At 54.3% G+C, this 512,581-nt stretch overlaps 5 protein-coding genes and 1 long non-coding RNA gene across 24 annotated transcripts; 3 read left to right on the top strand and 3 right to left on the bottom strand.

Moving 5' to 3' along the window:
* The first annotated feature begins 53,118 nt into the window (after nucleotides 1-53,118).
* On the top strand, nucleotides 53,119-71,956 carry GTPBP4 (GTP binding protein 4). The gene is made up of 17 exons (XM_025445224.3): nucleotides 53,119-53,278; nucleotides 54,211-54,381; nucleotides 56,524-56,627; nucleotides 56,707-56,843; nucleotides 58,252-58,352; nucleotides 60,081-60,173; nucleotides 60,876-61,067; nucleotides 61,164-61,229; nucleotides 62,516-62,605; nucleotides 63,301-63,411; nucleotides 65,337-65,414; nucleotides 65,727-65,778; nucleotides 66,134-66,234; nucleotides 67,574-67,771; nucleotides 69,065-69,130; nucleotides 70,446-70,589; nucleotides 71,292-71,956. Exons 1-17 carry the CDS (start codon nucleotides 53,231-53,233, stop codon nucleotides 71,442-71,444), a joined length of 1,905 nt encoding a protein of 634 aa, XP_025301009.1. The 5' UTR covers nucleotides 53,119-53,230; the 3' UTR covers nucleotides 71,445-71,956.
* Nucleotides 71,957-77,935: 5,979 nt separating this feature from the next.
* On the bottom strand, nucleotides 77,936-84,091 carry IDI1 (isopentenyl-diphosphate delta isomerase 1). 4 transcript variants are annotated; one of them, XM_035713791.2, is made up of 5 exons: nucleotides 83,613-84,091; nucleotides 82,282-82,454; nucleotides 81,617-81,709; nucleotides 80,696-80,826; nucleotides 77,936-79,526 (listed from the first exon to the last, which is right to left on the bottom strand). In XM_035713791.2, exons 2-5 carry the CDS (start codon nucleotides 82,421-82,423, stop codon nucleotides 79,209-79,211), a joined length of 684 nt encoding a protein of 227 aa, XP_035569684.1. In that variant the 5' UTR covers nucleotides 82,424-82,454; nucleotides 83,613-84,091; the 3' UTR covers nucleotides 77,936-79,208. The 4 variants fall into 4 exon arrangements, with proteins under 4 accessions (XP_035569684.1, XP_035569685.1, XP_048957362.1 ...); XM_035713792.2 differs by lacking the exon at nucleotides 83,613-84,091 and adding an exon at nucleotides 82,697-82,834; XM_049101405.1 differs by lacking the exon at nucleotides 83,613-84,091 and adding an exon at nucleotides 82,560-82,695.
* Nucleotides 84,092-84,294: 203 nt separating this feature from the next.
* WDR37 (WD repeat domain 37) lies at nucleotides 84,295-173,367 on the top strand. 15 transcript variants are annotated; one of them, XM_049101373.1, is made up of 16 exons: nucleotides 84,295-84,411; nucleotides 96,185-96,362; nucleotides 98,906-99,002; nucleotides 101,806-101,901; nucleotides 102,270-102,334; nucleotides 105,958-106,093; nucleotides 107,594-107,665; nucleotides 111,044-111,088; nucleotides 112,964-113,040; nucleotides 118,831-119,071; nucleotides 120,351-120,492; nucleotides 130,896-131,030; nucleotides 131,683-131,797; nucleotides 142,636-142,696; nucleotides 170,658-170,851; nucleotides 172,476-173,349. In XM_049101373.1, exons 2-16 carry the CDS (start codon nucleotides 96,225-96,227, stop codon nucleotides 172,578-172,580), a joined length of 1,719 nt encoding a protein of 572 aa, XP_048957330.1. In that variant the 5' UTR covers nucleotides 84,295-84,411; nucleotides 96,185-96,224; the 3' UTR covers nucleotides 172,581-173,349. The 15 variants fall into 15 exon arrangements, with proteins under 15 accessions (XP_048957330.1, XP_048957335.1, XP_048957331.1 ...); XM_049101374.1 differs by lacking the exon at nucleotides 84,295-84,411 and adding an exon at nucleotides 84,697-84,847 and having other exon boundaries at nucleotides 118,834-119,071; nucleotides 172,476-173,356; XM_025445285.3 differs by lacking the exon at nucleotides 84,295-84,411 and adding an exon at nucleotides 84,698-84,847.
* Nucleotides 147,821-148,719, bottom strand: LOC112658843 (ubiquitin-associated protein 1-like). The gene has a single exon (XM_049101419.1). It carries the CDS (start codon nucleotides 148,433-148,435, stop codon nucleotides 147,908-147,910), a length of 528 nt encoding a protein of 175 aa, XP_048957376.1. The 5' UTR covers nucleotides 148,436-148,719; the 3' UTR covers nucleotides 147,821-147,907.
* ADARB2 (adenosine deaminase RNA specific B2 (inactive)) lies at nucleotides 159,316-497,008 on the bottom strand. 2 transcript variants are annotated; one of them, XM_025445278.3, is made up of 10 exons: nucleotides 496,394-497,007; nucleotides 250,325-250,411; nucleotides 241,975-242,849; nucleotides 197,676-197,790; nucleotides 185,491-185,659; nucleotides 183,832-183,983; nucleotides 178,586-178,754; nucleotides 170,933-171,114; nucleotides 163,994-164,172; nucleotides 159,316-163,502 (listed from the first exon to the last, which is right to left on the bottom strand). In XM_025445278.3, the coding sequence occupies exons 1-10, from the start codon at nucleotides 496,491-496,493 to the stop codon at nucleotides 163,326-163,328; spliced, it is 2,205 nt and encodes a 734-aa protein (XP_025301063.2). In that variant the 5' UTR covers nucleotides 496,494-497,007; the 3' UTR covers nucleotides 159,316-163,325. The 2 variants fall into 2 exon arrangements, with proteins under 2 accessions (XP_025301063.2, XP_048957326.1); XM_049101369.1 differs by lacking the exon at nucleotides 250,325-250,411 and having other exon boundaries at nucleotides 496,394-497,008.
* Nucleotides 497,009-504,114: 7,106 nt separating this feature from the next.
* LOC125753291 (uncharacterized) lies at nucleotides 504,115-506,138 on the top strand. The gene is made up of 2 exons (XR_007404741.1): nucleotides 504,115-504,450; nucleotides 505,243-506,138. It is a non-coding gene; the product is annotated as an uncharacterized LOC125753291 (long non-coding RNA).
* Nucleotides 506,139-512,581: the final 6,443 nt, after the last annotated feature.

Here is a 512,581-nt window from a genome sequence, read left to right as displayed (position 1 = left end):
CTTGTTGGTATGGGTGTCCTCACACTTGAAGAAGAAATCATGTCCTCCAAACTTGACAGACTGGCTTCAGGGAAGCCATTTGCCAAGTAGGGTGCATAGCAGCCCCGGGACTGGGCAGGGGGAGGTGTGCCAGGCCTGGTGGGCACACAGGCCGCTTGGTCTAGTAAGAGTATGGGGGTACAGGGTCCAGGGCAGATGCAGAGCAGCAAGATGACTGGGCACATGCATCGTGGCTGCCCTGGGTCAGAGGAAAGGCACAATGGTACCATCTCTGGGGGATGAACAGGGTCCAGCTCCAAGGGGGCATGTGCTGTGGTTGTCTCTGGCAATGGGAGTCTATGTTAGCCAAGACTATGGGGTCTTTTTTTTTTTTTAAGATTTTATTTATTTATTCATGAGAGACAGAGAGAGAGGGGGGCAGAGACACAGGCAGAGGGAGAAGCAGGCTCCATGCAGGGAGCCTGACATGGGACTCGATCCCAGGACCCCAGGGTCACACCCTGGGCTGAAGGCAGGCACTAAACTGCTGAGCCACCCAGGGATCCCAAGACTGTGGGTTCTTTGGCAGTGACCCGGGCTGCAGGGCCTCAGTAACGAAACTGCTGGGGGTTTCCTGCTCTTCCTTTCTCTGTGCAGGGGAGCTCACACTGAGAAGGGACCCTTTTGGCCCAGAGATGTGCCAGCCTGGGGCATGGGGTGACGCACATAAAATGTTGCCGTGCCTTTTTACGTGACTGTCCTGTTTTTGTGTTCCACTGGATGGCTTCGGTTAGGTGTACGCCACAGCTCTCCAAGAGGCGTTATCATACGAGGATAGTTGTTCGGTTGCTGTTTTGGGGTCAGGGCCAAGGGCTGGGACCTCCTCTTCCACCATCTTCTGTCATCAGCCCTGCTCCTCTCTTCCATAACCTGCCAGGACTGTACCGGTGGCAGGTACCACACCACAGGCACCGGCAGGCACCAAGATATGCTGCTGGATTCTTCTTCTCAGGCCTCAATAGGTCATGAGATGGGAAGTGCCTAGCACTTGTGTTTCCTGAAATGACTCCCCTTTCCCTGGTGCTGGTGCCGGCGCTGTACGGTACATGAGGCACCTCCCATCCCATGCTGTTATTAGGCTTTGCGATTAAGGAAGAGCTTTGACCCAGGTCATTGCTGTTCAGTAAAATATTTTACTGCCTGGGCAACATGTGTCTTTACCTGTTGCCTAGGATGTGTAGCTGATGTTTTCTTGCTCCATGGATTTAAGAGCTTCTTGAACCTGCCTTACTGTAAAATCTGAGGAGCTAAATACTCCTTCTGCTTGAAGTTGTAGCAGGAACTAGGCAAAGTAAACACTATGGAATAACTGGAATAACTTGAAACTGCACTGTTAATTTTTTTCAAAAAGTATGATCCTTTGGAAACCCTGACAAGAAGGAAAATGTGTAGGGCGTCTGGAACCTCAGATCTTCATTTCTGTCTTAATCCTACCTGACTGAAACTGTTCCTGGCTGGCCGAGAAATCGCTTCCTCCCGACTCTGGTCCCCACATGTGCCGCTCCCACTTCAGGTCCACACCACACCAGCCCCACAGCCCTGCAGAGAAGGGGCTCCAGGCCAGGTTTCTGGTCTGCCCACCAAGCCAGAGCCTTCTTTGTACAGCTGCCCTGGGAGCTGACTCAGACCAACTTCTGCTCCCAAACTGCTGACCCTGTGAACCCTGACGGATTGAATCAAATTATATATGCACCAACCCCTACAGCTCAGAGTAATGGCAGCTTGGAGCTTGATTTACACCACAGACTACAAACTATGTAGTTATGTTACCAGAGTGCTTACAGAGCTCCCGTCGACATGCCTAGGGCACTAAGAAGCATAGGCTGATGCAAAAGAATATTTGACTTTAACTTATAATTTCATTCAGCCTAAAACAACCAGAAAGAAGCAGGTTCCAACAGGACCATTTCCCTGTGCATGGTGGGCTGCGGGCTGCAGGCTCGACATTTTCAAGATCCGGTGTTTACGTCCCTGGCCTCGTCTATAGCCTGAGCTGTGGTGCAAGTTTTGTTCCTTTAGAGTCTGTCATTTCATGAAGAGAATAAACTCCAGGTCAAAATATAACTAAGCCTAAACTCCCAAGCCTTCAGACTGTTTGTAAACATTCTCAACAGTGGGAGAGTAAAAGCTGGTCTCCGGTGAATCTGGAACTAGCCCTCCTCTCACCGGCTACCTGCTACGTGTGCTCCCCTTAGCTGCACACCGGCCCGCCCGGATTTCCGCATAAATTGCTACAGTCACGCCCTGCACTATGACATCCTCCCTTATCCTGAAAAGCTTTTAATGGATTTTCCTGATTACAAGAGCAGTTCATACTCATCACCATTCATATGGAAAACACAAAAGCCCAAAGCAGTAAAAAGCTTCCTGTATCTACCCCCAAGAAAAAATATTCTTTAGTCGTTGATACAAGCCCTTCCAATGACGTGCCTGTTTGTTGTCTGGGGCCTATAATGCTTGCAGAGTGGCCTTTTCACTGTCTGTGGTACCAAGTGCTTTAGAAGTGGGACAGGTTGTGTGGCAGTTTCTGGAAGCTTTCATTAGGAGGCCACTTGGGACCGGGAGGATGAATCCTCCCGTAAGGATGGAAGGACATCCAGGGAACCTGGGTCCCTGAGGATTTCCCGGAGCAGCAGTACCAGGAGCCCGGCCTGCCCACCTCCCTGCTTCCGCAGGAGAGAAGATGCCCGATGTTGCTGAGACGGCTCCTGTCCTGCATTTCTCACTCCCTTCCAACCTAATCCTGTTCCTCTGCTTCACTTGCCTGTCAAACACACAAGAGCACCTGCCTTAATGCCTCACGTCTCTGTTCGCCTCTTCTTAGCCACAGATCTTTATTTAGCACCCACTTTGTTCAGTGCTGGTCAGAGCTGAGGGAGACTGTCATGAGCAAGATCGCTGAGCTCCTGCTCGGTGCGGAGTAGCCTGTGGCACGGGGAGACGCCGGCAGCGTGACTAGACGAGATCATTCTGGGTGGTAATGAGCACTGTGTAGTAACCAAAACGGGACTGTATTATTTTCCTTTCACTGCTGTACCAAATTATCACCAACTTAGTGGCCTAAACAGCCTACATTTATCACCTTCCAGTTCTGGAGGTCAGAAGTCTGCCATGGGCCTCACGGGCTATAGTCAGGCGGCCCTTTCTGGAGGCCCTACGGGAGAACCTGGTCTTGCGTCTTCCTATAACGTGGGCTGCCCACACTCGTTCTTACGCTCCTTCCTCCACCTTCAACACCAGCAGTGGAGTGTTGAATCTGTTGTCCTATGCATCTGAGCTGACCATCCTGCCTCTGTCTTCCGCTTTTAAGGGTCCTTATGATTATGTGGGCCCCACCCAGGTAATCCCGAATAATCTCTCCATTTTAAGGTCATCTGATTAGCAGCCTTTAATGTACCTGCTATGGAAATCACCCTTGGCAATGTACAAGGACCGCCCATGGCTTCCTGGAATGAAGAGGAGGACATCTTTGTGGGCTTTATTCGGCCTGCCTTTATTCTGCTTTATTCTGTGTGCTGGGGAGACTTAGACATTGAGGTGTCCTTCAGGGAGTGTGGTGACAGGAGGCCTCTGCAAGGAGCAACATCTACTGGGAGGAACAGGCCCGCCAGGGTTCTATCAGGTATACCAGATGCCCTGAGGCCAGACCGAGGCCCTGCTGTGTGCAGAAACAGAATGGGACCTAGTGGGTGCAAGGAGCGTCCAAGGCAAGGTGGGAGGTGCACAGGGGCCCTTGGGCTTGGATCTCCTCTCTGTGGAGTGGAACCCATCAGAGGTTTTGAACAGCAAAGTAATGTCATGTGGCGTGCAGTGTAAAGATCGTTTTTTTGCTATGTAGACCATGGCTTGTAAAGGGCAATGGAGTAAAAAAGGAGAATGAACCACTAGAAGGGAGCTGCAGTAACAGGTTAAAGAAAGTTGATTAGGGTGGTGCCATTACATTTTGAGAAATGAGAATGGGTTTAGGATATATCCTGAAGAGAGAGGCACTGAACTTGCTAATGAACTAACAGAGAGTGAGGAAAAAGAAGAATTGAAAGTGAATCTGGGAATTTGACTCAAGAGACTGATTGGCTGATCACGGTACTTACTGTAAAACAGAGAAGTGGGTGAGAAGTGGATTTGCAGTGGAAGCCACGAGTCTGCACAGGTTGGGGTAAGCATGAGGTATCTCGTAGGGTTCCCAGTGAGATGATGAGGTTTGTGCAAGTCGGCTTGGCTACCTTAACAACACGCCTTGGATGTGTAGCTTGGACAACCAGCATTTTTTTTTCTCACAGTTCTGGGGGCTAGAAGTCCATGATAAGGTCCTGGGATTGGAGAGGCCCAATCCCAGGAGAGGGCCCTTCTCACCATGTCCTTAGATAGTGCTTCCTGTGCAAGTGTGGAGAGAGAGCTCTCTGGCACCTCCTCCTCTTCAGAAAGGACACCAGTCCCATCACAGTGGGACACCCAGAGCCCTTCCTGATCTGGCTCCATTTCCCTCTTCACACTCACTTCTTCCCACTTCCTTCTTCACCCACATTGGACCCTTACCATTTTTCGTGGTCATGCCATAGTTCAACTTCAACATACACAAACGCTGTTCCTTCACCAATAGCACCTTTCTCTACCTGGAGCATGGATGAGAACCAACAAGGGCCAATCAATGGGTGGAGTGGAGAGGAAAGAATAGTCAGGGACAGAGCCAAGGTCTTCAGGGAAGGAAGATGTTTGCTCTGAGAAGAACAAGAATGTCATGCGACAGGTCAGATGATGCCACCAGGGCTAAGAATTGGGTCTTGACAGGTGGATGTTAGAAAAAAGGCATATCAGGGACACCTGGATGGCTCAGTTGGTTAATCATCTGACTCTTGGTTTCAGCTCGGTCATGATCTCACAGTCATGGGATCAAGCCCTGTGTCTGGCTCTGAGGTCAGTGTGGAGTCTACTTCAGATTCTCTCTCTCTCTCTCTCTCTCCTACTCTCTCTCTCTCTCTCCCTCTCAAATACATAAATAAAATCTTAAAAAAAGAAAAAGAAAGAAGGGCATTTCATTCATCAGCAATGACATAAAGAGGAGGGGTTGGCATGGGGGAAAGAAAGCAGAGCCACACTGGGGAACCTGCTGGACCACTCTAGTTAGACACAGACTCTTTCCAGGAAGCACAGAGCGTAGCTGGCAAGAAAGTCCTCCTTCCTCTTGAACCGGCCTCCATGACATCTCTATTTGTGAAGTGCATTTGGCATAAATGATACTGCTGGCTTCATCTTTCTCACCTGTGAAATAGCATTTGTGCTCCAAACCAGGAAATACAGCACTAAATTACATAGTTTGTCCTCCAATTCTTCCATATGCCTTAGTTTTAAATCCTAAACCAGCGGATGCTCAGACTTCAGTTATGCAGCACGTACTTCTGGAGCATGTACAATGTGTCCAACACTGCCTGGTGATGGTCTTGAGGAGGGAATGGTCAGCACTATTCAAGGCAAGTAAACAAGAAAGACAGGCAGAAAATGTCCTCTGCATTTAGCAACCAGGAAGTTCCTGATGTGCTTGCTGATTAATCTATGGCCTGTGGGCAAATGAAATAAATGAGGAAAATGTTCATGATGGTAAAATTCTTTTTGTGATGTGTTGAAGAATTTGGGGTTAATAAACTAATTTAGAAGCTGTCTTGCAATATGTTTATTGACTTTCATGTTCCAAATACTTTTGTTCTTATTGCAAAATAATAAAATTTGAAAAACAAAACATATGTGTAGAAGTAATCAATAAAAGTAATCTATAATTACACCACAAAGAGAGAGGCAATACGCACAGTAAACATTTTGTTATATGTCCTTCCGGACTTCTACCTATACGTAGTTTTGTTTTGTTTTTAAGACTCTTTATTTATTCATGAGAGATACAGAGAGAGAGGCAAAGACACAGGCAGAGGGGGAAGCAGGCTCCCTGTGAGGAGCCCGATGTGGGACTCAATCCTAGGACCCCGGGATCACAGCCTGAACCAAAGGCAGGCACTCAACTACTGAGCCACTCAGGTGCCCCCACATAGTTATTTTTTTAAACAAAAATAGTGTCACATCGTTTATACTGTCTTTAATAAAAAATAATAGCTTCTTTGAGATATAAATCACATATCAATACAATTCACCCATTTGAAGTATAAAAATCAGTGGTTTTTAGCATTTTCACAGACGTGTTGAAGCATCTCCACAGTTCACTTTAGAACATTTTCACCACCTCAAGAAGAAAAGCTGTACCATTTAGCTATTACCCTCCATACTCCTCTTCCCCTAGCCTTAAGCAACCATAATCTACTTTCTGTCTAGATTTCCCTCTTCTGGACATTCCATATGAATGGAATCGTATAATATGTGGTCTGTTGTAACTGACCTCTTTCACTTAGCATGTTTTTCAAATTCATCTGTGTTGACACATGTATCAGTACTTCATTCCTTTTTATGGCAGCATGAAACTTTATTCTATGAATATACCACATTTTGTCTACCCATTTGTCAGTTGATGGACATTTGAGTTGTTTAGACTTTTTAGCTATTATAAATACTGCTTCTCTGAGCTTTCATGTTCAAGGTTTTGTGTGGACATGTTTTCATTTTTCTTAGATGTGTACCAGGAGTGGAATTGCTGGGTCATGTGGTAACTCTGATCACTTGAGGAACTGCCAGACTGTTTTCCAAAGCAAGTGCACCATATTCCATTTTCATGGGCAGTGTATAGAGGGTTCTGATCCTCTACCATGTTGTCAACACATGTCTTTGGTCCCTTTTGAGTTAACTTTTGTATAAGGTGGGAGACAAGGGTGCAGTTGCACTCTTTTGCATGTGGCTGTCCAGTTGTTCCAGCACCATTTGTTACAAAGTCTATCCTTTCCCCATCAGATGTCTTGGTACCCTAGTGAAAAATCATTTGATCATAGATATGTATGTTTATTTCTGGAATCTCATTTTTATTCTGTTGACTTCACAGAATATTGTGAAGCACCATATTGTCTCAATTACTATTGAGATCATGCTTTGTTGTTATGTTTTAAAATTGGAAAATGTGCATTCTCTTACTTGGTCCTTTGGATTGTTTTGACTATTCTGAGCCCTTTGCAATTCCATGTGAATTTCACAATTATCTTGTCAATTTCTACAAAGAACCCAACTGAGATTCTGATAAGGATTGCATTGAGTCTATAAATCAATTTGGAGAGTATTGCCATTTTAACATCATTAAGTTTTCCAGTTCATGACCATGGATACATTTCCATTTATTTAGATCTTATTTAATTTCTCTCAATACTGTTTTATAATTTTCAGTGTGTAAGTTCTAAACTTCATTTTATTATTAAGTATTTTTGATGCTGTTGTAAATAGCATCTAGAAATACAGTTGATTTTCGTATACTGACTTTATATTCTGCAAACTTGCTGAATTCATTTATTAGTTCTATTAGTTTTTTAGTGATTCCTTAATATTTCCTGTATACAATATCATGTCATCTAGGAATAAACATAGTTTTGCTTCTGCCTTTTATTTCTTTTTCCTTCCTAATTGCCCTGGTGCAATGGTACATAGGCGAGAGTGGACATCCTTGTTTTATATGTGATCTTAGCATGAAACATCTAGTCTTTTACCAGTAAGTGTAATGGTAACTGTAGATTTTGTTTTTAGTATTCTTCATCATGTTGAAGAATTTTCCTTATATCACAATTTATTCAGTTTTTATTATGAAAAGTTATTGTATTTTTTCAAATGATTTCTCTTTATCTGTTGAGATGATCATGTGATTTGAAGTTTCTTTTTATTCTATTGATATGGTTTATTATGTTATTTGATTTTCAAATGTTAAACCAACCTTGTCTTCTTGGAATAAGTCCCACTTGATTATGGTGTATAATTCTTTTTATGTGCTTTTTTTTGTATTCCACTTACTATCTCATTGAGAATTTTTAGATTTATATTCATAAGAGATATTGATCTATAGTTTCTTGTAATGTCTTCGTCTTGTTTTGGTATCAGGGTAATACTGCCTTCACAGATTAAGTTGAGAAGTAGTCCTTCATCTTCTACTTTTTGAAGGAATCTTAGAGAATTGGTATTAATCCTTCCTTAAATATTTAGTAAACTTCACCAGTGAAGCCATGGAGACCTGGGCTTTGCTTTGTGAGTAGTTTGTGGATATTGGCCGAAGTCATGATCTCAAAGCTCTGTACTCAGCAGGGACTCTGCTTTTTTCTCTCCCTCTTCTTTACCCCCTACTCATTCTCTACCTCCCTCTCAAATAAACAAATAAAATCTTTTAAAATAAATAATAAATAAATATCTCTATTTCCAGTAACATTTTTGTTTTAGGGTCTATTTTGTCAGACATTTCATGCTTATGGATCAGAAGAACAAATATTGTTAAAATGTCTATACTATCCAAAGCAGTCTACACATTTAATGCAATCTCTATCAAAATGCCAACAGCATTTTTCAGAGTTAGAACAAAATGATCCTAAAATTTGTATGGAACTGCAAAAGACCTCACATAGCCAAAGCAGTTCTGGACTTCAAGCTCTATTACAAAGCTGTAGTGATGAAAATGGTGTGGTACAGGCACAAAAATAGACACATCAACAGAAATGAAATGAAATGAAAACCCAGAAATGACCCACAAATATATGGTCAATTAATCTTTGACAAAGCAGGAAAGATTATCCAATGAGAAAAAGACAATCTCTTCAACAATGTTGTTGGGAAAACTGGACAGCCACATGTAAAAGAAGGAAACTGAACCACTTTTTACATCAAACAGAAAAATCCAAAATGGCTGAAAGACCTAGAGGTGAGACCTGAAACTACAAAAATCCTCCAAGAGAAAACAGATGGTAACTTCTTTGACAATTGGCCATAGCAACTTCTTTCCAGATATGTCTCCTGAAGCAAAGGAAACAAAAACAAAAATAAACTATTGCAACTACATCCAAATAAAAAGCTTCTGCACAGCAAAGGAAACAATCAACAAAACTGAAATGCAACTTATGGAATGGGAGAAGTATTTGCAAATAACATATTTGTTGAAGGGTTAGTGTCCAAAATAAAGAACTTATAAAACTCAACACCCCAAAATTGAATAATCTCAATAAAAATGGGCAGAAGACATGAATAGACATTTTTCCAAAGAAGATACCCAGGTGGCCAAGAGTCACAGGAAAAGATGTTCAACATCACTCATCACCAGCGAAATACAAATCAAAACCATAATGAGATACCACCTCACACCTGTCAGGATGGCTAAAATCAACAGCCGGTGTTGGCGAGGATGTGGAGAAAGGGGAGCCCTCTTATCCCGTTGGTGGTGCAAGCTGGTGTAGCCACTGTGGAAAACAGTATGGAGGATCCTCAAGAGGTTAAAAATAGAACTACCATATGATTTAGCAATTGCACTACTAGGAATTTACCCAAAGAATACAAAAATATTAATTCAAAGGGATACATGCAAAAAAAAAAAAAAAAAAAAAAAAACACAAAGGGATACATGCACTCCAATGTTTACAGCAGCATTATTTACAACAGCCAAATTATGGAAATAGCCCAAGTATCCATTGATTGATGAATGGATAAAGAAAATATGGTACATGTATACAACGGAATATTACTTGGATAGAAAAAAGAATGAGATCTTGCCATTTGTAATGATGTGGATGAAACTAGAGAGTATTATGCTAAGTGAAATAAATCAGTCCGAGAAAGACAAATACCATGCAATTTCACTCAAAAATAAAACAAATGATCAAAGAGATAAGAGAGAGAGAGGCAAACCAAAAAAGCGACTCTTTACAAAGAACACGCTGATGGTCACCAGAGGGGAGGTAGGAAGCATGGTGAGATAGGTGATGGGGATTACGAAAGGCACTTACTGTAATGAGCACCGGGTGTCATATGAAAGTGTTGAATCACTACATTGTACACCAGAAACTAATATAACACTGTATGTTAACTAACTGAAATTAATGTAAAATTATTTTTAAAATGAAGTCCATGTTAGTGTAGCCACTCCAGCTTTCTGTGGTTACCGTTTGCATGCTATATCTTTTTCCATTATTTTACTTGCAGTCTCTTTCCATTTTTGAGTCTACAATAAGTCTTTTGAGACAGCATAAAATTGGATCTTGCTTTTTAACATCTAATTTGACAAGATGTTTATTGCTTTGTTTACTGGATTCTGTAATCCATCCACATTTAACATTCCTATTGATATAGTTGGATTTATGTCTACCATTTTGCTTTTTGTTTTATATGTGTCTCATATCTTCTTTTACAATATTACTCCTTTAATGATTTGTGTGTTTTTTTGTTTGTTTTTTTTTTTTTTGTTTTTTTGCATTGAGTTAATGTTTTCTAAGGTAGCATTTAATTTCTTTAGTGATTTTCATTGTATATTTTTGAGTTATTTCCTTAATGGTTACTCTAGAACTTACTGTAAGCATCTTATCAGAATCAGCTTCAGATTTACATTTAATTTCGGTGAGATACAGAACTGTTCCTCCTGGGGCACCCGGGTGGTTCAGTGAGTTAAGTGTTTACCTTTGGCTCAGGTCATGACCTCAGGCTCCTGGAATGGAGCCCCAGTCGGGCTCCCTGCTCAGCAGGGAGTCTGCTTCTGCTTTCTCACTCCTGCTTGTGCTTTCTTTCTCTCTGCATCAAATAAATAAATACAATTTAAAAAAAATGTTCCTCCTATGTAGTTCCATTCTCTATCCTTCCTTTTTGTGGTATAAGTTGCTTTTCTTTTTAAGATTTATTTATTCATTCATGAGAGATACAGAGAGAGAGGCAGAGCCACAGGCAGAGGAGAAGCAGGCTCCCCACAGGAGCCCAATGCGGGATTCACTCGATCCCGGATCCTGGGACCATGACCTGAGCCAAAGGCAACTGCCCAACTGCTGAGCCACCCAGGCGTCCCATGTAGTATAAGTTATATGTGTGTTATTTGTGTTAATCTCACAGACCCAACAAACCTAGTTATTATTATCACTTTATAATATTTTATATATTTTAAAGCCTAAACTAGAAGAGAACGATTATAAATTTAAAACTTTTGTTATGGGCAGCCCGGGTGGCTCAGCGGTTTAGCGCTGCCCTCAGCCCAGGGTATGATCCTGGAGACCAGGGATCGAGTCCCATGTCAGGCTCCCTGCATGGGGACTGCTTCTCCCTCTGCCTGTGTCTGTGCCTCTCTCTGTGTGTGTCTCTCATGAATAAATAAATAAAAAAAATTTTTTAAAAAAGCTCCTTTTAAAACTTTTGTTATATTAAGCTTTTTACTTATCATTTCAGATTATCTTCATTTTTTTCTGAATGAATTCAGGTTACCATGTGGAAACATTTCCTGAGCACAATACAGCTTTGCTGCAATTCATCTCTTTTGTGCTGTTGTTGACAAATGTATTTCTATATATTGTAGGCCTAACAATATACCATATACATATTTTTATATACTGCTTTTTAAATTAAGAAAAGAAAGTAAATATGCATTTATACTATTATAATTACATAATTATCTTTGCTATGCTCTGATTTTTTGTTGGTATAAGTATTTGAATTACCACTGGGGTCACTAGCTTTCAAGACTTCCTTTAGTATTCCTCTATTTTTAAGATTTTATTTATTTATTTGACAGAGAGAAAGAGAGAGAACAAACGGGGGAGCAGGAGGCAGAGGAAGAGGGAGAAGCAGGGTTCCCGATGAGTGAGGAGCCTGAGGCAAGGCTCCATCCCAGGACCTGGAGATCAGAACCTGAGCCAAAGGCAGGTACTTCACTGACTGAGCCGCCCAGATCCCCTCCTTTAGTATTTTGTGTAAGGTGACACAGGCAACAAGTTATCTTAGCTTTTGTTCATTTGGGAAAGTCTTTATTTCATATTAATCTATGAAATATTTACTAGATAGAAAAATCCTGGTTGACATATTTTTATTTCTTTGAGCATTTTGAAAATGTACTCCTTCTGAATTCCATTGCTTCTAGTGAGAAGTCTGTCGTCAATCTTATTGGGGTTCCCTTGTAAGTGATGAGTTGTTTTTGTGCTTTTAAGATTTTCCCCTGTTCTTAGCCTTGAACATTTATAGTAGGATGTATCTGTTATGGAACTCTTTGTATTTATCCAGTGTAGAATTTATTGAGCGTCCTGGAGTAATGTTTTTTAATAACTTTGGAAAATTTTCAGCCATTATTTCTTGGAATATTCTTTTTGGTCCTTTATCTTTTCTCCTTCTATTTCTGTTAAATATATGTTGGTGCCCTTAATATTGTTCCACAAATTTTGTAAGGCTGTATTCATATCTCTTCATTATTCCTTTTCCATTCTATAGATTGCATAATCAGTATTGATCTACCTTAAATTGTGCTCACTTTTTTCTGCTAATTAAAATTTACTGTCCAGTGGATGTTTCATTTTAGTCATTGTAGTTTCTTTTTTTTTCTTTTTTTTTTCATTGTAGTTTCAACTTCAGAATTTCTATTTTTAAAAATAATTTCTGGCTCTTATTGATATTTTCTCTTTTGATGGCATTGTCATCATACCATCCTTTACTTTGTAAACTATGGTTACATGTAGTTCTGTGAATATATTTATAATGGCTACTTTGAAGTCTTAGTTAATATCCAGTCTTGTTACTCTCAGGGGCAGTTTCTTTTGCTTGCTTTTCTTTTCTTTTCTTCTCTCTCTCTCTCTCTCTCTTTTTTTTTTTTTTTTTTTTTTTGGTTTCTGGGTTATATTTTCCTTTGTAAGTCTTTTAATTGTGATTTCTATTTGTCTGTTTTTTATCCTTCTTTATCATTTAGCCACCTAACACTAGTATTTTCCCATGCCAGCGAAAGAGTCTTCTATGATGTGATTTTATATGACTGTAGAATACACTATTTATGAATGAGTACCCCAATTTATTAAACTGCATATATATATATATATAAAGAGAGAGAGACCTTTCCCATTCTAGTTTTCATTAAGCAAATTTATTTTCTATGTACTTGTATTTTCCACAAACACAAAACCAAATGATCAGCTGTTCTCTTTCCTTCTTCAAATAGAATAAAAAATTATTATTTTAAAATATGACAAAGATTATATAATTTAGACACTGGAAAAACTATATAATTATAGAATATAAACATTGATCTACATGTTTAAGAGACTTGTTTGAGCCTTTTTTCTTTCCTTCTGGATTCTCAGACATGGTTTTGTTTCTCAGAGGGGATGTTAAGAGCATTCTGGACGAGGCCACGTTTTGCTGTGTGGTGTTGTGCTGCATGTTGCATGTTTGGCAGCCCTGGCCCTTCCATTAAAGTCAGAACTGCTTTCCAGCTATTGTGACAACCAAAATCTCCCTTTCCTCTGACAAAACATTGTTGAAAATTAATCACTGGATTATCTATCTATAGTAGTGTACTTTCAGTCCTGATAGTAAGTAAGGGGATGGAGAAGAGACATTTGTGCAAAAGAATAACGTAGAGTGTTTAACATCCTGACTTGTGGTCTGTGCCTCAGGCCTGCTGATGCAGCTCAGAGGCAGGGTTCCCATGTACTCAGCACACAAGCTTGTGAGATAGGTGTCCCCTCACCATATACATGTGAGGAGATGGAGGCTCAGCAGTGAGGAAACTGCCCAGAGTTACACAGCTACTGCCTCTGTGGTGTGAGGTGGAGGTCCTGTGCCCACCAGCACCACTGCCCCAGACACATGGTGAAAATGAATGTAAGAGATGGAATATATAAGAGGAGGTGCCCAGGGTTGGTTTTTGATGCTATGTTTCTTTCTCTGAGAGGTTATTAGTTGAGTGTGCATCATTACTGATATTCATATGTATATTATGCTTCAAAGTAAAAAAACAAAAAGAAAAGAAAAAGGGGAGTGTTCATATAGAACCATTTTGTAATGGTCTGATCATAAGTCGAGAAGAGAGAAGGAATCAAAGTATCAAAACCATAATAAGACAAAGCCTGACAGCTCAGTCGGTAAAGCATCCAACTCTTGATTTTGGCTCAGGCCATGATCTCAAGGTCCTGGGATCAGGCTCTGTGCTGAGCATGGAGCCTGCTTAAGATTCTCTGTCCCCCTTGGGGCTCCTGGGTAGCTCAGTTGGATAAGTGCCCCAATTCTTGATTTCGGCTCAGGGTTGTGGGATGGAGCCCTCTGTTGGACTCCATGCTCAGCGGGGAGTCTGCTTGAGATTCTCTCTCATTCTCTCTTCCTCTGTACCTCCCCCCTGCTCACCTATGCTCCCTCAAAAAAAAAAAAAAAAAAAAAAAAAAAAAAAAAAAAAAAGACCTAAGCCTAGAAAACCAAGTTCTAAAGGGCTAGAACTTGGCTACTTAAGAGGACTAGGAAGATGTTTCTTTTCGTCTGCAGTTAATTTCTTTATTTGTGGGGCATAAATAATGTTCTTCACAAGCTAAGTTATCCTCTTTTAAGACATTTCTTTTTTCTTTTTTTTTTTTAAGTGTGTTCTTCTGAATATGTTAGCACAGCATCTCCATAGCTGTACTTGCATTTGTTTTCTCTAATTTGTTCATCCTTAATTTTTCTTACTCTTCCATGATGGAGAAGCGGGGAGTACTTTGTTCCCCGCTCCTCTGGACATGCATGCTTCAGCTAGTTGCCCCTAAGGTCCAGTCCTGGAGTAAGGTCCTGTGCAGCACGGCTCCTGCAAGCCTGAGGGGACAGACAGCAGCTGCCTCCTCACCAGGGAGGAGCTGCGTTGTGGCTTGGTGTTGCGTACCTGCCATGGAATCACCTGTAGGAAGATGAGTGGGATAGGTTTTGCAACCATCTACTGAACACTCAAATTGCTAATGGGAAGAAGGCAGACTTTAAAAAATGGGGAGTGCTGTATCTCTTAAGCCTGACGTGGTGGCTTTCTCTCTGCAACCATCTAATGTCCAGAGGTCACTTCCATGTTTGTTGTGATGGGAGTGTGACACACAAACTGAATGGATTTCCCCTTCCAACTTCCACATTGCAAGAGCACAGTTCTGCCTCTTTCATTTCCGACTCTCAGTGCTCTTCTTTCCTTGCACCCTGTGGCTTTGTAAGGCCTCCCATTTCAGAATTAAAATATGCAACTTAGAGCAGCACTAGTCATGTGATTGTTTTGGCTGATGCTAACCAAAGATGCAGTCCTAAAATAACAGAATTTTGAGAACCACAGATAGTCAATGCTTGAGCAGGATTGAGGCCTTTTCTTTTTTTTTTATTTTTTTATTTTTTAATTTATTTTTTATTGGTGTTCAATTTACTAACATACAGAATAACCCCCAGTGCCCGTCACCCATTCACTCCCACCCCCCGCCCTCCTCCCCTTCTACCACCTCTAGTTCGTTTCCCAGAGTTAGCAGTCTTTACGGTCTGTCTCCCTTTCTCATATTTCCCACACATTTCTTCTCCCTTCCCTTATATTCCCTTTCACTATTATTTATATTCCCCAAATGAATGAGAACATATAATGTTTGTCCTTCTCCGACTGACTTACTTCACTCAGCATAATACCCTCCAGTTCCATCCACGTTGAAGCAAATGGTGGGTATTTGTCATTTCTAATGGCTGAGTAATATTCCATTGTATACATAAACCACATCTTCTTTATCCATTCATCTTTCGTTGGACACCGAGGCTCCTTCCACAGTTTGGCTATCGTGGCCATTGCTGCTATAAACATCGGGGTGCAGGTGTCCCGGCGTTTCATTGCATTTGTATCTTTGGGGTAAATCCCCAACAGTGCAATTGCTGGGTTGTAGGGCAGGTATATTTTTAACTGTTTGAGGAACCTCCACACAGTTTTCCAGAGTGGCTGCACCAGTTCACATTCCCACCAACAGTGTATGAGGGTTCCCTTTTCTCCGCATCCTCTCCGACATTTGTTGTTTCCTGCCTTGTTAATTTTCCCCATTCTCACTGGTGTGAGGTGGTATCTCATTGTGGTTTTGATTTGTATTTCCCTGATGGCAAGTGATGCAGAGCATTTTCTCATATGCATGTTGGCCATGTCTATGTCTTCCTCTGTGAGATTTCTGTTCATGTCTTTTGCCCATTTCATGATTGGATTGTTTGTTTCTTTGGTGTTGAGTTTAATAAGTTCTTTATAGATCTTGGACACTAGCCCTTTATCTGATAGGTCATTTGCAAATATCTTCTCCCATTCTGTAGGTTGTCTTTGAGTTTTGTTGACTGTATCCTTTGCTGTGCAAAAGCTTCTTATCTTGATGAAGTCCCAATAGTTCATTTTTGCTTTTGTTTCTTTTGCCTTCGTGGATGTATCTTGCAAGAAGTTACTATGGCCGAGTTCAAAAAGGGTGTTGCCTGTGTTCTTCTCTAGGATTTTGATGGAATCTTGTCTCACATTTAGATCTTTCATCCATTTTGAGTTTATCTTTATGTATGGTGAAAGAGAGTGGTCTAGTTTCATTCTTCTGCATGTGGATGTCCAATTTTCCCAGCACCATTTATTGAAGAGACTGTCTTTCTTCCAATGGATAGTCTTTCCTCCTTTATCGAATATTAGTTGCCCATAAAGTTCAGGGTCCACTTCTGGATTCTCTATTCTGTTCCACTGATCTATGTGTCTGTTTTTGTGCCAGTACCACACTGTCTTGATGACCACAGCTTTGTAGTACAACCTGAAATCTGGCATTGTGATGCCCCCAGATATGGTTTTCTTTTTTAAAATTCCCCTGGCTATTCGGGGTCTTTTCTGATTCCACACAAATCTTAAAATAATTTGTTCTAACTCTCTGAAGAAAGTCCATGGTATTTTGATAGGGATTGCATTAAACGTGTATATTGCCCTGGGTAACATTGACATTTTCACAATATTAATTCTGCCAATCCATGAGCATGGAATATTTTTCCATCTCTTTGTGTCTTCCTCAATTTCTTTCAGAAGTGTTCTATAGTTTTGAGGGTATAGATCCTTTACATCTTTGGTTAGGTTTATTCCTAGGTATCTTATGCTTTTGGGTGCAATTGTAAATGGGATTGACTCCTTAATTTCTCTTTCTTCAGTCTCATTGTTAGTGTATAGAAATGCCACTGACTTCTGGGCATTGATTTTGTATCCTGCCACGCTACCGAATTGCTGTATGAGTTCTAGCAATCTTGGGGTGGAGACTTTTGGGTTTTCTATGTAGAGTATCATGTCATTGGCGAAGAGGGAGAGTTTGATTTCTTCTTTGCCAATTTGAATGCCTTTAATGTCTTTTTGTTGTCTGATTGCTGAGGCTAGGACTTCCAGTACTATGTTGAACAGCAGTGGTGAGAGGGGACATCCCTGTCTTGTTCCTGATCTTAGGGGAAAGGCTCCCAGTGCTTCCCCATTGAGAATGATATTTGCTGTGGGCTTTTCATAGATGGCTTTTAAGATGTCGAGGAATGTTCCCTCTATCCCTACACTCTGAAGAGTTTTGATCAGGAATGGATGCTGTATTTTGTCAAATGCTTTCTCTGCATCTAATGAGAGGATCATATGGTTCTTGGTTTTTCTCTTGCTGATATGATGAATCACATTGATTGTTTTATGGGTGTTGAACCAGCCTTGTGTCCCAGGGATAAATCCTACTTGGTCATGGTGAATAATTTTCTTAATGTACTGTTGGATCCTATTGGCCAGTATCTTGTTGAGAATTTTTGCATCCATGTTCATCAGGGATATTGGTCTGTAATTCTCCTTTTTGGTGGAGTCTTTGTCTGGTTTTGGAATTAAGGTGATGCTGGCCGAGGCCTTTTCTTCATTGAAAGTAAAAGGAAGTTTATCTTCTACTTTCTTAGGTTCCCCCAAGCAGAAACCAGTTGTGCCAGCCCGACAGGGTGTCTCTAGGCTGTGTTGATATGTATTTATCTGAAAGCATCCTGTTATATTCTGCATGGGTAGGATTTGGGGAGGTACTAAAGATAAGGTAGATCAAGAGCCTGGCTCCACCCAGGGACAATCATGAGGAAACTTCCCCTCAAGGCAAAACACTGACATTTTAAATAACTAATCATTATCTCATAAGGCATAACAATTTTCCTATCAAGAAATGAACATCCTTGGGACACCAGGGTGGCTCAGTTGGTTGGGCATCCGTCTGCCTTCAGCTCAGGTCATGATCCCAGGGTCCTGGGATCGAGCCCCAAGTCAGCTCCCTGCTCAGTGGGGAACCTGCTTCTCCCTCTCCCTTTGTCTTCCCCCCCCGCCCCCGCTTGTGCTCGCGCTCTCTCTCTCTCTCTCTGTTGAATACATATATAATTTCTTTAAATATATATATATTACAAAAAAGAAAAGGATGTCGTTGCTTACTTTCTCACATACTTTCGGTTGTTGTATTATAGCTTTACTCGTCAGGATTCATTTCACTTGCCAACAATTGTATCTGCAGTGAGAGAGCAGTGCCCTGGTAGCTTTAGAGCTGACTGGAAATAAATGGACATCTTTTTCTAGGGAGTAATGGAATACATTTATAGGGCCTTTCCTACCAGCCACTGAACTGTCTGTCATTGGAAGATTCTTATACTCCTGACAGGCTTCCACTTTTTCACTTTCTTTTTAAAACCAGGAAAGAGTTTGAGACTGTTGGGGACCCACTCAGAACCCCAGAATTAATATGGAGATTATCTTAAATTCAAGACATCTGATCCAACAGATGCAGAAAGGAGCCTTCTCAAAGCTTGCCTTACCTGACTAAAAGCAGCATCTGGGAAAACGACAACTGCCATAATTTCCCTCTCAGGGTGACTTCTAAGCCTAGCAGAGAGATCAAGTAAACCTACCATAAATCCCCCTCTCTGGGAGAGTCTCAGGGGCATGAAGAAGTCAGACCACTCATACCTATATAAACAAACATGATCCCAAACTCTATTATCTGCTGTTTGTTTTCCTAAAAACACATCTGTCTTTCCTAAAGAAACCTTCTTGTTCTTCCCATGGAAGCTGTTCTTCCCCCTTCCCCTACTAAGTTAGGTAGACAAGCCCCAAGTTCTAACTGCCCCTTTGAGTTGATCAACACTGAGGCCTCCTGTGCTATGCACGTTGCAGGAATAAAGAAATTCTTTTTTTTTAATATTTTATTTATTTATTAATGAGAGATACAGAGAGAGACAGAGACACAGGCAGAGGGGGAAGCAGGCTCCCTGTGGGGAGCCCAATGCAGGGCTCTGGGATCATGCCCTGAAAGAAAGGCAGCTAGCTGCTCAACTGCTGCACCACCCAGGTGTCCCAAGAAACTCTTTTTTTTTTTTTTTCTTTTTTCATCTGTCTTCTGTCAGAATTCAGAGGCCTCCAGGAAAAGATTTTCCTCTCAGCTTTGCATATCCAGAAGTCTTTAGGTGCAATGTCAGTCTTGGGAAGGGAAATGCACACAAATGTTCTAAATGGGGCAGGGATGCAGAAGCAGGCCAACTCCATGGAGTTGGATTTCCAGAGAGATCCTGAATTCACAAGTAACCCTAGATTTCTAGCATGCCCAATTTCCTTTCTGTATTCATTTTCACCACACATTCCTTTCCCCAAGTTTTCTCAATGTGTGCTGAGTGATGTGGGAAACAAAGGCAGAGGGAAATTATTAAATTTCCTTACTCCCTAGAGTCCATTGACACATTCTTGAAACAGAGTGACCTTCCTCTAGTGACTCAGCTGCCTCAATGTGAACACTGCTGAGGTCGACAGGCAATCCTAGCCCGACCCCCAGGATCCTATAAGTCTACTTTCACATATAAAAATTCCTTTAGAACGTCCTTTATCTCTAAATCCCCCAAGATACGTGTTGGCAATCATCCCTCGAGCAATGTGACCCACCGATATACATCTGAAGGGTCTCATGACTCAGGCTTTATTAGACGGTAATAAATGATCTTTTCCCAACAACAGCTAGCCCTCTGTAGGTCCTGGAAACCTTGCTTCCAAAATTTTTAGAGCCTCACTCTCTCCCTGACCCCCTCCCAACTTGAAAATATATAATGGGCCACCCCTCATGACCCCAGGGCAGCTCTTCCTGCCCACGGGTCCTGTCCCCATGCTTTAATTAAAACCACCTTTTTGCACCAAAGATGTCTCAAGAATTCTTTCTTGGGGATCCCTGGGTGGCTTAGTGGTTTGGCGCCAGACTTTGGCCCAGGGCGTAATCCTGGGGTTCCAGGATCGAGTCCCACATTGGGCTCCCTGCGTGGAGCCTGCTTCTCCCTCTGCCTGCGTCTCTGCCTCTCTCTTTCTCTGTGTCTCTCATGAATGAATAAATAAAATCTTTAAAAAAAAAAGAATTCTTTTTTGGCCATTGGCTTTGAACCCTGACATCTTTTCCTGCATCATATGGAATATTGCTTAGACCGTGATGGATTTCTATCTTTACTGTTTTCTGTCAGTGTCATCTACTAACTACTCAAGCTACAAAATTCGGTGATTTCCCCTATAAAACCTTTCTAGTGTTCTTCATGGGTTAAAAAGGGAAGTTCTTCAAGGCAGGTAAAATAAAGCATGACTTTCATGGCACAACCTTCAAGGCACGGTATTTTGTTCCGTAGCCAGCACCCACCTGTAGCCTAGGATGTGATGGGGAGGCAGGGCGATGCTAACATCCCTCCTACAGGGGCCTTTACTGGCGGTGGTGGTCATAGCCATTTTGATCCAGGGGCTCCTAGGGTCAGTTTGACACCAGGAACCTCTGACATATCCTGCACATGGGACGCCACCTGGAAGTCGGGGGGATTTTCTAGATAATGAACCTTCTGTCTTCTTCAGTCCCCAAGGACTCTTCCTTGGGGTGCCTTTTAACCCACTAGAAACAATTCTGATTGAAAACTTGGGAAAGGACTGAGCTCCTGTAACACCACATGGCCTCGGTAAGATCTGTCAGTGCCATCTCTTCTACAGGAAACAGGGCAGATGGATGGAGGTACAGGTCCATCCCAGGCCTTCAGGGCTCTAAATCAGGACCCGGACCTATGGGCCTTTTGCAGAACGTGTTTGGTCACAACCAGACCAGTAAACTCCCGCCTGATGTATTGGATAATTATCTACATAGGCCTCCGAATAAACTGAGGTTGATGGAGCAAACACAGGCTCCCTAGCAGAGGGGACTCTGACTCTCCCTTCCTATTCCTCCTCCTAGTGGATGTAGGAGCTCCTGCCTCCCTCACCTCCCGGGTGCAAGACTGTAATTGGAGCCAACTGGGGTTGGTCTATCTGGGGACAGAGACTTTAAGGAATATTCCCAAGCAGCTGCCCAAAGTCCCTCTGTTTCAGGGAAAATTCCCTGTCTTCTCTGGCCTGATGTGGACTGCCTGTTCCCCCTTGTTGGCGGGAAAACAAGGCGTCTGCCCCTCTGTCAGAGCTGATGAGCTCTAGAACCGGGAACCCTTTCTCTGCCTCCCCTCCCCCTCCTCCTGTTTCTGCAGCCCCGATTTGGCCTGCATAGCTGGCTTCTAGGCCATCCCCGGTGCCTAAGGCGCAGGCGCTCCCTCTCCCATCCCTGGACTTAACACTGCCCACTCCAGATTCCCCCACCAATGTCTCAGGTAAAAATTGACAATGGGGAGCAAATCGATTGACTTTAAGTGGATCCAGGTGGGATATAGTAGGTACTTAAACTAAATTTGTTGGTTTAACTAAGATAGGTCTTGAAAATTATCACTACTGAGCCTGAAACTTTTATTCTATTGAGGTTTACTGAAGGTCAAATAAGCTCTGTTATCTCTTTGCAATTTGTTAGTAAGAAAATGATTAAAATGATGGTGAATTGTCTGTTTCCAAGTATTAGTAGGTAATTGTTAAGATACCTTTCAAAGTCTTTGGTAACCTGAAGCCTTAAAGTTTCGCTTGGATGATAAATAGGATTAAATTCATTGGACATCTAGGTCTTTTCCAAACAGGATAAAGTGCTGAAGTGTTGATTCCTGGACATTAGTTTGTGCTTTTGACTTCTGATTGCAAAGGAACTAAGGATATTTGAATCTGTTGGTGAACATGCTTTGTACTTAACTGTTTCATAAATTTGCTGTCTAAGGAGTTCTGGTGTGACAGTTCAAAATCGGTTACTCCTTAGTTTTCACTGGAGACTAAGATTTCTAAGAGTGAAAAACTCTGCTAAATATAATTAAGACTGATGGGAATAAGGGAAACAACTCTGTATGTAGAAAAGTAGGAGATGTATAAGAAAAATATAAGGAATGGGAATACATTTTTGTTCAAGGTAAGAGAAAGCAATTTTGTCCTAAATGAGACTGACTGGAAAGAAATGGCTTGGGACAAATTCTGAATGCAAAGGAAGGTGTAGAAGGTTTGTGAAGGGAAATCCTTGGAAAGGAATTTTAGGTGTGGTCAGGACAGACTAAGATCGAAGTGAATGGATTTTAAAGTACAAGGGTATAAGATTGAAAGTCTACTTTCTGTTCAAAAGTTTTCTCGATTAGTTGGTCTGCTCTTGATAAGAAAATCTAAAGAGCTGTTTTCTCTTTGCCTGCCCAGAAAAACCAGTTTCTATGTTTTGCCTTTATCAGGACTTTAATCCTATTTAGGTGTGTGCTTTAAAACTTTCTAAGGTTTTAACAAACTTCTCCAAGATTTATTTATTTATTTATTTATTTTTTTAATTTTTATTTACTTATGATAGTCACAGAGAGAGAGAGAGGCAGAGACATAGGCAGAGGGAGAAGCAGGCTCCATGCACCGGGAGCCCGATGTGGGATTCGATCCCGGGTCTCCAGGATCGCGCCCTGGGCCAAAGGCAGGCGCCAAACCACTGCACCACCCAGGGATCCCTCTCCAAGATTTAAATCGTGAACAAAGTCTCATTGACTAATTAGGCTTGTTTGGTATGTTATCTTCCAGTATAAGGTCATCACTGGGTGTTCAGGCTGTCCAAGGGCTGCGGGTCACAGAAACGGATTCTCCTTGTCAATCGCATCATAAGGAACTCCTATCAGATCATTAACAATGTCCATGGCTGAGTTTTTGTCATTCCTAACTGTTCTTATGCTCTTGCAAAATGAGTTTCATCTTCAGGAGGGTTCGTATAAAGGATTTTTAGGACAAATACAGGTATTCAATATCTCTAAGATCATAAAACTGAAATTTCCAGACTTGAAGCTGCATTCAAACTGAACAAGAATAGTTACATGGGACTAAAGGACCTAAAGGATGATTATAGTTTTGTGACTCTTGTTTGAAACACTGCTGGTTCTCTAATGTTTGCTCTCTTAGATTAAGGAAACTTCCTCTTAAGGTAGCTATGACTTACAGAAATGTGATAAAGTATTCCTTTGTAAACAAATTAAAGCATTAACTTTCTCTCTCCCTGAACCCCCTGAAATTCAACAGATCTCAGTGAGTGATCTCTTTCCCATGGCGATCATAGTCATTTGCATAAGTTCACTAAGAATCTGTCCTCCTTGTAACAGGACACCTTGGAAACGCTGGTTATTTTACCAAGGCTTTGACTGGAATGTCACATCTGAGAGACACGCATAGACTCAGAACCAAACAGCTCTAAGGAACCGAGGTAGACTTTATGAAACCTAGAGCCAGAAAGCTGCCTGGAACTGTTGGCCTGATACCTGGTTACAGAGTTCCCAGAGGCCTCACCAGGTGAGAAAGAATGTCACTTCCAGGCAGGTGCAGGAACCTCAGGATACCTTGGGGACCTGGTGAAGAGGAATCTGCCCACATCTACAGGAATTGCAGGGTCTGATGACAAGTACTGGGCTTGGCTTCTGGCTGAGAGAGACTAATAAAGTTCAGCCTAGAGATTACTTTTTTTTTTTTTTAAGATTTTATTTATTTATTTATTCATGAGAGACACACAGAGAGAGGCAGAGACACAGGCAGAGGGAGAAGCAACCTCCACATAGGGAGCCCAATGAGGTAATCCATCCCAGGACCCCAGGGTCACGACCTGGGCCAAAGGCAGATCCTCAGCCACTGAGCCACCCAGGTGCCCCAGCCTAGAGATTTCTTATAAAAGTTCCAGCAAAGCAGATTTTAGAAGATTTGTATGACTAATCATTATTCTTGCTGAGCTTATGTAAACAATTAGGCCGAGTTTGTTAAAAGTGCACTTGTTTTTCAAATAAATTAGTTCTGATTTGGCTATTTCTGATTTAAAATGAAAGTTATATTAGAGAAAAATTATGTTTCAGTAACATACCTTGTGGATGTTAAATTCTAGATTTAATTGTCTCTAAATGTTTGTTGTTTGCCTGAGCTAGACAACTGGAAGTAAACTTCAGAGAAACTGCTACAATAAATAGCTCATATAGGCACTCTCTCTGCTTGTTATTCTGTGCGGATCCTAAGAGGACACCACGGGCATATGCTTATTTGAACAGCTGAAAAGTGGGGTTGATTCCCCCACAATTCCATAACCCAGCTAGCACCCGAGCAATTCCGTGTGGCTGGGGTGACAAAATCACTCCTTAAAACCAAGAGTGTACCTCAGTCTATGGGGCAAACTATGGGCTTGTGGAGATAGCAGATGGCCCCACTTTCTTTATGATTGGACTGGATGATCCACTTGGGACAAGTGTCGTTATCTCCTGAGACAAGTCATCTCAGTCATCTCCCACTTGCCAGCAATTCCTTATAATTAGGACAATGTTATGGCTGGACCTCAAACAAAGAGGGCTTCCTGATGGTTTCATCCCTCAAAGTCATATTTATCCCAGAAGCCACCTCTATTGTACAATTCCAGGTAAAGGATTTAGCCAAGCACGCAACAGCGCTCCTGGTAAAATAAGCCTCAAAGCTCACTCCTGGACAATCTCTGACTGTAACGACTTCACATCAGGTCCAGAGTGTCGTGTCTTAGAGACCAAAGACCACCAACAGATGATGGGAGGCCGGCTTATTAAACACCAGGCTACGCTTATAGATATGCCTGAGATATACTTGAAACCCAGCTACCCTTCTGCCTGGACCTGAGCATCATACTTCCTTAAGCACAACTGTTCAGAGTGCTCTATTGATTTTGTATATTCTAGTCGACCAGATGTAAAAGCTTCCCCTATCAAAAATGCAGATGACAGTTGGCTTACTGATGGCAACAGTGTTGTCATGGAAAAGAGAGTGAGAAAAGCTGGGCATGCTATAGCACTCAATCGTGCTTTGCAATTAGCAAAGCCTTAAAAATTAATATTTGTACTGACTCCAAATATGCTTTCCTAGTCTTACATGCCCACAGTGCAATTTAGAAGAAAAGGGAATAATTATCAAGCCATAACTCTCCAATCAAATATGGGCCTGAAATTATTACTCTTCTTGAGGCTGTACACCTACCTAAGGAGGTAGCTGTAATTCAAAAGACTTCAGAGGATAAGACCTTAGAACCTAAAGGAAGCACACAATAAACAAATATTAAGTATTTTACCAGTCTTAACTCCAATGAAGACCATAAGTCCAGTTTATTCACCCCAAGAAATGCACAAGACTGGCTTGTTAATAATGAGAAAAAAATCTTTATACCCAGAAATAACCAATGGAAGATAATACAGCGTTTATACCAGGCTACTAATTTGGGTAAAAAAGGCCATGGACATGACCAGAAAAAACAAAAACAGAAACAAAACAAAACAAAAAAAAACAAACCCCACTTTGCTAAAAGAATTGGACTCCCTTGTTTCCTACAAAGTGACAACAAGCCATCTTTTATTATATAAATTCAAAAGATGGCCCTCAAAACCAAATTGTCCTTAATACCTTGACTGCAGCTCAAGGAGGCCCAGAATTATATGGCTGGCTCCTAATGGGACCCAGGGGCTGTGTGGCTCTAACTTGTGTCCAACAGCCTCCCCCAGGTTGGATAGGTCCCTAGACTCTGGGTTTCATCTGGATGCATAGACGCAGTATTAAAACTATTATGAATCCAGCCAAATTTCCAAATTTAAAACAATGATGGTCACGTTCTTTGTCTCATTGGTATGACCACCCAATATCCATCGTTGTTCCTTCTTTGGGACTGGACGATGTTGTTTGGCACATGGAGGTTCTTAATAAATACACAGTCAAAGCCCTAAGTGGCACTCAAAATAGCATTTCCCTATTAAAAACCAAAGTAGGGATCCCTGGGTGGCGCAGCGGTTTGGCGCCTGCCTTTGGCCCAGGGTGTGATCCTGGAGACCTAGGATCGAATCCCACGTCGGGCTCCTGGTGCATGGAGCCTGCTTCTCCCTCCGCCTGTGTCTCTGCCTCTCTCTCTCTCTCTCTCTCTCTCTCTCTGTGACTATCATGAATAAAAAAAAAAAAAAAAAAACCAAAGTAACGCAAACGTGTAAAGCAGTTTTACAAAATTGCACGGTATTAGATGTGTTAACTGCTACCTATGGGCTAGCACAAAAACAGAGCACTGTATACATTCCAGATTACCACGAAAAATTTCTGGGTTTCTGACATGGATACTCACATTGCGCTTTATTTTTTTTTTGTAAATTCATTTTTTATTGGTGTTCAATTTGCCAACATATAGAATAACACCCAGTGCTCATCCCATCAAGTGTCCCCCTCAGTGCCCGTCACCCAATCACCCCCACCCCCCTCCCACCTCCCCTTCCACCACCCCTAGTTCTTTCCCCAGAGTTAGGAGTCTCTCATGTTCTGTCTCCCTTTCTGATATTTCCCACTCACTTTTTCTCCTTTCCCCTTTATTCCCTTTCACTATTTTTTATATTCCCACATTGGCGCTTTAAATGATTCCTTTTTCCTTTAATGATTGGTTAAACTCTTGGACTGGATTTTCATCAACTATCAAAGGACTCTCATTCAGGCTTCTTTTTCTCTTTGTTATTCTAATCACGTTTTGCTGTTTTCTTCCGTGCCAAGACACCTTTGCTGCCCTAACTTTCAGCCGACAGATGATCCTTTCCACTGGGGAAGATCCACACATGCCGTCTCCCATGAACTCAGCTGCCTGTGCTGTCCTAACTCCTATATGTGTAAGCCCCAACTGCCCCAAGGTGACCCACAGGCAGGGACGACTCTACGCCCCTACTCAGCAGGAGGAGGTTACAGAAGGTGAGAACTTCTACCCTCAGCAACTTTAAAGATTTGGGTCTAAATTGTTCAGGGGGGAATAAGGAGGGAAACAAAGGCAGAAGGGAAATTATTAAATATCCTAACTCCTTTCAGCCCATTGACACGTCCTTAAAACAGGCAGAGGACCTTTCTCTAGGGACTCAATTGCCTCGACAGACACTTTGCTGAGGACAAAAGGCAAACGGCCTGATCCCCAGGATCCCATGAGTCTTTCACTACTTTTGAAATTTCCTTTATCTCTAAACCCTCTAAGATATGTGTTGGCAATCATCCCCCAAGCATATGACCCACCGATGTACGTCTGAAGGGTCTCATGACTCAGGTTTTATTAGACAGTAATAAATGACCTTTCCCAACAACGGCTAGCCCCCTCGAGGTCCTGGAAACCTTGCTTCCAAATTCCTTAGAGACTCACACTCTCCCTAACCCTCTCCCAACTTGAAAGTCCATAAATAATGGGCCCCTCCTCATGACCCTGATACAGCTCTTTCTGCCTATGGGTCCTGGCCCCGTGCCTTCATAAAGCCAAGTTTTTGCACCAAAGACGTCTCAAGAATTCTTTCTTGGCCGTTGGCTTTGAACCCTAACATCTTTTCCTGCATCATGAGGACCCCTGTCTCCCATTGCTGAGGGAGCTTGATAAAGTGCACATCACTAGGCCCTGCCTCAGACATACAGAACCAGAATCTCCTGCAAAGGGGCCAGGGCATTTGCACATGTTATGAGTTCTCCAGGTAACTCCTGGATGTATGAACATGTAATAATTCCTCGGGCATCTCAAAAGAAGTTTAGGAAATATAAAGATGGAAGTGTCATGGTCTCTGTCTTCCAGGAGTCCACGAATTCACCTAACAAAGAGGAAAAGATGTGCAGAATGACAGCATAGGGGGGAATGTTGGCAAGTCCCATTAAACAACTCTACAGAAATAAAAATGTAGATGCCCATATTTGTAGAGTTGTCCACAAGCCAAGATCTGGCTAGTTTTTTAAAATACAATTTCAGGGGCACATTGGGTGGTGCAGTTGGCTAAGCATCAGACTCTTGGTTTCAGCTAAGGTTGTGATCTCATGCTTGTGGGATCGAGGCCTGCATCGGGCTCACACACAGTGTGCAGTCCGCTGGAGATTCTCTCCCCCTGCCCCTCCCCAACTTGTGCACATGTTCTTCTCTCTCTCTCTCTCTCTTAAATAAATAAATCTTTTTAATAAAATGAAATAAAGCTTCAGCATTCTTTTTTTTAAACAAATTTTTTTTTTAAATTTTGTTTACTTATGATAGTCATACAGAGAGAGAGAGGCAGAGACATAGGCAGAGGGAGAAGCAGGCTCCATGCACCGGGAACCCGATGTGGGATTTGATCCCGGGTCTCGAGGATCGCGCCCTGGGCCAAAGGCAGGCGCCAAACTGCTGAGCCACCCAGGGATCCCAAGCTTCAGCATTCTTGATCACAGACTGTGCTTCTGTCATAGGCCAGGGCACAAGCTCCAGACATCCAGAGTAGGGCCAAGGACAGGTACAGAAACCTAAAGCCAGGATTTCAGATATTGTTCCAGCAAATAATCAGTTGGGGCTACATAAACCTGGAAGTGACCGAAGTCACCCCGCGGTCAGGCTGTGTGCAGGCTCCTGTGAGGCAGGGCAGCAGGCTGAGCTGCTGGGTGCCGGGGGGCCCTCCCAGGAAGGTGCAGACGTGGGACAGGGTGGGACGGAGACAGGCAGCCCGGGGCGCCAGAAAGGAAGGTCACGGAGCCTAGACCTGCAGTTGGTGCCCCCACCCTCATCCCCTGGCTTCCAGGCTCAGCCCAGAGGTAGCCCCTGCCGGGCGGTCCACGGAGTGAGAGGGCGCCAAGCCCCGAGGCGGAACTTATCCTGTGCAGCTCCAGCTTCTGTTGGAGAACGTCCATCCTCCGGTCTCATCTGGGTGGCAGCGCCCTGAGCAGCACGGACTTCCGTGACCAGGGAGGGCATGAGAACAGGTGCACCTCCTGGCCACGGGCGCTGGCTCAGTCCGCGGGAGGCCCCGGAGGACAGGGGGCCGTGTTGCGGGCTCACGTCTGCGACCGCCGGGGACCATGTTCTGGTCCTGACTCGGCCCCCACATGGTGTGGGCTCCTCTTCCACCTCATTTCCAGCCAGTCTGTCTGTGCCTTGTGACTCATGGCACATGGGGCCCATTGGCGATCCCAGGATGTCTCTCTGTGCCTGACAGATGGTTTATGATGTAGTCAGGGACCAAAAATGCAGCAGAAGATATGAGGGAATTAGCAAACCCGATATTTGTACGTGAGCAAGAGAAAACTGAAGAAAAGTGACTCATTTTGAGTCATTTGTGCTCTAGCCAGTTGTTGAGTAGTCAGGTAATGGACGAGGTCCTGGTGCAGCACCTGCTGGAGCCAGAGCCTAAGGATCACAAGGGATGCGGTGGCTGCCCTGGGATGACTGTCACCTCCATCAGGTGGAGCACGGCGCCGCGGGAGCTGGAGAACAGAAACTGGGCCCAGTGTGTCAGAGCCACCGGCCTGTCGTCAGACAAGCAGCAGACGGACCTTGGGGTCCGCAGCGCCCTGGCCCTCTCCCCACCGTGGAAGGGATCCACTCACCCCGCGTCTGGAGCACAGCATTGCCTGAAGTGTAGACGGGAGCCCAGGAGCTGCCTTGACTTGAAGGCACAGTCCTTCCTCTGTTCCTGTTGGAGTCCCTTCAAGAGATAGACGCAAAGACACAGAAGGAGGAAGACGAGGAAAGCGGAAAGCAGCATGTGGTGCAGATGGTTGGACAGAGGGGACAGGAGGCAAGAGCAAGGAGAGCCCGATGCTGGGGAGCACAGGGGTGTGACGACCAGGTCCTTGGCCCCGTGAGGTTGAAAGGGACGCTGGCCAGCAGGCACTTGGCACTACAGCACCCCAGGGTGCACAGAGGTGGGAGAGGGTCAGCCGAAAAATAAAAGGCTCCTGGGGAACTGGAGGCCCCTTCCCTCCGCCGCCCATGGAGCTGTAGAAAGCTGGCTGCTGGATGAGGTCCCGGCCAGGGTCTCTCCTGCCTGGGTTCACGGAGCGGCCTCAGGACTGCCGTCCACACATCGTGTGACAGGCCCTCCCATGAAGTCTCGCTGGTCCTCCAGGAATGCCCAAAGATTGTAAGTGAGGAGCTGCACGGCACCTGACCAGCAGCGCACCCAATGGGGAGCACAGCTCTTAGGTGTGGACAGCTGGAACCGGCAGGCCCTGGAGGTCAGCACCCAGTAAGGCATTCACACGCGGAGAAAAGGGAAGAAGGAAGCATCCAGAGGATATAGACACGTGGGGGGGGGGGCAGCCTCAAGGGATGGAAATGCTTGAATGGCATCCTCGGAGAGAGCGGGGTACATAGTGCACCTGGGGAATAGAGCAGGATGGTTTGTTTTAAAATTGAGGCTTACTTATTTCCTTATTTCTAGAGAGAGAGGGCGTGTGTGTAGGAGGGCAGGAGGGGCAGATGGAGAGGGAGAGAATTTTTTTTTTAAGATTTATTTATTATGTTTTTAGAGAGAGAGAGCATGCATGAGTTTGAGTGGGGGCAGGGGCAGAGGGGGAGGGAGAGAATCTCAAGCAGATTCTGCCCTGAGCACAGAGCCCAGGTCAGGGCTCCATCGACCCTGAGATCATGACCTGAACCGAAATCAAGAGTCAGGCATGAACCAACTGAGCCACCCAGGTGCCCCAGGGAAGAATGCCTTAAAAAGGAAAACACGGGATCCCTGGGTGGCGTAGCGGTTTGGCGCCTGCCTTTGGCCCAGGGCGCGATCCTGGAGACCCGGGATCGAATCCCACGTCGGGCTCCCGGTGCATGGAGCCTGCTTCTCCCTCTGCCTGTGTCTCTGCCTCTCTCTCTCTCTCTCTGTGACTATCATAAATAAATAAAAATTGAAAAAAAAAAAAAAAAAAAAAGGAAAACACTTGGGGATCCCTGGGTGGCTCAGGGGTTTAGCGCCGCCTTCAGCCCAGGGCGTGATCCTGGAGTCCTGGGATGGAGCCTGCTTCTCCCTCTGCCTGTGTCTCTGCCTCTCTCTTTCTCTCTCTCGGTCTCTAATGAATAAATAAATATAATCCTAAAAAAAAAAAAAAAAAGGAAAACCCTGAAGGCGGGGAAAGCTTTTGTAAAAATAACAAAGTATAAATGCCAATCTCAACAGAACGGTTGGAAGATGAATTTTTTTTAAAACCCTCAAAAGTCCCAACAGGAATGGGATGAAAAACAGATATGAAATAAGTTACACCTGTGCGTCGGCAGCTAGCCCCTATAAGGAGACCGGAGCTCCAGCCAGGAGGCTGAGCAGCATCCAGCGGGACGAGTGCCACCAGGCGTGCTGGGACCCTGGCCGGAGTGCGTGCAGGGTCCTGGGTGCAGAACTGGGAACAGGTCGCCGACTGCTGCAAAGATCATGAGGGCACACCGCTCGCTTCCCATCAGGGTGCCTGACCCAGACCCCACGACTCGCAACCGAGGGCCATCCAGCGTGACCTCCTGCACTCTCGGGAAGCCGGCAGAGGGCTGAGGAAGCAAACAGGCCCGGGCGCTGGCCCCAAGGAGAGAAGTCCGGCACAGGAGAGAGGAAAGAGTGCCGGGATTCCTGGGCTGGGTGGCTGACAGCCCGCAGCGTGGGGCAGCCCACGAGCCAGGGGCGGGCCTGTGGCCCAGGAGATCCACAGCAAGGGCGGGAGTTAACAGCTGAAAGAGCAGCGCAGGTACTCACGTTAGGGAGAAAAAAAAAAACATAGAAAAAAAGGAAACGGGGTCATAGTTTTCGGTGTGAATGCTGTTTACATAGATACAAGTGGAATAAGCAGACGTGGGGTGGAGCATGTTGAGAATCGGTGGCTGAGGCAGATGTGCGTGTGCTGCATGTGCGCCGACATGGGGGCGTGCGTGTGCGGCAGCCGGCACAACGTGAACGTCGGCGCACAACCCCCGAGACGAAGCAGGACGTGGCACTATCGACATATCTTCGGGGTTAAAAAGGGTGCCTTCGTGGTCCTGGTGTGGCCTGGCATCACCGTGTTTGAGGTTCCCGGTGACCTGATGTGCAGGCAAGAGTAGGAGCCCGGGTGGCGCCCGGGTGGCGCAGGGTGGCACAGGCCGTGATGGGTGCCCGAGTGGCGCAGGCCATGACACCTCTCAGGGCAGCCTGTGTTTGCCTCCCACGCCCCGTCACGGGGAACAAGGATGTTGGGAGCCAGGTAGGGGGACCCTGCCGGGGATTGGCAAGGAAGGGGCAGAGGCAGTCCGTAGTTACCACTGCTGGGGCCCAGCACTGTGCTGGGTGTTGCACACAGTACTCCCCGTGGAACATACACAGGGAGACAGGCCGGGGTTGGGGTGCAGACACGCTGGCTCCAGGCGGGCAGTCAAGCACCCCGACCCCTGAGCACCGGGTGGTTAGCGAGAGCAGGCGCCGTGCAGGCCTGGGGCCTGCTCCCTAATCCGTGGGGAAAAGTCAGAGGAGTGGGCTGTGGCCTTCTTGCTCTTTGTTTCCCCACGTGGTGTTTCTCTGAGGCAGGAGGTGGAGGCCACCCGGGAAAGATTTCGACGCCTCTAAAATAAGCATGCCTCTCCCTCGCTGCTTCGTCCCCCCTGAATATCACAGGAGATGCATTTGTCCACGTAATGTATTACATGGTCCTTGCTCAGGAAACACTCAGCTGGAGGCTTGTAGCAGTGGGTAGAAATTTAGATTCAATGGCCCCTGGGATTTCTGTCTCCAAGACCCCATGATCCTGTGACATGAAAACCTCATTAAGACAGGACCTGGCAATTTGTAGTGATCGTACCAGCCTCCAGCGGTTGTGTACCTTTGAACTAATAAAAGGGCTTTCGTAAGCAAGTCGGGGCCAAATACTATAGCTACTCCAGATGAACAACTTGAATGCTAATTAAAATAATTCTTAGAAAGTTTCCAAAGAATTTTGTTCTCCTTAGCAACCCTTTATTAGCATATTTTGGTTTCTAAATGTACTTGGTGTCCCTCCAATTAGCCTAAATTGACAGGGTTTTGCTCCACGTGGGCATGTTAACTGCAGACGCAGAAAGATTTTAATGAGTCTCTGCTGATCAAACACACGTAAGGACGACTCACAGGATGCGGGGTGGCCCTGCCAGCTGCTCCTGCCAGGCTGGCTCCCCTGACCGCTCCGCTCGCTGTGCTGGTGATTTCTCAAACAGCGGAAATTCCTCCGAACGTGTGGCTGGAAGAGCGTGGCTGGAGACAGCTTGTTTCCTGAGCCTGGGCCACGCAGGACAGCTCCTTCCCTCACGGCAGAAAGTGCTGGAAGGAGCGCGGGAGCTGTGTCTGAACTGCAAAATGAGGGCGGGCGGCCGCACAAGGGGCTGGGGACAGACGCCGACTCACACAGGCTGTGGCCGCGGCCTGGACCCGACCCTGCCTGGGCTCCACGTTTGGGCTTTGGCAGCATATTTTAGGGGAGACGGGCTGAGACAGGGACGGAAAGCCTGGAGACTCTGGGGGAAGTCACAGAAGGAAACAGGAATTGGATAGCATTTGAGGCCAATGAGATCAAGAGTTTCAAATGTGTGGAAGGAAATTTTAAAAAAATGACTCCCGTGTACTTGGTGTGGCAGACGAGCCCTGTGCGTGGTCCTCCTGCCTTCCCATTCCTTCCTGCTGTCCCTGCACCCCAGCACACTCGGGCACGCTCCAGGGGTGTCCAGGGCCGGGGGCTTCAAGCCGAGGAGGTGGACGTGGGTGCCTTGCCCTATGGCTAGTGACCCTGAGGCTGCCCTGGACGGTGGGGGGAGCACCGGGGTGGCTGAGCAGCCGTGCCCACCGCAGACCAGCAGCACCCCGAGTGCTCCAGTGGCACGAGCACGAGGGGCCTGACGAATGTCCCTGAATGTTTGATCTGTGCAGGCCCATGGGGACTCTTCATGCCCTGTGGCTATCCGCTGTTGGCCGGGAACGTCATCGTCACCCACACCGAGCATGGCCGCTGGTCCTGGAGGGACGCTTGGGTGCAAATGGAACGTCACTTACAGAAACCGCCGTTCCTTAGCTGTGTGGGGGAAGACAAAATCAACACCTTTACGAGGATTTCTGGGAGCAAGAGAGGCAAGATGGCCCTAGTTTGAGTAATTCCATCAGGGTCTGAAATGAGACAGACGAATGCTGCCTTCTGGGGGGGCAGGGCCGGACTGGGGAGGTCCAGCTCCGCATTGGTCAGTCTGCGTATCAAAGGTGTGCTTCCCGCTGAGCCTTCTGGCATCTCCAAGGACTGGCTGGCTCTGGAACAGGCAGTCTCTCCCCAGACAGAAACGTCTTAAAGATGCCAAAATATCCTAATACACAAAAAATTAAAAATATCAACAATACAAAAGAGTGTACTCCAGACCAAAAAAAAAAACCAAAGCAGACTATCCTAACAGAGATTAAAACCAACCTTCCACAGGATCGAATCTGCCACAAATTTAACTGCCTACCAGAATAACAAATGTCAATTCTTTATAGAGGAAGATAACACAATCCAGAGTTTCTATAGTGTATCACCCACAAAGTCAAGTATACAACGAAAACCACCAGCTATGTCAAGAAATATGAGACATGATCCAGAAAAGAGTCTATAAAAGATCAACAGATGGTCTGGATGCTACAATTAGCAGAATAAGACTTTAAAACAACTTTTATATATATAAAACAAGCAACTTACGAAAACAAATATGAAGAGATGTACAGAACAGGTTATCAAATGAAAATTCTCACTAGGGAAATGGGAGCTATAAAAAAATTAATGGAATGAAAATTCTGGAAGTGAAAAAATACAATATCTGAAATGAAAAACTCATTAGATAGATTTAACAGTGTTATGGGTACAGAAGAAAAAGGATCAGTTAATTTGAAAATACTTCATTAGAAAGTATCAAAATTAAACAGGAAAGAATGGAAGAAATAAAGGAACATCTAAGATGTGTGGAATTATAAATTGGTTAAAAATACATGTTAGTGGAGCTTCAGAAAGAGGAGAGAAGGAATGGGCCAAATAAAGAGAGATAATAAAACATAGAGCCATCACTTCTATATCTGAAGAGCTAATGGACAAGATTTTCTATAACTGATAAAAGATACAAACTCACAGATCTGAGAAACTCAGTGAATCCTGGTCAGAAGAAACACAAACCACTCCTAGGCATATGATAGTTAGATTACTGAAAAACAGATAAAGAGTAAATCTTAAATATAGCTAGAAAAAAGTGCACATTACATTCAGGGGATTAAATGATAAAAATCTCACGGATTTTTGCAACAACGGACCTGCACTATAAGAAATGCTAAAGAAGGGACGCCTGGGTGGCTCAGCGGTTGAGCATCTGCCTCCAGCCCAGGGTGTGACCCCAGGGTCCCGGGATTGAGTCCCACATCAGGCTCCCTGCATGGAGCCTGCTTCTCCCTCTGCCTGTGTCTCTGCCTGTGTGTCTCTTGTGTGTCTCATGAATAAATAAAATCTTTAAAAAAATAATGCTAAAGGAAGTTGTTAAACCTTAAAGGAAAAGTATTCAAGATGGAAATCTGGATCTGCATGAGGGAATGAAAAGTATCAGAAATTCAATATATAGGTAACTGTAAAAATTTTACTTTCAGGGGCACCTGGGTAGTTCAGTCGGTTAAGTGTCTTCAGCTCAGGTCATGATCCCAAAATCCTGGGATAGAGCCCCATGTCGGGCTCCCTGTTCAGTGGGGAGCCTGTTTCTGCCTTTCCCTGTGCTCCTCCCCTACTTGTGCTTGCTCTCTCTCTGTCAAATAAATAAATAAAGTATTTTAAAAAATTTTCTATAATAATTTTTTAAAGTCTGTTTGAAGGAATAGTAATCATTGTGGTGATGATGATAATGATGACATATTGTGGGATTTATGACACACATAGAAGTAAAACAACAATAATATAATGTGCTAAGGGATACAGGAATATTGTAGATTTTTTACATTGAATTGAAGTCTGGTAAGATTAAGGTAGACTGTGATAAACTAAAGGTGCATATTGTAATCACTAGAATTACCATTAAAAGATAATAAAAAAGATATATAGCTAAAAAGCCAATAGAAACAATAAATGAAGTCCCAACAACGATTTACTAGTGGAAAAGAAGGGAGGAAAGGAGGAATAAAGAACAAATAGAAAATTACATTAAAAAATTACATTAAATATGAATGGTCTGAATAGTCTAATAGAATCAGTAGACTGGGAGAAGACCAAATCTAACTCTCTGCTACTTACATCAGAATATTTTAAATGTAAAGACAAAGACAGATTGAAAGTGAAAGGACAGAGACACACCATGCAAAATCTAATTTCAAAAATGCTAATGTAGGGATCCCTGGGTGGCGCAGCGGTTTGGCGCCTGCCTTTGGCCCAGGGCGCGATCCTGGAGACCCGGGATCGAATCCCACGTCGGGCTCCCGGTGCATGGAGCCTGCTTCTCCCTCTGCCTGTGTCTCTGCCTCTCTCTCTCTCTCTCTCTGTGACTATCATAAATAAAAAAAACAAAATGCTAATGTGGCTGTATTAATATCAGAAAATATTATAAAATTTTATAAACTTATATTAAGTACATAGACATCCAAAAAGAATACAGTTCAGAGAGAAATGGAGGTGCAAATTACTTTTTTTCAGGTGTTTTGCGACTATTTTATGGTAAACTATTCAGATTTGTGTTTAAGCATCAAGATTATGACATGGGGAAAAAAGTACGACATGGGTCTTTAAAACCATGAAAGAAAATGTTTAGGGGGAAGCAATGATCATCAAAAGGAAGCTGGAAATTTGATGGCTATCTTACTGTATATTTTTCCCAATATTACACCCCTAAAAGGACTTATTTAATTAAGCTGAATTAAGTGTAACTTTGAAAACTTTTGGAAGATATGTTGAAACCCTTTGAAATAATTGAAGTGATATTCCAAAGTGGTGTTACAAAACTAGAAGTGGGAGATATTTTTTAATAAGTACATTTAGGTAGGTGATTGCATTTGTTCTAGATTATACCAAATTTAATTATGTAGAAAGGTATACTCACCCCATCCTTGGGATTTATTTTAAAAAGCAAGGGTTAAAAAAAATGGAAAGTTATCAAATTACAATGATATCAAAACCAGATATAGACATTGGAAGAAAACTATGGACCAGCATCTCTTATGAATATTGATGCAAAAATCCTTAACAAAGCACTAGCACACTGAATTCAGCACCATATTGGAAAGATCACACACCATTACCAAGTAGCATTTGTCACTAGATTGCAAGAATGGTACAACATATGAAGATTAATTAATGGAATATGATACATTAATAGAACACAGGAAAAAAAAACACATGATCATCTTAATTGATGTAGAAAAGAATTTGATGAAACTCAGTGCCCCTTCCTGGTAGAAATACTCAATAAATTGCAGCTAGAAGGAAACTTTCTCAACCTGATCTACAAATAAAATCATACTCAATAGTTACAGAAGGAAAGCTTTATTTTTTTAAAAGATTTTATTTATTAATGAGAGACACACAGAGAGAGCGCCAGAGACACAGGCAGAGGGAGGAGCAGGCTCCACGCTGGGAGCCCAACGCGGGGACTCGATCCCGGGTCTCCAGGATCACGCCCCGGGCTGAAGGCAGGCGCTCATCTGCTGAGTCACCTGGGCTGCCCAGCATTATTTTTTAAAAGATTATTTATTTATTTATTTTGAGAGAGAAAGAGCGCAAGTGAGCAGGAGTGTAGCAGAGAGGAGCAGAGGGGGAGGGGAGAGCAGACTCCCCCCTGAGCAGGGAGCCCAAGGAGGGCCTGGGTCCTAGGACCCTGGGACCGTCACACGACGTGAGGCAGACACCTGACAACTGAGCCACGCAGGCGGCCCAGAATGGAAGCCTTGAAGTCCGTATCCATTCACGGTGAGTTCTCTCAACGGACTGTAGGAGCACCTACCTCCATGTCATAAAGGCCCCGTAGGGAAGACCCACCATCATACTCAATGGTGGAAAGCTGGGGGCTTTTCCACCGAGACCTGGGAAACGTCAGGTCAGGTACGGCCACTCTCAGCACTTTATTCAACCTGGTCCTGAAGTCCTATGACAGCAGTCAGGCAAGAAAAAGAAATAAAAGGCTCTCAAATCAGCAAGAAAGAAGTAAGAACTGTAACTATTTGCAGATGGCATGATATAATATAATATGCAAGAAAACCTGAAAGGCTCCACCAAAAAAAAATCAATAGAGCCAATAAATTCGTTAGAGTCACAGGATTTTCTTTCCGACCATATTCCCTATGCTGTATTTTTCACCCCCATGACTTATTTATTTTATAACTGGACGTTTGTCCCCCTTTCCCCCCTTCATCCATTTTGCCTTCTCCCTAACCCACTCTTCCCTGGCAACCACCTGTTTTGGTTTTTGTAATTATGAGCTTCTTTCTGCTTCTGCTTTGTTTTTTAGATTCCAGATACAAGGTATTTGTCTTTCTCTGACTTCTTTGGCTTAGTGTAACACACTCTAGGGCCATCTGAGTTACCGCTAATGGCGGGATTTTATTCTTTCCTATGGCTGGGTGACATTCCGTCGTGTGGGCTTCTGATTTGCTCAGTCCTGTGCGCCAGAGCCCGCAGCAGCGCCCAGCATGTTCGTGCGAAGTAAACACACGTTAGATGAACACATCTCCGTCGGGAGCTTTAGCTGTGAGCCACCCGCCACCCCTCCTTGGGGTTATCTGGTGCAAGTCAGGAGTGGGAATCCTGCTCTGTGACCCTGAAGGAGCACCCCTGACACCCAGAGCCTGGGACAGAAACGGGGCCACAGCAGCTTCTGTGATGCTGGGCTACAAATGGACAGGAAGCTTGAAGCACTCAGATGTTTGTTTGTTTTTTTTAAGATTATTTATTTTTTATTAGAGAGAGAGAGAGAGAGAGAAACAGGCAGAGGGAGAAGCAGGCTCCATGCAGGGAGCCCGACGTAGGACTCAATCCCGGGTCCCCAGAATCACGCCCTGGGTGGAAGGTGGCGCTAAACCGCTGAGCCACCCGGGCTGCCCCAACTCAGATGTTAATAAACCAGAGGCTTCTCCAATACTAGGGGACAGGAAGCCTTGTGGTCCAGTGAGACACCACAGGGCCCGGCCTCATACTGCAGGCTGCCCTGCACCAGGAGAGGACAAGCATCTTAAGGTGGAAAAGTATTGGCCTGGCCACGAAGAGACATGCATTCCAGCTGCAGTTGTGCCGTCACTAGCTGCGTGGCAAGTCTCAGACCGTCACTGGGTTTCAGGTTTCTCCCACGTGAAGACGGAAACTGATTAAATAACAAAATTTAACAATGTCCGGTATGGGGGCAGGTGCGGGGGCAGGTGCGGGGTAGTGCGGGGGCAGGTGCGTGCAGCCCGCGGCCCACAGGAGCCCCTCAGGAGCCAGCCGGGCGGGCCTAGGGGCCTGGTCTGGGCCTGTGCGGCCGTGACCGTGACTACTGTGGCCTAGTAACTACCCTTCTGACAAGTACGAGGAAACCACGCAGACTCCTTTTTGTAACCCACGCATGCAACCCGCCACAGCTAAGACTCGACGCCGCTACACAGAGGCCTCCACAGGGCGTTCACGTCCAGTGTGCACCTTGGCTCCGACGCCCGGGATTTAGACCTGGGGCCGGCGTTCAGGACCACAACGGAGCCCACAGGGCCACGTGCATCCTACGTGGACTAGTGACATGGGCGCAGAGGCTGCTGGAGGGGTGGCGACCTGACCCCCAGGGCAGAGCGGGCTGTGTGCACGTGTGCACAGGTGCGGGAGGCCCGGCAGCTGCCCACTGCCCTACCCTCCACCCTTCCCTGCCCGCAACCCCGGCAGCACACGCCCTCCCCCTCCCCGTGCATGGGCCCCCAAGAGCTGCACATGAGGAGCTCTGGTCCCCTTGTGCTGGGCGGTGGCCTGGGCGTCAGGATTAATAGGCAGCCGCGTAAAAGCCTGTGCGTCACAGCCCCGCATCACCTGCCACAGTCCCGAGTGCTAGTTCGCCCCTCCCCACCCCTACCTCCACCCTTCCCCCACCCCCACCCTATGCACCCCCCTGCAGGACCCCCCCAGACCCGCGGGAACATCCGTATTTCACGCACCAGGGTTGCGCTAGTGCGGCTGGGTTGCGGTGTGGATCTCACCCTGCGATGCCCTCTTGTTTTCTCTTCAAAAACCTATTACTTGTAAAATATAGGTGTTGGCAGGTATGAAATGTGGAGAATTCGCGGTCCCCTGGTGGAGGGTTTCCACGCCGAGGCCCCAGGGGGCTGCTGGGGACACTATCGGCCATGAGTGAGACAGGTGCTGGTTCAGCCCTGCGGGGACGTGGGCGAGGCCCGTTGGGGTCTCGGGTGGCGCCCATGTGGCCTGGCTGTGCACCTGTGTCAACAGGCAGGGGAGGCCGAGTGTCCGTCCCCTGCATGGCCCCAGCCTCCCCAGCAGGAGAGGTGTCATTGGGGACAACGAGTCTCCGCCACCTTTGGGGGTGGCTCCCGGGTCGCACCCGGTGCTCCTCTTGCCGGGCAGCACCTCGCATGGGGGAGAGGGCTGGGGGGACGCCAGCTCTGCGGCAGCTGCTTGAGCATCCCAGGGACTTTGGGGCGCAGCTGAGCCCAGCGTCATGGACAGGGGGGCCCTGCTGAGTGGGAAACCTGACCGCCGCCCCCGCAGGCGCCCCGCAGGCTCAGAGCCAGGCAGGTGCTGTGCGGGAGCGCTAAGTGCCCCCGAGATTCAGGGGGCCGTCCTACCATGGCTGGGTTCCCAGAGGCAGAAGAGGGGCTGCACACCCGCCGACACTGAGTTAGTTCCCCGTGCCCACAGGCTTGCCAGCGCCTCCCAGATGGAACGTTCTGGAACAGCCCAAGGGTACCCAGAAACCTTGTTAGCAGAGCTGGGCGGGGGGGTGCTGACGCACGTCCAAAGAACAGCCCGCAGGAGGCTTCAGAAGTGTGGCCTGAGTGGCCTAGGCAACAGGAAGGCAGGCCCGTCACCAGGGCCCAGGCCCACGTGCGCTCAGATGGGAAGTGTGATGGGCATGTTTCCCGACGACAGCAGCCTGATGTCTTCCTCGGGGCTGGCGTTGCCTCATCCAGCAGAGAATCCAAAGCCACGGACAGTGTGGCCATGGCCAGTCCCAGGTGGGTCCCCGCTCACAGGGCCAGGGCGGCCGAGGGCACCCACGTCCCCGCACAAGCCAGTGGTGTTGGCCACCCGGGAGCACACGGCCTAGTGCCAACCGTTGGGGCGTCGGGAGGAGGGATGTGTGCGGCCTTGTCCCCTCCAGGCCGCGGGGGGACGACGGCCCCAGGGCGGCTCATGCAGTAGGGACGGGCCAGCCCGCTGTGATGCTGCCCCTCTGCCCGGACAGCATGCGTGTCCCTGTGCACAGCCGCGTACACACCCGTGTGCGGGCAGCATGACCTCCCCACGGCTGTCTCTGCAGGTCTAGGGCCACGTCTCGGCGGTTTTTTCTCAGCTCCGGGGATGAACTGGCTGGTGCGGGACGGTGGCTGCAGACAGGGTTGGGACGGCAGGCGGAGCCCTCCGTCCTCCAGGCTGCTGGCCGGAAGGGTGTCATGGGGCCGCCCCTCTGCACCATTGGGAAGCTCCGTCCTTGCCCTTCGCAGCCTCTGCCGCCCGCCCACGCCTCCCTCCTATCCTCGCAGCAGCCAAGCACACCTGTCACCGCCCTGCCGTGTCCCCCGCAGGGCCCCTGGAGCCACCTGCGCCCGGCCCGCCGACGCCACTCAGCTCACCAGCGTCATTGGCCTTCGGCGCAGCCCGTTCCGCGGCCTGGTGACGCCCTCACGTGCGGACGGGACCGCAGGGCCACCGTGCTGAGCACACGCTGTCCGCAGGGAGCTCCCGCAGGCCTGACGGGAGACCTCTGAATAAAGGAAGGAAGGAAGTGGACCTCGGTACCCAAGCTCCCGGATCAGCCAGGCCTTAGCAGTGAGTCCAGGTGACGGCCACTCACTTGTGTGTGTCCAAGCACCGTCCCTCAGGCTCTCAGCTAAGTGCTCGCTGGCCGCGCGGATGCTGCTCCCGGCAGCGGGCCTGTGCACCCTGGGCCCGTGGGTGCCCGCTCCTCAGAGGCCGACCGGTGCTCCCCGCTCCCCATTTGGCCGGAGATGCAAACACCTGGAGCCCGAGGGGTTCAAACCCAACGGTGCCCTCGGTGACACAGCAGCACCGGGACAGCGCGGGGTGACCTGCCTACCCCGGCTCCCTGGGGCCTCTCCAAGGACTCGGGGCCCACGCACCCTCCCGGGGCGCACAGAGCCCGAACGTGCGCCGGGCCGTGGGCATGGAGCCGTGAGCTGCTCGGGGCCTGGGCCCAGCGTCCCCCTGACCACGACACCTCAATAATCCCGAGGTGAAGAACCGTCGGCGACGGTTACCGACCACCTCGGGGCCAGGCCGACCCGCCGTGGGCACCGCGCTCAGGTCCCCCAGCTGGGACTTGCTAGCGCTGGGCTCGGTGCAGCCCGGGGAGATGTCCCAGAAGGGGGGGGGGGCCTGTGGCGCATCCTCCAGAAAAACTGCCCAAAGCGTCTGCCATCGTGTGAGGTGGTGAGCGCGGGAACCACTGGAGCCCCGCCGTCCTTCCTGGGGTCCCCCCTCGGGTGCCGCCCCTGCGCCCCCGGTGAGCGCAGCCTCAGCAGGTGCTCTGCTGCCCCAGGGGGAGGCTGTGGAGCCGGGTGGTGGGAGGGCCCCCGCGGGCCTGCACTCGGCACCCCAAGTAGGTTCCTGACTGCGGGCTCCGCGGGGAGTGCGGGGGTGCGGGGCGGCTCCTGGGTCAGAGGCCCCCGGTGTGCGGGGACCTTGCCCGCCCCCGCCCTGCCTCTGGTTGGCGCGTAACATGCGTGCCCCCGCCCCAGCCCCAGCGCCCGTCTCCCCCCTGCATGGGGTCATTTGCACGGTGCACAAGGACCCGCGGAAGGTACGTGGCCCAGACAGGAACAGCGGAGAGCTCGGAGGTTACACACTGTCCCCGCTGTCACCAGCAAGCACCAGCTCCTTGCAGGCGGGAAACCCTCCCCAGCTCGTGTCCTATTATCCACGCGCAGGCCAAGTATCTCCCGCTGTCCTTGAATCTGATCTGTGGCTTGGGGTTGGGGCATCTGCTTCTTGGTTTTTCATATTCTCATCATTTCTTTTACAGATTATAAGAGAGGCGGCTTGTGGCCAAAACCAAGCTGTGGATGCCACCGCGTGGCTCACAAGGCGGTGCTGGTGTGGGGGCCGCACTGATGTGCGTGGTTGTACGTTGGCACCAGGGGCGTTCCCGGTGCCGGGTCGTGGGGAGCTCTACCCCCCCGGATGTGTCCTCATGGCCGTGTCACTGCCGGCTCGGGCAGCAGATGCCAAGGCCTCCATCAGGTCTGCAAGTGGTATCCCCAGAGCAGACCAGGGGCCCTCTGCCAGCCTCTCGCGGGCCCCAGCGCCGTGGCCGTAGCACCTCCTAGTCTGCATCCTAGTTTAAAGCCTCAGATCTGAAAGGTGTGAACAGGTGACCTTCAGCTGGGAGTTAGCGCAGAAGCCGAGGTGCTGGGGTGACACAGGGGTGACCCACGCTCCCGGGCCTCCAGGCGTTCCTGGCGCTGCTGCCACCGCAGCCCCAGCCTCGGGAAGGCGGAGCCATGTGGCCACAAGTCCCCGCAGCCGGCAGTGCAGGGAGTGCCCACGGGCACACAGGCCAGGGCTGCAGGGGCCCACGTGTCTCCACAGCTGAGCGGAGCAGCAATGGCATCCCGGCACGGTGACACAGTGACCCGGTGATGATGGCTCGGCGCACACTGGGTGGCACACGGCGCTCACACCAGCCTCTGCCTCACGCGGAGGCCACCGCGGGTTAGAGCATCCTGTGCTCTCCCGTCCCCAAGGGGTAACCTGTGTCCACCATGGCCCAGACCATCCCGGTGATAAAGTAGTGGAGCCAGTGCAGGCGGCCAAGCGCCGGGTGTGGAGTTGCCACCGGGTGGCAGTCGGGCAGTGTGGACGCCTCGGTTGCATTTCTGCTCATGAAGGTCCAGAAAGTCGTCATTGGACACAAGTGTCACCTCGTGTTGATGGACCCATAGATGAGGTGCTGCAAGCGGCGGATGCGGGTGGATGTGCGCCAAGGGCCTGGAGCACGGGGCCGGGTGCGGTCAGTCCCACCGGGTGTCACTGCCTGCTGTCGCCACCCGTGGGTCCGGATCAAGCCCCCCTCCGTGAGCCCCTCCCTGTCAGGCCCCCTGATCAGGCCCCACGGTCAGGCCCCCCGGATCATGCCCCCTGGCCCTGGTCCAGGCCCCCCCAAATCAGGCCCTGGATCAGGCCCCTCAATCGGGCCTATTGAGGGGGTAGGCGGACGCGAGGCCTGGGACTGATGTTCAGACCCGACCGTGCGGCGGTTTCAGGGCCCCCGGGACCGAGCCTGCTCACGGGAGGCAGTTCCTGCGGGACTGTGGGCTCGTGGCTCTCCGCACATGGTCCTGTCCACGCGGCGCTTGTGGTTTCACGCACCAGTGGTGATGCCACGTGGCTGCCGGTTGGTCAACATCGGCAGGACCCAAGCGCATGCCCTGGGGCCGGGCCTGTGGTCCTTACTGTGTCCCGGGCCGCGGCCTCAAATGCAGAAACCTTGGATTTGGGGAAATGGAGGAGGTGCCGTTTCCTCCGGGAAACAAGGGCGCAGCCGCGGGAGTGCCGGGTGCGGTGGGCGGTTGGCCCATGTGTCCTCAGCAGGGCGGCGGGACCACGGCCATGGGGGGATGGAGGTGCGGGCTGTGCTGGGCTGGCCTGGGCTGTCGGGGGCGTTTGCAGGGCTCGCTTTATCACCTGCACCACAAGACCCCAGCCGCCTGCTGACACTCGGTCGCCAGGAATTGGCCTCATTAACTGGAGGTTTTTTGACCTTTTGCCTCTCGACTGTTTCCATTCTCACGCTGCAGCTGGTCGGTGCGGTGTCATATTGGCCCGGGCGCAGCGCCCAGCCGCTTGATGGTCTGTGATCCCTCCGTGCACCCAGCGTCACCCTCGTGCCGTGACCACGGTCTGTTAGGTCCTGGGCCCTGACCCTCTGGTGGCCCACAGTCTGTCCCTCAAGCAATGCCGCCCGCCCCCCACCCCTGGCCACCACCATCCCGCTGTCATCAAGTCTTATGTCCTGGATTCCACTAGCACGTGACGCAATGGGTGCCTGTCCGACTCCCTTCACCCTCATAACGTCCCCCAGAGGCCCGCGTCGTCACTCCCGGCAGGCCTTGCTTCTGCGCTGCGTTTCCGTCTATGCGGATCTGCGGCCTTCACCCCTGCCCTGGTGTGCGGAGACCGTGCCTTGTGCACCTGCTGCAGTGACATGGGCCCGCCCGTGTCTGCAGCGTCCCGGTTTCACTTCCTTTGGGCAGATTCCCAGCAGTGGGGCTGTGGGGTCGGAGGGTAGCTCCGTTTTGAGGCCCCCCCCATCGCTCCCCACGCGGCCGCACCAGCCTACGCTCCTGCCACGGGGCCTACGGCCTCCCGTGTCTCCGCGGCCTCGCGACACCGCCAGGCGGGACCTCACCGTGGTTTCCATGCCCATTTCCCTGATGACCCGTGATGTCAAGCCTCCTTCCATGTACCTGTGCATCGTCTGGATCTTGTCTTTGGAGGAATGTCTGTCCAAGTGCTCTGTTCATTTTAAAAATCGGATTGTCTGTGCTTTCTGCTGTCGAGTAGCGTGAGCTTCTGGCCGCGACCCATCGGGGGCACATGTGCAGGTGCTCTCTCCCGCTCCCCAAGGGCACTTTTTACTCCGTTGGTTGTTCCCTTTACCGAACAGGAGCTTTTTAGTTTGATGCAATCCTACTTGTCAATTTTGGCTTTTGTTACTTTGCGCTCTGGTGTCCTGTCTGTAAAATCCTCGCCAAGACTTAAGCCAAGGGTTTTTTATGGCCACGAGCGTTACGTTTAAGAACTTAATCCATTTTGAGTTAATTTTTGCTGCCTCCTCTCAAGACGGCAGGTGGGACATCGCACCAGGAGCTCATGTGACAGCCCTGGGCTGGGTGATGGCACAATGCGTATTTCTAGTTCCTTTAACTTCTGGAAATAACTGCAGTCATCTTAGGCTGATATTAAGTAGAATAAGCATAGTGAGTATTGATGTGATGGCAAATAATGAGAACTTTGGTTTACATTAAATTTAAAAAGTCTTGGGTCACCATATTAAAAGAGAATTTAACGTCATTATTAAATAAGGTATTACGGGATTTAAAAGGATGGCCCAGCGGAATAACGAAGATAATTCCTTAGAAATGTCATAAAAAAGGAAATAAGGTCAGGTCATGACCTCAGGGTCGTGAGATTCAGCCCCGCTGGGCGCTGAGCAGGTCCCCTCTCTCCCTCTTCCCTGCCCCTCCTCTGTTCACATGCTCTCCCCCTGCCTTCTCTCTAAAAAAGAAAAAGTTCATTAAAAAAAAAAAGCGTGTTAGGAAAGTATCAGACACAGAGCACGTTATCTCATTCATAACGTGTCAGCTTCGATTTTTGTCTAAATAGAAATAATGAAAGTCTCAGCGCTTCCATTCAGTGTTAGAAGGAACTGTGACCCACGCGGGTGGATTTGGAAGATGCAAAACATCTTTCCTGTGAACAGTCTGGCTCCCGGCCCCCGGCCCGGCTCAACTCACTGCTTTCAGAGATTGCGAGTGGTAGAGTTGCGTGCCTGGGCCCACTGAGCTGCCGGGGCTCGGGTGCAGGGGCCTCCTCCCCATGCCCACACCCCCGGGGCGCGTGCCGCCGCCGTGTCACAGTTACATGCGGCGAGTGGGTGACTCCGAGTTACGGTTTGCGTTTTACGGATGAAGAAAGGAGGCAGGGAGGTTAAAGGACTTGTCTACAAGGAAAGAAGAGGAATGACCAGTATCAAGCTTGTTATTGCTAATAAGGCAACACTTCTGTATTTCCGGGCTGTGTGGGGATGTACAGGAGCACAGGTGGTCTCACCTGTAAGCGTGGTGTGGCCCGTTGGGGCTGCGAAGGCCACCTCTGTGCCACTGGAGGCTGAGGTCTGGGATCACGGGCCAACAGCCTCGGTGTCCGTTGGGGTGCAGGTGTCCTGCCGTTTCACTGCATCTGCATTGTTGGGGTAAATCCCCAGCAGTGCAATTGCTGGGTCGTAGGGCAGATCTATTTTTTACTCTTTGAGGACCCTCCACGCAGTTTTCCAGAGTGGCTGCACCAGGTCACATTCCCACCCACAGTGCAGAGGGCTCCCCTTGCTCCACATCCTCGCCAACATTTGTGGTTTCCTGCCTTGTCAATTGTCCCCATTCTCACTGGGGTGAGGTGGGATCTCATGGTGGCTTTGATTTGTGTTTCCCTGATGGCCAGTGATGCGGAGCATGTTCTCATTCACATTTCATTTTTAAAATAAAATGGACTAGACCACATTTGCTTAAAGTAAGGATCACAGAGTGGGCCAGTGAAGTGAAAGGGGGAAAGGCCGCTAGTCGTGCCAGGCCGCAAACAGGGAGCACTCCAAGAAGGTGAGGCCAACACAGCAGGGCACAGGGCGCGGCCCGAGATACCCAGTCACGATGCGCCTTCTGCCTGTGGATTTATTACCGGTTTTAAAGTCCTTATGACTCCATTTTCTCCATCCTTCATGTGCTTATTCTAGATCTTTTCCATTCTGAGTGTTTTAACTGACGTTTACTGAATGTTGGCATGGCACTCTTCTGTTGAAATTTTGAAAATGAGCACAACTCAATAAAATAAAAATAGAACCTTATCTCAATTAGTCCCAATGGGAAGGGAGCTCTGAAGACTCCTATCTGTGGAAGCCAACTGTAGCAGAAGGAAGCAAGAGAGCCTAAAGCAGCAGGTAGGGCTTACTCACTAGGGTCCTCTCGTGGTTGCGGAAGAGCTCAGAACACGCACTTCTCAGGTCCCAGAGACGCTGCTATGTTTGTGATGTTTTGGGGGAATAAATAGTATGAAGGTTTGTACCTCTGTCAGCCAGTGTGGTTGCGAGCTGGGGGTGGATAAACAGGAAAGGGTTATTGCCTGCCCTTCATCAGCTTCATTGTGAACTCAAATTTTCTAGTTCAATGGTGTATTTTGGTATTATCTTCCATGTTGTACAATACTTGAGTTATGGGCAGCCCGGGTGGCCCAGCAGTTCAACGCCGCCTTCAGCCCAGGCCGTGACCCCGGGGTCCTGGGATGGAGTCCTGTGTTGAGCTCCCTGCGGCTCCCTGCGTGGAGCCTGCTTCTCCCTCTGCCTCTCCCTCTCTCTGTGTGTGTGTCTGTCATGAATAAATACAATCTTAAAACAATACTTGAGGTATTGATTGAGCTCACCCTTATGGAGTGACCACTTGAAAGGCCAGGACGGTGGGAATTGGCACTGTTGGCAAATAACTGCTTCTTGCCCTTCCTCCTGCGTCCTGCCCCATGTGGCTGCGGCTGGCTGAGGAATCGAGGGAGAAATAGTAAAGTGTCAATCAAACATCTTTTTCCCCGGCACAACTGGCAGCGTTTGCTCAGGCGGTCTGTCCCCCAGGTGGCCATCCAGCACAGAGCCCCTGCCGCTGACGATGGCTCTAGGCACCACAAGACATATAACACGATGCTGTGATCAGGGCGCTGTGTGTTCCCACCACATAACTCAGACGACGCAGACCAATACATCCTCCTGGGCGGGTACGTGTGTGTGCAAAACAAATAGTGGGAAGGTACTTAGCTGGCTGCTACTACAAAAGTTGGTGGCAGGCAGGGTGGGAAATGGAGACTGCAAGGGCAGCATGCTTTCGCATGCAGAACTTCACAGTCAATAATAAACTTGTGACAGTGTCATCAAAGTGGATGTTGTTGCTGCTTTTACCTGAGGGGTGGATGGCACAACACGAGTACCGAGACCTCAGATGTCTGCTGCAACATGAAACTGTCCGTGCATCTCTTGGTCTTTGGGTGTCATGCAGAATGCCATTTTTTTTTTTTTAAGATTTCAATAATTTGATAGAAGGAGAGAGAGTGAGCACAAGATGGGGAGGGTCAGAGAGGGAGACAGAGAGGGAGGGAGAAGCAGGCTCCCCGCTGAGCAGGGAGCCCCACGTGGGGCTCGATCCCAGGGCCTTGAGTGCATGACCCAAGCCGAAGGCAGATGCTTAGCGCACTGAGCCACCGGGTGCCCCAGAATATCAATTTCAAGAAACTCTGCCTGCAGGTACTTTGGAATCCCTTAGGAATTAGTCGTGCAAGCCAAAGTGCACAGATTAGAAACCTTTGGTCATTACCTTTTATTTTCTTCTGGAAAAGAGGTGCAAGACTTTATCGAAACCAAAGTCCTTTAGGGAACGGTGAACGGGGCAGGCCTGGCCATGAGCTCCGGGGCAGAGTGGCCCCTGTACTGCACTGGGGTTCGGCGTCTCCTGACGGCTGCGGTGCGAGCAAGGAGGCTGCCCCCCTGGCCCGCCTGCCTGTCCCCCCGCAGACCCGCACGTGGACATGCGGCCAGGGCGCAGCGTCGTCACAGGACTGTTCGCGGCGTTTGCTCTTGTGCCGTCCCTCAGCATCTGCACCAGCACTGGATAGAGCAGTGGCTGGAAGGGCTCAATGACAGTCGCTCCCAGCGTCGCGCAAGAGGAAGATGGCCCTGGGCTCCGTCCCAGCTGCGCCACTCGCGGCTGTGCAACACTGAATGCGCCCCCTGACCTCTGCAAAGTCCACGCTCTCATCTGTACGACGGACGATCCGTCACCCCCCTGAGCTCCTGTGGGCAGGCGGCGTCACGGGCACGGAGGACGGGTACCCGCACCGCGATCGCGGGGAGCCCAGGGCTTAACAGTCAGCGCCCGGGAACGTCGCTGGCACCGGGCAGGGGGCACACCCATTAGCACCCATGCTTGGGCCCCACATGCCTGCCACGCCGGCACTAACCGGAGCCCCACACCCACTCACCTGGCCTCACCCCAGCCCCATTCTGCAGGCGTCATCATCACCCCCGATTTCTAAGGGAAAATAGCGAGGCTTAGTGAGGTCAAGCACCTCGGCTGAGAGGGCGGACACGGGCCCCAGGCCCCGGCCGCAGTCCACGTCGCTCTGAAGGGCACGTTACACCCCTGGGGGTGGCCCTGGTGCCGTTACCTCCCGCCCTGGGTGAGCACGACCCCACTGACTCCCGCCTCGGCCGAGGTAGGGCGGCGTCTGTCCCGTTCCTGCCCTGCACATTCAACAACACTCACGGGATTGGGTTGACAGACGTGGCGTAAATTCAGCGGTCACGGGGACCAGGTCCGCCGGTGGGTACGAGGGACAGAGTGTGTGCCTGGGAATCCGTGTGGTGAAGACCCGGGCCCACACGATGAGGCTACTAGGCAGGGCCGTGGGCCGTGGCGTCCTTACGAGCCCCAAGCTCCGGCCGCTTCCACGGCACTGGGTGTTCAGCCCAGCGGCCGTGCCAGCCCTGCGCCTGCAGCCCCCCGAGCGGTGGACGCACGTGTCAGTCCTCCGGGAGCCCCCTGTCTGTGCTCCCTCGGCCACACAGCGCCAGCCACCGAGGCACTGAGCAACACCGTGACAGTGACGCTCCCTCGGGTTTGTACTGTCACGTGAAAGGAAAACCAGGACGAGTAAACCTCTGCTTCTTTACCCCTTGGGGAGGTCCCTTCATAACCGATCACACCAGCAACCAAGTGGCGTGGACTCAGCCTCCGTCCCCGGGCCCAGCAGTTGAGGCATTGATCCAAGGCAATAGGCCACGGCCAGGAGGTGTGGGGCAGGAGGCCGTGGGGCAGGAGACCCTGGGGCAGGAGGCTGTGGGCCAGCAGGTGTGGGTCAGGCTGTGGGTGGAGAAACCAGGGCGGAGCGCCAGGGGCCAGGCGGTGGTGACAGCGCGTGTGCCAGGAGCGTGGACCGCAACCTGCTGCCGTGTCCTCCCCCGCTCCGCGGGCTCCTCGACAGGCTGGCGGCAGGCTACCTGGGGCCCCGGCGTCCTCCGGGCTGTCCTCGCCTGTGGGCCCTGCCGTCGGGGTGCCGGGCCCTGACCCCGCAGCCCGCCCGAGGGGCTGGGGGCGGCTGCAGCGGGGCTGCTCACGCTTTGGTTCTCAACAGGGGGAGCGGGCGGGGGAGGGGCAGGGGTCACCGGCCGCGGGGACCAGCGAGGGCCGAGCTGTGAGGGGTGGGGGGAATGTGAGGCGGGGAGAGGGAGGCGCTGCGGGGGTCGGGAGGCGGTGCAGGGGGGCGGGGTGTGAGGCGGGATGGGGGAGGGGGGAGACGGTGCGGGGCGGCGGGATGTGGGGGGGGGCGGCCGTGCGGGGATCGGAGTATGAGGCAGGAGGGGGAGGGGGAGGCGCTACGGGGGTCGGGAGGCGGTGCAGAGGGCGGGGCGTGAGGCGGGACGGGGGAGGGGAGGCGGTGCGGGGGGGGGCGGGGCGGGGTGTGAGGAGGGAGGGGGCGGCCGTGCGGGGACTGGAGTATGAGGCAGGAGGGGGAGGGGGAGGCGCTGCGGGGGTCGGAGGGCAGTGCGGGGGGGCGGGGCGTGAGGCGGGATGGGGAGGCGGTGCGGGGGGGCGGGGTGTGAGGCGGGAGGGGGAGGGGTGAGGCGGTGCGGGGGGGGGGCGAGGTGTGAGGTGTGAGGCGGTGCGGGGGGGCGGGGTGTGAGGCGGGAGGGGGAGGGAAGAGGCTGTGCGGGTGGGCGGGGTGTGAGGCGGGAGGGGGAGGGGAGGCGGTGCGGGGGGCGAGGTGTGAGGCGGGAGGGGGAGGGGAGAGGCGGTGCGAGGGGGCGGGGTGTGAGGCGGGAGGGGGAGGGGTGAGGCGGTGCGGGGGGGCGGGGTATGAGGCGGGAGAGGGAGGGGAGAGGCGGTGCGGGGGGGCGGGGTGTGAAGCGGGAGGGGGAGGGGAGGCGGTGCGGGGGGCGAGGTGTGAGGCGGGAGGGGGAGGGGAGAGGCGGTGCGAGGGGGCGGGGTGTGAGGCGGGAGGGGGAGGGGTGAGGCGGTGCGGGGGGGCGGGGTATGAGGCGGGAGAGGGAGGGGAGAGGCGGTGCGGGGGGGCGGGGTGTGAGGCGGGAGGGGGAGGGGAGAGGCGGTGCGGGGGGGCGGGGTGTGAGGCGGGAGGGGGAGGGGAGGCGGTGCGGGGGGGCGGGGTGTGAGGCGGGCGGGGGAGGGGAGAGGCGGTGCGGGGGGGGCGGGGTGTGAGGCGGGCGGGGGAGGGTAGAGGCGGTGCGGGGGGGCGGGGTGTGAGGCGGGAGGGGGAGGGGAGGCGGTGCGGGGGGGCGGGGTGTGAGGCGGGACGGGGAGGGGAGGCGGTGCGGGGCGGGGGGCGAGGTGTGAGGTGTGAGGCGGTGCGGGGGGGGGCGGGTGTGAGGCGGGAGGGGGAGGGGAGGCGGTGCGGGGCGTGGCGCGGGGGTATGTGCGGGGAGCCGAGGCCCCGCCGCTCGCCGCCGCCCTACCGTCCCCGTCCGCCTGTCCCTGCGCCCCGGGCGCCCCGTCGGAGCCACGCGCTCTGGGCTCCGGAGTCCTGGGGGTCAGGGGTCGGGGGCCGGGGGTCGGGGTCGGCGATCGCGCATCCTCTCGCGGGCCGGGAGGCCGAGACGCCCCGGAGTCCCGCACGCGGGCAGGTCACGAGTGACGGCGAACGCGTGCGACGGGGAGACGCCGGCCTGGGGCGCCGGGTCGGGCCGAGCGGGCGGGGCTGCGGGGAGAGCTGGGCCGGCGCGCCCGGGGGCGGGGTCCCGCAGGGCAGCCGGAACCTCACGGCAGGGTCACGGGGGTCGGGGCGCCCAGCGGGCGAAGGCGCTGCGCGGACGCGGGCCCCAGGGCTTGTCCCCGCCCCCGCCCGCCCCTGCTGACCGCGGCCTCCGCCTCGCTCCCCATCGGATTCCCCGCCGACACCCCGGCGCCCCGACGCCCCGACCCCCGAGTCCTCCGGGCTCCCCAGTTCCCGGGCCCGTGACCCCCAGACACCACGTCCCCCGAGGACCCCGAGCTCCGGGTCCCCGCCCCGCAGGCCTGTCCGCCCCGCCCCGGTCCACCCGCCCTCCGCCCCCTGGGACCTCCGGCCGGGAGGGGGCGCCGTGACACCCGGAAGCCGTGCCCGAGGACGCCGGAGCGCCCGGAAGTGACGCGCATCCGGCGGAAGTCCCGCCCCCACCGTCCCGCGTGGCTGGCAGCCGGCATGGCGCACTACAACTTCAAGAAGATCACGGTGGTGCCGTCCGCCAAGGTAGGCGGCGGAGGGGCGGGGCGGGCTGGGCCTGCGCCTCGGGGGCACGGGGTCACCTCCAGCGCCCACCGCTCTTACGCCACGTAGTCTCCGGACTAGGGCCGCCTGGCTTAGCGGGGCCCCGGGGACGCCGAGGGGCCTCCCTCGGGTCGGGGGTTCCTCCCTCGGGGTCCTGGGTCCCTCCTTCGGGTCGCGGGCTCCTGGTCCCCCCCCTCGGGGTCAGGGCTCCCCCACCTCGAGGTCCTGGGTCCCCTCTCGGGGCCACGGGTCCCTCCCTAGGGTCCTGGTCCCCGCTCGGGGGTCACGTTCCTCCCTCGGGGTCAGGCCCCCCCTGGGCTCGGGGGTCGTCTCCAGGGCCGGGTCAGCCTGGGTCCTGTGCGCAGGGCCCTCCCCCCAGAGGACGGGAGGTGCGGTAGGGTCCCTCGGCCCCGCCCGGCGGGCCACGGGGAGGCGGGGGGGGAGGGCCGTGCCGGCTCCAGCAGGACCCCGTCCCGGCCTGACCGCGGGGGCGCTTCAGGCGAGACCCTGTGTCCTCGCGGCCGCTGCGATCTGGGAGACCACCGAGCGGGTGTCAGTCTTACTGACGTCCGTGTTTCCACAAAGACCTGCGAACTGAAACTGCAGGACTTGTTTTCCCTCCGAGTGTTTTTCTCTGACTTACGCTTCAGGCACCGGACTGCAGGGGGAGGAGCCTTGCTGGGAAGACGGCCTGGAGAGGTTAAGGGCGGGACTGGTCCTGGCAGCCAGCTGCTAAGTGGTTTTTTATAGGCTTGAAACTATGAACGCGAACGGAGTTGAATATAAGAAATTAAAGATATAGTTAGAAAACCGTAGTTCCACACACGGTACCGTTGGTCTTCTAAGAGGGTTTCAGATGAACGGGTAAGAAGCAGACACTTCTGCTGTACCTGCTGTGTCTGATTTGGTTGCAGGACTTTATCGACCTGACCTTGTCGAAGACTCAACGCAAGACTCCGACGGTCGTCCACAAACATTACCAAATCCACCGCATTAGACATTTTTACATGAGGAAGGTCAAATTCACTCAGCAGAATTACCATGACCGACTGTCGCAGATTCTAATGGACTTCCCCAAGTTGGATGTAAGTGCCCCAGGGACCCTGTAGTAAATGGTGTGAGCGTGAGCGTTCAGGTCACCGGTGTCTGCAGCCGGTTCAGGTACTTCCCCGACATGCACACCCGTCACACTTCCTGAGTTGGTGGCAAAGCTGGGCACAGAGCGCAGGTGTTTGGATTTCTGTCCCACAGCCAGAGCCCACGTACGGGGGTCCGGAGCCGTGCTGCAGGCCTTCCCTCCAACCAGCTCAGCTCTCCCAGAGCCTGCACTGCGCCTGGCGGCCTGCCAGCGGGCGTGACCTTCCTCCCTCCCTGTTGGCAAGGCTCTTTCTCCCGTGGTCTCAGGTCGTGTCCGTGGTGCGAGGTCCGCCACTGATCATGCTCGGCTCCGCATGGGCCTCTTTGTGGTCTGGGGGGGGGGGGGGGGGGGGCTACAGTCTGTGCATTAAGCTAAAACAGTTGAAGCCTTCCCGGCGTAGTCAAGTTTGCCCGTTGACGGAGCCGGAGAAAGCGAGGGCAGGCACTGCGTGTGGGGTCGCTGTGCAGGTCACACCGCTGCAGGGTGGTGTGAGGGCAGGTCAGCAGTACAGGGGGCGAGCCTGCATTTGCCACTGTCCCAAGATGGCCCGCAAAGCTAGGTTAAGGCAGAGGGGACGAGTTCCTTTAAATTTTTTTTTTTTTAATTTATGATAATCACACAGAGAGAGAGGGAGAGAGAGAGAGGCAGAGAGAGAAGCAGGCTCCATGCACCGGGAGCCCGATGTGGGATTCGATCCCGGGTCTCCAGGATCGCGCCCTGGGCCAAAGGCAGGCGCCAAACTGCTGTGCCACCCAGGGATCCCTCCTTTAAACCATTACAGGTGTGCTTAAAATAAGAGCGGAGATTGTGCTAGTCAACCGGCCTGGCATGCCACAGGTGCTCGCTAGAGGCCGCTTGAACACGCGAAAGCTTTTGGGGAAAGGGTGAGAACCCTAGAAGTTACCTGGGAAGAAGCACGAGAGAATCTGCAGCAGGCTCCGTGCTCAGCATGGACGTGGGGCTTGATCCCACGAGATCATGACCTGAGCTGAAACCAAGAGTCAGGTGCTTAACCGACGGAGCCCCCAGATACCCCCTCACCCACGTTTTTTAAGCTGAGAAGAAGATTAGAGTAGCTGCGCTCGTGCAGTGATTGACGTGTCTGGGTTCTGTTCAGGCCCTGGGAGCACGACAGCCATTAAGACCCGGGCAGTGGAGCAGGGTGGCGGAGGGAGAGTACCAGGGCTGGGTCGGGCGGATGTGCGGGCCAGCTGGCTGCTGCAGGGCTGCCGCAGGGCATGAGTTCTGTCCTTAGGCCTTCCAAGTTGAGCCTCATGCCGCCGAGCGGCCCTTGGGGGGAGCAGACCGCTTGAAGGTGATGCACCGAGTTACACATCTGCGGTGCTGGAGAGTGGAGTGCTTGAGAGGAAGAGCTCGTAGGTCTTCTCACAGGGCGGGTGGCCCGGAGCACCTGCGATAGCAGGGTGGCCATCTGTCCACAGGGGGGCAGGGGAGGCCGGAGGAGGAGGAGGGATCCAAAGTGTGGGTCAGACATCCGCGCAGACGTGCAAGGGGAGGTTTATGAGCGCTCTGGCCTGGAGACGTCTGTGCTCCTAGATCCATGCGAAGTCACCCAGGACGTGAGTGTGGAGAGAGAAGTGCCCCCGGGAACGCTGGTGTTGAGTGTTGGGTGGGAGCACGAGCCTGCAGGAGCAGAAGGTCGGTCCTGGGGGCAGCTGATAGGAAGCATCACAAAGCCTGAGTGGCGGCTGTCTGCAAAATTCCGGGAGGAAGAAAGGAGTTTGGGGAGGGTCCGAGCTGATGACTGGTGGACACGCTCCTGGCGTGATGGGGTTTAGGGAAGAAAAGAGCCGTTCCTGTGATGCGTGCGAAGATAGGAGCAGAGGGTCAGGGGCCAAAGGGGCTTGCAGACCTTTACATTTGGGGGGGCGGGGTGCAATGACCAGGTGTCTGCAGGCATGGATTCGGGTCTTGAGAAGTGGGGGAGGGGGCGCGTGCCCAAGTGGAGAGTTGGCTGCCGTGGGAGGGATGAAGGGGGCACGGCGGGGCAGACAGAAGTGACCTCCAGGATTACTGACACGTTGAGATGAGACTCCTGTGCCAAAACACTGCTTTGTTTCTGTTCTAGGATATCCATCCATTTTATGCCGATTTGATGAACATTCTCTATGACAAGGATCATTACAAGTTGGCTCTGGGACAAATAAACATTGCCAAAAACTTAGTGGACAAGTAGGTATTTTCTTATCATAGTAGGTTTTGAATTACTGAGGAAAGTGAAAAACCTTTTATGTGTTCTGATTTCTTCAAGTGTGGCCAAAGATTACGTGCGGCTTATGAAGTACGGAGACTCTCTGTACCGCTGCAAGCAGCTGAAGCGTGCTGCCCTCGGGCGGATGTGTACAATCATCCGGAGACAGAAGCAGAGTTTGGAGTACCTGGAGCAAGGTATCTGTTGTCCGTAAGCAAGAACGGTGGTTACTGTGTGCTGTTCCGGTTCTTGATTTTTGTCAAGAACTTATTTTTGGAATGTTCGTTTTGTTTTATTTTAGACCTGACAGGATCAAATTACTTTTCCCACCCAGCTTATGAGAAATTCCAGCAGGCTAGTTATTATTGAAAAAGCAGTTAGTGAAAACGCTGGGGATCCCTGCATGGCTCAGTGGTGGAACGTCTGCCTTTAGCTCAGGGCATGACCTCGGGGTCCTGGGATCGAGTCCCTCATCGGGCCCCCCCGCAGGGAGCCTGCTTCTCCCTCTGCCTGTCTCTCTGCCACTCTGGGTCTCTCATGAATAAATAAAATCTTTTTTAAAAAATAAAATTCTTACAAATCACTAGTACTATTAAATATGGCAAACACAAATTCTTTTAATAGTACATAAGGCACATACGTTATAAATCACAAGAAAATACCCAAAAATATGGGGGGGGGGGAATGACCCGTAGTTTTTTATCTATTGAGATTTTAATTTTTTTTTCTTCCAAGCTTTGCAATATAGGGTGCCCTAGCCGCTTAGTTGGTCAAGTGTCCGACTTCTGGTTTCAGCTCAGGTCATGATCCCAGGGTTGTGGGATCCGCCCCTGTCGGGCTCTGCTCAGCAGGGAGTCTGCTTGAGAGTCTCTCCCTCTGCCCTCCCCCAGCTCCCCTGAGCGTGCACACTCCCAAATCTTTACAAAAAAAAAAAAAAAAGGCTTTGTAATATGTGTTAGCATGAAATTGCTACTCCAGTTTTGTTACGTGGTATTTTTATTTAAGAGTCTGAATTAGTGTAGTATTTTTAATGAAACAGTTGTTTGGCTTTTTACATATATTTTTGTGCTACAAATGTTGTAAAGTCATTTGATTCCCCCCCACACACATCTTGCAAATAGTTTGTAACAAGTTGTGCTCCTCTGCCTTGCAGTGCATCCTGTGTCTCTCTTGCTTAATCTTGAGGGTACTCTAGTGGTGTGACTGTGCCTTGCCGATGAGGCACGTGGTCCTTGTGTGGAAACAGCCCATGGCCTGGGCAGGAAGCGGTGGCACGTACGCGTGCTTCAGACATGCTTTCCAGTACCATCTCACTTAGTAAGAGTGGTCTGGGCACTTAGACGTGTGTTTCTGCCTCCACGTCTGACCTGTTGACTGGGATTCTGGTACAGCGAGATTGGGGAGATGCTCATCTGTGTACTGTGGTGCGCCTCCAGCCAATCCTTTTCCTGTTTGTATTTTTCCTGTTTCTCACATTTTGTATGTCGGAATGGCAGAGCGTTGGAGCGGGGTTAATAAAACCGTAGTCCAACTAAGAGAAGCGTATCTTAAAGTGTTTCTGGATTGTTCTTGCGAAATTAAGTATATGCAATCTGAACCTCACAGTGCGCCAGCATCTGTCCCGTCTGCCAACTATTGACCCGAATACGAGGACCCTGCTCCTCTGTGGATACCCGAACGTTGGCAAGTCCAGCTTCATCAATAAGGTTAGTCTCTGTTGATAAGGCAGGTGACCAAGGACTTGAGGCCCGAGGGCTGCTGTGTCCTGTCCCCATGGGGAGGATGACCAGCCGATTAGTCCTTGAGTCATACTGCCCTTGGCTCTCACAGCCCTTTACTCGAGGGAAGGATTAAGTCCATCTGAACCCACATTTGTATTGCTGTTACGAAAAACATTGTATTTTCTATTCTGGTACGTGTTTCATAAGTTTCTAAGAGATTGAAGACGTTCAAGTACAGTTTAGTTAACACACAGAGAGCCTCTCCCAGGATGTGCTGTCTCAGCCTAGTCTGGGCGTGCCCGTGCCTACTGTGGCGGGCTGCACTCGCTGAGTTGGGCTTCCTGAGATATTTTGTGGGTGAATCTCCCCTTGGTTGATGGGCCACTTCTCATGTGAAGTATTTGGTCCACGTAGTGGGGAGTGGCTGAGCTACTCTTTACTTGAGTGAGTTTATTAATTGGGACTCGACACTATTTAGTAACTTCGTGCTTCAAGACAACGAAGCTGAGCTTCAGGGACCTGAGCAGAGATAGCAACGGAGGGGCGCCCAGGTGGCTCAGTCTGTTAGCATCCAACTCTTGATTTCTGCTCAGGTCATGACCTCGGGGTTGTCAGATGGAGCCCTCCATCAGGCTCCTGCGCAGTAGGGTCTGCTTGAGATTCTCTCTTTCCCTCTGCCCCTCCCAGTCATGCTCTTCAGTGCATGCTCTCTAAAATAAATACATAAATCTTTAAAAAAAATTGTTGGTTCATAAGTAATAAAAAGTCCATTCACAACCAGCAACAGCTCAGGTGCCAAACAACAGCGGTTACGTATGTGTGACTGCTTACTGCCAGGAACATGTCGACTTTAAGCCAATTTGCAGGTTTTTATTTTGTCCCCAAGTTGTGCTGACGTGACCCGTGATGACCAAGCTGATGGCTCAAACGCTTGTGAGCCAGTGGCCACTTCATCAGTTAGAATAGGGCAGCCTGGGTAACCCAGTGGTTTAGTGCCACCATCAGCCCAGGGCATGACCCCGGGGTCCTGGGATCGAGTCCCACATGGGGCTCACGGAGCTTGCTTCTCCCTCTGCCTGTGTCTGCCTCTCTCTTTGCGTGTCTCATGAATAAATAAATAAAATCTTTAAAAAACAAAGTTAGAATTAAACAGTAAACAGTTCCTCGGTTGCACCGACCACATTTTGAGAGTTTGTGGGACCGTGTGGCTGGTGGATCAGCAGTGAGCATTTCTGTCTTCACAGCAAGTTTGTGGGGTGTCACCGGGGCTGGGGTGGATCAGAGCAGAAGCTAATGGACGCTCCGAGTACCAGGCCCCTTACCTCCCCGTCTGATTTGCAGTGTCCCTGCGCGGGCCTGTGGCGTGAGGGAGTGGAGCCTGTCCGACCATCAGGGAGCAGCAGCTTCTGTCCTCAGCAGTGTGATTGTGTGAGGTCTCTCTCCGTTAAGATTTTTAAAATTTATTCTTGAGAGAGACAGAGACACAGGCAGAGGGAGAAGCAGGCTCCCTGCAGGGACCCTGATGTGGGACTTGATCCCGGGACTCCAGGATCAGGCCCTGGGCTGAAGGTGGCGCTGAACCGCTGAGCCACCTGGGCTGCCCGTGGTTTTGTTTTAATGCCAAAATCATTAGTCTTAATAACACATAGCTGCCACATTTATCTTATTTGAGGGAGAACGAGGTTTGGAACTTGTGTGATTGTCTTGTTTTAGGTGACGAGAGCGGATGTGGATGTCCAGCCTTATGCGTTTACGACCAAGTCTCTGTTTGTGGGGCACATGGATTATAAGTATCTGCGCTGGCAGGTCAGAGCTCTCCCCTTTAACAGCACACGCCTGGAGTGTCTCCCCCATTCCCGCGGCACTCGGAGGAGGACGCGAGGGGTGGGAGACGTTCTCGGGGTCACCAGGACCTCCCCATGGACAAAACTCCCCTGAGCTTCTCGGCTGCCCGAGGGCGGTTCTTGGTTCTGATAGAACTCAGGGAGGCGGCCAGTGGCCCAAGTGGATGTCTGCGCTGTGCTGACGGCGGTGCTTCCAAAGAAACAAGTCTCCTTGGTGTTTCTGACCCTGTCACGAGAAACGACATTTATTAGCCATTTTAGAGGGTGGAGCAGTTTCCACAGTAAAATTTAATTTTATAAATGATCAGTGTTCCTTTTGCCCTGCTCTGTGGTAGGCTGTGCCGTCGGGGCCCCTGGCTGGCTCAGTAGACGTGCGGCTCTTGACGTCGGGGACAGGAGTTCAAGCCCCATGTTGGCATAGAGCTTGTGTTTTAAAAAAAAAAGTCTTTTTCTCCAGGTCATCGGCTGGCTCTTTAGTGAGCTCCCTGGGGTTCACCTCATCCACCTTATTTCTTAATATTTAAAGGTTATTTCATTATGGTCAGTCAGGAGAGCTACATTTTAACATTTTATTTCCTGGTTTGGGTATGGGTGTCACTTCCAGGGTGTGCTGGCAGGAAGGCTGTGGGAATGTGCGCTTTGCGGTGACAGATCTGATCATTAGGTCGTAGACACGCCGGGGATCCTGGACCACCCCTTGGAGGATCGGAACACCATCGAGATGCAGGCCATCACGGCCCTGGCTCACCTGCGCGCCGCGGTTCTGTATGTGATGGACCTGTCTGAGCAGTGTGGGCATGGGCTGAGGGAGCAGCTGGAGCTCTTCCAGAACATCAAGCCTCTCTTTATCAATAAGGTACGGGGTGGGGGGGGGGGGGTGGGGGGGGGGGCATGCTGTCGGCATAGAACCTGTGCCCTGAGGACACGTACTTCATTGTCTGTTCTGTTCCAGCCGCTCATAGTCGTAGCAAACAAGTGTGACGTGAAGAGGATAGCTGAGCTTCCTGAAGACGATCAGGTAAGTCTCCTCCATGTCGTCAGGTTTGTTACCTGCTGATTCCAAGTCATCATTTCAGACAACTGAAGTCCAGAAGGATTTTAGCAATACTAGTTCAGCTTTGTTTTCTTACTGGCCGGCTAAAGCTGACCTTCCCTGACCTCTGCCCTCCGTGGAGGCTGTGGGAATGGCCTGCCTTCATCAGGACGGTGCCCGTGTGCCTTACAGCACCCCACGTGCCTGAAGATAGGCCTTGTCTCTTCAGGCCTGGGGTGGCCCTGTGCTCTGAGTAGCACCTGCAGAGTTGGGATTTAGGTGGGGGGGGGTGGGTTTCGGAGGGCCTCTTGCCTGCTGCACAGATTTGTGGGAAAATGAGTTTGGGGCACGAGTTGAATGAGTGAAGGAGCAGCAGGCTTCGAGGTGTGGCAAGCTCCGGGGGGACATGGGACACTCCATTCTGCAGTCGCTCATAGTAACAGCAGCATCCCCGGGTGGTTCGTCGGCACCGTTGGCAGGCAGATCGAACGAAACTGGAAAGCAACTGGGCGGCGGGTGTCGTCCTGACGTCGCTGTTTGGTTAACCTGACGGCGCACCCTGGCCTTGTGCCTGGGCACCCTGGCTTGCTGTTGTGATGAACGTGGCCCCTGTGAGGTCTAGGCAGACTGTCCGGACCACAGACTAGTCAGACCTCAGTGCTGCCCAAGACCTCTGCCCTTCTCCCTGTGGTGGGGCTGCATGGCCTTGTCTGTGACGAGAGAGATCTTAGTGACGTGTGCATGTTGTGTTGTTTGATAAGGGATTCCCTGAGGTCTCAGAGGCCAAATGTTTTATTTAAAAATAGTATTGAGGGCAGGGGGTGGGGATGAATGGGTGATGGGCACTGAGGGGGGCACTTGACAGGATGAGCACTGGGTGTTATTCTGTATGTTGGCAAATTGAACACCAATAAAAAATAAATTTATTTAAAAAATAAAATAAAAATAGTATTGAAAACATTTTAAAAACTGTAGCTTGATGTTGCCAGGTTCCTTCTAAGGAACCACACCAGCACCATGTCTTACAGAATGTTCCAGGGAACCTCTGTAGTTGGCTTCTGTAATCTGGTTTGATCCTGGCGGTGGTGTTTTCTTAATCACAGAAGAATATGGGGAAAATTCAGTATTTGGGGGAAGTATCATTTAGAAGAATTTGAAACGAACCACGGATGTGCCAGTTAGCATTTGTGATACCCACATGAAAAACAGCGAGAATCATTACATGCAGAAGTGGAAACAGTGGCGCTCTCGTTTTTGTTTTGTCTTCCCAGAAAATATTTGCAGATTTGCAGGCTGCAGGATTTCCTGTGGTTGAGACCAGCACCCTGACGGAGGAAGGGGTTATCCAAGTGAAAACCGAGGTCAGTGCCTTGTCCATCCCGTTACTGCCTTTGTCGTTGAGAGGCGTCCATTGTGGGCAGGGAGCCCTTGAGGGCCAGGCAGGAGAGAGCCCCGCTCCCCACCCACCCAGTTGAGTGGGGGCTGGCGGGGATACTGTGACTCCCCCTGCACGAGGGGCGTCTGCCTCGTCCACCACCTGCTGCCCTGGTCCTGCCAGGCAGGCTGTGGGAGCTGTGCTGTTGCACAACTTGTCCCGAGGCAGAAGGAGCAAGAGGAACGTGGAGGAAGGCCGCTCCCGTTAGATTTCCCGTGCGAGTCTGATCACTTTTACACCGTCGTCCTTTTCCTGTGAACCGGGACTCATCCGATGCTGTGGTTGCTGCTGCCCCGGCGCTCCAGTTGGAGTCTGGGGGGTCGTGAACCTGAGAGGGGCATGGCAGGGGCTCCCTAGAGGCGGGAGGCAGGCCTGGAAGGGGCGTGGGGTGCCTGGGCGTGGGGTGCCTGGGAAGGGCCCTGCCCTGGGGGCTTACGGGGACCTTGAGGTGACCCCAAGACAGCAGCGGCCGCTCTGACTCCTGAGGAGAAGCGTGTAGTAGGTCCAGAGCTTTGGAACGCAGGCAGCTGGTGAGCATGGGGCTCGGTTCCGCCACGGGCCCCCCTGCGGCCCTGCAGCCGGGATGCCTCGTGAGTCCTGCCCTGTTTCCTCACTTCTCAGGCTTGTGACAGGCTTCTGGCTCATCGAGTCGAAACCAAAATGAAAGGAAATAAAGTGAACGAGGTGCTGAACAGGCTGCACCTGGCTGTGCCGCACAAGAGAGACGACAAGGTGAGGCTGCCTTCCCTCGGGCCTGCGAGCCGGGGCCTGCGCCGACTGGGCTCCTGCCTCACGCAGGCCCCCGTGGAAACCACGTGGTGCGTTCCAGGCTGTACAGGTGCCGAGGGAGACCCTGCCGCCCACTCCACCGTGGTGGTTAGCGGCTGTCTTGTGTATCTTCTGAGAAATCTTTGTAGTGTGTGAACGTTTAAAAAAGTTTTCAAGCATGGAAATGTGTCATGTTCTTTGAAAATTTTTGTTTTCTGGAGCGCCTGGGTGGCGTAGCCGGTTACATGTCTGACTCTGGGCTTCAGCTAAGGTCATGATCTCCAAGTCGTGGGATCGAGCCCTGTGTCGGGGAGTGGGGGCGGGCAGCTTGAGATTCTCTCCCCCTCTCCATCCCTCCCACTCCTGCTCTCTCTAAAATGTGAAAATCAAGCTTCAAAAAAATATTTTTTGGGGCACCTGGGTGTCCCTGTGGGTGAAGCGTCTGCCCTCGGCTCAGATTATGATCTTAGGGTCATGGGATCGAATCCTGTGTCGAGCTCCCTGCAGTGGGGGGTCCGCTTCGCCCTCTGCCCCTCCCCTGGCTTGTGTGCACTCTCATGCTTGCTGTCTCTCAAAAAAAAATTTTTTTTGTTTCATTGCATCCGTGGTACTCAGCTGCACATCTTTTTTCTTTACGTCTTTGTTTTTAATTACAGATGTGTGTGTGTAGAGTGAATTTTATGGTGGGCACTGAGAGCTCCGTGTCCTGCAGACATGCCTGCCTGGATTATACTGCGCATGGCCCGGATCACTGACGTCAGTCTGACCCATTAAAGTTGGTCCCATATTTGGGATTTCTGTAATGATTAGTGTAGGCGAGCATTATTTTATTCTTGAAGATTTTAAAGTGATCTTTATACCCCATGTGGGGCTTGAACTCATGACCCAGCAAGGTGCCCTGTCACGCAAGCCTTTTCGTGAGCTTATTGGCCCGTTGGTTCTTCAGGTCATTGATCTTTTACTCATTTAATTTAAAGTTTTTACGTAAAGGAAATCAGACTCGTGTGGTTTGTAGGGTTCTTTTGTTTTTTAAGATGTTATTTATTCATGAGAAAGAGACACAGAGACCCAGGCAGAGGGAGAAGCAGGCTCCCTGCAGGGAACCCGATGCGGGACTCGATCCTGGGACCCCAGGGTCACGCCCTGGGCTGAAGGTGGATGCTCAACCCCTGAGCCACCCAGGTGTCCCTAGGTTGGTTTTTTGGGGGGGTTCTTTTGGGTGAGATTTTTTTTTTTCTTTTGGTCATTTGCTTTTTGATTGGGGTTTCCTTTTTCAATTTTAGATTACACGTATTTAACATAGGCTATTTAAAACTTAATTATGTGCTATTAACTAACATTGGTATTTTTTTGCAGCTATCAGTTTTGTGTCAAACACAAAACCATTCATTCCAAAAATACTTTTTAAAAGTATTTTTCTTCTATTCTTGGATGGTTTCATTTTTTAATTTTTCCTGCCTTGAACAGAAGTTTTTGCTCAGTCTTGCATCGCTTTGTTCTTAGGAAGCAGGCAGCTCCCCAGCTCTGTTTTTGCCAGGAGAGTCATTTTTCTCAGAACTGATGATGAAATGCTGTATCTTCCTGTTAAATTCTCCTGTGTACTGAGTTTCCGTCTAGATTGCTTTCATCTACTTTGTTTCACCTGTTCTTGCTTTTTTGTTGGTGATTTTGCCTGAGAATCTTGGCATTTATTTTTTCTAAATAAACTGCAGATCCCTATGGAGTCTTCCCATTTCCTTGCCCAGTTGGCCTGTACCCCTGCCCAGTTCTCTGCTGGTGTTGTTAGTCTGGCTTTGCAGAGAGGGAGTGTGCCTCTGGTTTTCCACCTTTGTGCTCCTTTGCATTCAGCAAGGTGTTGCACAAAACTCTCTCTGGTGATGTCTCCTCAGGAGAGGCCCCCTTTCATCCCCGAGGGAGTGGTGGCACGCAGGAAGAGAATGGACATCGGGGAGCCCAGGAGGAAGCGGGTAGGTCTGCTTCAGGGGTGCAGAAGGCCGTGTGAGCCTGGAGTGGGCAGGGGGCGTAAAGCTGAAGGCGTCTGGGCCGTGCTGTCGGGCTCTACGAGCACGGCCATGACCTGACCAAGGCCCCTACCCTCGTGGGTGGGAGGGAGGTGGACACGGTGGGACCGCTGGGACACGGGAGCCGGGCCACACAGGTGTCAGGGGTCGGCTGTGGGTTGGAGAAGAGGCTGTCTCCCAGGGCAAGGAGGGGGCTCCGCATTTGCGCGCCTGGACGGCCAACGGGGGCTGATGGAGTTGTCTGCTCCTTCATTGCAGGAACGAGACCTCGAAGTGGAGCTGGGGGATGATTACATTCTGGACCTTCAGAGTAAGGCCGCTGGTGCTCAGGGAGCTGTGGGAGGGCGGCGGTGCCCTTCACCTCTTAGAGATGACCTGTGTGCCGCCGGGGTCTGTGGCTTCAGGAGGAGGGTTGGGTTTGCTTGCGTGGCGCGTGGGTGCAGGTGCAGGCGTCCGTTGCCTTGGCCTCCCACCCTGGACCCTGGGGCTGGAGGTGCTGGGCGAGCCGGGGTGTTTGCAGCTCCTCCTTCATGGGGTGTCTCTGCTGTGCTGAGCACAAACGCCCGTCGTCTTCCCGGAGAGACGTGTGTGAGGAGTCATTTCGGGCGCGTCGTGGTTGCAGGTATTGGATGTTACAGTAAACGTAACCTTTTTTTTAACTTCAGAGTACTGGGATCTGATGAACTCCTCTGAGAAGCACGATAAGATACCCGAGATCTGGGAAGGCCATAACGTAGCTGATTACATTGATCCCGACATCATGCAGGTCTGTGTCACTTGCTGAAGCGTGTGGTTTCTGTTCCTCAGTAACCGGGAAGGTACAAGCACCGTGTGGGCCTGACCGTACTTGTTGCCGTGTGCCTTCTGCATCACGGCGCTCCCCTCACCCGTCCCCTCCAGCAGCAGCCTTCTGCGAGGGTCCTGGAGACCCCAGGGCTCTGCTGCTCGGCCCTGCACCGTGCTCCCCTCCGGTTCAGCCCTGGCCTCCTGTGTGGGGCAGGTGGACTCTGCTGGCCGCGAGCTCCCTGTCCTCCTCAGGTCCTGTGCTGCTGCTGCCACGGTCCTCTGGCCTGACCTGTCGGCCCAACCTGGGGCTTTTGTTCTTCAGTGGCGGCTTCTTCTTACTGGATGTCTCTTAGCAGGTTCCTCTTTAAAAACAATCTTGCAGGCAGCTGGGGTGGCTCAGCGGTTTAGCGCTGCCTTCAGCCCAGGGCATGACCCCGGGTCCCGGGATCGAGTCCCACATCAGGCTCCCTGCATGGAGCCAGCTTCTCCCTCTGCCTGTGTCTCTGCCTCTCTCTCTCTCTGCCTCTCTCATAAATGGAGAAGTACAATCTTAAAAAAAAAAAAAAACAAAACCTTTATAAAACCTGTTCCTAAAAAAAATTAAAAAAAAAATCTTTTTTCTCTAGTTCTCCCATTTTTTTCTCCTTTGTATTTTTATTTTATTTTTTTTAGTAAGATCTTATTTATTTATTCATGAGACACATGGAGAGAGGGAGAGACCCAGGCAGAGGGAGAAGCAGGTTCATGGAAGGAGCCCGATGTGGGACTCGATCCCAGGACTCCCCAGGATCACGCCCTGAGCCGAAGGCAGATGCTCAGCCACTGAGCCACCCAGGCGTCCTGTCCTCAGGGTTTTTAAAGAAAGAATATTTCCTGCCAGTGCTGCCTCATTTCCTGTTCCTTCCCAGCTGCTGCCAGCAGTGGCGTTCGTGCTTGGGGATGGGCTTAGAATGAATGAAGGGGATGTTGTAGGGTCTTATCCGCTCACATCTATAAGGTTTACTTTTCTGTGCACGGTGGTGCTCTCGAGTGTGGGGAGGGGCTGTACTAGGGAGGGAGGGAGGTGATGTCTGCACATTGCACCCTGATGTCTGCAGTAGTTGGTAAAGTGAGAGAAACAGCACAGGACAGCTCATGGGGCCTGTGAGCTCACTGCTGGGAATCGAGCCCATGAGCATCACTGGGACCAGGTGATGGCACTCGTCGCCCCCTGAAGGACCAAGGGGAACCGAGCTCCTGTACAGCGTTGCTACACTTAAGAGTTTTTCGTTATTGTGCTTCATTAGAATTGTTTATTCTTTTTTTTTTTTTTTTTAAAGAAATTAGAAGAGTTAGAAAAAGAAGAAGAGCTGAGGACAGCAGCTGGCGAGTACGACAGTGAGTCTGAGAGCGAGGACGAAGAGATGGGGGAGATCCGCCAGCTGGCAAAGCAAATTCGGGAAAAAAAGAAGCTGAAAATTCTGCAGTCCAAGGAGAAGAACACACAGGGCCCCAGGATGCCTCGGACGGCTAAGAAGGCAAGTTCCGTGTTTCCAAAGTGCCGGACGGCTTGTATGGATCCGATTTGCTAACTGCGACATTTCGGCCCATGTGTGGCCGTGGGATCGGATCGCACGTACTGTTCTGTTGATGTTGATGCGTGCTGCCGTCTGAGGCGGGTGGAGCTCTGGTCGGCCGTGTTGGCTGATGGCGCCGTCCTGGTGGCTTCCTGGTCCAGCACTGTGGGAGTCAGCCTCTCTGCCAGACCTGTGAGGTTGTGATTTGGGATCTGTGGCAGAAAAGCCATCAGTCAATAATTCCTCTTTAATTTCTCTGCGAGTCAGGACTCTAATCCTTTGCAGTATACAGAAACCTATGCCAGTCCGGGTTAAATAAATCCTTGGGCGATTTCTTGGCCTCCATGACTGGAGAGGACAAGGAGACTTACACTTTAGGTGCAGATTGGCCACATGATAGCAGTTCTTTCCGTCTCGTCCCCGTCTTTGTAGAATCTTCATCTGCTCTGTGCCCATCAGGGCAGCAGGTCAGGCTGGGTCCTTGGGTGCCTTCCAGCCCCAGGATGTGACAGCAAACAGTGGGAGCCTCCCCAAGCCAGGACGGTGTGCAGGGCAACTAGACTGTGAGCGGGGGGGGGGGGGACACGATGATGTTCCCCACGCGTCTCAGTGGACGCTCGTGTGTCTGAGATACTGTGTTCACGGGGTGGCACATGATAGCCCCTTGGCACACTGGAATCCGCCTGGTTCCCAGGTGGTGCTCAGTGGGCATGGGAGGAGAAGCTGCCCCTGGAGTTTGTGTCTTGGGGCGCATCCTGTGAGCTCAGCCTCGGGGCCTCTTGAACGCAGACTTCCTGCAGAGTTGTGCAGAATCCGAGGATGCGAAGAGTATGTTGTCTTAGACGTGGCTACTTCCTGGGAAATGTTGGTTTCCTCGGCTTTAGTGATTGTCCCAAAATATGAACGTGAGACGATTAAAAGATATAATTCCTAAAAGAAATGTATCCTAGGGATCCCTGGGTGGCGCAGCGGTTTGGCGCCTGCCTTTGGCCCAGGGCGCGATCCTGGAGACCCGGGATCGAATCCCACGTCGGGCTCCCGGCGCATGGAGCCTGCTTCTCCCTCTGCCTGTGTCTCTGCCTCTCTCTCTCTCTCTGTGACTATCATAATAAATAAAAAAATTAAAAAAAAAAAAAAAAAAAGAAATGTATCCTAGATCATTGTAAGGTACGTGTTCCCATTTTCTGTTGAACTTTTTTTTTTAAACATTTCATCAAACTAATTTTGCTTCAATCCCTTTTTCTCTGTGTTCAGGTTCAGCGGAAGGTGTTAGAGAATGAGATGCGCAGTCTTGGCGTTGACATGGATGACAAAGACAATGTAAGTGCGTGGAGATGGTCCCGGTCACATATGTCCTGGGCTGCATACGGCTGTGCCTTAGGGCCCAGGCTCTCTCACCGGTGGGGAGAGCTTAGGCTGTCTGAAAACAGTTCAGAACTGTTTTCCTGGGGGCCCAGAGATTGTCGGGTTTGTGAGGTAACTATTGGAATTTTTTTATCCCTGAAGAATTATGCTGGAGCAAATACTTTTTTAAAGATTTTATTTTAGGGATCCCTGGGTGGCGCAGCGGTTTGGCGCCTGCCTTTGGCCCAGGGCGCGATCCTGGAGACCTGGGATCGAATCCCACGTCGGGCTCCTGGTGCATGGAGCCTGCTTCTCCCTCTGCCTGTGTCTCTGCCTCTCTCTCTCTCTCTCTCTCTCTCTCTGTGTGACTATCATAAATAAATAAAAATTTAAAAAAATAAAAATAAAAATATTTTATTTTAGAGCAAGTGCATGTAAGTGGGGGGAGGGGCAGAGGGAGAGACCATCTGAAGCCGACTCCCTGCTGAGTGCGGAGCCCGTGAGCCCATCGCGTGTTTGATCCCAAGACCCGGATGACCGGAGTCAAAATTAAGAGTTAGTTGGGGTGGGAAAAATGACTTAGTTGCTTAATTAAGCCACGCAGGCAGCTCCGGAGCATACACAGTCTTGTATAAAATAGCTTTTTCATATTCTTAATTATTTTATTGAAACATTCTTACAATAATCAAAATCAAAAGATAACTTATTAAATTCCTTTTCCAAAGGGATTAGATTAATTTTAATTTTAATCAGGAACGTGTACAGTGCCTTGCTCATGTGGAGCGTTACTTTAATAGACGTTTCACGTGCCGGCCGAGTGCCAGTGCGCCTGTCGAGGCATTGTGGTGTTTGCAGACAGGAAACGGGTGACCAGGGTGCCCACCACATCGAGCAGGGCTACCCCGCCCAGGTGCAGTGGGTGTGTCTGCTTAACGTCAGCTCTGAGCTTTCTGAGGGCTGCTCCTGGTGTTCAGGTACATAAGCCCAAGGTTGCGGGGAGAGGACGCTTTACACCGGAAATAGAAATTGGCATGTCAGTCTCGTGATCCAGGCTAAGGGAAGGACATCATGCAGTGGCCAGTGTTAAGTCGATGCTTTCTGTTGGAGTTAAAATCACTTGTAACGTGAAGCAGCTGTGTTAAGTGAAGAGGAACATTTGACCCGTACTAATATGTGAAAGAGCTTTAGCTTATTTGATAAAATCTTAAAAAACTCTTCAGCGACTTGTCCTCTTGATGGTGTAATTTTGTGTGTGTGATTACAGCCTTAAATTTGCTTTTGTGCTCTTCAGGCCCATTACGCAGTCCAGGCGAGAAGGTCTCGGAGTGTTACTAGGAAGAGGAAACGGGAGGACTCCGTTCCACCCACGTCTATAGCCCGCAGCCGCAGCTGCTCTCGGACTCCGCGGGATGTCTCTGGTCTTCGGGATGTCAAGGTTAGTCCTTGTGATGTGCCTCTGCTGGGGTCTCCTGGGCTCCGGACACACCCTACAGCTGTCGTGTAGAGGGCAGCGACCACCAGGGGAGGGCTGGTGCCCCCTGCGGAGTGGGTGGACGGGAGTATGATATCATAGGGCGCTGTGATGTCATAGGACACTGCTTCAGAGCCTGGAGGCCGGAGCCCCTGTAGGGAGTGGTTTTGGTCAGTCTTTGGGAAAGACACTTGAGATATACATAGTCTGTTTCACTTAAATTTTTTTTTTATTTAAATAAACACAATAAATTGTTAGATTTTGCATTTTGAAAGTTTAGGTACAGAGTTTTCCATTGTACTGTGCCATCTCCTAGAAATCTGGATTTTAGTACCAGCATGGCTGTTTGTGAGTCTGACGCGAGCAGCGTGGTTTCCTGGGCTGACTGTCCGTTTTCTTGCTTGTCTGAGTGGAGCTACGGCACGCAGGCCCTGACCTCCCAGGTCCCGCGGGGCGCAGGCCTCGTCTGGGTACAGCGTTCATCCCGTCCTTGAGCGCACAGGGCTGAGGTCTGCAGATCCTGGGCCCCAGGGCAGACTGCGGGGACGGAGACCCGCCAGCACTTCTGGCAGGACAGATCTGGACGGTTAGGGAGGGCTGTTGACGGGGTCACGACGGGGCCCACGGAGAGTCGGGAGCTGACGTGTGTTGTGTGTCCCTGTGCAGATGGTGAAGAAAGCCAAGACTATGATGAAGAACGCTCAGAGGAAGATGAACCGCCTGGGGAAGAAAGGAGAAGCCGACAGACACGTGTTTGATATGAAGCCCAAGCACTTGCTCTCCGGGAAGAGGAAAGCGGGTAAAAAGGACAGGAGGTAGTGTTCTGCGGCTGCAGTGGTCTGGCTGTGCGGGGTGTCTCCAGCCCGCCAGGCGTGCGGTCACGGGGTCGGAGTCCTGGCCCATGAACTGCAGATAATAAGCAAACCTGAGGCTCTTGTTGCTTTGCTCACCTGGGGCGCGCGGCTGTGGGAGGTGCTGTTGCTGCCTCGCAGCCCAGGTGTTCCGAGCAGACGGTGGGTGTGGCATTCCACGGAGCCTTGATTGCTCCAGATCTACAGAACCGGAAAGATTGGTTGACGTGAACGTGTGTCTTACTCTTTTCTGCAAGAGGGAACTTCGAATTTACGTAGGTCTAGTGGGGTTTTTTTTTTGTGAGGAAAGCCCCTCTGGTGGTGGGCGTGGGCCCAGGGCTGCCAGCCATGCCTGCCTGCAGCAGAGCAAGCTCCAGCGCCGGCTGATTTTCCCATCTTTCGACGTGTGTACCGTTGTAACCTGTCTTCAACTACTTTGTCCAAAATAAACTTCAGAATAAAGTGGTTTTGGTTGATGTATTTTGTTTTTGTGTTTGGTTGGGTTTTTCTGGTTTTACTTTGTTTTTGGTTTACTTACAAATCCCTGTCAGTTTGGCCACATGAGAAAAGAGAAAAAAAATGAACTGTGTTGTTTTCAAAACAGAAAGTTCTTTTTTGTGGGGTAAAATGTTACCTGATACCGCGCAGCAACTAAGGATGGCCTGTGCCGCTTGGGTGGCGGTGACCCGCGTATCCAGCGAGCCCCAAACACCCCAGCGCTGCCACGGGGTCACCTGCGGGCACCCGCTTCCCTTTCTCCCAAACACGTGGACGCAGAGTCCGAAGCACAGGACAGTGGGACGCAGAGTGCTGGAGACCTTCAGACAGTACCGGGGTAACCGCTGGGTCGTGCAGTGTCCAGCCAAGGCGCGTGGGCAGCAGGGCGCTTCTTGAGGACACCGCGTCGGATGGTCTGCAGTGGTTTGTCATGTGATGTCACTTTCTAACAAGTGTTGCATTTGGGGGGATATAAAGCAAGATTTTCACCTACGTGTGCTGCAAAGGATTCATTAAGAGAACATAAAACACAAGTGCTTCTGGGGAGACTGGAGCCCATCTCCTCGCGAGGATCACAGTCGCCGAGCTGTCCTGGAACTCGAGTCTCTGGAGGCTTGCGTCTTTAGGGACGCGCTTGGCTGGCAGGTCCATTCACTTTGGTCATTTTAGCCCTCGTGGCTTCGACGGTCACGGGTTCCCCACCCCAGCCCCGGGGAGCCACTGCGCCTGCGTGTTCCTGTGGCTGCTTGTGTGCTTCGGGGTTTGCTGAGGACCTTGCCCCCCGAAGATGAGGATTGTCACGGTAGATTGCTCGTTGCTGCTTCTAATGGCAGAGGTGTGGGCACAGGTGGGCCCCGTCCTTCAGTCCCCACCCGCCGAGCCACATGCAGGGGGTTTGAAGAGCCAGGGCCTGTTTCTTTGCATTTTTCCTGCTTTACCTTGTGGGGGCCAGACATTAAAGAATTAGGATTTTGAAAAGCAGCTGCTGTCAAGGGAATTTGGAAAGACCGCACGTGCCCAGGGGAGGACACATCGTCAGAGAACTAAGGAGACCTTCAGTCTTTACCTCTGGCTGGCACAGTGATGCCCCTCAAAACACCCAGCCGTTCTGGGGAAGGAGAATATCTGGTTTCCGGAATTACCACGTTAGGAGATTTCAGATGTCCGGTGTTCAACAAAATCATAAGGCATACAAAAAATGGGGCATGAACAAAAGAGCAATAGCAAAAAGTCCAATAGGTGCCCCCCAATTCCCAAGCTGGAAAGTACAAGTAATAAAACCAAAAAGATAGATGGGATGACATCAAATCTCTGTGCTTCCACGGAAATAACTGTGAAAGACACCTTATGAAATGGGAGATATTTGCAAACTTTTTTTTTATGAAATAAAACATCAATAAAAATAATTTTTTATGAAATTAATGTTCAGAACACATAAGGGATTCCTGCAACTCACCTAAAACCACCTGGTTAAAAATTGGGCAGGAAATTCAAACAATTCTCCAGAGAAGACGCACAAATAACCGGCACATGCAAAGATACTGAAAATCACTCATACAGAGAAATGAAGATGAAACCCACGTGAGCTCACTCCCGCGAGGATGGACACTCGAGAGAACACGGATGGTGGCGAAGGATGTAGAGAAATCGCAACCTTGTGCACTACTGTTGGGAACGCAACCGGGAGCAGTTCCTCTGGAGAAGAGTATGGAGGTTCCTCAAGTCCGAGTCCTCGGGTAACAGTGTGCACTATCCCGCCTGTCGGTACGGGGCCAAGAAATTCAGCGTAGGATGGCCCAGAGGCGTGTGCGGCCTCGCTTCCGAGCAGAATTACTCCGGATCCTCACTAGGAAGACGCTCCCGCCAGTGTGGGATGGCTGGCTGCAGAGGGGCCGGCCCGGGAGCCCGTGCAGCCCGCAGCCTCCAGGAGCCTGGCGCGTGGCGCGCCCGGACTGCAAGGGGCCCTGCTGAGGGAGGATAGCCGAGTGCCCTGTGGTTCACCCCAAAGTAGTAACTTAGTCAAAATTCCCGAAACACGGATTTGAGAGGTTGGAGCTGGGCCACGGGGAGTGTTTCATAGCGACAGTTTCAGTTGCAAGACGCAAGAGCACCAGAGATCTGTACACCTACGTGAACAGACTTACCAGCGTGCACTTGAAAATGGGTTAAGATGATAAACTTAAGGTTTAAGTGTTTTTTACCAGTAAAATTCCCAGCAAGGAAAAGCCCTGGTCCAGGTGGCTTCCCTGGTGAGTTGTGCCAAACATAAAAACCCCCTCCCATCCTTAAATGGTCCCCCCCCCCAAATGAAGGAAGGGTCCATTTCTACCTCATTCCATGAGGCCAGCATTGCCCGGATACCGAGACCAGATGGCATCACAAGAAAACCGGGGGCCAGGATCCCTCTGGAATATCGACCCTCGGGTCCTCAACGAAAAGCCAGCAGCCACAGCGTGCGCGTCGGAAGGATTGTGCGGCGTGATCGGTGGGGCCGGGCGTCGGGGGTGACCAGCGCGCAGGTGCCACACCACGTTGACAGCGAAGGACGAGAACCCCATGGGTCTCGCCGGGATGCGGAACGAGCACTTGGTGGGATTCAGTGCCCTTTCATGATGAAAGGACTCAACTGAGACGGAAGTTAGTGCCGCACAGTAAACGCCAGCTGTGGAAAACCCGTGGGCGGCGCCTCCCTGGGGGGTGCAAACCTGAAGGCCTCCTCAGGTCAGGGACGTGGCCCGCACGCCGCCCTGGCCACTCCGCGTAGCAGCCCCCAGTCCTCGCTGGGGCAGTTCATGAGAAAGAGAAGGAAAAGGCATACAAATTTGGAAGGAAACAAGTAAATCTTGTCTGCCCAGACAGCATGATTTTATTTGTAGGGAGCCCCAAGTGTTTCATGCCAAAAAATATGAACTCAGCAAACTTTCCAGGATGTAAAATAAAAAAAGACTTAACGATTCTATGCGTTAATGGTGAACAGCCCAGAACTACCTTAAAATAACCCATCTGTAATAGGATGAAAAGGAATACAACCCTTGGGAGTTAGCCGTGGACGTGAAAGGAGCGTCCACTGGAAGGCGTGACCTGTTGCCGGGAGAGGTGAGGACGCCCAGCGCTGAGTCCGTGCCCAGTGCCCTCTGCCCGCTGCGGCCTACGGATCCGGCGCGACCCTTGTCAAGGTCCCAGTGATGCTTTCTGTAGAAATCCGTCCGTCCTAAGGGTCACAGGGATGTTCAGGGAGTAGCTGAAAGAGTCAGGGAAGGAGCGAAACGGGAGGACTGCACGCTCCCTGGTCTCAGGCCGTGCCTCAGAGCTGCGGCAAGCAGAGGGCGCTCCTGCTGCTGCGGGGGGGATCAGGGGGGATGGGGGGGCGACCCTGCAGCCTTGTGGGGGGACCAAGGGCGCAAGGACGCCCGGACTCCGGGAGGGCAGGGGCCGCGGCCCCAGGACGGCAGCTCCCCCTGGGCGCCAACTTTCAGGGGCCTCCAGGGGGAGCAACTGGCCGTTGGCTCTGGGCCGGCAGCCACAGAGGGGCTGAGCAGCCCGGGGGGTGGGGGGGGTGGGGAACCCCCCGCAGTGCTGGAGGAAGCCCGAGCCCCGAGGGGGACAGTCCTGTCCTGCCCGGGAAGCGGGCCCCACGCGGGTGGCAGCACGCCTCATCGGGAGCACCTCCCCTCCCGCAGGTTTGTTAGCTTTCTTTTCGCTTTACTTCTCTCCCTTTTTAAAAAAAAATATTTTATTTATTTATTCATGAGAGACCCAGGCAGAGGGAGAAGCAGGCTCCATCCCTGCGGGGAGCCCAACATGGGACTCGATCCCAGGACCGTGGGGTCACGCCCTGGGCCGCAGGCAGGTGCTCAACCGCTGCGCCACCTGGGTGCCCCGCGTGTGTGTTTTCCGTAGACCCCACAGCCAACATGGGGCTTGGACTCAAGACCCTGAGATCGAGCCTCACGCTGCGCTGAGCCCGCCAGCTGTCCCACCTTGGGACTTATCTAAAGAAAATTTCAGGGGATCCCCCGGGTAGCGCAGCGGTTTAGTGCCGCCTTCAGCCCAGGGCGTGATCCTGGGGTCCCGGGATCGAGTCCCGCGTCGGGCCCCCTGCACGGAGCCTGCTCCTGCCTCGGCCTGGGTCTGCTTCTCTCTGGGGGTCTCATGAATAAATGAGTGGAACCTTTAAAAAAATAATAAAAAAAAAAGAGGCCTCGTTGCTGTGTGCTCGCCTTCCCCCAGCCCAGTGTGACGAAAACTCCGTTAGTAACGGAAGCTGCGGCCACCTGCTTGCGAACCTGCGGGCCCTCAGTCCCCGGCCCCGTCTCTGCGTCACGGGGGTCGCCCTGCCCCAGTCACTCCGCGGCCCCCTGTGCCCACGGGAGGGGCTGGAGCTTTCCTCCCTCCGTCTGCTTCAGGTCAGTTGAATTCTTGGTTCAGTGGAAGACTCTGGGGTGAGGGAGGCACCCTCCTTACCCGATACTGGGTTTTGTTTATTTACTTTATAAGTAGGATTCACGCTGGGCTTGAACTCATGACCCCGAGACCAAGACCGGAGCTGAAACCAAGAGCCGGGCGCTCCGCCGACTCAGCTGCCCAGGTGCCCCGGGTACTGTATTTTATTTTTATTTTTATTTTTATTTTATTATTTAAAGACAAGGAGCAAGCACAGAGGCAGAGGGAGGAGCAGGCTCGTCGCTGAGCGGGGGCCCGATGGGGACTCGATTCCGTGCCCCCGAGACCCCGGCCAGAGCCCCCGTGCCCGGGCCGCACTTAGGGGAAGGTCTGGCGTGTTCACCTGCCCGCGTGGGCGCTGAGCTGCTCCTGTTGGCCGCGCACGAGCCTGGGCTCCTGGCAGCCGCTGCAGCGGGGTCACCGGGCAGGGGTGTGTCCGGGCGCCGGGGACCCGGTGTGCTGTCCTCGCCCTGCCGCCGGCCGACCTCACGGCACGGAGAAGTGGGCGGCCGCTGCCTGCGTGGGCGCCCGTCCCCCCGGCCACAACCCCTGACGCCCCCGTGGGCAGCCCACGTGCCCAAGCCCGGCCGCCCTGCAGGAGCGAAGGCCGGTCATGGATGGGCGTGGAAAGCAGTGATTCTGGGGAGAAGCAGCCTCGGGGTAGGCGGGGGCTGCGTGGGCCCAGGTTGCCGCCTCCGCGCGGGAGCCGGGCTAGGACCACGGACGGAGGCCACCAGGGTTGGGGCGGAGGCAAAGGACCTGGAGAGGTGACCCATCGGGGCTCACATCTGGGCCAAGGCGAAGGGTCTACATTGGTGGGTGCCGCCGCGAAGGGGGGAAGCGTGGGGCTGCAGCGGCTGGCGGTGGCGGAGGGGGTGTGGGAGCAGGTGCAGGTGTGGGGGGCCGGGTCCTGCCACAGCGCCCTGCACCCCGGGGTCGCGGGCTTGAGCCCCACGTTGGGGTGCAGGCTGTGTGAAGTCTTCAGGATAGAATCGATGCTCTGAGACCACGCGAGGCAAGTGGGGCCGAGGCATGGGAAGGTGGCCTCGGGATCCCGGGGCCGTCGGGTCGGGCTCCCTGCTCAGCGGGGACACTGCTCTGCTCGCTGCCCCCCTCCCCAGCCTAGGATCTCGGGTCTCAAATAAAACTTTACAAGAAGTCAGCGAGGGGGCAGCGGGGGGCAGGTGGGCGCCGCCTTCAGCCCAGGGCGTGACCCCGGGTCCCGGGATTGAGTCCTGTGTCAGGCTCCCTGCAGGGACCCTGCTTCTCCCCCTGCCTGTGTCTCTGCCTCTCTGTCTCTCATGAATAAATAAATACAATCTTTAAAAAACAAAACTATTATAAAAAAGTTCCTTCATGAAACACATGGGAGAGCTCTGAGGGTTCATCAGGTCAAGGACCGTCCATCCTCTGACACGTCCACGGAGCTCCTGCTCTGGCCCCGTAACTTCATCAAAAGACTAAATTGTGGGATTAAAGTTTTACGGGATTAAAGTTTTGACAAACCAGACAACAATATTAAAATGTGGTAATTCCTTTTATTGGTTTTGCTTCTCAGTAAAATTAGTACTTGCCACATCGTCTTGCCTGAAGTTTTCAGCAACTCTTCAGGCTTAAGAAATGGGCTTTTCTACTGAATTCACAAAACATTTAGCTCTGTTAAATAATTTTTCATCTTCCCAGTGTTTATTATACAACATTCGAGGATAATACAGCTGTTGTAAGATTTCAGGTCCGAGAAATCTATGGCAAGAGTTTTAAAAAAATGCATTCGTCGAGGTACAATTTAAATACGAATAAATACACACCCCACACCCCGAATCTCATGTGGACATTAATCTTCCTGCAGATTTCCCCCCCTACAATACAGCCTGACTTTGGAGAACACTGGTTTTCAGCTGGGGGCGCCTGTGCCCCAGGAGGCACTTGGCACCTGGTGTCACTGTGACTCACGGGCAACAGGGGTGAATGGCTGTGGGCGGGCGGCAACCGGGAGTTGCTACACGTCCTACAACACACGGGGTAAACTCTCCCCATAAAGGACTACCACCCACACGCCAAGTGTCCAGCTTAAGAAATCCGGTGCTGGACTCCCTCAATTAACCCAATTCCCACTTTACAGACTGCCCGCCTGCCCGGCATGTTCCGAAAACACGTCAGGAAGGGGCAGAGGCTCTAACAGAAGGGACCTGAGCAGCATCGTCACCCACAGCAACGTGTGACTTTCAGCATCAAAATACTTCCCAAATGAGTAAACCACAGAATCAACTTAGAATGACAGAAATCAGAACACACACCGTTTAATTTCTCTTGAACCTGTTTTACTAGTTTAATCGGCTCGTATGGAAAGTTAGCTTGGACTGTTCTGGAGTAACTAAGCAAACAGTTCCCACTGCACATTTTTCTAGACTGATAAAAATGTAATGATTTATAAAGCATTTGGCAAAGAGCAAAGTGTGCGGACGATGTTTATCATGACATCTCAAAAATCAAGAGCTTCACTTATTTGTTTGGACTATGTGATTAGACAGGTTAAATGAAGTGAATCCCCCCCCCCTTTTTTAACTATAATCTCCCACATGTTTTTTACAAACAGCAACCCACACTTATGGGCCATGTGATACAAAGTGAACAAGTTGGTTGTACTTTTCCAAATTCTCGTTGTAATTGTAAAATACCAATATTTTAGATGATGAGTTCTTAAGGGGAACCAAAAATTAAAAAAAAATTCATATTAAGTTTACTAAGTGGAGAAATTTTTCCGTATTTTACTAATCACTCATCTCCACATTCACATTCTATGTATTTTCTCATGGTCAACGAACTGATTCAAATGATTTAAGTTATCCCACCACTTAAAGAGAAAAGCATCGGCGATAATCTGAAACCACGGAGTTATCTTAATTTCACCACGGGCTGCCTTTTCCAGAAGTTCTTTTAGCTCTTCCTTTGTCACGTAACAGTAGCTCTTAATCTCATTGGGATCTGGATTCAAGGTCACGTTCTTCCGCACGAACAGAATGTAATCAATTTCGTGTTCCCCCCAGATGCCGTCCGACTGAGCCTTGTAGTGAATTCGTGTTAGATAATTAATTTCTTCTGGAGGAACCTGGGATGAAAAGAAAACCTCAGCAAAAAACACCAACAACACGGGTAACGTCAAACAGCCCACCTCACTCCGTAACATCCTGAACACAACCGTAGCTGCAGAATTAGAATTCTTAAAACATTAATCTCCGAGTGATGACACATGAAGATAGTATTACAAAGTTTAACGTGCCTAGATTTTTTTCCCCCATATGACCAAAAAGTTAAGTTAAATTTATCGAAATATATATATATATATAAAAAAGCAGTTCCTCACACTAGATGTGTGACATTCTTCTTCACTTTTTTTAAATTTTTTTTTTGATTTTTATTTATTTTTCTTCTTCACATCTTAATGGTACTTTTCCAAGGGAAAAAAACTATTTGCTACAGGAGATATACTTTATTTACCCAGGTTTTATTTAAAAAGGGACAATGCCAGAAAAAAAGGAAGATTCCTATTTATCCAATCAGATTTATAGTACATATTTGTAAGGATTTCTGTATCATCTTTGATCTGATTAATTATAAAAATAGTTGGGACAGAAAAAAAAATAGTTGGGACGTCTGGCGGGGGGACTCAGTGGTTGAGCATCTGCCTTTGGCCCAGGGTGTGATCCCGGGGTCCCGGGATCGAGTCCTACATCGCTCTTCCCTCAGGGAGCCTGCTTCTCCCTCTGCCTGTATCTCTGCCTCTCTGTGTCTCTCGTGAATAAATAAGTTTCAAAAATATTCATAAAAATAGTTAATTTCATATACTGGTTATTAGATCAATCCATTTCAGCATTGAGCTAAATTCTCTTAAGTTGGGACGGCTGGGTGGCTCAGTAGGTGAAGCATCTGCCTTGGGCTCAGGTCGTGATCTTAGGGTCTTGGGATGGAGCCCCGTGTCAGGCTCCCTGCTCAGCGGGAGGCTGCTTCTCCCTCTCCCTCTGCAGCTCCCCTTGCTTGTGCTTAATCTCTCTCTCTCTCACTCTCAAAAAAAAAAAAAAAAAAAAAGATTCTCACATAATATGAGGAAATCAAAACTTAAATCATCTTTAATGGGGGGGCTTTCTGGGGCCAGGAACTCACAAGGTTACAAGGCAGAGACTCACCTTAAATTTAAAATTTTATTTAAAATGGTTTAATGCATATTTGAATCTGTAAACAAGATTTCAGCTTGTACAACTGTGCAGTAAACCTGGTTACCTCTTCCATGGGAATTCCTAATTCAGCCTCTAAACGCCTCTGTGCTGCTCGTCTTACTCCGATCGCGTCGCTTTCCTCAAGCTCTTGTGGATTACTTAATGGATGACTGCAACATGTGTTGGTAAAACAACCTGGAAGAGGTTAAAGCGTGTAGATTAACTGTTCTTTGAAACAGGTCTAAAAAAATCAAGAAAACTTAAAAGTAACAGGAAAATAAGGATTTCTAAGTCAATTATGATGAGCTATCAGTAACTGTTCTAGGAGACACGACTAGATAAGTTCTTTATGAACACCTGCTTAACCAAAGAGAGCGAAGTGTACACAGCTAAACCTACAACACTTGTAAAAACAGATGTTAGAAAGGCAGGTGGGGACGCCTGGGGGGCTCAGCGGTGGAGCAGCTGCCTTCTGCCCGGGGTGTGATCCTGGGTCTGGGACTGAGTCCCATGTTGGGCTCCCTGCTTCTCCCTTTGCCTGCGTCTCTGCTTCTCTCATGAATATATAAATAAAATAAAATAGAAAAAAAAGAAATACATGTACATATACAGGTAGGTAGGTTTGTTTTTGTGTGTGTTTTAAAAAATACTTATTTATTTATTCATGAGAGATAGAGAAAGAGAGAGGCAGAGACACAGGTAGAGGGAGAAGCAGGTTCCTCGCAGGGAGCCCGACGCGGGACTCGATCCCGGGACCCTGGGGTCACGGCCTGGGCCGAAGGCAGGCGCTCCTGCTGAGCCCCCAGGCGTCCCAGGCAGCAGTTTTCATCGCTGTTTTAGCAGGTTGCACTCATGCGACACGCTTCTTTATGCAGAACACGAAATGATGGCACCCACCGCATCGGCCTTTGCCACCAACGGTGCCCCTGGCAGAGCCACCTGGATCCACCTCCGCACAAAACGCTGAAGTCAGAAGCACACTGACCTGGAAAGGTGATCTTAGCATCCGACCTCTGCTGCAGCAGGAGCTTATTTTCTGTGTTGAATAAAAACACGCTGAAGGCTCGATGCAATAACCCTGCGGGCCAACACGAGCGGTTACTTCACTTCACGTAAAACAGCAGTTACGCGGCCCACTCAGCCCGCGGCCCAGAGCCCTGGACCCGCTGCAGACAGCGCACCTGCCTCCCAGCCGCCCTGCACCCCCCCCCCTCCCCCCCCCCCCGCCTCCCAGCCGCCCGGCCCCCGCACCTGCCCTCCCCGCACCTGCCCCCCCCACGCCCCCGAACGTGCCCCGCCGCCGCACACCTGCCCTCCTCGCACCTGTCCCCCCCGCCCGCGCACTTGCCCTCCCGGCACCTGCCCCCACCCCGCACACCTGCCCTCCCCGCACCTGCCCTCCCGCCCCCGCACGTGCCCCGCCGCCGCACACCTGCCCTCCCGGCACCTGCCCCCCGCCCCCGCACGTGCCCCGCCGCCGCACACCTGCCCTCCCCGCACCTGCCCCCACCCCGCACGTGCCCCGCCGCCGCACACCTGCCCTCCCGGCACCTGCCCCCACCCCGCACACCTGCCCTCCCCGCACCTGCCCTCCCGCCCCCGCACGTGCCCCGCCGCCGCACACACCCCCGCCCGCGCACCTGCCCCCACCTCGGTCTATGTTCTCGTTCAGGTGGCAGTTGTGCTTGGTCTCCGCCCCGATCCGCCGGTCGTGCTCATCGATGAGGATGCACATCTCGGCCAGCAGCTGCACCTGCTGCGCGTCCAGCTCGTCCAGGTCCACCTCCCGCATGCTGGCGGCCCGCCCGTCCCGGCCCGCGACCCTGGCGCCGACACACGACACACCACACACGACAGGAGCCCGTGAGCCCGGGCCGCTCCCGCAGCGCCCGCCGCCCGCCCGCCCGGCCCGGCCCGGCCCCGCCTACCCCGGGCTCCCGGCGCCCCGCCAGACACGCTCCGCCGCGCGCTCCTCCCCCGGGCCCCGCCCCCTCCTCCGCGCCGCCGGCCCAATCGCCAGCGCCCGCGCCACCGCGCGCCACATGCTCCGCAGCCAATCGCGCACCGGCTGCGCCTGACGTCACGATCGCGCGAGGGAGGGGCGGGGCCGCGTCCTGAGCCCGGGGCCCGCGGTTCCGCCCTCGGCGCCCCGGCGTCTGGCGATCGGGTCTCCACGGGCCCTTTTTAAAGCGGGGCGCCCGGAAGCGGGGGGCGGGCCGAGCGGCCCCGTCCACGCCCTCAGGCCGCGCGCACCGGGCGCCCCCGGCGGGCAAGCGCTCGTTACGGGGCCGGGGACGCTGCGCTCTCTCGTCCCGACGTCGGGGGCGGGACTACGGGCGGGGTCGCCCGGAGCGCGGCTGCCCGAGGCGGCCTAGGTGCGCCTGCGCGGCTCCCCCTCCCCGTGGTCCCGCCGCCCGGCCCCCGCCCCGCACCCACGCGCGGGCCCCTACGCGCCGGGCCGTCGCTCCCTCCCTGGGCCCCGGGGGCCCCGTTCACCCCATACGCCCTACACGTCACGGCCGCTCGGTATTAAAACACCAAACAGCAAAATCTGTTAACTGGTCATTTTAAAAAAATTATTTTATCTGCTTAGATCTTAAAAATGTCAAAATAACTAAAGTTCCCATCAGGTAACGCTTTTATTCCGAGATTGAATAAAGACTGAATAAAGTGTGCTTTATCCTTAATTCCGATTGCCTGTGAAATTATTTGTGTTTCAATACGGATCAACCGTGTACGAGCGCCCGTTCCTTCCTCTCCCGCCCGTGGGACTCGGGCTGTGGCCCGCGGCAGGAGCAGCTGCGGGGCCTCGTGTCTGGCCTCGGGGCACCTCTGGCCTTGGCCGTCACCGCAGCCTTCGGGAACCTCGGCTTCCTCTTCTGTATCGATCCCTGAACTATGCCAGAAATTTTAGGACTTATATTAGTGTTTGTTCGTTCATTTAAAGACGGTGATAAATACAAATCGACATTTGGATGAACCTGTTCTCCAAACAAGCACCGTCCGAAGAGGCAGCGGAGAGGTTGACCCTTGCAGGCCTCCCGGGCCCCCGCCGTGGCTCAGGTCCACGAAGAAACTCTCGCTTCACGGAGATACCCCGGAGAACCGGCAAGCAGCTCAGCCTTTTCCGATGATCATGGCCATTCTTTTTTGATGACACAGCAGGACACAAAAAAGGTAGTTTTTTGGCTCCACGTCTGACCCCCGGGGGCCCCTCTCACGCGTTATTCTGCGATATCAGGTCACTTGGAAAACCCCTAAACTACGCAGATGCTGCAGGTGTCAGCACACCTCGCCGCTCCGTACCCATCACCTGTCCCATCAGCAAGTTCCGCGAGGAGCCGTCAGGCCCTTGGCGGACAGCGAGGGAGCTCGCCGGGTCCGTGCCCCAGTTTCTGGGGGCTCAGCAAACAAACAAGTGTTTGCCGAGCACTCGTCTTCACCGTCCCGTGCAGCCGCAGCCCCGGACCCCGCCTGCGGCCCCGCAGGGAGGCCAGGCCCCTGACCCCGCGCCCGGGTCGGGCCGCTCGGCGCTCGGCCGCGGGGGTGGGCGCCCCGGGGGAGCAGCTGATGCTGTTGTCGCCGCGAGCCAATGGCGAACCCCGGCCCCGGCGAGGAGCGCGCGTGAGTCATCTCTGCGGAGGAGCCGCAACGTTCATAGCTGCCCCCGCCGCGGCGCCGCCGCCACATCCCGGCCCGCGGCCCGCAGCCCGCAGCCGCCCGCAGCCGCCCCCGGCCCGATGGCCGCGACCCCCGCGACCCCCGCGGGACCCCGCCGCGGTGAGTACCGGCGCAGCGCAGCCGCCCACACGGCCCGCCCGCGCCCCCGCGCCCGCGGGGGGGCGCCGGGCCGCGGGCCGGGGGCGGCGGCCGGGGGGAGGCGGAGGATCGCCGCCGCGCCCCCGCCGCCCCGGGCTCCCCGCGCCGCCGGCCCCCGCGGGCGCGGGCGGACGCGGCACTTCCGGCGCGCGCGGGGGGCGGGGGCGGGGGCGGGGGCGGGGCGGGACTTCCGGCGGCCTGCGCGCGAGGCGAGGTCGGAGCTTCCGGCGGCGCCGGAAGTGCGGGGCGTCGGGCTGCCGGGTCGCGGGGCCGCGTCAGGGCGGAGACTCGGGGTCCAGCGTCTGTCGGTCCGTCGCGGGCGCCGCGTGGTCGCGAACGGACGGACGGCGGCGCTCGGCGCGGTTGTTGGGCGGCGGCGGCGGCGGCGGCGGGCCAGGTGAGGCGGGGGGCGGGCGGCCGCGGCCTGCGCGCGGTGGGGGGCGTGCCCGCGTCCTTTGCAGCTCCGCGCCCGGGGTCGCGACGCTGCTGCCCGCGGAGCACGTGCGGGCCCGCCGCCCGGGGTCGCCGCCCGGGGTCGCCCGGTGCCCGGCGTGACCTGGGGTGACGCTGCGCCGGGCGCGCGGTGCTGCTGTCGGGCCGCGGCCTGCGCGGTGGGCGCCGTCGAGCTCGGGGCAGGGTGCAGCCCGGCTCCGCCTCGGGGGCTCCGGGCTCCAGCTGCTCCTGGAGATGCGGCCGCCGCGTCCCGGGGACTCCCCCCGGGCTGCCCCGCGCGCTGCCCGCTGCTGCCTCGCTCCCTGCGTGCGTCCCAGCCGCCCTCCCTTGCTCCCAGGGAGTGCTTGGGAGCCCCTCCGCGAGGACGTGGGAGTCGCGCCGGCGCGGCGAGGGGCACGTGGCGGCCCGCGGGCGCCGGGAGCTGCCGGGAGCTGCCGGGTGGCGCTTTGGGAGCGCGGAGTCCCGGAGGGAGCCGTTCGTGCGCCCCCGGTCAGGAGGTTTTTGGAGACCAGTAGGATTTTTTTTTTTTTCCCTCTCCATCAACTTCCTTAACGTGACCTGTCCTAGGATAGTGGGTTACTACCAACGTTTTGATGAAATGTGATTTGTTTTGGAATTTCAGGCTTTCGTTTCTGGTTATATTTAGGTGAAATGGCACAGCTTCCCCCCCCCCCCCCCCCAAGATTCATTTATTGATGATATTCACAGAGAGAGAGGCAGAGGCACGGGCAGAGGGAGAAGCAGGCTCCATGCAGGGAACCCGACGTGGGATTCGATCCCGGGACTCCAGGATCAGGCCCTGGGCTGAAGGCAGGTGCTGAACTGCTGAGCCACCAGGGCTGCCCGAGGTTTTTTAATTTATTCATAAGAGACACAGAGAGACAGAGACACAGGCAGAGGGAGAAGCAGGCTCCATGCAGGGAGCCTGATGTGGGACTCGATCCCAAGACCCGGGGTCATGGCCTGGGATGAAGGCAGGCGCCAAACCGCTGAGCACCCCCCTCCCCCCCCGCCCGGGCTGCCCCTGGCACAGCTTTTGACACGGGTTACACAAGGTTAGTTTTAAAGTGAAGGTGGTTTTTTTTTCCCCCTTTACAGTTATTTGTTTTTCTTCTTCTTCCCGCTCCTCCCTTTATAGTACTATAGCAGTTTACCAAAGTGTGTGCATCCTAACTACTCAGGAACTGTGCCTCACAGGGATGTTGGAGCAGTAACTGCAGTTCTTACAGACTGAGCACCTTTGTAGTGGTTCCTGTTTCTGCCCACCCCGTAACGGCGTTGCTGCAGTACGACTCACTGCACGTCCCTCCTCATCCAGCTCGCAGTCCATGCTGTAGCAGTTCACGCTGTAGCAGTTCGCTATTCCTTTCACACACACCTGCAGTTTCCTTGCCTGTCTCTGTAATCTCAACCTGAAAACCCTTTCAAGCCTTGGTGTTGGGTTTGTACTAACAGTGACCCATGGCCGGTGAAGAACGTAGACACTTTGGTTCCCCGGCCGAACAAGGGCTTGTTCTCCCCAGAGGGACTGGTGTGGAAGGAAGGAAGTGATGTTGGCGCCAGGGTGCACTGCTGGAGGAGGCAGAGGATGTGAACCAAGAGGACAGGAGTGAAATTTTGAAAAAGATTCAGGAAGAAAATTGCGATGGAAAGATTAACAGAAAAAAAAATTGAGAAGAGGTTAGAAAAACTAGAGGAACCTATCAGTGTAGTTTTGGAAGAATGGTGAAGGTGGCTGAGGAAATGAGTGGAAATAGCCAGGTGGTCTTCGACTGTGAAGCGCAGGGCCCAGGGATTATGAGCCCATATTTGAGATGGCACCTCACGGAGCTTCCGAGGGTACTAAGGGATAAAAAATCGACTCAGGATGAAAAATCTCCATTTGAGCCAGGTTTTGGGGAACCAAAAGCTGTTCCAGATTTATAGTTTATAATTGCATGAAGTGTATGTATTTGCTTGGAAGTTGATCAGTGCAAAAAGATTACTAGTGTATGGACGGTTTGGTGAAGTGCTAAAAACAAGAAAAGCCCAGAACAACAGCTTATGGGGTTTGTGGGGGGATGGAGGTGAGAGCCTCAGTGAAAGGCAGAGGGTGAAGATTTGTTTTTTGAAGTTCTATTTAAGTGATCTCTACACCCCAGTGAGGACTCAACACAGGGCCCCAAGGTCAGGAGTCACTCCTCCCACTGAGCCAGCCAAGCACTCCCAGAGGGTGAAGATTTTTAACATCAGTGATTAGAAGACTGCTGATTTCTTACTGAAGATAAGAAATATATAAGCTTTCCCAGATTTTCCAGTGTCTGGAAAGCCAGTGGTATGATACTTCAGAGAGAAAATCATGGATTCAAAACCTGCAACTTTGAGGGATGCCTGGTTGGCTCGGTTGGTAGAGTGTGTGAGTTTTTTTTTTTTTTTTTTTTTTTTTTTTCTTTTTCATTTTTTTTTTTTTTAATTTATTTGTGATAGTCACAGAGAGAGAGAGAATGAGGCAGAGACACAGGCAGAGGGAGAAGCAGGCTCCATGCACCGGGAGCCCGACGTGGGATTCGATCCCGGGTCTCCAGGATCGCGCCCTGGGCCAAAGGCAGGCGCCAAACCGCTGCGCCACCCAGGGATCCCGAGTGTGTGAGTTTTGATCTGATGGTTGTGATTTCGAGCCTTGGTGGGGTATAGAGTTTACTTAAAAAAGTCAAAAACCCAAAAAAACTATGACATTAAGGTGAAAGGAAGGTTGGTGTTGCAGTTTTTGCACTTTATATAACCAACTTGTAGAAGCTTTTAAATGCATTAATTTTTCAGCTTATACTTACTGGAATATTTCCAATGATGCAGGTCTTCAGAGAGGAAAGAAAAGACCTTTACTGGCTTATTTACTTGATTGAAATGTCTACAAAGTTTCCTCTTTTCTCTGTGGCTCCGTTAGGGACTGGTTTCACAAGGTTTTGTTATTTTTCTTCCTTTACGAAATGCGCCTTATAAACTGCAAGGTAACTATGGTAAATTGTTGTGTTAATGATTTTGACACAACTGAGATGCTTAATGAAGTGACTAATTAAAATGTGTAATCACTAACAAAGAATTATGTCTATCCCTATTTTTTTTATTGAAGAATATAATCTCTGGGTGTAAGATTCCATTAAGTCAGTTTGATTTCTTGGCCAGTATTTCGTATGTGACACGATTAAATAGTTCTAAATGTTTCCACTAAAAAATAAAAATAAAGAAAAAAAATCACTGAAATACTCTTAAGCGGGATCATATGAATTGCTTAACAATTTGGCTTTTTTTCAAGTTTTTCAAAAAATTTTTAAAGATTTTTTATTTATGAGAGAGCAAGAGGGAGAGCATGTGCGTGCATGCAAGCACAAGCATGGGGAGTGGCAGGCGGAGGGAGAGGGAGAAGCAGGCTGAGCAGGGAGCCCTACGTGGGGCTTGATCCCAGGAGCCTGGATAGTGACCTGCTGAAGGCAGAGGCTTAACTGACTCAGTCACCCGGGTGCCCCCAATTTGTCAAATTTAATATCAATGTAATCTTTGTGCATATGAAATTCAGCCAATTACAGATTCTGCTTTTTTTTAATTTCAGCCATCTCTAATTTCTATAGCTCATATTTTTCAGACTTCATCAGAAAATTGGTTCTTTAATTTTCAGTCAAAAATAAATTTTCCATATGTCATTTGAAGGAGTGCTGGCTTTATTAAATGTTGCTTGTTTCTACCAGTAACGTTCATTATAAGCTTTTTTATCATCTTATTGGAAGAGTAATGTTTGATAAGGCATCGAATCTAGAGGCATGATGGAGTCAAAATGCCCATCTCCACTTTAAGTGTAGATCTCTCCCAGATTTGTACATTTAGCCCAGTGGTCTTTGCGTCTCTAGATCTGTGTACTTCCTTCCCTCTTCTGTGTCTTAGGTCTTCAGAGGCATTGCAAACTTCATACCTTCAATATTTAGTTCTTGATTTCTTCTCCACATTTGCTGCCTCAATATCTCAATAATCTGATCTCTCTCACCTTCTTACTTCAGAAATGAGGGCTGAGGGCTGTGCTTGAAATCTCTCTTCTGCCCCACCGCCCTCCCCACCCCACATCCCTTCCTGTACCCTCTCATCTTAAGGGCCATCATTAATTGCCTAGACATTTACTAACTTCCTGACCAGCTTCTTCCCCACTCCTAGTCATCTGAGTTTTCTGTGTTTCCTACACAGCAAGAGTGATTTTTCATGCAAATTCGGTTGTCATTTTTTTACTTACACCTTGAAGTGGCTGGCTTTTTGTTCTAGAATAAAATCTAAACATAAAAGACCGACTCTAGGGATCCTGGGTGGCGCAGCGGTTTAGCGCCTGCCTTTGGCCTAGGGCACGATCCTGGGGACCCGGGATCGAATCCCACGTCGGGCTCCCTGCATGGAGCCTGCTTCTCCCTCTGCCTGTGTCTCTGCCTCTCTCTCTCTCTCTCTCTCTCTCTCTCTGTGACTGTCATGAATAAATAAATAAAATCTTTAAAAAAAAAAAAAAAGAAATGTAAAAAAAAAAAACTAAAAAAAAGACCGACTCTAAGCCTCTCTCTCCCACTTATTTTGTTACCATTCTCTCTATTGTTTGCTATGTTTTAGCCACATGATCTCTTTTTTAGAATCTCTAATAAACTAGTCTCATTCCCAGCTCTGGGTATTTGCACATGCTGTTCCTGTTCTTGGAAACCCCATTCCCCCTCTGCATGTCCATGGTTAACACTTCCTAATTCTTCAGTCTCAATTTAAAGGTCAGTTTCTCAGAGAAGCCTTGCTCTTTAGCTTGTATCTTGTCTTGTAATACTTGTACATCTTCCAGAGCAGTCACCGTAACTTCTAATTTCTTTCTTTCTTTTTTTTTTAAGATTTTATTTATTCATGAGACACACACACACACAGAGGGTGAGACACAGACGGAGGGAGAAGCAGGTTCCCTACAGGGAGCCTGATGTGAGACTCCATCCCAGGACCCTTGGATCACGCCCTGAGCCGAAGGCAGCCGCTCAACCACTGAGCCACCCAGGGATACCAACGACTTCTAATTTCTGTAATAAATCTTGAGATAATGTTTAAGGTCTGTCTCACAACCCTAAATACCTGAAAGTAGGGACCAGGCCTGTTTAGTTCATGGCTGTATTCCCAGTAGGCAGTGCTGTTATGAACGGAAGAGTATTTGATGTGTGACCTAAAATAAATGGCTGTTGATAATCTCCACTTTAAAGATGATAAAATTAAGCCTTAGGGAGGTGGTTGAGTACCTTGACCAAGGTTGTATAGCTAGTTGCTAAGAGATGTGTTTATTCATTCACTGACATATTCATCAAATATTTTGGGATGCATTTATGTCAGCCCACATGGTCAACCCTACAAGTATAGTAGTGAGCCCAAATAATATCCCAGGTAAGACATTGGTGGTGCTGTGGGAGGAGCATTTATTAAGTGAGTAAACCACAAGTAAGATCTAGATGTGGAGGTGATTAGGATCGTGTGGTGCTGTGACTAGCAGTGGTGGAAGGAAGCTGTTTTGAGGAGGTAACATTTAAGCAGAGGCTTCATGATGAAGTTGAGCTGATGCTTTGAAGAGTTGGGCGGGTTGCATGGCTTTAAAAGTCATGTTCTATTTTTTTTTTCCTTTTTAAAGATTTTATTTATTTATTTGACAGAGATAAAGAGCCAGACAGCATAAGCAGGAGGAATGGCAGAGGGAGAAGGAGAAGCAGGCTCCCTGCTGAGCAAGGAGCCAAATGTAGGATGTGGGGCTTGGTCCCAGGAACCTGGGATCATGACTTGAACCGAAGGTAGACGCTTAACCTGCTCAGGCACCCAGGCACCCCTGAAAGTCATGATCTTAACTGTTGTGCTCTTGTTTGGATTTTATTTCGACAGGTATTTAACTTACTTAACTGGATTATTTATCTCCATTTTATTTCACTAAGTATTTGAGGTGGCAGTAGTTCCACTCCTTGTTAGTTTTTAAGGAAGCAAAGTATTATTCATTGTATAGCCAGAATTTGTAAGTGGAATAAGGTGTGATGGATGAAAGGTGGCTACAAATTCTTTCTCATTCTTTTTCTTTCAGGAGGTTAAGTCTGTTTGCCCTCCACTTGAGTCTGGGTTGGCCTTGTGTCTTGGTTTGACAAATAGAATACCCAAAAAAGTGAGAAATAGAAGTTTAGAAAGAAAACCAAGAGAATTTTAGAGATAAAAGCTATAGTTATCTTGCTTCTATTTCATTTTTTAAAAAAAAAATCTGAGACTTGAATTGTTTACATAATACTATAGAAAATAGGTGATGATTTTAATAAATTAACAGATTTCAGAATTTTAAACCTAAAAACACATAATTATTTGACCAGTTTGAAAGTTTTTAATGTGATGTAAAAGAAGATTTGCTTCCTTGTTGCAATTTTAACACAAGTTTTGCACATAAAACTTGAGACACTAAAGGTCTCTGGTTTTGTACTTACGAAAATACAGAGTAGAGGTACTTCCCTATTGCACTAAGTATATCTGAAAACACTGGACGTTATATATAAAAATGTACAAGACTGAAAGGTGAAGAGGAGGAAGGATAGTGACTTGGTGTATTGGGACCTCAGAGATGACACAGAGCTGAGTTCCCTGGCTTTTTTTTCTTTATTTTAAAAATATTTTTAATTTTTATTTTATTAATTCATGAGAAACACACACACACACACACACACACACACACACACACACAGAGGCAAGACACAGGCAGAGGGAGAAGCAGGCTCCGTGCAGGGAGCCCGCATTGGGACTCGATCCCGGGACTCCAGGGTCACACCCTGGGCCGAAGGCGGCGCTAAACGGCTGAGCCACCCGGGATGCCCATTCCCTGGGTTTTCTTTTCGCCTCGTATGTCTCAGACTTGGGCCTGAAGAAGTAGCAACCCAGCAACACTGAAGGGCTCAGACCAAAAGCCTCCAGGAAAGCCTACTCTGGGCAAAAGTCCAGGAAAGTGACAGCCCTAGACAACACTTTTGGAAAACACTGCAGCACCTACCCTCACTCATGTCTACGGCTCGATGGAGAATCTAGACTTTTACCTTTGACAGTGGTATCAGAGAAGGCTGGGTGAGCAGCCAGTGGCGTTTTCGCCTGTGTTGGGTGATAGGAACATGCTCTTCCTGCTGGGGTGGTTTAGGAGAAAACTAGTAGAGATTCAGGAATGTTACCACTGCTTGGTGGTAACAAGGCCACGTCGAGTACTGTAACAAGGGCCTCTCTTGCAGACAGGGTGGTGTGAGTAGAAGGCAAGGGAGAGTTTGGACTCTCAGGGAACCCAGCACTTCGAGGAGTAGCTCCACCCAGGGTCAGCGGAGGCCGAGCGGAGAACCCTGCCTTCCGTCTCCACCTTTGCAGACACCTGGCTGACATAAGAAATTTCTGTGGCCTGCTATATTAGAAGATTTAAATCAGATTCCAAGTCTGATAATATGAAATCCAAAATGTTGAGGCTGCAGTTGAGAATTACATGTCATAGGAAGAACTGGGAAAATTTCAACCTGAATGAGAAACGACAACTGACAGTAACACAGAGATGTCGCAGATGTTAGTATGATTGGACAGGAATTTTAAGACAGCCGTCATGAAGATGTGTCAGTGTGTAGTTAGTGATGCTTGGAACCCATGGAAAAACAAAATCTGAGGAAGAAAACACAGGATATAAAGAAACAAATGAAAATTTAGAACTGAAAAATGTAATTGAAGGAAAAAACCCAGTAATGGCTGAACAGCAGAAAGGAGAAGACAGAGGAAAGATTAAAGAGATAGAAACTGCCCAGTTTGAACGACAGAGAGAAAATAACTGGAAGAAAGTGAACAGACCGTCAGGGACCGGTGGAACTTTGACAAAAGACCTATCATTCTTAAAAAAAAAAAAGGCCTATCATTCTTGTTATGATCCCAGAAAGAGAGAAAGACAGTGGGGCTGAAAACGTATTTGAAGAAATATACTGGCTGAATATTTCCTAAATTTAGCAAGTCATAAACCTATTGAATCAAGCTTAGTGAAACCCAGATAAGATAAACTCAAATCCTTTCTAAGACCCATCGAATTCAAGCTTCTGAGATTTAAAGACAAAAAGCAGTGAGAGAGATGTAAGTTTACCAGTAGTGGGAAAGCAATTGGAGTAGATTTCTCATCAGTGGCCATAGACGCTGTAAGGAAGTGGCATATTTTTCAAGTGCTGAAGGAAAAGAACCGTCAACTCAGAATTCTGGATCAAGTGAAAACATCTTTCATGTGATCTGTCACCAGCCGACCCACCCTAAGATAATAACTAGAGGAAGTTCTCTGAACAGAGCGGAAATGACGTAAAGCAATGTGGGGACACCAGGAAGGAAGAACAGACAATGGAAAGAGCAAACACTGGTAAATTCAGGAGACGCTCCTTTCATATTTGAAGGTTGAAGCATAGCTCTTGATGTTCTCGGTGGAGGTGGTGTTTTCACTTGACTGTCGCAAGTGGGGGAGTGTAAGGGGATGGGAAGGAAAGGTTTCTGTATGTTACCATGAACTGGTAAAATGTTGATCGTCAGTAGCCTGTGATAGTTGTGAAAATATACCTAGAGCAATCACTAAAGAAAGTCATACAGAAGAGGTAAACTCAGAAACTATACCATAAATCAAAATGAAATTCTAAAAAATGTTTAAATAACCCATAGGAAGAAGGCAGAAGAAAAAAAAAGAACGGAGATGGACTTATATACTAGGAACGAGTGGCATTTATTCTGTGCGTGCAAATTTGGATTAGCATTTGAAAATCATCAGTGTAATTGATCTGTTAAGAGGCTAAAGAAAAGCCTTACCATTAAGTGATGCACACACAAAAAAAAATGACAAAATTCAGCATGTAATTGTGAGACTCCGGAGGGGAGCCTTCTCATCTCAGTAGACCGAATCTACAGTTAATATACAGCTAGTATCATACTTAATGGTCAAAAACAGTTTTTTTTTTTTTTCCTTGAGGTCAAAACAAAATAAGTGTTGTCACTATTTACAACATAGAACTGGAATTTCTAGCCGATCAATAAGGATTAGAAAGGAAGAAAAACTGTCCTTTTTTTCAGATGACATAATAGTCTACTTAAAAAAATGCCAAAGTATCTATAAGAAATCTCCTAGAACTAAGGAGTTCAACAAAGTAGGATACTACTAATTAACCTGAAATGGAATTAAAAATACAGTTTTATTTAAAATTATTCAGAAAATAAAAATTCAGACTTGAGTGTAAATTTGAAAGGACATATGTAGGACTCCTTTGTGGAAATCTACAAAACTGAGGGAAGAAAAGATGATCTCAATAAATGAGTCATATACCATATTCATAGATCGGAAGGCTCAACATGATAAAGATAATACTTCTCTCCAAATTGATGAATAGACTAAACAATTCCTGTTAAAATTCCATGAAGATTTTTGTAGATTTGGGAAAGATTATTCCAAATTTATATGGAAAGGCAAAGGAACTAGAAGAGCTAACACAATTTTGAAAAAGATTTAAGTGATAGGAATCACTAAATGGTTTCAAGATAGCACAGTCATCGGGACTATGAATGGCAGGGGTGCCTGGCTGGCTCAGTAGGAAGAGCCTCTGGCTCTGGATCTTGGGGTGGTGAGTTTGAGCCCCATATTGAGTGTAGAGACCAAATAAAGCTTGAAAAGTACTGTGTTGTTTGTAGAGAAATAGATAACATAGATCAGGTGAACAGAATAGAGAACTGAGAAATAATCCCACGTAACTATAGCCAACTGATTTTTGATCAAGATGCCAAAGTTTCTCAACACATTGTAGGGTGGATAGTTTTCAACATGTGCTAGAATAATTGGATATTATCAGCAAAGAATGAAATAAGAAAACCCAAAACAAAGATACTCTTCGATCTAAACTTCACAGCTTGATGCAAGTATGAGCCCAGAGGAGCTTGTAAATTTAAATATTGTGTACTAAAATTTAAAGAAGAAAACAATTTTTAAAAAAAAAAAAAAAAAAAAAAAAAGAAAACAATTTTTTAGGAGCTAGGATTGATAAAAAGTTCTTAGACATGACTCTAGAAGTATGATCCATAGGAGGAAGATAATTGATCAGTGGGATTTCATCAGAATTTGAAAGTTTTGCTTTGGAAAAAAACCCCTTTAGGATAAAAGACAAGTTACATACCAGCGGAAACTTGGCAACCCGCACACCTGACGTGTAATTCATGAGGGAAAAATGGAGAACTCTCAAATCTAGATAGTAAAAACCCAATGTCCTATTAGAAAATGGGCAAAAGGTGAGGGGAAACATTTTACTGTGAAGGGTATTTAGACTGCAGATAAGTGTACAGAAAGATGTGGGGTATGAGCAGCCCCCGGGGGAGTGTGCGTGCCACACGTGAAGACCGTGTGAAAATACGGTCCGGGCCGCTGAAAATACTCCTCTGCCTGTCCGGGCCGCTGAAAATCAGCATAGTGAACGTAGCAAATAAGACTGGAGAACAGGATCCTCCTACATCGATGATGGGACTAGAAGAGATTAGAGCTGCTTTGGAGAATATTTTGGTGGTTTGTGTTTTTCACATTGCCTAGAGTATTTGAGGCACAGTGGACTAAATAAATCATTAAAAGTGATTTCACTTGTTTTTACCTTTTTTTTTTTTTTTTAATGTGGCTACTAGAAAATTTGCCGTTGTGTGTGTGGTTTGTATTGCATTTCTCTTGGACAGCATTGCTGTGAGGCTAGGACATGTGATTAGACTCTGTTCTCTCTGGGGAGGAGGCCAAGGCTGGGAAGGTTAGTTAATGGAAAACTGTATTTTAAGCCCTTCTATGCTAGTTGATTTTTTTCAAAACTTGTTAACAAAATTTAATAAAAAATGACTTCTTTGACAAAGGCTGTGGTCTCTTTCTTAACAAAGATGTATTTTTAAAAATATTTATTTATTTATTTACTTATTTACTTATTTATGGAAGACAGAGGTGGAGACACAGGCAGAGGGAGAAGCAGGCTGCCTGTTGGGAGCCCAGTGCGGGACTCAATCCTGGGAATCCCAGGATCACGCCCTGGGCCGGAGGCAGGTGCTCAACCACTGAGCCACCCAGTCCCTCTGTCTTACCAAACATTAATTTGTCACATTCTAAATGACATAGTAAATACAGCCACAGTAAAGGCGATTGGAATTTAAAGTACAAATTGTTGACCATTTTTTCCTTCATTTTAGTTTGCCATATCTGAAATCAAGTACTTGTTTTCCTGTTGTTTAGCTTATTGCAGGAGGGAGCAGGACATCACCTTCTAGAAGTAATGCCCACAGAAAGCGGGACTTGCTCTGCTGCTCGCCAAGCAAAACAGAAACGCAAATCTCACAGCCTTTCCATAAGAAGAACTAACAGCTCCGAGCAAGAGAGGACAGCTCTACCCAGAGAAATGTTGGAAGGACAGGTGAGTTTGTGCTGATTGTGTCTGTGATGTTCTAGAAATAGCCAAATACATAGAGGTCTCCAAAGTAGAGAAAAAGAGTGGGTTACCAAAACAAAACAATCCCCTCTTCCCTTAATAACCCATTCAAACAACTATCAGATATAACACCTACACAGAGACACATGTGGCTAGTGTGACTGAGAGATTTTTAAGTTTGTAATTTATGTTTACATTTAAATAGCCACATGTGGCTGCTGGCCACCATATTGGACCGTGCAGGTAAGTAGCCTAGGATACTTTTTTTGTTAGGTTTCTAGTGGTGAAAGTCCCGCACCCTCCTTTGCTAGCATCTTCTGGAGTTAGCTGCCATTTGAGGTAAATGTGTCTTTGCATGGCCTTGTGAATGCCCCTCCTCCATTGTGATGTAAGATAGTGGGTGATGGCGTCAGGGTAACCCTTGTGGAGGTCATGTAGAGTCCTGCAAGCTGAGCAGCCTGGCTACCACGCCGCTCGGAGGGTCCTCGTCTTTGTGTCGTTGGCATTCCCTCGACGGGGCCGCCTTGTTGAGGAGTTCCCTGGATGGCTGGGGTGAGGTGCTCTGTCTGGCTCAGCAGGAAGACAGTAGCAGTGGTGTCTGTTGCCAGCAGTTGGCATGGTAGGTGAGGTGGAGGGGTCTGAGATGCGTGGCCCATGACCAGTGGATTCGAGTTAAACAGCAGCCCAGCGCTTTCTAGACAAGGTTACGGTCATTTGTTGGGGAGCGGTGCCCTCCCACATGAAGATAGTGTGAATGAGCCATGGTGGTGGTTCACGCTTCCTAGGTTCACAGATGTGCATGCTCAGTGTGGGGGCGCGAAGCCTGTGGCTGCAGAGTGCTGCTGAATCTGTGCACGTTGTGCACACAGGCCTCCTGCATCCAGGATGTGCTGATGGGATCAGGTGTGGGTTTAAAAGCTTTGCCGAGTCACTGGCTTTTGTGCCCTGAGTTTTTTTCCTGAAGTGGTACCCAGAGCTCAGCACTTCTCCGTAGGGTCTGTGCAATGGGACGGCCCCAGCAGCCTGGCCCGGAGTGCGCTCATGTGGCTCCACGTGCCTCTTGGAACAGGTCTCGTCTCCCTGCGCATCCCGCTTCCTGATTGTCAGGTGAGGTTCGTGTGGACGTCCCAGTTCTGTCTCTGGTTACGATGACCGTCTGCATTTACTGCTCGATGAATGTCATAGTTCAGTGCTATGACTAACAGGATCTAAAACACTGTGGGCATAGGTGAGTAGGAATTAATACACTGAGGAGATTTGGCCTCGCTGTAGGGTGCAGACAGGCTTCTCTCCGGGTGCCCTGGTGAGAGGGACTTCTGGACGAGGGTGCAGGAGGAGCATGGTGCAGAGAGGGAACGGAATATGCATAGGCCCCGAGGCAAGGTGGGGAGCGCGGTAAGTGTTCACGGTGATGGTCTGTTTTACTTTTCACTGTTCCTTCAAGTTCTCTCTCTTTTCATATTTTTCGTTGGCCCTTTAGAGGGGTGCTGATGGAGGCTGTGTTACCATTCTGGCAGGTTTTAGGTTTTGAACATGTGACTTCATAAACAGTTTTAACTAGTTTGTCAAATTTACTTGTACATCATGTTATTTGAAAACATTGCTGAAATACATAGGCCATTAGAGGTCATTTTGCTTCAAATTTTTGTCTTCTTGGAACTTAATCAGGAAGTTGAATACACATTGTATGTCTTTTTATTTGCAATTCATTAAATTCTACTTGAAAATACTCGTAAGTGTGGAAGGCACACAAAGGAGGGCCCAGGCCTTGCCCTCTGGAGATGGGAGCAGAGTGTGCACTCTCCCATCTCCCCATCTCCGGCAGCGTCCAGGAAGTACGTGCGTGTGAGCTCAGGTGGTGCCGAGGACACCGCCCACCCCTTTGTACCTAGAAGTTCGGCAGAGATGTAGCTTCTGCTCACGGGCTTCCCGTGAGTGTGGACGCAGCTGCAGGTGTACAGACACGTGGAGAGGCAGGCACGCAGAGTGTGGTGCTGCTGGGCATGGAACAGTCCGGTTTTGTCGAGCTTACACGTTTTGCTCTTCCAGGTCAGATTTCTCGTGTTTCCCTCTTCCCTACTCTTGTAGGTATTAAGTGTAGTTGCGGGAAGTGTCCAGTACTTTTGCCTGAAGCACACTAGTTGAGAGAACTTTGAAAGCACTTCTATTAGCATATAGTTCATTAAAACTGATTTATTATATTGTATGGTAGAACTTAAAGGCTGCGAATAATAACACTTCATTTATGGGAACTGTTTTCCTTCTCTACAGATTTGGAAGTTTTTGAATAAGGTAGGCTTATTCCTTGCCGTGTTAAAGGAGAAATGTTCCTTTGAACAAGTGCCTGTTCTTGAATCCTGTACTCTGCTGGGTGGCCTCTTATATCGCTGGATCGTAGTTTCGTCTATCTGTAGAGATGTGAAAATAAGTTCTTTAAACATTTTACGTGTAAGAAATGAGAATTTAAGACATGACAATTGACTTTGGAAGAGTTTCTTCTTCATTTTGAACAGAATCTTCCTTTTCAGGATTCTAAGCTGCCTTCCTCGGTTCGCAGTACACTTCTGGAACTGTTTGGTCAAATAGAGAGAGAGTTTGAAAACCTTTATATTGAAAACTTAGAATGTGAGTATTTCCTGTGTTAATAAACTTCTATACAGTTTTTGGGTAGACCTTCACCACTGTGTCTGCTCCTACTCAGTATCATGTGTAGTGACGTAGAATCCCACAGACTTAGTGACTTCAGGCTCAGTAGTCAGAAGCCTGGCGTGGCTCTGTCACCACACTAAAACCCAGTGTCGGGGTGCTGTGCTCCTGGAGCTGTGAGGGGGAGCCCATCTCCGGCTTGTGTGCCATGTGGCGGGTTGCAGTTCCCTGCAGTGTGGGGACGGCGGTGGCCGTCTCCCTGTTGGCACTCCTGGCATCTCGAGCCTGACTCGCTCTTCGCCTCGAAGTCTTTCGACTCCACCTTCACAGCTGTCAGTGGCTGGAGTCCTCCTAGCACGTCCCAGGGCCATTCCTCGGATGGGAGGGGAGATGCGTCACCGGGTCATGCAGGGTGACCTCCCCATCAGAAGTCCTCCCCTTCATTGCACCTGCAGGGCCCCTTCAGCATGGAAGCAATGTGCCCACAGGTTACTTTTGGGTTGGGTACTATTGTGCCAGCCTCACTTGGCCACATTGCGATTTTATGAAAAATAAATGCATCTCATAACCACTCCTACACAAAGTACACTGTATATTGAGAATTTCCTGAATGTATTATCTGTTTGACTTATTAAAGGTAAATCAAAAGAATTTTTTAATTAGCTTATTAGCTGTGTTTTTTCTTTTGAAATTTTATTTTAGAAGGAATGCCTGCCTTTGCTTAAAGAATCAAGCAGCATAGGGGCTCCTGGCCAGCTCAGTTGGCTCTTGATATTGGGGTTGTGAGTTCGAGCCCCACATTGGGTGTAGAGATAACTTGCAAAAAAAGAAAAAGAAGCAATATAAGAAGATAATTACCATTATTACCCTTGCCTGTCGACCTATTCCATTCTGCAAAGGAAAACATTTTCTGCATTTTTTTGCTTTTAGTTCTTGTGATTATTTTTGTAAACGTAGTTCACTTTTAACTTGTCAGCTTTAGGCCATGTGCACTCAAGCTTCCCTGTGGAACATCAGGAAACAAACCTGTCCTGTACCTACTCACTGTTCCATGACTTCACAGTGCTAATTATTTTTGTAAGGTGTGTGTTGATAAAATCTATACTATGCAAATGTAACTATAATCTGCTCTTCATGCTTTCTACCATTATTTCAGAATTGAGTAGTAGTAAACAGCATTTGCATTAAAATAATTTTTGCTCTAGAACTAAGTGATGTGATTGAATCTGTAGTGAAGAGAATGTAATCCCATGTCATTTAAACTCTGCTCTTGGACAATTTAGTGTTTTGTTTTTGGATTCTTATTTAAGTTCATCTTGGAAATTTATAGAGGGAGAAATTATTCAAAGTTTTTATGAAGTAAAAATTAGGTACCATGCACTGCTTCTGATTTTTTTTTTTTTTAAAGATTTTATTTATTCATGAGAGAGACCGAGAGAGAGAGGCAGAGACACAGGCAGAGGGAGAAGCAGGCTCCCTGCGGGGACCCTGATGCGGGACTCGATCCTGGGACTCCAGGATCACGCCCTGGGCCGAAGGCAGACGCCAAACTGCTGAGCCACCCAGGGATCCCCACTGCTTCTGATTTTTAAGGGTTTTTTTCTTTAAAGTATCAGTTGTAATGACCTAAGTGTTAGTGAGTGTCTGTTGTGATGTAAGGCCTTCTGTCTTATGAATTCATGCAGTTGAAGAAAAGAATAGGATTACAGGGGTGCCTGGGTGGCTCAGTCAGTTAAGTGTCCGACTTTTGATCTCGGCTCAGGTCTTGATCCTCAGGGTCATGAGTTCAAGCCCTGCCTTGTTCTTCATGTGGAGCATACTGAAAAAAAAAAAAAAAAAAAAAAAGAACAACTATAGGGTCACAAATGACTAATGCTAGAGGTACTTTGAGTTTATACAGTTTCATGCTGACTGGTTTTGATGGCGCCCCCATGGCCTGTGAGCGACAAGCAAGAGCGCTCAGGTGGATCAGCTCAGAGCCTTTGCCCTCAGCCTCTCCGTGGCCTGACCCAGCCCCTTCATCTCCCTGGAGCCCGAGGAGAGGGTGCCCGGTGCTGGGAGGTGGCATGGCGTAGTGGCAGGTGCACGGTCCTGGCGCGGGGGGATGTGTGGCCGCGTAATGGTCCTGCCACATTGCTGCCATGGCTGGGGTCTGTGGCCAGGTCCCTTCCCTGGGTGTTGCTCATCCCTGTGGGTGGACGAGGAGGCCTGTTCCGGAGGCCTTGGTGCCAGGAAGAGCCTCAGCTGAGTGTCTGCTGATTCTCTTCTTGATGACTAATGTCCTTCCTCTTCTTGCGCTGTGGCTCCGTGCTTCCTAGTTTCGTCTCCTCACTGTCCCTCAGTTGTTCGTCTGTTGTATAGGATCCTTGCTTGGTGCTCTGTGGTGCCACACAGCAGTGGCCGCGCTTTGTCATGGTGTGTGTTTACCCCAATTTCAGCGTCCTCAGCTGGACTCTACACATTTCACTAAATTTTGGACAGCCTCAGAAAACTGTCCATGTAGAGAGTAAAGTACAAAGGCCATGAGCTGGAGTGCAGTCCAGGAGCCATGCTCCAGAGCCCTGATAGCACAGTCCTCCCGCTGGGGGGGAGCGCGGGAGGGAGGGGGCTCCGAGTCTCTGACAGGCGTCTTGAGTTTTTTGAGAACTCTCTGAACTGTGATCTTGTGCCTCAGGGGCACGTTCATACCTGCATTAGAGGTACTTCTGTATTGACGTTCTTTTGTACTCAGGTTCCGGAAGTGCGTGCCTTACGTCTTTGAAAACCACTTTTTTATTCCCAGTGCGTAGGGAAATCGAGACTCTGAATGAACGCTTAGCAGCTGAAGGACAAGCCATCGATGGTGCGGAACTGAGTAAGGGCCAGCTCAAAACGAAAGGTGAGGGCGAGCGCGCCTGATGGGGTTGCCCCAGCCTCCCCCCCCGGGGCCTTCCCCCTGGGGTTGCCCTGCTCCCCGCCAGTGGGGGCGCGTGGGACTGAGCGCGGGCCGTGGACTGATTTGCTCGGTGCTGTCAGCAGTCCTGGGCAGGCCTGGGCGGAGAGGGGGGAGGAGGCCCTGGGGAGCCCAGCCTCTTGTTGCCGCAGTGCTGTGGCTGCCTCACCCGCACGGACAGACGCACCCTCGGCGTCCACCGTCCTCCCGTGCGGGATGAGAGCCGGAGTTGGCTGGCCCCGGCCTGCCCCGCTGAGGTCGGCCCGCCCGGCGGCTATGCGCGTATCCCGACTGTCACTTCTCTGTCTCTGCAGCCAGCCACAGCACCAGCCAGCTCTCTCAGAAACTGAAGACCACGTACAAGGCCTCCACCAGCAAGGTATGCCGGGCGCTGGCCCTCGGGCCGCTCCTGTGGTATTTGCGCTGCGCTGACGTGTACTTGAAGCTGCACATTTTCCAGTTAGAAATGTGTAACCGGCAAAGAGGAGCTTCTGGTGTGTAGAGACGCTGGGCTTTTGCAGGGAGTACTCTGGGTGTGCACACCGGCCTGCTGCTCCGCCCGGGTACTTGCTGACGGTCAAACGTGTTGTCATTTTTGAGGGAAGAGACATTTTGCATTGTTCTGTGGCTTGGGGCAGAGGCTCTGCGTGTGGAGAACGTGCTGCCGGGAAGCAGCGAAGATGCGCTTCTGAGCCACAGCCACGTTTTCCCGTTTAGCTGCCTCTTCTTTCTCATTTTCTAAGTATCCTATCTTCCTGAAGGTCTGTCTCCAGGGCTCATAGGGACACTTGTGATATTTTGGTTTTTAAAAAATTATCTTGTTCTGACCCTCTGAAAGTGGCAAGGATTTAATTATTTGGAAACAAGTTTACCTGTGAGGAGGGAGTTCTGCATTAAGGTAATATTTTGCAGTAACTTTGTGTGCATTTTTACTTTGGAGTGTTTTGAATATACAAAAGATAAATTAATTCATGACCGTAACAAATGGACGTTCCTTTTGCTAAACCTGAGGGAAAAGTTGAAATTTGTGGTGAGTGTGCTGTGGCAGTGTAAGTAGTTCTTGGTAACGTCCTGCGTTTCCCATTGTTTTCCTTGGGCTTGGAGTTACTGAGCAGGACATCCACGATGAGGTTAACTGCAGTCAATAGAGCACATGCGGTCCTACGGCTGCTTCTGTTGATTTGAAAATTTTTAGTACTTCTTCGTTATTAAAATATGAATGTAGATTGCATTTTCTAATACGAATGTAGATTACATTTTCTTGTGTTTCCTTTGATAACTCTAGAGTAACAGTGCTTAATTAAAAAATTTATTATGTATTTAGCTTATATTTAAGTTTTTAGATGTATTAACATTAAACTTTTATTCAAAACGTGTTGTAAGATTATGTTCTTCGTCATCTGACCTCGGTATGTTATTTTGAAGTATATTGTTCATTCCACTGGGTACAGCTTATTTATACAATGTACAGTGTTAGAATTTGGGGACCTTTAGGGTATTGCTGAAGTAGAAGATGCAAGGAGTGTGTAAAGTTATCCCTTATTGGCATTAGTGAAAACCAAGATTTGGGCCAAGGGAAGGATACAAACTAGAATACTGTGCTTTTAAAAAAAATGTATTACAATATATTTAAAGCCCCAGTCATTTTAGATCTTTCAAATTAATGTCCATGTATAAGAAACATGCTATTACTGATCTTTATTGTGCGCAGAAAGGAATAATATTGTGAGATGTTGTCTAAAACTTGAGGAAGGACTCTGATACCAGAGTCTGACCCATGGACTCTGATCCATGCTGCAGCGTGTGTTCTTGGTGGTAGCACGAGGCGGGAGCGCACTTAAAGGCAGCAGTACTTGCTTCCTGACTCAGCCCTGACGACGAGCAGTGTGCTCGGTGCTTGGTGCTCCCACGTGCGCTCAGCGGACCAGAAGAGGCCTGCCTTCCTGGGCACCTGAGGACGGGCCGCTCGTGTCTGCCGGGAGGAAGGTGTGCCCGTCTAAGTGGCAGTTGCTGTAGAGAAACTTCCGGAATGTACATACATGTTTTTATTTTTATTTATTTATTTACTTTTAAAGATTTTATTTATTTATTCATGAGAGACAACAGAGAGAGGCAGAGACACAGGCAGAGGGAGAAGCAGGCTCCATGAAGGGAGCCCGACGCAGGACTCGATCCCAGGACCCTGGGATCTTGACCTGGGCCAAAGGCAGACGCCCAACTGCTGAGCCCCCCAGGCGTCCCTCATACACGTTTTTATAAAGATAACTCACTCTCACTGTGAAAAAGCCCTTCCAGTTTTGTTGAAGTGCTTTAGGTTGTATCTTAATTAAAACAATAACTAGGACGACAGGTGAAAGCATCACTTTGTCACTTCATTCTGCTTTTCTGTCATGAACATTCACTCTGAGTGATTCAGTCTTTGTGGAGCCTCTGCTGTCTTGAGGGAGTCAGGATTTTTAAGAACAAAGAAGCGTAGTGAGCGTTTGGAAGCAACACATGAAGTGATTTGTTACAACATTAATGAATTGCATATTGTCTGCTTCCAAAATCCCACCAGACTCGGGGTTGGCATGAGTGTTGAGTGGTGACGTTCTGTTGTTCCTGCGTGCGTGGGGTTGGTGAGGAGTGTGGCTGCAGTGGCTCATGTCTCCGGACAGCCACGTCTGTGTGAGAAAGGGCAGGAGGCTTCAGACTTACGTGAGGCGGGCTCCGCACCTTCTCGGGCTCCATTCTCTCCCGTGTTTCGTTATTGAACGTCCTGGTGGCACCTTACACCAGCAGAGAACTTGTCCTGTGTGGTGGGGTCAAGTGTCACTAGTTTAGATGCGATAGGAGCTTTCGGAAGGAAAAAGAAGATGATGGGTTTGCGTTTGAGCGAGTCCTTTTATAAAATTCAAACCGAGTCAGACGAATTTCTGCCGAAAGAGTCCGTCTTCATTACACATGTTGTATTAGTTCTCCTCGGCTTCAGAGGACAGTTGGATTGTTCACACCCAAGTTGATGTAACAGTGGATCGTGTTGTAATGTCTTTATCCTAAGAATGAATTTAGACTGATTTTCTGGGCTTTGTTAAATCAGTGTTCAAAATAGCTGTTTAATACCACAAAGTTGTCTTTTTCACTTGATTTTATAGTTTCATTATTCTGATTAATCTTTTATTCTGATTTGCTTAAACGCTGAAAAGCCATTCCGTCTGAGAACAGTTTAAAAACCAAACTCTGAAGAGTTGTGTTTCATTATTTCCTTTCTCATGCACTTTCTATTTTTCCTTGTAAGAGAAAGTAAGATTTGTTTGCTGTGTGTATCATACGAGACCATTGTCACTCTCGTGTGTACCTTTGTGGTTCTCCTGTCTGTTCCCGTCGGACTGTGAGCTGCCCGGGGCTGGGGCCGCTGTTGCTCCACGTGCATCTCCTAGAGCAGTGCCGGCCCCAAGCACGCGCTCAATAAACAGTATTGGACAAACCTTGTCTGTTAGAAGTGTCGTCTTTGGATTCCTCCCCACCTTGGGCTCTTTTCCTCCTGATAATATGTGGTTGGTGTAAATTACTAAAAATGGGGAAAAAATAAAATTCCCCAATAATTCAAGCAATTTTAAGGGTGTGGGTATACCTTCCCGACTTTCATGTCCTGGCAGCTCTTTAAAAAAAAAAAAAAAAAAAAAAAGAATCTGGAAATTTGGCTGATGGTTTGGATTTGTAGAAGAGCCTTGCAGCGTGTAAACAGAACCTTCTCTTCTCCGTGGGAGGACACACGTGATTCGCCAGGGGTGTCAGGGTCTTCCGAGGCCTTAGGATGGCCTTCGTTCTTTGTGACACCCAGCTGGAGGGATGCTGCTGCTTACACTTACGGTGTGTTCCCTTAATGCTTGAAATAGCCCGTTCAGACGCTTACGCAGTTCAAGAGCTCTTACTCAGTTTTACCTTCTTTTTTTTTTTTTTTAACTTAAATGCATTTGGTCAGTAAATTGTCTATAATACTCCTTCCCGTCACGGTTTTAGATTGTCTCCAGCTTCAAGACCACCACGTCGAGGGCCGTGTGCCAGCTTGTGAAGGAATACATTGGCCACAGGGATGGCATCTGGGACGTCAGCGTGGCGAGGACACAGCCCGTGGTGCTGGGCACTGCGTCTGCTGGTGAGTCCGCAGCTACTCCCTCCACTTCGGGCACAATAGCCAGTGCAGACGCCTGACCTGCCCATGTTGGTGGCAGCGTTGGCTCTGGACGCGGGCAGGAGGCCGAGCAGTCATTGAAACCAAAGCACGTGGCCCTGCGTGCTCCGTGGGTGTCGCTGCAGTCCACTGGTGTGATGTCGTGTGTCGGCGTGAGCAGACACTGGCATTAGGTCAGAGTACTGTTCTCGGCAGCGTAAGGGAGAATGTCGTTTACACAGACCAGGTAGTTTTTTGATTGGCTTTCTTGTTACTCCCAGTTGAGTGCGTATCTGCTTGAATTGTGAGGCACGGCCGAGGGAGGGGCTGTGTGGTCTCGTTCTAGGATTTAAGTGGAAGCAGGACCCCTGGTAGCCCTGTTTGCCTGTGGGACTCCCAGGGCAGGCATCAGAAATCCTTTTTTTCTCGTTAAAGTAAAGATGGTTTTTTGAAAGCTATCCAAGGTGTATAACCTAATACTCTTTCAGATTAAAATTGCTAAAGTTAAAAATGGTGCTCACTTGTTGAAAATGACCTTTCTACCTTGTGAGAATTTACTAGGTTCTGCTTTTTATTTTTTAAGATTTTTGTTTATTTATTATTCATTTATTCATGAGAGACACAGAGAGAGGCAGAGACACAGGCAGAGGGAGAAGCAGGCTCCATGCAGGGAGCCCGACATGGGACTTGATCCAGGGACCCCGGGGTCATGACCTGAGCCGAAGGCAGATGCTCAACTGCTGAACCACCCAGGGATCCCTGGTTCTGCTTTTTAAAGAAGTAGAAAATGTTGCAGCAGTTAGAATCACGAAGAAAGTTCTCTTTCTTGTTTAAAATTGTATTTACACACGAGCATTTCACCATATTTGGAAATTACAAATAAATGAGAAAGAGTCCTTTTTTGGTCCCAGAATTTTTTTTCTTTAAAGATTTTGTTTATTTAACACACAGAGCCTGATGTGGGGTTTCGTCCCAGGACACTGGGATCATGGCCTGAGCTGAAGGCAGATGCTTCACCGACTGAGCCACCCAGGCACCCCTATCTCAGAAATCCTGTTTGGATCATTTGCATTTATTTCCCAGATTTTCATGTTATATGAGAAGAAAGGCCCAAAAGAATATTCTTATTTTAAATAATTCGTAACTGAATTTGGGTTTGCATTTCATTGTTCCGTGATACTCTGGAAAGTGTTAATTCAGCAAAACAACAGTCTTGTCCTGTAGGGACTCAGGCGAGATGCAGTCAGTGTGACAAGGCGCTGGGAGTCCCAAGTCCCTGGGACACCGTGTGTGTGTCGCTTCTATTTACTACTTCCCTGGCCTCAGTTGACAGGTCACCAACTTCTGTCTCCTCGGAAATGGTTTGATTAGTTAATTATATATTAGTGTAGAAGAGATGCTAGTGAAAATGTAACTTCTCCCTTTTATTGAAATGGCCATAAAGTTGGTGATGGGTCAGTTACTCTTGTTCTTTGGATCTTGCAGATCACACGGCTCTGCTGTGGAGTATAGAGACGGGGAGGTGCCTCGTCAAGTACTCGGGCCACGTGGGGTCAGGTGAGCAACCCTGAGCGTGCGGCGTCTTCTGATGGGAGGTGTGCTGATCTGGCTGCAGGGGGCAGGTGGGTCCGTGGTGGGTGGTCAGGGAGGTGCTGTGCCTGGAGCAGTGTGAGCCGCCCTGACCGCAGGTAGGACTTGGTGTGCGTTGCCTTTACCGTTGCCTAGAAAGCCCCAGGTCAGCGAGTTTGGAACTGAAATACATGTTTGTCAAAGGCCGAGTGTTCATTTCAGAGGTTCCTCTTCAGCCTGATGCGGCTTTGCGTGTAGTGGGGCCCTGAGGGGCTGCTGTCCTCGCTGGGCTTCCTGCCTGCATTTCCTGCTGCAGCAGGCGCAGCAGCTTTTCCTGCCCCCCTGAGTGCCCCCTGCGGGGGCCCCTTCCTGCATCTTGCACACTGCCCTCTGGGGGCCCTCTGCGCCAGCCTGTGTGCTGCCTCCCGGCTCCCTCTCCCCCCCGCACCACAGACAGGTCCAGGGGGTGCCTGGCTTCACCCCACAGCTTGGTGTGCCCCCACCTGCGGGCCTGGGTGAGCCCCCTTCGTGCAGCGGGGGCGTATCGGTTGTCCTGTTGGGGCTGTGAGCCACACCCCTCCGTCGGGGTCTCGTGTCCTTTCACACGGAGTCTCTTCTGGGGGCCGCGGAACGGCGCCTGGACAGGTGGAGGTGGTGCTCAAGTGAGCATGCGCTGCAGCCTTTGTCTCCTTGCCGCGTGTTTGTTCCTCGAAAGACCTGTATACGGTTAAACGTGTACATGTTGCCTACGAATGAAGCGGATGTTTGGCCGCCTGTAAAGTATGACTGCAGTTCCCTGCCTCCTTACTCCACTTGCCCAACACGGAGCCACTTTAACAGCTTCATGTATTCTGCTTTTTTCTTCCATTTTTCTGAATAGCCTGTTTTATTATCTCTGAATTTTTGAGCTTTAGACGAGTGATTCTTCCTGAGGCACCGAGGACCTGACCTGCTCCCTTGCCACATATGTCACCCTCCACTCTTGTCCTCGCCAAGTAGCTACAGCGTGACGCATTGTCAAACGGATACTCAGATTTATCTAATTAAGGCGATGTGTGTATTGTTCACAGCTGTCCACGTACGTGCTCTACTTGCCATTGCCTTTTTATTTGGCTGGTTTTTGTGTATCCCAGACTTATCCCTGTGCTCCACCCCTCGTGTGACATTCCTTGCCCGTGGCCAGACTCAGCGCAACATCTCTGTTCCCTAGTTGTCGCTCTTCTCCCTTCTTTGGAACCTCCCCTCCTGCTGGCAGCTTTGACCCCCAGCTCTTCCGGGGTGTCCTACACGTGTCCCTTCCACGTCCCTTCTGTGCCAGCACATGGCGTGCGGCGCCGCCCTGGGTTTGGTGAGGCCGGGTGACACGCAGTGGGACGTGTCTGGCCTTCCCTTCCTCTGCGGCCGCTGTCCTCCAGGGCACCGTGTGTGTGTCGCTTATGTCTTGGCTTTGGCTTTCCCCGCTGGAGGGTCCCTTAAACCTAAAGGGTGGAGTTCTGCCCCCCGGGATTTCTCATCCGTGTGACTCACTATAGGTGGTGCGACACGTGTCCGTCCTGGCTGGTTCCTCGCGTGCGGGTCTCCTGTGCACCTGCCCTCTGCCTCAAGGGTCCCATGCTGAGCTGCGCAGCTGCCCCTGCTGGAGCCACTGCGCCTACCTGGAGGCCTCCGTGCAGGAGCTTGTCCTTTCTCCGTGTGCTGTTCCTCTGACGTTTGTGTTAAAGTCAGCACACAAACCATGTACGGATCGGGTGTCTTCGAAGCTCCCTGTGGAGACCACGTGTCTGCTACCGGGCTGGCCCCTGGGAGTTGAGCTAGCTGCGTGTGGGGGCTGCCGCCAGTCTTTGATGAGGGTGCTTGCGGGGCTCCCTGTCCTCCCTCTCTGCATTAGCCACGATGTGCTGACTGGGGGGCGGCGTAGCTCCAGCCCGCCCACTGCCCGTGGCTCCTGAGCTTGCCTCCAGTCCTGCGCCTGTTCAGTGGCATTGTCCCTCGGTGAGATCTGTGCTAGGTGTCATGTATTATGCCGGTGTAAACAGTGCTAAACATAGCCAGCATGGCAGCTGCGAACAGTCATTAAGCGCCTGCTGTATGCCAGTTCTTGGCCGAGCACTCAGCACGTGTTCTTTCACGCATACCTCACGGGGCCTGTGAGAGAAGCTGTGTCTGTGCCCCGCGTCACCAGGAATGAGCTCCAGGTCACATAGACGTCAAGGTGCAAAGCGGCTGCTCATCTTACAGTTGCCTCTTGACACTGGGGCGTTACTCCACATGGCCGTTGGTAGTTTAGGCACAGCTGCCACTGGCTCTTCCCACAGTGATCTGTCGTCTAGAGTTAATAGGGTGTCTTCTAGCATTTCCAGTTCCTCAGAAAAATAGAATCCCAGTGACGTAGTTGGCTGAATCTTCCAGAAAGCCCTTGCTCCGGTTTGCTGAAACTCCTGTGTATTCTTTTGCACACCGTGCACATGCTCCCGTGTAGGTGTGAGGGCTGATGCCCGGCGTGCCCTGACCCAGTTCAGCTCTGTCGGGGTGACTGGGAGACAGGGTTGCCGGTTCCCCAGGATGAGCTCGCTGGGGGCAGGGAGGTCCCGGCGACCAGGCCCCCAGCCTCCGCATGCCCCCGGCCTCCGTGTGCCCTCAGCCTCTGTGTGCCCCTGGCTTCCCTTTGCGTGCCCCCCAGCCTCTGTGTCCCCTGGCCTCTGCCTGCCCCCCAGCCTCTGCGTGTCCCTGCTTCCGCGTGCCCCACAGCCTCCATGTGCCCCCGGCCGCCATGTGCCCCCCGGGCTCCGCGTGCCCCCAGCCTCCACCTGCCCCAGCCTCTGTGTGCTCCTGCTGCTGTCTTGCCCCTGCACTCCCTCCTCCGTCATGCAATCCAGTGCAGGAGCACCCCCTGGGAAGATGATGGGCAGATTACCACACCTGGAGGAGGACGCTGTCCGCTCTGATCCTGACCTGCTCCGAGCTGGCAGGGGCCTGCCTTCTTCGTTCCTGGGGGCTCCTTGAACAGGACAGGAGGAAGGGTGGGCTGTCACCCTGCGCCTGCTGTATTCCTTGTCCATATGTCGTCTAAATGTGGTTTCTGTTTCATCCTGAAGTATTTTAACTCTAGGTGATTTCTTTATCTATGAAAAGAAGTAGATTATTCGTATTCTTCTGTGTGGCCTGTACTTTGTCGACATGATAGTTTATATTCAGTTGTGTTTTTGTGTCTCTAGTCTCTTATGTGTTTATTCGTTGCCTAATTGAATGGATCTAATATTGAACTATTATAATTCTTTTAAAGTTTCGTTGTGATACATGCTGTAGTGGTGATAAGTATTTTAAACCTGTTTTTGTAATTTCTTTCTTTTTTTTTTTTTTTTGCAGTAAATTCTATAAAGTTTCATCCTTCAGAGCAGTTGGCTCTTACTGGTATGTTGATTTTTTTTTTTTTTCCTTTTTGAGCAAAGTTATTGATGATCTTGAAAGAGCTGCCTCTCACTGGTGCCTTACACAAAAGTCACAAGGTCATCAGTAGCTGTTTCATGTGAAACTTGAGAAATGGAGAAAGAAAAGCACATCGAGTAGAACTTTTTAAAACCATCATGGATTGTGAGTCAGATGAGCTCCTGTAAGAGTGCAGGTGACCCACCAGGAGGTCCTCTACGACACCCATCCTGGTTGCCCGCTTTCCTGCTCGCCCTGGGTGTTTCTCCGCCGAGGGCACTGGGTTCTCCGGAGCCCTGTCACTGCTGCTGAGTTCCTGCACACACCTGAAACCGAGAGGGGGAAAATAGTGGCCCAGGTCCTGGTGTTCTGCAGGGCCAGTGCTTTTACTCCTTTCTGAGTAGGGCTCCTGGGCTGTGGGAGTGTGGGTTTGCTACCATTTTATATAGTAGTTTTTAAAAACACTTTCATTGTTGGGCTGAGGAGTCTGAGATGCATAGTCTCCTGTGACTTTTGGGGACCCTGGCAGTGATCTTGAAGGTTAAATGGTTAAATGTTTGGAGACAGTGGAAGTCAGCAAGCTTTTTTGTGAAGGACCAGAAGTAAATGTTCTTATTTTTGAGGGCCACATGGTCTGTCACAAGTACTCCGCTCTGTGTTAGTGTGAGAGTGGCAGAGGTGGTGCCTGGGTGAGCAGCCATGGCTGTGGGCAGCCAGCCGTATCCTCACGGTGGATAGCAAAGCCTGCCTGGCTTTGGCCCGTGGGATAGAGGCTAGAGGATGAACATGGGGCTGATCCAGGTGCTTTTCCACGGGAGTAGAGTGTGGTAGGAAAGTCACTTTGGGAGCCCCCTGCATGAACAGGCCTCGACCACAGCTAGTTGATGCCTGAATGAGCAATTGGGGAATAAAGTAAGGGGGACTGTCCACCTTATGAAGTTGTTGGGTGTGTGACCGTGAAGAGGGAGACCAGTGACTAGCAGAGGTGGGGCAGGGAGGAGATGAAGACACTTGAGAAGAGCTGCTGGAAACTGAAGCAGAGCACATGGTGCTGGAGAGAGGCCTGTACGACGGGGGCTTGCATGAGGTTAGCCAGGGAGCTCCTGTGACAGCACAGGAAATGTGCACCACCCACACAGGCCGCTTTGGGGGACATCGGCGGCCATGGAGAGGAGTAGGATGCAGGTACCCGGTGAGGGTGAGTGCAGATGCCTGTCTGGCCTGTCCCTGGGCCGGTGTGTGCCCTCACTGCCCTGTCTTTCGGCCCCGTCTGAGCGGCACCTTGCACACTTGGCGGGGGCAGGTAAGGTCTCAGCACTCACCGGGGCCCGGCAGGTGGTGAGCCCATCCATATGGAACGGAGGGAACACACACTTGCACGGGAACGCCTCGGAACCCTCATGGTCAGAAGCTGCAGCGTAGCGTGTGATGGGTTACTAGAGTCCTGAGGTTAGATAGATGGTGGATAAAATGTAGGTGTAAATTTTGCTTGGCCCTTTGTAGCTTTTTACCCCAAAATGAAAGGGGGGATATATTTTTTTAAAGATTTTGTTTATTTTATTCATGAGAGACCAGAGAGACCGAGAGGGACAGGGACACAGGCAGAGGGAGAAGCAGGCTCCATGCAGGGAGCCCCATGTGGGACTCGATCCCAGGACCCCGGAGTAATGCCCTGGGCTGAAGGCAGGCCCTAAACCACTGAGCCACCCGGGCTGCCTGGGGGAATATTTTTAACCACTGTCTTAATCATACACTGAACCTCCTGTCAGTGGCTCAGGATCCCGGAGTGACAGAGCCTAGCAGAAAGCACATTTTACATGTGTGCACCTTGGGTAATTGTCCCCTCATTTCTGTCCTCAGCTTCTGGAGATCAGACCGCCCACATTTGGAGTTACGCTGTCCAGCTGCCGACACCCCAGCCCATTGCCGACACTACTGTAAGCAGCACCTTTACTTACCCTGAAAGCGCGACACGGGGTATGTTGGTTGGGTTCTGGACACTTGCAAAGCTTAGGATAAATCTGTAGTACCTTGTGGATTGGATGTATGTGACCCCCCTGCCCCCTCATCCCACAGTTGGACGCCCTAACCTGCCAGTGTGGCTGTATTTGGAGATGGGCCTCTAAGGAGGTGGTAATAAGGTCTTGAGGCTGGGGCCTTGGTTCCATGGGGTTAGTGTCCTTACAGACACAGAGAGCTTGTGTGGCAGCCGTGGGAGGACGTATTGACAATCCAGGAAGGCCCTCACTGGAAACCGAACTGGCTGTGCCTCCATCACAGGCACCCCATGTCCACACAGGCCAAGACGGTATTGAAAACGCGGGGCTTTCATTTACATGTGCATTGTTTGTTCTCACCCCACTTTCCTTGAATACTAAACATTTGCCATAAATATTTAAAAGTTGTATCCTTAGGTCATGTTTCTGTTGGTAAGGTAAACCGTGTAAGTCCGTTCGTGTGATTATCGTGAGGTTTTGCTGCAGTTAGGGAGAGGTTGCGTACTGAGGCTTATTTCTTTTTTTTTTAATTTTTTATTTACTTATGATAGTCACACAGAGAGAGAGAGAGAGAGGCAGAGACACAGGCAGAGGGAGAAGCAGGCTCCATGCACCGGGAGCCCGACGTGGGATTCGATCCCGGGTCTCCAGGATCATGCCCTGGGCCAAAGGCAGGCGCTAAACTGCTGCGCCACCCAGGGATCCCACGTACTGAGGCTTAAACCGCAGAGCCTTGGCTGACCTTTGTCCTGTTGGGTGCAGCTGTTCCCCTCAGCCCAGCACCCTGTGTTTGTGGCCACACGGAGACCTCGGGCGACCTCCCCAGGGAGACCCCTCCCCGGTTTCCCCTGCTGGGCAGTGTTCTGCTGTCTGGTCTTCCCGAGTGGTTAGCCTGTCCTGTGCTGCAAACGCGGGTGGAGACCCGCCAGGCACCTGAGCGCAGGAGGAGCCTGGCCTGTGTCCTCAGGCCGTAGTTGGACGGGAGGATGGCATGTCTTTACATTCAATTGTAAATTTTTTTAAGGGTTTATTTATTTATTAAAGATTTTACTTATTTATTCATGAGAGACACAGAGAGAGGCAGAAACACAGGCAGAGGGAGAAGCAGGCTCCCCTGCAGGGAGCCCGATGTGGGACTCGATCCCGGGACTCCAGGATCCTGTGCTGAGCTGAAGGCGGTTAGACCGCTGAGCCACCCGGGCTGCCCAGGATTTATTTTTTTATTTGAGAGAGAGCATGAGCGAGTGGGGGGCAGTGGGAGAGGGAGAGGGACACTCAAGCAGATGCCCCACTGAGCTCAGAGCCCAACATGGGGCTCAATCCCAGGACCTGGTGATCATGACCTGCGCCAAAATCAAGAGTCAGTCGCTCAACTGACTGAACCACCCAGGTGCCCCCATTTTTTTTTTTTTAAAGCAGTTTAAACATCGTTCTCTCTGCAGATGGACTAATTAATAAATTGCAGTGGTGAGTAAGAGTTTTCTTTAGTGAAGAAGTCTGAACGGTTCATTTTTAATTGAGTGCATCTTTATCGCAACATGTTCTCTCATTATGGAATAATCAGACTTATTCTTAACTTAGCCTTAGTCGCTTAAGACTTCGTCGCTTAACATAGGTGTTCACTCAGGAAGTACTGCTGACAAAGGACAGGGCAGAGGGGAGGCCAAGGTCCCCTCAGAGGATTCAGAGAAGGAAGGCGTTAGCTGGCTGTGGATTTGTTTTCAAAGAAAGAAAGAAACATGCCAGTTCTGGCAGAGGTAGGGAATTATGTCCGGTACTTTGATGAAAACCAAGTAGAGGGCAGCCCGGGTGGCTCAGCGGTTCAGCGCTGCCTTCAGCCCAGGGCCTGACCCCGGGGTCCCGGGATCGAGTTCTGCGTCGGGCTCCCCGCATGGATCCTGCTTCTCCCTCTGCCTGTGTCTCTACCTCTCTCTCTGCCTCTCTGTGTCTCATGAATAAATAAAAATAGAATCTAAAAAAAAAAAAAACACCAAGTACATTATTTACAGTGTTAAATTGATTTTTTTTCTTTATGATTTTGCTCGCGTCGGGCTGCCTCAGGCTTGGGGGTAACCTGAATGGAGCTGAGCCTGTGTCCGGCAGGGAGCAGAGCCTCCGCAGAGCCTCCGCAGAGCCTCGGAAGGCCCCCGCGGCCTGCCCTCCGCGCCGCCCCCAGCACGCACGCTGCGCTAGTCTGCAGCATTTGCTGCTAGTCGTGGCTCACGTTTCCTTACTGCTTCTCCCACATGTTAGAACAGATACTCATCTGCAAAGATTTTGTTATTTTCAGCAGTACAGCTTTTAGGCAGATGTTTTCTCCTTTTCTATTTTTTTAAAGATTTTAAATTTATTCGAGAGAGAGAGTGTAAGCGAGAGCACAGGTGGGTGGGAGAGATAGAGGGAGAGGGAGAAGCAGTGAACATGGAGCCCGACACAGGACTCGACCCTGGGACCCTGGGATCATGACCTGGGCTGAAGGCAGACGCTTCTCCAGCTGAGTTGCCAGGTGCCCGTATGTTTTCGCTTGTTAATATGTACCAGGGAGTTTTCCTTGGTGTTCACCACATCGGTAAAGAGGTGCTTGGGCGGTGTCTGGAAGCCGTACAGATGACCTGTTAAGTCACCGTGTGACAGCCTTGTGTGACTTGACTATCTTAATATAGTGAATGGCTTAATTTTTCCTGTTGGGAAGTGAAAATCGAAGCGAGTTACCTGAGTGGCTTCCAGAGGCCCTTCCTGCCCAGGAGCCTGGATTCTGTGAGAGATTTGGTGACTCCTTGGTTCTGGGCACTGCTAGCATTCGGTGCTGTACTTCCTGTTCCGACGTTGCTGGCATTAGAAGCGGCTAACGTGACATTAATTATCCCCAGGACGTGGGCAGAGAGCACACAAACAGCTCTCCTCCTTCCCCTGCCCTTTGCCACGTTAGTGTTAAAAGATCTTACAGTTACTCGTGAGTAGGATTTAGCACATTCGCATTTAAAATATCTTTTAGTTCCTTGTGTAGTTTGGAAAAATGACTTGTGTCAAGGTTCTGACTCCGACCTTTCCACCGTGGATTGTGATAGGTGGGGCATTCTAAAATGGGAGCCCAGGCCACTCTTCCTTGTTCTTGGCATCTATTTCGGCACCTGGGGTCTCTCCCCTGGACCCGCTCTGAGGGCATCCCCGTGTTCACGCTTCCTTGTCACTCGGAACCGCCCCGTAGGTGCACTGCCGCACATCTGGGTAACAGTGAACAAAACTCTGAGGACGTTTGGGATTATCTTTGATAATAAATTATCTTTGATAATCTTCTTTCCCTTCTTGTCTTTCATTTCCACTGGTCGGTCACATCTTACTGCTTCTGGTTCTTACATAATTCTTGGATGCACTCCTCTCTGGCCCCGGGATACCCCTTCTGTAACACGCACCCAGCGACGCTGGTTGAGCTGCCTGCCGCCCCACCCAGCACCCCTCTTCTGCACCTGCCCAAGGCACTGTCCACACCACCCCTGCCTGCTGGGGGCAGCGAGGGTCTCTGGGAGCTGAGAAGCCGTGTGGCCCAGGAATTGGGGCCTCCTCCTGCGGGATTTCTAGTGACCGTGTTGCTTCTCCCATCTGGATGAGGTCAGCAGTCAGGCCCCTCTCACCTCGAGCAGGTTACAGTGCTGGGACCTGTCTTCGTCTTCGGGGCAGGTGCTGTTAAGCCCTAGCTGTCATCATCTCCAGTCCCCGCCCCTGACTGGTTCCCTGTCTCAGGCCTGGCTGCCCACATTGTCTTCTCTCTGCATGATGTCAGGAGGGGTCTCTCTGGAGTGGCACTGGTCACCTTGGGGAGCCCTTGGCCAGCCCCTGGCCTTAGTGTGACTCTCCCTGGCTCTAGCCCAGGCTGGATGGTCTTGCTGTGCTCTTCACTCCGTGGGCCTGCTTGGCCCCTTCTAGGTGCTGTGTGCTCACTCCCTTATGCTGTCCACCCTGCAGTCCTGCTCAGCTGCACACCACCTGCCTGACGCACTGCCCCTGCATTTTGCTTTGTAGCCTTTAGTGCGCTTTGAAATTGGTAACTGTGTATACTTACGTGTGTCTAACTTTACTACTAGATTGTGAGTCCCTGTCTCCCTGGAGAAATCCCACCTGTTTCCACCAGGCCTTTTCTTCTGCTCCCTGCACCTGACCTGTGAGTGTCCTGAGCTGTGCACTCCCAGCATGCTGCCCAGGCTTCTCAAGGATTTCCACCTCCCTGCCTCTCGTCCAGATCCTTCCAGCCAGTTCTCAGATCCCGTGCAGTGGCATCTGTGTCCCCCCCTCCCCCCCCCGCCCCCTGGTTTCCTGTGCAGACCTTGGACCGTTCATGCTCTCAGCACGGTCCTCTGGGCTCAGCTGTGTGTCCCTGCTGCTCTCTGCTGCTCCCTGCTGCTGCGGGGCCTGCTCATCAGCATCCTCCCACCTTGCCGGGCTCTATCCTGGGAGTCCCTACTCATATTTGATGCTATGACCTTGGTCCACATCTGTGTTTCTCCCACCTTCTCTCTGTTGAGTCTTGTTGGCGTGCATCTCTAACTTCACTGCTCCCACCTCTGCTGCCATGGCCTTGTTCTTGTGGCTCCCAGTCGGCTTCCTTCTTGGGGCTTCTGCACCTGCTATTCCTTGGTTGAGAATGCTGTTCCCTTGATGTTTGTGTGCCTCACTCCCTTGCTTCCTTCATGTCCCAACCCAAGTGTTACTCTAGCAGAGAGTCTCTTCCTGATAATTTTGTATCAGATAGCAGCCTTATGACTGTCCATCCCTTCATCTGCTGTTTTCCTTATTAGCACCTATTACTGACTGAGTATACGTATGACATACCTTTATACCATGTGTGCGTACGTGTGCCCCATATCCCTGCACTGTGTATGTGACGTGTTCCTATTTGACATGTACATGTGGCCTGTATCTCTGCACTGTGCATGTACATGGGAATTACTTCTCTGTACTATGTGTGTCTTACTGTGTGACATACGTGACCACACTAGTGTGTGTGCATGCAGGCTTGTGTGTGGTCTGTCTGCCTTGCTAGCGTGTAAGCTCCGTGAAAGGAGGACATTGCCAGTCTCTGGCTCCAAGCCCTCCTCACCTGGCCTGTGCGTTGTTCGGTATGTCTGTGTCAGACGGTGGTCATCTCCCTCCCGGGCTATGAGACCGCCATGTGGCCTGGCAGTGTGTAAGCGCCTGGTAAATATTTGTTGAATGAATAGGTGAACATATTTCCTTAAAGAGCTGAAGCCTTTATGTTTTCATTTTAGCTTTTAACAAGATACCTTCTTGATGTTGTAGGAAAATAAAAGCGAACTCTTATATATATTCCTATAGCAATAGAATTCTAAGTACCTCCTGAGAACTGAAATATTTCTTTTCTTATTGTGATGAATTACTGACTCTGAATGATATTTTATTACATTTCTACTAATATGTGGTGAACACTTGTAATCATTTTCTTTGCTATTTTAGTGGTTAGTGGAAATGGACTGGAGCTCATTTGATGTCATAGTGGCCTTAGTTTTTTTTTTTCTTCTACTTGGTCATGGGATCCAGGCAAGTAGATGATCGTGAAGCTGATAGTGAGCTCCAGTTACGCAGTGGATGCTGTGCTGGTATTGGCCACAATGAAGATCGAGTCCTGTAAACTCAAATGACAACAGTTTGATTGTGTAGCTGTGTCTGAAAAGACTCCAGATTCCCAGGGAATTTCTTCTTTGCTCTCACCATCAGCAGCAGATATGTGGCGAAGACGAAGTAGAGTGCTCTGATAAAGACGAGCCTGATGTAGACGCAGACGTGTCCAGCGACTGTCCTACCATCCGGGTGCCACTCACCTCTCTTAAGAGCCACCAGGGAGTGGTCATAGCTGCTGACTGGCTGGTTGGGGGGAAGCAGGCGGTGACGGCCTCCTGGGACAGGACGGCGAATCTGTTCGACGTGGAGACAGCAGAACTTGTTCACTCTCTGACAGGTACTAGAAACGTTTGTGCTTTCCGGTTGTGTATTTTGATTTATGTGCATATGTTTATGTCTTACCTTGCAAGTTGCTCCTTATCCAGAATTATCTTTAGTTCCCATGCTATTCAGGTTGTGATTTTTTAAGAATCCCGTTTACATTGGAGAGCTGTTGGTTAGCTACATTTATCTTGAGGGGATTTCATCGTAGCATGTAGTAGTATCTAGATATTTGAAAAAGGGGCGGTCTGTTAGCTCCCTATTACTTTGTAGCAGATTTCCAGAAAAGTGCCTTAAAATAACATGGATTTAAAACTTCATGGTTTCCCTAGGTCAGGAGTTCTAGGCAGATATGCTCGTTGGCCCTTGTGGACGAAGTGGTGTTGCTTGGGGCTGGGAATTCATCTGAGGGTTAGGGCCTGTCCTCTTACTACTGTTGTTGGAAGGACTCCTTTTGTTGTGGCGTGAGGCTGAGGTCCTTATTTCCTTGCTGCCTGTCAGCTGCGGACCACTCTGAGCATCCAGAGGTGCCCTCAGGTCCCTGTGGCGCCCTCCAGAGGTGTTTCCCACATAATTGTGTGCTGTCTTCTGGATTACTGGAGAACATCTCTTTTAAGGGGCCTGCCTGAGTAGGTCAGGCCCACCCAGGGCAGTTTCTTTTGAGTAACTTAAAGCCACCTGGTTTGGAGGTCTCAATTATACCTGCAAAATCTGTTTTCCTTTTAATGTCCTGAGCTTACCAGAGTGAAATCTCGTCACATTTACAGGTTCTGCCCAAACCAAGGCAAGGTGTCCTCCAGGGTGTGTATACCAGGGATGGGGGTTACCGGGAGATCTTAGAATTATGCCCACCTCAGATATTTTTGCAAATTTGTCAGTAAATGAATTTCCTCATTGAGTATTAAAGATCGTATTGTACTAAGGGCTCCACATACCATATTATTAGACGTTACTCTGAGAGTGAAGAATTGAGAATTAATCTGTTCACACGCCTAGCCTTTTGAAGAGATTTGCCAGACTTTCCAACTGTCAGGATCAGGAAGTGGGTTCCACTCACACTCGTTTTCCTCATCCCTCTGAGTGCATGACTGAAAGGACTTGTAGTTCCTGAGGCAGAACCAGTCCCAGCGTGACCTCATGTGCTATTTTTAAGTGATTTCTTTCTTTTCACTGCCTTCATTTACTTTCACAGTGAGTATTAGCAGTAGAGACCATAAAGACTATTGTGTGATTCTTGTGTCTCTATAACTACCTGCAGGTGGATGATCTTGCATTTTTGTCATCTTTGGTTGTAGGGCATGACCAGGAGCTAACGCACTGTTGCACACACCCCACCCAGCGGCTTGTGGTGACCTCCTCCCGGGACACGACTTTCCGTCTTTGGGATTTCAGGGACCCTTCCATCCACTCCGTGAATGTCTTCCAGGGCCATACGGAGTGAGTCACAGTGATTTGGAGATCTCTCTCTAACTATTTGTGGAAAAGGTTTTATGGGTGGATATTAAAACTTTATTCTTAATTTCCAACTCCACTGTCTTCCAGAATGGCTATTCTTTTCCTAAATGTTTAGCTCCATTTGCATATTTGCAAGCATTTAGAAGACAAACTCACCAAAGTTCCCACAAGGAATGAGATGGCCGAATGGAGCAGTGGGGGAAGTTAGGAAATGCTCTAGGCGTGGTGGCACTCAGGTCCTCTGCTGAGAGGGCCTGGCCAGAGCTGGGGAAGACACACACACACCCCCGACCCTCGTCTTGTGCCTCCCTCTGCCTGGCCATCTGGTGGGCAGCTCAGACATAATCATTTCTTAACAGAGCATTTATTTCCTTCCAAAAACTTTTCTCCCGATGTGTCCATTCCTGATAAATTACATGACCACCTTTCCAGTGACTCGTCCCATGGATGTCCCTATCCCCCCCACCCCTCCATGCCCCACCCGCTCCATGAGCAGGACTGCTGTCCTGTCCTACCTCCTGAATGTGTCTTGTCACCTGCTCCCCATGTCACCACACACCTGCTTCTCTCTGGCAGTGCCTGGCCTGCTTGAGTGTCTGCATGACCAGAAGAGCTCCCGCATGCCCAGTAAACACTTCTTAATGACTGAATACTTGCTTATTTGGCTGCTTGAAAATATAGATTTTCTTCATTCCTTCATAGGAAGCAGTAAATAAATCTGCTTTATGTGTTTGACATTAGAATACTAAGGTTCAACGTTCAGAGTTAATGAAATGTTCACAAGGAAACCGGACAGAGATTTTTTAAGAAGATTGAGATCGGGAAAGAAGCGTCTTGCGTCTGAGGTGCACTGTGGTGTTGGTGGTAGGCAGTAGCCAGCACATGTTGAAATCTCAGTGTGTTCAGAGAGCTTCCATGGCTATTTAATTGTGTTTTTTTTTTTTTTCCTACCAGCTAGAATAACCATAGCCCCAGAAGAGAAGATCTCTATTTCTCAGTGGTTTATCCAGGGTGGCTCTTGCCATGTCCCTCTTTCATAGGTCTCGGCCACGGAGGGGACGGTTTCCTGTCAGGCGAGCCTGGACAATCTCGAGGGGCAGCCGTAGGGCTGGGGGTGGGCCAGGAGCAGCTGCCCTTCATCTGCATTTACGGTGAGGTTGCTCCAGGCCCAGAGGACGGGTGGAGCCATGCGCTGTCACTGGCACTCACAGCGACATGGGGCCCCGGCACGCATGGCCCTACCTGGAGCTTGCACTTCTCTTCTCCTGGGTGTTCTGTTTTGAGGAGTTTCAAGCATAAGTGAAATTGGGGGGAATACGGCAGGGACTGTCATGTTTCTCAGGTCAGTTTGACACTGGGGGTAGTTTAGCAGCTGGTGGGTATATGAAACAATGGCTGTTTTTGGAGAGGTATACTTAGGAGGAACAGAATTGATTATGAAAGGGTTCTTCTGGTTTGTTTTTCTCATGGAGTCAGGAGTGGCTCAGAGCAGGCCTGAACCTATCTGCCCCTGGGCCTCTTGCATCCAGATCCCCCAGGATATAAGTGGATGCTTCCATTCACTGTAGCTGAGGACCTGTGGGCTTCTGAGCAAAAATAGAATGTGTCCGAGCACCGGTCTTACTTAGACTGTATGTTTTCTCTTAGTCGAGTTGGGATAAACTCTAGCGTGTTTGTTGATGTGTTGTTACAGGGATAAGAACAAGTTCTCCCTTTGGTGCTGACTTCCCGTGGTAGGTGTCAGAGAAGGGAAAGTTTTACCTGTTGTTAAGCCTCTGGGTATTGGTAAGGCCTGGCCGGGGGCTTGTTGGCTGTGCCTGAGGACTGAGTCTGTCCTGTTCCCCCAGCCCTGGCCACGAGCGGGGGGCAGCCTCTGCTCCCACAGTGTGGAGAGACCCCGCACCGCGTGGTCAGCAGGTGGGGCTGCAGCCTGCGTCATCCGTACCAAGCAGTCCTGTGTTACGTTAGCTGAAGTCTCTGGAAATCCTGCAATTCAGAAAAGGAGGAGGTGGGACATTTATAGGGTTTTTAGGTGAGCCTGTCAGTAAAAAAAGATTGCTTTTTTTGGGTCTCTGGCATGGGTTCTCCAGGTGTGAGCTTATAGGACACATCAGTCCTACAGAAGATGGTCCCTGTGCAGGTGATGGCAGTGACCCACACAAGGGCTTGCTTTACTAGAACGCAGGAGCCTAAGTCCCAACCAAGAGCACAGGAGTGGCTGGTTTTGGCTGTGTTCAGTTTAATCCCTCACCTGTGTGGCTTCTCAACATATTAGGGGCTCCTGCCTCCCCTCAAACCCTTGGTCCCCCTGACAGACACCCCTGCTGCCCTCGGGTGTTCCTGGTGGCCACGGCTACCGTCGCAGACCCGAGGCTGCATTTCCAGCCTCCAGCAGAGCCTGTCACCGTAGGAAGTAAGTCAGAATGTTCTCTCTGGAGCTCGTTTTTATGCCTGCAGGGCTGTCCTCTTGTCAGGGAGCTAACTCTTGGTTTTCCATGGTGACTTCCTTGAGTTCTTTTAACCTCTTTCTTTTCTGAACATTAAAAGCGCAACTCAGCACACTGTTCTGAAGAGCTTTTCTGTTCCTTACTTGTTGGGGTCACCTGAAGAGTCGTAGGTGGAGTGTTCTTTCCGTGGATCATGGCTTAGGCAGAGGCAGTGTTCCTTAAAAATACATGACATGTTTCATTTGGACCTGAAGTGAGTCACACTGTGCAGAGCTTACTATCCTAGGGCGTCTTTTCATCACATACTCTTTAGTAAGTATGTTATATTTTAAAGATTTTACTTATTTGAGAGAGAGGAAGATAGAGAAAAGCACACAAGGAGGGGGAGAAGGAGAAGCCAAGTCCCTGCTGAGCAGGGAGCCTGACGAGGGGCCGGATCCCAGGACCCAGAGATCATGACCTGCACTGAGGGCAGACGCTTAACTGACTGAGCCCCCCAGGTGCCCCCATATGTTGGTTTTTTTTTAAGGCAAATTGTAAGGGTATAGGTTTCAAGACTATTGGCCTAGTTTTATAATTTGATTTCTCTAGGATCTGGGAGAGAGATATTTTTTCTTTTTCGTTTCATCTTACTGTTATCCTTGTGCTGCTATGTGGATTCTGTGCCTTTTTGTAAAAGGAGAGCTTGAGTGGGGCGCCTCACTGTAGGGATAGAATCAGTAGCCACATGGGTCCCCTTGAAGTCTGTGTGCCCTTGTTTCTGCTGGAGAGAGAGCAAGCTCCTTGACATAAGTTCTGTTTAAGGTTCGCATTGTAAACGTTTAGAAAGGACAGATCATGGTTTTTTACTTCTTGATATGATCCATTTCTGTTTTTCACTGTATTGTGAAAGCTCTTCATCATGATAGGAACGTTACCATAATAGGGTTTTACTTGCTGCAGCTGCGTGGCTGTGAATGTTGGGCTCGCTGCCGGGGCACCGAGTTACGTGAAGATGAATTTTAGGTACTGTATGTAACACGTTTTCCTAATAGCAAGAATGGGAAATTATACTCTTCTTGGAAATAATAGAACTGTTAATTGAAATATTTTGGAACGTCAGGAATTTCAGCTGCTGGCAGTTTGTTTTCCTGTATTTCTGTCTTCATCAGGAGTTAGAACTGAAATCCAGTGCTTTTCATCTAAAATAATGAAATCCTTCTGTGTTCATGTGTGTGTCCCCTGACAGCATAATGCAGTAAGTGAGCTGTTTCAAGAGGGCTCGTGCTGTGAATGGTAGCCTGCCCTTCCCTCCCTGTACGTTGGCGCACACTCCTGGGGGCTGGGGCCCTGCACCCCCGGTCAGCGCAGCCGGACCCTGGCCATGTGGGCTGTGTATTCAGGGACATGTCTGCAGGGGGCCTTGATGGTAAGAAGACGTATCCTGAGGTTAAATCCACTAACTGTCCTTCCTTGGAGAGGAACACGAGAGCTGCCCATTTGGATTGTTCTCTAACAGAGGGTCCAGATTCCTCCCTCCTGGCACCACCGTTTCTCTGTGGTTTTGGTGGAGGCCCTCCCTTTCTGATGCTTTGTTTTGTTTTGTTTCAATTGCTATACAAAGGGACTGACAGTTGAGGCAGTCACTGGTCATTAAGCTTCCTCCATGGGTGGCCAATGACTCCAGTCTGTACCCAGCTGACGGTATTCATAAGTGTGAATAAACTCTGAAATTAGCTCAACATGGGTAAAATATCTGAGAATGCAGAGTGTTTCTTTTTCTGTTTTGCTTTAATTCTTCCCATATAATGATAACTTTATCCTTCAAATGTGAGTTTTGGTATTTTCTTCTAAAGAAAACAAAATACCACATCTAACAAAATTTTCAAATATTAGATGAACAATAATGATTGCTTTAAAGTTAACACATTATTTGCTTTTACTCCCAAATACTCAGAGAAGATATTAAGTACTAAATACCAAATTCTAGGTCATATATGTATGAAGGTGAAAATAGCTTTGAATTTTGTGTTTTGCGATAAGCAATTTTTGAAGAGAGAAAGCATTTTGATAGTATGACCTTTTTTAAAAAAATTTTTTTATTCATGAGACACAGAGAGAGAGAGAGAGGGAGAGACACATAGGCAAGGGGAGAAGCAGGCTCCGTGTGGGGAGCCCGACATGGGACTCGATGCTGGGACCCCGGGGTCACACCCTGGGCTGAAGGCAGCACTAAACCACTGAACCCCCTGGGCTGCCCGACAGCATGGCCTTTTTACCTGGGTAGTGGTTGATTTTAAGTGTTGGATTGTGTGCGTGGTCTGTGACGCAGGTTGTGTGCAGGCCCCTGGTGCGGGTAGGCGGCCATCTGGTGACAGAACATGTTGGAGGCTGGGATTTGGGTAGGCTGCATGTGGTTTGAAGTACATTACCCTTGGTGATCACCTGTAAGCCCTTGTCCGAGAGGAGGAGGAGGAAGAGAAGGAGGAGGAGGAGGAGGAGGAGGAGGGGGAGACGACGGAGACAACGACCTATGTGTGGTGCTACTTCGTTCCTCCTGGGACCGGAGGACAGCTCCAGAGGGCCTCTAGGGGGCGAGTGATGGTAGGAAGACGGGGCCTTCTCATGCCTTTGAGCCTGCACGCCTGTCACTGTTCTACTCCCTGCCTGTGTGCCTGGCAGTCTGATGTTGTCTTTTTTTTTTTTTTTTAATTACGTAGTTTGGAAATAATTTTGAGGTTTAGCGAGTTACATAACTCCTGATCATGGGTGGTTGATAACAGTACCATAGAACCAGGGTTGGGAGAGATGAGGACCTCCCCAGGACGCTGCCCCAGGGGTCGTGGTAAGCTGTATTTTTGGAAGTGTCATTTGTATGAGTTAGTGCTTATTTTGTCATGGCGTCACGGAAATGAGGCAGGAGAGGGTCGTGAATACGGGGTGTGGCGTGAGTGGCTGCGTGGCAGCTCCGCACCTCACATTCACAGACGAGCCTGTGGTTTTCCTGCAGATGCAGCCGTTTTGCAGGTGTTGGCGTTTTGTGGAGAGATCCCGCAGTCTTCCTGCGTGAGCACCTGCACTTGCCCTTCACCCGTGGCTTCTAGCCTGTGCCTTGGGCCCCGGGAATTCACTTCACAGCCCTGTTGGTAGATTTAAAAGCTGTTTCTGATTCAGAGTCCAGTTTTTAAAAATAAGAGGAAATTCAAGATTTATTTGCTCTTTTAAGTAAGTAAATAGTGAGTAAATAATATATATAGGTAACGTGTAAGTAAGCAAGCCCCCGTGGTTGAAGAGGGCTAAGAGGTAGCTAGTACAGACGTGGACTTGGGCCCGTTAGTGTGTTTGACAGCTTTGTTGTGAGCTATCACTTTACTTTTCCCTGAGATGATGTGAGAAAGAATCGTCAGGCTGTTAACACAGATGAAACCCTTCTGGCTGCACAGTCGCAGACTCCTCCAGACGGACCTGTGGTGTGTGTGGAGCGGCCTTCAAGTGTGGGCCGGGACCACCGAGTGATGTGTGCAGCGAGCAGACAGGGGGAGCAGCTGCCTGAAGGCAGAGCTGGCTTCTGGAAGGTGGTGCTGCCCGGGGTCTGCGCCTGGCCCCTGCCCACGCTGCCAGGCCGGGCCTCTGATTGCCAGCCCCGTACCCGCACCCGCTCGCACTCAGCCTTGGCATCGGCCCAGTGGGTGCGAGTGCCGCCACCAGAGGAGCATAACACTCCATTTCCTTTCTGTCCTCAAGAGCTCCCCGGAGTGGTTTCTCCAGAGTCCCTCACAGACCAGGACTGTTTAAAAAAGATTTCAAGTGTGTGCGTGTGTGCATGCGTGTGTGCAGAGAGGGATTCTGGGTGTTTTTAGCAGTCTCCTATGTGCTGTGTGAGCCCCACACCTGGCGGCTCCTCATGCTCTGCACCTCAGGTTTGGTGTGTGCGTGTTTGGGTTGGCTTCCCTGGGAGAGCTTGTGTCTCCCATGAGCTGAGTGCTGACAGTTAGTACTCTTTGCAGAGTCCATGCAGCTGAGTGCTATGTCACTCAGTCCTGAGAACACAGCAGAATGCTGGTGCTTAGTCTAGAGAATAAACCATGTGCTGGTACTTGACCCAGTACTGACTGTGTGCTGCTATGCGCTGAGTCTGACGAAGCCTCCTCTGTGTAGAAGGCTGGGGCGCAGCATGTGCACACCTCCTGGGCCCGTGGGCATGACTGACACGGCCACGTGGGGAACGGGGTGCCTGTCGGGGTGGCTGTGGTCAGCAGTCCTGGGGCCAGCCTGGAGCACACAGACCCGGCTGTTGTCGAACACCGTCAGGGGTGTAATTGTGATGATGCTCTGGAGTTGCGTGTGTGGGCAGGCAGGCCGTGACTGCGCACTGCGGACACCGTGCTTGTGAGGATGGCGGTCGTCGTCCGTGTTGTGTCCTTGCCCCTGTCATTCTCCGGGGCTTCTCGCCGGACACACAGGACCGGGCACTGGGACTCGCAGTTCTGGACAGTTCCTGGCTCGGAGTCATGCAGCACAAGGGCTGAACCTTGGCTTGAGAGAGTTTAGTCTGGCTGAAGCTCAAGAAACTCGGGGCAAAGGTGGCTGTCACCCAGCCCCCGTTACTGCGACAGCGGGCATCCCGCGGCGTGTGCTAGGGAGAGGCCTGTGCCCCTGGTCCAGGCCAGCGCCTGTCCTGTTGGGCCTGTGAGCGCCAGGACCCTGGGACAGTAATCCTCAGCGGGTCAGGCCGACGCGGAGGGGCCTGTCGCCTGGGTCACTGTCCCATGCAGATACGGAGCTGTAGGCCATCAGACCGTGCTTGGCCATGGTGCTTCCAGGGCCTGGTGTTTCTTGCCCCTCGGAGAGTAAATCGTAAGCCTGATGAAAGGACACTGCTCGTCAGAGTGGCCAAGGTAGCAGCTGCTCGCTGTTGGGTGGGTGAGTTCTGGTGTGTTTTATGACATGCACATGCACACGTCTTGTTCCGTGCAGCCAGCGTCTGCATGTCACATCTGTGTTGCCTTCCTGTGGACCTGTGGCCTCGCCTGGGCGCACTCCCACTCACCATCCTGAGGCTCACTTGCACTCAGTCCTGGGCTGTGGGTGACCTCAGGCCCCTGCAGCCCAGTTTTCTGGTGGGAGTCACCCCCACCGCGGCGTGCGGGATGGCTGCCTCACCCGCTCCTTTAACTGGTGAAGAGGAGGGGACTCTTCACGCCTGTGACAAGTCACCGCAGACCAGGACCCTGCTGAGCCACGGCCCTGTGGTCGCGTCCGTGGGTGAGGCGGTGCGGCGTCCCCCTGACGTGCAGAGGCTGTAGCGAGCAGCCTAACCGGGTCCCGCACGGAGCTCCTGCTTGTGGACCCTGTTCTGGGAGCCCTTGATTTCCAGTCTGGAAAGAGATCCTGTGGGACACGATGGGATCTTCCTCGGAATGCTGTGATCTCGGCCTGCTTTGGTGGGTGTCGGCCACCGAGGGCTGTTGAGACGGGGTTCCCTCAGGGCACAGCCACCGGCCTCTCCTTCAGGCATCGGGCTCCTGATCTGTGAGCTCCCAGTGGCGTGTGCTCTAGAAGCTCATGGGTTGGGAGACCGGGTGGGGTGGTAGCAGCATCACTGAAACTGAGAAGCGGTTGCGGGGGAGGCGGCAGTGGTGTGGTGGCATGCCTTCCCGGCCCTCCCTCGCGGCCTTCCCGGCGGCATTCCTCGTGGCCCTCGTGGCCCTCCCTCGCAGCCTCAGCCTTCTCTCCAGCCTTGCTGGTGGCTCTGGGCCGCAGGGCTGTCGTGGGGGCCTCTCGGGGGCACAGCCGTGCTGGGCTCTGCACACATGCTCCGTGTGGCCGGGTGACCTGTGTCCCCCGAACAGCGCTGCCCCTGTGGCCTATGTCACCTGCTTGCTCCCCTGTCCTGCTTGGATGTAAAATTAGGGCTCGTTTGTGGGAAGCTCCATCTGAAACAGAAACGGGGAGCCGAGCAGGCTGCTGACACGGGCCGGGAAGGTGCGCCGAGGCGTCTTGGGTGTCCTGGGCCTCTTCTCTGAGCCATGCATTTGGGCAGATTGTTATGCAAAGCAGTCAGCATCTCTGTGTGACTGGGAAGACAGCTGTTCGTCCTAATGAGGAGTGCTGGCATTGCTGTCTTTCCTTGATTGAGACCCACGGAGGGAGCGGAATGTTCCAGATCGGGCAGTGGAGTGCGGCGAGGAGGTACCGCGCTGTCAGCTGGAAGCACATGGTCGGCTGCTCTCGGCGACAAGATAAATGAGTTGGCTGGAGTTGGGCAGAGTCTGAGCTTTTCCAGTGAGCGGTCGTGGCGCAGCCGCTTCCCCATGGGACCGAGGCTGAGGGTGCCTTTCGAGCGAGTGCCCGGCGCCAGCTCTTCCCTTTGATGCCCCACAATACCTGTCAGGATTGTGATTTATTAAAAACCTAATGTCTTTCAGCATTTCATTAACATAAGGTGAGACAGTCTTTTGTGGAGACTTTTTTCATTAATTTAGCCGAGTGTTCGCGAAAACTTCACTTGGCCACGGCCCCCTGACAAGGCGAGTCTGCGGAGAAGTCCCCCGTGTCTGCACAGCTCGGCCAGAGGGTGAGGTCCTCAGAGCCTGAGGGGGCCCCTGCACCTGCCTGCGCCCCTCGTTTCCGGGCCGGCCTGTAGATTGAAACTCGGAGTTGAGGGGCGCCCGCAGGGCGGGCTCTGGCTCACCCTGCCCGGGTCCCTGTGCGGCCCGTGTGGTCCCTCTGCAGTCTCAGTGGGACATTGTCCTCCACGCTCGTCCACCTGTGACAGATGGCAGGAGTTCCTTCTCTTACGGCTGCGTAGGAGCCCACTACCTGTCCACATGTCGCATCTTCTTTCCCCATGCATCTGCGACGGCCGCTCTTGTGGGTCCTGGGTCTCGGCTACTGGGAATAGTGCTGCAGTGAACGTGGGAGCGCAGGGTGCTCTTCAGGAGGCTGTTTCATTTCCTCGGGATGTATGCCCAGGAGTAGGGTTGCTGGGTCGTAGGCCAGCCCTATTACCTTCTTGAGGACCCTCCTTACTGTTTTCCAGATTGGCTGCAGCAGCTTGCATTCCCACCAGCAGTGCACGAGGGCTCCCCTTTCTCCACGTCTTTGCCAACATTTGGGTTTTTTCCTTTTTTTTTTTTTTTTTCTTTTCTTTTGATGGTAGGCCTTCTGGTGGGTGTGAGTGGGATCCTGTGGTTTGGTGCATTTCTCTCATGATCGGTAACGTTAACGGCCTTTTCCTGGGCTTTTTGGCCATTCATAAATCTTCCTGGGAGAAAGGTCTATTTAAGTTCTTTGCACCTTTTTTTTTTTAAAGATTGATTTGCAGGGCAGGGAGAGAGCAAGTGTGCACACGTGCAAGCAGGGGAGGGGCAGAGGGAGAGAGAGAGAATCTCAGGCCGACTCCCCGTGGAGCGCGGGCCCGATGAAGCTGGATCCCATGCCCTTGAGATCATGACCCGAGCCGATACCAAGAGTCCGTGCCTAAGTGACAGAGCCCCCCAGGCGCCTCTCTTTACACATTTTTAAGGTAGAGGTGGTGGTAGTGGTTGAGTTGAATAAATTTTTCTCCAGTGTTCTGATTAAACAGAGTTGGTGTGGATTTCTCTCTCCTTAATTTTCTGCTATCAGGTGTGATACTGGCATGTCCTGTCCAATCCGTGTCTTCGGGTAGCTTCTCTTCACTCCATTGCCTGAGGAGGTTGAACAATACGATGGACTCATTTCTAGTCTGCTGAGGAGAGGCTCGGTTTGCGCAAGTTTACCCTCACAGAGAGGTTTAAGCAGGAGGAGCAGTTAGCAGAGACCCCTGTCTGCCTCCACGTCCACAGCATCCTGTCCGCCTGCCTTGCCGGGGCCTCTGGCAGCGGGACCACGTGCTTGTTACACGGGTGGGGGGAACTCATGTCTGTACCCTGCAACTCCCTGACGGTCTTCTGAACCTGTGTTCTTTACTTGCAGCACCGTGACATCTGCCGTGTTCACCGTGGGAGATAATGTCGTTTCGGGCAGCGATGACCGCACGGTGAAGGTCTGGGACTTAAGGAATATGAGGTCCCCCATTGCGACTATTCGCACAGACTCTGCCATCAACAGGTGATGAGAGCTGCTTGTTGTGCCTTGAAAAGGGTGCACTGTAATGTGGAGTCTCGTTCGTGTAATGTTAGTGTTTAATAGAGCCTTGGAAAAGTGGTTTAGACTCCTGGGGGAGGATGTTTTGGGGGGAGAGGAACATTCTTATTGATCCTCTAATGCAAATTTAGTTAGGTCCTGTATGCTGACACGTAAGTGTAAAATCAGGCTGGTGCAGTGAGCTTCCAGATTAAGAACGGGTCCCCTGTAGGGCCATGCTTGAGTTCCTGTGTAGTGTGTGCACGTTACGTGTGAGTCACGTGGTCTCTGTGCTCTGATGCTGCTGTTGGGTGTTGCCTGCTGGGTTTGCTAGTGTGTTTTGCCTTGAAATGTGAATGGTGTGGAGTCTCCTACAGGATGCTCTGTAAACTCAGACACGCATGCTGTCACTGTTTTGTATGTAACCCACATTTTTTTAAAGAAGATTTTATTTACTTATTCATGAGAGACAGAGAGTCAGAAACACAGGCAGAGGGAGCAGCAGGCTCCACGCAGGGAGCCCAATGTGGGACTCGATCCCGGGACCCGGGTCACACCCTGAGCCGCCGGCAGCCCCTAACCCATGGAACCACCCAGGTGTCCCTGTATGTAACCCAATTTTATCTCTTATTTGCAGGATCAATGTCTGTGTTGGCCAAAAAATCATTGCCCTCCCACATGACAACCGACAAGTGAGGTTGTTTGACATGTCAGGTGTGAGGCTAGCGCGGCTCCCCCGAAGCAGCCGGCAGGTAAGTGTGCTCTTGATCCGCATGTTGACATCTCGGAGTCTGTGTCCTAGGTCACCATGGATAGAAACATGCTGCGAGCCCCACATCTGTCTTAAGTTGTTTTTTTTTTTTTTTTTTAAAAGAGAAACTAATTTTAACAAGATGTTAAATTTATACAGGTAGACGAGGTGATATAATTGCAACTATAATCAATATAACGATATTAAAGATTTTGTATTCTTGTTTTTACTTTGGATGCTAGATTTTCATTGGAAATACTTGATGTGTATTTACAGCTCATAAAATTTTTTTTTTTTTAATTTTTTTTAATTTTTATTTATTTATGATAGTCACAGAGAGAGAGAGAGAGGCAGAGACACAGGCAGAGGGAGAAGCAGGCTTCATGCACCGGGAGCCCGACGTGGGATTCGATCCCGGGTCTCCAGGATCGCGCCCTGGGCCAAAGGCAGGCGCCAAACCGCTGCGCCACCCAGGGATCCCACAGCTCATAAAATTTGAAGTTGAAAGTGTTTCCCAATCTGAACTGAGAGTGTCGGGTTTTTTAAAAACTTGAATAAGATTGTTCAGTTCCTCACTCTCAGATTTGAGGGGCTGTTTGCACATGTGGTAGTGGTTTCCACGTGGGAAAGCAGACTTGGATCTTGGCAAGTGAAAGTGTACAACTGCAAGTGTGGTAGATGATGAGTATTGAATACGCAGAAGTGGTGGTGTGGACTCTGGGGCCCCTTTGGGAGGAGAACTCACTTCACCCACAACCAGGAGACACCTTTCCAACCAGGTCCAGGACCAGAAAATGCAGCTTTCTCGTGAGTCAGCTCAGCTGGTGCGTCGCAGGGAAGCGGGCCGGTGTCCGCGGTGCTGGCTGGACCGCCCACCAGGTGTCTGCATCCATGCTGGGAGTTGGTTGGTGCTCGGCTTGTGGTGCCAGCTCAGCCCTGCTGATGTGGGATCTCGGAGGGCCATCCGGGCCCCTGTCCTTAGGTAGCTCTGGGGCGGTTTAAAGTGTGGGGAGAGGCGCAAAGTGTGTGAATTACCAGCTCCTCCTTTGGGGAGTGGAGGTCACTGTGATAAAGACCCGTCCTCCGGCCGAGCAGCACCTCTGCAGGCTCCGTGCTCTGTGGGGCCCCACCCCACAGCCCCTGTTCTTTTGTCCTTTGGCCTCTGCAGTGTGTCACTGTGACACTGAGCTGTATGGCAAGCCCGTGCCTTCATGTGTCCCCTGAGCCTGTGGTCAGCGTGTCTGTGCCCCTCAGCGCCCACCACCCTTGCCACCCTATGGCCGCGGCTCTGCTGACCTTTGTGGGGACACCCTGTCTCATCTTCCTGCACAGCCTCACAGTACAGCCTGCAGGCCAGCTTAGCGGGTGAGGGCGGCTTTAGGAACTGTTGACCTAAGGTGTTTTCAGAGGACGATTATGAAGGGGTTCTGTCAACATGGAGACAGCTTTTATTTTTTTATTTTTTAGAGATTTTATTTTCATGAGAGGCACAGAGAGAGGCAGAGACATAGGCAGAGGAAGAAGCAGGCTCCATGCAGGGAGCCTGATGTGGGACTCGATCCCGGGTCTCCAGGATCACGCTCTGAGCCGGAGGCAGATGCTCACCACCCGGGCGTCCTGACACCTTTTCTTTAAGTGGCACCAACCTTTTGTGAAAGGCCTCTCATCTGTTCTCCCCTTTTAGGGCTTCTGTGCATACTGTTGGAAGTGGGTTATTGAACTTTTATTTGAGTACATGTCAGTGAAAACTACTCGTGAAGTTAGAGTATCTAATAGGAGCGTCACACCTGATAACAGGGAATTTCTCATGCTTGGTACCCGTGGAGAGTCTGGTGTGCCCCCCTGCATTGTTAACACGCTGGATCCCCTTGCGGAGGTGCCCGTGTTCCCCCAGTCTGTGTGCAGCGCGTGAGAGGTGTGCCTGAAACAGGGTTGTGCGTGTGTGGCTTCCTGACTTTGGGAAGATTTTCTTCAAAAAAAAAAAACATGGAGTTCTAAGAGATGCCTGGTGGTATTTATTCCAGGGAAGTGATTTTATTTTTTATTTAAGATTTTATTTATCTATTTGGCAGAGAGCATGACATTTTTAGTTATTTGTAAACTTTCAGCCTTGTTGAGACTGCAGAATTTATTGTGTTTGGATTTGTTCTCAAAGCGTTGTGTTAAGTAGACTAGTCTTTAACATTAGTGAATAGCATGTCTCTGCGTTCTGAGCTGGTAATGCTTCCTCAGATACGCAGACGTGGTTTTCAGTGTCATAGAACCACAGCTGGAAATCCCTGGCTTCTTTCAGCTGCTGGGTTTAAAAAAGGAAACAAAACAACCCTTCTTTGAACTGGTAGCGAGAGAGGAGGTGGCTAACAGCGTAAACTTGTCTTACTTTGGGGAGAGTGTGAGTGGCATTTCCCAAAGTGTGTTTGAAGCAAGGTGAGCTCCGTAGGGTGCTGGGAGGGACAGAGCGGGGAGGCTCACATGCAGGTGAATGTGAGATGTGTACGGCGAGGACACAGGCTCCCGTGGTGGGTGTCAGCGCCCCTGCCGAGGCTGTGTACACTGTGACGAGGGAGGGCGTGGGCTTTGGGAGCCCTCATGCTCACAGAACCTCTTCGGACACGAGCCCCAGGCACGTCGGTGCGTGTTCAGGTGGTCCCTGGGAGACGGGAGGCTGGACTCCAAACCTGACTTGGCTTCCAGCTCTGTCCTGGGCGTGTGCAGACCCACGTTCTGGGTGCCAGGGGTTCTCTTTTCCATACCCACTTACTCAGCACTCATCTCAGTGTTTCTACTGTGAATGCCTTGAATTGAGTGATCATCTTTAACTGGTTCCTGTGCAGACTCTCGATTTTACTACCAGTTAGTGGATGCGTTGTTCCCTCCTTTTCTTTAGATTCGTAACGAAGAAGTGATAGAAGGTTGCTCTCAACCCTTTGTTACGTGGCCTTGCACTTGCAGTATCTTTATCGTGTGCCCTGTTGTCTCGTGTAGACAGCACTGTTCACATGGGGATGTTTTGCGGAGGGAACTTTGGTGTCATTCTTTGGAATGTTTCTTTTACTTAATAAATTTGTCAGCTTCTCTTAATCCTGGTTCTTGTACTTCATTGTGTGATGCCCTAGTAGCAGCAGCACAGAGCGACCTTGTTAACCTGGAACGTATGCACACGTCTGAAGGCACTGCCCGTGTCTCTGTACACGTACACCACGTACATCACATTATAAACTTTGCTAATGATTTGCAATGATTTTTTTTCAACGTCCTGATATTTAGCTGGAATTCTGAAGGTGGCAGGAATTTACTTGAAAAGGCCATTTATTTTATCCTTGTTTTATTTGGTACCAAATATATTTCTCTGGGTCCCTTATTACCTGAGTTAGTTATTTGTTAAAATGGTCTTTGAGGTCTTTTTTTTTTTTTTTTTTAATTTTTTATTTATTTATGATAGTCACACATTGAGAGAGAGAGAGGCGGAGACATAGGCAGAGGGAGAAGCAGGCTCCATGCACCAGGAGCCCGATGTGGGATTCGATCCCGGGTCTCTAGGATTGCGCCCTGGGCCAAAGGCAGGCGCTAAACCGCTGCGCCACCCAGGGATCCCGGTCTTTGAGGTCTTTAAATGAGTTTTGTTTAATATGTTCCCAAATATTATGTAGCCTCATTAAAAAACTTCAAATTCATCATTTGTTCTTTTTTTCTGACCGTAATCTTACTTTTTTTTTTTTTAATGAATCCCAAAGTACTTCCGGTGTGCGTCTCCCTGATTTGATTTGATTATCTGTTCTGATGTCCCTTGCTTTGTCCCCGCGTGCCCACGGCGCGTCACTGAAGCTCGTTGCCATGCGGACTGAAGCTGCCTGTTCAGTTTTTTCCTTTGAAGTCAGTTGTGTTGAGTGGCGTAGTTGTTAACTTGGCTGAGGCTTTATGGTGCGGATGCTCCGGGAATGACGTACTAACTGTGGTTTGTGTGATTGGAAACAGGGCCACAGAAGAATGGTGTGCTGCTCGGCGTGGAGCGAGGACCACCCCATGTGCAATCTGTTCACCTGTGGCTTTGACAGGCAGGCCATTGGCTGGAGCATCAACATCCCTGCATTGTTACAAGAGAAATAAGGTTGCCGGCGTCCTCTGCGACGTAGTTGGCCATGGACCTGTGGACCGCTGCCACTTTTCTCATATTGGTCAAGCCCTTTTTGTGAGAGTTGCACCCTGGAAAGGGCGGTTTGTATGTTCTTTTCTCATTGTACCGAGCTTGCATGAAATGTACAGCAAAATGTATGGTCACATGTCTTATTTTCGTCTCGTGTGTGTGTCGGCACCCTCTGGTCAGTGGACATGAAGCCCCTTCCCTGTAGCACGTCGTGTGTTGTGAGTTCCGGGTGATTGACAGGTGACAGGAGGGCATTACGTTTGCGTGAGTTCAGTGTGAACCTGTGTACTTACTGTGAGGCGTACGCAGTCTGTGGCATTTCTGGAGTAATTAGACATACCTACCTTGTACTGGGACGGGCCCGGGGCTGCGTTTGCAGGGGCTGACAGATGGCGGGCGTGACGGAAGATTTCATGTTTACTTCTGTTTGAGGGTTTCGCATGTGCTGTGTGTAACTCAGCTTCACCTCTGTATTCTGGTATAGTTAATGTAAAATTTACCTGGAATTTAGAAGTTAACAAAAACAATGCCGACTTTGCAATGTTTGGAAAGTTTTTTTGAAAAGAAAATGTTTCTGCTCTTTTTATAGAAAATCATTTCAATCTCCTGAGGTCTCAGATTAGCAAATTCAAAAATAGGATGATTCTCATCACTGATTTCAGATATTAAGCAAAATTTAAAGCACTTTAGTTTATAGCTGTGGTTATAAACAGTTTTTAGAAGTTACAAATGAGTTATCCAGTGAATGTGACTTGAGCTTTTAAGAAGACCCTGCCTGCTACCTGAAGACAAAACCTTATTTATTTTCTACACTTTGGTTTGCATATTACTAAATGAGTTCACTTCCTTGGTGGTGTTTGAGAGCCAACAATGCAAATAAATGAGTACTACCTCAAAAATCAATGTATTTGGAAAACGGAGTCTCACTGTTGCCTAGCTAGAGCACTTTTGACTTATAGCTGGAATGCCGAATTCAGTTAGGAGGGGAAGGAAGACAATCACAGCAGGCGCATCCGAGGAGGAAAGCTCTCACATTAGCTGACAAGGTGGGAGCCGAAACCATGCTTCGCGGGGTACCAAGGTGCTCCTGTTTCGGCAGCTGGGACACCTCTCAGTGCCAGTCCTTTCACTGCCTGGGCGAGCCTGTCACTCTTGCCTTCTTAGGCGTTACTGTCGTCTGGTGTTCGTGAGTTTGTTTCTTGCTCAGTTATGGTTTTGATAAAGAGCCATGTCCGTGTACTGCTCTCCTCTTTTTAAGTCTTTGTGTCCACTTGGAGAGGCACAGAGGGTAACAATGACAGCAATCACGGGTGCCCCCCACTCCAGGTGGTGACAGCTGGTGGAGCACCATTCGGCGAGGTGTGATGTCGGCAGAGCATGCGTGCCGCCCCACGGGCCTGCGTGAACGCGCCTCGCCTCAGGCTCCTCTGCTTAGGTCCTACGTGCGGTAGCTCATCTTAGGAGCTTCAGCCCTGAAGTATCTGGAGTATTCTGAAATGACCTACACAGTCTGGAAGGGAAGAAGGGCCAGGAGAAACCCATCGTGATGTAGTTAGAGCTGAGGTTGCCAACTAGACCGAATGACAGACAGATGCTTGTGAGCAGCTGTCTTCCCAAAGCCTGGCACCTGCTCGCGTCACATTGGGAACATGGGCCGGAACATCTGTGTCCCGCCCCCGCTGACCCGAGTGCCCCCTCCCCCGCGGCGGCGCCCCAGCGGCTTTGAGACAGTAAGCTGAGCGTCCGTGCTTTTGGGCTCCTGTTGGATTTTAATTTGAATGTCTGGGTGTCTTAGAATCATTGTCAGGAACACTGAAAAAGGTAAACAAGCAGATCAAACTTAAAAACCAGATCTCTGCCAGATTAAAAACATTTGAAGCTTTTAACTCCCTTTCTGATGTTCATTCAGTGCTCTGCGGCCCAGCGCCCTCCGCGCGGCGCCCGCCCGGCAGCTGCTCACCTCCTCCCCACTCCGCCCTCCCCTCCTCAGGGCGGGCCTTGTCGTGTGTGCGTCAGTTCTCAGGATAGGGCACCTGCTGCTCACCTGTGCAGCGGCCATTCAGCTGCTCCTGTGACCTTCATGGCGGTGTTGTCCGGAGTCCCGGAGATTTGGGTTAGAGAGTGCGTGTGTGTGCGTGTGTGTGAATGTGTGGGAGTCTGTGCGCGGAGGTACCTGTGTGGCTCAGATTAAGTCCCGTGATCAGCCACACGCGATCTCATTTGAAATAGTGTTTGGAAATGGGAGTGGTTTTGTCTTATATGCTCACGTGTCCAGAATTTCATTTAATAATGGAAGGAAAATGTGTGGTTACTGGAAAATGTGTACTGATAGAGAACTTCATAAGAACTATGTTGTTGGACAAAACAGCACTCTTCCTCAACCACTGCACATCAGTTTCTGGAGAGACAAAAATTCTGTACATATTTTGGAATTTGAAGAATCCTATGTAAATCATTTGTTGCTTAAATCTGTGAAATACAAGTTTCTTTGGGGGGAGTATGCATTTATAAATGTTGTGTAGAAGCAAGTGTTTTTATTGTATTGATGTAATTGTTTTTAAGTGTTGAATGTCTTCATTGCAATATGAAATTCATTAAAAATCCATGTTCCATAATCACTGTTGTAAAAGTTTTATTTTATCAGGAGTCTCTTTTTTTTTTAATATTTATTTTCAAAAATGTTTTGCTTTGGTTAAATACCGGTAATGGCTGCTAAACACCACAATGATGTAGGAGTCAAATTATAGTATTGCCCACTTGAAAAGTTGTGACTTTAGACTTAAAAGATGAGTTTTGTTCTATTTCCTGTCTGTCCGTCAGGCTAACGTGAAGTGACAGGTAATTACGCTTCTCCATTCCAGCATCACCGCCCCGGCCGTTTCTGGAGGGAGTTAATGATTTGATATAATAATGCAGGTGCGGCATTGTCCAGGTTCCTGAGTTTCGGGAGACGCTTGTCTTGTTCTTAACGACAGTTAAGCTTATTTGAAAGTTTGCGACAACTGCAGTTACAGGCAGTAGGCCGTGTTCACCCCCTGGAGACTGCGCATCTGGATTGGCCCTTCCTTCTTACCCCGTGGGCGAGGCGTGGCAGCAGGTGTGGGAACCTCGGGAGGTGTGGGAGGTGTCCGTAGGTCTCTGCTGCGGCGCCCCCTCTTCAGACTGATTGGGCTCGCTGCCTTCGTTCAGTCCCCAGATTACTTCTCTTTCTTATCTTAGAACATGTGATGGTTGTCCAGTTTTCACAGTTACATGTAGAAGTTTACCTATTAGTATAAAGAGTTACGGAGGTGGGGCTCCTGGCTGGCTCTGTTGGAAGAGTGTGCGACTTTTGATCTTGGGGTCATGAGTTTGAGCCCCACGTTGGGTGCAGAGATTACTTAAATATTTTAAAAATCACAAAGGCAAAACTTCTATTGCTGTAATTTAATCAGAATGCCTCTAAAATGTGTCTCGCTTACTATGCATAGATTTTTCTGGTTTCTCTTAATTAATAGGTTACTTCAGAAAATGAGAACACCTCGATTGTTCTATGTCATGGGTGGTATATGGTCCGTGTGGTGGGAAGAAGCTGAGAATGAAATCACATGCAAGTGTTGAGTAGTTTATTTTATTTATTTATTTTTAAAGGATTTTATTTATTCATGAGAAACAGAGAGGCAGAGAACCAGGCAGAGGGAGAAGCAGGCTCCATGCAGGGAGCCTGACGTGGGACTCGATCCCCGGCCCCCGGGGTCACACCCTGGGGTGAAGGCGGCGCTAACCGCTGAGCCACCCGGGCTGCCCCTGTTGAGTAGTTGAAAGCTAATTTTATGAGAACATTTTAAAGCGTTTTAGTCACAAATTAGATTAGGCAGCTCGGGGGCTGTGGGAGCTGTGTGAGGTGCAGGTGATGCCGGCGGGCTTTGTGGGTTCAGGAAGGTCCCCACCGGGAAACAGGGCCCCTAGCACTCGGCACTGTGCCCCTCGCCCTGATGCGGGCTGTGGAGCAGAAGTCGGGGTGTCTGCAGTTGCTTTGAGCTGCGGGGGGCCGGGAGGAAGGAGCCAGGCCCGTGAGCTCATGTCGCCCTCTCTCAGGGGTAGGATCTGGTGAACAAGGGTGGTTCTCCCCAGAACTCGGGGTGCTGAGGGGATGACAGTCGGGGGGGGGGCTTTCGAAATGGGCTAATGCCGACAGAGACCTATGGGCTGCAGCGTCCGGACGGAGGGGCTTCAGTTTCTATTTGTCTTAAATACACAGAGTAGGACTTCGAGGGTCACCACAAAGAAGAAAAGAAGGAATGACTACAAGTGATTACTGTAAGGGGGTTGGGAAGTGTAGTAAGTAAGAACCGGAACAGAAGTAGTTTTTTAGTAGTTTTTTTAATAGGTGTAAAATTTTGGAACCATCGCAGTCCATCACCCAGTATTTGAAAATTTTCCGCTTGATGCTAACGACAAAGACAAAAGGTGCCGAGTGGGGGACATCCGACAGATGAAATCACCCATGGAAAGACTTAAAAACTTCAATAAACACATTGAAAGCGGTAAAGTGAGAGACCCCTGTGCACCAACAGGAAGAGGCGATGTTGTAAATACGTCAGTTTTCCCCATGTTGACAAGATGATTTGATGCTATTTCAATGCAAATCACCCCTGAGTTTTTTTTTTTTTTTGTAGAATTGGGCCTCTGATTCCTAAAGTTATGTGAGGCAAAGGGCAGGGATGATGAGGTGCCAATGAAACGGGGAAGGGGGGGAACCGGGGTGCCCCTTGAGCCTGGCAGGGCGGTGGCAGGTGGTGTGCGGGATTCGCTTGGGACGGAGGAGTTGACCAGTGAGGTGGGACACACGTCACGGTGATTCAAGCTTCTCTGAAAACGTCACGTGTTTAAAGTCACACGGAACAGAAATGAATCCGGTGCTGCCTCACACCAAACACAGTCCGGGCCACATGTGAAATAAAAAGCATTAACCCAAAATCTAGAGCACATTTATACGACGTTGTGTTTGTTAGCTCTCCACAGACGATGCGTTGACCGTACTGGGAAAGATGGACACGTTCAGCGACGTTCAGGGTACAGGTTCGTAGCCGTGTAGGACTAGGACAGCCTCAAAGAGGCGAAATGACAAACCGCAGGTGGTCGTGGCCGCGTTCGTAATCCACGGAATTCCACATTCCCACCAGAGAGTCGGGACTGGGCGGCAGGAGTGATTAGGTGTGTCACCAGGGGGAAACCTTGGATAGTCAACAATGAAATAAATGTAGAAATTAAAAAAAAAAAAAAAGTTAAGGCAAAATGGAAATGCCATTTCACAACTATTAGATTTGGGAAGGAAGCTCTGCGACGTGGGTTCTGTTGGGACCTACGCGTACTGGCTGGGATATAAAATAGGACAGCAAACAGGAAAGCATGACGTGAGCGGTCGTGCGAGTGCCCCGGGCCCCCGCTGCCCGAGGGGTCTGTGGGTACCCTGCTTGTGAAGCGGGGTGGGTGGGCCCTGTGCACGCAGGAGCAGCTGACCCAGGCTGGGGGCGGACGCCGGGGACCCGAGAGCCACAGAGGACTCATGCCCTGGGGCCGTCCCGGAGCACAAGCCAGCCCTGCCCCACGCAGTTAGGTCCCGTGTGTGGAACATGGGAGAACAAACTCCCCGTCGTGGGCGGTGGACAGTGGTCTCCGGGCGGGCCAGCTCGCACACGCACAGCCCACGCGTCTGTAAGGCGTCGTACGGCCCTTCTGTTCACGGGGCTACGTTACGCAGTTGAAGCGTCCTACAGAAAACGCTAAAGAGGAGGAGCTGTTGCAAGGGTGGGTGAGGGCATATGGTGATCAAATCGGGGAACTGAGAGATTTTTGCCCGTGTCAAGGTCGGGCTTCTTGCTTACCCGTATTTTACTCACTTCACGCCCTCGTCCCTCTTCCACTTACAAACACGCAGCTGTATTTTTCTGCGATGACCGATTCCTCAGCGTGTATGTTCCGTGGGAGGGAAGACAAAGCCAATTTTGTTCCAAGATAATGTTCTCGGAAAAAATACCCACCAAGGAAATTGTCAAAAGGCGGCAGCGTTCCACGGTGTCGAAATTGTGTTGTTTTCAAATACATTTCGGAAATCCCAGCTTTGAAGTGGGAAATGCAATAAGCATTTCATTTACCAGGTGTGATCATAAAGCAATAAAAGTAGCTTTCTTATGTTGCTCATAAATTGGGACTGAAGTAATTTCAAATCCAGGAGACGGTCCAAAAACCATATTGTGTAAATGGCCACACACCAGAACAAGCACGTTTATTCTCACAGTCTGTGTTTTGGTGGAAGCAGCGCTTATTTGTCCAGGTGGGTAAGTTGTGGTATATCTGTTAAAAAATATAATCATTTTTTCTACAGTGCATGTGTGTTACAGAGGTCTTGTAGCTCTGAATTAATTTTCAATAAATAAAAATAAAATTGGGACGCCTGAGGTGGCTCAAGTCCGTTCGGCGCCCGACTCTTGGTTTCAGCTTGGGTCCTGATCTCGGGGTCGTGAGCTGGAGCCCTGCCCGGGTCAGGCTCCATGCTCAGCTCGGCTCCCCCCACCCCCCCAGATAAATAAGATGAAGAATAAAAATCTTGGGGTAAAGTCTATTTTTTCTTTTGCAGGGACAAAAGTAGTTGTAGATGTTCTGTAATCAACCCCTAAGTGTTACATGAAGCTGATGTGATTTTCTCTTAACAGCGGCTTCATTGCGGGATAACTGACGCGACGCCCACCGAGCGCACATACAGTGTAAAGTGCGGTAGGTTGTGACATATTCAGCCACGAGGTCCCCAGCAGTCACCGTCCGCTCCGCCCCCCGGGCCCCATCTCCGGGGACCGCCAATCCGCTTTCTGTCGCTAAAGGATGATTTGCATTATCTAGCATCTCGGAGCAGTTCACTCGCAGCGTGGGCCCTGATCGTTGTCCCTGTCCACCAGAGCTGTGGGGGCCTAGGCCCTGTCTGGTCATTGCCGAGCGTTGCAACAGACGCCCGCGCCCCGTGTGCGCCCCATGTGCACCCCACATCCCTTACGGGCTGGCTGCGCACCGGCAGAGGGGCCCGCCGGAGACTTCTGGTTTCTGCCCTGACCCGTCAAGAGCCCGGGAGTCCTGCCCTCCCCCTGTCTTCCTTCTTAATGACTAAAAAAGGCGGACAGACTCCCGTCCAGGCCCCTCAGATCCGTCAGAGACTTGAGGTCGGGGTTGGGGACACAGGCAGAGGCCGAGAGTCACCGTGTGGAGCAGAGGCTGCGCAGCAGGAGTCAGGCGCTGAGGACGGGCAGGCTCCCATGGTGAGGATCAGAGGGCCCCCTTCGCGCCTGGGGGGCCGTGGGCAGCATAGCGCCTCTGGGTTCGCCACTGAGCCGAGCGGCCTCCAGCAGGGACATCGGCTCCTGAGAGAAAGGCCTCCCGGAGCCACCGCCTGTCCCACGGAGGGGACGGCGGCCGAGAAGTGCTTGAGGTCCCCGCCCAGGGCTCAGGCCCCTGTGAAGTGGCAGCGGGTGCGGGTGCGGTGGGAGGCAGCTGCGGTAACGGGGCCGCCGTGGGAGGACAGTGGGGACGGTGAGCGGGGCACCTGCAGAAGTACTGGGCCCAAGAACCCCTAATGGGAACAGATGCTTTGAGAGACCCGACCCGGCCGAGGGACAAAACCCCAAGAAGGCTTTCCGGTTCGTCAATAGAAACTTCCCAGATGGAAAAGCAACGAGAAACCAGAGTTAAAGAAGCAGAACAGGACGCCCTGGCGTTGTGGGGCAATCGCAAGAAGGTGTGACACACAGGGGACAGGGAAGGGAGCAGGAGAAAGATTTGAAATATGCATCATTGAGACTTTTCCAAAATTAATGACACAAACCAAACCACAAGTCAAGGAAGCTCAGGGAATATCCCAGGTGAATAAGTGCTAAAAGGTCAGGACTGTGCACGTCAAGTGAAAACTACGTGACATGGGGCCCGGCTGGCTCTGGCGGGGATCTCGGGGTTGAGAGTTGGAGCCCCTGTTGGGTGTAGAGATTACTTAAAGGTAAAATGTTTAAAAAGCAAGCAGACAAAAAGTACTGGAGGACACTAAAGACAAAGAGCAGATGTTGCAAGGAGCTAGAGAAAGCACACTCCACCGACGGGAGCAGTGATGGGAAGCACGCAGGCCACAGGAGAGCGGAGCGGAAGTCTCGAAAGGTCAGAGCCCCAGTCCCAAGTTCTGTGTCTGGAGAAGCTACCCCGTGGGGGTGAGGGAAAGGACAGCGTCTCTCCAACAAGCACAAACGGGAGCATTTGTGATTCATCCTGCAGCCTGCAGGGTTTCCCGGACTCGCCTGCTGTTTGTTCTAGCAGAGTTTTAAGTAGATCCCGTCGGACCCTCTGCACAGGCCATCCTGTGACTTCCTCGCCTCACCTTGCTGCATTGGTGGGAGCCCAGCGCGGCATCGAAGATGCCGGTGGGCCCCTCACCCCGTCTTGCTTCTGATGCGAAGACACTCGTGTTTTGTCATGAGCTTCCGCGTGAGCAGTGCTTCCACATGCGCTTGCTTCCTTGGAGGGACTCCTCGTTGATTGTCGAAGGGTTTTTCTCCCAAGTGCCATTTTATGTGTTTATTGAGATAATCTATGATTTTTCTTTTTTAGTTTGCTGATAACAATGCTTTATATCGATGAGTTTATTTTTTATTTCTCTGTTTCTGTAAAGATTTTATTTACTCATGAGAGACACACAGAGAGAGGCAGAGACACAGGCAGAGGGAGAAGTAGGCTCCCTGCAGGGAGCCCAGTGGGGGACTCGATCCTGGGACCCCGGGGTCACGCCCTGAGCTGAAGGCAGACACTCAACCACTGAGCCCCCAGGTGCCCCTATATTGATGGATTCATATGAATGTTAAACCAACCTTGCATTTTTGGGACAAACCCTATTTTGTCATAATGCATTATTATTTATATCACTGGGCTTGATTTGCTATTACTTTGTTGAGGGTTTTGGTGTCTACGTCAATGAGAGATACTGGTCTGTACTTTGTATTTTTGTACTGTTGCCTGGTTTTGGCACTAAGGTAATGCAGTCTCATAGAATGAGTTTGGAAGCCTTCTTTTTCAGTTTTCTGGAAGACTTTTTGTAGAGTTGCTATTATTGAGTTTGCTAGTGAGGTCATGGCCTGGAGTTTTCTGTGGCTTTGTGTGTGTGTGTGTGTGTGTGTGTGTGTGTGTGTGTGTGTGTCGGGGGGGATTTGTCCACTATAAATTAAGTTTTACAGGTAAAAGAGTGTCAGGTGATTAGTCTGTGCCTGAATAAGCGTTCATGGTTTGCGTTTCAAGAGCGTGTGCACCTTATCAGAGCTGTTGGGTTTATCGGCCTCACCGGCACGTCCCTAGGCCTCCCTCATCATCCTTCCATGTCTCTGGAGTCCGTGCGAGTAACACTGGCTTTCCCTCCCTGCCTCTATTGCCACATCGGTCGCGTTCAGCGCCCGGGGAGGCTGCCCCACTTTCCCAGAGTCCGGGGATCAAGGTGTGCACGCTTTGGGGCCCTGATTCTGCCCGTGTGAGCTGCTCTGTCGCTCCTTACAGACCCTCCGGGTCCCAGTCCCAGTCCTGGCCCTGCTGGGAGGCTGTTGGGGGTGCTCACCACCCATGCAGCGGGGACCCGTGCGTGCAGGTGGGGCGCTGCAGCGGCATTTCACTACGTGTGCAACAGCGGGTGCAGCACCCTTCATATGCACAGGTTCCACCGAGGCTTGTGGGTTCCAAGAGCTCGGCCTCGCTCGGGACATGCACTGGGGCCTTGCACGGCTGGGCAGGCAGGGTGCTCGCTGGGCCTGAGGGCCTCTGGTCACGGCAGCTGGAGTGCCTCCGACCCCTGGCCCCGGCCCCCTGCCCTGACCCCTGAACCCGGCCCCTAACTCTCCACCCCTGGCCCCCAACCCTCGACCCCCAGCCCTGGCCCCCTGCCCCGACCCCGGTCTCCACCCTGGCCCCTGACCTCTGGCCCCAGACCCTCTACCCCTGGCCCCAACCACCCCGACCTCCGGCCCCTGACTCTTGACCCCCCAGCCCCGGCACTGCCGTGGGAGCCTGCGGCCTGTCCCCGATGCCCGTCCCCTGTCCTCCTTCCAGACTCCTGTGTGTGAGCTGGGCAGACACCACCCCGACCGCGGCCACCAGCTCTCTGAGCCGTGGGGTGGGTGCCACTGCTCCAGGCTGGTGGGCACGTCCCAGGCCCTCGTCCCTGAGACAGGAGGCACAGACGTCATCCCCGCTCTGGGCCGTCCTGGAAGGTGACAGACCCCGTCCTGGCTGAGTCACTGTTGTCCTGCTGCCTTGCGCACCGTGACCGTGGCCCCCCTTGGCTTCCCCACCCGCTGTGACGGCGTCCCCGTCCCGTTGGGCCTACAGGCGGGTCGTGACGGTGAGTCTGGCCGGGGGCCCGTGCGTCGCAGCACCAGCAGTGATGACACTCCAACCTCGCCCTGAGAGCTGCTGTGGTTGCGCTTGCACCTGCGTGTCTGGGGCCTCACTCCGCGGTTTCACTCTGGCCCAGTGATGCCTCATGGCTTCCGAGCGCGGGGTGCCCCCCCTCCACGGGGCAGGGAGCTTGGCTTTGGGAGAAGCCGCTGTGACCACCCAGCTTGTGCGAGGGGCAGCGCTACTGCCACGCAAGCAGCTCCCCTCGCACCTTTGTTCACAGAACTAGAGAAAATCCTGATATTTGTATGGGACCTCAAAAGACCCCGAAAATCAAAAGCAATCTTGAGAGAGAACAAAGCTGCAGGCATCATGCTCCTTGATTTTTTTTTCCTTTGTATTTAGATCTTTAACGATGTACAACAGAATATAGAGCAAACAAAAGAGACTGATTTCCATGACTAGGTGTTCCTCGTGTCATCCTAGAGCCGGGCTGGAGGGAGAGGCCGTTCTCCAGAGATCCGAGGTGGAGTCGGTGCTGGGCTACTGTACTGCAGCCTGTTTCTCCTCCACTCGTGTGCTGGGAAGGGACCAATGATTTCTTAAACTGATGACTGTTTGCTAGGGGGCTCTAAAATCCTGGGTAGCGGAAGGCTGTGGTCCAAACCAAGCCAAAAGGAACAGGCTGAGCCAGGGGAGCATAGTAACTGCCTAGCAGAAGGGGCAAACTCAGCACCCCACGTGGAAAGGGCATCTTTGCACCTCAGAGATGTTGCAGGACCAATGTTACCACTAAGAGACTTTGTTAGAAGAAGAAAAAAACCACCTTGGAGGAAACTTCCAATTGCAGTCAACTTGGATTAAGAGTTCAGTCCACCGGTGCAGGGGGAGGGAAGCATCTAGCCCGAAAGCAGCACTGAGTCTGGCCCTCCCACTGCTCCTCCCTGCCTCCTTTTGGCAGCTGGGCCAGGTTTCAGGTGAGGATGTACAGACTCCAGAAGGACCAGGGAAGTTTCTCTGGAGGGCGGAGGTGGGAAGGACACTTCTCAAAATACAAATACGTTTAATATGGAAGAAGCCAGGGCAGCGCTAGAGGCATTCACATGCCCCAATCTTTCCTACTTTCTCCCCAGCTCAGAGACTGGCAAGCACAGTCTCCACACCTGACCTTCCACCCCCAAAAGAAAACGGGGACATGTGCCCCCCCGCTCTGGTTCCCCACACGTGGGCTCCTCAGCGCCTCCTGCAGGGGTGGTTCATTCCAGGGCAGGGCCTACACAGAGCCTGGTCTCAGCTGGCTCCTGCCCAAGCCGTAAGGTGTTCAAGAGCATTGTCCTGGTCATCGTTGTGTAGTAGCAGAACTTCCTCAATGTCTTTCAGTTCAAAGCCCATTTCCTTAAATTTGCTCATTAACTGAAAAAATTCCATCATCTTTTCTTAACACTGGTGCGTTTCCAGAGCTGCTTCCGCTAAAAGAGGGTCGAAGCCCTTCTCACAAAGCTGTCCATGTGCAAAGAGACAGTTGAGAATCTGCTCAATATTCTTTCCTTTCTTCTTCATGGCTCTCAGGGCACACTCCTATGAGCAGCCCGTGTTGACCACTGTCTCCACACACTGCTGCTCACTGGGGGACAGTGTCTGCAGTTCTGAATAGGCCTGGGGACAGCTGGGAGCGTTGGGCACTTGTGACGTTGAGAAGTTAGGAGGTGTGACCGTGGCACCTGTATTTGGAGGTGATGATTCTTCTGTGCACACAGACAAGACAGGGAGGGAAGGCCTCTGGAAGATCAGATCTGAGGGGTTCAGGGTTGGCACCTCTGTGCCACTGTCTAAGTTCAAAGCTGAAAGCCCAAAAGTATGATGCCCATTGAGCTCACTGGCACTGCTTTGGGCGGAAGGCTTCAGGGAATTCTGGAAGGTGCCATTGCGGAGGCAGGATGTGCTATGGAAAGTGCTCGCCAGCCTGGCTGTCTTCTGATTGCTGTCATCAGAGTCAAGTTTGGGGAAGGACAGGGATTTGATATTGGTTACTGCAGGAATGGGGGGGAGGGACACTTTAGAAGACAGAGACATCTTTTCACAGTTGCCCAACTGTGGGAAGGTCATAAAGCCGTTAGGTTTGTGAAGAGGTTTGATATCCAAGGTCTCGCCCGCTCCAGGGATGCCAGGACCTCCTCATCCTGTAACACAGACCGAGAGCCATCTCTGGGCAAATTGTTGTCTAATAACTGAGCCATAATGGGTCCAGTGGTTCCTACCAGAATGTTTCTCAGCTCTTCCTTCTCATCAGTAGTTTTTAACTCCAGATTATCAAATGGGTCTTCTTCACACTCAAAGTCAGCAGGATTGAAATCTGCCTTTGCGTGGGGTGGGCTGAAAACTTTCTACTGCGTGGCGCTGCTGCTGATCCGAGTTGGGGTGAGGATGCTGTTGTGCTGTAAGCTGGCAAGGATGGGGTTAATAGGATGTGGCACTGTGGCTGTACTGTGAGTCGTGGAGAAGCTCATTTTGCTGTCACCCTCTGGGCCACTCTTAGAATTCACTTTAGCTTCTACTTCCTCAACCTTGCGTTCTGCTTCCCGCTAGGCTTCTTGGATTTTCTTAATATCTTCAGCCCACTCAATAGTTTTCTTTTCCAAGGAGAAGTCACATTGTACTTCTCTGATCGCCGCTGTAGCGGCTGAGTGTCACTTCGGGGTGTGGGCCTGTCGTACGCGTCGATTTTTTTTTTTTTTTAAGATTTTATTTATTTATTCATAGAGACAGAGAGAGAGAGAGAGAGGCAGAGACACAGGCAGAGGGAGAAGCAGGCTCCACGCAGGGAGCCCGACGCGGGACCCGATCCCGGGTCTCCAGGATCACACCCTGGGCTGCAGGCGGTGCTAATCCGCTGGGCCACCCGGGCTGCCCGTGCTCCTTGATTTTAAACCATATTACAAAGTTAGAGTAATCAGAACAGTGTGGGACGGGCACAAAAACACATAGATCAACGGAACAGAATAGAGAACCCGGAAACAGACCCTCAGCTCTGTGGTCAGCTCATCTTCGACAAAGCAAGGAAGACTGTCCAGTGGAAAAAAGACCGTCTCTTCCACCGATGGTGCTGGGAAAACTGGACACTGGACAGCCACATGCAGAAGGATGAAACGACCACTTTCTCACACCAGACACACAGATACACTCAAAATGGATGAAAGACTGGAATGTAAGACCTGAAACCATAAAACTCCTAGAAGGATACAGGAGGTAAACTCCTTAACGTCGGTCTTGGTGATGACATTTTTGGGATTTGACACCAAACGCAAAGACAACAAAAACCGCAAATGAATGAGACATCAAACTAGAGAGCTGCTGCCCAGCGAAGGAAACCATCAACCGAGGGAAAGGCTGCCTGCAGAAGGGGAGATCTTTGCAGATCATGTCTCTGATCCGAGGCTAATGTCCAAGATGGGTAAAGAACTCATGCAGCTCAGCGGCCAAAAGACAATCTGATTAAAATATGGGTGGAAGGGGATCCCTGGGTGGCGCAGCGGTTTAGCGCCTGCCTTTGGCCCAGGGCGCGATCCTGGAGACCCGGGATCGAATCCCACGTCGGGCTCCCGGTGCATGGAGCCTGCTTCTCCCTCTGCCTGTGTCTCTGCCTCTTTCTCTCTCTCTCTGTGACTATCATAAATAAAAAAAAAAAAAAAAAAAAAAATATGGGTGGAGGATTCGAGGAGGTATCTTCCCAAAGAAGACATCCAGACGGCCAGCAGACACATGAAAAGATGCTCCACGTCACTTGTCACCGGGGAAACGCAGGTCAGCGCCACAATGAGCTATCACCTCACACCTGTCGGAGTGGCTAACGTCAACAACAGGAAACAACAGGTGCTGGGGAGGATGTGGAGAAAGGGGGGCCTCGTGCGCTGCTGGTAGGAATGCAAGCCGGCGCAGACCCTCTGGAGAACAGTGTGGATGGTCCTCAGGAAATTAAAAGTAGAATTACCTAGCCAACCAGCTTGGATATTTATCTAAAAAATATGAAAACACTAGATCAATAAGATATCTGCCCCCTTTGCTCTCAGCAGCATTATTTGCAGTAGCCATGATATGGGGGAGCAGCCCATGTATCCATGGACCAGTGAATGGATAAAGAAGATGGGGATACAGAGTCTTATTCAGTCACAGAAAAGAACAAAATCTTGACATTTGTGACCATATGGATGGATTTCAAGGGCATTCAGCTAAGCGAAATAGGTCAGATGAAGACAGACACTGTATGGCCTTATCTGTAGGATCTAAAATAAAAAAGACCCCAAAAAACAAACTTGTAGGTGCAGAACAGACTAGGGGTGGGGATGTAAAACAGGGTGAAGGGGAACATTTTTTTTTTTAATTTGAACATATGGAAAGGCATTGCACATTTTTGGCAAAAAGGCTCAATATCAAAAAACCACCAATCGCCCTCAAGTTAGTCCATAAATTTAATGTAATCCCAATAAAAATCTCCATAGGATTCTAGATGAATTAATGCAACAGTGAGCAGTGAGTGAAACAAGTCAGAAAAATTGTGATGGGGAGAACCAGAAACCCACAGCGCGCAGGCATCGAAAGCGTAGTGGCGACGGTGCACGTGCTGCGCGGGAGGTCCCCGCCCCAGGAACCACGGCTCTCCTAAAGGGCACCTAGGAGCCCGACAGCAGCGGCCACTCCACCTGTTTGCCACCTATTCACGAGCTGGAGTCGAAGGAACGCGAAGCTCCTAGAAGTGCTGTTCGTCTTCAGAAGGCGGCCTTCCGTGCGTGATGTAGGCGGAGGGCGATGTGGAGCCGGGGAGGGGGCCTGGACAGGGACACGGCCCTCACCCATGCCTGTCGTCCTGTCTTATTTCCTCTCCCTCAAGGTGACCGTTGCCTTGACGTCGTGACACTTCTCCGTGGCGTCCCTGTGACTGTGCCCCTTGGGTCACGATTGCTTGGACGGCATGTGTTGGAGCCTCGTGTGAGGGTTCGAGCCGTGTGGCCTCTTCCCCACGGAGCTCACAGGCTCGCCCTGGTGACACGCGCGGTCCGGCCACGTTTGCAGCCGCCGAGGAGGCCGAGGGCCGCGTCCACCCAGCGCTCACACCCCCTGCGCCCCGCCCCGGCCCGCGGCACCGTGAACCCGGCCACGGGCAGCCTCCCAGGTGGGAGCCCCGTGGGACCCCGGGGCAGGGTTGGCGGGGTCACGGGAGGGCGCACACCGTGGGCTGCTGCTGGTCGGCGCCGCGCTCCTCTCCTCCCAGCAGGGCCGCTGGGCTCCGCTCCCGGCACCCCCCAGGCTGCCCCAGGAATACGGGTGAGCACAGCGTGGCCCCCTCCACTTACACACACGCTCCTTTCAAGTCTGATAATTTAGGTGTGAATTATCTTGGGCTTCCTCCACACAAGATGTTGTCGTCTGTAAATAACGACAGCTTTGTTTTTTGTCTTTAACTCCTTATGCATTTTGCTTCTTTTTCTTAAAATTCCGTCGTCCGGTGTCCTGTAAGGTCATCTCACATAGTTCTGTCGCTTATTATACTTGGGCTCTTGGAGACCCGTATTTCTAGTGGATCATTTTTAGTGACACACCGCGCATGGCTTTCCATTAACTATTTTCAAGCTCTCAGATGTTCTGGAGCTATTATAGCTAAATGGACAGGAAAAGTTATCTCTGTTCATCAAAAAATGCTCAACAGGGGACAAAGCCTCTTCATCTGGAAGAAAAATTGATCTTTGGAGCAGGTAACAAAGACTGGGAAGCTTTATGGGGGGACCAAGGGGCGCGCTCAGATGTTTAATGATGTGCAGTGAAACTTCTGGAACAGACGTTGAAGCTTAGGCTTTTCCTTCCACCTCGTGTCTGAGCAACCAGAACACTGGGCGTGGAAGCAGATGCTTTGCTGAAGGTGCTTTCGAAGTGGACCGGCTCCTCCGTGAAAGCCCTGAGAACACTGACAAAAACGTCAAAGTCAGGTCAAAGTCAGCCTTTTCAGAACTCTGGAGAATACCCAGAGGCTGCAGCAGCTCAAGGAAAAGTGCCTGAATTCTGGTAAAAACAGTCCAGTGGTGGTTCAGTCCGAGCCGCGCCATCACCCAGCTCTCTGGTGGCCTCACAGGGGCAGTGGCACAGCATGGTATGGCCTGGCTGCCGCTGGAGGGGGCCGGGTGGGTCTGGAGCTCCCCGAAGCCCTGTCCCCAGGCACTGCCCCCTGGCAGCTGTCAGAAGTGGCACCTCCCGGGAACCCTCACTCCTGGGGCTCGTCTCCAGTTGGCCTGACCCCCAGCTTGCCCACTGTGAGCAGCCTTTTTCCCTGGGTCAGTTAGTTGTTCAACGTCACGGCCGCCAGAGGTGACCGTAGCAAGGCAAAGAAGCTGACCGGAGATCTTGAGGGGCTGGGGGCGTGGATGTTCACAGAGGGCTTTGGGGAGGCTGCAGTGTTGTCCCAGGAGTCTGGAAGGTCACACACACCCGCAGGCCCGTGCACAGCTCCGTGCCCAGGGGACACCGGAGTTGGTGTCTGGCCGACCTCGGGGCTCCGCGCAGCTACAGAGTGAGGGCTAGGCCAGGGCTGTAAAGTACCCAGGGGAGCACCGAAGGCTTCCTCCACCGTGCTCACGGAGCCCCTCTGTAAATGCCGGGGATCTCACTTGTTTAAGGCATTTTCTCTTTTTAAAGATTTAGTTATTTTAGAGTGGGAGTAAGCAGGAAGAGAGGGGCAGAGGGAGAGACCGAGAATCTCCAGCAGACTCCCCAATGAGCAGGGAACCCAAGGTGGAGCTTGATCTCACGACCCTGCGATCATGACCTGAGCTGAAACCAAGGGTCGGAGGCTCAACTGACTGCGCCCCCAGGCGCCCCCCGGTTGTTCAAAGCATCAAAGGAGATTGTGGAAGGCCCCCTTAGCCGACTGCCAGGCTGACTGCACGGAGACTTCCGTGGCCCACACGTGACAAAGAGTAGAGACTTCATGGAATTAGTTCAAGAAGGTCATGAAGCTAACAAACAGCAGCAACAGTAAGCCCTGGTGGTGGAGGGGGATCTAGTTTACTGAGTTGTCACATCATCTTCTTAAAAATGTCTAGTTTTGTGCGACAACTTACGAGGCATGCAATAAACAGAGGAGTATGGCCCACACACAGGAAGGGAAGCAGGCAGCAGAATGTGTCCCCGAGGAAGCCCAGATGCTGACTTCCCAGACGGCGACTTTAAATGAGCTATTATAAGGATGTCAAACTGTGGGAAAGCCTGCATAAAGAAGTGCAGTACGGCGACGCGAGTGCTGTCTCACCAAAAAGAATATCGGTAAAGGGATAGAAATTGTAGAAGGAACCAAATGGAAATTGTGGAGTTGAAACATACGATCACTGAAATAAAATTTCGTTTTGAAAGAGGGCTTTCATTAGGGTCCTGTTGTAACAAATAAACATGGTGGCTTCAAGCAACACAAATGTACTCCCTTGCCGTCCTGAAGTCAGAAATCTAAAGTCAGCGAGATCCTTGTGGGGCCGTGCTCCTTCTGGAGACCTCCGGGAAGAGCCTTTCCCCTGCTTTTCGCAGCGTTGCCATCGGCCTGCGTTCTTGAGCTGGGCTCCCTTCCACATCGCCTGTGCCTCTTGCATCCGTCCTGACATCTTCTATTACCCACCCTGGTCCTCTGGTTCTTTTGTGGGAGCCCTAGTGACCGCACTGGGGCTGATTCAGAGGAGTCAAGATAATCCTCCATCTCAAGATCCTTAACTTAATCACATATGCAGAGTCCCTTTGCTCTCCAAGGCGACACGAGTCCCCGGGATTAGGATGTGGACGTCTTTGGGAGGAAGAAGGCCTGATCCAGACCACACAAAGGACTTAACAACAGGTCTGAGTTGGGACAATAAATAATCATGGAAGTTGAGGATGGGCCCATTGAGATGATCCCATCTGGGGAATAGAAGGAAATAGGAATGAAGTGAAAGAAACAGATCTTCAGGGACCATCAGGTGACCAACGTGCCCATGAGATCCCACGGGAGGAGGGAAAGATGGGGGCTGAACGAATATTGGAAAAAAGAATGACCAAACTTGCCAAATTTCATGAAAAACGTTAGTCTCAATGAACTCTAAGGATAAATAAACGTAGAGATCTGTACCTAGATGCATCTTAAATTGTCAAAAAAAGAAAGACAAGGAATCTTGGGCGTAGCAAGAGAGAAACACCTTATCCCATGCAGGGGATCCTCAATAGTATTAATAGCTGAGTTTTTTTTTTTTTTAAGATTTTATTTACTTGACAGAGGAGAGAGAACAAACAGGGGGAGAGGCAGAGGGAGAGGGAGAAGCAGACTTCCCGCTGAGCAGGGAGCCAGATGTAGGACCCTGGGATCATGTCCTGAGCCCAAGGCAGACCCTCAACCACTGAGCCCCCCAGGCGCCCCTAGTAGCTGATTTCTGATTGGAAACTGGATCGGCATCAGGGTGACCTGCTCAAAGTGCTGGAAGAAGGCGTCCGCCAAGAAGCCAGACGAGAAAGACCAATTATCCGTCAGAAACGAAGGAGAGCATTAGGTGGCCCCCAATAAACACAGACTGAGGATTTGTCTGCAGCAGACCTGCCCTCCGAGAAACACGTCGGTCCTTCGGGCTGAAATGGAAGGACACTGGGTAGTACCTTGAACGGCGCTCTCAGGAGATGCGGGGAAAACACGGGGCAAAATCCAGCGCTGTCTCCTGATGAGACCCTCAGAGACCGGGAGTGGAAGGCGGCTTTCTCAACCCAACGAGGGACGTCTGCGAACAACCCGCAGCCAACCTCCCACTCCATGGCGAAAGGCTGAAATCCTTGTCCCTGAGATTTAGATCAAGATGGAATAACTATTGTCACCACTCTGTCCAACACCGTACCGAAGGTTCTAGCCCAGAAATTAAGCAAGAAAAGTAAGTGGAGGACATAAATCTTGGGGAGGAAGAAATCACGTGGTTTCTGTGTCTGCAGATGTGATCTTGTGTATAGAACGTCCCGAGTAATCCACACCAGAACCACGAGAGCTCGTCACCCCTCCTTACATTTACGGTCAGTGGGTTTTTGACAAGACCATTCAGTGGAGGGCGAGGGCTCTTCGGCGCGTGATTGGCCGTCTGGATTCCCAAGGAGCGACGCTGCACCCCTACCTCACTCCGTATGTAAAAATTAACCCAAAGAGGATCAGTTACCCACACGTAAGAGCTTAAGCTGTACAACTCTTAGAAGGAAACACAGTTTAAATCTCTCTAGCGTCGGGCTGGACAGGATTCCCACTTTCTTAGACCTCAAAGGAATAGCATAAGCAGCAAAAGGGAAAAAAATAGATAAATTGGATTTCTTTACAGTCAAACACTTTTGTGCTTCAAAGGACAGCAAGAAAGTGAAACAGCTGTGTACAGAGCGAGAGGAAAAACCTTTAAAATGTTTTTGTGATTTATCTGAGAAGGGACCAGTATCCAGAATATATAAAGGAACCTTGTAACTCAACAATAAAAAGGCAGGTAACCCAAGTTCAAAGCGGGCAAGGGATCTGATAGATAGTTTCCAAAAAGAGACCTACGACTCACGACCCATCAGCCCTCGGAAAGCTCAGCATCATTAGTGTTGAGGGAAATGCAGCTCGACCTGCCATGAGCTCGCACCTCACACCCACTAGGTGGCTGCAGTGGCTAAGACAGACGGCTGCCTGTTGCATCTAAGTAGTGGGTGCTGGTGAGGGTGTAGGGGAAAGTGGGGTGCTCGTGCCCCGCTGGAGGGAGGTACAGAGATGCAGCCACTCTGCAGAACAGTCCACAGTTTCTCAGAATGGTAGATGGGGTACTGGCTGACGTAGCAATACTGAGGCTGGGTGTACACCCATGAGAATTGGAAAACTCAGGTCCGGTCCCTCTGGACCAGGTCGTGGCCCCGGCCGGGGTCCCAGGATCGAGTCCCACACCGGGGTCCCCGCAGGGAGCCCTGCTTCTCCCTCTGCCTGTGTCTCTGCCTCTCTCTGTGTGTCTCTTGTGAATAAATGAATAAATTCTTTTTTTTAAAGATTTATTTATTTATTTATTTATTTATTTATTTATTTATTTATGAGAGAGAGAGAGAGAGAGGCAGAGACAGCAGAGGGAGAAGCAGGCTCCATGCAGGGAGCCCAACGTGGGACTCGATCCCAAGACTCCAGGATCATGCCCTGGGCTGAGGGCAGGCACCAAACCGCTGAGCCACCCAGGGATCCCCAAATGAATAAATTCTTAAAAAGAAACAAAAAAAAAAAACAAAAACCAACCCAGGTCCGGAGAAACGCCTGCACGCAAGTGTTTGTAGCCAAATTATTCGTAATCGTGACAAAGTGGAAGCAACCGGAGTACCCATCAACTGATGGGTGGATTCCTCGGGAGTATCATTCAGAAACGAGGAGTGAAGAGGCCCCGGCGGGGCCTACGGCATGGACGGCCCCTGACGGATGGCCCCTGACGGCGCTGCGCTAGGTGAGCGAGCAGGTGGGTCGGGAGCAGCGTCCCGCTGGCGGGAGCGACGGCCCAGGCCCCGCATTTCCTTCCGGGGGATGGAGCATCGGGGGCGGCTGTGCACGTCCTGGGTGTGGTCTTGCTCCTGGCGCAGAGGCTTGGGGTTTGGGGGCTAACTCGGGGCGATCGGGCACGGACCGGAATGGGGAGAGGGAGCGCGGTGGCACCTGTGTCCCTGGGATGACCGGCCCCAGGAAGGGAGGCGGTGTGGCCCTAACGCGTCCAGGCCCCTGCGTGTGGCGGCTGATGTGCGTCTTGCATCCCGAGCCCCAGGAGGCCGGGTCCCGGCGGCCGTGGGTGAGGAGAGACTCAGTGTTTGCTCCTTGCGGCCTTGGCTGTGGCACGGAGGGGCTCTGGGCCCGTCGGGGCGCCTGTGCTCTACGGTCCCCCCCAGCGAGCACCGCTGCTGACGGCCATGGGGTTTGGCCCCCGCGGGCGGCGGCCTGGGGCTCTGAGCAGGGGCTTGACAGCCTCGGGTTGGGGGTGCCCTGGCTGGGACCCGGATCTGTCCTGTGCCCCCACGTCTCACCTCCCAGCTCTAGCTCAGGACTGAGCACGTGGCCGGTCCACAGAGGGCTCAGGACGCACTGGTGCCGTAGGGGGCGGGGGCTACGCTCGCTCCTTCGGTGGCCCTGTGGGTAGCTCCACCCCAGGCCGTCCCGGTCGGATGACAGCCCAGCCACCCGTCTGCCTCTGGGCCAGCAGTGGTGGCCACGTCGCGGGCGCTGCCCATCCTCTGAGCAGCCCATCCGCTTACGCTTGGCCAGGCTGCTCCAGCACCGGGCTGGGGCACGCAGGCCCGTGGGACAGTTGTGGCCCCGTGGGCATGGGGTGGCCGCGGCATCCTTCCCGCCTTGGTCCCCGTGAGGGGCAGATGTTCCCTCGCTCACCTGCTGTCCGGGTGAAGCGGTTGGTGGCCGCGGGGCCGGGCTGCCTTTGCAGGGACTCTGGTGACCCAGGGGCCCTCCGGGTCTTCGTGGGGACGAGAGCGAACACGGGGCGGGGGGGGGGGGGGGGCGGGGGGACTCGGCCGCGGCAGAGGCTGAGCCGTGGTCTCACTGACGCCGGGTTCTGGGGCTCCAACCGCCCCAACCGCCCCGTGGGTGGGAAGCAGCCGCTGCAGAGGGTCCGTGAGGCCCATGGGAGGGCGGGGCGCCCCGTGGGTGTCAGGACCTTGTGCGGGTGTGTGGCCACTGCAGCCACTAGTCCCGCCCTGGAGTTGGAGGGCCTGGGCCTGGATGGCAGGAGCAGGGCTCCTCCCTGAGGCGCGAGTGTGACGCTCTGGGGTCCACTGTCCTTGGGGCCACGTTCGTGTGTCCCCAGGTCATGCGGGCTCCATCCCCGAGGGCCCGCCCCGCCCGTGCTGGCGTCGATCCTGGGGAGGACCTTCCACCCGTGGCAACATGAGCCTCAGCAGGGCCCAGGCCCCATGCCCTGAGCGTGCCCGCAGCCCACGTTGGCTCTGACGCCCCACCCTGGCCCGAGGCCTGGGCCAGAGGGTCCCGGAGCCTGTGTGAGCGCCGCACAAATCAGAGCTGATGGCCGCAGTCTGGGGAGTGTGACCCGGGGACACCCACGGAGGTGTCGCTCGGCTGCACGTGTCTGGGGTAGTGCCACGATAGCAGGGCTCTGGTGGCAAGGGACATTTATAGGCTCGGCCCACCTGGAGGCTGGAGCACGGTGACATTACTGAGTGACGGGGTGAGCGGGGTGAGCTATGGTCCTCCAGGGAGCAGTGACTCTGTGTCTGTCCTGCAGCTGCAAAGTCTGAGGGTGTGAGGGTGTGGGGGAGGGGGGGAGGGAGGGAGTTGGAGGCAGAAGGGGAGGGGAGGGAAGGGAAGAGGGGTGGGAGAGACTGAGGAAGGAGGGGGAGAGGGGAGGGACAGCCGGTGGGGGGGAGGGAGGGAGGAGTAGGGATAGAGGAGGTTGGGAGGGGAGGGGGAGAGTAGGGGAGCGGCATAGCCAGCAGGAGGGGGGGAAGGAGAGGGAAGAAGAGGAGGAGGAGGAAGGGGGAGGAGGATGGAGGTGGAGAAGGGGAGGAGGGGAGGAGGGGGAGGGAGGGGAGCAGGGAGCAGAGAGGGGCAGGGAGGGCTGGAGGGGGAGGGGGAGGGTGTCCATGTGTCCCCTGAGCCGACCCCGCCGCTGTCCTATAAACCCTGAGGTTTGGGACGTGTGGCGTCAGGAGGCAGGTCCCCGGGCTGCGTGCTTCCCGAGGGGAGGAACCGAGGTGGTGCGGGGCCTGGAAGCGGTGCGCCCCGGGGGCAGAGGCCCCGCACCCGTGTCCACACCTGCCATGTCCACACCTGGCTCCCACTTGGGTCCTTCCCAGGGCGACGTGCTGGCAGGTGCCCTAACCCCCGCACCCTGGAAGAGTCTCCGGCACAAGTGGGCGGCCGGGCCCTGTGCCCCCCGGCCCCCCGGGCCCCCAGGCCCTGCTCCAACAAACAGGCCCGGCAGCCAGGGAAGCGCGGCTGGACTCCATGTTTTTATTCATTTAACAGAAACATCCACTTATCAGGTGTCACCGGAGTGCGGTTTACAGAACTTAGAGGCAAAGTAACATGTAAATTAATACCTTAAGGTTTGGGATTTTTTGTTTTTGTTTTTGTTTTTTTTTTACAAATATTATAAATGTACATCCAATATTGCCATTCATTCATGCTTTTTATGTACATACCTTTGCTTAAGAATTACTATTTATTAAGTTCATTTGCTTAAAAAATGCCAAAAATTAGCCGAAAACTAACTGGGCACTGCTGGGAAAGTGTGTCTTTTGTGTGTCTCCTGTCGATGGTAGGCACCCGCGCCGGCACGAAGGAGGCCGTACGATGCGCCTCGTCGCACCTTTCCCCTTGGCGGGCATTTCGTCCCTGCACATTTGATTCCACCACGAGCGGCTGGGAAATCGCGTGTCCCTTTCTCTGGGGCTGACGCCGGTGGCAGCTCCCTGCGGGGCGGCTCTTGTTGGTTCTGACTTCCTGGGGACCCGGCCACCACCGTCCCTTGGGTGGAGCCCATGACCAGCGGACACGTCCCAGGAGTCCACAGAAGGACCCCGGCAAATCCCCCAGGACTGAACACACGGGCACTCGAGGAGCCCCCACCTGGGCATCCGCGCAGGGCGGCCGGAGACCCGACTGTCCAGGGAATCACAGGTGTCGGTGGGGGACAAACAGGCACTAAACCAGGATGGCGGGGGGCGGGGTGTGTGGGGAGGCCAGAGCCAGCCGTTTGGAGGATGAGGCCCCCCCAGAACGGAGACGTTCCCGGCCCCGGCCTCCTCGTCAGTGACTGCGTGTTTTGTATCTGTGTCTGCTGCGTCACCCTCCACCCCAGTCCCTTACGTGACTCTGAATGTGTGGGAGGGCTCCCCTGGCGGGATCCCCACGCCTCCTTGCAGCCCCTTGGGCAGGACCCCTTGCAGGGGCCGCGTGTCCGGCTCTGACCTCACTCGGCACCCCATTCCGGATCCCGGATCCCGCTCCCCGGTGGCTGCCCTGCATCTGCGAAGGGGGAAGAAGGGCAGCGGGGACCCCAGGGGAGGGCGGCCTCCCCACTGAGTGTAGGGCTCCGAGCTCCGGTTTCCCTCCTGCAGGGCCCTGCGGACCGGACCGGGCGGGTGGGGCAGCAATGCTGACGCCGCGTCAGCCCGGACTCTCCGTGGAGGCGAGTGGTCATGAGGACAAGGGCTCGTCCCGACTTCCCTTTCTTTTATCTTTATGAGAAACAGACATTTACTGTGTTTTGGGATGATTTCTTCCGAATGGCTTCTTAAAAAAATGGTTGTCGAACTCTCTCTAAATTAAAAATGTCTAAATTTCAAACGTCTTTTTAAATTTTATTATTTTTTTTTAAAACAAGATACTATAGACACATCTTGAAATTTATAATCTAAAAATAGCATTTCATCAAAATACTCTGGCTAGTCTATTCTGGGCATCAACGTACCATGTGTTCTCGGTGTATGGCTCTCCAGACGCAGTAAACACTATACCAAAATAAGCCCCCCCAAAAAACCAAAACCAAACCCCCCCAAAACAGCCATTTAACTTTATTGATAAGAACAGCTTCCTGCAAAAAGGAAATTATATGAGAAATTATGTGTGAGAAACTCAACTTGACGTTTCTGAGGTACAAGACTCACGAAGTCAGCAGTGACGTGGGGGTATGTACAGACGAGGGACCCATGGGGACAGACGGGCGGTCACTGGCCCACGAACCCGTCCCTTGGCAGACGCCCCCAGACCCTCCCCGCCCCCCAGCCCCCGCGTGCTGGGACCGCACAGGCGCCTGCCCCATGGAGAGGCCTGTGGACGCGGACCGTGGGCTGGACGGTGCTGGGAACACAGCCCGCGCTTTGGGGGCAGGTTGCCGGCGTGGACGGCGTGGATGTGAGCAGGGCCGGGGCTCGGGGTGCAGCATGGCCGGAGGCAGCAGAGGACCCCGAGCCCCAGGGCCGCAGGGGAGCCCGAGGGTGGCGGGCACGTCCTCAGCATGGAAGGCGCTCAGGCCGGTGCCCGGCTGCGCAGCACATGGAGGCTCTCGGGCCCCTGTCCCGCCGGCCCGGCAGAGCCCCGTGCCCCGGCCCCGGCCCCGGCCCCGCGTGCGCCCAGAGCGGGCCGCCCTCCCCGGTGCGCGTCCAGCCCTGTCCCGCTCGGCCTGGCCTCTCGGGCGGCTTCCTGCTGCCGTGGAAACGCCGCACACCAGCACTGTGGTGGGGGCCTCAGGGTGCCCGGTAGTTGGGGGGGCAGGTGCTGCCCAGGTCTCCGGGGCAGGTGGTCGGGGGGCACCCGCAGTGCTGTGTGGGGACGGGCCCACTCGCCTGTCCCGGGCGGTGGCTCCTCTGCTGTGTCCTCGCCGCAGGAGGGGCGTTCTTTGGCGCCAGGGCCCAGAACGGGGCGTTGACAGGCTGGGCGTCGGTGCCCTCGGGGCAGCTCCCGGCGGGGGGCGAATCACACCGTGGTCACCGTGGGTTCCGTGGGTTCCGGGCTCTATGCCCCAGGCCTCGTCCTGCTGACGTGTCAGAAGCCCACGCCCACCGGCCGTTTGATGGCGGTTTTCGTAGCGCGTTGAGATCGCACCCCATTTCCTTAAGGGGTGCCGACGACAGGAAACCCCTTGCAAAAACCTTTTCGTATCTTCCAAAACCGTCCCTTGAGGGAGTCGTGCACTCTGTGTCCGTTTTCTGACCCAGAAGAAGGTGGGGTGACCCGTCCCGGGTGACGTCCCGGGAGGACTCTGCACGCTAGCCCGCTGCTCCCTGTCCCCTAACGTCTCAAACTCATTGTGTTTCTTTGCTGCTGCGTTGTCGTACCTGCAGCCTGTCCTCTGCCGTGTCTGGCCGCCGCTGCGCTCCCCTCCGGCCGGATGCTCGCCGGGACCCCGGGACCCCAGGACCCTGGAGCCGGGCCTTCGGGCGTCCTCAAGGTCACGGGGCCTGCTCGGGTTGGAGAAACCGCAGGCCTGGGGACGAGCGTGGTGGGTGTGAGACGCGCGTCCTTGTGGTCAGAGCGGAGCCCTGCCGGGGCCGAGGGACGGACCCCACATGGCCCCACGCCATCGCCCGCTCTCAGCAGGACACCATCCCACCCCTCGTGTTTCAGCCGCTGCTCTGCGTGCTTTGTTTCCGTCATGCGGGACGGTGACCGGGGGACGAAGGCGGGGAGAGCTGGTGGCCCTGCAGCCCCGGGGCGGAGGTTGTTGCTGAGGCTCTGTCGAGCTTGCTCACCGTCTAATGGGATTTCAGGGAAAGTCGGAGCGTGGTCTGGCCGGGGCCCCCGTTAGCTCGTCACCTGCAGGCCCCGGGTGCAGCCGGCGGCCGAGGGCACCTGCGGGCCGCATCCTGGGAGCCCACCCCTGGGACCCAGGCCGGGGCGCACGCGCTCTGCGACTCCGGGTCCGCGTCTCCCGTCCTGCTTCTCGGCTTCCTCAGTGCTTGCGTGTCTCCCATCCGCTTGGGAAGGAGGTGGAGTAAAAACTTAAGTGGGTGATGAGGGTGGTCGAGCGTCCTGTTGGCTTCTTTGGGGAGGAGCCCATGGCTTTTCTCTTCATTGTGGCTTATCCTGAAGTATCGCGTCGGCTTGTGCTCGTGAGAACCGGGCGCGGTGCTGCGGGCGCGTGGCGGGCGGGGGGCGTGGGGTGGGACGAGGCTCCGCTGGGCACGGCCGCACCCAAGACCCTTCGGCCTGGACGGAAACTTTCCGTTGGACGCAGTGGGAAGAGCCGTGCGGCGGTGCCCTTGCCTCCGGGCTGGGGTGCCTGGGCTCTGACCACGAGGGAGCAGCCCCCTGGGGAGCCCCAGGCTCCGAGCGGGAGTCCGGGAGCCCATGGGGCGCCGCCCGCGCGTGCTTCTGGAACGCCAAAGGGAAATGAGTGCGAAGAGCCAGGGAGCCCCGCCGCTGGCCGCGCTGGCGCCCGCTCGCCCTGCCCTGCCCTGCCCTGTCCGGGCGCTCGCTCCGCCCGGGAGCTCATCCGGCTCAGAGCGTCAGGAGGAACTGGTCCTGCTCGGGCGGCTTTCTCACCCAGGTGCCCAGCCCCGCCTTCTGGAACGCCTGGAACAGCTGCTGCTTCACGGACTGGTAGGTGCCCGCGCCCCGCTTGGCCTCACAGTACATGGACGGCGTGTCTCCCGGGCTCGGGATCCGCGTGCTCAGCTGTGGGCGGGACAAGACAACAGGTGAGCCGGGCCGACACGGCTCCTGGCCGCCCGCCCTCCCCCTCCCCAGACACGGACGGGGCCGCGGCGGAGGCCCGAGTGCTTGGGGCTTGCCCAAAGCTGCTGCTTCCATCAGGTGTCCTCGGGGCGCCACCCGGCCCGACCTGGCGGCCACCCCACGGGTGCACGGCAGACCGTCGCATCCTCCGCCCTGCGTCTGTCCAGTGCAGGTTACTTGCCAGTCTTTGTCTGACCTGGACGGACTCAGACTCCAGGGCCGCTCCAGGGGCCTCCTGGGGACGTCCCTACACTGCCCTGATGCCGCAGCTAGTGCCTGCTCTGCAGCCCTGGAGGCCGCGCTTGCCGGCCGGGCCCACGTGGAGCGGCACCCCCGAGTCTGCAGGGCGTCGGTGGGGAGGAAAGAGCGGAGCCCGCGCTGGGCCACGCCGGCGGGACCAGCCCAGCCTCCTGCGGGCTCCCGGGCCCTACCTTTCCGTAGAGCCTGGCCCACCGCGCCGAGAACACGTGCTTGCAGAGCCGCGACGAGCCCCCGCAGCTCCTCTTGCCCGTGGTGCCGTCGATGACCTCCACGTCTGCGTTGCCCATCACCCAGTTCACGCTGAAGTGCGGCGACTTCCCCGGCTGGCGCGCCTCCGCGTGGCTCACTCCTGGCAACACAGCGCGGGAGCCGGGCTCAGCGGGTCGGCTGGGCGAGCCCCCAGGAACGGCGCAGGCTGCTCCTGGGAGACAAGGCCCCGAGGCCCGGCAGCGGCGAGAGCCCAGCAGTCCAGGCCGCCCCGGCCTCTGCGCTGCGCACCTGCTGCCCCTGCCCGGCGCCCCCCGAGGGTGACCCGGGGAAGGCACGTGGGCGCCAGGAGGGGGAACAGCCCCATGCACCCCCCTGCACCCCTCCCCAGGCCGCCTCCCCGACCTGAGTGCCCCTTGTCCTGGCCTGGAGGGCCCAGGGGCTTCCCCGGGCCTGTGTCTAGGGAGGGTGGGCGCCGGTTTCACAGACGGTGCTCATGCTGCCACTGGACTGTGGGTCACAGTGCAGTGGGGACGCCTGGTGTCGGGAAGCGTCTGAGTGCGAGGGACTGGGCAGGTGTGAGGCGGTGACCCCATGTCTGGGGGCCCCGCACCCCAGGCCCTCCCGGGGCAGCTGGCCCGTCAGCTCTGGGTGCTGCCAAGCTACAGATACAAGTCCACCCCCCACCATCTGAGGCCCCCCCCCACCACCCGGGTTCCCCCCACCATCCAGGGCTCCCCCTGTCTGAGGCCCCCCCACCATCCAGGGCTCCCCCATCCAAGGCTCCCCTACCATCCGAGGCCCCTCCCACCATCCCCTAATTTGAGGCTCCCCCCATCATCTGGGGCCCCCCTCTGCGTGCCCGCCCCCGGCGGCTACAGCGCCTGTGCCCCGAGTGGGAGGCCCTAAGGGCTCGTCTAACTGCTAACCGACACCCTAGTTTGAGAAAACCCTTGTGCGCCTCTGTTTAAAAAGCGAGGCCATGGAGCGTTTCTTTAGGTCGCTGGTGGGCCGGGCGTATTTAAGATTTAATTCCCTTTCTCCGAATTCTATCTACACACGACATTCAGAAATAGAATTTTTATAGGAAGAGGGCCAAGTCCCTATCTCAGGCAGCACTGGCTTCCATCTTGTGAGACGGATTCAACATCGAGTCCTGCAGTGACAGGCGGGTGTAGACCAGGCCGCTAGTGTGCTCTGCCCCCTGCCAGACCCCGTGTGCGGCCCTCGCACGTAGGCGTGCGCACACGGACATGGCACGGCGCATGTGCTTCTAACGGGAGTGGAGCTTGGACTAACTGGCGCGGACTCACAGATGTGGGGTCGGTCCGCTCGCTCGCATCAGCGCAAACATCGAGACGATTGGCAGTGATTTTACAGCCACTGCCTCGTCCTACGAGAGCACATCTCGGGGTGAGTGTGCAGAGCATAGTAGGGTCTGGAGAGGGTGAGAACTGGGTGTGGTCTTTCTGCCGAGCGACGCCTGTTGCTCGTCCTGCAGGTTCCTAAGGTCCGAGGGACACACATAGGAATAACTGGGCTTTTCCCCGGTGTCCCCTCGTCTGAGCGGCGGTGAGCCGGTGGTTGCCGGGTGTGTGCAGTGCTAGGGAGGGCACTGGGGCACCTGCTTAGATGCTGGGGCACCTGCTGGGCGCTGGACACCTGCTGGCTGCTGGGGCACCTGCTGGGCACTGGGCCACCTGCTCGGGTGCTGGGGCACCTGCGGGGCACCTGCTGGGCACTGAGGCACCTGCTTAGATGCTGGGGCACCTGCTGGGCACTGGGGCACCTGCTCGGGCGCTGGGGCACCTGCTGGGCGCTGGGGCACCTGCTCGGGCACTGGGGCCTCCTGTTGTCATGAGCGCTTCCCCCTGATTTTCAGGGGCTGCCTTCCTGCGGCTGACAGGAGCCGTGGGAGTCTGAATAGTGACCGTGGTCTGTGGTCCTCACAGCTCAAAATGCACGGGCTCCCAGGACAGCTCTGAAGGCTGTGACCTCTCCTCTGTGGCAGGAAAAAGTGTGACTACTTCATGTTGCAACCTGACAGTGACACGGTTCTTGGCACCTGTAAGGGTTGTCATTTCTTCAGGAGACACAGGACGAGGGGACTTCAGCAGAACATGGTCATGGTTTCCTCCTATGACACATGTTTCTCTCCTAAGGCGCCTAAACTGACGTAATAAGCCGAGGGTTGTACTGGATAAAAAAGGGGATTATCTTCATCGGTCTTTATTCTGCTCTATCCATTGGGGGTGGTTTTCCTTGTGCCCAAGTGGCCCAACTAATGTCTCCTGGGGTGTGAGTCTTGAGGCGCGTCAGCTCTGTGTCTGTCCGGAATGTGGTCTTGCCCTCATTTTTACTTTTTAAAGACTTATTTGTTATTTTAGAGAGCGAGCGAGCGAGCGAGCATGCACACGAGTAGGGGAGGAGGGTCAGAGGCGGAGGGAGAAGCAGACGCCCCGCTGAGCAGGGAGCCCGAAGCGGGACTGGATCCCAGGACCTGAGCTGAAGGCAGACGCTCTCCCCCACGGAGCCCCCCCACCCCCCCCCCGGTGTCCCCTCCTTGCCCTCATTTTTACAGGATACTTTCAGTGAGTCTAGGATTTTCGGTTGAGATTGATTTCCTATCAGCATCTTAGAGATACTGTTTTGTTGTTTTTTATCTTCCACGAAGCAGCTGATCCGGCCCCCTGGAGCTGCTCCTGTATGTCCCCGACTGCTTTTATCATCTTCCTTTTGTCTCTTCGTTGGTTTGGTTTGGTAGCAGTTTTGCCGCTGGGAGGAGGACTTGAGGTTCTTCTTGGGCCACGCTGTGCTCCTGGGTCTGTCGCTGATGCTCCACGCGTGTCCTGGGGAGAGACTGGCTGTTGGCTCTCTGCATGTGGCTCCTGCTCCGCGGCTTCTCTCTCCGTCTGGAGCAGGTTAGTCGCACTTCCTCGCCCCGTCTCTGACCTCTTTGTGTTTTCCCGCTGGACGGTTACTTTCATGACTCAGCCTGGTTGGTCCGTGGTGTCCAGCTGTCTCGTCAAACACTGGCCAGCCATTGCTGTGAGGGTGCTTGCGGGTGTGACTGACGTGGAGGAAAGAGATGACTGTCCTCTGTGCAGGGCCTCATGCCATCGGTCGACTCTCCGTGGACTCGGTGGCAGCATGGTCTCCAGCTGGAATTTCCAGACTGCCTGGGGACCACACCTGCCAGCCCCGCACACACGTGAGCAGTTGCTTGAAGCATATCTCTTTTCTATTAGGGGAATGAATATACTCTACTGGTTCTCTTCTCTGGAAAACCCCCACTAACCCACCTGCGTTCTGGAGGTTTCCTTCAGGCCGATGTTCCAATTTACTAATTCTCTCCTCAGTTGTGTTTATTTTTATTCATCTATTATTTTAAAAAAGATTTCATTTATTTAAGACACAGAGAGTGTGAGTGTGCACAGGGGTGGGGAGGGGTAGAGGGAGAGGGAGAAGCAGGTTCCCCACTGAGCAGGGAGCCCCACGTGGGACTTGATCCCAAGACCCTGGAATCATGACCTGAGCCAAAGGCAGATGCTTCACCGACTGAGCCCCCCAGGTGCTCCAGTCCTTATTTTACGATGACTATAATATTGCGTATTAGTTACCACCTGCATAAAAAACGAAGTTTGCTACTATCCCCCACTGGATGGTTTTGCAAGATACTGTTAATGATCATTAACTTTAGGAATTTCTCCTGATTCAAAGAGGCTTTGGCTCTCCACCTCAGGTTCCGCAGCTCAGTGTGACAATACACGGAGATTGGGACTCACAGAAATGTGGGTCTGCCTGGCTTCGGGCCTCCTCCATCCCACCCACTTCCCTCCTGCACAGAGGTGTCCGAAGCGCGGCCCGCAGGTGCCGGGGGCAGGCTTTATGCTGTTGGCGACATCTCCGTGAACCAGCTGCTTGAGAAACATGGAGTCCATGAGGCCCTGACCCACCGGCGACCCACTATTACTCCTTCAGGGAGGTGCTCCCCTTATCACAGCCTGTGATTCCCATCGTGGATTGTAAACCGGGGTCCGAGACAGCCTGCGGCTCTGATGTCCAATCCCCAAGGCCCGTCTCTCCAGTTTTGTCTCCGTGGCCAGGAGCTTGCCACGGGCCGTAGCCTCCTCCCGAGTGTTCTCTTGGGTGCGGACTAAGGATGTTCGACGTTGAACACCAGGGCCATTGGATACGGCCGCTACTAGGAACAAAGACCGTGTGTATCCCACCCGGGCTGCTCTTCTTCCCGATGAAGAAAAAGGAGACTTAGGTTGAGCGCAGAAGCTCACACAAACCACACCCTCAGCCTAGCAGAACAGCTTCGAAGTCACTTTCTACTCCACTTAGTGTTTTTCTAAAAAAATGAGTATTCGGAACAGAGATTTTCCTTAATTATCTTCATCACCATGTCCTCATCGTATCGAATATGCGAGAAAGATGGAGGGCCAGTTCCCTTAGGGTGGCTGCTCTCACGGGGGATGTGACTCGCCGTCTGGACGTCTGACGTCCGGCCTCGGTTCCGCCCACAGGTGCAGACTGGTCTGTGCGGACTGTCTCAGGATATCCGTGGAGGACATTAATATGCATCCTACAACTGTGTCAATAGGGTGTCTTTTTCGGCTCGGCCGCTTCTTATTAACCCAGAGCTGACGGAGCCCCCACGAAGCGGCCGTACTCCTACGGCACGTGGGCTTCATCTCCTCGGGCAGTTTTGCAAACTGACCTTGAGGGAATCTTCAAGCAGATTTCATGTGCTTGTCTGAGTGCGCTTTTCATTACTATCCTCATACAAGATCTCTCCGTCTCTCCCTGTTGCAGAAAGTCCCGATGATTTCCTCCCAAAATTTGCATGATTAGCTTTTAAATATCATCCAGAGCAGAGCAGCTAAGAGCATGCAGGTGAGACACCACAGTTTAGGCTTATTTGCATCTCTGCAGTAACAAAAGCTGTGTTTTAAATCAGCATCTGAGGATGGACTGAAACGTCCAGTCAGGTCGTCCTGGTTGCGGGTAGGGGTGAGCGTCTCCCCAGGGCGGGGGTTCACACGGGAGGCTCAGGCACTTCGCCATCAGGTTGCACCACTTGATGGTTTGGGGTGTTCTGAATTTCTCTAAAGGAGCTTTTTTTTTTTTAAATTCACTGTATTTACGATGATCATTCAAAATTCCTGTTTTAATCTGTGCTTGCATAGTTCCAGTTGAACATATGATTTTAAAATAGCTTTGCAAGGGAACGGATGGCCAGACAGTAACGTCCAGAACCCAAAGGGTGGGTGAGAACCAGCCCCTCCAGGGGCACCTGGGTGGCTCGGTCGGCGAAGGTCATGATCCTGAGGACCCCGGGTTCGAGCCCCACTGGCCTCCCTGCTCAGCGGGGCATCTGCTTCTCTCTCTGCCCCTCTTTCTTGTGCGCTCTCTCTCTCTCTCTCTCTGTCTCTGTGTCAGATAAATAAATAAAATCTTAAAAAAAAAAAAAAAAAGCAAGCCAGCCAGCCCCTTGCGGGAAGGGGAGTAAGGATTTGCAGGTGCATTTCCTTGTGTTCGTGGAGCTTGAGTGAATTCCCCACTAGGAGAGGGAAGTGGAGCCACGGAGCGGTGTACTGCGACCCTCATCGGAGCCGTGAGGATTCTTATATTAACTTAGAGCCCGAAGGACTGAGGTTTGTGGGGCCCCCGAGTTGGGAGCATTTGATTTAGCACCAAACCTAGTCCTCGTTCTAGGACTTTGGGCTCCAGGGTCGGGTTGGCAGTTCGGCTGTGAGAAGTTTGCCATTTTGAGAGAAATAAAGGGGAAAGGGGGCGGGGAATGAAAGAAAGAGGTTGAAACTGAGCCAAAGTGCTGTGATCAGAACACAAACTGAACTCACCAACCGTTTAAAAAAATAAATGTGCCTTTATAGACTTTGAATTGGAGCGCGTTTGCCCCCGTCCTGGGGCGCTGGGCGAGCCGGCCATGGGCACCGCTCCTCCCACCTCTTCCCCAGCAGCCCGGGCCGAGCGGGCGCCCACGGTCCCGGACGCCGCCTCATGTCCCAAGGTGCTCCTGTCCCCGCGCCTGTCCCTGCGCCCCCCCCCCCCCCCCCCGGGCTCCAGGGAGCTGTGGGAGACGGGCAGGAAAGCCTCGGGCCGCCGGCAGCCCCACCGACTCCTGCGGGCACACCCACCGCCCGCTCCTGCTCCACGCGGGGTGGCCCCCTGCCCCCGGGCACGGTCCTCGCCCCCCCACCTCCCCCGCCAGGCTGCGCCCAGGCTCATTCTCAGGAACCAGGAGGGGCTCTCCACGCGCTCTCCCCCTCCCAGCGCGACCCCGGCCCCGCCAACCCGGTGCCCACCCGCGGCGCGGGGCTGAGCAGCTGCCGACGTGGGCTGTCCCCCGGGCGCCGTGGCGGGGGGGCTCCCGCAGCCCCTGGGGCAGCCAGTGGCCTGCACGGCCCCCGGGGAGGCGCCTCCCGCCCAGCGGAGGGAGAGACTACCCTGTCCACGCGCGGTTCCCGGTTACGTGGGGCTGCGGCGCGGTGGCAGCCTCCTGTCCTCTCCCCTGCCTCCGGGCCATGCTGTACCTTCCTCTCTGAAGCCCTGGAGTGGTGTCACTTTGCTCGCTAAGCCTTTTGTTTTTTTTTTAAGGTTTTAATAAATTTGATAGAGAGGGAGGGAGAGAACGAGCCGAGGGAGGAGCAGCCTCCCCGCTGAGCAGGGAGCCCGACACGGTACCCGATCCCAGGACCCTGAGATCACGACCTGAGCCTAAGGCAGACGCCTCACCGACGAGCCCCGGGCGCCCCTGCTCGCTACATCTCAATAGCCATCAGCCAAAATGGGTAAGATCAGCCCGAGTCCGGACCCACGGGTGCGGCCGATGGGCCCTTATTCCCGCATCTATGGGGACAGCGTGCTCTTACCGCTGAGGAGGGGCCGATTGTGCCGGTAGGAGGTGGGCAGCTGGCCGATGTCCTCGGTCCGGTGGCTCATGACCCGGGACAGGTGGCCCGTGTGGTGCAGACTCCCCACGATGATGCTGTGCAGGTACACGGGCTCGATGAAGTGGCACAGCAGCGCGCCCTGCAGGCCCAGCACATTCCACCTGCAAGGACAGGGTCAGTGTGGTGCTCACCAGGCGGGTGGCAGTGCCCAGGGCCTCCCTCCACACCCCCCAAAGCCCCGGAAGCCCCGGGCCTGGCCTGCCTCCGCTGGGCTTGGCCGTGTTGTGGGGACAGGCAGGCCCAAGGGAGGAGCGCCCTTGGCCACACCTGGCCCCAGGGAGGGGCTGCAGGCTTGGGTGGCTCAGGGCGCTGAGCCCCTAACCCCATGGGCGCCGCGACGGGGCTCTGCGTTTCCATGATCGGGGCTTCCTTTCCTGGAAAACAAGTTGTTAGATGGCGTGGAAACTATATATTCTCTCAGGGACTGGAGTTAGATTAAAAAAAAAAAAAATACCATGTCCCCAAAGCGAATCTGAATTTTTCTTCATGTGAGCCGGGAAGTATCAGAAACGGAGTTTGTTTATTTCCGTTTAGGGGAAAAGACGTTCTCCCCCTTTTGTCCTCAGCAGCCAGGATGACCTGTTGTGTCATTAAATGACATTAATAAATGACCCTGCTCTGCTCTGAGGAAGATTTTGATTTTAGAAGCTCAGATCAGACACGAAGGACGGGGCTGTTCTCGGGAATAAATACAGCCCCGGGCAAGTGTGGTTGCTTCTGCCAGCCCTGATGAGGATTTTTTTTTTCTTTTTTTTCCCCTAAACTTGGGTGGTACAAGGTTACGGGCATCGGTCTGAGGTAACATTTCGTGGTTTCCACTGTAAATAACGTGTTAAAACCCAACCTCCATCAGCAGCGAACATTATGCAGCTAATTTCTTACATCATTGTTCTTTTCATTAATTAACATTTCTCCGCTGTTAGAGCAATTATTGTGGCGCCTCCGTGCCGTACATTTCTTTTCATGATTAATAAGGAGTCATTATATTCCCCTTTTCCTGAAGCAGTCAATTAACACGGAATCCTTTCCATTAATTACCGAACGTTTAAAGCCAGCATGCCCTACCTGGAGAGCAATCTGCTCCGGGAACCTGTGACACCAATTGCTTTAAAAAGTTCTCTTTAAATTTTATTCCGAAAACACAAGCAATTTAGCTGGCGATATTAATTTGCCTCAGAAGCATCGTGGCGAATGAGAGACATGTTTTAATCTCATGCAAGAAAAGGCAGCCATCTGGCGGGCGAGGATCGAGAGAGCGAGTCTCCTGCTCTCCCCGCAAACGCAGGTCATTAAAGTAATGTGTTCATCTACATAAAACTCAAATGGAATATAAAAGGTAATATTTATATACAAACAGTTTAGTCCTACAATTTAAACAGTCATTGGTTTTATGAAACATTTACTTTAGTCTATCAGATTTGCATAACTTCGCTTAAAAAAATAATTGTGGTCATTTCCGTAGGTCCCATCACCTCTTTCAGAAAGGGCCGAACCCGCCGTCCTTCGGAGACTCACATGGTTTCTACCAAAGAGAACATCAAAAAGTTTCGGAGGCGTGGACTCCTGAAGGCAACCAGAGCACGTGTCCCCAGCCGCGGGGGCCTTCCCTTGGCGACGTGGCTGCTGCCGGACTCCGCCGTCGCGGGCGTGTGAGCTGGCCTGTGCACTCCTGCCGACGAAGCGCAGAATCCGGGAGGGGGTTTGGGGCATGTGAGCTTTCCGTGGAAGGAGCACCGCGCTGTTTTGAGTGGTCATTGAGGGATGGGGCCAGGATTTCCAGGAGTACCAGGGAGTGACGGAAAAAAATCCAATAAAGTCACTTGGTCGGATGCTACTTTGGATGCCTCCTCCTTGGGTCAGAAGAGCGCAAGAAAGCAGGAGCAAGGGTAGCAGTTAGTGCGATGGTTTCCAGCATCCGCTGTCAAGTGCACACGTTATTCCCGACCCACGTGGAGGCTTTCCTGTGTTGGCACCAAGTGATGAGCACAGGAACTCTTGCGGACGAAGTCACAGACGCCATCTGCCCGCAGGTAGGGTGCTACGTCACCGCCGGCCGCCAGGGGTTCTGGGCTGCGTCTGTTCTTATGTCTGACCATTAGTGAACCTTTAACATTTCTTACGAGTTGAAAGCAAGGAAATGGACATCCCCCCCCACCCCATAACGAAGCACTCGCCCGAAATCGGCCAAGTCTTGAACAACAAGGTTGGCGTTCCCGGGAGAGCGCGATAGGCTGTTCGGGTGTTGGCTGTGAACAAAAGTTCTGGAACATAACTGAGTGGTTCTGATTCGGCGGGATTGTCTGAAAACAAATGACTTCTCTATGTGGCTTCCTCTTAATAACCTTCATAATAAAGAGAAAATCAACCCTCTCCTTGTCTGGCTCTAGGAGTTTGAACGCATTCAGCTCACACGATCGATAAAACCAAATGTCTTCTGAATATGAACTGGGGAACCGTCGGCGTTGAGGACTGAATGAGAATGCCTCTCCTTTTTGTTCAAACAGCTGATACTCCTGCGATGTTGACAGAGAAAGAAAGAGATCCCGTGTCTGGTTTTCAATATAGATAATCCCTCAATAAATAGATTTCTGTCCGTTTGTCAATCACGGAAATACCAAAAGATGTGTGGAGGAGAGATCTTGGGGGGAAAAAAACTGCCTTTCTGTGGAATCCCCTCGCTCAGTTTGAATCTTGGCCTCCAAGGACCGGGGGAAGCGGTGGCAGGGGTGAGCCCAACCTCTGTGGTCACCACGCGGTGCACCTGCACACGGGATGGAGGGGGGCAGCCATTAGTGGTGCACGTTTGGGACAGTTGGGGTTCTTGCCACCTTGCTGCGGTCCCGCGGGGTGATGTCTCCTACGTATGGTGAAGCCCGTGGTTCAGTCTTCAGTACCATCAACATAGGTACTTGGCAAAAAACAGACACCCAGGTCAATGGGACAGGATAGAGAGCCCAGGAGTGGACTCACACACATATGGCCACTCAGTTCACGACAAAGCATCCAAGAACACGCAACGGGGAGGAGATGGCCTTTTCAGTAGATGGTGCTGGGAGAGCTGGGCAGCCACACGCGGAAGAATGAAACTGGACCGCTGTCGCCCACTGGGCGCAAACCCAAACTCTTGCAGTGGATTAAAGACTCGACGCCAGGTCTTACATTTGTGATGTCTGGGATGGCTCTTGGGGGCGTCATCCTACATGAGAGACAAATACCCTAGGATGTCACTTCTCAGGGAAGCACGGAAAAGCCGAACCCCCAGAAACCGAGTAGAGCGGCGGTCAGCGGAGGCGGCAGGGCGTGGGGAGACGCCAGTCACAGCGCGAGGACTTGCAGCTGTGACAGGAGGCGTTTGGGGACTGTATGTAATAGTGCCGTACGATGCCCCTGAGAAGGGCTCAGGGTGGGTCCGGAAGGTTCTCACTGCAGGAGGGAAACAGAACCTCCGGGACCTGATGGCGGTGTTCGCTGAACCACGGGGGGGGGGGGGGGGGGGGGAGGGCGAGGGGTTTGCGTCGCCATGTGACCGTCCCATCGAGCCGTGCTACGCCGTGAACCGCATGCCTCAGCATGGGCCGCGTCCCCCGAAGCGGGGGTGGGCATATGGACTAACCCTCCCCTTTTCTTCTTCGGGGGGAAACCTGCCCGTGATCCGGAAGTAGAGCCCTGCCCACCTGGGAGAAATGGCCCGACGGTGCTCCAGCCGGAAGCCTGACAGGAGGTGCAGGAGGCGTGACACACCCAGTGTCGACCCTGAGAGTGTTCTGGGGGCGCCGGGTGCCCTCGGCTCTGAGTCATGGGGTTGGGGCGCAGCCGGGGGTCCCACCTATCCAGCTTGTTTCCCACGCTGCTGATGGGGGTCCCCGTGCTGGACAGAATACTAATCCCCGCGGGTCCAGCCACCCAGAGAGGGGATTTACTCTCCTACCGGCCTGTGGGTTGATACCCCCGACCCTGGCCCCACAGCCTCCGCCCCACAGCCTCCCGTTCCCAAATCTCCAACCTTCTTCTCCTGCCTTTTGACCAAGGTGGGTGATGATGACGCCATGACATTAGACACATTTCTGTGCGAGCGACCCGTCGCCTGTCCGGTCTGCGGGTTGGGCCTTTCGAAACGAGCGCAGGGCCAGACCCGCGAGCCAGCTGCTCAGCCCCGTCGCCGCGACGGGTTCATCCATGGACACGCCCTCGGTCCAACGGCTGATGCTCGGACAAGCAGCTCCCAGAGAAGTGTCTGCTGTTGCGAAGCACACGCCACACGGTGAGATGAAAGGCCTGGTGTCCTCCGCGCGCCCGTCGGTAGGACTGGGCAGTCGACCCGGTTGGCCTGGGGAAGGAGTGCGGCCCTCGGAGGCAGGAGCCGGGCGGCCTGCCATCGCCGTGGAAGCCACGCGCGCGCCCGTCCTGGCAGCGGGCGCTCCGTGGAGGGAGGCCTCGGTGAGCCTGAGCTCCCCGCTGGCGGTCAGCACCTGCCGGCCAGGGGGTGGCCCGCCCCGGGGAGCTTCGTTGGATGCCGAGCGAGCCCTGCGCACGGGAAGGTTTGCAGCCGACATGTGGCTTGTTGAGGCCAGTGTGTTTCGGGGCGGTCGTTACAGACAGTGGACAGCGGTCCCAGCGTCCCCTGCATGCTTGGACGCGACCCCCAGGCCGTCTGTGTACGTCACAGCGAGTGGAGTCCCCCGGATGTTGGCACTGACTGCACAAGTTGGGGTCAGGATGACGTCGTGCCGCTCTGGTCATCTTCAGCTGAAAGAAATGACTTCTGCTTAGCGCCGTGTCTCTGCTCTGTTCCCGAGGCCTACGTGGCACGTGCTCCCTTGATGTGGCGCCTCTGGCTGCACCTGCCCAGCACTGACCACGCGCGTCCTCGCCGTGACCGGGTGGTTCTGATTGTGCGTCTCCACTGCGGGTGCCCCAGAGTCACGTCCTGGGTGGGGGCCGGCGTCTCTGGGTACATGGGGCTTCGCCCGCCCTGGGCTCTGGCTCTGCGCCCCCCGTAGAGGTTCCTGGAGGACACATGTCGCCTTGTGTTCCTTCTGTGAAGATGGAAGCCCTGCGGCAAAGCTCCAGGCCCGTGTGGGCCTGGACTGCACGCGAGGCTGTTTCCCCCAGGTCCCCAGGCTGCCTCTCCTTCCCCTCAGCCCCGTCGTCGGGACCCTGCCACGTCCCCAACACCGTGCCGTCCGCGAGATGTCTGTGGCCTCCCTGGCCACCTCGCCGACCCCTGCGCTTTCCTGGGACCTGAGCACCGTCTCCCGTGGGGCCAGCCAGATGCCCAGATGGTTTTGCAGGAACCAAGCTTCCCCGCCCTTTGCGGAGTCCGGGGGTGGACGGCGGGCGGCTCCTCAGGCCTGTGTCTGCTTGAGGTGCAGGAGGCGCCAGATCCGGAGCATCCCTGATGGTGGAGACCTGCCAGTGGGTCCATGGGCGGAGGTTGGGTAGGACTTGGTGTGGGCGCAGCGGGGCGGCAGGGGCGGCGGGGCACACGGACCTTGGTGCAGGACGCAGCGGGACCCTTGACCCAGCTGTGAGCGCCCCGGGGCGGGCGTTCAGGACGGACCGTGTTAAAAGGACCTGTATTTTGGGATTGGAAACTATGGGCAACGCTTCGACTGGATTTCCATGGAGCTGGTGACACGCAAACACAGGGCGGCCTCCGGCGGGCGGGCCCTCCGCTTAGGTCAGGACGGCGTCCCTCTTCACCGCCTGGAATCTGAGTTTGGAAGTCAGACAGCGCCTCGGTCCCTGGAGGACACCTATAATTTTTTACAGTTCATTTTTATGCAGAAAGTTTTAATCTGTTCATTTAAAGACACATCGCGATCAATAATCGAGCTCAGGTACTTAAAATTAGAAACCATATCTAAAGGAACATTAGTTCCAGAAGATTTAGATTTTTATGTGCCGCTCTGGTGTGTGCAGGGTGTGTCCCCTGCAGCCCCAGGGGATGGGTTGGGATGGTGGCAGCAGCCAAGTCAGGACACTGTCCGTGTCTCCGTGGGAAGAGCCCGTACTTTGGGTGTTGTCCGTGCCCTGGTTTGCCGTGTGGGTCCGTGCAGGAGGGAAGGAAACAGGCGAACGCGCCCATCGTCAGAGCGTCTCTTTGGAAGCCTCCGTGCATGGAGTGCAACGTCGCAGGAGCTCGCGGCCTGGAGCCATCGGTGCATGCCCCACGGAAGGTGGCGGCTGTGGCAGGACCCAGGGCAGGTGGCGTCACCCTGACCCAGGCTCAGGGCTGCCACAAGAACTGTCAAGGGCCACACGTGCACGTCACTGTGAAGGGGCCCCCGGCGCCCCGCTCTTAGGAGCAGGAGCCAACGGTACTGGTGCTTGGTGTTCCTGCAGCCCCAGTGTCAGGGGGTGGAGATGGAGACACGGCGGGGGGGGGGGGATGACTGGGGGGGGCAGAGACGGGGAGAGGAGGAGGGGAGACAGAGAGACGGGAGACGACGGGTGGGAGGGTGGAGACAGACAGAAAGGCGGGGGACACAATGGGGGGGACAGAGACGGAGATGGAGATATGGGGGAGACGATGGGGAGGGCAGAGACGGAGACACAGGGACCCGACGGGCGGGGTGGACGGGACTGGGCTCCTGCCCGGCCTGCGTGCCCCCGGTGGCCTCGGCCCAGGGTGGGGACCAGGGGCGGGCGTGCACACACACGCAGGGCCGAGTGATGTCGAGGGGACACCCCACACCCGCAGCCCCAGCGCAGCCGCCTGCAGAGCTGAGCGCGTCCCATGGGCCGCCATCGGGGGCCGGGCCTCCTGCAGGAGAGGTCTGGGAAGGGCGCAGGCTGCCACCCACCCACAGCCACCCTGGGCGGCCATGCCCCGTGACGCTTGTGTGTGTGGGACCCACAGACGCGGCTGGTTGCACCGTGCCCTCGCGCGGGGTCCCCAGGGCCCCGGGGGGTGGCTGAGAGCCCCGTGACCCCAGGTGCCCAGAGGTTTTCCCGGAGGAGGAAGTCGCCCTCCTGCTTCACGGAAGGTGAGAATGCTACAGGGAGCAGGGGGCGCCTGACGCATGGGGGCCAGTCCCTCTGAGGCGGAAACCGGTGCCACAGCTTGTCCCCTGGCCCGGGGCTGCCACAGCCCAGAGGGCGACCGCCCGACTCCCCTGCGCCCCTTGGTGGATCTGAGCCCTCACGGGGCCTGGCCTGCACCTCGCCTGCCCCCGACAGGCTCCGTGGCCTCCCAGGGAGAAGGTCAGCACAGGCCTGGGGGGGGCCCGCGAGGGTCCGTGGGCCACAGTCCCGCCTCTCGGGAGCCCACGTGCCGGGGACCCAGGCCTGGAGGGTGCACGTGGCCTGGCCGGCGAAGGGGGCACGTCTGCCATCTGCCTCCGACGGGCCCGCGGGCTGTCCTGACCTCCCAGGCTTCCAGATGAGGGCCGACGGCGGCAGCGCCTGGACCGGCTGTGCCTCTGCTCAGAGGCACATGGCGCGGGGAGGGTGGCCATGAGCGAGGCCGCCGAGAGGCCCTCCTCCCCTGGGCGCCTTCCCTGTCCCTCCCTCCCTCAGGCCCTGCCAGGCCGCGGCCCCCTGGGAGGAGGCGGGCGAGGGGGCTGTTACCTGGCGATCTTGTCGGTGCAGGACATGGTGACGAGCTGCTCACCCAGCAGGACGCCGTCCCACGTCTGCACCGCGCTGGGGCCCCGCACGGGGACTGTCCCTTCCCCAGACTCGATCTTCGTGCGCAGGTGCCCGCGGAGCTTCCTGACGATGTGCTTGCTGCTGTTCACTAGGAGGGAAGAGGCGGCCGTGAGCAGCTGGGACCTGTTTGTGCAGGGACAGGAGCCCCCGCCCCCCGAGGTGGTGTGGAGGAGGGGCAGGTGTGCAGGGACCTCTGGGGGACCCCGGCGCCTGTGGGTGGCCTGCCGGCCGTGGAAGCACAGGTAAGTGGCCCAGCGGAGGGGACTTGCCTCTGAGCAGAGGCCGCTGCACAGCTGCGCCCAGCGCCACCTCGAGACCCGGCCACGACGGCTCCATACGGGCCCGGCACCGAGCGTCCAGGGCTCTGTGGTCACCCGGCCTCCGGCCTGGCTCCTTGGCTGCGCGCACAGCGGCACGGCCGGCGGCCAGGGAGCATGGCTGCATTCCAAACGCTTTGCGCGTGGACGCTGAGGTCGGAGGTCCGTGGATGCACCCCTCAGCCGTGCTTGGTCCCCGGACCGTGGGGCGGTGGGGGGCTCGGGCCTGAGGCCTGTGGTCTGCAGACCCCGGCTAGATTTCATCCTGGCCCAACTGTTTTCTAGCTCCGTGACCTCGGCAAGGTTACTGGTGACGGCCAGACGCGGCTCTTGCGCCCTGACTTGGGCCGCGGCCGTGCCTGCCCCCTGCGCTGCAGGGATGGGTGAGGTAGGCCGTGCACGGTGCAGCAGGGCATCCGCTACCACCCTGGGGAGCTACGAATCGTTCCCTGGGGGCCCCTCGAGCCTTGGTCCCATACCCTCCCACTCTCCTTCCCAGAGCCCCGTCACAGGCGCACGCACGTGCACACACACTGCCCACCCCACGGTTACTTGGAGAATGAGCATGAGCAAGGCCGAGACAGTCAACTTTTTTTTTTGTATATTTCTTTACTGGAGTTCGATTTGCCCACATAGTGTAACACACAGTGCTCATGCCGTCAAGTGCCCCCTTCCGTGCCCGTCACCTCTTATCATCTCTTAAAGTTCTGCTCGTTACGTCTGGCACATGTTGCATATGGAAACGGCCAACTGCTGTGCGTGCGAATGATACAGAAAACAGCACGTGAGCCCCGTGCTCCCGCGCACGTGGTGATGTGGATGGATGCTGAGGGGACTCTCTTTAAAAGTTTCTATGTAAGTTTTGAAGTCGTGGAAATAGGGTTTCTGCCCTATTTATCCTTACCGAAGGCAGCAAGTAATAACGCGTGGGTTTACAGGTGCACCTCCTTTTACAGATCTCGAAATAACTGCTGGTATATTTTCTCATTGTTTCTGGGAACTTTAGTTCTTGTACTACGTTTCCATAGTGACGGACGTCCATGTCATAGGGAGAAAGACGCTGTACTCCTCGCAGAAAGTGAATTTAAAAGGGCTCAGGTTGCTTTTTGGTCGTCAGCAACCAGGTGCTTGGCGGGATCCAATCTTGACCGGTCCGTGAGTCGTCCACAGAAGGAAGAACCAAGAGGAGAGACTGAGCCCGGGTAGGCATAGCCAAAGATGCGCCACGGTGGTGATGGTGAGAGAGCCAATCCCTGCAGCTTTAGGTGGCACCAGGAATCAGATGATGATGATGATGGCCATGAGGAGACCAGGGTGCCCATAAGGAGAAAGATGATGGTGATGATGGTGAGGATGGTGAGGATGATGGCAGTGATGCTGGTGGTCATGATGGTGGTGGTGGTGATGGTGATGTTCATGTTGATGAAGATGATGGTAGTGATGGTGATGGTGATGATGATGGTCACCAGGAGACCAGAGGGACCATAAGGAGAAAGATGATGGTGCTGGTGGTGATGCTGGTGGTGGTGATGATGATGTCAGTGATGCTGGTGGTCATGATGGTGGTGGTAGTGATGATGGTGATGACGATGCTGGTAGTGATCATCATAGATAACGGTGTTGGAGGTGGTGGTGATGGTGAAGGTTATGGGGATGATGGTGGCAATGATGATAAATTGAAATATAAAGTAGTTCCTATGACTCAAAACCCCTTGACCAAAACTTTGCTTGGACCTGACTACCCTGTGCGTGTGGGGCCTTACTGGCCCCGTCAGCTTCCCGGGTCAGGCAGACTGAGAGCAGAGGACCAGTACGCCTCAGTTTCCAGTTGGTTGCAGCGTCAGGGACTGGGAGTTCTCCACGGGGATTTTCTCAGGGAGCATGGTACTTCCTTCCTCCTCTTTGTAATAATTATGGCGTCCTTGTCACTCTCCGGGTGCTTCAAATACTGTGTCATTTTTCAGACCTGGGAGGTTGCCTGTCACCATGCAAGGCTTCTCTGGGTTCCCACCCACTGCTTCTGCACAAGTAACTTTCCAGCAAGTAGACTTTACAGGCGGTTAATGCCGTGACGGCAGGGAGTCCTGGCCTGAATAGCAGCCGGTGGGCAGGAGTTCACGCAGTTTTCGGGTGGATTGATTTTGCCTGAAGGGCCAGGTGCATGAGGCGCTCCTGAAAACTGTTTATTTTGGGGGGGCGCTACGTCTCAGGCTGCTTTCGGACGAGTGTCATCAGTCCCGGGACAGGGGGCTGCGTTGGGAGCCTTGGGGGTCTCGTGGAGCCTGCTTCCTGTGGCTCTTCCTCGCCTGGCTGGGGGGTGGGGGGAGCTGACGTTGGCACTGGAGGCAGAACAGGCCCCGGTCCAGCCAGGGGCTGCAGGGGACCGAATCTCCCCGAGCTGCAGCGGCCCTGGCGGTGGGGTGCGGCGTGCGTATGAGCCCTCCCAAATCCACAGAACGTTCTCGTCCGCTGTTGGTATTCCAAGTCCGCGGACTCCTTCTTGTGGGCTTGGTCACCCTGAAACCTTTGGAGACGGATGACGAGATGACGTACGGGTGGTCCTGTGCTTTACGGGGTCGTTCAGGTGAGTATTGTATTTCTAGGACAGAACCAGGAGGAGATGGAGACCGACGGCCATGGAGGGCGTCCACTGAGGGAACGCGGCGTGTCTGAGGAGCGGTGCGTGGCGGCCGCCGCGCTGCAGGGAGGAGGAGAGCCGGAAACGGGAGACAAAGGTCTAGGAAGGGCAGACGATGCGTCTAAGTGCCACATTACTTAGTTTCCAAGCCATCTCTGAGTGGTATGTGCGTCCCAGAAGGTACGGCTGCGGCGCCATCTGCGGTGACACTGCAGCAGTGTCTGTAGCCCCCGTCACGTGTGTCTTGGGGGGGCAGCGGCGAGCACAGGGGGGCCCCTGGATGGCCCTGCCCCCGCGCACGGACCTTCTCAGCCACGGCCTGTGACTCAGTAGATGGACCTGAAGACGGGGCTTCCAGGAGGCAGCTGTAGATCTGTGACGGGCTGGCTGTGGCCTGACCGCTCGAACGTCCCTAACGTAGGACCAGTGGGTTGGCTCAGCACATGCTCGTGGGATACGACGTAATCCGCCCTTTCCCGTGGGTTTTGGGGGAAGACGGAGGGGAGGATCTGCGCACGCCGTTAAACCTTGGCTAACGGCAGCGAGAACTGAATTTCCCAGGGTAGTTAGAGATGCCCATGGACGTGGCGTGTGCGTTGGGATGTGGGGGTCGGAGGGAGGGCGGTGCCCCGGGTCTTGTCAGGGCTCCTTGCACGGGGCCCCCTCGGAGTGGTGGGGCCAGCCCCATCTGCCCGGAGCCCCAGGACGCGGCATCATCCCCCGTCTGGTCCCCCGGGGTGAGCGGAGTCACTCCCGTCGCGCAGGCCGGGCCCCGCAGGAGCTGTACACCTGCCCGGGCGGCCCGGCCCTGTGTGCAGGGAGACACACCCGGTCTGTGCGGGGACTGCGCGGGGGTCAGTCCCGTAGCTGGACATGTGTGGATGCTCAGGACGGCTGTGCCAGTTCCCCACTGCACCCAGTGACCGGAATCCTGGGCGGAGCAGGGCAGCGGGCAGCTGCATGTGCGGACGCCCCCGGTGGCCCTGGATGAGCCAGGCTGCACACAAGCCCAGGAGCGCTGGCCTGCCGGCAGGGAGCCCCCCAAGCACCTCACACCCGGGGCTTCGAGTTCAGTCGTACAGACTCCGGGAGGAAGGATTACAGTCAGCGTGGACAAATCTTTTTGAGGAAACAAGTGAAACTGGGGAATTTAGACTTTTTTGAGCCACCGGGGGTCGGGGGGATGCGACATCACCAGCCACAAATAAACCTCCCTACGTGTGTTTCGGCCACTGTGCTCCTGCCGGGGGTTTCCTGGGGTGTCAGCATCTTGGTGGGACCAGATCCCTCATCATGCACATGCTCGGTATCACTGCCCACGTCAGACAGTTGGCCTGGTGCTGCTGCTGGGACGGGCCTGCGTGTGTGCATGCGTGTGCACGTGTGTCTGTGTGTGTGCACACGTGTGATGCACATGCATGTACAGTACGTGTTGTGTGCACATACCTGGAACAGGCCTGTGCATGTGTGCATGTGTGTGTGCACGGGTGAGGTGTGCATGTGTCCACACGTGTGGCATGCATGTGTGCATGCGTGTGCACACATGTGGTGTGCGTGTGTGCACCCATGTGATGTGCATGTGTGCACGTGTGTGCATGTGTGTGGTGTGCATGCATGTGCAGTACATGTCGTATGTACCTGGGCTTCTGGGACGGGTCTGCGCGTGTGGTGGTGCGAGCACAGTCTGTGCCGCTTGCACACGTCGCACCAGGGATGAGTCCGTGCCCTGTGGAGCAGCTGCACCTCCTGGAGGTGCGGACGTCATGGAACCACACACGGAGGCGGCCTGTGTCCCGACTCTGGAACCGTCACCTCCGTTGGGTGGATGCCGTGGGACACGCCCCTGAGAAGCCCCCAGAGGGCAGCTGCTGCCCAGCACCCAGCGGAGCTTGTCACCCCAAGGCCACACCTGCCACCGGCGTAGTTACATGTGAGCTGACGCGGCCGGCGCTTCTCTCCGCCAAGTTGCCCACAACGGCGAGGGACGCCGCCTAGACTGCTTGTGCCCCGAGCCGCTCCCCCCTTCTCCCGCCCTGTCCCCTGTCTCCTGGGGCGTGGGCCGCCCACCGGGTGACGTGGACGGGAGCGCCTGCCCTCCGTGCCTGGGACCCCGACCCCGGGCCTCGGGGAGGACCGTCCCGCACGGCACAGGCCATGCACGGTCAGCACGGCCGGGCTGTCGTGGGCGCAGCGGGTGGGGCTGTGCTTACGGTCCGCCGTGATCTCGTAGGGCGAGTGCAGCCTGGCGTCTCCGCAGGGGGACGTGCTCACGTACAGGTGGAACAGCACGTTGTCTCTCAGCCGGTAGCCGCCGTCCTTGGACCGCTCGAATATCGAGTGCTCCGAGTCCTCGCGCCGCTTGCTAGGGTCACAGAGAGGCCTGGTCACCCGCCGTGAGCCAAGCGGGAGGGCGCCCACCGGCCGACGCCATGGCTCCCCAGCTGTCCCGCGTGCCCTCTGCGTGGTGCCTCCCGCCGCGGGGCCGCATCTGCAACAGGCGGAGGCTCGCGGGACGCAGACCCCGTCTTGGGCTCAGGTGTCACCGAGCCAGCTCCCTGGCAGGAGCGGCCCTCCTGCTCGTGGGGGGGGCTCGGCCCCCGGCCCCGCAGGGCCCCTTCCCCCCGCAGCTGCTGGGAGTCTGCCCACAGGCCTCCCCCACCCTCCTGGGCCTGCTGTGGGTGCCGGCGGCTCACAGGGGGAGTGAGGAGCCCTGCCCGCAGGTCAGGACTGGGGACGCTTCTGGCAGAGACGCCGGCAGCGGTCAAGTCACCATGGCCGGATCGTGCGGGCACCAGCACTGGCGCATCGGGTTCCCACAAGCACCTCAATTCTGCACATTTAGTGTGTCATGCAGAGTGAGGCCAGTGCTGGTGACGGCCACCCCGGCCTCGGGGCCCCTTCCTCGTGACCCCCTCAAACACACGCGTTGCAAGGAGGCAAGAAACAGACCTTCAGGGCCACTGGGGTCACAGTCCTGGGGGACACATTCTGGGAAGTGGAATCCATTCGGAACTGTGGGGCGCAGGGAGACTTGGGCCCGGTCTGGGTGTCACCAGGGCTGGGAGCTGCTGGCCTGTGGCCTGGCTGGTGGTGACCAAGCCCGTGGACGAGGCCCTGGGACGAGGCCCCGGGAGGAGACCCCAGGACGAAGCCCCAGGACGAGCCCCCAGGACGAGGTCCCTGGGAGGAGACCCCAGGATGAGCCCCTGGGACGAGGTCCCCGGACTAGGTTGTGGCACGAGGCCCCAGATGAGCCTCGGGATGAGGCCCGGGGAAGCGCGGGGATTCTCAGAAGTGGCACCGACAGGTGCATAGAGGCTCTCAGCTCGCCCGCCGCCCGCGGCTGAAAGGGCCGGAAAGGATGACCCGTAAGGCCGGGGCGCAGGGTCAGCCTCAGGCCGAGGCGCTGTCCCCTCCCGCGGCCAGGAACTTGGGGTCCGCGCCTATCTCCCGGGGACAGTGGGCTTTTCTTTTGGGGCTTCTTTCGTTCCTTCTTTTGAAAACGTAGGGTGGTTGTGGGATGACCGAGCAGAGGCTGGTGGTGGGAGGGGTGGGGTGTGGGGGCCCCTGGAGAGGGGGCCCGGGAGTAGCTGGAGCAGCTCGGCAGCCGCGGGGGTGCATGTCGCACGGGCCGCCCCCCTCTCCCTCCCCCAAGGAGCCGTGTCCTCGGCTGGACGGCAGCTGGAGGCGACCTCCTTCCAGGGCCTGCGAGCTCGTGTCCCCCAAGCAGTTGTGGGGTCCTGGCCCAGGGCGACGGGGTTAGCAGGCAGGGAGCCCCAGGAGCTGCACGGCAGGGCGGCAGGTGCCGGGGCCGGGGGGGAGGTGCTGGGAGGGCCCTGGGGCTCCGCGTGGCCGCAGGCGGCCCTCACCTCAGGTGCAGCTCCAGCTGCGCGTACATGAAGTGCACCAGCGCCCGCCTGGCCACGATCTCTGCGTGGCAGTCGTTCACCACCAGCCCCTGGTCGTTGAGGTACTCGCCGCTGATGCACTTGGTCCCCGATGACAGGACGACCACCTGCGCCTGCCTGACATCCAGGCCTGGGGGACAGAGAGACCGTCAGCCCACGTGTGGGGGCCGGGCCTGCGCCCCTGCCTGCCCCCGGAGCCTCCCCCCGCGGCAGGAGCCCCCCACCTGGAGCCTCGCGGGCACTGTCGGCAGTGTCGCCAGGTGTGGGGGGTGCAGGCCCAGAGCACCCCGTGGCCTGGGCACCCGGGAAGCTCCTCCGCCCCCGCGGACCCACGGGTGCCCTGAGTGACCGCAGGCTGGTTCTCGGAGGGACACGGACTGTTGGCCCCTCCCCACGTCTGTGCAGACAGTGCCCAGCCTGCCCCCCAACATCCATGCGCGAGCAACACCGGAGGCAGAGAGACCTGGCGGCCCCCGGGGTCAGGCCGCAGGTGTGGGGCGCTGAGCTGTGGGCAGCAGCCCCCCATCCTGCCGCCGCCTCCCCTCATGGGGCGGGGAATCGCGTCCTCATAGACTCCGGTGAGCACAGGCCCCGGCCCCCCCAGGTGCCACCCAGGACACAAGAGAGACCCCGCGCACACTCAGCCACGGGCAGCGGGCCTGCTCCGCCCCAGCACGCGGGGACGGGGGGACAGGGGGACGGGGGATGAGGGATGGGGGGACAGGGGGACAGAGGATGGGGGAGAGGGGGGACAGGGGGACGGGGGCCACGGGGATGGGGGATGGGGGATGGGGGAACGGGGAGGATGGGGGGATGGGGGACGGGATGGGGGGCTAGAGGGGACAGGGGGCCGCAGGGACAGGGTGACGGGGCCATGGGAAATGGAATGGGGGGGTTAGGGGGGACAGGGTGCCGTGGGGATGGGTGATGGGGGGATGGGGGACAGGGGGACGGGGGGGCATAGGGATGGGGGATGGGGGCTGCGGGGGATGGGGGATGCGGGGATGGGGGGACCGGGAGACGGGGGACGGGGATGGGGGCACGGGGAGGATGGGGGGATGGGGGATGGGGGACAGGGGAGAGGGGGGACAGGGGGACGGGGGCCACGGGAATGGGGGATGGGGGATGGGGGAACAGGGAGGATGGGGGGATGGGGGACAGGGGATAGGGGGACGGGGGGATGGGAGGCCAGGGGGGCGGGGGACGGGGGGCTAGAGGGGACAGGGGGCTGCAGGGACAGGGTGACAGGGGGCCTCGGGGAATGGAACGGTGGGGACAGGGTGCTGTGGGGATGGGTGATGGGGGGATGGGGGATAGGGGCTGCAGGGCCAGGGGGCCAGAGGATGGGGGATGCGGGAAAGGGGGAATGGGGGGACGGGGGGATGGGCCCACGGGGACAGGGGGTTGTGGGGGGGCCTGTGGAGATGGGGGCGGAGCTGAGCAGTCGGGTGCTGAATTGCTGGCTCTACCGCGGCTCTCTCCCCCCCTGAAGCTGGTGCCCGTCTCTGCCTGGGGGTGCGAGGCCCAGGGCCTGCAGGATGCGCGGACGACAGGGTCACAGGCGCGGCCTGGGCCTGGGGCAGCCACAGGGGGGGACCTGCAGCACTGCTGGCCCAGGGGCAACCCTCGAAGACGTGCACCTCCGACGGGACAGGGCCCGGAGAGTCCTCCCACCCCTGCCCTGACCTCATCGCATTTTGGGGGCACCGTCTACACTGCGGACTCCGCTTCCCGGAACTTGAGGCCAGTGTGCAACATCGCGCTTCCCAGACCCGTGAAAATGTGTGAGTCTCTGGGTTCGGCGCCAGGGCTTCGTGCTTTTCCTGAGGAGCCTGGGCCGGGTGGGAGGGAAGGAGCCGGCGATCATGCCCCCCCACCCCGTACTCGCGTGGGGGCCTGAGGGAGCCCTGCGGGGCCACCTCCCCCAGTCCCCGCAGCCCTGCCGAGCCCCGGGCAGCCGGCTTCGGTGCCTGTGGGCCTGGGCCGTGAGCCTCCAGAGCGGCGCGTCATTGTTCGGAGTGCTCTCTTTACATATGTACGAGCAGAGTTCTGAGGTCAGACCCACTATGGTTTTTGGACCGTCTCTGCGCCCCGGTTCCCAGCCACTGACCCAGCAGAGGCCCCGCGGCCTGTACGCCCCCCTCCACCCCCCGCACTTCCTTTCCCGCCCCGGGATCCTCGCTGAGCCCGGAGCCGAAAGCAAGCCGAACAGAAGAACCACTGGGAAGGAACGGCAGGCTGCACGGGGCCACCGGCGCTGGGGAGACCCTGGCAGGCCCCGGCCGAGCGCTGTCCACTGCGAGGATGACAACGATGCCTTGGCAGCCGGCTCCTGCCCGCGTCTGGGCCTGGACGCGAGGCCCTGAGTTCGGGTCCTGCCGCTGTTCCCGGCACCTCGTCCAGGAAGCAGAGTCCAGCCCAAGGACCTCAGTGACCTTCCGCGTCTCAGCGTCGGAGGAAGCGGTGCCTGTTCCTGCTCCGCGTTCTGCAGGTGCGGGGACTTGGAGTCGTGGAAGGTGACACTCACAGTTGTCTTCTCGGCTCTCGGACCTTCGCCGTCGGGGGCACGCGCAGGCCAGCCCAGCAGCACGGAGCTCTGCGGGGACGCTCCCCGCTCCTCCCGTGTGCCGCCGGCCGCTGCACAAACACTCACGGCTGTGCCTTCACCCTCCAAAGCCCCCGGGCACCCCGGAGTCCACCGCGCCCCACAGTCTCCCCCTGTGGGGCGGCCCCTGTGAGACGCACAGTGGACGTGGGACCCGGTGCGGACTCCGGTCCTGGGACATGGCTGAGGGACGGCAGGAGGGACGTGGCAGAAGGCACAGTGCGCTGACGTCGGTGGAACGGGTGGAAACTCGGCGAGCGACCTGCCCCCGAAGCTCCGGGCCCACTTCTTTGGGAGAATCCTTCCCACCGTGATGCGGCAGCCGCGGCCAAGGCCGTTTAGAGGGTTCTGGAGCCCGCGGAGACCAGGAGACCTCAAATCCTTTTCATCCTGGGATGCCTGTTTGTCATCTATTCAGGGACAGACGCCGCAGAGTCTCAGTGAAATACCAGCTGCCACGCGTGGGGGCGAAGGAGCAGTACAGTACTCGCCACAGGGGCCTGTGCTGGAGGTGCAGCAATGGCTTATAGTCAGTTAAAACGCAATACAAAAATATGACAATTATGGGCACTGAGGAGGCACCTGACAAAATCCTACAAGGACTTTGATAAAAACTCGAAAAACAAAATAGAGGGATTTTTCCAATGTGATGTTACATACACACACCACACAGGGGTGTACACACAGGCACACACGTGTGATATGTGCAGAGAGGTGTGCACACAGAGATAGGTGTGTGCACACGACAGGTGTGCTCATGTGGACATAGGTGTACACACACAATAGGTGTGCACACGGAAACAGGTGTACACATGACAGGTATGCACACATGTGGACATAGGTGTGCACACACAACAGGTGCACACACAGAGACAGGTGTGCGCACTGTGGACATAGGTGCGCGCACACCCCCCTCCCTCCTGCGGCCGCTCGCTGGGGCGGCCCTAGAGGCTGTGTGTGGCTCGGGGACGCGGCAAGGATGCCTGCGCCACTCCGTCCCTCGGCGCTCCCCGGAGCCGTTAGCCAACTGACTCAACAAGAGAAGGAAGGTGCAGCCAGAGCAATGGGGACAGAGAAGTCGTGGTGTCGCTGCACGGCGCCACGATTGTGGGTGTGGAAATCTCCAGAGAGCCCAGCCGGGAGACTGTGGACATCGTTGGAGAGTCCGTGAAGTCACAGGGCACGAGCGAGTGTACAGAACTCAGTAGCTCTCGCGTGTACACACGGCCGCTGGCGGGAAACTGGGAGGGACAAACGGCTCCGCTGAGCGCAGCCAAGAGGAACAGGAGTGAGTTTCACAGGACATGACCAAGACGAAAAATGAAGAAAACAGTGACTCCCCGCAGAAGACACCAAAAAACCTGAACCGATGGATGGTGCCCTCCTTGGACGGGAAGGTTCGGCGTCCGGGGTCCCCCCAATCTAACGTGATTGTTAAGGTTAACGGGATTCCCGCCGGGGCGGCACTGGGGCTTTGTCCTTGACAAAACCTGGTTTAAAGGTTTTTGAACAAGTAACCTTTGCGTTACTTGTTTTTGAACCAGGCGCGCTGATCTTAGTGGTGACCCGGGAAGTGCTGGGGAGAAGCAGCAGTGGGACACACCCTAGGAGACACCCGGCAGGTTCCAAGGGCTTGGGAGTCTCCTCATGCTGCGCTTCCACCCGAAGTCATAGACGAGCTTAGAGCTTAGTGCCGGTGAAGGTGGTGACGCCTCGGAGCTGCGGGTGGGGACACTGGAGACCGTCCCAGGGGGCTGTCGCGTCCCTGAAGGGCCGTCTGGCCACAGCCACCTCCTTCCTCACGTGCAGCGGCTGCGTCCGGGTGGAGCAACACGCAAGATGGGCTGCACGCGGTGTTTCCAGCGGCTCTGCTCACAATGACCCCAACTTGGAAGCGTGTCCTCAAGCAGGTGACAGATAAAGATCTGCGGTCCGTCCACACGGTGCGAAGCGACCTGAGCCATCCCCTGTGGAGAGACGCGGGAAGCCAGGGCGCCTATCACCCAGGGCACCAGCCAGCAAGTGGGATGGCACCTGCGGGCGCCCTGGGGAAGCAGAGCGCTGGGCGGGGGAGGTGAGCGGGTCTGGGCGGCGCCGGGTCACCCGCGGCCTCACACGCCTGTCCGCGCCCACGGAGCACGCCGCACCAAAAACGGAAGCCGCGCACTTGGCTGATGGAAGAGAGGACAGGATGCGAAGGTGCTGGAGGGCACGTGCGGGTAACCGTGCGGGTCTGGAGGGTGGAGGCCTTGCTGATGACGAGCTCTCCGCGCAGCACAGGCCCTCAGCCCCGCTGGGCCAAGTCCCGCCCAGCCGACAACAGCGCCTGTCGGGGCAGCAAGAGATCAATAAGAGGGCAGGGCTGCAGGGAGCCCGCGGCCAAGCCACGATGCGATGTGGCTTCCCAGGTAAGAGCTCGCGGAGGGGAGTGTCCCCATGGGTGACGGGAAGGCCCCGGGGGGGTGTCCCCGTGGATGTCGGGAAGGCCCCGAGGGCAGGGCCCAGAGACCCGAGAAAGGGCTCCGACGGGTAGGACAGTGTCACTGGGGCCAAGGGATCCCTGGAGGTCAGTGCGCCGCAGTCCTGCGTGTGTTGGGTCGGGGAGGCCCTGGAACTTCATCGGGCACAGAAGGAGGGGCCTGGGAGGCTCTGGCCGCGAGTGGGGGGGCGGGGCGGGCCCCTGGGGGGGGAGGAGCTGCCCCGGGGTGCCCCCCCTCCGGCCCTCCACATGCGTGAGCGGGGCTGCAAGCCGGGTGGGCCCCACCAGTGGCCGCAGTGTCCCGGTGGGGCGTGGTGGCCGCACAGCGCGGGTGGAAAGATTCCCAGGGCGCAGCATCGCACGTAAGCTGCAAGGTGCCGAGAAAGGTGCGCCGCGACCTAGGCTTCCTGCAGGAAACGGCCGAGGACGCCCGCAGGTGTGCCAGTGCAGGTCCTCGCACTTTGCCCAAGGAGCCCCGGGGGCCGGGGTCGGGGGCTGGGGTCAGGGCCAGGGGGGAGACCTGGGGGGACCTGGGGGCCTGCACCATCCGGGCTGCTAGAGCTCGTCCGCTGTGTCGTGTGAAAGATGGGGACAAAACGAGGGCTCCCAAGGGTTTGGGGCGGCAGGAAGGAGCTGCAACGTGCAAGGGGCCAGTGCGAGTGTCCCGAGTGCTGGGACCCGAGCTGTCGGTGCTGCAGCCGGGCTCTTCTCTGCCCGTTGCTAGGATTACAGCACAGCCCCGGGGCTGCTGTCGCAAGTGCAGGAACCCCGTGGCCCCTGAAGCCCCTCGCAGCTGGGGTCCCGCGGGCCTGCTGCCCCAGGGCGGACGGTGCAGCATCACCTGGCTTGGCAGCAGCCCCAGGGAGCCAGGAGGGCGGGCACCCTGCTCCCAGGCCTGCCCGGGGCCCAGTGGGCGGGGGGCTTGGACTTGGGGGCGCTAGGGATGAACGACTCGGCTTTTTCAATGCTGCGCTGGTTTCTTAAGTGGCTGTCCACGCGCAGCCCGGTGGCTCCTGAGAGGCCGCTGCCCCAGGGAACACACGAGGGTCGGGTGATGGGTCTGTGGTGCCAGGACTGAGCTGCCCCCAGACCTGGGGGCCGCCGCTGAGGCTGGGCTTCGTGTGGGGAGGAGACGCCGGGTCGGCTTCTGGCACTGACGGGGGACAGCGAGGGGCCACCCCCAGCTCCACGTGTGTCCCTCCAGTCGGCCTCTGCGGTCAAGTCTGCAGGGTGCCTCCTCCTTCCTGCCCTGCAAGGGCCCCGGGGTGCGACTGAGGCAGGAGGAGGGGAATTAGGAGCTGAGACCCTCAGGCCCAATGCGGACCACAGGGATTTGTGCTTAGGAGCCTGCCCATCGTCTAGTCTTTCCTGCCGTTGGATGTCGGATGTTGGATGCGTTCCTACTCGGTCAGCTTGGATGCACGCTCCCACGGAGTCCCGGGTGGGTGAGGTACAGGTGAGGAGATGAAAGGTGACCTGGTGCAGCGCAGCCCCCTTGGGGGCTCCGCACCGTCCCATGGACCAGTTATCTCCTGTGGCCGGTCGGACAGGGACATAGACCGTGAACACACTCGAAAGTCCGAGAGCTTGCAGGCCGTCAGCTTCCCCAGCTGGCCGTGCGCTCGGTGTTATCGGGCGTCCAGAGCTGCACGTTACAGCCCCGCCACCCGGGGCGGGGTGGGCATCGGAGGTAACGGGGGCTCCTGGGAACATGGGACGCGCAAGGATCTTCCAGAAATCTCCTTTCCTCCTCCCTTCTCGCTGCCCTGCGCCCACGATCAGCACGTAGGGAGGAGGGTCTCCCTCTCCTCCTGACACCAGCAAGGCCTGTGTCACGTTCCCATTGGAAAAAGACTGTGGTTGAAGAGACTGGAACAAAGTGGGGTTCGCTTTATGGCCTTGAGGTAAAAGGTGGTGTTTGGCTTTCATGCCCCGGTGAACTCTTGGGCAGTTGGACGCTGGGTTACGATGTGATGGTGAGAAAGCAGGAGCACCTGGACAGCGTGGACGGGGCTCGGGATTTGGGGGGTGCAGTGGACGTGCCATCCTCCTCTCCGATTCCCGCGTTTCCTGGTGCACCTGCTGGCCCAGAGGGGGCTGGCCCGGGTGGGGCTGCTGGCCCTTGTGTGCCTGTGGGCTGAGCCCCTTATCTCTAGACGGGCCACGTCAGGAGTGAAACAGAGCCTGTGTTTGTCCGCGGTTTAGACCTGCCCCTCGCCGTGCGGGGCGTCGGCCCCCGCCATTGTCAACCTCCCCGAATGCGGGGACCTTCCTCCGCCCCACAGGGCTCTGCGCCTCGCTGCGAGGGGCTTCCGGGACCAGTCTCTGAAGTCCTGCCGACCGCTCACTCGCGTGTCCCCCCCCATGCAAGGCCCTGCCCACGGCCTCAACCCGCCTTCCCCACGGCCTCCTGGGCGGGAACGGAGACATCCACTTCTGTTTCTTTGATCAAAGTCATTGCCGTCACTCAAGGGAGAGAGTGGGGAGAAAGGGGTTTGGGAGCCTGGGGAGCAAGCTTGCGGCAAGCGCCTGCGAGAGTCCCCTGCCGAGATGCTGGGACCCAGCAGGTGTGCCGGGGGGGGGGGGGGGCCGCCCCCCCCCCCCCCCCCCCCCCCCCCGCTGGCGCCCTGGCAGACTCCTCATCCCGCAGAGCGCGGTGCCCAGCACGAGAGCAGATCTGGTCGCCCGTGTGCTCACGTTGGTTCAGTGCAAGAAGCTCTGAAACGGCAGAGCACACATGCCGTGTCGTTCAGTGGGACTTTGGGATCCTCCCTGGACGACGGGCCAGTGCCCTCTGCCCTCAAGTGTCTGCCACCGTGCACGGAGCTCTCCTGGGCTGCTCTCCCACCATCCCACCTAGGGGCTGTGTCCTCCCCACCCAGCCCTCGAGAGATGCGCCGGGCGGTCACCCGTGCCAGGCGTTGTGGGGTGATGAGCGCGGCCCGTCAGCTTAAACCGGAAGGGTCTTGTCAGAGCTACAGCACCTGGATGTGCTGTGCAGGCTGGGCTCGCAGGGAGGCTGGAACACGAACCTCCAAAAGCACGCACCAGGGACATCTTTTTGCTGGTTACTCACTTAATAAGCCCAGAAGTCAATAATTTTGCAGGCGAAGATCTTGCATCACAGCACCACGCCTCGGGCATGCGTGTAGGGGCCCCGCAGCGGGCGGGCGGGGGATGCTGCAGAGCCTGTGGCCACCCGTGACCCCACCCGCCTCCCCGCGGCCCGGGGAAAGGCACCCGTCCCCTTCATCTCCTTGTCGGTGTTTCTTAAAAGCCGTAATTAAGATTCCTGCCTCTCCCACTTCCCAGGGTTGCAGCAATTAACTTGATTAGCGTATTGGAGAGTGCTATCAACAGTGTGCATTTGCATATCAAATGAAAATCATCATTATTAATAGTCCTTCAAGACCCACTTCCCAGGAAACACCAGGATTTCTTAACAAAGAAGACAGAGCCATTGCTCGGCAACTTGGCTAAACCACGTCCAGGTTTCCCGATTAGGAGGGCAGAGCGAGTGATACGGTGCTTCCCCTCCCATGGGATCCACAGGCGGGAAGGATTCCGGGGGCCGTGGGGGGACGGGGTGAAACCCCAGCACCGTGTGGAGGAGCTGCCCCGAGGGAGCAGCCGCCCACAGGTGGGCTCGGAGAAGGTGGGCACGGAGCCAGCAGGCACCTGGGGGGCCTCACCAGGTGACCTTTGGCGCTGGCCCCGGCCACCCAGGTCAGGAGGCTCGTGCTCAGAGGAGCCCCTGCCTTCCGCGGGGGAAAGAGACACAGTTTCAGGGGAAACTGGAGCCTTGTTCTCACAGGTGTGACTATTCAGACACAAGCCACGAGCAGAATAACAGAGAAAGACTGACAATAAACAGAGCGGGTCAGATCACAGGGAGCAGAGTCTGAGGACAGAGAAGGCTCGGGCATCAGCTGGCGAGTGTCTCCGGGGCCCTGTGAGGAGCGTCACATCTGTAGAACAAGAGGAAGGACGTCTTGAGTGATACAGGGACTGGCGGAGACTAGGACGCAGCATGCAGCGGGGTCGAGGAGCGGTCAGGGAAGTGCTCGGGGCCTCCAAGCACACAGGGTGGACGGCGCCTGGAAACCTAAGAGACCGAGGATCCGGTCGGAATACGGAAAATTCGACCAAGAAAAGGGGGGAAAAGGAAGCAATTCATCAAAGAAATTAGAGGAAGTACAGGAATCGACAGCTTCAGTAAATCAGGGCAGGTGCGTGGCTCGCGCCTATTCACATTCTTGGGAAATGACCAAACATGCAGTTTACAGGAAGGGCCTCCGCCCCGCGGGCAGGGACGCCAGCCGGTGTATCCAGGTAGACGCGCCGTGTAGGAGACGATAGCAACATCCCCTTCAAAGACGCGGGGGAGATCGCGGTGGCGCAGGATCGTCCCCAAGCTGAGCTGCTCCGGTGGCCGAGAGCGGGCGGGCGCGGCACGTGAGTGAGTGCGCCAGGTTTCTGCCCCCACATGATTCGCAGGGAGTTTTGACGGGTGTTTGTTGGGGCTGGAGAAGGGAGAAGAGCGAGGTGAGGCTGGTGCCAGGGCGGCGGGGGCTGGGGAGGGCATGGGGTGCGTCACCCAGCCCATGTGCCAAAGGCGTGTCCTTCTTTTCAGCGAAAGAAAAGAAAATTGAGCATCGGGAAAACACGCGCGCGCTGGCCCAGAAGCTGTCCACGGTCTGGGGTCAGCCCTGCGTGCAGGTGGCTTCGGGCAGGTGCTGGCGCAGGGGGATATACCAGCCGGGCCGCTCACAGCCCGTGACCCCACGACCCCCTGCCCGGGGGCCCTGCCGTGTGCTGACCGCGTGTGGCCGTAGTGGGTGCCACGTTCGGGTCCACCCGACCGACCGTGGAGGGCTTTGGTGTGGCCTGGGGGCGGGGGCTGCGGGTGTGGCTCTGATGGGACAGGGGAGCCGGGGGCTCCGTGGCAGCGTGGCCTGCAGGGGCGCCCCTCAGCCTGATGGCGGAAGCCGGGACCGCGCGTCACTGAAACCAACGTCACACGTACGAGGATGAGAAATCACCACATGTCAGATGTTGGCAGCGCACACCAGCAGCCCTCGGGGGGAACGGGGCCACAGAAGGCAGCCGGGTCTGCGGGGGCCACGCACGCCTGCCCCGCAGCCGACAGCCTTAGACCTGATGCCGCGCTTGCCAGCTTTGTCGCGACGCGACCGGGGACCGGGACCCGCTCCTCTTCCCGCAGCGCGTGTGCTCAGCACCCGGACTCCAGGTGAGGTCACGTGTCACACCAGCTTCACACAGTGGGTTTTAGAGCTATTTCTCCCGGGGGTTTGCACCCATCTGCCCGCCTCTTGGGAGTTGGTGCCGCCGCTGAACCTCCTCTTATACTGGGAAGGCGATGTTCGGCAGCTCGTCCTTCAGCGCTCGCGTCGCTGGCAGGGGGCGGACCCGCTCAGCCTCGGCCGCGGTGGGCTGTGTGCTCACTGGCCACGCAGCGCCGTCCCCGAGTCCCTGCAAAATGTTGCTGTGCTCCAAGGGGATCCAAGAGCGGCCCCGGGACTTCCCAGCATTGAATTTTCCAGAAAACTCAGAGGGTACTGGACGGTCATCTCCAGGCTGGGAAATCTACCCGGCAGGTCACAGCGACCTGAGACCTACACATGGGGGGTCGGGAATGGGGTCGACTGCAGGGGGCTCGGGGCCTCCCGTAGCTCCTCCCTCCTTCCTTCCTCCTTCTCTCCCCTCCCGTCCCCTCCCCTCCCGCCCCGAGTTGCCAACAGGCCGAGGGACCTGAGGTCACCAGTTGCGGGAAGAGCTGGGGTTCAGCCCCGGGCAGCAGTTCCTGGCCTGCGCCTCCCCTCATTGCCCCCAGGCTACATCCTGGGTGGGGCCGCGTGTTTCCTCGTCACCCCACTGGGTGTGTAGAACGGTGCCCGCATGCAGATGCGTGTGACCAGCGGCTGCCGGAGGGAGGAAAGCCCCGTCCAGGGGAGGGGTCTTAACGGAGGTGGACCCCGGTGCTCAGTTTGGAATATTTGGCTTCCGACCAGGAGGCGGTGTCTGGGCTCCCGTGGGGGGCGCTGGGCTTGGCGGGCGCACACAGTGCTGTCCCTGGGGGAACTGAGTGGCTTTGCCTCGGCGCATCGTCCTCCTAAAGTCGCTGGTCCCTGTCCCAGCACTTCACGCGCCTTATTCCACTCAGCACGTTAGGGCAGCGGAGGCACTTCTATCTCTGTTTTGCTCAGAGGCCGGCAATGGAAAGGTCGAGTGATGTACGCCCTTGTGCCAAGGCCCCGGGGTCTCGCGTCCTGCGTGCGGCGGGACCCGAGGAGCCCTCGGGGTGGAAGGACGGGGATGGTGGGCCCACTATCTGCCTTCCCACTGCCTGTCCACATGAGTACGGGTCCTCCTGTAGATGGTGTCTCGCGTGGAAGTCAACCCAGAGGCAGTTATTTCTGCAGCCTCGTTTGGGGTCGGCCGTCACCAACCCTGCAAGCGGAGGCGGTAGGATTCGAAGCACCAGCCAGTTAGTTACCACTCATAGATGTTCTCACCACAACTGCAGGACACGAGCCATCGTGTCTCCCGCCCCGGCGGTCCGAGGCCACCACCTTGCCCTCCTGTCCTGACGCTCGTGGGGCATAGGGTCCCACGGCCGCGAACCGTCCAGCAGGAAGGAGGGCACCCCGTCTCTTTGCACCGCCGCAGTCGGTGTCCTCAGGGCAGGGGACCTGCCGCAGGGAGGCTGCAGCGGGAAAGCCTCGTCAGCCACCCGCCTGGGGCGCCCTGTCGGTGGCCGGCCTCGGGCTCCAGCCATAGCAGCACCCACAGCCGCGGCGCTCCGACCCTGAGGTGGGGCCTAACGGGAAAGGCCCCGGCAGGGCCCACACGTGGCCTCTGGGCGGGCGGCGGGCGCTTGGGCGCAGCCGTGACCGGAGGCCACAGCCCCCAGTGGGTCCTGGTGCCGCGTGTCCTCTCACGTCCTCATGGGGAAGACAGGCGCCTGGTCCCCAAGGTCAGGCAAACACGAGGTGTGCGTTGCGGCAGGTGGGATCCCACCGGGGGAACGGGAGGCGTTACCTGTGGTCATGACGATTCCTGCCAGGGCCTTGTGGCGGGCGTGCGCGGACGCCAGGCCCACGGTCAGCTCGCGGAACTTCTGCGTGACCAGCTGGGACACGGAGTCTGCGAATTCCTGAAAGACACAAGCACCAGGCCTGTTTGACGGCTGAGCGGTGGCGTCCGGGCCTCCCGCCCTCCACACCGCGTCCCAGGCGCCCCCGCCTGCGCTGGGCCGACGCCCCAGGGCCTTGGGACAAGCAGAGGGTGTGCAGAAGCGGCAGCAGGCCCTGGTTCTGAGGGGCCCCGCCTGGCCCCGCGCCTGAGCACGGCCACTGTCCCGCCTGTTGGGGGGCCCGCCTGCGCTCCCATGGGGGGGGCGCTCGACCCAAAGACGCCTGGGGGCCGGGCGGGGTCCAGCGCGTAGACGCCCACCGCCTCGGGTGCCTCCTGGCCGAGCTGCTCCCCGTGCCCACCCCACGGTCTCCCCCATCGGGTTTCTGCACACGTGCACATGCACACACGTGTGCGCTCAGAGACACGCACACACAGGCACACACGTGCACTCGCAGAGACGTGCAAGCACACGTGTGCTCAGAGGTACACGTCTATGTACACACAGTGCAGCCAGAGACAATGCACGTGTGCAGGTCCCCACACACTCATGAGCTGCATACACACAGGTGCACATGTGTGCCCACATCACGGTACACCCCCCCACACTCGTGCACACATACATTCAGGAGGTGCACACACACACACACACACACACCCGCAAGTTGTCGGAATCCCACTTGTTGGGTTTTCCTCGTGTGGCCCGTGTCCCTCTTAGAACAGCTCATCTACGACGAGGCCCATGGCTGTGGTTTTCGTCTCCCCCTCCCTCCCATGCGGCCCCCCAGGAGGATGTGTCGCTTCTCTGCTGTGGGAGGCAGGCAGTGGCGGTGCCCGCGGGCAGTGGACACAGAGGGCTCTGCTGTGAGTCGTGTGGGCCCATTTTCCTGATTTATAAGGTGATTCTCCTCATTCCCGCCCGACGGTGCCTTCGTGAGCACCGTGAACGTGTTACACGTGTGGCTTGCCGCCCCCTGCACGTGAGTGCTCAGGAAGGTGCCCCTTCTCTCCTTGTGATTATTACTATCATTTCCCTGGTGGCCAGAGACCAGCCACCTCTGGGTGGTTATCCCGGGCGAGGGGACATGGCCCGTCTCCGGGTGGCGTGCAGCTCCACCTGCCACCGGGTGTCGGACGCGGTGCTACAGGTAAGAACAGGTCTCAACACAGGAGCCAAAGAGCAAGAAAGGAGACAGTTTTATAAAAATCCCGCTTGCAGGCGGTCAACACGTTCACGTGGCAGCAGGCCTGCCTCCCACACCAGAAGCCCGCCCGGGACAGCAGCGGGGCATGCGCTCCGTGGGCCGGCGCCCTACAGCCGGGACCCCCAGGCCCCGCAGGGGGTGCAGACCCCCGCTCGGCCGCAGAGGGTCGCTGCCGTGGGTGAGGTGCTGCCCCTCCGCTGGGAGCTGTGGAGCCAGCCCCGGGCCTGGAGCCGTCCTGACCTTTGTGACCTGGGCGCCGAGGTCCGGGGGGGACCGGGCATGTGTCCCAGGCACATGGCGTGGGGGCCGCCGTGACCGGAACCAGGGACCACAGGCGGGGTGGCTCGGAGCCACTGACTCTGTCCCCTCCCGGCCTGGGGACAGCAGCTGAGGGCAAGGTGCCGCAGGCTGCTCTCCCCCGAGGCTGCGGGTGCGTCCGTCCCTGCCTCCTCCAGCGTGTCTGTCTGTCCCTGCCTCGTGCGAGGATGCCCAGCCCTGGATTCTGGGCCACCCCCAGCTCAGCTCTTCACAGACGCAGGCGCAGGACACGGGAGGGACACCGGGAGGACGTGGGGAGGGCACAGGGGGACACATGGGGAGGACACAGAGAGGACGCGGGGGGCACAGAGGTCACGGGTAGGGCACAGGGAGGACCCCGTCGGCTCCTCCGACAACAGGTTAAGTAGCGGTAGGACCACGGATGGCGCCCCCAGGTGTGACCGTCAGGAGCAGCAGGACCAATTCCGTGCGTCACTGCCGGTGGGGACAAGCGCCTCTTGGCCCCCGTCCCCGCCCCTGTCCCCGCCCAGGGGATCTGCTGGGTGCGCTGGAGCCCGGAGCCTGTGTCTCGGTCTCTCTCCGTGTGTGAGGGGGGTCACGGTGCGCGTGTCCTCCGATGTCTCTGCTCCGCGTCGCACCCTCTAGCTCCCTCGGCGCCGCCGCCAGCGGCCAGGTGTCCATCTTCGTGCTGAGCCGTAGCCGGTGGCCGAGGGGCTCGTGGGCGGGCGCTGGGCTGCCCCCCTCCGTGGGCGCCGTGGACTCGGCGGCTATAACGTTGGGGCCGCCCCGGAGATCGCGTTCTCCTCTCCTTTGGAGAACACGAGAGTTTGCGGGCAGGGGCGGCTCCACTCTGACCTCCCGGCCCCCAGCGCTCCCGCCGCAGGGCCCGGGGCCTCCCGTGTCTCCGCGGCCTCGCGACACCCGAGCTCTCCCGACGGGCGAGGCGGGACCGCACCGTGGTTGTGACGTGTGTGTCGCTGACGGCCCGTGGTGTCGAGCATCTGTCACCTGCCCGTGCACTGTCTGGGTCTTGTCTTTGGAAAAAAACATGTATCCAGGCGCTCTGCCCGTGCTAACTGGATTGTTTGTTTTCTGTCTTTCATTTTTGGTGCTGATTTGTACGCGTCTTCACGAGTCTTGGATGTTAGTGCCTTGCAGGACGTGTCATGTGCCGGGGTCGTCTCCCGCCCAGCCTTCGCCCGCCACGCGGCCGCTGGCTTCCGCCTGCAGGTGCGGCTCGGACCCTGGGCTGCGTGCTGCGCCGAGCAGGCCCTTGTGGCTGTGAGTGTCCCCTCCTTGACGCCGCCGGGTGTCCAAGGCGGAGGCATCTCTGCTCCGTGGGGACAGGCCCCAGAGGGCGGCGTCCCAGCGGCTGGTGATAACATAAAGTGCTCAGAAAAGCAGCTCCAGCGTCCGTTCCATGGAGGCGCAGACCTGCTGCCCCGTGTGCGGCACCCGCGTGTCCTGCTCGACCCCACGGAGAAGCCGCTGCCCACGCTGCAGGCTGTGCACGGGGGCCGGGCCGGGGGCCGGGGTGGGCGAGGCCGCTTCCCTCGCTGTGGCCCCGGGTTCCCACCAGCTCCGCAGGCTGGTGTCAGCGCGGGTGCAGGTGGACGGCGGGCTGCCCCCCGAGGTCCTCCCGAAGGACGTGCCCCCCCACGGCCTCGCCTGACCCCAAGCGCTGCATGCAGGCCCTTCTCCAAACGTAGCCACCCCGCGGTGCGGTTACAACACGGGGACCTGGGGGGACAAACGTCCCGCCCACAGACCTGTGACACGTGCTGTGGTCTCAGTGACCTTCCTGGTAGTGGTGTCACGCGTGAGTCTGGCTGTTGGAGAGTGAGGGGCCCCTCGTCTCCTGTCCCGTGTCCCCTTGCTGCAGACCCCGGGGCTGGAGCCGCCACGGAGGGGCCGGGCGCCCTGCTGCCCACCCACCGCCAGCCCTGAGCGGTCACGGGCTCTGAGGATGTGGGGTTTCAGCAACGGCTCTGCTGACCCCGGTGGCAAGAACGCGGGGAATTTGTCATAAAAAGGCGAGTAGGTCCTGACACGTCACAGAAGAGCAAGGAGTGCGGAGAGCACCATGCCGCACAGCGGACCCAGCAGGCAGCATCCATCCAGGGGAGCCACCTGTAGCCCGGGCACCTGTTGGGGCTCTGGGGGGCGCCGGGGGGTTTAGAGGCTCTGGGGGGCTCTGGGGGATTCTGGGGGCTCTCATAGGCTCTTCGGGCCTCTGGGGCTTCTGGGGCCTCTGGGGGGCTCTGGGGCCTCTGGGAGGCTCTGGGGGCTCTTGGGGGCTCTTGGGGGATCTGGGGCCTCTGGGGGGCTCTGGGGCCTCTGAGGGGACTCTGGGGGCTCTGGGTGGCTCTTGGAGGCTCTGGGGCCTCTGGGGGGCTCTGGGGTCTCTGGGGGCCTCTGGGGGGGCTCTGGGAGCTGCAGGCCTGACTGCGTGGGTCGGCCACTGTGCGCAGTTCCGTTGCTGCTTAAGAACATCTGTCGGACGTGCAGCGGTTCTGGGCGTCCCTGGAGGAACGTGTAGGGTCCGGGGGCCCGTGAGACGGGTCATCAGGCGCCGGCCGCTTGCCCGGGTTGCGGGTGCTCTGCTGTGGTGGGGGGCAGACAGGTGGCTCCGGGGCAGGGAGGGCTAGTGGGGTGCGCTGGCTCCCTGACCCGCGCCAGCCTGGACCCCCTGCCCCTGCCCCCCACTGGGGCCGCCGCGACCTCCTCGACGCCTCTGCCCAGCGCTTTCCCATTCACGTCTGGCAGGAAGGGCGGAGAGGTCTTGCGCTCTGCTCCCTGGGGTGGCGGCTCTGCCCACTGAAGCGAGGACAAGGGCCTGGCATGCTGTTCAGGCCCACCTGGGACACGGAACCCATGTGGCAACCATCGGGGCCGTGTGGACGTGCCTGGAGCCGTGACCCTCGCTGACCTGGCTGTGGGGCTGGAAGGAAGAGAATCGGAGGGCACTACCGGCCGGTCCTTGCACGGATCGGAGCCCCGAGGAGTGGACGTGCGTGGCCGTGGGGGCCGGAGGAGCCTGCCCGGCCAGCCGCCCTTGCCCGCCCGCCGCTACCTCGGGGGCTTGGTGGTTAGCGAGCAGCACCCAAGCCTGCAGCTGCCGGCGGGGCTCGCGGGGCGGGTGCACGTGGATGACATGGTTGATTGCGGGGGCTCCACGCCGGGCGCAAGTGTGGGGTCCGCACCGGGAGGTGCATCCTCGCTGCCTAACTTAACGCCAGGCATTTTTTATGTTTTAATCACTTGGGACTGAACACGCAGTCACTTCTGGTTGCTGCAAACCTGCCTGGCACTTGGTTTATGGCAGAAGCTGCTAAGGTGCCTAGAAGCAGCTCGCGTCACGGATTCTTTCTATAAATGCAGATCCCGGGGTCCGCCTGGGGCCACGGGACACACGGCACATGGACTGCTACACGCCACTCGAGCATTTTCGTGCCTCGTGGGTCAGGCCACAGTGTAGTGTCGCGTCCTAAATCAGTGAAGTTAATTAACATTTCCCCGACCGCGAGCACACAGGCCCTCCCTGCGACTCCCAGCCGCAGCCTCGCGTCCCTGGGCTGGTGCCACGTCCATGCCGCCACCTCCCGCTTGAGTCACACGAGCGTCACAGGCGGTGGCCGCCCCGTCCGCCCTCCACGGGGTTCCCAGTCCTCCTGCGGGCCCAGGGCTCCTCAAGCCGGGTCCTTGCCCCGCTCATCCTCCGAGGGCAGCTTTTCTTTGTCTTCCATGTGTCACCAAGTGCAGCCCCGTGGACAAGGGGCCAGGAGGGCCCCTGACGTGATGGTCGTGGTGACGGCAGCTGGGGCTGCGCTGAGGTCGCTCCTCACACACTGTGAACGGGGACAGCAGATGGGAGTCAGCCATCAGCAAGCCGCCCGCGCCTAAGGGGCCGTCAGCGCTCTGTCTGCTGGTTTTGTTAATGATCATGTGAATTCATGATCGTGTAGATGGCCCACGATGGGCATCCTCTGTGGAGCTGGCCGGGTGAGGGCGTGGTCCTCCATGTGGGTCGGGTGCAGTATAGACGGCCCACGATGCGCGTCCTCTGTGGGGCTGGCGGGGGGGGGGTGTGGTCCTCCATGTGGGTCGGGTGCAGTGTAGACGGCCCACGATGCATGTCCTCCATGGGGCTGGCCAGGGGGGAGCGGGGATCTGCAGGAGGGAGGTGGAGGCAGGAGCAGCTGCCAGGCTGAGGGTGCCCAGGGCTGTGACCATGAGGGGAGGACCCCTCATGTCCGCGGAGCCCCCTGCGGTCCTTGCAGCCCCGTCCCGGGCCGGGGGTGGGGGTCCTGGTGGTGAGGGTAGTGGTGGTGGCCTTGCAGAGGTCCCTGTGGTCTGGGTGGGGCCGTGAGGCTGCGCCCCATCCCGCGTGGAAGCCGGCTTGGCAAGAGGAAGCCCCGCACAGAGTGGCTCTCAAGACCCTCACCCCAAGACTCGGGAGAAACGGACGGACGTCGCTCGCAGCATCAGCCCTTCACTGACCAGGAAATAGCGGCGTCGGCTGTACCGCTCCTGGTGACCGAGAAGGCGCCCGCGGGGGCCCTCACAGCGGCGGGGGGCGTGTCCTTCGGGGCGGGCCCAGCCTCCCGGGACATGGGGCTCGTCCTGGCAGCCGCCCGGGGCTCCGACGTGCCTGGATCTGCCGTGGGCAGCGCGGGGGCCGTTCGTGCACGACGAGTGCAGTGGAAATGGTCGGGGGAGAGGATGTGGCCTCTGGCTGAGAGCGACCATAGGGTGCTTCCGGCCCCAAAGGGTTAGTGGGGAAGGCGGCCCCGTGGTGGTGACCGCGCGTCGCTGTGGGACACGCGCTTCGGCTTTGGCCGGAGGTTGCCGCGCCGCCCGTTGGCCCCAGGTACCGTGGCGAATCACCAGCGTTATCCCAACAGGAAAAATAAACTCTGAGCGGGAACACCGGAAGACTCACACTGCACTCGTTTCCAACGCTAATATTTTGAATGCCATAAATAAATAAAATGTGTTCAAGTTTGCAACAGCAGTCCTCAGGGTAAAATTGACATTTAGCCAAAGTGGGAAGGATATTAAAATCGATAGATTATGAAAGAGAAAAAGCCTCCAGTAAATATTTTCTCGTTGAAATCCCGTCTTTAGGTTTATGATGCTGAGATACCGGAAAGGTTAGATTTGCATATGGGTGGGGCCGGCCCGGATCTGGGAGCTCAGGGCGCCACCCCCCCCCCCCCGGGGTCCCTTCGTGCCTGCGGGGTGGCCCCCCGCATGGTAAGTTTGGGGCGCGCTGGGCAGGTGGCCGCCCCCAGGGGTCGTGGCCGGCTGGGCCCCCCTCCGGAACCGGGCAGCGCAAGGGCGGCTCCCAGCGGCCCCGAGAGACCCTGCTGAGTGGCTCCGTGCCCGCGGCCCTTTGCCTGTCCGTGGAAGGCGCACCTCGAGGTCCCGTCGTGATTCCGGGTTTGCTGACGATGGCCATCAAGCCTCATTAATTTCCAGGCCCAACTCCGTAACTCAGATGCGTGGACTCTTCAGTTCTTCTCTACCTCGAATCATGCAGGGGCCCTAACAGACCTGAAGGAAGTCACGGCAGATGAGGATGTCCCGACTGGGCCCCCGGGGCAGAAGAGGCCTGAGCCTGGAGTCCCCAAGGTGGGCCACCTCCGCCCCTCGGAGGTGTGGCATCCCCGTGTGTGGCGTGGCGTCCGGGCGACCCGACGGCCTGGTTCCGATTCTCCAGCGGGGACCTGGGTGATATGCTTTCCCCTGGGGGACGCCTGCTGTGTCTCCAGAAGCAGTGGTGCTCGGGCAGCCAGGGGCCACGGCCGGAGGAGGAAACCAAGGCCAGGAGGCGCTGCCGTGGGTCAGCGCTTCCGTCGTCCACGGGCCACAGGGACAAGCCAGGTGAGGGGCCGTGCTGGGGCCCGGGAGCCGCGGGGCCTGACCAGCGCCCTGGGAGGACTCTGCGCACGCGGCCCCCAGTCCCAGTGCCAGGCTGGCAGCACGTGGCCCCTCCAGCCCCTCCTGTGGCTGGGGTCCCCGCCCGGGGGCGGCAGCAGGACACGGCGTGGGCCCCAAGGCCAGGACGTCCTGCTGTCTGGCAGCTTGCGTCTTCCAAGCATGGCCGTGCCGGCGTCGCCTGTCCTGCGAGCTCGTCTGGCCGCTAACCCCCGCGTGCCTCCTCTGCGTCCTCCCCTGGACACCGTCCCAGCGGACACGTGACCTGCGCCCGGTCCCCGGGGTGCTCCCTCCTGGAACCCAGCCAGGAGGAATCCCGAGAGGGGCCCCCAGGCCACAGCCAGCACCACCCTGTGTCCCCCGGGCGCCCCCAGGGAGGGAACCTCAGGCCCAGAAGCAGAGGAGCACCATCCCCGCCGAGCCCTGCCTGCACGGTAGGTGCGGGAGCCCAACAAAAGCCTGGCTTGCGAAGCTGCTGTGTGGCGGCGTGGCTCGTTAGGCTGCGGTGAAGGACGCAGACAGGGCAGGCCGGTAGACACCACGCATGGACCACAGGGCCCTTGGCCGGGGCTCAGGGTGGATGCTGGAGTCGTCCTGGCCCAGACTCAGACCCTGGGGTTGCTGCTGGACCGTGGCCCGACTCTGAAAGTGACGTAGGCCTCGGTGTCCTCTTCTCTGAACGTGGAGTTGTGCCAACGGCCCGGGGTTATCCCAGGTGGGACCGAGCGGGGAGGCGATGCCTCCATGTGGGTCAGGGGGCCACCCGTGGGTGACGCGGCTCTTGCCCAGACATGTGCAAGACAGAGTTTCTTAGAAACCACAGAGGAACGCTTGTCACTTCCTTGCACGAAATGAATGTTTTGTTGGCAACCAGCCGCGTGAGGGACCCGCTGGGCACAGCCGAGGACGCACGGAGGTGGAACCTCGTGGAATCCGGAGTCAACCCCGACGGCGCTGAGGCCCGTCCTGCCGGCTGCGTTCCCGGCACCCTGGCCCCCCAAGCCCGGCCCTGCTGTAGCACGGCCCCTGGAGGCTGCGCTTGGCCTGCTGTCGCCCCCGCACGGACCCAGAGCCTGGGGAGAGCGTACACGCGTGTCACCCCGTCCAGCGAAAACGTCAGTCAGTTCTGGGCTGAGCTGAGCTCTTTACTTGATCTTTCCTCAGCTTTAAAGTTGTGACACTCTTTCACTCGGGAGACAGTGTCCTTGGCAACAGCGTGTTTGAACGTCCCATGTTGTCCGGAGCCGCGTGGCCCCGTGCTGTGGGCTACCCGTCTGCTCACGGTCCCCTGACTTTGGCCCCTTCTGTCTGACTTCACCCGCGGGCCACATTACTGTGTGACTGTTGGCACGAGCGTCACCCCGACGGCCCGGATGCCGGGGGACGACCCCTCCTCACTCCCCTTGGCAACCGCAGCGTCAGCACGTGCACCGTGCGCCCCAATCGAGGTGTGTGTTTGCCTCGGGGGCTTGGGCCAGCGCACCTGGCTCCCGAGGCGCCCCCAAAGGTGGGCAGGAATGGAACTGGAGCTGTCACCAGGGAGCACTCACCCCGGAGGAGCCACGGTGCACACGGCGTGCGCAGCACTTCCACACTCACTGCTACACCCATCCCCTGGGGGAAAGAATAAACCAGAACTCATTGAGCAAGACCCTGATGAGGTACAGAGACGAGGAAGACAAGGTCCTCGGTGTGAAGAGGCCCAGCATATGACGCAGGAAACAGAACCCCGGTGATGGACGGAAGCCGCCGTTTCTCAAGGATGCGCCACGTGCAGCTGCTAAGCGCCCGGCGCGCCGTTTCCCTTACTGGATGTTACTGTCCTGGGGGCGTTTGCGTGTCACCCTGCTTTACAGAGTGGCAAGCTCAGGCCGAGACAAGGCCACCTCCCTGCCCGGAGCACGGGGCTCCCGGGCACGCTCCTGCGGTCGGACCCCGGGGCCCATCTGCCTCCGGGGAGCCGGCGGGGCGCAGAGCCCATGAAGGCCGGGCTGCATGGCTTGCGTTCTCAGACCAAACTGAGCACCTGAGCCTGACGAATGCAGACCCAGCCACGGAGGCGGGAGGCAGGGAATGTGGAAGGTTTTTTTAAAGATTTTATTTATTCGTATATGAGAGACACAGAGAGAGGCAGAGACACAGGCAGAGGGAGAAGCAGGCTCCATCCCTGCAGGGAGCCCAACGTGGGACTCGATCCCAGGACCCCAGGGTCACGCCCTGAGCTGAAGGCAGAGGCTCAACCCCTGAGCCCCCAAGTGCCCCACACATATTTGGGTTTTATGAGTGTCTTCACTGTAGGAGTTTAGGGAGCAAATGACCCCTGGTAATTGGAGGAGGACTTCGCAGGGGACAGGAAGCCACCTGGGGCTGCGTACAGGCCCGCAGATCCCTCGAGGACCACCGAGTCAGAATGTCAGGCCACATGGCCCGCTCTGGCGTTGTCTGCAGGCTGCTCAGGGATTGGTAAGTGCAACGAACCAACAGCGATGTGTCGTCTCTTTGGCCGAGCTCCGTGAGCTTCCCCTGAGCTGTGCTCAACCAACCCTGCCGTCTGGGCCTCCATGTTCCTCCCCACATCACTCAATCTCCTCAAGACCAGAAGCCCCCGCTCTCCATACCTGATACCCGTCCCAGGTCCTCGTCCCCAGCTCCCCCAGGTGACGCCTGACCATCTGGCCCGTCCTCAGCGAGGGTCCTGTTGGTCAGTTTAGCCAGGACCGCCTTCACCCCCGATGTTTCCTCTCTGTGATTTCCATGCGCTGACCCCGCCTGCTCCATGGCTGTAACCCCCACTTCCCATGCTGCATTCGCTCCTGCCGCAATGGCCCCTCACCTGCCAGGATCGTGTGACACATGGAGCCGGCCTGCGGGTCAGCAGTCGGGAGACACAGCTGGGCTGGCGTGGGCCAGGCCCTCCACCTCTCCTGGGGTTAGGAACGGGCCACCTCTCCCTGCAAGAGCAGGGGCGTGTGCCACGAGACATTAGCCCATCTTACCATGTGGTCGTCTCGGGCCCCCACGCGGCTGCCCGTTCCCTCTCGCCAGCTCTGTGCCTCCCCTCCCATCTCCCCCGTTGGCTTCTGCAGGCCTCACCCCACTCGGTGCCACACAGTGACCCCCGCCAAATTCGGCTCCTCAAGGAAGACCATGACCCGTATGCCTCCCTCTTCCTGTGTCGAGACCAAACAAACAAATCCAGTGAGGTTCCCTCTGCTGCTGCCTCCCCAAAGGGATGGGATTTTGCTGAACAAGAGGATTCTCTGCCAGTGGATAGGAAGACCCTCCTACATATGATGGGATAGATATGAGTAGACAGGGCTGGGGATGGTCATGTCTGTAAATAAAATTTCATAGACATGAAGGCACTTTAGGTCAGGTATTGTGGCATTTTAAAATTCTACAAGGTTACAATAAGAATAAACAGTCTAGGAAAAATGAGGAATATAGTTCTTATTTTTTTAAAATAAATGATCTGCATAAAGTAAAAAGGGGGATAGTTATGTGAATGGCTCATGCTATGTTGATAACAAAGGTTAAGTAACATCAGGAGCTGACCTTCTCTCTCCTGTGTCTGATAAATCGATTACACTACCCGTTTTCTGCTGTTTATTTCATGAATTTGCCATCTGGCTCCTGAGCACCTTCAGTGGAGAGTGGCTGGAGGCCCGGGGGACTCAGCGGCTGGGTGGCAGTTGAAGGCCCCCTCTTCTGGCAGGTGAGAGGAGAGCGGTGCCAACACCACTGCCCACCCGGGGCAGTTCCCAGGAACCAGGCGCAGTGGGATGAATGCTTTATGGATGGGCAGCCAAGGCTGAGACACAGGAGCTGACTCAGCCAGTCAGTGTTGGATTAGAATCACATCCACATGTTTGAATTCTGGCTCCGACATTTGGGCTTTTAGCCACAGTGTACCTTCTAAGGCATTTTTACTAACTGAGGATTTTAGAAAAGCCTACAACGAGAGACCACAAGTTCATTATCTTGATAATTGAGGGCTGAGGGTTATGTGCGCAGGTAGTTTTACACCTACTTAAGTAAATTTGCAGCTATTCACAATTACCTAAATTGTTAGATAACCACAGATCTGTTTATACATGTTAATGGTGGTTACTACTATAGCAATCAACTTAAAATTGGAATACAAAAAAATATAGAAAATAAACTGAAACTGCATTGGAAAAATATGGTATTTCTCTTTTCCTTATTCTCGTGATTTCCGATGTACTCAGGGAAGATATTTTGCATCTGGGTTTAATTAGAATCTTTAAAATGTCATTAGTGTGCTAATATGAGGGTGCTAACAGATGAGGTCCTCTGTTTGGGATTGATTCATGGTTGTTTGAGTTCATCAGGATTTAAAAAGACATGAACAACAAGAGCCATTTCAGTGCATCAAGAGAAAAAGATTCACAATGGAAAAAGTAGTTGTTCCATAAAGGAAGTAATATTTACTTTCCCAGCTTTTGTTAAATTCAAGAAGAGTGTTTTAGTTATTGGCTAAATAATAAAGTATGCTAACACTTGTTTTGCAATATCACCATTGACATCAGTGTCACACTCACTTATGAATGCTATTAAGGACAAACTCGAAATGCCTTTGTCTGATGATTCATTCCCTCCTCCCCCAGTGTTCTTTCTTTACCCTGAAAATAGGTTCTGGGGAGGAGGAGTAATGAAGTAGATGAAAATTGCTAAATAATTTCAAATAGTGCATCTGAGGCACTAACACCAGGACTTGGCCACGATTGTGCATTTCCTCAAGCTCATAGAGATACTTGAGACGAGAGAGATACATACATCCCAGCCCTTTTTACTACGTGTAACAAACAGGACAGAGATGGCCCAGAAAATGCTTCTTCTTTCAGGTAGACTTCCACGAACGAGAAAGGCATTGCCCCCATGCCCTGGTCTCACCACTGTCATGTGCACACCTGTGACCTGGACTCCCTTCTGTCACACTCCCTGGAACCAGTGGCAAATCTGGCACCACTAAGCATGCCATCCGGCTGGCATCCTTGCACTCATTGGCCAGTGAAGACCTTTCCCATGGAGGTGAGCGCTTTCACTCTGGAAGAAGTGACTGTTCCTTCAAATGTATAGACAGCAAAGCAAGGCTACTTGTAGCCTTTCTAGTAACACACAAAACCTTTCTGGTAACCAGCCTCAAAGGAATGGAGATCCATGAATTTCCTGACAAAGAATTCAAAATAATGATATTAAGGAAGCTCACTGAGCTGCAAGAGAACCAAGATAGACAACATGATAAAATTGGGAAAACAATACATGAACAAAATGATGAGTTTAACAAAGAGATAGATATCATAAAATGGAACCAGATGGACATTTTGGAGCATACAAATGCATTGTATTTGAAGAATACAATGTAATGAAAAAAAAATGCAATAGGCAGCTTTAATAGCAGACTCAATCAAGGAAAAGAAAGTAACTATGAACTCAAAGCCAAGGCATTTGAAATTATTCAGAGGAGAAAAAACAAAAGAAGAATGAAAAGTAGTGAAAAAAGCCTATGAGATTTATAGGATGCTTCCAAAGGAACATAATATGTTCTTGAGAGTCCAACAGCAGCAAAGAAGAAAAAAGAGGCAGAAAGGATATTTAAAGAAATAATGACAACCTCCCCCTCAACATCTAGGGAAGGAAATAGACATACAGATTCAAGAAGCCACCAGATTCCAAATAGATTAAACATAAAGAGGTCTACTTGGAGACACATTGTAATTATGTTGTAGAAATCAAAGACCAAGAGAATTTCAAAAGCAGCAAGACAAAAGTGACATCACATACAAGGGAACACCCACAAGACTGCCAGTAAATTTCTCAGCAGAAACCTCAGAGACCAGAAGACAGTGGGTGATATATTCAAAGTACTGAAAGAAAAAGAAAGCCAACCAAGTACTATCCCTGGCAAACTACCCTTTAAAAATGAAGAAGAGATAGAGACTTTCCCAGACAAAAACTGAGGGAGTTTATCACCTCTAGACCTGCCTTACAAGAAATGCTGAAGAAAGTTATTAAAATTAAAACAAAAACACTCCAAATAGCCACGTGAAAACATATGAAGGCCTAAATCTCACTCCTGAAGGCGGACGGAGTAGACACACCAAAGACAGACTACACGACAGTAGTGTGGTGAGTGACTTTGTGTGTGACTGAAATGCAATCTTTACCAACCTAAAATAACTAAAATTACAAGATATTTTATGTGTGCCTTAAGGCAGCCACAAAAAAACTGCAATAGATGAATAAAAGATAAAGAGAAAAGAATCAACACACATCATTGCAAAAAAAAAAAAAAAAAAAAAAGCCACAACCAAGTAACAAAGGAGGACAAGAGAGGAGCAAAGTAACAAAAAAAGAAAAAAAAAAATCATAAACCAGATAGAAAACAAGTAACAAAATGGCAATAGTAGGTCCTCTCCTGCCCATAATGATTCTGAATGTAAAATGGATTAAACTCCCCGAACAAAAGGCTTGGAGTGGCTGAAACAAGCACACGGTGCGGTGATATGCTGCCTACAAGAGGTCCCCTTTATATGTGAGGACACATGTAGGCTGAGAGAGACGGGATGGAAAAGACAGTCCATTCAAATGGCCACCAGAAGAAAGGAGAGGCGGCTATACTCCTACCAGACAAAATAGTAAACTACTAAAAACTGTAACAAAAAACAAAGACGGTCATTATACAATGACAAAGGAGTCAGTTCAACAGAAGGATTTAACAATTATAAACATCTATACACCCAATATCAGAGCGCCTAAATATAGAAAACAAATATTGACAGGCCTGAAGGGGGCGATCGACATCAACACAAGAAGAGTAGATTATACATAATGCCATTAATAATACTAACGATAATATTACATTTTCATAAAGTATTGTGAAATAATAAGAGACTATTATTTTCAATAATGGATAGAACATTAAGATAAAAAGTCAATAAACAGGTGGATTGAACAACAATATAGGCCGAGCGGATCTAACAGGCAGGTAAAGAACTCTCCATCCCCAAGCAGAAGAGTACACGTCCTACTAAAGCACCCAGCGAGTATTCTCCAGCATAAATCACATGTTAGGTCACCCATCAAGTCTTAACAAATTTAAGAATATAGAAATCCTCCCAAGCCTCTTTCCCAACCACAATGGAATGAAACTAGATTTTTTTTTTAAGGGGGAAAGTCCACAAATAAATGGAAACCAAAGAGCACACTCTTGAATAGCTATTGGTTCAAAGAGGAAATAGAAAGGACACTAAAAAAAATGTCTTGAAACAAATGAAAACGAAAGCACAGCACTAAAACTTATGGGAGGCAGCCAAACCTGAGCTAAGAGGGAAGTCAGAGCAATAAACACCAACAGTGAAAAAGAAGAAAGATTTCAAATAGAGAACCTACCTGTACACCTCATCTAGAAAAAGAAGAACAAGTTAAGCCCAAAGGTAGCAAAAGGAAGGAGATAATAAAGAGTAGAGCTGAAATAAATTGAGAATAGGAAACAATGGAAAAAAAATCCACAAAGTTTTGAAATTTGCTCTGGTTTTGCGAAAAAGATAAACAAAATGGACAAATCTTCAGTTAGGTTAACTGAGAAAGAAAGAGAGAAAACTCAAAATTAGATATGAAAGAGGAGACATTACAACATGTGCCTCAGAAATGAAAATGATCATAAGGGACTCTTATGAACAATTAGGTGCCAACAAATCGAATAATATAGAAGAAATGGATAAATCCCCAGAAACGTATAACCTCCCCAAACTGAATGAGGAAATCGAATGCCTTGAATATAACAATATAAAACAGTGTTATAACAAAAGACAGAAATTGAATTAGCAAAAAAAAAAGTCAACTATATTTTAGTTTTAAAAAGTTAAAAACCAACAAAGAAAAGCTTAGGACCAGACGGCTTCACTGGTGAATTCTACTACACATTCAGAGAATTAATACCAATACTTTTAGAAGTCGTCCAACAGATACAGGAGAGGACACTCGCGACTCATTCTATGAGGCCGAGTCACACAGATGCCAAAGTCTGACACAACACGAGACAAGAAAACGGCAGAAGGTAGGTGCAGAAGTCCCAGCGAACCCCAGTGGACGGCGTGTTAACAGTGACAGTGATCAAAGGGCGTTTATATGAAAAAGCCTCACAAAGTGGTGACGCAGTCTGTTTGGCTGGGTCACATTTCAAATTTGTTCAGAACAAACATGAAACTGGGGCGGCTCCTTTGGGTGAACCCGGTGTGATGGCAGGTGGACTTTTATTAGATTGAGTCTCAAGGTGAGAAGGGTCTGGGAGAGTGTGGGAGCCGACCTCGGAGCTGACCTGGGAGCCCACCTGGGAGCCCACCTGGGAGCCGACCTCGGAGCCGACCGCAGAGCCGGAGTCTGACGTGGGGACGAGAGAGCTGGGTCGCACTCCGGCAGGTGCGCGGAGGGGACCGTGGATATTGCTCACGGCAGGGTCTGCCCACCTCTGCCCACGGCCCACCATACGTCCACCCTCTGCTACGGACACGGGGTCGGGGTTCCACTGCCTTCCTCTAAGGCCGGGGTGCGGTTAGTGCCGTGCAGAGAGGAGCATTCTGCTGCCGTGGGAGCTCAGGGGCTGTGTGGGGACTTCCCGTGACCCTAACAGTAAGGCCACCAGCGCGTCTGCCTCTGGACGAGCCTTGGGGCCGGGTGGCGGCTCCGACGCAGGCTGTGGGCGTCCTCTCCCCTTGGAAGCTGCGGGGACGGCAGCCCGAGGACCGGTGGCTCAGAGACACCTGGGCTGCAGAACCGATTCCCACCAGGGGCCTCTGACCGCCGCAGAGGGGACTTGTTTCCCGTCCGACGTGGCATCTCACGTCCCCTGGCTTCTGCACGTGCATTAATGAGCCGTGCTTGTTGCAATAAAATGTTTAGGAGAAAACAGGAAATGTTACATCAATTACTTCTTCAGGATCGATCACCATCACTTTGTGCAGCCTGTTTATCCCCTAATTAGACGAAATGCTTTTGACCTGAGGCCAAGCTCTGGTCCTTCTCCATGAAGACATCTTCCCGAGTCAACGCGCTTAGAAAGGAGTGAGTTCTCCCGCGCTGCAGCTGATGGGTGGTGCGGCCCGTTGTCCGAGCCGGAGCCCCTGCTGCGGGGGTGCCCTGACCCGAGAACTCATTCTGCCGGCAAAGCCGGGTGGTCGCAAGTGTGTTGCTAAGATACCGACATGCTTTGACCAGAATTTGAACCTTTTTGGAAGAGTGTGTCCCGTCCAGAGGGTGCGGGCTGGGGGATCTCCGCGCAGTCACCCTCACGAGGCCCCATCCTTGGCCTCCCTCAGTCTTTCCTCTCCTGCGCATTGAAGACGCCGTTAATAGGTTTCAGAGAGCAGCTCTTGTTTGGTTGTGAGCGTCTGGGGCTTCCCGTTTGCACTTTGAGGGCCCTCCTTGGGACGGCCTGGACCCGCCACAAACGACCATACCGACCGAAGTCTGTCCAGTTTCTGGTAAAACCAAAACCAATGTATTTTTTGTTTATGCTCCACTTCCTTTGGCATCTTCCTCCGGAGATGCACGTCTGTATCCTCAGCGCCTCTGGTTTGTCGTCTTTGTTTTGCAGCCGACAAGGGGGAAAAAATCTGACATCAACCTTGGAAGATGGTAATGCATTCAAGGCTTCTTTTTTTCCCTTCCTCTTTCAGATCTGATAAAAATCTTGCCTAACCGTGTCCAGCCTTTTCATCAGGAAGTCCAGATGGCGTTGCAGCCCGCATAACAGACTCTACTCACCGACACTTCGCGGAGTGTCGCCAGGGCAATGCCTTTCTCGAGACATAAATGCAAAACAGAAGGCGGCGTCTGCGGCCGGGGCAGGGCCGGGGCATGGGCGTGGGGTGAGGGTGCTGAGGGCGACCCCGAGGGTGAGCACCTGGCGGTGGGACTGTGGGGTGGGGTGAGGGGCCCAGACTGAGCTGTGTGGGGCAAAAGGAAGGGGAAGAGGGTAAGCTCTCTCCGGTGGGAGACGAAGGGTTGCGCCCGTGCTCGGTGAGGCGTGCTCGCCGCCCCTCCCGGCCCACGGGCTCCTGCAGGGTCTGCCGCGGGCAGTGGGGTCTGTGGCGTCCCCAAGGTGGGGGCGCTGAGATGTGTCGCCCGCAGCGCGTGTGAGAGGAGAGGCCGGGGACCCGGAGCGGCCGCGGGTGGGAGTGACGGCTCTGGTCGCGGCCTCTTACTCGCTGTGAGGCGCCATCAGGCCCGTGGTGCCCCTGCCAGCGCCGTCCTCGGGCCCCTTCCATCGTCCCTTGGCCGTGCACCCCATTGGCTCCCAGCGAATGCCTGGCCGCAGCCCGAGCGCTCTTGCCTTCCTTGCTCCCTCTCCCAACTCCCGAGATGGTCGCGCTGCTGGAGATGCCGTGGCCGGCCTTCTGGCCAGAGCGCCTGTCCCTGTGCCGCCGCCTGCCTGGCTCCACCACTTCCGATGGCCCCACCGGCCGGACTGTGATGCCCACCTGGGGCAGAGGCCAGGACGTCCCCGTGCTCAGGAGCGGACACGGCGGACGGCACCACGTCCAGGGAGACGGCAGACGCCCCTGCCCGGGGAAGACGTCCTGGACGTCGCTAGCTGTGTGCCTCCTTGCCCACCGGTCAGCCTCAGGTGCTCGGCGGCCGCCTGCGGCCCATGCTGACCCCGCGCCGTGGTGGGTGGCTGGGGGCGCAGGGAAGCGTCCGAGCAGGGCGGTCAGGGAGTGGCCTCCCGTGTCTGGGTCCGAGAGGCCACGAGGCCGTTGGGGTTTGGACACCAGCGGGAGGGTGTGCGTGGGTTGGTGCATACCTCCGGGCCCCTCACGGCGTATTCCTTGCGCGGCCACCAGGGCAGCACAGGGACACCCGCAGTGGTGGTGGCGGCTTGGCCCTGTGTCTACGCCTGGGTTTATTCGTTGGCCAGAGTGTGTGTGTGTGTGTGTGGGGGGGCTTGCCGAGAACTTCTGATCTTGATTATCATGTGAACGTGGACGGGAACAACAGGAGGCCGGGCCCCGCCGTCGGACGGCGATGTGGGACTCGCTACACCTGAACACGGTGCCTTGGGCATCTGCGCCGACGACTGAGGAGGAGCTTATCTGTGCCGAGGATGCTCGCCGCCGGGACACGGACACACCGGTCAACGCCAGCCGTCGGGACGTCAAGCTCACGTGGGCGGGGCGTTCGTTCCCGTGTCTCTGTCTTGGACTCCGTGTCTCCTGCGCGCAGGGTTCGTTCGATACCAGGGAGCCTAACGAGAGCGTCTGTGGAGTCATGGGAGGCCCCCCAGGAAATCAGTACGGAGCTCCTGGAGGCGCGTTTCCTGCCACGGGACTTTGTGCCGACAGCTCCCGCATGACACCGTCGTCACGTCGCCACTTTTTTTTCCTAATGGAAAAAGTTTATAAAAATGGTTTTCTACAACAAAGAGATGTGGTTTCTCATAAGCTGATTTTGGCCAGGATCGGATCCTATTAGGCCCACGACGGAGATTTCCTACGGGGTAAACAAAACAGGCGACCCTTGTATGCGATGGGGCTCTTTGGCTAACGGGGACCTGCACTGGACCCGCACCTGCTCCGTGCCCCACAGTTAACCCTGTGAGTGGCGCCTGAGGGACTGATGCTCCGGGGAGCAGCTTCTGGGAGGTTCGGGACTCTAGCCTCACGGCGTGACCGACGGACGTCGGCCGCGGCTCTGGAGCGACCGAGCGACGAACTCGATTAGAAACAAATGGTGCCGTTGCCCAAATGCCGGGATGTCGGGGTCGGCGGCAGCTGCCGCGAGGTTGACTTTCGATCTTACTTTCGCTAACAGGCACACCGTCTCCGTGCAGGTCACGGTCGTGGCCACCTGCTTGACCGGTACGTGCCGATGGCAGCCCCAGTGGCTCTGCTCCCGGACGCAGATTCTGCGGGGCTGCCCTGTCGCAGTCCGGGGTGGTCGTGGGGGCTTCGGAGGCACATCCAGCTGAGAGCCGCCCTGATGCTCTTTGGTTTCTCGCTTAGATTTAAAGTTTGATGGGTTCCGTGAAGCTTACCAGTACCAACGACCACTGTCCCAACAGCAGGGATCTCAAGAAAATCACACATTATAATTTGCTTGTTTGGTTTCTGGCCTTGCTGGGTGTTTACATCCACGTTCCGGGTCTGGCCCGGCCGGCTGAACGTCTTCGGCCCGGGTCTCCAGGGGCGGCCCAGGGTGCGGGCGCTGAGGCACCGTCTGCCGCGAATCCACCTCTCGTTCAAAGCGCCAGACCCTATCTCCCGTTAGCCGTCTTCCCGCGCTCCTGCTTTATGGGGCTTTCCCACCTTCCCCAGGCACCTGCCCCCCCGTCCGCCTAGAGCTGCTCCTGCCTGCGGCTCCCTCCGTCTGCTGGCCGGCGCAGCCTCCGTTTCTGTGCTCGTCTGGACTCAGCGTCTCCCCTTCCTTCTGCACCGGACCCTGGTCGACCACCCTGGCCTTGGGAGAGCCCCCCGCAACTTGTTGCTGCGGCGGTTGTGCAGCCGGCCCACGTCCATGGCCGGTGTTCTCCGGGGCCCGGTGCCCATGGGATGAGAATTACTGCGGATTCCCGCCAGGCCCGGGGAGAAGCGCTCCTGGAGGATGATACCCGGGCTTCTCCGGGGGCAGGTCAGCCGCTGATAAACCACAGGCCGCCGAGACCCAGGGCGGAGAGGCAGGCCTTCCTACTGCATGTGCAGCATGGTGGGAAGGCGAGCAGAGGAGAGGGGACCACGTGGCCCCCGGGGAGGCCCAGTGTGCCGGGTGCGCTCCGGGTCGGGGTGACACGGTGTGGGCTCCGATGGGACATCTCCCTGGGCGCTGGCGCAGGTCCACCTCGCCCATCGGCAGCCTGACCCCCCAACTCCCAGGTCAGGGAAGGAGGAGACACCGTTAGAAAGAGGAGGAGGCTACCCTTCGGTCAAGATCGAGGTTGAAGGTGGAATGTGGAGCCGTATGACCCGGGCCACAGTGCGGCCTGCGAGCTCGGCAACACCCATCCCACAGCCTCACCGTTCAGCCCCGTGCTCCGAGGTAAATGCGGATTTCAGTTACTCGGGCCCGGTCCTCCCAGGCCCACCAACAGTGTAGACTTGGCTGTAAAGGAGCTGTGAGCACAGGGGGTGGTGGTGCTGCTCCGGGGGTGCGTCTGCTCTGCAGTGGGGGGGGTTGGTGTCCTGGGCTCACCTGCCCTGGGATGCGGGACATGCTGGCCGTGCAAGGATGCGGGGGCACGGACACCCTGGCGCAGAGTGGGGACGGGTGTGAGCCTGCAGCTGCCCACATGCTTGCACAAGCGCTGGATGCCCGTCTGAGCCGGAGGCACAGGGCTGCTCGGGGGCCCCAGGTCAAGTGGGAGCCGCGCGGCCGAGCCCTCCAAGTCCCGGGATGCAGGCTGTGACTCGCCAGCCCCAGGTGGGACAGGGACGTAGGCCAACGCTGGGAGGTGCGGGCAGCCTGAGGCGGATGCTCTTGCGCAGGGACCCGCCCGCCCGCAGCCCCGCTGCCCCCGGGACAGTCCCCGCCCTGAAGGATGGAAGCCAAGTTAAATGAATTTCTCTCTGGAGCCAATGGGCCGGATCCTAAGCCTTCCTGAGAACCGAAGTGTAATTTAAGAAACTGGAAGAAATTATTGACTTGGTGTCCTAATCCCCCCGAGTCTCTGTGCTCACTCCGCTGAGCAGCCTAATCCCCGCCGGTGCTCGACCCCGGGTGGAATCCTTAATTACCAGAATCTCATTTCTGCTTCGGCGGCTACCTGAGTAGCATCTGTCGCTCAAATAAACTCGTGTGAAAATAAAGTATTAGAATCAATAATTCAACTTGGAGGTGAAATGGAACAGAAAAATAACTGCAGTCGGCCCGCCGGCCCCGCGCCCACCTCTGCTCTCTGCTGCGTCCTCTCCCGGGGCCTTGGCACCTGCCCTTCCTGGACACCGGCGGTGCGGAAACGTCCTCCGGGAGCGAGGCCAGGGCCCCGGGGACGTGGGGACGTGCCGGCCACTGTCAGCTCCGGGTGGGGGAGGGGGCCCACCACAGGGCCGGGAACTCCTGTCTGCGCTCCTCCTCCCAAAGCCCGCCGTCCCGGGCTGTCCCCCTGGATTACCTGCTTCTGTAGAGTCAGGAAGCGCGCCAAGGCTGCTCAGGTGCTGGCTCTTCCGTGCAGTGCTGTGATGGGCACCCGCGGCCTCCCCTCATCTCGACCCGACGACAGTGTGCAGACAGGAGAGCACAGGTGCGTGCACGGCCTCCCTCACTTGCACGGCCTGCTCGGCGACTGCCTGCCTTCCCCGGGGCGGGAGCACAGTGTGAGCCGCGCACCCGGGTCCACGTGGAGCGGGGTCTGTTTCTGCCCACCTGCGTCGGCGTGCGCAGCGGGGAACCCGGTGAGGGCTGCCCACTGCGCAGCACGAGGCTGGGACCCCACGCTCAGCAGATGGGCCACCGCCCCTCCTGGGAGCCTGTCCCCGCATGTATGGGTCGCTGCAGCGACTGTCCCTGAACCGGGAAGGCGCACAGTGTCCTGCGGGAGCCGCCAGGGTTGCAGTCACTGCTCCCTGGGGACCGGCTGCGCTGCAGGGCCGCGGGGCCTCCCGGTGGGGACAGCGAGGAGGCGAGGCTGCAGGGGCCACACTTCTGCTGCACGAAGCTCCCACAGGGACGTCTGCTCACGTTGGTGGCTTTGCGAGTCCGCAGATGTTCCAGGATGCCCAGGCCAGCGGGTGGTCCCCGCCCTGGGTCTGGGCCGCGGGCAGCGCTACCTGGTGACGGCAGAGCCGTGGGTCGGCACGTTCCGCAGGCTGACTCTGGGCCGCTCTGACGGAGGGACAGGCTGGTGGTGAGGCCTGCGGCGCCTGGGGTCGCGGTTCCTGCTGCCCGGGCCTGACGTTTGGAGCTCCACGGGCCCACGGCCCCAGGTCCCGCTGGGCTCATCCCAGGAAGTGCATCCTGGCCACCCTCCCCGGTGTCCTCGCAGCCAGAGACACCGACACCCTCCCCAGCAGCACCCAGGTGGCAGGAGGGGAGGCCCCGAGGGAGCCTGGCCCCAGGATGTCCCCGCCGTCGCAGGTCCCCCCGCGGGACCCACTGGGTGATGGGCTCGCACGGAGCCCCGCTACAGCGCCTTCGGGGTCCACTGCCTCCAGCCCTCTGCCTGCGTCCCCTGGGGTCTGCAAACACCCACGCGGACGTGCAGACTGTAGGGTGCCTGACAAGCGACCTGAGGTTCCGAAACGCGGGGTCTGTCCACCTGCAGTCACGGGCCTCCGTGGGAGGCCTGTCCATCAGCACACAGACATGCTGAGGGTGGGAAGTTCTTGCAGATTCTGGAAGGCCGGCCTCTCCAAGGGGGAACCCCACCCCACCCGGGGGGCTCTGCCTACGCCGCTGCGCCTGTGCCGTCGGGGCCTCTTCTGCTCCTTGGGTGTTTCACTGCTGCTGTGGAATTTCCTGGAAGAGTCGGGGCCCTTCAGGCGGAAGAGGGGGCAGGAGCGTCTCCCAGAAAGGCCAGGGTGGGGCTGGCGCCGGCTCTGTGGACGCCGCGCTGTGACCCCAGTGCCGCAGCCACCGTGCAAGCGAGCCCTCGGGGCAGCCTCCTTCCCCGGCCTCCCTCCTCCCGGCCGCAGTGTCCTCTCCTGGGACGTCTGGGGCCTGGGCGAGGGGTTCGAGGAGCGTCTGCGGCCACGGCTCGGTCAGGCCCAGCCCACACGCGGCCTCCTGAGTGTCCATGCTCCCCAACCGCAGCGCCTGCCGCCCTGCTGCCCCCGGATGTCCGAGGCCCCCCGCAAGCCACGCATCATGGGGTATTGATAGGGTTCCACCAGACTTCTGCACCTGACATTTGATTTATAGCTTTAGGTGTTCTTTTTAATTCTAAACGGTCGATAGAGGATCAAAGGAAATGTCATATTTGCAGTGTTCAAGCCCAGTGACACCCAGGGGCCGGGAAGGGGGGCGGCCCGAGGTGGCTTCCGCCGGTGGGCTCCTCGCTGCCGCCACTGTGGGGCTCAGAGCGCCCCGTGCTCAGGCCTGACGCCCCTCCTCTGCACCCCCAACATTTCAAATATTTATCACATTATATAGCAACCTCCAGAATACTGCCTTCATTTAAGCTTTTCACGTCCCAATGATTTTTTATTATTTCCATCGACCAAAATAAATGAAGAACTGTTTTAGACTACACTTGAAAGCATGTAAAAATCAATAACTGGATTTTAAAAGATTTAAAATGTCTTGAATACATTCATTTTCAAACATTTTCCTCTGATCTTTAAATAGCTTTTCTTGGAGCATAACATTTTTTTTGAAAAGTCAAATATGGAGCATTAAGGGTATAATTATCATTTTAATTATAACTCAATCATCCTATCTGCTTTGCATAGAAATTAAAGCTTTTATGTCAGGATTTGGGGCACTCACAAATGTTCAGGAGCAATTAATGTTAAAAGTTTAATTTTTTTTCAAAACCAGGATGAACTTTGCAGTTCTTAATTTCATTCTTGCTCAGATTGGAAAGTGCGGATGCTCTCCCACTTGTCATTTATTGCTGGAAGTAAATCCCTTTGCACTTGTGAGTTGGTTTGGTGTCCAAGGATGCACAGTGGTTGGGTGTCAGCTCCGCGGCTATGCCTGGGACCCTTCGCCCCGTGCCTGCCCCTGTGAGATGGGCCCCTGGCCCTCGGTCTGGGGGACGGCTGTGTGCGGGGTGCAGGGTGCGGGCGGCGCCAGGTCCCGGCCTGGGCATGTGGGAGCCCCTCTGCTACAGGACCTGCAGTAGTGCAGCCACTCGGAGGCGTGGACTTTCCTCCTGCTCCCAACAGTGGCTCCCTAAGGCCTTCACATTCAAGAGGCAGGGGCTGTTCTTATTAAACAGCAAAGCAGTCCCAGCCTATGACGCTCCCCCCACGTCAGCAGCCTGGGCCTAAGAGAAGTAAACTGCCTCGGCTCCGCCAGATTTTGTGGCGTTTAGCTCTGAAAACAAAGTGTCAATGACAGATTTCCCATCATTTCACGGCAAATGAGTGACGTGCTCTGCTCCCGGCTCCTGAGGCCCAGGCTGCGGGTGTGCACGTGTGAGTGTGCGCACATATATGCACAAGCCTGTACAGGTGCTCATGTGTATTGTGCACGTGCACACACGTGTATATGTGTGCATGCATGTGCACAAGTGTACTGTTCACATGCGCATGTATTCACATGTGCATGTGTGTGCACGCACACACATGTAGGCATGTCTGCACATGTACATCTGTGTGAATGTGCATGTATGTGTGCTTGGGGTACCTTTGCATATGTGTGCACGTACATGTGTGTGCATGTGATCACAGGTGGGTGTACATTTGCATGTATGCTGTGAGCATGTGTTTATGTGTGTGTGCACGTGTGCTTGCACCTGTGAATGTGTGCATATGTTCATGTGTCAGCACATGTGCATGTGTGCACCTATGTGCATGCATGTGCACAAGCGTACCGTGTACATGTGCATGTATTCATGTTTATGCATGTGCAGGCACGCACACATATTTGTGTGTCTGCACCTGTGCATGTACGTGTGTGCCTGTGTTTGCACACAGGTGTACACTTGCATGTGTACACGTGAGCATGTGTTTATGCGTGTGTGCACATGTGTGTGGATGCACACTCATGTGCTTGCTTGTGTACAAAATGTAGCTCCACTGTTTTTCTCCCAGTTAAGCCCCATCTGGGACCCGACCCCTTTCCTCCTGAGCTGCCAGCATTTCAGGCTGGAAGGAAAACCACATTTATGGGTCTTTCTGAAACCAAATGAAACCCTCCCATTTCTAGAACGTCCGTGGAAATTGTGTGCTGTATCCTCCCTGTATTATGTGCTGCCTTTTATTTTATATTTTAGTCTATTTGGTGGTTTGTGTGTTTCTCCCTTGTGCTTGCATCTTACTTTTCTGCTTTATTAGGAAAAATGGTTGCAGAGGCAGGCAGGCAGTGATGGCTGCGCCGGCCCTTCTCTACCTGGAGCGAGGCGGTGCTCCCTGAGACTTCCTGAGCGTCCCTTACACGGGCACGACATCCTGAGCGCGACTGTGCATGATCCTGTGATCACGAACACCTGGCACGCAGGGGTTGTCGGCATCCTGAGTGATCGTATGGCCGGGATCTTCCCAGCTCGGTGGGGATCTCACATACTTTGATTATTTCCAATGAAGGAGAAAGTTTTAAAGATCCGAGCAAATATGAGTTAGGGTTTCATGGCTCTGGAAGACTTTTCATATAAATCACTGCCTATCCCCCCACGACGTCCCTTTCTTGGGCACCACTTCTGATTTGGGTGCGGTGTGGAAGTTGCAGGCCCTTGGGGTACATTGAATCCTAAAGTGAGCCCCTCCCTGCTCTCTGGGGGCGGGTGGGCGGTGGGGCGCGTGTGGGGCCGGCCCGCTCCTACCCTCACTCCCACCTGCCCACAGGATGCACGTTCTCTGGCGCTCCCTCCGCCCAGGCCACGCGCGGGGAGGGTCCCTCGCCGCCTGGCAAGAGTGCAGCTGATGCCCACCACGAGCACGTCGGCACCAGGAGCAGGGCCCCACCCCGCGTGGGGGGATCGGAGCCCCTGGGGCTGATCTGTGTACGTTCTGCGCGGCTGGACCGTTTGAGGCGGTGAAGACTACACTGCAGTTCCGTTGGACAGAACGCACATCATCTTCAGTGTCTGTCGCGACCTGAGTCTCACAGGAACGACAAGGGAACAGACACAAAACCCACTCGGAGGCGGTGCCAATCCCAGGTAACCGTGGGCTCGCGGCGGCAGGACCAACCCTGGTGGCACGATGCCAGGACGTCCTGTTCACGCCGGGTGCTGACCGCTCCCGGAGGATCTGTGCACCACGCAGGCCGGGGCATCCGGGGAGACGCCGGCACCGGAGTTGTCTGGCAGCAACGAGAAGCGCTGCACATGCTCCCGGGGGCACTTAGCAGTGGGGTGCTGCTCCCTGCTCAGAGTCAGCTGCTCAAATCCAACATTCGTGTGTATCACACTCTGCCCGTCGTGATGGGGGTAAAACGTGAAACTCACCATCCGTGGGGCCCGTGGGGTGGAGCCGCAGGGTCGCAGGGGGTGGGCGTCCTGCAGCCCGTGGACCAGAACTCGCCGCTTGAGTTCCTGTTACTGTAGGAACGAGTCAGGGCAGACGGGCCAGGCAGGGAAAGCTGGGGGAAGGGCCCCAGCGCCAGGCTCCTACCCAGCTCGAGGGAACGGAGGGAAGACGGAAGCAGGAGAAATAAACCTGGCTCCCAGCTCCCAATGTTGGGGAGTCTCCCCCTTTAGTGGCTACTAAGTAACCACAGACACCCCGGGTGTGGAGCGTTGCAGAGGAGAGGGAGCCCCGAGCACATCTTGTTCGTTCCGAGTCCGTGCGTCTGTTCTGAACGTAGACCTGACGTTCGCAGGTCTACCTGGACGTTGACAAGACGCTCACCCAATTCATTTCCTATAAAATGGCCCTGGGGGTTGGGGTTCTCAGGTGCCCTCCGGCCTCTGCTGGGTAGGTCTCTATCGCTTTGCTCACCCTGTCACCTGTGAGGCCAGAACCAAGCTCTCCCGGGACACGGGCACGTCGGAGCTGGGGGAGGCCCGGGGCGGGGCTGCAGGCATCCCCCCTTGAGGAGCACTGGGGGGGCTCCCGGCTGTTCCTGCAGGCCGCGGCCCCTCGGGGGGAGCCGTCACCGATGCAGCGTGGCCCTCGCCTGGACGAGTGGCTCCCTCGGGACGCCCAGCAGGGACTGGGACTCCCCGGCGCTTCTGCCTCTTTCCGGCCTCTGCCGTCCTGCCTCAGGGCGGCCGGGGCTTCCCCACCAGTGTGCCGGTCGGGCACCGTGTGTGGCTCCAGTGCCCAGCCCTGCCCCGACGTCGTGGGGCCCCGGGTCCTGGACTGTGCGACTCTGGGTCCTGGACGTGCGGCGCGGGACACGGCGGCCTCACGCTGGTGGTTCTTGCAGCCACATGGGCTCTGGGGGTACCTGACATTGCGAGCGAGAAGGGAGCGATCCGTTGGGCGGGAGGCAGCGACGTCCACGGGGGTCATGACTTCGGCGAGTGGCCAGAGGCGGCCAGCTGTCCCCTGCACCCGGGGCCGCACCCCAGCAGGTGCCCGCAGGCCGAGAGGATGCAGGGCGGGGGCGGCCGGCGGTTCCCGCTGCGACACGCGCGACTGAAGCACTGCCTGCGGCGGGGGGTCCTCACCATAACTGACTTAGTCACCCTGGGCTTGACTTTATAACTGTCGTTCCTCCAGATAAGATGAGGTTTGCTGACAGGCTGCCGGGCCCCATAAATTCATTCATTTCCTGTAATGGGGCAGATGATAAGGTGGCGCCGCGCAGTAAGACACAGATGATAAAGCCATTCCCCAAGGAGAAAACATCGGCACGCGGTAGTGCTGGCGGGCAGTGATAAAATGCCCATTTTTCCTGCTTTTTAGGCCCTCGGATAAGACAATGTGGAGAGCCAGGCAGGTGCCTGTGTCACGCGGTGTTGCAGGTCTACGCGGACCTGACCCTGTGTCCGCACATGGTTGTTGGGATTGGCTCTTCAGTGGGCGCGTACTTTCCTGTTAAATGTCCCAGTTACACTGAAAAATGTAAAACCCCCACCCCCTAGACAACAGGGACTGGACACCCCTGGGCCTCCATCTCTGCTGATGGGTCATACGGCTCTGTCACTGAAGTCTGCCGACATCGGGGGCACCTGGGGGGCTCAGCGGTGGAGCGTCTGCCTTGGGCCCGGGGCGTGACCCTGGGGTCCTGAGATCGAGTCCTACGTCAGGCTCCCCATTTCCCCGTCTGCCTGGGTCTCTGCCTCTCTCTCTCTCTCTCTCTCTCTGTCTCTCATGAATAAATAAAAATAAAATAAATCTGCCAATAGAAGTCATTTGGAACCAGACCCGTCCCAGTGGCTCATTACAGGCCTCCCCGTGCGGCAGTGCTCTGGCGGGCGTCTTGCCCTCTCGCAGGGGCGGAGTCCAAACCCTTCCCGCCTCTCGGCCATGGGCAAACCTGGGGCGGGGGTCATCCTGATTCCAGAGACGACACCCCAACCTGCTCCGCTCGGGGATGTCCCACCGTGAGCAAGGACCAGCGGGGCACCTGCCGTCCTCAGAGGCAGGGTGACGCTACCCCGTCAGTACGCTCTGTTCTGGGGTCAGCGTCCCAGCTCCCGAGACCCTCACCAGAGCCGGAGCCCGCGCGGCGGCACAACCCCACCTTCCCGCTGCGGGAGTGGCCATGGGGGCGGAGAGCACCTACGCGAGGTCCACGTCCCCTTGGCGGCAGGAAGAGGGCCCGAAGCACAAATAGATGCGCCCTGCTCTGTTTTCCGCGCCGCCCTCTCCTAGAGCAACCCCAGCTCTGGGCTCGGGAGGCACAAATTGGTCCCTGGTGATATTTCTAAATAACTCAGCACCAGAGAAAAGTGCAGGTCTCAACATTCCTCGCTATGTCTTTAATGAAAGTCTCTGAAGCTTGGTGAGAGGAGGCGACGGGAGAGCTGGAAATCATTAAGGACGGGCCATAAACTCCATTTCCTGCGTTTGGTGCTAAATCTCAGTTTCTGCTGCTGGAAGGAGCGCAGTCCTGTTTGATAAAAACTTTAGGAGGCGCCGTCCGTCGAGGAGACCGTCTGTCTTTTTCAAAAAGCTCAGCGCCGCGTGGGGCTCAGGCTTGGCTCCAGCGGGACGGGGTCTCAACCCAGTTCATCTCTGTCCGCCTTCTTACAGTTTCCCTGATTCTTCAGACTTCAGGGCCCTTGAGTGGATTCTTCTCACTGCCGACTGTGCAAGTTCTCGGTTTGGGGACCGAGTGGTGAGTCTGGGAGCTTGGGGAGGAGCTGCAGTGAGGGGTGGGGGGCCAGAGCACGCGGCGTGCCCACTAGGCGGGTCAAGACGCAGCGAAGAACGCCAGCCACGGATGCTCGAAACAGCTGGCCGTCTGGGGCCGTTTTCCTGAAGCAAAAACAGGGCACGCATCACGACGGCCACTGAGCATGTCACTCGCTTCATGGCGTGTGACCTTCCAGGTCCACGGTGCGGAGGATCTAGAACAGTCTCCTTGCCACGCTCTGGGTGCGAAGGGATGGTGTTGCATTTATCACGATTCCTGTCCAAGTCTGCCAGTAGGAGATAAAATTTCCAGTTATTTCAAAACTCCATTTCGAATTCATGCACTTCTAGTTTCCGGAACGTAGAGAAACAGGACGGCATCTGAGGCGTGTCCCTGGGACGGGATTCCACGGGAGGAGGGCAGGAATACATCCGTCTGCTCTGTGAGTGGATGGACTTGAAAAGTAAATCCGGACTTGGAAGTATTGAGGTCAGCAGAGGGGAAGCCCTTTTCCAGAAGCTACTTTTGCTACATGAGTTAGTGACGAATACGCGCGGCAACGACCAGCACAGACCCCGAGCGGGCCACGTGCACCTCCGTCGGCAGGGTCGCCTCGCCACGGGCCGCGCCACACGGAGCCGCAGATACTCTGGATTCATGAAAATATGCAGTGAGGGTCCGGGATTAGCTGGGGGAGGGCAGCGGGGGGAGTGGGGTGTCCCTGGATCAGCTGGGGGAGGGCAGCAGGGGCCATGGCTGCAGCAGGTGGGGTGAGGCGGGGAGAACCACCCATGGCCGCCGTTGTGGGGGGCTGGACCCGGGTGGTCAGAGGGAGGAGGGACGCCGCGGAGCTCCTGGAGGTCAGCCCGTGGGCGGTCCCCCCATCCGCCGAGGGGAAGCTGTGGCGCCGCGGGCTTGGTCCCCGCTGTCCTTGGCAGGGCCTGGCCCCCCACGTGCGGGTGCAGGAGTTGGTCACGGCGTCAGTTTACTGTCCGACCGTCGGGTTGGGACGCGTTGCTGCTCCAACACGCAGCTCCCTGCGCGGCAGCACCCGTCTCGGCGGTTGGGCTCCTTGGCAACCGCCGCCTCTCGTGCACGCTGCCCGGTGAGATGTAAGATTGTCAGACTATTTCTGAGTGGAAATCCAGGCATCGACAGTAATGAAAGTGTGAATAAGATCAGAAAACCCCCTGCCATTCAATCTGTGCCAGCGATTCTTAAAAGTTCAAATAATTAAATCTATTAAAATGGACCATTTGTTCCAAATCTTTGAAACTGGGAACTGGAGGCCCGACGACCCAGGATGTTCAAGCAGGTGTTTGGCTGCGGGGCGAGCGGGCGGGCCAGGTGCCTCCTCCAGGGCGCCTCCTCCCGGGCGCCTCCTCCCGGGCACCTCCTCCCGGGCACCTCCTCCCGGGCGCCTCCTCCCGGGCACCCCGCCTCGGCCCTCTGGCTGGTTCTGTCCCTGCAGCTTCCCGCAGAGCTTGGCCGCTCGGCGGTTGCTCTGGGAGCCCCGTCCCCGTGGACACCAGCCTCCAGTTCTCTCTGCCCCCGCTCTCGGGAACCCGGGGTCTTTGCCCTTCTGAGATCCATCCGGGCAGGTGCCCGCCCCGGGTTCCGCGAGTCCTGGGCCAACCTGGGTCCACACGGGCGGGGCCCTCCGGGTGCAGTGGGCCTGGCCGCCCGTAGACGATGCTCCAGGACGGATGCCTGTGGGTCAGGGTCTGGGCTGGGGAAGTTGTATGGAGGCCGTGATCTCCGGCGTTTCTGGAGCATCTACACACACCACTGGAGGGTTTTCTCCGACCGAAGCGACATGTTCAATGGTCTCTTCCCTTGAGTGGTACTCTGTTGGTATTGCCACAGAAGTGGGGTAGAGCTGGATAATCGCTGAGTTCTATCCACGTTCTTTTGCACCTGAAGGTGGATGTGGGGCGTCCTCAGCAAGGAGGGATAAGTCTGGGTTGACTGAGCTGCACGCCTGCTTGGTTTCATCTCGGGCCTCGGAACAGAATCAGCAGAGTCTGTGGTGTGATGTGTACTGTGGAGCGGACTCCTTGCCAGGGGCTTGGCAGTGCATGCTAGGGCCCTGGGGTCCTCGAACTGGCGGTGCGCCGTTCTGCCTAGAGCAGCTCTGAGGGTTCCTCCCACCTAGCATATCCGCTTGTTTACAGATCCTGTAAGCTGTTATGCTAATGTAACTTGTAAAACACACACAAAAGTAAAACTTGAAAAACAAGGAGACGTGGTCCACCCACGAGGGACAGAAAGGAACCCCCTCAACCTGAGAAACAACTATGAGAGCCCACAGCTCGCGTCACACTCAACGGGAGAGACTGGGAGCTTTCGCCCTCCCCTCAGGGATGAGACCAGGGGGTCTGCTCTCACCACTTCTATTCAACACCACCCTGCAGGTTCTAACTGAAATTATAAAGCCATTACGAGAAAACACAGTCGTCCATGTCCATGACCTTGGCGGGACAATGATCTCTCAGCTGTGATACCAAAAGCATAAGTCACAAAAGGAAAAATGGATCATTTGGGCTTCATCAAAATTAAAAACTTTCACGCTTGAAAGGACGTCGTCAAGAAAGTACAAAGACAAAGCTCAGGATGGGAGAAGATCTTGGCAAGTCGTGTGTCTGATAAGGGACTAGTATCCAGAATATATAAAGAATCCTATAATTCAGAAAATGAAAGACCCAGATAAAAACAGCCCGAGAACCCAGACAGATATTTCTCCGTAGCAGATGTGCACATGGCAAGCGGCACATGAAAGGATCCTCAAGATCATTAGTCATCAGGGAAATGCAAGTCAAAACTACCAGAAGATCCCATTTCACACCAACGAGGCTGGCTAAGATATGGAGGGCGGGTCCTAGGAGCGGTTGGCGAGGACGTGGGGAAGCCGGGGCCTCCGTGCGTTTCTGGAGGGACCGTAAGTGATGGACGCAGCCAGTTTGGAAACCTCTCAAGATGTTAAGCGAATTTAGAAACAGCAGCTCCCGGGATCCCTGGGTGGCGCAGCGGTTTGGCGCCTGCCTTTGGCCCAGGGCGCGATCCTGGAGACCCAGGATCGAATCCCACATCAGGCTCCCGGTGCATGGAGCCTGCTTCTCCCTCTGCCTATGTCTCTGCCTCTCTCTCTCTCTCTCTGTGACTATCATAAATAAATAAAAATTAAAAAAAAAAATTAAAAAGAAACAGCAGCTCCCCTGCTAGGCGTACACCCGCGAGAAACAGAGACGCGTGTCCACACAAGAACGTGGATGCAAGCGTTCGTAGCAGCACTACTCATAATATGCCAAAGAGGTGGAAACAACCCAAATGTTGAACGATCGACATACAAATGGGTAAAGACAAGGTGGCACATCCATATAATCAAATGCAGTTTGGCTCTAAAAATGAGTGAACCACTGGTAATATTCTAGATCATTGATGGACCTTGAATAAAATACGCTAAGTGCAAGAAGCCAGACACAAAAGGCTGCCAGGGGTGTGATTCCATTTACGTGAAATGTGCAGAATAGGCCGGTCCTTAGAGACAGGAGGTAGTTCTGTGGTTGCCAGGGCTGGGCGTGGGGGGTGGGGAGAATGCTAATACCGTTTTTTGGGGTTTTTGGGGTGGTGGTGGTGAAAATGTTCTAACGTTAGCGGTAACAGTTGCACGACTCTGAGTGTACTAAAAACCTCTGGATCACGCACGCTGACAGGAAGAATTTACGGCCCCTGATCTAGCTTAATAGGAGTGTTATAAAAATAATGAGATTAAGAGACCACGTAATCGAAGGTCTAGATTTTCCTCTTTCTCCCTGATGCACCATCTACACACGCCACACGTTGGAGACTTGAACACACGACGCTGACCAGGTAATGGTCCGAACCATTTGCGACGACCGGGCGAGCTGTTCGGTGTGTTTAGAAGTCCCCGTAGCTGTGTTTGTGGTGGTGTTCCCCGGCTTCCAGATAAACCCCTCTGGACACCGTCGGGCCACGAGATGGTTTTGGTCTGACGCAGGAAGCCACCTCCTGTTCTTGCCACTCCCATATGTTGGAGCATCAGGGCCCACGAAGCCGGCTGTTGAGATCCTAAATCTGCAAACGGGAAAGGCTGGAAATACGTGTTGACTGGCACAGGTTCCTGCTGCTGTTTGGGGGCATCTAATAGAGAAGTTTCAGACCTTTTACTGATTAATGAGAAATACTGCAACAAAGAATGGCATATTTTTTTTTTAAATCTTTTTTTTTTTTTAATTTTTATTTATTTATGATAGTCACACAGAGAGAGAGAGAAAGGCAGAGACACAGGCAGAGGGAGAAGCAGGCTCCATGCACCGGGAGCCCGATGTGGGATTCGATCCTGGGTCTCCAGGATCGCGCCCTGGGCCAAAGGCAGGCGCCAAACCGCTGCGCCACCCAGGGATCCCTAGAATGGCATATTTTTGATATTTGGAAATAAGGATTCTCAGGGCCCCAGGAGCATGCACGTGTTTATACCGGTGAGCACAGAGGATAGGAATGGAGAGAACTCCCCTCCTCCTCCTCTTCTTTTTTTTAAAAGATTTTTATGTATTCGACAGAGAGGAGAGAGACAGACAGAGCCAAGCAGGGTGGAGGAGCCAAGGGAGAGGGAGACGCAGATTGTGCACTGAGCAGGAAGCCCGATATGGGCCTTGAGCCCAGGATCCGGGATCATGACCTAAGCCGAAGGCAGATGCTTCAGTGACTGAGCCCCCAGGTGCCCATCCCCTCCCCTTCTATGTTTTTGCAATTTTGGTTTTTTGAGGATATCTGGTTAATTTCAGATAGGATACATGAATTTGTGGAAAACCCGCAAAGCTTTCAAATGATTTGACTAAATTGACTATAAGTAAAAATAATTTATTTGCTTACCCTGGGAGGCCCAGCTGCTGTTTCCCTTTCTCTAGGTTTTAGGTCATCCAGATTTTTCCTTGTCTCCTTCCCTGTCCTTAACAGAAAAAGAAGGCCAGGAACGGAGCGACAGACACTGCGGGCAGGGGCACAGCCGTTTGCGGGGAGCCCCGTCGCAGGCGGGCCCACTGCTGGGGCTCGGGCCCGTGCACACCACCCACTGCCAGCGCCACTTGCAGGTGACCATCGCAGAGTGCGGTCTCTGAGCTCGTTAAGGGAAGTGCTTGATCCATTTCTCCTTCCGTTACCGAGCTCATGAGAAGTGCCCCGGACTTAGCTGAGTTTACTCAATTTTTACTGGCTTTCCCCTCAGTTTTGATGAACTTTGGTGCCTGATCGCTTACTCTGGAGTCGCCCCCCCCGTTACACAATATTTAGGCGGCTGGCGTTGCATTGTCGGGAAGGATGAGGTCCAGGGCACACGAGGCACTTCTGTCGTCACCACGGCCCTGTGAGGGCGGTACCCCTCGTCGCCAACCTCACAGAACAGGCGGTGTGCCCAAGTCACACAGACGGCGCCGGCCGTGGGGCAGAGGCTCGGGCTCCCGCGTCCACGGCCACGGCCTCGACCACGGGGCCAGCCGGCTCCGCCACGGTCTGCTGAGTCCAGAGCACCTCCGTGGCTGCTTCTGGGGTCAGCGGGTGATTGTCCTTATACCCGGCGTAGTTTTTCTCATCACCCTAATACGTACTTCTAGTAACTAGGCAGAGGTGTGTGTGTGTGGCTGAGAACGGTCGCATAGGAAAATAGCTCAGCAGCCCAAGCCCGGAAAGCCGAATTGAGTAGGAGGAGAGGCTCGCGGCCCTGCTCCGTGGGGCTGCTGCTGTAGAATTGGCGGGAGGGCGGGCGTCGGGCCAGCTCAGGCCCCACGCTGCACCTGTGCCCCCGTGCGCACCTGCAGGGCCCCGGCCCCAGACACGATCCCTGCTCCCTCCGTGCCGGCCTTGATCAGGGAGTCTCTCAAAGACGGGCGCCGCGCACTCCAGAGACATTTTCACAAATGCAGATAAACCTCATGGTGGAAATGTTTATAAATCAGATGAGAATTGGGCTGGAGGCACAATGAAGTCATTTCCGTGCCCATGTGCCTGCCTGTCGCCTCTGGGAAGGTGGGAGCCAGGACCCAAGGCACCCTGCTGCGCGGCCCCCTCCCTGGCACCAGCCGTGCAGCGGGACACATTTTGGAGGAAGACGGCCGCACGCGCCACGGAGCAGGTGTTCAGCGGATATCCAGCAAATGGATTAATTATCAGTTTCATATTAATTAATTAGTGAATGACATGACGCATGAAAGAGGTCAGCCTCTCTTTTGGGTCAAATATATTGAAAATTATGACTGCTATTAGGTGCCGGGGGCAGTAACGTCTGAAGCAGTCACATGTGAACCCTGTGGGTCTGTCACCCTGTGCCTCTTAAAGAGAAACAGGCCTCAGAAGAGTCAGAATAAAAAGAATAAGAAAAGAGAATATTTGCTTTCATTGTGTACACACGCACTCCGTGTGTGCACGTGGACATTTATCGTCATAATTCACACCTGTCAATCCAGCTACTTTGATACGGATTCCTTCATTAAGATTTACAACCTTAACAGATGAGCCCTTGAGATTTCAAGGTGGATTATTTTCTGTGATTTTGCAGCTTTCCTTTTATAAGGAAAGTCGCCTCACGAAGCCAAACACATTTGCACAGAGTTAACATTAGCTTCACATTCGACCGTTTGGTTTCTCTACAGGATGTGTGGAACTTTTTTGTGCAGCTCCAGTGTGGAGGACGTCGTGCTCTCATTAACAAAGAGTGTTTATTTTGCGGTCTTAGTCCTCTCCCCTCAGCTTTTACCCAATGCTTAACACATCCCTATAATGGTGCAGTGAAACGTATCGTAATTATTTGTTTTCATTCCAAACCGTTCCCCAAGTTCAATTCTGAAATTTTCAGGTGACTAAGGATCATTCAGAGGACTTTGTGAAAATGCAACCCGAGATGTTCTGATGTGGCAAGTCTAGGCCGAGTGCCCAGTATCTGCATTTTAAGATGTGATGCGCAGGCAGATGCTATGCTGGGAATTACTGGGGCACAATTTGGGGAACCCATTGACCAGCCGTGAGCAATTCCCAGGAGGGAGGTCTTTATCCTATTCACCTCTGCGTATTCCTAGCACCTGGCACATCACCTGAGGCAGCGTATGCTCATTAAATACTTGTAAAATGGATGGAAGGATGGGTGGATGGACAGATGGATGGGCAGCTGGACAGATGGATACATAGATGGATGGTGGATAGATGGATAGATGGCTGGCTGGATAGATGGATGGATGCTAAGATGGGAGGATGGATACACTGATGGATGAATGGATGGATGGCTGGATGGCTGGACAGATGGACGGATGGACAGATGGATGGATAGATGGATACATGGATGGATGTATGGAGGGATGGTGGATAGATGGCTGGCTGGCTGGAGAGATGGAGAGATGGATAGACAGATGGATGGGCTGATGGACAAGTGGATGGAAGGATATATGGATACATGGATGGCTAGATGGTGGACAGATGGCTGGCTAGGTGGATGGATGGATGGACGGATGTTAAGAGGGGAGGATGGATATATTGAGGCAATGACGCATGGATGGACGGATGGATCCATGGAAACCAGTCTCTTTGCAAGTAGCCCTGACAGTTTACAAGTCATTTGTTGAGCTATGAACAAACTCTGGCAGTCATTTATGTCTTTTCTCAATTTAGGGAACATTTTGATATATCTTAAATCAGAATAAGCAAGTCTCTGCCTAGATAAGATATACTCTCTCGCTCCCCCCCCCCATTTTAAAAATCATCAAAGCAAAATTCGCACATCCTGATTATCTCATTGTTTTTGTAAGCAGCTCTTGCTTTGTTTATTCCATTTAGTGCATACAAGTCAGAGATACGTTTGCATCACAAATAAACTGCCTTCCAAGTGCCTTAACACTGAATTTGGATTTGAATGGGACTAAGTGGGTCTTCACATTTGGCTGTGTGGTTAATAGGACCATTCATAGTGTGTTTCCACGTATCTCCTATCTCCGTGACAAACGTAAACATAATTAACTCTTATTCAAAAGCTATTTGGTTGTAAAATCTAGTGATTTCTAAATGTGTCCCCCATATTAAGAAACTCCGATACACAAACATTCTAATCTGTGGAATGCCTATAAATTCAGCACCAACTCATTTCAGAATCATCCTTCGGTTGGCCCCGGGATTCAGGGCAGGAGGCTCCCAACAGTGGGCTTCTGTGAGAGACTCAAAGGTTGCCGCTCACTCTGCAATAATCCGACGGGCCGGAGGGAGTGCCCCGGCACCTCCACCAAGGCACTGGCCTCACTGTGCCGTTCTTGTGGCCCTCGCTCACGCGCGCTGTGACTTTAATGACTTCGTCCCGCCCACCCTCTGCTCACCAGAGCTCTAACTACTCAGAGCCTACTTAACGCTGTAAGCATCTAAAGGCTGGTTTTCGGCTTCTCCAGCACCTCCATCCCTTGAGATTCCGAACACACCGTGGGAGCCCTCTGGATGCTCGTTAAATGAATACCCTGGCCACGGAAGGCGGCTGACAGCAGCGGATGATGTACGAGCGCGCACGGCTATGGAAATGAAGGGTTTGAGGGCTCCTTGGAAATTTCTTCTTGTTATAAAATAAGAATGACCTTTGCAACTCCATTTAGGTTCAGCTCCTGGTGACTTATGAGGTGCTCCTCACGGAAAAGACATTTCCTGCACCCTGCTCCCCCTCTGAAGGCCGCGGGAGTTCTCTGTAGGAAAAAACCCGCCCCTTCTGAGCCCGCCGAGGGTTCCCTGCGTCAGGTGAAGTTTATGGCTGTCCTTAGTACCAGGAAGAATTACACCCGCTCCTGTGTGCCGTCCTCGGTGGCCGTGGCCTTTGTGTCCCGTGTGTGGCCTCCCTCTGCCGCCCGCCCCTCCCCGCAGGGGGCGCCCACATGGCCGGTGCGGGGATCCTCGCAGGACACTGGGAACCAGCAGCAGCAGGTCATGTAACTCGGAGCCTTTCCTCCCTCTCCCGTGAGGGTCTGTCCGGGAGCTTTCTACGAAGCGTGAGCCGACCTTCCCAGGTACGTGAAGGGGCCCCCCACGCACGGCGCTGGGCCGGGGTGGGCTTGTGGCCCCATAAATCTAGGAGCTGACCGCGCCGGGGCTTGGGCCAGGCACCGTGGAGCAACGGGTGGCCGGGCGCCGCGACGGGGACCTAGAGGCTCTGGTTCCCGTGTGTTGAGGCGAGTGGCCCGTCGAGCTTCTTCCGACCACGGGTTTAGGCGATGCCGTCCACCCCTCCCGCCTCCCGTCCCTCTCCTTGTCTCTCCGCCCTCGTCGAGGGGGCGCCGTGGGCCATTAGGACGGGGCCTGGCACCCGCTGTGCGGTCGGGGTTCCCGCTGTCCACGCTCTTGCACCACATTGCGGTCACTGTCTAGCTCCCATCTCACGCGCCAGGACACGTTAGGGAACGAGTCACGGAGTCACTCAAGGCAGCTGCTGGGACACTTACTCACAGGCTGGAGTCTGCTCCCAGCCTGCTCGGGACCCGGGGCCCACGCGGGCCTTGTCTGGGCCCTTCACGTTGCCGCCGAGGGAAGGCGCACGTCCTGCAGCATCCATTCAGGTGAGGAGACTCGTGGGAGCCAGTCCACACGGGGGAGCCCGCGGAGGGCGGCGGCTTCCAGACCCCCAGGCACCTCCTGGGCGCAGGAAGGCCGACACACGGTGACACCCACGTCTCCGCCAGCCATGCCAGCCATGCCAGCCGACGAGGACGCGGCCTGCACCTTCTGGCTCGTTCACCGGTGGGAGATCCTGGCGGCTCCCGCGCCCCGGGAACTGCGCTGCACATACTTTATCCTTTTATCAATCGTTCCTCGTGTCCAATTTCCATTCTTCAGATCACATTAATAAAATGCTCACTTTAACCTCCCTCCCAAATCCCTCTTCGGGGAACATACAGAAACAAGAAAGTCAGGTCCGACTGGTGGTGTGAGGGCTCCTCTAGAAGGTGCGGAGTTTTAACTCACGTGGGTTTTCCACTTGGGACGGCCGGCCGGACCAGGGCTCCTCCAGGACAGCCAGCCACAGTCGGGCCTGCAGGATGCTGCTCCCCGGGACCCAGCCCGGTGGACGGAGAGGCAGGGACCTCTGGCTGAGTGGACACGGAGCCGCTTTCCTCTCCTCCCCACCAGAGAGTCGGTTCCAGGTTCTAAATGGGCGCCCCGGGCGCGCTCCCTGCTGGTCCATGGGGACCTGGGCTGTGTGCCGCTGCGCGCTCATCCTGCTGCCCCCTGGGTCCCGGCCTGCGTGCTCGTCGCCATCACCCGCAGCCCCCGCGGGGGTGCAGATGCTGGATCCGAAGCACCGTCTTCTCTTGGGATCCCTCTGGTCCTTGCCTGCCCGGCTCCCCAGTGGCTGGGTCCCTCCCTGGCAGCCCCAGGGCCGGCCCGACGGCGTCACCGGACACCCAGCCCACAGCGGCCTCCAATCAGGGCTCACCCTGCGTCCCAGGGAACCCGCGCATCGGGCTGGGGTCTGCAGCGCTGCGGCCAGGTGAGGGTCTCTTGCACTGTCCGCAGGCCGCAGCCTCAGCAGAGCGGCGCCCCCCGGGTGCTGGCTGACCACGTGCGGCTCAATCAGAGCCCCCCACCAATTCACCAGCGGTTTGTAAACATGCTCCATCCGCCCCAGCCTGGATCTTCGCTGCTTTTTCTTTCCTATGCCTTCCTGGACCCTTTCCCAGGGACGTGACTTCGGGTCTAGACTGCTGTTCCTGCGTGTGGGGCCCACGGAGCTGTAGGACTCTGTCCAGACGACACCCAGGGCTTGCCCCAGGCTGGACCCACGGCCGCTGGCACAGTCTGCCCTGGCTGTGCCCTCCTGTGTCCCCAGAGCCGTGTGGGAAGGCGTGGGCGTCTGCTTTGCGTGTCCCCGGGGGAACCGGCGTGGACAGTGTCCAGCCATCTCAAAGCCACGTGGGTATGATTTATTTCCACTGCTGTTTCCAATTTACGCCTATTTAAGGTCTGAGGGCCCCAGCCCTGCTGAGTTGTTGCGGCGACAGTAATTAGCGGTTTCGCGTTGGGGCAGTTAGGAGGCCACCCTACGGACAGAGCGTGGAGAAACACAACCTGGGAAGCGGCCGGAGGCGGCTGGGGGTGACCTTGCGGTTTGGGGAAGGACGGCGCGGGGGCCTATTAGCGTCCCGCCGCACAGCTGTGGAGAAGGCCCAGCGGTCCCCCCGGCCCCATTCTGCAGCTAATTCCGGGGGCAGGCTCCATGAAATGGGGCTGCGCACCGGCGCTCTGCTCCACATCGGCTGCTGAACGCGGAAACTTAAAGAAAAAAATAATTGCTCCTGTCCATCGTGTCCTAGAGTCCCAAGGTTCCTCCTGTCTCAGCCACAGTGGCACACGCGGGACCAGAGCTGGGCAAGGACCCCCGAGGGTGCGGTTGGAGCGACGCACCTGCGGGAACACGTTTAGGTGATTCTCCCTCTTACTCTAAGGGAAAAACTAATCTTTGAGACACGTGGAAATTAAAACAAAGCAAAACAAAGTTAAATACAGTGAGTGTGAGAGAGAAGCTCACACAAGTCAGTAAATGTCCTTGTCTTCACCGGAGGGGCTGTTTCCTGAAATCACGCGACTTTGACCCACTCTCCTTTTACAGGCGTCGCCGGGAGAGCCGCCTTTGCCGTTGAATCTAATGTTTTCGTGAAGTCAGCAATTCTCGTGCTGGGGGTGGGAAGTAAAGGCCTAACAGAGAAGGATTTTGTGACTTTATCTTACTTTATGATAACACTCCCAGGGAATGAGCATTTGGAGGTTACCTCCCGACCAGCCCACTGTAAGTTGAAAACATCCTTACGTCCAAAGTGCCTCTAACGCCCGTGACCTGGAACGTGCCAGCTGGGCCCGGCCGACCTGGCTCGTGCTCACAACCCTCACGTCGGCCTGCGGTTGGGATGAGGCCCCTAACGCGGAGCCTGCTTGATGCTCGGGTGTTGACGGTCTCACACGGTGTGTTGAAGGCGGTGCTCAACCTGAAGAGTGGATGGCGGTGCGGGTGCAGGACGGTGGTCCCTGTGCCCGCGGTTCCTCCCGTGATCGCAGGGCGACTGGGAGCCGCTCACGAGCGAGGACTGTCCCGCCTGCCGCTGGCCCGGGGCGAGGTCTATGTTCAAAGTTCACAGGATGGCATCTGCTGAACGTGCACCGCTGATGCGCCCCCGTGAAGCCTAAACACGGTCACGGCGAACCATCTCAGGTTGGGCACCGTGCGTGGATCCTGACACGGTCTCTTCGTTCCTTGAAGGTACCTTGTAAGCTACAGGACCCCTGTGCGGAGGAGAGGCGCCAGGCACAGGCCAGGGAAGGGGCCTGCTGCCTCCGGGTCTGTCGCCGTCCTCAGCAACGGACTTACAGAGTGCGCAGCCTGTGCGCCTGTGTGATGTCCTAGCCTCCCCCCGAGGTCTGCACCGCGTCTTAGTGGAATACAATCTTGGTCCGAGACCTAAAGCCTGATCTCGGGAAAGCGAAGGAAGGAAACTAGCCCAGTTCTGAGAAACGCGCCCGATAAAGGAATCGGTGAAAACCCGATCCCGGAGGAGTCTCAGCCTTGGGTTTTCATTTTGCGGAGGCTACTGCTCTTCACTGGAGGCAGAAGCAAGTGTGTGAAGGTTGCCTTTCCAGGTGGACAGCGTGGAGAAGCACGCGCTCCACACCCCAACAGGGCCGGTACTTGGGCCACCCAGACAGGGTCCCCGCAGGCCTAGAGCTCGGGGCGCAGGGCGGCTGTGCTCCCCGCATGGGTGCTGGGGCAGAGCAGGGCTGGGGCGCGTGGTCCTGCGCTCGGGGCCGGAGGGTGCAGGTGAGGCGACCTGCAGGGTCCCGCTCTGCACACCGGCACCTGCTGGACGGGTGTCTCGCGTGGGGCCCACCGCGGCCTTGGAAGCCGCTCCCCGTGGGACCGCGTGGGACCACACAGCTTCTCCTTCGCCGCGTGTCAGTCCACAGGAGGCTTCCCGCAGAGGGCCCCGAGCGTTCACAGCCCGCGGGGACGGGCCCCGGGACCCTCCACGCTCACCCCGAGCAGGGCAGGGCGCCGTCCTCCCCGCGGGCCCGGCTGGGCTGCCTGCGCTCTCCGTCACCCGACTCCAAGGCCGGCTCTAGGGGACGGGCTGCCTTCCCGGTCAACCGCTGCTACTCAGCAGGGGCAAGGGCGCTGCCCCGCCCCCCACCCCGGGGTCGCCTCAGCCAAGGAGAAGGCCTCCGGCCGCAGCACGCTGACGCCTTCCGACCGCCAGCCCCGTGGGCGCGGGGGGGCGGGGCAGAGGCCAGGCGGAGGGCGCTCCTGGGTGGTGCTCAGACACGCGGGGCCCATCCTGCGTGGGGCCGCTCTGCCCTCCCTGTCGGCAAGGCCGAGCCACAGACCCTGAGACGCGGCACAGAAAGGAACAGGACGGGGGGGGGGGGGGGGGGGGGGGGGGGGGGGGCGAGGGGGGCGAGGGGGGAGGAGGGGTGCAAGACCTGCACCCCCCCCAGGGGGTCGGGTGGGTCATGGAGGTTAGGGGCAGCGCACCTGGACAGGTGGGGGAGGACAGAGCAGGGGTGGGGGAGGAGGGAGCAGGGGTGGGGAGGAGGGAGCAGGGCCGTGACCCCCAAGACAGGGGTGAGGAGGAGAGTGCAAGGCTGTGCACCCCTTCCTTCCTCCCCCCAGGGTTCAGGTGCGTCATGGAGACTAAGCGCTGCACACCTGGACACGTGAGGGGGGAAGAGGCAGGGCCGTGACCCCCAGGACAGGGGTGGGGAGGAGGGAGCCGGGCTGCGCACCCTCCCCCCGCCCCCCTGCCTGGTGCTCAGGGTGGGTCATGGAGGCCGCGGGCGCGCACCTGGACAGGTGAGCGTGGGGTGAAAGGCGGGGCCGGTCCAGGCGCCTCCAGGTGCTCAGGAGCTCCAGGGCCGCGCGGACCGAGGCCGGGGCGGCGGCGGAGCAGGAATTCCCGCTCGGGCCTCGCGGTGGGTCCGACGACCCCGAGCCCCACCTGCCGCTGAACCAGGAGCCCACGAGCGGGGCGTCCTGTCGCGGCTCCGCCCCGGGGTCTGCACGGGGGGGGGGGGGGGGGGCCCGCCGGCCCCGCCCCCGCCCCCCAGCCCCCCTGCGGCTCCAGGGGCGCCTGGACCCGAGCGCCTGGGGCTGGGGACCGGGCACGGGCCGGCCGCGCACGCGCACCGACCTGGGCCCCAGCGTGAGCCGCAACCCCGCGCCGCGATCCTAGCGGCCGGGACATGACCACCACGCGACTGCGACGTGACCGCTGCGTGACCACTGTGTGACCACCGTGTGACCACCGCGTGCCTGCTGTGCCCACCGCGTGACCACCGCGTGCCCGCACGCCTCCAGCCGCACCTGTCGCCGAGCCCTCCGCCCCACGCATCCCGGGCCCTGCGTCCCCCAGCGGCCCCGACACGGGATGGGCGGGCTCAGGGGCCTGTCCCCGAAGCCCAGTGGGTCCCAGCCCCCACGGGCGCTGACGGGCCTGCTGGAGGCGCGGGGCCCCCGCCATAACCCCTGGGACGGCCGCTGCCCCCCGTGACCCGCACGCCAGGTGGGTGTGGACGCTCTGCACACTCACAGGCTTGCTCTCTGCGGCCGCTGGGAAGTCGCTCCTGGCGACGAGTACGAGGCCGGGGCGGGGCAGGGGGGGTTGGGGGTGGGGGGTGGTCGGCACCCGGCTGGGGCGGAGGAAGGCAGGGGGAGCGAGGGAGGTGGGTCGGTGTCTGGCCGTGGCACGGGGGGAAAGGGAGGGGTGGGGGGCCGGGAGTCAGCGCCAGTTTGGGGTGGGGGGGGCGTCGGCGCCCGGCCGGGGCAGGGGGGGCGAGGGGGTGTCGGGGGTCAGCGCCCGGCCGCCCCACCCCCGCCCCCGCCGCCCGCCGCCCTCGCGTCTCACCTGGGGCAGCAGCGGGCTCCGAGGCCTGCTGGGCGCGTGGCCGGGCAGGCGGATGTCGAAGAGGGCCTGCAGGGCCGCCCGCGCCGCCTGGCCCTTGGCCAGCTTCTTGCTGCGGCCCGAGCCCTCGAACGTCCTGCCGTCCACGCTCACGGCCATGACGAAGCCCTTGGCGCGCTGGCCGTCGGCAGGCTCGGCGAGGCACACGTAGCGCAGGCCGGAGCGCAGCTCGTTGAGCACCACCACGGGGTTGCGGTCGCGCGGGGCGGCGCCCACCAGGTCCAGGGGCGGGCAGAGCAGCCGCCCGCGCCGGCAGCCCGAGCCCAGCAGCGCCGCGTCCGCGGGGCAGCGGCCTGGGAAGGCCTCCGGGGGCGCCGCGGGCTCGAACTGCTTGAACAGCGTGTCGGGGAAGTCGGCCTGGTCGGAGGTGAAGTCCGGGGACGGCCCCACGCCGCCGCCCATGGCCAGCTGAGCCTGGCAGGCGTTGGGGAACTGCACGAAAGACCGCAGGGCCAGCTCCGCTGCCCGCATCTTGGCTTTCTTTTTGGTGGGCCCGGTGCCCTCGAAGGTGAGGCCGTTCACCTCCACAGCCACGGCGAACACGGGCGCGTGCACCGGGCCGGTCTGCGACACCATGTGGTACTGCAGGCCCGGGCGCAGGTCGTGCAGCTGCACCAGCGCGTTCTTGGGCGCCACGGACCATGACAGCTTCTTCCAGATGAGCTGCAGCTGGCACAGGTGGCTGCCGTTGCCCTCCTCCAGGGGCCGCTTCCTCTTCACGCTGGGTGCGCCCCCCCGGGCCCTGTCGCCCGCGGGCAGGGGCCGGGCCTCCAGGTTGCTCACGTTGCGGTTCTCTTTCACGTCGGCGCTGCTGGTACCTGCAAGTGAGAAAGACAGCCGTGACCCAGGGCCCTGGCAGCTCGCTACCGGCCACATGCAGGACGGGGGGCTCCAGGGCGCAGCTCGGCCTGGCCCGAACCGAAAGCCAGCCGGGAGGAGCACCCTGGGCGGGCACCTGCGGAGACACGTGTGATGCCGCAGCTCCAGACGGGGGCCACCTGCCCGGAGGCAGAAGGACCCGCGTCCTGGGGCAGTTCTTGCACAGACGCATTTCAGAGCAGAAGGTGTTGGGGGCATGTGGGGGAGCACAGCACCCCTGGCACGGCTGCCATCTGTGGCCCTGGGCGCCGGCTGTGATGTCTGGGGCTGAGGCCAGCCGTCCGAGGCCCTGCATTCCCGTGTCCCAAAGCCGCCCCAGAGCAGACCAACAGGCAGCCCAGCCCTTCTATGAGGTTTGGGGTGGGGGTATGTAAACTGTGATGTCTTACACGACAGGGCGCACACTAATGTCATGAGCATGAGTTACATCTGTGTCCGTCAGCGTGGGTGAATCTCAGGAACACGCTAGATGGTGAACAACACGCAGGTAAGGGTATAGGGACTTTAAATGACACAGACAAATGGTGTGGTCACACGTGGGTGGTAAAGGTTTGAGACATCTGTACTGCCCCCGAGACACATGGAGGAAAATGATGCGGGCTCAGGGGCCGCTCTGTGTCTACGGTCCTTCCTTCCTTCCTTCCTTCCTTCCTTCCTTCCTTCCTTCCTTCCTTCCTTCCTTCCTTCCTTCCTTCGAAATGATACAAAGTAAATTCGGCAGAACTGTTTTCTGCTAACCGTGGGTGGTACACGTGTGCTTCGTGGACTGGCCATCTTGGGGCACCTGCAGCCGATAACGCGGCTCTGTGCAGGAGATCTCAGGTGTGGTCGCTTCGGGTTGAGAGTCCCGATGGCCCCACGGGTGAACATGCTTCCGGGGCGCTGACCCCTCGGGCTCCCCTGGAATCCCCCGAGGTGGAGGTGGGTGCCGCAGGTGCCTCACACCTTCACCGAGCTGCACATCCTATTCCTAAAATCCACCCTGTGTGGGGATCGCAGCACCATGTTCTGGAAGGAACGAGGCTCAAGCAGGGAGGCGCTGGATCTGGGCTCGGTGGTTGGGGCATTGGCGTCCTGGGAACCTTTGCAGCCACTGTAAGGGCTGATTTTATGGAAGCAGAATCGCCCCATCATCTTCTGGGCTACCTCCCGGGGACCCCTGTGCTGGGCTCTGGGTGGCCTGAGGATGCTGAGCGCGGTTGGCCCTCGGTTCTGACAGAGGTGGGAGGCAAGGTGGCCGCCCGGGGCCAGGCAGGGCCCATGCAGATCCCCGGGAGTCGGGAGTCACTTGGCTCCCCTTGAGCATGTGGAGACTTGGGGTGCTTCTTACAGCCAGCCCATAGCTCCTGAACAGACATCCGGTGGGCTCCCTGAGCTCTGCCCCGGGCCGGCAGCAGTAAGAGCCGTAGACCCTGCGACCTCGCCCCTGGGGCGTTGCTGGCAGAGAACGTACTGGTAAAGTGCGAGGTGCCCACGGGAGGGGTGCCCTCTCTGGGGGCCGCGTCCTCAGGGCTCCTGTGCCAGCCCCGGGGTCAGGTGCGGGGGGAGGTGTTTTCCGTCTGCTAAAACCCCAACCGCTCAACGATGGATCCTTGGGTCCGTGTTTCCTCGGGCAGTTTGCTTCTGCGTGACGCGTGGTGGTAGGTTTGCGGCCGTAACTTTGCTCAAAGGCGTGATGCCGAGGGTCCTTCAGCGGGAGGCGGATGCCGTCCCTTTACAGGCTGCTGTGGTAGAAGGACTTACCTCCCAGATACCAAGCAGTTAATCTCTGCCTCTTTTGTTAATCGTGACGCATCTGAGGGACAGAGAGCCAAGAGCTGTGCCTTTCGGGGTATTTCAGGCCCGGAGATAGTAGATCAGATGAACCATGCATGCAGTTTCTCAAATTGAAGGCAAAGATGGGGAAAAAAACCCAACCCAGGAGCCGCAGGGTAGACCGCGTAGAAAACTGCTGGGGCTGCTCTAAATCCGAACTGGTTCCCGGAAGGCGGGGCTCGGTGAGCAACTCTCCTGCCTTCGAGGTACAAAGGTTCCTCTTGGAGGAACAGCCCTGCGGCCCGACCTCCCCCACCTGCACGGAACTGGTTCTCTGTCCTCTTGCCCGGCTCCCCAACACCCACGGCTGCCGCCGTGACCGCTGCCCGGGGCCCGAGCCGGGGCGACCGCGCTGCGGCAGGAAGGCCGCTTGCTTCCTTGTTAACCAACAACTAATAATTGATGGAGAAGGCGGGCATCTGGGCCGCATCCTGGACACCCTGGCCACAATCCCTGGTTTCTGCAGACGCGCAGGCCGGGCGTTGGGCTCCCGTGCACACGGCCGAGTGTTCTTTCACTGGCCCGTAGGGTCCGGGGGGCGGCGGTCACTTTGCCAGCTCGGGGCTCCTGCTCGTGCCTCTCGGGTGGGAGTGACCAGGGGCAGGTCCTTCACATGCCCAAACTCTGTTTTCTTAAAATGTCACACATCAGTGTTCAGAGCACGTGCCTTCTGACGTTATTTTGAGCGTGAACCAAAGGAGCCAGGCCCCCGACACACAGGAAGCATGTTTCTCTGTGTGTTTTGAGACCGGCAGGAGACAGAGGCAGTCCCTCCTACGGACTAGCCCAGGGCCCCCAGGACACTGTCACCGTCTGAGCCCGGCGCCCACCCCGCATCTCCCCTCCGACAGCAAGGCGGACGTTGGCCCCACCCTCCCAGCTCCCCAGAGCCCACAGCCTTGGGTAAATGGCCTTGGTCTCTTGGGAGGCCCAGTCCAGTGGGACACAGACAGATGCCCTGTCTGTCGCCAGAGGATGGTGGCGAGGGCCCGGGGAGGCCACCTGGCGAAGAGACCAGCCCGCAGGCCTGGCGCCGCCTAAAGATCGGGAGCCCGCGCTGGAAGATCGGCAGCCTACGCTGGAAAGCCTCCGGCCCCTTCGCCAGGTCCGGGCCATCTCGCTACTGTCGTTCCACACGGACTTCCCACGGGACTCCAGCTCTGACCCTGCAAACTCACATTTCCTTCTTCCACGTGGAAGGTACTAGGTGCATCGCCGTCCCTCCCGACCCAGGGAGTGGCCCTCACTGTTAGCTCCTGGGCTTCCCGTGCTCTGTCGTCAGAATGACCCGGACATAAGAGGTCAGGAGGCCACAGAGAGCCTCTTTGTCGTCATGCAGGCCGCGGGGTGCCTGGCCCTGCACGTGCTCCCTTGGGCCCAGGCCCCGCGGGATCCAAGCGCACAGTCGTGGGTTACCCTTGGGGATGTGGGGGGACACAGATGCTCCTCGTCCAATCTGCCCTGGGGGCATCACCGCTCGGGCTGGTCGCAGGCCTCAAACCTTGTACCCTGTCCACTGGGTCACCCGATGTGGGCAGCAGGCTTGCTCCGATCCGGAGTCGTCCTGGAGCTTGTCCGGTGCTGACCCTGCAGGCTGACCTGCATTCCTCGCTGCTCAGACTCGGTCTTCTCCGGGGACTGTCCCAGGCCTCATGGAGGGGACGCTGTGGGTGAGCGCAGGTGGGACTTGGGCTCTGGGTGCGGGGGGCGACGGGTGTGCAGAGCCGGCTGCTGGGTGTTGTGCGTGGCTCAGGGGAGACCCGGGAATCTGTACACAGTGATCCGTGAGCGCTGCGGCCTCCCAGGCTGTGTGCTCCCTGAGCACTGTCACCCCCGTGGCCATAGCGGCGGCCGCCCACCCACCTGCCAGGGCTCTCCCTGGGGTCGGGGGGCAAGATTTGGCACTAGAATCTTTATGATGTGATAAAAATGATTTGTTTCTGAGACTGTATTTGTTGTACACTCGGAACAGCCCGACCGGACGGGTCACACTAGGTTATAAGAATTAGTGAGTCCTTTAATTCCACCCTGGAGCTCATTCTCCCAAATAATTGCTTTTCTCCTCAGTCATAACTCAGAGACTCTCAGGACACAGGGCCTCGAGCCACTCGCAGGAAACTCCCGTCGCCGCGGGAGGCGCCGCCGCGGGTCACCAGTTGGGTCGGGTCAGGTCGGCTGCACCGCTGCAGGGTCATGCACGTGCCGGTCGGCCGGCCCCGCCCCACCCCGGGCCCCGCCCCTCCTCAGTCCCCGCCCCGCCCCGCCCCAGTCCACGCCCCTCCCTCCTCGGCCCCGCCCTCTCCCGCCTCGGCCCCGCCCCCTCCGCGCCCCCGCCCCCGCCACGGCCTGTGTCTGCGCAGGCGCACGGGGCGGGGGCGGCCGCGGATGGGGCAGAGCGGGTCCGACACCCCGGGGCGCGCATCCTCGCGGGCTGGGACCGGCACGTCCACGCTGCGGCCTCGGCGAGCGGCTCCGGGGGCACGTGAGCGGCCGGCGGGCGAGGACCCGGCCACCGTCCACGAGGGAGCCGCCGCCCCGCCCCGCCCCGCCCCGCCCGGCTCGCGTGGGGCTCGCGTCCCGTGGCCCGCAGGTGCCCTCCTCGGCCGGGCCGCGTCCTCCCTCCGGCGCCCCCGACCCCGCGGCCGCCTTCGAGGCCCAGCGCGTGCGGCCTGCACCCCGGGACGAAGCGCGGGATTTTGCGTGTGTGCGCGTGTGTGCGCGTGTGTGCGCGTGCGTGTCCGCGCCTGGAACTTCGCTTGCCAGGGAGTCGGACCGCCCAGGCCGAGGGCAGGCCGGCTGCGCGGGGCAGGTGTGGGCGAGGCCCCGGCGTGAGCCCTCGTGTGGCCCGGGTCGGCCGCGGGCGCGGAGGCCCCGGGCAGCGCCACAGTCGCCCGCGGCTGCCCAGGGGACCTCGGGGCAGACCCCACCCCCACCCCCACCCCCACCTCCACCCCCCCGGGCTCCGGGGCGCCCACAGCCGCCGTGTCCGCGGGCTCGGGCTCGGCTGCAGGGACACGCGGGCGTGGACGCGGGGCCGCGGAAGCCCACGCAGGCTGCAGGCGCGACCTCGCCGCGAAACGGGCGGAGCACCCCGTGTAATAGGCCAGACACACCGAGTCACGCGGCTTAGGAAGCAAGGGAGGCTTCAAGGCAGGTTCACACTCGCTTCTACCTGCCTACTCTTCTGCTTGCACAGCTGTGTGCGTGCACGCCCAGCCTCCCCCCTCCCCCGCACAGGTGCGTGCACGCCCAGCCTTCCCCCCTCACACGTGCGTGCACGCCCAGCCTTCCCCCCCCACACAGGTGCGTACACGCCCAGCCTCCCCCTCCCCCCGCACAGCTATGTGCACGCCCAGCCTTCCTCCTTGTACAGGTGTGTGCCTGCCCAGCCTTACCCCCTGCACAGGTATGTGCATGCTTAGCCTTCCTCCCTGCACTAGTGAGTGCAGGCCCACCCTGCATCCCTGCACAGGTGTGTGCACGCCCACCCTTCCTCCCTGCACAGGTGTGTGTATGCCCACCCTTCCTCCTTGCACAAGTGTGTGCCCACCCACCCTTCCTCCCTGCACTGGTGTGTGCACGCATACAGCACACATCACACTTGTCATACACACCCTGCTCACACCACCCACTTCTCTTCCACGTCCCAATGGTGCTTGGATTACAAATTGCTGAGACCCAGTACTCAGCACGACCAGAAGTTGAAGACGAGGACGTTACGTGGAGGTCTGAACAGTGCATGAGAATAGGGTTTCCCAAGAAGATTTTCTAAGCACCGCAAAGGCTCTCCCACGCCGTCCTTGCCTGTAGGCTCCCACCCGTTAGCCAGCGAGCTGAATTAGGGGAGATGGCCAGCTTGTGCGTTTACTCTGTTCCAGGCTCTTGCTGCGGGTCTCCACGTGCCGTCCTAGTACACTCCCGTCTCAACTCCGTGATTCTGGTCACGTTTCCCTGCCCACCGTGGGGATGAAGTCCCTGGGGCTGAGTGGTGGAGCGTGGGGCACGGGCTCCCGGGGAGGTGGACCGGAGCATGAGGTCGTGTCGGGGGGTCTCACCCCACGCTGGGCTCCAAGTGGACTTGGCGGGGACTGAGCCCACCGAGGTGGAAAAGAGGAGGGTGAGCAGAGGAAGACTTTCTTTCCCAACGTGTTTATTCCACACGTTTGATCAAACCGCATTGTCCACACGTCCAGGTCAGCTGGGGGCACGTGCGCGTGCAAGCTCAGTTTCCTAGTATGTGTACACACATGTGTGTTGCCCATTTCTGAAGCAGGTAGCAGTGAACTGACCGAGTCCTGCAGCTTTCCCCACTAGGCCCCGAGAGGACAGGAGCAAGCATCTGTCACACTTCCTTTTGACGCAGGTGCCGTGCTGAGGAGGGCGCCGGACCTGACGATCCCGAGGCTCTGATTCCGGGCGTACTGAGTCCGCACCCCGCAGCCCTTACTTCAAGTGGCCGGGGTCTGAGTCCGCCCTGGTTCTGCCGCAGTGGCTCGGTGGCTTTGATTTGTGGGGCGACGCAGGGTAGTGCCTCAGCCTTGGTCCCGTTGACGGCCGTGTTCCTCATGAGCAGATGGCAGAGGGGACGGCACTCCTGTGTGGGGCCTCCCACGTGCCTGCTGTCCAGGTCCCTGCGGTCCTGTGGTTACCCCGTGGGCCAGCCCCCAGCAAGCCGTGGGCGCAGTCCACATCTGGACAGTGACCCATCTGTGACATGACGCTGACATGCAGGGGGGTCTGTGTGGTTTGGAGTGTGCCGTCCCTTTGTTTAGGGGTGACAGTGCACGGGACACACCCAGGACCCCCACATGCACACACAGACCAATCCTGGCTCCCCCGTGGCCCCCGGGATTCCCTCCCCAGCCCACTCTCCCGTCCCCACCCCACACTGTGTTGGAGCCTCTCCGGTCTCACTCACGAGCCAGAGATGTTCCAGCAAGCAGGCACCCGTCCAGCTCTTTCCTTGTTAAATAATCGTCCAAACTGTTCATTGTCTTCCCTCCTCACCTTCTTCCCGCCCTCTTTCCCTTCCTTTCTTCCTTTTGAAGGGGAAGCACAAAGGAAAGACGGGGGGGGGGGGGTGCGGGGGTCGAGAGACTGATCATTTCCCTGCAATCCCTCGAGTGCTCAATTATAGTCGCTGTTCATGTTTTTCTACTACCCAGAGTGGGAGGGGATTCCAGGTGGGGGCGGGATTTCATGGTAGGGATGGGGCTCCCGGTGGGACAGGATGCCAGGTGGGGACAGGATCCTGGTTGAAGACGGGATCCCGGGTAGAGAGGAGACTGTACATGGAGACAGGATTCTAGCTGAGGACGGGATCCCGGGTGGGACAGGATTCCAGGTGGAGGACCCCGGTGGGGACGTGATTCATGATGGGGACAGGATTCTAGGTGAGGACGGGATTCTAGGTAGGGACAGGATTCCGGGTGGGGATGGGATTCATGAGGCGGAAGGGATTGAGGGGTGGATGGGAGCAGAGCCCCCTCCTCCAGGAAGCCCGACAGCCATGCTGTCACCCCGAGGGGTCTCCGTGTTTGGGGACAGTAGGGGACCCTGGTGCGCCGGGGGCGACTGCTCAGGGAAGGGAGCCGCTTACTTAGATTGTCTTCATCCTCCGTGTTTGTGGCCTCGGGGCTTAAGTGCTTGAAGGGAGCGATCAAGGCTGACAACATGCTTACTTTGTCTGGAAAGAAAAGAAGAACAGGAAATGCACTTTTGACATCGAGTTTCAGAAAAACTCAATGCTGTCCTAGGTTCTTATTACTGAGGGTTTGGACAAGGGAGGTTGAAAGCTCGTTTTGGTTTCAGCCACTTCATTCTGGTTCAGTCTTTTATTGAATTTCTGACAGCATTTTTATCAAACTCCTCTCTCCGTTCCATTTTAAACTTTATGATTTCCATCTTTCTTCTTTTCTCATTTTTGGCATCTCTCCTCCTCTGGTTCTGTGTTCCTCCAAACTCAAAGCGATGGTCTCTGGGGCAACAGCCTCCCGGGGGCTTGCAGGAGGCTGGGTGGGCAGCGCCTCGGACCCAGGGCACTTCACAGAGAGGGAGTGAAGTGGGTTAAGATAAAAAGCCCTCATTAGACGGGACGGGGATGGTGCAAACAGAGCCAAGACCATCTCTCCCTGTTAGCGGAGAGCTTGCTTTGTGGGCTCGAGGTGCATGCACCAGGGTGGACTTTAACGCTGTACAATACACCCGGCGGCATCTGGGCAGCAGGAGAAGCAGCGGCCCACGAAGGAGGAAGGGGCGCGGGGTGGAGGCCCCCACTGTGCCCCTGCTGATGGGCCCGCCGCCGAGCAGGGAGAGGAGCCCGAGAGAGCGCCCTTCACCCGCGGCCCAGTGACGGGGGAGCGAAGGCACCACCTGTCCTGGGTCGGCCTGGGGCGAGCAGCTGGCCCTGGGGGATGCCGCTCAGGACCTGTACGACCTGTGCTTCCACATCAGGCCCTGCAGCTTCTCTTTCTCTCCCTTTACTAAAGATTTTATTTATTTGAGAGAAAGAGAGAGAGCGGGAACAAGCAGGGCAGAGGCAGAGGGAGAAGCAGGCTCACTGAGCAGGGAGCCCGACACGGGGCTCTACCCGGGACCCTGAGATCATGACCTGAGTCAAAGGCAGACGTTTCACCCACTGAGCCCCCCAAGTGCCCCCCCCCCCCCCCCGCAATCTGTCAGCCGGAAAGATCGGGGAATTGTGGGATGGGAGTGCAATTGGGAGACTTGAAAAACAACTAATGAAGGGGCCAAAGGAAAAGCTCCGTTCCATAGAGATTCCACCAACTAACCCCCCCCCCCCCCCCCCCCCCCCCCCCCCCCCGCCACCACCACCAGGGGAGGCTAGGAGCCCCGGTCCTCAGGGGAACCTACTCTGGGGTGGAGGAGAGCGCCCACGGACGGCTCACACGCCCCCTATTCTCCTGCACCCGCCTGTCCCGGCGTCCTGGGGCCAGCCGGGGGCCTTGCCGCTCTTCTGGGGCCTGGCCCGGCCCGCAGGGGCAGGAGACGCATCTCTAGGAACTCGCTGGCTCTCGGGGCCCATCTGCCTGTGTCCTCAGAGCGGGGACGGCTGGCCCGGGAGGGAGGGTCCCTTGGTGCACACATCACCTGTGACTCTGCACCAACACCTCCACTCCTGGCTTTCTCGCCGTTCGCCTCCAGGCATCCAGACCAGGCCCTGATTGTGCTCTTTCTCTTTCAATTGGGAGCCTGCGCTCCCTTTCCCAGGCTTTCCAGAGGCCGGGGAAGCTCGCATTGAAATTCACTCAGGAGCCTGTTAACAGCTGTTGTTTCCAGTAGGGACGGGCAACGGTATAATGTTCACTCAGAGAGAACAATAAATAACTCAAATATAAAATGCCTGCTCTTTCTTCATTCTACGGAACGAGAAGAATAAGCCAGGGAGGGATTGGCTCTCCCAAACCCTACAGCCCAAGCTAATTTACTACAAGGGAATGAAATCTCTTGCTTGAGTTATAATTTCATTAAGGGCGCCCAATAATGTTACACAAAGAGTGTGAAGCTCAAATGATTTAGTCTGGAGCATCTCAAAATGAAATTACATTTTTTTCTAATAAAGCAGGGCTACCGGCCAAACACCCACAAAAATACACTAAACCATTTCAGAGCTCACCTTAGCAAAATTGTGAAATATTTAAAGATTGTTTCAGGTCCTCAATGTTCTTGCTTTCTAAGGTTGCCAGATTCATCGAATAAAAACCCCAGACACTGAGTTAAAATTGAATTTCGGGTAAACACCAGATACTTATTTAGTGTTTATCTATCTATCTATCTATCTATCTATCTAATCTATCTATCTATCTATCTATCTATCTATCTATCTATCTATCTATCATCTATTATCTATCATCTATTATCTGTCTATATCAATCATCTATCATCTATCAATCATCTATGATCTATCAATCAATCATCTATTATCTATCAGTCATCTATCATCTATCATCTATTATCTGTCTATATCTATCAATCATCAATCATCTATCAATTATCTATCTATCTATCTATCTATCTATCTATCTATCTATCTATCTCCAGTATTGTGTGGGGCAAACATACACCGGAACATCATTCAATCTATCTGAAATCCAGATTTAAGGCAAAAGACTTGAGTAGACACTTCTCCAAAGGAGACATACAGACAGACGGCCAACGGACACTGTCATGGGCAGGGAGATGCAGACCAAAGGCACACGGACGCCACCTCCCCGCCGCTGGCATGGCTGCCGTGTAGACGCCAACTGGGAAGTAGCGAGCGTCGGTGCCGGTGTGGAGGGGTCGGGATGGAGGGAATGGTGGTGCAGCCCCTGTGTAACCAGCAAGGCTGCCTCGATCTAAAGTGAGGTCTCAAAGAGATCCGTGCACACCCGTGTTCATAGCCGCTGAAGGGTGGATGGGCCCCGAGTGTCCACCAGCAGATGAACGGACAACACAATGGACTATTACTCATCCTGAAAAATGGGGCAGGGGACACTGCCACAGGCTACGACATGTGTGGACCATGGGCCTGAGTGGGATAAACGGGTACCCGAAGGACACGCACCATGTCATCCTCTTGTCCGAGGTCCCCAGAGGACCCAAATCCGTAGACACAGGAAATGCAACGGTGGGAGCCAGGGGCTGGGGGGTGAAGGGCTCAGTGTGTAATGAGGACAGAGCTTCGGTTCGAGAAAATAAGGGTCTGGAGATGGATGGTGGCGGTGGTGGCACAACGACGTATCTACCCGTGTGTATCGGATGCCGCCGAACTGTATGCTTAAAGACGGGTAAGACGGCAAATTTTACATTGTGTATATTTTGCCAGTTTAATAAATCAAATCTAACGGGACGTCTTTCATGCCCTAGCAGCTCCTCCAGCGCTGTGGGTTCCAGGTTTCCAGCTTAGGCCCCCGACCCAGAACAGAGCAGGACACCTAGTGAGCGGCTGGCCCGTTTGCTGGGCAGGCCCACCTGCAACTCTGCGCCAGGAGGGGGCCGGCTGCAGCCGTAGCGTGTCATTAGGAAAGACGGCGAGGATTACATTTTTTTTATTTGGAAAAATCGCAACGAAGATTCCTCGTCAGCGTCTTTGTTGGTGGCTGTTCCCTTGACGCACTCTGCGTTGGGTTGGTTGCATCTGAGCAGCGCTCGGATGTCCAGCCTGCTCTGTTCACTGGGCTCAGCACCACCCCACGCCGGGCTCACGCGGGTACGGAGGGACATGGAGACCGGGCTTCTACTTTACTCAGGTCCGGACGTCTGGGGGCAAGCTCGGAGGAGCCGGCTCATACAGAATTCCCTGCACTTCCCGCAGCCCTCCACCCCCCGTTGCAAAGTCTGGAAGATGGAGAAGGTGTTTCTGGAGGGAAAGTCTCTCCCTGCACCCAGAGTGTTTGCTGCAAACCTGCAGAGAGTGACCCAACTGGAGAGACGGCCGACCTGGGCTGGCAGAGGTGCCGGGCGGCACCGGGCTGCCCTCCGGCCAAGGGTCACTTCCAGGGGAGGCCTGGCCGGCGCCCTTTCTAACGCATCCTCTGAAGGGATCCAGGACATTTGCATTGGAGACCTCATTGCTCTTTGCAAAATAAGTGGCTGTGGCCCCTTGGAAGTGATTTTGTGTATTTTCAGAGCCTGGGGGAAGTGCTCTCAGGGGCTGGGAGCTCTTCTCTGGAACCATGTGAGACCACAGTCTGGGAATGTTGATAACAAAGAGCAAACTCCAGTGGCAAGGGTCATGGCGTAGAGGCAGATAAATAGGCCAGAACACAACTGCATTCAGGGAGGGAATCGTATGCATACGGTCAATGGATTCCCAACAGAGATCTGCGAGTCACACGATGGGGCAGAAGAAAGTCTTATTGACAAATAGAGTTGAAAAAACTGTACACCAGCTTGGAGAAGGTGAATCCTGAGCTCGACCGCACACCACACCCGAAAATCATCACAAAATGGGTTATAAACCCGGCCTGGGAGGACCCTGCTTACCCACGGCGGGGTCAGGACGGGCAGGGAGGGGCCCATAGTTTGGGTCCTGCTCCGTGAGGACTGTGTTCGCCTCTTGACCAAGTAGGACGAGCACCTTGGAGTCCTCCGGGGCCTGAGCGCGCGGAGCTCCCTGGACGGTCCGTTCATGTGAGACAGCACGCCCGCCCCAACTTCCGATAAACACCGCAATTGCCAGAACATGTACGAGTTTGACCCCGTGCTCTGCGCCTCCCAGCAGCGCCCACTACTTCCCGGCGCGGGTTGTTTTCAAGAGGCCCATGAATTGAGCCCTTTGGCGCCGCCCCCATCTCAACAATTTCGAGTTCTGTACAATTATCTCCGTCTGGTTGGCCGCAGCAGGCGTGGCTCCGGGGCCCGTGCGTCCCCCGAGAGGAAGGTGACCGTCGGAAGGCACAGAGCTCTGCGGCAGCCCCCGGGCGGCGCACCTCGGCCCCCCTCACGCGCCGTCTCAGGGTCTCGTGTTGCCAGAACACGGCCGGACAGATGGCCTCCCTCCCTCCCGACCCACTTTCCTTCCCAGCCGTGTGCTCCGATCGCGTCCAGGTACGTCCCTCGTGGATGTGACTTCCAGCTAAACACAGACATGGGCCAGCCTGGACAGGTGGGCGCCCCCGGGGAAGCAAGGAAATAATTAGCCTCAGTTCAGGCAGGAGGCAAGGAGTAAGGGTTTTGGGGTAAAGGCAAAGAGTTTTTCTCACGCACTTTCAGGAATGTGTGTTTTCGATGCGGCTCCCCAGCTGCTGTCCGACGAGCGGCCCCAGGGAGCTCAGGCCTCATTATAGGAGAGACCCTGGGTCTGCGTTGGGTTGTGTCGCCGACGGGAAGGTCTGATTGTCACGGGGGTGAGGACCCGGGGCAGCTTCTGGGCGAGTAGCATCCACGGGAGGCCCTGAATCAGGGTGCAGGCCAGCAGGCGGCCGGGCAGTAACCACGCCGCACACTCAGTGAGCCACGGCTTCCCTGGAAACTCCTGCAGGAGCCGGACCCCCAGGACCTTGGGGTGGGACGTAGCTGGAGACGGGATCTTTGAAGAGGGGACTAAGGTAAGACGCGGTCACCAGGATGGACCCCGATCCAGGTCCTCATGGGAAGAGGAGATGAGGACACAGACACGCAGGGGGACGGCCACGCGGGGACACAGGGAGGGGACGGCGTCCGCACACCCAGGATGGAGGCCTCGGGGACACCGGCCCTGCCCACCCGACTGCGGACTCCGGCCTCCAGGACGCAGATGGGGAGGGCCGCTGCGCGTCTCTGGTCCAGTCGCATCCAGAGGGACGGATGCAGAGACACGGCCGCTGGCCGGGGACCTGGAAGTCAGGGAGGGGCCCTTCGGGAGGTGCTCGGGCCGCCGAGACCTGACAGGTGGCAGCCACGTCCCCATGTGCTGAACTGGGCCGTCTGTCCAGAGCTGGAGACTCCTGCGGGAAGGGGGGGGGGCTCACCCAGCTCAGGGGGCGGAGGGCGCCCCGAGGGGAGGAGCGGCTCCTGCACACGCCCCGGTAAGCGCACCAGCATCGCGCCCGAAACCCTGAGCCCCAGGGACCAGGGTGGGGGGGACCAGAGGGCGGCCACGTGAGACCAACGCCAGACCTCTGGGTTGGGACAGATGAGCTGGAGGGCAGAGAGGGGGAGAGAGGGAGGGAGAGACGGGGAGACACAGAGACAGGGAGAGACAGAGACAGGGAGAGAGACAGAGACAGGGAGAGACAGAGATAGGGAGAGAGGGAGGGGGAGAGAGAGGGAGAGACAGGGGGAGAGACAGACAGGGAGAGAGGGAGGGGGAGAGAGGGAGAGACAGAGAGAGAGAGCAAGAGTAAAAGACAGGGAGAGAGACAGAGAGACAGAGATAGGGAGAGAGACAGAGACAAAGTGAGAGACAGAGACAGGGAGAGAGACAGTGACAAGGAGAGAGACAGAGACAGGGGGAGAGGGAGGAGAAGAGAGAGAGGGAGAGACAGAGACAGCAAGAGACAGAGACAGGGAGAGAGACAGAGAGAGGGGGAGAGACAGTGAGAGACAGAGACAGGGAGACAGAGACAGGGAGAGAGACAGAGAGACAGCTCCCGTACAGAGGAGGCGGGTCCTCGCCAGCAGCGCTGCCCCGGGAGAGCCGAGGTTCCTCCCCCTCCCCCTGCCCTGGGGGGCTCAGACCTTCCTAGATGGGAACCTCAGTTAGGCCAGGGTGGGCCTTGTGGGGGGGACACGACTGGGGGGTGGAGGCTCCCCTGAGATTTGCTGGGGCTGGGGGTGCAGAGTAAGGGTGGAGCCTCCTGGGGACCCGTGGGCTCTGCCCTCGGCCACCCCCCAGCCTCGGCGTGCTTCGGGGGGACCCGGGGGCTGGAGTGCGCTCTAGCGACGGGCAGTGCGGGTCTTACGGACCCGGGACTCTGGGGGTCCCTCCACACGGCGCCCGGTCCCCAGGGGGCAGTCCCCAGGCCAAGATCACCGCGAGCACCCCGCCCACGGAGCTCGGCCCCCGGAGTCGGACGGCACAGGTGGGAGGTCTGACACGGCCCCCGACCGCGCTCAGGCTGGGTTCCGGGCATGCTGTCCTGCCCCTGAGGGCTCCCGGGTCATGGCCGAGCGGTCCCCGCGCCAATGTGGGACGCACCCCGGTGGGGGCTCACGGGGCCACGACCACGGCGCTGTGAACAGTGTCGCAGACCCGGCACTTGTGGACGGGTTCCCTGCCCTGCGAGCCCAGCTTATTTTTGGCCGCGGGGGAGAAACAAGCCAGTGCCCCCTGCTCACTGTTCCTCAAATGATCGACCGACCAAGGCGACTCTTTGCCACAAAGTGCGTTTAGGTTTTAGGTACATACATGTGAAGGTGCGTGTTCACACCCCACCAGGAGAGCCCAGGCCTCCCAGGGGATGTGCCGGGCCCTCAGCGGCGCTGCGCCGGGGCGTGGATGCTGCAGGGTGCAGGACACCGTCCTCCACATCAGCCCAGAGGCTCCGTCTCTTCTCCGCTCGGCGATTTGCGGCTTCAGACCTGATGCCCATGCAGCCTGGACATGGTCCTCGCCGCAGCCCCGCTGGGCAGGTAACAGGCTCCTGGTGGGTTTCCCAACCCTACAGAAGTGTCTCCCCGCAAAGTCACCCCAACACCGTTGTTCCTTAGAGCTCCCTGGGCTTCCTCCCTTAGCACCCTCTGTTTTCTTTGGACACGGGCTTAACCAAAGTCCTTTTATTTCAGGATTTCACATTCTGTTTTTCTATTGGATAAGAAGATTGCCCGGATCAGCGTTTTCTAGCCAAGAGCATCCCTGACCTTTCCCGCCTCCCACCCTTCCCGCGCTGGAGGCTGCACCCTGCACCATAGGTCTGCATGGGATGGAAAACATCACAGGAGTCCAGCGCCGACCCGAGGTCGCCAGGTTTTCTGAGCACCGAGTCATGCGTTTGTCAGGTGGCGACCGCTGCTCGACAGAAACGCCGTGTCGTGCTGGTTAATCGTAGGTGTCCCTGTGCCCAGGCCCCGGGAGCCCTGAGGTCTGGCCACACGTGAGGGGGTTTCTCATCGAGACCAGCATTCGAGGGACGCCCGGGTGGCTGAGCGGGTTGGTGCCTGCTTCCAGCCGGGTGTGTGATCCTGGAGTCCCGGGATCGAGTCCCACATCGGGCTCCCTGCAGGGACCCTGCTTCTCCCTCTGCCTGGGTCTCTGCCTCTCTCTCTCTCTCTCTGCGCCTCTGATGAATAAATAAAATCTTAAAAAAAAAAAGAGACCAGCATTCGAAGTGGAGGACTGAGTAGAGCAGAGGCCTCCTCGCAAGGGTGGGCCTCACCTAATAAGTCGAGGCCTGCACAGCCTTTTGGGGTTGAAGGGAGGATTCTCTCCTGCTCCTGCTGGGCTGGGCCAGCCACCCTCCTGCACTCCCGGTCCATAGGCCTCCGCAGCCGGACTGGGGTCTCCCACCTGGGAGGGGCCAGGTGCAGGCACGGGGCTGCCGAGGCCCAGGGCCCCTACTCAGATGGGGACACGACCCAGAGCCCCACTCGGATGGACATGGCCGAGGACAGCACGCCCAGAAGCCCATGTGCCACCCCCGAGCTCTGGACCTGGGACGAGCCTGGCCTGTGGCTGCAGACTCCACTGGCCGCCGGGTTCTGTGGGCCTGTGGGGCGTGTGCATGAAACAGCCGAAGCACAGGGGTGTGCGTGCTTATTCGTGAGAGTCCCTCAGAGACAGAGCCCACGGGGCGTGGAGATTAGAAGGAATGACCCACCCCATTGGGGAGCACGAAGGCCCTGCTGGCTCCCACCCGCCAGCTGGGGAGGCAGGGAGGTGACACGGTAGAAGGTCCATGACCCGGGGATGCCAGGGATATAGCCTGGCATGAGGGTGGCAGGGCCTGGGCTGCGGGGCCCCCATCAGGCAGCCTCAGCCCCCTGCTGGGCACAGCCTGCCCCGTCCCCCAGAACCGCTGCGCTCCGAGGACCAGACTAAAGCTGAAGCCCCCAGGACGGGCATCACTTCCATGAGCAAATACGCTTGAGGAATGCTCAGTTCTGTGACATTAAGCAGGTCTGTCCCCCGAGGGGCTTGTGGGGGCTCCTAATGGGTGATGTGCTAACGTGACTTGAAAATGTGGGGATCCCCGGGTGGTTCAGCAGTTTGGTGCCTGCCTTCAGCCCAGGGCATGATCCTGGGGTCCCGAGATCGAGTCCCGCGTCGGGTTCCCTGCATGGAGCCTGCTTCTCCCTCTGCCTGTGTCTCTGCCTCTCTTTCTCTCTCTGTGTCTCTCATGAATAAATAAAATCTTTAAAAAAAAAAAAGAAAATGTCCGAAGCGGAGCCGCAGCCTTCCTCGTGGCCTTGGAGCGCGTCCTTCACGGCATCGCCCGAGCTTCCGCTCCATGAGGTGCCCCGTGGGAAGTGCTATGGGCAGGCGGAGCCGCCTCCTGTCTGGGGCGTAGCTCTGCGGGTGACCCCACGCAGCGGTGGCTGCGACTGCGACCCCCACCCCCCGTCCCGGGCCGGGCCGGGCCTGCCGCACTTGGAGGTGAGTGTGAAGGTGAGTGTGAAGGTGTGCGCGGCGCGGAGCTCGGGGCATCGAGGGAGGCGCCATCCTCGGCCTCGCTGTGGTCAGGTCCGCTCCCCCGTAGCATCTGCTGTGTGTTTGTTGAGCGCCTACGAGGAGTCGCCCCGCACGGGCCCAGGGTCGGCGTCCATCCCGCCCCGGGGTACAGGCCCGTGAAAGCTCGGCAGGCTCATCGTCTTCCCCACGGAGCCTCCGGGGGGGGGGGGGCGGACGCTGCTCCTGACAGCAGCCTCGGGCTGTCAGCTGCGCCGGCTCTGGGGAGCCTAGCCCCAGAACCCCACTCCCGGCCGGGTGGGAGGGCAGGCGTGCGGGGCGCGGGGCCGGACAGAGCCTGGGCCGCGGCGAGGTGAGCGCGCAAGGAGCCTGGTGGCGGGTCCAGCAGAGCCCGGGCTGCAGGTGCGGCTGTTCCTGGCATGGGCACCTGGCCCCAGCCGGCGGGCGAGAGGGGGCACAGCAGCCCCTTCTTGGGGAGTTCAGGGCGAGACTGTGGGCCTGGAGCTGAGCCCTGCGGCTGTGAGAAAGGCTGGGTCCCCAGGCCGCCGCATGGCTCCCATGGAACGAGGGGCCGGACGGAGCCATGCGGGTCCGAATCCTGCCAGTGGCCCCTCGCCAGTACCACGACTGGTCTTCTGAGACGTGGAGCCAAGTACACCCCCGCCCTCTGTAAACACTCGGGACGAAACATGGAAAATATCTGCACTTGCCCGGTTGGCTTTGGTTCACTGGGGAGACGGGACGGTCCCACCGACGAGCAGGTGCGGGAGGGCTCTGCATCCGCCCCGTGGCTGACACGGCCGTGGCCACCTGCGTGACAGGGGGACCTCGTCCGCGTCGTCGCCCACCCACCCACGGCGGCGGCGGCTGGAGCTCCAGGCACGACGGCGGGAAGAACCGCAGAGCTTGGCCGCTGACCCTGATGTGGTGACGTCGTTTTAACACTGGGGCTGTCTCAGTCCATGCGGCATTCGGGGCCTGGGCCTCCTGGGGGGCCCTGACCCACCCTCATGAGCGTGGCGGTCACACTGTCCGTCCCGCTGTCCGTCCCGGAGACGGCCGCGGCGCCCCGGCAGGAGGAGGCCAGCTCGCCCCAGGTAGGGCTGCCGCCTGCGTCCTCATGTGAGCGGGTTTCGGGCCTGATTCCCATGAACTGGGGTGCGGGGGACTCTCGGGGCCCCCACAGGACCGAGCGTGGGGGCCCAGGGCTGACCAGCAGGGGAGGTGCCAGGTGGCCAAGGGCTCACGCCACTAGGGTCTGTCGCTGACTGTGGTGGGGAGCGCCCTAGGTCTCCTTCAAGTAAAACATCCGCTTTGGGGCCCCAAGGGGAGGAGGTGGCTGGCGTCCCCTTGGAGTGGGAAGTGTTTCCGGGAGCCGCCAAGCGAGTGCAGCCGGGGGGGCTGCAGCTGGGGGCTGGGGGCTGAAGGGTCCGCGCGGGGGGCTGGGCGGAGGGGCCTTCCTCGGGGCTGTCAGGCTTCTGAGGACACATTTCTCCACGTGTCTGAGAGGCCCGGCTGCGGTGACGCGCATCAGGAGCGATAATGGGGGCCGTGTGTCTGGGTCCCCGGGAGGCCAGCTGACAGCCTGTCCTTGAGCGTCCGGATGGCCCATAACTCTGCAAAGGCGGGGCCCGCGTTTGCTGGGTTGTCACCGCTCCGCTGGCGTTTCACGGTGTCCCCGGCGCAGCAGGCCGGGCACAGAGACGACCACGTACCGGGCCTGGGGAACACCCGCCCTCCCGCTGCCCCTGCGTTAGGTGAGGACACGTCCTTCCGCCACTCGGCCGTGGGTTTCCTGAGCGCCCACGGGGCCGACTCCGTGGGCGGGGGTGCAAGCCCAGGCGGCCCCTCGGGTTTACTGCCAGGCGTCCCTCCCACCACCCCCCGGGGCCTCGCCTGCAGCCCAGGGAGCCTCGCGTTGCTTCCCTGAAATCCCTGGACCCAGAGGGATGCTGACGGGACTGGGCTTATTTCTTGTCAGTTCATTTATTTACTTATTTACTATTATTACTTTTTAAAATATTTTATTTATTCATGAGAGACACACAGAGAGAGGCAGAGACACAGGCAGAGGGAGAAGCAGGCTCCACTCCGGGAGCCCGATGCGGGACTCCATCCCGGGTCTCCAGGATCATGCCCTGAGCCAAGGGCAGATGCTCACTGAGCCACCCAGGGGCCCCTTTTTTCATTTTTTTAAAATTATTTTTTTATTTTTTAGTTTAAATCATTTAAAGACGCATGGATTGTTTAAGCAAAATGCTCCTCTTTTTGTCCAAATTCAATCTCAGGTCCTAGAAGCCTCGTGGGTCAGATTCCTGGTGTCCCGGCCGAGTGGGGACGCGGAGTCTGCATCCCTGCCCCCTGCACCCGGTGTGGACGCTCCCACCCAGAGCCCTCGGGGTCCCGGGGCCCAGTCCCCACTGCAGGGGTGGGGTCGGGGCAGCCCCTCCGTGCACCCCGCGTCTGAAGCACTAGTGCATACCTATTGCGTGTTGACCGTGTCGGCACAAAGTGGGAAGCACCCACTTTCAGGTGTTTCCTCTCCTAATGCTCACAGCAGTCCCAAGTTTATCACGATCGTCCTCTTGTCACGCAGGACGCGGGCTGGAGGGAGTAGCGGTGGGCTCTGTTCAGGCTGGGCCGTGGCCTGCGGGCTCCACTGAGCATGGCTCAGCCGCCGCCAGCCCGGGTCTCTGGGGTCACACCACCGCGCACCACCCCGCACGTCCCTGCGCATCCCCACACCACCCTGCACGTCCCCTGGCGGGGACCCCGAGGCGCGGGTGCCGGGGAGCAGTGCTCTCCCGATGGCCGCCTCGTCGACGTGTCCACGGAACAACGGAAACCAGACGGAAGAGAAGTCGTCTGCGGTAAACGGCGGTTCTCTAAGGCGTCTACCGTCGTGGGTAAATTCGTTCCGTATCGCGCTCCCTGTAGATGCGAGAACTGAAGCTCATGTCTGCAAGAGCCACTGTCGAACCGCGCCCGGGTCCAAATCACGTCCTGCTCGCCGCCCAGGGTAGTTTTAGGGTGAACCACGTGGACAGGGTAGTTGTAAAAATAACCCACAAAGAGCATCGAAATTCCTGAAACTCTACGAACTCTTCCAATTACATATGTTTATATATAAATATACGGATGTCACTGTCGAGTTTCCGAAAACACTGAAAAACCCAGCAAGACGCCGGCATTGTCAAGTGATGCGTCATTTCGTTGTTTTATTTTCCTAGTACAGTTTGGATGCTCGTTCACTTGTTTTGTTTTCTGGCACATTTGAGGTTTTGGATAGTCTGGGGCGGGGCGGGGGGGGGGGGGGAAGGATCTGCGCCTTGATGTTTATTGATTTCCTTGGGAATTTCTCCGTTCTGTTGCACGTGCTTTATGCTGCGAACCGGTTACCTACATCCTGTTTTTTTTTTTTTTTAAAGATTTATTTATTTATTCATGAGAGACACACAGAGAGAGGCAAAGACATAGGCAGAGGGAGAAGCAGGCTCCTCGCAGGGGAGGAGTCCCGATGCGGGACTCGATCCAGGATCCCGGGATCATGCCCTGAGCCGAAGGCAGATGCTCAACCTCTGAGCCACCCAAGCGTCTCTTTTTTTTTTTTTTTTTGGTAAGTGTAACCGCATAGCCCGGGGGAGCAAAGGATTGCCCTCCAGCTCTGATCTCGAGCACATGATGGAGTTCAGGAAAGGGAAGCTGGTTTTAAGCAGAATGAGGTAGGCGCAGGGGTTTATGCACACACACGCCCGGTCATCTCACCCCTGCAGGGGCTCTATCCATGGAGCCTGTAATTCTACTTTAGGACACGGCGTGTGCGGAGCAGAACCTCCCTGCGATGTGCTGGTGAGAAAATCAAGTGGCAATCAGCGTGACAGGTGTACGTCGGCTCCCAGCCGAGCGGGAGGCCAGGTGCCCCGTGGACGGTGCGGCTGTGGCAGACGGGGAGCCCGGGGCTGCAGGTGCGTGAAGGGTGGTCGGGGATGCTGCTGGCGCCCTGGCTTTACTCACCCCTCGTTGTCCCTCCCCACGGCTCTTTTTGCACAACCGGGTGAATTATGCTGCCCAAGGTTATTGCTCAGATAACCTATGAAGTCTCCCCGTTTTATCACACGGATCTAAATGTTAACTAAGTGCTTGTTAGCTTTCCACATTACGTCGGAGGGATTCATTAGCGCTTCCGTCTCCGGGTGTGTGTGCTTTAGGAGCCTTTAGATTAAAGATGAATCAAAGTGACTCAGTCCTGCAAGTTTTGGATTAGAAATCAGTGTCTCTCTGGATACCATCCAAGTGTAAAATGTAGCACAAATTGCCTTTAAAAATTAATAATTCACAAAATCTATGGGCTAAAGCCCAGTCTGGCTTGAGAAGATAAGTAAAATAAATATTGTAAAGTCAATTTTTAATAATCTGTGGCATGGAATTTAAGCACAAGAGAAAACATTTAGCAATTAGGCAGGAGCATTTGGTGCATGATTAAATGTGAATAATAATATTTAAAAGCCCCGTACCTTCCTTGCTTGCAGAAAATATCACTTAAAGTTCTAATCTAGCACACAACACAGCTCGTACCATTTCTTTGTTTAATGAGCTCCTGCCTTGAGATGTTCATGTTTGAGCAGTTACTTTTATAAGTATTTTTACATCGACAGCTATGTGTAAGACTGGCAAGAAGTCACAGAGACAGATGTTTGATGAGGGATTGTCAGGCCAGCGCAGTCATGGAAAATAATATAATTAGATCCGTCACTAGGCTGGTAACCGGTGGTCGGGCATATTTATCTAATTATTGAGACGGCGCATTTACATCTGAGGGGATTTTATTCTAAGAGGTTTATAAGATTGGGAGTTAAGGCTGATCTCCCGACTATCTACCACGTAGAAGCTGGCCTCCGGGCTACGGTTTTTCACGATGAAGAATAAAATCCCTGATGGATGGTGGCAGGGCCTCATCTCCCAGAAAGAGGCATCAACATAAAAGGCCGAGGAAACGGAGGAGCCTGCATGGAACAGAGAGAGACGGAGGCAGCGCGAGCGGGCGAGCGAGCGGGGCGCCCTGGGTGCGAGGGGCAGCCTGCTGCAGAGGACCCTGCACCCAGGCCGGCAGGTCGGGAGTTCCGGAAAGAGAACGACGAGAGGGGGAGAGGGGAGCTCTGGAGGGCCCTGCCCCTTAGCGCCTGCCGAGCACCCCGGACAGACGGGAGAGCCGCCCTAAACGCCCCCCTGTCACACTTCCTGCGCGTGCTCACCCGGAAGCCGTGTTTTACAGGGGTTTGCACGGTGCACGGACCCGAGCAAGCGAGTCTGTCTGTAGAGAAGAGATGCAGGTGGAAGCCTTGGCATCCCTAAGCCGCCCCTGCACCTGCTGGGCTGTCCCTCCTGGGCGGCCGTGGCAGCCACTGGCCCCTAGGGGGAGCTCGGAGCCCCCAGAGCCTCCACCGCAGGTGCAAGAGTGTGGGTGAGACCCCAGGTGGACTGAGGTGCTTCAGGTCACCAGGGTGGGGTCCTGGGTGGAGAAGGGACGGCGCGGACACTTCCTCGGACCTGCGTTGATTTACTCCAGACGAAAGGAAACTTCCACGTTGGGTGGGAGTCGAAAGTTCAGTTCTGCACTGAATGCTCGTGCCCTCCCCAAACTGCTGTGTTAAAACGGAGCCCCCGGGGTGATGGTGCGAGGAGGCGGGGCCTCTGGAGGGGACGAGGGCATGGGGGGCTCCCTCGGATGGCATGGGTGTCCCTGGAGAGGAGGCGGGGCCTCTGGGAGGGGACGAGGGCATGGGGGGCTCCCTTGGATGGGATGGGTGTCCCTGGAGAGGAGGCGGGGCCTCTGGGAGGGGACGAGGGCATGGGGGGCTCCCTCGGATGGCATGGGTGTCCCTGGAGAGGAGGCGGGGCCTCTGGGAGGGGACGAGGGCATGGGGGGCTCCCTCGGATGGCATGGGTGTCCCTGGAGAGGAGGCGGGGCCTCTGGGAGGGGACGAGGGCATGGGGGGCTCCCTCGGATGGCATAGGTGTCCCTGGAGAGGAGGCGGGGCCTCTGAGGGGACGAGGGCATGGGGGGCTCCCTCGGATGGGATAGGTGTCCCCAGAGAGCCCCTCGCCCCACGCCCCGCCATGGGAGGACACGGAGAGGAGCAGCCAGGAAGCGGGGTATCACCAGAAGGCGCCTGGGCCTCGGCCCTCCGGCCTCCAGAGGGATTCCGGGGCAGCGATTCCCGGTGTTTCAGGCCTCCCGTGTGAAGGGTTCCGTTACAGCAGCCCTGTGGGCTGAGGCAGCCTGAGACCCGAGCGCGGTGCAGATCCACGTGCCCACAGCGTTCTGTGCTCTTGGTGTCCTGTGCGGATTTGCAGGAGTCATTGGTTTCCAGGCTTGTCAGGGCTTGGAAATCCAGCCTCTCATTCAGTCCATGCAACTGAAATAAAGGATCTCAAGTGACCCAGGCTCTAGCTCCAGGGTTGCCACCTTGTGATGTCACGGCAGTTGGCCAATTTCTAAAAGCCTTCGTGGGGTGAGAGGCCACGGAGGGACTTCCGCTTGGTCTTGTTTAAGATCCCTTTTGTCACAGAATTTTATTCTCCTGCTGAATATCTGTGTCTTGACTCCACCCCCCCACGGGCCAGACACTGTTCCAGGCCCTGCGGGTGTAGCAGTGAGCAAAATGAGTCAAAGTCCTGCCCTCGTGAGCTCACGTGCTGGGGCTTGAACCCCACGCGGTGGGAGGGCGTGGTGCTCGGGCACAACGGTGCGAGGACCGTGACAGGCCGCTAGTTTTCTCTGCCCCTCCCACTGTCAGAGCCGCTCCTCTGTCGCCTAAAGGGGCCCAGGACAGGGACAGTTTGATGGAGGTGGCGGGAGGGCAGGGGTCATTGCCGTCCCCCTGAACCCAGCCAGGACGCTCCTCCTGGGGAGTGGGAAGGCTCAGGAGGCGTCCCTGGACTAGAAGGGAGGGCCGTCACATGCTGCACGATCCTCCGTGGTCCTGGACCTGCCACTGCCGGTCCAAGCGTGAGACAGGCGCCCACAGACACGCTACCTCCCCCTGAGGCCCCATGGAAAGAACACGGCCTGAGGCATCAAGCTCTCAAGGTGGAGTCTTAGGCTTGCAGCAGTCCAAGTCTGACAGCTATTCTGGGGACCCCAGCACCTGAGAAGCTGGCTATATGCCAACGTTTCCACCAAAGCTCTGGAAGCTTCCATGGAAACAAAGACTGAGTTCCTGACCTCCACGCTTGCCATCCAAGGTCGTCGAAAGGAGCGGAATACGGACACGTCAGAGTGTGCGAGAGGAGGGGGCAGATCGACGGGGTCTGTTCAGGCGGGGACAGTATCCCGCAGCTTTCCGCTCTCCCGTGAGGGCAGCGGCTGCGGGTGCTCCTTCGCCGGAGACCGATCTGCAGAGACCGCCGTCCCGGAGCTGCGGAGTGCCAGTGGGGGGCAGGGGGGCCTGTAATGCTTCGGGGGCAGGGGCTCCAACCTGTGGCACGTGCAAGGTCAAACCCAACCTGGGCCGCCTACGGGGGGAGCGGTGGGCATCAGACCTGCGCGCTAGGCAGGGCAGGGGGCAGCAAGCCTCCTTCCCAGTGGGGTCGTGCTCCGGGTCCCCCAGGGGCCGCCGCAACGGCAAGCCGCTCACACGTATATCTATCTCCAGAGAGCTGGCACATTTACCAGCCATTTGGTGACAGTAACCAGCGACACTCCAAAACTGCAGGAACGGCGGCCCCTAACCCACGGACATGAAGCAGGGGACACGGGCTTTGCCGTTAGACTGGAAGGGACCGCTGGGCTGGCACACGGTGCTCAGATTCGGGTGGTGCTTGGGTATGAGGGGCGTGGGCATGCTGCCGTTCCCCAGATCTGTTCTGCGGAAGGGAAACGACGGGGTCTGCCTAAGAATGGCCACTTGCCGCAAGGCCATCCCGACAGCTTTCGGGGGCATCACAGCAGACCCACCCTGTGGCTACACACCCGGGTGATGTTTGCCCCACGTTGCAGAGCCCTGGAGAGGTGCTCTGCATCCCACGACATGGGGGTGCCGGGAGGAGCCCCCTCCCCACTCAGATCCTGCGGGGCCAAGCCCCTTCCCGCGGCCCCAGCTCGCCCCCTGGCTGCACACTCCCTGCAGCCCGCCGCCCCCCCAGCCCCAGCGGTGCACATGCCTGTGCTCGCAGCATCGCGCGACTGCTCTGGTCACCGGCCTGCCCCCGCTGACGGCACCACCTCTGCCGACCGGACCCCGGCCACCCCTTAGGACCGACCGCAGTTCTGGGTCCCCTCTGCGAGCCTTCCGGAGACCTCGCCAGCCCCCACGCTCCTGAAACAGCCACGGTCTCCAGCCTCAAGCCAGCCCCTGTGATGCTCTGCACCGGCAGGTACTGCTCACGGGTGTTCCCCGGACTCAGCGGGATGCTGGGCTCCTTGGAGGGGCTGAGGGAGCGGCCGTTCCTTTTTTTTTTATAATAAATTTAGTTTTTATTGGTGTTCAATTTGCCAACATACAGAATAACACCCAGTGCTCATCCCGTCAAGTGCCCCCCGGGAGCGTCCGTTCCTGACTCCTCCTTACACCCTCCTTAGTGCCCGCTGGGGTTGCAACCGAACAGCAGGCCCTCAGGGACTGCTGATGCATCTCAACTGAGAAATGGAGAATCTTAACATTTTTCATGCGCCCTGAGGCCTAGCTACCCGCGTCCTCGTCTGGTGGGGGCTGCCCTCCCGGGGCAGGAGGACACGGGAGTCTATGCCACAGCCTCCTCGGGTGTTGCTGACTTGTGCTAAAGCTTGGCTTCGGGCGGGCTGTCTGCAAATGGCTTTCATCTGCCGCCGCGGAGGTCTGTGAAAGGTTGGTCTGATTCTCCTGGATGGCACCCTAGGAAAGTTTCCGACGCGGCGGTGAAGCCGGCTTCCCAATGGGTTCATTAGGTGCACATGTCAACCCAGCGCTTTGTGTTTCATAATAGCGCGTTGGGAGATAGAGATAGAGAGAGAAGGAGGGAGGGAGAGGGGGAGGGAGAGATAAATAAAAAATAAAAGGCACAGATGGGGCACGGACAGTTTCTCATTGCTTGTTCCATATGATAGAGCTCAACACATCTGGTGTGCTACGAAAAGCATCTTTGCACTAATTTGTTTGTCAGTATCCATTGAGAGGACGATCTGTCATCCTGTCGTATTTTGGTTGCCCCGAGATGTTTGAAGACAAGGCTAGCCACAAATTGGAACTGTGGCCACCCGGGAGTGAGGGGTGGAAACCACCAGCTGTTCTAAGGAACATCAACTGTGATATTTTTAACGCGGAAATTTTAACCTAACCTCTCAAAGGCATTTAGCAGCTGCACGAAGAAAGCTAATCACCATAACAGGAGAACGGATCTGCTTCTCCCCACGTCCGCGCCTGTGGGTGCTCGTCTGACCCTCGTTACCGGTTGGAGAGACAACGGCACGGGCCGGTCAGACCTCCAACGGGATGGGTCCTGCTCTGTGGTATTTAAGGCCTCCTGGTCAAAGGAAACAGAACATTTTCCCCGTAATTTGTCTCCGTTTGCGGAAGCAAGAATCCAGAGTTCGTTTGTGTGGCTTCATTTTGATCTCATGCTGACGTAATCCCGCACGGCACCCCACCCGCACCCCCGTGCCGGGCTTCAGCCTGCCTGGCTCAGCCCCCGTTTCTCAGGACATGTTATGCTACGTGGCATTTATTCGTTTAAACGTCCGTCTCCCTGAGTAAGTCCCGATCTTCCGGGAGCAGAGAGACCACGCTTTGCCCTGGGACACGCTAGAAGCTCAACGGATGTTACGTAGATCAAATAAACCGAAATGTATGCGTCTGCGACGACATGTGAAATGCGCTAACCTGCTAAACCTAACCTGCCGCCGTTTACTGTTCCAAAGGCTTCTCTGAGGCTTCCTGTCCACGTACTCCTTCAGAAGGTTGCTGGGGAGCCACCGCTGGGTGGACAGTACCCCCCGGCTCGTTCTCACAGAGAACTCGCGACAGTCCGGGCTGGAGTCTTCTCAGGCCCCATAAGGTGCAGCCAATGAGAGCCAGCTTTGCTCTTGACTTGCTGACCCTTCAGCTCTTGCCTTTCTCTCACTCCCCAACTTGGCAGCAGGCTCGTTTATAATCTGAATTACGTGATTGAGTCGGGGGGTTCTGGTCCCCGTGGAGACACCATGGGCGTGCGGCAACGTGCTGGAGCCGGTTAGCACATGCTGACGCCTGCCCTGGCCGTCGTCGTCCTGCTGCAAAGCCCAGCAGCAGGGACAGCTGTGCGGAGGGGGAGGGGGCGGAGGAGGGGGAGAGGGGGGAGGAGGAGGGGAGAGGGGGGAGGGGGAGGAGGAGGAGGGTGAGGAGGAGGGGGAGGAGGAGGAGGGTGATGGAGAGGAAGAGGGGGAGGGGAGGGGAGAGAATGGAGGGGAGGAGTGGGAGGGGGAGGAGGGCCAGCTCACAGAGGAGCCCAGCGGTCAGGGGTGCGACCCCGGGGCAGGTTACACAGACATGCTGAGCGTAGCCCTTCAGGCCGGTGCACGGCTTCCTTCCACCCTTCGGGCAGGTCGTTTTGCGCCGTGCTGGCTCCTCAGGGCTGTGTTTATGTTTCGTATCTGACCTAAAGAGACAAAACAAAACTAACCTAGAGAATGGGACTTGAGATCTGACGTGTAGCAGAGCCTGTGGTTTGGACGCCGGGGTGCTTGAGGCCGAGCAGCGTGGCCGGCACGTGGCCGCCCAGGGGCCGCGTGACTCTTCGAAGGGTGTGACTCCTTCGTCTGTAAATGAATGAGGTTATTTCACAGTAGAAGAACCAACAGGGAGAACTCTACCTGCCTTCTGGGCATCGGCCCTTTTAACCCTTTCCTTTTTCACGTGATTTTACTTTGCTCTCGCTGTTGTGAAGTAGACGGCGGCTCCGACGTGATGGTTCAGAGAACTGATAAAGTCAGCAAGCACACGCACTCACCGTTACAGGTTGGGATGAAGATGGAAGCACGTTCCTGTCCCCCTGAGCCCTGGGGTCCTCCCATTTTTTCTCACTCTCCCCATTGTAGGGTGAAGGGAAAGGAGCTCGGCTTCCCCAGGGGAAGGGGCAGGGGTTTTTGTATGTGATAACGGGGTTTACAGAGCCGTGGTTCTAGGGCCATGGGGGGCAGGGTCTGCAGTGGCCGGAGGAGCAGTGAGGCTGGGTGCACAGACGGCTTGTTCTTGATGGACCCTCATAAGCCTGCAGTGTGACAGCTTGTCCCATCAGATGAGGGCAGACTCTTATTAGGGGGTTTTGTGTGGGACAAAACACAAAGGTGGCCAGCAACTAAGGTGACAAGGAGCCAGAGCACTGGTCAGTCCTGCAGCGACTCCTGACCTCAAACTCTGCCCGACACCAGCAGGACCACCTGGCAGCCCCACCTCTGGTCCCCCGGTCCCTGGAGGCGGCCCCTCGCTCTCCCAGGTTCTGGGAGCCCTCCTCAGATGGGGAGCTCCACACACAGAAGGACACTGAGACCTACCAGTGACTGAATGAATGCCCTCAGCCACCCTGCGAGAAACGTACTCTTATCCCCACTTCACAGATGAGAAAACTGACACCCAAGGAGCCATTTGGTAGGTGCCACTCAGCTAATAAATGATCGTGTTGGGAGAAGAGCCAAGTCACTTGAACCCAAAGCCCGTTCTTCTTCCGTTCTGCTCTCTCTAATGCATGTGGTATCCCAGGTCCTCATTCGCAATTTCTTAGAACCAAGTGCTCGCTTATGTGCAGAGCTCACAACTTCTGGTTCCTCGACAGGCAATCACGTGCGACGTTTGCAAGGAGGCTGGGGCTCTGTCACACAACGTCAGCCTTGTCCTTGTGTGTAGTCAGAGGAGTTTGGCTTCATGTTATTTATTTTTTAATTATTTTATTTTATTTTTATTTTATTTTTTATTTCTATTTTTTGGCTTCATGTTATTTACGATGATTTCTTAAGGCCTTATTTCGTTGCACTGAACAATGGTTATTTGCTCGCCGTGCTGTCTTCTTCCCCTCTCCACAGACGCACAGCCCAAAAAATGGGAGGCTAACGCCCCAACCTAGCAGCGACGAGCTTACGTGTAAATGCTCCAAAATACCACTTACGTGACAGATATTGACAGAGTAAATCAAAAAAGAAATAAAACCATGATCCAACGATGTGTTGTTTTCATGAAATTCCCTCAAGTTACAGTGACATAAGTAGGTTGAAAGTGAAGGACAGGGCGAGATACACCATGTGACTCTGAATTAAAGTATCAGGAGTGATCATATTAGCACCAGATAAAGGAGGTCCTATAGCAAAGAAAATGACTAGAGATAAAGAGGGGAATTAGGTCATAATGGCAGGATCAAACTGCTGGGAAGACATAATTGTCCTAAATGTGTGTGCCCCGTACCGCAAAGCATCAAAGCGTGTGAAGCAAAGGCTGAAAGACCCGAGATGAGAAGTCAACCAATCCCGCATGCTGGGTGGAGACCCCCCACCCCACTGCCAGCAAATGATGGGACCCCCCTGGCTGAAAGCCATCAGGACCCTAGAGGAGCTGCGCCACTCCGCGGACCAGCAGGGGTTTCTAGAGCATCTCAGCCAGCAGCACAGACCTCGCACACTGTCCAAGACGGTCATCAAGCTACACCGTGCACTGGGCCATACAACCAACCTCAACACGTTCCATACCGAGCACGTTTTCCACCATAGCGAAATTAAACCAGAAATCAATAACACACATCAATAACAACACGAAAGTCTCCAAATCCTCAGATATTAAACCACGTGTTTCTCAGCAATCCGTGCATCAAAGAGGGAGTCTCAGAGGAAATGAAGATCTATGGGGTGTAGCTAAAGCCGTGCCAACAGGGCACTTGATAGCCCTGAGTGCTTACGCATGTGGGAAATGAAGAAAGTTCTCAAATCAATAGTTAACATTCTTATCCTAAGAAACTAGAAAAGGAAGAGTAAACCCAAAGCAGACAGAAGGAAGGAAAAAAAAAAGAAAAGAGATCAATGTAGTTAAAAATGGGAAAACAAAGACAATTGGTGGATTAAAGCTAGTTCTTAAAAAATATCTGTAAAACTGATAAACATCTTGCTGGCCCGAGAAAGATAAGAAGAGATCACTGATGCTAGGAAGATCCCAGGGACATGGTAACAAGTCCCGAGCTACGGAAAGGGGGGACCAAAGGACGCCACGAAGGACGTCACGTCCCTAACCCCAGCGCCTTGGAGGAAACGGCTGGCATGTCACGATGGCTTCTGTTCAGCTTGGAAACGTCTTCGTTGTTGACACACGTTAGCCGACGGGAACGGTCGCCGCGGCCAGTGGGAGCAGAGGGGGACGGAAGCAGGAACAGAGCATATGCCCCCCGGTCCTCTGCATTTTTACCAAATACCAAGCTTGTTTCCCTTTTTATGAAGTCTTAGCTAACGACCGTGATGTCTCCGTTTACTACTGTTGCTAAGAAATTGTTTTCATTAGTGTATTTCGACCTAACATGCTCACTTGCTTTTCCAAATGAAAAGTCCCAAATCCTGGGGTTCCCGATCTCCTTAATGAAGGTCGAGATTGTTATTTATTTTCTTTGTCTGGCAGTGTGAGCTTGCTGCCAGCCTCGCGGTGGCGGCTTAACAAGTATTTATTCAAAGAGTAAATGATGAGGTCCCAAGGGCTCCATTTCTCCTTTGTCTCACTGCTCTCGGTGACCGTCCTGACCGAGTCGGTCGAGGCGGGGCCGGGAAGGCGGCGGCTGACGCCCCGCGGGCGAGGAGGACCGCTCAGCCCGCCCCGCGCCGTGCACCAGAACACGGTCGCCGCGACAATTTCCGGAATGAATGAACGAAGGGATGAATGGCTGAGTGAGCAGTTCATTTTGAAGATGGTCCCAGCTCGACGTGAACTTGTCTGATACACAGACTTAAGGAGAGAAACAGAAATAAGCAAACAAGCAAAAAAAGAAAAAAAAAAAAAACCTTCCAAAAGTCTTCTGCTTTCTAGTTCATCCCAAGTTTCAAAAATGTCTTGTTTTCCATCTGGCCCATAAATAATTCAGTTTGGCATTTCAACTCTGATGTAAGCTTTGAGAACGGCGATTATCATAATCCAGGAGGGCGTAAAATTAAGAGAGGATAATAAAAGTCGTTTGAGAGGACAGCAAGCCCAGGAAGGAGCAGAAGTGAGACGAGCACAGCTCACAACTCCCCCGGACTTGCAGCCGCTCGAGACCCGTCCAGGCGGGTAGGACTCCCGTGTCACCTGGAGGTATGCGCAGGGGCGGCGCGGCCCGAAGGCCCCTCTCTCGTGCTCGCTGAGCCCACCTGGAGGCCATATGGCTGGTGATTGGTTTAAGGTAATTTTAGAGGAAGAAGAGGGAGTTGTGCTCCCGGGGAAGGGGTGCGAACACCGGGCAGCCTGCATCCAGGGCCTGGCGCCCCCGCGGCCACCCTGCATGGAGCCCGGGCCGCGGGCTTAGGTCGTGTGACCAGCTCACCGGGCAGACACATGGGGGGCAGCTGCCCGCGCATGGATGGGGACCCTGTGGACGAGTGCCCTGGAGGCTTCACGGCCAGCGCAGGGACGGTTTAATGGGTGGCTCGGGGGCCGTTCCGCGTGGGCTGGATGCCCGAAGAACCCCAATGATCCCCTGAGGACTTTCACCGACCTAAAATACGGGTCTGAAGTAAACTTGGAAAAACGAGCAGGATTTCCATTGCGGCGAGCCTCAGTCTACCGCACGTCGCGGCATGGCTGTTCCCCCGCTGACCCTTGGCCGCCTGGGTGTGCACTTGTGCCAGCCCTTCTGCTGCGGCTCATGGGCGGGGAGGAGCCACGGGGGCGCCGAGGCCAGGTGCTGACGCTGGCCCTCGGGGACAGGACAGTAAGGGTAGTAAGGACGCCAGGCAGGGCGCATGGGGCCGGGGTGAAGCTGTTGGGGGGGGGCAGGGTGGCGAAGAGAGGAAGTTCAAGGTGACGTAGAGGCAGGTGAGGCCCCAGCCTGGCATCAGGAATCCCCGTTCAAATATAATCGGAAATTGTTTCCTTATTGCTGTTTATAATTTTTATTATTTTATTTTAAAGATTTTATTTATTTATTCATGAGAGATAGAGACCCAGGCAGAGGGAGAAGCAGGCTCCCTGCAGGGAGCCCGACGTGGGACTCGATCCCAGGTCTCCAGGGTCACACCTGAGCCCAAGGCAGCCGCTCCACCGCTGAGCCCCCAGCCCCCATATATGAATAAATATGTTCAGCAGGTGTTGGCCGAGGGCTTGCTCCAGGCAGGGCCGGCCCCGCGGTGATTCCCAGGTCAGCCAGGGCCCCTGCCTCCTTGGGCTCCTGGCCCGGGCTCAACCCTGCGCACCTGCAGCTCACCTGGGGCACCCTGAGAGCGTAGAGCTGGGCGTCACCCGCCTGGCAGGGGGTCAGGGCTGCCCCCAGTGATGGGTCCTGGGCGGGCGCGTCTGCAGGGCAGGCAGCATGGGGTGGGGGGGCACACCCTTGGGGTTCGCATGCCGCTCAGTGGAGGGGCTTTCTGATGCTCTGAGCCTCTCGGGGGGTTTCTGGTGGAGAAAGCGTGTTAAGTGTCATGTCCTGGCTCAGTGGAAGTTGGGGCTACCCGACTACGGAGACGGCCCCCCGCTCCCCACCACCTGTCCTTGCACTGTGGGGGCTGGGCATCCCGCGCTGCACACCTCAGGCACGGCCGCGTCTCCGGCGACATCTGAGCCTCCCAGCTCCCAAGGTGAGCGAGGACGGGCTTTAGGGAAGGGTCTAGTCTACACACCGGTCTCGTAAGAGGGAATTTGGTAGAATGCGTACTAATGTTTTCAAAAGAAGGGGAAAGAATAGCTCAACAATGAGACGGCTTTCGGGTCACGTTGCTAAGGACCAGCCCGTCTTTCCCTGGGGGAATATTTGTCTTGTTAACCAAACAAATGTTGGCTGAGTTGAGTGAAATTATCTACAAACTGGAGACATCAGGGGGATATTTTAGGTTCAAACCCCAGTCCTCACCTTTGGTAATATAGCTTCATTTTATTAAAAAAAAAAAAAAAAAGCAGCTCTTAGAAGGCCCTCGCCATGTGTCTGCACATTTTCATACAGATCTGCTCCTCAGAAACCACTTCTATTTATCTGTCATTTTCCAGAATTTTGCAATATAGAGAATCATCATGAGGGAAACCTATAATTTCCTAACAGGTTTTTTTTTTTAAATTCCTTTTGTACTTAGCCCAGATCATTTTTGTTTTAAAGGAATTCTATACTGATTTTCAACGACCACATTTATTTCTTGTGCTCAAAACCTGGTGAAGTCTGTGGCTTAAAAGTCAATTAAGCCCGGATTTTCATTCAAAAGTGACTTTGCTATTACAAAAACATAATTTGTGACACTGTTAGGACTGGAATTGGGTTATTCTTCCTATAATACTTTGTAGTAATATAAACACCTTTATAATAATAAAGAAGCATTTACATTGTGAACACTTAATTTCTGTTTTCTAAAAATTTCCACCTCCCAAAGCTTTTAGGGAATAGAACATTAAAATATGTTAATGCACATGGATGCATCTGAATTTCCCTTGGGGAGAAGCTACCTTAACTGCCATTTCAAGTTTTACATTTTTGCTCTAAATGAATGATTTCATTTAAATAAAAGGGTCTTATTTTCTATGATGAAAATTCATCTGCTTCATGTAACTCTGAAGCATCTTGATTTATTATTGACTCTATTCTGTTTCAAGGAGAATATTCTTCTAAAGACATTATGCAAGAATCCTTATATTTCTTACTCTTTGGCACTTTCTATTAATCTCACCATATCTGTGTTCATGCTATTTGGATAAAAAATTAGAAATAGGCAGTGGTTACATATGTGGATACACTCCTGCAAGGATTAACACTTTCTGTTCACCCGGATGGATGAGCTGTGTGCAGCCTGCCGCTCGCTGTGCCAGGGGCTCTTCAAGGGCTAAGAGGCATTTTTGCTGGAGAGAGGAAAGATAGTAGATAGGTTCTCCATCCTCTAGAGTTGTATAGAGTGTGTGAAAATGTTAGAAATTATTTTGTAAAAACTATAAGTGAAGAAAAAAAATTTTTATGACCTTGTATGGATTTATGCACCCACATATGTAGCCAACGTGTACCTGACACATCTGTACTTAGCTGTGGCTTATGCGTATCTATGGTCTTACATCTGTGTGGTTGCAGTTCGTATACCTATGTTTGTAGCACATGTGCCATACGTTAGGATCCACGGTCCAGCAAGGACACTCACAGATGAACACGCAGCCCTTGGTCTCTGCACAAGAGGTCAAACAGCAGCCGGTGTGCCCACCACTGGTAACGTAAAGGACGCTGATCAGAAAGATGTGTCGGGATACATTTCTGGGCCCGAGATGGAGCCGCTCTTGCCCTGAGGCCACGTCAGCAAGCGGGACCTGGGTAACCTCCGCGTCCCTGTCAATGGCCCGCTTGAGCAGAAATGCAGACTTTTTAGTCGGCCCAACCACTCTGGGTTCTCTCGCCCTGACAGCGGTGACTGCATGACCCCAGCTGATCTGATGTTTGCTCCCCGTCTCTGCCTTGTTCTTTATTCTTTATCCTATAGAAGCTTCCCGCCTTCCACCCCACTTGCCTCTTCTCCGAATGGACTGTCCGCTTCAGGAGAACGGAGATTCGCACGCAGCCTGCTGTCTATCCCTCACCCTTGGCCGCTGCCCCTTGCCTCCTCCTCTGTGAACTAGACAACGTGCTTGATGCAGGCTTGCAAAGCCGGGCTCAGCTGACTATCGACTCTGCGCTTGAGGCACACAATTTTTTCACAGATTGGGGCAACTAACCAATTTTCAATCCCTCTAGTCCCTGTTGTGCATCTGTCCGGCCAACAAGCATGAGAATCTGCAACCAGGGGTGAAGGGAACGGAGCTGGTGTTCAGGGAGACACAGACCACTTGTGACTGAGCGACTGTGGGCCGGTCACTCCGGTCCTCATGGTTTAAAGCCTATTGACTCTCTAGCTGATGCTCCCTGTCCCAGCTCCAGGTCTCCACAACCTTTTCTCCAACAAGCTAGTCATTTCTGCTTCCATTTTTGGTGCCATCTTTGAAACATGCAGCCCCTGATCTCAGAGGCGGCTCTTTGGAACCCGTCAGCCCCCATGCATGTCCCCAGGTTGTAGCACAATTTCAGTGTCATAATGATGAATGACTCCAGCGGTGGATTTTACTTCCAATTTTAAGTTTTAGTTTCCCACCGCCTAATTTACTTGTAGCCCACCCCGGAGGCTGCTCTGTGCTGGCGTCCTGAGGCATGGCGAGTGTGTAATATAAATCAATCAAGATCATGCAACACTCCGTCCAGGGCAAATCATGAACCAAGCGTTAATTGTAAAATACTCCCTCAAGTATTTTCCAGAGCCCAACAGGAGAAATACATAGTGTACCAGGGGATGGGGCTTGTTCTAAATGGAGAAAGGGGATCTTTAGGACGACATGAGCCACAAGGACTGAGTTTCACGTGGTTACTCATGCTCCAGCAGAGGCCATGAAGGACCCGGCAATGAGAATTCATGTGTACACACCTCACATCAGTCATTGCCAGAGCTAAGAGAGTGAACAGCTCGCACACTGAAGAGATCTTTTGACTAGACTTTCTACCCGGGTGCCACGGCAACCCGTTTTTTAGCTCACCCGATGGCATCGGCTGCATCATGCCCCTAAGTACAAGCAGATGTGCAAGTACATCTGTACCTAAGTACAATCAGGTAGACCAGATGCCAGCTTTCGGATCTGGGCATGAGATAGTTTCATTTGCTGTGGGGGTGGTGGGACGGGGACAGCAGGATGAGAAGTGTTTCTAGAAAAATCTTTTTCCTCCTGACAAGCTAAATGGTCTGAAAAAAAATAGTTTTTTGGGAAATCAGTATTCCTGTCTACTGTTTTCATTATTTTTCTTCGTATGCCCCCCTTTTAGCGTATGCTTTCTAGCATCTGAAAGAAAGAAGCACGTGTGTGATTAATATTTCAGAAATAAAGAGGTGACTTCTCTAACAAAAGTTGTTGCAGAAAATTCACAGTTTGCCTACAGTGTTTTTTGAGGACAGTTTTCCTAATAGTGATAACAGTAGCTAATGTTATTTTCTGAAGCCTGGTGGACATACCACGTCCACAGCCCTCACATCCAGGCCTCCACACTGGGTTGGTAAACTCTTCACATATGCCAGTAAAGTCAAACATTTTTACTTATTTGCATGGAATTTGAAGTTATATATATTTTCCTTTGAGAGTCTCTTAATGTAAGAATCAAAAGGGATTTTAACATTTGTTGGAGTGTTGGTGCTTCTAATGCTAAGTACTTCATACAAATGATCTCTTTAATTTTCAAAATTGACATAATAATGGCAGTTTACTCCCTGCATTCTGCACAGGAATTGGGTTCAGAGGAATTAAGTAACTTGTGCTAATCCTGTTATTCTGGATTTTCTTTTTACATTATGGAAATAACAAGGAACTTTCGTTCGATTTTATATCCACGTCAACTCCTAGGCGAATGGCGTGGACCCTCAACATACTGACCCCAGTTAACATCAGAAAAACACAAAAAAATTTCAAATAAATGGCAGGTTGGGTTTTAAGCAACTCAGACTAGAAAAAATTCTTGAAATAGGATCTTTCTAAAGCTTTCTCATAACTATGAAGTTAAACACTCCGTGGAGATACAGAAGCTAATGAGATTTAAATCGCGTAATTGTAGAACATCTGGGTTACCGAGATTCCCTGGGATAGCTTTTCTCCTTCCCGCCCTGACCCAGTAGGTGCTTCCGTTTCTTCCGTGAAGCCTTCCTGGGTCATCAGGGGCTTGCCCAGGGCCTCTCTCCTGTGTGGGACGGGTCTCCTCCTGCTCCAGCCATGTGCCGTCTGTGACGCCACAGCTACCCATCGCCCCGCGGGGATCCCGAGCCGGCCTTGGGTTTTAGTCTACATTTCCAGCTTTCCCTGTGTTGGCACGTGCCAAGGCTCCCATGTCAGACTCTAAGCTCGCGCCATAGGCCGAGCAGGGAAGGCCAGACACTCCTGGAGCCTGAGCTGAGGAACCAAAACAGAAGCGTCCACTGGATCGCGTTCACCGATCGGTGCACATCGCGGCAGTGTTGGCGTAGGCTGGCCCCTTCCTAGCCAACTGATTGTAAAGATTTTCAGAAAATGAAAGAATCAGTAGCTACCCTCTTGAGGATAAGGCACTCACTACTTACGAGATTAAATGAAAAGATCAATAAGAACTCGGTCAAACATTATATTGCGTAAGATAAAAACACAGAAAATGGAAAAAACTCAGTTGAACACTTGTCTCTCTTATTTTCCCCTCTGAAACTTGAAGAGTAACAAAGAGAATTCTGAGCTTGGCCAAGATGGAAATGGACCCGGAGACGCCGGGGGCATGGCGGGTGGCAGGGGGGAGGGGGGGCGGGGGGTGGCGCCCAGAGGAACCGAATGCAAGAAACACAAAAACAAGGACAAGTGGCTCGGGCCATCCGCCGGCCTGGAGAGTGAGGTGGCTGCGCCTCGACCAGCGTGAGACAGAAGCGCCCATGGGGTGAAAACACAGCAGCGAGAGCGGAGATGATAAGCCTGGGAAGAAGCGTGGGGCCCACCGACAGCGACATTTCCAAGACGCAGCCGAGTACCAGCGAAGTCCCAGGTCTGCACCGAGGTGGAGACCAAGGGGGAGACGCCCCCAGAGCCAAGCTGTCCTCTCCGGCGTTTGCAGGCCGTTCCTCTGGCTCCGTGGGAGGCTCCCTCAGCCCCTCGGCCGCGGGCTCCCTGCCACTACTGTCCCCCAGGCTCTGCATCCTTGGTGTCCCTCCCAATTCTACAAGCTGATGAAATCCCACGTGTTCCTAACATGTTCCATTTGCTGAATGCTGTCCAGACGCCCGACGCCTCGTTCTGTCCCTGCTGTCCTGAACCGATGTGGGGACTACATTGTGCCCTCTGGCTTCCGACTTGTCCTGCGACCACACGTGTGCGCGTGCGTGTGTGTGTGTGAGAGGCCAGGTGGCCGTCTGCACGGGGCCGTCGGGATGCAGCTGCCGACACTCGGCAGTGGGCCGTCGAGCGTGTGAGGGCAGCCGGGCGAGGAGCGCGCTCCCTGCGGTGGCGCCCTGAGTCCCGGACACCGTCCGTGTGCTGGTGAAGCCGAAGCCGGGCGGGATCGTCACCGCACACCCTCGTGGGGGGCCATGGGCCAAGAGGTGTGGAGGGAGCGCTCTGGGCCTCGTGGGTCAGGAGCCCGGGCCCCCAGCTCTCCCGCCCTCCGGGAGGGACTCCCTGGCAAGTGCTCCCGTCTCTTTGAGCCTCTGTGCCTGTTTCTGGAGCACGTTCTTCCTCTCGCTTCAGGTGTTTGCTGTGCAATTGCGGGAGGGCTCTGCAGGCCGCCAAGGGGTGACGGCGGCAGTAATGGGAGCGGGGGGCGGGCACACCAGCCGTCACCCTGCTGCTCCCTGCTAAGGGGCATGGAGGCAGGGGTGCAGACTCTGCGTGGCGGGCGCCGGGCTCACACCTCTCTGTCCGCCAACACCTGTACGAGTCCGTACATACATTTGTTCAAAAAAGGTAATAATTCCCGTGTATCTTCCGGTGCTGTCGTGAGGGTTACGTGTTACGATACGTGGGCTCGCCTCTTCCCGGGTGCGGTTCCTGGGGGGCTCGGCGAGCACCTCTCTCTCCCGTGTTCGCCACCGTTGTTCTTCCTCCTACTGATACTCCTTCCTGAAGCCCTTGACTTACACCCAGACAGCGCCCGCCCGTCAGCGTTCTAGCCCATTCTTCTCCTTAATTTAATTGTAGCACTCGGTTTCTTGGAGCTTACGACTTCATTAAGGAAATAGTTGAAAATTGATTATTTAATCACTTAATTGTAAAACATGAATAGAACTTCTTAATTAATGGAAGCTGGTGGGTAAGAGTTTAATTATAATTCTGTATGCCAGACTTAGGCAGAGCATCTTAATGGCAGACTTACATTAGGAATCTTTGGGCGAACAGGTCAGTGGGGTCTTTTCGGGGCACATGAAGTGCATGAGAGCAGCACAGAGGACAAGCCTGATGTTCGAAGTTGGGAAAGCAAGACACTGCCCTGTCTCTAAAAATATTTGAGGGGATCTCTGGGTGGCTCAGCGGTTTGGCGCCTGCCTTTGGCCCAGGGCATGACCCCGGGGTCCCGGGATCGAGTCCCCCATCGGGCTCCCTGCATGGAGCCTGCTTCTCCCTCTGCCTGTGTCTCTACCTCTCTCTCTCTCTATGTCTATCATAAATAAATAAATAAATAAATAAATAAATAAATAAATAAATCTTTAAAAAAATTGCTTTAAAAATATTTGAGATTATCCTGGAAAAAATTCACTTAAGCTCCTTGGGTTTTGGTTTTCCCTTCTATAAAATGGAGTTTTTATGTCTCTCTGCGGAAGGCGTTGTCAGGACACGATGATCTTACCCGAGGTCCATCCCAGGCCATGAGCGCCTGGCCCTCAGGTCTCGGGGGGAAGAGGCATGGCTAGAGACACGGGCTGTGGCCTGAATGGCTGTGTCCCCCCAAATCCGCAGGTGGACACCTACCCCCATTGTGGTGGTGCTGGGAGGCGGGGCCTTTGAGGTCATGGGGGGCGGCCCGCGTGGACGGGATCACAGTCCTCATAAGAACACGAATCTGCTCTCCCCGACGTGAGGACCCAGCAAGACACCGCCCAGGAGCCGGGAGCTCTGGCCCGACACGGAAGTCTTCAGAAGCTGGATCGCAGACGTCCAGCCTCCAGAGCTGAAACAAACGTCTCATGCTCACGAGCTCCCGGCTTATGGTCCTTTGTTACCCGAGCTGCCTGGGACAGGATGTTACCGCAGCCCCCGCGGGCCGCACGGGGTCGGGCAGGAACGCCTGCGTCCAGCTCACATTGCTGCGGTTTTGAGTGACGAGAATTCGTGTGTGATTTTAATTTAAAGAAAGGAAGAGTTGGGGCGCCTGGGTGGCTCAGTGGGTTAAGCATCTGCCTTCGGCTCAGGTCATGATCCCGGGGGCCTGGGGTCGAGCCCCACCTTGGGCGCCCCACTCATGGGGAGCTGCTTCTCTCTCTGCCTCTCACCTCCCCCCCCGCCCTCTCCCTCTCTCTGTCTCTCTAAAATAAAGAAAAATCCTTAAAAAAGAAAGAAGAGTTAAAAGAAAACAGGTCAACCTGATGCTTTTGGGTTGTTACATGCCCTGTGGTGTTTGATACACAAAACGTAGATATTTGAATTGGAAACGGGAATCGTGTTGGAAAACAGGCAACAGCAGCAGAGCCACGTTGGAGAACACGCGTGAACTCGTGAACAACGTCTGTGCTCACTCCCCTCCGGCTCTCATTGCTGCTTTCACCTACTTCAGCATCACATCCACCCAACAGCGACGCATGAGGTGACTGGGATGTCGTCACTCAAGCTGTGTTGGAATGTGCTCCTTCCCCCCCAGGGACATGACCGCCACCTCTGAGACCCCGTGGCCAGCTGACACCGTCATGAACACAAAGCACCTGAGGACAGCGCCAGGCGTTTGCAACTTGCCTGGAAATACCAGCTGCTCACGTGACCGTGATATTAATATTAATAATGACAGGCTTGCCGTAGATGTCACCATTTCCAGGACGCAAGCCGGGAGAGAAAGGGGAGGACGCCGACTCGAGGGGCCCAGAATTCAGGCCCAGAGAGGCTCTGCTGCCGCGCGGGTCCCCACAGCCAGGACACAGGGGCGTGGGGAAGCCAGGGCGGGTCCCACGGGGGGCTCGGCAAGGGACACGGAGGGAGGAAGCCTTATCGCCGCGGGGCAGCGGGAGAGATAGGGAACGCGGGCCTCAGTGACTCACAGGGCTTGTCAAGACACGTGAAATACGGATTAACAAGGAAAAGATTAAACCGATAAAAGGCACATAACTCACGGTCCTGGGTGAACGAGTGAATGCAAATGTCATACAATGCTGGCTTTCGAGGAAATGTGTAAGTTGGAATACGGATGACCTGAAATTGCCTTTTTGGGACAATGTCCCCGAGAACCCAAACGGACAGACACGGGTAACAGGGAAGGCCTTGCCCGGTGTGGGCCTGGTCCCGGTGCTGTGCTGCCCGCTCCTGGGGCTGGCCCCACCCGCTGACGCCGCCGAGGCCCGGTCGCCCTCCTGGACGCTCAGCTCCTCACCCCAGGAGTGGGTGCAGGACTTCGTGGGGGAAGACGGCCCGCCACCCCGCGGGGTTCCTTCCGCGCCTGGTCTCTGACCCCCAGCCTGGCCACCATGGCCCACATGGGTGCACTGCTCCTGCCAACCTGCCGAGCGCACGCACCACCCAGGTGGCCGGGCAGGCCTCCCCGAGCTCCTGCAGGCGGCCTTGGGGTGCTCTGGGATGCGCGTGTGCCCCCCTGACTCGGGGCCGCGGGGCGTTGTCCTGGGTAGCGGGCTCCTTCTCTGATGCCCTTATCAGACTGGCTAAGACGAACCCGTGTCACCCGCAGCGACCCCAGCCCCCGCGTCCTCTGTCCCAGGGCCGATTCGCCCCGTCTGCTCTCATCATTAGCTGTCACTTTGCCACACCTGCCTGCTTCTTGCCATCATTCTCGCTTCCGTTTGGCCAGTATCATACTTTTTTTCATACTCATACCCTATGCCCTTCAGCTCTTGGTACCCTGCCTTATTATCCGGCTTCCCAGCCCCCACGGTGTCTAAGCACATGCAATTTATCCTTAAGGCGAAAAAAGAAAAAAGAAAAAAAAAAAAGAAAAAAAATTAAAAGTCACATATCCATTGATCTCATCGATTTTCTCCCTTTCCTACCCCAAACCTCTCCCGTGACCTCTATTTCTTTTCGTTTAACCCTTTCCACGAAGCTCTCCGCCAGCCGATCAAGCAGCTTTACGAAGGATTTCTTTTCATGAAGGATTTCTTAGAGCAGAAATCAGAGCCTTTTCCAAAGAGAATTCCCAAGGGAGAAGCCTAAGAGCGCCTACGTCAAATGAGGTCCTTGTTAGCAGAAATTAAAGGTATTATGTAGAAAGAGGGGATTTGTTAGTGACCTAGCCCTGGGTGCTTTGTGCAGAGTGGCTCCCGCAGGATTGAAATACAGTCGGTATCTCCAGGTCCAATTTCATTTCTATTAGGCACTCAGTGGCTAAATTAAGAACTTTGCGGATACCTAATTTAGATAAACCCTTAACTATTAACCTCCAATAATGTCATCATTTCACTGAGTAGAAAAGAAAACATCTGGGTGAGTTCAATTAGCCAAGGGCGTAGGCACGGAGGCCTCTGCATTCTAATTGCGTCTCGCTGACCTTGATGGACGACTTGGGGCGGGAAGGAGGCTCACGGTCTAGGGGCCGTCGTGGGGGTGGATGGGGACGGGGCCCTGCGCCCTGCGCCCTGCAGACAGCCTCCGGGGAGCTGCGTCCTGAGCACACAGGACTGTGTCTGTCCCGGCTTCATGCGTGGCCTTGACCCTCGGTTGTAAGCCCTTCCCCTTTTCTCCCATAAAGATCAGTGACAAACTATCTCCTCTTCTCCAATTATCGTCCCCTGTAGAAGAGACTTTCACAGTCTCCGAGAAATTATTATTAAGGTTCTGTCCACCTTATTTCCTCTCTAAATGATACCCTTTTTTTTTTTTTTTTTTTTTGTACCTGTGGTTGTGTTTCGGTGCACGGACACGGCGTTTGGGATCTCTCCTGCAGTGCTCAGGCCTTTGGGATTCCCTGGGTACCGGTGGGCTCACCAGGTACTTCGGCTTCTCAGAGCAGGCCTGCATACGCATCGGGTGCCCCCCCACCCCGCCCTGGGGTACTCTTGGCTCCTCCCTACTTGAATTAGATCACGAAGGGGACTGGACAAGAATGGGCTGTCGCAAGTATCTTCCCCTCAGAGCGAGCTCTTAGACAAGGATCTGCATGCAGGGAGAATTGTTCTGGAGACAACACCGGGAGGCCTTGTGGGGCTGATGCCGAAGGGTGACAGAGACGGAGCCTGTGCCCTGCTGGCCCCCGGGAGGTGGTGCAGAACTTGCGTCCATTGCGCCACGCCGGGGACCAACAAGTGGGGTGGTCACCGGTCACCCCAGCCGTCACTGGCGAGGGCCGCTGCTGGGGGTCGGGGTGTCAATGCCCTGATCCGCTAGCTGGTCTGCACAAAATCAGCCCCCGAAGTTCACACCGAGTCATACAGTCCCCAGAAGGCTGCAGGGTGTTGAGGGGAAGGTGGCACTGGGGTTTCTGTTACGTGTTCTCACGAGACTGTTCGAGCAAAGAGAAAAATAAGGGTCGTGTTCAAGCACAGCCTGGAGCCTGGCCACATGCTCATCGGTCGCAGCACCTCCACGTTTCCGTATTAGGGGCTCCTAGAAGTCCTCTGCTGAGATAGATCAGCCCAACCCGTTAGGCTCCCAGCTCCTGGCACAGTTCGTGGGGAACACCTTCTTCCCCCACTCGCCCCGGTCATGTCACGTGAAACGCTTTATGAAACGATAAACGAGCGATACGGTAAAAGCGGCCCCCGCCCTTGTTATGGGGAAGTTGGCAGAGTGGGGCCCACACGCGCGGAGCGCCCACCCCTGGGGATGGTGGAGGGGAACGCGTGTGGGCTTTGCTAGCGGCGGACACCCACCGATGGCCCGAACCCCGCTCCTGAGGCCACGTGGGGCTCACGGTCTGACTGACACGGCAGGGACCCCTGGGGTGGACTGTTGTGCCGGAGGGGGCACAGGTGCGCGGGCGGGGGGAGCTACAGCCTCGGATGAATAGCCCAGTGGGACGTGAGACCATCCTAGGAGGACCTGCTGCAGGATCAGCGCTCTCTTCTCTTTCATAGACGCGAGGGGTGGGCGTTCTGGCATTTTGCTTATAGGTTTACAGAGAAGAATGGTGCTGATGTTTCCTTTTTCAGAGAGAGAGTTCAGGGATGATCTCAGCTGTTTGTTAAAGGACAGACGCATGAACACTGAGATGACATAAGCAGCCCGGAGCTGCAGACAATGGGAGAGCTGAGGCTCCGCTCCCCCTGCGGAGTGCTGTACCCTGGCCGTGAGAGGCAGCCACCTGGCCCGCAGGGGGACCAGCCTTCTTCAAAGTCAGAATCTCTGCCTCTGCCAGACAACAAAGTTTGCTTTAATCTGTGATGCTAACTTTGCAGCTGCAGGAACCTGGTGGCATGATGACTTAGCACAGCCAAGGGGATAATGGATGTGGAAGCGCCGGTCCACTATGCCCACAGCATCAGTCTAAGCCTTGGTTAGACCAGGATTCACACCTGTGCCCCACGGGTGAACAGTCGAGGGGAGAAGCCTGGCTTTCTCTCTCTCCATGACTTTCTAGAAGGTTCTTTTCCTCAGCCTCAAGAATTTCTAAGACGTGAAAGTTGACGACAGTTGTTCTGAAATGTTAGTCTGCTCTAGAATCACCCCCAGAGTACCTGACTCAACAGCTGTGTGGTGCATCTGAGAATCTGCATCCCTGGAGTCCAGGTGATGCTGACACTGCCCGTCAGGACCACACTGAGGGCTGCCGGTCTGTTCTCCCGGCCCTTACCTGAGAGGATGATTGTCAGCATGGCGGTGGACCACAGAGCTCTGGGGCCTGGCTTCCCCACAGAAATACCAGGTAAACAACAGCAGACTGGCTAAAAGGGCCCCGTGAGAACTCTAGGAACCAGTCAGCATCCACAGCAACCTAGCAAATGCCCATTTATGAAGAAGCCATGCTCACGGCAGCAGGAAAGCCCTGGTGTCATTGGTCGCTCTTGTCCCACCAGCCCTGGTGCAGCTCAGCGTGGATGAAAGCGGCCACCCGAGTCTCTGTTCCTCCTTCAGACACAGGAAAAGAGTGGAACTTCTCTGCATGCTATGGTTTTTTTTTTTTTTGGGGGGGGGTGGGGGATGGGGGCAGTGCTCTCCAGGACTGATTTGTCTCACCTGAACTATAAGTACTGCCAGCCAAAAATTCTACATCTGGAAACACTGTCCTTTAAAAGTCAGGGAGAAATGAAGACATTTCCAGACAGACAAAAGCTGAGAGCGTTCTTTACCGACAGGCCTGCTCCATCATAAATGCAGAAAGGAGCCCTTCAAGTTGCAGTAAAAGCTGCTAGACAGCAAATTAAAGACACATGAAAATATAAAATTCTCCACTACATAAATACACGGACAAGAATAAAACTCGGGTGTATTTAATTTTGGTTCATCAAGTCCACTTTTTGTCCCTTTACAGGGTTTGATGTACTGCAATGGGTACACAGTTCAGAAAGATGTAATCTGTGACATCAGTAACGTAAAGTGTGGGGGACACAGCAGTAAAAGAGTAGAATTTTTATATGCTGTTGAAGCTAATTATCATGAGTTTAAAATAGGTTGTTGTGACTGTGATACTTTGGGTAATTCCCACAGCACCCACAAAGAAAATATCTGTAAAATATACACAAAAGGAAGTGAGAAGGGAATCAAAACTTGTCATTACAAAAAATCAACTAAACACAAAAGAATGCAGTAAAGCAGGAAATGAGGAACAAGAACAACAAAAGACTATAAGCCATACAGAGAGAAAAATAGTAAAATGTCAGAAATAAGTCCCTTCCTATCAGTACTTAACTTTAAATGTAAGTGGATTAAACTCCCCAGGCAAAAGATACAGATTGGCAGAATGGATAAAAAAATAAAATAAAATCCAACTATCGGCTGGATCTATAAGAGACTCACATTAAATGTAAGGACACAAATAAGCTGAAAGTAAAAGGATTGAAAAAGATATTCCATGCCAATATTAACCAAAAGAAAGCAGGGGTGGCTATACTAATATCAGAGAAAATAGAGTTTAAGTAAAAAATTGTTATATAAAAAAAACTGTTGTAAGAGACAAGGACATTACATAATGACAAAAGGTCAAATTACCAGGAAGATATAACAATTATAAACTTATATGCATTAAGCATCAAAGCTCCTAAGGATACTAGGCAAACTTTGACAGAATTGAAGGGAGCGACAGACAATATTGCAATAATCGTGGGACCTCCAATATGTCACCTTAAAGAATACATAGGACAGTCAGACAGATGGTCAGTGAGGAAACAGAGGTCGTGAACAGCCCTCTTGACCAATGGGACCTGACATGTGCAGAGCCCCCCACCTAACAATAGCAAAACACTCACTTTTCTCAAGTACACATAGAACATTTCTAGGATAAACCATACGATAGACCACAAAACAAGGATTATTAAATTTTAAAAAATTGAGATCATGCAAAGAATCTTTTTTTTTGTCACAATGGAATGAAACTAGAAGTCAATAGCATATTGAAACTGGAAAATCCATAAATATGTAGAAATTAAACAGCATACTCTAAAACAACTAATGGGTCAGAGAAGAAATCACCAGGGAAATTAGAAATTATTTTAAGGCAAATGAAAATAAAAACACAATATAGCAAAACACATGGGAAGCTGAGAAGGCATGCTAGGAGGGAAATTTGTAGCTATAAACATGTACATTAAAAAAGAAGAAAGACCTCAAATCAATATCCTAACTTTATGCCTTAAAGAACAGAAAAGAACAAACCAAACCCAAAGGTAGAAAAAAGGAAGTAATAAGGATTGGAACAGAGATGAAAACAGGGAGATAGAGAAAATCAGCAAACCCAAGAGTTAGTTCTAAAAGATCAATAAAATTGACAAATTTTAGCTAGACTGTCTGAAGAAGAGAGAGAAGAATGGAATATCTAAAATCAGAAATGAAAAGGGACCATTACTGTTGATTTTATTAAAAAAAAGGATTATAAACAAAGTACTATGAAAAAAATACCAACAATTTGGATAATCCATACAAAATGAAAAAAATTCCTAGAAACACATAACCTAACAAGACTGAATTATGAAAAGGTAGAAAATCTGAGTAGATCTATAATTAGTAAGGAGACTAAGTCAGTAATTAGTAGTAAAACCTACCAACCAAGAAAAGCCCAAGAATAAATGGCTTCACTGGGGAAGCCAAATGTTTAAAGAAGAAATAATGTGGATCCTTTCAAACTCTGCTGAAAAACTGAAGAGGGGGGAACATATCTCAACTCATCATTTGAAGCCAGTATCCCCCTGATTCCAAATCCAGACAAAAAAACACTATGAGAAAAGAGAACTATAGACTAATATCCCTGGTAAATATTGATGCAAAAATCCCGAACACAATACTAGAGAACACAATTCAACAGCGCATGAAAAGGATAACACACTATGGCCACGTGGGATTTATTGCTGAAATGCAGGGATGATTCCACACCAAAAATCAATTGGTAAAATACATGGAACCAACAAAATGAGAGTGTGGGGGGGAAACATGCTCATCTAATTCGTTTATCAACTAACAAAGGCCATACGTGAAAAGCCGATAACTAATATGCTCAACGGTGAAATGTTGAAAGCACTCCCTCTAAGATCAGGAACAAGACTAGGATACCTGCTTTTGCCACTTTTGCCATCCAAGATGGTACTAGAAGTCCTAGCCAAGCAATTAGGCAAGAAAAACAAATAAATGACGTCCACATTGGAGAGGAAAAAGTAAAATATGTCTGTTCACAGAGAACATCTTCCACGCAGACGAGCTGCATATGTAGATGGCCTACAAGTGTGTGTGGCCTCACGTGTAGAGAACGCCAGTGGTTCCACACAAATAGCCTGTTAGAACAACAACCAAATCCAGCAACGCTGCAGGAAACGGAATCGACCCACCAAAATCAGTTGCATTTCCACAAACTCACAACGAACAACCCGAAGATGACACTGAGAAAATAACTCAACTTGCAGTAGAAGCTGTTGAATGCCTGGGAATAAACTTAAACCCAGAAGACAAAGACGTGTCCACTGGAAACTACAAAGCGTTGCTGAAAGGAAGTGAAGAAGAGGCAATACGCAGAAAGACGTCCCGTGTCTGTGGACTGCAAGGTGTGGATGCTACGCGAAGCGCTGGAAGGCATGGTGAAATCCCTAACAAAATCCATGATGTTCTCTTCTGCGCGATTAGAAAAATTCATCCTAAAATGCTTATGGGATCTTCAAAACAGTCTTGATAAACAGGAAAGGAGGCCGTCTCTCACCGACTTCAAAACTTACTACAAAACTACAGCGATCAAAACAGAGCAGTCCTAGCAGCAAGACAGACGTGTGGACCCGTGGATTAGAACAGATAGCCTGGAAATAAGCCCTTGTATATACGGCCAAATTATTTTTCAAAAGCCTCGTCAAAACTATTCAGTGGGGAGAGGGCCGTCTTTCCAACAAATGCTTCCACATACAACAGAATGAAGCTGAAACGTTACCTAATCCCATATACAAAAAGTAATTCAAAATGGATCAGTGGCCTAAATGCGAGAGCTAAAACTGTGCTATTCTTGGAAGGAAACGGAATGAGAGCTTCACGACGTTGGATTTGGCAATGGTTTCTTGGATATGACACCCAAGCACAGGAAACAAACAAACAAAACAAATGGATTGAACTTAACCAAAATTAAAATATTTTGCACATCAAGAAGACAACAGAGCGAGAAGGCAACCTCCAGAGTGGGAGAAAAGACCTGCAAATCATGTATGTGATCAAGGGTTCATATCCCGAGTAGTTGAACGACCCCTACAACCGAACACCAAACCAAACCACAAACAAGAACAAACTCTAAAGAAACAACAACAAAAAACACAGAACCCGATTAAAACGAAGAGACTTTTGTCCAAACAAGAATGACGAATGAATGGAATGAGCATAGAGAAAAACGTTCGGCTCCGCCGGCGGTGAGGGAAGCGCACACGGAGAGTAGTGGAAGATTCCAGCGCGCGCCCAGCAAGATGGGAGCTCTCACAGGAAGGGAGGAGGGTTGGCGAGGAGCACTCCCGGCAGGAATGTAAAACGGCACGACGCTGCGGGGAACGGTGTGGCTCTGCCTCCCGACAGCGACCCGGCCACCCCACTTCCGGTGCCTGCACTCGCACGTTCACGGCTCGTCATTCACAGCAGCCGCAAGTTGGAAGCAACCCTGATGTCTGGGTGAACAAGTGTGGTGTAGACGGGTGAGGGACAAAGGATGGAGACGGGGACCCACGCTGGAGCACGGATGACCCTTGAGGACGTTACGTTCAGCGACGTGAGTCAGTCACCAAAGGGCAAATGCTGTGTGATCCCCCTTCCACGAGGTACTTAGGGCGATAAAAGTCACGGGGATAGTAAGAAAGATGGCACCAGGGGCTGGGGTTAGTTAGTGTTGGCTGGGGACAGTTTTGGGTTGGGGCGATGGCGGCAGGGACGGCTGCCCAACGGCGAATGTACTTAAGGCCAGGGAACCGTGTGCCTAAAGACGGTAATGGGTGTCTACGTTATGTGTGTCTTACCACATTTTTGTTTTTTAAAGAAGAAAAGAAGACCCCAAGGCCAAGCTTTAAGAGAATTCCCGCCTGTCCCCTGAGATTCTGCAGGAACTGAGACCGGGCCTTGTTGCTGTTCTGACATCAGCCGGCGGTGGACGCAGGTCTACATGAGTTCACTCCCACCGAGGAAATCTGCTTACAAAACTCTGCCTCCCTCTCTGTACCTCTCGTGAGTAAATAAATAAAATCCTTAATAACAACAACAAAAAAACCCAGTCCTGGAATCCGATCCATCCAAGGCTTTTTCACCCTCCGGGGAAAGGATGAGTCGCCGTCGCCGAGCTACGTGATTTTCACGGGCACCGTGCACTTGCAAGTGGACTCCAAGTCCCGCCTGCAAGGCCTGCGCGGTGGGCAGATGCGGCTGAAAGCCGCGGTGAGGAGGAGGCGGTGGGTTGGCTTGTCGTGGCGCGGCCGCCCCAGTCCGCTCGCCAGATGCGGATGGAATGCCACCCGGAAGGAGAAGAAGTCTCATCGTTTGATATGTATTTGTTTAAAAGATTTTATTTACTTATTCATGAGAGAGAGAGAGGCAGAGACCCAGGCAGAGGGAGAAGCAGGTTCCGTGCAGGGAGCCCGATGCGGGACTCGATCTCAGGACCCCGGGGTCACGCCCTGGGCTGAAGGCGGCCCTAAACCGCTGAGCCACCTGGGCTGCCCATTTGATACGTATTTTAAAAATAGTCCCTGTCTCAGTTTAAAGCTTTAATTTATAATGAAGATGATGAGCAAAATTATTAGGAAATACAGATTGCCAGGTAATTCAGACCCTGACAGTACAGAGTTCCTAGAGCATCTGCAGGTGCAGCAGCCACATCTAAGCCAACAAATACGAGAACAAGACTTTAAAGGAAGGAAAACAAGCAACGATTGGGCAAGAACACAGATAAAAGCCACCCGACACCCTTTCGTGGAGAGTTAAGCTCCGTTCAGAGCTAGCACTGTGTTTGAGGTATTGCCCTTTTATCCTCTAAAAACGATGTCTCCATTTTTTTTTAATAGAATCAGAAAGTTTTCCTACTGGCTTTGTTCATGTTTTTAAAAATGAACATTCTTACTACTATTTTGGGGCCATTCGTGATGGCCAACTTCTGATTTTTCTTAATGGGTACAAACTCAGTTCTAATCCATCCAACTACAGACTTTTTTTTTTTTATCGTAATGAGTTTACCTTAAAAAAAAAAAAAAAAAGCAATTTTTGCACCTGGAAACTGCTCCTTCTCAACCGCGAGCACACAGACACGTTTTTTACAGGAACACAAATGAAAAACACATTCTAGTTCTCGTCGTGCAAGGGAGCACACGGTTCGTGGCTGGTCAGCCCATTCCTAAGCGGGTGGTTGCCAGGTCTCGTTCGCGGTAGGGCGTCCTGAATACGTAACCTGGCTCCAGTTATTGGCATGCGCTTTCCGGGCAGACCAACGGCCCCGCTGGATGAAACCTATAATTCTGTCACAAGTAAAAATCCCACATCAGTGAGGCGCAGCCTTGGGACCTGCTGGAGAGGAAGCTCAGAGAACGTTCTAGATCACATCTCCTAGCGAGAACAGAAGCCAGTCTAAGTCCTGGTCCCTGCGTTCGGGACCATCCACCCCAGCTGTGCCGCTTCCCCGGGCACTGAAGGACGGCATGACCACCAACGGAACAGCGTGACCACCGCCCACCTCCGGAGCATGCCTGAGGACGCCCGTCGGGATATCCCGTCCCCTGCCCGCCCCTTGGACAAACGCCCTGCCCCAGCTGCTCCTTGAGGACAGCCGAGGCCACCATCAGGGGCATTGTTCCCGCGGCAGCGAGTCTCGCACGCCGATGACAGTGGCCCCGGAGGCCTTTGTGACCCTGCTGGTCGGCGAGATGACCTGGAGCCCCCGGCGGTGACAAGGTGACCGGAAGCCCCGTCCTTGCTGCCCCCACCCCCCAAGAGCCTGTCCAGCCCCCCACTCGGTGACACAGAAGACTGAGCCTTCCCCGGGAGACACGGGCTCTCTGGGCCACCCGGGAGGCGTCAGTTCCTTCCCTCGAAAGGAGATGGCATCTCATGATCTCCCAGGACAGTTTCACCCTAAACAACATGTTTTGTTTGAGTAAGATAAAACCGGTCGAAACCACAAGGAAATTTTAAGAGAATAACCTCCCGGTAACAGAAATACAGAATTATTTAGATGTAAGACTCCGCTCTGTTGGGCCAGGTCGGTGGCTGTGAGGACTGCGGGGAGGGGTGGGGCGCTCCGGGGACATGCAGACTCTGACCCAGACGGGCGATCGGCTTGGAGGCGCCCCGACCCCACACAGCCTCCGTGGGGCGCTTCCAGCGGGCGAGGGAACCTCATTAGCTGCTCCCCCCCCCCCCCGGAGAAGCAGCTTGCTGCCCCCGGGGACCGTCCTGCCACCAGCGCGCCCACGCCCTGCAGGGCTCCAGGGACAGCGGCCGCCGTCACAGCTGCAGGTCCTTCCCAGTGCACGCGAGCACCCCCCGACCCGCTCGGTCCTCTGCCAACGGGGGAGCCCCATGCAGCCCGGGTCCCTGGTCTAGTGAGGAGTCTGGGAAATCAGGCTGTTCCGCCCTTCAGTGCTGATGACGGGCACGTTTCTACTGAAGCAGCAAAGACAGAGAGGCCAGGAGTCGGCTCTTGGCTCCGGAGCTGTGTCGCCCAGCATCCCCGGGACAAGCCCCTCTTCTCTGTGTACCCTGAAACCCACTGTCCTCCCCGTTGAGCCCTGGGGCCTCAGACCCTGGCCCGCTCCCGGTGTCTGCCCCATGGCCGTGTGGGTGGGAGCCGGATGCCGCCTCCCCGCCCCGGGTGGCCCGGTCACACCCCGTGGCGCAGGGGGACCCGTGTGGCCCAGGTTCTGTGCTTGAGCCTGATCCCTGGCCCTTCAGAGCGTTCGTGGACATAAGGTGTGTAAGGAGGTGACACAGGTGTCCTTGTAGGAAGGGGTCTGCCACCCCGGACCTGCACAGAGGGAAGGGTGTAGGCGGGGGGCGGGGGGGAGCTCCGGAGACAGGCCTGTGCAGACGCTGACCCTCGGGGGCCCTGGCTCTGCGCCAGCCCCAGCGGGGGTGATGAGTTCCCGGGGGGTGGTCATGGCCCTGGGGGTGGGCCCTCCAGGAGGGGTTTCCGTGTGAAGGTCCCGCATGGACCATGGCCCTCTGTGTACAGAGAGCTTCCCCCCGCACGGACCCCAATCCCTCGTGGACGGACAGCCTCCCAGGAGCAGGTCTCAAATGATCCTTACCCCCCCACCCACACACACTGGAACTTGCCGTGTGCCTGTGCATTTGTCGGAGGGCGGCCGCAGCTCGGGCCCCGGCCTCTGTGGACCAGCCCTGCTTCCGCAGCACCGTGTCGGTGCCCCGTCTCCGGCCCACGGACCTTCCCCCTGCAAAGGCGTCCTCGTCTGGACACCTCCCGCCCTCCGCTCTCGGCAGCTCAGCACCTGGACGAACCCGGGGCCTGGGAGGCTCCACCTGAAAGAAGCTGGTGTGAGGCTTTACCACCTCAAGGTCGGGGGCGCTCCTTGACGTGTGGCCCCCAGAGCGTAGTATCAGGTTTGCCTGAAGCGGGAGAGGCCCCTGCTCCGTGGACCGAGCACGTGTCCGGGGTGCGCACAGGTTTATGACCCAGTGCGAAAGCTAACCTGAACAGTACATATCCCACTGTTTTCGGCTTCCGTTTACCAGGACGGAGAAACGTGGCTGCTCTGAGTCGAAGGAACGAGCTCCTTGGGAGTCCGCACCTGCCTGTGCGGTGGACGGGACGTGGGGAAGCCGCGCCGGGAACAGCCTTGGGCTTCGGACCTCGACAGCCGACCTCAGACCCGGGACACCGTGGAAGAGGCCCCGACCCCAAGTGATTTCCCCGCCCCGGCGGCTCGGCACAGCCCTGGCGTCCGCGGGCCCGGTGCACTCGCGTGCCTGTGTGTGGGGCCGCCCCGACGCCGGCGCAGGAGACACGCTCACTGCGGTTACAGCTCCTCCCGAGTCGGGATGCGAGAACCAGCACATAACCCTTTCATCACGGAGCCCGAGGATTTATTCCTTGCAGAACGAGGATGGAGAAATTTCAAGGGCAATTTGTCTAATTCTTTCTCTGCATAGGATTTTTTTTTTTTAAAAAAAGACATTTGCCCTGATGAGGAAAGGTATGTTTTGAAGAGTGATTCCTTAAAGATATCGATCTCCCGTGCCTTCCCCGCTTCTGATGGACTTTAAGTAATTGTCCCAATTAAGCTACAAGGTGAGTTTCTGAATCTTTCTCTCTGGAAGTAGCACAGATGATTTTTAAATTATTTTACTAATTATGTAGCCGCCGGGTTTGTTTTCTCAGGCAAAACTGCAGAGGTTTGCTCTCGGCCCTGCCCCGCGTGCGCCCCTGGGCCCGTGACCGTCTGCAGGCCTCCCGCCCCCCTCCCGCCCCTCTGCCCCCCGCCCCCTCCCACCCCGTGACCTCCGCACCCTCAGGCAGGCACCCGTCTCCCCCCAAGTACTTCTGCGTTAGGGTTTCACACGGACTGACTCCCCAGAAGACCCTACGGGTGGCCGGGACCTGCCAGGGAGACATGAAGCAGTGGCTGCTGCGAGGGAATGTCTGCGTCCTGCCCCAGCGTGCTGGTGCCAGGAGGTGGGCTTCGGGGGTGAGGAGGTGGCCAGGGGGCCCCCACGAGGGGTCAGTGACCTTCTAACAGCCCCCGGGAGCCCCTCACTCCCCAGGTGAGGGGCAGGAGACGCGCAGTGTGTGGACTGGGAGGCGGCTCTCACCAGACACCGGGCCCAGGTCCCCTGGCCGCCAGTGCTGCGGACAGTGGAGGCCGGTGGTTGACAAGCCCCCTATTCTGTGGGTGCTCCTGGGCCCGCGCTCCCGGCCCCCTCGCTCCTGACCCTGCTCTCTTGGCCCCACACTCCTGGCCCCACGCTCCTGGGGATGTGCTCCTGACCCTGAGCTCCTGACTGTGTGCTCCTGGGCCCGTGCTCCCGGCCCCCCGCTCCTGACCCCGTCGTGCACCCGGCCCCATGCTCCTGAGGATGTGCTCCTGACCCTGAGCTCCTGAGCACATGCTCCTGGGGATGTGCTCCTGACCCCGTGCTCCCGGCCCTGCACTCCTGACTCCATGCTCCTGACCCCAGGCTACTGGCCCCGCACTCCTGGCTCCCCCTGCTCCTGGGGATGTGCTCCTGACCCTGAGCTCCTGACCACGCACTCCTGGGGATGTGCTCCTGACCGCGCGCTCCTGACCTGCGCTCCGTTTTAGGGGCAGGAGAGAGAGCAGTCGAGGGATTGCGGGCAGGAACTGAATGTTTCTGGGATGATGGGACTATTTCATATTTTGATGGTGCTTTTAAGGCTTTCTGTGCATCCAAGCTCGAAGGGTGTGCCTTAAAAAGGGGGAGCTGTACTGTGCGTTACTTACACCCTGTCGGAGAGCTTGAAGAGCAGGCCAGGGAGGAAGCACCGCGCCTCTTTCAGTTTGCAAATGTCAAGAAAGCCCCCGAAGCGCTGCAAGCACTTCTTGAGGTTGAGAGGCTTCCTGGAGGTGGTGGTCAGTGTTTGAGCATCTCACAGCACCTCGGGACAGCGGGGGCCTGGGGAGAAGTCCACAAAGGTGTGGGGGTGGGTGGCGTGGGGTCGGGGTCGGGGGCGCCCCTCGGAGCCCACGGCGGCCTCGGGGCCCCGAAGAGCAGCTCCCGGGAGCTCTGCTTGCCGCCGTGGTGGCAGCCTGCGTGCGGGCCAGACCCTTGGGCTCTCGGCTCCCGGGACTCCTGTTCCGGTCTGTAGCCACCTTCACCCTAATCACTCATTTTGGGTCTTTTCTCATTTGAGGTTTTTAACGTCGGGCGCCCGTATTTTCTGGGCCGTGGTCCAACTCTGGGGCAACAGAGAACAGAGCGTGGCTGGAAGTGCCTCCCCAGCCTGAGGCCGTTGGGAGAACCCGGCCAGTGGGCCCCGGAGCCAGGCCTGCAAACAGGAGCTGCCAGAGGCCGGCGGAGAGGACAGGCCCGCGCTGATGCCTCTGCCCCTGCCCTGTGCCGCCCGCTGCTGCCTCCCAGGGCGCCAGGGGCCGGCGGGGACTGGGTGCGCGTCCCACCTGGGAGTTGCCGGCAGCCGGTCTGCAGCCCTGGTGCTGACAGGAAACCCCTCCGTGCACGTGGGGAAGGGGCTCAGGGCTGCCAGCTACGGTGGGCGGGGGGGGGGGGGGGGAGAGCCGGCGAGAGCCGTGCCCGTCACTGGGCCGCAGCGACACCGTCCCTCTGTCACCCTTGTGAAGCATTTTGCACGGCTCCTGGCCCGAGGCAAGCACTGGGGACGGGGAGCGCGTCAGCGTGTGGCCCCCTCGGTGCCCAGGTGTGCTGCCCACCCAGGCCCAGCCCCGCGGGAGGGCGCGATGAGCCGGGTGCCCAGCGGGAGGCGGGCGGGGGGACTTTGCTTTGACACTGGCCATCGTGCCGCCGCCCAGGCCGCAGCCACAGCCCGCGGCAGCAGCGGCGCTCGACTGAAGCGAGACTCTTACTCTCTTGTATAAATTTTTGTCTTGCATTTTGCGCAGATGGAGGGGTCAGGCTGCAGGCCCAAGGTGGGACTGGGTTAGGCGGGAGCTCACGGCCACGGGTTCGCGGCCCGGGGCTCCGGGGGGGCACAGGGGAGCCACTGTGTGCCTGGGGAGGGTCCCGCGGGGGCCACGCATGGACTCCCTGCCCTCAGTTCCCACGACCTCCAAGCTGCCCTCCTCCCACGCTCTGCGGCGGGCATAGGTCAGGAACCCCGGGTGGCCCAGAGAGACGCCGCCCCAGCAACCACACGCAGATTCACCCAAGTGCTCAGTGGCTTGGACGCTCTCTCTAAATGGGTCTAGATCCTTGGAAATGCCACACACGCGGGGGACACAGACAGTTCCTTCCTCCTCTCAGGGCCCCAGGGGGGCGGCTACATCTTCACAGTTAGGTTGATTTATCCCAGGTTCATGCGCGGCCAAGAGACTCGGGCCCACGGTCCTCGGTGGAGCAGCTGCGCTCAGAGAGTGCGGGGCCGGCGGGCGGGCATCAATCTGCGTGGAAAGATTTTCCTCAGGCTGCGCCCTGGTGCCCACAGTCCCCACCCTCTGAATTCATCACACTTTCCCAGGATTGCATCCCGGGACGGCGCGACAAAGGCTTCCCCTTTGCCTCTGGAGCCGAGCGCCTGCAGCTGCGGTGTGGCTCCGGGCCCAGGAGTCTGGGCGGCCCCTGCGGGACACACGGACAGACGGGACATGGGGAAGGGCAGGTCCCTGGGTGCTGAGTGCGGAAGGCAGGGCGTTCTGGAGCAGGACGAGGTGCGCGCAGGTGTCAGCTCAGGAGGTTTGCGGCTGTGCCTCGACTCCCCCCATCTCTGCTTTTCCCTCGGAGACAGGGAGTGCCCGGCTGGCTTACACCCCACACACAAGGGAGCCACTTTGGAGCCGCTTCGTGCGCAGCCGTCTGCAACACTGTAAGCGCTCATCACGTCAGCTCCCGGCGCTGATTCGAGAGGCACGTGATTTGGGAAGAGCATTTGCGCACAAAGGCATTGCCGGGTTTGGAGCTTCTGTGAGGTCTTGAAGCCAAGAGTCCTCGTGGGGGAACCAATTAAAAAAAAAAAAAACCCAAACAACCGTCCGATTGTGTTCTGGAGAACGAATCACGGACCGTGCAGCCTTGCCCCAGGACGATCTCCTTCTGCGTCTTCTCAGGCGTTGAACGCCGGGCTGAGCTTCGGAAACCCAGGGATGCGGCTCCCGCCCAGCGGCCGTCGGGCTGTGCTGACGTCGGGCGGCCCCTTGGCTCCTGCAGCAGGCCTGGGAGCGCCAGGCGGGCTGACAGAGGAGGCGTGGGACGTGCAAAGGGCCGAGCCAGCAGCCCCCACACGCGGTCTACACACCGGGCAGTCAGCCCGCGACCCCGGGGCGCGGAGGGCAGAAAGTGGAAGCAATCCTGTAAGCACCCCTGACGCAGTTCCGGCACTCGGCGCTTTGGGAAAATAAAAATAAATGTTTATGCTGGCAAAATGTAAAATGTACTATTTCCTTTATTCTATCTTGTACTTTTCCTTTTTTTTTTTAAAATGTTTATTTATTTATGATAGTCACAGAGAGAGAGAGAGAGGCAGAGACACAGGCAGAGGGAGAAGCAGGCTCCATGCACCGGGAGCCTGACGTGGGATTCGATCCTGGGTCTCCAGGATCGCGCCCTGGGCCAAAGGCAGGCGCCAAACCACTGCGCCACCCAGGGATCCCCCTATCTTGTACTTTTAAATAGACTGCTGGCGCTGGCCGGAGGTGGCTGGCACTGGCACCGCGCTGCGCCCCTGCTCGTGAAGTGACAGCCATCCGTCTGACCAGGGCACCGAGCGTCAGTAATTCTTTAGCTCAGCCGCGGCTCTAAATGCTCCCCCTGCACCCCGCAGGGCCCGGAGCCTTCCTCCTGCAATTGCGGCGGTGCACTGTGCCTCCGTGCCCACTGTGTGTGAGGGCCGCGTCTCGGCCAAGGTGTGTGTGACGTGTCATCCATGCAAGGTTGTGGGGGGGATTGATCCCGTCCTTTTTTTTTCTCTTTTTTTTTTCCCTTGGGTTTCCTCCTTCTGAAATAATATGATCACTTGGACATTCTCAAATATTTTTGAAGCTGAAAAGTAAAACAGCAGCAAGGCAAGTCAAAATAAAGTCAAACCCAGTTGTCTCTTCTTTGGTCTCTCGCGGAATGAGGCTTTCCTTGGGGTGGAGGCGGAGGGGGGCGGGATGCCCATGAGTGCCCGGCTTGGCGTGCAGGTGGGCCCAGTGCTCAGGCCGCGGGTCCCAGGCCTCCCGCGGGAGCGGCCTGGCCAGTGCGTGCTTCCTGCTGGGGCCGCGGGCCGGGCGTCACTGGGGCGGCTCCAGCACGGCAGACGGGGCGATGCCGCGTTACCTCCGCTCTCGCTGACCACACGTCCGTCCCGCTGCTTTGGATGCCGACGGTTACCACCTTTGTCCTGCTGGCGAAACGCAGTTTCTAGGTAATTCTTGGTCACGTCTCGACTCCTCCCGGGATTTGAGATGATGATGACGATTGTTTCCTTTTAGCGTCACGATCTTAGCATTTGTTTTTAAAAGAAGTACAAAGACTTGAAAACCATTAGACATCCTGATTTTACTTAAGCTATCCGATGGTGATTGCCAAGTTGCAGTTTTTATTTTCTATTATTTATTTTTTTAAAGATTTTATTCACTTGAGAGAGAGAGTGAGTGGGAGGGAGCACCAGCAGGGGGAGTAGCAGAGGGAGAGGGAGAAGCAGACTCCCCGCTGAGTGGGGAGCCCCATGTGGGGCTTGATCCCGGGACCCGGGGATCCTGCCCTGAGCCGAAGGCAGACAGACCCTTAACCGCCTGAGCCACCCAGGCACCCTTTAAAAAAAAAAAAGATTTATTTGAGAGAGAGAAAGAGAAAGCCAGAGTGGTGAGGGGCAGAGGGAGAAAGAACCCGAAGCAGGATCTCTGCTGAGCGTGGAGCCCGACGGGCTCGATCTCACGACCTTGAGATCATGACCTGAGCCACAACCAAGAATCAGAGACTTAACCGAATGAGCCACCCAGGGGCCCCTGCCAAGTTTTAATTTTCAAAAAATTTTCAGTTTATTGGAGGAAACGCATGATAGCACAGCCACTGGAAAACAGCAAGGACACTGTTCAAGAAATAAAAAAACACGACGACCCTACGACCCACCAATCCCACTCCTGGGTCTGGACGCAGAAGCACCGGAAACAGGATTGTGAAGCTGAATCTACAGGCCGGGGTGCACGGCGCACTATTGACACGTGTCTTTTTTCTTTTTTTTTTTTTTAAGATTTTATTTATTTATTCATAGAGACAGACAGAGAGAGAGGGGCAGAGACCCAGGCAGAGGGAGAAGCAGGCTCCATGTGGGGAGCCTGACCTGGGACTTGATCCCAGGTCTCCAGGGTCACGCCCTGGGCTGCAGGTGGCGCTAAGCCAATGCACCACCAGGGCTGCCCTATTTACATGTGTCTTGAAGCTGCTGTCGCCGAGGCACCGAGGCACCGTCAGTCACTTCTGGGGATGGACCTGTAGGTAGAGCACGGCTGTGCTCAGGGCGTCTGCGGCCTGTGGAGAAGATGTGAGCTCCTCTGACTCCATGGAGGAGGCACAGGAGAGATGCTAAGAGAGTTCGGGGCGAGATTGCAGAGATGATTTTAGAAGGTCTCGGTGATGAGTGAGCAGAGCTCGGGTGGGAGGGGGTGAATTTTGAGCTTGCGGAATGAATCCAACCAAACGGAGAAAACAGCAGCGTCTTGGAGCCGAGAGTGAACAGCACTTGCACGAGGAGCGAGGACGGAGCGGGTCAGCGTGGGTGACGCAAACGAGCTTCCAATGGGTGCCGGGCGGGGACGTGCAGGAGCCCGGCTGGCTTGGGTTTTGTCGTCGTCGGCGGATCCGAGCTCCGGAAGGCCACCCACCTCACCTGGCCCAGGTGCCCATCCTGCTGCATGCCGCCCCAGCCGAGGGCCGCCTAATAGGGGATCCCCGGGCGCCACTTGTCCGATGCAGCAGCAGCAGCAGCAGCAGCAGCACTGTCCCCAGGGCTCGTCAGGGCGGGGGGTGGGCTGCTCGTCTGCCTTCTCGGCCCCGGTCTGACCACACGAGCCGCTCTACACGCACCCCTGCAAGTGCAGCTGGCGGGAGGGAAGGGTGAGACTGCGGCCGGTGCGCATCTGCGTGGCATCACCGTAGGCCACCGGGTTGAAGACCTATCTCCAGGTGAACCTCACAGAACTTTATGCCAGAGCGCCGAGCAGCCACCGAAAATCCCGACTAATACCAGGTAACGCCAGGGTGCATTCCTACAAGTGTGTCGCTCGGACCGCAGGAACCCCACTCATCTGGGTGTGCGTGGGCTTACGGGAGCTTGGATTTGCCGTAAACACGTGACTTCAGCCTTTATGAACCCAGCGGCTCCCATTTTTAGCAGATTCTGTGACTCCCACGGTGGGTTGTGTGTAAGCGACCTCTAGATGCGAATACAGGTAAAAATCTACCGAACTCGATTGCTCATAAGGACGCAAGAAAGGAGAACCCATAAAGACACCCTCACATTTCTCAGCAGCCCGGCGCCCTGCTGCGGAACGATCTGGAAGGAGTGGTATCTCAGCCTCCAATGAATGAGCACACCACTGTCCCGCAGAAGATTTCTTTCTATCGTCGGAGCTCAGCAGAAAGGTCTCCTTAGGTTTTTAGGATCCACCTCCTCGTGAAGTCGCCTGCCGTCCCTCGGAAACGCCACTGTGCCAGCAGAGCGCTGTGTCTGGATGTCTCCAGCTACCGCACGAATGAGACTTGTTCTCGTTACGTTTTTGCTTTCTGTAGGGGGACGGGGTGAGATCCAGAGGTGATGTTTTCCGGTAGACCTCACGTTGCTCCATTATCCCAGGCCGGGTTACGGCGTTCCCATTATAACTCCCGCGGCAGGAACCGTGCTTCCTGGGCATGTGGGTGTCTCCTTGAACCCGCAATCGGTTCTCACATCTAAAACTAACGAAGGGGCCATCTCGCCATCAGGCCTTCTTCCTGGGAGCGGTGGTTTCGGGCAGAGGCCGCTTCAACGGGGCGGTAGTCTCGGGCTGTGGTCATGAGGATGACTAGGCAGCTTTTCTTGTGTTACAAGTCAGCAGGCACTTCCTCATTTTGCCCGCAGAGGGAACGGTTGGGTCTAAGAGCTCAAGCGACTTATGTAAGCATCTACTGAATGCCGGGTCATGAGGTTCCCGGGATGAGCAAGATGTCGTTCTAACCTTGAGATAAGGTCTTTTGAGAGAATGGATCAAGGAGATGGTTCCAGAACGTTGTGACTAGTGCAGTGGTGGAAGGGCGCCTGGCCCAGCGAGCGTGGGTGAGGAGCTGCTGCAACCGGGTCACCTTCAAGGGAGTCCTTCTGGAAGGATGAGGAGGAGGGCCATCCAGGCGGAGGGACTCAGAGGAGCCCCGCCTGAGGTGTCAGGCCAGGTGTGGCTGAAGCAGATCGGGCCCAGCCCGGTCTGTGCCACGAGGGCATGCATCGCATCGGGAGAGAACGGTGTGGGGAGGTGAGCAGGATTGATGATGAGCGGGGCTCCAGCAGCCTCCTGGCCTCCTCGTCTGGAAACATCCGAGCAGGACACCCATTCAGCGCGTCTCCTCCTGAGCAAACCTTGGCCATCAGTTTCAGCATGAGATTTCTAAACGATCTATGGGGATAATCTTCCTGGGACAGTTTTTCCCATGACGGATACTACACCTGGTGAGTTTTGGTTTTTAGGATGCATGCCGACGTGTTTTGAAACCAGGAAATTTTTGCTTAGTTTCAATGCCTGGGGGACCTGGCCGTTCCTAGGGCGGACGCAGAGCCTTGCACGCAAAGGAAAGCCCGTGTCTGAAATTTTGGAGTTAGAGTCCTGTGACTTAAGGGACAAGCAAGCAGATATGGCCGGAGCTGGGAAAGGGATGAGGGGAGGCACGAGAGTGGGGCGGCCGTGAGGGTGATGGAGCCCCGGGGCAGGTGTCGGGAGGAGCTGGGAGGCTGGGGACGCGGTGACCGGGAGCACCACGGGCTGGAGGGGCAGCCGGGGCCAGAGTGGCTCGGCCTTGGGGGGTGCAGGTGGTACAGGGGATGGTGGCCAGGGTGCCCCGGGGATGGGGGGGTCCCATGGGGGTCCCCGAGGGAGGAGCTGGGAGGCCGAGGACGCGGTGACCGGGAGGGAGCACCGTGGGCTGGAGGGGCAGCCAGGGCGCAGCAGGCGGGGCAGGCCGTGTGTTCCGGGCCGGGCCCTCGGGCCGACCTCCCGCGCCCGCTGCCCTTACAGCCTCCTCTGAGCTGCCGTCTTCCTGGGGCTGCGCCGCTTGGTCTCCTTGCGTGTTTGCCTGGGACCACAGGATGGGCGACAGGAGACGTTTGTCCCAACCCCGCGTCCCCGTCATCCTGGCTGCGTGTTCCTGGGCCTCGCCTGCCCTCTCTGGACACGGAGACTAGGCCTTCCCCTACCTCCCTGCCCGGAGGCCGGCACCCGCAGAATTGCCCCCAGCCCGAGGGACCCTAACAGGACAGCCGTGGAGTAGCTCCGAGCCTGATCTTTTGTCCCCTGGCCCCCATGGATACTGTGAGCGCTGCTGGTGGGAGAGACCCCGCGTGACCTCACGCGGCGGGTGCCCTGGGTGTTTGTGTGGATTTGGAGCTGAGGCTGGACGCAGAGCGGACCCGGGCAGGGCCGTGAGCACCGGGCCTTTGCGAGGGAGCTTCAGGTGAAGAGTGCGGGCCAAGGATCCGAGGGCACAGGCCACGGGGAGGCGAGTCGTCTGTCCGCTCTGGGACACAGATTTGTTTCTCCTCTGATCTGGGTGACAAGTCGCTGTCCCGGAGGCAGTTAGACGTGCCTGGGAACAGGTGCAGCTGCTCTGTGGACGGTGAGACCACCTGGCGCTGCCAACACAGGAGGTGCCCTTCAGAGGCGGGAAGTTGTCGGTGCCTGATTAAAGGGGACCGTCTCCAGGGGTGAGACGCCCTGGAAGGGACCGCAGGGCGTCATGCAGACCCCACGGGAGAGCCCGCGCAGGCAGGGGGTGCAGGGGGAGCTCTGTGGCCTCGGGGCAGGCAGGGCAGGCTGATGGCAGCAGCAGGGGCCCTGGGCAGGGGGCTTGCAGATCACAGAGAACCCCCGGCCCAGGCCACCCCTCCGTGGGGCCCACCCTGTCCCTTGAGGCCGCCCTCCCGGAGGGAGCTGCAGCCCTGCCGGCCACCACGGCTGGGGGGACCTGTACGCCCCGGCCCTGGGCCGTTTGCAGGATCCCACACGTGGAGGCCTCGTGAACCCTGCTGTCCTCACCTTCGGGATGAATCGACGCCCCTGGAAGAGGCCGAGCCGCCTGATTGACAGCCCAGGGGAGCAGGGGCCCTGAGCGCACCCGGCACCCAGTTATTGCTCTGCTTCCATGGAAACGCGCCAGATTGGGGGAGACAAGGTAAGGGTTTTAAAGACAGCCTTCTTTTTATAACTTCCCTTCCTTATCCTCTTCCATCTGACCGCCGTTCCCATAGCAACCGGATCAGAAAGGCCATCGGCACCAGAACTCTTATTTGCACGGTGGATTTTGCGTGCGGGAGGGCTACCGGCCTCGTCCCGGGAGGTGAGGGCGCCTCCTCCTCCGCCCACACTGGGCCAGGCCGGGGGGAAACCCCCGCAGGCTCCTGGGCGCCATGGCCCCGTGTGGCGTAGAGGGCAGTCCCCACGCCGTGTCCAGCGGCGGCTTGGACGTGTGTGGCCGCGTGAGGTTCACACGCGGAGGACGACTCAGGGCCCGCGGGAATTTCCTGCCCTCACAACCCGAGGTTAGGGTCTCGGGCTGCCCGCGGGTGAAGATGCGTATGACGTCCACGGGCGGGTCCTGGCCGCTGCGCGTGGCCACGAGCGCCTTCTGCTGGAGAACACGCTGCCCCTCAGGCAGGTGGACGTGGGGCAGGCACCCCTGGGAAACCCCAGCTTTCTCTTCTGACCAACGAGGCTCGTGATGCTTCCTCATTCGAAAGGGCTGACACACCCACTGCGTGCGAGGTGCCCAGCGACACGGAAAAGTAGCACGAAAGCAAAAAATATATATATATATATATAAAATATGTAGAACAGAAGAGAGCGCCGCCTGTGCATCTGGTCCCGGATGGCAGGTGCGACCGTCCATCGTCGGAGAGCTTCTGGGCTCCGGCGTCTGCGGATCTGGGTACGGGCTGGAGCGCCACGCTACGTTTCCACCTAATTTGGGATCCGTGTGGCCACACCGGTCTCTGGACATCTGAAGGCAGGTCTGGACCTTCCCCCTGCGCCCGCGCTGGTGACGTGTCTACGTCTCCGTGTCTCATCCGCTGGAAGGAGCTCTCTGCCTCCACGCCGGCCCAGGGAGGAAGCCCCCCGTTGGGGTTTTGGACTGGCCCGTGTGGGCACCACCAGTGTGCAAGCACTCTGCACCCGGTGCACGGGAGCGTCTTCGCTAGACATTTATACTCCCGTGTTCCCGCACCCACGTCTCAGGGCCTGCGGCGCGGCCAGCCCAGAACCGCCACTGGCTGCCAGGCTTGCCCCCAGGACACGGTGCTGTATCTGGAGCTCTGCGTGGCTCGGGCGGGGCACCCTATTTCCTGGGCCCACATTGCACAGCGTGGGTGGGGGTGGGAGCGAGTGGCTGCCTGACAACAGAGCACTTGCGGGGACCCCGTAGCAGGTGACCCCTGTGGGGCTCTACGCCCCTCAAGAGACAGCATCCCCAAGGGGCACTGCCCTCACCCAACCAGGTGGAACAGAATCGCTTCGCGGCTGCCGGTGTGAACTCCGGTGCTGAGCGGCCTGGGTTCGAATCCTACCCCTGTCCCTGACAGCTTTGTGACTGGCTTACCACGTGATGAAGACGAAGTTTCGTCTTCCCCCAGGAGTACAAGGACGGGACATCCACTTAATGCCACCGAGTTGTCCCCAAAACGTGGTTAGCATGGTAAGTGATACGTCACATAGTTTCACTGCAATGAAAGAGCCACGGAAATGGGACATTAACCACACACGTGTGTGCACGCGCGCAGACCGGGCGGGGTTTACCGCGAGGACGTTCCTCCCAGTTGGAACCACGGCTGTGGAAGCTCACGCGGGAGCCCGCCCCAGCCCATGGCCTACGCTCCTTTCGAGACAGTGCGGTGCTTGTTTCCTTGTGGCCGCGAGTGCGCAACACTGAGATACGGTCTAATTTCCCTTTATGTTCTGGCTATGAGGAAGCTCAGGGTGAAATTAGTAGCTCAGCTAACGAACTGCACATCTAAGTGCTCGGACGTGGGATCGAACTTCTCTCTCGTCCTGTTTCTCGGTGTGATTTTAGTGAGTTTTTATTTTTCTGTTGTTTTCCGTCGTAAGCATGGAAAACCAGCTGGCTTTGCTGTGATGTCTCAACGATCGTGCTGGGACACATCTTTGCATCTACAGGAAACCCTCTTATTTCTCTCCTGTTTTCTTTTTCTCTAAAAATCTTACAGGACTTCGATTATAGGTTCACATCACCCTGAGAGTAAAAGTCAAGCAAAACACTGCACTTCTAAATGGCATATCCCAGCACTGCTCTGTGCTTCAGGCCATGTCGCTGCTCTGTTCATTATCTTTCTGGACACTTTCTGCTCTAGGTCGTTGGGGTCCGGAGAACCCCATGCTGGAACTCCAGGACCCTAACATCATACGTTATCATATAATAGTTTTCATGGTGTAATTCAGCACTCATTCCAAGAAAATGTTATAGTCATTTTGTGCTAGACACACAGATATTTACCGAAAACAATGCTAAGTTCTCGAGTGAGTAATTTCCGAGATCAGACAAGATCGGGCGCGTTCAGGGTGGTATGGCCGTAGACGAGTGAGTAATTTCCAACGGCATTTTGCTTGGGAAGGAACAAAGGTCTGTCTGGGAGACTCAGAAATCCCCTGGTCCTCCCGACAGGAGATGCTGTCGATGCCATGGCTCAGGGGTGTTTACCCAGAAAGTCAGTCTGTTATGTGATGCCAACGGAATTCTTTTTTTTAAAATGTTATTCATTTATTCATGAGAGAGACAGAGAGAGGCAGAGACACAGGCAGAGGGAGAAGCAGGCTCCATGCAGGGAGCCCGACGCGGGATTCGATCCTGGGACCCCGGGGTCACGCCCTGGGCTGAAGGTGGCACTGAACCGCTGAGCCACCCCGGCTGCCCGCCAACGGAATTCTTACAAGGGACCCGACAAAGCAGAGCCAAAACCGAGCGGGAATTGGCCGCGTCTCACCTTTGACCCTTGGTGACCCTTGACGTCAGCCAGGTGTCTGCCCTGCCTCGACTTCCCTCAGATGGGGCAGCAAGGAGGCGTTTAAGGGGGCGGCGAGGTCACTGGGGTCGGCTGCCGTCTAATGAATCGAGTTCGAGCTGAGCCACTGCCATCTGCTGGGCTTTCCCCGCACCCTCAAGCTGGCGGTGTGGGAACCCGTCCCCCCCCAGCTTCGTGTGGGACACGGAAGTGACTGAAGCGAGAGCATCCCTTCTCCATCTACGGCGTCCGGGGAATATTTTTTTTTTATTAACTGAATGCAAGAGATGGCCTATCCTTTATTAGCGACGCAGACACATCGGAGCTACTCTTGGATCTGTCCTTCCCCACTTTGCCGTCCCGTGTCCACCCCCACTATTTCCTGCTTAACAAACTGTCCTCGATGTGACGTGTCCGCAAGCAGCCCGTGGGCACCGCCAGAACACCGTTTCCTGCGCGCTCAGGCACATTAATCCCCGGGATTTTCCCGGGACAACGCTACCTCTCACCTTATTTAACTCATTCTGCCGCAAAGAAAACAAATCCCGGGAAATTGGTTTGAAAAGTGACACACACGCAAGCCAGGGCTGAAATTCCCGGCGTGCACAGTTTTCCATAAGCACTAATGTTTTCACAACGTGTCATTTGTTAAACACTCACACGTGAGAGAAATTCAGAATAAGAAGAGTGACCGCGGAGAGCCCTGCACAGAGGGCCGCGCGCCCGGGCTGCACCCAGAGGCTGCGCTAGCGCCGCCCGCCGGGTCCCCAGCAGCTCTGCTGTGCCCAGGACGCTCCAGGACGGCCGCCCGCGCGCGGGGAGGGGGCAAGCCCTGTGGTCTTTGAATTGACCTGGGCATCAAAACTGTATTCTCCGGGCTGCTCCGTCGGTGAGGATGGCACAGCTCAGAGCGTAGAAACCTGCCTGTCCCTGTAAGGAGGTGGCTGTGCAGCAGGTAGGTGCACACACGGTAGACGTGTACACACGTAGGTAGGTAGGCATGTGCACAAGTAGGTACGTACATACGTGTGTATATATGTAGCTACACATGCGTGCATGTGCATATGTATGTATGGAGGTAAGGATATAGGTATATGTGTAAATAGGTATGTAAGTATGTATGCAGGTAGTCATGGAGGCACGCAGGTAGGTACAGGTGTAGATATGTAGGCACACAGGTGGGTATGCAGGTAGGCACACAGGTAGGCAGGTAGGCAGGTAGCACACAGGTGGGTATGCAGGTAGGCAGGTAGCACACAGGTGGGTATGCAGGTGGGCAGGTAGGCACACAGGTGGGTATGCAGGTGGGCAGGTAGGCACACAGGTGGGTATGCAGGTAGGCACACAGGTAGGCAGGTAGGCAGGTAGCACACAGGTGGGTATGCAGGTAGGCAGGTAGGCAGGTAGCACACAGGTGGGTATGCAGGTAGGCAGGTAGGCAGGTAGCACACAGGTGGGTATGCAGGTGGGCAGGTAGGCACACAGGTGGGTATGCAGGTGGGCAGGTAGGCACACAGGTAGGTATGCAGGTAGGCACACAGGTAGGCAGGTAGGCAGGTAACACACAGGTAGGTAGGCAGGTAGGCACACAGGTATGCAGATAGGCACACAGGTAGGTAAAGGTGTAGGTATGTATCAGTGACTTCAGCTGGCCAGTGTCCAGCGCAGTGAGTTTGAGGGAGGATGCCCTGTCCCCTTGCTGTGACACGTGCCTGACACAAAGCCCCATCTCACGGTGGTGACCAGGCTTTCCCACAGGTGTTGGATGTCAGAATAAACGGCCGCCACGAGCATCCTTCGTTTACCCAGGTGCCTCACCTGCTTGCATTTACTGAGAGACTGTGTGTGTTGGAACCGGAACCGACTCCCGCGCAGTTCTCCAAACGGCCGCCTGGCCGTGGAGCTCAAGGGTCACCCGATGAGAAATAAAATATACGACTGTCCCTCCCTCTCCTGGCCGCATCATCAGATTCCAGCAGCTGAGTGTGTGACGGGGACACTGAGGCCTGGTGGGGAACTGAAATCTATTTTGATGGGCGAAGGCTCGGGGGTGCTGCACCTCTGGGACACCGAGACAGGCAGCAGTGTGCGTGTGTGCACGTGTGCGTGTTTGTGTGCGCAGATTAAGCACCAACGTACATCCACACGCAGCTTTCTAGGTGGCCACCATAAGAGAGCTTATCTGTTGGCTGGGACGTGAGGAGTCAAATTCCTGAATATGGCATCGTTCTCCCTGACTTCCACAAGGGAGGTTCTGGATGGACAGCTGAGGGTATCGCGTGGTGGGCTGAGCAGTACCGACCGAGAGCGTGAGGACCGGCCCTCCGCGGCGATGCTCCACGGTCCGCCCCGGCCTGGGTCCCGCTGTCTTATCCTGAGGCAGAGTCGGTCGTACAGAGGTCTTAGCTACCCCCAGGGAGAGTGAGAGAGTGAGAGCGAGAGCCGGGAGTGACGATGAATAGCCTCGGCATTGGGGAAAACCGGGCTTCCTGCGGACCGGCCCGGATGCACCTGTTACCGAACGGGAAAGTGGCCCAGAACCTTCCTACGGAGACTTCAAGCGGAAGCAGAAACCTGGATTTGCGTGTGAGGTCCTCAAATGTAGCGTGGCAAGGCGAGCGCGAGCACCGCCGGGATTCAGGGGTGTACGGCCCAGCACGTGTACAGGCCTCGGCGCAGGAAGAGGAGGGCAGCGAGGAAACAGGACGCCTTCCCCGCCTCGTCAGTGTGGGCCTTGCCGGCGGCTGTTTCCGGGGCCTTGGATCCTCGCCGTGTGCCCGGGTGGCTGCAGGTGCCGTGTCAGGCGGACACGCACCGGGCGGAGTGGCTGGGGTCAGCTGAGCCCCAGGCCCCACAGGCGGTCACAGCGCTGCAGCAGGGACCTCTGACTTACTCCCAAGATGTGGTCGGGCTTAAAAAAAAAAAAAGAAGAAAAAAAAAAGAAAAAAAATAGAAAAAGAAAAAAGAACAAAAGGGCGCGTGTCATCCGTGACCGGCTAGGTTTCAGAAAGACGTTTTAAGGACAGAACATGCAAAGAGGTGTTCGCCGTTCGACTCCCGCTCTCAGGCCTGTGTTCGCGGAGCACAGCTGCTCTTCTGGGTGCCTCCGAGGGACCGGAGACACAGAGCGGTGGTGCAGGCACGGGTGCTGCCGCTGGTCCAAAATAAGAGGAGCAGCCCCCGGCGTGAGCAAAGATGTGCCCCGATTCCAGCAGCAGCGAGGGGGGAACAAACAGACGGAGGGGAATGAACGCAAGTCAGCGCATCGGAGCCTCTGCAGTGCTCATTTCAGTATTAACGTATTTCAGACGTTGCAGAAATTACGGGAGGAGATCATATGTCTGTTTCTGGATTTGCCCCATGGAAGCATTTGCTATAAAGTGTCCCTCCTCTCTTTTTTTTCCTCCCTCCATCTAAAACTCTCGTAAGCGCACACCTCTTCTGTAACTTGCGAGACGTTACCCAACTTTGAAGGCAAGTGCTTCGAGAATGCGCAGACGTTTTCTCAGATTTGGTGAAAAATGAATGTCTGAGATGCCTACAGTTGGCACTGCCTTTTTAATCATATTCAGCAACGATCCACGGCAAAGTGAAAGTGGTAATATTTGTTCACACCATCTGAGTGGGCCTGAGTGGCCAATGATCTGTGTCCGGGCTGCTGTAGTGTGATGTATTGCGGCCCGTGCCGTTTGCTGCAGGCAGAAATCTTAATTAAGGCCTCTCTCCTAAAGAGTGCCCTTCAGGGAGCGCGGCACCAAGTTGGCGCCAGAACTAACGGACGCCCGGATGGCAGCAGTGGCTCTGGGGGACCCGCTGACCGCGTGTTCTCCTCCGCCGATTGTGCACCGTGAGCCCCAGCCCCCCAGGAGGCGGCCTGCGCTGTGTGTGAGTCCATGGCCCTATAGGCCCCATCCTGAGCACACGTCCCCTCCTGACTGAGGGTGCTTTCATCTACTTCCCGCTGGCCGGGTGCGCTGGGATGGTTCTGGGGTTCTGGAGGTCGTGGCCTGACTGGCCCCTATTTTAGGACGTGCTTCCTTATCGGTCTGCAAAGCAGACAGGGCCGGGAGCACAGGGTGCGACGTTTGCAGTACCCCGTGAGAGGAGCGGGGGGCACCTCCGCAGCCTGCACACGGGCGGCTCTGCTCTCAGCCCGCCGCGCAGCCCACCCCGGACAGCTCCCCTTTGGCTGTGCGACGTGCCGTGGCCACATGTCGCCCCATCTGCTCCTTCCTCCGCCGCAATCGTCCTCTGATATTTTAACCCGGAGACATTTGGCCAGTGTGCCATTTGTGGGGACCCGGGGGCTCGTCTGACCTCGTGTCTCTTGGTGGGCTCCAACCTGGTATTTCTGGAAGCTTCTGCAGGCCAGGGCCCTAGATCTGGCTCCACCATCTGGTGGCATTTGCACATTCACGTGCATCCCACGTCTCCCCGAGCCCTCCGACATGGGCTCTTCTTGACCCCGGAGGAGCAGAGTCTCCGCAGCGTGGAGACGGGCAGAGGCGCCTCTCCATCCGCATTGGCCGGGGGAAGGTGACGGCAGGCCTCGGCGATTCCTCCACCGCAAGGAAACGCGAAGATGGGACATGTTCCCAAATAGTAATTCTTGAGTAAACACTGTCTCAGTTCTTTCGACCTGACCAGTCTTTAAATGAGACGAACGATAAGCTTCCCAAACAAGCACTTTTTACTCCCAGAATAAGACTCGGGGAGATGCAAGCCCAACCTGGCGCCAGCCCGGAGGAAGCACTGGGGTGAGAGGGCAGCAGGTTGGGGCAGAGGCCGTGGGCAAGCAGCCACCATTCTTTCTCCCCTGGCTTCTCTTTCTTGTCACCTCGGTTACCATTCCGCCTGACAAGTGACAGGGTCAGCTCATAAAGAGCCCCGAAGGGAGATCACTGTCCTTCCGGGGAAGGCAGATGGGCCGAGCCGTGCGCCCCTGCCTCGCTGGCGCCATCGACGGTGGAAGACGTCGAAGGCGGGAAGGTGTGAGGAAGCTGGTTTTAATTCGAGGGATGCTTCAACGCCAGCTCTGCCTCTGCGCGGCCCACGTAAACCGCTGGCTGCCGGTAGCGGGGGCACGTTTATCCCGTGTTGGAAGCGTCGTTCATTCATTCCGCACTGGGCCTCTGCGTCTTGATTTAGGGAATTGGGCAGAGAAGGGGACAGAAAAGGCTCTCACAGTCACGGGGCTGACAGTCCAGCGGCACGGGGGGCGGGACCCAGGCAGGCGCAGCCCAGGCTGTGCAGGGGGCGCGGGGGTCCCATGACGAGGAAGGGCCAGCACACGTGCATACAGCCTGGCCGATCCGTGGGAGCCCCGGGCCCCAGGGCCTGGGGAGGGAGGAGTGGGGTCATGGCAGGTGCGGGCACGATGGTGTGTGAGGTCGCAGGGCTCCCGGGGGTCCTGACCCCCTACCCCCTGCCCGCGAGAGTGCCTGTGGATGGAGGCCGACCCCAGAGGCTGGGTGAGGCGGGAGGCTCCTCCCCTGGGGGCTTCAGGGGGAGGGCAGCCCTGCCCACCCCTTGACTTGGGATCCCCTGGCCTCCAGAGCCAGAAGGCCGCTGCACCTGCTGCTCGCCGCCCTGTCTGCGCCCACCGCAGTGCCTCTGACCCCGACCAGGGAAGTGGGTGCGGCTGTGAATCGGGGAGCACCGTCCCCACCACGGGCGGCCTGAGCTTGGCCGTCCTCCCAGCAGCGGTGCGGGGGAAGGGGGCGTCTGAGCAGCAGCTGGAAGGGAGCCCCCCTACCCCGCGGGTGCCCTGCAGAGGGGCGCCGTGAGCACGTGGTGCAGATGGGGCCCACCAGCCGCGACCCACCCCAGAGCCTCCCGTGCCACGGTGACTCCATGGGCCACACGCGCATCTTCACGGGGACAGGATGTGACAATTTCTGTTTCTGTTCAGTAGACGTAAAAACGCTTCATCAGAACTTCCACCACCGCCACAGTGACTGCCCTGTGCCCATGTTTGCTAAGTAAGTGATAAAATTTCCTCCAGACTAAGAAAAGCAAAAAAAAAAAAGCTAAAAAAATCAGCATTCAGATTTTTGGCCACACTGTATCTATCATTTTTATTTTTGCATTTGATGATGTGTTTGTGCTGTGTCTGCGGAGATCTTAGGGGGGTGCAGATTGGAGAGAAAAACATAAAATTCCTTATTTTATATTTTATTTTATCTTATTTATTTTATTTTATTTTATTTTATTTTATTTTATTTTATTTTATTTTATTTTTTTGCTAATTCATGGATGGCCAGTTTATTTATTTTGCTTATTTCTTTAGGCATATTTTTGCATTAAGTCTGCACATTCTCGTTTGACATCATGATAGATTCAGGTCAGAATAATGGACATGCGAGGGTGCAGAGGGGGAACGGACACCAGGACGGTCACGACAAGGAGTCGCACGAGGAGCCAGTGAGCTGCTTGTGGTCCTGCGGGCGGCCTGTCGACACCCGTTCACTCAGGAATTAACCGGCCGACTCGTTCATTTACCAAGTATTTCTCAAGTGACCAGTGGTGGGGACACAGCCTTATGAGGTGCGCCCTGCCCTGGGCCTGCCCTGCGCTCCGCTTGTTCTCCTGTACACAGACCTTAGGAGCCTGATGGCGTGAGCATGTTTTTAGACAGTATCCACGTCTCCTTCTGAAAATCAGGTCTAAGGCTAATCACCCGGCTTTGATTGAAATGGTGTCCTGTCTGGATTTCGCGTCTTGTTTATTATTAAATGTGAGCGTTTTTGCCTAAGTGGTGAATGGAAAGGCTGCACTTGTTAGGCGACCTCTGTCTGATTCCTGAAGCCACAATGATAACACCGCCAGCTACGAATGCCAAGTGTGAAAATAACCCTTTGTTCTGATTTTTTAAATCTGTGGACTACAACAGCACTCATGAGGACAGTAACCCACACAGTAGATTAAAAGCCTGTTAAGTGTTATTTTCAGCTTGGCAGAGCACCAACTGCTGGGGTGCCTCAGTCCCATCTCTTTTGAAATATGGCAAACGTGCTGTAGCCAGGTGACAAGACTCGTGTGTCATTTTAGAGAGACTGAGTAACTCCACAGGCACGTGGGATTCGGTTCACTCTAATTCCTAAATATAAACTGCAGGCTGAGCCAAGGGGTGAGCCGGGGGCTTTGACCTCCTGAATGCCCACTACATGCCCCAAACCACCCTAAATAAATTTATAACCGAGCAAAAAGTATGCCTGGTGGGTTAGTTCAGCTTCAAGACAAACCACTTCCCATACTAACCCCCTGCCACACTACAAACCTCTGCTATATTGAAATTCTCCAGTCACCTCTGCCGAAAATCCCAGAAGCTTTCACCGGCTTAGTGGTTTTCTAGGCTTCCTCCTTTGTGTTGTTTAAAATTCCCAACCAAAGCGCAGGTATGACTTGTATTTTTCTGTGTAGGAAGCCTTGGGTTATCCACTAATTTTAAGTAGTTTGATTCTGGTTAAAGTAGTTTTTAGATCACAGTTCTCACATTATATGGCAGATTTGAAAATTGCCTTTCAGCTTAAGCTGTAGAAATTGGCAATCTGAACTGCATTAGGTCTTGTTACAGAATCAGTCTCGCAAGAGTATTCCCTCAGTTTTAGCACAAGGCTCTGAGAGCATCACCAGTAAAAAGCAACCAGCTGGAGAGCCATGCTGGTGGAGGTTTCCAAGTCGTACGTCGAATATGTAAAATTCATATAAAGAAGTTCACCTTTACGTTTATTTATGAAATCCTTCAGAGAATTTCTACCTTGCTAAGGACAAAGGGAGAGCTCATAATTTCTGAATTCAATGAAAAGAGTCCCAGGGGTTATGCTGCCGAGTGAAAATAAATCCAAACCAGTGCCACTATACAATGGATTTAAACATGTACACATAGACTGATAAATAGAATTCCAGCCCCAATCTATATTTGGGCATAACTTAGTCTTGTAAAAGATTTGGAGGAGGCTTCAGTTGTTAAGATGTGTGAGCTGTGGAAACGTTTCATATCACTGATTAGAAATAGAGACGAGAACCTCATCATGCTGTATGAGTTAAAGAAAAGTAGACTTTTCTAGTCACAGTGGTGCTCATCACCATCACCACCATCACCATCACCATCACCATCATCACCATCACCACCATCACCATCATCACCATCACCATCACCACCATCATCACCACCATCATGACCATCACCACCATCATCACCACCACCATGACCATCACCATCATCACCACCACCATCACCATCACCATCATCACCATCACCATCATCACCACGATCATCACCATCACCATCATCACCATCATCATCACCATCACCATCACCATCATCACCATCATCACCATCACCACCATCATCATCACCATCATGACCATCACCATCACCACCATCACCACCATCACCATCATCACCATCACCACCATCATAACCACCATCATCACCACCATCATGACAATCACCACCATCATCACCATCACCATCATCACCACCATCATCATTGTCACCATCATCATCAATGTCCCCACCAAGAGTAGCAGCATCACCAATGTGTAAGTGATCTTCTACTTATGGAGGATAATAAACACTGAACAATTAGGTAGAGTACATACATTATTGTGTACTTTGGCTGGTTTGGCTGAGACCTGAAATAGAAACAAGGAATTTTAGAATAGCTACTTATGACACCATGATCCTGTGGCAAAGACTCAGAGTACGGATTCAGAGGACTTTAGATCCAGTCCTACCTCTAGCAATCACTAGTGTTTGGTCAAAGGCTTGTCCCTTAAGCTCCACGAGTCCAAGTTGTCTCTCTCATGCTTCAGATGGAGTAATAATAATAACAACAACAATAATACCACTTGTCTCAGAAGTTCTGGATTGCACATAGTATCCTCATCAAAATGCCCATATTGCAAGCAGAAAATTGAGCTCACAAAGGTTAAGTAAGTTACACAAGGAAGTGGAGCTCTCAAATGGCAGACTCTGAGTATGAGTTGGGGTCTTTTCAATTAGAGAATTCATGCTGCTAACCACTTGTCTGTAGTGCTTCCATAATATGGGATGTTGCACGTTCATTGCTGCTCTCCATTTTAAAGACTCACAAGAAATTTGTAGGTAAGTTTGTGGAAATATGCAGAAAATTTACTCTTTTATTTGAGATGGATTTTAGAATGAGCTCATGTAAAATGAAGTCCATTTACAAATTGTTTTGTAATCCATCAGTTCCCTCTGTTCCATTAAATGGTTATTGTTCCTCCTCTCTTATATATATATTTTTAAAGACTTTATTTATTTATTCCTGACACACACACACACACACACACACACACACACACACAGAGGCAGAGACACAGGCAGAGGGAGAAGCAGGCTCCATGCAGGGAGTCCGACGTGGGACTCGATCCCGGGACTCCAGGATCATGCCCTGGGCTGAAGGCGGAGCTAAACCGCTGAGCCACCCAGGCTGTCCCCTCCTTCTCTTATAAATATTCAGTACAAAACTACTCATAAATTAAATGTGTATATGATATGTAATTATATAACATGTATAACATATAAACTATACATGATATGGATGCACATGTCACACCAATTATGCCTCAATCTCTCTTCAACTTGGAATTGCCTTTTAAAAATAACTTGTTCTGTGTGAAATAAAAAAAAAGTTGGCTGGTGAGGTGGGGAAGGTTCCTTGAAGGACATGGGATCTGTGGCATGGAAGAGAACGTGCCTGAGAGGATGGGAGAGAATAGCTCATTTTTCGAGGTAAGGAAATATTAGCAGTACCTGCTTGATAAACTTGAAAAAGCCTCACGAGATCAAATGGTTGTGTATCTGTGGGACGATAAGCAGCCTCCTTCACTGCTTGTGGTGGTATAAGTCAGTAGATACTCTGGAAGACTGTTTGTCATTGTCTGATAAGTCTGAAGGGACAGATATTCTATGCCTAAGTAATCCTATTGGTAGTAGTATGAATGAGAGGTGCTCCAAGATACATAAACACTACAGTCTGTAAAAAAACAGTGAAAAAATCCAAATGCCCACCTACCTTAGAATGGAAAAATATATGGTGGTGGTGTGTGTTCAGTACACATGTAGAGTTTCAATTTCCATGTAACATGACACAGCAATGAAAACAAATGAGAGCTACGTGCAGCAACGTGGCTGGATTTCACAAATATGATGTTGAGTGAAAGAGGTAAAGCAATAGAATTTACATACACAAATTTACACAAAATGTAGAAACAAGGAAACCAAACTACATAGTGTAGAGATCTCTAAATGGTAAAATTATAATTAAAAAAGATAATGGTAGTCAGAAAAGGCAGTCGTCCCATCCAGGGTGGAGGGGGAGAGTTGTACTTGGAAGTGGACACGGGAGGCCCGGGGTATGGACACACTCTCACTGCTAGGCTGGGGTTGGTTATAGTGTCATACACACTTGATGTATATGTCATGCGTGCCTATATGCTGTAATTCGTGATTTAAAAAAAGCCAAGTAAAACTTCTAAAGGGAGAAAATTCATTAGCCTGTACTTGACTATGGGAATGTGTCTGGCATATTTAGTGGGTGTGCCTTATGGGAGTTCCATAAAGAGGAACACGAGGGCCTATGTTTGGAAGGCTGCAATGGGGCCACACGGAGGCAGAAGCACTTTGTGCGAGGATGAAAGAAACTCAATTTCTAGTCTATTATTATAGACACTTCTAATATTGTTTGTATTCTCCATTTACATGCCAGTTAACATATGTTAATGAATCCAGATGAATATATATGCACGCATATAATCATATATATGATAAATATATATTATCACATATATAAATAACCACTTTACATATATAATTGCACATTTGGAGCTGGAGGAAAAGATAGTAGCAGGGAAGTTGTTTTGAAAATGTTGATAGATCTTGGGAATGTATTTTCCTCTTTCTTTTCCCCTTACTTTTATCTCCTCCTCAATGCACATCCCTGCCCTGCATACACACACACATACGTGCGCACACACAAAGGCATGCATGCACACATGCGCACACACATGTACACATGTGTGCAATTGCATATCAGAAATACCTTTAGGTAGATTCTTGCAAACCTAGTTTTATATCTGTACAAATGGATTATGTTGTTAATTGAATGTTCCAGTAAACACACTGTTTCCTAATAGTCTGGAGCTAGCAGTCTTCTCAGTCCCTGCTGCTCTCTCAGTTAAGCACTGGGGGCAGGGAGGTGCTACGGGTGGCCAGAGTGGCCCCACACCAGAGCCTAGACTCTGGATTCCATCTCCCCAGTCTCATCTCCTTTAAGAAAATCCCTTAATCAAGCATGTGTTTTTAAGTATGTTGCTACTAAAATTCAGTAATGGCTTTTCTGGGAAAAAGAACTTTGTTTAAGTCTCTCACTGGCTCATGACACTCTTCAAGCTCCCCCAGCTGCATGGTGAAAGTAGCAAATCTCTATGCACTGCAACCCAAACTGCATCTACATATATGTAATTCCATCCCAATGTCAGTTTTCTTAAAATATTTTATTTATTTATTCATGAGAGACACAGAGAGAGGCAGAGACACAGGCAGAGGGAGAAGCAGGCTCCCCATAGAGGGTCTGATGTGGGACTCGATCCCAGCACCCTAGGATCATGACATGAGCCAAAGGCAGATGCTTAACTGCTGAGCCACCCAGGTGGCCCCCAATGTCAGATTTTAATAAAGCTCAACTGTCAGCTGCTAGCACGCAATTAAGACTTTTATAATGAAAGTATAAGATTTATAAAGTAGAGCCAGAAAAAAAATCTGACTTGAGCTTTTCAACTTGCATCTAAATGTTGTTAGAAGAAATCACTGAGAGGAAACATGGAAAACCATAGTCCTGATTTCAAAAGAAAAATGCAAATAGAAGAAAACAAGTCCTAGAGATTATTATTAATGAGAAAAAAAAAATCAAATTCTCCAGAGTAGTTTCCACAAAATCCCTTAACAGAGTTTCTCATAGAACACATAAGTACTATAGTAAAAACTAATGAATCCCTCCCCTGTGACTCTTCCAGAATTTATCTAGAGAATAAGTTCGATTGTTTAGATTTGACTCTTCATAAAATCACAAGGTCATTACCGCATCCAAACCAAAACAAACATTCAGGGTAATATTAATTCAAGAAATTGCGTAACACCAGTATTTTAATATCAAAAATAATAAGCTGCTGTTTACTCACTGTGGGAGAGGAGTGTGTTCACTCACCGCTCACCAAGGCCTCTGTCTCCATGAAGAAAGGGCCTATGCAGCAGATACTTAAAGTGACAATTGACAGGCTACATGAGGCCACACATGAGTCATAGTCTCTATTTGGGTATTTTTTTTTAAAGATTTATTTATTTATTTATGATAGACAGAGAGAGAGAGAGAGGCAGAGACACAGGAGGAGGGAGAAGCAGGCTCCATGCAGGAGCCCGATGTGGGACTTGATCTCAGGTCTGGATCACGCCCTGGGCTGCAGGCGGCACTAAACCACTGCGCCACTGGGGCTGCCGTATTTGGGTATTTTTTACCTAAGAATGCCAGGTTTTTGTCAAAACTGAAGTTATTTCAAGCCTGTGCCTGCTCCTGAGTCCAGCTGTGAGTCCATCCCCACGGCTTCAGAAGCCCTCTGTACTCACACACCCCAATGGCTTCCTCATGTCTACTTGTCTGCCTGGTGCCTCCTGATATTTCGGCTTTCCGCCTGTGCCCTGAAGATTTTTAACCGAACATGTGTTACATAAATCAAAGTCCTGTATGTTTGTCTCGAATAGAGACTGAATAAGAGAGTTATCAGACTTAGACTTGGCATTCCTGTCAGAATTCTATTTTCATAGTTCTCAGGAAGGGCCACACATCACAAACAAGGGGGATTCCCAGTCTCCATCTCGGCAATTTTAGATTGGCTTAAACATTAACTTAATTGTCAACTTGAAATAATAATTGAATTATCTTTCCTCATTCGTAAGATGTCTTTCCTCATTTGTAAACACAGCAGAAAAGGACAAAAGGACTTTTGGATGATTCTTGGCTAAGAAAATTTTGGCTAAGTCCATAAAATGACTGCAACAGGCATACTGCAATAATACTGTAGTCCTGTCCGGCTGGTAGAGCTGGGTTTGCACGTTTAGGTAAGAGCTTCCTCATCACCAGTACGAAGAAATGGTCTCCGGCAAGATTCACAATAATCACAAAATCAATATAAACCACTAGTTTTGGAAAAGCACTGGTTTTGCTGATCCTGAATCCTGGAGACAGGGTCTCTGCTGTGCCTTTTTCAACAGGTGACAACTGACATGTTTGGTCAGCTTAAACATTTATGCAACAAAGGGGATTTTTTTTTTTTTTAGAACAAAGGGATTTTTATTTTGGTATCTGGGTGAATCCTTCTGATTCCCTCGGAATTGCATACAGAATTTTACATGATTTTTTCTCTAGAGTTAAGTATCCAGAGTTTTCTCCAGGTTCTCAGGGTTAATCTTCTTCAAAATGTGCTCCATGGGCCACTTGCATCAGTATCACTGATAGTTTGATATGACGAAGGGCCCTGGGCTCTCCCCAGAACAGAATCACTGAAGGTGGAACCCCCAGATTTGCATTTTAATAAGTGGCCGGTCTGAATCCTCTCCCTGACGTTAGAATGACCTTCTCTCCATGCACACGTGCACACGCGCACACACGTACAAACCCAAACCAGCTCATGTATCAGTTTCTTGCAACTATCCTTAATTCAATTAAAGACAAAAAGTAGTGAACAACAATTCACAAAGAACCAATCCCACAGAGGGCTCCAATCAAGACAGCTCAAATATATCGCTCTCCAGCAGGTCTGTTTTGATCCAAGGGTAAAATGTAAACTAGCCAGGGGGATTTATGGACTTCGTGTCCTTCAGACAATCCTCCATAAATATAATTTCTCCCCACTGGGCATTTCAGGAGGATTAGAAACAGAATTCAAGGTTTTCTTCACTGACGAGAACCCGTAGGCCAGAAATTCAGTGTCTCAACTAAGGACAAAGCTGTTGGATTTGTTAACCAGCCGGGCGGCGGGCAGGATTGAGGCTGTGTTCTCTTCTTCCCGACAACGCGGCCCAGCTGAGTGGTCGCTGGCCACCCGATGCCAGAGCCGGCCGCTGACACACGCTGCCTGGCGGGAAGAGCCCCGTGAGCCCTGCAATTACAGCCTAATCGGCGATCCCAGAGTGCGGGGACCCATGACTAGGCCCGTCGGCAGGGATGGGTGCCAAGAACACCTACGAGTGAGTCACCAGGAGCGGACTCGGCATCTGCTGCTTTCACAGAGGAAGTCAACGGCTGCCCACCCAGCAGGCCCCGTCCGGGGGTGGCGGGGGTCCTGGCCCCCCTCAGGTGCTGCCTCTGCTGTACCTGCTGGCCCTGCCCGCGGGGCTCAAGAAGCATCACTTGCCGCCCGTTTCATGTTGTCGCTCACGCGGCCGGGAGAGGTTTACCTGTGGTCTGTGCAGAAGCACATGATGCACCCGCACCCACACCCGCACCCGCACACGCACACAGCCCTCCTCCTTCTCCGGAGAGAGAAACCGTGCTTTTATACACCATGCGCCGCCTCCTAGCGCCGCAGGTCTCTCCGCCTCCCATTGGGCCTCCAGCTCTGAGAGTCACACGTGGCAGCCCGCGGAGGACCAAGCCCACTGACTTGACTTGTCTCTGCAGAGGAGCTCAGCGCCAGCGCGGCCACCCGTGACGGGCCCCCTCGGGGCCCTCCCCGCCCTGCTCCCAGCCCACACCCGCGGGCCGTCTTCGCTTGCAGGAGTGCTCCTGGGGGTGCGGCTGGGGTGTTGAGGTCATCCCTGCCCGACCTGTATAAGCCAAACGTTTGTCTTTTTTCCTCACCAACCCCTGTCAAGTAGAAAAAGAAATGGGATCACGGTGTCTGATTATTGCATAAAAATAATCTCTATGCATGCAAGGAGGACTTAGTTTTCAATACATTTTGTTGAGATGTCTGTATTTTGGATGGATCTCCGTGACGGCAGGACCATATGGTGCTCTGTCTTCCCTCTTCCCATTTATTCATCTCCTATATTTTCCTGCTGCAATCGAGCATATTATCTTAATTATGTTTTAAATAACTTTTGGAAAGACATTAGCAATGGCAGTAAGATGAAGCCTGGATGCACCCGTAATGGGCACAACAGAACTCAAGAAGAAAAAGCAAAGAGAACTCAGAGTCTGCCTCCACCATCCGGGGCTTTGTCATTAGGTCGCCTCTACCCGCGCGCGGTCCGTGTGCGCAGAGCTGCCGCGGAAAGATGCACTCGTTATGCAACAGCACAGCCTCCATGAGGGGTGTGCCAGAGCGCACGCGAGGCCTCCCGTAAGCCAGGGGTGACGCTTCTGCTCACATTCCCTACGTGTCATCGCTCCGACCACGAGAAACTACACGGGTGGTTTACAGGGTGATAACTGGTGTTCAAACCCCAGATCGCGAGGCAGCACACTAGCCCTCCGAGGGAAAAACTACGTGAATTCAGTAGGTTTATCATTTGTCTTTGGGGAGCCAGGAAAACGTGGCCCCGCCAGGTTCCCGGCACACGAGGACGGCTCAGAGGGTGGGCTCTACGTGGAAAGGTGACCAGGACCCCGAGCGCAGGAGCGTGGGCTTTGTCTTCCACTCTGGATGTGCTTTCAACAACCAGTACTATTTCATGCAAATTATCACATGTTGTCTACACAGCGTGCTTCCATCCGGAGGGTCTTCTGCAAAGAGCCCGAGGCAGGAGCTGCGGGCTGCGTAGTGCGTGTGCAGCTGCTGGACGGGGCAGGCGGCGAGGCGGCCTGGGCGTGAGTGGGCGAGTGTGGTGCTCACGGCTCACGCCCGGGTCACAGGACGCTGGGCTTTCCCTTTCTGCTCCAGCTGCTCAGCTGGGCATCGGCGAAACCCCTTCTGCGGGCTGGTGGCCGACCCCTTCCAGCAGCGGTGACGGGAGGAGGACACACGGGCACACTGAAGCTTCATTTTTTTTCAATACCTAGAAATTGCTTCAAAATATTTTTACTATTTTTGTTGCTCAGTGGGAAGATGTTAGGACGTCATAAACTCTGTCGTGCCCAACATTTTGTTACATTGTGCCGGCCGCTGCCATCCCTGAGTCTGGGAGCCTCGTCCCACGGTTGCACACGCGGGACAACGCATCATAGGTTGATCGCGGTGCGTGACCTGCCTGCGTCCACTTTCACCGTGTTCTGCACACGACAGTAGAGCCGGAAGGGCCACAGCCATGGAGTAATAGTAAAGCCTGCCTGCCTGCTCCTTCCTTCTTCCTCCCTCCTTCCTTCCTCCTCCCTCCGTCTTCCTTCCTGCCTCTCTCCCTCCCTCCCTCTCTCCCTCCTTCCTTTCTCCTTCCTTCCTTCTTCCTTCCTCTTTCCTTCCTTCCTCCCTCCCTCCCTCCTTTCCTTCATTCCCTCCTTCTTCCTTCCTTCCTTTCTCCTCCCTCCCTCCTTCCTCTCTCCCTGCCTCTCTCCCTCCTTCTTCCTTCCTTCCTCCCCTGCTTCCTTCCCTCCTTCTTCCCTCCCTCCCTGCCTCCTTCCTTCCTCCTTCCCTCACTCCCTCCTTCTTTCTTCCTTCTTCCTCTTCCTTCCTTCCTTCTTCCCTCCTCCCTTCCTTCCCTCCTTTCTTTCTTTCCTTCCTCCCTCCTTCCTTCTTCCTTCCTCTTTCCTTTCTTCTTCTTTCCTCCCTCCCTCCTTTCCTTCCTCCCTCCTTCTTCCTTCCCTCCTTCCTTCTTTCCTCCTTCCTTTCTACTTCCTTCCCCCTCCTTCCTTTTTCCTTCCCTCCTTCCTTCCTCCCTCCCTCCCTTCCTCCTTCCTTTCTCCTTTCCTCCTTTCCTTTCTTTCTCCCTCCCTGCCTCCTTCTTTCTTCCTTCTTCCTCTTTCCCCCTCCCTCCCTCATCTCCTTCCTTCCTTTCTTCCTTCCTTCCTTCCTTCCTTCCTTCCTTCCTTCCTTCCTTCCTTCCTTCCTTCCTCTGTCTTCCTTTTTCCAATAGCTCCGTTTACCTATTAACAGGAAGGGCAGCCCTGACGTCAGTGCCTTTCCCGGCCCCACGGTGAGCTGGCGTGGACTCAGTGGACATAGGGGCTCCTCTGATTCAGTGACTTATCTGAACCAGGTGTGCAGCACACCGGGAGGGATGGCAGGTGCTGTCGTTGGCAGACATGCAGCTCTCCTGGCACAGGTGTGTGGAGAACCAGGGAGGAGAAGAGCCGGGAGGCTCCAGGACTTACTGACGGTGTGACCTCAGGCAAGCTCCTGCACGTCTCCAGGTGTCAGGTATAGATCCGAAGGTGGAGACGGGCCCTGAAGCGTGCACCGCCTAGCTGTCCTGCCTCTCAGCATGAGGCGGTTGGCCCTCGAGAGTGTGGCCGACTTTGCCAGTTGAGCGCATCTGAGGGGAAGCTAAGTGCCCAACGCCACGCGGCTGATTGTGCTTCCTTCCTCCTCCGGGCCAGCGTCCTGCGGCCTCTTGATTGGTGTCACTTTCGACGACGACCAGTGCAGACGAGCAGGTGGACTGGGAGGCTGCGTGCGTGAGTCCTGGCTTCACAGTCCCGGGCACCTCGGGCCCCCTGTGCCAGCACCTGGCCAATGGGGATGCAGCACAACTGCCGAGCAGGCCGGCGTCGAGACCCAGAAACCCTGAGTGGTGATCCGCACACACTGCACACGTATAGTGCTCCCGGAAGAGGCCACCCTCGCTGTGCCGGCCACTAAGGAATCAGTGCTGATTTGGTGGGCGTGGGAGGTGCACAGGGTTGCCGCAAGTCCCCCACGGTGAGCCCCGCTCCTCTGAGGGCTGTTCACTCTCCTCTGCCTTCAGGCAGGAAAGACATCCGCTCCTCTCACTCCAGAGCCCGGGGGAGCACAGGCGTTTCTGGAAGAGAGTCTATAAATAGAGCGCATTTCAGGGCATCCCACGAGGAGCTAGGTCTATAAAGACCCCGATAATTGCACTTGTTTCCTGCTTTTATTGCGTGCCATGCATGGGATGATTAGTGTGTTTTTTCGGGCTAATGGCAACAGTATGTTGAACGAAAATGCCATTCCTGGATAAAATGATCAATCTCCTTGACTTCACCAGTAAACACATCCCATCGGGGGGTTGCTAATATGCTTTTATGACCTCCCTGTCAGAGAGGGTACCATCACCACGCTTGATAAACTATTCTTTGGGGGCTTCCTTTTAATTTTATTTTTTATGCAATCATGGGAGACCATAACCCATAAATTTGGCCTGGTGCTTTCTCACTATTAACTAATCCTGAAGAAGCCCTCTGGGGTCCGCCAGGCGCAAACCCTTCGAAGGATCTGTGTGGGATATTGGAAATGATATCTGCCCTGGGACGGAGGCTTAAAGACTGAGCTGCTACTGTTGTCTTTGCCATCAGAGCTACAACTCGACTAAATGTCATTTAGTCAAAACGCCGGATTCTGCAGGATTTGCAGATGGGACTGACTATTTGTCTTTAATAAATTCATTGACTCACAGAAGAGGTATTAGATTGTTTGTTTGAGGAGAGGATGTGCAAGTGGCACCAGACCGCCGACGTGCCGTTTCTCATTAGGTCCATGCAGGCTCTAAAGTGCTCAAATCCAAATGAAGCTCCAGGGTCTTTTTGGGAAATGCTGTAACAGCTGTGCAATGGGAAGGGGAATTTAAATGGGGCCCCCCGACCAGAGGCATCAAGGGGCGTCGCTGAGGCCGTGCCGCCGATCCGGACCGGCAGGCTTCGCCGCGGGATTTGATCTGGGCCCGTGCGTGCTGCAACGCGGGGCTCGCTCTTGGGCTCCCGCCGCCTGAAACCCCGTTTGCACAAAGGAGCTGTGTCGGAGGGCTGTTTTCAGCCACCAAGGACGCTTATCCGCGAACTAAATTTTCAAACTAAAACTCGAATTTAAGAGATGTCTGAAGCTAACTGTGGGAGTAGCTTCTCTCCCGAATTTCCTATTTATCTACCTGGAGATCATGGGAGCTGAAGAGTAGAATCGATGGCGCCTTGAACCCCTCATGGTTCTGTTGCAATTATCGCTAATCTTGGATCAATAGCTCTCCACTGCAGTCACTTCTTCCCTGGGATCTAACCTAAATCGGCACCAGAACACTAAAACCTTTTGTCATAAAATCAGTAATAATCAAATATCATTATACAAGGAACTCTCAATTCCAAGGTATTTTTTCCCCCTTTTGCTTGGTTTGTTCTGTTTGCTTGCGTGTGTGCCCGGGGGCTCGGGGGCAGGTGCACTTACAATACTGGTGAATGCTAAATTGAGGATCTAATCTCAACACACCGGTTACAGATAGGAATTTTTTTATGAGTTCAACAAATATTTATTGAACAGCTATCCTATGGCAGGCTTTGTTCTCATGCTCGGAACGAGTGGCGAACAAAAGGAAGGAATCTGTTTCCTCGTGTGGCTTACGTTCCAGGTACAAGAGGCAGACCGCACGCGCGTGCACGTGTGTGCAATCCTTGGAGGTTGGGGTGCGGGGCTCCGTGGGGCCTGGCGCGGTGTGACGGGCGTTTGGGCAAAGGCCCAGTGGGACACACAGGACGACGGATCAGCGGGTCACGTACCGAAGCAGCAATGCCTTCCACACACGTGCCCCGCACTTGGCACCTGCGCTTGCCGCCACACGTCCAAACCGCTGAATGAGGTCATTGTTGTTTGCCGGCGGGAAATATGACGTCCACAGAGGGGGCGCTGCTTCGGGAGGGATGAGGGTCATGCGCCATTATGTGCAGGGGTTGGGATTTTAGTCCAAGGGCACTTGCCTTAATAGCAAATCCTGTGTCGTGGTGGATGGAGACACTCCCTCCCAAGGGTCTTGCCAATGAACGATAGACATGGGAGGGTGAAATCGGGTGCTGTCCTGAGAGACACGGAGGGGTCTTCGGTGTTTTCAGCCAGATGAGGTGGGCTGGGCACTGATCTCCTTACACGGGAAGCGTTCCTGGTCCGTGTACTGTCGTGGGGCCTTCTTCGTGGCCAACGTTCCGCAGAGAGTCACCGAATCGGATGGCACCCTGATTCCCTTAAACTTTACCTGAAAGTTTCCCTGAAAGCTCACCGGTTCTAAGGCACCTGTTTAACCTCGAGCTGTGAGCAACCCGTCAGTACCTGATATTCCTTGATACACGTGCTCGGTGATGGGCCTGCTGCTATGTGACCTTGCACGGGGGTCAGATGACGATCAGGCCTTGTCCTGGGCCAGCATCCCCGGCGCTGGCCTCGTGGGGCGGCCTGTCTGGCGCCGGGCTCTCTCTGCCTCGGTGGGGCTGGGGGCCCGGCCGCTGCAGGTGTGGTTTCTCAGTCCCATGAGGCACATGCCTGGCGGTGAGCACTGGTTACTTACGTGCGGCGTCCCGGGGCCATCCTCCAAGTCCTGGGCAGCCGTCCTCCTCGCGGTTCAGGACACGTGGTTCAGCATCGGCGTTCAGAAGCCAGGCGACCATGTGGAGATTGATGGGCTTGCTTGGTGAGGAAGGGGCATGGATGGCGTGGCCACCTCTGCACTGAGCAGTCACGCTGGGCAGGCTCCTCCCTGCGTTGGTTGCCGAGAAGCTTTTGGTTGTAGTGAAAACCCTTTAACTCGAGTATATTTTCATGTTTCTCGCCTCCTCTGGCTTCTTCTTAACTGTGCTAACCCTCAACCCCCCGGCCTGCCCGTTGGAGTAATCCATTCAGGAGGACCACAAATGCACCCAGTGGACCTGGTATTGCCGATCCAGAGCACCCCTGAACATGGATGGATTTGTCATTTGGGGACTCGTCTAACGCGTGCTTGTATAGCTATTTCCAACAACCATTAACTCTCCATTGCTTTTCAATTATACAAATAAGAAATGAGTTTGGAATTTTAATGTTTCTTGATGACCGTGTGATACTGAATATGGCTTTTTTTTTTTAATGCCCATTATCTGGAGAACATTTCCAGATACCGTCCATCCTGCGGTTAGAACGCCGTTTCAGTCTGGACAGCGTGACCGACAGACCCGGGGGCAGTCATGGGGATGTTCGGGGCCCGTGCCGTCCAATATGGTGGCCACTGGCCACCCGTGGCTGCTGAGCACTTGCTGTGTGGCAGGTGAGACCGAAAAACTGCATTTTAATTTTTACTATTGAGTCCTGGTCCGATTAGAGGAGCCGCGTGTGGCTGATAGCTACTGCGTTAGAGCAGGGCTAGGAGTGATGGATAAGCTGCTATCCAGGAAGCTTAAAATTCCGGGGTACTCCCATTTCTGCTGGGTTTCATGTGGTGGGCCTCAGAAGCCCTTTACGAAGGGGTATTTCCATCTCGGCAAGTGCACGGAAAGTCATGGAATCTGGCAGGCAACGGGGGCATCTGCAAGGCTCCCAGCAAGAGAAGCAGGTTTCCACCGCTTATTCTTGGAAGCTCGGAAAACTCTCACGTCGAGGGAGGAGGGGACTGTCAGGGTAGGAGAGGAGCACAGAGACGGAGGTAAAGGGGAGGAGAAGACCGAGAGGCGTGACATGAGCAAGCACTGATTGCGGACCAGGGGCTTAGAGCTGAAAGGCAAATCCGGTGCCCACGTTCGCATTTTTAGCTGGAGGCCCTGCCCGAGATACTGTAGCTGCCGCGGACTTAGAGCCCCAGGAGGAAGGGGGAAACGGGAGCGGCCTGGGTGGTGGGGGCCGAGCCTGTGGCATATCTGGATGCACCCGCTGTCCCCAGGAGCAGGGCGGCCTGCGGCCCACACCCTGCTCCCACGACTTGGGGCCGTCCGATGGCGTCCGGACGTCAGCCCCGGGCCAGCCGCCAGGGGAACCCAAGGGCGCGGTGCCCACTGTCAGGTAGGATGCCCCCCCATCCCGTCCGGCGGCTGCCGGCGGGAACGCTCCACCCCCCTCACTCCTGTCCGGCTTTCTGGCTGCTGTGGGGAAGCCTCATGTCACAACCAGCAAGGACGTCCTTCCAAGGTCACCAGACAGCGGAGACCCTGCAATCCAAGAGCGTGAGGAACCAAGACACCTCTCCCAGGTCCCCGAGCTCTGACCTTTCTGTGGGGGAAAGAGAGGCTGGACCCAAGTGCCGCCCACTCCTGCAGCCAGTGTCACCCGGGACCTGGGGAAAAAGTGACCTGAGACCCCAGAACACTTTATCCAGACCCTAGAAAAATTAGGGAGCCGCCAGGTGCTAATAGTAGAAGCGATGGCTGTTCCCGCTTGGCGCTTCTGCTAGCAGGTGTCGCCCCAGGGAGGGCAAGGGCTTCACCTGTGCTTCCTCCTGCCCAGCGTCAGCACCCAGTACACACCCCGCGTCGTGTCCCATGCCCAGGTTGGGTGGGAGAACCCCAAATCGAAGTCCACCCAGGCATCTGTGTTGTGGCAGGAGTTGGGGCTCTGACAAAGGCCCCACACGTCCCGCTGCGCTGAGAGCGAGCTCCTCTCTGCACTTGCGCTTCTTGGCCTCGGGTCCTCCCTTGTGCGGGAGCGGCAGCTGGTGCTCGGACACCCACGTGTGTCCCACACCGAGGCCCTCTGTCCCCAAGAGGACTGACTCGGGGGGGGGCACCGGGCTAGCTGGCTGGATGCTATGCCCCCCTCCCCCCTCCCTCCAAGTAACCCCCCCCCACCCAGTCCTTTTGGAGAAGCTGGTCCCAACTCAGCAGCACCAGGGCAGCCGGCAGAGTCCGCTGACTGCCGTCCCTGATAGCCACTGACCCCACAGAGCCAGGCTTCCTCCTTTCTCTTCTCCTTTTTGTGCACACATGCACCCCCCCCCCCCCCCAGCTTATGGCTCAAGTGCATGTCCCTGACACCTGCACCTTGCACGGAACGTCTGCTTATTTACCCACGTTGGCTGTTCTACGCTTCGAGAAGTGAAGTTTGGCGTCATGTCCTAGGATCGTGCCCTCCCGTTTCAGGCGCGAGAATGACATATGGGATGAGAGCAGGAGGGCCGCACACAGCCACCCCCGGGGCGTCTGGATTTTAAAGGTCTCAGCGATGAGAGCGGGTGGGAGACTTGCCAGGTGGCTGTTGTCAGCCTGTTTGTCTGTGGTTCGGCCTTACATGTGCCCGGGGAGGGAGTCGTGACTCATCCCGAGAAGTGGAGAAGACGAGGCACCTCCACCAGGCTGGGGGCGGGTAGGGCTTGCGTCTGAGCACACTGACCCCAGCGCGTGCGGCTGCCGGGTGGGGGGCAGGACTCCCACAAGGATCCCCTGCCCCCTGGACGGCGGGTTCCCATCAGGCAATTCCACATTCCGAGCTGGAGGCAGCTGCTCCGAGGGAGCGACAGATAATGTCAGTCACACGCAGCCCCTGGAAGTAACTCTGGCCTCCTGCCGGCCGTTCTTTCCCCGGAAACGGCAGCATTTCCTGAAACGGTGAGTCGGGCAGGAAACGGTTCTAATTTGTTCTCCCCACCCCCCTCAGATCCCTTAAGCAACTTAACACCCAAGAGTGAATTTTCTTGTCTTTGTGTTCTTGCTAATTGCCAGGCGAGGCAGAGGCATCCCGGGACGCTGTGATTTTATCTGGGGGGAAGCGACCACGCATGGAGGCTGGCGTGACCACCGAGAGCTCCACTGAGTATTAAGGGGGTGAATCCGGTTGGTGGTTTGGCAATCAGCTCTCAGGAGGAGGAAGGGTTGGGTTGGGACCCACTTGCTCTTTCCATGCGCTGGAAGTCACGATTCTACATTTATTATTCCCTGCCCAGTTGTCCTCATCCGTCCACTCCTGGATGTGCGAATGCTGTGGGCCACGGGGGGCTTCTCACGTCCACATGCTCCCCCAGGACAGCCTGGGGCCCAGCGCTGAACGTGGAGCGGTGACAAGGCACCGAGCGCCAGCCCCAGCTCCGTACTGCCACGCGGCATGGCGTCGGGCCTCTGCTTCCCCATCTGAATGGCCAGCATGAGGGTCCACGGGGATGGGGGTTCCCCTACACCTGCGGGAGGACAGAGCCTGCGGGTGGCAGGGGCCCGCGGAGTCTTCTCCAGCGAGGGACGGAGGGATTGTTCACGCCCCTTCCCGTCCAGCCAGTGCGAGGATAACACAGCAGGTGACACAGAGCCGTATTCAGTTTGCGTGTCAAGGGCCAGCCCGTTGAAGAGTGTCGGTGTCCCAGCAGCGAAATTATGGACACTGGGCCCCTCCAGGGAAATCGGAAATCGAGGGAAACTCAATCCCTCTTTTTTTTTTAAATTTAAATTCCACTAACTAACACACAGTAAGCACGTCATTAGCCTCAGAGTAGAGTGCGATGATTCATCAGTTGTGTACAGCACCCAGAGCCCATCACGTCCTGTGCCCGCCTTCATGCCCGTCCCCCGTTGACCTCTTCCCCCTCTTTTATAAAGATATATTAGAGAGAGAGAGAACGAGCAGAAGGAGCAGAGCGAGAGGCAGAGAGACAATCCTAAGCAGACTCCTTGCTGAGCGCAGAGCCTGATGCAGGGGTTCCATCTCTCGACCCTGAGATCATGACCTGAGCTGAAACCAAGGGTTGACTGCTTCGCCGACTGCGCCACCCAGGTGCTCGAAACTCAGTCCCTCTCAACTAGAAGCAGTGGTTCAAAAAGGTGAGCTCATGCAGTTGTGCATTTATCTGCTACTTTTTAATTAATTAATTATTTTTATTTTTAGATTTTATTTATTCATTTATGATAGACATAGAAAGAAAGAGAGAGAGGGGGCAGAGACACAGGTGGAAAGAGAAGCAGGCTCCATGCCAGGAGCCTGACGTGGGACTCGATCCCGGGGTTCCAGGATCACGCCCCGGGCCAAAGGCAGATGCTAAACCACTGAGCCACCCAGGGATCCCCACAGTCTGAATATTTAATAGGTTTCTTGATGTCCCTTGTGTTGATGATGTCATAATGTGAAGTTATCCAAGACCACATCATCAAACTGATCCCATGCTCACAGATCCCTCCCCTGTAGAATGGGAACCTATCACATAAACCTCCCACCAGTGGTCCCTGCTGGAGGGGAGCAAGATGACACTGAGCAGAAATGCTTTGAGACCCACATCCCCTGTGTCCAGCTCAGAAACAGAATTTGCTGCAAAAGAACGCCTTCCAATCCAGCATCCTGTAGCACAGAACAGACCCCATAGGATCCCTCTGTTCCTGAAAGAGGAACAGAGGTCAACAGCAAAGTTTACTTGAGGACTGCACAGATGATTCACATTAAATGGAAGCCTGAGTGTGAGGGAAAGGTAGCCAAAGAGGAAACTTAGAGCATTAGGGATCCCCTAATTAATTTATTTTTTGATTTAAAAAAAAATCTATCTGCTACTTAATTTTACAGTGGTTCTTCCTCTGATAAGGGAAATAAAACCCCAGACACTTCATTCGATGCCCACCCAAGTGGTGACTTCTAAAGTCACTCAGTGGTTGTTGTAACCTGTACTTAAAGACTGGTGTCTGTTTGTTGGCACGAGTCCGAGGCCGTGCAGCCCGTACAGCAGCCCCGGGAACGTAGGTTTGTTTGCATGTGGGTGCATGTCCGGTCAAAACCAGGCTGTGCACGAATCTTCCGGGGACATAGAAGGGCTCCTGGCTCTCTGGTGGGACGCACGGATATGGTACGGGGACTCCAGGTGAGGCTGCGTGCATCCATACACCTGACAGCCCCATGGAGGAGCCGTCTGAGGCTGAGCCCGCTCCTCCTGCCCCTTGTTTTGACCCCCGAGGGCATCGTATGGCAGGCGGGGTCCCATCTGCCAGCCCACGTCTGTTCCTTCGTCTCAGGGCCCTCTCTGCTGTTCTGGCCTGTTTACTGTGTTACCGCGCCCGATGCTGCGACTCAGTTGGCATTTGGGATGCACCGTAGCGTGTCACCGAGACCTCAGACCCACCTACGCTTCCGTCTTACGTATGTTGGTCACTCTTTCCTTCCTTTCTTCTCTTGAAAAGAGAGCCTGTAGGATGTTAGAATAATCGCTGTGGGCCACATTCTACAATCTGGGAATGTCTCTCCTGGGGCCTCGGTGACATTCGGTGTCAATGCCCTGCTGCCCCCGACCCCGGAATCTCATGGGGGACTTTGTCCTGAGACAGCAACTGGACAAGTGCACGCGGGCGGGGACCTGTCCGAGAGCGTTCCTGCCACCACTTGCACAGGATCAGCAAGCGCACGTGGAATAGAGGTCCAACCAAAACTAAGTTGTGTTGTATCCCAACAAAGGAGCTCCTGTGACCCTCCCACCCCGATGACGCATTTACGCAGGAGCTTTCGTGCACCACGGTGCTGGGTTTGGAAATGCAGACACGGAATGGCATGCGCCTTACATTTTCTTTTAGGTGACAATTTGGTGTGTATGTGTTTGTGTAAGACGAGTATCCAGAAGGACACGCACGGAAATGATAGTAACGCTTACGTCTGGGTGCGGGGACTGTGAGCGAGTTTTCGCTTGGAGTCTTAGTATCTGTATGAATCGTCTGGATTCTCACCACGGGCATGCATTATATTTTTAAGAACAAACAATAAGCTTAACACAGAGAAGAAAGAGCGTGGGTCCTCCCCGTTCCCAGCACATGGTAACAAGCACATCGCCCGCTGACCATCGGGGTTGGGAGCCTCCGCCGGGCTAAGTCTGCATCTCCGTTCTGAAGTTTCAGTGCAGAGCACCGGAACCCCCCCCTTCTGGTCTGTCTGCTGTTTGGACGAGCGGCCAGATGGGAAAACCCAATGAATGTCACCCACAATCATTTTTGCTTGACACGGGTCCCTTCCTCAGGAAGAAAATTAAGGGGCAGCCAGTTCACACATTCCCGGACGATGGGCTTTCAGGGATTTCTCCGCGACGGACATAATGACGGTCTCGGACAATGTTTACGTACTGGCCACACATAGGAGGCCAAGGTGCAACCTTTCTAGATGGTTCCTTGACCTTTTCTGTTCCTGAGAATGAAGCAAGGCCATGATCGAAACCAAAAGGCTCCATCTGGAGGAGCACACGTCAGACATGCTGAACGAGGTTGTCCGGGGCTAGCTCCCCTAACTTTGATGCTGACCAGTTGCACGGGGCGGGCACCGAGCCTTGCTCCCTGGGAACGCAGCATCACGGATACGACAGACAGAGACAGAGAGCCCCGGGGCTTGAGCTGTGACGTGGGACGAGCGGCACAGGGGCCACACAAACCGCCGTCCATGCTCTTCATGGACATCATGTAGTTTGGAGCCACCGGAGGCTCCGTGTGGGGCCCGTGCAGTGCTGTCCTGTTCCCCAACCACACGGACGGGTCTGTGTGTCCCCGCGGCACGGGGCTTCGTAACCAGCAGACGTGGGCTCCGATCTTGGCTTCGCTACTCTCAACCTGTACAATCTTGACTATCTTTTCCTAATCTCTGTAATTCTCTGCGGTTTGGGTTTTTTTTTTTTTTCACGTGTAATCCTTAGTTAAAAAACATCTACCCCATAGGATGATTGAGAAAAATCAAAGGAGTCCTCAATAAGTGTACCGTTGCCTGGAGCAATTACACATGGTGATTATCTGCGTCATTATTGGTGTTGAGATGGCTGCTCGTGGTGCCTTTGTTGGCAGGCGTGTGCTGGACACAGCCGTGCCTGTCCTCTCTGGCTCACGTTGGCGACAGCCGACAGCAACGAGGTCCCCCTTTGTCGACAGCCAGGCTGGGTCCTGACGAGCGGCCGGCGTCGGATGCGGACACAGAGCCACGCGTGAGAGCTTCAGCCAGGCCAGGGAGTGGGAGGCGGGCGTCGGAGCCCCGTCCAGCCCTGGGAACTCGCTGGGCCAGTACTAGGGGCTCTGCGGGCGCCCGGGTGCCATGTAGACCAGCATCCGTGGAAACACGGGTGGAGGACACGGGGTCGGCACAGCCCGGCTCCCACGAAGGCCCAGGCTCAAAGCCCCTCTGTGTCTGTGGCTGGCGTGACCACCCCACGTCTGCGTGTGTATTTGCTCCTCGCCTCCTGACTCTCGGCGTTTCCTTGGGTGGTGTGATTCTCACGCCCGCCCGCCACCAGATTCCCCCTTTCTAGTAATTACGTATTTCTTCTTCCTTCAAACTGGTTAGTTGTTAAACGGGTACATTGGAAGGCGGCGTCCTGTGTTCCCCGTGGAGGACTTCAGTTCTGCTCCTGAGAGCGTCCACACGTGGAGCCTGGAGGGGAGTGTGCGCCCCCGGGGGCCGTGAGGGTCCTCCCGGACACCTCCCCATCGGTGCAGCTGGCCCTGCGCCATTCAGGACTCCTCATGAGGATCACAGTGTGATTGCTTGTAAAGCCGTTAAGCTCTCGTTTTCGGGTTTGTTTCAAATCCTCATCTCCCTGCACCACCCAGGGCCCGGCGGGCAGCGGGCGGGCTGGACGAAGGCACAGACGGGCGGCCACAGCTTCGCCTCCTCCTTGCCTGCGTCCGTCAGTCAGTCCTCTCATGAGTAAGAGCCCGACCAGCAGAGCATCCCCTCTGCGGATCAATAGGGACGGATCTGGCGTCGGCCACTTAGTAACGAGGGTTTTTGACATGCGTTTCCTTCCAGGGGAGAAGTGAGGCTGTTCTGTGTGGCTCTCTGCCTAACCAGGCGACGACGACGACCGTCATCCACTTACTTACCTGACTCAGAACGTGAAAATAACATTTCATCATAAGAATTTTTAATTCCCAAGCAGAAAGGTGGTACAGATCCTAAAGGTAAACGCGGGTGCGCTCTGGCGACTTCAGAAGGCTTAGTGCTGGTGAGCGAGGGCAGGGGCCCTGAGCTTCCCGGACGGCTTCCTCCCCACGTGAGGGTGGCCTCGGGGACCTGCCTCGGCCCTGGTCCGGCACACCGTCCTATCCAGCCTATCCGAGGCTGCGGGCCCCAACGCCGGCATCTGGACCATACTCGGGTCCCCACACGCCAGTGATGTTAGGGCCTCTGGTCTCTGTGAACATACGAAGCGTATCCCCCAAAGTGACGGTGGCTCTTCCCTTCTCAAGAGCAACCGATGGCAGCGATGACCAAGGAGCGAGGTCCAGATTCTTTGCTCTGGGGTTCCATCCCGTGTCCAGCCTGCCTAGACCCCTACATCCCTGCCCACCACCTTCTCGTACCTTCTCAGCTGCGTGTGCCCCTTTCATGGTCCTCCTGCTAATGCCTATCCTGTGTGTTACACATGTGTGGAGAAGCTTCTGTGTGGTTCCCATCCCTTGGGTTTATGTGTTCACCTATCATCCATTTATGCATTCACACGTTTTTATTAAGGTTTTTGTTCCTTTTTCCCACACTTGCTATGTTTCAGACAACGTCTGAGGAACAGGGGGCTCGGTGATGGGTACATGCATGAAGAGATGATGGAGACGACACAGCGGGACAAATGGCGGATGGCCCGTGCCGCAGGGTCACAGTATGTGGGTGCGCGGGGCTGTGCAGGAGAGGCTCGGGTGTAAGACACCCCAGACCATGCACCGTTGGTGCAAGAGAGCAAACACAAGATCTGGGCTCTGTGCGGACTCTGCCCTCGAGCCTAGAGGATGTGTTCATGCACCCGGAATCACCGAGTACGAGTTCAGCTAAGGTAACAGCCGTGCGCTCCCAAAATTCAGTAGCAAAGACATAAAATAAGATCCAAATTATGAGGGTTCCTTAATCATCTCTTTTCCCACCACACACATGCATCCATTTCCTTGGCCTTTTGGACAGTTTTTCAAACCCGTCGGCATCACAATTTTGAGTCTTCGCCAAGTTCCTCCAACTCAACTGGATTATGGTCAGCAAGAAATCAGTGTGTTGAGCCCAGAGCCTAAAAGCTTTGGAGCAATGGATCTAATGAAAAATTTAATATCTCCACTTCCTCTTTCTATTGCCTTTTTGTTTGGTTTCCACAGGAATCTATTTCTGTGAGTGTTTGCTGTAGGCAGATGCTTTCTCGTCCCCTTAGCCTTTGATTAAGAGGACAGCCCAGCAGGGTGGCCGCCTAGAGGGAGGTGGAGGGAAGGGGGTGGCACAGTGCGTGCGTGGGCATGTGTGTGTGTATGCATCCATGTGTGCATGCAAGTGTGAGCGTGTGCAGGTGTGTGCATGTATGCATGCAGCTGTGTGCACGTGGGGGCATGTGTGCAGGTGCATGGGAGTGTGTGCACATCTGTGTGTGCATGTGTGGATGTAGGGGCATGCGTGCAGGTGCATGGGAGTGTGTGTATGTGGTTGCACATCTGTGTGTGCATGCAGGCGTGTGCACACATGTGCGTGTGCAGGTGTGCATGTGGGGCATGTGTGCAGGTGTGTGGGAGTGTGTGTACATGTGTGCACATCTGTGTGTGCACACATGTGTGCATGCAGACGTGTGAGCACGTGTGTGTGTGCAGGTGTGCATGTGGGGGGATGTGTGCAGGTGCATGGGAGTGTGTGCACATCTGTGTACGTACATTCACGTGTGTGCATGCAGGTGTGTGTGCACATGTGCGTGTGCAGGTGTGCCTGTGGGGGCATGTGTGCAGGTGTGTGGGAGTGTGTACACGTGTGTGCACATCTGTGTGTGCGTGTGCATGTGCCCCCCCGGGCAGGCCTGTGTGCCGTGGGCCCCATCGATGTGACAGGCCGCGCGGAGATCTGCAGCTCTGTGCTTAATATTCCGGTCTCAGAACTTGGATCTGGCTGACACGAAACGCACGCGAAACACCACGGTCTAATCTTAGCGTGAGCCGCAAGGTTTAAGGGTAACATGTCCGCTAGCGTGTGCCACTCTCTTCTCACCCCTCCGGTTCACAGCCACACGCCCACGTGCGCACCCCCAGCGGCCGCCAGGGCCGTGGTAACCGAGTTGTAGCAAGTCCCCAGCCAGGGCCAGGCTCCAGCAGGACGGTCACGCCAGGAAAGCCGGCCGGCACGCGCGTGGGGGCTCGCGGCCCCGGGGAAGGCAGCAGCCTGACCCAAAGGATTTCTTTGTCTTGGGTGACTTCGGGGGACGAGGGTTCCAGACTCCCCTCGCTCTGTGCGTGTCATCGTCACCCTGAAATTTCCACGTCCTCACAACTAAAGCCGTGTCATAAAATCATCAAACACAGCCTTTCCTTCAGAAATCTCATCATCGCACCGAGGGAGGGAAAGTGTGATGTGACGTCCTGTAAGTCCATGTCCTGACAACCGCCGGGCACGCCCCAGCCCGGTTTGCATCTTCACCTGAGCCGCACAGGTGCATGCGGGGCCTTCCATTCAGAGTGTTTCTACGGCCCGACATGGTTGACTCTCCCTCTGCCCTGACAGCTTTGCCTGTGGTGGTTTCCTGGGCGCGTGGAGGAGCCGCCAGGGAGCATGGCGAGACAAGGTGGCCTTGGCGGCCGGCGACTCAGGCACACCTGTGGGGCGGTGGGCATCCGGGGGGACACGCACGTCATGGGGGGACCCGCACATCCTGGGGAGACCCACACGTCCCGGGGGGGACAGACGTGTCCTGGAGAGACACACACATTGTGTGGGGACATGCACGTCATGGGGGGACTTGCACATCGTGGGGGGACACACACGTCGTGGGGGGACACACATGTCCCGGGGGTACCTACACGTCCAGGGACCCACACATCCTGGGCAGAGCCGGCATCCTGAGCAGAAGCCAGGGAGCCCCGAGAGGCCTTGCCCCGGGGAGGGCACATCTTCGCCGTGAAGGACACGGACTAGAAGGTCCTCGGCAGCCGCTGTATGCAGAGTGTGCCATGGGGCACAAGGGTGGCGACCATCCCGCCGCCTCGCGTCCAGGAGGTGTGGTCACTGTGTGGAGGCAGGTGCCTGGGGCATCCTCAGGCCCCGCGTGGGCGGAGCCTCCACGAACAAGCACAGGTGCTGCTCCACTGTCCTCCCCCTACCAGCTCCAGTCCTGGGTTGGAAGCACCTGGAGCCTGGCGACCCGCTTGCATCAATAATTAGGTGAAATGGAGAAGCCGTCCCCTCATCACTCCCATCACTCTCCTCAGATTTTCGGAACCTTCGGCTTTTGGGGGTCACATCAACCCAGTGAGCACAGAAGGAGGAGCACCGCCTGACACTTGACACCCGCAAACTGTGAATCAGGCCGCTGCCACCAGCAGAGCCATGAGTCCTCAACACCCGGCGGCCAGGCCACAGTGCCTCCCGGGGGAGCACGCACGGGGGGAAGGTACCGGAACGCCGGTCTGTCCGCAGGGACCCGCGCTCGTGCGAGGAGCAGCCCCTGAGCATGTCGCATGCTGACCGGCTCAGGTCATGAGTGAAGAAGCTGGAAGCGGGGATCCCTGGGGGCTCAGGGGTAGAGTGTCTGCCTTCGGCCCAGGTCGTGACCCCGGGGTCCCAGGATCGAGTCCCGCGTTGTGCTCCCTGCATGGAGCCTGTTTCTCCCTCTGCCTGGGTCTCTGCCTCTCTCTGTGTCTCTCATGAATAAATAAATAAGATCTTTTTTTTTTTTTTTTTTTTTTTTAAAGAGCAAGAAGGTGTCCCAGCAGGGCACCCCTGCAGCAGGGCTGAGGGCGGCCTCCTTGCTGACACTAACATTCAAAGCCCACCACTCCGGATGCACTAATTAAAACAATTCCCCAAGCTGGGGTGCCCCTGTGCTGCGGCCCCCAGGGGCAGGAGGAGGTGCCCGGAGGATCCATCTCTGTGGCAAGGGATGCCCGAGCGGCCACGAGCAGCCCCGGCCCATGCACTCCCCGCCGCGACCCCTGCTTCTTGGCGCTCAGGCCATGTGAAGCGTTTCCTGGGGCAGGTGCTGCCCCTCGGAGTCTAAATATGTGATGTTGCCCCCTGGGGCCCCGAGCGGAGCAGGGCGGGGCATGAGGGCCCCACCCCCGAGGACACGGCTGCCCGTCCTGCCTGGGAGCCAATGGAGTCAGGCCGGGAATCCGGGTCGCCGTGGTCGCCACCCGCCTAGGACCCCCGTCTGTGTCCCCCGGCTGGAGCCCCCCACGTGCCCCAGCCCCTGCTTTGGAGGGGTGTCGGTGCACCCTCGGCTCTGGGAGCCGCCGTCCTCCCTGCTGGGCCGCGGCCCCTGCCTCTTGGACGCCCACCCTCCCTGACCCCCGCGTTGCACTCCCTCTGGACCCTCTGTGCTCGCGAGCCACTGTGACACGCCCCCCCCCCCCTCCCCCCCCCGGCCAAGTTTCACCCTCCGGTGCTGGTTGAGGGGCGAGGACCCGAGAGGCTGTGACTCCGGGGGTCCTGAGCTGCGGGTCCCTGGCACCCACTGCCCACACCTGCCCAAAGCCGCCCTGTCGCCGGTGACCTGCCTGCCTGTCCTGAGTCCCCCACCTCCCCGCATGGCGCAGGCCACCGTCCCCTCCTCCGAGTTCTCCCCATGACAGCGCCCTCACCGCCAGATTGCAAACGTTCCCAAGTCTCTCCCACTAAAAAGGAGGCACCTCTTATTTGGCCCCCAGGTCAGCGGTTTCCATGGGGGGCCCCTCGGGGGGCACGTGACAGCGTCTGCACATGCGTGCCTGTCACAACTCGGGGCTGTGCTGGCACCCAACACCTGACAGCACCCAAGACTCGGCCGTGACGATGACTGCGGGGCCTCGAGGAGCACGAGGCTGAGGTGTGGGCTCGCCTGCCGAGCCTCCTGCGGCCGCCGTGCCGATCACCGCTGTCCATGCTCACCTGCCACCAACCCGCTGCAGGGGGATGTCTGGGTGCCTTGCCGCCACTGCCACTCTCTGGACATCGATGGCCTCCCTCCCGACACCAGGCGACCCGGATGCGGGTCACACCTCCTCTTGCTTGCCCCCCGAAGCTGTGGCCTGCCTCACCTGCCACCTCCCTCCCAGAAACACGGCCCTGCTGGGGACCCGCAGCCCCCGGCAGATCCGGTCACTACCACACCCCATCCTCCCCACGGGTCCCCTCTCCATCTCCTTCCTGGGCCACGGCCCTGTGGGTGGCCTCCTCGCTGGTCAGTCACCGACATGGACGCCCGTGTGCTCGCCACGGCGCAGCGGACACCCTGCCGTGCACGTTAGGCTGCCTCCCCACAGCAGGGTGGGGCCCGGGCCTCCCACGTCCCCTCACCTGCTCACTCTCCGCCCTGCTCACCTGCTCACTCCTGGCCCTGCTCACCTGCTCACCTGCTCACTCCTGGCCCTGACTCACCTGCTCACTCCTGGCCCTGCTCACCTGCTCACCTGCTCACTCCTGGCCCTGCTCACCTGCTCACCTGCTCACTCCTGGCCCTGACTCACCTGCTCACCTGCTCACTCCTGGCCCTGCTCACCTGCTCACCTTCTTGCTCCTGGCCCTGACTCACCTGCTCACCTGCTCACTCCTGGCCCTGTTCACCTGCTCACCTTCTTGCTCCTGGCCCTGACTTACCTGCTCACCTGCTCACTCCTGGCCCTGCTCACCTGCTCACCTTCTCACTCTGACCCTAGGCCTCTGTGGTAGCACACCTCTCACCCTGTGCCACCCTGCTCATCCCTCAGGCCTGCAGTCATTGTCAGTCCTCAGAGAAGCTGTGCTGACTCCCAAATTCCTGGAGCAAGGACTCTCTGTGCGCTCATCACATTGTCATGACACCTGGAGTCTGGCTCAGCTCATAGGCACTGGGGTCCTCCCCTCTGGGCCCCAGGCAGGCTTCCCACCTGTCCCAGGTGCAGCGCTGTGCTCCACACGGTGTGGTGTCATGAGCACCTGCTGCGGAGTGAGGCAACAGGCCTGGGCTTCCTGAGACGACGGGGTCACTTTGTGCATCTGTTCTTATGGAATGGGAGGAACAAGGAGGGTGCTGTGCGTCATACCCTCTGCTGGGCACCTGCGGGGACAGGCCGTCTGGAGCACAGTTGAATGCTCCGTGGTGTCTGGCCATGTCCAGCTCCTGGCATGAAAACCCCAGTCTAGCCCCAAATCCAGGGCTGGGCTCTAGGATCCTACGCATCCTATTCCCTGGGGCAATGACCTTGCCAGCTGGTCGCTGCGGGTCAGGCCCCACGGTGCAGGTTTTCCTCCTGGAGGAATGGGCAGCCTCACCAGCCTGATTTCCCGCCTCACGTCAAATCCTCGCGGCGCCCTGAGCTGTCTGCCTGCCGTCTTCACAAGACGTGGCCTGGCGTCGCAGGCTGCAAGCTTACATCGGACACTGCTGCCTGCCATTGAATCAGAGCAAAGCATCCCCGGGCTCTGTCCCCGAAGAGTTAATTATTCATGCTCGCTCCGTATCCTCCCCGCAGGCACTTTCCGATCCCGCCCGCGCTCCTCACCCCGCGACAGACCATCCTTGATGCTCGTGAAGGCTCTCCCGCCGAGACGCCGGGTCGGTCCCTAACGCCCCGTACTTTTCTTCTTTTAAGAAGCCCCCAGAATCACCACCGGGAGTAGTGCCCAACCCCTGCCACCCTAAAGCACGGGGGCCTGGCCGTACCCTCTCCCCACACCATTGCTGTTCTGATCTTGGTCCCTCTGTCCCATCGAGAGGCGTCCACACCGTCCTGTGTCCCTCTGGGGGTCTCACCTTGTGAAGCCTCAGTAGGGTCCCCCCGTGACAGGTGAGCCCGGGAAACCCCTGCCCCACTGTTCTTACCTCCCCCCAAGTGTGTTAGCTGGTTTTCCTGAGAACAAAGCCTATGCACACACACGTTCACTGTACAGAGTGGGCTCACGGAATCGGGGGACCTGAGAGGTCCTAGGTTTAGGGTCGGTTCACGGGGTCCCAGGAGGGCCGCGGATCTAGTTCCCGTCTGTATCTGGAGGCTGGGAGGCCTGCAGAGGGAAAGACTTCTTTCTCGTTCTGACTTTGTTCTGTTCAGGCCTTCAACTGATGAAATGGGGCCCACCCGTACCGGGGAGGGCAGTCTGCTTTCCTCAGCTCAGATTCAATTCCATCAGGAAGCCCCCTCCAGAGATAACGTTTCCCCAAAGATCTGGGGACCCCGTGGTACACTTAAGCTGACCCAGAAAAGTGATCATGAAAACTCTGGTGCCATCCTGGGATCCGTGCACAAGCTGTCCGAGGGCAGGAGCCCACGAAGGAGGGGAGGACGGGTACACCCTGGTTTGATGAGCCCCCACGGGGGAGCGAGCCAGAGAAATGGAGCAGCATGTTCAGGACGCACCTGCCCCCCGGGGCGGCGACCCTGCCGCTGGGAGCTCCCTGCTTGCGTTGGCGCTTTTGGGGGGGGTGTCTCCTGGGCGAGCTCGGTCAGGACGCCTGGAGCAGCCCAGTCCTGTTGCTGGCATTCTGGGCCCCGGAGAGCCCACGGTGCCTGGCGTGATCCCCGCAGACCTGCCAGCAGGCACTTAGCCCCGACCACAATCAGCTGCCGTGTCACGTGAGCCGAGGGGCACCAGCCGGGGGTGGACGTGAGGTCTCCACCCCGGTCATGGGGAGACAACCGGCTGGAGAAGGTACTGGCCCTGCGACGCTGGCGGCTTCGAGCAAGCTGTCCCGATTACTCCATTGCCCCTTCTCGGCGGCACGGGCGTCCGGACGGGCGGATGCGCAGCGAGCTTACCGGTTTGGATCTTCAGTCGGTTGTCGGATCGCGAGGAGACTCCTCTGAGAGGCTGAGCTGGGGCCGCCCCCTGAGCCAGTCCCTGCCCCCCTGCGTGCCTGGGGCCAAGGACGCCCAGAGCAGGAGCCGGGAGTCTCCTGGGCAGTGCAGCCGACCCGGGACCTGGGCTCTCTGGGACCGCAGGCTGCTGGTTTTCTGGAGCGTAGACCTGGACCACGCTTCTCGCCGCATCCCCGTCCACGAGACAGAGACCAGGTACTGGATGCTCTTCCCGGAACCAGAACCCGGAACGCTCCCTGTGCTTTGAGCTGCTCGCAGAGTTGGTTCCCACCTTGTAGAGGGGCTGCGAGGCTCAGCGCGGCCACGGGGCCTTGGGCTGCACGTCAGGTCCCCTCCCCAGCCACCCACGTGGAACGGGGGACGTATTCGATGTTGGCTCTGTTCCCAAACCAACAATGAGGCCGCACCGTCCTCCACGGAAACAGAGACAAAGCGAGTGGAGCAGGTGTGTTGCCGCCACGACACGGAGGCAGCGGGCCCGGCGGGACGGCTTCACATCCACACAGACCGGGGCTGGGTGTCGCCGGGGGTCCGCACCGCCTCTGCCCAGGGAGCCTGCGGGCCCGGCCGGGACGGGAGCCTGGGCCCGAGACGCACACACCGCTCACCGCCAGCTGGAGACACAGCGAGGGCCGGGGGTTGTTCTGAGAGCAAGTCTGGGGTGTGGAGCTTGGGTCGCGGGAGGACGCACACCGTCTGTGCACCGAAGCTGGAGGGGGGTGGAGGCGCCTTCCAGGGACACTCCTCGGGCACCTGCTGTCCAGTGGGGGCCACGGGGCCGTCGCGGGTCTGGGAGGGGTGCAGCCAGCCTGAGCGCAGGGCCTCTGCTGTGCTGCACCGCCACCGCCCTGCCCGCTGTTAGCAGCCTCCGACCTGCCCCCAGGGCTCCCGAGGCCGACCTCCTCACCCACCTGCCCCGGGCAGGCCCAGGCCCCACCTGCCCCCTTCCCTGCTCCCGCCCTGCCTGCCGCACTCAGCGCTGCACTTTCGGGGACTCGTGTAGCTTCCCACGGATCCCTCCTGGGGACCCACCGGGGTGCGCATTGCTCCCAGCGCAGGACGCAGAGGACCGGCCGTGTGCGTCCAGGGCTGTGCCCCCTGCAGCTGCGTGGCCCCGTCCCCTGGGGCGGCGTTCTCCGTGAGCCTGTGAAGGGCGCTCGGTTTATGGAGCAGCAAGCACACGGAGCACGGGCCCTAGGGGGAGGCCCCGGCCTCCTCACCAACGCCCGCTTTCAGGAACATTTCGGCTCATGGCCTGTAGGGCAGCGGGGTCACGGGGACGGCGTCTGACTGGCTTCCTCACACTGTACTTGTCCTGAACCTGGCGAGCCTGGGGGCTTTATTTATTTATTCATGAGAGGCACAGAGACAGCAAGGCAGAGACACAGGCAGAGGGAGAAGCAGGCTCCCTGCAGGGAGCCTGACGTGGGACTCAATCCCGGATCTCCGGGGTCACGCCCCGGGCTGAAGGCAGGCGCTAAACTGCTGAGCCACCTGGGTCGCTCTAATAATAAAATCTTTAAGAATGTGGTTGTTGCCCCCTCAGAGGAGGCCGGCAGCAGAGCACCGTCGCGATGGTTGGTCGGTTGATGCCGCTGCATCCCCCCTGGTGACCGTGGGTTCGGGGTTCGACCGTGGGCTCGGGTTTTTCCTGCACTGCCCGGTTCTCCGCGGGCTGCGTGGGCACAAAAGGGGGGCATCTGGCTCAGGAGCACCGAGGAGGTTCGCCGGGCTGGGGCCGCGGCCGTGTGTTTCTGCAGAGCTTCCCGCATTGCTCCTCCGACGCCAGGCACACACCCTGCACACTCCCTGCCGGAGGGGACCCGGCGTTTCTGAGGACCCAGACCCCATCCCGGGCGGTCACGTGGGGCCCCCAGGCAAGCGCGGCCCGGCTCCCCCGTGCCAGCGTGTCCGTGGGGCGGCAGGTGCCGCAGGCCGGGCCCGTACCAGCCTCGCCGCCCAGAGTACATCGATCTCATCCCCGGACTCATTCTGGCCCTTTACGGCCTCTGCCGACGCCTGCCTCAGCTCTGCAGAGTAATTCCATGCTGTCATATTTGTCTTTGGAAACTGTAACAAATTATGGTGATTTATAACATCAAACTCGACTCCTGCGTTTCTCCCCAGACAGTGATGTCGCTGATGGCAAGATTCGGGCCATCCGTTTGTTCCGTGCGGAGGGTGACAGTGAAGCATGTTTCATCTCCCCGGCAGGACGCGGGCTCTCCCTTCGAGGGGAGCCTGTCAACATAACTCACGCTGTCACTGCGCCCTGGCGCCGGGGTCCTCGCAGGTCCAGGGTCCTCAGGGGCCCAGGGGCCTCTTCCCTGGCGCCTCTGAGGGCCGTGGGGTCCCCTCTGGCTGGACCAAGGCCCGAGAACCTCCTGGTCTGGGGTCCCCTCCCCGTCCACTCAGAGGGCGCCCAACACCGACCTGCCACTGTGGGGGACCCCGCGGACCTTCCTCCACGCTCTCTGGCCTCTCAGCTGGAGGGGACGTGTGCCCTCCGGGAGGGGGGGGATTAGCGGGAGCTGCAGTCCTGAGGACCACGCCTGTTACGGCATCCCAGCCGCCGGGCCCCCAGACGTGCACCCGTGGTTCTCTTGCGGATGTTCCACAAACTGAAACAGTGCCCCCCAGGACCGTGGTCCCAGGAGCCAGGAAATACGACTGCTTTTCATAGAACGGTCCCGATCGGAACGGGGCGCCGAGATTGCTCGTCTTTAAAAATTAGAAGTGGGTTCGGATTGGCCGCAGCAGGGGCTACGGTGATGGGACGGTGAACGGTGCGTTTGGAGTGGACGCTCTTGGGTCCACACAGAGGATGCATGGAAGCACCGACCGGGTCACCGCAGCCTGAGGATGGCTGCCCCAGGGGGAACCGGGGGTCATGATAAAGGAACAGCTGACCCTGTAGGCGCATCCACCTGGGGGCCGATGCTGTTCCCGGGGTCCCAGCGACCCACTGGTCCAAACCCGCAGATATGGGTTTGGAAGCTGTTAGCCGCATCTCAGGAGAGGCTGGCGATGGCCAGTGTTGCACGGAGCCAGACCCTTGAACCCGACGGCCCTTCGTTCACACGCACACACACCCCTGAGCTGTGCTGGCTCCGGAGGTGCAGAAACAGCCCGCCGACGCCAAGGGCCGGAGGGAGGAGAAGGACAGGCACGTGGCAGGGGTTACAGGGTGATCTCACCCCGGGCGACCGTTGGGGAGGGTGATCTGGGCCGCGGACGTAAGGGCTGATGGAGAAACTGAGGAAGGAGGCGGGGCCGGCGGGGCCTGGCTGCAGCCTGAGCTGTGGTTCATGCACGCAGGCACCGCGTCTTCGTGCCCCGAGGGCAGAGTGTCCTCTAAGAAGCTGCAGCAACGGGCGACGGCCCGAGCTGCGGTCGGTTCCACGACGGACTCAGCGAGACTTAGAAAGTCCTAACCCCCTGGTTACAGTGACTTTGTTCAGCTTTGGGACACAGATGTTGCCGGGGAACCTGACACGGAGCCTCGGGTCCCTCCCGGATGCGGGGCGGCTGTGGCGAGGCTCATGGGCACGGTGGCCGCCTGGCGGGGATCCTCCTGCTCAGGAAGCAGGTGCAGACGCAGGGCCCGCGGGCCGTCCGGGTGCTGTTGTCCTGCCCGAGATTGTGAATCCGAGAAACCACCGAGGAACCGACACCGATGCAAACACACGAGGGTTTATTACAAGCTCGAGCTTGGGTCCAAGTGTACCCGACACAGCGGAGCAGGGACTTGGACCCCGAGGCTAAGAGGCGCAGCAGCTTTATAGGGGCCAGTGGCCAATGGGATACGCAGAAAGTTGCACAGTCATGTGGGTCCACACGCAGGTGGCCGATTGAGTTACATTTTACCCTAAAGTATCCATTTGAACTGGCCTATCACTGAGCCGATTTCCGATTAGGGCGTGCCCCAGGCTTGACTAGGGCGGGGCAGTGCCCTAAGCAGGTCGGCACAAGGCTGGGGCAGCACAAAATGGAGTCAGTCCTGCTCTGCTCGTCCAGGGGTAGGGGATTTTTGTTTAATTTCCTGAGTCTCACACTCTGATGCCACCGACGCCGGGTCTCAGGCTCCAGCCGGACGCCGGGAGGCCGCGGGGGGTGGGGTGGGGGGGATTGCTCCCCACAAGGAGCCGAAGAGCGCCACGCTCCTGTTTGACAACGCGGCTTTTTATTTACAGGGACCGGATCAAACGAATATTTTTACCCGATAAGTGGGAAGTGTCAAAATGAGCCACATGTAAAGTGGTGACAAAAGGATCATTTCGATGAAATTACATAACATAAAGCAAATCACTGAAACAGCCACATTAAAACGATTTGCATGCAACGTTGCATTATACAATTCCTGACACTCTGCGAAGAGGTATGAGGTCTGAAGGAACGATGTCGAGAAAGCAATTTGCAGAATTTCTGTTCTTTTAGCTGGTTTGAAAGCAGTGATGATTTTTTTTTTTTTTTGCTAGCTGACAAGTGAATAAAAACCAATAATTGAATAGTACCATTTTACCCAGGAGGCAGGCTGATAATTAGAGGTGTAGCAGACAGTTTGGATTTTATCTCAACGGAGGCGGCTCTGGGTTTTTTTTTTAAATTTTTAAAATTTAAAAAAATTTTTAAAGCTGGGAACCGAAATCAAGGCCCCTGTTTCTCAACAACGACAGAAGAAAACAGGGCTGTGTGTTCAGTTTCTCGTGGCCAGTGGACGGTGGGGGGGGGGACGCGCTCTCTGGTCCCTCAAGGGAGGTCTGGGGGCCCTGATTTGGGGAGGGAAGGGTGCGTCCACCAGTAACCTAGGAAACCAAGAGAACGGTCAGGAACGTAAGGTGAATAAGGTCAGGGTTTGCCAGGAAGCTCGGGCCACCGGGCACCTGCCGCCGCTGGTCAGACCGCCTTAGGGAACGTCCCAGCGGCTGGAGGAAGGGCCCCGGACCTGGAGGCCCCCGACACGGACCTGAGGGGTGGACCGTCCCCCACGCCGAGGTGCCTGGTTGCTGACGGCGCCGAAGTCGGCTGCCATGAAGCCGTGTCCCACGTGGGGCACCACCAGCAGGGGCCCTGCACGCTCGCTCTGTCTCCCTGCCCCGTCCCGTGGGCGACGGCGTCCTCAGCCGGCGCTGGACACGGACACCCGGGTCCCTCCACGTAGGACAGCCGCCCATCCGGGCCTTCTCGCCCTGACAGCGTGACGCCCCGGGGTGCGGGGTCTGCAGGGCCCGCCGAGGCCCTCCCGTCACCAATATGCTGGGGACGCTCTTTAAAGCCGCTCCGTCCTCCCGTCCAGAGCGTGCGCAGACACAAAAGCCAGTTATTTGCCGTCCGTTGTTGCTGGCTCCTCGTATCCGGAGAGAGATCCATCAGCGCCCTCGCAAGCCTCTCAGACTTAACTGAAGGGCAACGTAGACGTGAGAGCCGCACGCGGATGCCGCCGTCCTGCACTGCCCCGGGGCACTCTCCGGGCCGCGCCTGGCCCCCCGCACACCCTCTGCAGATGCGCAGATTTCACGCAGGAAGGAGATGCCAGCATCGGGACGAAGATAAATGGTCACCGGCTCTATTCTTCAAAGGATGAGGGGAGCTTTTGAAATCCACAGCGCCCCTGACAAATGATTCGATGGGAGTATCCGTCCCTTTGCTCCTCCACGCAGAGGGGGCGCGGGTGCCCCACAAGGGCAGGAGGCGCGGGAGTATTTGCAGAATTTGTCTTTTTTTTTTTTTTGTAGTGGGGGAGGGGCAGGGAAGGCGAGGATCTCAAGCAGCCCGCGTGCCCCATGCGGGCTCGGACGCGGGACTCGATTTCAGGGCCCTGAGACCAGGACCCGAGCTGAAACCAGGAGTCGGATGCTTGCTCAACCGCTGAACCTCCCAGGCGCCCCCAGAGCTCGCCTTTACCTTGAGGACTTAGTTTTCGCAAAATGGGGCTTTGCAGTGTTTTCCACAGAGCCCACGGGTAGTTCTTCCTTTGAAAGGGAGGCTCGTGGTTGAGGGGAGAGCGTTGAGGGGACGACCGCGGCTCTCAGGCCTTGGCGCAGAGGCTTCCTGCGCCAGCAGGGCTGTCCTGGGGGGACGCGGACGGTGGGGGGTCTCGCGGATCCGGCCCTAACGTCGGGATTGGAAGGGGGGGTCTAAGGGGTAGGGAGGAGGGCCTGGCCGGGGGCACCGGGTTCTGCCCTCTGCAGACGTGCGGCCCTCCCGGTGTGACACAGAGCCTGGGGGGCATCTCCACCCACGCCCGGGGCCGGTCCGGATCTCCTGGGTGCGGCATCGGGGGACAGGACCCCACCGGGGTGCAGCCTCATGACCGCCCACCAGACACGGGCAGGGTGCTGAGGACTGTCACCCACCTGGGACTGTTCCCTTCTGGCTTCCCTGACCCCCTGGAGCTCGAGGGGCAGGAAGGATGGAGCTGGCCAGGCAGGCTTGACTGGAGCCAGTGGGAGTGCTGGCTCCACGCAGGGACACGTGTGCACACATGTGTGTGTCCATGGCAGCGTGGCTGGTCGGTACAGGTGTGCCCCAGGCTGGCTCCGTGGGCTGTGGGCCCCGCCGTCTGTGTTCTGTGCTCGAGCACACACAGGGGAGAGCCCGTCTGAGGAGGAATCCCGGCGTCCGGGGCCAGCCGGGTGCCTCTTGGATCAGAGGTGACCCCGTCCGCCCTGGGGCCTCCCACTGTCCCCACTGTCCCCCTCCTCGCTCCGTGGGGAGACTGCACCCGACCCCTTCCTAACCCAGGGCGGCCTCCACCCCTCTCCAAGGCTGGGTGTCCTGGGGCCCAGGTCACCACGGAGAGGTGGCTTGGGGTGTCGGGAACCAGGTGGGCTCGGGTGCTTGGGGGCCTCGCCGCTCCCCCGGGACAAGCTACAGGTGCCTCGGGACAGCACAAAGGGCCTCGTGCTCAGGAAGCCTCCCCAGGTTGGTGCAGATGTGCCGGGGCCCCGTGTGCACACAAGCTGGCGAGTCCAGCACGTGGCCGGGGATACAGCCCTGTTCTCTGGCCTCCCCTCCAGGACGAGAGCCTGACCCCTTGCAGGCCACTCTCTGCCCATTAACAGAGCCGCAGAAGCTTCTCGGGAAGGGCCCTCCCGCCTAGAAAGAGGCAATGATCTTGGCGTGGACACAGTGCAGCCAAGGTTTAGGGCCCGGGACCCATTACCGACCTGCTGATAAGCGCCGCGATGGAAGGGTCCCCACTAATCACTCCTGCAAGGCCGGGAAGCCCAATAGCTGTCACCCCAGTGCTGGGGCCCAGCGGGGGGAGCCTGTGGGCACCCCATAGAGCGTGCGGGGTGTTTGGGGAGGGTCAAGCCTGCCGTGGGGGTCGCGGGGCCTCCCGAGGCACCGTCCCGCGTTCCTTCTCCTTCACCCTGCACCCCTCATCCCCAACAGGCCCTCAGCATGAGTCCTGGGGTTCTTGCAGGGAGTCCCCAGCCTGGCCGTGGTCGGGGGGACCCGGAGCTGCCGGGGAGCCCTTACTGAGACGGCTGGGGTGCTGAGCAGGCCCAGAACCCGTGGGGTGTGTGAGAACAGATGCCGTGGAGGCGGGGGCAGCACGGAGAGGTCAGCTTGCGGGGAGAAGGGGATGTGGCAGGGGCCTCGTGCAGGAGCCACAGGGCGACGGAGGGACGCGGAGCAGTGGTGCCAGGCGCTGTGTGGACACGGGTCAGTTAGAGGCCCGAAGAGCCGCCGCCAGGTCTGGTGATGGGGTTACTCCCCAGCCCGTGCTGTGGCAAAGCCGAGCGTCGTGCATTGAGCCACTGGGTGCTGCAGGGGATGCCGGGCATCCTGGGAAGGGTTGGGCGACAGGGTCTGCCTATGGCTGCTGCTCCCAAATGACGCCCGTGGAGGAGCCGACAGGGACGACGCAAGGGAGGGACCCTGCGAGCCTCGGGGGGCCACGGGGGCTTCCTGGGGCTGCGGACCAGGGCTGCTGTCGGGGAAGGGCAGGGAGGCCGGCGGGAGCACCGAGCCTCATGGGCAGGCCCGGAGGGAGCCCGCACGGCCTCAGGAAGCCTCCCCTGCTGGGCAGGACCCCAGTGAGGGTTTGGGAGGTGAGGGGTGCCGGGCTACCTTTCCCCCCTCCCCCCCCCGTCTCCCCGGCGATGCACCTGCTGCCCACACGGCGGCATCTTCTCCTGGCGAGAGCATGTTGGGGGGGAGGGAAGCAGGAGGAGGCGGGGCCCCACCTGCGGCGCAGCCCTTGCTCTGAGAGCCCCATTCTGGGTGCTCGGCTGAGACAGGGCAGGAGGGCAGCCCACAGCCCGGGTCCTCCTGAACGCCGCGGCGGCCGTGTGGTCAGGGCCACCCAAGAAAGACTCTTAAAAACCTTAACGGACCTCGTTCTGATGTTTGCAACCAACCAGTGGTCTCAGAGTGAAGGTGATGGAAATGCCTGCGGCCCCATGGCCCAGCGCTGTAGAAGGTTCTAGCGCCGTCAGCATGACCACGGCCGGCCAGGGGTGCCGTGTAAGCCTGAGCGACGTGAGGGGTGGGTCCGTGCACTCAGGTCCGTGCACGGAGGACGAGGCACAGGGTTGCAGGAGCGCTGCGCTCTCCACGCACCCATGGTGCTCACGCTCCTCCTGCGATGGGAGCTTGCAGTCAAGGACTTGCCTCCTCCTGATGGGGCGTCTGCGGGCCAAGCCTCGGGGCCCCCCAGTCGTCATGTCCCACGGGCTCCCACTAAGGCATGTGCATGGCCGCAGGATGGGGTGGTCCTACTGGGCACTTGGGGCTCTGTGAGTGACAATGTCCGGGAGGGACAGCAAGGTACAGACAAGAAGACTGAGACCCCCTTGGCGCCAAGCGCTCGGCAGGAATAAATGTGGCCAACAGGTGGTGGATCGGGAACCAGACGTCTAACCCCAGGACCTCAGGGTGTGACCACAGTTGGTCTTAAAGATGTGACTAAGGTAAAACGTGGTCGCCAGGATGGACCCTGATCCAGGAGATGAGGACACAGACGCACAGAGGGACGGCCACACGGGGGACACGGGGAGGGAACGACGTCTGCACACCCAGGATGGAGGCCTCGGCCTGCCCGACCGCGGGCTCCAGGCTCCAGGACGGGGACGGGGAACGTGTGTCGTTGCAGGTGCCCGGGCTGGGGTTCTTGTTACGCAGCCCAAGCTGACTCAGGCGGCCTCCTCCCCGACACGCTCCATCCGCTTTGAGGACGGAAAGCGTGTGGCCCGAGGTAGGGCCCAGGGCTGAGTGCCCCTCACTGACCTTGGGGACGTGAGGGCAGGTGGTTCACCCGAGGAAGGCTGCACGGAATTCACGCGCCTTACACTTTTCCTTTCTGGGCGCCGTCTTTCTCTGCGCCCCACAAATCAAGTTCTCTCGCTCACTGGACTTTGGAAAACGAAGAGGGGACGTGTGGGGATCTGGATGGTGTGACCGTCCTTTTGTGGATCCTGTCGGTGCCGCGGACGCTTCTCTGGCTTCCGTTTTGGGACATGTTACTGAGCCTGTTTGGAAGATGCTGCCCTCTGTGTCCCCGGACATGGGGGCAGGTTACACGTCTACGGCCCGGGGGGATGGGGTCCCCTCAACACCGGGGAGTCGTAGGACCTCAGGTGTAGGAGGAATCTCGGGGGTCCCAACCCAATGCTCCTGGTTCCCAAGGCTGGAACGGGGCCCTCAGGGCTCCTCGTCCTCAGCCCGCGGTCGCTCGGCCTATTTGCAAGTCAGAGGGTTTGCAGAACATTCTAGAAGCGAAGTGAGGGCTGCCAGGATTCCGTGCGATCGGCTTCACATGCACCAGCCTCAGAAATCAGGCAGTTCCGGGACGTGAGCTGCCCGGACTTTGAAATCCTCCGACCGCGGAAAAGAACAAAGTGAACGACTTTTCTGTGTGTTTCTAAATAGAGGACGACCTCCACCCCCTTAGATGGCCCGTCACCCCGGCCGCGGCCCCCGCTCCCGGGCGAGTCCACGTGGCCCACACGGTGGGTTCCGACACACTTGCTCAATGGGAAGGCCGGTCGGCCAAGTCACGACGGCGGACGCGGGTCGTCAGCGCTTGTCGCTAGGGCAGTGGGTGTGCGGATGGCTGCAGCCGGCTCTCCATGCGCCTCCGCCTCTCCCTTCGGCTCCCGCCCCCTGGGAGCTCTGGGCCCTGGGCAACCACGGGGGCCGCACGTCTCCCTGGGACACGGGTTCTGGAACTTGTAAAGTGCTTACAGTTATTTTTTAAAGCAAGATGTCTTTCTTTCAATGACCAAGAAGGAAAAATAAGCCAGGAGATCCCCCCCGCCCGCGCACCTCCCCCTCCCCCCCCCCGCCTGGGCAGGCTCCGGGGCCCCGGGCTCTGCTCTTCCAAATCCTCCCTCTGCCCGTGGTCGGGGTCAGGGCCTGGCTCTCGGAGGGAACTGGCACCAAGGCGCTGAGCTGGCGTGTAGGACCAGGCGGCTGATGAAGTCCCGAAGGCACCGCCGAGGTTGACACGGGGACCGACCCCCACACCTCACGGGTGCACGGGACACCCCACTGGAGGAGGCCGGGCTCCCGCGGCCAGGGCCCAAGTCGTCTGCCCAGGACCCTGCGAGGGGGGCCACCCCCACTGGGCACGGACGTGGAGGCCCCAGCGTACCCGCTCTGGACGCCCGCCTGCCCGCCTGCCAGAGGCGAAGACGCAGACCCGGAGAGGCCGCCCTGCTCACCCCACACGGACGCCCCGGGGCAGGTGCGCCCAAGCAGGAGCGCGGGCCTGGGGCTGCAGGTCGGGACCGGGGACCTCGTTCCTGTGTCAGGAGCTAGTGTGTGAAGACGAGGACGGACAAGGAGGAGAGGAAGGCCCGGACCTACTCCGGTCCAGCCAGACGTCCATCTGGGGGAGGGACGGGGTCCCTGGGGCCTTGGCACACGCGCTCACTGGCCTCCGTTTCCTGCTGGGTTTGGTTTTCGCTGATCCAACGGTTCAGGAGTTCGTCCGGTCGCCCGCTGAGCGCCTATGTGTAAGGACGCTCGAGGCAGGCGCGGCGTGCTCGCCTCCCTGCTCAGGAACATCCTGGGGACGTGGCGCAGCACAGCCCGGGGCGCACAGCTCCTGGCCTGAGACTTTCCGCCGAGGCGGCCGAGGGAGCACAGGCCGTCCTGGCCCGGGCGAGGGCGCGTTCCCTCCACGCCGCCAGACGCCAGGTGGCTGCTGACATCAGGAGATTACTGTTTTAATCATTAATTACCAAATAAATGTCACTTTGCTGGTACAATATATGCAGTGATTTCTGTCATAAATTGACATCTGTAAGTCATAAATTGCTTAGTTTTAGCTGCTTTTAATTGTTGCGTTTTCCCCAGCTACATGGCGCACGCGTCTTGGATGAGGTTCAAACCTCTGTGGCTTCTGAGCGCCGGCGATCAATTATGCCAGCGACGGGCTGTGCGGGGCCGGGGGCTCGGGGCTCCGGGCGAGGGGGGCGGCCCGGCCCCATCACGGCGGGGAGAGCTCCTTTAATCAGAGAGCTGATCCAGGGGGACCGACCCGGCTCCGTCTCCACCCGGGGCCCGGCCTGGACTCCGTGGAGCCCCTGCCCTCTGCACCCCCAGTCCCCGGGGCAGTGGCCTCCGGCGGCGCCTTGCCCTGTGGCTCTGCACCTCGGCCTGGCCTGTGAGGTCAGCTCCCCGCTCCCAGCTTCCCCTGTTGAAATGCTCACAGTGGATTTGATCTCCTTCTGGGGCCCTGACGAGAGCCACCAACCAGCATCCCTCCAGGACTCCGACCGTGCGGCCTGCTGCACCTTCCCCTACGGACGCCTGACGCCCCAGCCTTCCCGCACCCCGCGTCCCTCTGACGTCGTCCCTCCGGCCGTCCCAAGCAGGGGGGCTCTCCCCCACTGAGTCTCTGGAGGTCGGCTGGAGAGGCTCAGCCTTTCCAGGTCCGGGCGGCACCTGCATCCCCATCGCCGCTCCCATAAGGTCCTTCCAAGTGTCAGCAACGGGCCCCGGGGGCCTATCTTCCTCTCAGTTCTAGGATAACTTCAGGGCTTCATCATTAAAAGGGCATATATCATTTTTTTAAAAAAAGATTTTATTTATTTATTCATGAGAGACACAGAGAGACACACACAGAGAGACACACACAGAGAGAGAGGCAGAGACCCAGGCAGAGGGAGAAGCAGGCTAACTGCGGGGAGCCTGATGTGGGACTTGAACCCAGGACCCTGGGGTCACACCCTGAGCCGAAGGCAGATGCTCCACCGCTGAGCCTGCCAGGTGTCCCAAAAGTGCATGTACCTTAAGGACAGTTTGTGGCTCAGTTGTCCTTTCTAGGAAAACCAGGGGCTCATGGCATGTTGGCAACCACACCTGTGATTTCTGGAAGCAAACGAGCAGTTTGGCCAAGGAACCCCCAACCCCCCAGGGGGAAGCAGGCGCCGCCAGGAAGCCCCCTGCCCACCTGCCCATCCTTCCCTCCCCCCGGCCTGCATGGGGGCCTCCCCCTAGAGCGGCTCCTGGGGACCCCTCTAAACCACCACCTCGTGCCCTGGGTCCCGGCAGGTGGGCAAGCGGGACGCATGGCGGAGTGTTCAAGGGTTGGGCAAGCAAGGGGTGCTCTTGCCAGCACGCCCCTCCCTGTGACCTCACCAGTCCTGCATTCTCGGGGGGCTTTCAAGCCCCGACGCGGGACGAACGAGGTCTAAAGGTCCACCCGTCACCGTGCCCACAGCTAATGATATTGCATGTACTGCTCACTTGACGCTGCTAAGAGAGTTGACCTCACATTGAGTGTTCTCATTGCAAAATACCAATATTAATATTAATAAAATAATAAAAGGGGGGTAGAGAGGACTCTGGGAGGCCATGGGCACGTGCGTGCCTTGGTGGTGGTGGCGTCGTGCGTGTGTACGTGTCCCCAGACTACCGAGCTGTCCGCATCGAATATGTACAGCATTTTAGGTCAATTATACATCAATGGAGTACTTTGACTATAAATAAACAAAGGCCGTAGTATCGTCTCAGAGTTCAGCAGAGAGGGATGAAGGCTCTGAGGCCGGCAGGGCCTTGTCAGGGGTTCCGAGGTGCTGTGCACAGGAGACGCTGGGTCAGCGAGGCTCCACGGGTGGAGCAGGGGTTGTGCTGAATTTTGTGAGCGCTCGCCCTTGAAGCTGACCCTGGACGCAGGCCTCACGACCCCCTGGATGCCCGTGAGCGCCGCGAGGCCCTGCGTCTCCTAGGATCCCGCCTCCCCCTGAGCGCCTTGGGGTGGGATGTCCCCGGGACGGAGGTCGCGGGTGGGGAGCGTGGCCCAGACGCCAGAGGACGTCCACCCGCCGTGAACGCTGGTGGGTCTCAGGGCACGCGATCCCTGTGGGATGCGGGATGTGGCCTGCGCGGGGCTGAGCTAACTGCCACTCCAGCTGCTAACGCTGAGTAGCAGGGTCTTGTTGGGATCCTGACTGGGGGCACAAGCACCGAGCCGATGGCAGTCGGGGAAGAAGCAGAGAGGCCAGGAGAATGGGCCACGCTCGGCCCCTGCGTGGTTTTTCTGGGGGACCTACTACACGGGGCTGTAGAAAATCTAGGATTCTCTGTAGACTGGACGGATGCTTCATCTTGAGGCGGGAAAGAACTGTGACGGGCCTGAGGAAGGGAGGCGGCGACACAGGCCACCGGGCTCTAACACCTCTGCCTCAGTTTCCCAGCTAGCATGGGGCGCACATGGGTGCCCAACTCCTAGGTCCCATTAGCTTTCTCCCCCCAGGAGTCCCTTTTCCCCTTGGCCCCAGGGAGCACCCCGTCCCCTGTGGGACTCCCAGGAGCCCAGCAGGATCCTCCTCTCCACCCCTGTGGCCGCTAAGGTGCTGCTGAGAGGTCATCAGCAGAAGCCACTGAATGAATGAACGATGACGAACAACGGGGCCTCTGCAGAGCAAGCAGACCCTTCCCTGTGGGTGTGCATGGCACACGCACCCCCAAACACGCACAAGGTGGGGGACACGGAGACAGAGACACGAGCTCTTCCTGGGTCGGTAGGGCATCATGTTCGGTCCAAACTGAATTTTTTTTTTTTACAGCAGTTTCAGGTTCACAGGGAAACTGAGCGGAAGGTACAGAGACCCCCACATACACCCCTGTCCGCCGGACGCACAACCTCCCCATTATCATCACAGCCACCCCCATGGTACGTCCGTTACCAGGGATGAGCCCGTGTGGACACGTTGCGTCACCTGAATCCAGAGTCTACACCGGCTCACCCTGGTGCTGTGCATCTCGGGGTCTGGATGGATGCACGACATGCATGTGTCATCACAGCATCCCTGGGCCCCCTGCCCCATAGGCCGCCCCCCCAACCCCACCTGTTCACCCCCAGCCCCTCCAAGGATCTTTTCCCGCGGTGCCTTTCCCTGAACATCCCGAAAGCTGGAACCCTGCAGTGTGTAGACTTCTCAGATTGGCTGCTTTGGCCGAGTCCTGTGCACTTTGGGTTCCTCCACATACAACATCTGATTTTAATGACATCATCATTGATTTTTAAAAAATTTCTGTCTTTTTAACCAGATCCTATTGCTTCGTAAGAAGGTCAGTATCTGTTGATTTAACCACTTGTAATGTTTGATTCTACCCCGAGCATGTACCAGTGGTCTGGTTGCCTGGGGGCAGACCTCATGGATACCCCCTCCCCGCCCCGTGATGGTTTCCTTTTTACGCACGTCCCCTTGGCCAGTCCCCAGTAGGTTCGAGGTTCGGGCAACGAGTACACGGTCACCCATCGTTACTGTGGACGTGTGTCTCTTTGAAAGGACGGGACTAGGAAATTGTTCCTTCTTCCCGGCAATCTTTTTTTTTTTTTTTTTTTTTTTTATGATAGTTACACACACACAGAGAGAGAGAGAGAGGCAGAGACACAGGCAGAGGGAGAAGCAGGCTCCATCCACCGGGAGCCCTACGTGGGATTCGATCCCGGGTCTCCAGGATCGCGCCCTGGGCCAAAGGCAGTTGCCAAACCGCTGCGCCACCCAGGGATCCCGTTCCCGGCAATCTTAATTTCTCTTCCCAAAAAGCTGCTGCTCCGAAGAACGGGTGCCTGGAATCCCGGCCGCGTGCCCTCACGAGCTGTGCGCTGTCAGTTTTACCGGTTAGCGGGGAGTTTACCGTGGGAGGTTCAGCGCACTTCCCTTCCGGCGAACCCACAACCGAGCATCTCAGGGATGTTGACCGTCCAGTAGCAGAGGCTGCTCTTCTGGAGCAAGTGCAGCTCTGATCGTCAGCTGACAGCCAGCAACGCTTAGCCGGGTATGGCGATTTGTACTCTGAACCCGAGTGCGAGTCACACACTTTGCACTTACCCGTATGCCACACGCGACCCTCTGTAGCCTGTACGGAGCCATCCGACTGCTATGACCTTTGGTTGCTCTGATGCTGTGTGTTCTTTTCTTTAAAACTGGCTCATATAAAAACTATATTCTTTTATTTTTTAAAACTATATTCTTTTAAATTCTAATCCCAAGGTAAGGAGATTTTTATGAACATCTAATGATACGATCACGATCCACTCAAAAAGAGTAAGAGAAGCAGATATATAAGTACGGAAGACTCCCATCAGGAAAGAAAATAGAAGCTCTGGGGCAGAAGGCACACGATTTACGTAAGGATTCTTTCTCCTTTAGGCTTCAGAGCTGGCGCAGGGAATTGCAGGCTTTGCAAACTGAAGGAGTGAAGGACTAGATGGTATCACTAGATCCAGCGATTGTAGATATTGCTGATTAAAGTTCTTTCTGATAATCACAAGATGTCTATGGGGTCTTCTTTTTTTTAAGGTTTTATTTATTTATTTGAGAGAGAGCGAGAGAGCAGTGTGCAAGCTGGGGTTGGGGGGTGGGTGTTAGGAAAAAGGAGAAGCAGACTCCCTGCCTGCTCAGAGCCTGATGCAAGGGTTCTACCCCAGGACCCTGAGATCATGACCTGAGCCAAAATCAAGAGTCAGGCACTTAACTGACTGAGCCCAGTGCCCCTACGGGTCCCCTCTTGAAAGAACCCCAGACCTCACAATTTTGTGTGAGCATTTGGAAGTCATTGTCTGGCCTCTTGGAAACCCGCCCCCGGGCTTCTGAATGCTCTTCTAAGAAAACCCAACAAACTCCGTGCATTCCAGGCTTGCTTTCCCCCAACGTTTGCTAAACTTCGGACACATGAGCTCCCTCGTGCAGCGCAGTGGTCACCCCAGCCCCTGCCTAGACAGCAGAAGTCGGTTCCCCAGACCTGGTGCCGTTCTGCAGCCTCAGCTCGACGTTCAGACGTCCCGCGGTGTGACCAGGCCCACTGCTCTGCCCACCGCTGCCCCTCGGGATGGGCTCCTGCTCTGCAAGGCCAGCAGCCCTCTTCAGGGAGGCGCAGTGCTCAGGACTCTGTGCTTCCCCAGCTCTGCCCCGACACCCCCAGAGCACGGCCATGGATGCATTTCATGCCGACGCTTTAATGACATCACTCCGTCAATGACACATCCAAGTGCTCAGTGTCTTGGATGGTGGTGTCTCACCCCTGCTTCCCGACGAGGATTCGCACATTGCCCCAAGCGTGGCGGGGGCACGAGAGCATTTGTGAAGGGACAGCGGCTTCTCGGACAAGGAAGCGGGTCCCAGAATGGCTGAGTACCTCACCTGACCCCAGGCTGCTTAGCAGCCTCAGCGACTTCTCCCCGGGGCGCCCGGCTCCGAGGCCTGGTCTCTGAATGACGTTCAGACACCACAGCGCACAGCGCGATCCCGTCCGGAGCAGCTCTGTGCGGCTCACGAACCCGTGCTGTGGCACCCGCTCTAAGTGAGCGGGACACTTCGCAGGTTACACGGGAGGCGTGCCCGGGTCACCAGGCCTTAGGCTGTGCTGACGCCTGCAGAAGCTGAAGCCCGGGGGGCAATGGCAGAGGCCGTGCTTTGACTCTGGATGCACTTCTCTAGAGGAACCTGGGGTCGGAGAGGAAGTGCTCAGGCGAGGGGACCCGCACCGGCCAGAGACCAGGGGTGCCTGGAGGGATGCACCGGGGTCTCTGTTAAGAGGGCTCCACCCAAAGTCAATGTCACGCCAAACGGCCTGGGGGAACTGAGCCTCGGAGTAGAGTTTGTGGTTTTAGTAAGTGGCCCTTTGCCTAGTTACTAGTTTACAAACTACAAAAGAAGAGGAGGGAGGGGGAGGAAGGGAGAGAGGAAGGAGGGGAGGAGCGGGAGGAGGAGGATCAGGGGAGGAGGGGAAGGAGGAGGGACACAAAGAGGCAGGTGGTCTTCGAGGAGGAGTTACCACGTGACTCTTCTCTGAGGCGTCTGAAAGCGATGCTTGGGAAACGGTGAGTATGTGTGATTTACTAACACCTGTGCCAAGCTCCCGAAATGTTGACTTTTGCACCCAAAATGATGTCTTTTTTAAAAAAATTGATGCACCAGTTGGAGGAAGCATGCATGTTAGGCTCGCCCTTCACCTTGGGCCCCTCCGGCAATTTTACCCCCCACCTCCTCCCCAGAGGGGTAAGAGTGATGGACTAGATGACCGGGAACGGCCTGAGTCAGGACAGGGGTCAGGGGAAGGGGTGGGAGACAGACGGACAGAGGAGACTGGAATCCGGAATTCATGTGCTGACTCGTCACACCTGTGGTGACCGTGTCAACGGCGTCACCCCTCGTGCAGCTCCGCCCCCACGAGCTGTCTGCAGAAGCCCCGGCCTGGCCAGCGGGCCACGGAGGGGACGGCGGTCCTGGCTCCCCCTGCACGGGAGTGGGGCTGGCACAGCCGAGTCGGTGATACACCACGCGGCCAGCGAAGCCTGCCTCTGGGCCCACACGCAGCCTATTTTTCAGTTTCTAATTTTATTCTTAAATTCCATTGCGATGAGCTGCAGAGGAGGAAGCCTTAGGAAATGAATATTTTTACCTGAGCACCTGTCTCCCTATTAAAAATTAGATGTATCCATTCGCCGCATCTTCAAATCAGCTAAGGATTTAATTGCCTATAAATCTGATCATCTTTACCTTAGTATTCTAGACACAGAGAAATTATTTTCTGAGAATATCAGGACTTTTCCCCCTTGAAATGCATTATGCTGCTGGTTTTATAAGATACGACGCTCAAGACTTTCTTGTAAATGACTTCTTGAAAGAATGGCAGAAATGGGGGCTGCTTGTTTTTTATTCCTACATTTCCATATACTGCCTTGGGATATTGGCAATTACTATTTAAATCAAAAAGGAAGCCAAGAATAATTTTCATCGTTCATCATTGTTTTCTTCCTTGAATACATTACTAAATCACCCCTGAGAACCGCATTCTGGAAGTAAGAGTTCACTCTGTGCATAAAAAACTTCATACATGTTGGTCTGTAGCAGCAAGAACGAGCTTTCTTTTCTCGTGCACATATAAATGTCTAGATATTTTTAAATTACCACCAAACTCTAGTATAACATATACTTTTATCTAATTTTTAAGAATTTTAAAAAAAATTTTAAGATTTTATTTCTTTTTAAAAATTTATTTATTTATTTATTTATCTTAAAAAAGATTTTATTTATTTATTCATGAGAAACACAGAGATGTGTGTGAGAGAGAGGCAGAGACACAGGCAGAGGGAGAAGCAGGCTCCGTGCAGGGAGCCCGATGTGGGACTTGATCCCGGGACTCCAGGGTTACGCCCTGGGCAGAAGGCAGGGGCCAAACCGCTGAGCCACCCAGGGATCCCGAGATTTTATTTCTTTTTAAATAATTCCTACACTGAACATGGGTCTCGAAGTCACGATCCTGAGGTCAAGACAATCTCCACCGACTGAACCAGCTGGGTGCCCCCAACTTACATGTTCTTAGAGGCAGTCTGCTATGATGTGTTTAATCGTGAGGTGTTGTCTTCTAACGGTATTTCTGGGTGCTGAGTGGGCCATGCTGGAAGGGGTTTAGGGTCCAGCAGATCAAGGCTGGGATCGGACGTTTTGGTAAATGCACTGGAAATGCTTGTTCACTGAGCTGTGTCTCGGCCTGGGTACCTTCCTGTGTGGGGCACTTAGCTGTTTAGCACCAACGTGGGGGCCATGGCATGGTAGGTGCTCAGTGAGCCCTCCAGCAACCCGTGAAGGTGGGGGACACACGCCTCCCTCCTACACGGGTGGCCCTGCAGTGGACGTGTGCCGAATCTGCCTGTGTCTTCCTGGAGGCCCGTGTTGAGGTGCTACCTTATTACCCTGGGTGATGCCGACATGGGGTGTCCTCAGCACCTGCCCGCTGGGTTGGCGTGTGAGTCGTTACCCTAGAAGGGCCACACTTGTGGTGGGACGGCCAGTCTGACACTCGCACAGGACGAGGATGGGGCAGCGTGGGGACAGATGGGAGGTGGAGGAGGGCGAGGGTGCAGAGCGCGGGGGACGACGACAGCCTCTTGGCTCTTCCAGGAAGCTCATGCGGGGGTGGGGGCTGTTTCTTTTTCTGGAAATGTTAGCTGTTTGACGTTAATGATGAAAATGAAGAACAAGACTGGTTTCATCGTATAATTAAAAAAAAATCACGTCACAATGAATCTGGGCCATAACTCGGAACGAATATCCACTGAGTTTGGATGGGAAATCTGCCTCTCAGATGATATGGGTTTGGGGTCTTCTTGGTTTAATGGAATTAAATCAATTCCGTGTGTTTGTTCCAATAAATAAGCGTTGACTGATGTGAAAGAATCAATGTTTCTAAGAATAACTTCAAATGTGCTCCAAGTGAAGATACATTTAAAAGCAGGACCACGTCCTAAAGCTGCTCCGTGGTGGGTCCCGCCTGGACGCGTGTCCGTTCCCCGCGGCAGCGCCGTACTTGCCGTGAGGCGCGGCGACCACGATCCTTAAATCAGATAGCCGACTTGAGAAGTGGGACTTTTGATCTGCTTTTATTTTCCTTAAAGCCGATATGACAGGTTTTGTTTGCGGTTTCATAAAAATATTTACAGAGTGCTTTTTGCAAACTATAATTTATCCCAGGCCTCTCTGCTTTCTCCGGCATTTTCTCTTCCTACGTTGAGGCTACACACAGACTAACAACGTGCTGCCGCCCAAATCAGCAAACCGCCGGGATCCGAAATGTACTCCTGCTGAAGGTGAACGACGAGCACGTCTGCGGGGGGGCCCCCTTCTGTCTCCACCTGTCCCCCCACCAGCCCCGAGCACTGCGCAACCTGTCTCGCACACACGCTGTCTGCCCCCGGCCTTCCTTCAGGGCTTTCTGTGACAAACCATCTCTGGTACAGCACAGGCAACCAGGCTGTGAACCAGGCTCCGCGTGACTGCAGGGGGAAACTGAGTCACCCAGCCTGGGTTTTGGTCTGCACAGTGTCCCTTGAGAAGGCCGTCTGCTGCCGCTCCTACTGCCCGCTGAGCCCACTGTAATCAGCCCCTCAAACTGGTGGCCGAGGCGTATGAAGGAAGGGATTTTTTCCCTGGACGTATGATGGAAGGTCCGCTGGACAGGCAGTCAGGGTGCTCCGCGCCAGCCCTCCTGCCAGCACGGCCAGATCGCTTGGGCTTTGGGGACCCCTGGCCCTTACTCCCAGACAACGCTAATCCTACCTCCTTGATGGACTCCCTGGTCTGTCTGAGCGAGCTCTTGGAAAGAAACAAGATGTGCGCAAGGTAAGGCTCGGCCGGTACCAGACGCTGCGCTTCCTGAGGGCAAACCTGGGCTGGCCTGGACTTTAGAAGGGAGAGGAGAGCACTCTCCTCAAAGGGAGCACGTGTCAGCAGCTTCCAGGGCTGTTCTCGCCCAGGATGTCACCTGGGACCAGCGCTCCTGGGCGGGAAGGAAGCTGGTGCGAGTCACGCCCATGCCAGCAAACCAAATGCCCGGCAAGACCGACACACGACATATCGCACAGGCCAGCGTCCCGTTGATTGGAACCCCACACATGTCCCAGAGGGACCGGGTGACCCAGGAACAGCGTTCACAGCAGGCCTTGGAGGGAGGTGTGGGGCCGGGGAGCGGGGGTCCTTGCCAGTCGGGGAGGTGAGGAGGGGGAGCAGCTCAGGTGGGTGGACAGTCGGGAGGGGGCGCCCAGGGCCTGCCTACTGCCCTCTCCTGCTCACAGAGGTCAGGACTCCTGCTCCTGACGGAGACACCTGGTGCTCCTGAGCGGACGGTGCTGACACGTGGTGCAGATTTAGGGGAAGAAACAGGCTGAGCAGATGCAGGGGAAGGAGGAAACAAGGGGACCTCGGGAGGTCGCTGGGGCGGCTGTAACCGACACCCCAACCTGGGGGCTCACAGAACAGATGTTCACTGTCCCCCGTCCTGGAGGCTGAAGCCTGTGGTCCGGGGGGCAGGGCAGGTGTCCCCGAGGCCTCCATCCTGGGTGTGTGGACGCCGTCCCCTCCCCGTGTCCCCACGTGGCTGTCCCTCTGCACGTGTCTGTGTCCTGATCTCTTCTTATAAGGACCCCAGCCAGACTGGATTGGGGTCCATCTGAGTGACCCCGTCTTACCTTAGCCATCTCTTCAAAGACCCCATCTCCAAACACGGTCATGTTCTGAGGTCTTGGGGTTAGGGTTACACACAAGAACTTGGGGGACACAATTCAGCGGGGACAGGCGGGGACGCGTTACCTGGCACGCAGTGGGAGGAGCCTATGGTGCAGGGTGACCAGAAGCCAGGGCTCCGGGATGCATCCTTGCCAGCGAGGCCACCAGGAGACCCAGGGACGTAACGACCCGCAGAGAAACAACCCGACGGGAGCATCTGGGAAGTCGCTTTTTAATCGGCAACACAGGTCTCTAACTTCCCCTTACAAGTTATTAAACTGAATTGGTTTTGTGGATGAATTAAGATTATTGATAGAGCAGAATGAATCAATAGCAGTAAAACCTTAATAAGTCGTGCTAATTAATTCACCCCTCATGGAGCGGCTTGCCCGGGACTGGTTTTTATGAGCAGAGCAATTCTGTTTTTGTTTTTCAAAAGAAGAAGAAGGAGAAGAAAGAAAAAACCCGAAAGCTAATATATTCCCCTGGCTGCTTAAGGAGCTGCTATAAATTAATGGCCAGACTGCTTAGCTCATTAAAAAGGTAGTGGTTTGATTCTGTATTCTCACTGCTGATTATTTTCTGGTAGGAAGAAATGTATGACTCGTTAGTGCCAGCTCGCAGGTGGTCATCACGGCGAATAATGGGTCCTAAAGACGCGGAGCAGCCCGTTTGGCAGCAGAGAAATAGGCAGAGCGACAGTAACCCGCGTGTGAGAGCCGCGCAGATGTGCGTCTGTGGGGTCATCCGCAGGGGTGGGGGTGCACCCACTCCATGCCCCCAGGGTTTCCCCCTTCTTGCACCTGCTGATGCACCTGTCTGGGCCGTTGGCCAGGTGGTGCCCTTGGGCAGGTGGACGAGTCGGCTGGGGGGCTGAGTGGGGTCAGGAGGCGCGGGGTTTCCAGATGGGACCCCCCCCCAAGGTTGGAGGGGCTGCGTCTCCCTGAACCACCCGCCTTCCATCCCTCACCCCCTGTCTGTTAGGGCCCAGCACCAAGGGGACCTCTAGGGGCTGCTGGAAGGGGGGTGGGGGTGCTGAGGAGATGGGGTGTGTGATCCCCTCCCACATCCTTCTGGGGAGGGGCCGGGAGGCACTGTGTGTGGGTTTTCCCATGAGCCGGTGACCCTGGGTGCTGTTCACGGCCCACGGGATGGTTCCCAGGCATGTTGCATGTGGTCTCCGAGGGGTGATGTTCGGGTTCTGCATCCACAAGTGAGTCGGGCACTGGACCGTCACGGTTTGGGCTCCATCCTGCCCCTAAGAACCGGGGGTCCTGGGGAAGCCACCCCCTCGGAGCCTGTGTGCCCCCTGGGACGCAGGGAGGGTGGGAGCGTGTGCAGCGCTGCTGGGAGGTGAGCGGGGTAAGGGGCACGGTGCCCGCTCGCTGCAGGACGCCGGGCCAGCAGGCGCTCATTCGGTCCCTCTGCTGTCCACACCCCCCGCCCCGAAAGTTCCCCGCAGTGGAGCATACAAAGCTACTCCAGACACAGCAACTCAAGTAACCGCGTTAGCAGATGCCTTGGTGGGGGTGAGGGGGACCTACCGCGGCCCAGGACGGCGGCTGCCAGACCGAGGGCAGTGCGGGACGCCCCCGACCGTGAGTTCCGAGCGAACTGCAGGCGAATGTAGCGGCCACTTCTCAGGGCAGCTCGCTGGGTGGGAGCCAGGACCCCGGCGTGAAGCGACCACAGCAGGTAGGCTGCCGGCCCTACATCTCCCAGGTCACAGACACCACCTGGCGTCTTGCCCCCGTTACCAATGAATACAGAACAAACTTTTTTTTTGGCTAAAATTTTCATACTTTTCTGCACGGCAGGACCAAGACTGGGGCGTCCCCGGGGAGCAGAGCCCGTGAGCCAGGCTGAGGTGGATGAGTGGGGGCCAGCGGAGCAGAGGCAGGCGGCGGGCGGTGGGTGGCGGACTGGGGCGCAGGCTGAAGGCTTAGTCCAGTGGGAGCTGAGGTGCCCAGACCAGGGGCCTGGCTGCCAGGCGGGCAGAATGGGGAGGTGCCCACGGGACGAGGCCTCTGAGCCCCTGCTGACTCAGTTTACCCTGCTGCCCAGCCCCGCCTGGCTTGCATCCCCATGTGCATCCCCTTGTCTGCAGCTCATTGGAGGGAGCGATGCAGTGTGCGAGTCCCGCCCTGGTCGCCCGTCGTTGGCGAGAGGTGGGATTGCCCCGCAGACCCCGAGGCCCCCCACGCCAGCTCGCTGAGGTCCGGCTCACACTCACTTCCACGGCTTATATGTGTAACTTCTGCATTTTATTGAAGAAAGACGAAGACAGGGAGTTGCAGGATACACATGACTTGAGAGAAAGTTGCCGAGCACGTCGGGGCACTGTGTCCAGCTGCCGCGCACACCCTACCGTGCGTTTGGGGAAGCGGCTTCGTTCTGAGTCACTTGGGGACTCTGGGGGCCCCCGTGCTCCCCGCACTCTGCTTGTCTACATGGAGCCCGAACGCCCCGTAACGATGAAGACAGTCGGGGAAGAGCGACCACACGACACGGAGACCTCGACCCCGTGGCAGCTCCGACCTCACGACCCACCCTTCGCTCCCATCCGGACCCTCCCTGCGCCGAGTCTGCTCTAGGGTTCTCCCAGTGTGACCCCTCTCGGTTGCGCATGACACGTCTTCCTGAAGCTGCCGACCCTGTCCAGCGGTCCATGCAGTCCCCCTGCCTGGTCTCCAACGGACACACGTTGTGCCCTGTTTACAGAGACACCGTCCCCCTCCATAAACCACGGGATTTGCAGGTGGGTCCACCAGATGTACAAGCGATTGTCTATTAGGGAACAAGGCATTCTAGTTGTTTCTGTCGTTGCCATAGTTCCAAAAGAGCAGAGAGGCCTCGGTCTGCTGGTGGCGTCTCTGTCCCGGCCTTCCTTTTGGCAATGAAGACATTTGTCTCAAAGACGTTAGTTTTAGATCAGTTTTAGCATCATAGCAGAATTGAGCAGGAGGTACCAGAGGGTTCGTCTATGTTTGCTCGTGGTGGTGGTGGTGGGGGGATGCCAACCATCTCCGTGCGTGCAGGGAGCTCAGGGCCACGTGGTGCCTTCACCCGTGAGCAGGAGCTCCGAAACCAGCCAGCCTGGGACCCGGCGTGACCGTGCACGGGCTCATGGCCTCAGTGCACATCTGCGAGATGGAACAACGGGGTCGCTTCTGAGTGTTTCACGGTATCTCCTCCTGGGCTCTTCCGTGTGAGTCTCAGCGACTCTGCATGTGTCTGTCCCTATACGTGTATTTCTGTTTCTTAAACTGAAGGATAATCATCGCACGATGTTATCTTCGTTCTAGGTGTACGGTGCATTGATCCCACACCCCATACACGACGTAGTGCTCACCCCGTAAGTGTGCCGCCCTCTGCCCCCACACGCCACTAGTGCAGGATCGCTGGCTATGTTCCCCACGCTCTACTTTCCCTCTGAGTTACTGATTTATTTTGTAACTGGAAGTTTGTACCTTTTTAATTCCATTTTTTTATTTTTTGCCCATCTCCTGACCCACCCACTTCCCGTCTGGCCACCACCAGTTGGTTCCCTGCATTTAAGAATCCGTAGGTTGGGCAGCCCGGGGGGCTCAGCGGTTTAGCACCACCTTCAGCCCGGGGCATGATCCTGGAGACCCAGGATCGAGTCCTGCGTCGGGCTCCCTGCATGGAGCCTGCTTATCCCTCTGCCTGGGTCTGTGCCTCTCTCTCTCTCCTCTCTGTGTTTCTCATGAATAAATAAATAAAATCTTAAAAACAAAGAATCCGTAGTTTTTTTTCTGTTTGTTTTGTTTTTTTAGATTTTGCATATAAGCAAAATCATATGACAATTGTCTTTCTCTGACGAACTGGTTTCACTTAGCATAATATACTCTAGGTCCACCCAGGTCATTGCAAATGGCCAGATTTTATTCTTTTTGATGGCTGAGTAATGCTCCCTCATCTAAATACACTGTGCCTTCTTTATCCATCCATCAGTTGATGGGCATTTGGGTTCTTTCCATAATTTGGTTATCATTGAAAATGCTGCTGTAAACATAGGGGTGCATTTCTTTTTTCTTTTCTTTTCTTTTCTTTTCTTTTCTTTTCTTTTCTTTTCTTTCTTTCTTTCTTTTTTTTGCATTAATTTTTTTTGGCCTTTAATTTTTTTATTATTTATTTATTTATTTATTTATTTTTTAATAATAAATTTATTTTTTATTGGTGTTCAACTTGCCAACATACAGAATAGCACCCAGTGCTCATCCCGTCAACTGCCCTCCTCAGTGCCTGCCACCCAGTTTTATTTTTTTGAGTTAGTGTTTTCATTTTCTTTGAACATATACCCAGTAGCAGAACTACTAGATCGTAGGGTAGCTAGCTCTATTTTTAATTTTTTTTGAGGAACCTCCGTACTGTTTTCCACATGGGCTGCCCCAGCTTGCGTTCCCTCCCAGCTGCAGCAGTTAGACAAGATAAAGAAATAAGAGGCATCCCCTTTGCTGAGGAAGAAGTAAAACTATCACTCCTTGCAGATGACGTGATACTATCCATAGAAAACCCTAAGACTCCACCAAAAGAACCATGAGAACTGACAAATGAATTCAGTTGAATCGTAGGATACAAAATTAATATGCAGAAATCTGTTGCGTTTCTGTACATTAATAACGAAGTAGCAGAATGAGAAATTAAGAAAACGATTCCATGTACAATTGTACCCAAAAGACTAAAATACCTGGGAATAAATTTAACCAAGAAGGTAAAAGACCTGTATTCTGGAAAGTATAAAATGCAGATGAAAGACATTGAAGAGGACACAAAGAAATGGAAAGGCATCACATGCTCACGGGTTGGAAGAACCAAAATGGTCAAAATGTCCCCACCACCCTGAACAATCTAGGTTGAATGCAAGCCTTGTCCAAACACCACCATCATTTTTCACAGAACCGGAGCCAATAATGTTAAAACTCGGGTGGAAACCACGGAAGACCCCATATAATCGCCAGAGCAATGGCGAGAACGAACAAACCCGGGAGCGTCATAATCCCAGACTTCAAGAGACCCCGCAAGGCTGTAGGGATCCCAACAGTGTGGGCCTGGCACAAAAACAGGCCCCAGGTCATCAGAACAGAGGGGAGTCCAGAAAGCAGCTCATGTCTATATGGCTTATTCATCTACAACAAAGGAGGCAAGCCGACGCACGCGTGGCAAGGGCGATGCCCGCGGTGACAAGCCCACACCAGGCCTTGCAGCCACGAAGCAGAGCGTGCCTCCCTCCCCATCGCGGCCCACGGGGCACAGCTGGCACTGCAGCCGCACCCGTGGCTCTTGATTGGGGTTGCCACAGACCCCGGCCCCTTGCCAACCAGCTGTAACGTCCTGCTGGAGGGGCTGGCAGCCCGTTGAACAGGCTTGGGGCGGGTCCCCGTCTCACCTGCATGCTGACCGATGCACGCAGGAGGGCCGTGGGGACCCGCTCAGCTCTGTGTCTACTCCAGCCACGCCCCCTGTCCTGGGGATGGGCAATCCCCGTCACAGAGCCGCCGTCAGCCGAAGGGGGCCGCTCAGCCCCCTGCCCCATCAGGTGTTCCAGGTCACTGAGGCTCCAGGCCACGGAGCCACCGTGGACGACCCCAACCCTGCTGCACGTGCCATGGTGTGGGAAGCAAGCGGCTTCCCCTGCTGCCCTGATTGCCCTGGTTGCCTTGACTGTCCCTGCGGAGATGTGTTCTTTGGGGGGATCTGACAAGGTCATGCAGCCACAACGGACCGCGTGGAGCCGTTAAGAACAACTAAACCTGGGCATTTTTTCTCCTGGTGGGCTTTCCTTCACCTGAGAGTAAGGACGCACGTCAGGCCAGGCCCACGGTAAAGATCGCGGAGGCCTCGGTGGCCCAGCCGCTCACCCCCCTGCATGCGACTGTGTCCTCAGGCTGCTGGCCTCCTGGTCCTCCTTATCAACGGCCCCAAGTCCCCGCTTACAGGGAAGCCCGGCAGTCACGGCCCGGTGGCCCGCCCTGCCTGGCTTCACACCCCCACATCCCGTCGGATGGAGCAGGAGACTCCCGGCTCTGCTTGCCTTCCTCACTCCACGGAAGAGCCACCGTGAGTCCCCTTTGAGAGCGCGCCCCAAGCTCTGGGCGGAGCCTGCTGCGTGGCTGCGTGCCCACAGACTCCCCTTTGGTCCCCGTGGTAATCCACGTCGCCCTTCCTCCCCGCGAGCTGCTGGATCCTGCCTGTCGCCACGAGGTCATTGTTGGGTCGTGCTTTAATAAAAGCCCCCGCGATCCCCTGGAATCACAACCCCCCTGGCTTCCGGCCTTAGATCACCACTGACGAAGCCTAATTCCGCAGAGGCTGCATTTCAACATCAAATGCTCCGAAAAGTCTGCTCTCTACCCCAGGAGGCAAGTGAAACTTCACGCGCCGCACAGTAAGACGGTGCAAGGGGTCACCGTCCTACAAAGGTTGACAGAATTCTGTATCCCGACAGGACCTTTGATAACACGGGTATGATCTCGAGCATCTGCGGAGCTCCCCGTGTTACAAAGGGTTTCTGCATGTGGTCTGTTAGGCTGTCCTCCCCACTGCCCGGGGCGCGGATAGGGCCGGAGACGCAGGCCTAAGGGAACGGGTGCCTCCCCAAGATCAAACGTCACGTCGCGAAAGGGCCCTGGGGTCCTGCACTCCAGGCTGGGATTTTCTACTCCCGGGCTGGTGACAAGATACTTGAGGACGCAGAGGGCGGCAGCCAGAGGGATGTCAAGGCCGAGCCAGGCCGGCAGGAGCACACGGGGCCACGCGTCTGAGGGCCACACGTCTCGAACTTAAGAAGCCGAGACGCGGGGGATCCCTGGTGGCTCAGTGGTTTAGCACCGCCTTCAGCCCAGGGCGTGATCCTGGAGAGCCGGGATCGAGTCCCACATTGGGCTCCTTGCATGGAGCCTGCTTCTCCCTCTGCCTGTGTCTCTGCCCCTCTCTCTGTGTGTCTCTCATGAATAAATAAATAAAATCTTAAAAAAAAAAAAAAAGAAGCCGAGACATAGAGGAGGGATGGTCGGGAGAGGCTCAGCCGACGTCCTCTGATGCACCTGCTGTCCCGTTCCTTCCAGACGCGAGAGGCTGTGCTGGGAGCAGCCTGGCCGGGCCAGGCCGGTATCTCCAAGTGCCTGTGGGATGGGGCCGCTGCCCTGATGTGACCTCCCCACGCAGTCACCCGACCTCCCGGGTGGTAAGTTCACACCCCAGCCGGCAGGTGGGGACCAGGAAGTCCCTCAGGACCTTGGTCTTTCCAGTGAAAGCTGGATTTGCTTTTGCCTGTAAAGCCCCGAAAACAGCCTCCCCCCGCCCCATCCCCGGCCCCAGACACACCACAGACTCCTGACTTCTACCCCATGACTTATGTCAGCAATGCACAACTGTCATTATGGTCGCGGGAGACAAAAAAAAATGTGCTGCACAAATGTGATTTCTATTCAAAAAGTAGCTTGTGTTCGTGAGTAGTAGGAGGGAATACATAAAACCGCTCCTTTATTAACTCGTTAAAATGTGAAACAATAAATAGAAATGAAATACAATGTAATGAAATCAATATATATAAGCTACGGTTGTTTTTAATTATAACTTAAATTAACTGGAGTATCTCTATTGTGGAAGAATTAATTTCCAAAACAAAAATGAAGTCTATAAAAGTATACTCAATTACATTGGGGAATTGCAAATTTTCTGTCTTCTGGCACTCAAAAGAGTTTGCTTTAAATTCTGGTTAAAATTATTATAGCTGCTTGTATATTCATTTCCCCTACCAAGGGTTCTCATCTCCTCTCTTGTTTACACATAATTTGGCTGTGCAATTGGTTTTCCTCTGAGCAAGGGTTTTGACCTCAAAAAAAAAAATAATAATGATTTCTGGTATGAAGGCTCCTGAGTATTAATCGAGTTCTTTGGGCCTTCAGGGGTCCCTTTGGCAAGAGAAGGAGCCGCCGAAGCTTTACTCTCATCCAGGAAACAGAAGAGCTTGGTTTTATTTGTTTTAATATTTTGCTTCCTTGCTCGTCGTGAAAAATAATGTTGAAAAGCACTGCATCCGTGGGGCTCATGATCGTCACCTGGGTTAGGTTTCAGCCAGAAGAAAACGATTGTGAGTGAACGTGGTTATGCATTCGGTGCATTTGCTGGCTGGTTTTTTTAAAATAATATTCTCTTTTTTTTTAAAGATTTATTTATTTATTTATTTATTTATTTATTTATTTATTTATTTATTTATGATAGAGAGAGAGAGAGGCAGAGACACAGGCAGAGGGAGAAGCAAGCTCCATGCAGGGAGCCCGACGTGGGACCCGATCCTGGGATTCCAGGATCACGCCCTGGGCCAAAGGCAGGCGCTGAACCCCTGAGCCACCCGGGGATGCCCTGCTGGCTGGTTTTGACCGCGTTTTGCTCCTTATTGGAGGACAGGTGCTTACAAAGCCATGCAGGTAGCACGGGGGCAGGGGGTCACACTGAGGGTGCAAACGCCTTCCTTGTGTCCTCGCTGAACAATTTGGAAGAAAGCATATTTTTTTTTCTGTTGCTCAACACTATTAGGACAGGGAAGAACTAAACTAGCTCTGGGAAATCCTTGTTTCTGAACGATAAGTCGGTGGGCCAGCGAGCATAGTTCCCGAGACTGCGCCGGCTACCAAGATCACTTCCAGACTCTCTGCACCTGCCAGCCGGCTCTGAGCCCTAAGGTCATGAACTCTGCCCAACCCGAGCAGCTGGCTGCCCTGCAGGACCTATGGGACAGCAGGCCCAGGCCCCAAACCCCTCCAATCCTCCGCTGTTCCCATTTTTGAGGCCCTACAGATGCCATGTCAAGCAGTGTTCTCTGCAGCAAGCCTAATGAACTTTGCTTTGCTGGACCGGCAAGTCCTCTTTTGGTCTTTTCGGGGAATCATTGACCTACATAAGAGACCTAATAGGTCAAAGAGGACGTAACCATGTGCAAATGGTCTTAAAAAAAAAATCCAGCTCGGTGAGATGGAGCTAGGCTGGCTGTCTGGTGCTGCCTTAGGAGGGTCTGCCCGTGACCAGCTAACCCTAACACCAGGCAAGGGTCTGGCCCACCCCAAGGCCATCCTTCTGCAGTAAAAATCTCCCAGGGGTGAAGGTGGGGAAGATCTTCCTGCACATGAGACCCCGGAGGGAGGCAGGCGCTTCAAGGAACGGCGGAGGGTGGCTGCGCGCCAAGCACCCATGCCTGCCCGGCCCCCTTCGGGTTGGGGCGCGGTCTGTCCGCCTGGGGCCTCCGCAGGCTGCCGGTCACCGGACCGCACCTTGAGCAGCAAGGACGGACTCTGTTTCATTCCGATTGCCGCATGTTGAGAGAGAAATCCAGGAAGCCAAGTCCAGTGATGAGACGTTAGCATCAGACATGAGAACACGGGATGGGGAGGCATGTGGAGGATGGGCAAGGGGACTAACTGTCAGGTTTTTTTTAAAAAAGATTTTATTTATTTATTTGTGAGAGACACAGAGAGAGAGGCAGAGACACAGTCAGAGGGAGAAGCAGGCTCCATGCAGGGCGCCCGACGTGGGACTCGATCCCAGGACCTGAGCCGGAGGCAGATGCTTAACCGCTGAGCCTCCCAGGCATCCAAGATTAATCGTTTTCAAATGATTTTTAAACGTACAGTTTTATTGCATCTCTGTGTGTGCAAAGGCAGCCAGGACCCGTGGGCGGGGAGGGAGACCTGTGCTCAGTGCACGGAGGACTTGGCAAGAATGTGACTGTGCAGAGTGAGGCAGGTTCAGGTTGGGGGGCGGCAAAGAGGGGCCAAGGCTGCGTGATCAGTGTCCAGGCTGCTGTACGTGGGCTTGGGGGGCTTGAACCTCGTGGGACCCCAAGGCCGTGCCTCCTCCACCTTCCCCTCCACACGATTCCTCCTGCCTGCTAATGTGACAATTCAGTCTGGGGCTTGGCTTGCATCTTCCACGTGTCATGATGGCATTTTGTGGCCAGACTACAGTGAACTAGCTGCTTGCTAATTAATCACAAGTTGGAAAGGTCCCCGGGGTCCACCTCGATTATCCAAACACGCACGGACCACCTAGTGTGGGCGCGGGCCCCGAGCAGAACGTGCTGCGTAGCAGACGGACAGTCGGGCATGGAGCCCCCCCGGGCTTCACCTGCAGCCACGGGGGACCAAGAGGTTAGGACCTTGGCGTGCAGGATGGTCGGACGGGCACGGGCTCACCTCCCAGCAGGTGCAAACTGTTCCCTCCCTGTCCTGCAGGGATGTCTAGGAACGTTTGATGAAAGTGATGGAGGACGTCGCCATCACTTTATGGTCACGCAGCCCGGGCCAGAGGTGTCTGAAGAAGTGGGTTCTAGACGGGCGCCGTGTGAAGCGGCCATCTCTCCTCCTGCCTTGGATCCCTTCCCCCGGGCCGTCCCGGGCAGGTGTGAGACCAGATCTTCCCGTTAAACGCCTCCAGAAAATAAAAGTTGCCAAGCGCTCTCTTGCTATCCCCCGCTGGACAGCGGCTCCCTTCTGCAGACCCGCCAGCACGGATCACGTAAAGCTGTGCTTCTGCTTTGGGGGCGTATCGGCTCGCTTCCGCTGTCCAAGTGCCCCCCTGTGCCAGCCCATCCAATGGACATGTGTGGGGCTCCAGGCCCTGGCCACCAAGGGGTGGCCCCGAGGCTGTGTGACTGGCTGCCGAGGGTCTGGGTGCTGTGCCTCCACACGTGTGGGTGCAGCGTGTCTGTGAGCTGCAAGCGGGACCTGGGGAGATGCTGGGAGGGGCCGCACGTAGGCGGGGGGAGCCCAGTGGGCCCACGGCGTGGCTCCTTCCAGTCTGAGAAGCTCCCAAGCTCTGGGATCTGAAACGCGTCAGCCCAGCCGTCCACGTCCACGAGAGGCACGGCCCGGCGCATGTGACTCACAGTCCGACTCCCCAGCTCCCTGGCCACACTCTGACTGCCGCCCCGGATGGAAAGCGCCCACCCTCACTGTCCGGGAATGAAGGCATCACGGTAAAAAGGCGGCGTGTGACACGAGGCAGGACCGGCGGGGACGCGCAGCCCGGCCTGCTGACGTTGGGCCTGGCCCTGAACCTCCTCCCTCTTGGGGCCTCCAGACAGTGGCCACGCTCCCGCTGCTCAAGGAGGACACGCGCACTCTCCGTCTGCGTGTCACTAACTTTGATTTCCTCCTGTTAGAGAATCAGCCGCGGAGCTCCCACTGTCGGCCGCTGCAGAAGCGTCCTGGGCGGGGAGGCGTGTGCCGGGGGGGTCCGTGGACTCACGGGGAGCCCCCGAAAGGGTGGTGAGTCACCGGGGTGAACGGCCAGAGACTCCGCGTCTCTGCGTTTCAGGACTATGTGTAAATGCGGGCAGCGGGATGGGGAGACTGGCCACACTGGGGTTTGGGGAGCCCTTCCTCCCCACTCCTGTCCCTAAAGTGTGGCTTCATCCCCCGCGGACCACCTCCTCCCATCCAACGCTGTTGAAGCATTAGCAGGTCAGAGTCCCCCATTTGCATTCGCTGGTGAATCTGAACCCACAGCCCTCTGGGGCCCCCAGAACCGGGGTGTGTCCTGGGGGCAGAGGTTCTCTGCGGAGCCCTCTGTGGTCATGCTGCACCTCGTAGGGGCACTGCTCCTGCCTCGCCGTCCACGCCCGAGCCACCGGCAGGGCTCGCCCCGAGCCACCTTGTCTCCCGCATGACACTAGCTCCTGACCCTGTCCCCGACCACATCTCCAGCTCCGTCTGACTCGCCCTTTCACCCAGAGTCCTGTGTCCCCGGCTGGGCAGATGCAGCGGGAGGATTGCGCGGCGATGGTTGGCCATGGTGCCCTGGGGGCCCGTGTGTGGAAAGCTCCTGAGGGCAGAAACCCACTTCAGCACGATTCACCTGTTACCTGCCGGCTCTCCGCAGCCCTGGTACCTCGGAAGGGGTAAGTGATTACAATGCAAGAGAATCCGCTCACCCGCTATCTCGGGAAACGCAGATCAGACTCTCGCAGCCGACGCTGTTGGCCTCAGGGTGAACGGGGACAGAGGGGTGGCCGAGTCCCCCGGGAAGCAGTGCTCCACTCCATGTCTAGCCCTGCGCACGGGACACCTTACACCCGGCTTCCTCAGAAATGCCAACATGCAAGGGTGAGTGAGCTCCCTGGAGAGCGTACTAGTGTATGAACCCACCAATGGGGTGGGACGGGGTGCAATGGAGTGGGACCAGGCAGGACAGGGCAGGACTGGGCAGGATGGGGTGGGACCGGGTACAATGGGGTGGGAGGGGGTGCAATGGGATAGGACCGGGTGCAATGGGGTGGGACTGGGCAAGATGGGATGGGACCGGGTACAATGGTGTGGGACTGAGGGCAATGGGGTGGGACTGGGCAGGATGGGGTGTGACGGGGTGCAATAGGGTGGGACACCGTGCAATGGGGTAGGATGAGGTGCAATGGGGTGGGACCAAGCAGGGTGGGCAGGACTGGGCAGGACGGGGTGGGACCGGGTGCAATGGGGTAGGACAGGGTGCAATGGGGTAGGCTGGGGTACAATGGGGTAGGCCGGGTGCAATAGGGTGGGACAGGGTGCAATAGGGTGGCATGGGGTGCAATGGGGTAGGACCAGGCAGGATGGGGTGGGACCGGGTGCAATGGGGTAGGACAGGGTGCAATGGGGTAGGTTGGGGTACAGTGGGGTAGGCCGGGTACAATAGGGTGGGACAGGGTACAATAGGGTGGCACGGGGTGCAATGGGGTGGGACTGAGTGCAATGGGGTGGGGCTGGGCAGGATGGGATGGAACCAGGTGCAATAGGGTGGGATGGGGTGTAATGGGGTAGGACGGGGTACAATGGGGTAGGCCAGGTGCAACAGGGTGTACAGGGTGCAATGGAGTGGCACAGGGAAAGAGCCCTGGGGGTACCCGTGAGAGGAAGCACCCAGCAGCCCGACGTAGACCTGGGCCTGCGCACACGTGAAGCCTAAGCATACTCGGGGGGCACCAACAGCAGCAGAGCCGTATGGACGGTGGGTGCGTCAGACAGGGTGGGCTGAGGAGGTGGGCCTGACCTCCGCTGGCGGCCAGCACCCATTCCTACGGCTCTCCTCAAGCATCTGGTGGCTCTGCGAAGGCCCCAGAAGGAGCGGAGAAGGCTCGCAGCCATCATTGTCCCAAGGGACACATTTCTCAAATGTCTTGGCGTCGATGGGCGTTGACTTCAGACTTGGTTATTGGAGTTCTCCATCGCGATGGGAATAAGTATCTGTGGGGTCTCCTCTGGGGCGGGGGGGCTTACCACATAGAACGAGCTAAACTGCAGGGGCCTTTTGCTGTGTCCCTGGACCCGTACCTGGGGTCACCTTCCTAGGTCTCCAACAGCCAGGGGCACCTGCTGCGGCGGAGATGTTGGCATGTGCGCTTGCGTCTCCCTTGTGGGAAGGCTTGTGGGTTCTTGGAACGGGGCTGCGATGCCCACGTGCTTCAGGGAACAGAGAGGGGACGTGCTGTCCTGTGGGGCAGCGACCTGAGCTGTTCTGCGGGCAGCTCCCCATCTCTGGGGCCATCAGGGTCTTCTGGAGCCTGAGTGCGTGGAGGTGGAGGGGCTTCTCGGCACCATTCGGAGACAGTGCCAGGTGTTACAGGTGAAATGAGCCTTGGCCCCGTAGCTACTAGACTCACGGCTGTTCTCCGGAGCCACCCACCCCGGTGTTAAGGAATCCTGGTTATATAAGCAAAGGGCATCAAATGATGGCACGTTATGCTGACTGTGACTTTCTTTTGAAGAGTCATGAAGCTTCATTAAAATCCTACAAATGACAGTAATGGAACGAAAATAAAGCCTTTCAACTCAAGCCCTCTGGGTCTCTTTATTTTTTTTTGATCTGTATATTAGCAAAAATAAAGCCAGTGTTTAGGCGACCGATAAAAACTTTTAAAGAAGATTTTATTTATTTATTTGAGAGAGAAAGCAAGAGCATGAGTGGGGGGTGGGGAGAAGCAGGGCCTTCCCTACCGCTGAGCAGGAGGCCGGACACGGGGCTCGATCCCAGGACCCCCGGGACCACGACCTGAGCCGAGAGCAGGTGCTTCACCGCCGGAGCCCCCACCAGGCGCCCCGTAAAAACTAGTGAGGTTTTTATGCAAGCTCCTGCAAGCTGCCGAGGAGCCCACCTGGAAGCTAGTGGTCAGTGGGGTCCCTTTCTTAGAGCTGCGGTGTGGAGCTGCGTCCTGTTCCTCGGGACCCAGCAGGAGGAGAAGCTGCCCGAGCAGTGGGGGCTGCACGGGGCCTGGAGCAGAAGGCTCTGGAAGGGGTAAAGGCGAGTGGGACACCGTGGTGGGGCCAGCAGGAGGAGCCGGCTGCCCCGGGAGCCCTGAGCCCGGTGGCCACTCCCTCATGAGCCCCAGAACCAGCCACGGGCCCCCGGGGTGGGCCTGCTTGGGAGGCTGAACTCTGGGACCCAACGGGGGAGGAAGTGCATTGGGGGCAGGGATGGCCTGCAGCCCGCGGGTGGGGGTGGGGAGCCACGTCACGGGGTCAGAGCCACCCGGTCCTGGGCCGTCCTGCGTGCTGGCTGTGCTGAGCGCAGGGAGAGCGTGCAGGCCGGGCTCCCAGGCAGCGTGGGACCCGTGGCCAGCAGGGACATGCGCACCCCGTGCTTAGCGCACGTCTTTCCTTTGCCTGCAATCCAGGAATATGACTTATGGGGGTTAACGGAGCTAAAGTCAATCAAATCAAATTAATTCATCTTTTGGAGAAAGCATGAGCTGAGGTCCAGGGGCAGCAAGAGAGAGAGAGGCAGACAGAGAGAGAGAGAGAGAGAATCTTAAGCAGGCTGCACGTCCCGCGTGGATCCCATCCCATGACCCTGAGAACACGACTGAGCCGAAATCATCAGTTGGACCTTAACCCACTGAGCCCCCCAAGGGCCCCTCTAAAAATAAATTCCATCGATCATTTTGGAAAGTATGTTTTTCGAGCTAACTGTGCATCCTAAACATGCAATTCTGACATTTTAGTGTTTGACGTGGTGCCGACAGGCTTCGGCCAACGTGGGCCCACCCGGTAAAGGGTCCCGGGGCCTGGAGGTTGGTGGGACACGGACCTCAGAAAACCTCACGATGCCAGGGCCGCGTCACGGTCCTCAGTCTGCTGGTCTGATAACCCAAGTTCACACGTGGTCGGGATGACCCAGCGAGAAAAACACGGGACGTGTTGCTTCGTGCATGGTCGGCCTTGGACGCACGGGCGCTTCCAGCTAAGGCGTTAGCGTTGCTGTGCTGTTAGCACCGTTATCGCCGCCAAGACCTCACGCCCAACCCCACACGGAGCGCCGCACGAGCCCCAGACACGGGAGTCGGGGTACGGGGCGCCGGGGGACGTGGTTTCGGGAGGCTGCGCTCCCGAGGTGACTGTGGTCGGTATCTAATACACTACCCAGGCGTCTGCGCGTTCTCTGGAAGACGCAGGCCTCCCACGCTGACCCTAAAATCCCAATGGGAAGACGCTGGCTCGCCGAGCCGTCTCGTTGAGTTCCCCGAAGTCGACAAGTAATCACGACAGAAGTTAAGACGTACGGTCACGAGAGGCCGGCAGGCTGTCTATATACTTCCTCCCAGCATGTGGATTCGCCATCGTGTGGCAGGAACCTAGTACTAAGGAGGATGGACCCTTGATTCCCCACAAATTGTGCCCCGATTTCCGGTTTCTGAGCGGGTGCTACCCCACGGGGTTTCCATGATAGGACCGATCGATTCATCATGTCATAATTACAGGTGTAGTATGCGTGCTGTTTACACACAACGCGTCAGCGGGTGCACACACGGGAGCCCGGGCAAGGCCGCACGCACCTCCTGGGGTCGCGTGAAGGGAACAGCCTGGCGCGGGGAGACTGGGGACGGAAGGTCATGCTGAGGTGCAGGCAGGTCACCTGTGAGTGGCTCAGAAATGCACCTGTGCGAATGTGCCCTTGAGGGTCTGGGTTAGCACGGTCCTTAGCTCCCTGGGCTGGGTGCCGGTGGTGGCTCGTGACGGATCGGCTGCGGCTCCGTGTTCTAGCAACGTCACCATGAACCCCCGGCACGACGGGCACTGGGCTCAAGGGGACACGGGCAGGTAACTGCACGCGGACCGACGGCTCAGAGCGTATTTCCACTCCCACCTCCCGCTTACCAGCTGCATGTCTGCAGCACGCCTGTGATTTCCCCACACCGCGGAGTCCCTGTCTCCAACGCTGGGGTGTCCTAGGACCTCTGTCCAGTTGCCTGTGAGGACTGCGTGCCACAGCAGGTGCCAGGCGTCGGTCTGTGGTGCCAGCCCAGGTGAGCGGGCAGCGGGGTGACCGTGGCAGTGACCCATCGCTGGCCGGGGCGGCGGCAGGGTCCTCTTGAGTCAGAGGCTTTATTTATCAGGAGAAGCAGTGTCTGAGTGAGGCAGCTGCAGTTCCCGGAAGCAAAGTCACACGGGCTTCGGAGGCCCCGCCCTACTGCCTCCCCCCAAGCTCCGGGTGTGCCTCCCAGGCTCTCGGGGATGCCTCCACGTGGCAGCGGACTCGAGACAGGCCGTCCCCGATGGCAGGTGAACGGTCGCCAGGGCCCAAGGCGTCAATGACCAAACGGAGAATGTTGTCACGTAATGGAGGGGCATCATCAGGTGGGTATCATCAGGTGGGCATCATGTGGGTACCAGGTAGGCATCAGGTGGGTACCAGGTGGTTGTCAGGTGGGCATCAGGTGGGCGTCAGGTGGTCATCAGGTGGGTGTCAGGTGGGGTCAGGTGGGTATCAGGTGGGTACCAGGTGGGCATCAGGTAGACGTCAGGTGGGCACCAGGTGGGTGTCAGGTAGGTGCCAGGTGGGTACCAGGTGGGCGTCAGGTGGTCACCAGGTGGGTGTCAGGTGGGGTCATGTGGGCATCAGGTGGGTACCAGGTGGGCGTCAGGTGGGTACCAGGTGGGGTCAAGTGGGCATCAGGTAGGTACCAGGAGAGTACCAGGTGGGCGTCAGGTGGGTACCAGGAGGGTATCAGATGGGTGTCAGGTGGGTACCAGGTGGGGTCAGGTGGGGTCAGGTGGGGTCAGGTGAGCGTCAGGTGGCTATCGGCTGTCCCATGAGGTCAGCAGCCTGGTCCTCAGTAATCTGACTCTACGTCTCCTTCCTGCCAGTCCTCCTCCCAGCATCCTGTCCCCCGCAGGATGGCGTCTCTCGCCGTCGTGCTCTGTGGCCCCACGAATGTCCCCATCTCCGCCGCGCCAGAAGCCGTTGATTTTTCTGAAACATGATTCAAGCCTCCTTTCTTCACGTACCCTCTCTCATCTGCTTGCTCCCCAGGCGGGACGTAGTTGTCCCTTGCTGCTGAAAATCTTACAGCAATTTTTCTCTAACTTCTCTTTTGCCAGTTTCTATATTTATTCTACAGACATTTCATATTTTATTTGCATATGTATCTATATTATGGACATTCTATGTTTTATGCACGTAGGATGTGTACGTAACATTCATACGTGTCGTATATTTTATATTATATATTCACATTCCATATGCATTTATATTTTATAATAGATTCATATTTAAGTCATATTTATTTATATTGTAGATCATGTGTGTTATATATTTTACTCTGCGTCATAGCTTAAGGCCAAGAACTTGGAGTTAAACTCCGTGGACAGGTGCCCTGGCTCCCGCATCCTCTCCGGGGAGCTTGAGCCGGTAGTTTGGGGATCTTCTCGTCGTAGTCTGGGGCTCGTGGATCCTCCGTCACGCAGGACTCATGAGCGTTTTGTGACGTGTCTCAGAGGCCAGGGCCGTGACGTCGCCCTGTCGTTGTCAACCCTTGTCTCCCCAAGACGGTCACCCCTTTGTGGGCAGGTGGCACCTGCTGTGGCCCAACCTCGCGTGCCTGGACCTGGGATCCGGCAGGGGGGCCGTGCGTCCCTCTCCAGGACCCCACCCCGATTCCGCATCACAGGTCGCTGTCTGTGTTTCGGGATATTTCCAGAAAGCTTACAAAGACAGCTTTAGGAGGGGTCAACGCAATCCTCGTAGACGGCGGGCAGGAAGTTCATTTTCAAAAGAGAGCTGAGCCGCAGAGAAGAACAACAATTGCCAGGGACAACCTGAGGTTTTGCAACAAGGAAGAAACACTTCACTTCACTTATGGAAAAAAAAGTCTCCGTCAAGGTCATTGGGGGGGTCGCAGACACACATACACCGCACGCACACATCCCTGTGTCTGTACCTGTGCACACACGTACGGACGTTTGCGTACAGACGAATATACGCCTGTGCACCGTAGGAGACCCCCACAGGGGGTCTTTCCCCACAGGAGGAAAGCAGGTACGGTCTCCCGCCGGTTGTTCTGAGGCCCAGCCCCCCCGGGAGACGCTCTGAAAACAGCATCCGTGGCCCGCGTGTCAGGTGAATCTGCGCCAATGAAGGAAATCGCCGCGTATCAGGGGATCCCTGGCAGCCCCTGCGGCAGGTGCGGGATGCCCAAGTCACCCGTCGTAGGAGCAGGCCCTGGCCCGAGCTGCAGAACAGCCCAGCCATGTTTGCGGGGCTTCTCTCGGGGGACCCCAGCCCCTCTTCCTCTTCCCCTGTCGACAGCGCGGGAGCCTGAGACCCAGCCACCTCCCCCAGGAGGGGCTCCTGCCTTTCTCCCGTGCGCAAATGAGACGTGCATGTCAGTATACGTCCGTCTGCTTTGAACTTGTTCATCTGTCTCGTGTTACGCGGCCCCAGCCCAGGCCCCGGAAGGACGGAAGCGTCTCCCCCCGTCAGTAGGGGTGCGCACAGGCTCCCTCTTCTTTCACGCTGAAGGTCAAAGCCAATTGTGATAATGGCAATGGGAATCCCATTGGGGGGGTCACCCCGAGGGGGCCTGCAGACATGGAAAACACATCCATGTGCAGGTCCACGGTCAGCCCAGAGTGAAACGGGCATCTTGTTAGCACTTGACCCCAAACACCCTTCCGGAGCAGCGCTGGGGTCGCGCGTGAAAACCCGGGACGGCTCTCGTTAACTGTTAAGCAGCTTTTGGGTGAGGCTTGTTCTCATGGGGAAATGCATGGCGTGTGCGTGTTGTCCTGACGGCTGGGCTCGACGGGCACGAACCCGAATGAAGCTATTGACTGGAAACTGGTCCTCACCTCTGCTCAGACTGTTGTCCTTTTGGGGTTACTCCTCTTTCATAGATAAGGTCATGTACTAAATAAGTAGATAAAAACAATAAAAAAATAGATAGATAGATAGATAGATAGATAATGCACCAAAGAGCGTAGGGTGCATAGCATTTTGTTCTAGATTCGGAGGTCGCCCAGCCACCACTCGGGACGGAGTCCGCGAGGACGTCTGTGAGCATCTGGTGGCTCTCACACTGGGTTCCTCCGAGTTTTATTGTTTGTGCCTTGCAGAGGAAGCACGGTGGGGTGTATTTTTTCTTTTTTTCTTTTTTTTTTTTTTTTTTTTAATCTGCTCTTTCTGTCATGTCTCCAATGTCGTAGCTAAAACTCAGAAGGATGAGCTTTCGGGGAAAAAAGGGGCAAAATACTACGGTCAGAGAATCCAGAGGCATGTTTCCACGCGATTATTTTTGTGATAGCAGAATCAACCTATTTATATAATGGAGTTGCACTAATAAATAGCGTATTAAATTTCCTGCTGGGGAAATGACTCAGAGGTGACGGGACGCCTCGTCGGTATAAAAACCAGGAGGAAGAAGCTGTTGTTTCCAGACGGGTTTCCAGGGGAGAAATAATCAGCTCGGGGAGCCTTCCTCTCTCGTCTTGGCGCTGCCTGGCACACCCAGCTCTGCCGCCGAGGCCTCCCGGGGCCTCCATCGCCTCATTCCCATCAGCCAACGGGTCAGAGCCCATCTTCAGACCCACTGGTTACTAATCTTGAGTTTTTTGATTGCACGCGGCCCCCACTTAACCGATGTCACCGACCCCTGGTATTAGAGACACCTCAGGGTGGGGCAGGGTGGTCTGGACGACACCTGTTTGCCGTCTCTCAGATTCTGGTTTACAAGAAGGGAGAAGTCTCCCCTGAGCAAAACGGCTCCATAAAACATGCTGGGCGACCGCCGGGCAGGGGTGGCCTGGCCCTGAGGAGCAGCAGAACCCCTGGTTGGCCAAGGAGTCTCTGCAGCTGGAGTTAGTAATGCATCCCACCCTGAGCTGTACTTTATTTTTTATTTATTTTTTAAAGATTTATTTATTTATTTATGATAGACACAGAGAGAGAGAGAGAGAGGCAGAGACACAGGCAGAGGGAGAAGCAGGCTCCATGCAGGGAGCCCGATGCGGGACTCGATCCCGGGACTCCAGGATCCCGCCCTGGGCCAAAGGCCGGTGCCAAACCACTGAGCCACCTGGGGATCCCCTGTAGTTTATTTTTTAAAAGGCGCAGGTTCTATTGGAGAGAAGAAAAGTACACCTTATGAGAATCGTAGTATTTCCTCAAAGAACCCCACCTGACGCACAGCATGGTGAGGGTAGTTAAGGCCAGTGGATTGCGTACTTGCGGTTGGCCAAGGGCGTAGACCCTCCACGTTCTCATCACATGGAAATACACAGAGAGGTAACCGAGCGAGGCGAGGGAGGCGTTAATTGGCTTGGCTGGGGTGATGGTCTCGCAGGTCCACATCCCGAGCCGTCACGCTGTGCCCCCCCCACACATACAGCCTTCAGTTGTCTGTTCAGCCTCCACAAAGCTGGAAACGATAGCAACGGGTACCCAGCGTGCAGCTACTGCCAAGTGAGGAAACAGGGCCCTCCCCTCGGAACAGACTGGAGTTTGTGCTCCAGGCGGCTCGGCGGCAAGACCGGGATGCCAAGGGCTTCCCAAGGATCTGGGGACGCAATGGTGGACCAGGACTTGGGAGGAAGAGCAAGGTGATCTGCCCAGACGCATACCCTCCTTCGGCGGAGGGCCGAAGGAGGCCCACCTCGGGGCCCCACCTCCTGATCCGGAGCCATCTGGGCTGGGTGAGGACGCACGGGGCTTGGAGGCCCCCTCCCCTGCACAGACAGCTGGGGAAGCGAGTCGGGGAGGAGGTTTGGGCCTGCAACCCCACGGACCCCAGAGAGAGGCTCTGTAAGCCGGGCAGATGGAATGGCCAGGAAGGGGCAGGTCCTTTCTGGCTGAGACCCTCCTCCCTCCACATCAGAGGCTGAGGGGGGCAGGGGGGACTGCGGAGGGCGGGTGAGGAGGGGCAGCCTGACAGGACGCCCTCTTGCCCGGAGACGGGTCGGCGAGAACCAAGCTATGGCAGCGGGCATGTGTCACTCACAGGTTCATCAGGGGGATCCGATCCCCTCCGCGGGAGCACCTGCAGGGCGGGTGAGATGCAGGTGGGAAGGGCTTCCGACAGGTGAGCAGTGGCCAGGTCAGCCCTCCCCCCGGCCCGACGGTATAAGCCCAGCAGGGTAATGACTGACCTGGCCCAGCTGGCTCCCAAGGGGCCAACCGGCCGGGACCCCTGGCTTCATGCCTCACGGATGTGCCAGGCCAGTGTCAGGGCTGAGGGCCCTGTAAAGGGGGACAGGGTCTCTCCAGCCAGCCAAGCCCCTTGTGTTCGGCTGATGAGCTGGGGTCGCAGGGGTGAGGGCACAGGGCTCATTACAACCGTGAGCCTGGCCTGGGAGGAGCAATGACAGCCTTGTCCATGCACCTGCTGTTTATTTCAGGGGCTCCTGCTAACGGGGACCCTCCCCTGGAGCTGACCAAGAGTCTGCGTGCCTGTGCTCAGGCTCCAGCTTGTCCCTGAGAGCTGATGCTGTGGTTAGCGGCAGGGAACACTGAATGTGCTCCTAAGTGCTCCCAGTCTGCAGGTGCCCTTGGGTGGGGGGGGGGCAGAGAGGAGAGGGGGAAGAGGAGAGAGGAGGAGGGAGGAGGAGGCAGGATGGGAGGAGGGGGAGGAGGGAGGAGGAAGGAAGAGGAAGGGGGAAGGAGGAGGAGGAGGAGGAAAGAGGGAAGAGGAGGGAGGAGAGGAAGAGAGGGAGGAGGAGAGGGGGAGGGAGGAGGCATGAAGAAGGAGGAAGGAGGGAGGGAGGAGGGGGAGAGAGGGAGAAGGGAAGAGAAGGGAGGAGGATGGAGAAGGAGGAAAGAGGAGGGAAGAAGGAGGAGGAGGAAGGAGTGAGGAGGGAGGAGGAGGATGGAGGAGGAGGGGGATGGAGGAGGGAGGAGGACCAGCGCCCTCCGCCTGCCACATCTCCTCCTGCCGCGTCTGAGCCTGTTTAGCAGTGTAGACGTGCGGACAGTCCTGCCACACTTGGTGCAGCTGATGGCGCTGGAGCAGCGGCCGGCTCGGGCAGCCGCCCTGTGGGTGGTTGGCTGAGGGGACAGCATGGGAGGCCAGGAGGAAGGACACCGACCAGGTTCTCGGGAGCAGCCTGGGAGCCCCTGGGAGGGATGCATGCGGGCCGGGGCGGCCTCGGGATCCGAGCTCCCCTCCCACAGAGCCTGACCCCGGCTCCCAGAAAAGCGCGTCTCGGATTTGTTCAGGTCACACGCGTGATGGAAATGAGCTTCTGCGCGGCTGCTTCACACATCCGGAGTTAATAGACTTTTCTCCACTGATAAAAGACCACTAATGAGTTCATTTTCAAGCTATTAAACTGGCTATAATAGCTAGTTCTCCCGGTGATTGCCGGGGACCCGCTGGTCACACCGGGGTCTGTCCCGCGTTAACCGCTGATGGCTCTGGTGCTGCCCGAGAGGCCAGCGGTGGGCGGGCCGCGGGGGGAGGCCGGGGGCACGTGGACATGGCCGCACTGTCCATCTCCCGGCCCTGGGGGGCTCCTGTGGCTGGAGGGGCCCTTGTGCAGTCACCCCGCACGTGTGCCCCCGAGCACCGCGCTCCAGCCGACCCATCTGTGGGACTTGGCTGCCCTCCCGGGGGGCCTGGAGCTGGGACCTCGTCTGCAGCCGTCCATCCCCACCGCACGCCAAGGCCCGGGTGAGGCTGGAATCCGCACGCTCGCCGGTGTGGACGCTAGGGCGGTTGTGGAGGCGGCGGGCTGGTCCCCCTGCATCTGTCGTCATTACGACGCGTGCAATTAGCTGGCAGCCTCTCCAGGTGTCTGGCTTAAATACGCTCCTCCCGCGTTTCGAGGCGAGTAATTAATAGCAGGGCTGCTCACAGCCGCCGTCTGCCCCTTTCATTACGAGGGTAGCAGGGCGCCTTCACATTGGCGCCTAATGCATCCGTTTATTATAATTTTGTTTTTAGCTCTTTAAGCAAAGGTGCCCGGAGACCTTCAAGCTTGGGCAGCCACCGGCTGAATTGGATTGCTGAAAAAAATTTTTTTTTTAAATATCTTATTATTACCGCCTGTTTTCCTTCTTAAGATTGTTTTATGAGGAGGGGCCCCAACAGGTCAGAGGCGTTAAATCGCACGGTGATAAACTGTAATGCGCGGCAATGACTGGCCGTGGGTGGCCGGGGTGGCCCGGCTGGCCTGTGAGGGGCGGGAGCAGCGTGGGGATGGGCTCCTGGGGTCGCGCGGGTGTCGTCAGAGCCCGGGAGCCGAGCGGGTGGCGCTGGGCGGTGTGCGGATGCCGCGTTCGGGAGGGCAGCCCTCAAGTCAGGCCCCTTCTGCCAGGAGAGTTTTTTCAGCCACCCAAGCCACAGGGGACACCGGTGGGGGAGGGGACTCTGGGTCAGGTCTGCCTTCTCAGACCCTGTCGCTTCCAGGCAAGGGGTAATGGTTCAGGCGGCGTTGGGGGCAGCATCCCTCGGAGTTTGGGGCAGGGGTGGTTTTTTAACAGGGATGAGCAGGGAGGGAGGCGCAGTGTCCCTCTGTCCACCCTGGGCACCCCAGGCACCCCAGGCCAGCCCTCACTAGCCCTCACGGTGTCTCCCTGGTCTCCCCCACAGCCTCCCCGAAGCCCGTCGCACCCTCTCCAACGCCAGGCTCTCCCTGCACACGGGGCTCACGCGGCCCCAGGGCATTGCCCCTCAGCAACGGACTCCCCAGTGTCCCTCTGTCCCCTACCCGAGTGGCTCCGAGACGCGGCCAGAAACGTCCTCCATCAGCCTCCCTTCTCTACACCTGGCGCGGTGCTGGGCTTTTCACGCACGTTCGGTGCACGTCTTTGCCGAGAAGGGAAGGACAGACATTTTCGGGAGTTGGCACCGCTCTTCGGGGTAAAACGAGCCGAGGGGAGGGTCACAACCCCTGCAGGACGGGAGTAGATTCCTTGGGGTCGTGAGTTACTCCTGGTTCTGGCCAATGGAGCCTGTGGGGCTGGTGTAGGAGCAAGCCCGCGGGAGGGGTGATGCTTCAGCCCCCAGAGATCCACCGTGTGCAGCTGACCTGCTGGGCCCGGGTCGCGCTGGAGCGGCGCCTGGTAAGAGCTCTCTCTCCAGGTCCGAGCAGCGGGGCCCTGGACATGTTGCGTGTCATCCGCCGGTGCAGGTTTTCTCCGGTTTTATAAGCAAGATTCCAAGATAAGAACCACGACCCCACAACTATGATAGAGCCGTGCAGGAACCCAGCACGTGAAGCCGCGGCCACCACCACCACAGAAGCCACAGCCACCCCCACGTCCCCTGGGCCCCCAAAGACTCCTCCGGCCCCTTCACTACTATTATCTCACGGTGAGCAGGTACAGCATAAGGTCTACCCTCTTAGCAGGTTGCAAGTGTGTATGACAGCATCATTTCACTTTTTTCAAATATTTATCTATTGGAGAGAAAGAGCGTGTGCGCCCGTGAGCACGCAGGAGCGAGAGAGGAAGAGAGGACCTCGAGCAGACTCCCCTCTGAGCGTGGAGCCTGACGCCATCCTTGATCCCAGGACCCCGAGGGCACGACCTGAGCCACAGTCAAGAGTCAGACGGACGCCAAACCATGTGCGCCCCCCGGCGCCCCCACACGTGTGACAGTCAGTCACCCTGCTGCACACGAGGTCCCAGCGGCCCACTCGTCTCCTCCCTGAGAGTTTGTGCCCGTGGACCGGCGCCTCGTCATTTCCCAGCTCCTGGCCTCCCCCAGCCCACTCCGGGCTAACGTGTTCTGTGGGTGTGACCGCCCTGCATCCCGCAGGGATCACTCCGTGTCCGCCTTCCTGTGACTGCCTTCCCTAAGCAGGATGCCCTCAGGCTTCATCCTGGCTGGTGCACGTGGCAGGAGTTCCTTCATTTTTTTTTTAAAGACTTATTTACTTATGATAGACACACACACAGAGAGAGAGAGAGAGAGAGAGAGAGGCAGAGACACAGGCAGAGGGAGAAGCAGGCTCCATGCAGGGAGCCCGATGTGGGACCAGATCCCGGGACTCCAGAATCACGCCCTGGGCCAAAGGCAGGCGCCAAACCGCTGAGCCACCCAGGGATCCCCAAGTTCCTTTATTTTTGTGGCCGAGGAACATCCCATTGTGTGCACACACTGCATTCCCTCCCTCCCTCCCTCCCTCCCTCCCTCCATCCATCCCTCCATCTGCAGACCCCGGGGTCGTTTGCATCCTGGCTGTTGTAGGTAACGCTGCTATAACCATGGGGGGTGGGGTGCAGATACCTTTTCAAGGTCCTGACTTAAATTCCTTTGCTCTATACTCATAAATTGGGACTCTACGGTTTCAAGGGTCCATGCTTATCCCCCGACCATTGAGTTGTATTCGTTAAACATGCGCAGCTTTCACGCATCAAAAACTAAGTTGGATCCTTTGTTTTATTCGTAGAGCTGCAAAGTTCTGAGACCTGAGCAGAGAAACACCGCGTATGGGGAGGTCGGTGAGGGCCGCCCACCTTTGTCCAAGAAAGGCCAAGGGAAGTCGCACCCTCACACCCTGCTGCTTCTAAGTCCATTTTTGAGGCCCAGATAAGATGACCTCTTGTTCCAAGTAGCTGATCTTCCCTTTTCTCTTTGGACCTTCAGAGCGCTGAAGGCCCATAAATCAGCAGGCGCTCCCAGCCGCTGCTCAAACCTGTGCTACTTGGCTGCCCCTTCGATGTACTCTCAGAATAATTTAAGACGCCCGACCGTCGCGGGTGGTGCTAGGTGGAAATTCACTCCCGTTTCTTTGGGAATCACCTGTCTACACGATATTCTCTTTCCAATAACTGGTTTTCTCCTCTTACAGCCTCGCTAATCAAGACCTAATGACCTGAGCACCCCGCTCCCCCGCCTGGCCGTCCCACGGGGGACTTGCAAGGGAAGGACTCTGCTTCCACCCATGACTTTACCAGTCCTGTCCCACAGGCATCCCAGGCCTCCTCCTCTGTCCTTGGAATCGAGACTGTCATCCTGTGACATTCTAAGACAGGAATATGACACGTGCATTAGGCTGAAGGGAGAAGGAAAAAAAAATAATTTTGCCTTTGGTGTAATTTCAGCCCAGATACAGGATTCATTCTAGATGACCTTAGCTCAAGGTGACTTGATATATTTTCCTGGCAAGAGGTTTTTTTTTTTTTTTTTTTTTGGTATCTGTCTTATCCACTCTTCCTCTTCTGGGAGAGATCCTTGCACAGGTTAAAAAAGTTAATTATTTTACAAATAAGTAAATAAAGAAGATGTCGCCCTGGAAAGGCTGGGGCCTGCTGTCACTGCACACCCGGGCTCTTCCCTAGGTTGGCATCCTTTTTTTTTTTTTTTTCCAGTCTTTGCGGAGCGATGCCTGTCTCCCAGCATCACAAGAAATTAAGAAGGGTCACACGTGAAAGGGTGTCAAGGCCTGTTGAGATTCCTCAAACCCAACCTGTCAAAATTGGAACAGTCTTTCCAGCACTTACGCCAATCACTCTGTCCCTCCTCAGGGACGAGTGGGGGACTTTCCCTTAGGGAATTTCCATCTGCTTATTCGGCCTTGCACGCATTGTCTGCAGCAATGCCTGTCGCAGGCTCTGAGATGGGGATCTGCACCCCTGGGGGTCTCCGGAAGGCTCTGAGGCCCAAGTGCTGAGATCACGAAGGAAGCAGGAGCAGAGAGCGTAGGGCATCCCACCGAAGGGCTCGGTGTCTCCGTGCTTCCTCACCTGCCCCTCCTCCGTCCTCAGCTAAGGCAGCTCTCTAACAGGCCAGGCCTCTGGTTGTCAATGCTCCTGGTCCCTGGGGGCACGCCATGGCATCCAGCACAACGACCACTGGTCAAAACCCATAAACACGTAGAAAGTGCTCATTAAGTTGTGTTGACGGTAGGACTGGGCTAGCAATTGCTCGCTAGGCTTTCCCTGCCATAGATGCCGTCCGCCTCCGTGACTCCGAGGCAGAACCGGTCCCATCTCGGGGTGCAGACAGCACCGGAGCTGAAGGTCCACCTCAGGAGCCAGTATTGCAGCCCGGCTTGGTGTGAACTTACACGTTATACTGTTTTGCGCTAGATTATCCTTCCTGAGGCTCTGCACTTAGGCCAGAGGTCAGTCAGCCGCCTGTCGTTCTGCTTCGATTTGCGTGCACATACATGCACGTGTGTGAGAATTGCGTATTTATTTTATTACCCATAAGCTAAGGATGCTTTTTTACAGTTTTAAGTGGCTGCATTTTTAAAAGTTTGCATAAGTACTTCCTTAATATTCCAATTTTACCTCTTGACCTGCAAATCCTAAACTGTTTACTATCTGGCTTTTAGGAAAAGCTCGCTGAACACTTTCAAACTATCGGGCTATGAAAGACATTTTGTTCTAAGTGACAGCAGTGTCTGAAGTTTTGGTGGGACCATTGGATTGGTAACAAGGTGCGAGTGGGTTAACACTCACTCAGTGTTAGAACGCTGGACTTCACCCATCTCAGCCACGTTGAGTAAAGGGTTTTCAGCAAATCCAGAACTAGGGTCGAATGCACAGCTCATTGGGATGTGCACGCCAGAGATAAAAATGACTCCTCTCAAAAAAAAAAAAAAAAAAAAAAAAAAAAAGACTCGTCTCTCCAGAGGAGGGATGCGTGGAAGAAATACTCCAGGAAAGACACTTATAATGGATCTGTTAGGTAGTAACACGGTTCTTGGGAATCTCTGGGGCAAACCTGGTCATCGGTGTCCCATGTGCCGGTCAGTGGACTTAACCGAAAGCCATTCTATGAAAAATTTTTGAGCAAAAATGTAAATTTTATGGTCACTCAACAGGGTGTCTCCATAAACTTTTCCCCTTCTTTCTCTCATGACTGTTTGGATGCCGAGATCCATAAAGACCCTCTTTAGTCTCAGGATTATAGGTAATTTCACAGCGTAACTTGAAAGTCTGCTGCAGTAGGGCTCCAGAGTAAGCTGTTAGAACTTCAAGGAACACAGTGCTGCCACCCAAGGCAAAAGGGACTTTTAACACAGGTGTGTGCTTTAATGAATTTTGTTTTTTTTTTCCCCAATAAATCGTAAATTTATTTTTTATTGGTGTTCAATTTGCCAACATATAGAATAACATCCAGTGCATTGATTTGAGTCATCCGTGAACGCCTGAGTGTATCCGGGCCTATGTGCTGTAATCTCGCTCCTCCATGAGGCGAAATCTGGCTGGAGCAGCCTCTGAAGGTAGATCTGAACTGACATGCTTCGTATTGGCGGGTTTCCGCCACTTGATGATGAGAACACGATGCCTCCGTGTCCACACCGAATAGCAAGATAAGCTGCAGCAATGTGCTGTATTGTGGCTGCGCACAGCAAGCCAGTGGTTAACTGCGCTCAGGAGCCCGGGTGGATGCAAGTAGTTTATTTCTCCAGGCTTACAAATTTGATTACGATAGAGTACAAAGCTATTAAAAATATGACCTTTCTATTTTTCACACCTTGGCAAAAAGCCAGATAATAACTTTGACTTGGTTAGTATGATAGAGTGCTTATTCAGATGGAAATAAAATGACTTTTCTTTACTGGAAATTATACCTTCAAGTCTAAATGTCCATCACCGATGCAACACAGACAGACACGTTAATTCAGGCCTGAAAGCAGCCAAAGCTGCTAATGGAGAAGTAGAACCTTTCCATCTTCTCGAGGGGAAAGTGTATATTTTGTACAGATGTCACCAACTTAAAATTATAAAACATAAGACTATGAAGACAAGTAAAGTATAAAAAGTTGATTACACTATATTATCAGAATATCAAAATGTGGCTTTATTGCAGTCTTAAAAGCAAGATAAATAATATTTTTCTCCTTAGACCACCATCTTCTCCTTGGGACTTTTAAACCAAGTAAAGCAAATACATTTGGGTACATCAGTCCAGGTTTTAATGTGAACGTTATAAAATTAAAAAAAAAACAGATTTTATTTTCCTAATACTAGATCAATTCTTGAAAGTTAGTAAAACTTGGAAATGCTATGAGGGTTTATAAATGAGTGAAAAAAATGTTGGGATTTTGTGGTCTAGTGTTAGTAGGATAAGAAAATGGTTTACCTCAATGTGCACCTGCAGGGAGAAGATGTGTGTCTGTTTCAGGAATGTGTGGGAGAATTTTATAAAAATACCCGTTTTCTTTTGGGCGCAGGCAAATGGCAGATCTCTAGGGTTTCCTTCACTGAGAGAAACCTCGTAGTAGAACCGTGGCACTGGCCCCTTTTAGGCTTCCATCTACTGAGATGTGTGTGTGTCAGACTGGCTGAGAACAACAACAACAAAATACATTTCTCCAAGGCCTAATATTTTATTATTTTTACTTTTTGCTATTGGAGAATGATGCAAACTTGAAATGGTGAAAGAAGGGAGCAGGGGAGAATTCTGGAAGAATCTGGAAGAATCAGAGACCTCTAGGTCTCCTCTTGGTATGGTCTGTCCCCCTGTGGCCCTCCTCTCCTGTAGCGCTCTGCTCGCAGCAGCACGTGTGGACTCAAGATGCCTGTCCTTTGCCAGGCTCGGGGTCATCTCTGACTGGAGGACCCGCTGGCCACAGCTCAACTGTACTTCCTGTGGAGACGTGACCAAATGGACATGTGGAGCCAGAGTGTGTGCTGCCTCCCTCAGAATGAGGTCATGTGGAAGGGGAACATGGCTCCTCTCACTGTTACACCTCACCTAGAGGGCTTTTTCCCAGCCCCATACCCCTGGGTGTGGTGGGTCAGAAGTGTTGATGACCAAAGGAGTCTACCTCTACCAGAGAGCATGGCCAAGGTTTCTTTAAATAGGAGGCTAAGATGTTTTCCACTCCTCAATCCCTACTATTTGTCAGAGAAGAGGTTATTGTTCTGGATGCCAGAACTCACCCATGTTGGAAGTTGGGGTGCTCCCATCAGCGGGGCACTGACCTGCACTTCCATGTCCATTGCATCTGTCATTGGGAACCTGTGGCCACCCCGTAAGGACAGACCACCAAGGATGGGATCCCTTGGGAGTGACAATTTAGGCCACCCCACCAGTTACAGTAAAGGTCTCACCAGCTGAGGGGCTGGCAAAGTGTAGGGGAAATTTTACGAATCAGATGGCAGAAAAAAGCAAGAAGTACACATTTAGACTTTGTAATCTGCTTCAGAACTGAAGACCGTGGCAGCTATATTTTAAGCTGATTAATTATACCTTTCCCACATTTTTCTTGCCACCATATAGGGAAGACATTGATGGTGGCTTACATTTCAATAGAGGACTGCAGTGGGAGTGTAAAATCATCATTCAAAAATACCTCCGTTGATGGTACTCTGTTTCCCTTGTGTTGGAAACTTGAATGTTTTTTTTTTTTTTTTTTTCCCCAGGAAACAACAACAGCAACAACAAAAAACTAATGAGGGTGGAAAGAAATTAACAGTGCTGGGAGTTCTCCACCTGCCTGCCCAGATGCCTTCTCTACCTGTTGCCTTCTGCTCTGCATCCTGGCAAAGCAACCTCTGGGGGTCGCCTCACCTCTGGGTTCTCTTGGCTTCAAGCAATCTGCTGAAGCAGGCTTGTTTCAGAGGACAATGCTGGGTACTTTCTCATTGGCCTCCATTCAGGACTTGCTATGTTCCTTCCTCTGAGATCCTGGCTCCCCCTCCGCCCCCGATGGCTCTTCTCCCTTGGCAATAGAGCCCCCAAGTTCAGATAATACTACCTCCCTTTTCGTGAAGCAGTGGCTCCCATCTACTACACGTTCTGGGCAGTTCACCATCACTGGTAAGTCCCCTAACATTTCCATTCCCATATTTATCTCTCAGAGTATACCCTACTGACTGCCCAAGCTGATAAGCCCAACTTCTAGTCTTTGTTCTAACATGTGCCCATATGCCATTCATATAATTGCTTGGTAAGTTTGAAGAAAAATGGACTTATGTATGAGCTGTTTTTAAATTTAAGATCTTATGATTCTAACTTTATTTAAAAAAATATTCATCACCATTAATATCACCCCTTTATTGCCATTCGACAACTAGAAATTATAATTGTTTGGTGGGTATTATAAAATTTATTGTTTATCAAGTATTTAAATAGTCCTGTAGTGGCAACACACTTAAAAGAATGAGAAAGTTCTATTGATTCTGAAAACTCATATATTTATAGGAAATGCTGTTATAGTCAATTATAGAAAAAATTTGTCATTGTTTTTATTTATTTATTTATTTATTTATGGTAGTCACACGGAGAAAGAGAGAGAGAGAGAGGCAGAGACACAGGCAGAGGGAGAAGCAGGCTCCATGCACCGGGAGCCTGACGTGGGATTCGATCCCAGGTCTCCAGGATCGCGCCCTGGGCCAAAGGCAGGCGCCAAACCGCTGCGCCACCCAGGGATCCCTGTCATTGTTTTTCAAAGTAATTTTTACCTCTAACAAGTCAGTTTTTCCAGGTATCAATGCCACTAAGTTTTAAAATTAAGTCACAAGTAATGTCACCTACCAGGGCTGAGGTAGTTGGTGATTAACAGTTGTTCAAATGAATTAAATAAACAGGATATAAGGGCCTAATTTTGCTAGAAAATACATTGTATCAGGTCTAATTACAACAAAACATTAAAACCACTAAACAGCATATAGCAGGCAGGACTCCTGTCAATGACCAGTTTAGGGGAAAAATCAAATCCTCTTCTCAAAAGCAACTCTAAAACTGCTTGTTCCCCACACCCTGCTGCTGGTGGAAGTTCTGTCAAGGTAGGACAAGCTGTGAAGACCTGGAATTTCTTGGTTGTACTCAGTAGCTCAGTTGATTTGGAACAATGGATGATGTGAAAAAGTCAGCATAAGAATTAAAGTAACACATTTAGTCATTCAAAGAGAGATCTGAGAAACAAAAATGTCAGGAGACACATGGAAAATAGTAGGTAAATCCAGCCATATCAAAAATTACAGTAAATATAAATGGTCCAATCACCCAAATACAAAGGCAGTGATGATCAGTTCAGATAAATGAAGATTTACAGATAAGCTGCTACAAGATACACACCATAGATTCAAATAAGTTAAATGAATAAGGAATGAAAAAAAATACCTGTCACACCCTAAGAAAGCTATGTTTGCTATATTACTAATTGATGGAACAATTCAGTGGAAAATTAGCAAGTATGTAGAAGACTTAAACAAAGGTATAAACCAATTCAACTTAATTGACAAATATAGACATTCTATGTAATAACTGTGAGTTAATATTCTTTTTAAGTACAAATTGAACATCTGATAGGATAGACAGTATGGTAGGCTATAAAGCAAATTTCAATAAATTTAATAGGATTGAAACTATACATAGTATATTCTCTGGCTACAATAGAATAGAAATCAGTGAGAGAAAGAAACTGGGAAACCCCCCTAAAGTTAGAAGTCAAACAATGCACTTCTGGATAACCCATGGATCAATGAAGAAACCACAAGGAAAATTGGAAAATATTTTTAAGTGAATGAAAGCAGAAGTATCACATATTAAAATTTCTGAGATGCAGCTAAGACAGTACTTAGAGGTCAATTGATAGTTTTAAACACTTATGTGAGAAAAGAAGAAAGTTCTCAAATCAGTAAGCCAAACTGCCACCTAAAGAAAATAGAAAAAGCAGAGCAAAATAAATTAAGACAGAATAAAGATTAGAGCAGAAATCAGTGAAATAGAAAGTGAACAAAAGTCAAACAAACTTGACAAGTCTTCATCAATAAGAAGCTTTTGCACAGCAAAGGATACAGTCAACAAAACTAAAAGACAACCTACAGAATGGGAGAAGATATTTGCAAATGACATATCAGATAAAGGGCTAGTTTCCAAGATCTATAAAGAACTTATTAAACTCAACACCAAAGAAACAAACAATCCAATCATGAAATGGGCAAAAGACATGAAGAGAAATCTCACAGAGGAAGACATAGACATGGCCAACACGCACATGAGAAAATGCTCTGCATCACTTGCCATCAGGGAAATACAAATCAAAACCACAATGAGATACCACCTCACACCAGTGAGAATGGGGAAAATTAACAAGGCAGGAAACCACAAATGTTGGAGAGGATGCGGAGAAAAGGGAACCCTCTTGCACTGTTGGTGGGAATGTGAACTGGTGCAGCCACTCTGGAAAACTGTGTGGAGGTTCCTCAAAAAGTTAAAAATAGTCCTGCCCTACGACCCAGCAATTGCACTGTTGGGGATTTACCCCAAAGATACAGATGCAATGAAACTCTGGGACACCTGCACCCTGATGTTTATAGCAGCAATGGCCACAATAGCCAAACTGTGGAAGGAGCCTCGGTGTCCATCGAAAGATGAGTGGATAAAGAAGATGTGGTCTATGTATACAATGGAAAATTACTCAGCCATTAGAAATGACAAATACCCACCATTTGCTTCAATGTGGATGGAACTGGAGGGTATTATGCTGAGTGAAGTAAGTCAGTCGGAGAAGGACAAACATTATATGTTCTCATTCATGTGGGGAATATAAATAATAGTGAAAGGGAATATAAGGGAAGGGAGAAGAAATGTGTGGGAAATATCAGAAAGGGAGACAGAACGTAAAGACTGCTAACTCTGGGAAACGAACTAGGGGTGGTAGAAGGGGAGGAGGGTGGGGGGTGGGAGTGAATGGGTGATGGGCACTGGGGGTTATTCTGTATGTTGGTAAATTGAACACTAATAAAAAATAAATAAAAAAAATAGACTGATCAAGGAAAAAAAGATAAAATCCTCAACTTTCTGAAATCAGGAAAGAAAGAAGGAATGAATATTAACACCAATGTATAGAAATTAAAAGGATCATATGGGAATGTTGTTATGAACATCTTTATCCCTCGAAATGAGACAACTTAAATGAAATGGGGGGAATTCCTGGAAATGCACACATTTCCAAATTGACTAAACAAGGAACAGAAAGCCTGAATAGACCGTAACAAGTAACAAAATTAAATTGATAATTAACAGTATCTTTCCACAAGAAAAGTCTAGGTTCAGATGGTATCACTAGTGATCTATTAAATATTTAAAGGAGAAATAATAGCCATTTTCCACTGAAGTTTTCAGAAAATCAAGAAGGAAGAAGCAACTATTATCTCATTCAATAGAGATTGCTTCTAAGCTTTGAGAGAAGATAAGAAAGAAAACCATAGACTGAAATCCCCCATGAGTATGGATGCAAAAACTAAAAACAAAGTATTATAGAATTGAATCCTGCATCATATAAAGAGGTATATGTACATATACCTTTGATACACACATCAAGACCAGGTGAGATTTATGCTTGTAATGCAGCCTTTGCTTAACGTATGAACATCTATTACCATAATGCACCTTACTAATCACATAAAGGTCAACAATTGATGGTCACAATAAATGTAGAGAAAAGTATTTGACAAAATCCAATATCCATTCATGAGAAAATCTCTCAACAATGACTGGACAGATATTTGTCAAATTGAAAAAAGCACATATGAAACCCACAGCTAACGTCACAGTTTATCATAAATGATTGAATGCTTTCTCATAAGGACAAGAACAAGGAAAGAAAGCCCACCTTCACATCTATATTCAACATTAAATTCAACAGTATATTGTTGGTTCTAGTTAATGTGATAAACACAAACAAACAAATAAGCAAAACACAACCAAACCAGCTAACTAATAAATAAATCAAGGCATCCAGCATGGAAAGACAGAAATAAAACTGTTTTATTTGCAGATGGCAGTACTGCCTATATAGATCTAGTGAAATTGAGAGAAAATATACTGAATAAGTGATTTTAGCAAGATTGCGAGATACAGGATTGATGTAGAAACATCAATTGTGTTTTTATATTCTAGTAACAATCTCTCTGTTTATAAGAGCAACAAAAAATAAATAATTATTAATAAATTTAACATAAGGGCAAGAGTTGTATATTGGAAGCCACAAAACATTTCTGAGAGAAATTAAAGGAGATCTAAGTAAATAAAGAGACATCTCATGCTTGTGGATTAAAAGACTCCGTAATGTCAAGATAGCAATTCTTCCCAAGTTGCTCTATGGGTTCAGTGCAATCCCTCTCAAATCCCAGAACTGTTTTTTTTTTTTGGTAGAAAATGACAAGTTGATCCTAAAATGTATATGGAAATGAGAAGACCTAATAGCCAAAATGATTTTGCAAAATAAGAACAAAGTTGGAAAACTTACACTAACTGATTTCAAACTTACTATAGAGGCACAGTAATCTAGATTAGTTGAACAGTATTGAATGTGCAGAAATAAATACTTAACATTTATGGGAAAGTAATTTTTGCAAATAAGCCAAGACAATTCAATAGAGAAAGGACGGTCTTTTCAACAATTGTGTGATTACATGCAAAGAAATGTACTGGGATCTTTACCTCACACCACACACAAATATCAGCTCAAGACGGATCATAGACCTAAAGATAATAGCTAAAAGTTTGGAATTTCTAGAAGGAAACATAGTAAAAAATCTTCATCAGTTTGAACTTGGCAAATAACTCTTAGATACAACACAAAACCACTCTCCTTAAAAGGAAACACTTGAAATTAGATGTCACCAAAATTCGAAACCTTCAAGTCTCATAAAACACCATTAAGGAAATGAAAGGATAAGTTCCAAACCGAGAGAAAATATTTTGATTTTTGTTATCATATTTGAAGAAGGATTTTATCCAGAATATATAAAGAATCTTACAACTAAATAATGAGAAGACAAAATCCAATAAAAAAAAATGACTAGAAGTTTGAGTAGTGACTCCACCAAAGACGACACCCAGACAGCACATAAGAACACGAGAAGATGCTTAATGTCATCAGTCATGAGGGAAATGCAAATCAAACTATAATAAGATAGAAGTACTCTCCCAGTAGAATAACTCTGATGAAAAAAGACAGAAGACCCCAAGTACTGGGTACAATATGGAAACACTAGAAACCTCACACGTTGATGTTGGGAACGTAAAAATGTACAGCCACTTTGGAAGACGGTTGGATAGTTTCTGAAATAGTTAAACATGTTCCAGCCCCCGTAGCACGGGAGATTCCACACCTAGGAATCTGCCCCGGGGGACGAACACACGTGGCTGCTTGGGGATGTGAAAGGGGACATGTGCAGAGACGCTGCTCATTACAGACGAGAGCCGGGGACCCCATGAACGCCCGTCAACAGTGAGGGACAAACGCAAGGAGGGGTACGTATCTGTACTGCAAAGCACTACTGGGCCAGTAGAAGCGGGGAGCTGCTGCTACAGGCTGCGGCACGCTGGGTGAAGCCGCTTAGAAGTAAGACACCACGTATTGCCTGAATCTATTTATGTCCAATTATAGGCGGAGAGTGGATTAGTGGTTGCTTGGGGCTGAGGGCGGGAACGGCGTTTGACTGTGAGGGGACATGAAGGAGCTTCCTGCGCGGTGGCAGCGCTGATGATGGTTGTCCGACTCCACACGTGTCCTAGGCTAACGGTGCCCTGCGCGTGGGTGAGCGGCAATGGCACATAAGTTGTATCTCAGTTACCCTTCAGCACGGAAGGTTCAGCCTACCGCGGGCCCTCGCGTGCCACTTAGTTTACTCAAGGAGGAGTGTCCACCGTGTTATTCTGGGAATGTTTCTGTTACCAAACCAGATCTCCCATAGTCCACCTGAGCCTCTGTTTTTGTTACTAACCACAGGATTCCATCCTTGGCACCAAATCCCCCCCTGCCCCGCCCGCCACCTCCCCTCCAGTCTCCGCCTGGAGCCTGCAGCCCGCACCGATCCCCGTCATGGCCTTCTCTAAAGAATAAGCAGTTTTAGCCAAGCTTTCCTGCCTCATCGATGAGTCTCCCGTCTCCTTGAATGGATTGGAAGCCCCCACCGGGTGCAGAACCAGGGACTAAGCTTCTTTCACCCTTGAGAGTACCCGGCGTGAGGCCAAGACCCGCTGATGTTCACAGAGCAGGGTGGGTGAACGATGCCTCTACTCCTCAAACGCCACCATCGTCCTCCTCATCCTATGCAGGATGCGAAGGAGAAGGATTTGCCCGGGGTAACTTGGCTGGTCGGGGATGGATTCAGGATACGAACCCAGGCAGCCTCCAGGCGTAACCAGCAAAGGCCATTGCCGATTCCTGCCACCACTGCGGATGGAACTGCACCCCCACCGGCTTCTCTGCAGGGCGGCTTTCCAGCAGGTGATTTGAGCCGCGCCAGCCGTGTGCACGATCGTGCCACCCGGCCCTACCGTCTGCAAAAGCTGGTGTTTTTCCACACGGTGCCGACAACTCTCGGCGCGGCGAAGCACGCAGGCCGGCGACGTCTGTAATCACAGACCAAGCAGATCTTCACAAGGTTATGACAATTCCATACCTTGGAAAATAACATTGATTGATATGTTTTTAAGAGACTGACATATGTAACTCTTTATTAAAAAATTATTAAATAACTCCTTGAAATAAAAAGGCAGCCGTGTAATTAATAGTTATGCGCCGCATGACAGCATAATTATTCATTACCAATATGCAGGAACAAAATGACTTCTAATTTCATCTTCGGCGTCTGTAAAGGTAAGAAAGTACTTTAAAAGGAAGTAAACTATGAAGAGAAGCCAGCTTTTGTAAGTGCTTGAGATTTTTCCCAACTTGGAATAATAATAATAATAAAAAAGAATCTAAAGGTTAAATGACAGGCGATGTCATTCATGCTCTGTGTATTTAAGGAGAGGCAAGCGACTAATTAAAAAAAATGTATAGCTCAATAAAAATAAAACAAAAAAAATAGACGTGTAGAGAGGTTTCGAGGCCTTTATTCCCACTGTTGATCATTTTTTTGAGCCCTCTGGAAAAATGTGAATTCATCCGTCCCTGTTCAGATTTGGCAAAGTGCCTCCATACATTATTCAGAATTAACGATGAGCCCTGAGATCTGAATCCTGAGCGACGTTTCCGTAGCTTGTTTTCTGGGATACAAAAACGTGTCTGGGGTAAGATGGAAGGGTTTACAGACTTAACGCGGGCGCTGGGTTGCGCGGTTACACTGAGCCCTAAGTCAACCCTTTACCCCCATTTGAGGGAAGCTGTCCTTCTCCGTGAGCAGCTAGGGCACCACCCGTCACAAGTGGGTGAGGCGGCCCAGGGCTGGGGCCGGCGGGGACCAGCTTACGGGGACCTAGGTCTGGGCCTCGGTTGCGGGTCCGCAGCCCTGGGCGTGTCTGGCTGAGGAAATGGGACTCGGGACGGCTGGCTTTGTGTGCTAAGACGACGTTGTGGGTTCGTGGCCTGGCCTGCCACGGGGGGCCCACTTGCTTCTTGAAGAATCAGGGAACAGCAGCCAGTTTTGAAGCATCATCAAATTGGCATTTAGCAGGAGGAAGCGGGTGGCAAGTCGAGGGGGGGAGAGATGCGGGTGGGCCATCAGACCAGAGGCGATCTGGGAGGAGAGCCCTCTGTCGTTTGGGTCCCGGCGGCCCAGACATCTTAAAATGACCTCCCGTGCTCCACCTCGGGTTTATCCACCTCATTTCTTCCCCGATTCCTGGCGCCTTGCTCCTCACGCAGCAGCAGGGCAGGTTCCTGCCCACCTGGCCTCGCTCTCCTGGGCGGGCGGCGGTCCTCACGGGGTTTCCGGCACCACCGCGCACCTGGTCCGCTGTCTTCAGCTTGTCTCCACCTTACGGGTGGGACCACCTCTCTGGCCCGCCTGCCCCATCTCCTCCCCCAGCGACGTCTTCTCTGCACGGAGTGGGGTTTGCTGCCATCACTCCTGCTTCAGCTCCAACCTTCCCATCACTCCTGGTATTTTGTGGCCAAACCTGGGCTCCACGGGGCCACCGGGAAGGCAGGTGGTGTGGCCGGGCTTCCGGGATGTCCTCCAGCACCGCGACCAGTTAGACGCATCCACAAGGTAGTGCACAGATGCTGAACCTGCCCAACCCTACATCCGGGCTAACGAGATTCGAGGGTCTGCTCTGCTTACTTCCCTCTGTTCTCATTCATCAAAGTCCGCGTGTGCCTCCTCCTAGTGACTACATCTCCCTGCCTAGCGAGCTCCAGCCCACCCGTGCCCCGGGGCCCACACGCCCTCCCGGCCTGCGGCTCCGCACACGTGCAAGCGAGGGACACTCGTCTTGCCCCGCAGTCAGCTCCTCAAGTGGATTGTTGGCTCCGCAAGGACTCGGGCTGAGGTTCTCCATGTTAATGACTCGACATGCACACAGAGGGGACGACGGGCTTTGGATTGATTTATTGATTCAGAGGTGGCTTTTCTAGCCCAAGTTCCTGGGGATTCGAATCCTGGGAGATTGTCACAGAACGTGAGACAGGAGAGGACAGCGTTTCGAGGAGGAGGATGATCCTCGCACTCAAGGCCGCCTTGTCTCCGGGACGGAAAGCCCCACCAGCTCTCCGTCTCCACTGCTTTTCTGTCTCGACTTCTGTTCGGTGTCCGTCTGCTGGAGGGCCCGTGTCTGCCAAAACAGCTTCGACTTCAAGTTAAATCTCGGTCTTTGCGCAGACCTTCGTCGAAGTATAAAAACACGAGCCTTTTCATAGAAAATGTACGGAAGCTCGGCCGCACAGGCAAAGCCATGGCTACACAACCGAACATTCCTAGATTTCTGAGGAATTGACTAGTTTGGTTCCCTTGTCCCAGCAGAGGAAGAGGAGCACGCCCGAAGGCGAGGGCCTTCCCCGGTTTCCTTGCTCTGCAGCCGCTTCTCTTCTCGCGCCCGGCCCTACCGGCGGCTTCCGTCCTCCCCGCCAACTTCACGTCCTCCACTGCGCTAATCAAATACGGTAAAATTGTACGGAAGGTGACCAGTTGTCCTTCTGATCTTGCTTCTTCTCAACGAGGCGTCCACTGCAGGGTCGGAAACGCCGAAGCGCCTCGGCGGGCCTCCCCGACCCGGGTCTCCTCCATCCTTCGGCTGCTCTCTCCCGCCGCGTGCTCCCTTCCGTGTCGCACCGTGGGGCCCCTCGTCTGCACGCCGCCCGCAGACGCTAACACACGACAGACGATGTAACGGCACAAGCCTGTCCCCTCCGCTGCTCGGTGCTCACCCACCACGCGGGGATCCTGCGCCAGCGGGTTCAGTGCCCGCCCCCACCCCTGGTGCCCACACCGTGCTCCCTCCATGCGTCTCTGCCCCATGGCCCACTGTTCGCTGTCGTCTGTATGAGGAAGAGGCACATCTGGATCCCACAAGCGTGGACGCTAGTTTACTGCTGCCCACCCAGCACGTCTGCAGGGACACCTGGGTCAGCTCGGACCGTCATCCCCTGGGCTCCGGGCCCTGGGCCGGCAGCCGAGCATCCACCTGCAACGGCTGTGGTCACTCTGGGGGAAGGGAGGAGGTGCAGCGGATGCCCCAGGACGTGGCTCTCCTCCGGGAACACCGGGGCAAGAGTGAGCATATTAGGAAACCGCGTCGCCGAGCCTTCCTTCTGCTCCTCCCGATACGCTTTGGGGGAAAGATGCGCTTCACACATACATCGTAAAGGACCAGCGGGGCCTCATCAGTGCTTTATGATAACCGAGCGTAAATCCTCGGCGCGATGGGTAGTTCCATGATTAATTGTGCTCCGCCGACATTAGGCTGCGTTATTATCAGCCGCTTGCTGTTCGGCACTTGCTAGGCTGTTAATTATTGTTGTGTGGCTCTAAGGAGTGTTTTCAAAACATTTTGGGATTCTGCTGCAGTGAGGGCACGGGGAGGGATTTAATAAACCACGGTTCTACCTAAGAAAGACAAACAGATATTTTAGAACAGGAAAATAATTTAATTACAGTTTTTCCCCCCAAGCTATTGCTGGCAAAAACGTAGTTGTAACGTCCCACCGAACGGCAGCAGCGACTCTCAGCCACCGGGGATCCCGGTCTGGGTCCGAGCTCCGGGAGCCCGAATCTCTCAGCGGCTGGGGTCCCCGGGGAATGAGTTTGAATCCCGAGAGGCCTCAGCAGGGCCCAGCGCCTCTGTAGGTGCAGTGGGTGCAGTGGGTGCAGAAAGGCTCCCCCCCACCCCGGGTCAGCTTCTCTGCAGGTAACGTGGAGCTCAAAGCCCCTCCGGCCTGCTCCCGCCGTCCCTCCCGCCGCCCCGGTGCGCCCTGCAGGCCTTGGCTGCCCCAGCTGCACCACGGCTGCTCCCGGGGGCTGGCGCTTCCCTTCCAGATCGGTCCCTGCTTCTTTGTTTCATGGCGGCACCGGGCAAGCAGCCAGAATTTTGTCTCGTTCCGTGAGGGCCTTGGAGACCGGGGTTAGCACAGAGTGTGGTGGGGAAGTGCCGGATTTTTATGTTCTCGAGGCTCCACCATGAGCCAGATGGAGGCCGCCATCCTTGAAATGGGGATGTTCCTTCAGGAGGAAACACATCAGAAGTGGCGCGTTCCCTCCGGTGGCCCTAAATGACGGGCAACACAGCAGCGGGCTCCTCCGGATTCTCCAAGTTTTGCTTTTAGAGCTTCGTCTTTGCTCCTTATTCCCATAAAGACCCCGACTCCAGAGCCTCCCCCAGGTCCTTGCCTGGGCCTGGAACACAGAGCTCCCTCTCACGCTTGGGTTCTTCCCGTGGCCTTTTAGGCCAGGAAGCCTTTCTAAAATGGTGTGGGCTTATTCCTTACAGTGGGGTTCGTTTAGGACCATCGTGGTCTCTGGTGTCCACGGTGGGCCCTAAAGAATTTTTTTTAAAGATGTTGTTTATCAGGGTTCCCTGGGTGGCCCAGCAGTTTAGCACCGCCTTTAGCCCAGGGCGTGACCCTGGGGTCCCGAGATCGAGTCCCGCATTGGGCTCCCTGCATGGAGCCTGCTTCTCCCTCTGCCTGTGTCTGCCTCTCTCTCTGTGTCTCTCATGAATAAATAAATAAAATTTTAAAAAAGATGTTTATTTATTTGAGAAAGGGAGAGAGACTGAGATGGTGTGCACTCGCGTGTACCAGGGCAAAGGTCAGAGGGTCCTAGGCAGACGCCACGCTGAGCACGTAGCCCTACGCGGGCTTGATCCCATGACCTTAAGGTCGACCTGAGCTGAAACCAAGAGTCAGACTGGACTGGCTGCGCCCCCACCGTGGTTCCCATGCGTCTTCTCTACTTTGCCTCCTCTTCCCCTGCAGCCCAAGCCCATCAGGCCCCAGGGGAAGCCATGCACAGCCGCATGTTCCCACCCGTGTTCTCTCCCCGCCCCTCCACGCATGCCCCGTCCCTTCCCCGGCGCTGCCCTTCCTCCTTCGTCTGGCCTCCCCCAGCTGTTGCGTCCCAGACAGTCGCCTCTCTTCTGCAGACCCCTCCGGGCTTGTGCTCTGGGGTGCACAAGCTCTTTCCAATGACTCCAGGAGGGGACAGTTGGGGAAACACTGCCAGGTTGTGTCCCCCACTTGCTAGCGACCCCAAAAGGCCAACAGAATGAGTACGGAGTTTGTACCACAGCCTCGCTCACGCCACCCAGGGAATATCTACCACGTGAAGAGGCTCTATGGCAAAATAGCCAACGGAGACAGTGGGTGTAAGGGCGACGCCAGGGTGAGGACAGAGGGGCTCCGTCCCGGGGCGCATCTCGTGTCAGCAGCCCCTGCAGGCTGCTGGCCAGGTCCTACGGCTCACGTACAAGGGATGAACAATCGCTAGGTAGTTTGGCTTCACGTGTGCCAGTGCAGGAGTGGGAGACACTTATTTCCTCCTGCATTTAACAAATACGCACGGCGGGCCTGCCCTGGGTCGCTGCTGGAGACAGGTAGGTGAGGGCACATGGCGAGGACTGCTCTGGACGGGGAGACGGGGTACAGAGGGCCAGGGCAGTGGGCGCACGGCCCGCCGGCGCTGTCACTCACCCTCGAGTCCGGGTGTGTCCTTAGGAGCAATAGGACCGCGTCCCATGCTCTGCTGCGCGCTCCGGGAATGCTCAACCGGGGCAGGTGGGTCACTCATGCTTTATTATTTATTTTATTTTTAAAAAGATTTTATTTATTCATTCATGAGAGATGCAGAGAGAGAGAGAGAGAGAGAGAGAGAGGCAGGGACACAGGCAGAGGGAGAAGCAGGCTCCATGCAGGGAGCCCGATGTGGCACTTGATCCCGGGTCTCCAGGATCACACCCTGAGCTGAAGGTGGTGCTAAACCACTGAGCCACCGGGGCTGCCATCACTCATGCTTTAGAACCAAAGCTGCGACCTTGGCCTCCACCCTGGTCAACTACTGGGGTCTTGTCTGTGGACATAAGTCCGAGCTGGGGGTGGAGGAAGTGCTTTGTCTGGTGCACAGGAGCCGCGAATTTAGGCAGAGGAACCCTGGTGCTCGTCCGTCCGTATTTCCTCGGGTGCTATGGGGAGGTCCGTGCGCATCCCGGATTTACTTAACGATTTACCGGGTGGTCTCACGGGGGAGCCTCACGCCGGGCTGAGATGCATCCACCCTCTCTCCCTACCTCCCTACTGTGGGGTGTGTGGAGCACCTGCTGTCACCGGGTGCTGGGAACCTGGGGACGGCGGGAAGCAAGGCCCTTCACATTCGGCTGCCCTATTACTATGGGAAGGTCACGCCCCTAGCGACCTCACAGGCCTGGACCCAGATGTTGTCCCAACATCACCCAAACCCCGTCCAGCACCCAGGTGAGGCTGCGGCCAAGTGTGTGTGCCGCATAGCCATGACGAGCCGTGGCACAGACCCCGGCAGGAAGGGCGGGCTGGTGGAGGTGTAGTAGATGGAGACAGACCAGTCCGGTGATGTGATGTCTTTTTCGTGGTGATTTTATTTACTTTCTTTTTTCTTTTTTTTTCCTTTCTTTTTTCCTTTTTTTTTTCTTCCCCCTTTTTTTTTCCATGGTATTTTAGAGAAAGTGTAACACAACACGCTGATATGAAGCAGTAAATACTGTCCGTCCTCCTCTGGCCACAGCGCCTCTCGGAACTTGAGGCTGCTCATGCTCCTTTTATAAAGGAGGATACGTCGCTTAAAGGGTTGATTTCTGAAAGCAATTGGGGGAATTTAATCAGATCTTCCTAGTTATGTTGGGAGGCATTGTGTGTCTCCTTCGAAACTGCCACCCAAATGTGCCATTGCCGTGCGCACCCTGGGGCGGGCTGGCCGCGGTGCCTCCCAGAGGGGCTCGTCGGCACATTTTGGCAGGACTGAAATGCTGTTGGCTTTCAAAGTCATACATCTTAGAAATGGCACTGCTTCCAGCAAATCTTGAAGCTTCTCTTAGGGCCAGAAAGAAATCCCAACTGGGTGAGAAACTCATCGTTAAACACAAAGAAACACACGGAGCCTTCCAATCGCCTGCACACACGAGGTCACGCGTGTGCCCCGACCTCGACCTTGCACTTACCCATAGAACTGGTCCTATGCAGGCGCCTGGGGCTGAGTCGCAGCCGCCACCTCCCCCTGGAGACCAGTCTGCTGGGCACGGCCGCCAGGTAAGCCACCAGGGACCCTGGGAAGTCCGGGTGGGCAGCGCGGCCTCTGTGACCTCTCTAGGGCCCCTACTCTCCTACAGGACTGCTCCACTGGGTTTCCGGCGAACAGACACTAGCAGAGCAGCCGTTACCAAGAACCAGCTGCCCCGTGAGGCCCATCCTGTCTTACACCCCACAGTCTGGAGCAATTTCCAGAACATTCCGACAGGACAGGCCCCTGTCGATTGGCACACAGAACAGAGCAGCCTTGGAGTGCCCTAATGGCTGGGGCAGCCTGCCTGGCTGTCCTGGGAGGCTCGGTGGCAGCCCTGGGACGGTGGTCCAGCACATCTAGCTCCGGCCATCACGCTCTGTGTCCCCGTCGCGCCTCGAGCAAAATCGGGATCTGAAGCCAGAGGGAGCATCGTTTGCCTGGGTCCCACCACCTGCTTGGAGCTCGAGGACGTTTCCCGGGGGCCGTTCTGATGGGGCTTCTTGCAAGCACGGGGTATCCGAGACCTCGCCCCTGCCTGCCACCTGCACCCGTGTCCCCCACCATGTGGCCACAGTGGGACACACCACCCCACGCCGGGCGTCGACTCCCTGGGTTCCTGCTCCGTCCGCCCTCCCTGACCCGCACCTTCTCTTCCCCCAACACCTGCTGTGTGTGGACGCACACGGGACCATGCCGGCTCCACAGTCGGATCCCCACATGGCCAGTTGCCACCCTCAACATGCTGGCTCCGGCTTCAACCCAAAGGTGACAGAGTTTGACTTCCACACGTGTGTTTTGAGATCAGGGCGGCAGCCCCAGCACATGAGAGATGTCTGGTGAAAGCAGAGAAACAACAGGGACACTCTCCTGAAATTCTCCATGTATCCAGCCCAGTGCGGGCAGGTAACAAAAGGGATCTGGACGGGCCAGGTTATTCTCAACCCTGACTGTGCGTGCACAGCCCGCTGGCCCCAAACCAGCAACCCCTCCCATCCAGGGGAGACTTCCTAGCTCTGGCTGTCGATGGTGGTTGGGGGTTTCTGCCGAGTATCGACGCACACGCAGCAACATTTCTGCACCGAATGTATGTTTACCACAATATTTCAAATTACTTCAAGAGCTTTAGAAGAACAGTGTCTCCATGCGGTTTTCCCGGCCGACACGCTCTAAAGAGGTGCATGCACATGTGATAGAAGTGTTTTAATTGGATTCATCTCATTACTGGGACAGCCAGCACTGGTTAACAGAAGCAATATAAATGTGCAAATATTCATTAATAATCCAGCTTTAACTAGCTCTAATAAGCTCTTCGTAAAAACCAGTAGTTACTCTCCAAAACAAACACTTCTTAATTTTTTTTCTGGTCTGTGTTCATTCTAGTCAATTCGCTGCCGCAGCTGGATGCAGTTAAGCAAACCAATCTGTATTTATAGAAGCCAATTTTCATTTAAACCCTGGAAGGCGGGTAGAAACGTAAGCGTGTCTCCGGGATCCAACGCATCTTGAGGGAAATAAGTGTATCTGTGGAACTGGAGGATCGGAATGTGCGCTGGAATGGTCTGTGGCGTTTTTACGGGTTTGCGTTTTTGTTGCACTGACGCTTTCTGATTATACCTCACCCCCCCACCGTGGTTGCCAAGGTTTAAGAATATACAACGTTCTTTTTTTTTTTTTAAGATTTTATTTATTTATTCATAGAGACACACACAGAGAGAAGCAGAGACCCAGGCAGAGGGAGAAGCAGGCTCCATGCAGGGAGCCCAACGTGGGACTCGATCCCGGGTCTCCAGGATCATGCCCTGAGCTGCAGGCAGCGCTAAACCGCTAAGCCATCAGGACTGCCCTAATATACAACATTTTAATAGGTTATCCCGAGACAGATCATCTTATTTATTTATTTATTTATTTATTTATTTATTTATTTATTTTTTCCATTCATTATTTAAATGCTTCCCAGGGTGAAATGCTCCTACGTGGATTCATTCGGTAACAAGATTTTGGAACCCGTCTGTCTGCAAAGTGCTGGGGATGGAGTGGTGAGCGCGGCAGGTGCAGTCCCCGGGAGCTTGGCCCACTGTGTGCCGGGCGGGGCTACAGCACACACAGCTCTTAAGCCATCTGAGGGACGTCCGTCTGTCCGTCCGTCCGTCTAACACAGGGGTGAGCCCTTGGGTCACGCTCCCCATGCTCACCAAGCGGCCCTTACGTCAGCTGTGCCGTTGGGGAGGACCGAGCTGAAGGTCTCACTCAAGATGTCTCTACGCCCGAAATTTCCAAGGACAAGCTGCACACGTTGTCGGCTGGGACCCACTCCTGCGACGGCAGCTTCCCCACCCCGAGGTCCTCACGCCCAAGTCACGCTGGCCTACGGCCTGCCAGGCTGTCTCCTCCCGGAGCAGAAGCAGCTGGCCACGCTCCGCTCACAGAATTCAGAACCACCTCCAGGCTGCTCCCCGTTCCCCTGCGTGTCTCGTGGGGGAATGCTGCTCGCTTTCATCTCCCTGAATTTCCCTCGGAACAGGCTTTGGCTTTTCTGCGAGCCACTCCGTGTTTTCATCTCTGGTGTGTTGCTATCAAAGCACCACTCCACTTACCCGGAGGCCTCTCGGCGAGCAAACAAGCCATCGGAACGTCGTCGTGAGGAAACCCGAAGGGGTGGGGGAGGACAAGGCTGCGGAGCCTGACAGGCCGGCGCCCTGGGAGCCCGTTGCTCCTCCTTACATGTGATCTGAGGGTAGTGGCGGCCCCCCACCTGCGGTGTGCAAGGCGCTTGGGGCACAAGGGGAGCCAGACGGGAGGGCGCCAGTGAGGCTGATGGGAAAACGAGAGAGAAATTGGCAAGTGCTGACCTGCTTGCTCAGAAAGTGCAGAAGCCCTGGGGATGCTCGCTCGTTCCCATCCCCATCGTGCCACCAGGGGCCTCCGAGGACGGGGTAGCTGAACTTCCTCCAGGCGAATATATACACTTATGTACATAAATATATATAAAAATAATTTCCAACCAATGAGTTTTGGTTGCTTTCATTTAACTTTTGGCGCATAAAGGCACGGGCCTTCTTTCTGGACGCTGTCATTAGGATCTAATGCGCTTCGGGAACCTGCAAGGCCGCGGTTGACATCTGGAGGGAGGTGTTCCCGGCGTGACTAGAAGAGCCGCTGTGTTCCGGACTGTGCGGGCACCTGGACGGGGGCTCTCCTGCGGCTCCCAGCAGACGCTGCCGGTGACGGTGACGGCGTCTGCACGCCCTGTTCGCAGGGAATCCTTCCCGTTCCGGCTCTTGTCAGTCCTAGGGCAGGAGAGAGCAGGAGGCTTGGGAATTGTGCCTCCACTTGTGCTGCTCGTGACAAGCGTCATTCTGTTTTTTTTTTTTTTTTTTTAAATAAAGGCATTTAAGAAAAAGATTTTATTTATTTATTCGACACAGAGGCAGAGGCAGAGACACAGGCAGAGGGAGAAGCAGGCTCCATGCAGGGAGCCCGATGCAGGACTCGATCCCAGGACCTGGGGTCACAACTTGAGCTGAAGGCAGATGCTCAACCACGGACCCCCCAGGCGCCCTGACAAATGTCATTCTCTAAAGGTACATCTCTCCTGGATCCGAGCTGTGATCGCCCGGAGCTTCCTGTGTCCGGGTCTCCAAGGAGAAGTATGGGGCTCACGGAACCCACGATGCTCTTGCAAAGGAGACGTGTTTTTCTTCAGGAGAAGGTGAAGAGTTTTTTTCTCACGTAATTACACTCAGCGTTGAGTTTTGAAGTCTTCAGAGACTTTTACATGAACTAACTCATTTTTGCCCCGTGATACTAAAAAGTGCAACAGAGTCCGTGGCAGGATGCAGGGAACACGTTCCGTAAGGTAGGCTCACGTCACCTGTTAGGACCGTCTTCCCACACGGCTGGCCCCCGCCCCGCGGACGTGGGCATGATCTAAATCTGGGGCCGCTCCTCAACCATATTTTCCTGGGATCATGTGTTAATAGTCACTCTCAGGAACTCGCCTCTTTGCTAAGCTGGCAGGTCAGAGGACCTCTGATTGTTGAAGCAGAGCAAGCCGCCTCCCGCTCCTGGATGCCTCCTGACATGCTTCTGGGACTTCTCTGAAGGTGTTTGGATCGGGGATGCCAGATGGGAAGATGGAAATTACGGTGGCAGATTGATGTGTCTGGCTTTGAGACAAAACTAGCAAATATTTCCACGTGATGAGCAGGGACAACTGGAACTCCTTTCACCAGCAGATAAAGCCTCCAAAGTTTGGGGACAGAACGGTGACCCTGGAGGTTGTTCTGAGCCCGAGGGAACTTAGCAACCATGAGAACTTTCCTTCCCAACTTCCGTTGGCTGCCATGATATTTCTTGAATTACCCTGTCAGGCTCGACGCCCAATACAAATGAGGCAACTTTTAATCATTCCGGGAGAGACGGGCGACAGATGTAGATATAACACTTCAATATATGGAAATAGCCTTGAAATGTCATTAACTTTTGAATTAACAATGAGCCTTGATTGTTTGAGGAAAGGTGACATATTTCCCCATTTAGAGTTTGGGACAAGAAGTTAATTTAAATGCCAAAAGTACATATATTTGAGCAACTTGATGTCAAATAAATCTTTTAGCATTAATATAAAAATGGCATTTATAAAAGCTATAATGAATATTGCTAAAGGCTTTCTTAAACAGTTTTACTCAATTGAGACCTTATGAAGCTCAGTCTATTGTTCTACCTTCATTAGGATTTTTTTTTTTCTTCCAGGCCCATTATAGGAAAGGAATTATATTTTGAGCTAACATTTCTCAAGTGTTGACTATGGGACGAACGCGGTTCCTTACGCCCCAGGTGCCTGAGGCAGCAGATCACTTTCCCGTCCTCGTTTCCCGGGGCGGGAACCCAGACTTGGGATCAAGTGTTTTTCCGGGGTCCCACGTCTAATGAACGGTGGCTCCTGGTGCAGCTCATTCTCCCAGAAGCTGCGAGGGCCAGCAGCACCGCTCCTCATTGGCTTCGCGTCCACAAGACAAAGCAATGGGGGCCACGCTAAGCCAAGGGAAAGGAAGAGCTGCCAGCGGCTAAGCGTCTTCCACGGCCTCACACGGCTGCTCTGACTTCGGGCGTTTCCCATTCCTGCATTCACCTTGCAGGTCATAGTGCGCCCGTCTTTTTAAACCAAGGCACTACCTGACTTGCCCACAGTCACGCGGCTTGCCAGCTGGGAAGGAGTGGTCTCAGCGAAGGCCTGTGTTGTGGACTATTGGGGCTGTTATCCTTCACTTCTGTCAAGGGGCTTTTGCATCCAATAGTCAGAAAGTTCTAGAAGAATGGAAGGGGCCAGGGCCCCGTGGGCCCAGTGGTCTTCCTTTCCTCGGCCCCGGAGTGCCCTTCTCTGCCTGGGATGCTGGCTGGCTGCACAAGCCACTCCCCCAGGGCAGTCCTGGGACACGCCATGAGCTGTGCTCTGAACCACCCTTTTTCTCAGGCATTTTCTTCTCCCTGTTTTATTTTCTGAGCCATTTGGCCCCTGGACTAAATATTTCTCATTAACACTCAGCAATCACCAAAGGGAAGAAATATTCGCTCTGTGTTGAAAAAAGGAAAGCTCTGGGTACCACACCTGACTCCTGCCAATGCTCCAGACTATAGACATCAGGAACCCCAGGAGCAGGGTCAAATCCTCAGACTTGCCCTTGGAGCAGAGTGACCTTCGATGCGGCTCCTTCAGAGTGAAACCTCAGACCCCATGGGGCGTCAAGGGTCGGCAGCATCAGCAGAACATCTCACCCCACTATTCACACATGCTTGGATGCCATTGGCCCTGACGCACGTTACGTACGCTTACACACCTCCCGTGATGGAAAACTCACCACCCCCGGGGGGCCTTTCCTGTTTCTCCCGAGGAAACCTATTCTGTCTGCAGGCAGTTTGTCGGAAATTGTTCTTCTGCAGACTGTGCAGACCTGAATTTTTATGTTTGATAGTCATAGTCTAACTCCTCAGATTGACAGGATTAAATTTACACTCTCTCCTAAGGGCTCAGTTTTGAAGGGGGACAGGCTGGATGGAGGAGGGTATTACTTTTCCCTGTCAGCGTGATAATCACTAGTGAGGTTGAAAGGAGCCTGGTGGAAGATGCCAAGGGAGCAAAAACACACACCTCTGCCTTTGGGAAAGGTTAAAGGCAGGCGTCAGACCCCACAGTCCATCAAGGCGAAGGGGCTCAGGTGGCCCATTAACATTTTGACTTGAATCGTGAAGAAAACAACATTGAAGGAGAAATGGTAAGAACCGTGGCTGCTCTAAACTAAATGTGGACGTTGAACCAAACTTTTTGCAGATAAAGGGCCAAGTTAAAGTGAGGCCCATCGTTGGCTAGAGACTCACTTGGCCATGTGACACCTGCGTGCACTAAAGAATATTATATATAGTTGTACATGCATATGCACATGCTATCAACAAATACTTCTGTGGGAGGTCCTCTGAAACCCCTGTGAACTGTAACAAGACACGTTTTCCACCTTTGTATGTCAGTTGAAAAATACATTCGTGAAAAACTCACTTCTTAAAAGGAGGTTAATGGTAGATAATAAATTTTCGTAGAAAATGAACCACATAAGAAGGGATTTCTAAATGAGGCAGCATGGTAAACAGCTCATACCCACAGGGCAAAAGCAGCCGTTTATGCCCACCTGGCAAAAATAACAAGAGCCTAACATTTATTCCTAGCTAAAGTGAATGGCTACAATGAACTCAGAAAAAAGTTTAGCTTCTAGGTGAAAAAAAAAAAAAAAAAAAAAAGGTTTCTATCCTCATGCTTAGATGCCCTTGCTCAAAGGTGAGAGCTGATTTCAGAAAAACTTCAGTAAATCACAAATATCTATTCAATGAAAGAAGTACTGGTAGTTAATGTGGACGCCATGATTTAGCAATGTTGGCACTCCTTCTGTTATTTGGCACCTGATACAAAATAATTCAATAAAACGAATCTTTGGGGCACCTAAGTCTTAATCTGTCATCGGCAAAGAATGAGATAGCTCCAAAAGGGTTTATAAAAGCTGATAGTTTTCAGTCAAAGCAACACTACGAAATGGGCTTGTTCACATCTGGCCTCCACTGGCAAACCTGGGGTAACAGAGTTAATTGTTAATTGCAGTTTCTTAGAAACTGATGGTGGGGACAACCCAGCGTAAGTGCTTAAAACTGCAGTGTTGTTTAAGCCACTGTGTGTTTTTTAAAGGAAAGAAAGGCATACAATTTCTTTCTAGAACACAGGAGCTGGTGGGTTTTAAGCTGAAAATCACAGTTAAAAGAGCAGGCTGAGCTGCATGTTATTAGCTCTCGGGAGCTGTGTCTCAGACGGGGCAGCTCCTTGATGTTCCTCACATCTTTGTTTTGGGAGCACTGCCTGGGAGAACTCTGGCCGCAGATGCATCTGAGCTCCTGCTCATTAAGCAGCCAAGCACCTTGCCTCATTCTGCTTCTCCCATCAGCCTGTTAAGATGCTATAAATGTTTTTACAAATCTGCTCCGAATGGTTACATATCATTATACACTTCACCTCAGTATAGACACATTTGGCATTTATTATGGTTTGTTCTTGATCTTTTTTTTAGACCAGAAAGTCTTATCCTCCATTTCTGTGTCATTAGTGACATCTTTTATTTATTTATTTATTATTTATTTATTTATTTATTTATTTATTTATTTTTGGATAATTTGGCCCAGAAATCAAAACCGGTTGTTGCATAAGATCACAAACTCACAAAGGACATTGACTTTGTCCATATTCTTTCAAAAGCACTCAAAGCGATGCTTGATATGTGGCAGGCGCTGAGCAATTACTTTTTGCATGAACAATCAGCTCATATCTGTGAACTGTGAATATTATTGAAACTAGTGAGGCCCTTGAGGAGGTATGCGGGCCTTCTGAGTTTCCACATCTGTCTGTGATGAGTTAAAAACTGGTAAAAACCATCAGCAGCTAAAGGGAGCCCGACACACAGTTTGGCGAATTTATTTAAGTATTTATTTATTATAATTAAGCATTCCCCAGTTCTCATTTCTCAGAGCATATCTTACTGCCAATCAGATCATTGGATCAGAATAAAAGCACCTTATTTATATAATTTATATGAACTAAACAAAAGCAAGGGAAAACACATTAGAGTTGGCCTACACCAATAAATACAATCTACCTTGGACTTTTCAAAATAACAGATTAGCTCAAGATCATCCCCTATGAACATGCGCACACTCACACACATACTCCCAGTCCTTTGGCCGGGAGCCAAGGAGATACTCTGGGGGAAACTCCAGGCAGGTTCAGGTTCCCTCTAAATCTAGGAAGATGCCATCCTGCTTGTCCCTTCACTTATTCAGTCAGCAACAATGTCAGCATTAACTGATCACCACTGTGTGCAAGCCCAATGCTAGGAAGCCTTATCTCATGCAATCCTCCAAATTAACAAGGACATAGGCGCTCTTCCTCACTTCCAGATGAGGAAGCTGAGCAATCTGCATACTCAGTCCGAGCTGGAATTTAAAACTCAGTTCTCATAAACTCTAACATGTCTGCTTTACCTAATGTGCAGCACCTACAGTCAAACATGTCCTAACGTGCAGCAGAAAGCAGAGTGAAAGACACTTCTGCATGTGGCACATTAATGATTCTAAACCTCCCTTTTGTGGAGTTTTTGATATCAAATCTTTGCACCAATAAATTCAGCCACCTGCGGGGGGCAGGTTGAAGCTTAGTGACCCTTCCTCCTTGCCCTCTCTTACTTTGTGTCAACACTGCAACCATCTCATGCTGAGTCCCTTAGATTCTCCCAGAGGGGGAAGGAACATGTGAGTGAGGCTGAGGAGCCCATGACCCCTTGGGTGACAGGGAAAACTGGGTGCCTCCATGGGTGGCCTCCACTGGCGGCAGCACCAAGGGCAGCGCCCACGGGGCAGCATCATGGACAGTGCCCAACGGGGGCAGCACCAGAGACAGCCCAGGGCAACGCCCCCCATGGGGATCAGCACCATGGGCAGTGCCCACAGGGTCAACACCATGGACAGCACCCATGGCCAGAACCATGGGCAGCACCCATGGGGCAGCACCAGAGAGCCCAGAGCAGCGCCCCCATGGGGGCAGCACCACAGACAGCGCCCATGGACATCACCAGAGACATCCCAGGGCAGCGCCCCACGGGGTCAGCACCATGGCCAGCACCCATGGCCAGTGCCATGGGCAGCACCAGAGAGCCCAGGGCAGCGCCCCCACAGGGACAGCACCACAGACAGCACCCATGGGATCAGCACCACGGGCAGCACCCATGGCCAACACCACGGGCAGCACCCATGGGGCAGCACCAGAGAGCCCAGGGCAGCACCCCACGGGGTCAACACCACGGACAGTGCCCACAGGGTCCACACCGTGGACAGCACCCATGGCCAACACCACGGGCAGCACCAGAGAGTCCAGGGCAGTGCCCCCCACAGGGTCAGCACCATGGGCAGCGCCCATGGGGTCAGCACCACGGACAGTTCGCCCAGCCCATGCCCCGCCTCCCCCCTCCCCCCCAAGACCCACAGGTTGGCTGGGAGGAGATGCTCTGCCCAAATCTGCAGAGACCGAACCTCCTGGATCGGGAGCCTGGGAGTGGCAGGGGGAGGTGCCAGAAAACTGCCCTCGGTCTGGGAGATGCCCTCCCTGAGCGTCGCTGCGAAGACTTCATTCATCACGCCCGCTCCCCTGGCTCAGGAGACGCTAACGCTCCGGGTTACCTCAAAGGCAGGGGTGGAAACAGCCAGCGCAGGGAGCCGCGGCACTCATGATGCCGTTTACACAGGCCAAGGATAAATGATCGAACTCCCTGCGTCAACCACAAAGAGCTCAAGCACAATTTTTAAATGCAGGAAGTATTTCTGCAGGGCTTTGATTTTTCTTCCTGCAGGCTGCAGCAGCATTTGCGAGCGTGCCAAGCTACGCCGCTGCTGATTTACTGCGCTGGGAGCAGCACTCCATCAACGTCCCCTGGCTGCCACTGCCACCAAGCTCTCCCTGTCCCCGGGCATCTTGCTTACAGAAGAAAATTATTCACTTGCTTGTATGTTACATGCAAAACAAACTATTTTTAGCTGCCTACATCTATCACCTCACTTGGCTATCAAGGCTCGGGCGGGGGAGCAGAGGGAAGGAGAAGGACAAAGGAGCACAGCGCTCAGGCTTTTCCTTGGAAAAGCAAAATGAGCACACGCTGGCAGTGACACAGGTTATCATAGGCAGTGACAGAGAAATGTGAGGCTGTTCCAAAGGCTGTCACAAGAGCTTTGTCTTGTCCTGCCTGGCACCGGCCCGGAGTGGACAGTCAGTGATAACGCCGCGGTGCGTGCAATTTTTCTTGCTTGCACGAGAGGAGCTGCACGGAGCTCCCCGCACTGAGCGGTCTCACACTTTTACAAAGGGCAAGGAGCCTTTTAAATGACTTTTGGGATAAAGTGATAGGTGACAGTGGCATCCAACTTCTCTTTTGGCTTGGGGTTTTCATTTTGTTTTGTTGAGGTTTAAGGGTGTGACAGGAGAAACCCACGCCTGGAGTTTCTTCCAGTGCGACTCTCTCATGCTAACCTCCACAACCTTTTTCAAAAATGCACTTAAATGTCTATGCAAACACGCACTGTAAAGATGGAGGCAGAAGAGTCCGGCTTCTGGTCAACCAGCATCTTCGCATGGTTATTGGATGTACAAGAGAGGTTTTTTGGCAAAATTCTCAATGCGTGGGACATTTGCTCCAGGAAAGAGCCAGCAGGATGCCTGCAGGGGCTGAGGAAGGGGCCTTAGCGGATTGATGCGGTGTCACCAGCCATCGCTCTCCTATGTCAGCTCGCTGGTGGGTCCTAATGTCTCAAGTGGGGCTGAGCCAAGACAGAGCTTGGGGATGCCTGGGCTGAGGGAGTAGATGCACTGGGGTAGGAGATGCAGGCAGGCCTGCAGACCCTGGGGAGAGCGTGGCCATTGGAACCCCCCCGCCCCCGCCGTCAATGCCAGTGGGCGGCAGCAGATGGAACAAGACACCCGCATGGTCAGTCTTGGATAAAAGCCTCACCCCTGAGGCCTTGAGTTAGTAAGAGGACAGCACGTGCCTGAAGAGCAAGTCATGGTGCAGCAGCTTCCTAACCTGGGCTAAGGATGTGGTCAAACAAGCTAACCTTACCCCGGCGATGTGTGTGCACACCCCCTTCACCCGGGGAAAGACCTGCCACAGCCCCCATGGCTTCTCTTCCAGCCCTTTGTGGGACCACAGCCCACCCCTGGCCTCTCTGCCCAGCACCGTCCCCCCGCCAACGCTCCCTCTCCTCCGTGTCCATTGTGATGTCCCCGCACCCACACACAGCAGCTCCTTTTTGGCCTGAAACTCCTCTTTCTCCTTCATCCATCAGGTTTATTCATTCACAGAGGCAGGTGCTCAAGCCCGTTGACTCCACCCCTGCCTCTGGGAAGCGGCTCAGCAGCAATGAGGAGGCTATGATGGTGAGAAGCATCAGGACGGACATTGTGGGGACGCGCGGCCTCGGCGCCAGCCTTGTGCGGGGAGCTGGGAAGTCCTAGGGGGAAGTGACACTTCAGCTGACTTGGTAAGGCTGAGAGCGTTTGCCAGCACCCGCTGGAAGCCAAGGGATTTCCGTTAGCAGAGGTCCAGACCTACTGACGCGGCCCAGGTCCTCTGCACCGGCCCTCATGCCTGCAGCCGCTGTAGCCCCCCTGCGCTTCGTCACCCAGGACGTGGACCGAGCCCCCGGCCCTGCATGCCTGGGGGGCTGCACGGACTCTGGGGAACGTCATGAAGCTTCGGTGTTTCCTGTGCACGCCTGCCCATCATCTAGGTCCGGAATCAGTGACCATCAGTCTCCTTGAGCGAGATGAGAGCAAACAGACATCTAAGAAAAGCTGCTCATGACTCTGGAAGCTGATTCTTGCTATCAGGCCGGTGGTGTTGGGGGCACCGGGTCTGATGCCCGGGTGGCCTCTCGCCCTGGAGGTGGCGTCTGTGAAACCCTGCGTCTCAGACCCTGGGCAGGGGGGGAGCCTCGAATCCCATGGCCTGGAATCTGGGCTCAAAGGCATGATGTCCTCGTCACTGCCAAAGGTCCTGTCCGTTCCTAAACCCCCTGCCGTCTGCCTGCTTGCTACCTCCAGGTGCCCCCACCCTCCCCCACCCTGTGCGTGTGGGGAGGCGGGTGCCGTGGGCTTGCGGGGATGCTGCAATGTGTGTAGGGGTGACCACTCGCCGTCGCTGCCGCCATCTGGGGGGTCTCACCGCCAAGAGCTGCGCCCCGGGGGGTGTGCACGTAGAGCCACGGCGCAGGCCCAGCATCCAGGAAGGCCCATGGGTCCCGGGAGGAGACCCCCGCATACCTGCCTCCACCAGCACGCCCGCGATGTCCGTGGTCCCTGCCGACGTCATGTATTACGGCTTCACCTTCCTTTAGAGGCATGATTAGGAAAGATCGATAACTGGAGAGACCCTGGCCAAGATAAACGAATAGCGCCGGGCGTTCTCGTTTCAATGCCTTTTCCAGAAACATTTGAAAGAAAAGAGGTTTCAGAGGTTTCCGTAGAGACTTTGCAGAAAAGGTGGGCAGCCTGGGGGGCTCAGCGGTTTAGCACCATCTGCAGCCCAGGGCGTGACCCCGGGATCTTGGGATCGAGTCTCAAGTCGGGCTCCCCACATGGAGCCTGCTTCTCCCTCTGCCTGTCTCTGCCTCTCTCTCTGTGTGTTTCTTATGAATAAATAAATAAAATTCAAAAAAAAGGGAAATAATCCCATAACCTGGGTCAGACTGCCAGACGGACTGGAGGGCTCGTCCAGGTGTGGCGGGACAAGCGTCTTGCAGCATCCTGGTGGGGCGAGTCCCCCTAGCCTGGCTTCTCCTCCACCTTGCGGCTCACTGCCCCGCTCACCTGCTTCCTTTCTGTGGTGTCATCGTACAAAGTACATATTGGCACAGGCAGGACGGTCTCTGGGTTCTGCGGGGTTCTGGGATCTGTGACCTGCACTCCTCATGCCCCAAGTGACCTAACGGGATCTCTGAGCGCGCGTGGCGGCTGATGGGTGGGGGGGCAGCGGGCTCACCTTCCCATGCGGGGCCGGGCTGCTCCAGAAGGCTTTTTCCATCTCTGGATTACGGGCAAACCCCAGACTCCCGGACGGACGCTGCAACACCAGACATCGGTGGGCAATTAAAGCAGCACGTGTTTGCTGGTGCTGCTGCTCCATGCGGAGGGCGGGCCCTGTGGGCTGTGACGGCTGCCCTGGGACCTCCAGGAGCTCTGTCCCGCCTCCTCTGCGGGGCCTGGTTACCCACGGGGACCTCCAGGCAGGCTCATGTATGTCTACATTTCCTGCGAGGATGGGGAACCCCACGGCCTCTGCAAGCCGCACCCCGGCCTGGCCTCTAATGCAGGAAGAGAGCGCCGGGCGCACAGTGGGACCTGCTTCTCCCCATCAGCGTCCTCACCCCGAGAATGTGGAAGCACTTGCACGAAGTGCTTGACAAGCTCAGTGCTTTAGGGCTGGTGATAAACAAGAAGGCACAGAAGGGAGAAGAACAGGGAAGCAGCCTCGTAAACGCGCGGGTGAGCAGGCCTGAGGCAGACCCGGAGACACAGACGCGAGCCTCCCCGTGGCTCACCTTCGTGGACTTCGTAGCGGCCCCGACACGGAGGTGGCAGGCCCTGACCCGACCGTGCGCACGGCCCCGCTCTCGGCCCCACATGTCTGATCTGCTGTGTCCCTCCCGCCCTAAATTCCACGGGGCAGCCGCCCCCCGACTGTCAGGATGGGGCGCTACAGCCTCCCCCCGCCTGCTGCCGCCTGCCCCGGGGAGCACGCGGGCTGGGCTTGGGCTCCACCACGGGGGACGGACACCGTCGGACCAAACAAGACACACGTGTCTCCAGGATTCACCGTTGCCGTGGGACGTACTCCTCTAGCTGGAGGCCACCAGCAGGTGCTGACAGGTATGGACGTTTACATTCTGTGCATGCATGTGCATGCGTGTGCGTGTGCGTGTGCCCATGCAGAGGCAGTCCCCCACTCTACCAGGACTGGCTGACCTTCAGAAGCCCTCTCTCCCCTGGACGAGACCACCCCAAGGACGCCGGGGAGCTGTGCGTTTCTCCTTGGTGTCAAGGTGAACCACACGCCGCAGACTGGGCTCCGCGTGGCTTGGGGGTGCTGCTGTGCGGTCAGTGGCCACAGGGTGACAAATTACCTCCCTGCCAGCATCGGAGCTGTGACAGTCCTCTGCGCAGCCCCCTCCAGATGGGCCTAATTAAACTATTAGCCAATGCGTGGGTCTGACGGCTCCATTAGCAACCGTCCTGTGCTCCAACAACCAGCTCGGGATGCGGATCCCTCCAGGAGCAGCACCGGGAACGCCCGGCATGTGCGTTGCCCTGGGGCTGTGAAGGCGAGGCTTGGAGACGCCCAGGCCCCTGCCCGGCGGGTCCCTGGGACCACGCGACACAACCGTGTATGGCGTGGGGAGGGAGGCTGCCCCCGTGGTCACAGCACTGCTGCTCCGGTAACTAAAGGCACCTGTCCCAACACAGAAACTCGGGGCGGACGCTGTCTTTGGTGGCTACCGCCATGGGGGACGCACTGCGTGTGTGAGCAACGGCAGTCGGGGAAGCACTCCCTTCTGAGGAGAAGTGGGTGCTGGGCCGTGTCACGTGGAGCCTGCAACAGATGATGCTTAGAAGCAGACAGGAGACGGCACCGGTGGGTATGGGGGCGCGGAGCTGGGGGGGGGCGCTGGTCCAAGGGCATAGGCCTCCAGCTACCAGGCCCTACTGGGAGCTCCTGTCCGGCGGGCTGACTCTGGGCAACGATGCCGCGCCGTGGCCTTAGATGTTGCTAACAGAGTGGGTGCTGCGTGACCACTGGGAGACCAACTGCACCATCACCATCACCACCATCATCACCATCATCACCATCATCATCACCACCACCATCACCACTGCCATCACTACCATCATCAATATCACCACCGTCATTACCACCATCATCACCACCATCACCATCACCACCATCACCACCATCACTATCACCACCACCATCATCATTACCACCCCCATTACCATCACCACCACTGCCATCACTACCACCACCACCGCCATCATTACCATCACCACCACCATCACCACCGTCACCATCACTACCATCACCATCATCACCACCATCACTATCACCACCACCATCATCACCATCACAACCATCACCACCACTGCCATCACCACCATCACCACCACCAACACCATCATCACCACTGTCACCGCCACCACCACCACCACCACCACCCACCACTGCCCCCACTGCCATCAGGGGACTTTGGGGGCTCATGGGCATGCCCATGGCCCTGGTGGGGGTACTTTCACCATGTGTACATGTCCCCAAACTCACCCACTTGTATTGAATATATACAACTTCTTTTACATGTCATTCAGGCCTCAATTAAGTGGTAAAAAGTTAAACTAAAAAATAAATATGAAGAAATGGGGGCTGCCATGATCTGTGCCGTTTCTCCTGGGAGCCCTAGGAGGCTTACGCCCTGGCTGACCCCAGGCATGGGGGTGCGGTTCCTGCCTGCACGGGGCCCCCGGCACCCCGGGTTGGGAGTCCGGAGCCACCTGCAGCGGGAGATGCGGACTGCTGTGTCTCATCCTTGCATTTCAAACGCTTATAGTTTAAATGTTATCTTAAGAAACCATCGGTTGGAAATGTCAATTCTTGAGAAACAATCAAGACAAATAAAGATAAAAGCAAAGGTAAGAGACAAACAATTAAGTTCACAGTAACGCGCTATGAATAAAATGGATTTAAATGGGAACAGGCTGTCCTGTCATCCGGCCGTCGGGTCAACGCGGCTCCTCCCTCGAGCACGACCCTGCCTTTTACAGGTTGTGGGGACTTCCGGCTGCAACCTGGTGTCCCTGCCGCGACGAAGGCTGCTCTGGCCTCTGCCCACCCCCCCACACCCCTGCTCAGGCCTCAGACCACACGCGCAGCCGCTCGCCATCTCGGGATCATTTCCCAGAGCTGAGGGAGCACCCGCTGTGTACGCGGCCTGCAGGGCCAGGCCAGACCTCCCTGCACGCGGTGTGCCCCTCAGCTGGCTCTGGGGCCCCCCCAAGCTGTTAGCACCCACTCTGTGCAGGGCTTTCCCACTTTGCATTCCTTTCTTGCCCGCTGACACGTGCTCCCCAGGGAGGACCGGCGGATTATATATATCTAGTTTTGTTCTGCAGCGTTACTCTCTGCACAGAGGGATCCTTCGTGCACGAGGAACGTCTATCGATAGTAACGACCACTAGATGGGATTGGAGGTGCTGTTGTTACGTCATCCTTCCCTCTTGCCCTCGGGCCAGCACGGTGCTCTCCTGGTTCTCTTTGCGCTTCTCCGTCCTCCTGATACTGGACCGTCGGTGCCTGCCTGCGCATCGCCGACACGGGGATTTATTACCTGTTTTCTATAATGACGGGGTGCTGCTGACCCTGGCCGCCTGTTTTCTCTCTGGGGGAGTCCCCGCCTACCTTCCCCTCGGTCTTTAGTCCTGCTTTAGACAAATACGCATAAAAACCGGTCACTTGTCACAGTGACAGTTACTGTGGATTTGTATGCGATGCAGAACGGCTCTTCTTCCCCTGATTGTTCCGACCACATCTTCCAGGAAACGCTCGCCCGCCCCCTGGATGCTGGGATCCTCTCCTGACCATCCTCGTCTCCGCCACGGCCACACAGTGCTTGCAACGCTCATCTGGAATGTTCCGCCGGCCGCCTGCACCTGCTGCTCTGTAGAGGTCAGGCGGTGCCAGGATGAGAAGCAGGCTGCGCAGGGGACCCTATGGGCTCTGCTTAGGCCTAGAGATGGACAGGGGAGGGAGGAGGAGGGCCGGGGCCCGCAGGGTGCTGGTGGGAATGGGGCAGCACAGGGTGGGAGGTCCTAGCGATGATGCTGTCTCCACATGGTGATCTCCCTCGATTCCTCTGACAACTCTGTGGGCCCAGCTTACCCACCTGCCTGAACCCCCCCCAACCAGGGCACCCACCCCCTGCAGCCTCCTGCCCCCAGGTCACCCACCACCCAGCCCCTCACTCCCTGCAGCCTCCTGCCCCCAGGTCACCCACCTGTCCAAGCCCCAAGTGGACCATTCTGAAATCCAAGAATCCAAGTTCTGTGTCAAGGGCTCCCTGTGATGCTCGAAACAGGAGCCACAGGCTCATAGGGTCCTACGGGGCCCTGTGTGGACTGTCCACACCCCTGCCCCATCCTGGCCTGAAGTGAGCTGGCCTCTGCTCTCCACCGACTTCCCCATGCTCCCCTTGGCCAAGGGTCACCTCCTTGGGGCCCGTTCCTCAGGCCGCCTGCCACAGCTCGCCATTTCACGCCGGGATCCCTCCGTCCCTGTCCCTGGCCCCCAGCTGCTCCCCCGTTTACAAGCCCTCGATGTCATGTCCTGTTTATTGCCTTCCGTGTGCCCGCTCCCCCGGGATGTGAGTCCCACGAGGCCACGGTCAGTCTCACACTTTCCAGGCTATGTGGGGTGGAGTCTGCAGCTTCCCCCCAGCCCACACTCAGGGAATGAGGCCTCTCAGCAGGCTCGGGTGATCACAGCAGTGCCACCAGTGCACAGTGACACGGCGGCCAAGGCCGAGATCCTGGGGCTGCAGCCATCCTCCTCCGTCCCCCTCCTCCACATGCCCTGTCCAGGGCTGGAGGGGGCCCAGGCCCCCAGCTCTCACGGTGACCTCACCTGCGCAGGGGAGCCGCCCGCCTGTGGGGGCTGCACCGGGTTTCATGCTCCCTCGTTCCGTTCTAGTGCCACGTTGTCCCAAGGCAGGCAGCGGGTCGGGGGGTGGACAGGGAGGACGGCCTGGGGCCTAGGAGGCCTGTCCTGATCCTGGGGGCAGGTGCAGGGGGCAGACAGACAGTGGGAGGGGCATCTGGACGGCAGCCCTCCTCTCTAGGGGTGTCCGTGGGGAGCTCGGTGGCTCGATCTATGACCACCTGTCAGAGCCCTGAGAGAGAAACTGCTCGAACTGGAGGGTTTCCTAAAGCGGAGCCCGGTGCCGCAGAATTGGGGTGCCCTCCCCCCACCATGTGAACCGAAGGGAGCATGGGGAGCCAGGACCAGGCATCAGAGCGGTTCTCAGATGTGCCCTCCGGGGGGGCTTCCTGCACCACCCGTTGGGCCCATTGGAGGTGAGCACTTATCCGTGAGCTGCAAACGCCTTGCGATTAATTGTGACTAATTTGCTATTGATCAGCCTCTCATTCCAACGGAACCGCTGCAAAAGTGTCCTGCGGGGCGCACTGTCAAGATAAAGGAGCGCCAGCGTCTCTCCCACTCTCAGACATCTCTGCTCTAGGTCACAGACCATTTGGGTGGATTCTAGAGGGATGTGCAAACCCACACCAGGAAACGAGCAATTTTGCTTAAAAAAGGTGAAAGCTGGAGAGTGCCTCTTTATTAAGAAAGTCCCCTCCACGCCCACCCCGCACCCCGCCAGCTCTGCAGGGTGTCCCAGTAGCCCCGTGGCCGGGGGACGGGGTGGGAAGGGTCCGTCTCAGTCCAGACCAGGACGTGCAGGCTTTGGAATGTTCTAGATTGCATATCGGTCCCTCAGTGGCCTTGTGACGTCCGGTCACCCCTAAGAGGGAGGGGAGGGGACCATTTCTCACGGTCACATTACACGTGAGCTTATGAGCTAGTGGGTTCCTGTAACATCTGCTCTGAAAGAAGCCGTGCAGGTCCTGCGGGGGGCTGACCCACGTGTGCACGGCGGGGTAGCTCGGGGCTTACGCGACGCCACAAAACGTGTGGATTTGATTCTTCGGGTGACTGAAGAGCAGGTTCGGTATGAAATTTCAAGCATTTTTGTTAATACGTTTCTGGGGGGATGTTTTACTTCTCTGCCTTTTTTGTTTTTTGTTTTTTTGTTATTTATTTATTTATTTATTTATTATTTATTTTTATTGGAGTTCAACTTGCCAACATATAGCATAACTTCCCTGCCTTTTTAAGGAGAGCACACCTGAGAGGACTTAACCTTTTAAAGGCTCGCGATTGCCCATATGTAGGGGTATCAATCATTATCCTCGGAAGTAATTTAAAATAATTTCCTTCGGGCCTGTAGGGTGTTCAGAGCAATTTGCGTCTATCTAAGGGTCCCAGATGTGCTCAGACGCTGGGATCCTCAGGCCCCACCGTGCCCGTCACCTGTCACCCATCATGGATCCAGCGAGGGAAATAGAGGGATAGGGGGGGATGGCCCTCGACCATGCAAAAGTCTCTGCTGCCCGCTGCTTAAGAGGGGGCACGAGCGGCCCTGGGACAGAATCGACAAAGTCCCTCTTCCCCAAGCAGCGCGTTCCACGACCTTGCTTTCGAGCAGAGCAGAGGTGCGGGGAGCACGGGGTCCCTGTCTGCTGGGCGCTCCGCCCTCGCAGCGCCATTGGTTGGCGACACGCGCCGAGTGGTGCACGCCTGGGAGGACGGCTTTGGATCCAGCTCCTCCAGGCGGCAAATTTCTTCAGATCTAGATTCTCAAAAAAAAAAAAAAAAAGTATGAAAGCAGTGAGATGTTCTTAATCAGAGCCCAACGGTAGAGCTCGGCTTCAATGCGCTGCTCCTGGTCATGCCGCTGGTTTTAATTAATGCCTTCCTTGCTGCGAGCAAGTGCCGTGGGACCCGGGAAAAGACAGCGAGGAAAAAACCCCGGAATTTCAAGAATCCACGGTCTTTCACGTGAACGATTTCTTTTCCTCCTTTTAAAATCCACCATGAAAAAAATAAAAATAATAAAAATAATAAAATCCACCATGAAAGTAGCGCTCTCTTTTCATCTTGCAGGAAGGCCTCAAGTCCTCTCTCCTCCCCTCCTCCTTGGCCGTGTCAGGTTACGGAGACCAAGCGCCTTCCCTGTTGTCCCAACGCCGTGGTTTCCGCGACGGACGAGAGGGACGAAGCCGCTGAGGGACCCCGTGGAAGGTGCCGTCGCCTTTGCCGGAAACAGTGGCCAAGGAACAGGACCTGGGAGGCTTCTGAGGAGTCAGGTGCCGTCCGTCCTGCGCGCGGAATGCAGCTCCCGAACCCCGGAATCCGATAACCTGCCTCTGTTTGGAGGAGTCAGTGGGAAGACAGCAGAGGCCGTGGAAACCCAGAGCCAACGTCTCCATCTCCATCTCTGTCCGGCTCAGCTGGGGATCAGGGTCCTGGAGCCGCCGGGTCCCAGGCCGCGCTGCGCAGGACGTGGCCACCAAGCCGCCCGGGGTCCACAAGTGAACCGCTGCCGTGCTGGGCGCCCTGAGCTCCAGCTCGGGCTCGGCTCCGGGTCTGGCTGGTGCCGTTAGTGCCGCGGTCTCGTGGAATCACGCTCAACTCCCACTTGCCTGTCGGAGCTGCCAGGGCGCTAGCCAAGTGGGGAGAAAAGGTTCTACGGAGATTGATTTTTTTTTTTTGTTCCAGACACCACGGTTCTGTTCAATTGAATTCACTCAAGTTGTGGTTAACATAAACACCACAGAGAGTAGGACATGTCAAATTAGCAGCTTTGCAAATCTCCCGTTAATTGTCAGCCTAATTAAAAAATTGCTAATTATAATGTTTATAACTTCAAATAACTGCTCAGCTATAAAGTACGGCCTGTCAGGTGTAAACAGGGGACTGGAGGGAAAAAAAAAATCAATCGACATCTGTTAATTTATCAACGGCGGTACAGCAAATTGAAAAATGGATAGCCTATTGCACTGTAAATCTGCGTTGCGATAAAAAGCCCGATTCGTTCGGCACCTGCTTTAATAAATGATAATGGCTGTCTTTACCGGCCTGGCCCCGGGCGTCCCAGCTTAGCAGATTCCCGTCCTGTCTGGGACGTGCAGAGGGGCAGGCGCCCGCACGCTCGACGGGTCTCCAGGAGGGAGCCGCCCCGTCCCTCAGGCAATGCGGACCCCCCGCCACGTGGCCGAAGGAAACCGTCGCCTACTTGGTGTGGAGCAGGATCCCAGGTGAGAACCGAAAGGCAAAAAAAAAAAAAAAAAAAAAAAAAAAAAAAAAAAAAACAGAGAGAGAGAGAACCGAAAGGCACATGCAGACACGCGCGCAGATGGCACAGGTGGAGAATTCTGGAGCTGCGGGGCCTGTCGTTTGCTCCCGTTTGTCCTCATTCCTGGAGCATCACTACCCGCTGGACGCCGCGGACCGGGGAGGTGGGGACATGCCAGCAGCAGCCCCCGCGATCCAGGCAACGTGATCTCGGCCGCCTGGCCCTCCGGGAATGCTCCTGCTCACGCCGGGTCTGCAGGTGTCTGTGCAGGTGTGTCCCGATGCTCCGCACCTGGACTCCCACCCTTGAGGACCCTGAGCACGGCCTGGGGTGGGCGCCGCCTGCCGTACCCGCCCCCTTCCCCGACCTGTGGAGGGAGGACGCGGAGACCCTCCGGTCACACACCTGCCTCTTGTCCCTCCCATCACACGTGCAAAGCATTCACCGAGCCTCCTGCGGCAAAATCCTAGGTATATGCTCACAGGTGCTTTGTCCAATTCTTGACTCACCAGACCCTCCTCGAGAATTTTATCTCGTACCAGGAATTATGTTAAAGCCGATGATCATCCACATCTGGCCCTGAGTCTGTTCGTGGACTAAACCTGCAAGGAGGTGGCGGCCGTGTCAGCACCTGTGACGGGCAGTGAAGCCCTAGCAGAGGGTGCCTCCCGGACGCACCGGGCGGGCCTCACCCGGCCAGCTGACCGAGGCTCAGGCGGGGCCCAGGCGCGGGGCTGTGGTGCTCACCATCGCTTTCTGCCGGTGTTTCCTGCACCCAACCTTGGGATCCGTGTCCCGGACGAGCAGGTGCAGGGAGAGGCAGACCACCGAGGGGACGGCTCTCTTGTCCCCGGTGTATGGGGGGCGGGGGGGGGGCTCGGGACATGGTTGGCCACTCCTTTCTTCATCGTGCGTCCCGGCCCGGCCCAGCCGGGTCATGTCCCCAGGTCACAGTGTGGGTGCCCGCTGGCCTGCACCCCTGAGCCAGCGGAGGGGCCTCCCCCTGCCCACACAGGCCCCGCATCTCCGCCCTGCAGGCCCGCGCCTCACCTCCGCATCAGTGGAGAGAAAGGATGAGGGCACCCACCTGGCTGGGCCACGTTTCTCTCCCTTTCCTTCCTTGTTGGGCGCCTCAGCATCTGTCCTTAGGGCTCTGCAGAGGCGCCCCTGCTGTGGGGCGACCCCAGCACCGCGTGAGCGCAGGGACGCCCAGGGGGCCCAGGCCCAGCCGGGAGACACACAGCCTCACGCAGAGGGAGGATCCCGCGCAGACAGCCACGTTTATTGACTAAACACCTGCCGGCAATAGTGTGCTCATAATCACTTTTCAAAACATCTGTTGGATAACATTACAATTACTCCCAGTTACAGACTAGGCACTTCACGCGTTAATGTTCCCAAACTCACCCTAAATCTCCGTGGAAAGGGATGGAGACACACTGCGGACTCCTGTCCCTGGGCTTCAGGTCTTGTCTCCGCTTCCACCAAACCGCGAGGCTCCCCGGAGGAGGGGGCTCAGAGATCTGGGAAGGGGCGGAGCATGAGCAGGAACAGCAGCAGCTCCTGCCCCGGGACCGAACGCTCTGGACGGCTCCGCAGAGCGGTCTGGGCCCTGTGTTCAATGACGGGCCCTTGAGACCCACTCCTTCGGCTGGTCAAGGAAGGAACAAAGGCCCTGGCCCAGGAGGGGTGCTGCATTTCTGCTCATTTCCACCCGAGGAGCAGCCTCATGGCCACAATGATGGGATCGCAGGGCGGGGAGCCCACCCTTGGGGAGGGACCTCTCCCAGTGGGAGACGGACAGACGTCCACGGACAGCTGTGTGGTCCTCGCCCAGACGGTGGCGTCCTGGCCGTCCCCTCGGGGACGTTTGCACTGGACAGACTGGGCGGCGGCAAGACCCGAGCGATGACCCCAGGGGAGCCGCTGACCCAGGCGGATGGAGCAGCCTGTGATGCCTCAGGCGGTTGGCGAGTCCCTGGGGTAAAGCTGAGCTTAAATCACGCAGAACCTATGTGTCCAATTGACGTATTAGACAAATCGAGTTAATAAACAATGATGCGCGTCATGGAAGTGTTTTTTAAGTCAATAGCATCTTTTTCCAGGGAGTTTTGGGCGCACAGAAAAGTGGGCGGAGAGTACATGTAGGCCCCGCGCCCCGTCTCACAGCTTCCCAGCAGTGCTGGCGTCTGGCCCGTGTGACGATAACGGGAAGTGGCTTGGACGCATCGCTGCTACCTGGGTTTACACTTGGGTCCGTCCCCGCTGTTGTCTAAAACGTATCTGCCAGGTGAGCGTCACCAGGGGTCGTCTCCCTGCCCTAAAAGTCCTGGGCTCACCTGAGCTGGCCCCCACCCCCCCTCCCCGGGCAACCTGTCCTCTGGTCACAGGCTCCTCCGTGGAGCCTCGTCCAGAGCGTCCTGCAGCTGGACGCCTAGGGTGGGTCGACCTCCTGCTGAGTGCGGTGCATGCGGGCTTCCTCCGTATCTTCCCACGGCCTCTGAGCTCATGTCTTTTCAGCGCTGGATAATGTTCCATCATCTGGATGGACCGCCGTTTGCATATCCACCACTCGCTGAGGGACACCCTGGTTGCTTCCAAGTCTGGCAATTAGGAATAAAGCTGCCGGAGACATCCGTGCGCAGGTTTTTGCTGCGACCGCCGGATTGCTCGGTTCAAGTGCGTTGAGCCTCGTGGGCCCACACCCTTCCCCAGCGCTCCGGGACGTTCTGCGTTCCCACCAGCGGTGACAGCGAGGTCCCGTTGCTCTCTGTCCTTCAAAGTCCCGCACAAAGCTGATGTCAGGCTTCCCTGTCAGGAAGGGTCACAGCTCAGAGAACTGCGTCTCACCAGTGACGTGTGCCGGCTATGAAGCGCGTGCCGTGTGCTGCGGGTTTCATGGCCACTGTACCCTGCTGTGGTCTCAGGGGACGGCTGCGCGCGCTCTGTTATCTCTTGTTTACTAGGAAGAAACCCGCGACTGGGGGGTTACCTAACTTTACACAAATCACAACCGGCAACCGCGGGATGTGAAACTCCCATCTGGCTGTCGCCAGGGCCTGTGTCCCCCCCTGGGAGGGCCTCTCTGGGCCATGTCGACAGTGCTCATGTCAGCTATGCCTTCGGGAGCTCTTCCAGGGGCAGTTCTGCACCCAGCCGAGCCATGTAGGCCTACCTGCCCAGGACGAGATGGGTGAGGCACAGGGAGGGAAAATAGAGGGGAGAGATCATGCAAGACGGGGCACGGTCGCAGAATTAGAGGACTGTCGTGTGTGCACCTTGCCCAGGTGGATGGAGGCCCCGCGTCCTGTCATCAAAGTGCAAGGCGCACCAGGGCTATCCGCCAGGCCGCTCCTCATTTCCCAAGGAAGCAGCGGAATCATAATTAAAGAAAGAAAGAAAAAAAAAAAGCTTAAGTCATTGCTAACTTCTGATTTGAACATCTTTAATTTTGGTTATTTCCCCTGGCTCCTTCGCTTATTGCCCTAGATCTTTCTTCAATATTTAAAACTCTGCATAACGGTTCATATAAAACCGACGCCACCGTTTCCAGCTAGCTCAAAAAGCACATGGGGAGGAGTCGTGCACAGATGCTGCGCTTGGTCCGTGGCAAGGGGCCAGGGAAGCAGCGTGAGCCTCGGATGTGGGGCCTGGGGGGATGTTGCACAGCGCCCACGTGGGGTCTGGGGACGTTGCACGATGCCCACGTGGGGTCTGGGGATGTTGCACGGCGCCCACGCGGAGCCAGGGGATGTGCATCGCCCTAGAGCCCAGCCAGGTCAGAGCGGGCGCCGACCTCAGGGCTGCCCTAATGCACGCTGTTTTCAAGGTGCTGCAGGAAGCTCAAAGGCTATGCACCCCACGAGCCCCATCCCTGGAGCATGGGCGGGTCTGTCCTTGCATCTTCTTCATGCCAAGGGACCATGGACAATGAAGCAAAGGGTCAGCAGCTACGAAGTGGCACAGAGGACTCCACTCATCTGTCCTGAGGACACCCACAGCAGAGAAATGGGGGGTGGTTGCCCGGCCGGAGTAGAACAGGAGCCAACGGGGATCCTTCTGGGAAGCTCCCCGGGGAAGACACTCTTCTGTGGGGCTCTGCTTCCCAGAAAGGGGGCCCCAGACCAGCAGTGGTGAGGCTTTTGGGGGCTTCTTAGATTTGTGGAATCTTGGGGCTCACCCCAGACAGACCTCTACTCCTAGAAGGAGGCGGGTAAGGGGTGGAGAACATCCCAGGACAGAGCAGCGCACGCGTCACAGGCCTGGAATCCACAGGAACCCACTGGGGACACACAGGAAGAGAGGACACCGAACCCCCAGAGACAAGGGGGTCTGCGGGGTGGGGCATTTCCTGGGGAGCAGCGTGCGACAGACCTTGGGCCCCTGCGGCTCATGCAGGCTCACGATGGGCACAGAACCAGCTAAACCTCAGAACTCAACGAGGATGCCTTACGGACTTAGGTCCCCAGAGGCTGTGTGCAGGGGCACCCGCACAGCCTTATGATGTCAGGAAGGGACATGAGCGGAGTCAGGGCAGAGCAGGGTGGTGAGGACAGGGTTGCAATGGAGCCAGATGAGGGCGAGGGAGCCGAGGACAGCTATCCGCCCCGTCTGTGATGTGTACAGGGCCTGTCCTGGAGCAGCCTGCAGAGCTGGTGCATGACCCGGGCCCAGGAGGGCTCTCGGGGTCCGTGGTCCGGCCCTGTGACCCGGCCCCAGGGGGTCCAGGCAGGTCTTTGCTCTGGGATGTACATGGAAGACCGTCCTCTGGAGCAGCATTTTGCTAGGGAAACTCTAGGGCTGTCCCCTCTCCAAGGGCACCCACGTCCCCCATCCTGTCTTCTGGGGGTTCCACAATCTGCCCTCTCGGGTGCCACATCCTCCCCAGTCAAGGGATGCCCTTCGGCTCCAGGGACAATTTCAAGTGTCCCGTCAGCAACAGGTTTGTCGATACGTCGGGTCTGTAGCATTTATCACGAACCTCATCTTTAGCTTCCTGCTTTGTCCTGTTCTGCCAAGGCCCCCGGGGCACTGGGAGCATCCGAATCCTCAGGACACGTTACGTACCAATAAGTCGCCATGTTTTGAACTCATCCTTTAAAAAATCTGCGATGTGGAGACACAGCAGCTCTGAATGATTACTATTGTGATGATGTGACGTTGGCTGCTCCACAGCTAAACCCACCTGGCTTTGGGAGACCCGGTCGCTCGGGTCACATGGGTACTTTCCAACAAAGCTGTAGGCTTCGGTGTACCTTTAGAATCCGTGGACTCTGAAATAGCCCCGTCGAAAAAAAAAAAAAAAAAAGACAAGAAAAGAAATAGCCCCTGATCAAAAAGAAAAAAAAAAAAAATGAAATAGCCCCTGTCCAAAAAAAAAAAAAAACCAAAAAAATAGCTCCCGTCCAAAAAAAATAAAATACTCCCCATCCAAAAAAAAAAATGAAATAACCCCCGTCCAAAAAAAAAAAAAATGAAATGGCCCCCACCCAAAAACAAAACAAAACAAAAAACAAAAGAAATAGCCCCCATCCAAAAAAAAAAAAAAATGAAATAGCCCCCGTCCAAAAAAAAAAAAGAAATAGCCCTCGTCCAAAAAAAAAAAAAAAGAAATAGCCCCCGTCCTAACCTGCTAAAAACACAGAGGGGCGGGCGTGTTTTTGTCATTATCATAGAATTAACATCTGTATTAGCGGTGGGACCTAGGAGGTGGTTTTGCATCCCTGCTGGGTACATTTGTGGGACAAATCACTTGCGTAGATGGTCCCAAATAGAATTTAATTTGACACCATAGATTTCACCATCTTGTCTCACTGGAAAGTCCAGGAAGATAAATCACACATCAAATTAAATGCCACTTGATAATTAGTCAGCTTCTGTGAGCTTAGACCTAGGATCTGCCTGACTCTCTCTTTTCTTTAGGTAATGGGGACCGAAGCACGTGTTTTATGAGGGTCATAAAACATGTGAACATCTCATCGAGCTCTTCTTAAAGGACGATACAGACGTTCAAATTATCGGTGTGTCGGAGCTGAACGCGTTATATCGTGCGGTGTAAGTAAAATCGCACGCCGAGTCGCAAACGGGGTTCTTTGTAAACATCTTTGCTAATAAAAAACATTTTCATTTCGTAGATAATCCCAGAGATAGGCCCGGGAAAATAAATCATGCATTTATAAACAGCAACTGCTTGAAAGGAGCAAACTAAGCAATTTTCCCGTCTGCCGCGGAACTGAACGATCCTTGTTTCCACAGCTGAATATTCAGAGGGCTGTTTACCGTAATTGGAAGACACTTGACAGTTTAAGTAGAGCCCACATTTAGCGGGCTTCAAAATAGGCCCTAAATTATTTGTTGCAAGCCCTTTAGATAAATAAGCAAGAGTGCTGCTCAATTGTCCTACAAAGCCACAAATTAGAGGCATTCCGGGGTTATCCTGAGTGATTTCTGAAAGTGATGATGAAATTCTGGTTTTCTTCTGTATCGGTCCTCTGCTTGAGCTCCAGGAGGGCCATCTTCCCTGCTTGGTAACCTTTGGTGAAAATAATCCTGAAGCTGTCCATAGAAACCGAGGAGTCCCCCGGGGGGGACGGGGCCTCACCGAGTGGCCCCACGGGCGGCACCCTGGGCAGGCCGAGGAGGGCCTGTCCTCCAGCACATGCTCAGACTCCTCGGTTGGCCGGTCGGCGTCTACACCTTGTCGGGTCAGGCCCACCGTGGGTCCCGGCGCCAGCTGACCCGGCCTCTCTGCGGGGATCTCCCTCCTCCCAGAGCGCTCCTCCTGTCTGGCCCGTTTAACCTCCTGTGGCAACGTCACTGTCCCGCGGCTCTGGCTTGTCTGCGCCCAGCTGTGATGATGGCTCCGTCTACCCCGGAATGGGGTGTCAAGCTCAAAATACACGTCTCAAAGTCTGCACACCCGCTCGTGTTTAGACCCTGCTTATTCAGCCGAAAGCCCCTCAGATACGTGGCAGCAGCCGTGTCCTCCCGACACGTTTCCAGACACCTGGCTCCTGAGGATCTGACGACTAGTTTTCATGACGACGAGCATCAGGTCTCCATGGAAAGATCGATTCATGTCTCCGACGGTTTTCCCAGCAGCCATCTCGCAGATTTGTTTAAAAAAAAAAATGCAACAGAGGATCCCCGGGTAGCTCAGCGGTTTAGCGCCGCCTTCAGTCCAGGGCGTAATCCTGGAGACCTGGGATTGAGTCCCACGTCAGGCTCCCTGCGTGGAGCCTGCTTCTCCCTCTGCCTGGGTCTCTGCCTCTCTCTCTGTGTCTCTCATGAATAAATGAATAAAAATCTTTAAAAATGAATAAATAAAAATAAAAATAAATGCAACAGCCTCCCCCATTTTGCTGCTTGCAGGAGAGACTCCGGACACGGCCAGATGTCCCTGTTATGTTCAGGAAGATGTGCCTCTGAGAGCTCCTGACAGCAGAGGTCCCGCCACGTAGGGCAGGGTATAATGGGTGCTCAGACCCTCCTGCCACCCAATGAGATAGGCTCCCCCTGGCCTGTGAGGGCCGTGCAACCACAGAGCTTGCAGCCCACGGTGCGGGGTGGGGGGTGGCCCTGCCATCTGTGCAGAGGCTCGAGAGGCCCTGGGGTGCTGGACGCACACGTCCTCCCAGAGGACGGAGCATCCATTCTCAGCGGGAAATGGAGGCCCCAACCTGCCGCCCCTGGGGCCCCAGGAGGCCTCCCTCACCTGCCTCTGACACGAGCATGCAGGTGCCTGGCAGCGTGCAGCCCCGGGCTCGGCAGCGGGACGCACGTCTGACGGCGGCAGGGGCTGCAGGGCCGCGGTGAACTCTCCGCCCTGAAGACGGAGCGCGGCGGTTGGGAAACTGGTCCAGGACGAACCCACCTGTCGTCTTCTCCCGTTAAGCACCCCGTTTGTTTGGCTGTACTCGTGCTGCTGGTCGCATCCCTGGGAGTCGTAACATCCGGGAGGCTCTGCGGAGCTGCTGCTGAATCCCACCTCTTTCCGTGGCCCATGGAGTTTTCGGAGGGACCGAGCACTGGTGCTCAGAAGGGGAGCACAGATCTTCAGGGCGCTGGATCCAGCGGGAGATGCATTTTGCTTGGGCCACGTTAGTTACAAAGTTTTAAATTATCAGTTTGAAAACCAGAATTTTTACCTTAAGATTGGGGTTATTGGTGTCACTCAGAAGACCGGAGGGTCTGCGCCTCTGGCTCTGGGTCTGCACTCCCCGCGCTACACCTACCTCTCTCGACACCCGTCTGTGCTCGTGGCCATGGTCCGCCTGGCACCCGGAACCCCCGGTGACGTCCGATGCAGTCAAGGGGCCCAGGGTCCCCATAAACACCCATGGATCCTCCGTGCAGAGCTGGGATCAGACTTCAGGGGGCGTGAATCGGGCAGCGTATTTTGCTTCTCGACACCGCCCAGGTGGACGGGACCCCTGTGCGAAAGCCACGGCGAAGAGAGCACACGGCAGCGCTCACAGGCGCGGGGGGACGGGCGGGGAGACTGTGAGGCCCCAGGCACACGTGAATCGCGTCACCGCACATCTACCCAGTCAGTCAGCTACACATCTCGGCCTTTCTCTTCCTCTGATTTTTAAATGGAATTTCAAATTCTTCATATGGAAAGAAAACGAAAGGTCAGGCAGGTATTTTCACGTTCGTGCCGCGCGTCCACTTCCTGAATGTGGTTTCCAGGCCTGCTGTCCACTCCTCAGCTGCTCTCATCTCCCCTGTTCTGGGGTGTGAGCCTGGGCCGGGGGTGCGAGGACTGGGGAGGGCCGCGTCGGGTGCCCCCTCCACCCTCGCCCTCGGCCGTGCTGGACTCCCTCGCGCCCCTGGTCGGCTCCCTCCCTCCTGAGGGTTTCCCATCTCCAGGTCCCATGGGAGGGGGTTCACGGCTGCTGGCCCTGGGGGTGGGGAGGGGGTGCATGTGTGGTCCGGGGCTGCTTCTCCTGTGGGTGAAGCTGCAGCCTGGAGAGGGCAGGGGCCCAGCTCATTGTCCTCGTCGTCGGACGGAGAGTATCCAGAGGAGCCGCCCATCGTAGCTGGTCTGGTTTGCACCCGAACCACACTGGCCCAGCAGAACAGCCCGCTTGCCCCATCTGCGTCGTACGGCGGGGCCTCCTCTGGACGTCGTCGTGTCCCCGGGTCCCCGCCGTGGGCGTGCACCGTCGCACGGTTTTCTCAGCGCCCCCCTGCTGCGTCCTTTCCAGGAGTGTCTGTTCCACGCGTTCAGCGCTCACCCCCTCTGACCAGGCCTGCTGACCCGAGGTCCAGGGGTTTCCAGGAGACGTGCATCCCTGGGATGAAAGCTAACCTGCCCAAATGCTAATGCCACATTGCACGAAGAGGACAGAACCTTCCAGAAATCAGAGTGGGACGAATGGCTGACACACATTCCGTCTCAGTCTCCTGTTGGCTCAGCTCATCCAGCGCGCGTGCTCCGGACCTGGAGCCGGACGCCAACCCTAAGAGGCCTAGGATTGTGGCCCGACTCAAATCCTATTAGATGAAAAGGTGGATATTTTTCAGGGAATATATATCAGATGCGCAAGTGGTCTGGTTTTTTTTTTTTTTTTTTTTTTGAATATCCCAAGAATCCTTATAATACTGTTTTTTTTTTTTTTTTTTTTTGTCTTACGGGGAAGGTCTGTGACACCACACTGTCTCCTTCGAAACGGGAAAAAGTATGACATGATGAAGATTTTCTTTACATCTCAGCAGCAGGTCAAAGAAACGAAGAGCCCACGTGACTGATTGCACGGCCGCAGTGATGGCTTGATCGTGACCACGGGGACTCTCCCCGGGAGGAGGAAACAGAAGGCACGTTGCACTATTTACACTGTCGAGATGACGAACGGAAACCCCAAAAGCCTGGATGTGATGGAGAGCAGCGCCCTGGTCGTGCCAGCACGTACTGAGCACCGACTGTGTGCAGCCGGGGACTCAGGCGAGTGTGGGACGTCCCCAGGGCCCTCACTCCCTCCCCCATTTGCAGGATAACGTCCACGACGGCGTCTACGTTTTGGGGTTTTTGCGTGGATCGACGCGGTATCCGTAATCCACCTAGAGCATGTGTTAAGCGTGAAACACGAAGGCAAGCGAGGTGTTAATAACCGGAGTTTTCTGTAGGACAAGTTTTAGCGGCTGCTGTCGGGGGGAAGCGGGACGGGAGGCGCCAGCCGAGAGCAAAGGCGACCAGGAGCGACCCCGCTGGCCGGCTGCCCAGAAACGAGGACTTATGTGTGAGTGCTTTCATAACGTTTTCTTTTTGTCTCTCTTCTTCAGAACAAATGACTCTTTGAAAGATCCTTTTTTTTATTTTTTAATTTTTTTTTTTAAATCCCCCACGGTGGAAAACTGGAGAGTGTGCAGGCGCTCAGCTTCACGTGTGCGCGTCTGGAATGTCTCGCTGTGGAGTGACTTTCACGCTGAATCTCGGCGACTCAGTGCCGCGGGCCTGGCTGCGCTTGGCCCCGTGGATTTGCTGGGCTGGCCTGCCGAAGCTCTCGTGGCGTTCCGCGTCCCGGGAGGCGGCCCTCGTCATGGTACGGGCTTGACCCAGACGGCGTGGGCTCGCGTGGGAACTCCGAGCCGACCTAACGGGGAATTCTGACGTTTGCCATTTGATAAACTGCACGCGGAGCGCCGGGCTGAACCCTGGAGTTATTTGTGGCAAGCCCTCTGCCCGCGTGTCAGTTGAAAAGGTCACGGAGCGCGCGCGGGTTTTGATTTCCAGTCGCTGGGTCCTGCCACGACGCTTCTCCTCGACGTGACCCGCAGTCCAGCGCTGCCCCCTGACCAGCTGCCAGCAGGGGAAAGCAACACGTAGCCCCAGGAAGCCCGGTAGTGAAGACAAACCAGGGGCCACGGACGTCCCTCAAATGAGCTAGTCTGAAACTTTTCCTGCCATGGGTACGATGACGTCAGCAGCGCGGGGCTGGGTTTTGGATTCAAGGCAGCGTGGACCGATTGTCACCCCGAACCTGCAGGTCTAGTGCTGGCGGCAGCTTTCCCTTTGGTGTTGGTGCCGGCCGGCAGGCGCGGTGCTATTGCCACATCCCGGACCCTCTCCGTGAGCAGAACTTCGTCGCCCCGTGGTAGGTGCTCACTGGACGGGAAAGGGCCATGGGCTCCAGCTCCGGAACGGCGGCCCGGGGTGCAGGAGCTACGAGGTTTCAGGATCACCACATGCATGGTCGGGCACAAATGCCGTCAGAGGCCCCGTGAGTGGCGGGCGATAGCGATGCACTGGGCACAGGTCGTCGGGACTAATCAGGGTGTCACTGGAACCCCGCGCCTGCCCTGGGAGACGGGGAGACCCCGCGGGGCCCGGCCATGGCCTCCTCGGCGCTGGGCTCGCAGACCCACCCCGGGGCCACCGGGCCGCCGTCCAGGCTTCCCTGGATGCGCTCTGGCGCGTGGCCCTTGACTTTCAGGGACTTACGTGTTTTAGTTAAAGGCCCATGAAAATTTTATGGTGAGATCTCTGAGGCACACACTGACACTACTTTCAGAAATAGCTATAGTGAATATTCTGAATATTCAAAAATTGCTCATTGGTTTCAGTGACGTATCTCAGGGTGACACACGACCGCCTTAGCTGCCAAACAGCCGGGGGGCCGTCCTCCTCTCCCCGCCGGCCGTTCCGGGGTTTGCGGGGGAGCCGCCGAGGGTCTCGGGAGCATCTCCGTGATGAGGCGTGACCTTCTCAGGAGCCTGCTCTCTCCGACATCCTTGTCCCTCGTTTCAATGTATTATTCTAATTTTTTAAGGTGGAAAGAGCATTTGCTCACTGCAGGGGTGGCCACAGCAGAGCCGCAGAGGATGGGGGAGTGGACAGGGCCAGCCGCGAGCCCGCAGGAAGGACTGGGACGCTCCTCTTTCTTAGTAAACCGTTCTCACGTGCCCTTTCCCCCGGTTAGAGCCTCCGTGCCCTGTTCTGGAAACCCCCGTGGCCGGGCAGGTGCACACCCTCCGCCTGCTGCCCGGGCAGGTGGCGCCTTCACGAGGGGCTGAGCATCCACGCCCGGGGCCCCGCTCCGCTCCTTGCCCCCTGGCCTCTCTGCTGGCCACCTGGGTGCCCTGGGCGCGGCCCACTCAGGACGCAAGCTGGGTAGAGAGAGGCTTTCCTGAGGACGGCGGGCCGCGCGCTCTGTCCACGGCTCCGTCGCCCTCCAGAGAAGGTGAAACCGGTTTGTAATTTCTATTGAAAGGATAAAGCATACGGGGGCGCACTCTGAGCTGGAAACATGCCCGTTGGGGTTCAGACTAGAGTGGCTGCGGGGCTCACGTGGTGGGTTTTATCCCTGGTTTCTTTGAATGACTTAGAGACTTCCAGGTCAGGTAGCAGACGGGCAGCTCGACGCTTGAGCAACACGATTTTAGTATCAAAATACTAGAAGGGGTGTAGCTGCTTTGTTCCACTGAGGCCCGACGGCGCTCCTAATGATAGAAAGTACTGGAAAGAGCAAAGCTGGGCAGGTTTTGTTTCGGGTAGGAGGGTGGAAAGGGGCGACCGGCACCCCTGGAAGGGAAATTGAGGCAGCCAAGAGCCCGCAGGTGGAGGTGTCCAGGGAGCTCTGGGGGTCAGGAAGACCGAGCAGCACAACCCCCCCCACCCAGCGCTGCCTGCCAGGCCGGGCACTCCTGCCTGTCCCCCGGATCACGGTTCGCAGCAGTGGGAGGGCTGCCTCCCACCTCTGAGGCCACTTGGGCACACTCAGGTGGGCTCTCATCCCTAAGCGCACCCTGGGCCGATTTACAGAGCAGCAGGGCCCTCCCTCCCCATCACCCCTGCCTCCCCATCACCTCACCCTCCCCATCACTACTGCCTCCCCGTCACCCTGCCCCCATTCCCGTAACCCTGCTCCTATCCCCCTGTCACCCCCACCCTACCCCCATCCCACGTTACCCCCACCCCCTCCTTCACCATCACCCCCGCCCCCATCTCCGTCACCCCTCCCTCCCCATCACTATTCCCACCCCATCACCCTGCCCCTGCCCCCGTTACCCCCACCCTCTCCCTCCCTGTCACCCCCACCCGCGCTGGGGCACATTCTGGACCCCTGAGGGGCACCCAGTGTGCCAGGCTCCTCTGCTCCCCCCCACCCCACGATGCTGGCTCCGCCCACTGGGCACGTCCACTAATCTTTCTGCTCCCAGTAAACAGCCCTGAGCGTGTTTGCAGACGCCAGAGAACCAGGCCCTGCTGGGAACGCAGCTGCTTCTGCGGCCCATGGCCGCACCGATGTGCGTGAGAGGGAAGCACTGGAGCAGGGCCACATGGGGACACCACCGCCCGGGGGCAGGGTCAACATGGGGCAGGGTCAGCATGGGGGCGGGGTCAGCATGGGGGCAGGGGTCAGCATCGGGGGCAGGGTCAGCATAGGGGCAGGGTCAGCATGGGGGCAGGGTCAGCATGGGGGCAGGAGTCAGCATGGGGGCAGGGTCAGCATCGGGGACAGGGGTCAGCATGGGGGCAGGGGCAGGATGGGGGAAGGTTAACATTGGGGCAGGGGTCAGCATGGGGGCAGGGTCAGCATGGGCGGAAGGTTAACATTGGGGCAGGGTCAGCATGGGGGCAGGGTCAGCATGGGGGCAGGGGTCAGCATCGGGGCAAGGTCAGCATCGGGGCAGGGGTCAGCATCAGGGCAGGTTCTGCATCGGAGGCAGGGTCAGCATGGGGGCAGGGTCAGCATCGGGGACAGGGGTCAGCATGGGGGCAGGGTCAGGATGGGGGGAAGGTTAACATTGGGGCAGGGGTCAGCATGGGGGCAGGGTCAGCATGGGGGCAGGGGTCAGCATCGGGGCAGGGGTCAGCATGGAGGGACAGGGTCAGCATCGGGGCAGGGTCAGCTTCGGGGGCGCCGTGGGTGATGCAGAAAGTGGCAGGCGGTCCCTGTGGGCCCACGTCTCATCCAGCCAGCCCTGCATCAGCCCGCACCTGGCCTGACCCTGGCAGCACCTGCACACACTCAGGCAGGTCAGGTGGGGCAGGTGGGTGAGCAGGGTGCTCCTCCCTCCGCTGCAGCCCAGAGCTGCACACGGACCCGGGGGAGGGCCTGCCTTCTGCACCCCTTCCTGGCAAGTTCATGCACGTCATGGGGGGACCTCACTTCGTTTGAAGTGGGCGCCTCCTCCTGCAGGATTTCCCACTGTGAGGGTCTCAGGGGCAGCGTCTACACCAGCAGGGAGTGTGCTCCGTTCTGCATCAGGGCCGCCCCCACATATGAGAGCAGTGCGGCGGCCTCCCCGGAACCCCTCCACATGGCTTGTTCCCTGCACATCTTACAGCCAGGGCATCGGGACTCCTGTGTGCCCCTGCTCCTCAGCCAGAGCCCCCCAGGGCTGTCCCCGCAGCTGCCCCCACAGCTGCCCCCACAGCTGATCCCAGAGCTGTCCCCAGAGCTGACCCTACAGCTGACCCCAGAGCTGTCCCCAGAGTTGCCCTCCCAGAGCTCCCCCCAGAGCTGCCGCCCCAGAGTTGACACCTCAGAGATCCCCCCAGAGCTTTCCCCAGAGCTGTCCCTACAGCTGCACCCAGAGCTGCCCCCCAGAGCTGACACCCCAGAGCTGCCCCCAGAGCTGCCCCTAGAGCTTGATCCCCAGAGCTATCCCTACAGCTGTACCCAGAACTGCCCCCAGAGCTCACCCCAGAGCTGACACCCCACAGCTGACCCCACAGGTGCCCCCACAGCTGCCCACAGAGATGCCCCCCCAGAGCTGACCTGACAGCTGCCCCCAGAGCTGTTCCCTCAGAGCTGCCCCCCAGAGCTGCCCCCAGAGCTTCCCCTCCAGAGCTGCCCCTAGAGCTTGACCCCCCAGAGCTTGACCCCCCCAGAGCTTGACCCCCCCAGAGCTGCCCCCCAGAGCTGCCCCCAGAGCTGCTCCCCCAGAGCTACCCCCAGAGCTGCCCCCAGAGCTGCCCCCCCAGAGCTGCCCCAGAGCTGTCCCTACAGCTGCACCCAGAGCTGTCCCTACAGCTGCACCCAGAGCTGACCCTACAGCTGCCCCCAGAACTGCCCCCAGAGCTGTCCCCTCAGAGCTGCCCCCCAAAGCCACCCCCAGAGCTGACACCCCAGAGCTGCCCCCAGAGCTGACCCTACAGCTGTCCCCCCAGAGCTGTCCCCCGAGCGGCCCCCCGCGCTGGTCTCTGGAACTGTTCTCAGCGCTGCCCAGGCCTAGCCGGGTGTCCCCTCAGGGGCACCAACAGGCGAGGGAGGACGGGTTCCGCACCCCCACGGAAGCTGCACACGGGGAGATGCTGCGGTCTCCACCCGGCCCCAGCAGTCACGATCTGGGACAGCCGGCAGACACGCGCCCTGAGCTCCATTTCTGGGGAGCCGCCACTCCCCAACAAATATGGGGCACTTGCCGTTTCATTTCTGCCGAGCGCACAGGCCCCGGGAAGATGAAAGACAGAGGGGGCGGTCCTGGTCATTTATCCCGGGAGGCGGTGGCCGCGGGCGCCCGGGGCTGGGACGGTCGTGGTTTGTGCCTATTGTCCCGGCCTCATTATTAATAGTGCCTTCTGCCACTTTCAAGAGTGTCCTGGTTTGGAGGCTGGATCACGTGAGCCCCCCACGTGGGGGTGGCCTGCGTGGGCAGCCGCGGCCTCGGGGTCCTGGGCTCCCGTGCCCCCTGCCCCCGCCGGACGCCAGCCTCCCCAAGCAGAGCTCGCCAGGGCCTCGTGCGCGCCACCACCACGCGGGGACGGACTCCCCTGCTGGCAGCCAGGGCCACGGGGTCGGGGCTCCCGCGGCCTCACTGCGGCCGCTGAGGGGAGGGCTTCGTGACCACCCTGTGCCCTAAGGCCAGGTTTTAGGGCTGCAGACGGGTCGGGCTCCCATCACTGAACTCGGACTCCTGGGTTCTGCTCCTAGGACCTCGCTCGAGACACCTGCCCCGTGGGGGGCAGGGTGGCTCCTTCTCCTTCGTCATGACGGTTATCCTCCTTAGTTTCTACCTGACGTTCCCCCACACCCTTGCAAACGTTTCCAGGTAGGAATCTCCGTGCACACCTGTGCCAACCCCTAGCAGGTGCTGGGCATCGAGCCAACCTGCCCCACTCATTCCAAATGCTGATTGGCGGCTCCAGGTATGGTGTGCCATGGGGGACAGGTGTGTGCTGGGGGAGACAGGTGTGTGCTGGGTGACAGGTATGTGTGCGGGGGACAGACAGGTGTGTGTGGGGGTATGTGCACAGGGGGACAGGTATGTGAGCTGGGGGACAGGTACATGTGCTGGGGGACAAATGTGTGTGTTGGGGGGAGAGGTATGTGTGCCAGGGAACAGGTGTGTGTGCTGGGAGACAGGTACGTGTGCTGGGGGGACAGGTGTGTGCGGGGGGTACAGGTGTGCTGTATGGAGGGTGCAGGTCAGTGCAGGTCATTGCAGCGTCTGCTTTCCTGGCCTCTGGATAGGGGGGTGGTGATGAGGGCAGGACATTTTTGTACTAAATAAAACAGTCATATGATGCAGCAAAACAACCCAGCACTCAGACTCCAGAGCGCTGCCCTCTCTCTCTGGCCCCAAATCTCATTTATCAACCCCTCCTTTTTGTGCAAAAGTCACAGTTGAGACACCCTGGCCAGGGCTCTGTCCTTTCCGGGCCCCGCATCTCCATCCCCTGGACCCTGATCCCGCTGTCTCCTCCCATGGGCTCTGTCACCCCCATGCTCCCATTTCCAGATTTGCCCACGGATATCCCATGCCCGCGGGGGGACCAGCCGGGCTGCCCACGTGTGGACGTGCTGCTCGCCTTCCCCAGGGCGGCCCCTGGACCCGGCAGGATGGGTTAGGTCACTCGAAGGCCACCGACGTCACGCAGCGCTGCCCCGGGAGCTTGCACCGCAAGAGCAGCGGGAGAGCCTGCGCCCGAGTCCCCAGGGCGGGCCCGAAGGAGCGGCGGGAGGCCCGGTGGAGCAGCTCACTGCCTGGGGCAAGGCTGACCCCCGTCCGTGACGTCCTCCCGCTGCCCCGGGACGGCCCACTTCAGCCCGCGCTCCTGGCACGTCAGGACGTGCTGCGCCTGTTGCCAGGGGCCACCCTGTAACAAGCTCCTCTGCCTCAGGCCAGGCACTGGCTCAGATTTCAGGACGCGGGGATGGAGCTTGAAAATAAAAATGTCGGGCAGCCCGGGCGGGGGGGGGGGGGGGGTGGGTGGGGGGGTGGGGGGGGTGGGGGCTCAGCAGTTCAGCGCCGCCTTCGGCCCAGGGTGTGACCCCGGGGTCCCGGGATTGAGTCCTGCGTCGGGCTCCCTGCATGGAGCCTGCTTCTCCCTCTGCCTGTGTCTCTCTTTCTCTGTGTCTCATGAATAAATAAATAAAATCTTTAAAAAAAGTGTCTATTCCCCAAACTCCATAACTGGTGCTAGGATAATGTTCCTTCCCCCCCCCCCCCCCACCAAAGAACACAGGCTTCCCACAGCAGTGGTGATGGTCAAGTGCCTATTAGTGGGGGCTGGGACCCCTCTGGAGTCACGTCTTAAAAATCTCACAAGGGACCTGGGAACCGCCAGGTGTCAGGGCGCGGGGGGAAGCACAGCAGCGCCGTCCCGCCAACCGCGTACAGGCTTCTCATCGTCCCGACTTCCGTGGAGGAATCAGCTGGTGTGCGGCTCGGGAGGAAGCGCTGCCCACGTGGTGGCAGCAAGATGCTGTCTGTGTCGGGGTCACTGGCTGGGGCATGAACTTCTCTGCATCCGTCCCTCCCCCTCCCATGTGCGTCGCACGTGACTCCTCGTGGGCCTCGTGGGCCTTTTCCCACCGACTGGCCCGGTAGGTATCCGGCGGGGCCGCCGCTCTGTTTCTGTCCGCCCGGGGAAGCCCGGAGCCCAGCCCCACAGGAAGAGCCCTAGACCAGGAATTAGGACGCGCAGATGCTAGGCCTCGTCTGCAGTAAATTATCTGCGGCTCCAGGCAAATTGTTTGGCCTCAGGGTCACCCCATCTGCCCCGGAAAATGAGGTGATGGACTCGCAGCATCCTGTGATTCTCCAGCGAGGTGACGCCAGCCCCCGGCCCTGCATCCCGGGCCGGCCGACGTCGCGCAGACTGCAGCACGGCTGGGGCGCAAGGGGGTTCGGGGAGGGCCCGGCTTCCCTTCCGTGTTTTCTCGGAGCCGGTAAGTAAGAGAATCTGCCCAATGGGCGACAAGCGAGGGAAGCCGCCTGGCACACAGCTCGTAGTTACGGACAAACGCAGACACAGAAAGTGTCACCTGCAGGTGTGTCTTAAGAACCAACCGGTCACACCAATGGAACAAAATGACCCCAAACCAAAATACCAAAAAGCACCCTCCGGTGTGGACAGTTGTTTTGCTTATGCCCCCGGGCTGGTCATGGTCTCCCGTCCCCCGGGCGCCCTGCGGGGTTGGCTGCCTCGTCTGTGGGCCGACCCCGACTCCCCGTCCGGGCCATTGTCGTCCCGCTCCCTGGGGCTCAGACGTGCGGCGGGTACTCACAGCCACCCTGCAGGCAGCAGACGCGGGCCCGACTCTCACGCCGTCTCCCCGGGGCGGGGGCCGAGAGCACGAGACACGAAATTCGAATGCCATGTATTTACCAAAATGCACGAACGTTCAGGTCAGTGGGTAATGAAGACACGTTGGTGCCGATGGCTGCCTCCGTGCTCAGGATCGTGGTTGCGAGGGCCGGGGGATGGGTAGGCTGGTGACGCGTACCAGCTCTTGGAAGTGTAGGCCCAACTGCCGAAGCAGGACTGGGGGTGGGATCTAAGAGGCATATCATCATCGAACGTTGCAATTAATCATAGGTTTATTTGAGTGGAAAGAGATGATTAACGCCATATACATAGTTTTGTGTGCTTTCGGAATTTCGTATGGGCTATCCATCATTCCGGGTTCAAAGATGTGGACTGGGTCTAGATGACGCGTATTACCGGGCTAGCTTTGCACAGCCATCACATGTGAAATGGGGGTGGGTGGAAAGGAGAGAAGAGACACGATGAGCATTCTCAAAGTCATGTGACGTGGGCATGAGACGCAGGTGAGACAAGCGGTGGTGTCAGAGAACGGGGGGCGGGGAGGGGAGGCGCCAGCAGGCACCCTGACGGACGCACGCTGCAGACTCCGCTCCTCCCAGCCGAGAAGCCGCCCTGACCTGGCTTCGTCTAAAAGGGCTTCTAAGGACGGACTCAGGTCAGCCTGCAGCACCTCTGGCCGTGAGTCAGATTCCCGGAACGTCGTGTGGGAGTCTGTGTGCTGGGATCACGGGGAAGGTGGGGACCAAGCTCCTCGTGACAGGGAACACGTGCATTTTTAGAGTCTACACAGCATGATTTAATGAACTTAAACAAAAGAGGTGAGCGTCTCAACCGTTCTCCGGAGCACAGACTCCGACTCCTCCCATGGTGTGCTCAGACCTTGAGTCGAAAATCCTGTCCTTCGGAAATCTATGGCAGAAAAAAACGCGTCTTTCTGAGAGTTTTTTTTTTTTTTTTTGAGAAGACAGTGAAAAACTGAAGACATGATTCTCAGCTACTGGAAGATTTTTTTTAAAAAAATGGCCTGAATGTCTAAGAAACCCTAAAAATATTTTCTGGAACTCAAAGAAGCAGTCAATGCAAGAGTTTGTCTTAAGGTTCAAAGTGGAATTTTGTACTGAAAAAATGTTTGTATGTCATGTGTCTGTCCACATACGTGTATGTGTGTCTGTGTCTGTGTATCCACATATGTGTGTCCACGTACATGAATCTGTGTCCTGTACATGTGTCCACGTACGTGTATGTGTCCATGTACCTGTGTGTATGTCCATGTAGGTGCGTGTGTGTCCACATACATGTATTGTGTCCATGTAAATTTGTGTATGTCCATGAACATGTATGTGGGTCCACGTACATGTATATGTGTCTATGTACCTGTACGTATGTCCATGTGCATGTATTTGTGTTCACTTATGTGTATTTGTGTCCATATACATGTATGTGTGCCCATGTAAACCTATATGTATCCATGTACCTGTACGTATCTCATGTACTTATATGTGTGTCCATGTACATGTGTGTCCATGTATGTGTATGTGTGTCCGCATACTGGCTCCACATATGTGTATGTGCCCACATACATGTATGTGTCCATATATGTGTATGTGTGTCCATGTACCTGTATGTATGTCCAAGTACGTGTATTTGTGTCCATGTATGTGTGTGTGTCCACATACATTCATGTGACTCTACATGCATGTATGTGTGTCCACGCACATGTATGTATGTTCATATACATGCATGTACCTCCATGTAAGTGTATCTGCATCCATGTACATGTATGCGTGTCCACATACATTCACATGACTCTGCATGCATGTATGTGTGTCCACGTACATGTATGCATGTCCATATCCACATATGTCCATGTAGGTGTATCTGCATCCATGTACATGTATGTGTGTCCACATAGATGTGTGTCCACATATTTGTACATGTGTCCATGCCCACATACTTGTATTTGTGTCCATGTATGTGTATGTGTGTCCATGTGTATGTATATGTGTCCATGTACACATGTATGTGTTCACATACATGCATGTGGGTCCACATATGTGTGTGTCTCTCCCTCTCAATGGAAAGTGTGAGTGGATATAATAGCAATGGCCAAGGGACACTCTGAGTTTTGGATGTCACCAGGAATAAGCATGGGAACATCAGTGTCAGCAGGAGCAAAGCTCTGGCTTCCCTCCCTCTTGTCTGTTACCGGGAGGCTTACCCGTCCATTTGCCCTTTCACCTCTCTGCGACAAACATCCCGATTGCCTTATGAGCCCCGGGGGGCTGCGCCAACCCAGAAGTCAGCAGGCACAGTTAGCCTGAGCCCCAGTCCCTTCCGTGGGGTCCATGAGCACATGGGACGGGATTAGGACCACGGGGCATGACGTCCCGCCTTGTGGGCGAGAAATGATGAGGTTCAAGGAGCCCAGCCGATGAATCCTGCACGGCACACCCCAACTGAAGAGATCCTAGAACAAGATAATGTATTTGTCTTCGAGGGCCTAATCCTTGAGAAAATTTAGAATTCTCTCTGGAACACATTTCAATAAATTCTCATTTCCTTATACAACCGAACCCAATACATAACTCAAAGCACTAGTTACATATTTGCTTTCTATTTCAAAATGTGGGTTAACCTTTTCACCTCTGTGTGCAGCAGACATTGAACAGAGGAAAGGGAGGGAGATGGTACGGTTTTTAAACTATAAATACCCACATGTCTTTAGAACATGCACGCATCCAGAGAGCCCGGAGCAGACCTCTGCCAGCTGGAGCAAGGTGCCTGGTGGGCATCACGACACGGGATGTTGATGCCCCCGAGTGCTCTTGAAGACGGGCCGGCGGTGGTTGGGATGGGGCTTCCACCCCGCAGCTGGGTGCTGACCCAGGCCCGGCCCACCTCCGCACAGCACCTGCCCGGCTGTCCCCCGCCCCCCGCCTCACAGCCTTCACAGAATCACCTCTCTTAAGCTTGGTTTCCTGCTTTAATCACATCAGGCCAGAAGGAATAAACACTTCTAAGTGAGATGAACCTCAGTACTTGAGGGCTATCAGACGTTCCACCCGCCTCTTGGAATACTGTCTACGAAAACAACAACAGAAACCAACGGAAGCTAGTTAGTGGGGCCGAGCTCCGTAATTGGGAGGCTCGAGTGGCGGCCGGGGCATCGATCGGCCGGCGCGGGACGTTCCTGTGGGCTGCGCAGGTAGTTGAGTGAAATAAATGGCTTGGTTATAAACTGGTTGGAATTAATCAATTGAGCCGACAAAGGGAGACGATGTGCTGGGAAGTTAGGACCAAATAGGTTTAAAATAATCATAGTTTGAGAGGTACAGCTGCTGCAAGGTTTTGCAATCATGGAATTGATGAGCAGTTAATTTGCGTGAAACCAGAAAAACGTCTAATGGCGTCGAGGTGATAAGAGACAAAAGCTGCGGGCGCTGAGCGCTCCATCAATCTTGCGTGGATAGCTGGGTGCTCAGCAGGCGGCTGAGGGGCACGCAGCCCCGGGCCACGGTCAGCAGGTGTGCCCCGCACCCGGTGGGTCCTCAGGGGCCCGGTTACCTTGGGGATTGGACTGTGCCCACGTGAAGGTCGAGGGTTCCCAGACCCTTTATGCAGAGGGCACGGCAAAGGGTCACCAGAGCCACTGTAGTTGTGAGGAATACGACTATCCATACAGCGTTAGCGTCTGCACACGTGTGTCGGTGATTATTCCCACAAGTCACGAAAATCCCAGACAGTCAGTATATTGAACTTTGACATTTGAAAGTTCCAACTAGTTAACCACGACCAAAATCTACACTGAAGACATAAAAATAAAAATAAAGAAACTGAAGACATCATCATCATTATTACTTTTTTTTACACATATTTATGTCCTACTGCCTACTTCTTAGCTGCATTTGACACACCTCAACCCTCCTCCCAGGGTGGTCGTTTCGGTGCCAGAGTAGAGCTTTTCCTCCCCCAAAAGTAGAGCTTTTTAAGTTTCCTGAAATACCGAGTTTATCTACGAAGCCATCTGCATGTTCTTATCACAGCTCCCTGTGGTGCGTGTGGCTGAACCCACCGCACCACAAACGTCACACAATAGTAAAGCTGCTCAAAATAGTAATAAAAATAAAATAAGTGGTAAATCAGTAAGTACACTAACCGACGCTGTAGAAACTCTCAGGTTTAAAATCCGGTGCTGCAGACACCCCCTCACCCTTCTCCTTGATTGATCTCATGAGACAGGGTTCGTAAAGTAGATTCATAACGACAAATACGACACGCGCTAGATTATTTAAATATCAATACCCTTCTTTCTGTAAAAGAGCGTTTTTGCAACGACGATGTTCCCGCCAAGCCCTTAAAGACTTGGGCCGATGGCTGGATGGACCCCAGCGGCCACAGACACTCACGGGTCCTGACGGGGAACCTGGGGACCCCGGCAGGTGCCATTTGCCACCACTGGCCCCAGATGAAGGACGTTTAGGTAAGAAAATATTAAAGTTACTAGTGCATGTAAAGTGACAGTTCTAAATAGAACAGTTTAAATGTTTGCATGTCACATATGTCATTTAGATTCACAGCCTACTTTTTAAAAAGGCTCCGAGCAGCTGGCACTTTGTTTATAATATCATGATTCTCTTCAAGTACATGGTGGAAGGATGTCTCAAAGACAGAACCGTTTGTTTTTAAAGATTTTATTTATTTATTAGAGAGTGAGCGAGCACGTGCGGGCATGTGGGCAGGGGGAAGGGTGGAGGGAGAGAATCCGAAGCCTGATGGGGGGCTGGACGCAAGGTTGGACACGGACCCCGAGATCATGACGGGAGCCGAGACCAAGAGGCGGACGCTCAACTGAGAGCCCCCCCCCGGGCATCCCAAAGATAGAATCATGTCCCAAAGCAGAACCATGTAACTTGCCCCTTCCACCGCCAACCCCCAGGACACCAGGACACCAGGCTGGCGGTGGGGCCAGCGGCTGGGAGGCCGGGGCAGCTCTGAGCCGCACAAAGGCCTGTGCGGCTCCTCCCGACGAGCGAACCCTGGGCGGCGCGGCGTTAGCGGCTCTGCAGCGCCAGGCTCCGGCCTCACCAGCCCGCCCTCCACCCTGCCCACCGCCCCGGTCAGGTGTAATCGGGTCCTGAGCCGCCGACTCTGAGGGTGAGCACAGGGTACAGGGCCGCACCCACGAAGCCGCAGCCTCCGGGCAGGTAGCAGATGCACGCCGAGCTCCCGGGGTGGGGCAGGCTCTGTGCACATGTCAGCAGTTTAGAGAAGCCACGGGTCCACCCAGGGCCTCCCACACCTGTCTCCCTTCCCCCCAAACCCTTCCGTCCATCCTGCTTCCTCGGTGTACCCCCCACCCCCTGCCAAATAACAGAGATGCTGAAGGTCATGACTCATTAAACAAAGGGCCTAGAACTAAACACTAATTAATTTACTGGTTCCATTTGAGAGGGAACCCGTGGATTAGCACCGACTCTTTCTTCCTTAACCTTGTTGCAGCGCGTCCAAGCACTTCCTGACATCACAAAAACATTCTTAAAAGCTTCTGTAGGATTTCTGCTCCCCATTACCAAACTTGAGGGCTGGAGAACTCCTTAAAAATATTTCGAAGTAAAAAAAAATGTAATAATCGCACATTGGAAACATGTTCGCGAAGAATATGTAAAGCACATACAGAGAAAGTAAGGCAGCTTCCGTCCCCAGGGCCGCTCACTCGGGAAGCAGCAGCGGCAGGGCCTTCGGGACATGGGGTCATCTGGACTCACACGACGGCCGGGGGAAAGAGGAGTCCCTACACAGCACCCGACTGTGCGTCCTGGACAAGGTTCCGCAGCCACACAGGCACACCTGCCCCGGGCGTACTCGGTGGCAGGGCCGACCCCAGTCCTTGCATCGCCTCCTCCTGCTGGGCGCTCGGGGAGACCTCGGGGGGCTTTAGCTCTCACAGGAGATGCAGCAACACGTGCCCTCCTGCAAAGCTCCTCTGCTGCACCCACGCCCGTGCGGCAAACACGAGCTCACCTAACGCGGAATGGCCAGGTCTCGGGTGGCCGGGCTTTGGAACGCGAGGGGGTTACAGCGGCCAGCGAGCCACATGCACAACGACTGGGTTGGAGCCCCTCTCCCTACCTGTCTAACCCGATTTCTGGAAAAATCCAACAGGGAAACTCCGTTAAGGAAAATATGATCGTAGAGAGAAACAAGCTTCCCTTGCAAAGCCGGGCCTCCCTGCGGGTGACGGGATGGGGCGCCGGGTGTGTGGGGAGCAGAACACACGCTAGTGCAGTGGCCCCTGTCACACGGGAGCTCGAGAGAGAGCCACACGTGCTGAGAGAGTAATTTCCACGGAGCGGTCACGGATCCACGGCAGGGCCCCAGGCCGAGGTGCGGCTTGCAGGAAGGAGCTTGTGCCGGGCTCGCAGCAGCCCCTAACAGGAAGCCTTGTTTTGGTGTCGGATCAATGCCAACGCCGGCGGCTTAGGACGGGTCGGCTCAGGGTGTTAGACGCAGGTCGTCGGCGCGCGGCGGCGCTGCAGCTGATCCAGGGCCTTGGTGTGGGCAAACCGGAGCCCTGGATGCTCCTGTGACGGGCGGAGGGTGAGGGGCCCCCGGATGAAAGTGGCGGGGCCCAGGTACTCCTGCCCCGGGGCAGGTATGTGTGTCCACGCGGTGGCTCCACGGCACTAGGGCTTCTGGGAGGCAAGGTGTCCCAGACCCTGGGCTCCCCTCTGCTCCTGCCGCGGCTCCAGGGCCCACGTGCAGACCTCCCTACACCTACTCCCCCACCAAGGCACGCACCCCCCGCTCCTGCACTCCATCCCGTCTGTCCCGCTTCCTCCCCTGCTCCATCTGTCTGTCTCCACGCAGCTGCCCGGGGACCTCTCAGGAATACGTGTCTGAGCCTGGCCGCCCAGCTCTGGTGGATCAAACCTGGTGCCTCCTGCGCCCTGTGCCCACCTCCCCACCCCCAAACGGTGTCCCCACCCATCTAGGTACGGGCACCCCAGGCACTCTGGCCCGACGGGCCTACCCCGAATTCCGATGCTGATGCCCTGGCTCTCAGGCCTCAGAATGTGATCATGTTCTCACACAGGGTCTTTAGGGCGGCAGGTAAGGTAACAGGAGGTCACTAGGGTGGACTGGGATCCAATGTGATGGTGCCCTTATCGGGAGAGGATCTGAGGTCCCACAGAGGGACCGCCGTGTGAGGACACGGGGAGGGGACAGTGTTTGCGTGCCCAGGATAGAGGCCTCGGGGACACCAGTCCTGCCTACCCCGGGACTGAGGGCCCCCCACCTCCAGGACCTCAGGGTTCCCCACCCACCCAGACCCTGGGCTGCCTGCCTCCAGGATCTTGGGGTTCGCTGCCCACGTGGACCCCGGGCTCCCCACCTCCAGGATCTTGGGGTTCCCTGCCCACCCAAACCCCAGGCTCCCCACCTCCGGAATCTCAGGGTTCCCACCCATCTGGACCTCAAGGTTCCTACCCACCCAGAACCCAGGCTTCTGGCCTCCAGGATCTCGGGGTTCCCTGCCCACCCACACCCCGGGCTCCCTGCCCACCCGGACCCTGGGCCCCCCGCCTCTAGGACGGGGAGGGCAAAGGCCTGCTGTGAGCCCCGAGCTGGGCTGCCCGTCACGGGGACCCGAGCTGACCAACACGGGGACGGAGCCTTTGCTCTTGTCCATCTCATAGACCAATATGAGCAAATAATGTGAACCGTCTCACTCACAACGTTCATTTTGAGTCCTTGTTGGAAGGATGATATTCGAATATATTGGGCTGACGAGGTTTATTTACTGTTGAACATGCTCTCGCTGTGTCTGCTGGAATCACCTGTGTCCCCAACGATGACGAGTGGACCGGGGTTCCCTGGGGCTCCCGGCCGCTGGCCTCTGTGTGGGAGGTGGAGGCCCTCTAACAGGCCCCCGGCAGCGGGCACCGGGTAGGGGTCGTGACTCTTCTCATAGCCGAGGTTCAAAAGCCCAGCATCAACTTTTAGGGTCAACACTAGAGAATCAGTTCTCCCCAACGAAACTTATTTGCCGGGCAGCACTGGGTGACAGGTGGCATTGCCCTATCCACGGGTGCTGGGCCCAGGGCCGTCCGTGGTCGCACGCGGACCAGCCAGGTCTGCTGCGAAGGGTGCATAGGGACACATGCTGGGTTTACAGGGCCTCGTGACTAGGGTCAGACGCGAGCTCGGGGAGCCAGCACACGCTTCCACGCCACCGTGTCCCGATTCCCCAAGTCGGGAGGGATGGCTTTGGACTCCCACGGGGGATCTTGGTGAAAATGCCGACAGGTTACGGAGCAGGGGTGCCGTGTTAACAAGATGGCGAGAGCGAGTGGGGGGCTTGGCCAGACTCCCCGGCTCAGAGGCTGCATGCGTGGGCAGCCAGCTGACCCTCTGCGGGCTCCCGAGGCCCCCGCTCCCTGCGAGGCTGCTGAGAGTCACCGTCCCCTTCAAACTGGAAACACGCAGACGCCTGCCACGGATGGCCGTGCCCGTGCTACCGGGCGGGTGGGAGCAGGGCGCGCCCCCGGGGGGAGCCACACCAGGGCGGCAGATTCTAGGGGCCGCCCCGAGGGGTTGGGGAGGACTCTGGTTCCTGCGTGAGCAGAGGCCGGAGCGGACTCAGGCTTCCACCACATTCCTGGGCTCCTCGGTTCCCAGAGCATTTTCTTCCCCCTTCCACGTGCTCCCTTCACGCTTGTCCTCGCCCTCCCGGGGCCCCAGGCCTCCCCATCTCTGGAACATTCCCTGCCCAGTCAGCAGGGTGGGATTGGATGTGCTGCCCTGCAGGGGAGGGTCATGGGCTCTCTCATGTAGGGGTGAAGCCTTTTATTGCTAATTAGGGGACCGATGGCTTTGTTTCCTGCTGAGAGCCGGAGGCATCAGCACCATGGACTCGTGACCTTTGAAGCCTCAGCCACGACCCCTGTGCGATCTGGGCCCAGAGGGGCCTCTCAGGGGGTCCTGCTCGGTTCCTGGACATATAAGGTGGGAAGGAGGGCGCCGAGGAGCCAAAACACCCCTAATAAACTGCTTCTGTTTTCTCTCATTTTTATTTTTGCCACATCACGAAAAGACAAGAATATAACTCAAAACAGTAACCCAGCATAGCCAGATGAAGAAGGTATTTTTCATTTAGCATCCGCTCACTCTAAAATGACTTGCACTATTATTTTTAGATTTTTTTTTATTTTTTAAAATTTTTTTTAAAGATTTTTATTTATTTATTCATAGGAGACACACACACAGAGAGAGAGGCAGAGACACAGGCAGAGGGAGAAGCAGGCTCCATGCAGGGAGCCCGACGTGGGACTCGATCCCGGGACTCCAGGATCACGCCCTGGGCTGAAGGCAGATGCTCAATCGCTGAGCCACCCAGGTGTCCCTATTGTTTTTAGATTAAAAAAAAAAAAAAGTAGAATCGCCAGTAATAAAATTCTTATAAATTACACTGGAAATCCACTCATTCTCCGACATAGTTGACTTGCATAGCAGGGTGTGAATGTGTCGCAGCCAACGTGCTAGCACGATAGCCTGCTCTGCACACAGTGACCCGAGAGCTTCGCTGCAGAGGAACAATGGATAGAAGCTTAAATTAAAAGGAAAGTCATCTCAAATATTTATAGTCGTTCTACTGAGGAAAAGAGAAGAAAAATAATACGCTCCTCCAGTTTCCCTGTTAAGAATGGATTTCGGCATCGTATAGTCTCTCGTTACTTCAAAATTTATTTTTATTTTGTTGTTATTAATTTTAAAGATGTTATTTATGTATTTGAGAGAGAAAGCACGAGCAGGGGCAGAGGGAGAGGGAGAAGCAGGCTCCTCGCTGAGCAGGGAGCCCGACGCGGGGGCTCGACCCCAGGACCCGGGGATTGTGACCTGAGCTGAGGGCACACGCTTCGCCCGCGGAGCTGCCCGGGTGACTCTCAAAAATTACTTTAGAGACCACTATGTGGCTGTGGTCTCTCCTCCAAGCAGGTGGGGAATCCGGTGGTACCACCCACCCCGGGGGGTTCCCCGAACTGTGCGCCGTGAGATCCTGGGGCGGAGAGGCAGCCGGCGCTGCACGGAGAAGCAAGTCTTTAGCCACAGTCCGGGAGGGCTTCCCGGAGCAGGTGCTATCCTACAACCCCATGTATATGGCATGCAAGTTCCTTATATCGCCTGAGTTACTTTTAGGACCATTACATTTTTATTCCGATTTAATTCCAAAGAGTGTTTCTTTAAAATAGTCTGTACGCCCTTATTTCACGTATTAATCCACGAGGAAATATTGATTAAGGTGCAGTCCTCCGTGTGAAATTCAAAGTTTCCGAAATCCATATACTTGTGAATAGCAAACCATTTCATATATTAATTAAGAGTAACGTGATATTCAGCTAATTCATTGTCTTGCGAAGTGTCAGGTGGAGCACGCAATTAGTCTTCCGCGAGGGTCAATGGAATATAAATAATGTATGTGCTTATTTTGTCTCCTGGATGCTGATTTTTAACTTTTATTCGGTCTTTAATTGAACACAAATCAGGCTTTATGAACTCTGCACACGGCCCACCCACAACAGTTAGCGGCACTTTCTCATGGCTGGGACTTTGTCTGGAACAGACGTGTGCTGACACTTGGGGAGGGGGCCGCGGAGCCCGCTGTTCTGCAGTTTGGTGAACCAGGTTCCCCGCCCGGTTGGTCAGTGTAGAAGCTCAGTGTACATTCGGTTGAGGGCCCCAAGGCGGGAGGGAGAGGCACAAAGGTGCTGTGGAGCAAGGGCAAGGTCGGTGGGCCCCATCCCATCCTTCCTCGTCCCTCCCCATCCCATCCCATCCCATCCTATCCCATCCCATCCCATCCCTTCCCATCCCTCCCCATCCCATCCCATCCCTCCCCATCCCATCCCTCCCCATCCCTCCCCATCCCATCTCTCCTCATCCCATCCCATCCCATCCCATCCCATCCCATCCCTCCCCATCCCACCCCACCCCATCCCACCCCACCCCACCCCACCCCATCCCATCCCATCCCATCCAATCCCATCCTATCTGCCACCATCCCATCCCATCCCATCCCATCCCATCCCATCTCTCCCCATCCCACCCCATCTCGCCCCTCCCATCCCATCCCATCCCACCCCATCTCGCCCCATCCTATCCTATCCCAACCCATCCCATCCCTCCCCATCCCTCCCCATCCCTCCCCATCCCATCCCATCCTATCCCAACCCATCCCATCCCTCCCCATCCCTCCCTATCCCATCCCATCCCATCCCATCCCATCCCATCCCTCCCCATCCCATCCCTCCCCATCCCTCCCCATCCCATCTCTCCCCATCCCATCCCATCCTATCCCATCCCATCCCATCCCATCCCATCCCATCCCATCCCATCCCATCCCATCTCTCCCATCCCATCCCATCCCATCCCATCCCATCCCACCTCATCCTATCCCATCCCATTAAATCCCTCCAAGGCACTCAGTGTTTGGTAGGCAAGTGCTCTGGCTGGAAAATCTCCAGTGCCCCTAAGGCGAGTACGCTCTCTGCGGGCGCTCACAGTTCTTCCAAGAGAGACGCTTGCTAGCGGTGTCTCCCCGTCCTACATCCCTTCACACTTTCCACCCGGGTCCCCAGAGGCCGATGGAAACACAGCCCCAAACAGCCAGGCCTGCCTGTGAGGTCTTTGAACACTTGAGCTGTACCTTGAAAAACCCTGCAAACGGTCAGCCGCTGTAGGCTGCACTGCAGTTCATGATACGGGGAGCCGCTCCCGACACACACGTTGGCACATCGTTCCTCCAGGTGCTTTGTTTATCCTCTGGGTTTACCTGACTTTAAGCTACGGCCACACGTACGCTGGAGCACAAGTCCCGAGTCAGCGGAAACCAGCTCCGCCTCCCACCGCCCTACTACTCTTCCTCTCTGTGATGGGCCCCGCGGCCCTGCCGGCGCCGTTTGCACATGCCTGTCTGCTCAGTGGCCACGTGCTGGCCAGCGTCCCTCCCTTCAAGTCTTGTGACGAACACACATCTCATCGCCCTGTCAAAATGGAATATGATGACTTTGAAACAAAAATGAAAACTCTTAACAGAGTTTTATATGTATCCATTCCCTTTTATCTCCTCCAAGATTCTAGTTTTTTGTTTTTTGTTTTTTTTTTAAGATTTTATGTATTTAAGAGTAAGAGCAAGAGCAGGGAGAGGGACAGAGTGAGAGGGAGCAGCAGGCTCCCGACTGCAGGGAACCCGACACGGGGCTCCATCCCAGGACCCCGAGATCACGACCGATTCTCGACCCGACCGGGCAACTACATGCTATTCCCGGCGAGGGCGGGCTTCAAACACTCCTCCTTGACGACGCCCTGAACGGCCGTCGGCCAGCATTCCAGTTGGGAGAGGGGAATGGGTACGAGCGAAAACTTGCTTTAAGGAGTAATTTCTAATGTCGGAAAAAGGCCCAGCTCTCTGTCTTGTGAAAGAGTAGTTCAAAGGGAGCAGAGGAGTGGAAAGCACATTTAATTGTAATTAGCTAGTGGAGCTGCAAATCAGCGGGAAAAGGCCCTATTTCTCTGTGTCTGTCCCCCGCCCCCCTCGTCGCCTGACCAACGGGGTACCAGAGCAATGTTACACAAGGAAGGTCACCAAACCAGGGCCTTGCACGCGGCCACCTGCAAGTTACAACTGCGCTCCGTGCAGAGCTGGTGCTTCCGACATGTCCGTCCATCCGTCCGACGAGGTGGGAGAGGGGTGGGGGCGTGGGAGAGGAGCGGTGCCCTGGAGACCAGCAGCGACGTAGGAGGCGCCGGGGCCCCGGAGCAGCGCCCACGAGAACTCGGGTGGCAGGGGCTCATCTCTCCCTACTCTGCGAGCAGCCGAGCGTCGCTCTGGCCGAGGCCTCTCCCCAGGCTGCGGGTCTTGCCTGGACACAGGACGGAGGGGACCCAATCCACGCTCACCCCCGTGCTCCCCGGGGGACTTAGCTGCTTGTGGTTGGCCTCGTGGGCCCCTCCGTGGAGCGGCTCACGGCAAGGCAGTCACGGGGCAACAGCAAGAGGGCAAGCCAGACGCAAGGCTCAGTCACTGTGTCCCCTCATCTCAGAAGTGGCTGCCCATTGCTTTTGTCGTACTCCAGTCATCAGAAGCGAGGTCCCTCTGGCCGCCCTCAAGCTGGGTTTGTGCGCGGGAGGCAGTTACATGACATGCGGGTCCTCGGACTTCTGGGGGCACAGCGTGACTTTGTTTTTCTCCATTACTCACTGTGGTATCTGGTGTAGGGGCGAGGGGGCAGGTGAACACATAATCACTTGCTCACTGGGATGTACTCTGGACTTTGATTTTGAGCATGTTTAATGTATTGCACACCGTGCACATTGTCTCCTGGGACAGCACCATTGAAAATCGTTGTTTGACAATAAACAAAGGAGACTGTAATAATTTAAGACAAATGCTGTAGGAAGCACCTGTCTCAGGCTCTCTTTTCTGGGTAGAGCACCCCACTTCTCCGTTGGTGAGCTCCTACTCCTTCGTTCTTCAAGAGGGGTGCCTCATCTCCATAAACCAATCCGCAGGCATCTGGAGCCCTTGATGGAAACACCCTGAGCTGGCGATTCACGGCGGCTCCAAGAGCCACCTCTGGTACCTGTTATTAGTACTCTGCTCTGTTTGTTTACCCCCAGCTTTGATCTCATTACCCACCCAGCACATTTCCCATAAATTATTCACTAAAGTTACTCAGATTTGACTTATGGTGCTTGCAAACAAAGAGACCAACTCGATACAGACGCCTCCTCTGTGCTAGGTACCATGCTGGCGTCGAGAACGCTAGGATGAAGGATCCAGCCTTCAGAGGAGCTCCCAGCTCAGTAGGGGAGACGACACACAGAAGAATAATTAGAACACAAGGTGGCAAATCTCATAAAGCAAGTGCCCTAGTTGAATGTGTGACTTCGGAGAGTCCACAGAATATTTTAACCAAGAATCAGTAATTAGATTAAATCCCAAGAGAAGGAGCAGAGAAGAGAAATGGGAGAACAAAGAATGTCCCCCAAAAAAGACAGAATGAAAATTACTTAAGGCTCAGGACTGTTTTTGTTGTTGTTGTTGTTGTTGTTTTGTTGTTTGTTTGTTTCACTCACGGATGCATCCGCTACACCTGGCCACAGATGGGCATTCGGTGACTGTCTGATAAATATACCAGGACACAGGGGCACCGAAGCCCTGCGTGGCTGGGTGAGGGATATGGGTGACACGGTTGCGGAGGGGCAGCTGCATCAGGTCATATAGCCCTTGCACCCACTGCCAAGGCTTTGGAGTAAGGTTCAGTTGGTCTGGGGAGGGGGGCACTGAGGATTTCCAATCCCAAGAGTGACACGATTAACTGCATTCTTTGTAGGCTAGGTTCGTGAAGGGCACAGAGGACGAGCTGTGGTAGGAAAAGACATGATGATCCCCGCGACCTACCAGTAATGACCGCTCATCATGTCACATAATTTGAGACAACAACAAGCACTTCACGTGCATTGTGTTCTTTCCATCTCAACCGCAAGCTCCTGTAACAGCTGAAAAGCAGAGGCTCCAAGGTCAAGCCTCTACGTGGTCAAGGAGCTGAGTGTCAGTGTGTGTCTTTGTGATTCCAGGACCCACTCTTAACTACTCTGGCTGCCTGGAAAAGCACCGAGGAAGGCCTCAACCGTATCAGTGGCAAACAGAATGGTGGACAGGATGGATTTTAGGGATAATTTGGTCCCAGCAGCAGGCTGAGCATGAGAATCCTGAGAAAGGGGAATTTAGTGGGACCTACGACTTCTCCTGACGTAGGGCCCCCAGGTCTCTCACACTCCCTTGCATATTGTGATCTAGGCCACTGGCCAGTCACTCTGTGAGTCAGTCGAATGCTCCAGCCTTCACATGTCCCCTTCTGGATCATCCTCTCTGTTTTCTTGTTACCTAACTCACCGGTCTACATGGGAAGAGTAGACAGAGACGGCGAGGATGTGAACAGTCGAGCCCTAGTTTCCAGAGGTGCTGAGTCCACACATCCGCCGGCAAAAGGGTGATAGAAATCCTTTTGATTTGTTTCATCAGTGCACAAAAAAAAAAAATACTCGAAATCCCTAATTTCATTAAAAATTAAAGGACAAATTAGATTGGTTTTCCCATTATTTAATTAAAATTTAATTTTCCAAACTTCTGCAGTGTTAGAATGGCTTTGACATGTTGGTCATCTCGATTTAATAAAGTAGTGATTTCAAAGCTTTTTGGCCCATGGGGTGGCTGTATTTGAAGGGCACGTCTGTGCTCTGTGTTGAGCCCACGGCTGTCTTGTGTGGATTCTGAGCCTGGGAGGGTGGACAGGGCTTTGAAGAGTTGCTGGTAGAACGGATGAGACCAAGGGCTGTGGATGGACGACTCCTTTAGCCCCTAGGGAAGCATGGGGGCAGCAGTAGGCAGCAACCCCTGGGAGAGAGGAGGACGGATAGAGTAGGAGAATGCTGGGTGCAGCAAATGCACCAAGTGGTGGTCGAAGGGTGGTAGGGCTCAGGAGGTGAGCAGGGAAGTGTCTACGAGGACCCTTGTGGAGAATAAGATGGATAAACTGAAATCTTGACATAGAACGGCCCCAAAATGCAGGGTATGGTGACTGGGGAGGGTTGTTCAGGGGCTTCCTCTATTTCAGCATTCAGCACTGGATGGTTTGACATATGTCACAGCCTAGAGTCATTCTTTCAGAGAAACACATTATGTTGTTATGCCTCTCTCCGGATTTCCCGCTCAAAGATTCTAGTTGGCAACCAGCTCCATTGTCGGCATCTTGGAGGGGCAGCTAAAGGTATTAATAAGAGTTTGTTTGGAAGTCACTGGAATTGTGAGACCAAATTTTGGGTTGATTTTCATTCTCTTAAAAATTTCTTCCCTAGGTATCATAGAATCAGAAAGTTGCAAAACATATCTTAGGACTATTTTAGTGCTTTAATGCCTGATTTTTAAATGCATATTTACCATTTTATCTTACTTTTTATTCTTTATCTGAGCTTCTGGCCCACACTAATAGTTAACCAGCCATTGGTTTTTATTAGTCAAGGTAAAAAGGATGACACCAATATGAGCAGCGAAACACGCTGGCCTGCTTTTATTAGATAAGAAGAACTCTCAGGGCTGGCTAGCCTTTCTACTTTGTCTTTTTTAGCTAGGTTATTTACTTTGTCTGTGAAAATGCTGGTGCTTTTTCAACCTGCTCTGGAAATGTAGGCGGCTCCTTTCTTCTCCTAAATGGGGCTATTGACTAATGTCCAAGTATGCTCATTGCATCACCACATTGACTTACTTGCTGCTCAGAAGCCGTCAGCTTCCGCGTCTCATGGCAAGGTGAGAAATGGATACAGAGAGACCGGCGAGGCAGGGAAAGGCCAACTAGGAGCACAGAAGGTAGGTGTCCCTACCCCAAATCTGATCTTGTTTGCCTGCGTTTGTCTTCATTCTGGAAGCTAAGGGAAGGCAAACTGCAGTATTTATGTATTTTGATGGTACTCTGCTCTGTAGTCTTTTTGTCCCTCCTTTCAAGACTAGGATCCAGGAGCCTGGAATGCCCCAGGAGCAGTATTTCAGTTCTGTGCAGTCCTCTGAGCAGTTTGATTCCAAAGAAAAATGGCCCTATTCTTCCCCCAGTGGAGCGCCGTGTCTCCAGACCTTCCATTCTAGGACCATACGGTGGAAGGCACAGCTTTACACGATGATTTGCAGAACCAGGTTCCTCAGAAGCTGTTCTTGCTGCACCTGAGCTCACAGTTCTGGCCCCATTAAATGAACAACACACCCTGAGGAATTGGCCAGAAAGGCAACCCTTGCCAGAGCACTGCCCTTTTGGTAGGAGACCCTTCAGGATCGAATGAACATCATCTCCTCCTGAATGATGCCCGGGAGCATAGTGGACAGCAGAGCTCCCACTGGGGCCACCCTCCCCCCAGTGCCTCCGATGCCGCACCTCATGCACCCTTCTCTCCATACCCTGCCCCAAAGGAGCTATGCACAAAGAGTGAAAAGTTCAGGGTTTTTCTTATTTTATCAAATCGATAACAAATTATTTCCATTGAAACAAATATTGCTTCCAAAGACATTCTCTCCCTCACAGGATTCCTGTTTTGGAGCCTACTTTTCAAAGTGTCCCAGATTCTTACACAATTTCACAGTTTCACAGTTCAACACTTGTGACCCTGGTCGGCTGTCAACCTTTCCACATGACACTCGTTTATTACTTTCACTTCATATCTACCTCACCAGAGGCGGCCGAGGGGATGCTCTGAGGTGGGGGGAGGAACAGATGTAACCCACAATTCTTCAAGTTCTCATTAATCCCATTTTCTAGAATCTTATTCTTCCTGTAAACACTTGTGTGGCTCAGTGATGCCACTTTAATCTCTGGTTTGACATCTGTTCAGCCCTGGTGCTTCCTTCATACCATATTTTTTTCATATCATCATTTTGATTCAGTTTCATAATCCTGTATTTTTCAGCCTTCCAATCTTCTGATTTGGAATATGAACTTTATTATTTTATTAGAAGTATGTGGTTTGAGCACCGTTCTAGAGGCCCAGTGCCACATGTCACCTTAGAATGGGAGAGTGGGGCCTAGTACATATGCAAGCATTGTTGACTTAGTTCATCAACCTTGAGTTTTCCAAAAGAAACATCTTGGCTTCTCCTCTGGTTATAACTAAGTAGACATCAGGCTCAGAAAACTGGCATTAAACTAGGACTAAAGTTCTGGTTTCCATAGCATCACAGAATTAAAGATTTTCTCTGTTTCATCTCCCCCTGTGGAGGAAACCAGGACTGGCCTATACTCATGGAGGGGCAGGGACTCTGAACGTCTCCAACATCCTATACATGCTGAAGCTTAAGACTTAGGTCTCTTTGGGAAAAGTGACACATTGACTCATGCTCACCTTAGGGAAGATACAAGATCTGGAAACCACATGGCTAATAGTGATTCTATCTGGGATTCTGTTCAGCACAGGCTTCCTTGGTGCCCTTGGGATTTCTGTTTCTCAGGGGCAAAGACTCTAATTTAACTTTATATATCATCCAGTGCCTTGTAAGAACAGGAAAATTATAGAAACTGAGGGAAAACCCTGTGTATTAGGGATGACATGAGAAAATTGGTGGGGGCAAAGAAAAAATATATTGGACTTTCAAAGCCAAACTACAGAAACCAAGCTTTGGTCTGGAGAGCACAGTCTGTTCCATCCAAAGATGCAGTGATGTGTTCATTTAAGTAGTAGGCAGTGATACAGATTGACCTTGACTGTAAGAATGTTAACTTTGCATGGACAGGAAAGTATGACTGTGCTCACATCTTCCCTGCTTAGACCCTGCAGCAAGGCACTCTGCTGGCAAACACTGCAGGTCAAGATTCATCCATGTAAGATGGCGACTGAGGACGTGTCAGTATTACATGATTCTACTCCCTAACTTCCAGAATAATTTTTTTACAGCTTTACCAAGGTATAATTGATGTACAAAGAACTGCACATCCTAAATGTGCACATTTTGATGAGTTTGTACATATGCAAACATCTGTGATACCATCACCACGATCAGGAAATAGAGATACCCGATACCTCCCAAAGTTTCCTTGTGTTCCTTTAGGTTTGATGTGTATGCGTGTTAAGAACACAACATGAGATCTGCCCTCCTAAATAATGTTTAAGTGCACAAAACTGTATTGTTGACCACAGGCTCTATGTTGTACAGCAGATCACTATAACTTGCTCATCTTGCATCTTCTATTTCCCACACTCCTGACAAGTGTCAGAATCTTTACTTTTATGAATTTGACTACTTTAGATATCTCACAGAAGTGGAATCATGTACTATTTGTGCTTCTGTGACTGGCTTATTGCACTTAGCATAATGTCCTCCGGGTTCATCTGTATTGACAAAAATGGCAGGATTTTCTTTTATTTTTTAAGTCTGAAATATAACATTCTAACTTATTCCAAGATATGGATCATTTTCATATCTTTGTTATTATGAGTAATGCTTCAATAAAGATGGGGATAAGATAGCTTTTGTGATTTCTATTTCATTTTTTAGGATATATACCCAGAAATGAGATTGTTTACATTACTCAATAATGAAAAATTGAAAGCTTTTCCTTGAAGATCAGGAACAAGACAAAGATGCCTACTCTCACCACTTTCTATTCAACACAGTATGTAAGCCATAGCTAGATAAATTAGTCAAGAAAAAGGAAATAAAAGAAATCTAAATCAGAAAGGAAGAAGTAAAATGGTTATATTTGCAGATGATATGATCTTATAGTCAGAAAACCCTGAAGACGCCACATTAAAAAATTTCTGGACATAATACATTCAGTAAAGTTGCAGAATACAAAATCAACATACAAAAGTCCGTTTAATTTCTATACATAAACACTGGACCATCTGAAAAGGGAACTAAGAAAATAATCCCACTTATGATAACATCAAAAAGAATAAAATATTTAAAAATAAACTTAACCAAGGAAGTGAAAGATTTATACACTGAAAAGTATAAAACACTGATGAAAGAAATTAAAGGAGATATAAATAAATGGAAAGACATTCCATGTTCATGGATTGGAAGACTAACTATTGTTAGATAGTTCATACTACTCAACGCAATCTACAGATTCAACGTTATCTCCATCAAAATCTCAATAGCATCTTTTATGGAAATAGAATAGATAATCCTAAAATTCACGTGGAACCATAAAAGATCCCAAATAGCCAAATCAATCTGGAGAAAAATAGGCAAGCTGAAGGCATCACCCTTCTAGATTTCAAAATATATTTCAAAGATGCAGTAGTTAAAACCATATGGCACTGGTGTAAAGGCAGACGTGTATACTGATCGACCAGCATAAAGCTTATAGATAAACTCACACATGTGGTTAATGATCTTTGACAAGGGAGCCAGGATTACAGAAAGGGCACAGGACAGTCTCTTAAATAAATGATATTGAGAAAACTAGATAACCATATGAAAAAATAAAGTTGAACATTTATTTATACCAAAAGCATAGACTACGTAAGTAAAAATAAGCAAGCAATACTCCATAAAATGAAAAAGCTTCTGCACAGCAAAGGAAACTACAGAAGAGAAAAGGGAACCTATAGAATGGGAGAAAATATTTGCAAACCATACAACTGAGAAGCGGTTAATTCCGAAATATATAAGGAACTCCTACAACTCAATAGCAAAAACAAATAACCAGATTAAAAAATGAGCAAAGGACTTCGCAGACATCTCTTCAATGAAGCTACACAGAAGGTCAACAGACACATAAAAAAGTGCTCAACATCACCAATAATCAGGGAAATGCAAGTCAAAACCACAATGAGATGTCACTTCACACCTACTAAAATGGCTACTTTCAAAAAACCCCAAAACAACCAGTGTTGGTGAGTATGTAGAGAAAGGGGAACCCTTGTGTACTGTTGGTGGGAATGCAAACTGGTGCAGCCACTCTGGAAAACAGTACGGAAGTTCCTCAAAAACCGTAGCTGCTAATGTGCTGTGTGGCTACATCATTTTAGGGGGGAAGGCATGAGCTTTGAGGGAGGAAAAGTGTAGGTTCAAGTTCTCTTTCTGCCATATTTCATATCATTTTAAGACTTGATTCTCCTTTCCTGGAAAACAGAAATAATAGCATCTATCTGCTTGGGTTCTTGTGAAGATTCAGTGAGATGATGTGCATGTGCTCTGCACTGAGGGATCATGAATATTAAATCCTTCCTTTCTTCTTCCTCTTTCAAGAGTCATTTATGCGATCAACCCATCAGCCTGTGAGCCACATCAAAGAACACCCAACACCGTGGGCAGATCTGGGCTTGGGACCGGGGAGTGCTGCATGAATCATGAATATAATCGAGAGGAGCATGTGATGGCTGGAAGAAATGAGGTTGAGGTTAGGGAAGGAGGAAGGAGGAGGGCCCAAGCAGAATATTTTAAACATGGAGGAAGGAGGATGAGTAGTGTCAGATCCCCATGAATGTGTTCACTCTCAACCTCTTGACACTATTGCACTCTTAAAGTAAGAATGACCAACCCCGTGGGCATCTTTTTTTTTTTTTTGCTCCTGTGCTAAATAGCTAAATAAATGTCTGCAGACTGGAGACTTGCTTACCTTCCTCTTTGAACCCATCGTCCAGTGGTTTATCGATCAATATTGTAAGGTGATAGTTTAGACTTCCCTCAAATTGCTACAATACACAAATCAAGTGCAGCTGATTAATAACAAAAGATTGCTTTGACAAGTGGCAAAGTGTACCTTGTCCAGGCTAAAGAAGGATGTCATTGAGCTACGTAAAAATGTAAATATGTCTTCTTCGTGTCCTGCCAACCATATCTTAATAAAAAATGAAAATCATCCACCGGTTTCCTTGCCATTAGCCCTTTGCTGCTTATGAATCTTATTTGGATTTAAATTCTGTAAGCAACTTAGGAAGGTCCTTCTAGGATTTGTTAGAGGCTGATTATGACATTGATGCTGTTTTTCTTTCTCTTATTGTAGTTTATTTTTATTTTTCATCTTTTTTTTTATTATTTTGAACTCAGGGAAGCTATATTATGTTTTTATTAGATGGAATGACTCTCAATACCTAGCTGGTGACACGGGCTCCCCAGGGAGGGAAAATTCTGAAAGTATTTTCAAAGACAGAAAGACCAGGGGGAGTTTCAAGTGGTGCTACATGCTCTTTGGTGCTTTCTGTCAAAATACGTGCGATTGCCTACCTAGTTCTTATAGGGGAGAGCCGGAGGTGTCCATATGCTCACCTCCTTCCCCTCGCCTCACCCAGACCATTACCTCAGCAGCTCGGCTGTGTTATTGAGACATTTCAGCGTGAAATTTGTTTTTCCTCACTGAACTTTAAGCAGAATTTCAAGTGCCAAGTCTCCAAAGCCAAGTGGGGCTATTAAGAGATAATTACTAATTATGCTAATTTGAGAAGTAGCTGCCTTTCCCTTCCCCGGTCATTTTACGTGCAGCTCTCCTGAGAGACTGTCCCCTCCATGTGTTAATCGCCTTCCCTCTGAGGTGCTTGGTGGAGGACAGCACGTCCTGAACCTCCACACCCCGAGTCTGTGAAGGTTTATAGTCCATCAGAAAGGGAAGCAAGACTGGAGATCTTCTAGGACAGTCAATGTCCTCGTCATCAGTGATTTATATTACTTATTAATTTGTCCCATGACAACAATATTTATTGTCCTTCATACTCAGACCAGAAGAGTACATTTAATTTCTAATATATCTCTATTTTTCCGTCATCATCTCTGAATCTTAATAATAAATCCTGAGTATCTGAGTCCTCGGGAGTGTTGTGTGGCACTGAATTAAACACTCTGGGCTTTATGAGTCTTGGATGATTATCACCCTTTCTCCTAAAAAGTTACTATTTGGAAGAGAAACGAGGTATGAATTTCTGGATTTGATGTTGGTCACATAAACATTGTATCTGTCATTGGCACGAGCCCAATAGAGGAGAAACTGGATCAATCAGCATGAGATATTTGGTACACTCAACATTCATGTGGGTGTTGGAGGGGCGCCTTCGTCCCTTGGTTTGCTCCCCCCCATGAGGAAGTGGACACGCTTGCTTACCTGGGAAATTCGGGAGGCCTGATGGTGTCCTCTGTCACTCCTCCGTGGGCAGGAGCCCAAGGAAGACATGGGGTTACCTATCCTCGGGATCTCATCACCCACTTCACAGTTCACTCCACGCTCTCGCCTTCAACCTTGTTTTTATTGGCCATAAAAGCCATAATGGGACTTGGACTTTGCTCCATATACCATTTCCCAACCTGTTCAGACCAGCATGGGGAAGAGCAGGGCTTTCCACACACGCCTGAAATGTTTACAAGGACTTCCCAGGGAGGCTGCAGAGCAAATACAGCCAAACCAAGGGGCCGAGTGTGGAAAGGTATTGTGTTCTACGCAGTGTATGTCAGTGTTTGGAAGTCAGTTCTCAAAAAGTCTCAGGGAGCATTCAGCCACTGGTGGAGTGACAGTGGGTCACCTGAGGCCTGGCCCAGTGCTCACCTGGCCCCTGAAACAGGCTCGGGGCATCTTAACCCAACCCTGAGGAACTCCGGGACATCAGCCAGCTCTCGTGCTGCTACGGCTGGCCTGGATCTGGCCATTCTTTCCAAGGGGAGTTGGCACTGGCACCTTCAACGTGAGAAGCAAAGATGGCTATTAGATATCCCTGGCACCGCGGTGCCAGTGGGGAGCCTCGGGCACGTCCATGAACACTTGATTCTGGGCCCAGGTTTCATTTCCTGCCCTTTGACAGAGGAGTTCTCATGGGGGACTCCTCCCTGAGGGTTTCCTACGCTTGACAGAGGAGAGAGGTGACGACGATAAGAAATTTAGAGATGTTCAGAGCTAATCTACCAGCTGTGTGATCTCAGGCAAGCTACTTAACATCTCAGGAACTCAGTCTTGTCTTGCATTATGGATTCTGGTGAATGGGGCTGCAGCCTGGCTGGGCCCTTGGAAGGGATGAGTGCTATCTCTTTTCATGAAGATGACTGATAAAGTGTTTCCTCTTTGTCTGTTTTATTGTAGATTTACACGTGTAACTTCTTCCTTAAATGGAATAGGAAGAGTGTTGGCTCTGACATTTCTAGGTTATTCCAGATGGTGGTAGACTTCTTATAGCTGCCTAGAATTCAGTACGACTCTGAATTGTGCTTCCACGCCTCCAAAAGCTTCCCAATAAGAAAGGTAAAGCTTAATTACATTCTCTATGTGTTTTATCCACCCAAAGTTAGACCAATGCTTAATTTTTATTTCCAGGACATTCAAACTGCCCATTATTTGTGCTGTTCAAAATCCACCCTATTAAAAAAATTAATTTCCAAATTATGTATGCCTCAGATCCATTAAGACAATTCACAAAGCAATAATGTTCTAAGCTGTATCTGAAACGGGTGTTCCAAATTCATGCCTCCAAGTCCCTCCAGGACGGAAGCCTAAGTGACAGGGACTATTTTCTAATTTATGACTGAATCTCTGTCCAGCTGCTGACAACACAATGGACGTTCACAACAGGTGCTCTATACTCACTGGTTATTTTCCAAACAGAAATATAATAGTTTTTCATCTTGTAAAAAATTAGTATTTTCGGAAAGAGCTCACACAGCTCGTATGTAGGCAAACATTACATACTTCTGATGAGCTCTGTTTCCTACAAAAGTAAGAAATTACCAGGTGTATTACATTATTCATTCCTTTCTTTTCTTTTTCTTTGCGTATGCTCTGTATGAGGAAGTCGGTGTGGGAGCACCTCGTGTGGTTTCTGTGCGGAGAGCTGTGCCTGTGGAGCATGAACTGAGGGCACTGGGAAGGCTTCCTTCACCATTCTCCAGAAAGATCTCTCCCAGTCTCGCTGTGGATGACTGAAACCACAGTGTCGTGATTGCATTGGGTAAAAACGCTCTTCTCTTCCTATTAGCAAGCAAGCTCCTTAGTTACAACAACGTGTTTTTTGGTCACTCATTCTTCCTTGTGAAGGTGTATTGAATGGTTGCCAACGTCAGCTAGGTGACATCAGGTTGTAAGAGTGACCAGTTGAAGAGAAAAGTCTCGTTGGAAGGAGACAGGTGGAGTCAGAGCCTGGGCCATGAGAAGTCAGACGGAAGCCCCGGAACACCTGGGAGGAAGACAACCCGGAGAGGCTGGCAGGTGACGGGTCACCAGGGGAATGGGGCTGACCCGTTTCAGAAATGCTTTAAGCTGAAGGGCACAGAGCACCCAGTAAAACCGTGTCCCTGGCCAGCTCTCGCCTTATGTGTGGAACTGTCCCGGCCACGGGGGGACTCAAGAAAGAAAATTACGTCAAGTCATATCAACCTTGGGATTTCACAACCGGATGAGCGGGTAGCGGGGTGTGGAGCCTGGTGAGGGAAGGGGATGCTCGGACATGACAAGCACGCACACAGAAATGCATAGTCTGGGCGTGTGAAGTACCCTGGCGGGACTGTGCTACGGGGTTGTTCTCAGGTTTCCCCCCTCTCAGGGGGTTAAGGAGCTTTTTCAAGGCCCCACATCCTCTTTGCTTTGGCCAAAAGGAGATGGGAATTGAGCGTTTCAGGCAAGGTGCCCTATGACGAGACTGTAAGTCCACCTCGCCGCCTTAGGTACAGAAGATTGCTCGATGACGGCGGGAGCAGAATTCCATCCACGGGCACTACAGAGCACCTCCCGTGGATCGTGAAGCCCGTGTCCCAGGTCTCGGGGGGACATGAAGAGCTGACATCACGCTCTGCCACCTTCGAGGTGGCCATCCGCGTAAGGGCTCTACTGCTTCCACGGGAAACAGGGAAAGTGACGGCAGTGTGCGCAGGACAGTCCCTACCGCGGGGTGGTAACTACAGCACAGCCCGATCAGGGCCCAGTGCTCCGTCCACCAGGGCTTATAAAACCTTTCCCTGCAGTTCTAACGGTTTTCAAAGCTTACTTCTTTCTTTTGCATGAGGAGACTCCATGTGATTTCAGTTACCAAGCATTCCACTGCTTAAAAAACATTTGGCGAGAATAGGTAGGACAGTGTGTGCGTAAAAAACTTAGGAGAAGAAAGGTTTTATCTGAGCTGTAATGGCAGTTTAAAAAAAAAAAAGAAAGAAAGAAAATTTGAACAGCTTCTATATAAAATTGGAGGCCAGGATTTGGAAGCATTAGAGGTCAGTGCTCCAGGTCGATGGTTATCTGGGGGGCAGGGAGGTCATCCAACATCGGATGTGTCTACGCTGGGCTGTCAGGCACTTTGGTCAGCTGAGGGGTGAGCCTCTCCATCCAGAAGCCGGCAGGAGGAGCAAGCAAAATTGAGGCATGGTATTTTTAAGGCTAAATTCTAATCTTTGTTTCGTTTACTAAAAACTAAAGCTAAAATAATTCACCTAACGAGCATGTCTAACGTGCCTGGAGCCTTTACTTTGCTGATCAGCGCTGGCGTACTGGGCGTGCATTCAGAATGTAAAAATGGTATCCTCAAAATTCAGCCTTTACGTGGTAAAGACTAGATGTGAATCCTAACCCACTTCTTACATTTTGCATTTAATCAACTTGGGTTGGCATATTAATGTATTGGATTCATAGGGCGCTTCACACCCACCTGTATGGCCCTGACATGGCCTGTGCCAGCCTGGACTGTATGGAGTGACCCCACGAAGACCGTGAGCTCCTCCAGCCATCGGGAGCACATTTTAGATCTGGCTGTGTGTGGACAGTCCGTCAGGACCAGCTGATGGAGAATCAGATGCTTCGGTGAAACCTTAATGAAGTCCTTTTATAACCATCATATCCAATTAGTTACATATGCTCTCTTATGTTCCAGAGTCAAATAACCTATTTTTTTTTTCTTCACACCCTGGTTGACTGCTTTGACTAGAAAACAAGAAGTCCATAACACCCCTCTTTCTGTTTCCCCTTTTGCCTTGGCCACCAGGAAGACCAGCACTTCCTCTAACGCTCGGTAGTCAGATTATCCTCCCAAACTCTTCCATTCAATCTGGTCGTGTATTTTTATTCACAGAGTCTCACTGTGGGAGGATAGGATGATCATATAACCTTCTTTCTGAAAGTAAGTGGGGTTTAAGGAAGAAACAAAGACCACTAAGTGCATTTTCTTTTCTATTTGAATAATAGATGTTGATTAGCTGATTGGGAAACTTTCAGGGTTTATTTCATATTAAATGTAATAACATAATTCTTTTAAAACTGTGGCTGACAATTGACCCCAAAGATCTAGGAAATGTAGAGATGTGCAGGTATTGTGGTATTGAAACTGAATAGCCTCCCAAGAGATGCTGAACGGGAGTCAAATCACTGCACGGGAGGGTGACCCCACCAATGACTCACCACCCACTTCCCGACACTGTGTGTCTCATTTGTGCTTTGCTCTATTATTTTAAAAGGACTCTGAAAAGAAAGTAATATGATATTCTTATTTATAAGCAGTTGAAACTAAACAAGCCAGTTTTAAGCTAAAAGAGCATTTACTGGGAATAGGGAGGGGACTCATAGAGTGACAGAGGCTGGGGAAGTGGAGGGAAGGGAGGAGATGCTCCGGAAGTCTCCAGAGCTGGGTGGTGGGACAGTGGGGCTGGATGCCTCCATCACCACTGGCCTCCCCTCTCCTCCAGATGACGGACAGAGCTCTGGACACCTTGCTGGACAAGGATGAACTTTAGTCGTGGGTTTTGCTTTGCGGAAGCCCCTGCAGATCCATCGTTTGTGTGCTGTGTCATGTGCTAGTGTACGTGGAAGTGCCGCCGTGGGGTACATGGCTTCCCCATAAAGGTGGCTCGGATTCTGAACAGATGATAGAAAGTCACCTGAAATCTCGTAGATAGTCCTCTAATATAGCTGGTGACAGTAATAAAGAAGGTATTAATGGGTCTAAAAAAATTATGGTTCTGAGGAAGAAAATAGGTGTAGGGAAATTAAAAATCCTAATACAGCAGATTCCATTGTGAAGGAGCCTATGGGAAAGGTCAGCAGTGCTCAATTATTTGGACATTTCCTAAACTTTATCCCACAGAATGTTAATGTTAAGTGAGGCTTTCACGTATGGCCCACAAAAGTTAAGTTTAAAATATTACACCAAAATTTTTAAAAATAAATCACACTGCCTGCTTCTTCTCGCCTTAGATCTTATCAACAAGCACTAGCTCTGAGAAGTCTTTCAGTAAAACAGTTTGTTAAATTTATAAAAATCAGGGATCCCTGGGTGGTACAGTGGTTTGGCGCCTGCCTTTGGCCCAGGGCGTGATCCTGGAGACCTGAGATCAAATCCCACATTGGGCTCCTGGTGCATGGAGCCTGCTTCTCCTTCTGCCTGTGTCTCTGCCTCTCTCTCTCTCTCCCTGTGTGACTATCATAAATAAATAAAAATTAAAAAAAATAAATTTATAAAAATCAAAATATCCCAAGCTTAAAAAAAAAAAAAAAAAAAAAAAAAGGCCAAACCAAACTAAACCATGCATCTTGAACGTTGCATGAATCTCCCCATTTGGAAATTTTACTTTACTCCATTCCATGGGAGAAATGACGTGCTATAAAATATTGCCAAATTTACGATTCACAAATCTCTGAATATATATATATCTCCCATGGATGACAAGGATCTGCTGAAGAGAGTATTATAATAAAATATTAGTTCCTTTAAAAGTTTGGAAAATAGCCCTCAAGTTCACATCTGCCTTGGAGGACCCGGAGGTGTACTTGCGCCTTTTGGGTTCCCACCAGGCAGCGCTCTCGAGATCCCACTGAGTGTGTGTCCTCACACTTTCAGGTCATGCATTCCTGACCCGCCCGTCCCCTGGCAGGACCGCAAATGGGCCTCCCCGCACAGGTGCACAAAGCCACACTTCCTGTATCTGCTTGACTAGGTCACAAGTTTTGCGTCAGTTTTAATTTTTCAAGTTTTCTGAACTCTTCTCATTTGCGGGCACAAATCGGGATTTCTCAGCGATTTGGAGCAGAGACATCAGCAGGTACATGTGATGGCGGTTGATGTCTGGCCACCATGGGTGTGACAAGGGGCAGCGCTGGGGCCTGGGGGGCAGTGACACCCTGCGGCGGCCCCGCCCGACCATGGGTGTCTCGGTCCTGTCCCAGGTCGTGTCCTCCACTCCCCCACTGGTGGTCCTCCATCCACTGCACTGGCTCTCTGCTTTCATCCCTGTTCTGAGACTCTAGAAAAGGTTCTGGTCTGTTTCAATATACACGCGCACCAAGGATGGCTTTGAGTTGATTTTGTGAAAACCATAAAAAAATTAAATGCTGTCTTAGGCAGATATAAAGCAGGAACACCAAAGTCACAGATGGGTAAGTAATGCAGCTCGGGGAGGTGTAACAAAAAAAGGGAAGGAGAAAAGAATGTCTTGTGTGTGGGGGGTCTTTGGGTAATTAGCAGAATTATAATAATATTTAGTGCTGTTTCATAAATTCCGGGGCCGGTGAGTTTGACCGTCTAAATCGGGGAGCTTACAAACATCATTTCTAAGTAGTCCCCCACTGCAGATGGACTCTGGCCCTACTCTGGCGGACCCGCTCTGTGTGCCCCGTGACTACCCTTGTCGGGAAATCATTGGTGGAGGCTTGATAGTCCACTTGCAGGAAATTTTGGGACACCAACTAATCTAACAGTGAAGAAGAAGAGGAAAGAGTATAAAAGACAAGTAGATGAACAGTTGTATTTATTGTTTTGTTACTGATTTTTTTTTTACTTGCATGTGCCTGGTGTGGATGCATCTATCTGGAAGGTTATCAGGCTTATGGCATCTGTAACTTTTCCTTAGGTGGGTCCACATTAGACATTATCCGTTCGATGTTCTCATTCCTTTAATGAAAATGATCCCACAAATACTGTTCCGCTCTGAAACTCTACAAGACCTGCAATGATCACAGCGGAGAGCCAAGGCAGTGCTCGCCCCAATGAAGGTAGCAAGGGATTGATGAACAGACCTACATCTCAAATTCCAGAGTTTTCCCTTCGTCAGCTTGGGGGACTCTCAGCAGAAGCCGGACCAGGACAGTAACTGATTCATTATTATCCAACTTGTGTAAAGAATTAAAGCCACTTAAAAAAAAATTAAAACCACTTAGAAACAAACAAATAAACAACAAAGCTACAAAGAAGAAGGAAATGGACCAAAATATTACAAGAGGTAAACGTTTACTCTGTTTTAGGGCCAAATAAATGTTAATGTGGATCTAAAAGAATTCAGAAAGAACAGGTATTAAAAACTAACTTAAAAACTACAAGGTTATCATCAGAGTATTTTCTAAATTTGCCCATGTATTGTTTTCATCTGGAAACATCAGCAGTTAGATTCCGCGACTGGGCTTTGCTGTTTTCATACTCGTAACACGAAGGGCAGAGGCCTTGCACACACATTTTAAGTCTCTCAGATTAGGCGCAATTTTTGTTGTAAATCAACGGGGAGTTGGAAGACAGGTTTACAAATAAAGGAATTTATGGATATGTATTACGCCAGCGGGACGTTCACAAAAGCCCAGTGAAGCCAGATATACTGCCCGCCACGTGTCGCCTGAGTCCCATGCATACGGCTGTTGAGAGGCTGCACCCTTGGTGGACTGGGCTCCACGTCCCAGGCTCAAGCCCCTTCTGCCGCGATGCAATCTGCCCTTTATCATTTCTCAGCTCTCCCCTCTTCCCTGCTCTCTCACCCCGTAGCTTCCTGAAGTAGCCGCTTATCTCTTTGGGTCCCACTTCCCTCATCCAACACGAAGCCGATGTTGAGTCGATGGTATCCTAGGATCCTGGTAAGAAAGGTACAGCGCGGATCCTACTCCACTTGGAAGAAGAGTGGTCAGTCCGGGGGTGAAAATGATCCTCCCCCATTGACTCCCCTTCAATCATGCGAGTTCACACTACGATCCCTGATGCAGAGCCTCCCTCAGTCCATGTAACTGGCGGGGGAGCCGCCCCAAATCTCCGCTCGCTCTCTAAGTTCAGGCCGGAGGGGACTTCCCATTCTCATTTCTGGGGAAAAGGGATCAAGATTCATAGATAAAATGTCACCAAGAATGAGTGAGTTGTCTACAGAGGAACTGGAAAAACAACAGAGATCCCGCCTGTGTGTGTCGAGGTGGAATGATTTTATAAGATTCTGAACAGAGGGCAGGAGTGATTTCCGAGCTTGTCCGCGGACGAGGTGTGTGTGTGTATCTCGTCGTCCGCGTTACCGCCCCTTTGATATGTTGTGGGAGCGCACGGTGCTTCCTTACGAGGGTGTGTGCTTTCACCGTTTTGTGTTCCAGTTGGCATTTCCAGAATCGGTGCTCCCAGGGTGAGTTCAGATGTCCTCTTAACTATTCCGTCCTCTGGAGTTTTGTTTTGGAGTCCAGATTTGTTTCTGGAGTCCAGATTTCATCCATTTACTCAGTGAATTTAAAACACAGCCTATATGTTTACCTGTGGCTTCGATGTGATTTTAACTTTGTTTCTCCAGCACAGAGTCTGAGCCAGCTTAATCTAGGAAATTGGAACGGCGAACTTATCCTTTACGCATGAGAGTGGATAAAACGCATCCTGTACACAAACACACAGAAACACACACACAAAGTAACGCAGGGTGTTTTCGTTTTAAATCCAGATGCAGAATAACCCAAAAAAGTGCAAATAAATCTGATGAATTCATTCTATAATATCCAAATTTAGTTCCGGCATTTCACTGAATGAACAGTATGTATTATTTTCATTGTGAAGCGTTAACTAATCTGAAAGTCACCACAGACAAGGTGCTTCATCTGCATACGGTGCAGTGTATGTACAGCATGCCGGCTTCGTTTTTTTCCCATTTGTCTTTTGAGAGAATTTTAAAACGTCCTCATCTCTAATCTTAATTTGTGGTATTCCTTAAAAAATTTTTGCCTTATGCGACAATTTATTTGGGAATTTATTTATTTTTTTTTATTTGGGAATTTAATATGCGCGCTGTCCTTATTTTGGAATACGTTTATTTTGGAATTCAATATACGTGCTACACAGGCGTCTGAAAACTGAAAATGCTGATGCCTGAGTTTGTTCAATGATCTCTACGGTCTCTTTAATCTTCAAATCAGAAAATTGTGTTACTGATACCACTTAAGCAAATGAACGCACAGTGGAAGATATGCAGACACAAATATTTGCATATGTGTGTATTTACATATATACAAACTCATCCACATCCACACAGTCATTAAGATGTTATGAGCTGGTTTCACCGTGAACATGGCACGTGGGAGACCTCCTTGGAGCCCTTGCACCCAGCTCTGTGTTGCGGCTATTACGGGCACCGGCCACGCTGCTTCTGAGAGTTTCCCCAGGAGGACCCCTGGTGGCTCAGGGAACGCGGGCTCGGTGCGCGGCCCACCCCTGCCGGTGCGTGGAATCCCCCAGACCTAGGGCCCCGCGCTGCCACCACAGCGCTTCCGTGGGCTTTCCGTTCCACCCACGGTGATGGTGCCTCTTGCCCAAGAGCAGCTGACTGAGGACCCAAGCTCCAGGCTCTCACTCCTTAGCTTCCCGAAGTAGCTGCTTATCTTTTTGGGTCCCACTTCCCTCATCCAACACGAAGCTGATGTTGAGTCGATGGTATCCTAGGATCCTGGTAAGAAAGGTACAGCGCGGATCCTACTCCACTTGGAAGAAGAGTGGTCAGTCGGGGCTGAAAATGATCCTCCCCCATTCACTCCCCTTACAATCATGCTAGTTCACTATCAGAGGGGAGGAGACGAGGAAACAAGGCAGGATAAGGTCAAATTCACTGAGCTTTGTTTCCCTACGTCAGCTGACAACACTCATGGCAAATCCTGGAGAAAAACAGTCTGGATGCTATTTAATCAAATCTCTTTTAGCCCAACTATACGAGTGTAGATCATCCACTGGAGATATCATGGTTCACATGCTGGAGATATGACGGTCATGACACGGAACCCATGGATTCTCTGGCCCGCACAGAGGCAGACGTGGTGTTTCTGGAGAGGGGGCTCTGAAAACCCATAGAACCCTTAGTTTTCAGAAAATATCTCTGAAAGTGAATAGAATTGTGCTTTTCTGTCTGTTATGGGCTGGATTATGTGCCTGAAATCCATGTGATAGACTCCTAACCCCGAGGATCTCAGAATGAGCCTGCATCTGGGGACGGGGTCTTTAGAGAGGTGACTAAGGTAAGACTGTGGTCACTAGGATGGACCCTGATCCAGGTTGACTGGGGTCCTCATAGGAAGAGGAGATGAGGACACAGACATGTGCAGAGGGATGACCGCTGTGGGGACACGGGGAGGGGACGGCAGTCCGCACACCCAGGGCGGAGGCCTCGGGGACACCTGCCCCGCCCGCCCAGACCGCGGGCTCCAGCCTCCAGGACGTGAGGCAGTGAACTTTGTTGAAGCTGCTCCATCCGTGGTGCTTCATTACAGCAGCTCTAGCGCACTCATACGCTGGGATCTACATGTTTTTGTATAGTTATTTTGACTAATGAGTACCCTTCCTATTCTAAAGTTTCTTTAAAAAAAAGATTTTATTTATTTTATTTATTTATTTGAGAAAGGGAGAAAGCACAAGCAGGAAGAGGGGCAGAGAGAACAAGGAGGAGCAGACTCCCTGCTGAGCAGGGAGCCCAACTCGGGCCTTGGTCCCAGGACCCTGAGATCATGACCTGAGCTGAAGGCAGACGCTTCACCCCACTGAAACCCTCAGGATCCACAGCTCTTCCTATTCTAAATTTTATCTTAGAACTTTATTTATAGGTCACCTAAATATGACACTGTGTGAGTACATATATACGTACACACACATGCATGTAAGTGTTGGTGATGTCTCTGCATTCCTGTGTGAAACTTAAATATTTTCGGATGGAGAGGATTTTGATACTAGTGATAAGAACCTCAATATAAGCAGTAACATTTTAGAGTGGAAAGAAACGAGTCGAGGCTATTTAGGGAAACAGATCAGCTCGGCCTAAACACTCAAAGAAGAAAAGTACAAAGGAGTCAAGGGCAGCTGGACTTACGGATTTCCTTAACCACCTGGATTAAGGATCAGACAGTTTCCTGGTGGAGAAGCGTGGATGCTAATGTCAGCTTTCTGCTGGCTTCAATTTTATCAATTCCCACTCTTATTGTTGCCCTGATGTTTGAGTTTGGAAATGTTCCTAAGTCTCATGATAGATAAACATCTAGACCTAATGACTGCAGCCAGCATCACTGCCGCCGACGTCAGCAGACAAGTAAGTAGGACGCACGGATGACTTTTCTCTTCCAGGGCTCCAGCAGTGGGCATGGGTTCCGCACACATCCTGCTTCGTGAACAAGGTTGAGACAGGAACAGAGACAGAGGGACAGAGATAACTCCAGAGGTCTCTAATAGGGTGAGAGTCAAGAAAGACCAAGAATCAAGCCATCTGCACAGAGGCGAGCGGGGGACAGATTCAGGGGCCCTCTCTTCTTCAGGACATGGTCTGTGTCCACAGTATTGAGTGGACACGGCAGTGGGAACAGCTTCTAGGACTATTCGGATGAGATCTACTGTCCTACTTTGCAAGACCTCCAGGCAAAGACCTGCCATCCTTGTCACAAAGAGAGCCAAGCTGCATCATGAGTTAGATGCCATGTTTGCTTTGTTTCTTAGCCTTGGTGCTGGACTTTTGCATTACACAGACACACACAATGTGTGCCCTTAGCAAGGAGGACAGAGCTGGACTTTTGTGAGCCAAGTAGCAAGATGGTGGCTGAGTTCTTGAGCAGTGCCTGCACCTCTATAGGAGGAGCTTGGCACCAGTTACAGGTTTGGGAGAGTCAGGGACAGACATGCACCCTCGAGGCAGGAGGTGTGGCCTGGTGTGCAAGCTAGAGGCACAGGAGAGAGGCTGCTGAAGAGTCAGGGCCACGGGACACCCCACTCCAGGAGCCTGCTCCCCGAGAAGCATCTTTGGAGTTTGTATGGGCCTCAGGGTTTCATGTCACCCCATCCACACAAATAACCCACAAGCACACCAATCATCGGTGTAGCTGGGTTGACAAACGATACAGATGTGCCTCCCGAGCTCTCTGGAAGGGGGTTTTGTAAGCTATTTCTTCCGCGTGGACTACAAAGACGCCAGAGCCAAGTGAGATGTGCTTCCTGACTCTTTTAGGACATCTTCACAGCTTTTGTTACCGCTTAATCCCTGCCATTTACCATGGTGGCCGACATATAAAGGTGTCCCATAAATGTTTGCTGCGCGAATAAATTCAGATTTACATAGCAACAACTTCAAAGTAAGCCAGACAGCAGCCTTTACAAAGTTGCAATCTAAATCTAATAATTGATTCTACGGCAACCGTTTATTGATGGTGTACAATGAGATAGCCACTGTCCTGATTTATGGGAACACAGCTCATCGAGGCCCAAAGTCACTACACACACAGAACGATGCCTGCCACTCACACCAGCAGGTAATTCCACGTCATCCTCCCGGGGATGGCTTTGGAGCATTACCCCACCTGCTGTCGCCCATGGTTTGTTCCTTTATGTAAACTGGTACAGCTCATACGGTCTGTATACAATCCCCTTAGAAAATGTTCCTTCCTACTATCCTGTCTTGATTATTTCTCTAAGCAATTCTTATTTCAAAAACAAAAATCCATTTTCTCAGTGGGTTTTAATTGAGTAGCTATTACGTTTTGACATTGTGGGGAAATAAAACCCTTCAAACCTGGAGGGGTTTATATTTTAATGAGTTACTTTTCACACAGGAGTTTCACTTGATGTAATACAAGAAATATAATAGGAATCCAACAATTTTGTAAAGAATACAATAATATTTTGCATTGAAAAAAAATTTCCCATAGAACCTAATAGTGCGTTAGGGTCTCGATGGTGTATTTTTATTCTGTGCTTTTATTCTATTTTTATTCTGTATTTTTTATTTCATGTTGGTATGTGTGTATCCCCAAATACAACATAATCCCAGAGACGAGGACCATGCCAACTGATTTTTTGGTGTGTGTTTTTAGTTCGTAGCTCTTTGCCCATAATGAAGACATGGTCCTTCCATCAGATACAGCCGTTGTCTAAATAGACATAAAATGTTGAGGGCAAACCTGCAAGCAGAGCACTTTTATGTGAAGGGCCCTTTCTGTTTCAGAAGGTACAGAAGAGAAAATGTAGGAAGGTGCGCTCTGATGGGAGCAGAGGAAGGAAGGGAAAGAGGTTATTGTCCCTCCGTCTTCCTGTCTCTGTCATTCTCTGGTCATTGAGATCTCGTGCAACCACGTGGTTTATGTTTCCCTCTTGTTTTGTGATGTGAGACAATATTTTGGAACTTTACAATAAACGAGTGTTGACCTCAGGACCAGAAAGCATGGTCGTCAACCAACGGCATTTTTTTACGCTCTCTCTCAAGGAGTCTGTGCTCTCAGAAGTTTACTCAGGATTTTTGTTTTCTGTACACGATTTTATAAATGCCCGTCTAAAAAATGTGCGTATATATTATATTTGCTGTTTCAGAGTCAGATAATCTTTTAATATTTCGATATCTATCCCTCGTTTTGACAAATGCTTATGTGTGTAGTGGACCCGTGAGTAACATCGGGGTACAGGCGCCAACCCCTGTGTGGCTGAAAATCCGCGTATGACGTCTGAGCCCCCCCCCCCAATCTAACTACTAAGGCCTGCTGTTGACAGGAAGCCTTATTGATAACGTAACGCAGCGTGTACGTTGTATGTATTGAATACTATATTTGCGCAATAAAGCAAGCTAAACAAAAGAAAACGTCGTTAGGAAAATCATAAGGAAGAGAAAATAAACTTACAGGACAGCCCTGTATTTATGGGAAAAAAACCTGTGCATGGGTGGGCCCTTGGGGTTCAAACCCGCATTGTTCGAGGGTCAGCTGTGTTTTAAATCCAGTCTCAGCCATCTCTACATATGGCTTCCATGTATGAGGAATCTACCAAAAACACACAAGTGCAATTTTTTAAATGACTTGAGTTCTATCCATTATCTACACACAAAAGCCCAAATCATAATTTAACTTCCCTTACAAATTGGACGAAAAAATTCAGGTGATTACATAAAATTATATGAACCCTCAAATTTGTTAGATCTAAAATAAGGATCATCCTAAATGCTTGGTAAGTGAACATTTCCCTGAGTTTCAATCAGAACCCAACAGACGCCCGTCTGCAGATGCTGACGGAGCATGGATGTGAGGACCGAGCACACGTTTAGCACACGGCAAGGCCACCTGCCCAGGGCGCCGTGTCTGCCCCCAGTACTGTGTCTTTCATGGGCCGGCAAAGCAAGGGGACCCCCACTCTGCTGCCTTGGGTTTTTTTTTACAAGCTGCTGATTATCCTAGGATTTTTCCTTGGGAGTATAGCAATGATTTCTAGTCCAAATTTATTTTTTTCTTTAGGAGGAAAATGAGCAGCATCGAGTCATTTGAATAAAAAAACAAAACAAAACATATCCTTGAACCATATGTTTGGAGTGAAAAAGTCACTTCCTGTTGTGATTCTGCTGGAATCTGGGTTGTCCCTTAAAAACTTTCGCCTCCAGTGTTAGTAGGGAGGCTGAGGCACACGTAAATGTACCTTTATGTCAGTGGTCGAATTTGGCCCTCTGTGTTTTTATCCACCCAAGGAACAGTAGAAGGGTTTTTTTTTTTTTTTAAATATTCTTTCTCTGCACACCCAAATTTAGAGAAGTCTTCTTTTGTTTGAAGGATGCACATCAGACATGTCAGACCTCCTGAGCTCCTGCACGTTTGCTGCCTCGGCTCTCGGGCCCCACACGGTCCGGGTGAGAGAGAGAGAGACAGAGAGAGAGCGAGTTTCCTTTAAGGACACGATGCTTTCACAGCCCCGAGCCTAACGCAAGTGGAGCATCTGTTACCGCCAGGGTTGAGTGAACCCAGCCAGACTTGGGGTGCAGAGGAGGTCAGAATCTATTTTGCTGACGTTTCTGTCATGTTTATTAAATTGCACTTTTCCAAAAGCAATTAAACTTTTAGGAAATACTGCATTAATTTTAACGAGAGGGAATCTGGGTACTTCCGACGGACTCAGACTGATAAAATCTGTTTTTTAATCAATTGCTGGGGTCCCAGGCATATGCTCTGAGCTGGTTTATTATGATTCCCGGGTCCTACCTCTCAGGAACAGTAGCTCCCCCACTTTTTATTGTTTTTAAGCTTAAAAGGGGGCTTCGCTCGGGTTTGCATTTTCAACGAGTCACAGGTCCGGTTTCAGAGAGCCGGGTCCCCTCCACCCTGTTTTAAGGCCACATCTAGAAAGACGTATTTGAGACACGGTGTCAGACACTGCAAAACGACGAGGCCGTCTTCTATCTCTCGGCTGTGGGAAACAAGAGTCAGGGGTTTCATCCGAAACAAATGGAGCAGCAAAGATTAATTAAATCTATAAAATTCTCCTAAGCACATCCTGGTCAAGGTATTTAAAAGAACACTTCCTATTATGTGCAAATCACCTAGAAGTATGGGGCTATCATCACTCAGGTGTAAGATTCACTTCTGCATAGTAGAGACTCCAGAAAAAAGTGTTTACTAATAAATTCTGAGTAATCTCTGTTTCATTTTTTTTTTTGACCAAATGGTGAAGCAACAGCACCAGATAGAAACCTCAATCTCTTTCATAAATAAGTTCTCCGTGGGCGCTGTGACAAACACGCTCAGTGGGACGAATGCAAGCAGACTCCGGCTAAGTGAGCAGGTGCTTACCCTAGAAATAATAACTGTCCTGTCCACCTTTTGTCTACACTGCTGGACTTCGCTCCCTAATCCCTCAGAGATTTTGATCCTCCTGGGAGTGGAGACAGAGCTGTGCCTTTCGGCTGGAGGCCAGCTCCTGGGAATCGTCACGTTGGAGCGGGATTAGCGGCTGCACACGCGGCCACTCGGGCCGTCCTTGCACTGGATGCTTGGCCGAGCCACCTTCGCTCCTGCATTTCAAGTGGACACAGCACAGGAGGAGCGTTCACCGCCTCACCTCTTAGAGAGTCAAGAGAGACCATCTTAGAATCTGGGAGCCAACTGAGAGTTTATGTCATAGGTCCCTTCCATCCTAAACATAAACGCTACTTTTCTTTATCTAAATGGCCCCTTTCCCGGATACTATTTCTTTTTTTTTTCTTTTTTTTTTTTTTCTGGACACTATTTCTTAATCTTAAAGTCCCCTCCTCAGCATAAATATAAAATTGATGTTACCTGTTGGCTATTTTGTGAGATTTAAAAGGTAACGTTAACTATTGATGATTTTTATGATTTGAAACAGGTAATAGTAATTCTGTGTGTGTGTGTGTGTGTGCGCGTAATGCAAAGAGGACGTTCACTAGCCGCTCTCTTACAGAAACCAGATACTAATTGTATTCATTTCTCATCAATAAAATAATGAAATCAACTTGTTTTTTTGCTGCCCTTCATATGCAATATCTGTAAGTAGAATAAAAGATGAGTAAATGCCCACAGGGTATGGAGAAGACCCAGACATTCAGATTAAGGTTTTTTTCCCCCCCAAAAAATTTATCACTCTTCAGAAAACAAAAACAAAAACAACACCTTCTGTCTTTGCAAGGGATCAGGCTTACTTTTGGGAAAATTATAGATCTCTTAAGGAGCAAATCTATCCATTTGTAGGTTGTGATAGTTTGATGTGGTTCCTGGGAAGCTCACCCACTCCTCACTGTGCAGTGGGGACGGGGGCTGTAAGAGCTGCGTGCGCCAGGGCCTTCCCGAGACGGAGCCGGTCAAAAACCAGGCGCAATGGCCTCTGCACCCCTCTCTTTAGAAATAAAATAAACAGATCAATGTGAGTTTAATGACGGAGGGAGCATGTGTTAGGCCCATGCAGGGGCAGGAGTCTCTCACAAATTTCTAGACGTGCCTTCCTTCCCGTTTCCTAAAGCCTCACGGAGCGTATCAGATTTACACGTGGTCAGGAATTGAACAAATGCTCTCCTCTTTCTGAAAGTAACGTCCCTTTATTGGATAGTGGTGCGTTCTTAAGTGAATCGCAGTATATTAACGGCTAGGAGGAAACAATTCTCTTTGCCTAGCGGACGATTTAACGGCATATACTTCTGTATTTCAGTGGGAGGAAAAACATTTTAATTGAAGAGATGGGGTTAATTCAGGTTCACTCTATTTACAGATACTTAACAATGTGAATTCAGACGGGGCACTGCTGGGCTGTTTTTCCGCGTAATTCAGAGCTGCATGGTTAGCGCTATCACTCAATAGTTGAAATATTTTGTGAAGGACATCGTGCTTTTCATATTTCGCTTGGCCTTCGCCTTTTTTTTTTTTTTAAAGTTTAGAAATGGCTCTAAGAAGTGCTTCTAAAATCTTGCTTTTACTACGTGGAAATCTATCCTTTTAGAAATCTTCTTTGCTGGTAATTAAGAGCCCAATTAGTCAATGCAGCATCTATTTAGAAACAACATATTTAAATGACGAAGAGCAGAGTAGTATAATTATTTTTGTTCTTACGAATTGCTTAGAATTGCTCATGTCACGAAAACACCAACATTCATTCTCCAGCATTTTGGAAAAAGAGGCAGGCAGACATAGAGAATGCTCAAAGGTTTCAACTGTCTGCACTGTGCATGCAGGCGCACACAGGCACAACCACAAGCACATATGTGGTTTTTAAATTGGACACCGAATGCTTTCGGAGCCTGAGTTATCTTTCCATGCCTCCAACAAGAAAAATACAATTTCCTCATTCTGTATTTCCTTACATAATGCTCTTCTGGGACAGCGCTTCGGCAATCGCTGGATCACCCCTATTTAGATACGGATACACGAATGTCACATTTTCATTCTAAATTCAAGTTCACTCATCATATCTAATGCCCTCGAAGCAATCTCAAATTACTGCTTGTGACACGGGTCACCAGAAACCAGAGGTACTAACACAAATTTTAAAGAGAGAAAGGGGAGGGGGGCAGGAAGCCCGACACAATTAGATGATGGCGAACGGTTTAATCAATTTAGTTTTATCACGACATCCAGTCGTTCCTCGGGAGCTGTCAGCAGCGGGCGGGCGGGCTCACGGGAACGCGTGGCGGTGGCACTGCGCCGCGTCCCCACGGCCGGGGTGAGGCTCGCTCCCGGCACCTGGGCGCCCGCCGGGGAGGAAGAGCCCCACAGCCTGCCCACCTCATCCTTGACACACTCTTTCTATTTCATTAATTTTTCATGGAATCCCGTTTCTCCACAAGCCTGCGTCTGTCGTCCATCTGCTGCACTTACTCTGCTCCTTTTGCCAACTTTTTATCCGCATTTCACAACACGCGGCGAGCAGCCCGCGCTCCTGCTCCGGCCGGGATCCCTCGCCTGACCTCTACAGAGCAACACCCTGTGTGGCCGTTTCCAAAATTCACCTCTGATCTCCTGAAACTCTCGATAACCCATCACCTTGCAACAATAGCTAGATCTCAACTGTTAGCTTATCTTGCTGCAGAATGCCTTAAAAAAAAAAAAAAAGAAAAAAAGAAAAAGAAAAAGAAAGGTCATGTGCTGATGACCGAATCCAATTTGCCGATTTAACAAATGATTGTTTATAGAGCATTTCACAGAGTTTTCTCAAGTTCCTTCCCCTTCTGTGTCTGGTGACTGTGGCCCCGGCTCAGAACCCTGTCCTCCTGTCTACCTCTGGGAACCAGCGTCCTGATCCATCTCCAAATAGGTTTGCATCAAAAAAAAAAAAAAACAAAACAAAAAACAAACAAACAAACAAACAAACAAAAAAAAACAAGCTTTTAAAAAAATTTCCACAAACTTGAGTCACTTTGATACGTTGTAGGAGCTCACAGTCCAACACTCAAGATATTTTATTTACAAAATGCATTTCATGCTGGTGCAGAGCTTCCTGTAGGACAAGCACACCCACGGAAGAGAGAACTGCACGCAAACACAACAGAACGCAGCTACTACTTCAATGATTAAAAATGCGCCTGTGAAATCCCTTGGACACGTTGCGCGGAATGCAGCCGATGGTGGACAGATTACCTGATCGAATCTGAAGTGATCTATCTTCATAGATCCTACCGTTTCCATCAGTCCCTGCCTCTTATTCCACCTGGCCGAGTGGGCACTAAATCCCAAATAACCTTAAACCTTTAACCTTCATTATTTTGGGCCACAAGACAGATCCTTGACAATATTCACGCATCCAAGTTCCTGTCTCGCACAAGAGACGCCGCCCTAAGCACCTAACGCACACTTGGTCGTTCACAATCACCTCGTAGGATTCCACGCGGAGCCACCGGATAAAGGGCTGCCTCCCGGAACCCCCCAAGCAGCGAGCTCCGTGGGTACTTAGCAGATAAACAGACTCTACAAACTACTAAGCGCTGCCGGTATCTCCTGACACGGAGCTGATACGTCTCCCACGTGTGACCCGGCGTGTGAGCATCCTGTATCGTCACATGTGGAGAAATTACACGGCTTCCTCGTCCTTTACACTGCTGTTGTCTTTTTTTTTTCCCTTTTTTTTCTTAGCTGCCTATTTTTCTCCTACTCGAAACTCAAATTTTGACACTGTTTCCCTGGTATAGAAAATGTAAATCATTCGTAAATAATTTTAAGATAAAGTCCCGACTGAAAAGTAACGGAGAGAGGAAGTGCAGAAATGCATCATCCTGGGTCCTGATGAGAGAGTGGGAACACATGGGTGGGTGCGTGGGTTTTTCCTCTGAGCATCTCCTTTAAAGTTTATCTGGGGAACAAATGCAGGTCCCCCCAAGTTAATACTTGGGACTAAGTTTTTTCAGTTTTCACATTTTTTCTGGATTCTTAAAGATATATCCTCTCCCCCGTGTGCTATCGGGACTATAAAATACTGAGCACAGGAAAATATTTTATTTCTGAGGCCCTGGATCACACCTAAGAGCAATGAGAGCCCTGGATCAATCCCACACTTAAACTGTAGCTACAGTTTTTTTTTTATTTCAAAACCCATAGAGTATGTTGACAATAATAAGTGAAACAAAACAAAACAACAAGATCATATCAAAGCCGTGTTTGGAGTTTGCACACAGAATATGGACAGCTTTGCACAGCCCGGGAGCTAAAAGTTATGGTGGAGCCAAAAAAATCACCCTCGTTGATTAGAATAGGTGGAAAAATGCGTTCCGCTGGCAGATTGGGGCAACATTTATCCTAATTTACTTATTCCCGTATGAGAAGAGTCCCCGTTAGTGCCCACGGAGCCTTCTCCAAATTCCTTAACAACCATCCATACACACGTGGATTCTAAATCGTGACAAATAGAGTTTTCATAACTGGTTGGGCTTCAGAGCCGAAGCCATCCCATCCCATGGCTGTTGTCGAGACCCATGACCGTTAGAGCATGATTTAAATCCACCATTTTTCTTGGTACAAGAGAAAAACAAGGATCTGTAATAATTAGGAATTGCACATCCACTGACCTATTCCCAGCAAGTGCAAATCACGGTCTGACGTGCCCCACGGTCGCTATGCTTTCTTTTCATCGGCTCACTCACATTTATATTACTAACTTTTCCCTAAGAAGTATTTAGCAGTTCGACTTGACTCTCCGACCCAGGTAGCAGGTGCGCAGGAGGCTTCACCCCCACCCGTGCATCTCTGAGGCATTGGAATTAGCACACGCGTGCCCGCGAGCCCTTCCCCTCCTCAGTTTTGGGGTGTGGAAATGAGGGGACTTGGTCTATTCCAAATAACCAAGGCATACAAACATCTCATCTAGAAATTTCACTCTGATTTGTTGTCAGTAAGTTTATAGCAAAGGAAGTCTTCGTTCAGATTCCTTATTTTTTTTTTTCCAAAATTGGATGTTTTCTAAGCCAGCACGACTGACATTTAAAGGTAAGAAAAATGAATTTGGAGAAAGGCACCAGCGTCCGTCAGCTTGCATTTTATTTCTGTGGAACGCTGTTTTATGGTGAAACAGGAGTCCATAGTCCAACATTTTAATATTCAAAATAGACTAAAGGGAAAATATTACTCAATATTCAACATAAAGGGAAAATATTACTAAATATTCAAAATAGACTAAAGGGAGGTCTTGGGAAACACGACCACTTACGATTTACAAGGCAGTGTTTCCTTTTCTCTTCTTTTAAAAGTTATATTCATTATTAATTAAATTCTGTGCCTCCCCCCCCCCTTTATTGCCACTTTCAGCTGGCATTGTTTTGGAAGGCACCCACAGATCCGTGTCAGGATGAGGTTTTTCAGGTAACAGACTGAGCAGCAGCTCTGAGTTACACCAGAATCTCCGGGTCCCCCCGGTTGGGAGCCCTCTGGGGGGCACGGTGTCGGCCACCCCTGCTCCCTGCGGTCCTGACACAAAGCCGTCAGCGGGGACCTTGGACGTCGGCCCACGCCTCTCCAAACCGCCTCGCTCATTTCTGTTACTGGAAGGAGCCGGGGGTGTCTGAGAGCAGCGGGGAGAGCCATGTGTCAGAAACTTAGGGCAGGCCCTGCAAATACAGTGATCTCCAGGCAGGGCGAGCCACCGCCACCGTAGCCGACAATGCGCCCTGCCGCAGAAAACTGGAAAATCTGAGAGATTGGGTCCTGTCTGGTGTCTGCCCCACTGTTCTGCAAGGCTCTGTATTCACTCTGTTATTATTATTATTATTGTTTTATTAATCAGCACATCTCAAATAATAATAAGAGCCGAACTTTCTCCGGTGGACTCATCACGGGAAGCTGCTGATAACAAGTTCCTCTCCGGGAAAGAAAGCGAGCGGCGCCGGCAGCTCGGAGCTCGCCCCGTGGACTGCGTGCAGGCTCCGATGGCATTTCAGGGCATTTCCCCTGGGCTCCCCGCGGGAAGCCCCGGGCTGCTGATGGAACGCACTAAGTTTGGGGCAGCGGTCCCCGGAATATCGGGGACGGGCACGGACGCGACAGGGAGTCAGCGGCAACCTGTCACCCGGCTGCTTTTCCTCCCTTTCTGCTTTGCAGGGCTTTGCCGCCAACGAGCCGCGGTCCCTATGTCTCTTTCCAGATTTTAATTTCTGCTCATCCTCTCCCCCCCCCCCCCCCCGGGACCAGCCCGTGCTTCCCGCGGGTCCTGGTGTTTATGGAACAACGGGTACCAACCAGACTAAGTAGGAACTGTGGGCCAGTTTGGAAACGTGACGGCCGGGGCTGTGCCCACTCCTTCCTCCGAGACAATTTGGATGGAGGCGCTGGCACCGGGTCCTGTCCCTGTTTCTGGGGCTGCTGGCTTAAGTGAGTGTTTCCTTTGGCACCGCGTGCTAATGTCGCCTCGGAGAGGGTCAGAGGCAGAGCTGGACTGCGGAGCGCGAGCCAGGGAGGGGACCAGGGAGGGGACCGTGCTGCACTCCAGGGCACGGCTGCCCCATCCTTGGTCCCTGCCCTGCTAACCCGGCCGCTCGCAGCCCGGCTGGGCTGAGCCCGCGGCTGTCTGTCCGCTGCGCGCCGTCCCCTCTGAGCTCGCAGAAGCCCCCGGCCCTTTACAAAGGGATCGGGACTCCAGCGCGCTCTGCTTCGAACGGACACCCCCCAGCACCCGCACCGAAGCTGCTGAAGGGGGGGCACGACCCGAGCAAGGCGGAGAAGAGTGCAGTTAGTGGAGGCAGCACAGAAAGCCAGGTCCTTACCTTTCCTCTTCGACCGCCGCCGCCGCCGCCTCTTAGACTTGCATCTGAGTTGGCCGCTCAGCCCTCCGGACCCTCTGCTGGTCCCCAGGACGGATGCCATGGCTGGGGCTCCGCACGGGCGCGGGAGGGGATCCTGCCTCCCAGCAGCTCACCTTTCCTGCTCCTGCACCGCCGCCGCTCCCCGCTTCTGCAAACCAGGCGGCGGGGCTCACTTTTTAGGACGGAGCCCTCCTCGCTCGCTCCCGCCTCCTTCCCCCTAATTGTTCTCTGTCACCGGCTGGGGCTGGGCTGAGAGCCCACCGCTGGCCAGCAGCTCCGCGCTCCGCGGCAGGACAACAGGACGCGCTGGGAAGGAAAGGTGCGCCGGGCGCCGTGGGCGCTCCCTCCCCGGCTCTCCTCCTCTTCCGGGCGGCCTCTCTTGATCTGGGCTCCAGACGCAGGGCTTCTACTTTGGCACCTCTGCTAGTTGTTTGGCACCAGCCACTTTGAAGCCAATCACGCAGGGAGCTTGTCTATTTGCTGCTGCAAAGTCTAATTAGGTCCAATCACAACTGTCTTCTGGCTCTGACATCAGCACCACCAGCCCTTTGCATCCTCTGTCAGCTTGCAAACTCAGCTCCCATTTGGACGGATGGAGCTGCCCAGGACCCGGTTGAAAGGGAAGGAGACTGCTCGGGAGGGAGGGAACAACACGCAGAGCCAGCTCATCGGGGAGCAGCCCGAGGGGGCCGCTTGCAGGAGGGCTCAGCCCCGGGGCTGCAGGCTCCCGGCCTCAGACCGCAGGACAGCGCCCGACCCCGCACACCCGGCAAGATGCAGCGGCTCTCTCTCCAGCCCAACAGTTTTTAACTAGTTAATTCATTATAATGCTCCTTGTGCCAGGGGGGAAATATCTCTCCAAGAAATGCTGGAGACCTCACCTCCCCCGGAGGAGGGGACTAAGATTTGCAATTCCCCCGGAAGACAGCCTCTTAGGGGTATTCGGGTTTTTTTTTCTTTTCTTTTCTTTTTTCTTTTTTTTTTTTTTTCCAGAGAAGGCACGTTTGTCTGTTTGCTTGTTTGTTTTGTTTTGCTTTCCCCTTCCTACCCCTTGGCTGTTCCCTTTGCAAAAGGCAGAAATTGCATAAAGACAGAGGTGTTGGGATCGGAGTCTGGTTTTTAAGGAGAGGGATTTTAATGGGTTGCTTTATGGAGGTAACAATGAAATGCACAGAGAAAGGGCTTTCATCTGATGGGTTTAACGCCAAATAAAACATTCAGATGAAAGAAAAGTCATATTTAACCAGGAGGTGGATTGCAAATTGAAATAGTTTTCAACAATATTTTTTTCAGGGCTATCCTATTGTTTCAAGACTGTACTTATGGAACACTAAAAATCTAACACGAGCTATAAGAAGAAAAATAATCGAGGCATCATTACTGCCTTTTTGCCTTCAGGTCCAATAAGCTATTAATTGTAATAGTAATGATTTGGGAAAAAAAAAATCCACCCGCGGAGTCGTTAGCCAGCGTTATTGTCGTATGTTGATGTGGAGATAGCACACAAGTATCTGTATGCTATTAACTACCTTATCCCTACTGTTTCCAAGCTCTTGACGGACCTAGAAATGTCTTGATGATTTTCTTCTATAAGAAAAAAATAACCCCTTAGGGAATGTGGGAAATAATCAGGAGGTTCACGTGTGTTACGTGCTGAGCTGAGGGGTCAGAACTCATTTTTCACTGGTGAGAGAGAGAACAGGACGTGCGATTTCAAGTCTTTGGTCCCCTGCTCTGACTTTGGGTGAGTACACAGTGCCTCAGTTTCCCCACCTGTGAAAGGGGCGTCACAGCGGCATCCGCCGCGTGGCTTCACCCGCACGTTAATTACTCGGTACGTGTCATTGTTCGGTGCGTGAATCCGGGAAATGCGTTGGGGAGACTGAGCGCGTGTCACAGGTGGGCCTCAGAGAGAAGGCGCCTTCCCCGTCTGGCCCATTTCAGGCTGCTATGGAGACGCACGTGCTGCCTTCCTCCAGCAGCGCAGCTAAGGAAAGCCGCCCGCAACTGGTCTCAGATGCTGGACGAGGGCATGACGCGCCCACCTACTGTCTGTGGCACAAGAGATAGTTGAGAGCAGGCACCGCACGCGGAGACACAGGGGTGGGACGCTCGGGCTCCTGGCTCCCTGCACCTCCTCCACGCTCACACGAGGTTGCCCCACTTAGAACTGGTTCCCGAGCCCAGAAACCCAGGGAGGGCACTTTAGGGGAGCCCTGCAAACAGATGCACAGTCACCCTCAAGGCTGCTTGCACCCAGTGCCGGCCTGGTTCACATCCCCAGCCTTGTAGGAGGCATAGATGCTGCGCCCGAGACACGCGGGTGCATTGACTCCTACTGTTTTGAAGCGTGGGTTCGAAAAGCAGAGAATACAGCTGCTTGTGCTAGCTTGTGTTGCTTCCGACTTCGGGGGTGTATGTGGGGGGTGTGGGGCACAGAACCAAAATCAAAACAAAAACTTGGATTTTAACCCTTCGTGTGGATCCAGATTTAAACGTTGGTCAAGATAAAAAATCTTGGCCAATCTTGGCCTTTCCTGAGGTTCCCGTTTATTTCCTTATTTATTTTGGTGTAGTTTCCGCAAACACGGCTTTAGCCTAGAAATGTCCTACTTTCCGTATTTATTTTGCACACAATAATGCACAGCGCATGAGCCCCAGAAAAGAAAAAAAAAGTCTGTCCCTCGTAGGAGGGCGGGCTTCGAAAAGGTTCGTGATTACTAATATTTTTAACTCAAGGGTGGCGTCAAGTGAGCGATGTCCACAACCTGCCATCCTTTGCTCTGCCTTTTGTCTGTTTCCCAGGAGGCTTTGACAGCCTAAAGGGACAAGCAGAAGTTGGAAGAGGAGCAGGAGCCAACGTCACCCTATGCCCATCAGGAGCCGTCACTGATGCATGGCTTTGCCCGTCTGAGCCGCTCCCTGCCCTTCCACAGAACGAAGACCCAGGCAGGAGGCTCCCAGGGCAGACGGGGCTGCAGGCCGGGGGCCGGCCATGGGATGGTAGTAGGGGCTCCGCAGGCCCAGCCTCCCCGTCTGTGCCGGGCAGGTGGCTCCCGCAGCGGCTGGGCGGCCCCCCTGCCTTCCCTCCTCGCCCTTGCTGGGACTCTAGCTGCGCCGCTACCTCTTGTTTTGTCTGCCCCGTCTCCCCGTGTGCCTCTCCACCCACCAGACGAAGCACGAGGGGCGCGGCCTCTGTCACTCACTGTGGAGCACCCTGAGCCAGTGCAGAAGTGGCCCCGCGGGAGTCCTGATGGTGGCGGCCGTTTGCTCAAGATTGATGGCCTGCGGCGCTGCACCGACTTTGATGTTCCTGAAGACTCGACTCGGAGAGCGCGGACCTGAAGCTGAGTTCCTCCTACACACAGGGAGGAGGGGGCTCAGAGAACACAGCGACTTGCCCAAAGTGGCGAGGCTCAGATGTCGGACTCACACCTGGGTCATCCGAGCTGGCTGGCCCGTGACCTTTACCGCATTGCTCTACCAGTTTTCATTCTAGATTCGGAGGCTGGTGCATTCTGGGGACTTGTACAAGCCGACTCTGAGATATGTGACACTCTGTCAAATAGTGACTCCGAGCTTCAGTGTTAACGTGTGTGTGATTTATAAATATGTAGGGTCACATAGAACCCCGAGATAACTCCTACCTGTACCTACGCCTGTACCTTTACCTCCGCACCTGGATGTCTCCATCACGATGGGCCTCTAGACCCACAGGTATCTGTGAACACCTGGATGTGGACATGTGCGTCTGTACGAGTGGGGAGCTGGTCATCGATGCTCACTGTGACGTCCACCATTCCTGGGCACACCTGCAGAGTCCTGCACACGTGTTTATCACTCTTGAGCCTTCCACGTTTACCCTCCTTTCTCAGAACGAGCCTCTGACATGGACAGGAAAGACCGTATCATCCTTATCTTCCCCCCGGGGTTATGCAGGCTCTGAGTGTTGGCGCGTCCCTTGCATTACTAGACGGAGGAAGAGCCAAGTCTGGGTTAGGATGTTCCATCGTCTTCCAGCAACAACACAAATCAGAACTCTCAGGGGCTCACACCACTGGCCTGACCTTCTCTTTCTGCCAAAGAGGAGCCTGAGGGGTGCACGGGGATGGATGGTTCCAGGAATTGTACCTCCTGGCCAAAACGCAAGTCCCTTTATCGCCATCCCCGATGGAGTTTTCTTCCAGACTCCTTGGCCAACTTACAAGGACTTCACTTCCTGATTCATCAGTGTTCACCACACATTTCTAGTCAGTTAAAAGTATAGTTAACTCGGTTTCTTTCGGGCTCCCCCAACCGCTAAGAATACCATGGAAACTACTGTGACTTCTTTAGAATCCAAATTTTGGCCAGTACCCCCTCCCCGGGGAGGCTATGCCCTCTAGGTGGAAAGCAGCAGAACAAAGCCCCCTCCCCCCCCAGAGATATGTATGTCTGCTGACTCACAACGGTCTCACAGACGGCATGAAATCATTACTTTTCACAAACAGGGAAATAGCACAAGAGCGCCTTTTTTTTTTACTCTTTCATCTTCGCCCATTGTTCTTAAATTTAAATAACTCACATCAAAGAACTTAGACATGAGACCTGAAAGTATCGGAAAATGATATATCAAGGCAACAGCTGCTACGACACAGGCATCCATATTCACATTCTGCCCGAGGGCGCGGAGGGAGCACTGGGAGGCCCCCAGGTGCAGGACACAGTCCTGAATGTGGAGATGCTCTTTGTACGATGTTATTACTAGAATTATTTTCCCTTTGTTCTTTTTCTTTCTCCTAAGCATGTCTACGGTTCGAGAGAACACCAGATGCATTCTTATCAGTTTCCTGAATGAACGTGGTGTAGAGCAGGTTTCCGAGATCCCTTTCTCAGACGTCCATGGGATGCGCTTGCTGGTACACGCACGCGTGCATGCACGTACACACGCACGCACACGCATTCTTGGGTCAGATAATTCAGGAATGCAAAGTTTTCTTCATGGGTCAGCACCACAGGTTTTAACTCCAACGTACATTCGCCAGAGCGCATCTTTAGGCTAGAACTTACTGGAGTTCGTCTTAACGTTTAAAGGAGCACGACTTGGAAAATGCCGGTGAAAGGAGGACACTCTGGCCTGCCAACGTCCCTGACTGTGTTTGCTGCTGTCTTCCCGCCTTTGAACCAGTGACTCCCCAACAACCAGCAAAACCAATGCAAATCAAGATGGTCTTTGGGATAAGCAGGGCCCATGAGAAGACGGCCTGCCCCCGTGTCGACCCCGCACGTCTCGGGGCCCCATGGATCACGCAGCACAGGTGATGGAGCCATCCATCTCTCGGTAGAGCAAAGTGCGGCATTTTACTACCAAATATTTGTGTAGGGTACGAGAAACCATGACTGAAATACTCCTCCTCCACAACACTGTGGATAGATCCAGTTACCCGCACTTACACTTAAAAGGCCCTTGGTTGCCAGGTTTTGAAGTGTGAAACCCTAACATTTTATTCATAAAGAGCTACCATTATTTAAAACCTTTACTAATGCATACCCCATCCTAGACATACCCTTAAACCAATACAGTTCAAACACTTAACATATATATGCATTTATGTTCCAAATCTTCTCCTGGAACCCGTGGTTTTCAGAAGGAACAATGTCGCATCCCCAGAGTGCCATGTGACAGCACGAAGAAAGGAAGAGAAGGGAACACAGATGGAATTAATGGTTTGGGGTGTTAATCAGTGTAATAAATTGAAAGGCAGGATGAAAGCACGTCAGGAATACATTTCTGTCGTGAGAATGGGGTAGGCTGATGGATGGATTTATGTTTGTTCTCTACCCGGATGTTTAAAGACTGAACACTTCGCTTCCTCCCACGGTTTCCTGGATGCTCCCATCATCTGAGCCGTGGGCTGCGCGGACGTGATGAAGCTCCAGCTGGTTGGTGTCCGCGTCTCTCCCCTTCGTCTGCCCGCAACAACCGGAATTGGGGGAATGGGGTGGTCCCAACCGGGATCTTCTACCATTTCACAGAGGTGATTTTTAAAAGCTTGTATGATAATTGCCAACTTTTGGACAAGGCAAAGAAGACAGAGCCAGGGAAATACTAGAAGGAATGTGGATGTGGGTTCCTCAGAGGGTTTGAAACTCAAATGGAAAGTGCACGCACCTGCCCCGACCTCTCCGAGAGGACCCTCGGCTCGGGGGCCTCCTCCCACCTTGTCCCCCCGAGCCTGCTCCTGAGCAGCAGACGGGCTCGCGGGCTGTGGGGGGTCCCTCAGAGCGGAAAGCGCTTAACACGATCCTGTCACTGAAGAGACATGGTCCTCGGGAAAGGTAACCAGACATATTAGCAAGGAACCTAATTTGGTTAGAAGAGGTTTGTGCAAAGAGCGTGTGACAGCGTCGCTGTCCTCAGATGGCAGCTTGGCCGTCATCTGTCAACGCAAGACGCACCCCGGCTGGTTGAGTGTCTGAATTCCCAGAGTCGCCCCACTATTCTCATATTCACAGAGACTCTCGGCCTGGGGAGAGAGCTCCTCAGTGCTCCCAGGGCGGCCAGGAGGGCACTCCTCCCCACGCTCGCTAGGGTGGAAACGACTGCGGCCACCGCGAGCCGGAGGCGCGGACACAGAGGGCGGGTGAAGATGTCCCATGGGGGGGGGGACAGACACATTGATGACACCAAAGTGAAAGAGGTGAGCTCATGAGACCCTCCCCGCAGCGAAGCCTCCGCTACCTCTGAGAACCCTGGCTCTCCCCACCGGCCTGCAACCCCACCAACGGGCACCCTGGTCTTCCCAGCGGAGGCTGCCCCCCAGGGGTCCGCCCCCAGGCTTCCTCCTTCCTATTCTTATACTTGCAGCCCAAACCATGACTTTGGGGAATCCCACTTTGCGGGAAGTCCTCGGGGGGTCGGTGGCAATCCTGGGGGGTGTGAGCCTGCGGCCCGGGCTCCCTGGTGCACCAGGGGAAGCGCGTTTTCTCCAAAGCCTTCGAAGCCTAGATCGGGAGGCAGGATTTGTGAACGTTATTCGAACGCTGGGAAGCTTGTGCAGATGCGAGGATATAGATCATCTGCGGACGGTACTGCAGCCTGGATAGTCGGGGCCAGGGCTGACAGCTGCGTCCAGACCACAGCCAACAGAGTGACACCCGTTGCCCACTTGGACCAGTGGCTGGCCTGGGTGAGTCACATGCACGGTGCGCGGCGGTGCAGGCCCCCGTGACGTCATGGCACTACCCTGACACGGCGCTGGTGGCCGGCCTCTCACACCAGCGTGGTGACCCTGGGTCTTCCTCTCCCCTGCAGGCCGGGCTGCCGAGTGTGAACCCAAGCAGAGCGGGGCCCGGGGCGGTGCCGACGCTGTGCCCAATCCTTAGCCTACGCCTCCCCGTGAGGAGCCTTCTTTGTACCTCAAGGTGTCATTGAAGGATACTTTGTGGAGAAGGGATGGGAGAGGCAACCGCAGGCTTTGAAGAGGGAAGGATGCAGAAAGGAGCTAAGTCAGGAACATTCCAAGAGAAACGAGGGGGGCGGGGGAAGGATGTTACAGCCAAACAGGAATGAGCAAAGGCCCCGGACACACGGAGCAGAGGCCCGTTTGTGGGAGACAGGGTGTGGGGCAAGACGGCAGGTGCTCTGAGCCACGCAGACCTGTGCTTTGCTGAGCATCTGCATGGACCAGGGCATATGGCAAGTTGTCCACGGGCCTCAGTTCCCTCATCTGCAGGACGGGGACACAGATGCTCAGACGCACCTGTTTACGTAAGGCATGGGCACCAGGGGCTTGCCCTAGGGGTCCTTCTGTGACCCGACTGTGTTCTCTGTCCCCACGCAGGGAACAGGATGTTATCCATGGCACCTACTTCCCCGCACGTCACTTGCATCTTATTATCACGGCAAACGGGAAGGCCACGTCTTGGGTGACGCCCTGATATGACCGCGGGCCTGCGTTGGGTCATGCTGGTCTACACTGCACTCCCAGCGATGGCCTCGGGTCCCCACCAGCCAGCGGCCATCCCGACGGAGGCAGGTGGGATTTTCTCAGGACCGTCGAAAGCGATCCATGTAAATTGCAGTTTGAGTGCAATCAATAGATGTGACAAACAGCTAATGCTGGCGACTGGGGACATAATGCAGGTGTGACTGTGTAAACGCTGGCAGATAACAATGCAGGGGAAATTGCAGGGCAGGGCCGTATTGAATGAGTGCGGTGCAAAATGAGCCGCCGCGTTCGGGTCAGGCGTCCCTGCTGCGAGCGCGCCGGTGCTCCTGTCCCTGGTAATTGTTAGTGGCAGCGGAGCGCCGAGGCACGGAGGGCAGGTGCTCAGCTGCATTTGTGCTGCGTTTCCGTGCGGCGCGGGCTGCTGATCCGTCCTGTCAGCGACCACCTCCCGGTGGACGAGACACCGTGGAAAATGCCGAGACTCCTCGTCTGGAGTCAAGAGGCCTGTCATTAAAGCAATAATGAATTCTGGGGCTCTCCTGGAGGAGGACCGGAATGCACAATCACTTTGGGCTATCATTAAAATGTTTTCAATGTCTCCGGTATTCAAGAAACAGTTTGTGACAAATGAAGGGAAATATGCTAATATGCTGTTTCTGTTAAAAAAGGGGAAATTTGAGACGCAATTTGAAAAACTTAGTCTTACGTCTATGACTGGCCCGTACAGTGGCGTCTTGCTAAGTCTGATAATCGGAATTTAATAATTTTGAAATGTGGGTTTTTGTGACCTCTAACATTGTGAATATATTTCTATTTCCCTAAAACTGTTTTTTTTTTTTTAATTGTTGTTGTTGTTGCTTTGCTTTTGTTTTTGGACAGAGAAGTGGGGGCAGAGGGAGAGGGAGAGAATCCCAAGCAGACTCCCTGCTCAGCGTGGGGCCTGACACCGGGCTGGACCTCACAGATCTGAGATCGCGACCCTGAGATCACGACCTGAGCCGAAGTCAAAAGTCAGACGCTTCATCGACTGAGCCACCCAGGTGCCCCTAAAACCATTTGTTTGCTTTTTAAATCATAGCACAATATTACTAGGCGCTGTCATCGTCGGACTTTTACAAGGAACTCACAGTTTTATGACTGAAATGACCACTTATCTAAGGATTACTGTATTAATAATTAAATATATTGCTTTTTAGAGTCTTTAAAGCTTTAAGTATACTAGGAAAACAAATTCATCTGATGATTATGTCGCACTACTAAAGAGCACTAAGGCACCAATGCGGTCGGCGAGGCCGGGCCCTGGAGCCAGTCACCTTCTCAGGATGGATAACTGGACACCAAACGCGGGTTTCTCCCTCTGGAAGGTGGGTTTTCTGACCTCCAGGAGTGAGGCCAGGGGACCCCCAGCCGTCCCCTGGGGCCAGCGTGGGCACGTGGGCAGCTCCCCACCCTCAGGCTTGTGCTTCTTCAAGTGTGTCACATTCCAAACCCGCTTTCTGCCGCTGTCTTCGCTCTCACGTAACAACAGTTGTTAACAGTCTTGCATATTCTCACCTATTTCTCCAAACATTGATTTGCCCACATAATTAAGAAAAATATTTCAGGGAGGCACACAGTGTAATAATGTTCATTAACAAGCATTAGTTTTTTCAGGGTTTATAGGCCAAAGGAGTGTTTACTGGAACAAAGCAGAGTCTTGATGAAAACTGTTTTCTTTGGTAAACGATACCTTTAATTTTTATATTGTAATAAAAGACGTTTGGTAAAGATCTGCAGACCTCGGTCCCTATCTGTTATGGCTGTTGCGATGCTACGTGGATTATGTGACCTTTGTCTGAGAGGCATCAGTACCCTGTACACCTGTCGTGGGTCCGGCGAGCTCTCCCAGCCCCGAGGTGCCAGGGGTCAAGAGGCTGCTGTTACGGGCATGCCAGTCCCAGGTTTTGAGAGGTGGGTAAGCCTCAGAAGGCACTTTCTGGTTCATCCAGGCAAGTCAATCCAGGTAAAGCAACGACGAGAACGGAAGCTGGTGACGGGGAAAGGGCCACAAAAGCTCACATGCCCAGCCTTAAAACCAGCCTGCCTCAGACACAAGTTTAAAAGGAAGCCATATTTATGATTTTAAGTAAATTTTGCTCCACCCTTTATTCTCCAAATAATTTACTCTTCCTCATCACATCAGCTCATGGATTTTATGAAAATGTAGAACCGAAAGGAACCTTAAGTGATCAACTAAAGCAATGAATTTCCAAGGGTTTTCAAATCCAGAGTGCCTATGTTTGCATGAAGGAGCGTGCGGAGTGCCCGTGAGTCCACTGTAAACGGAGCCGGGTACGGGACACCCTGGGCTCCACCACCTCAGGTGCCCCATGCTCTGGGGACGCCTCCGGGGCACAGCCTTGCTCCACGTCCTCCAGGGGAGCAATACAAAAATGATTGACCTGCTCCCTTCATTTGCAGGTGGGGAAACTGAGTCCCTAGGTCCAGTAAGTGAATGACAGATGTCTCTCATTGTCTGCTCCTAACTTGGTCACCCAAGAAGCTGTACCTAATAGTCTTGTTTCTAAAAATAGCTACCTATTTTTCTATCATAATTACCTTGAGTTTTGTTTTTATGAAATTTTGCTTCATGTGCTCATAAGGCGGGTGGTTCCGTGTAGACACACTCCTGCGTGAGTTCATCCCACGGGGTCTCAGCTCTGTTGGCCCATGTGAAAGAGGAAAATATTAGGTGATCATTATTTTAAAACCTCTTTATCTTCAGAAGTGAGGATTAGGTTTGGATTCTTGATAATCAGAACACAGGAATACTGGTTTTCTATTTGAATGATGAGACTTGGAGTTTCCAGTTGGACACATCAGCACAGTCAGTCTTGTGGACTCATCTGGTTAGAAACTACCGCCCCAGGATTAGGGAGGCAGAGACTCCTAACGTGCTGGCGCAGGAACCAGGAGGCTCGGTGAGGACAATTCTGAGACCCAGTCGAGCGCGGGAGCCCACACCTCTGAGAGTTTTACCTCCTGGAGCCCTACCAGGTCGTCATAGTGAATATCAGAGAAAATCCCTTGGGTTTCTAGTATGGGCAGGGGTGCAAACCATCTTGTGATAGGACGGGGCACTCGGTTCTCTACAAGGCCTGCTGGGGGGCGGGGGGAGCTGGCTCAGCCGAGCCTAATCTTTTTGGGTTTTATCAGAGTCTAACAGATCTGAAGGAAGAGATGGACCCAACTCCAGTCCATGGTCATCACCTGTCCCACCTAAAGTGAAGAAAATTGAGAGGGGCTGTAAAGGTTGTAGCCCAGGGGCAGCTGGCCGCAGAAAGAGTGAGACCTAATCACAATCCTGGGGCCGCACAATGCATCTCCCCGGTCCCCCCACCACCATATCAGAAGGGCTCCTGAGTGAAAACAGGGGTCACATCTCAGACCTCATCTAGGAAGAAGTCTCTAGGGATATCCAAAGATGACAGAAAAGACAAAACAAGGACACTGGAGGAAATTTCAGTCTGATATGTACAGTGACAGCAAGCAGTAAAACAGTCCTAACTTCTAGCTAAAGCCTCTTCACCCAGTGCATCATGTCTGGCTCTCAACAACAGAGCAGTACAAGGCATATGAAAAGACAAAAGAAGACGGTTTAAAGAGACAGAGAAACAGCAGAAGCTGCAGAGATGATGGAACTAGCAGACCAGGAATATAGAACAACTATGGATAATAGGCTGGAGGCTCTAATGGAAAACCGTGGACACCAGACAAGTACAGGTGAGTCATGAGCAGAGAGATGGAAATCCCAGGATGACTCACAAGGAAAGGCCAGGGATCAAGCATACTGTAGAAATGAAGGATGCCTTTGATGGGCTCGTGAGGAGACAACACAGCTGAGGGGAGAAGCATCAGGCGGCTTGGAGAAACTTCCGAAACTGAAATACAGAGATAGACAGAGAAAGAAGACAACAGAATATGCAAAAACTGGTATCACTATAACAGGCGTAATGGGACTACCTGGAGGACAAGGAAGAGCAGGAAGTGCCAGTTGGAAATGGCACACAGCACACCACAGAGACAGGAAGCCCAGGGAGCTCCAAGAAGGATGAATGCAAATATGTCTACACCAAGGCTTGAGGTGAACTGCAGAAAATCAAGGACAAAGATTTTTTAAAAAGCTGAGAGATAACCCTCCTTACCCACAGGGGCACAAAGACAGGAGTTGCACTGGACTTTTCGGAAACTAGGAGAGTAAGAGAGAGGAGTGAAATATTCAAAGTGTAGAAAGGAAAGACCCAACTAAACCTAGAATTCTGTAGCTAGCAAAATTATCCTTCAAAAATGAAGAAAAAGACAAACCACAGATTGCGGGAAATATTTGCATAACACATATCTGATAAAGGACTGGCATCCAAAATGTACAAAGAGCTCTTAAAACTCCACGGTAATTAAAGTGATATGGTCCAAAAGATTAATGCCAAAGAAAAGTGCTTAAATCGTCATTAATCTGAAAATTTAAAAAAAAATAAATTCAGTTTAAATAATACTTTTGAGTTTAAAAGACTGAAAGCAATATTTGCCAATGATTCTAAACATTTCAAGTGTTTTCTACAATGATGTTGCTTTATAACTCGTAAAATATAGCTGACAATACTTAAAAAATAATAAATAAATAAAAGATAACGGTCAGAGTTGTCTTAATATTGTGCCATATAATCTATCATAATTTGTTCAACTAGTCTATTATGGATATCTAAAAAATGTTTTTTTCATCTTCATTTGAATGAAAATTTCATTCATTGAAAAAAAAATCCTAAAAACCTCCACAGTTAAGAAAATGATCTAATTATCTGAAAAGACACCTCTCCAAAGAAGAGATACAGATGGCAGATGAGCATCTGCAAAGAAGCTCAATATCGTATTTTATCAGGGAAATGCAAATTCAAACAGCAAGGAGACACCACAGCAGGCCCATCAGAGGGGCTGGAATCCAGGACCCTGACACCAGCAGGTGCTGGCAGGGACTCGGAGGCCCAGGGACACTCCCTGGCTGCTGGTGGGCATGCAGACGGGGCCGCCACCCTGGAGGACGGTCGGTGGTTTCCCACAAAACTAAACGTACCCTTACCCCACGATCCAGCAATTATGCTCCTTGGTATTGACTCAGATGAGCTGAAAACTACGTTCATTTATTTTTTAAGATTTATTTATTTATTTATGAGAGACACAGAGAAAGAGAGAGAGAGAGAGGCAGAGACACAGGCAGAGGGAGAAGCAGGCTCCATGCAGGGAGCCCGACGTGGGACTCGATCCTGGGTCCCCGGGATCACGCCCTGGGCCGAAGGCAGACGCTCAACTGCTGAGCCACCCGAGGATCTCGAAAACAACGTTTATACAAAAAAACAGCACACAGATGTTTGCAAGCAGCTTTATTTAAAATTGTGAAAACTTGGAGGCATCCAGATGTCCTTCAGCAGGTGATGGATAAATAGCTGTGGTCCATCCAGACGATTCGGCACTTAAATGAAGTGAGCTGACAAGCCGTCGAAAGACGTAGATGGAACTGGAAAGCGTGTTACGCGGTGAAGGACGTCAGTCTGACAAGCCTTCCTCCTGCGTCATTCCCGCTATATGATGCTGTGGAGAAGGCATAACTAGGGGGACAGTAAGAAATAACAGTAATTTCTAGGAGTTGAGGGGTGGGAGGGATGAGCTGCTGGAACATGCGGGATTTGGGGGGGCAGTGACATGACTCTGTATGACACCGTCATGGTGGCTACATGTCCTTACACACATGTCCAAACCCATACAATGTGTGACATCAGAGTGGATCCTAGAGCAAGCTATTTTTTTAAGCTCATTTATTTATTGAAGTAATCTCTCTACCCAAGGTGGAGCTCAAACTATGGCCTCAACATCAAGAGCCACATGCTCTTCTGACTAAATCAGCCAGGTGCCTCCTAAGGCAAACTGCTGATTCAGCTAGTAATAATCAATCATTAATCAATTAATAGTATTGGATCATCTGTTGCAACAAAATGTGCCACTCTAGCACAAGATACTGGTGATACGGCTTCCAGGGGGCAGGGGGAGAGATTCTTCAGGAAGTCTCAGTAAAACTTTCCTATAAAACATAAAACTGCTCTGAAATACATCTATTAATTGCAAATATAAGAAGCTTTAAAAATACAGGTCAAGGCCCCCCTCCCACTGCAGCTGCATCAAACGCGTATCTGGGGACAGTGACCGTTCCTGTTACAGACATGAGAAAGGAGGTAAAATACGTGAGCACATCACATGTTGGTTAAGGCAAGGACACCTTTATCGAAGGAGACATTGTTAGACACCTGCTCATGTTATGTGACGACGGAGGTAATTCTCTAAGCCATCTTTCTCAAAAGAGTCAGTCTGCTTAGGACGGGGCCTATATCTAGGTCCTGCGCATGGAGTCCTCTTGACAAATGAAAAGTATTTCAGGTTAGGCATATGTTTATTTTTATTTTTTTATTATTTTTTAAAGATTTTATTTATTTATTCATGAGAGACACAGAGAGAGAGGCAGAGACACAAGCAGAGGGAGAAGCAGGCTCCATGTCCCCGACGTGGGACTCGATCCCGGGTCTCCAGGACCACGCCCTGGGCTGAAGGCGGCGCTAGGCCGCTGAGCCCCCCGGGCAGCCCTGGCATATATTTAAACACATTACGTAAAAGCGATGATCCTGACCGCTGGCAGGTGCCTCCAGCCGCCCAGCAACCGCTCGCCCCGCAGACTCCCAAACCGGCATAGTCTGTCGCCTTGTCGCAGCTCAATTTCATGTAAAAGCCATTCTAACTAGGCGCGCCTTCCGTGAGCTATGACGATTCTCAGGACTTCACAGTTGGGAACCAGAGAAGAAAAGCGAGAAAGCAAATGGGTATCAGAGCTTTGTAGAAGTTCAAGACACTCTGAGCCGGAAGTTCCGTAGGCCACCAGGTGGTCCCATCCGGGCAGGCCACGGGGAATCTCAGCCCCACCGGGGCATTACACGGACAGCAGGTGTTCAGGCCTCCGTGGAAGGTGGGCTTGGAGGCTCGGCGGGGGGCAGGGGGCACCAGCATCATCAGGGTTGCCCCGGGCCCAAGGACCCCGTGCCACACTGTGCTGGGCCATTGACTCCGGAACCACCCCCGCAGGTCACACACCTTCATGGACCGGGACAGGACCGTGCGTCCCCAGTCTGGCCAGCAGCTCTGCAATCATTTTCAGCGGATTTTGGAAAATCAACATTACTATTGGCCTCTTACTTCGATCAAGGAGAATTTGAGTAAACTAGGATAACTACCACAAGTGCGTTCTGGTCAACGAGGCTTTTTGGGGTTCACACGGCCCCGAACGGGAGTCTTATTCAAGGGTCGTGGTCTGAAGCCCAGTGCCAGCCGAGAGCACGTGCTCAGACACCGACGGCGGCGGCAGGACCCGGGGGGCTGACAGGGCGCCCAAGGGAGGCGGTTAGCAAACCTCACATGCTAGATCCATGCTATAAGTGTGTCTTAACTACGGGTTTCCCGTGGGCACGCTGGTTACGAGGGCGAGGATGACTCCCGCAGGCCCAGCTAAGGAGACAGGTGTGCTGAGCACGCGCCGGCGTCCCGGGGAGGCAGCGGGAGGGGCAGGTGCCGGACGCGTGCACTTCACTTACTGACACTAGAGAAGGAGAACTGTGTATTTAAAGTGTCTATTCAGGAGGGTCCCAAGGACAGACGGTGACACCGGGTCTACTGCGGGGGCGTGAACCAGGAAGGAGCAGGGCTGCGGCTCGAGCAGGTCGTCCTCCCGCTTGGCTGTCCTTTCGAGTGCACCTGGGCCTTTTTCCTTATGGAAAGGCTCATGAAGTGAGCCACAGTGAAGGCTCGACACGACGTCCCAGCGGACCCGGAGAGGAGGCAGCTTTCTAAAACCGGCAGGGAGGAAAAACGAGAAACCCACATCTCCACGAAAGCCAAATGCTTCCAACCCACACTGTTTATTATATATATATATTATATATTATAATTTCTACCGCTGGTGGAAAAGTCCCCCCAGGATTCGGTTCCGACTGTATCTGGGCGTGGATATTAAGCACATCACTCCACCTTCCCCACAACTCAAAATAGAAATTTTCATGACTCACACATCCAATAGGATATGGATTTCTTTTTAAGCTTTTATTCATTGATTCGAGAGAGAGAGAGTGGAAGGGGAGAGGGGCAGAGG

Source organism: Canis lupus, chromosome 2 (assembly GCF_003254725.2).
Source record: "Canis lupus dingo isolate Sandy chromosome 2, ASM325472v2, whole genome shotgun sequence".
Classification (NCBI taxonomy): domain Eukaryota; kingdom Metazoa; phylum Chordata; class Mammalia; order Carnivora; family Canidae; genus Canis; species Canis lupus.
The sequence above is the reverse complement of the archived record's forward strand: the minus strand, read 5'-3'. Positions and strand labels throughout refer to the sequence as shown.

Bases quoted from the DNA above. Each gene is read 5' to 3' on its own strand.
- WDR37 (XM_049101373.1), top strand. From the start codon at position 96,225: ATGCCCACAGAAAGCGGGACTTGCTCTGCTGCTCGCCAAGCAAAACAG. The intron at 101,902-102,269 runs GTGAGGGCGAGC...CTGTCTCTGCAG, and splicing joins GGGCCAGCTCAAAACGAAAG to CCAGCCACAGCACCAGCCAG. The intron at 120,493-130,895 runs GTGAGTCACAGT...CTTTACTTGCAG, and splicing joins GTCTTCCAGGGCCATACGGA to CACCGTGACATCTGCCGTGT.
- IDI1 (XM_049101410.1), bottom strand. From the start codon at position 82,675: ATGTGGCGCGCGGTGGCGCGGGCGCTGGCGATTGGGCCGGCGGCGCGG. The intron at 80,827-81,616 runs GTCAGTGTGCTT...AACCTCTTCCAG, and splicing joins TGCTAAGATCACCTTTCCAG to GTTGTTTTACCAACACATGT. The intron at 79,527-80,695 runs GTAACCAGGTTT...TTTTCATCCCAG, and splicing joins TAGGAATTCCCATGGAAGAG to GTTCCTCCAGAAGAAATTAA.
- ADARB2 (XM_025445278.3), bottom strand. From the start codon at position 496,493: ATGGCATCCGTCCTGGGGACCAGCAGAGGGTCCGGAGGGCTGAGCGGC. The intron at 242,850-250,324 runs GTAAGCGGCTCC...TCTCACTTGCAG, and splicing joins GGAGGATGAAGACAATCTAA to GTACCAGCAGCGCCGACGTG. The intron at 171,115-178,585 runs GTAACAGCCCCC...CTGTCCTTGCAG, and splicing joins TGCACCGACAAGATCGCCAG to GTGGAATGTGCTGGGCCTGC.
- GTPBP4 (XM_025445224.3), top strand. From the start codon at position 53,231: ATGGCGCACTACAACTTCAAGAAGATCACGGTGGTGCCGTCCGCCAAG. The intron at 53,279-54,210 runs GTAGGCGGCGGA...ATTTGGTTGCAG, and splicing joins CGGTGGTGCCGTCCGCCAAG to GACTTTATCGACCTGACCTT. The intron at 62,606-63,300 runs GTCAGTGCCTTG...CTCACTTCTCAG, and splicing joins TTATCCAAGTGAAAACCGAG to GCTTGTGACAGGCTTCTGGC.
- LOC112658843 (XM_049101419.1), bottom strand. From the start codon at position 148,435: ATGACCTTCCCACAGTTGGGCAACTGTGAAAAGATGTCTCTGTCTTCT.